The 482,500-nt window shown below is 36.6% G+C and overlaps 3 protein-coding genes across 8 annotated transcripts; 2 read left to right on the forward strand and 1 right to left on the reverse strand.

The window, feature by feature from the left end:
• The first annotated feature begins 14,296 nt into the window (after positions 1 to 14,296).
• Positions 14,297 to 114,099, forward strand: SRPX (sushi repeat containing protein X-linked). Of its 2 annotated transcripts, XM_007493346.3 has the most exons (10): positions 14,297 to 14,596; positions 68,963 to 69,022; positions 74,347 to 74,538; positions 74,962 to 75,138; positions 92,001 to 92,127; positions 93,185 to 93,306; positions 99,267 to 99,446; positions 102,806 to 102,939; positions 109,529 to 109,650; positions 113,506 to 114,099. In XM_007493346.3, the coding sequence occupies exons 1-10, from the start codon at positions 14,524 to 14,526 to the stop codon at positions 113,684 to 113,686; spliced, it is 1,368 nt and encodes a 455-aa protein (XP_007493408.1). In that variant the 5' UTR covers positions 14,297 to 14,523; the 3' UTR covers positions 113,687 to 114,099. The 2 variants fall into 2 exon arrangements, with proteins under 2 accessions (XP_007493408.1, XP_056682234.1); XM_056826256.1 differs by lacking the exons at positions 14,297 to 14,596; positions 68,963 to 69,022 and adding an exon at positions 69,548 to 69,687.
• Positions 114,100 to 130,056: 15,957 nt separating this feature from the next.
• SYTL5 (synaptotagmin like 5) lies at positions 130,057 to 431,691 on the reverse strand. Of its 5 annotated transcripts, XM_001379061.4 has the most exons (19): positions 368,156 to 368,996; positions 279,921 to 280,005; positions 258,661 to 259,149; positions 219,914 to 220,123; positions 203,568 to 203,683; positions 201,763 to 201,868; positions 200,373 to 200,507; positions 186,825 to 186,960; positions 185,617 to 185,746; positions 168,839 to 168,942; positions 167,482 to 167,574; positions 162,581 to 162,646; positions 160,112 to 160,290; positions 157,230 to 157,329; positions 155,242 to 155,403; positions 149,751 to 149,859; positions 142,409 to 142,544; positions 136,882 to 137,090; positions 130,057 to 134,852 (listed from the first exon to the last, which is right to left on the reverse strand). In XM_001379061.4, exons 3-19 carry the CDS (start codon positions 258,777 to 258,779, stop codon positions 134,710 to 134,712), a joined length of 2,253 nt encoding a protein of 750 aa, XP_001379098.1. In that variant the 5' UTR covers positions 258,780 to 259,149; positions 279,921 to 280,005; positions 368,156 to 368,996; the 3' UTR covers positions 130,057 to 134,709. The 5 variants fall into 5 exon arrangements, with proteins under 5 accessions (XP_001379098.1, XP_056682237.1, XP_056682235.1 ...); XM_056826259.1 differs by lacking the exons at positions 279,921 to 280,005; positions 368,156 to 368,996 and adding an exon at positions 430,602 to 431,691; XM_056826257.1 differs by lacking the exon at positions 279,921 to 280,005.
• Positions 431,603 to 450,521, forward strand: DYNLT3 (dynein light chain Tctex-type 3). Its single transcript, XM_001379081.4, has 5 exons — positions 431,603 to 431,795; positions 438,173 to 438,214; positions 439,292 to 439,415; positions 441,484 to 441,561; positions 448,777 to 450,521. The coding sequence occupies exons 1-5, from the start codon at positions 431,766 to 431,768 to the stop codon at positions 448,851 to 448,853; spliced, it is 351 nt and encodes a 116-aa protein (XP_001379118.2). The 5' UTR covers positions 431,603 to 431,765; the 3' UTR covers positions 448,854 to 450,521.
• Positions 450,522 to 482,500: the final 31,979 nt, after the last annotated feature.

Here is a 482,500-nt window from a genome sequence, read left to right on the forward strand (position 1 = left end):
AAGCCTTTTAAAATTTTCTCATGTGTGACACTTTAAGACCTGAAGCATTTTGACTGGGGATAATGTTGGAAGTTGCAGTAATAACCCATAAGCTCAAGCACAGAGGCTGTTTGAAGCTTCCCGAGCCAGCGAGAAGCCTCAAGGAAGATAGAGGAAGGATAGAAGTTCTGGATTCCATGAGGGGGATGGCGGAGCCAACTTAGAGATATGAGGTGGCAGGAATGAGTCAGAAATCCAGGCCTTATTGATTACAAAGGAGCCACAGCAAAAACTCCAATCAGTGGACTACTCAGAAGGCTTATACCCGTCCAAAGATCCAAATTTAATACCACACAGGTCGGAGACATGATAGAGAAAAGAAAGTGCCTGGCCGAAGGCCAGGTCCCCGGTGTGAGAGGTAGATCAGGGAAGGAATCAAAGATGGAGACATCAGTGAGAGCTAAGATCCAAAAGAAAGAGAGGGCGGAGCTTGCTGTGGCCCTGTATTTAATCTCTTTGATATGCAAATATACACAATACATAGGGATGATTATCATTGGTTAATGACAAGGTATAGGTGTGGTTTCTCTTAGTCAGGTGAACACAAAGAAACCTGTTTTCCCGCCTAACCTGGGGGAAGCTGGGGTCAAGGGTCAGAGGCTTTTCCAGCCATGCGCAAGACTGAGCATGCTCTCTTCTAAGACAATCTTTACATTCTGTTTCCCTTGTCCCTAGACAGGTGCGGACTGCTACACTGTTTCAATTTCAAATATTTATAGGAAAAAAGTCAATGATTTATGTTTGCTGAAGTTCCCTTGATACCTGGAAATTACAGAAAAAGATCAATAACTCAGTTTGATTCCTACCAATAAGTACTTTACATCAGCTTCTATATATTGTGAATATCAGACCTTTATGATGATGATGATGATGATAATAATAATAATAATAATACGCATTTATATAGCACTTACCATGTGCCAGGTTCTATGCTAAGTGCTTTGCAATTATTATCTCATTTGATCTTCACAACCACTCTGGGAAGCAGGTAATTATCCTAATTTTACAGTTGAAAAAACTGAGGCAAAGAGAAGTTAAGTAATTTGTTTGGGGTCATATATATAGAAAGTGATAATCAGGGAAATTTGCTAGAGAATAGTTCATTAACTATTTCCCTTTTAATTATATTGCTTTTGTTTGTGAAAAACTTATCAATTTTTAGTGATCAAAATTATCAATTTTATTTCATTGGATCTTCTCTATCTTCTCTTTGATCAAGAATTCTTCCCTTATAAATAGTTGTGAAAGGTATATCCTTTTCTGTTCTTTTAAATTGTTTGTGATAGGACCCAGTTTTACCTAAGTTGTGTATTCATTTGAAACTTACTATGGTATATGGTATTGTGGAATTTAGACTACTCCACCCTACTTAGATCTTACTTTATGGTAAAGATAGAATTATAATCTCCTGATTATACAATGAAGGTACTTAGTTCTTACTTTATAGTGAAGCTAGAACTTTAAGGTAAATCTATTTTTGGATCTTAATACAAAAAGGTGTTAAGTAACTATAAAGGGTAAATTAATCACGAAAAGGTCAAGTAACTAACAAAAGGGGAACTTAACAAAGAAGTGTTAAGTAACTCAAAAGAGATAATTTAATCAAAGAAGATGAGAACTAAAGAATGGGCATTTAGAGGAGGGGACACAAGGGTAAAAGGTCTATATATGTGGCTCACTTCCTCTCTGTGGTACCTTTTGGCAGCGGAGATTTCGCTGGTGGCAGCGTGCTGGGTCTTTCGGCATCTTGATGTGGCTATAAACTATTGTCCGGTTCGGTGGTGAGCTTCTGGCTGAGTTTTTTCTCCTTTACTTTCCAAACTTATCCTCTTAAAAGCCTCTAATCTCCTTCAGAAACCTAGTGGCTGAAATCTTGAACTCTCCCTGGCACAGGCCAGGCGGGAGAAAACCTATACCCTCTTCCCTCTTTCTCCTTAAATCCTTCCCTCTATATTAATTAAAATTACCATAAATTGCAAGACTGACAGGTATTTTATTTGGGATTTTTTCCCCTGGTGAACAATTAATTTAGATTTTAATTCACAACCCTAAAATTATCTTTACTGTCTGAGATGTTGGTTAATTTATTCCATATCATCTTACAGTTTTCCCAACAATTAGTGATGCTTTGTTCCAAGTGTTGGAGACCTTAGACCTATCAAACATTATACTTTTATATTTGATTACTTCTGAGTCTTGTAGAACTAATCTGTTCCACCGATTAACATTTATATTTTTAACCAGTACCAAACAATTCTGATGATTATTGATCTGTAATGTAGTTTGTGATCTGTTTCTTCTAGACCTTCCTTATTCTCAGTTTTTAAAAATATATATTTTTCTTAAGATTCTTGATCTTTCGTTCTTCCAGATAAATATTTTTTTGTGTTCTTGATTGTCTTTCTACTGGATTAGTAAATTAATTTGAGTATTGTAATTTTTATTATATTGGCAGGACTCAATCATAAATAATTAATATCTCTCCAATTACTTAAGTTTGTCTTTATTTTGTTAAATCATATTTTGTAATTATATTCATATAGCTCTCATATGTCTGAGATTCTTGACTCAGATTCTTACACAAATTTGGAAAATGATGGCTGAACAAATTATGGTATATCATGGTGATAGAATTCTACTATTGTGTAAGGGATGATAAACTGGAGAATTTCTATATGAACTGGAAGAACCTCCAGGAACTGACGCAGAGTGAAATGAACAGAACCAAGAGAACATTATAAAGAGAATGTGAAACATTGTGGGACAGTACAATGTAATAGTCTTTGCTAATACAAGATAATCTCAAAGGACTTATAAGAAAGGATGCTATCCACATCAAGAGAAAGAACTGTGGGAGTAGAAATATGGAAGAAAAGCAAATGATTTTTTTATTTGTTTATTTGTTTATATGGATATATGATTTGTGGTTTTGGTTTTAAAAGATTGGTCTATTATCAAAATGAATAATATGGAAATCAGTATAAGTGATAATATTTGGATAACCCAGTGGAAGTGCTTATTGGATCAAGGAGTGGGGAGAAAATCAAAATGAAATATATAAACATGGAAAAATATTTTTAATATAAGAATTTTTTTTCAAATAGCAAGTTTCATTTCCTTTTGCCTATGCATATTTTCTCAATTTATTTTTCTATGTTAATATTATAGCTTCCTTTTCTAGAATTATTAAGTAATAATGGTGACAATGGAACAGTTACTTTACTCTGGAAAGTAACTTTACTGGAAAGTAATTTTACTGGAAAGACCTTTAGTATTTCTTCATTTAAGATAACAATAACTTGGTTTCAGGTAGACAATAGTTATCATACAAAATTAATTTATTTCTAAGCTTTTTAAAACATTTTCATCATGAAAATGTAATATAGTTTCTCAAAAGCATTTTCTGATAAAATCAATATGTGTTTTTGATATTTTTATTATTAAATATAACAGAAATGTGATTTTAAAAATTTATGTGGTCTATTGTTTTATTTTGCCTAATGTTGAGCATTAATTTAATTGCTAAATTCCCGTATATAGACATCTAACTTGATCATAATTAATAAACTTTTTAAAATATTTTGTAGTCTTTTGAATAATTAAAAATATTTTATAAACATTTTCATTAGATATATTGCTCTATAGTTTTCCTTTTTTACTTTATCTTTCCCTGGTTTATTTGGATTGGGAAGAAGTTATTTCAAAGGTCTTCCTATATCACATACTTAGTAGTTGTATGACTATAGGCAAGTCACATAATTTCTGTCTTCCTCATCTGTTTTCTCATCTGTTTCCTTTCTTAAGATTGTATTACTTGAAGGAGGCAGATGGGTGGCTCAGTGGATTGAGAGAAAGGCCTAGAGATGGGAGGTCCTAGGTTCAAATTTGGCCTCAGACACATCCCAGCTGTGTGACCCTGGGCAAGTCACTTGACCCCCCATTGCCTAGCCCTTACCACTCTTCTGCCTTGGAGTCAATATTGACTCCAAGATGGAAAGTAAGGGTTTAAAAAAAAAAAGATTATATTACTTAAATTCCCTATTTATTGTTATATTAGTCTGGGTATTTTGTTTTTTGACTATTTAACCTTGACATTTATGTTAACTTTTTTGTTGGAATTTAATTGAGCAAAATAGTTTCTAATAATTGCATTTATTTCTTCCTAATGATTGTGATTTCTTTTGTTTTTTATTTTTTTTTTACTTGGTTATTTGAATTCTTACTTGTTTTTTTCCTCACTTTTAAAAACATGCCAGATTATTTGAATATATATGTTATTAGTTTTTTACAAGGTCCTATTTTTAATAATTAACTCTATTTTTGTGTCATGTGGTTTCAGTTTTCTTAATCTCTCCTTTAATTTTCATAATTTATATTTTTGTGTTTGGATGTTTTTCTTTGTTATTTTTCTACATTTTTATTTGCATGCTCAGTTAATTCTGTCTTAATTTTTTTGCTGATGAATATATATATCCATATCTGTCTACTATCTATATATACTCTTTAATTATATATTTCTTTCCCCATTAATTAATCACAGTTGTTATTCTTGTTCAGTTGTTCAATTGTGTCTAACTCTTTTTTTTAGTTACTACATTTATTTTTATTTTTAAAAATTTTATTTAGTCAATTTAGAACATTATTCCTTGGTTACAAAAATCATATTCTTTCTCTCCCTTTCCTCCCCTAAGCCTTCCCGTAGCTGACACACAATTCCACTGGGTATTACATGAGTCCTTGATCAGAACCTATTTCCATGTTGTTGATGTTTACACTAGGATGTTCATTTAGAGTCTACATCCCCAATCATATCCCCCTTGACCCATGTAATCAAGCAGTTGTTTTTCTTCGTTCTTTCTCATAGATCCCTCCAAGTTATTTAGAATCACTGCATTGCCACTAATGGAGAAGTCCATTATATTTGATTTTACCACAATGTGTCAGTCTCTGTGTATAATGTTTTCCTGGTTCTGCTCCTCTCACTCTGCATCACTTCCTGGAGGTCGTTCCAGTTCACATGGAATTCCTCCAGTTTATTATTCCTTTGAGCACAATGGTATTCCATCACCAACAGATACCTCAATTTGTTCAGCTATTCCCCAATTGAAGGGCATCCCCTCCCTTTCCAATTTTTTTGCCACCACAAGCAGTGTTTTGAGAGTTATCTAGGACATTGAGATGTTAAGTGACTTGCCCTAGAGAATGTAGTCAGTATATGTCAGAGAAGAGACTTGAACACAAGTCCTATCGCTTTCCAAGTCAGGTATCTATCCACTACAACATGTTGCCTCTTATGTATATGTATATAATGAATAAATATAAAGAAAGTAAATATGAATAATCAAAAAGTAGTTAAATGGAAATCAATATTGGAGGGAATGTGCTAGCAGTTGACCACACAAGGGTTGGTTTTGGCTTGCCACTTGTAGGGTCCTGTTTTTGTGGTTCTCCTTTCTTCTGTATAGTCATTTCATCCTATACAGTTTGTCATTGTTTCCTCTAAGTATAATTCTTCTAGCTACCCAGGTGATAACAATTTTTAAGAGTTATCAATATCCTCTTTTCTCGTATGGATATATATCATTTGAACTTATTGGGTCCCTTAAGAAAAGTTTGTTTATTGTTTTGTTTTGTTTTTGTTTTTTTTTTCCCTTTTTTAATTACCTTTTGATAATTCTCTTGAATTCTGTGTTTGGGCATCAAATTTTCTGTTCAGGTCTGGTCTTTTCTTGTGCTTGGAATTCTTCTATTTTGTTAAATGACCATACTTTCCCTTGTAAGAATATAGTCAGTCAGTTTTGCTGGGTAGTTGATTCTTGATTGTAGACCTAGTTCCTTGCTTTCTGGAATATCATATTCCATGCCTTTCAGTCCTTTAGTGTAGATGCAGCCAGATCCTGTGTTATCCTCACTGTCGCGCCATGGTATCTGAATGACTTCTTCTTAGCAGCTTGTAATATTTTTTCTTTGGTCTGATAGTTCTTGAATTTGGCTATAACATTCCTGGGTGTTGTCAGTTGGGGATTAAGCACAGGAGGTGATCTGTGGATTCTTTCAATCTCTACTTTTTCCTCTTGTTCAAGTATGTTGGGGCAGTTTTCTTGGATAATTTCCTCTAGGATGATGTCCAGGTTTTTTCTTTTGTCATGGTCTTCCAGTAGACCAATGATTCTTAAGTTGTCTCTCCTGGAATGTTTTTCTACATCTTCTGTTTTGTGAATGAGGTGTTTCATATTTTCCTCAATTTCTTCATTCTTTTGATTTTGTTTTATAGTTTCTTGCTGCCTTGTGAAGTCACTTGCTTCTAAATGTTTTATTCTTGTTTTTAAAGACTGAATTTTATCCTTGGATTTTTGGTCATCCTTCTCCTTCTGGTTTGATTTTGTTTGGATGTCATCTCTCATCTTCTTCTTTCATCTTCTTTCTCTTTCATATCCTTTGCCTCATTTTCAAGCTGATTAATTTTGGCTTTCAAGACACTATTTTCTGTTTCCAGATGATTTATCTTGATTTTTAAGTTCTTTTCCCAGTTGCATTCAATTTCTCTTAATTGTTTTCTGAATTGTATTTTGAGTTCTTCCAAAGCCTGTGTCCAATTCACTGGAGTTTCTGTGTTTTTGCTTGGTGTTCTTTGATCTTCCTCTGTCATAATTTCTATTTGTTCATTGCCTGGATAGAAGCTGTCTATTGTAATTTCTTTTGTATTTTTCTGTTATTTGCTCATATTTGCCCCTCTTTTCCCCTGTAGTTACCTGCACTCTTGCTCATTTCATTATGTGTTGGATCTGTGGGTTTGGGCTTTTATGTCAACCTTTACCCTTGGAGCTTAGCAAGGCTTTCAGAGCAGTCTGTGGGGGAGTGGTGTTGGAGCTTTAGCTGCCCTGCCCCATGAATGCTTGATAAGATTAAGTCCAGTGGAGTTGAACTTGAAGAGCTTGATGTGCCTTGAGGTCAAAACCTCAGGAAGGAGGGGAACAATATGTAGTGTCTCCACTGCTGTGACTAGGCTGCCTGCTCTGTGCTTCTTCTCCAGTTACTTCCCTACTGCCTGTGTTTGAAGCTCTGAACCTGGCATAGCTTTTCCCACAAGGTACTCCCTCCAGACTAGTGCCCTTGCCTGTCCAGAGATTCCAGTCACGGCTGGAGGCTCAGTAGTGTAGGTGGGGGAGATGTCCTGGGACCTTCCTTCTTCCTTCCCCTTAAACCTGGGTGTTCTTGAATTCAGGCTTTTGGGGGGGGGTGTACCTTTTAAGTTGAGTCCAGCAGGAGGGTTCCTTGGCTCTGTCCTGTTGTTAGGTTTGGTTTTCAATCCCTTAGAAGCATTTAGTTTGTAATTGGTAAGGAAGGGTTTTCAGAGGTCTGAACTTTCCCTGCCTTTACGCTGCCATCTTGGCTCTACCTCCTATGTCTAACTCTTTGTGATTCTGTGGATAATGCTGTTCATGGAGTTTTCTTAGCAAAGATAGTAGAATGGTTTGCCATTCCTTTCTACAGTGAATTAAGGCTAACAATGGTTTGGTGACTTGCCCAACGTCACATAGCTAGTAAGTATCTGAGGCTGGATTTGAACTTAGGTTTTCCTGACTCCAAGCCCAGGGCTCTATCCATTGAGCCACCTGAAAAGTATTCTAGATAGAATAATGGTGATGAAAACCAAAGAGAAAGAGAAATAAGTTCTCCCATTTAGTTCAAAACTTCATAAAATGATGTCCAGAATCTATCAGAGGTTGATAGAAAGGTTATATTAGGGAAGTCAGTGGAAACCCCTACAAATACTGAAGCCATCTGACACTCCGAAGAGAGGATAGGGGGATTCCACAAGACAACCTGAGTGACAAAAATTGAAAGCTTTAAATCTGTCCTCAGATGAGCCTATCCTACATTACTACACAGGGAGTAGAGTCTGACTCTAGAGTTTTTTTTCAAGCATTGGAAACTAAGTCAGGAGGCAAGGCCAGTATGGCATCTGTGTACTAGCAAGAGGTTAGATGGGGGTGGAGTGGAGGAAAGAGGTTGGGCATGTTAAAGATATCTGAGATGAGTATGATTTTCCAAATCCAACCCCAGTTGGATGTGGGGTCTCCCTGGGTCACAGAAGAAGACTAAGGCAATTTTTAATAAAGCATTATTCAAAGAGATTGAAACAGAGACCTGCTGAGACCAAAACATGAAATATAACACAGGATGACTGAGAAAGAAGCCAAAGATTTAGACAGAGGATGTCAGCCCTGCCTCATTCATACTACCATCATCTGTGTCACTTAGACCACAGAAAGAATAGGACCAATCAAGGCCTATCCAACCCATTTAAGAGTATTGGAGGGGAATAGCCTGAACCTAAAATTCCAATCCAAGAATTCAGAAATGAAAATATGAGTAGAGAGATGAAAATTCTCAGAAGTCCAAGAGGTAAACCTGGAAAAAAAGTATAATTTTGCAACAACTCTAAGCACAGTCTCAATGGAAAAAAAATTGCTTGACCACTATAAGAATAGTGGACTATAAGAATAACTGGAAGCAATAAAGTAAAGTATAAAAAGTGAAATTATAAATAAAATCTTTTGTTTTTTTCTAATAGTTCCTGTTGTATTCTGGTGTCATTAAGTTCAGTTTAGTCCATTCTTTCCCCCCAAGGAATCCTTAACCAAGTAAGCTTTCCAATAGATCTATATATCTATATGTGTATGTATACACACATATACATACATGTATGTGTATATTACATTTATATGTGTATCCTACATAGGACAGCCTACCTAGAAGACAATGAGTCATTGAATTCCCTGAAAACCAAGATGAAACAAACAGATACACCCTAAATATCATTTCAGCAAATTACAAAGAAAATTTTAAAATACAAATGGTATCTGCTTTATTTTCTTCAGTATCACTCATTCCACATTATTTTCTTCAATTGACAATTCCTATTCATTCTTAATAACAATAATATAAATAGCATCTAATAAAACCACAAGACAAGGTGGAAATAGGAAAAAAAACCCCTACTTATTCATCTCCTAAAATAAATCCCAAAACAGACATATTCAGAAATGTCACAAAGTTCAGAATTCTAAGTCAAAGAAAATGTACTTCAGGAAACTAGAAAGAAGTAAAAAACCAAAGAATCACGATGAACATCACAAAGGAAAGCATAACAATTACTATGGAGGAAAATAAATATTAGAATGCAATATTCCAAGAGGCAAAAATTAAAGATGTATAACCAAAAGTTATTTAGATCACAAAACAATATAATCCTGCAGGGTAAAAAATACAACTCTGAATTTAGAAACCGGGGTCTTGGGCTCAAATCTGACCTCAAACACATCCTAGTTGTGTGACCCTGGGGAAGTCATTTTCACTCCCCCCCCCCACTCCCCTACCACTCTTCTGCCTTGGACCCAACACACAGTATTGATTCTAAGATATAAGGTATGGGTTTTTAAAAAATCTGACTTTATCTGCAACTCAGATGAAGATGGACAAATATCATAACAAAAATGCATGGGATCCTTCATCATAGTGGCTGGAATTACTGCCAAATTTTCAATAAAGCCCTATTGAAAATATATTTATTCCTTTACCCATAAGGAATAAAGTGCTTTTCACCACTGCTTCCTCAAATGCAATGGTGTTAAATTTGGTGAAGTCCCACTTCTATAAGTTGTGAACCTTTTGATGTTGAAGGAACTTGAGGCTGGCCTGTGCAAATCCTCAAATATGTGTTCTGTACTTTGGTGCAAATGAACACAATCACTTGTCTTTTGTGCACATGGGCCAGGGTACCCTGCGGCTTCCCAAAGGCATTTCCCCATGCCTGTCTGGAACCTATCATCCTCATCACAGGCCATTTTTTTTATGTGAATGACGTGAAAAGGATGTAGTTGAATACAGATGTGGAAGCAAGTTTGCCATAGCTATTCACCATATGTTGGTGCAGATGTGATATTAAATAACAATAACTAACATTTATATAAGCACTTACTAGGTGCTAGGCACTGTGCCAAGTTTTACAATTGTTATCTCTTTTGATCCTCTCAACAACCCTCAGAGGTAGACCTCAGTTGTTCATATTTATCAGAAATCATGTGGTCACTGAGTAGGAACTCATGCATTTTTGTCTTCCTTTGACTAAAATAAAAATTCACATCTTTACATTAAGGACACATGAGAAAACATGAATTTATATCTGGTTTGTTCTCCCAGAATCTGAAACAATGGGCACAATAGTGGTTCATTAGTTAAGGAAAATAAAGGAAAAAGGCAAGATGGTTGCTGTGGACAGTGAAAGGGGAGAACTTTTCAGGGAGAGAAGCCAATCTTTTTCACTTGAAGATTAGAAAATTAAGTCCCTGATAGGGACTTATTCAAGATAAAACTGTTTATCATTTATTTTCAAAAAAGAACCAGTGAAATCATAGGATGGTTCCTTGACTAGAGTGTGAATTGGATTTAAGTGAAAAAATTGTAGAGTTGTCCAAGTTTAGTGGCAAGACAAAAGTCAAGATGATGGCCCAGGATGTGGTGGATGACCTTTGGAATACTTGATAGCTAAGCTCTAAGAGATCTACAGCATCTCCTTCATCTACCTTCATGGCATTTGGAAGAAATTTTTCTGATCCATGGGGGAAATCTTCCTATGCTTGGGGTAAACATCTCCCTAATTCATCGACAGGTTTGAGGCACATCACTTGTCCATTTGCTGAGACCGTTTTTTGGAGATTTGGCTGCTGCAATGCTATAGCTTCTTGGAGCTAAAGGTGAGAGTTGATTGGCAGGAGGACCCCAAAGTGGATGAGCAATCATGAAAGGGCTCATCAAGTCTTCACACCAGAAGCTAGTCCTCCCTGAACACTCCTATACAATAGCATTTTAGTGACAAAACTAAATTAGAACTCAGGTCCCTTGTGCTCCCGGTCCAATACTCTTTCCATAATATCATAATGTCTCTATATAAAGAATTCAATTCAATAAACATTTATTAAGCACCTACTATATACCAGACACTGTGCTAATATACTTTACAAGATTTCTTGTACTAATCTAAACTAACTCATTTATATGTATGTCTATGTATATACATGTATGTATGTAAAAACTGAAATTTATGTGAAAAAGACAGGTAGAAGTCACTTTGTACATCTTTAAAAAAATTAGTTAACATTTTCAAAGGGATTTACCATTCTTTTGCCCTTGAGATGGCTCATGAAGACTCAAAAAGCAAGTCTATCCTTGCTACCTTTACTCTCTGCCCTCTCTATGCAGGAAAAGCTTGGGGAAGGAGAATCCACTTTGAAACAGTAAGGTCAGAAATAACTAGTTGTTTATTATTATTAATTATTATTATTATTATTACTAACCATAACAAATGAAAGACTAAGATAATATTGAATCATTGAAGATGCAACTGAAAATTCTTCATGTCATCTCCTTCTTGGCTCTGTTGATGCGAAACTTAAGCTGGTACTTAGGGTCCATGTGGCAAGATGATTCCCCTACTTTCAATGTAACTTGAGATAGCTGACCTCAGAATCAAGAAAACTAGGGCTCATGTCTGGACTTTTTGGATGTAGTAGCATTGTGATTTTTGGGGGGTGGTCTAGAACTGGGGAGGAGGAGGTCTTCTGGACACTTTTGGACTCTAAGCCCCTCATCCAGCTCCAAATTCTGTGGCTATTCTACTCAGCACTAAGGTTGACTAAGGTGAATGGTCTACCCCTCAGCTCATCTTTTTTCCATTGCCACAGAGTATCTCCTTTTCCTGGTTACTTGCTATTAATCACGAAAGGGGCTGCCTCAGCTTCTGCTTCACAAGCTCTGGGAAAATATCTCCATGTCTATCCAACTGATGATAGGTTAATCAATACAGTTATTCAGAACTTAATATATGACAGGCAAGGTCCTATCTGTGGGGGATACAAAAAGAGACAAAAGATAGTCCCTGCCCTCAAGGAGCTTATAATCTAATGGAGTCAATAGTAAAAGCATCATCTATAAAAAGCAACTTATTTTTAGGATAATTCTTAGTATATTAAGTATAGTAAGTACTTAAGTGATTTTTGACTTAACTTTCTCTTTGACTCCCTCTAACCAATACCTTTTACTATAACTAATGTACTTCAGATGATCTCAAAGAATCACAGAAATTTAGAATTGCAGAATTAGAGTGAACTTCAGAGACCACTTCATCTAACGCCTCCTGGGGCTAAGTGGAACAAGTCTGATTTTTTTAAACCCTTATTTTCTGTCTTAGAATCCATACTAAGTATTAATTCTCAGGCAGAAGATTGGTAAGGGTTCCATAATTGGGTGTGAGTGACTTGCCCAGAGACACACAGCTAGGAAGTATCTGAACTCAGGTCCTCCAGTCTCTAGCTTATTGCTTTATTTGCTGTGCTACCTAGCTGCCCCAAATCTTATTACTCTTCTACATGACAGCCCTTGAAATACTTGGGGGCTATCATGTCCCCTGGAAATCTTTTCCTCAGATCCTGAAACCAAGACAAATTGTAGAATGAAAAAAAAAGGATTCCTCCTCTGGGCTCTTAAACAAGATAAATCTGATGGTGGTTTCTTGTCTGTGCTGCAATAAAGCTGTCTAGAAGATGTTGAGGAAATGAAATGATTGCCTATAGTCACATAGCTTGGAAATGGCAGAGCCAGACTTTGAACCCACCAGGACTTGTGATTTTAAACCATCTTTGTCCCCCCCTCCCCTTCACCACAACTGCCTCCATGTCTGAAAGGCCTTTCAGAGTAAGAAAGTAATTATTTACTATAAAACAAAACAAAACAAAGCAACCACCAAAATGCTTAGTATAAAATATTCCCATGAGGGTGTAGGTTTGAAGGAGTAACCAGAAAGGGTGGCAAAGGAACTATCCTTAATAATACAGCGCTTCTTGGACAAGATGAAGAGGCAAGGAAAGTGAATGCCCACATATGTGGGACCTTGTGAGTTGCTTGGATGTTATAGGCTTGAGGTAAAAACAAAATATCTATTCAACATCCCACAAAATTGCCTTTATCTTCACTGGGAGTATAATGGGATATTTGAGATGATTTGGGGTGTGTGTGTGTGTGTGTGTGTGTGTGTGTGTGTGTGTGTGTGTGTCTGCTAAAGCACACTTAGAAGTCATTTGTGTTTTAAGCTTTTGTATGTGGTGGAGGACAATAAGCCAGAAAGAGGAAAGACTAGCATCTTGTTGGGGGTCAACCTCCCCTACTGTCATGAATCGGGTTCTATGTGAATGTAGGCAAGGGTCCTTTGGACCAGGGGGTCTCCTGGGCCAATTTTCATGTTGACTAGTCTTGAAAGGCCACTTCACTTACAATAAAGCTAAGTGAAGCAATAAAAAAAAGGTTCTTTAAGGTTTATAAAACATTTGCCTCATAACATGCCCTTGATATAGGTAGAATAAATATTATTTTTCCATCTTAAAGATGAAGAAACTAAGTCTTAGTTTTGTCATAATTTGACTATGAGTTTAGCCAAATCATTTCCTTTATCTGTGCTTCACTGAGTTAAAACCTTACATTATTATTTATTCTTTATATATCCTATATCTCCATAAAAAGATTTAGAGTCTGCTTCAACCAATGTTAAACTCCTTGAGAGCAGGGATGTTTTTGTTAACAAAAGATAGTTAAAATTTCAGCAGGCATTTATTTAAGCCTTAGAAATCAGAAAAGGCTACAAACCAGGTTTGATTTGTTTTGTTGAGTGTTTAGACCTAAGAAATGTTAACAATGCATATTAAATGTAAAGGTGTCCTGCACGCTTTTTTTCGCCTTCAGAGAGCCCGCTGTTAAGCATTTAAGAGTACATCCTGTAGTAATGAGGCTAGTTAGGCCCTCATTAAGCTTATAGTCTAGTAGTAAGATAAACCATATAAATAAGTCATTTCAGTACAAAGTAGAATGTATATGATCACTAGGCGGACAGAGCTCTGTGGGCTTTTAAGATACTAATCCCAAGAACTTTTATTTGATTTGATTCAATAGCTATGAAAAAGTAGCTCAAAAGCCCTACCCGGGGGGCATTTAGGTTGTCAGGGCTCAGCGGCAAAGCTGCTTGAGAGAAGGGCTCCCCGACTAACCATTTAGGGTGCGAGTTTTTGTTTTCCTTTGGGGTGGGGGTGGGCTAGAAGGGGGAGGAAGACAAGCGTGGCTGGAACAGCAGCGGCGTCTGGAAGGGCTGCCGAGAAAGCAGTGAAGCCTTAGGAGGAAGAGGAGGAGGAGGAGGAGGAGGAGGAGGAGGAAAAAGGCAGTAGAGGGGGATGCAGGAACCTTGAACTTCTCTGCCTTTCGAAGAGTAGGAGGAGGAAGAGAGGGAGGTGAAAGAGAGTCGAGAGGAGGAGTTTTCCAGCCCAGTCCCACGTCTGCTCCTACCGCCCCCCCATCCCCCTTCGTCTTCCCTTTGCTCCTCCAGCCCCCCTGGTGGAACCCAAGGCACCGGGAGGGAAGGAGAGCGGGCCGTGCACTATGGGAAGCTCCTCGGTTCGGCTCGCGCTGCTGCTACTGCCCCTCTACGCCTGGCTCTGCCTCGGCTTCCCAGGTAGGAGCAGGGAGGCGGGGCAGCCAGGGAGCTCCGGAGCAGGGACACTCTGAGCAGCCCCTGGGTCCTGACTCCGCTGGGGGACAAGAAGCTGCGGGTGCGGACGTTTTGCTAGAGTCAGCGCACAGGAGGGAGAACCGAGGTACTCCGCCGCCTCAAAGGAGGGAGCAAGGCTCCGGAGAGCCTGATCCTTGGCCAGGAACTGGGCTTGCATCTCGGGGGTGTCAGCCCCTAGCTGCCCCAGGGAGAGGGTCTCCATTCCCTCTCTCGCCTCCCCAGGCTGTGCTCCTGAAGCACCTTCGGGCTGCGGGGAGCCAGCTTTTCATTCAAACTCTTGTTGACGTGGGAGGCCAAGCGGAAACTTCTGACTGCTTTCTCTCCATCCTCAGTGAGGCTAGCCCTAATCTCCATTTAGTTCCCTGGGGTCCCCACACTTCCGGGGGCGGAGTAGGGGAGAGGATTTTGAGCCGGGGAAAGTGGGATGCGGGGCTCTGCAGAAGTTGCTGCTTCTCTTTGCTCCTCACTGTCCCCGCCTCTATCTACTTTCAGCCTGCCAGGCACAGACCCACGTTATACAAACCAAAAAGCAGGACAGAAATTGGGATTAGGGACAGGAATGAGGATGGAAAAGGAGAGAGACCCCGTCCTATTGGCTGTAGCCCTCTCCGGGCAGACATTTGAGGTTGTCTTTTCTGAGGAAAGGAGATGCCTTATGTGGCTCTGCTTTAATTAAAAAAAGAGGGAGGCAAAGAGAGGAGCATTTAAAACTACACACGTGTCTGGCATAGGGTGAGGTGAGGATTGACTGTAACCGGAGGACTCTGACCAACTTGTCAGTTGCGTCCCTGGTATTTATTGGTTCCGGCATAAAGTTGTGGAATACCCTCTTTGGAGCTGACAAGACTCTTCCTGTTTCCAGCTGGCTGGTTGATCTGTGCTTCGTTTGCAAACAGCCTTGGAGATCCAGGACAGCACAGATGTGTTCTCCATGCCACAGTGGTATAGAGAGTGTTTTTATTTGGTGTCACTGAAGAGCAAGAAATCCCTTCAGGAACACTTAGGTGTCCATCCAATATTTGTGGAAGGTATAATTAATTCTACGTGTCTTAGAAACTATCACAATGATACAAAGAGAAGTAAGCGTTTGGTGTAAGCTCTGTTAAAAAAAAAAGGCATAGCAACTGTAATTAAAACTTCATCTTCAATGTCTTATTTAGTAAGTAGAAAACTCAACTTTAGTGTTTAAAGCCAGTTTTCTGTATTTCTAAGTGCTATAGTGGGAAGAGCACTACTGGGTTTGGAGTCAGAATACCTGGGTTCTAATATGTAGACCCTAATCTTAGTCTCTCTGTCCCTAAGCAATTTTATTCCTTTGTTTCCGTATTTATGAAAAGAGGGGATTGTACTAGATGATCTCCAAGCTTTAATTCTTGCGAGGCAATTCATCAAAGGAAGTCTTGAAGGAGAGAAATTAACTCAGGTAAGGATTACATTCACTCTGAGGTCTGAGTATTCAGGAGCTTTTATGAGAATATCCAGTCCGTTAGCCAGTCAGTGCTAGTATGTGTCAGGCACTGATATTAAAAATCATTGAAAATACAAAGAAGGGGAGAAAACATTCCTGTTTTCAAGGAGCTAACAGTCTAAAAGGGGGAGATATATACATATAGGCTCATTTGGAATAAGCACAAAAGCAAGGGATCATAAAATCACATACACCTGACTACTCTGTCTTCTACTGGGATATATGTTGACTGGGGATGACAACAAGAAATGAGGATGGCTGAAGAAGAGAATTCTTGCTCAAGGTTAGAGATAATGATAAGAATTGCAGTAGGCAACTGGGGTTCAATATTGAGTCCACTCACCTTGTTGAACTGGGTAAGCTGGGTCAAGAAGAGTTTGGAGCTCTTAAGATTGAGTTCCATATTCTAGGCTGATTTCTATTTGTGTAAGGGGGATTTCTTATTATTAAGGATGTTCCCCATCTTACCTAGCTTTGATGATCATAGCAAAAAAAGCATCCAGATGAATATCTATCCATGTTAACAAGTCCACCCAGATCCTAAGGCAATTTCTTCAGTGTATTTTATTATTCCACAGTTTCCTTTTTATTTATTGCTATTCAGATTAAGTACTGTATAGAATATCCAATTATTTATCTGTGTTTCAACATAGAACCAAGACTATTCTACCAAGGTATAACCTTCCCTTAGTGAAATGCAGAAAATCAAGAAAGGAGGTAAAGTTTTGCAAGTAGGGGCTCAGAGCTAAGTTCATATTGGGTAGACTTACAAATCCACACATTCCTTGCAATGACTTGGTGCCTGTAGAGAGAAGTTGAGCTGAGAAATAGAAGGTCACTTTACAAGCTATAAAAGAGAGTATGCTCAACACTTCTTCCCACAACACAGCTTTTGGGTCTGAACATGGCTATCAGTGTTACATGGTGGTTATACATAGCTTTAGAACTGAAAGAGTCCTTTATCTGGACTAGGCACTTCAGTTTACAGATTAAGAAAATAAGTCTGAGTGTGGTGAAATAACTTCTCAAAGTCACACAGATAGTAAGTAGCACACCTGACATTCAAAATATGACTTAAAATCTAGCATTCTTTCTACAATATCATAAATATCCTCATTAGGAAACAGTGAAGCCACTAAACAGTTTCAGGCCCTATTAGATTTCCAAAGCACATATGTGGTACCAATTCCCTTCATGGCCAAAGATATCTAATATCTCCCAACTACCCAACCTGTGATTACAATGCACCCTTCTTTCTGTACTCCCTATTAAACTCATCTGTATGGCTTTCCTGGTCTTCTACAGTATTCAAAGTGTTGACAAACTAAGTGAAGCTCTGGGAATACAGGAGATTACCAAGACAGAGAGTATAACCAGAAAAGAGAGACAAGGAAAGACACTTGGGGCTTGGGGGGAACCACATAAAAAAAAAAGAAAAAAAAGATGAGGAAGGAGTGATAGAGGCATAGAAAGAGTGATTAGGAGGGGAATCCAGTGAATGGAGTTTCTGAAGTCAAAATCAGAAAAGAATATTCAGTAGTATATGATAGTTAAGTTGGGGAAAAGCTATTTGACAATTAAAGGGTCATTGTAATAATGGAGAGACAATTCCTTTGGAATGGCAGGAACAGAAGGCATATTGCACCGACTCGACTGAGCTTGAGGGGTTGAAGAAGTAGATGCATTAGGTGCAAATAGATGGTTCATAGAAGGCAAGACTTTTCTAGGATTCTGGAGGTCTTGGCTTTTTTGTAGGTAGATAGGAACGTACCAGAGAAGTAAAGATTGGCAATGCATAGAAGAAAGATTGATTGTTGAGGGGTTTGCAGAAAGTTGGGGGAGGTGTGGGAGTGGAGAAAGAAAGGAATTAAGGGCAGGGATAGAGGTTTTCCTCTGTAATCAGAAGGAGGAACTAGAAAATGGGTGGTGTTGAGAAATATTGTAGAGAAGTAGAACTGAGGAATCTTGCTTTACATGATATCATTCATTTAAGGGAAATCAAAGGTCCAGTTATGGACTATAAGCATTTTAATAGAAGCCTTTTGGAAATATAGCTTTGCTGTTTAACTCAATGGAGTAATTCCAAGGGGGTGGATTTTTGGCCAGCCTGAGGGTGCTGTAAATGTTTTGTTGGGCTTTATATCTAACTACATAAAGTCTTTTAAAGTCTTTAAGTCTTAACTATTACATGTCTTGTATGTTTGCAAAAGGTACTTAATAATACCTGCATATATGGGGCAGCTAGATGGCTTAGTGAATAGAGAGCCAGGTCTGGAAACAGGAAGTCCTGGGTTCAAATCTGTCCTCAGATACTTCCTAGCTATGTTACCCTGGGTAAGTCATTTAATCCTAGTTTTCTAGTCCTTATCACTCATCTTCCTAGGAACCAATATTCAGTATTGATTCTAAGACAGAAGGTAAGGATTTAAAAAATAATACATGCATATATTTTGGTGATGATTCTTGGTAAATGTTTCCATTAAGAGAGGAGAGAAAAGGTGATATGAAACTGTGGCTGGCTCTAGAAGTAGACATTTAAAAAGTAGTTAATTTTGATGACATACACACATGTATACATGCATAGTTTTGTTATTCAGTTGTTCAGTCATGTCTGATTCTTCATGACCACATGGACCATAGCACATCAGACTCTTCTTTGTCTTTTGCTGTCTGTCCAACTTTATGTTTCTTGCTTCTAGGACTTGCTTCTCTATTCATCTCATCCTCTGCTGTCCCCTTCTTTCTTTGCCTTTAATCTTTCCCAACATCATGATCCTTTCCAGGGAATCTTGTTTTCTCATTATGTGTTCAAAGTATTTAAGCTTCCTCTTCACTGGTTGACTTAGTTTGAATTAATTTTGTTAAATATTGACTGATTTGATCTCTTTGCTATCCAAGAGACTCTCAAAAATCTTCCCCATGACCACAATTTGAAAGTGCTGATTCTGGGTGTTCAGCTTTCCTTATAATCCAACTCTTATATTCCATACATTGCTACTGGGGAACAAAACCCCAAAGCATGGACATTTGTTAGCAAGATGTTGCCTCTGCTTTTTTAGCATGTTGTCCAGATTCTCCGTAGCTTTCCTTCCAAGGAACAAACAACTTTTAATTTCATGGCTGTACTTACTGTTTGCAGTGCTCATGAAATCATCCTTCCTACATCTCCATCCTTCTACAGGGCTTTCTACAAGCAATTCCCATATGTATTGCCAACGCATATGTATATATATTCACATGTATATGTATCTATGTACACATATACAGAGAGAGAGAAGGGAATATAGTTTGGAGGCTTCAGTACTCTACAGAACATAAATCATCTAATCAGTTCTGGAAGTAAATCACTCATATCCTTATCTTTCTGAATTCTTTCTTTAGACTTATGCTTCTTTAAATGTGTTGTAGCCATTTTTGTTTTTCTCCTTCATCTTTGAAGCCATCAAAGAAATTTAAAATATATGTGTTTTTAAAGTTATAGATGTTTTTTGTTTTTACATTACTTACATTTAAATCATATGTCCTCCTGCCCTGCCCAAGAGAGCCATTCTTTACAAGAAGGAATTAAAAAAAAAAGAGAAACAAGCACATCAGTAAAATTAACCAATACATTAATCAAGTTTGACAGTATATATAATGTTCTCTACCCATAGTTCCCCACTTCTGCAAAGAAGAAAGGAAAGTACACTTAAAACAGATTAAGAGTCATTAAAAGTCATAAAATATTACAGCCATAAAGGATCTTAGAAATTATCTAGTTCAGTTTGCATTTTACTATTAAGGAAACTGAGAGTGAGAGAATTTAGGTGACATCTCACAGCTAGGTGGTATCAGAGGATGAATTAGAAGCCAAAACTCATGCCTTCCAACCGAATTCTCTTTCCACTATTCCCTGTACTCATCAAACATCTGGAAAAATACAATGTGGGACTTTTTATGACTGGAGTAGGAGAAGTAGGGAAGGAATGGCTGAAGTGAGGGAAACTTATCCAAAGTGTGGCCATGAATGAAGAGGAAATAAATCTCAAAATGTTTGCTATTATTGTCTCGCTAGTTTTGGTGTTCTGGGGATGAATCCCTGGTCACCTTTTCCTAATTATTGTTTTGAGAAAATCTTTGGTAAAATTGCCCCTGTGTGTAAGTGTTTTCATTTTTCATTTTTATATTTTATGTTCCCAATTACATGTTAATAACAATTTTTAGTATACATTGCCAAAATTATAAAATTCTGAAATTCCAAATTGTCTTCCTCTCTCTTTTCCTCCCTCCCTCCCTGAAATAGTAAGTAATGATCTACATTGTACATAAATGATCATGCAAAATATATTTCCACATTGGTTATTATGGTGAAAGAATAATCATGTAAAACAGAAATTCCTCCAAATAAAAATACAAACAAAATAAAGTGAAAAATGCTCTGCTTTGATCCGCATTCCAACTCCAACAGTTCTTTCTCTGGAGACAAATAGCATTCTTAGTCATAAGCCTTTCAGAATTTTCCTGAATTATTGTGTTGCTGAGAGAAGCTAACTCTATCACAGGTGATCATTCCATACTATTGCTGTTACTGTGTACAATGTTCTTCTGGTTCTGCTTATTTCACTCTGCATCAGTTCATGAAGGTCTTTCCAGCTTTTTCTGAAATCATCCTGTTCATCATTTCTTATAGTACAGTATGAGGAAAGAGTTTTTAGAGGCAATTCGGTGAATTAGTAGATAGAGTACTGAGCCTAGAGACAGGAAGACTTTTAAGTTCAAATCTGATGTTAGACACTCACTAACTATGTAACCCTGTACTAGTCATTTACCATCTGCTGCATCTGTTTCCTCAGCTATAAAATGGAGATAATGATAGCACCTACCTTCCAGGGTTATTGTGTGGATCAAATGTGAGATTTGTAACATGCTTAACATAGTGCCTGATGCATAATAGGTGCTTGAAAAATTCTTTAAAAAAATTTTTTTTAAACCCTTACTTTGTATTGACTCCAAGGCAGAAGAGTGGTAAGGGCTAGGCAATGAGGGTCAAATGACTTGCCCAGGGTCACACAGCTAGGAAGTGTCTGAGGCCAGATTTGAACCTAGGACCTCCCGTCTCTAGGCCTGGTCCTTAATCCACTGAGCCACCCAGCTGCCCCTGCTTGAAAAATTCTTAGTTCTTTTTCTTCCTGTTTTCTTAAAACCCTTACCTTCTGTTTAGAATCAATACTATGTATTGGTTCTAAGGCCAGAAGAGCAATACAGAGTAGAAAATAGGGATTAAATGACTTGCCCAAGGTCACCCAACTAGGAAGTGTCTAAGGCTAGATTTGAACCCAGGACCTCCTGTCTTTGGTCCTAGCTCTCTCTCTCCATTGATCTATATAGCTGTTCTCTCATTCCTGTTTTAAAATAAAATATTACCAATCTGCCCGTCCAGTTGGACTGTTCAGTAGTTCCCTACTCCAAGCAAACAAATCAAAGGCTGTTACAATCTAACTTCCTAAACTCTATCAGAGTGAAGATTTGCCAGTGTTGCTGTTTAATAGTTCAGGAAAACTGAAGAAGGCTGTGATTATTATTTTACCAAAACAAAATCACAGCAGATCAGCCTTATGAAATGACACATTTGGATGTAGCCATTAGAGATGGAGCACCTGACTCAATAGGTACAATTAAAGTCTTACCTGTGGCAGGCTAGACATTTCTGTTTAGGTCTAAACCCTGTTACCATGGGACGCCAGCACTCGGCGAAGGGTGTGCTAGAGCAGGGCACTCTCATTTGACACGTTATTTCCCGATGACAATTTAGATGCAATATGTTATCAGCAATGATTGGCTCCCAGGACACTTGTGGGATGGGAAGGGGGGGGCGCGTCGGGGAACAGACGCTGGTGACCACAGCAGAGAGAAAAGTGTGGATGGGTCAGAGTTTCATGCCTTGTGAGTCCAGGGCAATGCAAGAGCTGTGGCTTCCTGGCTACAGAAGCTGATTTTCAAGCCACGAACATATTCTGTTTAAGCAATAGTCAGTCCATTGGGGGCTGTAAGATGAGAAACTGACTGCAGTCACAAGCTGGAGTTGGCATTTATTATTTTTATTGGCCACTTGTTCTGCTTCATTCCCTTCCAATGAAGCTGAAGGTTTCTCTTGCTAAACACAGAGATGCTTGTGTGTGCCAGTTCTCTTTTCAAGGAGCACAATGCTCTGTGCATAGTAGGTACTTCAAAGTTGATTAAACTGAATTGAGGACCATAGAAACTGATTGTAAAAAAAGAACGATTTGAGGTGAGTAATTTTATGAATTTATGGCAGAGTACAATGTTTATTCCCTAGAATCAACAAGCTCCTTTCGCAACAAAGTTCCAGAAAGCTAAGGATACCCTTCCAGAATAATAATTTAAGCACAAATATAAATGAAACAAAGACCCACTCCTCAGTTGTAAGTCTTGGGGAGTTTCTTCTGCCAACCCCTTTGTTTTAGATTATGACTGATTTCTGTCCTCCCCATTCTTGTCCATTGCTGTGTTTTTTTTCCACTAGGCTGGGTGCCAGAGACTCTCTCATGGGGACATAAATGTTGCTTCTTCCCCTACTTAGTTTCTGCTCTCCCAAAATGAAATCGAGGCACTGCCCCAAAGCTAATTTTCTGCCATGAACTTAGAAATACAGAATCACAGAACTAGATAGTAATCTTTAGAAAGATTCCAATCCAATCCATTTATTTTACAGATGAGAAAACTGAGACCCAGAAAGGTTAAGTGATTTGTCTAAAGACACAGAGGCACAGAGTTTAAGGACAGCTAGATGGCTCAGTGAATAGAATACCTTGCCTGAAGTCATCTTTGTGAGTTCAAATTTGACCTCAGACTCTTACTAGATATTTGACCTTAGGCAAGTTTGCCTCAATTTCCTCATCTGTAAAATGAGCTGCAAATGGCAAACTACTCTAGTGTCTTTGCCAGGAAAACTCCAAATGGGGTTATGAACAGTCAAATGGCTGAAACATTCAGACAAAAACAATAGAAAAACTTTGTGATGAGGTTGTTTTTTTTTAATAGTTAGCAATTATTATTTTAAGAAAACAAATTCATGTCTTCCACTGTGTGACTTCCACTTTGTTCTTTTTACTACTTAAGCTTTTTGTGTTTTTACTTCCTGTGTTATCCAGGCTTGAGAAAACTGATCATTAGGTCTGCTTAATAGATTTCTTTATGCGAAAGAGGTTTACTTTAGAGCATTTATGCTGTTTTGTGTTTTATTCTTTCACATTTTTATTGTCTGACTAGGAACAATATTTTCATTATACAAGCCTGATGTTGATCCTGCTTACTTTTCAGTCTTCTTGGCCTTGTTTCAACACTATTATCATAGTTACACAAGATCATCTAGGAGTGGGCTGCTATATTAAAGATCTGGCAGCAAAACCCCAACTGATTTTAGGAGTGTGCTAATTCTTAAATTTGTGTGCTTAAGAAACCCTGATTTGATTGCCAATATCTGAGTAATTAGTTACTCAGCCATGGAATTGTAGATTGTCTGAGTTAGAAGTTGTCTAGTTTAAACTCTTTCTTTATATGGATGAAGAAGAAGAGGCCCAGAGAAGGTATATGTGGACAAACTGTCACGCAGCCAGTAAGTAGTAAAATATGACTTTTTTTTTTTAAGCTGCCTCACACTATTTAGGGTATGCCTCTCAACTTTTGGCTTTTAGGACTGATTTCTTTTTGTTGGGAATTGCATTTCCAAGCTCTATTCCCTATCTCATGTCAAATAGAAGAGCAGTATAGTGTAGTGGGAAGACTTTTGACCAAGCAGTCAGGAGAACTGGGTTTGAATATTGGTTCTGCCCCTAACATGTTGATTGACCTTGGGCAAGTCATTGCCTCTCCTCTTAGCTTCAGTTTCCTTAATTCTAAGAATTGGTGTTGGACTAACTGAATCTCTAAGGTCCCTTACAACTCTAATATTCTCTGAAACTTTGTGTAGTATCATCACATTAGAGATTACCTACAGAATCCCAGATTAGAGCTAGATAGGACATTAGAGACCAATGAGACCAACCCCCTAGTTTCTTATATAATTAAAACAATTCCTATAATTCTTTACATATGTGATCTTTTTTTATCTTCACAACAACCATGGGTGGTTAGTACTATTATTGTCACCATCCTTATTTTACAGATGATGAAACTGAGGTAGATAAAAATCTTATTCTTGATTTGCCCAGTCACACAGAACTCAGGTCCTCCAGAATCTAGGTCCTGCATTCTATCAAGTAAGACACAAAGCAGCCTCTGTGAAATTTATTTAGGTTCAGAAGAGTTAAGGAGGCAATATGGTATGAGGTGGGGGGTGGAAACACTGGCTTTGGATTTAGGGGGCTTAGATTCAAATACCATCTCCTGTTGAAGTCACTTAGGTTATCTGGATTTCAGTCTCCTTATATGTAAAATTAGAGTGTTGAACATGAACCCCTTTGGCAGTCTAGTAAAGCCCATGTGCCACTTCTCAGAATTATGTTTTTGAACACATAGGATTATAAAGGAAACCAATTATACTGAAATAAAGATTTAATTTTTCCCATCCAAGTTCACAACCCTCCACTTGAAATCTGTCTCTGGACCTCAAATTAAAATATAGTTGGCTTTTGGGGTCCCTTTCAGCCCTAAACCTATGAACCTGAGTTCAAATCTCCCTTTTGTTACTACCCTTATACCTTTGGGCAAATCATTTAACCTCTCTGGTCTTGATTTTCCTGTCTGTAAAATGAGGAGGGGGAACTGAACTCAGTGATTACTAGGGTTCGTCCCAACTCTAAACTTATGATTGTTTGATTTGACTTGCTCAAGGTCTCCCAGATCATAAATAGTAGAAGTCCCTGTAGAGTTTCATGATTCTGTGAGTAAACAAATATTTACTAGACAAGAGAATAAGCAATACCACATCATACCAGTTCTCTAGAAAAAGTAGCCTTGAACTGAAGTAATAAAAGGAATTTATCTTCAAGAAATGGCTCTCTAGTTCTCACTCACCATAATTTTGTTTTTCTTTGCCTTAAGACAGATAAAAACTAAAATGCACATTTATTCGGAGTAGAGATTGTATTTTATTCATAAAAATGATAATGGGTTATACATACACACATCATTTGATTCTCTCAACTGAGTGAGGTAGGTAATGCAGATATCATCTCCTCCATTTCATGGATATGGAAAGCAAGACCAGAGACTAAATGATGGTTCAACATCACAGAGCTATACGTGATGAAGCCTTCATTCGGTTAGATCTTTAGACTCTTTAAGTTCTAGGCTTTCTCCACTATACAACATTATCTCCTTAATTTATCTTCATATCTTCTTGATAGTACTTGTAATTGTATTTGTACTTGTAATGTAATTGAACAGAATCTCCATGAGGGCTGAAGCCATTCCATTTTTGTTTTGCGTATACCCAATACTTAAGTAGTATCCACCATATAGAAGTTGCTTGTTGTGTAGTAGGGGCAGTAATCCTAGGTGCCATTCCTCTAGTAAGTATAAGTAACAGATATTTGTTGATGGAATGACTAGAGTAATTTAATGGAATAAAACTACATTTTTGCAAAAGGTACAAAATACGAAGAACTGCCAGAATGAGTAATTATATAAAAATAAGACTACAGAGAGCCAAATGAGACATGAAGTGTTCTGAACAAAAACTCTATTTGGAAAGGCAACAGGTCACAGTACCATTAATTTGGAAGGTACTTGGATATCAAAACAAGCTAGACCATTATTCCAGGTGACTTGAAGAGTCTCAAGAACTTTTGAGCAGGATTTTCAGATGGAGATTTAGGAGAGGTCTGGATAAGGAACATCATTCACTGATGGGACAACTAAGCATCTGTTTTCCAAGAAATAATTGTTTGCACCTGGTTGTTCTAGTTTCACAGAGCACTCTGGGCTCTGGACCTCAGGGGATTCATCCCAGAGCCAAATGATTCACTCACCCACCATTTCTTTAGGCCCTGCTGGATACTTCCTTAGCCAGTGCTCTCCGGGAAGCTGATACATGACTTTGCACATGATGGCTCAGATTAACCCAGAGATCTGGGGTTATAGATCCCTTGGATGGTTTTATTGTTGTTTTTATTTTCTCTTGTTTTTATTACAAAATGATTGATGGCCCTAAACAGAGCTTGGAAGCAGAAAGAACTATTCCCTCAGATGGACCACTGGGTCAAGGAAGTTCATTTCCTCCCTCTCCTGAGTAGCTTGATCTGTCCATCAAACATTCCTGACAATAACACAGTTGCGCCAGGTTTGCGTCCCTGTATGTGATGTACGTCATTAAAAGCCAAGTGAGAAGAGAACAAAGAACGAAGAAGTTGGGAACAGAACAGGCAGGTAAAGGGAGAAGGGGAAGGGACTTGCAGGCTAGGCACCACGTGGTTCCTTAGAGGAATAATTGTCTACCCTTTCTAATAAACTTTATAAAATATATATCTGGGTAGAAATATTATTTCAATTCCTACACCTCTTTATTTGAAAAGAAACTTTGAGGTCAGCCCACAGAATTTCATCTGCTCTTCATATTTGCACATATCCCCTCCCCATCTTAAAATATAGCAGTTGCTCAATCTATTTTCTTGTAGAATTATAGCATCATAGATTAGAAGATGGAAGAGACCTAGCAGACAGCTAGTCTAACTACCTCATTTTCTAGAGAAGGATTTCCTACACTTTCTCACTCGATTCACTCCCGGTGAATATCACTTCTTTGCTGATTTTATTTCTGGCTTCTGTGATTCTGAGTTGCCATTTAACAAAGGCTAATCAGAGTTGTCTAGATGCCTCTTTGGGTTTTATGTTAAGAACTTTCAGGGAGTTTGGCTAAGACCTCAGTACCCAGTGTGGTATGGCAAGGAAGGGGTACCATCTGACTAAGTCCACCCCCTTGACTCTCCTACAGAAGTTAATCCCACAAAGAGCTGTGGTCCATATGGGTGTAATGGGTTTTACATGGGTATTATTCAGAGGAACTATATCAGACTTGTTACCAGTGACTAAGCATTGGTGAGACATTGTCTCCTTTTTCTTGGTAAGACTGACACTGTAATCCTCTACAGAGGATGCTTTTCACTTTGATTTTAGTGTATGGTGTATTTTGTATATGTATGGTGTATAGTGTATTTTAGTGTATGTTTAGCTTTTGTTAGGACACTTACAATCAGTCCCTGATTTTCTTCATGCTTTTGGTTACTGGAGCTATGAACCTGTGCCTTAGATCAGGGAAACTCCTTGCCATATTCCAGGCAATATTCTTCATCTTCCCAATATGGTTTTCTGAATTGTCTTGTGCAAAGAATAGCAGAGACCAATGACACTGATCAGAGAATAGGGTTGGTGGTGGTGGCGATGGTGGTGTAAGGTGTAAGAAGACTGGAAATTAGGAAGGGACCTAGTTATGAAGAGCTTTAAAAACAAAACAGTGGATTTTCTATCTGATCCTATAGGTAATAGGGAGCCACTGCAGTTATTGAATAGGGTGGGGGCATGATCAGGACAACCCTTTTGGAATTTCAGTTTGATTGTCTAGAGGAGGGTAAACAGGAATGGGAAAATGCTTGAGGCAGGGAGACTATCCAATTATTGCAATAGTCCGAAGATGAGGTGATAAGAATCTGCACTATTGTGGTGTAAGTAGTTTCAGAAACAGAAGAGAGTGCATGTGAAAAATGTTATGAAGGTGGAATCGACATGACTCAGTACCTGATTGGATGGAGGGGGTGTGGTGAGAGGGAGTGAAGATTTGAAAAGGACACAGGTTATAAAGAAATGGAACTCTAATATTACTGTGAATTCAGAAGTATTTTTTCTTGATCTTATCTAAGACAGACATTTAAGAAATAAATGCATTTTAATGGTACAATAAGTTTTGACTCTCACAGAAAATTGTGGTCAGTTTGGATACTCGAGAATACTTGTGAAATTCTGGCATCATTTTCTTTTACACAAAATGAAATGGAACTGACCCTAGATTTCTCATTCGTATTTTCCTTGCACTCTACTTTGGAGGTCCTCTGCTATTGCAGGTGGTGTGGCTACTACTATTTCTATGTGGCTTTATGTGCATTAATAGCTCAGAGCAGCTCCTCATCTAAGGAGGTAGAAGAGTTTTTATCTGCTGAGTAGCATGTAGCACTTGGTCCAGTGTTAATATTTCTTTCCATCTAAGTTTGTGGGATATAATGCAGGGATTAGGAGACGGGATAAGGATGATGAGGAGAAAGGGAATGGGTTTGAGAGAATGAAGAGATCATTCTTCTCCTCCCTTCCTTCTTGGTGGGGGGGGATAGCCAAATCCTGTCCTCTTGAAAGGGAAGTACATCCCCCAGAGAATGTTTTCTGGGAGATGGAAGACAGGAGACTAGAGAGGGAAGCCTTAGTGAGATAACAAGATACCCCGCTAAGGTCTATCTATCCTTGAGAGACAAGATGAATTCTTATGCCTCTGCTTCCCCCAGGGACATCAACTGTCAGTCCTTTTCAGGCTCTTAGGGCTACTCCACTGCCAAGGAGAGATGTCAATTCCTTGGGTCAGGCAATCTAGAATTCTTGAGATCTAGAAGTCAGCCCCCCTTTTGGGGGAGAGGTGTGACCCTCCCCCAATCTTCAATCCCCTTAACTATATTGGTTATAGACTGACTCAGACTTAAATCTTGAATAACAGGTGATTTATTGGATTTCAAACAGGGAAGGGATGACAAGGATATCAACTAGGAGAGTGGGTAAACAAGGAAGCCCTACAAATTATTCCCTCTAGCGGATTGGCCCTCCAAAGTCTGGGGTTCAAGGCTTCTCAGCCTTGATCCCTCTTTCTTGCCAACTGCTTTTTAGTCCCTACCCTTAAGCTGACTAACCTTGAATGTAGGAGTCCAGGGACATGTAAGGGAGAGAGAGACAGAGAGAGAAATCCTTGGAAAGGATCTATGGATGGCTCTGTTATAAAAAGTCCCAATTCAGAACCTCAAGGAGGACTTTAGACTGTTGTCATGAAGAGTTTGTTTGGAGGTATTCAGGGGTTCAGAAAGGACAGTAGATCTTGTAAGATATGGGTTTCTCCTGAACTTCTGGGTATCCACCTCTCTCCTTTCCTTCCCCAAGCCAGAAGTGACTGGTTAGTTGGATCTCCAAGCCTCTGTTCCTTCCTTAGAATTTTCAGCTTCTTCTTTCCCTTCCCCCACTCTTCCTTCAGCTAGTCTCTTTCAGAGACTGTTCTTTCCTTGATGTGGACTATCTCTTTTCTTATCTTACAGGGAGTGATGGACTTTTTAATTACAGCATGTTGTCCTTTTCTGTGGATGATCTGGGGTTATCTTTTAGCCTTGCCATTAAACAGGACACAATCTTCTTGCTTTGGGCATTTTCTCTAACTCTCCTGTGTATGGAATGTTCTTCCTTCTCATCTTTACCTCCTGGCTTTCTTCAAGTCCAAGTTAAAATCCTTCCTTCTAGAAGAAGCTCCTCCTAATTCCCCTTAATAGTAATGACTTTTCTCTGGAATTATTTCCAATATGTCATATTTATATCTTATTTGTATATAGTTGTTTATATGTTGTCTGCCCCACTAGATTATGACCTCCTTAAGGGCAGGGACTGTCTTTTCTCTTTCTTTGAATTCCCAGCATTTAGTCCAGTGCCTGGCAAAGAGTAGGTGCCAAATAAACATTTCCTGGCTGATTGATTGATTGACAATGGTCCTCTTGACTTGAATAATTTATTCTGTGTACTTCATCATATTGACAAGTATGCATTTTACTATTTTTATCCATATGCCAATGGAAAATTGTGGAGGATGCCCATCTTAGGCTACTTGTTGTAGGGACTGAACAGAGTTATTTGGGTTTCTTTTATCTTGTAGCTTTTAAAGAGACAAAACTCTAATATTCTCATTTACTGTGCCTCTTTCTTTTTGGAAAAATTTTATTTAATTAATTAATTTGGAGCATTTTTCCATGATTACAAGATTCATGTTCTTTCCCTCCCTTCCCTTCTTCCCCTCCTATAGCCTACACGCGATTCCACTGGGTTTTACATGTGTCATTGATCAAGACCTATTTCCATATTATTTTTTTTTTACGTGCCTCTTAGTAAGACTTTGGACTTCATAACACCTCAACTCCAGTCTTCTTAATTTGAATCTTTCTAGTAAACCATGACATTTAACTATATAGTCCTACAAAGGGCTTTAATGCTCATGTAGAAAATCTCCCTAGCTGCGAGTTAGGAGAATTTAATTCTGGCCTTCAAATATGTCAATAACCTCTTGTGTAGTAACATCAAGCAACTTGCTTAAACTCCCTTAAGATCAATTTCTGCATCTTTAAAATGAGGAGTCTGTGTCTGTGTGTGCGTATGTCTATATTAGATGATTTCTAAGTCCTCTTCAGATATTACCTTCTATTTTATTATTTTATTTATTTATTATTCTTATTTGGTATCACTCACATCAGAGCTAAGTGATATAAAAAACTCTATCTGGAAACACACACTTACTTGGATGCCAGTCAGAGTTTGTTTATTATAGATGACTGATTCCCCATCACTGGAGCCTATAATTCATCTCCAGTATAAGGATAGTGGTAGTTTTGCCTTTTTATAACTTATATCTCAATGTCTCATGGAATCACTAGCTTCCACTCAACCAATTCTTATTTTTAAGGAACTATTTTCTTCAAGGTTTTTTTTTTTTGGTGCCTCTTTATCAAGCTGTTAATTATATTTTCATAATTTTCTTACATTACTCTCATTCATTTTCCAAATTTCTCTTCTACTGCTTTTATTTTAGTCTTAAATTTTTTTTGCTCTTTTTATCTTTTTTTTTTTTTAGCTCGTCAGGGAATTATTTGGGGGCTTGTGTCAAATCTGCATTTTTTTTTTTTTGCGGCAACTTTTCAAGTCACTACCTGCTAAGTTTGTGTCTTGAGATTCCTTGTCACCACACAAGATTTTTATGGTCAGATTCTTTCTTTCTTTTTTAAAATTTGCTCATTTTTCCAGCCTACTTCTTGATTTTCGATGTTATATTAGAGTTGGGCTCTGCTCACCTCAGAGGGTGGAGTGAGGAGGATGTCTGGTCTGAGTTTCTGTCTTTTGTGTCCTGCTGCTTTCACAACGCATTGGGACACTGTGAGTTTTCCATGCTTCCAATGTGATATTATTGGTGAAAGATTTGTTCACTCTCTGTAGTTTTTATACAGATAGAACCCCTATTCCACTGAGACTATAATATTCCTTTCTGCCCTGAAACTGTGTACTAATATTGGGTAGCAGAGCTTCTAGATGGTCCCATGCCTGCTACCAGTGCTAGTGCAAGGATCCCTGGGATCTGTCTGTGCTCAAATGTTCAGTCATCTTCTTTTCTTTGTGCACTTTGCTATTCTCTGCTGCTGCTACCATAGCCACAAATCAGTACCACTTCCATTCCTGGATGACTCTTCTTTTCTCCTTCCATTTCTTTGCTTCTTCCCTCTCTCCCACCTCCTGTCCTATCCTGTCCTGTCCCTCTGTCCCTCTCTCCCTCCGTCTCTCCGTCCCTCCATCCCTCTCTCCCTCTGTCCCTCCCTCCTTCCTTCATTCCATCCTTCCTTCCTTCTAAGAGTAATATCTACATTCTGACATAACCTTTCACCATTGTTATGCAGAAGATTTAATGAAAAAAATTTTTATTAGCCTTGCAATTTCAACCTCAAAGACAGCTCCAAGTGAGAAATGCCATCTACTGAGGAACCTAGCCTCTTACATTATTAGGGAGTTGCCTAGGAGTACTGAGAAGTTAAATGAATTGTCCAAGATTACACAGTCATATGTGTCAGGGATGGAACTTAAATCCAGGTCTTCCCAACTTTCTCTGAGGGAGCCTTTATATGTATTCTCTCTATGTACATTCTATGTATACTTCCTCTAATCTATTTTGAATAGTCTTGCTAAAATCCCATCTTCAGTTATTTCAGTTCACTCTAGATATTAATTATTAAGTGTTTTCACTGAAGTTTCAGCTGATTTAAAAGAACCAAATGGGTTTGATAAATTGATAGCTATCTTACTAGATGAAACATTTATTGAACACTTAATATGTTTCATGAATTGTTTTTGGTATTTGGAAGCAGAAGTACAAACAAGCAAGGAAATCTCTATTTTCAAGAGGCTGACATTTTAATGTGGGGAGAAAAGCACATAAAATGAATCTAGATAGTGAGGAAAGAGAGGGAAAGGGAAACAAAAACTTGACAGCCAGTGGTGAAAATGCTGTGAAGGCCTAGAAATGGACAAGATTTGGTCAAAACTAACCTGTCAGAGGCAGAACAAGGTTATGATGAAGAGGAGATGATGGCCCGAGTAGAATTGGCATATCCTATAAATGGCAATGAAATACTAGAGAACCTGATTCTAATAGGTGCTGGCAATTTTCTTCTTTGATTTCCTAAAATATTTCCAGGTTTTTTGTTTGTTCTTGGTTTTCAGGGAGTCTGATAATTCTGTTTTTAAAAATCATATATTTTATTTATTTCATTAAATATTTCCCAATTACATGTAAAAGTTTTAAACATTCATTTTTAAAAATTTTGATTACACAATTCTCTGTTCTACTTCTCCCATTGGAAAGGTAAGCAATATGATATTGATAAAATATGTGAAGTTATGCAAAACATTTTCTTATCCTTATGTTGCAAGAGAAAACACACAAACTAGAAAAATAAAGTGTGCTTCAATCTGCAATCTGCAAAAAATACATTATTTCTCTCTTGAGAGATAGGTAGCATTTTTTTTTATCATTGGTCCTTTGTAATTGTCTTGGATTATTGTGAAGTATAGATGAAGAAATTGAGGTGCAGACATACCTTGCCTAGAATTACATAGTAAGTCAAAGCTGGTGTTTGAAATAAAATCCTCTTTTGACTGTTACAATTGCCTGTTATTATTACACTGACTTAGACTGATTCTTTGTCAACTCATGTTCACCTACACAGCCACCTACTTATAGTAACTGCAAAAGTGAACTTACTTTAGCCTTCTCTACAGCAGTAGTATTAGTAAGACATGCTGCTAAGCATTAAGATGAAGTAGGAGTATGATGACAACTGACCAATGCCAGCTAGATGGCCAGTGGATAAAATACTTTGAGTGAGGAAAACCTAATTTCAAATCCAGCTTCAGATGCATTATGTGACCCTGGGCAAGTCACTAAACCTTTTGCTTTAGTTTCTTTATTTGTAGAAAATGCAGATACTAGTACTTACCTCGTAGGGTTTTTGTGAGGACCAAATGAGAATATTTGTGTGTGTGTGTGTGGGGGGGGTTGATTCTTATTTTATATTTTAAAATTTATTTTAAATTTTTATCTTTATTTTATTCCAATAACAAATTTACATATAAGTTTTCCAAAGTTACATAATTTGCACTGTCTCCCTCCTCTCTTCCCTCCCCCCATCCCATAGTTGACAAATAATTCCACTGGATTATACATATATTACCCTCAAATCTATTTTCATATTATTTATTTTTGTAAGAGAGCAATCTTTTAAAACCCAAAGCCCAAAATCATATACCCAAATAAACAAGTGATAAATCATATGTTTTCATCTGCATTCCTACTCTAAGACTTCTTTCTTTGGAGGTGGATAGCATCCTTTCTCATAAGTCCCTCAGGATTGTCCTGGATCATTGCCCTGTTATTAGTAGCAAAGTCAATTACATTTGATCATCCCACAGTATTGCAGGTACTGTGTATAATGTTCCAATATTTGTAAAGCATTTAGTACAGTGCCTGACATGTAGTATATACTATTCTCTCTCTCTCTCTGTCTCTCTCTCTGTCTCTCTCTCTGTCTCTGTCTCTCTCTGTCTCTCTCTGTCTCTCTCTCTTTCTCTGTCTCTGTCTCTCTGTCTCTCTGTCTCTCTGTCTCTCTGTCTCTCTCTCTCTCTCTCTCTCTCTCTCTCTCTGTCTCTCTCTCTCTCTCTCTTTCTGTCTTTTTCTCTCTCTCTTATACAATAAAACATCCAGGAAATATTTATTTTTTTCCTGAGGGAATTGTTGCTAAGAATGAAGCTACTGATGTCAAGTTTGTTTAGTTTTAGGAAATTTCATGGAGGAAGTGACTTTTTTACTTAAACTTTTTATTGATGTCTTTTATTTTTCTATTAACTTCCTTTCTAAATATACCCCTGGTGGCAGCTAGGTAGCTCAGTGGATTGAGAATCAGGCCCAGAGATGGGAAGTCCTGGGTTCAAACTTGGCCTCAGACACATCCTAGCTGCATGACCCTGGGCAAGTTACTTAACCCCCATTGCCTAGCCCTTACCACTCTTTTGCTTTGGAACCAATACACAGTATTGATTCCAATATACCCCTCTCACTCTCCATTTAAGTCAATCATCTCTTATATTAAGGAATTTGAAAAAATCAAGGAAAAATAAAGTAATTCAGAAATACGACCCAACACATCAAGCAAGTCTGACATATATATGTATATATGTATGTGTGTACATATGTACATATGTATGTATGTGCCTATCTATCTATCTATCTATCTATCTATGCAATGTTCCACATTCATACTCTCCCACTTTCTCAGAGAAGAGAGGTACAATTTCTCATCTTTTCTTTAGAGCCAAATTCATTCATTTTAAGTAAGTATAGCATTCATTTTCTATCTCTCCTTCGTTCGTTCCTTCGTTCCTTCATTCCTTCCTTCCTTCCTTCGTTCCTTCATTCCTTCCTTCTTTCCTCCCTCTTTCCCTCCCTCCCTCCCTTCATTCCTTCGTTCGTTCATTCATCCGTTCGTTCATTCGTTTGTTCGTTCGTTCATTCATTCGTTCGTTTGTTTGTTTGTTCGTTCGTTCGTTCATTCGTTCGTTCGTTCGTTCGTTCGTTCGTTCATTCGTTCCTTCCTTCCTTCCTTCCTTCCTTCCTTCCTTCCTTCCTTCCTTCCTTCCTTTCTTCCCATTTACAAAGTCATTGTCATTGTATACATTGTTTTCTTAGTTTTGCTTAGTTTACAGAACAATATTTTTATGTAAGCTTTTCTATGCCTCTCATAATTCTCCATGTTAATCATTTTTATGGCACAGTGGTGTAGTGGATACAGCACCTGGCCTAGTAAGGAAGATGAAACTTCTTGAGATCAGAACTGGTCTCAGATATTTAATAGCTGTTTGACTTTGTTTAAACACTTAACCTTGTTTGCCTCAATTTCTTCATTGGTAAAATGAACTGGAGAAGGAAATGGCAAACCACTCTAGCATCCTTGCCAAGAAAACCCCAAATGAGGTCCCTAAATATTAGAAATGATTAGAAAGCAATGTTTTATTACATCCATGTGCCACTATCTAGCCATTCTCTTGTTGTTCATGAGCCAATAAACATTTCTAAGGAGCCTAATATGTGCTAGGCACTGTTCTAAGTGCTAGATTTTGTTTTCGTTTCTTTGCTACCACAGAAAATGCTGCTTTGGATATTTCGATGGTTCTGAGCTTTTCTTTCTTTGACAGATGGGGATAGCTTATATCTGAATGCATTCTATTTAATAATACATTTCCTCATCTTCATCAGGTAGTGACAAACATAGGCTATTTAGAATTTACAAGCTTATTTGATTAATTTGATAGTTTAATCTTTAATCATTTAAAATAAGGATCAAGAGGAAGGTGCAAAGTCCACAAGATTGTTTTATACAAAGTGCCGACTTTGAGTTGAAAGATCCGGAATCAAATCCTGGCTCTACTGTGACTAGTACCTATGAGTAGATTACTTTTTCTTAGCCTCATTTTTCTAGTAAAATAACATCATTGGAACCTTTGTTTCTAGCCTCTCCATACACTAGAACATACTTAAGGTGTCAGCAAACTTATGAAACAACCAACAGAGGTTTCTTTGTTTCCCTACCTTGAAGCTACCATGAAAAATGGCGCAAGAAGGGGTATCTCAACAAGTTTATTATTTACTTATTTCTGACTCTACCAACCCCTATTTGGCATCTTCTTGGCAAACATTAGAGTGGTTTGCCATTTCCTCCTTCATCTCATTTTACTGATGAGGAAATTGAGGCAAACAGGGTCAAACAGCAAGTAGGTGTCTGAATCCAGATTTGAACTCTGGAAGATGTCTTCTGAATTCCAGTCCCACCACACTATTCACTCTGCAATTAGCTGCCCCATCTCAACAAATACACAGATATTCTCTTTTCCTTACTTCATTACAAAATGTCTCTCTCATTCCATACCATCCCTCTGTTTGTATAAGCAGCAAAGAAATACAGATTATTTCTTAAAGTTGGGTCATGTGATTATATACTGTATGTTGGACATTTGTACTTTAGCTTGTTTCTGTTTCTTGTGGTACTCATCATCATGTATTAACCATTATTACTCAACACAGATTTTCCCATCTTCCTCCATTCTAAGACAATGTAAAATAAAGTATTGCCCAACTTACAGAACTGCTGATTTAAAAAAAAAAAACATTTCTCCCATTAAAGTACCCCTCCTATCAATATACAGTGACAATGATAGTGCTCATGATCTCTGTCAGGGTTGTTGTGACAGTATGTTATAATGTGAAAAAAAAAGAGATATGATTTTTTTGGTTTTCTAGAATTATCTCACTAGCCCCTACACTCTCTTTCATTTCCTGATTTCCTTTCTTCATCATAACATTGGCAGAGATTTTATTAGAATTCCATGCTTATTTTCATGGCTAATTTTTATTTTTTCAGGAATGCTTAGAATGCTAAACACATGGAAAAGCCTTGGGGATTTAAGAAAAAAGGAAAATTAAATGGTACTTTTAAACTGGTCATCTGAGGCTCATTACCTAGATTTAAATTAGATAATATATTTAAAGTGTTTTAGAAATATTAAAGTACTATGTAAATGCTAGTTTTTAATCACTAAAGAATAGACAAAAAATTTCCTAGCTTACCACTCAAATATAACCTTATTAAACACTCCATAATGCATTTAACCTTAGACCTCTGGATAAGAGTACTCTTTTTTGTTGTTTGTTAAAGTCATTACCTCCTAGTTAAGAATATGTATTGTGTCAGTTCCAGGGTAGAAGAGCAGTAAGGGCTAGGCTTTAGGGTTAGGTAACTTACACATCATCACACAGTTCAAAGTTATCTGAGGCTGGATTTGAACCCAGGACCTTCCATCTCCTGGCTCAGCTCTCTATCCATTGAGCCAGCTAGCTGCCCCCGAGTGAGAATACTCACTGAAATCACAATAAACTTCTATACCTTAGTAGATGGTCTTTACTAAATGCTGGGTCCCAAAAGTCACTCCATGACAAGTACTCTGACAATGAATCTTCCGTAACTAAGCCAGGCAATTGACTCATGCAACAGACACAGAGTCTCATTGGGGCCACCTTCCAAGTCTCTCTAGCTTGATATGGAATGAACTGGAATAAGCATTTATTAAGTGTCTATGCACCTGGCACATAGTAGGGGCTTAAGAAATGACTATTGATTACTTGATATTTGCTAGGCTAATACTAAGTGCTTTACAGATATGATCTCATCTTATCTTGATTTGATTTGGTAGAATCTGTGAGAACTTGTGCTAACTAATCAATAATACATACATATATATATATATATATATATATATATATATATATATATATATATATATATATGCTTAAAGGTTTTACAAAGTGCCTTAAAATGTTATCTCATTTGATCCTTATGGCAACTCTGGTAGGTAGTGCTATTACTATTTTCATTTTGCAGATGAACAAACTGAAGCTGAGAATTTAAGTGACTTGCCCAGGGTAACACAACTAATATAATTGGTTTCAGGTAAGATTTGGACTCAGGCATTATTGATTCCAAGTTTTATGTTCTACTCAATATGCCAATTTAGCTATCTGTAATGAGATTTCAGAATAGGACCTTAGTGGAGAGGAAATATGCTTAATAAATGAAAACAAAATTGAAGTCTTACTCTGAGGCTTCATTGTGGCATGAAGGGGACCTGAGGTTTTTGAAAGCCACACTGCCACAAACTCTGGCAACTTCTAAGAAATTGGGGAGATTTTAGATAGGGGCCATATGCCTCTTGTCTAAAGATTAGCCTTGCTGAGCTCAGAATCTCATCTCCAGATGGTCCTTAAGGTGATGAGATTTCTGGTCACAGTAACTCCCAAGGATCATCTGTGGAGTCACAGAGAAGCTGGTGCTTTGCATGCTTAGAGGGAATATCTCCAACAATGAAATCACAGATCCATGAAGTGAGGAAGTAAAGTAATAAAACATAATCTACCATGACACATGTCATTGACAAATTCAAGCAAAAAAAAATAAAATCAGGTCAGAGTCAGACTCACCATGTGAAGGGAGATGAGAGTTCTGGATGAATGAATAAATGAACTTAAAACCAAGATGCTTTTAATAGTTATAGAAAAACAAAACAAAAAACAAAATAGGCCACAACAGCTTTTTATAGTAAACCCTAAAACCCCTAGAGGGTTGGAAAAACCTGACCAGAAGCACCCAGCTTCTTTTCGATTTACTGTAAACTCTGTCTCAAATAACAAGTGGCCAGTGGTTACTTAGCAATCCTGCTGAGTAATTTGTTACGGTTTAAAGTATAGTCAAGTAACCTGAGAAAAATGATGTTCCAGTCAATGGCAGAAACTCATGTTTACAAACTGAGAGTTTGCAAAATGTTTTAGGAATATTAGCATGTTTAATCTTTTCAGGATCTTTGTGAACTAAAGTAGGTAGGTATTGTTTCTGTTCTACAGGTGGGACAAATGAGACTTGGAAATTATAAATGATCTTACCGAGGTGTTGTTCTTCAGGTCTTTCAGTTGTGTCTCACTCTTTGTGACCTCATTTAGAATTTTCTTGGCAAAGATACTGAAGTGGTTTGCCATTTCCTTCTCTGACTCATTTTACAGATGAGGAAACTGAGGCAAACAGGATTAATGACTTGCCCAGGGTCACACAGGTGGTAAGTGACTGAGGGTAGTTTTGAACTCAGGAAGATGAGTCTTCCTGATTCCAGGCCCAGCACCCTATACACTATGTCACTGTCACCAGGATGACAGAGCTAGTAGGTGGAAGATTTGAACACCTTTCTGATTTTCTGTCTAACATTCTTTCCAGTTCAGCATTATCTCTGCCATCTTCATCCTAAATCTTTTCTTCTTCCTAAGTTCTCTATTGTTGTTGAGTGCACCATCATCCTCCCAGTCACCCATGATCACAAGATCAAGGATTTTTCCTTGACTCCTCACTGTCTCTTATCCCTACTCCCCAGACCCCAAACATCTTATTCAATCTGGGGCTATTCTTGTTGATTTTAACTTCATAACTTTTCTCCTATATGACCCCTTCCCTTTCCTGACACTGACACTGTCCTGGAGCTGTCCACCATTATTCCGACAGTCTACTAGTTGTTTTCCTTGCCACTCCAGAGTCTTGTGCCAAAGTAATCCTCTTAAAGCCCATTTTGAGCCTGTCACTCTGCTACCGAGCAACTCCAGAGGCTTCCTATCATCTTCAGAATCAACTATGAAATCCTCTGGTGTTCAAAGCCCTTGATAACCTTCCCCTTTGTACCACTCCTGTATCCTTATGTCTAACTACCCTCCATGCACTCTGCAATTTGATGACACTGTCCTGCTTGCCATTTCTTATACAACACATTCCATCTTTCAACTCTCAGCATTTTCTTTAGTTGCCCACATTCCTGGAATTATCTGTTTCCTCATGTCCTCACTTCCCTGGCTTCCTTCTTCAAGTGAGATAGGATAGTAATAGGGCTAAGGGTGGAGACAGGGATAAAGATGGAGATGGGGATGGGAATTGGAATAGAGGCTGGACCTATGATTTCTTTGTTAAAGGGAACTCCCAAGTGAGGAAAATGCCTCGACTAGTACAGGTTATCATCTTTACCACTCTTAGAGAGTTATTTAGAGATATATGAGGCTAAGTGATTTTCCCAGGATCACACAGTCAATACCTGTCAGAGATGGAATTGGAGTCCTGTTGTATTCTTTAATTCATATTTGTAATTGAAATAATTTAACATGGTCATCTGGGTTATTATATCTTTCAAAGAATCTTGTATAATTTTGGCATTTGCAAGAGAAATACCTTTGAGAAGAGCATTGTGCTCTAGCAATAAAATATTTTTGAAGAGTAAACAAACAAAAAATTTAGTGGGATGTTGTATTCATTTAGTTTTGTGATGGTAAAGATGTAGTCTGCTTTGGAATATCTCCCATTAAAGCTTAACTGTTCCTTTATAAGGATCATTTCAATTCATGGGTAAATTATTCTAAAAAAATTTATATAAATGGGGAAGTAAGTCAGTAACTATTGTCTCTTGGTCATCTTTGTTTTCTTCAGGTGAACAGTAAGGTTCTAAATTTTTTCTTTTTCTTTGTTATATTTCTCTCTGTTTTATATGACTTGAGAATTAATTACTCAGTGTTCTCAAAATTGTGCAACAAAGAACTTCTCTGTATATACTTGGTCTAATCAGTTTGCATTTATTAAACTTTTTCCCCCCATTTGTCGGATTCCATTGAATATACCAGGGTAGGAAGTTCTTCAGTGAAGAAATTTCCTCTATAAATGATAGTAACTGTTCTGTAATTTGTACTTAGATTTTAGAGAGTTGCTAAGAGCAGAGGTATTGCTACTCACAACATTCCCTGGAAAATTGTGAAATATTTCAGAAAATAAATAAAAACACAATAAAATATAAATAATATTAATTTGTGGTTTTCAGGTACACATGTATAGCCCAGTTGCTCTTTTCTATTTGAGCCTGAAACCACTGGTCTAGAGCATTGAGAGGTAATGTGACTTAGTTAAGGTCACAGAGTCCTTATATGTCAGAAGCAGGACCCAAACCTTGTTCTTCTTGACTCTAAGTCTAACTCTTTGTCCACTGCACTACACTCTTTCTCTAACTTTTTAAAAATTTAAATAAAAAAGATTTAAGTTCCAAATTTGCGCACTTTCTCCACCCCTCTCCCACCCACTTAGAAGGTAAGAAATACGTTATACATTATATATATGAAGTTGTACAAAGCTTATTTCTAAATTAGTCACATTATATATGTGTATGGAGGGGACAGCAAGAAAAACAAAGAAAAAATATGCTTCAATCTGAACTTATTAGTTCTTTCTCTGGAAGTGAATAGCATACCCCCCCCCCCCCAACTCTTAGTCGTAATATTAATTCTAAAAGAAGACTGGCAAGGGTTGGGCAATCAGGGTTAGACTTGACCAGGGTCATGTAGGTGAATAGTATTTTTAGTCAGGGGTCGTTTGGAATTGTCTTGAATAGTATTGATCGAAGTGGCTAAGTCTTCCACAGCTGATCATCTTTAGAACATTGTGGGCATAGTGTTCTGGGTCTTCTCACTTTACTTTGCATCAGTTCATATAAGTCTTCCCAGGTTTTCCTGAAATCATCTCCCTCATTGGTTTCACCTCTGCTGAATAAGATACTCCTTCTAGGGTAAACTCATCACCTCCAATCTTCTCAACATACTGTTAACTCAAGTGTACTTCTCTCAGCCTCCTCTCTCCTCTGATTAGACAGCTAGAGAGTGGGGCATCAAATTCTTCCTCATGATTTACTTTATAGAGGGCAGAAACTGTACTTCTCAGCCCAACTTCATTCTGTATCTGCTGCTCTGTCTGGTTTCAACTCCACTGAACAATATGCTCCCATGCCCACTAGTCTGTATTTCCCTCTTCCCCTACTTTCCTGCCTCCTTTTCTGTATTGGCTCCCCTAGTTATATTGTAAACTCCTTGATGGCAAGAACAGAATTTCTTTTTATTAGTTGTATTCCCAATGTATCACACAGTACCAAACACATGGTGGGTACTTGACAAATGTTAATTAATTGGATTAGATTTTTTACAGCATAATAGCATTACATTACAATCATAACCAGGACTTGTTTGGTCATTTCCCAATTGATGGGCATCCCCTAAATTTCCAATTTTTGCCTCTACAAAAAGAGTTGCTATCAATATTTTGAATGTATACTTCTCTTTCCGTTTTCTTTGATTTTTTTTGAGAGTACAGAAATAATAACTGGGTCAAAGGATATGCACAATTTTTAGATCTTTGAGAATAGTTCTGAATTGTTTTCCATAATGTTTGGACCCGATCACAGCTTCACCAACAGTGCATTTTTTGCCTGTTTCCTCCTATCCCCTCAAGCATTTGTCATTTTTCTTTCCTATCATGTTAGCCACTTAAGGCGATACCTCAGAGTTTTTTTTTAAATTTGCATTTATCTATTTATTAGTGATTTAGAGTATTTTTCACCTAATTCTACATACCTTTGATTCCTTCTTCTGAAAATTAACTATTCTTATCTTTTGATCACTCATCAACTAAAGAGTGACTGACTTATTTTTATAAATTCTCTAAATGTTGATTCAGTTCCCTATATTTGAGGAATGAGACCTTTTTCAGAGAAAGTTGGCATAAAATCCCTGCCAACTGCAATATTCTACTTTCCTTATAACTTTGTTGCATTGGTTTTATTTGTGTAAAACCCTTTTAATTTAATGTAATCATTATCTCTTGTTTGGTCTTGAACTCTTCCCTTATCCACAAATCTAATTTGCATATATCACCCTTTTTATCTAGTCATGTACCCATTTTGAACTGATCTTGGTGTATGGTATGAGATGTTGGTTTTTGTCTAGTTTTTGCCAGACTGCTTCCCAATTTTCCTATCAGTTTTGGACAAATAGCGAGATCTTACTTTAATAGTGGAACTCTCTAACTTTTCTTAGATAATTGATATATTTACTCAGATTGATTTTAGATACAAATATGATTCTTTTGGCTCATGAATAAAGATCAGGCTGTCAGAAAGTTTTGTGCTTCCTTCCCCCTTAATTTCCCCCCTCTCTCCTTCACTCTACTATTCCATTTTGCCTCTATCTGTGGGTGTAGGCCCACCCACATTTTGGAACAGTTGGGACAATGGGCAGGAAGCAAGAAATGAACTCCTCTCTCAGAAGGTGGTTGGCTCAGTATCAATCTCTATTCTTGCTTGCAGGGTCTCATTTCTGTTACCTAAACACAGCTGGATCCTGACCTCATGTTACTTGGACTATTACTTGATCCTGTGCCCTTCAGAATTCTTGCTTGAGTCCTTGACCCCATATTTTTTAGAATCTTTACTTATGCCCCACATATCATTCCCTAGTCTACTAGTCTCCAACTTTTTCTATCTTTTACTTCTTTGGTTAAAAAAACTGATCATGCACCCCAATATATGCATATTTACTTGTTTATAAGCCATGTAATAGTACTCATGAATATGTACATAAATTTAAACAAAAATAGAAATGAGAAAATATGGAGATAAAGATGGAATAATATTTAATTCTAGAGTCAATAAGGGAATAACCTGGTCAATCTTATGCTTTAGGACAATTACTTTGGCAGAAATGTGGATCATGGAAGAGACTGGGAGCTAGCACAGAAGAAGGAGGGGTAGGAATTGGAGAGTACTGGGAGATAAATGTCCTGAGGGTTGTATTGGAATTAAGTACCATGACAGACTATTTGGGGGAGGGTGGGATGCAGCCCATCTTCCTATCCTCTGATTGGCCAATGATATGCTCCTTAGAATCAGGCTATTGCTCCAACAGTAAAGACTGTACCACTCCTCTTCTAACTGGGTTTCCAAATCCTTCACCCATCTTCTCTGGACCTCTTTCCTACCTGTAACTCCTAGTCTTGCTCTTGTTTAGCCAAACTTCTGGTCCCTTTGGTCTGCTTTATCCTTTATTGCTGGCATGAAACCACATGAAACCACATCTTCCCAGCATGAAACCAATTAGTTTTAATTAACTGAATTCCAGTGGTTGGCTCAGTTACACAAAATAAATTTCTTTTTAATGTTCAGGTTCTGTTTTTTTTTTAACCCACAATATTTAATGGACTCTTTTGAAGCATTTTCTTTGATTAAAAAATGAAATTTAATTCATTATCAAGATGCACTAGACTTGGGATTTCAATGCAATTGAAAACTTTGGTGAGAAAGAACTCTTCCTACTAAATAAAATCATCTTTTCTGCTTTTCATAGTCTTAGAGAGCTGCCTAAAGCAATGAGAGTTTAAATGATTTGTTCATAGTCATATAGGCAGTTAAAATATCAGAGGCATCATTTGAACCCAGGTTTTCCTTGCTTTGAGGCTAATTCTTTATGCAGTATGCCACGCTATCTCATAATTTGTTGTTAATTGATAACAAATACCACAACTTTGACATACATGGACAAAACAGGGATTTAATTATGATTGAAATGATAATAAAAACACATGGCTCCTCATTTGTCATACTTCATAGAGCAACTTTCTACCACCCCATCCATCATCACTCCCATCTTTATGCTTATATTGCCAGGCTCATTTTCCCACTAATCAGTTGTCCCCTTATTCTATTTTTTTGTTAACTCTTTTATCTGTGCTTTTCATTTTATCTGCCATTTTCCTTCCCCCTTTCTCATCATTTAGAAGATAAAGTATTTGTGAGTAAGGGTTGTTTCATTCTTGATATCAACATCTAACATAATGACTGGAACATATGAGGCACCCAACAAATGCTTATGGGTTGATTGATTGATTGTTTGCTATTGCTGCTCTTGGAAGTAATTTTATTGCTGTTGAGTATGTTTCTCTTCTAATGTTAAAAACCTCTTTGGGATTCAATCATACTGCAAGGCGGTATAGTGGATATTGTGTTGGAAGGCAGTAAGTCTTGAGTCAGGAAGACTTCAGTTCAAATTCCATCCCCACCCCAATACTTGTTGATTGTACTTGTTGATCTTGAACAAGACTCTTAACATCTGTCTGCCACTGTTTCCTCCACTATAAAAGGGGGGCAATAATAGCCCCTACCCAATAGGATGATTAGGAGGACCAAGAAAGATAATATTTGTAAAATGATTTGTAAACTTTAAAGGATTTAAAGGATATAAATGTTAGGCATTATTACTTACCTTTCACAAAAAGAGAAAGCTGCCTTCTCAGAAGTCTTGCTGATTCTTACAGTTCAGCCAGTAAATTGCTGCTCACATGCTTCTTGATCTGCTCATCTTATTGTGGTGACTTGAATGTTACCCTGAGAGGTAGTGTGTCACATAACTGAGTGCATCCAAATCAAGAGAGTTGGGTTCTAATCCTGACTTCAATTTTTATCAGTTGAGATTCCATGAGCTCATTCCTGCAATTCTCAGCCTTAGTTTCTTCCATTATATTAATTGATGAACATTTATTTCTTAAAATTACGTATTTTTTCAATCAACACAAATCCTCCTCTCCCATCCATCCTAATTCTTCTTGAGAAAGAAAGAAAAACAGCAATTCTAGCACAAACAAATTTGATAAAACAAATGACTGTATTGGTCAGGTCCAAAAATGTATGACTCATTTTGCATTCAGAGTCTACCTCTCTTTTAGAATGTGAGTAGCATGTTTCATCATGAGTCTCTTGGAATCATGATTGGTTATTACACTGATTAGAATTCTTAATTATTTCACAGTTTGTTTTTACCATATAGTTGTCTTTGAAAAAAATGTTCTCAGGATTTTGTTGGCTTTACTCTGTATCATTTCATAAAATCTTCTCAGATTTCTCCAATTCATCACTTTCCTAATTTCTTATAGCACATTATAATTTATAAAATCATAATTTGTTTATCCATTTCCCCATTTCTGGTCACTCTTTTAGATTCCCATTCTTTGTCATCTGAAAAAGAGCTATAAATATTTCTGTATTATCTCTATTAGAGTTTGTTTTGTTTAGAACTACTCTCTCCCCTTAATTTACCCTCCCTTAAATACTCCCAACTCACTTTTCACTTCTATTTCTCTTTGGGGTGAAATGTATTTCTGTACCCAATTGTGTGTGTGCACATTCTTCCCTCCTTTGACTAGTTCCGATCAGAGTTAGGTTTGTCTTAGTTGCTAACCCCTTTTCTTTTTTGTATAGATATCTACTTGCAAATGATTATGTTAGATCATTTCCCCATACCTTTCCTTATCCCCTCTGTAGTGTATCCCTCTTCTCTTTCCATTCTTCTAAAATCATCTAGATATAATAGAACAATTTCTAGATCTTGTCTGATTAGATTCCTTCTGTAACTCCTGAAGATGACAGAGTTATGGGGGATACATTTATCATCTCCCCATATCACAATGTAAACAGTTTATCCTTGTTTACTTCATTGATTCTTTGTGTTTACATTTTTGTTTCTCTTAAAGCCTATATTTCTAGGTTGCTCTGGTCTTTTCTTTGGGAATACTTGGTAGACCTTGGTTTCATTAAAGTTCTACTTTTTCTCCTGTAGCATGATACTTAGTTTTGTGGGATTACATTTATTTTTTGTTTAATCCTATGTCCTTTGATTTCTGGAATTCTGTATTCTAAGCTCTCTTATTCTTCAAAGTAGTAACTGGTAAATCATGTGTGGATCTTGACTGTGGCACCAGAGTACTTGAATTTTTTTTGGCTGCTTATAGCAATTATTTTTTTACCTGGATTCTTGGTCATATTCTTTCTAGGAATTTCCATTTTTCAGTTTCTTTCAAAAGATATTCAGTGTATTCTTTCTGTTCTAGGAGACCTGGACAGCTTTCTTTTAAGTTTTCTTACAATATAGTCTCTTAGGCTCTTTTTCTTGTCATAGTAATGGTTCTTGAGTTTTTTTTTCCTTCATCTATTTTCTAGGTCACTTTCTTCTTCTTTTTATTTATTTTTTTGGCTTTTAACTTTGTTTTAATATTTCTTGTCATTTCACGGATCCATTGACTTCTATTTGGTTTATTCTAATTTTTAGAGAAAGTTTGTTGCCTGGGCAAGGTTTTATACCTCTTGTGCTAAACTCTTATTTTCTTGTTCATTTTTTCTTCCTTAGCTCTCAATCCTTTCCCTGAACCCTCTAGTATTTTCCATTCATTGATAAGATTCACTTGTAGATATTTGGAAGTAGTTCTCTTTTGGGTGTCTTGAAGATCTCTGGTATGATAACTAAACATTTTATGGGATAATTCTGTTTTTGTTTGCTGATTCTTCCAGCCTCCTTATTGAGTTCAGACCTTATGTCAGAACTGGGTTCTGTTACACTCCTGGAGGAAATCTCCAGGCTGATCCTACTATTGCTTTCTTGGAGTACTGAGTGCTGTGTCATTCCATGATCTCAGGAATAAGTCAGGCTTTTCAGTGCTACCAAAGTAGCCTGATCCAGGGTAGGATCTGATCACTGCTATCCTCTGGTCTGTGCTTTGCAAGTTCCTATCAGTCAGCTGGGAAGCTCTGCTAGTTTAGAGTGATATAATTTCTAACTCTTCTTTGATCTGATATTTGTGCCTCGGTTATTGCTCTGTAGGTTGCAGACTGGACTCAAAGCTAGAACTGAGACCCTGCTCCACTCCTGGGGTCTGAGCCACATCCTTGCTATTTTCTTCTGAATTTGTTCCTTCTCAGTACACTGACTATAGTTTTCCATTATTCTACTGGAATATCCCCCTTGACTGCAATACCCTCTTCAGTCTGTCTTGGATCTGGGACTTAAAGCTGGTTGGTGATCAACAAAGCTTTTAGTTCCTGTCTCATTGCCCCAGGATGAATGTGGAGCCTCTTTTTGTCCTGATTCATAGCTTCTGCCTGAATTCTAGAGTACTCCCTACCCAGCATACATATGGACTTTCCCAGGATCTGCAGACCTTTCAGTGTGTTTTCTTCTGTTGACTTAGGCTGCAAAAATTACTCACTGTGATTTTTTTTCTTGAATTTCCCTATCAGGATATGGTCTGGTTCATTTCATTCCCTATCAGGATATAGCCTGTTTGGAAGAGGTTTTTTTAGGGGAGGTGATAAGGGAATCTTGTACTGCTTCCTGTGACTCTTCCATTTTGGACACTAGATACTGTGCTAGGAGTTGGAGGTTAAAAACAATCAAACAAGAAGTTTGCATTTTTATTAGAGAGAAAAAGGAAGGAAAATGGTTTAATATGGACAGGACCAATGTAAATTTCAATAAACACATGAAATTGAACTGAGAGAGCCTCTGTGACAGCAGAAGTCATCTGAGGAAGTTGTAAGAGCCAGTCAGCATCTGTGCCTTAGTTACCTGGCAGGTAAATGGTTGTTTTAGAATCAAGGAAGCCTGGTTGGAGAGACTAGGGACAATGTTTGATGGGAGAAGCAATTTATTCATTAACTCCAACAAACATTTATCAAATATTTACCCTTTTTATTACACTGTTCTAGGGACTGGAGATGTTTGATGAATGATGATTGTACCTTAGTACAATCCTTCCTCAGTAGAGCCAATGTACTCTTTTCTTTTGATCTAAGAAGCATGTCAACAGGTAACAGTCAGTTGCTAATATTCTCTTTAGAGTCATCAATAATCTCTTAATTGCCACAGAAAATGATTTTTCAGTCCTCATTTTTCTTGATCTTTGGACACTACTGCCCACCTTTGTCTTCTGGATATTCTTGTTCCTTTCTATATGGTTCATATACATCTTGATCTATATGAAAAATACTGTGTATCCCATGTTTTGTGAGATCCAGGCCTCTGGAGGCAACTTTACAAAGAGAAACAAAGCATTGTTCCTATATATAAACAATTCTATGAACAGTTTTGTTTCTTTTTGTGAAGATGCCAGCAGAGGCCCAGCTGTGTATATATGTATATGTTACATATTGATATATAAATATTAACTATATAAATATATAGTTATATATTCTATATTCATTACATATTGCTCACATATATAGTCTGTTTCCCTTTGTAAAGGTGCCTCTGGAAGCCCAGAGCTTACAAAATATGGGATACACTGTTGACGAGATGTTACCATTTGTTAATGAAAAAAGATATGAGATTTTTGGAGAGTATACTTATGTCTCATGACAGACACGTGAATTTCACCCACAACCAGGATCATATCCAGACTTGACCACTAAGAGCTAGGGCCACATTTTGGTAATTCTCAGCCAGAGATCCCAGTGGAACAAACTAGGAGAAGGTAGTCAGTTAATCAACAAACCTTCTTTAATTGTTTACTGTGTGCCAGAGACCCATCTCGGCACTGGGATATAAAGAAAGGCCAAAAATAGTTCCTTCTCTTCTATTAAGCATAACTTGACAGTTGGCACAAATAGATCCCTCAGACTACCTAGTAATGAGGTATTTTTGGACCAAGCTACAGAATTATGCAAAGAAAAATAAATTAGGGTCCACCAAACATTTTTCTTTGGAGTTCCAAAATGTGATCTGATACCACTGCCTTTTACTACACCCCAAGTGACTTCTTTTCCATCCTTCTTCTTCTTGAAAATTCATTTTCTTTTAAAGTCTTTTGTTCTGAGTTCCCATGCCAGTGATTCCCTTCTCAGGCCTCCCTAATCTTTATATTGAAAGCTCTTTTGGAGGTGCATTATCCCACCCACCAAAGGACATTTGCATCAGTACAAAATAATGAGGATGACAATATAGTAATTCCAGAGGACTGCTCCGGGGAATGACTCGGATGCTTAATATTCTCTGTTCATGAGGCTAAGCAATCAGAAAGCATCCTGCATTCATTATTTCCCTGCACAGCTGTATGCCAGGATGTAGGGTTATGCATTCAGTAAAAAGTGCTGTCTCATTCTCCAAATGACAGGACTGAAGCCTCTTGCATGTCGTCCCTTTTTAAATTGAATCTGAAACACATAAAATTAGACTGCTCAGAGGCCTCTTTAGCAGCTTTCACTTATTACATACTTTAGGGACAGAAATCTGGCTTTGTAACTCTCACTTTGAAACACTGAAAGTAGTAGAAAGCTCTTTCCTTCTTCCTGATTCTGGGGAAAGTAATTCTTTTTTTGATAATTTTCCAGAGCTTATTTTTTAAAAGAACAAAGTATACGCTATACTCTCCCCCAAACTATAATTTTCTTCTTATTCAAAAGTAAGCTTCTTGAGAGCAGGGGCTTTTATATCATGTCTTTTTATATTTAGGACCTAGAATGGTGCCTGGCTTATAATCATCACCTAATAAATACTTGCTGAATAGAATGTGGGATTGTGTGCTGGGATTAAAATATTTTTTTTTTGTGGAAATGTAATTTCATATCTAAGTGTGGTAGTGGATGGACTGCCAGGTCTGGAGTCAGAAGACTCATCTTTCTAAATTCAAATCTGGCTTTATACATTGAGTAGTTATGTGGTCCTAGACAAGTCACTTAATTCTGTTTGCCTCAATTTCTCCATCTGTAAAATTAATCGGAGAAGAAAATGTCAAACCATTCCAATCTCTTTGCCAAGAAAATCCCAAATAGGGTCACAGAAGAGTAGGATATGACTGGAAAATGATAAAACATTTAATATCCTTCCAAGGCAATATAGCATAGTGGAGAGAGATGGTTTTTAAGGAGGACCTGGATTCAAGTCTTGCCTCTGACATATACTGTCTCTGTGACCTGGGTCAGTCATTTAAGTTCTCATTGCCTCAGACAACTTTTTTAGATTACAAATTGCAAAACATTGGTAGAAGGGAGTTCCTTATAATAATGATGTCAAAAGTCCATATGAACTGATGCAATGAATTAATATAGAACATCCTCAAAAATATTCATAGAACTTAAGGTTTCAAAGGGGCCATGGAAGTCATGGTGTCCAATCTACTGTTCTCAAGAACAATTCCCACAGGAGATAATTTTGCTTCTGCATGAATGCTTTTGGTGATGGAAAATTTACTATCATTTTTGGACAAGTCCAAATTTAGAAAGTTATTACTAACATTGAACTAATGTAGTAAATATCTATTAAGGAAGTGAACTTTGGAATTTCTTGTTCTTTGTGAACTGTGGTGCCTCCTAGATATCATCACTGAATAATAAATTTAGAGTTTGAAGAGACTTTTGAGGACATTAAATCAAATCCCTTCATCTTAAAGGTAAGGAATCTGAGGCTGAACGCTTTAATTGCCTTGACTAGTGTTTATACTTAGTAAGGCAAGGGAGGATTCAGACTTGTACTTTTTTGACAAATCTAGAGCTCTGTTTGTTATATCATCCAGTTGTCTATTTTTTCACAGAGAATTTATTTAATAAGCCTTTTAAGAATTTTTCAGGGAAATACACCAATCTGATTTCTTTCAGGTGTCTAAAATATACCTTTGTAATAAAAAAAAAATCCTGGAACATCTGCCCTTCTCTGTTTGGCTACTAACAGTATAGCTTCAGTCACATTTCCATAATCTTTCAGGATAAGGGCCTCGATTTAATTTCAACATTCTAAGTCCTTTTTTTAAAATCAGTATTATTAATATCTTTTGTTTTTACATCACCTAAATCATCTCTGTTCCTCTCCCTTGCCCTCCTAGAGATCTGTCCAATACTTAAAAATAATATTTTTAAAGAAAAGAGAAAAGAGAAAAAAGAGAAAAAACACATGGAAAAAATCTGAAAATTATATACATTATATTTTCTGTTTGTGAGGGCAATTCTTATTTTTTTCCTTTGGTACCATACTTTTTATTTGCAATTCTATAAATTTTATATTCAATTATCTTATGGTTATTATTTCTATATAAATCAGTGTAGTTATTTTGTATTTTGTTTGTTTAATTCCAACTATTTTACTGCATCAGTTTATATATATCTTTCCATGCTTCCCTCAATTCACAATATTCATTGTTTTTATAGTCCAGTCCATTACATTTATATATCACGGTTAGCTTGGACATTCCCCAATCAATAAATATATATTTTGTTTATAATTCTTTGCTGTCACAAGAAGTGCTGCTACAAATATGTTGGTATACTTGTGGACCCTTTTCTTATTATATGACCTCCTTGTCTGGTAGTAGAAGGTTTTCTTACCATCTCTTCATTCATATTGAGCTTTAAAGTCATCTTCATAGCTCTTAAGCCTTTGTGCTTGAATATCTTTCTGTTATAGATAAATTAGAAGCCTAGCCTTAGTTGAGAAGTTAGCTTTATACCATCTTTCTCAGGCTTCCAACTGGTTCTTCACATTCCCTTGTCTTTCTGGGAAGATTTTAATTTCTAACTTACATTTGAATGCATGGAAGATGTCATCAAGGAAACATGGGATAAAATAGATGAGCTGATATTGGAGGAAAGTCCTGACAGGTTAGTTTCTGGTAGTTTAACTTAATATTGGAATAAAATGAAGCAGTAGTAAAAGATCAGAATTTATCCAAAAGAGATTTATTTGACCATAACAAGGGAAGGATATTCAACAAGGCCAGAAAGTGAGAATACCTGGTTCATTGAACTACATTCAGTTCAGTGTCATCCATGGCTAAATCATGGGCATTTAGTCAAGCATACCAGGAGTGTCTCATGGCTTTTTTGTATTCAGGTGACCAGAAGCTGCTACTAATGATCTTAACCTTAATTCCTCTGAGCGAACTAATTCTTTTTTTAAAAATTATTTTCTTCTGTCTTAGTATCAATACTATTCTAAGGCAGAAGAGTGTTAAGGGTTGGGCAATGGGAGTGAAATGACTTGACCAGAGTCACACAGTTAGGAAGTGCCTGAGGTCAGATTTTAACCCAGAACTCCTATCTCTAGGTCTGGGTTTCAATCCACTGAGCCACCTAGCTGTGCCTCCAATTAAGTCTTAAAAAAACAACCCTCTTACTGTCTGTCTTAAAATCAATACTGTATATTGGTTCTAAGGCAGAGGAGTGGTGAAGGTAAGGCAGTGGGGGTTAATGGTTTGCCCAGGGTCACACAGCTGGGAATTGTTTAAGATCATATTTGGACTTATTCAATAATATTTGTTCAGTGTAGTTATAGGGGGAAAGCAACAGAATATAACAGTAGTTAAAGCCCAGTACATTAAAATGATTCAGTGTAACAGAATAGTATTGAATACATTAATATATGAACTTAAAGCCAACAAAATTAAATCTTAAACAAAACAATCAGCAAAATGCAATAAAATACAGAGATTTTTATAAAACATTGGAGTCTGAAATGCCTTAAAAATATAACCTCCAGTGTCTTTAGAGTTCTTTTTTTTTCTTTATCCATTTAGATTGCCTATTGTCAGAAGGCAAAAGATTGGTAAGGGGTAGGCAATGAGGTTCAAGTGACCTACCCAGGGTCACACAGCTAGGAATTGTTTAAGGTCATATTTGCACAAGAACCTCCTTTCTCTAGACCTGGCTCTCAGCTGCCACATTCTCACTGTAGTCTTAAGATCAAGTTTATCCCTTTTAAGAAAAAGTCCTAGCCTAATTCATATGGTGAGGGATCCTGGTAGATATTCCTCCTAACAGTTGTCTAATTAACTGATAGTATCCTAGTGATGTCAAGAGAATACAAAGATCAATTCACAGCCCCACCAGCAGTGTATTAGTGTCCCGATTTTGTCACAACTTCTCCAAGATGTATTATTACCCTATACTGTCATATTGGCCAATCTGCCATTTATGAGGTGGTATATCAGAGTTGTTTTGATTTGTATTTTTCTAATTATAAGAGATTTAGAACACTTTTTCATGTGCTTAATGACAGTTTTGATTTATTTATCTGAAAATTGCCTATTCCTGTCCCTTGACCATTTATCAATTGGGGAATGGCTTAATTTTTTTTTGTACAATTGATTTAACTCCTTATAAATTTGAGAAATTAGACCTTTATCAGAGGTTTTTGTTACAACATTCCCCCCCAATTTCTTGCTTCCCTTCTAATTTGGTTTGCATTGGTTTTGTTTGAACAAAAAGTTTTTATTTTAATGTAATCAAAATTATTCATTTTACATTTTGTAATATTCTCTATCTCTTGCTTGATCTTAAATTCTTTCCTTTCCCATAGATCTGACAGGTATACTATTCTGTGTTCACCTAATTTTCTTATAATTTCTCTCTTTATACTTAAGTCATTTGCCCACATTTTGACTTAATCTCAATATTGGTTGTGAGATGCTGATCTAAAACTATTCTCTCCAATACTGTTTTCCAATTTTCCCAGCAGTTTTTGTCAAATAGTAGGTTCTTATCTCAAAATCTGGTATCTTTGAGTTTATCATACATTATCTTGCTGAGGTCATTTACCCCTAGTCTATTCCATCAATCCACCCTTCTGTCTTTTAGCCAGTATCATATTGTTTTGATAATCACTCACTTTATATTACAGTTTAATGATTACTATTACAAATATTAATAATGTGGAAATAGGTATAACCCAGTGGAATTGCTCATCAGCTCAGGGAATGGGGAGGGAAGAGAGGAGAAAAAGACCGTGAGTCATGTAACCATGGAAAAATATTCTAAATTAATTAACTAATTAATAAAAAAATAAAAATAAAAAAGAATATAAAGAAGGGCCAGGGATGGTGATACACACTTGTAATTTACTGACAAAGAAGCTAAGGCTGGTGGTTCACTTGAACTTGGGAGTTCTGAGCTGCAGAAGGGCTAACGTTCATTGAGTATCAATATTGTCTGGCAACAATATGGTGACACTGAGAAACTGGATGTCTAGTCTAACTCAAATATGAAAGAAGTCAAAGTTTTCATACTTATGAGAGGTAAGGTCAGACTGGGAGTGGTTCCTGGTACTACCTTCATCTGTAAGATGAGGAAAGCCCAATCTTAAAAGAAAAGTGTGAGAACCCCCACCCCCTAATTTTATGTGAATCTCCTATGGCAAGCTTATGGGAAGACATAGATAGGAGAGCACAGAATGAGCAAACTTGAAGTAGTTATAATATACATCATTGGAGGAAATGTCAGTGAGATCACAGATCCAATGTAATATTTGCTTGTCCATCAAACATGAAAAATTAGCATTGCTGGTAAGTTTGTGTGTTAATTCACTATTAAAACAATGATACTTGGAGCTATCAATTTTGGAACTTCTCATACTAACATTAGCTATCCCTTGCTCATTTTTTTCCATCTCTTTAATGATTTTTCTTGCCACCATTTTGTTGCCAAGGTGTTCCCTGTTATCCCGGTCTTAGAAACCTTTCCTCCTATCCCCAACTCTTCAGAAGTTATAAAAGTTAGTCAAACTTTTGTTTTAAATGTCCATTGTTTGATTTTTTGTCTTTTAAGTTGATTTTTCTAAGGTAGTTCTTTTTAATTATTGCAAATTTATTCAACTAAACCACATTGAGGAGAGAGTTTCACATTATTACTGTCCATTAATAAAGTACATTATTGTCAAGGAGTCAGCTTATCCCATGCAAGATTTCACAGTAAAGTGAATTGGCAAGTTGCCATATTTCTAAAGAAGACTATTTGACTTTTTATTCATGAAGGGAGCAGAAAGAAAGCCACTTCATTGACAATATTAATTGCTTTAAACATTCACATTTCTGTGCTCATTTCATTCAATGGCCTAAGAAACATGGTCTAGAGTTATGATCCTAAGAGACTTTTGTCATCATGCATCAATAACTTATTTTACTCAAGGTCCTATTTCATTATCTCCATCAAAAATATTTTTCCAAGTAGTAACAGCATATAGTATTCTGGATTTAAAGTCAATAATACCTGGGTTAAAATATTTATGTAACCTAAGAAAGCATGTTAAGCTTTCTGAGTCTCAATTTCCTCATCTATAAAAAGAAAAAATAACTGATATAGTTCCTGTTTTCAAGGTTGTTGTGAACATCAAATGAGATAAAGTAAGCAAAATATCTTTCCAGCCTCCAACTACCACCTAAGTGTTCACTATTTTTATTTGGATCTTCAATAGATCAAAATTTGGTTGTTCCTATTTTACATATAAATATCCAATGTAAGGTGGAAACTGTTTAGAGCAGTCTTGCTCACTCTCTACATTTAGGCAGGAATGTTGGTATTGCAGGAAAAAATCATATTTCCTTGATACTGATATGATATAAACCACATCATTTGATTCCTCTGGCCTTCATTATCTTGTGAGATAATATTACTTGCATGTGTATCTCACAGATTTATGAGAATCCAATGAGACTTGGTATGGAAAGTGGATTGTGAACTTATCTTCTGAGTTTATTTTCTATTTTTTATAGAACTGATGTAGTTCACAGAGAAGCATAGTTGAAGCATAAACTTGAAGGAGTTTTACTAATTGGAACCAGCTTCAACTGCAGAGGCTTGAGAAGATGTCTGATTAGATTCCTGGGAGAGGAGAGATCTGGAAGAGCATGACTCTTCTGTTCCAGTGATATTCTTCTTTAACCTTTGCACTAGACCCCCTTACCTGCAAATAGAATAAAGACCTCACTTTGAGGGATTATTCATTAGTAAATGAATATGACAGAATTCCTGAACTTCTTAAAGAGGGATGCTTACTCAGTAAAGAGAAATGATAGTAATTGTATTTTTAAAAATTAAATGTTAACATTTTGTTTTTCTATTACATGTAAAAAACATTTTTTTACCCTTTTGTTGCAATTTTTCTCTCACTTACCTTGCCTCTTCATTCATTGAAAAGGCAAGCAGTTTGATAAAGACTATACATCTACAGCCATGAAAAACATATTTCCGTATAAGCCATGTGAAAGAAAACACAAGGGAAAAAAAAACTCAAGAAAAATAACACAAGCAAAAAAAAATAGGCTTTGATCTGCATTCAGATTCCATCAGTTCTTTCATGCAGATACCATTTCTCATTGTAAGTACTTCAGAATTGTCTTGGATCTTTGTATTGTTGAGAATCTCTAAGTCATTCTCAGTTCATTATCATATAATATTGCTGTTACTGCTCACCTCATTTTGCATCGGCTCATGTAATTCTTCCCATTTTTTTCTGAAAGCATCCTATTAATCTTCATTAAATTAATTGAAATTAATTCCATCACAATTATATATCATACTTTGTTCAGCCATTCCCTAATTGACAGGCATCCCTCCAATTTCCAATTATTTGCTACAACAAAAACCTGCTATATTTTTTTATATATGTTATTTTCTTTTCTTTTGATCTCTTTGGGATACAGACAACATTATTGCTGGATCAAAGAGTATGCACAGTTTAATAGTCCTTTAGGCATAGTTCCAAATTGTTCTCCAGAATTATTGGCTCAGTTCATGACTTCACTAATGGTGCATTAGTGTCCCAATTTTGCTATATCTGGCCTTCAAATTTGCCATTTTTCTTTTCTATTAGGCAACCCAATAGGTGTGTGAAATGGTACCTTAGAGTTATTTTTGGCTTTTATCTTTCTAATCAGTAGTTAGTTAGAGCATTTTATATGATTATCGATAGTTTTAATTTCTTCATTTGAAAATCGCCTATTCATATTGTGAAGATTGGATTTAGCTATCTCCTGATTGTAACAATGAAGATACTTAGCTCTTTATTGTGAAGATAAAATTGTAATCTCCTGATTGTAACAATGAAGATACTTAGCTCTTCCTTTATAGTGAAGCTAGAATTGTAAGCTACAATCAATTTTTCAATTTTAACTACAAAAAGGTGTTAAATAACTACAAAAGGTGTTATAACTACTATAACTATAAATAACTACAAAAAGGTGTTAAGTAACTACAAAAGGTGAACTTAACAAAAGAGGTATTAAGTAACCCAAAAAGATATAATCTAACCAAAGAAGGTGAGAACTAAAGAATGGGCAGTCCTGGAGAAAAGCGTCTGCTGTGATTGGTAGACATGAAAATTTAGAGGAGGTGACACAAGAGAAAAAGGTCTTTAAATAGAGAATAAAAAGACTGAAAAGGAGAGGCAGTCACCCCGGGCTTGGAGAGAAGGATCACTCACTCGGAGCTGAAGGGAAGATGGACAATTGAACAGTCAGTCACCTGGGCTTGGAGTGAAGGATGGAGGAGCAACTGGAAGACCAACACCCAGACTTCTTTTAGACTGTTACCTTTGGTGAGTGAAAAGCTGACTTAGTGACCCTGCCTTTCTGGAAGTGTAAGGCCTCCAGGTAAGGCCCAACTTCTTGAGACTCTCTTCCCCTGGTTGGGACTTAGAATTTCTAACTGATGTCAGAAGCCACAGTTTTTTTCTCTCTCTCATTCCTTAATATCTTAATATCTTCCTTCTATTGTAAATATTGTAAATAAATTACCACAAATTCTAATTACTTTAGTAATTCATTTTGGGATTTAGAATTAAATCCCTTGCAACCACATAATTAATTCTATTCAGTGTCCAACCACAATTAATTTTAACATAATATTCTTTGACCATTTGTCAATTGGGGAATGACTCATAGTCTTAGAGATTTGACTCAGTCCTCTATATATTTGAGAGATGAATCCTTTATCAGAGAAACTTGGGAATTGTGCTTTGAATACTCTTCAAGTATTAGAAATGCTGTGATGTAGTAGAGGGGAAGGGCTTATTGTTCTTGTTTCCAGAGGGCAGAGCCAAGAACCATGAGTCAGAGTTGCAAAAAACAAAACAAACAAAAAACCCACTTAGGCTTGAGGTTAAGTAAAAATTTCTTGTCTAGAAAAACTGCTAACTTCTGTGTTTTTTTAATCCTGTTATTGTCCAATTTTAATGATGATTGGCTATGGTCAGTTTTTGAAATAGAGATGATTGTTATCACCAAATAACTTTAGTTTTTACTTATCCTTATACTCTTAATTTCTTTCTCTTATTGTTGTTATTTGGGATATTTAGACCTATGTCAAATAACAATAGGTAAAAGGGAAATTCTTGCCTTATTCCTGTATTTACTAAAACATTTCTTGTGTTTTACACATTGCATATAACTACCCAATTATAGATCTTGATTTTTAGGTATTTAAAAAATCTCATTAAAATGATTTTTCTATGCCTAAGTTTTGACAGTTTTTTTAGCATAAATGAGTGTTGTACTTTGTCAAAGACTTTCTTTTTTGTCTATTGACATAACCATATGGTTTGATATCTTTTTAGTTTTAATGTGATTCATTATGTTAATTTTTTCAAATATTGAACTATCCTTGTATCTGTTATAAATCATAGTTGGTCATAATTTTGGAGAACTATATTTCTTTTTGGGGGAGTTTGCATTTTTAAAAAAAGATGGTATGTGTATTAAGCCTTGAAATGAATAGATAACCATTAAATTTTGGTCTGGAATTAAAATTACAATAAGAATATTTTTGGGATATTACAACAATAAAATTTTGTTTTAGGTTAGAGGAATATCCTACAACAGAAAAAATATAGATGGTGAAGGGAGGGGAAAGAGCACTAAGTAATCTGAAAACTTAAATTAGATAAAGTTCATAAGAATTTGGAAGACATGGAAATTAAGTGTAAAAGACTCCAAAAGAAATTAAAATAAATTCCATGAACAACAGGTCCTTTTGTCCTGACTTGTTCAGTATGACTACTGAAAGGAAACTGTTAAGTACTTTGGGGAGTCATAATAGATAATGGGATTTTATGGAACTTTTACAATTTGGCACTGGCTGGAACAACTGAATTTTAAGGTACTCTAGACAGAGTCATTTTTGGCCCTGACTCTCATTTGAGGAAGTCTTTGTATGGTACTTTAAAGACCTAGTCATTGAAATCAGTTATTGCCAACTAAAAGGAATGGGAGATATATTTCAATGGATTTTTGCTAGATTCTTATGGGGAAAGTTTGTATCAGTTTCATTATATCTATCTGTAATTCTTTTTTCTTTTCTTTATTCTTCCCTGGATGACTGCATAATCTTCATTAAGAAAAACATAACCACATACACTTCCTAATGATTAGAATTGTCCAGTAGTGGAATGGACTCCCCCAGGAGGTAGCGAATTCTCTCTTCCTTACTGATCGTCTCTAAAGAAAAGTTGGTCGGCCAAGTTTTTGGTAAATTTTAGAAGGAATTCTTGTTTTGTTATGATTTGTACTAGTCAATCAATGACTCACTCCCAACTTTGAGATTATGTGGAATTGAGTACCAGATGTTAGCCCATGGCTAAGTGAATTGTCTGAAGTTTCTTGAGTTATTGGTAGTAGGGCTAAGATTTGAACATCAGAATAGGACTTCTGATGGCACCCAGTCTTATGTTCTTTCTACCGTACCAGGGTCCCAAACAAGTAAGCAGTCTATAATTCTCAGATGTAATTGCCAACACTGTAGTGATATCACGGTTAAGGCCATTTCCTGGAGGCAGTTTCATTCACTGTTGCTTATTCTTTCAGACTTGTAATCTACTATATTAAAATGTTGTTCTACAGATATGTGATTAAAGACTTGCCCGTTACTATTTTTGCTGCATGATTCTGTCGTGCTACTTTTTTCAGTTTCTCTCTTCCATGAATTCTGTGGTTCAGTTTGCAAGAAGTTAGCACAATGACAGGGCTGGTCAACTGCCAAGGCCAATGTCCTAACTATAGCTCCAGTTGGGTTTCTTTTTGAATTATAACCACAGAGCTTGCTTAAATGCTGCCTCTACCAAGGAGCAGAGTTTCCTTCTAAGATTCTAGGGAAAGGTATTGAGGCAGCCATCCCAGATATTATACAGAAATCTTTCTGTTAATCACATTTTATGGAGAGTTTGCTGTGACTTGGATGCTTCATTAGTTATGAAGACATCACTTCTGCACCTGAAGGGCTTACAACCTAGCTGAGGCAACATTGCACAGTTAGTTGTCTCACATCTATAGGCTTTGGTGTCTTCTATAAATAATGAATTGGACTTAATATCTCCTGCACTTATGATTTTTTATTTAGCTTCTGAGATTAAGGACATTTTACTTTAGCTCTTGACTTCCTTCCTCTTTTCTTCCACATTTCTGTGTCATTATTTGCATTCTCCTTTCTTCTAGACCCACAGGAAGGGACTGTTCCTACAGCTTGCTGATGGATGCTAATGCTTCAGCATTGTCTTGGATTCCAGGTGTTCTCCCCTTCTCTGGGATCTTGCTCCTAATTCTTCATGGATTCTTTCCTTCTACCTACAGATATACTCACAAGCAGGTCTACTCAATCCTAAAAAAGGATTCTACTTTTGATCCATTTTTCTAAGGCAGGTAGGTAGTACATTGGATAGAGTACCAGATCTGGAATCCAGAAGACATGAATTCACATATAGCCTCAGACACTTACTAGCTATGTGACCCAGAGCAAATTATTTAATATCTGTTTGCCTCAGTTTCAATATCTGTAAAATGGGAATCCCAAGGTTATTGTAAAAATCAAAGATAATAATTGTAAAGCAATTAGTACAGTCACTAGAACATAATAAGCATTATAGACATGTTAGTTATTTTTAAAGAACACTAGACTTGGTATCAGGAAGAGGACCTCAGATGTGTACTAACTGTGTGACCCTGGACAAATCACTTAACTTCTGCCTGCTTCAGTTTTTCATATGTAAAATGGGAATAATAATAATATCTATGTCCCAGAGTATTTATGATGGTAAAATGAAATTGTATTTGTAGAGTGTTTCACAAACTTTAAAACCCTACATAAACATTAGCTAATATTGTTTTGTTATTATCTCTAACACTACCTCATTTTCTATGCTGCAGTCAGACTAAATTATACTGACATTCCTGGAACATTTCTGTCCTTTAGACTTTCTATGCCTTTGTTGACATGGTTTCTTCCATCTAGGATGCCTTCCCCTACTCTGTGCCTAAATCCTAACTATTAATTCTTTAGAGCTCAGATCAAATAACGCCTTTCCAGATGACCCTTAATGCCTTTCCTTTGGGATTCCCTTCAATTTATCTTGTGAAATATAGCTTGTTTGACCATAGCAGTTTGTATGTTGTCTCCCCCATTAGACTGAGAATTCCATGAAGGCAGGAACTGTTCATGCTTTCTTTGCAACTGCAGCTATCTTAACACAATGCCTAACACACCACAGGTCCATAATAAATACTTACTAGTTTGAATTTTATCTTACTAAGTCTTCTTTTCAAGCACTTTCACCTGCCTCTTAGATCCCATCATGTAATATTTTATATTATTTGTGTCATACCTTCCCCATCTCCCTACCCCCATGAGACTGGCTCCACAGTCACAAGGATAATGTTTTAGCTAAACTTGGTGTCTCCCTCCCCTTGCACCAAGAACAACATTCTGCACACAGTAAGCATTTCATAAAAATGTCTGTTAAGTTGAAGTGTTTTTAGCTCTGCTAAGTGTTAGCTGCATCCCTTACCTGCTTCTCTTTATTTGCATAGATTTCTACTTTTGTTTCCTAATTATGGGAGATAAATTATCCTGACCCTGACCCCTAATATATTCTTCTTCCCCTCTCTTTCCATTCTTCTGTTAACATCATTGAGACATGACAGAACCACTCCCATGCCTATGTCTAATTAGACCTCATCTATTACCCTTTGCAATGAGAGGGTTCAGAGAAAACACACGTATCATTTCCTTATTTTCAGATGTAAGTGGTTTATCCTTGTTTAGTCCCTTGTCATTGTTCATTCATGTTCACCTTTTTTATATTTCTCCTTTCTTTTGTGTTTCAAATTCAAAGTTGCTTTGGAACTTTGATCTTTTCATCAGGAATGCTTAGAAGGTCTCTCTTTCATTAAAAATATGTTTCCACCTGTAGCATTTTACCCAGTTTTGCCAGGTAAGCTACTTTTGGATATAAGCCCATACCTTTTGCTTTCTGAAATATAATTTTCCCAATTCTCTGTTTGTTTATGCTGGTGATGGCTAAATTGTGGAATTGTGACTCCTTGATATTTGAATTCTTTCTTTCTGGCTGCTTGCAGAATTATTTCATTAATCTGGAAGCTTTGGATTATGGCTATGATATTCCTAGAAATTTTAATAATATCTAAGCTTTTAAAAAAAATCGTGGCATTGAAATAGTCCAGTGATTCTTCAATATTTTCTCCTTGATCTGTCTTCTAGGTCAGTTGTTTTTTCCAGCCCTATGACTTTGTTATAATATTCCTTATTTTATCTCATGGAGTAATTGTCTTCTATTTGGTCTATTTTATGTATTGAGGATTTTTCTTGGCTTAGGCAAGGTTTTGTACTTCTTGTGCCAAGCTGTCCAATTCTTTCTTCTATAGCTCTCATTTCTTTTCTACTTTCCCTCAAGTGCTCTCATTTCATTTGTGGAAGTATTTTAAATTCAAAAAATTATTGCTTTATTTCATCTAAAATTTTGAGTTGAATTTGTTTTTTTTAAATTTTATTTAATTAGTAAAATTATAATATTTTTCTTGATTACAAGAATCATATCCCTTCCCTCCTCTCCCCGCCCACCCCTTCCCATAGCTGGGTTTTACATGTGTCCTTGATCAAAACCCATTTCCATGTTGTTGATGTTTGCACTAGGGTGATCTTTTAGAGTCTACATCCCCAATCATATCCCCATCGACTCATGTAATCAAGCAGTTGTTCTTCTGTGTTTCTACTTCCACAGTTTTTCTCTGAATGTGGATAGTGTTCTTTCTTATAGATCCTTCCAAATTGTTCAGGATCACTGCATTGCCACTAATGGAGAAGTCCATGACATTTGATTGTACAACAGTGTATCAGCCCCTCCGTACAATGTTCTTCTGGTTCTGCTCCTCTCACTCTTCATCAATTCCTAGAGCCCATTCCAGTTCCCATGGAATTCCTCCAGTTCATTATTCCTTTGAGCACAATAGTATTCCATTACCAACATATACCACAATTTGTTCAGCCGTTTCCCAATTGAAGGGCATCTCCTCATTTTCCAATTTTTTGCTACCACAAAGAGCACAGCTATGAATATTCTTGTACATGTCTTTTTCCTTATTATCTCTTTGTGGTACAAACCCAGCAGTGCTATGGCTGGATCAAAGGGTAGACAATCTTTTAGCGCCCTTTGGGCATAGTTCCAGATTGTCTTCCAGAATGTTTGTATCAATTCACAACTCCACCAGCAATGAATTAATGTCCCAACTTTGCCACATCTCCTCCAGCATTCATTAATTTCCATTGCTGTCATGTTAGCTAATCTCTTAGGTGTGAGGTGGTACCTCAGAGTTCTTTTGATTTGCATCTCTCTGATTATAAGAGATTTAGAACACTTTTTCATGTGCTTATTAATGGTTTTGATTTCTTTGACTGAACATTGCCTTTTCATGTCCCTTGCCCATTTATCAATTGGAGAATGGCTTGATTTTTTTGTACAACTGATTTAACTCTTTGTAAATTTGAGTAATTAGACCTTTGTCAGAGGTTTTTGTTATGATGATTGTTTCCCAATTTGTTGCTTCCCTTCTAATTTTTTTTACATTGGTTTTGTTTGTACAAAACCTTTTTAATTTGATGAAGAATGTTCTAAATTGACTAATTAAATATTTTCCCCCAATTTGTTGCTTCCCTTCTAATTTTCATTACATTGGTTTTGTTTATACAAAAAAATTAATTTAATATAATCAAAATTACTTATTTTACATTTTGTCATTTTTTTCTAACTCTTGCTTGGTCTTAAAATCTTTCCTTTCCCAAAGGTCTGACATGTATACTATTCTGTGTTCACCTAATTTACTTATAGTTTACTTCTTTATGTTCCAGTCATTCACCCATTCTGAGTTTATCTTGGTGTAGGGTGTGAGGTGTTGATCCAAGCCTAATCACTCCCACAATGTCTTCCAATTTTTCCAGCAGTTTTTATTGAAGAGTGGATTTTCGTCCCCAAAGTTGGGATCTTTGGGCTTGTCATAGACTGTCTTGCTGAGGTCACTTACCCCAAGTCTATTCCACTCCTCTCTGTCTCTTTGACAGTACCAAATTGTTTTGATGACCCCTGCTTTATAGTATAGTTTGAGATCTGGGACTGCAAGGCATTTGTTTTTCATTATTTCCCTGGATATCCTTGATCTTTTATTCTTCCAAATGAACTTTGTTATGTTTTTTTTCTAATTCAGTAAAAAATCTTTTTTGGAAGTTTGATGGGTATGGCACTAAATAAATAAATAAGTATGGGTAGGATGGTCATTTTTGTTATGTTAGCTCGTCCTACCTATGAGCAGTTAATGTTTTTCCAATTGCTTAGATCTTAGTTTTAGTTGTGTGGAGAGTGTTTTGTAGTTGTGTTCATATAGTTCCTGTGTTTGTCTCAGCAGATAGATTCCCAAGTATTTCATATTGTCTCGGGTGACTTTAAATGGAATTTCTCTTTCTAATTCTTGCTGCTGAGATGGGTTGGAGATATATAGAAATGCTGATGACTTATGTGGGTTTATTTTGTATCCTGCAACTTTGCTAAAGTTGTTGATTATTTCGATTAGCTTTTTAGTTGATTCTCTAGGATTCTTTAAGTAGACCATCATGTCATCTGCAAAGAGTGATAACTTGGTCTCCTCATTGCCTATTTTAATACCTTCAATTTCTTTTTCTTCTCTAAGTGCTTCTGCTAGTGTTTCTACTACAATGTACAAAGTACAAAGCCTGTGCAGGCTTTGGGGGTGGTGGTGGAGTAAATCAAGACCCCGGTCTTTTCCTTTGGAGAGTTTACAACTTAGTTTGGGAGATGTATAAAAAGATAGTTAGCGGTTTAAGAGAATAGTGCATAGTTACCAATAAAAGAGCACAGACAACTAATAAAGAATTTCAGAGGAAAGACAAAACCCAGATTTTGGAAGTTTCCTGCTTCTACTGTTGAGAAATTAGAGGGTAAGGACTTCTATTTTTTTCTTTTGGATATATTCTTCATACCTAATATCACTAAATCAAATCAATAAGCTTTTATTAATTTCGTATTATGTGACAGGCACTATGCATTAAAAATAACTTTTGCTTTGTATGATAGTTCTTCCAAAATTCATTGAAGCTATAGTTCAAGGTAATTAAATTAAGTAAGTACATAATTAAAAAAAAACCCAACCAATACTAATGTTGACCCAATGGAAAGAGAGTTCCATAAGTGGAGATCCCCATCTTGTATTGTTATGGCCCTACTCCTGAACATTGCATAATACATATGGATTAGTTCATAAATGCACCTGTTGGCAAAGAGCTCCATGAATTCTAGATTCAGACACCTGGAAACTTTTCAGTAAGTTCCATTTAAAGAATGAGAACATTATTGGGATAGCTAGGGGGTGACATTTGTGAAAAAAAGAAAAGCTCTGTTCATTTCTCCAGAGAGAATACAAAATCTTGGTGCCAAAGTAACAGTAGCTATTGATACCATCTGTTGGATACATATGGTTTTAAAATCGTTGTGAGCACTTTCAATGACTAGTTAAACTTCACGAACTGTCTCAATTTTTCTTTCTTTGAGCAGACATCTGGCATTTTAAAATAAAACTTGAACAGATATTGTCTTATATCTCTTACACTTGATGCCACTAGGAAGCAAATGTTCTGAAGTCTGAGTATGGTTATATGAATAATTCATTTTCATGGAAGTCAGGGGAGCTATTTGTGAACACCTAGGGGTATCCCCAAACTTTAAAATGCTATATTCTTCTCTCACAAGGTTTTTTCCCCCTTTTAGCATGGATTCCTAAACAAAACAAAACAAAAGCATTGGCATGTGTGTCTTTTGGGGGGAATGGAGAATTAGATCCTATAAAAATCTGAATCATACTATATGCCATTTTATCTTCATTGATTTTAATTTTTTAAAACACAGATATCCTGTAGAATAAGGCCTTGTACCTAGTGGTTATGTGTTATGGAGCCAAACAATGGAAGTGAATAGGAGTCCCAGTATCTGAAAACTGAATTAGAATTTCTTTTACTACTATCACAGTGTCATGGATAGAGTGTAGGAATTGGAGTAGGAGATAGACCTGAGTTAAAATCTGGACTCAGACACTAGCTGTGCGACCTTTGGCAAATCACCTAATCCTTTTGTCCTCAGTGTCCTCATCTATAAAATGAGCTAGAGAAGGAAATGGCAAAACCCTTCAGTATATTTGCCAAGAAAACTACAGAAGGGGTCATGAAGACACTACTGAAAACAACTAAACAATATTTATGGAGGTATCAGGAGATATATTTGCCACATGGGTTTCTGGTTTAGAATTTATAAATTAGCCTCATAGTGTTGGAAAATTCTATATTCCCTTTGCCACTGGGGCCAGTGGTATAGATTTAACTACTAAAATAATATATGTTGGAGAGGAGGTTGTTCTGAACTATTTCTGAAATGTCCCACAAAGCGATTTCCCTATGATGAGAATTGTTGGACTTTCTTGGAAAGCTTGTTCATTTTCTGATGTGGCATAATGACCATTTTGAAATCTCTAATCATCCTTAGTTCAAGGTAGCTGGGTCATATGGGAAAGATGAAAGCTATGGGAAGTTAGGAGTAGGAATTGCCACATCCTCTCCTATCCCTGCAGGTAAAATGTGCGACACAATTTCTACATCAACTTCTATGACTCTTTCTCTTCCAACCCATTCCATTTGCATCTAAAGTTGAAATGGACATGGAAGATGATCAAGAGGGTTCATCCCTTAAACTCAGAAAGGGATGCAATGACCATACTGTTAAAGAATCATCTTACGTGGTCCAGTTAGGAAGGCAATTCTTGTGGCTAATCAGAATGTGGACAAAGTAAACACCAGTGATCAGTGTATGAAAACTAGAGGGTGATGTTTCCCATGTGACCAGGATGATTTCTGTGAAATTAGAAATCTAGGGGGCAGCTGGGTAGCTCAGTGGATTGAGAGACAGGCCTAGAGATGAGAGGTCCTGGGTTCAAATCTGGCCTCAGACACTTCCCAGCTGTGTGACCCAGGGCAAGTCACTTGACTCCCATTGCCTAGCCCTTACCACTCTTCTGCATTGGAGCCAATACACAGTATTGACTCCAAGAAGGAAGGTGAGGGTTTAAAAAAAAAAGAAATCTAAAATAGCTCAGAAATTTAAGAATACTCCACTTCCTGGAGTTTACTTTCAAACATTTTTTTTTCAAATGATACAATCCCAAATTCCAAATGAATTGTTCTATAAAAACAAACCAAAATGAATGAGAAAGAAAAGAAAAAAGAAAGGAGGTAAATACTTTCTCTCCATCATCTCCCCATACAATAGTATTGAGATAAAAAAAAAAATCTATCACGCACTTTAACTATGAATTTCCCTTTGCCAGAAGTTTAAAACAGTTATATATTTATATATATGTGTGTGTGTCTGTATATACATGCATATGTATATGTATGTGTATAAATATACCTATATATGTATATACTATAAACGGAGAATTAAAAGAACTTAAGAGTGTATATGTGTTTGTGTGTATACAAATATACATGTATATTTACATATTTATCATATGTATATATATACATGCGTATATACACATGTGTATATATACACGTGTATATATATACATGTGCAGCAATTTAGAGAAACTGAATATACACACAAACAAACACACATGAGCACTCTCTTAGCTTCTCTAAACTGCTGCAGACAGTGGTGCAACTTATTCTGAGTGCCTTTTGACATTCAAGCTAAGAAATCTGATCCCCTTTTCTGTCCTCCACCCATACTCATTTCATGCGATATGCCAATTTTCAGGTAACATAAGCACTCTCTGTTCCTAGAGACTTCTTTTAATTCTAGAGGAGCAGTGGTTTGGCCCAGAAGTATTTTACTGCATCTCATTGGCATGTAAACGGTATACACTGGAATCATTTTCAAGTGGATCTGTCTCTCTCAGTCTCTCTTTCGACTGAATCCAGAATTGCAATTGGCATGTGGTCACATCAGAACAACTCGAGTCTCATTCATATGGGCTCTGGCAGAAGACTAGCACGGTGGCCACCGAAGCTTTTGCTCCTGGCTCTGTACTCTAATATTCCCTGCATGAATGATGCCAAAGCATTGCTTTTAAAATGAAATATATGTATATATGTAAATATATATCATATGGCTTCTCTTCCTGTAGTTTTCCTCCTTCTTCTTTGTTTCGTTTTAGGATCGGGATTCTCACCGTTAGAAGATGACGAAGATGTATATACATATCCTATACAGAAAGGTGAATGCTTTGCTTGTATGCTAATGGAGGGCTGCTGATGCCAGGAACGTTCTTCTTTCCTCCCTTCTGAGCAGACTGAAATAAAGTGACCAGAGGGCATGCTCAGGTTTTGGTGAGACGCGTGCCTAAGTGAGAGCAGAGGACCATACTCCAGCTGTTCCTCACATTCTGGTCGTTTTATTCTCCTGAGCAATTTTTTTCTTCACCACCAGGAGTGTCTGTGGCTAATAGAAATGAAAATCAAGCTGGGGGCATGAGGGTCTTTCCCTGATTCCCCTGTTCTCCTGGGAATGGTCAACAGTAAGTTGGGGAAATGGAATCTGGAAGCGTGCAAGTTAAAGACACTAGGAATAAAGAAGCTTGATTTTCATAAGTTGGTTGAGAATGCTGGCTTATGAATCAGTCAACCAACCAACAAGCAATTAGGAATCAGCTGCTGTGTGCCAGGCACTGTGCTAGCCTTTGGAGTTACAAAGAGGAAAACAAAACAAGTTCATGGCTTTGGGGAGCTTATATTCAATCTTAGCCCCTGAAATGTTGAATAATGTGTACTCCCCAGAAAAAATGTAGCCTGGAATATAGCCAGACTCTCCTTAAATTAGAGAAACAATTCAGGAAGCTCCAGCTTCCTAAATCCTCCCTCCTCCACCCACCACCCAGACCAGGTAAGTATATTTGATAAAGGGAATCACTTGCTATTTTTTTTTAAACTTCAGGGAAACCTGGAACTAAGTCATGTACGGGCTTTCATTCCGAAACTGGCTCTTCTCCTTTAGGAATAATTTGAAGAAAATTAGTGAATAAAATTCCATCATGGCATTTTCCTCAGGGAACCTGTCCATGCTTTGGCAAGAAGACAGTATTAGTCTGCTAAATCTGAATTCTTTGGGCAATTAGAGTAGCTTGTGCTAGCTCCAAGACAAGTAAAATCTCACATGTTTGGATTTCACGAGGTTTCAAATAGATTGAAATGTATTTTGGGAAAAAAAATCTAACAACTTTGGGATGAAGTCTGGCATGATAGATAGAGAGCTGTGTGGCCTTGTGTAAGTCACTAACTAGTCAATGACCCTAGCAACTCTCAGTTATGCCAGAGAATATTTGTCTTTCTTCATTAGTTGAGAAACTCTTCTCATTGTAAACACCTTATACTAAATAAAGTTAAAATCTGATACAAAACAATGCAAAAATCCTTCCTTCTATCATTTTCTATATAAAGTTAGGACTTTGCTATGCAGATATACAAAAACATCTTTCTATGACAGATTCAAATCTAGTAAGCCTGGATTGGGGATAGATGGACTGTGCTGGTTAATTGCATTCCCTAATTAACTGAGGTAGAAAACAAAACCTTCTGTTATTATAGCTACTGCTAATTAACTAGGCTTTAAAAACAAAACTTTCTTGTGGTTATTGGAACTCTTGTTATTGAACATTTAAAATTTATTAGTGCACATCTGTGTGCTTAGTAAATACAGTGTGGTAAAATAATTGAATCTTCCCTTAATTATCGAGAGTCTTAAAGTATCCCCTGGGAATGTAATCATTCCTAACATCATATCGTATGGTACAGAACTGGAGATGCCAAAGGTGTAGGAGACTGGTCCAAATGAATACTAGCCCCAGAAATTGCCCTGTGTTATACATTCATGTGTGCACATACATGTTGTACACAATATACCCTCCTACATGCATATGTGTATAGATATTTGTCTCTTTATACCATGAGCTTCTGTCTTGCTCATTTGCCCATTTCTTATACAAAGACCAAGAAAAAAATATAGATGCCTCAGGAATTTTTAAAAACTATCCTTGAGTGGAGGTGTCTGCTTTAAAAGAAAGTCCTTCTAGCCTTCGGTGTAAATGCACTCTCAACTCACTTTTCCCCAAAGTAAAGTCTGAAAAACTGAATTCAATCCACTCAGCTGAAATGTTAATTACTGTCATTGCAATGTTGGTAACTTGTCAAAAGAGCATCTCAAAGATCTGTCTTATAAAAAGTAAGCCAATCTGATGACAGCTGGATTTTGAGCAGTAAAAAGAATCCAAGGTTGTTTTTTTCACATGCATATGAAAAACAGCTGATTGCATTTGGATGTTATGCTGCCAGCAATGCTAGGAAAAACTGAAGGGATGTCCAAAAATATGAAGCCTACTAAGTTCATACTGCATCAAAATCTCTGGTTTTGCATATCTCGGTAAGTGTAGGATTTCCTTCCTAAATAATTTTACATGCAGTTTGATTGAAGTGTATATATCATAGCGTGCATTAAAAATAAGGGGTCAATTGTTGAACCTGCCTACAATGATCATAAGCCCTTCCTTATTGATATATTTTAAATTCTCCTTTAAAGACTTATAAAATTCTTTGTAGAAGGGGAGAGGACAGAAGATAAAAGTTGATTTTTTTTTTCATTTGGAGGGTCAGGAGAAAGAGAAGGGAAGAAGCATTTACATAGCATCTCCTATGTGACAGACACTATGCTAAGCAGTTTTATAAATATTCTTTTATTAAATCCATTAGAAGCTATTATAAAAGACAAAGAAGCAAAAAGAAAATGATGAAGCTAGGTAGACATTTTCTTCAATGTTTCTTTCGTGCTGCTGGTGATATGGAAATGCTTTCCATATCATTTCATTTCATTTTTAGGTCCTCCCAGAGCAGTTAATCTGCACCTTTCACTAACAGCACATAATCCAGTCTGCATTAGAGTTAAACTGGGTCTTATAAAGTGGACTTAAACTTTCTTGAGCTCATCCTTGGTTAAGCCATCTCTAAAGAAAGAACAAAGAAGCACTTAGCAGTTTTGGTCCAATCAGATGCCTGTCTACTGAGATTTATAGTAAAGAAAGGCCATTTATGCCATACTTTTCCTTGGGTCTAGATTTCATCAATATAGAGATCTTCTGGTGTGGAAGCACCTTTTACCTATGCAGTTTAGCAACCCTTTTTTAATGTACAATCTCAGTGCCTGGAGCACTAAGAGTTAAGAAAGACTTGCTCATACAGATAGAATATGGGAGAGGCTCTGAGGAGTTGACTCCAAGGCCAGATATCTTTGGATTATACCATGTTGCTTCTTATAAATTCTATCCCTGCTACATTTAAAATAAGGAGTGAAACTTCAGAAACACAGATTTGGGTTGGAACGGACCATCCCAGTCCATACTTGAAAAAATATCCCTTTCTAACATACCCAAGGTCATCGTGAATTTACTTTAAGACCTGCAAGAAGGAGAACTCCACTTCTTTCCATCTCTCTCCCTTTGAATAGCTCTGTTTGTTTGGAAGCTTTTATTAAAAATCAAACATAAATTTGCCTTCATGTAACTTCTACCGAGGCAACTTGTTCAGCCTTCTGGGACTAAACAGAAGTAATCTTATTTCTCTCATCTGTAACAAATCTCCAAATACTGGAACCCAACTACTACATCCCTGAAAATGTTCTCACATTCAAGCTAAGCATCCCTCGTTTCTTCACCTGCTCCTCATGTGTCACAAAAGTCTCCTTGTGTGAGACCGCAGACACTAGAAGCAGAACTCACCCTGCATGTGCTGACATAAGATCTTGGTTAATCAAACTCTTGGCTCTGCCGGAAGTGCTGAAATTGTCAAAATTGGGAAGCCCAATTACTCATCACTGGCCATGACTTTGGGGCACAGGCGTAAATACTTGCTACATGTTATGAGATGCCTGTGTTTGCTGAGGGGAATGGTAAGGCACTGATGCTGCTAGAGGAGATACTGGACCCAATGGCAGGTTCATGGTTTTCTTTGCCAAGTAGATATGTTAAAGTTAATCCTCTGGCCATTCTTGAATGAAAACGAATTCTTTACACATTCACTGTCCACATGGTGGCACCCTTACTCTATACCTTAGGTCCAAGCCAATGAATGAGTCAGAGCTCAGCTCTGAAATATGGAACAGGGAAGGCAAAGATCAGCAAGTTTATATGAGCTCTTTGGCCTCCTCCTTGGTAAATCATTTGGAATCAGTGTGATCCCCAATGAGGGATTTTTCTAGCTCATATCTAACATGGTTTCATTTTCTTTTCTCTTCCCTTCCATCTCCTGTCATTTGGGAAAAACACACAGGGACAGAGCCATGGTTTTATATGGTCAGCTGATCTTTTTGGACAACCAAGGGGAAAAAATGCTGTGTATTCACTTTTCAATGATCTTCATAATCTGTGATTTAATATTAGGACAACACTGTCTCTGTAGTATTTCCTTTCTCCTTTTTAAAATGGGGGAGTTGAGCTAGTGGACTGCTAAAGTCTCCCTTCCAGCCTTAAATCTCTGTTTCTGTGAGGTTTGGAGAAAATAGATTGACTACAACTCCCTATGTAGGTTTTGGCGATGTAAGGTTCAATGGGGACCTTATGGTGCTGATGGCTGTTGGACTCTAGCACTAATGCTCTAAAGAAGTTAAGCCAAATGAGTTGATGATATGAGCTGAAAGCTGAGTCTCCCTTTTTATAACAAAGCCTTTTTTTCAGAGGAAGTTTTCCTATATTGAGAGAAAACTCTATCATCCAATATTATTTATTATTGAATTGATTATTGAATGCCTGCTTTGACTATAACCCTGTACTTAGAACTATATAGTGGGCTCAAAAATATGGTTGGGTAGGGAAGAGCTCTGGAATTGGAGGAGAGAGACTAGAGTTTGAGTCAATATGCCATCGTGGATAGCATGCTAAACTAGTTATCAGTAAGTCCTACTTACTAGATGGACAAATGACTTAACCACCCTAGGGGGCCTCAGTTTCCTCATTTATAAACTTAATATATTGGTCCTGATGGCTTCTAAATTTCCTTCTAGCCTCAAATAAAAAATCCAATGACCCTGTGTTTGAATCTTGTTCCTGCCAATTGCTATCTGTTTGGACAAAACCACTTCACCTTTCTGCAAATATGTAAAATGAGAAGCTTGGACTAGGTGATTTTTAACATCTAATTATTCCAAAATACTTACATAATCTTTGTATGTGAGATATTTGCGTTTATTCACAAAAATATAAGCCTCCAAGGAGCTTCCACGCTAATTAGGGAGAAATATTGCTAATAATACTTTTCAATTTAATCTAAAAAAAACCATTTATTAATCACCTACTATGTTGTCAGGCCCTGGTACTATTAAAAAATGGAAATTTCTGACTACAAGGAGCTGACAGTCTACTGGGCAGTAAATAGTGAGTGCCTTATAAGTGGTGCCTTAGGATTCCACTGGAGGGAGAGCTCAGTAGTAATTGTGAAGTAGCAGCACATTTTAGAAAATTGTCTTCATTGTATTTCTCTTTCTTTTCCCTGTTATTCCCAGACACCCCATGGTGCTCTCCCATCAAAGTCAAGTATGGTGATGTGAACTGCAGGGCGCCTCATGGAGGATACTACAAAAATGTCTTGGGGACAAGATGTGACATTCGATGTCGGAAGGGATATGAGCTGCATGGCTCTTCCCAGCTGATTTGCCAGACAAACAAAAGGTGGTCAGACAAGGTTCTGTGCAAACGTGAGTCATTTATCCTTTTTTGGATCTCTTGTGACTTTTGCCCTTGTCCTTTTTTTTTCTTTTAACAATATGCAATCAGCCTCCACTGTGTATTTGGTATGGAACTGGGGGCTTTTATTAAACATGATGGGGTTGCAAAGACAAAACATCCACAACAACAATAACAAACTGTCCTTGACCAAAGAAGTCAGAGTATAAATAAACTAGGTACATGCTGCCATCTGAATGTGGCTCGTGATAATGAAACACCATGCTATTTGCCTAAAAAAAAGTCCAAGGGAAGAAATTCATAAACATTATTTATCTTAGCTTTTTATTTGGGCTTAGAGTTTAGTGTCTCACCTGAATGTTGGTAGAATTTTTAGGCACAAGAGACATTAATTGATAGCAACTAAAAAGCCCACATCTGATTTTCTCTTCCAGAAAAGCGATGCCCTACCCTTTCCATGCCAACAAATGGGGGATTTAAATGTGTAGATGGTGCGTACTTTAACTCTCGGTGTGAGTACTACTGTACCCCAGGATACATGTTGAAAGGAGAACGAACAGTTGTATGCATGGACAACAAGGCTTGGAGTGGCAGGCCAGCCATGTGTGTTGGTAAGTAGACATTTCAGTTTCCTGGAAAGTACAGACATTCTTTGTTTAGAAGAAATAATCTTCCCTACCCACTTATCTTTTAATTTTAATTAATAATTTTCACTATTCTATTCTTGAGAAGCATTTACATATATACAAGAGCACTGTATCAGAAACTACAAAATATATTAATTTATTTTATTTATTAATTTATTTTATTTTTTATGAATAATAATATATATTATAATATATAATAATAAATAATAATATAAACAAATAACACATAAATAATACATAAAACATAAATGAATGAAAATAATAATAATAAATACATAGATTTATTTAATTAAGCATAGTTTAGGATTATAGGATCATAGATTTGGGACTGGAAGGAATCTTAGAGACCAATCCAACCCTCCATTTGACAGATTAAGAAATTAAAGCTTAAAGAAGATAAATATCTTGGTCAGACACACAGCTAGTAGGTGTCTGCAACTGGTTTGAACTCAGGTCTTCTTGTTGACACCAAGTCCATTGCTGTATCCATTGCCCCACTTACCTTGCTGTTTTCAAAGTATATATGGAATCCATCACCTTAGTTCCACATTTTATCATGTTGTCCTCTGACTTCTGGTCCATTCTGGGAATTTTCTTTGAATGTTTCGTTGATACTTTTTTCTAAATGTTTCATTGATGCTTTTTTCTTTTTCTTTTCTTTTCTTTGTTTTTGGCCCTGAAAATCCTGGCCACATTGTTTCTCATCGAAATAAACAAATAAAAAGAAAAACCTCACTAAAAAACAAATTCTCCAATGTAGTAAGCTGGTATGGTCTAACAAAACAGATCCATACACTGGCCGTGCCTGATAGTATTTGTCTCATGCTTCACCTCTAGTTCATCAACTTTGTGACAATGGGTACAAAACATGTTTCATTACCAGTCCTCTGAAGTTGTCTTTGGCCATTGCATTAATCAGAGCGCCTAAGTTTTTCGGAGTTGTTTTCAGTCTGCTATAGTAGTCATTATACATTTTTAAAAATTCAGTTCATCTTTCTTTATACCAGTTCACAATCTTCTCAGGTTTCTTTGAAAATGCCCCCTTAGTCATCTCATAATGAGTAACGATCTTCTTCCTATAATCATGTACTATAATTTCAGCCATTCACCAACTGAAATTCCTTTAGTTTTTAGTTCTTTGCTACAACAAAAAATCACTGCCATTAATATTTTAATATTTTACTGATCTCTTCGGGGTATATGCCAAGCACAGTAGCATTATTAGGTCAAGGGGTTTGTACAACTTAGTGAATTTTTGTGGATAGTTGCAAAATGTTTTCCAGAGTGGTAGGATCACTTACAAGATTGAACAACATTGTTACTGGTATGCCTCTTTTCCCAGAGAGTCTTCAACAACTGTCATTTTCCTTATTGTCATCTTTTCCAATCTATTGGATTTGTAGTGGAATCCTGGAGTTGTGATTCGTTGCATTTTTTTTTCATATTGGTGTTGATAACTTGTTTTTCTCTTTGAAAACCACCTCTTCATATCCGTTTGTCCATTTATATATTGGAGATTGATTCTTATTTTTATGTATTTAAGTCAGTTCACTATCTATGCTGGATGTCAGAGCTTTACTAGAGAAAGTTATTGCAAAGATTTTTTTGAGTTATCAACTTTTCCATAATTTTAAATATATTTCTTCGTCTTTTTTCCATTTATGATGTAGTCTTTTCTATACAAGTTATGTTTGTTATATTTGGAGTTTATGATGGTATGTGATACAAAATGTTAGACTAAACATAGTTTCTGCCAGACTGCTTTCCAGTTTTGCCAGCAGTTTTTGTTAAATAGTTAAGTTTTTAACCCAATAATAATTATCCTTTAGTTTATCATTCATTTGCTATGTTCAAATGGTTTTGGATCTTGTGTTCCTATTTGAACAACTTTTATTTGACCCTTATAAAAGAGTTTTACTTTGTAATATAAATAATTTAAGATCCATTACTTCTTGGTCTGGTTTTTCATCATTTCCCTTGAGATTCTTGAACTTTTCTTCCTCCAGATGAATTGCATTTTTTAAATAGACCAGATTATTCTTTTTATTATATTGGAGTGGCTTTTTAATTTTTTTTTTTATTATTTCAGTCAGGTGGTGCAGTGGGAGTAAAGGACTTGGGTAAGGAAGACTCATCTTTTTGTGTTCAAATTTGACCCCAGATGCTTATTAGCTATGTGATCTTGGGCAGATCACTTTTCTCCATTTGCCTCAGTTTCTTCATCTATAAAATAAGCTGGAGTTGGAAATGGCAAACCACTCCAGTGTCTTTGCCAAGAAGACCTTTAAAGGGAGGTCACAGTCAAACACAACTAAACAACAACAATAGCCTTATTATCTATAGTTAGAGTTCTGTGATTGATTCTCTCTGATCAGGTCACTACTTCCAGCTTCTGTCCCCTCCTGGAGCCTTCCCAGGTTGTTTCCCAGGCTAACAGCTGTCTTTCTGAGCTCATGCTGGCTTTCCTAGCAGGACATGCCATTCCAGTGCTCATGCGTCTTGCTGTTTTTGTCTTTTTTGTATGCTATAAAAGATCACTCATGTTTTGATTTATATTTCTTGATCATTAATCCTGTACCATTTTTAGATAATTGTTGCAACATATGTAAGACTTCCCTATAATATTTGATGTCATCATTCTAGTAGGAGGTCCCAGCTATCTTTTCATTGAATCACTCCCTCTTTGTTCCTCCTTGTCCCCTCCAATGTCCACCTCCTCCAAGTCTTTTTTGGTTTGAGAAACTATTTATCAATAATAATATTTTGTTGTTGTCATGAAGCTATAATTTCATGAATGTAGGGAGCTCTATTAGCATAAACAACCCCCCTCAATTCAGGTTAACAATTCATTGATAACGTATAGTCTCAAAGAGTTGCCTGGGACACTGAGGTGACTTACCCATTAATTATATCACTAGGAAATGTCAGGGGTAGGATTTGGATCAGAGTCTTCCTGACTCCAAGCCCAGCTCTCTGAATACTACTCTAGGACCTCAGTAACAAGGCATATAGTATATGTCTATAGCACGTTATCAGTAACCCAGTTTCCAAGGCCAGTAAGTAGCACATGGCATAAAGCACTGGACCTAGAATCAGGAAGGCCTGAGTTCAAATTCAGATTTATATACTTACTGGTTTTTTACTCTGACCAAGTCACTTCACCTGTTTACCTCAGGTTCCTCACCTGCAAAATGGGGATAATCAGTAGTACCTACCTCCAAGGCTCCTGTGATCACAACCTGGCTGTCATTTTCTATACCTTCTTCTCTTACTCCACATGTTATTTGTCACCACAACCTATTGAATTCACCTCATAATGCCTCTTCCACATACTGCTTCTCTCCCTGACACCCCCCCCCCACACACACACCAGGGCATGCCCCTATCACTTTGCCCCTGGAATACTAGAACAACCTGCTCATTGTTTTTTCTGCCACAGTCCAGGGGCATACAAGTAGTAAGTGAAGTTGAATTCAGGTTGTCCTGACTTTAAACCCAGCATTCTAGTCAGTGTAATTGTGTCTGAATCTTTGTGACCTCATTTAGGGTTTTCTTGGCAAAGACACTGGAATGGCTTGTCATTTCTTTCTCCATCTCATTTTACAGATGAGGAAGCTGAGGAAACAGGGTTAAGTGACTTGCTTAGAATCACACAGCTAGGAGTAGCTGAGGCCAGATTTGAACTGAGGAAGATGAATCTTTCAGAATCCAGGTCCACTGTGCCACCTAGCTCAAGTCTTTCCTCACTCCAGCCCACCCCCAACTCAGCTGTCAAAGTGATTTTCCTAGAGCACAGTTCTAACCATATCATCTCCTAAACTCTATCACCTCCAGAATCAAATTTAAAATCTTGTTGGGTGTTGTAGGAGTCAAAATGAATGAATACTTCTAGTATTTAAAAATATAGGATTTTTTAATAAGTCACAAGAGAAGAAAAAAGGAAAAGGGTTTTTTTCAGTCAAGTGAGCAGAGCAAAGAGAGACAGAGATTCACACCTGCAGCACTTTACCAAAAGCACAAGCTGTGAAAAAAGAGCACCACAACATGGGTCTCAGCCAAATTTATCTCCCAAGCATCCTTACGTAAAATGAGGATGTAATGTAAAAGGATGCTGGGAATGTAGCTCCAGTGTGGCAAATTTTCCATCCCCACAATATTAAAAACCCTTCAGAACATGTCCCCTCTCCAAATATCTTTTCAGGCTGCTTAACCGTTATACCATCACCCCCCCCCCCCCCATTATCCAATAATACTGACCTCCTTGGTGTTCCTCAAACAAGATACAGATATCTCCCATTTTCTCAGACTGCCTCCCATGTCTATAATGCTTTTCCTCCTTGCCTCTGCCTCTTGGCATCTTCCTGGCTTCCTTCCATTCCAAGCCAAAGTCCTGTCTTCGACAGTAAGCATATCCTGATCCTTCTTAGTTCCAGTGCCTTCTGCCTCTTGATTATTTCCTGTTCATCCTGTATATCACTTGTTTGTACATGGTAGATTGCATGTACTACCTTTTTCAGAGCAGGGATTGTCTTTTGCCTGTCTTTGTATCCCAGACACTTGGGGAAAGTGCCTAGTTTACAGTAAGTGACTAATAAATGTTTACTGATTGACTAACTTAACTTCTCTGGGCCGTAGGTACTTCACCTGTAAAACGGGAAATTTGTAGATGACCACCAAGTGACCTTGGGCAAAACATTTAATTTCTCTGGGCCTCAGTTAAATCATCTATAAAATACAGGGGTCTATATAGATGACCTCCAGAGTCTCTTCCAACTCTAGATCCATGATAAAATAAATAAGCATTTATGAAGTGCCTACTATGTACCAGGCCCTGTGCTAATCCCATTATTATCTCACTTAATCCTCACGATAATCCTGGGAGGTAGACATTATTTTTATCCCCATTGTACAGGTAGGGAAACTGAGGTATATAGAATTGAAGTGATTTGCCCTGGGCCACACAACTAGTAAGTATAGATTTGACTGATCTTCCTGACTTCAGGTCCAATACTCTATTTACTTATTGTTTAGTCAGTTTAGTTCAATTCTTCTTGACCCCATTTGGGGTTTTCTTAGCAAAGATACTGGAGTGGTCTGCCATTTGCCTTCTCCAGCTAATTTTGCAAATGAGGAAACTGAGATAAATAGGGTTAAGTGACCTGCCCAAAATCCCAAAGTTAGTAAATATTTGAAGCCAGATTTGAACTGAGGATGATGAGTCTTTCTGTTGACAGATCCAGAGCTCTATCCACTGTACCACCTAGCTGTCCTACCCGCTCTATCCACTACAATTGCCTAGATATGATCTTCATATTCTTTCCAGATCCAAGCCTTTGATCATGTAAGGTGTGATAGACTGACTAATGAGCAGCAGTTTTGCTTTTGACTTTGTATTCAAATACTGCTTGTCTCACTACCAGCTGTGTGGGCATGAGCAATCTCTCTGAGCCTCAAACAGTTCTCTAAAACGAATCTATTAAGTTATAGATAGGCTGTGAGCTTGGGAGAGGAGTTCCGCAGAGATAACATTAGAGACTTGATAAAATTGGTCTCCTCCTGAATAAATAAAAACCAGTGGTGGATACAAATGGAATGTTTTCTCTCAAACAATAGCATTTATTAAGCATCTCCTATGTGCCAGGGACTGGGTTCTGGGGAATCAAAGACAAAAACGAATCAGCTTCTGTTTTCAGAGTTTAATTCTATCTAGAAAAAGATTATTATAATCATTCACATTTTATCGAAAATAAATGCAAAGTATATTTGGGAGGCGAGAGTGGAAGGCACTAGCAGCTGCAGTAAGAGGGTAGAGAATCAGAAAAGGCTTCAGGAAAAAAAGTTGCTCTTGACCTGAGCTTTGAGGAAGGGGGAAATTCTGAGAGATAGAGGTGAGGGGGGAGAGCATTCCAGGCATGGAGTCAGCTAGCGCAAAGGCAAGGAGACTGAAGATTGACTGTTATGTGTGAGGAATAGCACGAATGCCAGTTTGCTTGGAGCATAGAGAACAGGAAGGAAAACAAGGCATGCAAAGTCTGGGAAGGTAGTTTGGAACCAGATTGAGAAGAGTTTTAGATCTCACACATTCTCAGGAGTAGCTCTTTTGATAAAAGTGAATGAAGACTAGATGTTTCGACCCAAATGGTGGCCCTCTTTCCCCTTTATTTTGTCTCTCATCATGGTACAGCTTTCAGTTTCTGCTCTCTGGCTTAGACCATGCAATCTAGTTGTTCCTTCAAATCTTAGAGTTGGTAGGAAGGGAGGATTCTCTCCCTTCTTAGGCTGAAAGAACGAGGGAAGTAAGTTGTGAAACTTTCTGCCTCACCATTTGTGGCAAAGGAGATTTCTGGGTTCAGTCCTGTTCAGCTTTCCCAAACTCACAGAATAAAGGGGGAAAGTGCTGATTGTTCTAAAAGCATAAGTGGACATGCCCTAAAACTAACCAAATAGCCTTGGAGGACCGCCAGAAGAGAGAGAATTTAGGAACTCGCCCCATTATAGGGAGGAGGAGGAGGATTTTTTAGCTCATAGCTTTTTTCTGTCTATCAAGTCAAGGTTCTGGAATACATAATTAAAGTCACTTGGAGAAAGAAAGGAACATGAGAAAGTAGATAGGCAGATTCTCTTCAGATTTTGATCACAGATACTTGAAGTATGCCCTTTCCTCCATCCTTCTCCCATCACATATTCTGTTCTTGTAATTTAATATGGAATTAGGCTAATAGAGTTATTTTATTTTGGACCTATTGGGAGCTGACACATCAGAGCTGTGTGTCTAGTTCCAAGGTTTCCACAAATAAAGTATGGACAATACATCTTGCCACAACCATTCTGGAGTCCAAAGTGAAGAGAACAGAGAAGATTGGCTGAGATGGTCAGCCCTGTGGTCTGGATAATTTCAAAATGCCACGAGTTAAAATGAGTCCCTTTGTCCAAACCACACACAGACTTAGGAGCACTTTTGGCAGCTGACACAAATGCATGGTTATTTTAGACACCAAAGCAGATAAACAGCTCTGAGCCTCACTGACAGTTCAGAGTAGACAGACTTCAGCAAGAACCATTTCTCGGAGTCACCCCAACTTTCCTTCCCCTATTCTTTATCCCTTTACACAAACGTGTCCTTGGCTTATGGAACAATACAGGGAACTAAGACTGAAAGGAGAACTTGGTTGAAACTCTACTTCGGATATTTAGCTGACATCAAGAACACACTTAGTAGGATTGCCTAATTTTGCCTTTAAACAAACAAAACTTGTCCAGAGCAAGTATTTATTGTTTGGGGGAATGCAGAAGACACAATTTGGCTTTGCTTCAGGGACTGCTTGGTGCCTACTGAGACTTCTTACAGCCCTGCCTACATGGTGTTTTTGTGACTTTAGAAAGGTCCTAGAATTAATTTAATTCAACACCCATTTATTAAGCACCTACTAAGTACCCCTCTGAGATGTGGAAGAGACAAAGATGAAATCTTAAACAGCCTCCTCTCTCCAGATGCTTACATTCTTCAGGTAGAGGAGTTACAACATTTACACAGAAAGATAATTGCAATTTGAATTGAAGACTCAGAGCTAACAGACTAGGAAGAGTCAGTGAGAGTTTCCCCTAGGAGGTGGTGTCTAAAGCTATGTAAAAATATTGAGGATCCTTTAGCTTTTCAATTGACTTGGCTTTACATGATGATTCATGCAGAAGTTTGCCTGGGGTCTCCAGTGCTATTTGCAGATATTCTTTTGGAGAGGCAAAAATCACTGGAGCTGAAAGCAAATGCTGGAGTCTGGCCTATTGTTTTCCTTATTGTGTCATATTTGGCGAATACAAATTATAATATAAAAGTTGAAAAGCTCAGTGGCTTAACAGAGGAGTAGGCAAGGAGTCAGGCTTATAGCTCTAGAGCAGGAAAGGATTTTCATTAAGGCCAATACTCTCATTTCCAGATGGAGAAACTAAGGTTGGAAGGGACTAAGTGACGTATGGAGGGTCATACCTTAATAACTTTAGTAACTTTAATTCCAAGCCCAGCACACTAGCTATCAGCACACCATTATGCCAATTAACTGCTTTGGTTTTCATCTTGGTTTTCTCATTAACTAGCTGTGAAACCTTAGCAAAATTACTTTATTTCTCTGGTCTCAGTTTCCTCATTTGAAAACAAAGTGGCTGAGGTAGATGATTTCTTAAAATTAAAAAAAAAATTAAAGTAGCAAGTAGTTTGATGAACCTGTCCCTCCTTCTTCCACAACCTCCTCATGGAACAAAAAGTGAAACAAAACAAAATCTCACATCTCAGAGTACACATCTACATAGTCCAGCAAAACACTAGTTGTGCCAAAAAATTTATGTTCTATTTTAAGTTCATCATTTTTTATCAAAGGGTAATTGGTATTTTCCTTCTTCGTTCTTCTTTTAGACTTATCACTGCATTGATGATGATTCTAGAGTCTTTCAGAATTGCTTTTCCCTATGTTTTCATTCTATAAACTGTTATCCTACTGCTTACTTAAATCTACATCAGTTCATAGACAAGTGAAAAACTTGTCATTGGTACTGTGTTATTTCTTAATACACATTAATTATTGGTGGATGTGTAAACTTCATCTGATTTTTTTAAAAAAATGTTTTATTTTCCCCATTAAATGTAAAAAAATTATCATTCATTTTAAAAAAAGTTTTGAGGTCCAAATTCTCTCCTTTCATCTGATCCTCCCCCATTCATTCCCACCCTGCTGTCCCTTTCCTGAGATGGTAAGTAGTCTGATATAGATTTTATATGTGCAATCATGTAAAACATTTTCCCATATGAGTCATTTTGTGGAAGAGATAACAAATAAAAAGGAAGAAAGAGAGTGAAATGTACTATGTTTCTGTGTGCATTCAGACTTCAGCAGTTCTTTCTCAGAGGGCAGAGGGCATTTTTCATCATGAGTTTCTGTAATTGTCTTAGATCACTGCATTGCTAAGAATAATTGTCTTTCAAAGTTATTCATTAGGAAATATTGCTGTCAGTGTGTACAATGTTCTTCTGGTTCTGCTCTCTTCTCTTTGCATTAGTTCATGTAAGCTTTTCTGCATTTTTTCTGAAATTATCCTACATGGTACAACATGGGAATATTCTATTATCATTATGACAGTTTGTTCAGCCATTTCTTAATCAACGGACAACCCCTCATTGTCCAATTCTTTGCTACCACAAAAAGAACTACAGTAAATATTTTTGTACAAATAGGTCTTTTTCCTTTCCTTTTTTATCTCTTTGGGATATAGGCCTAGTAATGTAAATCTCATTTTAAAGACTTTCTACAACATGAATTTGAGGTTAACAAGTTGCTAGATGTATATTTCCATAGTTGAGGATGCTGGCTTTTATTCTTGGAGTTCTCATAAACTTTCCTCAATGTGACTTTAATTGTTTTTGGAAAGCCTTGGAACTTTGGGCAATAGAGAGCCTACAAAAAATGAAGCTGCCAGAAGCTTCCTGAAGGCTCCAAATGTTTAGAAAAGGCAACAACACCCAAGCAACTCTTTCCTTTCTAGTTTAATACTCCTCCCACTGGCAAGTGGTCTACTTGGGCAGCCTCCCTGCCCACTCTGTCATGAGATTGCCTCCTGTCTTTGAAATTAACTCTTCTACCATCAATCCTATACCCCGTAGAACTGGGGGTGGAGGAAGTATGAAGAGCTGGGGACAATCCATGACAGACTTCAAGGAAAAAGTGAAACAAGGAATTTGTAGGAGGCAGTGCAAGGGAGATGTATGACTTGAGGAATTTGGAAGAAGATGGTATGGAACAGGGAAGAGATGAGAGAAGGGGAAAGGGAAGCAGCTAAATAGCTATCTTGGCTGAATTAAGAGAAGAGCTGCTGACAGGACAAAGAGCCCCAAGGCATAAGGAATGGTGTTCTACTACATTTTGGAAATGGGTGATGAAAAACAACAACAATGAGAAGCAACTCAGGAACCCATTTATATAGTGATTTAAGGTTTGCAACGTGATTTCTTCATAACTACTCCATGACAGAGGAAGGCTAATCTTTATAATTATAATTTATAGATGAGGAAACAAAGGTTAAATGTGACTAGTCTATGATTACACAGTTTGTGTCTGACCAAGATTCAAATGTAGCTTTTCCTTAACTCAAATCTAAATTTCTCTTCACCTTCCATTCATTGCTCTTACTTCTCTCTGTAGTCAAACAGAAAGTGTAATCTCATTTGTTAAGTGAGATGTTTGTAAAGTACTTATTGCAGTCCTTTTTTACCTCTCCTCTCTATCCCCTTCTCTTCCACTTGACAATTTTTCAAATCTTTGAAGAAGACTGTCATGTTTCCCCCTTTTTTTGTCTCCAGTTCCTTCAATAAATCACCATATAATTTGACCTCAAGATCCTTTACTATTCTGTTGACTCTATGAAATTCTCCAGCTAAATAATATCCACACTAGAATGTACTTTTGAGATCTGAACACAGTTTTCCATATAGGATAGAGTAAGGTGGAACTTTCATGTGGATAGTCCTGGGCACTCTGCTTAAGAATGGAGACAAAGATCCCATTAGCTTTTTTTTGACTGCCCCTTCCTATGACTGATTCAGATTGAATATGCAGTCCACTAAAAACTCCAAATCTTTTTCACCAAAAATGTTATCTAATCAGTTTTCCACATCTCATACTTATGTTATTGCTTTTTTGAACCCAAGTGTAAGATTTTGTTTTTAAATGATTAAATTGTGAAATGCCATTGATTTTATCCACAGTCCTATTCGACTCAGTTCTTACTGGACCCTAAGTGTGCCATTTAACATGCTAGTTAGCCCTTTCAGCTTGGAGTCAATTTCCAATGCAATACATATGCCATCTCTGTTGGGATCAAAGGGGCTGGGGGTTGGGTGGGGTGGGGATTTAAATCTAAGATTGTGACTTAGTGTTTCAATGTGTTCACATTATTTGATCCAGTGGGATCACTGACTCAAAAGTGAAGGATGTCTGTTTCTATAGTAACAACATTTTATTCCATTAATGGAAATTTGTGGTAATTTACATAACTAATGGTGGCCACTGGTGTTTAATAATTGGTTTGGATTGCTGGAGGATAAAATGAAAAGGAAAGTCAGATGTTTCAACTGAGAATGAAAGCAGGATGCTTGGAAATAACCTTATTTTGGTGTTTGGTGTTTTGGTTATCTTTCTTCCTCCTTCCCTCTTTCCTCCCTCCCTCCCTCCTTTCCTCCCTCCCTCCCTTCTTTCCTCCCTCCCTCCCACCTTTCTTTCCTTCCTTCCTTCCTTCCTTCCTTCCTTCCTTCCTTCCTTCCTTCCTTCCTTCCTTCCTTCCTTCCTTCCTTCCTTCCTTCCTTCCTTCCTTCCTTCTTTCCTTCCTTCCTTCCTTCCTACCTTCCTTCCTTCCCTTCCTCTCTCCTTCCCTTCCTTCTTCCCTCCCTTCTACCTTTCCTTCCTTCCTTTTTTCCCTAAATATATTACTCATATGCAAATGCTAAAGAAAATGTTATGGTATTAAATTTTATTTTGATAAATAGTAATGCCAATAAGTGCCCCTTATTCTAATCCCTTACTCCCTTACCCCGAGTGCTACATACTGTATCAATAGCTGTTTTGTTTACCTTAGACCTCCCTCTCTCCCTCACTTTGGTTATGAACTAATTCTGGACAACAAAAATAACTAAACCAGCTATTTATTGCTAAGCATAGCTGCTACTTTTTAGGGATCAAGAAGACAGAAAGAGTTACAACCAGGAGGAAAGATTTCTATCCAAAATCTGAAAGCATTAAGAAGTATGATAACAAGGATCACAGAAATTCAAGGGTAATCTGATTCAGGATATTGACATTTATATAAAATATCATAGAAGGCTAGATACATAGGAGGCAGGCCGTGAGGGTGCAGTGCAGAAGCCAGTAGATAATAGATAATTATAAAATAATAGAGTTCCAAGGTTTTAGTCCTGGTTCTGGCATTAGCTACTTTTATGATCTTGGATAAATCACTTCATCTCTTCAGGGCTCCATTTCTTCATCTTTAAAAAGAGAGAGTCCAACTAAAGCAGGTATTCTTAGCCTTTTTTGTGAATGTACATAAACAAAACACATTTCCCTTTGTCAGCCTGGTTATGCCCATGGTCTTCTTCCATCATATATAGGTAGGTGATATAGTGGATAGAGTACATTGGGATTGGAGTCAGAAAAACCTAAATTCAAATCTGGCTTCAAATGCTTATTACCTTTTATCTCTGTGGCCCTGGGTAAGTCTTTTAACCTATATATGCCTCAGTTTCCTCAACTGTAAAAAGGAGATAACACCTACTTCCCAGACCTTTTGTTAGGATTAAGCAAGATAATATTTGTTATAGCACTTGGCACAGAATAAGTGCTTAATAAATGCTTGTTCCTTCCCTACTTCTCAAGATATTATTTTTATATGCATAAATAAAATCCATAGAATTACAAAGGAAAACAATTGAAATAGTTACCTTTCCATCTATCATCTATCAATCTGTCTCTCTGTCTGTCTTGAAAGTTCATAGAATCCAGGTTAAAATTCCCTACGGTAGAACTCAAAAATCTCTTCTACCCTAATGTGCTATATTATTTTATGTATTATTATTAGTATTATTTGCTGAGGTTGAATTATTTTTACAATTCAAGGTGGATAGTTTCAATGCTAATTGACTTTTAGGTCAAATTTCAAGAGAGTGGTGGACAATTTCATATTATTGTTTATTTGCTTTCTTCTATTCCCCCATAGCCTCTCAAAGGACACTGTTGCCTAAAGCATAGATTATGTTCAATTTAAATTATGGCTCCAAGTTCTTATTTTCCATAAAGTTTATTAATAATCACTTGAAATAGAAAAGCAGATATATAGAGATTTAAGCCTAATCTAACCTAACTCTGACCATGTGGTTCTCCACATGGCTGGCTGACTCAGCCATGGTACTCCACTGTCACCTCCAAGGGACTAGATCCTGGTCTGGTCACATCTACATCTTTTAATTCATGTTGCAAAATGGGATGAATTGGGTCAGCAATCCAGGAGGGGGAGGGGACTAAACTCCCTTTACATAATCCTCCCCCCCCCAATTCTTTTGGGGGATGAGCATGCTGAAATCTCCCAGACTTACATGCTTAGCCTCCCCAGTGAATCATTTCACGTGTCATTTGGAGTCTCAAGGGAACTGGGGCCCTGAAGAATAGTATTATTTGTGGCTATAAGAGAGGAAGAGCCCTTCCTGGGTAAGAACCAGAGCATAGACCAGGAAGGTCAGTGACCACATATTTCCCCACATCACACCACTTTGAAAGTACTGAAAATTTCTAATCCCCCAGAACCAGCTCTGAAAACAACAGTGTGAAAAAGTCTGAAGCTTGAGAAAGTGCCCCAACTTAAGAACAGAGTTCAACTTTTAGATGAAGTTCAAAGTCAATAAATAGACTGGGGAAAAAGAATAAACGACAACAATAACAAAAGAAACTGACCATAAAAGTCTACTATGGTAGAAGGGAAGATTAAGACACAAACTCAGAAGACAACTATGTGAAAACAGCTACAAGCAAATATTCAGATAAAAAAGTGAATCTGACATAAGCCCAATAAGAATCTCTGGAAGATCTAAAATTTTATTTTAAATATCATATAAGAATGATAAAGGATAAGTTAGGAAAAAAAATGAAAGCAATGCAAGACAATTATGAAAAGATTATTAAAAGCTTGACACAATAAGTACAAAACTCCACTAATAAAAATAATTATTTACAAAGCAGAATTAGCCAGATTGGGGGGGGGGGGGAGAGATACAAAAAGCTTGCTGAATAAAATAATTATTTAAAAATTAGAATTGGACAAATGAAAGTTAATAACCATATGAAATAGCAAGAAAAAATAAAACAAGTTCAAAAGAAGAAAAATATAAGAAAATGTGAAATATATTATTGGTAAAAGCCACTTATTGGAAAAATAAATGACCTGGAAAATAATAGATCAAGTAGAGATAATTTTAAAAATTGTTGGACTACCTGAAAGTTATGAACAAAAATGATACTAGATATCACATTTCAAGAATGTATAAAGGAAAACTATTTCAATATGCTAGATTAATATGGTAAAATAGAAATAGAAATAATCTACCAATCACTTCTTGAAATAAATCTCAATGAAAACTCCCAAGGAATATAATAGCCAAATTTCAGAGTTCTTGGTGTAAAGAAAAAAATTCTTCAAGTAGCCAGAAAAATTCATTAACAAAACCACTGAGCCATATTCAGAATCGCATGAGATTCAACAAATGCCAAATGAAAGGAATGGAGAGTTTAGAACATGATATTGCAAAAACAACAAAAGTTTTTTTAATTATCTCATCTGACTAGCATATGCAGAAGAAGCTTTTAAAAAATACAGCATCCATTCCTATTAAAAGCACTAGAAATCATATGAATAAATCCAGCCTATCTTAAAGTGATAAGTAGCATCCATCCAAAACCAAGAGCAAACATTATCTCTAATGGGGATAAAGTAGAAACCTTCTCCTCTATGATCAGGGGTAAAACAAGAATCCCACTATTAATATTGTATTCGAAATATTAACTATAATAGTAGTAGGACAAGAAAAAGAAATTGGAGGAATAAAAATGGGCAGTGAGGAAACAGAACTATTACTCCTTTCAAATGAAGTGATGATTAACTTAAATAATTCTAGAGAACTAGTTGAAACAATAACTTTAATAAAGTTGAAAAATGGAAAATAACACCACACAAATTATTTGCATTTCTATATATTACCAACAGAACCCAGCAGGAAGAGATAGAAATTCCATTTTAAATAACTATAGACAATTCAAAATACTTGGGAATCTACCTGCCAAGACAAATCCAGGGACTATAAGGACATGATTACAAAACATTTTTCACATAAAGGTCTAATCAATTGAAGAAATATTAATTGCTCATGGGTAGGCCAAGTCAATTTGATAAAAATAACATTAGGTAGAAAAAAATTTATACCTAAAATAATTTGTTAATTCAATGCCATACCAATCAAACTACCAAAGAATTATTTTATAATAATAATAATAAATAATAAATAATAAATAATAAAAAAATAATAACAGAATTCATCTGGAAGAACATAAGGTCAAGAATATCAAGGGGATCAGTGAAAAGAAGTGAAGGAAGGCAGCCTAGCAGTAGTAGATTTCGAAACCATATTGCAAACTGGTAAACATTAAAACAATCTGGTATTAAGCAAGAAATAGAGTGGTAGAACAGGTAGAATAGATTAAGCACATAACACACAGTAGCAAATGACTATAGTAATCTAGTGTTTGATAAACTCAAAGATCCAAAGTTTTGGAGCAAGAACTTATTATTTGGCAAAATTGCTGGGAAAGTTGGGGAGCAGTTTAGCAGAAATTAGTATAAACCAATATTTCACACTTTGTACAACATAAAAAATGGATAAATGATTTAGACATAAAGGGGGATATAATAAGCAAATTGGGGGAGCATAGAAAAATCTATGTCAGATCTATCGATAAAGGAAGAGTTTGTTGTAAAAAAGAGACAGAGGTTTTTTTATAAGAAGCAAAATTTATCATTTTAATTACATGAAATTCAAAAGTTTTGCTGAAATAAAACCAATGCTGCCAAAATCAGAAGAAAAGCAGAAAACTGGAAAGAAGATTTTATAGTAAATTTTTCTCATAAAGGCCTCATTTCTCAATTATTTAGGGAACTGAGTCATGAGTTATAAAAATAAGACCTATTCCCCATGTGAAAAATGATACAGAGATATGAACAGGAGATCTTCAAAATAAAATAAAGCTGTCAATAGTCACATGAAAAAATGCTTTTAAATCACTATTAATTAGAGAAATTTAAAACAACTCTGAGACACCACCTTATACCTCTCAGATTAGCTAACATGATAGAAAGGGAAAATAATAAATGCTAGAGGAGATGTAGAAAAATAGGTACACTAATGTTCTGTTTTAGTTGTGTACTGATCCAACCATTCTGGAGAACAATTTTGAATTAAGTCCAAAGGATTATAACACTGTGCATATTCTTTGACCAAAATATATGATAATATATTTTGACAATACTGCTATGATGTCTGTATCTCAAAGAGATCAAAGAAAAGGGAAAAGGATCTATTTGTACAAAATACGTAAATATCATCCCTTTTTGTGATGGCAAAGAATTGGAAATCAAGGGGATGCCCATTATTTAGAGAATGGCAGAACAAGTTGTGGTACATGATTATGATGGATTACTATTGTGCTATAAGAAATGACAAGCAGGATAGTTTTAGAAAAAAACTTGGAAACACTTATATGAATACATGCAAATTGAAGTGAAAATGCAGCGCAGAACCAGACAATATTGTATGCAGTAACAGTAATATTGTTAAGGATGGTTACTTTGAAAGACTAAGCTACTCTGAGCAAGACAATAATTTTAAGTTTACAAAGTATTACTTGTTGTGAGCCTAGGCAAATCATTTAACCCATATTGCTTAGCCCTTACCACATTCCTGTCTTGGAACCAATATATTGATTTTATGACTGAAGGTCAGGGTTAGAAAAAAAAAGAAAAGAAAAGAAAAGAAAAGAAAAGAAAAGAAAAGAAAAGAAAAGAAAAGAAAAGAAAAGAAAAGAAAAGAAAAGAAAAGAAAAGAAAAGAAAAGAAAAGAAAAGAAAGAAAAGAGGTTGACAAGTGCTGAGTGAATCCATTTATCTGGATTCTGCTTTTTACCCATCCTGGATATTGAAATCCTTGTCTCTTTGCTGATGACAGTGAGAATTTTTTGATTATTTGATTAGATGTGGAGCCCCCCAGAATTCAGTGCCCCAGCGTAAAGGAGCGGATAGCAGAGCCCAATAAACTGACTGTCCGGGTATTCTGGGAGACTCCAGAGGGAAGGGACACTGCGGATGGCATTTTGACTGAGTAAGTAAATGGTCATTTTAGTTTTAATAATCAAATTATTCCATACATTCAGAGATGTTGATGATAAGTTCTCTTCAATAGGGCAGGTGCCAAATTTTTATTGCTCTTCTTTTATTGGTGATACTTTTGTACTTAAAAATAAAAGCAACAATAATAACTGATGTTTCTAGAACTCTTTAAAGTTTACAAATCATTTTACTTGTACATGATTCCATTTGAGACAGGGAGAAGAGGGGAGATAGAAGGACCAGTCCCATAGTATTACTACTGCACTAGCCCATGAAGGAGTTGGGGTAGAGAGGAGGTCATATAATTTATATTCGTCACAGATAGGGTGTAAATTCATGTGGTATTATCTTGTCCCCCTTTAACTACAGTTATGATATGAAATGATGCCAAGTGACTGATAGTGCCATGTAGTGTCCAGGGATTTCTAGACATGATATTCAAGAAGATGTGAGTTTTAATTCTGTCTCAGATACTTACTAGCTCTGTGACCCTGGAGAAGTCCATCTGTGCCTATAAAGTAGGGTTAATAATAATGCAAGATTTGTAATTATGTAATCATGTAAAGGTTGTTATCCACCCCAATTAATATAATTGAAGAAAGCTCATCTAGATGTCAAGCAATCAGAAGATGTAAACCGGGTTTGAATAAGTCTTCAGTCACTTTTGGAAGAATGATCATAGGATCAAGGCAGATGACACCATTCAAAGAATGCTTTGTAGTCAAATGAAAGAACCAGGTATATCTTTGGATCTATGTATAACATAGCAAACCAGTTTTATATTATGCATTCCAACTTGTGGGATCTACTAAAACAGGCAGCTTCCTGGATTTGGACCATAGGCTAGAGTTTGATGACCCCTGTTGTAGGGGAAAAGTGGAAGCAACTATTCCTAAAAAGAACAAAGATGTATGTTCAACTTCTCTTGTATCTGTACCCTTCCCCTTCCCCCCTCCTCTGTTCCCTACACACAGTGGTCCAAATGCAGTAGGCATTCTATAGAGGTTTGAAAACAATTCTTCGGTGGTTTCTCTTCCTTTTTCTTTTAGTGTCATTTTGAAGGGCCTGCCTCCAGGGTCAGATTTCCCGGAAGGATACCATAAGATCCAATACACCGTCTATGACAGAGCTGAAAACAAAGGAACTTGTAAATTCCATGTTAAAGTCAGAGGTAAGAATGAAAGCTGATACTTTTTATTTCTTTCTCTTTTGCTATCTATTCCCAAGAACTATTAAATCTCTGGCATGGTAAGGCAGGTTGTCTTTATGTTTTTTTCATTTTGATTCAGTTCAGAAACCCAGAAAACTAGGGCAGGGTTAGGCAACAGGAGTATTGGTGCCTAGAAAGCTGGTGGATAACAGTGAAAAGAACCTGAGCTCAAACCCCATCTCAGATAATTAATGTCTATACTTACCCCCTCTTTGCTTCAGTTTCCTAAACTGTAAAAATGGATATAATTTTTAATAGAATCTAACTCTTGGGGTTGTTTTGATTACAAAATAAGAATATTTATAAAGTGCTTTACAAATTTAAAAAAACTATAAAAAATTCTTGCTTGCTATTATTAAACAGAGACATTGAACTTTGCATCAGAAACATCAGGAATTTTAGTTTTGCCATTTATAAATTATTTTGGCTGAGTCTCTTTATTTCTCTAAGTGACTAAGCTGGTTGGTAAATGATAAATGGGACCACTCATAGGTGGAACATATGCTAGCATTTACTATTTCTTTGGAGAAATCAGCAAAAGGACTCTTCTGGGGGGGGTAGCTAGTTAGTATGGTGCATAGGGCACCAGGCACAGAGTCAAGAGGACCTGGGTTTAAATCTGGCCTCAGACACTTCCTAACTGTGTGATCCTGGGCAAGTTACTTAATTTTAATTGCCTAGCCCTTACTACTCTTTTATCATAGAATTAATACTAGGAAAGAAGTACAGAAGTTTCAAAAGCTAGTAAGAGTTGGACAATAGCAGAAGAAACAAAGGAAGACTGACTGTATCCAAAGAGAACTGAAATGACTGGGTATGTTTCTGATGGAACATCTAGGAACCATTCCTTACCAAGTATTGCCAGTCAAACACTGTTGCCAGGAATGCTACAGGCAGCCTTGCCTCAGCACTTGTGTTTGGGAATAACAACATCATTTTCCCATATAGGAATATAAACAATTTGAACTTATTGAAGCCCTTAAAAAAAGTTTTTCCCCCTCTCTTTCTTGTTTACCTTTTCATGTATCTCTTGAATTTTGTATTTGGATATCAAATTTTCCATTTAGTTCTGGTCTTTTCTTTACAAATACTTGGAATTTTCTATTTTGTTCAATGCCCATACTTCCCCTGGAAGTATATAGTAAGTTTTGATCAGTAGGTTGTAGACCCAATTCTCTTGCCTTTCTGAATATTCCCAGCCTTGCAGTCGTTTAGTATGGAGGATGCTAGATCCTGTGTAATCCTGATTGGTACTCCTTGATATCTGAATTGTTTCTTTCTGGCTTCTTGCAATATTTTCTCCTTACCCTGGAAGTTTTTTGAACTTGGCAATTACATTCCTATGGGTTATCTTTTGAGGATTTAATGTAGAGGGTGATCTATGGACTCTTTCAATGTCTATTTTGCCCTCTTGTTCAAGAATAATAGGGCAATTTTCTAGGATAATTTCTTGTAGTATGATGCCCAGGTTTCCATTTATTTCTAGGTTTTCAGGTAGACCTATGATTCTCAAATTGTCTCTTCTGGACCTGTTTTCCAGATCAATTGTCTTCTCAATGAATGAGATATTTCATGTTTCCTTCTATTTTGTCATTCTTTTGATTTCGCTTTATTAATTCTTGTTGTCTTGTTAGATCATTAGCTTCTACTTGCCCAATTCTGGTCTATAAAGACTGGTTTTCAGCTATGATCATTTGATTTTCCCTTTTGGTTTGGCCTATCCTGCTTTTCATGACTTCCAGCAGGTTAGTTTTGGGTTCCAATTTGCTTATCATTTCATTTGATTCCTGGGTTTCTTTTTCCAAGTGGGAGATTTTGTCTTTTAAACTATTACTTTCTTTTTGAACTATTTCCCACTTTTCTTCTCATTGTTCCTCCATATTTCTTACTTGGTTCTTAATCTCCAATTTGAGTTCCTCAAGAGCTTATGAACAATTTCCATTGTTTTTGGAAAGTTTGGATTTGTTTTCTTGTTTGTCACCCTCTGATTTCTCCTCTGTATTCTGCTGTTTATCTCCATAAAAGTTATCCAGAGTCAGAGGCTTTTTCTTATGTATATATATGGGTAGTTGTAGGTTGTAGTTCTTAGGTATTGATAGCCATTGCTGTGTTAGTTTTTTCCCCCTTTCCCACCAGAAGTGTGAGTGAGGAGGGTAGGCAGGTCTCTTGGTATTTAGCTTCAGAGAATTTTTGCCCTGAGGCTATTTTTCAGTCACCTCCAAGTCTTCTGTGGGCAGCCCCTCTCTGCCCTATCTCTGCACCCAAGCTCCACATTCCTCAGCCTCCTCAGGTCCCAAGTCTCACTGTTCTCAGGGGTAAGTCTGTGGTGTCCTTGGCCAGCCCCCCACAAACCTAGAAATTGCCTTGCACTCACTCTGACTCTGGTGTGGTAGGTGGTGTGGGGGATCAGCTCATGCTTTAGTAAGAGTAAATTTACCCCCTTATAGTGTGGAAATGACCAAACCCTTCCTAACTTTAAGGATGTGCCCTACAGTATAGCCCCTTTGCTCATTTGATTTTGATTTTTGTCCTTTTGAGGTGCTTTATATTAATCAGTGGTGAGGAGAAGAAGACCCTTGCTTCTACTCTGTGGCCATCTTAGCCTGGAAGTCCAGGACTTGAGTTTGGAAAGGGAGCTCAGGAAACAAGTATGGAGAGTCCAGAAGAAGCAACCCTGAAAGCTAAAGACCTGAACAATTACAGTGTTTCCATGCCCAGCACTAGACTGATCATAAAACTCCATCCCTGAAGCAAGAGAATCTGAGTTTAAAATGCTCCCAAACACTTCTTAGCTGTGTGACCCTGTTTGCCTCATAGTGTTTTTGTCTGCAAAATGATCTGGAAAAACAAGTGGCAAACCCCTCCAGTATCCTTGCCAAGAAAACCCCAAATAAGGTCATTAAGAGTTGGACACAACTGAAAAATGACTGAAGAACAAGACAGAAAATTAAAGTCTATCTTTTACCATCTGTGTAGCTTTGGGCAAGTCACTTTATCTCTCTGAAACTATTTCCTCTTCCTGTAAAATGGAAATAAAAACACATAACACCTACCTTGCAGGAAGGCTGTGCAAATTAGATAAAACAGAACATGCTTTGACCACAAAGTGTTATATTCTGAGGAATCCAGAGCAAGTTAGAAAGACAACTGATCCTATCCATTCATTTGACAGCAAGGCAATGGTATAAAGAAATGCCCTGACTTGCCCAAGGAAAAAGAGGTAGTAATTGGCGGAACCCGAATTCTTAAATCCAGGGGCTTTGCCACCTTTCTGCTATCATCAGTATCAGCTCCTGTTTGAAGGATCAGTCCTAAAAGAAATGATATGGTACCATGAAGTTTCTTCTCTTTATTTTTCTCCTCTTGTGCCATCATCCTTTGTTGTCCTTCTCCTCTTTTTTATTTATCTTTTTTCCTCATATTTCTCAGTGTCTCCAACCATGGTGCCTCAATGATACCTGGGCCTTGTTTCCTTTAATAGCCTTTACTCACCTCTACCCATATGTCTTCTGGCCCATTCCCAGGTCATTTATTTGAATAATTAATCTATGGTAAGGTGCTATTGGGTTAATGTATTTCCCCTTTCTTAGAAGAGTGGAAAACAAAGGATTTTGAAATCTCACTTCTAACCTGAGGTCTGTCACTCACATTTATGTGACTCTGGGCAAGTTGCTTATTCAACTCTCTGAGCATTACTTTTCTCTTCTATAAAAGGAAGACTTTGAATGAAATGGTCTATGAGGAGCCTTTTAGATATAAATGTTTGATCCGGTGGGGTCTTGGGAGTGTTGGAGTCGGTGGTGTACTGGTATTAAATGACTCTCCAAAAAAAATGTGCATGACATACTTTTAAGTTTAATTCATATTCTTAACATTTCTTAAGTCTAGCCACAAAACCATGAATCAAGTCCTGATTTGTAACTTTTTCTGGTCTCCAAGGTATAAATGTTCACATGGAAAATGTTAAGAATCTACGTAAGCTGATCTGGGCCGACTTCAGCACATCCCTGGTCAGAAGCAACAATGCCATAACTCATAAGAATGATTCTCATTATGGAAATTTTAGGCACTGAGAGATACTAATGGGCTAATAGAACTTTTGGTATCCCCCAGATGATAGCAATAAGAGATGCTGCATTTTCTGCCTAATTCTTAGCTTTAGAATATTATGAAAGAACCTCTTTCCCATATTTTTCCTCTGCCTTTCTCCAGAGACTATGAAGTTATACAGTCTTCCTCAGTGACACTTCCTGTCTCCATCCATGTCCTTGAAATAGTCAATCATCCACAAGCTCCTTTTATTTCCCCATGCTAAGTGACTGGCTTATATGAAGAGCCCCCAAAAGAGAGGCTCTTAAAACCAGTCTCCATAAACTATTTACTGAGCTGTAACTAAGGTGGGGGCAGCTAGGACTTTGTCCCAAGTTAAAGTGAGGGAAGGCTACTTCATGGGACACTGGCAATGCTTCCTTCTCTATATAGTCAGATTAGTAGTTGTAGTTGTAGTTTCTAACTTTGGATTCTCCTGTGGCAGCACATTTTGGTGGAGATTGAAAACAAGGCAAGAGCATGGGGGAAAAGTTGGGGGTTGTGATTGTACCACCTCTATCCTACTGCAAACTGCACCCATCCATGAAGGGTTTGGGGGAGAAATCAACCCTAGAAAGGAATGAGGATTTTTGTAACTGGAAGTTAGGTGATGGAGGACAGGTCATATAGGGATGGGAAGAGCATGGTGGAGATTAGATGCCAGACTTCTCAGGTGAAATAGAAGGGCTTCTTTCCACCATATTCAGTCTGGATCAGAACAGGGCAGCACCCAGACAATGTAGGAGCAAATAAATGGTAGTGCCCTTGGAAGAGGACAAGCCCAGGGACAACAACTGACTCATGAAGAAAGGGTCAGGCATTTCAGAAGACTCTTTGTCTTTGTCCCCAAAAGTCTTTTAAGCTATACATTACTGTACATAAATGTACCCTCTAGTGCCCTGTAGTAGAGGTTACATTTACATATTTATTGAAGCATGCAGGTAAGATGGCAGGTGTTTGCATAAAAAGAAAGACTATGAACCAGGTAGTAAACATTTGAAAAAAAGAGAGAAAATGACCTGAAGATTCATAAAGGCTACCAGGAAATGAATAGGGCTGTTATTAAGACAAATGAAGTGAACCTCAAAGGGAGAGATTTCTGCATAATAGAAATATGAAGGATGTTCTAGAGATGGCATTAAGGAATTAAGAGTAAGCTGCTACCTCTTCTTCCTGGACCAGTACCGTAGGAGAAATAAAAGAAAGGACATCCATTCTAGGAAAGTCAAGGCTGCAGCATTTTCTAAGGTTTCCATGAATACAAAAAGATGTCAGGAAAAGGTCTAAGGTGATGGAAAATTTGTGAACCACAGAATGGGGTTTCTGAAGTTTTTGATGGAAAGAAAGGGAGTCAGGAACTCCAGAATGGTAGGGCTAAGATGGATAAACATGAAAGATTGGACTGCACAGGAAAGGGATTTCCACTGAGGCAGCCAATAACTAAATTCAAGAACCACAGAAAGATTTTAAGTATCAAAGTAAAACAAATGCAAAGGGAACTCAAAAGCTAAAGATGTTTACATTAGCACACACACACATATATTTATATGTAGATAATTTACATAATTTTAAACAAATTGTAAACAATGTGGAGTTTGTGGCTCAGCACATAATTTCCTTATGCATTTGTTTATTTAAATTTTTTGGTGGAGTGGTTATTAAGTATATAATAAAAAATACAGAGAGGAGTTTGCTGGCCATAGGACACTGAATTTTCTCACCCGTTTACCTTTCCTTTTCTTAGAGGTTGTAACAGACATCAGAATTCCTCCTTATGGCTGTGGCTATTGCTTTGGAGAAGGCTTTATTTTCTGAATTCCCTCTCTTTACAGTCCAGCGTTGCAATAAGCTTCATGCTCCAGAGAATGGCTATATCAAATGCTCCAGTGATGGCAATAATTATGGAGCCACTTGTGAGTTTTCCTGCATTGGAGGCTACGAGCTACAAGGTAGCCCAGCCAGAGTGTGTCAATCCAACTTGGCCTGGTCAGGCACAGATCCAACTTGCAAAGGTAAGTTAGGAGCTGATTACTGGCCTGATCTTGGAGAGCCTGGTGACTTCATATGTTCAGGATGGAAGGGATGAAATACAGGAAAGTAGAAGGGGGCTTCTATTCAATTTTGAGGGTTAGAATGTAAATCTACTTCACTTTAATGGTTGAAAACTACCCCAACCCTCTTCAGTACAGGCTTCTCCCTCTTGCTTTATTCCTTCTTCTTTATTTTGTGTCAGAAAACAAAGATTGGTGCTTGACAAAATATTGAAGCAGAGCACATTCATCTTCAGTGCTCCCAGTGCCTCCTTTCTACAGAATGGTAGAATAAAAGAGATCTAAAATAGAAAATAGAAGACCAGACTGCTGGTCCTAGATCTACTAAATATTTACTGAGGAATCCTGAATAAAATTATTTAATCTTTGGGAGCTTCAGTTTCCTCCTCTGCAAAATGGGACTGATTGTATCTGTACTATTTACCTTACTAGTAAGCATGACTCCTATACAATAATGGATGAAAGCTTTTGTAACCCTTAAAGCATAAACAATGATAAGATGTCATTATCATCAGAGGTGATAGAAGAAGCCTTTGAGTGTCCCTACCTCTCCTGCTTTGGACATAAAGTCATAAAGTCCTGAATTCAAATTTACCCTCAGGCACTTACTATCTATAAGACTATGAACAAGTCATTTAACCTTTGACAATGTCATTTTTATCAGCTGTAAAAATAGGGATAATAATAGAACCTACCTCATAGGATTTTTATAGGGATCAAATGAGATAATATTTGTGAAGTTCTTAGCATAGTGTTTGATATATAGTAGATGCTTAATAAATGTTTTTTTTTTAATTTCCTTCTTTCCTCCTTTCCTCTCCTCTTTCCCATTCCCTCTCCATCTCCAACATACCCAATTTCTCTTTACTTCTCTCCTATGCTATTAAGGACGGTTGATTTTGTTATTTGGTAAATTTACTTTTCTCTTTTTCTAAGCCCCTACAAAATAGATTTTTGTGCATCAGATACCTGGGGACTCCAAGGACCCCACTTTATTCCTCTTGATTTTATTTACATAGAATGTTTGAGCTACAAAAGATTTTAGCAATCAGAGTTCAACTTCTTTATTTCATAAATGATGGAACTGAGAGCCAGATAATGTGAAGTAATTAGTCCCAGGTCACACAGCTAATTAGCAGGAGAGATTAGAGAAAATGAATCAATCAAAGAACTGAGATCTACCAATGTAGTTTCCCCTACACCTGGCTGCCTTCTTTGTCAATAACTCAACATCTAGTTAAAGTAGGAAGACCAGGAGAGTTTTCTAGTCCTATTTCTTCATCTGTAAAACAAGAGTTTAACTAGATGACCTCTAAGGTCCTGGCTCTAACCTAGTGATCCTGTGATTTTACCATCTTCAATAGAAGATTTACTTCCTGTGTGCTAGACAATCTGGTCTCTCAGTTAGCTGCAAGGTTATTTACAATGTTTCAGCCAGAATGCTGATTAGTCAGTCAGTCAATAAATATCCAACACCTCCTATATTTCAGGCTGTATGCTAAATGCTGGGGATAGAAAAAGAGGCAAAAATAATCCCTGCCTTTCAGGAGCTCATAATATAATGGAGTAGACAACATCTAAATAATATGTACACACACGCTGTATACAAAGATACCTTGGAAATAATAAACTAAAGGAAATCACTAGCATTAAGGGGAATGGGGAAATGCTTCCTGCAGGAGGAGGGGTTTTATCTGGCACAAGAAGGAATCAAGAGAAGTTAAGAGATAGAGATGAGAAGGGAGAACATTCCAGGAGTGAAGGACAGCTAAAGGAAATGCCAGCATCTGGCAGATGGAGAACTTTGTTTGAGGAACAAGGAAGTTGGTGTCACTGGATCACAGATTTAAAGTGTAAGAAGACTGGAAAGACGGGGTTGGGGGAGTTATGAAGGGCTTTGAACACCAAACAGAAGAATTTACTTTGGGGCAGAGTCTATTAAGCAAGATATTGAACTTCTCTATATTTTACATGGGAGAATCTCTCAATTTTACATTAATTTAGTGGTTCAAACTTTGGTTAAATAGACTCAGCTTACCAAAACAGTGCTATCTTATATGTCACTCCATGTCTGACTTGAGAGTAATATGATAATATCAGTCTTAGAACATGAATTAACTTGAAACTTTGAGTTAACCATTCAAATGCCTTCAATCAATAATATTTTTATTTGAAGGAATATTGAACAAATAACCAACTCATGCAGGTTTGTTTGTGGAAACAAGCATTTATGAAGAATATTCAGGATCAAGTTATCACACTCAGACATTTCAGGAATGGTATTTTCAAGTAAGCCAGATTTAGGGTTACAGATTATGCAAAGAAATGGTGGAAATTATGCAATACAGAAATAAAAATTTCCTTATGAACTTAACTATTCAAATATATCAAAATTGGAGCATTGTCACAAACCAATCTGTAGCCCATAATAATCTGGAAATAACTCCATAAAATCCATAAAATTTTAAGAACACTATTTTACTATTTTAAATGGCCAAAATTATACCAAATATTCATAATCTCCCAGTTATGGAGAATAAATATCTTTCAAAATATAGCCCCTTGGCAGAAAAAAAACTTGTCATATAGGAATAGCAAGTGGTATGCCTTCTCCCTAGCATCCTGTTTATAACTGGAGTTGTCCAGACAATGCTTTCAGTAAGTCTATATAAGATGAATTTATATCCCAATTACTTTTGTTTAGCCAACCCCCCAGTTTAAAAAATAATCCACCTCAACAATAGTATGAAGAACTTTGAATATGAAAGAATAAATAGGGGAGAGTGACTTACCCAAGGAAAACATTTTGTTATTCTCAAAATGTTGCATGAATGCCAAATGTTATTCTGGGTATCCTTAGTCACTTAGGATCTTTATTTTTATCTATAGGCATTTAGGGAGCCATGAGGGATTTGCAGTTTGGGGGCCCGAGTTTGAATTCTGCTTTTGTCTCAACCCATGAGCCCTTAGGCAAGTAAACGTAAGCTGTCTGGGTCTCAGTTTTGACACTTTGGCTCTAACCCAAAGAAAGCCTTTTCCAAATGATATTTCCAGTGAACCTGAATTGTGCCTTTTTATTTCCTGCTCTCTTTATCCCCAAATAATCCTCCCCTCAGTGGCTCACTCTTTCCTACTAACTTTATTCTAACATTACATGATAAGTTCTTGGAGGCCTGGGACTGTTCCATGTTTTTATTCCTAGCACTAATGTGGTGCCGGCATAGAGGAAAAACTGCATGTCAGTGGATTGATTGCCTGGAATTATGCAGTGCTCTGAACGGAAACAGACCACCTCTAATTCAGGCCTTTTCCTATTGTAGCTATGAAGATCAATGTGGGTGTCAGATCAGCCGCAGCTCTTCTGGATCAGTTTTATGAGAAAAGGAGGCTCCTAATTGTGTCTACCCCAACTGCTCGGAACTTGTTCTACAGGGCACAACTCGCAATGCTGCAGGTAAGAGCCACTTCAGGGAGGGAGAAAGGTTGACAGGGGACAATCTTCCCTGAGATCCCTCTCTCACCTCCCTGCCAAAAGTAGTCAGGAATGGCTTTTTCTTCTTCCAGCCTTACAGAGTTCTTCATTCTTTGAATTCACAGTTGTTTTCTGCATTTGTTATAGGTACATTTCCCTACCCCTAGCCCCATAGAATGGAAGCACCTTGAGGACAGGACTATTTGTTTTTGTCACTGTATCCTCAGATCCTTTGCCCAGTGCTTGGCACATAGTAGGTGCTTAACAAACATTTGTTACAATTGAAATGTATTTTGTATTATCATTCTCTATGCTTGTGTTGATTCACCTATTTGACAATAAGTGCCATGTGAGCAGAGACTATCTTCTCAAAACTTTTTTCTCTCTTCCATTTACTGTTAGTGTCTTTCTAGGTGTTTAATATGTTTGTTCAATTAAAGTGAATTACAGGTGAAGTAATGGGTGTATGGGGTGCTCAGAGAAGTGTAGTATCTCTGGTATGGAGGGCTTGTCGTGCCCTCCTAGGGCAGCTCTCCAGCCTCTGACCTTCACCTGACACCCAGCTCTCACATGTGGTTCCCAGTAGCTGCTAGCATGTGGCAGCGGCCACACCCCGGGCAACGGCTTCGACAGGCTGGCTAAACCTTGTGAGGGTAGCCATCGGGTTGTCGACCCCTGGTGAACCAGGGCTTTGCTCACCCAGCATGTGAAGACTGCTTCGGCGGAATAGACGGAAGAAACCAACAAGAAGGTTCAATGGCTGAGATGGCGACACAGCAAAGCACTGTGGAGTGCTCAGGGTGTGTTGGAGGACAAAGGACAACACGGCCATCCAATGCTGCTGAGGAAGTCTCCAGGTGTAACGATTTTTCATGCCACTGGACCCAGGCTTCCAACGCTGAGAGAGTGGGACTGTCTCTGTGCATCGACTTTTCCACTTAAATCTCCTTCACGTACAAGTGTCTTTGTGCACAAAAATGCACAAAGACAATCGTCATCCTCGGTTACAGAGAGACTACTACTACAGGTGAAGTGGATGCTAAAGAATGAAGCCAGTTTATAACCTTCCTTCCTCTGCCTCTCACCAATCATCCCTTCCTTCCTTCCTTCCTTCCTTCCTTCCTTCCTTCCTTCCTTCCTTCCTTCCTTCCTTCCTTCCTTCCTTCCTTCCTTCCTTCCTTCTTTCCTTCCTTCCTTCCTTCCTTCCTTCCTTCCTTCCTTCCTTCCTTCCTTCCTTCCTTCCTTCCTTCCTTCCTTCCTTCCTTCCTTCCTTCCTTCCTTCCTTCCTTCCTTCCTTCCTTCTTTCCTTCCTTCCTTCCTTCTTTCCTTCCTTCCTTCCTTCCTTCTTTCCTTCCTTCCTTCCTTCCTTCCTTCCTTCCTTCCTTCCTTCCTTCCTTCCTTCCTTCCTTCCTTCCTTCCTTCCTTCCTTCCTTCCTTCCTTCCTTCCTTCCTTCCTTCCTTCCTTCCTTCCTTCCTTTTCCCTCATTCCCTTCCTTTTTTCCTTACTTCCATCTATCTTTTCTTCTTTCCCTCCTTCCCTCTCTTCCCTCACCTTCTTTCCTTCCTTCTTTCCTTTCTTTTTTCTCCCCTCTTTCCTTTATTTCTTCCTTCTCTCCTTTCCTTTAATTCCTCCATTTATTAAGTGCCCTCTAGCAAAGAACTACGCTAGGGAATAACAGAAATATTAAGAACATGAAAAAGTGTTCTAAATCTCTTATAATCAGAGAAATGCAAATCAAAACAACTCTGAGATATCACCTCACACCTAGCAGATTGGCTAACGTGACAGCAAAGGAAAGTAATGAATGCTGGAGGGGATGTGGCAAAGTTGGGACATTAATGCATTGCTGGGAGTTGTGAATTGATCCAACCATTTTGGAGGGCAATTTGGAACTATGCCCAAAGAGCACTAAAAGACTGTCTGCCCTTTGATCCAGCCATAGCACTGCTGGGTTTGTACTCCAAAGAGATAATAAGGAAAAAGACTTGTACAAGAATATTCATAGCTGCGCTCTTTGTGGTGGCAAAAAACTGGAAATGAGGGGATGCCCTTCAATTGGGGAATGGCTGAACAAATTGTGGTATATGTTGGTGATGGAATACTACTGTGCTCAAAGGAATAATGAAGTGGAGGAATTCCATGGGAACTGGAACAACCTCCAGGAAGTGATGCAGAGCGAGAGGAGCAGAACCAGGAGAACATTGTACACAGAGACTGATACACTGTGGTACAACTGAATGTAATGGACTTCTCCATTAGGGTCAATGCAATGTCCCTGAACAATCTGCAGGGATCAAGGAGAAAAAACACTATTCACAAGCAGAGGACAAACTGTGGGAGTAAAAACACCGAGGAAAAGCAACTGCCTGACTACAGGGGTTGAGGGAACATGATTGAGGAGAGACTCTAAATGAACACCCTAACGCAAATACCAACAACATGGAAATAGGTTCTGATCAAGGACACAAATAATACCCAATGAAATTGTGCATTGGCTACTGGAAGGGGTGGGGGAGGGGAGGGAGGGTAATAATGTGATTATTGTATCAAGGAATAATGTTCTAAATTGACTAAATAAATTTTTCAAAAAAAAATTAAGAACATTGATGAGTGTAAATATGATTTATACCAACACAGAACAAAATGCCTCTACTACAAGAGTTGCTGTGACCAAGGGAAAAAGTCCTCATCTTGGGAACAATCTGGGGATGAACTTTTGTGAATTTAGTTGACAAGCACACATTCCATCATTGTCCCTTTCCTAAAACTTTTATATTTTGTGCTCTGCTGACTTAGTTTTAAGAAGGAAGGAGATACACGAAGTGTTAACTTCAATGCCACAATGATACAGTAGCAGAATATTTTAGTGGAAATGAAGAAAGATAAAAAGATAATATGATGTATTCCCCAAGGCCAGATTTGAACCTAGGACTTCCAGTCTCTAGGCTTGGCTCTCAATCCACTGAGCCACCTGGCTGCCCCCAATATGTACTGTTCTAAGACCACCTGGTAGAGCATCCTAATGTGTCTCTAGGCATGATCCTCAGAGGTTTTTAAAGAGACATAATAATACTATTCCTCTTCAGTGTCAATATGTGATGACACTTTTTTCTCTATCCTTGATTCAGAAATCAAACATAAACTTCCAAAGAGCTTCTCTTTGCCTACAACATTCATTTTGACTCTTTCCTAGAAGCTAGATTCACTGGAGAAGTGAAACAAGAGGTCCAGGAGCATATTCAGTGGTCACATGGCCAATAGGATTGACTTAATGTTGCCTTGATAGCTTGATTTTCTTTGAACTCAATCTAATTTTGGTGACGTGTGTGTTATGTAACTCCAGAGAAGGGATACCGTGATGTGGTGGATTGAGCATAAGTAGGAGTCGAGCCCTAGTTTTGTCATTAACTATGTGACCTTGAGCAAGCAGGTCCTTGCAGGACCAAAAATTTGGGTCCTTAGTTTCCTCATTAAAAAACAAGTGGATTGGCCCAGCAAGGTGGTCCAATGAATAGAATTTTGGACCTGGACTCAGGAAGACCTGAGTTTAATTTCTGCTTCAGACACTTTACTAGCTGTGTGGCCCTGAGTGAGTAAGCTACTTAATCTTACAGCCTCAATTTCCCCACCTATAAAATAGGGATAATAATAGCACCTATTTCTAGGGTTGGGTTGTGAGGATCAAAGGAGATAATATATGTATCACATTTTACAAATCTTAAAGCGAGTATAAATACTTGCTAATACTTATAAGCTCCACGGGGGCAAGGACAATGTCATGGATATCTTTTTATTTCCCCAGCACATAGGCTAGTGTTTGGCTTAATAATTACTTCATCAGTGTTGGCTCTTAGATTTTTAAAAAAATGTATTTAGTCAATTTAGAATATTTTTCCTTGCTTACAAGAGTCATGTTCTTTCCCTCCCTTCCCCCAAACCCTCCCATAGCCAACGCACAATTCCACTGGGTTTTACATGTTATACTTAGATTTTAAATTGTTTTTGCTCTACATAATAGTATTGCTAGATTGGCTTAAAGACATACATTCACAGTTATTCATTAAATACCAATTCTTAGTTCCTAGCAGAGTACGCAGTGTTTTCTGTTTTTACATTTTTTCTTTCCTTTCTTTTTCTCTCCTTTTCTCCTTTTTTTAGAGTAGCAAAAGTTTTATAGAATGGTCCTTAATGAGAGTTTATTGGTTCCTGACCTTAAACTTCAGTCTCATGCCTAAATTCTATTGGTCTGGGTATGTAAGTGTCTGAAGGGCTATTCCAGTGAAATATTAGACAGATTTTGCTTGGCCACCCAAGGCAGAACAGAAACAATGGGGAGAAGTTACAAAGAGGCAAATTTAGGTTTGATGGGAGAGCAGACGTGATACTGGAGTTATCCCAAAGTAGAATTGGCTGCCTTGAAGAATAGTGACTTTGTCTTCATTTGTAGTCTTGTAGGAAAGGCTAGATGACTGTTCATTTGATCTTTTGTTGAGGTGAGCACAGAAGTTCCTCCCTTCCAAAGCTGTAATTCTATAATCCTATGATTGCTACTCAGAGATGCCCGATCCTTACTCCATTTAGTTCTGGGACCCTCCTTAAAGCCTCACACTAACCACAGCCAGACGTAGACAGATGTGTGGTAGAGGACTTTTGTCGCATTTCCATCCTTTCTGCCAATGCAAGTTTTCTCTTATTTACCCCTTTCCACCATCTCATGAGGATGTTGTGCCCTGAGGAGATACACAACTGTCAGCATCCCAGAATCTGATCTCTTCTTTCTCCATTCCCCCACTATTTTGCTAGATGTCTTAATAAAACACTTTGCATTCCAGGGAGAACAGCTTAATGTGTCACTCCTGTTAGAGACTGAGCTCCCAGTTAGAATCCTTCAATGCCTTAAGGAGACCACTGATGCAGAAATTTCAGGCAGGCCTGCTGTGAGCAGACTCTCAGGAGCAGACAACACATCTTCCTGCCCAGAGGAGGGACGATGGTAGCATATGTGGGTTCAAAATAAAATGGGATTTATTTGAAGATTTCATTTTTTTTTCTTTCCAAAAATCTAGCTGAGCTGGTTTGGTGACTTTCTTTTTTTTTCAACGGCCAGGGAAGATGCTCCTCAGACCACTTGGCAAAAGCTGTCTGGACATATGTTCCTTAGTCTTTTCCTCAGGGCCAACTCATACGACTGGAAAACCTGGAAACATTCTCCCCCACCCTGACTCCTTTCTTTGAAAAGCCAAATTTAGAATTCTCTGGGGCGCTGTTAGATTTTTTTTTTAAAGGAAATGTGACTTTGTAGAGTTTTCATCAATTCTAGACCTAGACACAAAGACTGCCATTTTGTTTAGGTTTTAAAAATAACCCTAAAAGCCAAACCCTATTCATTGAATTCCAGGGAGGTAATATAGTATGGTGGAAAAAGTATGGCAGTAGAAGACATGGGTTCAAATTCTACCTTTGACATAATCAGTATGATTTTGAACACATTTAACTCTTTTGAGTTTCGGATATATGTAATCTGGCAAATGAGAGGAGTTAGACTAGATGGCATTTAAAGACCCTTGCTACTCTAAATCTATGATTTTATGATTCCTAGGAAAGTATTCTAAATATGTTTTGTTTAACTAAATATTATCCAATTACATGTAAAAATTTTCACATTCTTTAAAAATCTTTTTGAGTTTCGAATTCTCTCCTTCCCCCTCCCAGCCCTTGAGAAGGCAAGTAATATGGCAATTATTATACACGCAAAGTCACAAAATATCAAATTTCTCTATTAGCCATGTTGCAAAAGAGTAAACAACCACACAAAACGAGAAAAAAATAAAGTAAATGCAAAGTCTGCTTCTGCTTCAACCTGCACTCAGAGTGCATCAGTTCTCTCTCTGGATGTGGAGAGCATTTTCATCATGGATCATAGGGAAGTATTTAGGGATTACTTCTACTCATTGTATGAACCACAGGTCTAGGACTACCTTGTCTCCTAGAATCAAACATCAACTTCTCTGTTCGCCATTTAGAGTTATCCTTCCTAATCTGGCACCAAGTTATGTTCCCCATGTTGTCACTCTCATTGCCCTCCCTCAAATACTCTATGATCCGGCCAAATTATCCTTCTCATTCTTCTTTACACAGGACAGATATTCTTCTTGACTGAACATGGGCACTGGTGGCCCTCCCATGCCTGGAATGCCCTTCTTTCTTCTCCCTTAGAATTGTTTACTTCTTTAAAGGTTCAGCTCAAATATACCTTAATTATGAAATCTTTTTGTATCTCTCCCTCCTGATGCTAAGGCATCAGGGATCTGGACAATGAGTGCTTTCTCCATATATTCCTGACGTCTCCTCTGATAAAATGTTTGAAGCCTGGGACTGTTTCATTTTTGTCTTTGTATCCACCTAGCACAAGGTGTGGCCATTTAAAAAGTAACATTTGTTAATTGATTGGTTGCCCCTAGGTGGCAAACTTTATTTCCTGTGGTGACAAATTTTTCTTTGTCCAATTTTCTCCTGATTCTAAGGATCCCCCCCAAAAAATATTCCTCATTTTCATTTTGGCCTTTCCAGCAATCACAGTGTGGTCTGGACCTAAGACACATCACGGTCATTGAACTGGTTGGCACATATCCAACCCTGATAGGAAGAATCGGAGTGAGGATCATGCCCCCAGCACTCACCCTTCAGCTCAGGTAAGAGAAAATCCCCTTTTACTTGGTTCCCCCATAAATACACTTTCTTTTCCCGGTCCCTAGAATTCATTCCCTTTCTCGCTCACTTCAGTAAATCCCTCTTATTTACAGTGGTACAAATCAACAAATCCCTCATTGACAAGAGTTTTAAAAGGAATCAGACAATGTTAGCCAAAGGAATCTCATTTTTTTTTGGTCAATGCATTCTGTACTGTGGGGTCAGAGGAGAGCTCTGAAGAACTGGATTACTTTTAGAAAGTGTCTCAACAACAAATAGCCAGTGGAACCTTCCCAGTAATCCAGGTCGAGGCAAAAGGTGTGCCTGTGTTTTCAGCATCACCGACCAGCTTTCAGACAGATTCTTAGCATCAGTCACTCCAGACCTGAAAGCTGCATAGATCAAAACAGGGAGATTCAGAAAACTGGGGTCCATAAATGAAAAGAGACAAATGTTTTGGACTGGAGCTAGGTGGAGGCAATATCCTACCTGCCCAGCAATCTGTGGTTTAAGAAAGTAGTACATTGGAAAGAGCAGTGCAAATCCCATTTCTAATGCTTTGTATTTGGGGCAAGTTAACCCTCTTTGTACAGTGGAAAGAGGAGATTAACTCTAGTGTCAGTGGACCTGGGTTCAGGTCTTGACACTTACTAACCAAATGAATTAATATATAATATGTTTTGCAAATATTAAAGTTATTGTTATTATTATAGACCATTTACACTCCAAGGATCAACTGGCTAGGTTCAGAGAGGCTGGCCACAACATTAGTATAATCATTGTTTTGACCCAAACAACTCATGAAGACTGTGGTGTAGTATTGTCATTGTAACCTTGGGACGCTAACTTTTGGGACCTCAGTTTCCTCATCTGTAAAATGAGAGGATTGGAGTATGAAGACCCAGCTCTAGATCACTGACCCTGTCCCTAAGGCACCTTGGGCAGTGAGGCACTTTGCAGAGAGTTCCACAGGCAGTATGTTTCAGAATCAAGATTCGAGGCTAGTTCTTGAGAGACCAATTCAATCTCTTATGCTTCCTCCCCTCTCTGTCCTAAAATCAGACTTTATCAGTGTTTCCTGTGGGACTGTATCTTTTGTGTAGAACTCTGACTTGACCCCTTCATGATTTCTTTGGTGTAGTCATACTCTTTGCCAAAACAGATTCTACTCTTACTATACCGTGGTTATGGTCTTCATGAGTTGCTTTGGTCAAAACACTGATAATATTGTGGCCCAGCTTCTCTGAACTTAGAGATTCTGGTCCTTGGAGTACAAATGGACTGTTTACTGCCAGGTTTGTACCTGAGATTTTTGCAGCCTGATAGGATCTCTCGGGGCTTTGGCTCCATTGGCACTGCCTTCAAGATCCAGCATCACCTCCGCATCACAGTGAAGCATTAACCCAGGCATGATCTTCAAGTCTTTGGGAGATATTTACAAATACCATCCTCAAAGCCTTTTAAAACCTATTAAAACTTTAGGATGTGTGAACTTTAATAGGGCGAGATCTCTCCGTGATAGAAGCATTCCTCACCTTTCTGCTAACAACCATGGATATCTGTCCCAGAACAAGGAGGGAATGTGTTATAATGGGAAGAACAATGGAAAGAACAGTGGAACTGGTCCTGGGTTCAAATACTGCCTCTGATACTCATTGTCTTGGAAAAATCACTTTTTTTCCTGTAGCAATAAAAATGTGATATAGAGAAACTGAGGCATGTAAAATTTGAAGTATAATCTATTTATTGGCAAGGCCAGTAGTTACCAATAATAGAAGTCAAGGGTCCCTTAATGACCAGAGGACGTCCTTGCCCCATACAATTGAGAAGCTTTTTTGTTTTTTTAAAATACAGTTTAGTGGTTACATAAAGTTCAGTGATGCAGACTAAACTTAAGACTGTGATCGGTTCATAATTATGCTTTGTGACAAAGGAGTCTTCAAAGACAACAGGGAAAACCCAATGAGCCATCATTCTCTAGAAAGCTTTGTGACAGATAAACACTGCTAGGAAGGGGTCTTCCAGACCCCATGCTAATAGAGAGATGCAGAGTTAGTCGTTGTTCCCCCAGAACATTCTTTGCAAAGTCCCTAATTTACTACTCTTTGTACCAGTGGACATCTTATGGCCAGATGAAATCATCCTTCATCATCTTTCTTATCTCCCTCAAATAGCATGGTAATTGCTTGTTAGTTTATTGAGATATATTCATGATCACGAGGTCTCCACAAAATTACTCCGACTCTAAACCTTGAAAACTTGGTGTCAGTGGTTAATGCTAGGATTAATAAAACTCATTATTAATCAAATATTAATAATAATTAATAAACAATTTCATACTCCCTGACCTTAATTTCTCCACCTGAAGTGAGAAGTTGTCCTTTGAAGTCCCCTGGAGCTTTTGATCTATGATGCTGAGTAAAATCCAGAGATAATCACTGACTGTCACCTACTAGTGGCATTATGTAGTTTACTCTCTTCTTTTGGTTGCTAGTGATGTCATGGGTCAACTTGATTGAGTAGAGGCCCATTTCTTTTTCCTGCCATTACCATGTGAAGGAGGAGGCAGAGGCAAAGGTAGCAGGATATATTGGGAACAGTAATGGACTTAGAGTTCCAAAGATCTGAGTTCTAAATATGGCTCTGACACTAAGCTGGGCATTTCTTTCCTCATTTATAAACTGAGGGGCATTAGATGATTTCAATGGTCCCTTCTGGTTCTTATGTTCTGTTATTTCTCTTCCTAGCCTACATAGACCATCATTCCTTTCACTTGCCCAGGTTTAAGCTAAATGACCTAAAATGTGAGCAGTTGAAGGGAATGATGGTCTGTGAGGGGCGGGAAGACAGGGAAAGGATACGCATAACATGGAGTGCCTTGAGAATAAAATAGGAGACACCTTGCAGTTCTCCATTTAATCCCTATCAATCTGTTTCCTCATCTGTAGAATGGGGATAATTTATAGCACCCACCTCTCAGGTTTGTTGTGAGGATCAAATGAGAATATGTAAAGTACTTTTTAAACCATAAAATATTTATATAAATGCTAGTTATTATTATCATTTAACTACTTAGTTCTCCAACCAATTCACTAAAGACTATAGGTTGCAAAATAGTTGCTTTTCACTGGTACATAGAGCTCCCTATCCTAATGAATTCACAGGCCCTGACATACTTATTTTGGGCTGGACTTTCTTTGAATGCAAAAGAGGACTTCTTGTGCAAATTATAATCTGAGAGGGTCAGTTGGGGACAACGAGAGATTAAATGGCCTGCCTAGTGTTACACAGCCTGTGTGTGTCAGGAGAATTTGATCCCAAGTCTTCCTGACTTCAAGGCCAACCTTTTTTTCTTTTGTGCCACATTGGAGAGGAGGGGGTGGGGAGGGAGAAAGAGATGGAGCAGAAAGAGAGAGAGGGAAAAAGGAGAAAAAAAGAGAGATCTGGAGAGAGAAAACGAGAGGGGTGTAAGAAGGAAGAAAAGAAAGCAAGAGAAAAAAGGAGAAAGAAAAGAAAAAAAGGAAGGAAAGAGGGGAGGGAGGAAGGAAGGAATGAAAGGAGAAATGAAGGAAGAATGTTAGGATCTCAATGACCCATATCTGAGATGTGAGGGGCACCATGTTCATAAAGAAAAGCTGGTTGTTTTCCTTCATATGGCTTTGCTGCACCATTTGGTCTTTGTACTACTGTACACAGGGCCCTGAAATTTCCATCCTTAAAGGGTCTTTTTCTTGTTTTTTTTCCTGAAATTTCTTCAGCCATCTATCTAATTAATCCATATATGCATATATTATACTAGAATGTTCTTGGCAATTGGACCTTTATTTACCTAATTTCTCTGCTTTGTCTGGTTTTAGGCTGCTACTGAGAATCCCCCTTAACACATTTAGCATATTATTGGTGGATAAACATGGCATGGACAAAGAACGCTACATGTCCATAGTGACACCAGTATCCCTTTTCAACCTTATTGACACTTTCCCCTTGAGAAAAGAAGAGATGGTTTTACAAGCTGAAATGGGCCAGGCATGCAACTGATGATGGTGAAACCTGGAAACTTCTGACTGGTGAATGGATTTCATTTTTCTTCCTATGTAATACCCAAAGCATGCCTTTAAAAAAAGTCACTGATGTATAGATTTCTTTTGTAATTTTAAAATTTTATTTTATTATGTAACTTCTATGCATCTAGAAACAAACATTATGTTTTTTGTACTTTTATGTTATCTCTGAAAAATTTCATACTACTAACAGAATTTAGAATTTCTTATTCTCATAACAACCTCATTCCACTCCTATCTCATTAAAGCCAGTGACCTTGTATAGAATTTTATAGACCATAGCAACATACAGATCTGGGACATTTCATTCAGTGCATAATGGAACTCTCTTACATTGTATTTTTTTAATTAAAACTTTTATTAATAAAATATTTTGGGGCAAATTCAGAATCGAGTATTTTGAAACTCACTTTGTATGTATAGACTCAATACTGATGATATAAATATCCAAACTAAAGCCTAGGTTTTACAGGAGGGAGGGAGGGGGGAGAGAGAGAGAGAGAGAGAGAGAGAGAGAGAGAGAGAGAGAGAGAGAGAGAGAGAGAGAGAGAGAGAGAGAGAGAGAGAGAGAGAGAGAGAGAGAGAGAGAAAGAGAGGAGAGAGAGAGAGAGAGAGATCAAATTAGAGTAGTAGCCCTAGTCTCATTCACTTTTCCACAATAAGGAAGCCTTATTTCCCTCTTACAATTCTAGAGGCACCCTTGAGATATTGTTAGATTTTTAACTCCTTGAAGACAGCGATAATTGTTTGCCTTTTTCTTTATCCCCAGTCCTCAGTATAGTATCTGGCACATAGTAGGTACTTAAAAATATTTATTGGATGACTATATAGTGTCATTCTCTAATGCTATCAGCTTGAGCCCCCATCCAGTGATGGATGCCCCAATTCTACCCAAACAACATTCATTTGCTTTTACAAAGGGATATTTACTGTGAACATATAGCAAGACCAGAAGTACTGACATTTACTCTCATTACTAGGGAGCACTCTTATACCTATACCATCTCTGAGGATATAGACTTCAAACTTAAAGGATTTCCTACATAGCAGTCATTCCATCAATATCAGTTCTGAATTCTAAGTAGCCATTAGATGAATTAGATAGATAGATGATAGATAAATAGGTAGATAGTGTATGTATTTGTTAAGTACCTAAAATGTCCCAGGCCCTATCCTATGCACAAATAATATAAAAACAAGAAAATAAAATGGTCCCTATTCTGAAGAATCTTACTTTCTACCAGAGTAAGAAAAGATACAAAAGGAAATTGGAAAATAGGAGAGATGGTACTAATACATGCATGGGGTCAAAACAGCTGGTGTGTAGGAGACCAGCAAATTAAAAAAAGACGAGCTTGTGTGACCTTTAAATTACTCCACTCTACTTAGTCTAACAAAATCAGGAATGTCTTGTGAACTTTAAATTATTCCACCCTACTTAGATCTTACTTTATGGTGAAGATAACATTGTAATCTCCTGATTGAACAATGAAGGTACTTAGTTCTTACTTTATAGTGAAGCTAGAACTTTAAGCTAAGTCTATTTTTAGATCTTAATACAAAAAGGTGTTAAGTAACTATGAAGGGTAAATTAATCACAAAAAAGTCAAGTAACTAACAAAAGGTGAACTTAACAAAGAAGTGTTAAGTAACTCTAAAGATATAATCTAATCAAAGAAGATGAGAACTAAAGAATGGGCATTTAGAGGAGGAGACACAAGAGTGAAAGGTCTATATATTTGGCTCACTTGCTCTCTCTGAAAATTTTGACCTCTTTTCCTGGAGTGGTGACTCTGGCTGGCAGCATGCTAAGCGTTCAGACACTTTGGCGTGGTGGCAGCTAGTGTCCAGTTTGGCAGTGAGTTTTCCCTTGATACTATACTGGGAGAAGCTGAATAACTAGTTCAGGTTCAGGTATCTTAGCTGAGCCCTCTTGGAGTTTTAGGCTGATTCCTTTCTCCTTTACCTTCCAGCACTATCCTCTTAAAAGCCACTAATTTGAATCCCCCCTGGCACAAGCCAGGTGGGAAAAATCCTACACCTTTCCCTCTCCCTTCTCCTTAATTTATTTCCTCCATATTAATTAAAATCACCATGAATTTCCAGCTGACTTGGGTATTTTATTTGGGATATTCCCTGGTGATCAAAATTAATTTAGTTTAGGTTACAACCCTAAAATTATCCTTACATTTGTCAGAGCCCACTGATGATATATATACTTTGAATGGATCCAAAAAAATCAGAGGTAGCAATCATGATTTCACATAAAGCTATGGTAGATTAGATATGATAAAAATAGATAGGGAAATTTCATTATGTTTAAAGGTACCATCAGTAGTGAATGGAATTAATACTTATAAGCACCAAATAGAATAGCATTTAAATATGTAAAAGAAAGGAATTTGAGGGAGAAAGATAGTAAAACTTAATGTATTCCTTTCAGACCTAGACAAATCTACTCAAAAAATAACAAATTAAAGAATTGACTAGAATATATAAGTAGATTTCATATATATCTGGACTTTGCTCGATTGGAATAGAAAGGCATTTACATTATAATCAGATGCACGTGGCACCAGCACCATAACAAAAATTTGACCATGTTTTGGGGACATAAAGACCTCTCAAAAATATAGAAAAGCAAAAATACTCAACAAATTATTTACTGATCATGATGCAATAGATGATTAAATAATATAATTCAAAAATGTGGTGCTTTAAATAACAAAATATGGAAACAAGGAAAACTTGATAAAAGAAAATAATAATAAGTTAGTATTCTGAAATTCATGATAGACAGCAAAAACAGTTCTCTGGGGATAATTTATTTCTAAATGCCTGCATCAACAAAAGAAAGAAAGAACAAACCAATGAATTAGGCACATAATTAAAAGTCTTGAATAACAAATAAAAAATCTTCATGTAAGTAACCAAGTGGAAATGCTTAAAAATAAATAAAAGGTTATCAAAACTGGCAGCAAAAATACTACTGAATTGATTAATAAAGCTAGCTTTTTTGGGGAAAATGGTAAAATAAGTTAAAAGTTAGCTGATCTGATTTTTAAAAAAGAGGAAAACAAAGTAACAAAAATGGAAAAAGAGAAACAGAAATATTTAAGAAATATGAGAGCATCTGCAGTGATATTGTCCAATTATATGCTTATGAGACTGATAATTTAGAGGAAATGGATAAATGCCTGCAAAAATATAAACTATTTGGATTGATAAGAGAACCGGATTATTTAAGTAGCCCCCTATAAAAATACTAAATAGGCCACAAATGACCTCCCAAAGAAAAAAAACTACATAACCAAATGCATTTAAAATTATATCAAACATTTGAGGAATAGTTAATTCCAACATTATCTTTCTAATCTCTTTCTGTGATACAAATATGGTCTTGATATGTAAACCAGAAAGTAACAAAGGAAAGAGAGAAAATAACAATACAATATTGCTGAAAATTTTAAAATAAATTGTTAAATATGCTACAATAACATATAAGACATGTTATATATTATGACTAATTTGGATTTATTTTAAGAATGAACTAAAATTCTGTGAAAACTCTAGAAAGCATAGAAATAGATATTTTCTTAATGTAATATTATCTATCTAAATAAAAGAGCAAACAGTATAGACAACGAAGGAAAGTTTGAGGTCTTTTCAATACAATCAAGGATAAAACTTATCCTTATCCCCTTATCAGCATTATTATTTAAGAAAGTGCTAACAATAGCACTAAGACAAAAAAAGAGAAGTAGAGGGGGCAAAACAAAGGAAAAGAAGATACAAAATTAGTACTTTTGGCATTATAGTTATTATATTTTATATATATAATATAATATTATATTATATATTATAATTATAGTTAAATGCAGTTTCAAACACTTATTAGCTGTGTCACCTTGAACAAGTCATTTAACTTCTGTTTGTCCACGTTTCTTCAACTGTATAATGAAAATAATAATAGCCTCTACCTCAGAGAGTTGTTTTGAGGATTAGTTGAGCTATCTTGTAAAGTACTTTGCACAGTGCCTGCCACGTAATAGGCAACATAAATCTGCTTATTTTCTCTCTCCTTCCATTCCCCTGTAAGTGAAACAATGTATTTTTGCAGGTGAGGAAATAACAGAGGGAATCCACTTGAATGAGAAGAACAGAGAAAGGAACTAGAGATGTATTTCTTACACAGTTTGGGCATGAGGAAAGAAGATTAATAATTTCTTTAGTTTCTTAATGAGTAAAAATTAATAATAGTAATAACAATAATAACATTTATATAACACTATCTGTCAAGTACTTTATTCTTATTATTTATTATGTTGTGGGAAAATAGAATAAAAGTACAAGGAAGGGACCATTTTGTGGCTTGAGAACAGGAAGTTGGTTACTCTTATCATAGAAAGGAATAATGGGGTGGCACGCAGGGACCCATATGTTTGGGGGAGCTATAGGAATCTCATATAATATTTTGTTTGTGGAGTAAATGGACATGTAGGGAGATCAATTGCTTAGAGGAAGAGTTGAGCTGCTCAAGACTTTCATTCCAGAGCAGAGTCTCACATGGGTCTCCAGGCTAGCTAGCATCTAGGACACAAAGGGACATAGTTTAAATGACAGAATATAATAGCATTAAGAGAGCTAAGTTCTAATAATAAGGAAAAACCATAAGGTGTGTTAGGGCATAGAAAAAAACGTTAATATAAAAAGGCATATATCAAACCCATACTTCATAATACCTGCAGAATTCTTTTGGGGTTACACTAAAGTGATCTTTGGCTTTTAAGTAGAGTAGTAGCCCCTTCCTTCTCATGTACCTGTCCTAAAACCAAGTTCTTTGAATTTATTAAGTTGTTACAAATGTAAACGAGGAATGCAAACAGAAGATACAGACCTAAATGAAGACCAAGTAACATCATCCTGAATAACGGGCAGGTTCAAGAACAAATGATAGGAACAAATGAAAATTGAGTAAAAGAAAATTATATCAGTGAGACTACAAACCTCAATTTGGAAGATATACCTAATGCGATCTTCAAAAGAAAAAAAATTATCCTTGAAAACATTAACAAAATAGAAACAGAGAATGAGTGAACTGTTTAGGGCATTCTAATAATTAGGAGAGCAACAAATTAAAAATGTAAAACAAATACAAAATAAAACTTGAAAACAGAAGCAGAATATCATAGAGTAGTTAATTCCAAGGTAATTTTCCATTATAACTTCTGAATCTACTATCTTTTGCCAAAGACATTTCAAGTTGGAATTTTGTGTCATAGTTGAAGATGAAAAGACAAACTTGAATAAACAATTTTGTTTCGACTCAAAACAAACAAAAAAAGAAATATGAATCAAAAAACTATACAAAAACATCTGCATTTTTCTTGTCCATTAAGCAGGGATAAAAAAATCAATGTTGTTGATGATCTAAGACAATTCCAAAGGATTCACGATGAAAAATACTATCCACCTCAAGAAAGACAGAACTGATGAACCATGAGTGCAAACTGAAGTATAACTTTTTTCCCTTTGCTTTGCTTTCTTTTTTGCAACATGGCTAATTCAGAAATATGTTTTTCATGATTTCACATGTATAATTGCTTGCTTTCTCAATGCTGGGGAGGGACTGGAGGAAGAGAGATAATTTGAAACTTGAATTTTTAAAAAATGAACATTAAAATAATTTTTAAAAGAATATTGATTAATAGGCTAGCACAGATGAAGACGTTGGCATGGGGAGGGAAGATCTAGGCCACTCACTGAGCTCTTTAGGCAAAATCTTCTATAGGGGGAAAATGAGAAATGGAATGGGTGGTGGGGCAAAGAATTTGAAGTTATCCAAGATATTAAAAAGAAGGGATTTCATGCACAAATTTCTGGTATTTGGTCTGCAGTATAATGGAGTCATTCAAAGTACATAAAACCAGATCAGACCAATTTATGGCATCAATTTTCTGGAGTTTCTTAAAATTAAAAAACCTAAAAAATGATGTTAATATGCCTTCCCCCATACTCAAATCAAATGGTTTAAAACATAGCAGTAATTTCAAAGTCCTGAGTTTTGTTGAAGAATGGCGACGAACTACAAGAGGCCGTGAAAAGTAAAAATTGCCATATTTATTACAATCAGCAACAATTAATTTCAATTTCATTGGTTGCATTTTGGTTAATGCCAGTTTTAATGATTTGTTTTCTCATTTGGTGGGAGGCCATCTTAAGAGAAGATTCATTTCTATGCACAGGGCTCAGAAGCATTTTGGAGTGCTCTGAATAAATTGGAAGTGGCACTTTCCCCTCCAGGAAGGCTCTGTACTTGGGCTGCAGTGATTTGAGATGAATAAATGAATTTTAAATGGGACTGAAGCTGTAATCATCCTTCTGGCCACAGATCACATTTGAATGACTTTCACTTGGGCATCTTCTGAGTTATCTTTATGGAATTAAACTTAACCAAATAGTAGATATTCATTACTTTCTATTTGTCCACTCATTCATTTTACTTTATTTAGCAAACCATTTATTAAGCATTTTGCTAGGGGTAAGGGTAAGGGAGGAAGGGGGAGAGAGAGAGAGACAGAGACAGAGACAGAGAGATAGAGAGACAGAGACAGAGAGACAGAGACAGAAAGAGACAGAGACATAAAGAGACAGAGACAGAAAGCGCAGAGAGATAGAGACAGAGAGAGACAGAGAGACTGAGACAGAAAGAGACAGAGACAGAAAGCTCAGACAGAGAGAGACAGGGAGAGAGACAGAGAGACAGAGAGACAGAGACAGAGACAGAGACACACACACACACACACACACACACAGAATATGCTTTTGCTGTTTCTGTATAATAGAAACAAACCTCCGAATTCAAGGACAAAATTGGATAGCCTACAACTTTACAACTTAGAAAATCTAAGAAAAAAACGTTGATGTTTTCTAATGCATCAAGTATACTTATTGGACAGGTAAAGGAAACTGAGAATCAAAGCAACAGAACATGGATAGGAAAGAAATGATTGTTCCTCCAAAAAGTGCTCTTTTGGCCCTTTGGTTAGATACTCTGTTCAGGGACTATAAAAAGAGGAAAAAAATAAATACAGATGGTGATTGCAGGAAATCACTATCTTTTTGCAAAGAGAAAAACTTTTAAGGAGTGGGAAAGTATAATCAGCAGGTCTCTCTCTTTTTTTAACCCTTACCTTCTGTCTTAGAATCTATACTGTGTGTTAGTTCCAACATAGAAGAGTGGTAAGGGCTTGGCAATAGGGGTTAAGTGACTAGCCCAGGGTCACACAGCTGGGATGTGTCTGAGGCCAGATTTGAACCCAGGACTTCTTGTCTCCAGGTCTAATTCTCAATCCACTGAGCTGCTCCCTGTCACCAGATCTTAATGCTCAGAGAGCTGGTAAAGTATCATGATCAGCAACAACAACTAGTTGTTTATATAGTGCTTTAAGGTTTGTTTCAGTAGATCTTCTTAGAGAAAGACTGGCCCCTAAATCTTCTATTTGTTAAATCTGACAGAAATGTATTCACACACAGAAACCTGTTTTACATTGGCGCTAGTAGGATGAATCAAGTTCCTTCAAAACCATTTATTCTAATATATATATAGCTGAAAAAGCAATCCTCACTGCAGCATACCAGTAATTGGTCTTTGCTTATTCTTGTGAGGAGCTCACTCCTCCCGGCAGCCCATTTTACTCTTAGATACCTCTAAATGTTATGAAGTATTTTTTTCCGAGATAGCTAGGTAGTGCAGAAGATAAAGCATTAGACGGGTCTGGAGTCAAGAAGACCTGAGTTCAATAGTATCTTCAGACACTTACCAGTATGATCTTTGGCAAGACAATTTGCCTCTATCTGCCTCAGTTTCTTCAGCTGTAAAATGAGGATAATAATAGCACCTACTTGACAGGGTTGTTGTGAGGATCAAACGAGGTATTTAGGAAGTGCTTAGCACAATTCCTGACCTGTAATGGGTCTTATATAAATGCCAGCTGCTAACTATTATTAATCTTCTTTTCAGTCATTTTTCAGTTGTGTGCAACTCTTCAGGACTCCATTTGGGATTTTCTTGGCAAAGATATTGGATTGGTTTGCCATATCCTACTCCAGCTCATTTTACAGATGAAGAAATTGAGGCAGATAGGATTAGGTGACTTGCTCAGAGTCACACAGCTCTTAAGTGTCAGGCCAGATCTGAACTAAAGAAGATGAACCTTCTTGATTCTAAGGCTGGCACTCTATCCACTGGGCCACCTAGCTAGCTGCCTGCTGGTCTTATATCAGTCCTAAATCTGTCATTGCAATTTCTACCTCTCGTGCCAACTTCTGCCCAGTAGGCACACAGGCACACAGGCACACTACTCCCTCTTCTGCATGAAAACCAAATACTTCAAGAGATAAACCAAATACTTTAAACATCTCCTTTACATTTTGTTTTGTCTTTTGTCTTTTTCTTAAGGGTAAACTTGACTCCTTCAAAAAAACCCTCTCATATTACAGCATGATCTCGAAGTCCTTTGCCATCCTGTTTGCTCTCTTTTGAATGCTCTGTGGCATATCAGTGTGCCTTCTAAAATGTAGCAGCCATAACTGAATTCAATATCTTCAATGTGGTATGAGCACAAGGGGACTATTGCCTTCCTCATTCTGAAATGAGGATCAGACTGCCTTAAGTGTTATCTTAGGTCAGATTGTTTTGGTGGCCAATGTTAACTCACAGTCAATTCAGTTCAACAAGCACCTATAAGTTAGACACCTTGTTAAATGTTGTGAATATAAAGACAAAAATGAAATGACCTTCCTTCACTTTACTTACATTTGACTAAGATTGATAGAACATGGTCAGAGATACAATTTGAGAAGAAAAAGAGAAAAGAGAAAAAAAGAGAAAAAAACCTACCAACTGGTAGGTTTAAGAAAGGGTTCTACAAGGTTGGCAACTTAGCTGGGACTTGAGACCTTGCCCTCAAGGAGCTTACAATCAAATGAGGGGGGGAAGGTAGGAAACACACAAAAGGAGGCAAGCAAGCTAGTGGGGAAGTTGGACACCAGAGGGCAGTCAGTGTGGGGGGCATCTTGTTCCATGGAATTGAATCCAGGCAGAGCTGCACAAGAAAAAGCTAAAAATCCAGTTTAAATCCTTTATGAAGGAGGGCATTGGGAGGAGTTTGGCACTTCATCCTCCAGCTTTCCATTCAGAGGGAAGAGAAGGGTGAGGGAGATGGTATTGTTTAAAACTTGAATTAATAGCATGGTGATGATATTAGAGGTGATGAGTTTATCCTAGGAGAGGTATCTTGACCTTTAGAGTTATATTTACTTATGAGAGAGAGAGAGAGAGAGAGAGAGAGAGAGAGAGAGAGAGAGAGAGAGAGAGAGAGAGAGAGAGAGACAGAGACAGAGACAGAGACAGAGACAGAGAGACAGAGACAAAGAGAGACAGAGAGACAGAGAGACAGAGACAGAGAGAGACAGAGAGACAGAGACAGAGAGAGACAGAGAGACAGAGAGAGAGAGAGAGAGAGAGAGAGAGAGAGAGAGAGAGAGAGAGAGAGAGAGAGAGAGAGAGAGAGAGAGAATTACAGCAAATTACATTGACTTTGGGGATAAAATATGCTAACCATCAAAAAACAACTATTGAGCAGTTCCAGTTTTCTTGTGTTGTGTGTAGTGTGTTGTGTTGACGACTTTTCTTGAGTTAGTAGGGATGTGGGACACCAGAGGGTACTCAGTGTGGGACCATCTTGTTCCACAGAGTTGTAAGAATTGTGTTGTTTTCAATTCCTACATACTCAGCCCCAACCATAGTGCCTTATATATTGTAAGTGACTAAATATATTTATGGAATTAGAATTTGTAGAGTGTTAAATGTGTTTGAATGCCAAGTACTGTTCCTGAACCCAACATACTCACTCCATGTCTTTGTTCAGGTTGTCCCTTATGCTTAGAAATAAACTTCCTTTTTATTTCTTATTTTTGGAATTCCTAGCTTCCTTCAAGGCTCAGTTGAGCCACTTCCTATGGGAACTCTTTCCTAACTCCTACACATGTCCTAACTTCTGTTACTGCTATCTATTTCTTGAAATTACTTTGCATTCACTTAACTATTATGTACATGTATCAATAAAACGTAAGCTCCTTGAGGACTAGGATTATTTAATTTTACTATTTGTTTCAACAGCATCCAGTAGAATGATCTTTATAGAGGAAATGATTAATAAATGTTTGTTTAATTGAATTAAATGCTTGAAGAAAGACCAGGTTATGGTTCCCCTGGAAAATGCCTTTAGGGGAATCAGAGGAAACTACAAAACATCTCCAAAAAACCAGTAGTAGTTTGAAATAAATAAGACAATGAAAGCGGACATGGAGAGAAGGAACTGAATGCAAGAGCAGCAAAAGGAATGGCCAGGGTCCTGGCTGCACAGCAAAGAACACAAAGAAAACATCTGGATTGTTCTGTGTTACAGCTGAAAAAGGTTCTAGGCATCCCTCTTTCTATCATTTCCTTTATTCCATGAGAAGCAAGTGGTTTGGCTCAGTTCCCATTTTCTTTTCCAAAAACACAATCTGTTCACTGCAAATGGTGAGGATGGTGCCAAGGTCACTTGCTTAGTGCATAAACAGGATGGAGAAAAAGAATTCATGGCAGAGCTGTATAAGAAGAGGAATGAAAATGATTCCCTTAATTCTTTAAGGATCAAAACCAGACAACTAATCAACCAACATTTTTTCTAATCAGCAGTTTATTGTTATTTTTTCTAGTGGCCAGGAATATTAAATGAGTATCAGGTGACAGACTGCTCATCACAAAGGAGTCCTGAGATAATAACAAAGTGTATCAGACAGCTATAATGGGAATATTAATTTAACCAAGAGGGAAATCACATTACATGTTACAAAAAGCACAGCATATGGCTTAACAAGGTGGGCCAAGCAGGGCACGCAGGCTTGTACCACAAGCTACATACAGTCTCAGAAATAAAAGCATTCTATCATTTTAAGTAATACTATTGCTTTTGTTTTACATGTGCTGAGACAAGCAATGGGCAGAACTATATGAAACCAGGAAAAATAAGAGAAGCAGATACAGTATTTCCCATGCATATTTCAGGGGGAATATAATGTTGCTCAAGTCTTCTTTCAATTTTCCTTTAGCAGCTAAAAACAAAACAAAACAAAACAAGAGCAGCAACAAACATCCCTCACTGGACCAGGAGTTTGTGGTATAGCCTCCAAGACTATAGGAAAAAAGGTCTCTCTAACTTCATCAGAAACATGCAAATGTCAATGACTTGTGCATGAAGAGAAATTAGCTTGGGTTTTAGTGGTTCAGACTTTGAGCAGGATAGAGCAATGTTGTTAAACTCAAATACAAACTGGAGACCATTAAATTGTATCACGGTGACTGTGATCAGGCTCCATAGTGATTTAGAAAAACACATGTTAACATTATCTACGTTATATTGTATTTTTACTTAATTTGTTAAATTCTTGTTAAATGTAATTTCCCAATTACATCTGAATCTGATTCAGGCTGCACTGGAAATGTTGTGGGTCACTGGCACGTATTTGATATTCTTTAGTTTAGAGAAATTTTTAGCCTCAGTCGAGTCTAGTGTCTTAAAATGTCTTGCGTGTCCCTAGATAGATCTTAATAGATATTACCCATTTAGTTATGCTTTTTGTAATTATTGTGAAAAATTCCCTATGATTTGCTTTTGGATTTTTTTGCTGTTATATTGAAAAGCTAATAATTTTGTGGATTTATTTTCTATCCTTCATTTTCTGAAATATTTGTATCGGTTTCCTTGTAGATTCTTAGGGCAGTGATGTCAAATTGAGAAATAACTGGGCAGCATATATTAACAAATTAACATTATATATGTTGTATTGTATTTTTTATTTATTTTGTTAAACATTTACCAATTGCATTTTATTCTGGTTGGCAGCAGTCTAGTTTTGCCTTCTTGAGGAAGACACCTCTGCTCTAAGGTATTCCAAGTAGACCATTATGTTGTTAGCCAATAGCCAATCTTGTCTCTGTTATGTGCCTTGGTTTTAATATAGTGGGCTCCATCAACCCCTCAACTACTCAGGAGCAGACTTTACAGCCAAACTCCAGCTTAGGGAAGAGTGTGTCAGTGACCCAAGGGGATCAATGGCTTTCCCACTACTGCTTCTCAGAGAAGTAGGAAGCCCAGAGACTTAATACCTTGAAGGTGGCAGGATTTAATAGAGGATTAGGACTTAGGTTGGGGAAAAAAACCTGCTTAAAACAACACATTCTTTAGTTCTTACACTTTGTAAGTAGTGTAGAAGCATGTCACAGGACAGATTTCTAGATTTGGGGGGAATGTTCTCTATCCTTAGAACCATCTCTTGGAGGGGCATGATATGAGAAGACTTTTAGTTATTTCAAGGGGTAAAGAAAGGGTCAAGGGTTGCAAGGAGAGTTAGTTGATAAATAATTATTAAGCACCTACTATGTGCCAGGCTCTTTGTTAAGCACTGGAGAATAGGCAATTTGGAGGCTAGTCAATATATTGGACCACTGTAATGCCATCTCCCTCATATCCATTTTCTTCATCTATAAAGTGAAGGGGTTGGACTGGATGATCTTTAGAATTTCTTCAGCTTTACATCCTGTGATTCTTCTAAGAGACACTAAGGTTTCTTTAAAATTATGGATTGTTTCAGTGCAGCCTTTCAGTCAAAAGAACTGGCGTACATGTGTGACTCCAGGAGAAGGCAAGGGTGAAGTGGTGATTAAGAAAGAATTGTGGAGTGCTTATATTTTTCCCTTTTCTCAGTCTCCTGCCCTTCTAGTTTCTTTGAAGCTTTGCAAGTAGCAATGCCTCCAGTTAGCTTAGTGAAAAAGATCATTTTTTTCTTTGTTTCCAAGTAATGATAATTTAAATACAAATGCCATTGTTAGCTTCATTTGTATCAATACCTTTTACCAAAAAAAGCTTATTTTAGAAGGCAATAACCTTAGGAAAGAATACAGATCACCTGGGTACAGAATCTCAGCATTGATATTTACTATCTAGGTGATGTTGACCACTCATTTAACCTTTCTAGGTCTGTTTCTTTATTTGTGAAGTGAAGAGAATGGACTAGATATTTTCTAACTTCTTATAGAGAAATAGATCCTATAAGTCTGTGACTGAAATGGAAAGGACATGGTTGTTATGCCTGTTACTGTTTCTCTACCTCTTTCTCTTCCTCCTCCTCCTCTTCCAAAGAGGGTTCATTGGAGTGTGATGCATATTCAAAAATAAGGGAAACATCAATAAACCTTATTGGAACAAAAATGGACAGCTCCTGAAAAATGAATTTAAAGAATAATTTTCTTTTGGAAACAAACAACTGCATGAAGCAAAACCCTCAATTTCAACCATATATTTGTTTCTCTTACTCTCCCAATAAGCATTTATTTGCTATTTTACTATCTACTCTTTCTCCCTTAATTGCTGTAATTTTGTTTACTACCTGCTGTCAAGCTCTGTTCCATCTAGATATCAAGGAAAAAGAGTACCAATGAACCCCATGTATTTAAATAATGAATAGGAGAAAGATGTTTTCAGTCCACTCAATTGTTTCCCTTTTTAGTACTAGTCAATATTATTTGAAAAACATATTCTTCTTCTTTCTTTGAGTAGAGAAGCAAGTGTCCTGAAAACAGTTTAATAAAGCCTAAAGGGTTATGGAGGTCTAGTATGTTTCTCTGGTGAACATAAATTTCCTTGTTGTGTTTCACTTACTTAAAATAATCAGTATGTCATCAAGTCAAATTAGATGTGGGCTATTCTTTAATATCATTTACAAAAGCTTGCCCTTCCCTCTTCATACCATCATTAGAGACAGCATAGATGCTAACTAATATTGTTACTTTTATGGTCATGTTGAATCACTGTAATCTCTGAAGAATTGAAGTTGTGGGGGTCACCCAAAAGGTAATCCTAAGGTTTATGGTAGATATAGTGGGCTCTAGCATATTACCAGTGAAAGTTTGCATAGGAGGAGCAGCATAAAGGACATCATCACTAGGAGAATGGATTGCTCAGGTGGCAAGAATGAAGGGTAACCAATGATGGCTTTAACACCTTAAATTGACACCCTCTTGTCAAGGATTTCCAGGAGGACATTCGGGCAAGAGCTACAAAGATGAGAAGGTGGGTGGGTAATGATCTGCATCACTGGGGGTAAAGACACAATGATATATTCACAGATATCCACTGAAATAGTAGAGTAACAATATTATGGCAGATTTCTAAGCAAAGGATTCCTCCAGAATGGTTAAATATCTCTTTGCAGGATTCTGGCTAGATCATTCATCTACTAGCACCATTTGTTCCTAACTTGCTATATTTCCAATTTTCCAGGTTATTTCTAGTGATATTAATAGAAACCAAACTGTAATGTTTTTTAAAAGATAACTTTTGCAGCAAAATCTCTAGGTCTAGCTATGCTTAATTTGCAAATTTTTTTTGGTCGTTTTCTAGCTTCTTGAGTTTTCCAGTTTGCTACATATTTTTCTACCTTTTAATCTGATTTGGACCTTCCCATATTTGAAGATATCTAAATGTATTTTTGGCTTTCTGAATAGATTTCTAGTTTTATAGTCTGTTTTCTAAATTTTTGCATCTATAACTAGATTTACAGCTTTCTATAATTTTCTGTAGCTTTCTGGCTAGATGATAATATTTCTGGCTGTATTTATTGATTTTTACCTACATTTCTGGTTTTCTATTTGTCTTTGTGACTTTAGTTTCCTAAATATCTTTGTTATTCTCATGATTGATGGTACTCTCAACTTACAATGCACCTGATGAGAATACATCTCCTGCTGATGATAATGAGTTGAGAAATTCTGTTATAATTACATAGTGATTGTATTGAGATAGATATTAAATTAAAACAATAACTTGATTGTTTTATTATCCTTACATAGATCAAATTAGGGACTAATAGTTCGTGGTTGTAAAGTTCCTTTTGGCTTTTATATGCTGGAGAAATTCTGTTATAACTAGTTTTGCATGTCATAAGCTGTGTTAAGATTTGTTTACTCCTTTACAAATTCATTGAGTTCCTGAGCAAATTACTGATATTTTTACTGGCTTGTAAATGACTATATTTTCTCTTAAAAGTATTTTCAATTTTGCTAGATAGATGTTTTGAAATGAAATCCAATTTTCTTTGATTAAAAATATTCCAGTTATTTCTGTCATTTCTTATTTTTGATGAAACACCTTGTTCAATTCAAATTGGTGTTCTTTGTCATGGGATTTTTTCTTCTTTGCTATTTGTAAAAAAATATTTTTGTTGTTGGAGTTACAGAGTTTGATGACTTTTCAATGGTGAGTTGTCTAAGTTTTGGCCCTAATAGTTTCTTGTGAATTATGTCAGTAAGCATTCTCTCCCTTAATTATAGTCAATATGAAGAATTTCTCATATGTATTTTCATGTATTTTCTAAAGTATATTGGTCAGATTCTCTCTTTACATTTTTATTATAAGTCTATTAACCTTGATGTTTTCCCTTTAGACTTATCATCTAGACTTATCACCTTGCTTACAGAGCTTGCAAACATCTTCTAATTGGATAGTTTTTGACCTTTTTTTTGTTGTATTCTTCATTGCTTCTACCAGTCTTTCCTTTAGCAAAAAAAAAAAAAAATTATGAGTTAATCTATCATGTAATTTATACTCTCCACTGATATATCTAATCTATTGAATTTCATTTTCACTTTTATTTTTCTTTCTTTACTTTAGTATGTTTGTTACTTATATTAATGCATCTTTAAATAACTAATAGGTTTTTTATGAGCCATTGTTGATGATAATACATTTTACTTTCCATCTGGAATCCTTGCTTTTGTTTCATTTGCACAATATTTATCTATCTAATTGGAATTTTTCTTTTTATTTATTTCTTCATTACTTTCCTTGTTTTAAAGAGACATTTTAAAGTTTTTTTTAATTTCCTCTCTCTCTTTCTACATATGTATGTATATATATATATATATATATATATATGTAGCATTTTAATGGCTATTTGTTAGACTGTAGCCATACAAATGCTACAAATACATCAAGAGAGGAAATTAGAAACCAGTCAAAAAGGCTGACTTGCAGCAACATGGAATAGTGAGAGATTTATGACTAGTTTTTCAATTTTTGTGTGTGTTTAGAGGTTTCTAGCTAGCCGATCACTTTCCAGCTGTTTGTAGTTTTACTGATAGAAATCATTCATCTAACCAGCATTCCTCCTCAGAACACAGAACAACTTTCATGTTCTTGGGGAGGAAAAGGTCCATCAAGTAAAGACAGAAGACTGAGGCACAGAGAGGGATCTTGATTTACTTCAGATTGCACAGTCAGTCCACAATTCAGAAGAGGAAGTTTCATCTAAGCAGGTTCTTTCCAGGTGTTCCTGGCACATTTTTGCCCTCTCTTGAGGTGCAACACTTTGTCATGGGAAATATTACTAGATCGACCGTAATAATAAATGTCAGTGATGACCAAGGTGAAAATCTGTAGTTTAACAAGTGCTAAATTGTGATTATTTCATACTCGCAGAGCTTAACCTGCTCAAACGTCAGGGTTCTCTCATGTACTGCCACCCTTTCCGTCACAGCTTATACATGTAGCCTATAATAGCGATACACATAGGCTCCACTTATCAACGATTCATTTGCATCTCTCTTTCCTTGGTGCTGCCTGATCAAACGTGCTTCTCTTCTCCTGCCGTTTCAGAGGCAGCTGCGGGGTGTTTTAAGATAGTTTCCAGGACCGTGTCACAGCTTAAAATGGGGACCTCTTGTCTTTCTCCTCTGGCTTCTTTCCTTCACCACTAAATCTAACATTAGACCCAGCAGGCCTTGGCAAAGATGTTTTGGCCAGAAGCTGACATGACTGTTAATGAGCAAGACAGGGTTTCAGTCCAACAGTCGTCAAGGGCTGGCAGGTCACATATTTCACATACATTTCTTTAAAGGAAAAAGAGATTGAAGAGATCAAATTTGATTTTCAAAAAATGTCTTTGTGTTTAATGTTTACAAGAATATGAAATTCAAAGGGATGATTTGAATAGAGAAATAGCATAAATAAGGAAATGTTGCCTGCTGTAAAGGGAGGTTTGCAAGTTTAATAAAGGTGCTTCTTCGAAGTTATCCGAAAAGCCATTAAAATATCTTTTCCCGCCTGACAGCTTCCTCTTTAAGCTGACTGTTCTTCAGTGGATCTGTCTGATTCACAAATGCTTGGTCACTGACTGATTCAATATGAAAAGGGTGTACACTATTTCAAACAAGTCTCAGGAGAGTTCTGCTATAATTCTACTCATAGGCATCTTGAAGCGTTGTATAAAGAAGAATTTTTAGACTTTACCTGGGAAGATGCTGGCCATCATGCCTGATCTTGAAGCAGCTCACAGAAGGGACAGCCTGGTAACACACACAGTGGACTAAATACTGACTGGGGAATGAGAGGACTTGGGTTCAAATCCTCCCTTTCCCCTACCTGCTTCTAACGAAGAGTATCATCATGGACAAGCTATTTCAGTTTCCTGGTCTGTTAAATTAGAGATTTTAACTAGATGGCCTCTGAGGACACACCTTCCAGAAAGCCTGGGTTATTGTTCAGTTGCTTCAGTCATAGTCAGAGTTTCCTGACCCTCTTTGGGGTTTTCTTGGCAATGATACTGGAGTAGTTTGCCTTTCCCTTCTCCAGCTCCTTTTATACATGAGGAAACTGATTAAGTGAACTGCCCAGGATCACATAACTAGTAAGTGTCTGAAGTCTGATTTGAACTCAGGAAGATGAGTCTTCCTGACTTCACACTTGATACTAATTACGGTGCCTTCAAACTTCTTCAAAAATGCTTCAACATTCTTAATGAATTTAATAGGGTTTAGGAGACTAGCCTGAGATTTTGGCATATCTAGAGGATTGTTATTTGCTATTCTTTGTGTAATTGTGTAAGAAAAAAATGAGATCTCACGTGACTTTTGGAGACAGAATTTTCTTCAGCTTTCCTGACCACACTCTCCACGGGATTTTCTTGCCATTATGCACTAGATACTGGAGTGGTTTGCCATTTCCTTCTCCAGTGGATTAAGGCAAATAGAGGTGAAGTGACTTGTCCAGAGTCACATAGTCAGTAAGTGTCTGAGACCAGATTCAAACTCAGGTCTTCCTGACTCCAGATTCAGTGCTCTATTCACTGAGCCACCTAGCTGCCTCCTTCTGTCCGTGGAGAATAAGATGATTCCCTTTTACATAATTTGGAGCTGTATCCTGACCAATAGACTCTATAACATTCTAAAAATCCCAGCAAAAACTACTTAACTTTAATCAGGTCTGAAAGAAGCTCATCTTTATCACTTTTCCTTATGTGAAAAGTAATGGATCTATTTCCTCTGTTAGGTTTTTGTTTCTTTTGTTTTAACAAGAAAGTGGGGATGTGAGCTAAGTAGAAAACCCAATAAACAAAATTAGGTTGGGCAGGTTCGCTTCTGACTTCCAGAAGCAAATGCGATGTCTTTGGAGGATGCTGTTCAGGACCTTTGTATCTTAATTATTATCAGTTACTTTCTTAAATATGTTCTTAAAGGTGAATCAGTCACGCAAAGGTAAAATAACTTCCTGGAGTGAGGCTGACAAACATTCTAGCCTTTGCCGAACCACCCACCTACTAATAACAGGACCTTATCTTCACAGGGTCCTCTGAGGAAAAACTGGAGTGTGCCTCGACTGCCTTGCCGTTGGACAGAGGTGGCACTGAAACTCTGGTATCTGGTATCTTGACACTTACACCAGGTCTTTTTCTGTTGGACAAGCATCGCTTTTCCTGAAGTTGTTTCAGGGAAAACTCTTCTTTTCTCATGAAGTCATACATACGCATGCACATGTACAAACATAGTTTTCCCATATGTATTAAGACGATTTGTGGGTCCTTTTATTTTTGGTCCAGGTCTGTAAGTTTCCCAGAGTAGGGAACTCCTGGTATAAACACTCCCTGCACCTGTGCAGATTGCCAACATTTTTATAATTTGGGGTTTGGGAAAATGGCCCGGGGCACTCTTTCATTGACTTGCTGTGGTCATGTTGTGATAGCTGGTGGATGTCAGAATCAGTACTTGAACTCAAGCCTTCTTGACTTCAAGTTTAGGCATCTATGTGTTTTTACACACTCCCTCTCATCCTCTAATCTGAGCAAAAATAATGAGCACAATGGCATCTCTGAGAGAGCCTAGATTCCTAGCGGTAGCTAACAACAGAATAAACAAAGACTTTGATTAGCTGTTCTGGATGCAGATTTTCCATTTCCATCCTCAAGTTGATCTTTATTAATGTATTTCCCACTATGTAAAATAGATCCTTATATTCTGCAATTACCATTCTTTCCTAAAAATTTATATCTCTATTTTTTAATAATCCTGTTGCTTTAGGGCATAAAAACTCTACATTACTTCGTGAAATGCATAAGTGGCATAGGTGATAGAGTGCTTGGTCTGGAGTCAAGAAGACCTAAATTCTGTTCCAGCCTCAGATTGGGTGAGCTACTTAACCTCTGTTTGCCTCAGTTTCTTCAGCTGTAAAAAGGGAGCACCTACCTCCTGAGATTGTGGTGAAGATCAAATGAAATAATATGGGTGAAGTGCTTAGCACAGTGGCTGGTGCATTGTGGGCACTTAATAAGTATTTCCTCTTCTGCCCCCTGAAATAGACAAATTCATCAATCAACACGTATTTATTGGGCACCGACTATGTGTCAGACGCTGTGTTAGATTTTGAGGAAACAAAGACAAAATGAAGTAGCCCCTGCCCTCAGAGAAACTTGCATTGTATTGAATGCAAAGGTGAAAAGGGGAGGCAAGTGAAGACTCCTGGAGACATCTGCACTCATATCTGTTCAGAATTCAAAGAACTGGACTCACCCATCTCCCTCTTTGGTGTCCAAGCCTTCTCTACCCCCTGAGAATCATGCCGTGATGCCGGCTTTCCCCCAGGAACCCCTTGCCTCTCTGTGCTCCAAGCTTTTGAATCTGTCGCCTGTAAAATGAGTAGTTTGGACTAGCCGGCCAGGTGGACGTCCCTTTCTACTCTAAAACTCCATCATTCACCTATGGTTGATGTCTGATCCATCCATGATGGCCTCACAGTGTCAAGTTTTAGGGATAATATTCAAAAGCTCTGGCATACAGGAGGTAGAAGGGAACATGATCAGTAATTGCCTTGCTCTATCCCTCATGGGGCAGAAGAGTGCTGAGGATTCTTTCTGTTTAATAAGGAAGTCAGAAAGTCAATATAAGCAAAAGGACAGAGGTCTAGAGATGGAGCATCCTTTTAGGCTCCTTTGTAGTCAGTGTAGATGACAACCATTTTTATGCCAGGGGCCAACAGCTTCATCACAACAGTATCAGTCAGACCTTCAGCTTACACCTTTAAGGAGTGCCAGCTCTTTTCACCTCATGGGGACCTGCAGCAGAGAGTGGAAGGTGGTCCACAGCGCCTTCCCTAAGTAATCGAGCCTCTTAAGTTCAGTCTTTGCCTCTCCACCAACAGGCAATCCTAAAAATGTCCAGTGAATCGAGATTGGACCCTCCCCAGGAAAGGTGTGGGGGGCTGATCGCTACTAGCCTACTTCCATGTGACCTTGGGCCCTTTCCCTGGGATCTCCCAGTGTGAAATCCAAGGATGGATTGCTTTTCAGCAATACCAAAAGAAAAGAGGGCATTTGTTTGTACAGCAAATGAAAAGGATGCTGACATGGAGACGTTTAGCTATGTGGGCTGTCTAAGTCCTACAACAGAAGCATCCAGACATTCAGAACATGGACGTCTTTCCCCAACGCTCCCAATATCCGTAACTGTGAAACGCCAGTGCAACTGAAGCGCTGGGATCAGAGAGGCCGTTTGCAGGAGACTATGAGACCGGAGATGCCGGGCTCGGAGCTGGAGACTGATCCCGAGGCAGAGCCAGGCTCGCGTTAGCGTCTCCGCTTTCCCATACTAGCCCTCAGCATCAGTACCCCTTCCACCGCATCCCCAGGACTGTTTGCCATCTTCTGCCAGAGGTGCTGTTCTTCACCTTGAGAATCCATCCAATCCACCTCCTTTCCATGACTTAGACCTGAGAAATGGAAGAGGGTCAGTTTCTACAGGGTGCCGGTGGGTAACTCGTCAGTCAGTTTAAAAGTCTTATTGTTCTTCTCATTTCTCCTTGCCACGTTTACTCCCACCCCTACTTTACTCACTTGATATATCCCTCTAAGGGGGGATAAAAAGTCTTTCCTTCCAATGTACTGGTATACCGATTCTTCAGTATAGTGTAGTTGCTCATTCTAAAGGATTTGTCATTTGGGCTCTCGGCCACATCTCTTAAAGGATAATAGGCTGGGAGCAGCAGGGTAGCTGAGTGGTTTGAGACCCAGGCCTGCAGATGGGAGGTCCTGGATTCAAATCAAGCCTCACATACTTCCTAGCTGTGTGACCCTGATCAAGTCACTTAAGCCTCATTGTCTAGTCCTTACTTCTCTTCTGCCTTTTTATTACACAGTATTGATCCTAAGATGGAAGTTAAGGTATTTAAAAAAAAACAACAAAGAATAATAGGCTAGAGAAATCTAAGAAGGTGAAGCTTCTATTCAATACCTAGAGATTCTTTATTCTAGTTCTTTTTCTTGACTTTCTTGGGTATGGTATAACCTGCATTCAAATTTGGCAGTAACATGATGATTTGCCAAACAGACAATTCTTGGCCATGTCTCACAAAGAATCAAAGTTTTGGGATTAGAGACAACTTAAAGAAATTGTCTAGTTCAACATCATCATTTTATAAATGAGGAGAATGGCCCAGGGAGAGGTTAAGTGACTTATTCAAATTCACACAGATAGTGTCAGCCATGGAATACAAATTCAAGACCTCGGATTAAATTTGCCCCTGAAAGGTAGTGATCTAACTAGGCATATGTAATTAGTAAGCTGCAGAGATGGCTTTCAACACTTAGGCTAAATCTATGGTGACTCTATCTAGCATTTTTAACTACTGTCACCCCAAAGTTCAAAAAACACACATAGAGACAAGGAAAAAATATCTAGCAGCATTTTCCTCATTCTTCCTGGTCCCTGTCTCTCACTGCTAGTCCTCATCACTATCTCTTTAAGGTTTCCAGGAAGTTTACTTGACAGTTCATGCCCTTTCTCCTTCACATTCTCTCTCTAGGTGATAGTGCAGAAAATTAATATCGAATTGTGATATTTTTATGGAACAATTTCCCTTTTGGCCCCCCAAGAATAGTTTGATTTGAAAACTGAAACAGTTTCTGTCCCTCAGACTATGAAACTAGGTTGATTACTCCCTTTTGTTGAGATCTATGTTGAGGATAACAAGATTTCATGCAGGGCTGAGCCCCTTGAGAGAGATTATGTAATGAAATCAGCCAGCTCATGATGCATTTTGGAATACGGAGATCCTGTCACCAAAAGGGCTTGCTAGTGTCCTTAAGACCCACCTCTTCCTGTGATGAAGTAATAAGAAGGAGGTCTCTGAGCCCACCTTAGTGACTATTTACCAATCAGAAATGTCTTGGGATGTCCAGGTGAGAGACTGAGTGATGACGCCACAAGGGGTATATATTGCTTTGTCTGGGAATTTCCTGGTCTCTTTTGTGGCAGCCTGGCAGAGCTCTCCTGCTCAGTTGTTTGCATTTGGCCCTGATCTCTGCTGTGCTCTGCCTGACGGGGCACTCTTTGGTGTCCATTCAGACTGTGGAGGGAGTCCACTGACTAGTATAGAATTTCTTGAGTGGCTGATTAATAAGCTAATTTTAAAATGAAGAAATACTACTCTCGAGATTTCAGTTATTACAATAACAGGTAGCTCAGCTAGAAGCAACTTAGCCCTATTATTGAAACCGTCTTCCCATGGCTGCTTCAGTTGTGCTGGATTCAGCATCTTCTTTCAGCTCAGCATTAACATGGGTAGAATTATCCTGGACCAGTTTTCAGCGCATGGTCCCACTCAAGCTCTCCAGGAAGCCCTGTTATCCCCACACTTTCCATCTAATGAAACTAAGTAGACAAAGACTTTCATTTAGAGAATTTGGAGGGAGCCTTCCTATACCAACTCATGGAGCCAGAATAAAGAACCAGTCACTTACCACTGCCAGAGTTTAATCGAACACCTCCAAGAAATATATTACTAGAGAGAGCCTCTTTGTCCCAGACTGTAAGCTCTAGGCAAACATTCTTTATATCCTGGGGATCCAGACCATTGAACCAGAAAGTATGATTCCACTGGGGGTTAACATTCTTCTTGATTACAGGGGTTTTGTGCTTGGTGGCTTTGGTGGTATCAGGAAGTAGATACCTGGAGGGGAAAACACAAATCACAAAATCAACCAGAGGAGAGAGGTGTCCACATATCTTTTGTCATTTGGTTTTCTCATGCGATTTTTTTCCATGTTTATTCTTCAGTGCTCCTAACACTGACCTAAGCTTTGGTCCCAAAATACCTGGTTTACTTTGGCTTTTCATTTGCAGTATAGCTTCTTTCTTGAGTTTGGAAAGGTAGTAAACGTCTTTGTTTACCCTCTCCAATCTTGCTCCCATCCATTCCTTCTATCAAGAATGGGAACATTAAACTTGTAAACTATGTTTGATTTTATCAGATTTTGTTTTGTGGGTGTCTAGTAAGTTCCCCCAAAAAAGTTTGTGCTGTCTCTCTTTTTCTTTTTATTTAAAATTCAAAATTCTTTTAAAATCAGTTTAATTTCTAAGTCTAATTGGTTACAGAAAACTTGACTTCTCTTTTCTAAGCAAGAAAAATGTCCCTTATTATTCATGTAACACAAATGTAAAAAAACAATAATAAAATTGATGTGCTGCAGGAGATGTCTAGGTCTTTTCTATACTGTCCCAATGGGAAACATCCCCCCTCTCTCCCTCTGTCAGAGAACACAGCTCAGGCTTGCCTGGATGGATGGGGTGCCTCAAATTAACTTTCCTTGCCTATGAGACTGTACCCCTTGTATTTATAAACAATCAATCAGAGGATTTCCCTGATTAGCCTACTGAAGGTAAAGAGAGACCACCTCACTAGCAAGGTACAGACATGCCCGGTGAATGAAACATTTCTTACTTCATACAAAGCACTATGCTAAGTACTGATGTTACAAAAAGAAAATGTGAGCTCTTGAAGAGCTCGCATCCTTGTGGGGAAGACAACACCTATGGAAGGTTTCAGCTGCAAATTAGGGGGGGAAATTCCTTGATTGTTAGGGTTCTGCAGCAGAGTAGATAGCAATATCTCTTCTTTAATGTCACCTCCACAGAGCATATCTCCGAAGAGTAGAAGACGTGTTGACTACATTCACCCAACGATGATTGGATAGGATTTGGTTGGATCAGCTAAATGTTACTGTGCCAGGTCTGGAGTCAGGAAGACTCATTTTCTCAGTTTGGATCTGACCTCAGATACTTACTAGCTGTTTGACCCTAGTCAAGTCATTTAACCTCATTGGCCTCAGTTTCCTCATCTATAAAACGAACTGGAGAAGGATATGACAAACCACAGAAAATCCCAAAATGAGTCATGAAGAGTTGGACACCACTGAACAACAACAACTTCTGAGATATCCTGCCTAAGACTGAGGAGATTAGAGAGTTTCTTGAAATTTCCTTTAATGACTTCAACTCAGATTAGACTCAAGAGACTGGGGTTTAGGGTAACATATCCTGACTTAATGGCTTATGAGATTCCCATTAGAATTTAAGCTCTTTGATGTCAGGGAATGGGGTGGTTGTTTGTTTTTATCTACAGACTAGCACAGATGGTTCCTTGCTCACTTGGGTGACACAAGAAGCTTGTTGAAATGAGTTGACTTCATCTGATGTAAACTGGTGATAGAAATGCTTGCAATAGATGATTTAGAGGACTGTGAGGAAAATACCTTTTACACTTTCGAGTGCTCTGTAGGTAAATACAGTGTCCTAAAAGCCAGTGCAGCCTGAAGTCACTAAAGCATAAAGCTTCGCTTGTAGTTCTTATTTTATTAGTATTGCTCTGATACTCCCTGAGACTGATTCTGCAACAGTCCTGTAGTGAGTAGTGTAACCCCATTTACGAAATCAAAATATTGAGCATCCTTGGAATCACCTGGCTCTTCCTGTAGGTCCAGGACACCTGACTAGCCTCAGAGAACACAGAAAAGTCTAGCCATAATTACCTCCACCACTGAGATCAAGCGAAAGCATCTGAGAGGGCTAAAGTAGCCTCTTTCATCTCAGGAGCTTCCTGGAATAGTGGCTTGTCATTCCTCTCCTCTAGCAAAATGCACCAAAGCTCTTCCATCGCAATAATAACTATAGTCGGTTTAGTTAATAAACTTCTCTCTACTATTACTCAGTTACATGGCTGGCCTGTTCCTGCCTCATAACCTTCTCTACTGGTGTTAAACTCAAATGGATCTCTGAACTCCACATATTGACTTTTGTTATTATTGTTGTTCAGTTGTTTCAGTCGTGTCTGACTCTTCCTGATCCCATTTGGGGTTTTCTTGGCAAAGATACTGGAGTGGTTTGTTATTTCCTTCTCCAGCTCATTTTACAGATGAGGAAACTGAGACAAACAGGGTCAAGTGACTTGCCCAGAATGATATAGCTAAAATCTGAGGCTGGATTTGAACTCAGGTCTTCTTGATTCTAAGCCCTGTCCTCTATCCTTTAGCTGCAAGAACATGACAAATTAGCACGATCTATGTTATATTGTGTTTTTATTTATTTTGTTAAACACTTCCCAATTATATTTTACTCCGGTTCTGGCTGCACTCAAGTTTTGCAGGCTTCTTATATGACTTTGGACCCTTCACTCTGGTCTCTATGATCCAAAGCCTCTATCTCTACAATAGACCTGTTTACCTAGGAGGCAGCTTATGGGATGGAGTGCTGGGTCTACAGTCAGGAAGACCTGAGTTCACACCTGGCCTCAGACACTTGTGTCACTGTGTGACCCCACACAAGATTTTACCCTTTGTTTGCCTTAATCCACTGGAGAAGGAAATGGTGAATAGCTTCGGCATATTTGCCAAGAAAATCCCGTGGACAGTATAGATGGATTTTGCATCCTTTGTCTTCCCAGTATTATTTCCCAGAACAAAACATGAAGAAGGAAAGCCCTGTTATACATCACACACTCCGAGCATACATACTGCATGTTGCCAGAACCAAATGATAATTGAATGTGATGAAAATCCATTACACTTAGAAACTTTCTCTTCCTCTTCCTCTCAGTAATGAAGTGCAAGCCCACAGGGACATTCTGCCAGCCCTGAGCTCTCTGGAGATGATCACTATTGAAATATGTTGCCAACAGAATAAATACTTCCTGTTGCAAAACACAATCAAATCGAAGTAGAGCCGCTTGCACTAAAGGCTAGTCCTTTATTAGGTAGAAGTTGTAAACATGCACTTCTGGTATTCTGATTTACGTTGAGTGGTGCTTGTCCTTCCTCCTTGCTCTATTTCTCAGACCTGTGATTGCATTTCTGAGTTTCTAAACTTCTTTTGTGTTGTCTGCTGGCCTTTGTGATTTCATCTGCAGCTTCTGCAAAACTCCCCCCAAATTCCCGTTTAATTGCCTATGCAATATATAGAAATCATGATGGCGAAAATCAAAATATGGAAAGGAAACCTGTATAAACTCTTCTGTTTAGCTTTTATTTTTAACCCTTACTTTTCACATTGGAATCAATACTGTGCATTGGTTTCAAGGCAAAAGAGCGGTAAGGGCTGGACAATGGAGATTAAGTGACTTGTCCAGGGCCATGCAGCTAGGAAGTATCTGAGGCCCAATTTGAACCTAGGACTTCCTCTCTAGGTGTGACTTTCAATCCACCGAGCCCCTCCTTAGTTTTTAAAGCCCTGGACAGCCTGACCCCAATCTGTCTTTCCAGACTCACAGTCCTTCTTCCCCTTCCCACACGTGGTGATCCAGCCACACTAGTCTTGTCTCCATTCTTTACACATGGCCTTCCATCTTGTCTTTGCAATGGCCATTCCCCATGTCCAGAATGCATTCCTTCTCCCTCTCTCGCACAGAATCCCTTTCTTCCTTCAAGTCATTGCTGAAGTCACTGACTACAGGAAGTCTTTCCCAATCACTCCAACTGCTACTTCCCTTCTTCTCTAACCAGTCTATTTTTACTCTCTAAACACACATATGTAGTAGTTGTCTGCCCTATTTAGGGGAAGGAGTAAGCTTCCTAAGAGCTTTGAGGGATTGTTCATTTTTTAAAAAATGTAAATCCATACTACTTAGAACAATTCTTAGTACATAAGAGTCGATGCTTAATAAGTGCTTATTTTTGGATAGTGTAGCAATGGAAAATAAAGGGTGCAAGGAATGATAGGCAGGGGCTTGAGATCAGGATCTTCCTGAGCCACAATTCTGACCCAACCAGGCTTAGAAAGAGTCTTACCTCAAGCCCCTGTCCATCATTCCTTGCACCATTTTTTTTCTATTACTACAATGGGTAGGAGAGTTGGTTGGAGTGACTCAGAGGAATTGACTTCTCCATAGGGCTGGTTGAATGAGAAAAAGGACTTGAATACAGGTTTTTCTGACTAGCTCGCTACCCACTAAAGTATCTCTTGATTCCACTAAGGGATAAGGACAAGACCTGGGAATTCACTGATGTTAGGTACTCCCACATGAGGAAATTCTAGTAATGCAGGTCAACACCTTCTCTGCCCTTTATCATCTTGGAGAGGTGCTGGAGAGTATTGAGAAGTTAAGGGACGTGAACTCCACTCTCCTTGGTTTTGAGGTCAGCACTCTATTCCCTTCATCATCCTGTGAAATACTATGGTTAGATGACTGTAACATATTTATGTGGTGTCTAAAGTTCTCAGAACTTTGCTTATAGCAGTTCTTTGAAATATGATGCGAATATTACTACCTTCATTTTACAGACGAGGAAAGTGAGGTTCACAGGAATTAAATGACTTTCCCATCTAATTGCCATATCTGAGAGTTGACACAAAGACGAATGCTCATTTCACTATTCACTTAATTATAAGTATTTCAAGGAGGCAGTTAAGTGGTGAAGCAAATGGTGTGCTATGGAATGTGCTGGGCATGGGATCAGAAAGGTCTGAACTCAAATTTGGTCTTAGGTACTTAATTCGTTGTGTGATTCTTGGCAAACCATTTAACCTGTCTGCCTCAGTTTCTTCAGCTATAAAACGGGGATACGAGTAGCACCTACCTCCCGGGGTTGTTGTGAAGGTCAAATGAGATCATATTCGAAAAGTGCTTAAGAACAGTTTCTATGACATAATAGTATTTAATCTCTCCCTCCTTCCTTCCTCTATTATACATTCTTTTTTTGGGTGGGGAGGGAGAAATCTAAATATATTGGTATAGAGAAGTCTCGGTGAGACAAATCCCCCATTAGCAGTCTCTGATCTGCAATTTATACTCTTAAAGAGAGTTATCTTGTGGCACTGAGCAGTAAGGAAACTTAACCCAGGCCATTCAACTAGCAGGTACTGAGTGGCAGGATTTGAACCCAGGGCTTCTTGACTGAGACCAACAGCATTCTATTCACTACTCCAAGAAGTACATATAGTAGATGCAGAAAAAATGTTTTCTTAATGATTACCTGAAATTACACACACCAGACTTACCCTTTCACAAAAGTGTCAGAAGTGCCTCCTGACTTCACTGCTGTCAAATTTTTGGCTTCTTTGATCAAGACTTCTAATAGACCCCCAGAGGGCAAAGAAGGCTCTTTCTTCTTTCCCTTTTTAAAGGTCTTCTTTCCTACATCAACCATCACAAGAAAAGAAAAAGGATTTTCCAAAAAATGCAAAAGAAAATATTCAAAGTGGCAAATATAGAACACACATACACGTTTATACCGATAGATCCTTTTTAGGGAGAATAATGAAACCCTCAAAGTGGCTCCAAGATCATGAATTTTTACTTTTCAAAATCATAGTTATTTAAACTATGGTCATTGGTTCCAGCCCAATAGAGATATGCAGAGAGAATTCGAATAAATTCATCATTCGTACTGACTGGGACCTGGCTGTACACCTACAGAGAGCTATAAAGAGCCCAACTTTATGCTTAGCGATGTTTGCTGCCCCCAAGGTCTTCTAGTGCCTGTGACTTTTCGTTTGAAGAAAATGAGAACAAAAATGTTTCTGCCACTTGATGTAATATCTAGGCTCAACGGATCTAGACCTGAAAGAGACCTTAAAAATCAGCTCATTTTCTATATGAGGAAATTGGGGTAAAAGGGATAGTCATATAGGGAGTAAGTAATAAATAGATCAAGAATTCAAAACTTGCTCCTCTGACTTCATGACCTGTGCTTTTCTCACTAAGCCATACTCATTCCCATATTTCAGAGGGGGAGGATGATCCCAAAATGAAGGTCCAAAAGGAGGCAGCTGGGAAATGGAATTATGCATATGGGACACAGCCACTCCTCAGACTGGAGAATAATACGAAAGTACAGAAAATAGGGAAGTCTAGAAAATTTAGAGGGAAATGGCCATCTTCAAATATTGACTAGACCATTTCACAACGAGAGCTATTCCACCTTGTTCCAAAGGGCAGAACTAAGATTAATGGCTAGTTATGCCCTATCTGCCTTACTTTCTAATTTGTAAAATGAGCTGGAGAAGGACATGGCAAACCACTCCAGTGTTTTTGCCAAGAAAACCCCAAAATGTAATCATGAAGAATCACAAGGCAACAATAACAAAATGTTCTTAAAGCTTAGGTCTGACTATGCCATTACCCTGCTCAATTAATTCCCATAAATTCTTGCCCTGTGATCAAATGCAAACTTCTCTGACATTTGAAGTCCCTTACAACTTGGCTGCAACTTGACTTTTCAGACTTCTACTTGACTCCTCGTTCATGCTGAGAACTGACCCAACAGGTCTACTTGCAATAGACTGTGGAGCCAACCCCCCCCTTCTCCAATTTCTACTGAAACTAACAGTCCTGCTGTCTCCCTCATCCCCCCACCTATCCCAGCACCTGTAACAAAGCCTCAGTAACGCCTGGTAGAAAACCAGGACCTTCCTGTCAGGCCTGGACACATGACCTCCCAAATGACTGACCAGCAGCCTGGGAATTTCCCCCTACCCCAGAGATGAGGTTCCATGAGGTTGGTCCAGGTAACTCCCCTGAATCAGTAGAGACAATCCAAGTTACCTCATCCCTGACCACCACCCTATAAAGGCGACACCTCTCTCCACTCAGGTAGAGACTCAGCAGCCATCTTTGCTGGTACTGATCTCCCCACTCACTGCCCTTTCCCCCATTCCCCTCCCCATTCCCAGAAGGGGCTGCAGCCACCTCTTCTGGTGCTGAGCCCCTTTCCCTCAGTGCTCCTTCCGTCTGGTCCCCCTTTGCCCCTCCTTTCCTACAATAAAGCTTTGTTATGTCCCCACACTCTTGTCTCATTAGTCTCTTGGTTGGACCCCCCTAAGTCAGCACTGACATTTACGATTCCTCATACATGAGGAATTCATCATCGATTCCTGTGCCCTTTGCACATGCTTCTGCCTCACGTCTACCTTCTGGCGTCTTTAGCTTCCTTCAAAGCTTAGCTTAGGTACGACCTCCTACGTGGGATTTTTCCTGATCTCTCCACATACAAATACTACCGCTTCACTGTCCCACCTTGATATTTAGAAATAGATAGTTGATTTCTCAATGACCACTTCTTTGAGCAAAGGAGTAACCAGCCTTTCCCATTTACTAAAGAAGTGAGCACCAATATGGCCCCATTCAGAAACCACAATGAATGGAATGAAGTGCCAGAGTTTCTAATCTCCATCAAATATAGTCTAGGATCTCCAGGCATTAAGCATCTCTCATTGCTTTGTACTGGGGTAATAGTAGGGTAGTCAATTTAGTGAGAAAGCTTTTCAGAAAGACTACTAGTCATGACAGGACTCAAATGCAATATTTTACTGATTCACTGGAGAAAGTCTAAAATAAGTAGCTTGCCCAGTCATTATCTTCTGTTCTCATTGACAAAGAAATAAGTGGCCTTGTCTGGCCTCGTGCAATAGAAACTGAACCAGGAGATAGGAGATCTAGGGTCTAGTCTTGGCTTTTTCCACTATTCTGTTGATTTTGAGAAAGTAATTTGATCTTAGTTCTCACCTTTGTAAAATGAGGAGATTTGACTAGATTATCTTTAGGTTTTTTGAATCCTTTTTTAAAAAAGAATGGAATTGTTTAATCTTATTGTTTATTTATTATTAACATTCTTTTAAAATGATTTTGAGTTCCAAACGAATTTTCTCCTTCCCTCCAGCCCCTACCCATCTCATTGAGAAGGCAAGCACTATGATATCAATTTTACATGTGTTATTCAACACAAGTTATTTACATGTATTATTCAATACAAGTTATTCAAAACACATTTCCATATTTTCCATCTTGCAAAAACAAAGCAAACTAAAAATACCCCCAAATTAAAAAAAAATTACACTTCAATTTGAGTTCAGAGTTCATTGGTTTTCTCTTTGGAGATAGTTAGCATTTTTCATCATGAATCCTTTGGAATCCCTGTGGGTCATGGTATTGACCAGAGTAGGTAAGCCTTTCACAGTTGATTATCATTACACTTATTGTTGTTATTTTGTATAATGATCTCCTGGTTCTGTTCACTTCATTCTACATCAATTCATATAGACCTTTCCAAGTTTTTCTGAAGCCATTCCCTTTGTCATTTCTTATAGCACAACAGTATTTCATCACAATCATATACCAATTTGATCAATCATTCCCAATAGGCATCCCTTCAATTTCTAAGTCTTTGCCACTGCAAAAAGAGCTGCTATAAATATTTTTGTGCATTTAGGCCCATTTGCATCTTCCTTGATCTATTTGGGATACAGACCTAGTAATAGTGTTAGGTCAAAGTGTATGCACAGATTTATAGCCTTTTGTACATTGTTCCAAATTACTCTCCAGAAGGATTGGACCAGTTCGCAACTCTATCAATAGTGCACATCCCTATTTTTCTACGTCTTCCCCTCCGCCCCCCAGCATTTGTCATTTTCCTTTTCTTTCAAGTTAGGCAATCTGATATTGTGTGAGATAGTACCTCAGAGTTGTTTTAATTTGCATGTCTCTGATTATTAGTGATTGAGAGTCTTTTTCATATTACTATAGATAGCTTTGATTTTTCTTCAGAAGCTGCTTTTCATATCATTTAACCATTTGTCAGTTAGGGAATGGCTTTTATTTTTAGAAATTTGACTAGGTTCCTCATATATTTGAAAAATCAGGCTATCAGAGAAAATTGCTATAAAAATGTGTGCTGTTATTTCATTGTCTATATCTTTTAGCAAAATGTAGTTTCCCTGTTTATCTCTTTAAATTTGGTTTATAGAAGCCTTTGCTTTATCTGGGATCATATTTGCAATCCCTGCCTTTTTAAAAAACCTCAACTGAAACACAATAAATTCAGTTCTAGCCTCTTATTTTAACTCTGTATGTGTCTTTCCATTTCAAGTGTCTTTCTTTTAACCAACATCTTGTTGGATTCTTGTTTCTAATTCATTTTGCTATATGCTTCCATTTCATGAGTAACTTTATCCCATTCCCATTCACAATTATGATTGTTTATTTCTCCCCATCCCAATTTTTTGTTTATTCTTTTTTTCTCTAATTTTATCCTATCCCTCCTCAAAAGTCTTTTGCTTCTGACCATTTCCTCCCTTAATCAGTCAACTTTTATCACCCCCATCCCGACTTTGGTTATCCTCTTCCCTTCCTTATTCCCTTTTGGGCAACACACACACACATTATTCCCTCTTTGAACTAATTATGATGAGAGTGAGGAGAGTGACAATTCAAATATTGTCCTCCCCATTTCCTCATCCTCTGCAAAAGCTCTTCCTTTTGTACCTCTTCTTTGTGAGATAATTTCCCCCTCTCTTACCCTTTTCATTTGATGCATCTTTTTTTCTCACCTTAATTTTTAGATCATCCCAATCTAACTTACTCACATTTATCCCTCCATTTATATAGAGTCCTTCTACCTATTCTAATAATGATAAAGATGATACATGTATCATCTTCACATATAGGAATGTAAACAGTTTGATCTTATTTAGTTGCTTATGAGTTCTCTTTCATATTACACTTTTTTGTTATTCTTTTAATTTTGTTTAATTGTGTCTATGTCTCATGAAGTCATTAGCTTCTACTTGCCCAATTTTAATTTCTAAAGAATTATTTTCTTCAATAAACTCTTTTTTCTTTTGACCAATTCTGCTTTTTAATAAGTTATTTTCTTCAGTGAGTTTTCATGCCTCCTTTATCATTTGGTCACTTCTATTTTTAAGATGCTATTTTCTTCAATATTTTAGTGCCTTTTTACCAAAATATTAATTATTTTTTTCAAAATTTTGTTGCATCACTCTCATTCTGCTCCCCCACCCCACAACTTTTTTTTTCTACCACTCTTATCTCCATCTTTAACTCTTCCAAGAATTCCTGTTGGATTTGTGTCCACTTTGTATTTTTTTTCTTTGAGGCTTTGGTTATAGCAGTTTTCACATTGTTGCCTTCTTCTAAGTTTGTATATTGAACTTCTCTGTCACCATAGTAGATTTTTATTTTCAGGTTCTTTTTTTGGTGTTTGCATTTGCCAATACCTCCAATCCATTTTTCTCATAGCTGTCAAATTGATATTTCTGCAGCACAGGTCTGATTAAGTCAGTCTCTTATTCAAAGAAGCTCTAGGGATAACTTTGGCTTATTGGATAATGTACAAATGCCTCTGACTTTTAAAGACCTTTCTCCAAAATACTTTTCCACGTTATGGCATGTTACTTTGTAAACTGTTGTTCTATTGTTTCAATTATTCTTCATGTTCAGTTCTTCATGATCCCATTTGGGATTTTCTTGGAATTGATACAGGTATGGTTTGCTATTTCCTTCTCCATCTCATTTTAAAGATAAGGAAACTAAGGCAAATAATATTGAGTGACTTGACCCAAGTAACATAGCTAATACGTATCTGAGGCTAGATTAGAACTCAGGAAGGTAAGTTTTCCTTGATCCAGGTTGAGCATTCTAACTGCAACACCCAGGTGCCCAATAAATACTGCACATTCCCACAAATTTGGCTTACTTGCTATTCTTGTGTATGACATTCTCCTCACTCCAGGAAGATTCTGTCTCCCATATCTATCTTACCTCCATTTTGTAGAATTCTTAGCTTCTTTCAAATTTCAATTCAAGTTTTACTTTCCACAGGAAGTCTATACAAATTCCCCTAAATGCTAGTGTTCTCCAAGAAATTGCTTTGTGAATATTTTAGATGTAATTATCTAGATATAAGCTATTCTTGACAAATAGGATATGTTTCATCAGAACCCTGTGCCAGAAAGTACTTGGCACATAATAAATCCTTAATAAATACTTGTTCAATGAATGACTTTTGGAATGAACTTACTTTCATAAAAGGGTAGAGTTACCCCTTGAAAATCCATGTAAAAATTGTGGGCCCTCTCTTTTGTACCATAGGAGAAGTCTGAACTTTTCTTTTTTAATTTACATTATTAAACAATAAAATACATAATAAAAAGTAATATTACATACATAATAGTACATGTGTCTTATACATGAATTATGAAAATTTTAAAGATATTTCTACATTTCTATCCTTTGTCATATGCCGGCTTTCATGTTCATTTAGGAAACTAACTTTTTACTTATTTTAATATTAAAAAAGAAATTATTTGGAATTAAAAGGTAACATATGTTGATATTCTATAATATTATGCATATAGTTTATACAGTTCTGTGTTTCTAAGCCTTTTTTGTGTCATCTGCTACCCTTTGTGTGTGTGTAACTTCTGTAAAACTCCTCCCAAATTCCCATTTAATTTCTTATGCTGACCTCTGAAATAGCAAAACTGCAATGGAAAAAGTTGTGATGTGGAAGGGATGCCTATATTCTGTTTCTTTTTTTGGATAATCCATCTTAGTGTGTTTTTTCCTTTAGTAAAATTTCAGTCACCTCCAGTGGTTTTCTGTTATTTCCAAGATCAAATATAAAATCTGTTTTGGTCTTCAAAGTCCTTTATAATTGGGCCTCCTACTTCCCATTCTTTAAAGTTTATTTACGCCTATCTGCTTACGTTTCAGAGACATGGCCACCCTGCTCTTCCTCACAGGAAATAGACTTCATTCACTTTTTCATGTGCTAGTGTCTCCCCTTTGCTGGATTCAATTTATCCTGCATATATCTTGTTTTTACTTAGAGAAAAGGGATAAAGGAAACACACATTTATTAAGTACTGACTGTGTTCCTGATGGACAGTGAGGTGGTACAGTAGATAGGTCTGAAGTCAGGAAGACACATTTTCCTGAGTTCAAATCCAGCCTAAGACACTTACTATCTATGTGATCCTGGGTAAGCCACTTATCCCTCTTTGCCTCAGCTTCCTTATCTGGAAAATGAGTCAGAGAAGTAATTGGTAACCACTCTAGTATCATTAGAATAAAGGGAACATTGAGGGGAATGGGGAAAATACAATGCTTTCAGTATGGAAACAGGGAGGGAAGTTGCCTGTGAAAACTGAATCAGATATCCGTAGACCTAGGTCTCAGTCTTGAATTCACTAATCTTCTCTGTGATATTATGTTGCACTGAGCCACTGGCACGATCTATATAGATGGATCTTGTAGCAGCTGCGATTTCCTGAGCTCAAGGCTATGCTTGTTTGCTATACCCCAAGAATGAATGTAGCAAAAATTCACTATAACAATTTTTAAAAGGTCAAATAAGATAAAAAAAAGAGATGATTTTTCCCATAAGAAATATCTGTCCCTTTGCAAATGAATATTGTCATTCTATTATCCTACCCAAAGGTTTATAATTATCCTAATTCCAGAAGTTTTGAATAATCTTTGAAAGTTATGCTTAAGCTTTCAGAAAACAGTGTATCTGGCGAATGTAATCAAATTGGATCTTACCTTGAAGCTGTCCTAGTGGGAGCGTTAGGTTATTTTCAGGGGGAATGTAGCGTAAGACTACAGTCAACTCTCCTTTGTATTGAAGGCCAACATCTGGTGCAAACTCAACCTGGTACAAGGGATACACAGAAAGAAAAGGAATTCAGTGTTTCTCAGTTACAGTTTTCAACTTATTATTTTATATTGGCTGATTTGGCTTGATTATTGACTATTCTTCTTGTGGTTATGAGTAGCATCTATTTTACATGAGTTAGACTTCCTTCCTTCCTTCCTTCCTTCCTTCCTTCCTTCCTTCCTTCCTTCCTTCCTTCCTTCCTTCCTTCCTTCCTTCCTTCCTTCCTTCCTTCCTTCCTTCCTTCCTTCCTTCCTTCCTTCCTTCCTTCCTCCTTTTTTTCCCTTTCTCCTTACCTTCCATTTTTGAATCAATACAATGAATCAGTTCCAAGACAAAAGAGCAGTCAGGGCTAGGCAATGGGGCTTATATGACTTGCCCAGGGCCAAACAGCTAGGAATTATCTGAGGTCTGATGTGAACTCAGGATTTCCCATCTCTGTTTCTGGCTCTCTATATTGTATTCCCTGAAGTAAATATTTGAATTACCTACAAATAGAAGTAAGGGAAGAGTCCTTTTTTGGCCTTTTCTTTAATAGTTACCTAGATTTTTTTAAAGCCCTTACCTTCCATCTTAGAATCAATACTGTGTGTTGATTCCAAGGCAGAAGAGTGGTTAAACCCTAGGCAATGGAGGTTGAATGACTTGCCCAGGGTCACACAGCTAGGAAGTGTCTGTGTCCAGATTTGAACCCAAGACCTTCTATCTCTAGGTCTAGCTCTCAATCCACTAAGATACCCAGCTGCTTCCAAGTTTCCTAGATTTGGACAGCCTTCCTAGGCTACACTTTTCTTTTTCCTTTCTAAGGCAAGATAAGCTAGAAGAGTTTCTAAACTAGAGGAAAAACCTTGACTAGGGTCATTAGCAGTACTTTGTGGAAAGAGAATAATAAGAAATTACCCACAGCCTGTCACCAAGGAAGATTTTTCCAAAGAGAAGCTTCCTGGTTTCACTCCTATGGATAGCTATATACTCATTAAGAAGAGGAAAAATTACTTTAAATGTTTTACCTATTCTTCACACAAGGGCAAAAATGGAAATGTATATGGCTCTTAAAATAACGGAGCTGAGATAGACTTTAAAGAATTTAATTCATACCTATGCTGGAATAAAAATCCTCAGACAGGTGCACTTCAGAACCACTAGTAACCGGATATAGTGCAGCAGCATGAGTAGGGGTAGAGCAATGGACTTGGAGTCAGAAAGACCTGAATTCAAATCCTGCCTCAGACATTTCCTAGCTGTATGACTTTGGGCAGGTCACCCAACCTGTCTTGGCCTCAATTTCCTTATCTGTCAGATACTGCCAACCTGGATAAGTTTCAAAGTCATATCTAGCAATGGATCATCTTTGATTCTGTTGCCTAAGAAAAGCTAAGCTCAGAGAGGCTAATTATGTTGATCACAGTAACTCATAAAACTTTTTATGAAGGTTATACGCTACATTCAAAGAATAGAATCTGTTGAAAAATACCCCCACCAATAAAATCACCTTTTCTGAAGTTGTGAGGTTTGGCAGGACTCTGCCACTATTAATAATATAGGTGTTGGGGTGTCAGACAATTTTCTATTAACACCTGGGTTAATGTACAATAGTACCATGCTTTGTCTGGGACTTTTAGGGCTATGTTAGAGCTCGACCCACATCAAGTCACCCTTTGTTATAGCAGAGATTAGTGGGAGGGGATATTGGGTTCAGGTCTGTTAGCTCATAGTCTGATGCATCAGGACCCTTTGGTCAAAGTATTCTCCACGCTGCCCCGACTGCTTCCATGGTCCAATTTGTACCCTATTTGACTTGCAAAGCAGCTCTCCTCCAGGGAGAGACATCAGAAGCCAAGCTCCACAGCACGGTAATGCAAAATACTTTCTTTCCTTGGATGAAGGTGCAGAGAAATATACCTGCTGTCTGAAAGGCATGAGGCCAAATTATGCTATGAACATACTTATGCTAAATTGAGATCTAGTGTAGTGATGGGAATAACAATACTAGCCAGCATAAATAACCATAATAGTAATAATCATAATCATAATAATAGCTCCCCACGATTTGCAAAGTGGTTTGCCATTACTATCTTCATTTTATGCCCATCACCATACATGGGGTGACAGGGACACATTTATGATAATAATATGTAGTTCTTTGTACCTTTTGCCCCTCTTTTCCCTCGCTCTGCTGCTGCCATTGAGCCAACTGAAAGGGCTACGTTGGACCAAGAAACATTTTCTGTTTTCTTTGTTTTGTGGGTTGCCATTAGCAAAATAAAGAAAGTGTTGCTCTCATTACCCACATTTTACACATGAAGAAATCGAGGCAGACAGAGGTTAAGAGTCCAATTATAGAGGAAGATAGGCTGAAATAACTTGAGGAAATGAGCACTGCAATGCTTTTCACAAGAGTAGAGATGATTTTTTCCCCTTTCTTTAGCCAAGTTAATAGTATTCTAAGTGTAGAGATGTAATAAAAGGAGACTTAAAAATAAAGTTTGCTATTGGTTGTCAACCAGTTGGTCTTTGGCTTTACAAGGGCACTGTCTGGGAACTCATGAAAGGCTCTCCCCTTCCACCACCCTGACCTGCCGAGATCACTTAAAAAATCTACCTAGGGTACATATGCTGGGACAGGAAGCCGGGCTACATGATCGTTATGCGTATGCGCTAGAGTGAAATGGAGGTGTTCCCTTTGCCTTTGGTCATCTTTCTTTCCCGCTCTGCCTCCTACCCTGGAGAGGCTCGTACAATCTATCGCTATAAAGACTCACTGCTGAGTGTCTCTCATTTAGACGGGCTAAGTCAGTGAGGCACTATGGCTTTCAGCATTCCAGCTTTCCAAAACCTGACTCATTAATTCTGATCCCTTGTTAGCAGAGGCCATGTTTCATCTCCCAACCTGGCTAATGCGTGCCCTCTCTCAGGGACTCCTCATGACTCAGAGTGCAAACAATGAGGGACCTGATGCTTTGGAATGACAAGGACTGAGGATGACACTGCTTTGGTGCGCTCATGCTATGGGATGAGACAGAGCCCAATTGAACCTCATACCTACTATATGTCTTGCCCCACCATTTCTGTTATCAGACTGTAACCAGACTGGTTCTCCTAGATAAGACACTCAGTCGTATCCTGCCATCATGGCAAATCTTGACACATCCTTGTGGACTCAGCAGTGTCCAAGCGTGTCAAATCTACAACTTCCTCTGCAGCTGTCACCATCTCCTCTAATCTTCTTAGAAGAAGAGTGGGAGGGCATGCAAATGAAAGAGACTGAATCAAATGCTGAGTTTTGCTGCCATGTAAGGGAGAACCATAAATATATCCTCTTAAAGAAAAAACGCCCTACAAGCACACACATATACATACATTCACCTTTGATTTCAAATAGCAATTTGTGGCCTCAGTAAAAGACCACGTTACATTTACTCAAGTGTTTGATACTTGACAATTAGTGCATCCATTTGTATTTGAAGGAAAATGGCATTTTATCTGTTTCTCGTACTGGATAGAGAAACTGGTAGGAATGATTTCAGATACTGATCACTGCTATTGTTTTCATGTAATTATTGAGCTTCCTTGTTGCCTTCAAAGCTCAATTGCATGTCCTGGTTTTACATTTTCATAAGCCATCTATTTAAAATATTAAACTATATACTATTTTCACGTTTGTTATATACAAGATGTCAATGAACTGGGACCTATTCATTTGAGCAAAACCGACATTTGAGACACTTCCCAATTTAGTGTCCATGATGCTTATGAAGTACCTGCAAAAGCAAAGTAAACCATTGTAAAGAATACTTTCTCTGGAGTCAGAGAGGATCTGGGTTCATATTCCACCTCCGTCTCTTACTATTTGTGTGACCTTGGACAAGTCTCAGCTTTTCTTGCCTCCCCCTCCCCAGTTTCCTAATTTATAAAATGAGAGGATTGGGTGACATGGCCTCTAATGTCCTTCTAGCTCTAAATCTATTTTTCCGTTATCTTAGGAATTTTGGTAGGTTGAATCACAGAGGTCACTGATAGGTCCATACTTAAAATCCTTACAGTTTGGTAGGACCTACCAGAGCTTGTATTCTTTTTGAGAATCCAGAGTTACTTCCATGCCAGGTTAAGGAAACAAAAAAAGATACTATCCACACCCACATTTCTATCAAAATCAATGATTAATTATAGTGTTATTGCAGTGCTAGACTCATTTGCTGTGATGGAAAGCCAGTCATGTTACTCTATTCTTGGCACTTTGACTCTTTGGGATTAATTTTATTCACTATCACTACTTAATTATTCCACTTAGTTGTTTTTTTTTTTTCAGGTTACAGATGTCCTTCACCCCTCACCAATGGAAAAATAACAACCCATAACTTTTTTTTTTTGGTTCTTATCTTACTAAGCAGCACATAATGCTATTGACCAACCCTCCTTTCTAAAGCTATTTGCTCCTCTTTTGGCTTCCGTGACATCATCCTTGCCTGGTTGTCCTCCTAACTTCCAGATCATTCATTTCCCATGTTGGATCCTTTTCCTGATCTTTAAATGTAGTCATTCCACAAGATGCTACCCTGGACTATCCTTCCTAATCCCCTACCCCTTCTTTCTAGGTTATCTCATCTATAAGCTTCAATTCTCACCTCTAGGTAGATGACTCCTAATTTATAGGAAAAACATAAGCATGTTAGATTAGATGGTTTCTAAGGTTCATTAGAGGTTCTAAGAGTCCAAAACCTAAATCTACAGCCCTAAACTCATCTCTCTTTTTTTGCTTAGATGTGTATTTTGGGCAAATGTTATTTCATAGCAAATATAGATAACTTAAACTGAAATGAGATGCTTTAGAAGGTTTATATCCCTAAAAATCTTTAAGTGGAGACTAGATGGCTATTTGCTGGGATTTTTATGTTAAGGATTTCTCCTGAGGTATGGGTTGGATAAAATCTCCAAGGTCCCCTCCAATTCTGATTATTCATGATTTTATAATTGTTGGTACATAAGAAACTCACTATCTTGCAAGTAGCCCATTTCTAATCACTAAGACAATTTTTTCTTATATGGATCGAAACTCTACTTCCCCATAAAATTTCCACATTAGTTCTAGTTATAGAGCAAGAACAATTTAAACATAATAAATTGTCCACATGATGATAGCCCTTCAATTTTTTAAAGATAGTTCCCATGCCCTAACCTCTATTTCTTCTCCAGGCCTGATCTCTCTAGTTTGGGGTCCCACCCCAATCTCTCTTATAACATGAGCCCTCATAATCCCTTTTGCCCTTTTCCATTTGGACCCCCTCTTAATGAGGTGCATTTTGTCCCAAGATGTCAATTTAGTTCATAATTCAACATTTAGTGCCTCATTGTATGACTACCCCAGTTAACCCTGCTTACCTTGGGCTGGAGCACAAACCACTCATCACTTGGATTTTCAAAGTTCCATGAATCAAAAGGAATCTCCACCTCTCCAAGGAAACTGTTTCTCCCAAATCGGTCATAATGCCAGACAGAAAGCTGAAGTGTTCTTGTTTCTAGCTGAGTGTGGCTAATGGTATACTAGAATATAACAGAAACAAATATACTCCTTAATGAAGGTCTTTATCGATTTTTAAAAACAGACTGGATTCAGTTCACAGATTCTTTTGTTGGACCATTTCCATCAACTATAGAAATACTGAACAGGAAAGAACTCATTATCTTGTCATCCTCCAACCACTAAAGGAAAAAGAAAAATCCGTATATTCTTTTTTGTGATGCTCCTGGTACAGGGAAATACACACACATATTTGTATGTATACACTATATGTGTATATACATATATATATATATGTGTAGATTTTAAAAAGTTAATTAATTGAAATTAGAATATATAGGAGGCAGAAAGTTTTTTTTAACTTTTTGTCATTTTATAATTTGGGGAAGTTTTGGTCTTTTTTTTCATTAGTCTGTGTTTAATTTTTTCTTTGAAAGATACTTTTAAAAGATTAACTTTAAAATAGAAATTTTCTATTTTGTAGTCCTTGTAAGAGCACAAGACTCTTTTTATTAACTGGAAGGAACTTTACAGATCATCTCTCCTAACTCACTCATTTTTTATAGACAGAGAAACCGAGATCCAGAAGCATTATGTGAAATACTCCATCCAGGTCCATTCATTGAGTTAATAATAGAGTCCAAATTCAAACATAGGCTCTCTATTGTTTAGTTTTGTAAAAACAGATTCTAAAGAACTATATAAAGTAATTATTAATAATTTTTTAAGATTTCAGCATGGATATTGATAGAGTACTGGTCTTGAAAGCAGAAGACTTGGATTTGAACTTAAATCCTTACTAGCTGTACAACCCTGGGCAAATCACTTAATTTGAGGGAGTCGAACTCAGTGGCCTCAAGGGTTCATCCTAATCTTCAATGTATAATCCTATAAAATCCAGAAAGCAGACTGTAGAGATATAATCCACCTTCAAGACTTCAGTCTTATAAGACAAACTCTTCTGAGACTTCTACTTTTTTTTTTTTAAGGACTCATTTACTCTCCAGGTTTTTGTCTTAGTTTTGTTATGGTTAAATAGGTCCATTGTTGGTTATGAATCATATTCTTCTTATTTTTTTTTTACATTTTGCAATTTCTACCACATTTACTCATTTATATGACCTTGTTCTTACTATCTCATAAGCTCTTTGGGATCATGAACTGTATCTTATTTATCTTAATGTTTATCTCCTAGAAAGATAGCAGTTTTTTCCAAGATGGGAATCTAGAATTCTTTTTATATAAAAGAAAGAGAGCTTATGCTTCTTTAACTAGGTAACTTCCTCCAGAACTTTCACATCCATGCATAAATCTTCATTTATTGCCTCCTTATCCTTTTAAATTTAGCTCTTATCAAATTTACCTCTACATTTAAATCTTGTGAAGAGTGAATGATCACTTTGTCCAAGTACCATAATCACTCTATAAAAGATGAGACCTCAAAGGTCAATGAGAAAACTATGACAAGGTCTAGAAAACTGTCTCAATTCCTTGACAAAGGATTCCTTGACATTAGGAAATCCAGGAACTCATTATGTTCCCAAGAATAAGAATTCTCAATGTAACAAAAATTTATTGGTTTCTCATTACTTAAAAATCCAATTGCAAAGTTAACAGTAGCAAAATCATGAGTAAAGGTGACTAATTTGAGATTTCCCCAAATCGTTAAAATTCCCTAGGTGACAGAAAACAAAGGTTTTTATAAACAAAGTCAGATGAATCAAAATGTACTATTTTGTCAGATAAAAAAGTTTTCTAACCAATAAAACTTTCAGCCATTTACAAATATTTGGGATTGTAAATTAACTCAGAAACTTGCCAAGGGTTATTAATTTTAAAAAGCTCTCACCTTTAAAATTTCATTAAATTCTGGATTGGTGCCTGTTCTGATTTTGGTCTTGCGTTTATTGTTTCGAGATTTATCAGGAAGAAGATATGACTTTACATAGCTGTAGATGATAAAAAACAAAATGAAACTGATGATTGGAAACAATAATTCTCTTTCTATTCCTACTGATCCTCCATTCAATAACGAAAGTGATTTTCTTAAAATGAAGGTTTGACTCTGTTACCCCCTTACTCAATAAATTTCAGTGTTTCCCTATTGCCTTCAGGATCAAACATGAAATCCTCTCTTTGGCTTTCAAAGTCTTTTATAACCTGGCTTCTCTTTTCCTTCCAGGCTTCTTATACTTTTGCTTCCTGTCACTTGTTATTTCATCCAGTGACATTGGTATTATTGCTATCCTTGCTGTTCCATGTACAAAGCATTCTTTCTCTAGGCTCCGGGGGTTTTTCTCCAGCTGTCATCCATCTCTGGAATGTTCTCCCTCCTCATTTCCACCTCCTGGCTTCCTGAAAGTCTCAACTAAAATCTCATTTTTCACAAGGAGGCTTTAGAACCCCTTTTAATTCTAGTGCCTTCCCTCTCTTATTTTCTATTCCTCTTATATACATCTTGTTTGTACATAATTGCTTGCTGTCTCTCCCCTGTTAAACACCTTGAGAGCAGGGACTGGCTCTTTTTGTATCCACAGTACTTAGCACACAGTAGGCACTTAAGAAACCCCTAAGAAATACTAAGAAGTGATTGAGATTGAAAATATATCTTACAAAATTATCATGAACTCATATAGACAAAAGAAAACTTAAGGGAGAGAATAGGGTGAGAAGCAAACAAGTCACAAAAGACATAGAATGCAGTTTGTATTAGACTTCAAAATGTTGGCTAGAGGTCATTGGTGGCCCTACAAACATTTCTTATGATTGTCATTATGTTCCCATACTCTTGTTCCATTATAAAGAAGAAAACACCCGAGTGATGTCTTGAAGAGAAACAGAATCCAAGATGTGAAAGTGAGAAGGGAGAAGACTTGACTCGCAGGGAACGATCTATCCTAAGCATGAATCAGGAAAGAGTTAATGTTTGGCTAGAGTTCTGAGTGCATGGTGGGAGCATATGAAATAAGTCTGGAAAAATAGGTTGGAACCAGATTAAAAAGGCCTTTTAATGTGAAACAGTAGAGTTCTGTCAAATGGATTATAATGGTACCCATTCCCAGAGGTTGTTGTGAAGATAAAATGAAATATTTGTTTAAAATACTTTGAAAACTTTTAAATGCCATTATTATTATTGTTATGGCTATACTTATGATTGTTATGACCACTATGTCAATTCCAGCTATTAAGCTAGCTAGTCATCGGAATCCAGATTGAGATGTCCAGTAGGCATTGACTATGTGGCACTTAAGCTGAGAAGAGGAATGAGAACTGGACATATAGATTTGGGAGTCATTCACACAGAGATAATTGAATCCACGGGAACTGGCCAAGCCACTGAGAGAATATATAGATTGGAGAGAAAAAAGAGAACCTAGAAGAAAAGCCTGGAGCATACCTATGTGTGGAGGAGTGGGCTGAAGCATGGATGATGATCTAGCAAATGGGAGCCATGGGGGAACAATGTTGCCAAAATGCAGGGAACAGAAAATATCCAGTATGAGGGAGATAGATATTCGTGGTGTCAAAATTTGCAGAGAAGTTAAGATGGTTAAGGGCTGAGAAGTGTTTATTTGATTTAGCAATAAGGAGAGCATTGGTAACCTCAGAAAAAGACACTTTCATTTGAGTGCTGAGGTTGGAATACTGATGGCAAGGAGCAGAATACTGAGTGGCAGGTGACACATCGAGGCACTAGGTATACGATGGCTTTTTTCTAGGAGTTTAGATGGGAAGGGAAGAAGAGATATAGGATGATGACTTGAGGGGATGGCAGAGGCAGCAACTAAAAATTGTTAAAGAATTGAGATCTAGGTATGTTTGTAGGCCCATAGATAAGAAGCCAGTTGATAAGAAAGACTAACCTTTAAAGATGGAGGCCATTGGTTGAAGGTACCAGTTCCTAAAGGAGACTGGAGAAGACAGAGTTAAGGGCACAAATAGAAGAGTTGGTCTTGAGAAGAAAAAGGATCATTCCTTTACCTCCAAAACTTCTCTTGAGACCTGAGCAAAGCAGGAGAGTATTGGAGATGAGACTGGGGAAATCTGAGATCTGGAACTAGGTTGTTGAGGTAGATCAAGTGGCCTCTGTTCTAAGAATTAGAAGGCATGGGGTGGTATTTGTAAATTAAGGGAAGCAGAGATGATTTTGAATAATTTCTTTAAGGACTGGAATAATCAATCAGGGTCGAATAAAATGAAGGATCCAGTTGAGATTAGATCTTTTCCTTTACCATGAAATACTCTTGACTTTCTGGTTCTAAATTATTCACTGAACCTGGGATCTGACACCTACTCTTTCCTCTGGCATGTCCTGGTCTACAACTATATTCCATGACTCATTCTTGAGGTCCTGATGATCTCACAACTGACCTAGGCTTTGGTTCTTTGGTGAGCAAGCAGCCCGGTAATTTTTCTTTTGACATTCTCCAGGACGAAAATGAAGACTTTTTTTTAAGTCTCTTAGAGCATGTGGAAGTGTAGTGTCCAGGTTTCACAGAACTGACCCTATTTATAGGTACTGGTAACCTACAAGACTATGTCCCCAAAATACTCTATGTTATGACATCAATGTAACCAAGGAAGCATCAGCAGCAGGTATTTAGAAAGATAACAGAAGAATAGGGTGATATATAACTATAGAATTTAATTTGAAAAGACAAGCATACTCAAATTTCTCCTCTCACAAAATAAGTTATTTGAAATAGACAAAAGAACATGCTGTCTGCTTACGCATCTGTTCTCTGCTTCTTTTCATCTGCTATGGCTAGATTTCTGCAATTCTTTACAAAAATGTGGAGCCCGCCAGTTTTGTAGCAGTAGCTGATGTGCAGAAGGATTTCGCCGCTGACCTTCACGTTGCCATAGTCCCCTGTTTCACTATAAACACTCATCATGCTGTTAAGACTGGTCTGGAATAAACAAGATAAAAAGAGAAGTCCAGTGGTGCTCTAATGATTTCTTGCAGAAACAATTTTTCCCTCCTTAATTCAATTATAATGCCTTTTCATTTCAGTGTGCAGAGCAGCCCACAGTAATGGGCAAAAGAGTAGAATTGGTTGTTTGTTTTGCCAGTGTTATTTCATATCAAAGAAGGAAAAAATATATAGTCCCATCAGTGTGAGGCAATAAGTTTAATCACTGTGGGGAGAATAATTCACTTTGGGGTTTAGGGGTTGGCTGGGGGATGCCATTCAACCCTTCCACCAACATTCATATTCTCTGGACAACCAGGAGAAGGGCACATTCCCAACTGAGTAGCCTACTTTCTTCTTGTGAGTGCTCTCAGCATCAAGGAGCTGAATGCTGTCCCTTTAGTAGATATGGGAGGCTAGGTCAACAAAAAGGGGGTCTGAGCATCCTTATGCATACTCCATTGGTTTCTCTATCCATCCATAGAGACCAAACAATGAACTGCAGCAACCTTTAGAAGGACGGATTCAGAAAATAGCCAGTCATATTACACAACTGTAAACGATTTTTCAGCCCAGCAGTCATGTGGCCAATGGTTCCTCTAAGGCTGTGATTTCAAACTTTTTCAGCCCACAGATTGTTTCAGAAAGACCAAAGAAAGTTTGGACCCTATGCCCCGAATCACTGCCCAAAAGTAAAAAATTATAATTAAAACCCTCTCAAATAATCTTTCTCTATGCATCCTTCCTCCCTAGTGCCCTAGTTCAACCAAAATTAACAGGATAAATGATACATTTTTTGCCAAGATATTAATGAGGCAAATATTGAACTTTTGAAAATGTAATTAAATGTTTAGTTCCTGCCATAAACTGACAAAATATCATAATATAATCCCAGAATCATTTAAAGCCCAGAATCATTTCTATCTTGATGGCAAGTGGAGTGAGTACTAGACATGGGAAAGAGAAAGACAATTTTGAATCTTATCAGCCTTCTGACAGAGGGCAAACCACTCAACCAACCCTTCCTAGTCTTAGTTTCCTCATCTATCAAATAAGCATAATAATGGCACACACTAAGATTGTTGTGATAATCAAATGCAACAATATATTTAAAGCATTTTTAAAGTGCTTTAAGTGCTATAAAATATTAGATATTTATTACTGGAGGACTTTCATGGACTGCCAAGTCATGCTTTGAGGGCTGCTGCTCTAAAGGGTAAAGGTTGATACTCTCTATAATTAGTTTAAGCTTTCTGCTCTCATAAGTATCTGCAAAAGGTCTACTTCTCCAGTTTGGCAGCAGGGGTTTGATCAAGGAAAACTCAGGAATAACAAAGGGAGCCTGTCTCCTCTTCGCAATCACATTCAGATGCCTAGAAGAAGGGTAGGCTTTATTTGAAAGATATTATAATTCCATAATGATTTAGGAACATGTCAGTCTGGATAAAAGAAGAAGAACCCATAATGGGTTCAGAGATTAAGAATGAATAAGGTTCACGAAGGCCATTTTGCACAATCACTTAACAGATTAAGAAACTGAGGCCAAGTGAAGCTTAGATGGCTTTTACAGAGTTCTAGAACTACTTAATTGTAGTGCAAAGAGTAGATCCCAGATCTTCTAACTTCTAGTGTTTGTCCCACTATGCTATGCTCTCACTTGGGTTAACAACATAGAATCATAGAAACTCTGATTTGAAAACAACCTCAGAGACCCTCTAGTCCAACAAATGTCTGAAGCAAGAATCCCCTCTAAAATCTCCATGAGTACTGAGTAGTTTTTCTGAAACATTGTAGAGATGGCATATTTGGTACCTTCTGAGGCAGTCTATTCCAACTCTGTAGTTGTTAGCACCCTCTCAGTCATATCCCTAGAAAGAACCTTACCAATTCTGAAGGACTCCAAGGAAATAACTAAATTTAGGACACCATACAAGACTTGGCTATATGATGGCATGACATTCTTTTTCTCCTCTAGGCCAAATGGATAATACTCAAGCCTCTTTTGATATTGGTTAATTAAAATAATTTCTCTGAATTATTTGTCTATTGCCTGGTACATCTGTATTTAGCTATCTGATGCAAATTCTCCTTGGACATACGGTGATCACTTTAAGATTTGTATTTATTAAAAACCCAAACCCAAACCCTCTAGTTAGCTTTGTTAACAAAAAGAAAAATGCTCAAAGGACAGCTACAAACTCTGCATCCCTCACCCCTCAAACTATCCTATAAATGGGTTAGAAATAAGATGGAGAAGGAAGAAAGAAGTAAAAGCTAGAGGACTCACAGTATCAGAATCGACATCAGGAACATTTAAGTAGGTCCATTTCTTATCAGAGCCTGTTTGAGAGTTCTTTCAAGGGTTTGTGCAAAAGTCAAGAAAAAGAAGCATTAGAACAATAAAGATATAGGAGAGCAAAGAAAAGCCTTAAGGAAGCACATGCTGGATACCTTTACTGAGCAACTACTGGACTATGGACCTCTTCAGTGGATGAATTATTAAATGTTTGATGCTAATTTCTCTCCTATGGTGAGGGAGAGAATTATCAGCACTTCCTGATAGCTGAAGTATATCTGCTCAATAAAGGTCTTCTGGAGGAAATGTAAGTGTGCTGTTTTAAGCAAGGCAGGCATTACACAGTAGATAAAACACGAAATCACAAAACAAATACAATGGGAAGGCTGATTACATTATGAAAGAAATCAATATGAGCCTTTATTAAATAGCGAATTGTCCCGTTTCCATTTAACATATGACAAATGAGCAATTTTCAAATGACTTAGGAAATAAAAAGGCACACCTGTTTCCAAATACAGGTCAACACTGCAAAAAAGGTTATTTTAATATTCTAACATTTTAAGATGCAATTCTCCAAAAGCCTAACAACTGTGTAGACATGGCTAACTGTGCTAGTGACGATTAATAATGGTTAAATATTTAAGAAAATTAAATGTTTTGTCAACACTTAATACCTTTCTTCTTCTGACAAGGATAACCAGTGGAGACAGTCATGTGGCTTTTATAGATAATGCACTCATCACTGAGATAGGATGGGGTGGGGCTGTGGGTACAAATATTACAACTGCAAAGCACTTGTTAAGTGAATAATGAATGAATAATCTTTGCAAGTTAGCCATAGAGCTAAAGAAGTGCAAACCGATCTTCTTGTATTATGTATGAAATGTGGGAAGAAATGACCCTCTTATTTCTAGACTCACATATTTTAATGAAATACTCTCATTCAAAATTGATAAAGGCAAAATGTACTCAATGCACATTCCAGTGCTAATGTTCCCTGTGCTGGCTCTATCAAAGGTAGAGATGATCAGAACCCACTTCACTTTTCAAAGCACTTATCCATTTTCTTACTGGTAAGGCAGGAAGGGTTCTAGTCAGACTATCAGGGACTTTAAATATGAAATTGAGGAATTTGTACCTTATCCAAGGGAAACAGGAAGTCAATGAAACTTCTTGAACAGGGAAGTGATGTAGTCAGACCTGTGCTTATCAATTTTCTAGCTGTATGAAGGATGGATTAGAGAGGAAAGAGACTTTCCCTTCAACTCTATGATTGAAATGTGGTCTTTTATAGAAAATCATTTGCAAAGGCCTCCCCCATCTTCTCATCCTATCCAGAATATTCTCAATAGGTAGGTCGTTCTCATAGAGATTTTATAGAGGTGAAAAAGAAGGCATGTTGCAACTGAATAGGAGAGAGATGGCGAGTGCTTCGCAGAAGTTAAGAGAAAGTGGATGGAATATCACAGAAAAAAGAATTAACTTCAACAAATTTAAAAAATTTTTAAAAAGTTGAAATTGATTCTATTCTCACATAGAAAAAGTGGTACTAAAATGGAAGGCATGACAGAATTATCTGTCTGTGTACAGTCAAATCAATGGAATGCATAGATGAAAAATTAAAACCAAGATGAAATTTGAAAAAAAAAGGATAAAGATGAGAATACATTATATGCAATTATAAGAAGTTCAATCCAACCTCCTTTTAAAAAGCAATTAGAAATATGTGAAATTGATTAAGGTAGTAATAACTCTAGTTATAATTTTTCCTTTCTTTTTAAAAAAAAAAACCCTTACTTTTCATTTTAGAATCAATATTGTATATTAGTTCCAAGGTAGAAAAGCAATAAGGGCTAGAGAATTAGGGTAAAGTTACTTGCCTAGGGTCAGATGACTAGGAAGTACCAGGAGTCAAATTTGAACCCAGGACCTTCATTTCTAGTCCTGGCTCTCTAGCCACTGAATCATCTAACTGTCTCCTAGTTGTTATTTTTTTTAAAAGTTTAATGAAGGTAAAGCATTCATCAGAGCAAAGAAGCTTAAGTGTATCCCAGATCACCTCGGTAAACCAATACTTGCTCTCTTTGCCACTTGAAAAGACCAAGGCATCCAGCCATGGGCAATATTGGTTCTAAAAAGGAGTTCTTTGCAGAAGAAAAACATATGCTTTGTCATTTGCTTAAATGGGTATATGATTTGGGGATTCGGTTCTAGAAGATTGCTCTTTTTCAAAAATGAATAATATGGAAATAGGTTTTGAGTAACAATACATGTATAACTCAGTGGAATTGCTTGTCAGCTCTGGGAGGGAGAATAGAAGAGGGGAGAGAAACAACAGATATCATATAATCATGGAAAAATATTCTAAAAAATGAATAAATTTTAAAAAGCAGTTCTGAGTTTAGGGCCAATGAACTTTTACATAGACAGACGATAGATGATCATGTTTCAACCTAATTGGTTTCTCTTGTAATTCTAAGTATTTTATTTTGTGCATTTAACAAAACATTCTGAGAAGAGGCTATAGGCTTCACCAGATTGCCAAAGTAGAACATGCACACAAAAAAGGTTAAGAATTTCTGATTTAGAGTAAAATATCATTTTCAAACTATTATGGTTGAAAAAGATAGATTATGAGCAAGACTGTCCACATATGGTAAAAGCATTGCAGGGGAAAATGAGCCTGCAAAATGTTTGGAGCAGATCCAATACAGGAACTTTATCTTAGGAGCGGTGGTGATCTACAGGTATAGGTTTACAGACATGGTCAGTGTGTTGACTAATTGTTTAACTGCATTTCTTATTAAAAGGGAGAGTTGGGGGAGGATGAATCATTGGGAAATGACACAATGTGATTTTTCAAAAAAAGATTATCAAGAAAATATTTTAAAAGAAAAAAAAAGAGTTCTTAAAACAATTCCAAGCTACTCCTTAAAAACAAAGACAAAAACAAATCTCTTTTTTAAACCCTGTTATTCTCCTTGAGATGTTTTGAATAGCAAACATGGAATACCTTTATCTCCAAAGAATTAAAATTGCAGATAAACTGAATCACCAGGGTAGACAGTCAGTAAATATTTATGAAGCATCCAGAAGGGCAGCTTGGTGACTCCCTGGATAGAGGACCCAGGCCTGGAGTCAGGAAGCCTCCAGTTCAATTCAGGCTTCAGACACTTCCTAGCTGCTGTGTAACCCTGGGCAAGTCACATAACCCTGTTTGTTTCAGGTTCCACATTTATAAAATGAGCTGAAAACGAAATGGCAAACTATTCCAGTCTTTTTGTCAAGAAAACACCAAACTGGGACAGCAAAATGACTCAACAGCTCTCTAACAGGATTCTAAACTCCTCAAGGGCAGAGATTTTCTTATCTTTGTGTCTTTTTTAGTGTTTAGCACAGTGCTTTGTATTTGTTTTTTCTTGCGTAATTCTTATGCTCTTCTTATGAAGGAATCATTCTTTTTTCAAGTTTGCATTCATCAAACATTTATTAAAGTTACCACCACAAGATCAAGACATCAGTTTTAGAAGAGAATATAGTAAAAATCTGATCTTTTTATTTTTGCTAGCTCAGTCTTCTAACGCTCCAAGATTTGCCATTTCCCAAAAACGGGGGACAGAAAATAAATGTCATTGTAGAGGACATACAGAAATTTTGGATTAGTCTTTACTATTACTATTGTTGGTTTTTACTAGATTTCTGCATCTTAATGATATAGCAATTATGGTACATTTTTTTTGCCCTAAATCTTGTTATATTCATTGGATTAATGAATCAAATCATCCATAACCATTTTGTAAGACCCTACTATGCATCAGGTATTGTATTGGGTGCTTGGAATAGGAAGACAAACATTTAACAATCCTCACCCTTTCAGAGCTTACTTTCTGTCTAGAAGATGTCCAGTTTGAAATATCTAAATACAACATAATTTGGCAGAGGGAGGGGGAGACACCAGCAGCTGGTGGAGATCAGGCTGCGCTCTGAATGAAACTAGGGATTGTAAAAAGCAGCAGTGGTCATTAAAGATGGAAGGAACTTTGAGAGTATATAGGTCAACCGTGTTATTTTACAGTTCACAGAGATTAAGTGAATTGCTTTTTAGGAAACATCTATCTTGTATCTCTTGTCACTAATTTTTAAAGTTTGGTGGCCCCGATAAATGTTTCTCTTTGAACCATCTCTCTTTAAAAACTCCAGAATAGATGGTTTCTAACTAATATCTTAAAATTTCTCTTTAGTCTTCCTTAAAAAAAAAATACCTATGATATCTGATGGCCTTTTAAAGCTTTCTTCTTTTTACTGGATTTCTTCCTGTATTCTGTAGAAATAGCATTGTGGGAAATTTTATTTTCCTCTCAAATACCTAACGATATATGATATATGACAGATGTTCACCTTTCATTACCTGATCAATTTTATTCTGCTCAGTTGGAAGTTCTGGCCTGAAGGATTTTGGGGACAGCCCAGTATAATGTTCTTGATTGTTGTTGTTCAGTTGTGTCCTACTCTTTGTGAAAGAGGTTTGGGGTTTCCTGGGCAAAGATACTACAGTAGTTTTCCATTTCCTTTTCCAGCTCATTTTATAGATGAAGAAACTGAGGCAAAGAGGGTTGTGACTTGTCCAGGGTTACACAGCTAGAAAATGTCTGAGGCTGGATTCAAGTTTTCTTGACTTTAAGCCTGGCACTCAATGTACTATACCACCTAGCTGCCCCACAGGTTTCCTACAGAAATCAAAATGCTGAGTCCTCCTGGGACAAATATCTTTTGTTCTTCATTGGACATCCTCACCATCACATATTTTTCCTCATTTGCTTTGGAAATGAACAAAAAAAAAGAGAAAGAAAAGACTGCCACTCTCAGTAGATGCTTAGTAGATAGCTTACAGTTGATAATCCACTTGCTAAGCTGTTGACATTTGGAGAGAATCGAGAGGACATTAAATCATCAATATCTTCTTCAGTTTCATCCAAGAAGTCCTAGTAAAAAGAGAAGAGAGTCAGTAGCCAGAAGTTTACACTATTTTACTTTAGATTTCATTCATCCACTGACTCAATCCACTTAAAAAAATCTCTTTCCCTAAGAAAGAAAAGTACCTCTTTCCATAAAAGGCTGCTCCAATTTAAGTAATTCCTCCATTTCTCCCTTCCACTAAAAAGATCCCCAAGGGTGAAAGAGTAAAAGTAAGGAGAGAAGATTTAGCTTAATCCCTAATTTTTAGGCAGAGAACTAGTCTTACTTTTTTATTCCATCCCTACTAGCAAATATTTTAATAAACGTATGGTGAATTGATACATGGGATAATTCATTCAGAATTCCATGAGTTCTAAAAGTAGATCTGAGCTACCAGACCATTTAACACTTTCAAAGCACCATGAAGTACAAGTTATACAGAAAAATAACTTGAAGGCAAACGTTCCAAGTCCTCCATTCCAAATCGCTATGGTATGACTCCATTTGGGAAAAGGTAATTCCCAGACAAGGGAAGAATACGGAGAATCTCACATATGAGTGCTTATTTAATTTGGGGTGCTATTATGGACGACTTCCAAGTTCATTCATCTTGAATGAAGTACCCTCCCTAATTTTTACCTGGAAACCAAGTGTGAGAGCTTTAAATAGGCAGTTTCCCTATTTCCTTTTAGCCAGTTCTATCTTTTACCAGTATCACTCTATGAAGGTAGTGTAAACATCTCTCCAAATGTCCTAGTGGGCTTCCTAAAACCAAGGAAGGGACAACACTTTGTATATCTGGGTCCCCTTCCTTTCTAAGATTGATGTATAGGATGGAACTGATTTTTGTATTTCTCAGATGTTAAAAGAATGGAAGCCAGAGAGATGTGACAGATACACTACAGAGCCACTCTGAATAAAGGGATGACCTCAGATATCCTGACTGACTTGTATTAGAACCTGGAGTGGAATAGCCCAAAACAGGTCACAGATTTAGGGTCCTTGGCGGTCATCTGGGCTAATACTTCCATTGTATAGACAAGGAAGCAGAAAGTAAGCCCCAAAGAGGGACAAGCTGACCTGAGCTAATCTACAGGCTTGCTTCTTGCCCTTCAACTCCATAATGCTTTTTGTTGCTGACTCAACAGCTCCATGAAGGGTTGTTAATATACACAAGGATGTGATTTACCTTTTACTCTCAACTCTACAGGATACAAATCTTCAAAAAACTATTTGTAGGTAGTGCAAACATCTTTCTTTCTGATGTGATCTGCTTCATTTCTGACTTACCAAATCCTTGTCTAAAGCACCCGGCACAGATTTGCTTCGAATGCTGACAGTATCCTCCACTTCTGAAAATGACTCGCTCAGGTCTAACTCAGACCGACTCCTGTCTGTAGAAACAGAAAGAAAGGCAAAGCTTTTAGTAAGACATATTATTTCCAAAGATTTGAAGAAGAATGTACTCTCCTTCCAAATCATGAAAACAAAAGTCAAAATAAGTCATTTCTTACTATTTGCATTAAAGTACTTCAGCTAATAATTTTGGGATATCCCTTTGGGTTGACTCTATTAGAAATGTTCGATGGTGGCTCAGTGGATGGAGAGCCAGGCCTAGAAATGGGAGGTCCTTGATTCAAATCCAACCTCAGACACTTCCCAGCTGTGTGACCCTGGGCAAGTCACTTAATCCCCAATGCTTAGCCCTTACCACCCTTCTGCCTTGGATCCAAAATACATTATTGATTCTAAGATGGAAGATAGGCGTTAAAAAAATGCTCTGATGCCTTCAACTCTCTTCATTTCTCAATGATTAAAATAGCCTGGGCAGGAGTATCCAGGTAGAATATAAGATAGAGTGCCAGGCCTGGAGTCGGAAGTATTTGGGATCAAATCTGGCTTCAGATGCTTCCAGGGTCACACAAACTCTGAGCAAGGCACTTAGCCCCAGTTACCGAGCCCTTGTCACTCTTCTGTCTTAGAACTGATACTGAGACAGAAAGTAAGAGGTAAAAAAATGCCACGGAGATACAAACGTCAGCTTTGAGGCGTTCAGCAGGGATAACTACGATTCTCAAGGCTCTTTCTTTAAAAACCTCTCATGGGTGGGAAAAATGACTGTATTCAACAACTATTTATAAAGTGCCTCATGAGGTAGAAAAGCATTGTACTAGGCACCGGTGCAGGGTCTAATGTATCTTTTTGCATTTTGACAGAAAAGGCAAATGCTAAATGTCTACATTAACACTTCACACAAAAGGTAACTACTGCAGAGGACACAGAGAATGTTCTCTTTTTCTCCTTCCAGATTCAATTTCTTTAAAGAATGAAAATCTAGGATAAATTTGTCTAATTCTGTTAATTTCATCAGTGGATTCTGTCTCCTTCAGTTTAAGAAGGCGGTCACCAATATGCAGGTCTGAAATGAACTTCCTATAAACTTAACTGGCCGTGTCTACACGACCCCACACGTGTGTTTTGTTTTGAAATGGTATGACACAAAGAACTGGAAACTGAAAGGATGTCCATCAGTTGGGGAATGGATGAACAAGGTGTGGTGTATGTGTGTAATGGAATAAATACTATTGTGCCATAAGAAGTGACCAGCAAGATGATCCCCCAAAGACCTGGAATGACTTCTGTGAAATGATACAAAGTTGAAATGAGCAGAACCATGAGGTTATTATATACAGTAACAAGAAAAATTTAGAAGGATCAACTCTGAATGACTGATCAACCAAATATTATTAACAAGGCAAGGATTGAGGACAACTCCAAGGGACTCATGATGAAAAAAGGGTATCTATTACCATAGAATGGACACATGGAGTCCAATACAAATTGGAGTGTAACCATTCTTTATTTCCTCCATGACGTTTTTGTTTAGGGTAAGCAATATAGGTTTTCTTTCACAGCATGATGAACATGGAAATGGGTATTATAAGATAACGTATGTTCAGCCTATCCCATATTACCTACCTTTTGGGGGGAGGGGAAAGGGCTGAGGAGGGAGAGAGACAACATGGATATGGCAAAATATCAGAAAACAAATATTAAGAAATTGTATTGACATTAAATCTGGGAAAAAAATATAAGTCCCAAAAAAGAAAAGAAAAGGTATGACACTCTCATGTCCTCTGTACTACTGTTTGCTATTTCCTATTTTGTTTATTGCTCTTCCCAGGCTTTACTATATGGCTTCATGGAATAGAAATTATATTATAATGGGAATTATAATCCAAAGGGACGATGATAGACTCCTCTGACTTGTAGGGAAAGGTTTAGGACATTCCAGAAGGGAGGACCAAAGCGTTAATTGTGAAGTTCAGAGGAGTTGCAGGTTTGGAGGGCTGCCATGATACAAAGGCATTTGGGGAAAGTGAGGTGCCCACACCCTTAGAGGCATCTGCTTCTTCAGTTTCTTTAGCCCCTACCTTCCATCTTAGAATTGATACGGAGGCAGAAAAGCCATAAGGGTTAGGCAATTGGGTTTAAGTGATTTGCCCGGGGTTACATAGTGAGGAAGTATCTGAGTCCAGATTAAACCCAGGACCTCCTGTCTCTAGGCTTGGCTCTCAACCTCCTGAGCCACCCAGCACCCACATACAGGCATCTTCTAATGCCAATTTAGAAACTAGAGTATGGGTAGTGTATAGGTTTAGATCCAGCAGGAGTGGAAACGAATTATGATGAGTATGGATAGAATAGGTTGAAGCTACTGACTGTCATCGTCCCTGGATATCAGGGAGGACAGCAAAGGTTTAACTTCCTTTTCATTTTCCCCAAGAGTCCCTGACTAGAAAGTATTTACATAATATCTCTTTTTCAATAAGCTGTTTCTAATTCTTGTTTGTCTTATATAAACCACAATTGGTCTTATGTGATCTGTGACTCATGCCAATTAATTAATTATGCATAGAGAGATTAAAATAGAGTAACTGGAAACAAAGGAAACTAAAAAGTAAAAAGTGATGTGAAAAAATAGCTAGGTTTCATTCTGACTTTGGTGGGGGGTAGGTGGCTCAGTACAATAATTGTGGAAGACTCTTAAGGCTTTGATTTTTTATTAAGAACTTTTATAAATTCCTACATGGCAGAGGCATTTGGGGCATGTGACGGAAGACTATTTACTGCAAAGTGATGCAGGTGCTGAAATTTGGAAAGGTGAGGTTTAGAGGAAAGAGTTTCTATTTTTTTATTTTTATTTTTAATTAGCCATCTTACTGCCACTGGAACATTAGGCAGCTGAAGAATCCCTAAAGGATGCAGGAATTAGTGTCCACTTTAATTTAGGGCAACCAATTTGAAGTATGAGATAGCCTCCCTACCAATGTGCCTTTTAAAAAATTAGAAGATAAAGTTAATTTGTTTTTCTATAAAACTTCCTTAAAAATAGCTATTTGCCTAAAGCACGGAATTAATTTATTTATTCATTTAGCAAGCGTTATTGAGCACTAAAACATGCTAGACACTGAGAGAGACAGAGATCCATAAGATGTAAGTCTTTCCCTTGAGGATTCTGACTACTGTGTGTATGAGAGATAAAATGAATATATAAATATAATAGTAAAAAACATTATAAGTATATATGTTAATACAGTGTTACAAAGCTGATGAGGAAGAGATTACCAGCTCTTTTTGGCTGAAAGGATCAGCGATGAAGTGATACTTCTAGACCTAACGGATTTCTGACTAACACCTCAAAAAACAAAACAAAACAAAAACACCTCCTTAAGCTTCCCACAGATTCCTGTATGGGATTTTGCACTTATGTGGTGAAGGCATTCTTATCTAATCAATCATAAAATGGTTGCTGGGTAGACTTAGAAAAGCATCCATGAATTGTAATGAGGCTCATACATACCAAATTCATTCCTTTCCCTTACCTATTCTAGCTTCAAAAAGCTGGGAGTTGGGAGTATAATTTGTCTCTGTCTTCTCTTCCTATTTGCAATAAACTTAATATGTAAAGTCATACAGGAGCTATATATTACTATATGAAAAATGCTCAAAATCATTATTGATTAGAGAAATGCAAATAAAATGACTCTGAAATTATCATCTCATACCCAACAAATTGGTAAAATGATAAAAGGGCAAAATGACAAATGTTGGAGGGGATGGGAAAAACAGGAATGCTAAAAACTGTTGGTGGAATTGTGAACCAATCCAATCATTTTAGAGAACAATTTAGAATTATGCCCAAAGAATTATAAAACTACATATACGTTTTGACCCAGAAATATCACTATTAAGTTTATTTCCTGAGATGATTAGGAAAAAAGGAAAAGAACCTACATGCTCTAAAATATTTTTAGCAGCTCTCTTTGTGGTGGCAAAGAACTGGAAATTGAAGGGATGTCTGTCATCTGGGGAATGGCTAACAAGTTGTTGGAATACTACTATGCCTAAGAAATGACTTGAACAGGTTGACAACAACAACAACAACAATGGAAGATCTACATGAAGTTATGAAGAATGCAACAAGCAGAACCAAGAGAACATTATATACAGCAACCAGAAATATTGTTTGGAGAATAACTTGTCTATGTCAACCTCTAGGGATAGTACTGAAAAATAGAAATAAGTGAGACTTAGTTTTATATAGACATATATCTTTTTGTCAAATGTTGCCTTTTCTAATGGGAGAGAGTAATGAGAAAGGGAGGGAGTTACCTAGGTATTGCCATGTAACAAATAAAAAACCATCTAAAGAAAAAAGTCATATGGGAAGAATAGTGAAGTTTTGAGGGAGTCTCCATGCCACGGGGATCACCCAAACCTGCACAGTCTTATGTGGTATGAGTCCTACTTGTCCTTACCTTGCCGGGCATGTAAAAAAGTTCCGGGTTTCTAAAGAGGGAGAAGGCACAAGTTGTGGAAGGAAGCATCATTATATGTGTTCTACAAAGGTCAATACAGTCTAAAGTTTATGTAAAGACCAATTTCAGAGTTCCGGTCAAGATGGTGGCTTAGAGAGAGCTAAAGTTCAAAGAGCTAAAGCTCTCTGGAAACTCCTTCCGTACCGATCTCAAACTGTATGCTCCTAGGACACCGAAATTCAAAACAAACAACAGGATAGATCCAGGGAACCCTCCTCCTAGACCTGGATCAAAAGGTATGGCTCCCCAAAAGCCAGAACCTGAGATAACTCAGATCTAAGGGATAGGCAGAAGGAAGGTCCCAGGACCCATCCCCCCCCCAACCCAGAGCGCTGAGTCTAAGGCAGCAGCAGGAACCTAAGAGCCAGCAAAAAGACCCCAGGGCCGGCTATTCTGAAGGCTGCACCCTGAAAACAACCTTAGCCAGTCGCGGGGGCACCCAGACAGCAGGGAAACAGAGAGAGACAGAGGGGAGCCTGTAGCCCCCTGGCTGGATCCTTCCGTCGAGTCTAAGGGAAGGTCCCTGCTTTAAGACACACTCAATCCAACCCAACTAAAGTTAATCCTATCAGGAGCCCTCAGAGCTCTGGGAAGCCTTGGCCCCTCCCCTTCAGAGTGCAGGCCTCTCTGGCCCACAAAGGCTCTGAGATACCTTGGGGGCAGTGCAAAGCCAGGCTCAGAGTGTGGGAGTAAGGCAACGAAGAAGCATCGGGAGGGAACTGAGAGCAGTAACACCCACGAACAGACAATTTGCCTGGGGCTAAAGCCTCTGAACACCAGACAGAGATAAGAAAAGCTAGACCTCCCCAGTCAGATAGAGATGGCAAACAGCACAGAAAAGCCTCAACACTCCAAGAAAAACAAGAAAAAGGGGGAGACTTTGGACACATTTTATGGAGCAAAAATACAAAATACAGAGGAGATAGAAGAGGAAACACAAGCATATGCTCCGAAACCTTCCAAAGGAAATGGAAACTCTCCACAAACCCATGAAGAATTTGAATCGGAAATGATCAAAAAGATGGAAGCCTTCTGGGAGGAAAAGTGGGAAATAATGTAAAAGAAATTCACAGATCTACAAAACCAGTTTGGCCAAACTGAAAAGGAAAACCAGGCTTTAAAAGTCAGAATCAGCCAACTGGAAGAAAACGAGCAAGAAGTAATAAAGCAAAGCCTAAAGACCAAGAAATTAGAAGAGAAAATAAAATATCTCACCAACAAGGTCATAGACTTGGAAAATAGAGGAAGAGACAATTTAAGAATAATTGGACTACCAGAAAAGCCAGAAGTAAACAGCAAACTCGACATCGTAATACAAGAGATAATCAAAGAAAATTGCCCAGAGATTCTAGAACAAGGGGGCAATACAGCCACTGAAAGAGCTCACAGAACACCCTCTACACTAAATCCCCAAAAGACAACTCCCAGGAATGTAATTGCCAAATTCCAAAGCCTTCAAGCAAAAGAAAAAATCTTACAAGAAGCCAGAAAAAGACAATTTAGATATAAAGGAATGCCAATCAGGGTCACAGAAGACCTTGGAAGTTCCACTCTGAATGACCATAAGGCATGGAACATGATCTTCAGAAAGGCGAGAGCTGGGCCTTCAACCAAGAACCAGCTACCCATCAATACTGACTATATACTTCCAAGGGAAAGTATGGGCATTCAACAAAATAGAAGATTTCCAAGTTTTTGCAAAGAAAAGACCAGAGCTCTGTGAAAAGTTCAATATCGAAAAACAAAGAGCATGGAATACCTGAAAAGGTAAATATGAAGAAAAGGGAAAAGGAGAAAAATTTTATCTTTTTCTTTTATTCAAACTCTCTTCTATAAGGACTATATTTATATCATTCTATGTATATTAATATGTGGGGAAAATGTAATATGTAAATAGGGGGAAAAGAAAGACCAAATAGAATAATCTTTCTCACACAAAGATTCACACGGGAAGGGGAGGGGAAGAAAACTCCTATAAGAAGGAGAGGAAGAGAGTTTTAACTTAAATCTTACTCTCAGGGAAATCAACTTTGAGAGGGAAGAACATCCAGATCCATTGGGATCTTGAATTCTATCTTACCCAACAAGGGTAGGGAGAAGGGAAAACCAAGGGGGGAAGGGGGAAAGGGAACATAAAAAAGGGAGGGAAGAAGAGGGGGGAAAGGGGAGGGAACAAAAAGGAAGGGGCTAGAAAGGGAAATATATCAAGGGCGGGTATAAGGGGGACTGATTTAAAATAAATCACTGGATTAAAAAGTTAGAGCTGAAGAAGAAAGGTTAGAATTAGGGAAGGATATCAAAATGCCAGGGAGTCCACAAGTAACAATCATAACTTTGAATGTGAATGGAATGAACTCATCCATAAAATGTAGACAAATAGCAGAATGGATTAGAATCCAAAACCCTACCATATGTTGTCTCCAAGAAACACACATGAGGCGGGTAGACACCCAAAAGGTCAGAATTAAAGGATGGAGTAAGACCTTCTGGACCTCAACTGACAGAAAGAAGGCAGGAGTGGCAATCATGATATCTGATAAAGCCAAAGCAAAAATAGACCTGATTAAAAGGGATAGGGAAGGTAATTACATTCTGTTAAAAGGGACTTTAGATAATGAGGAAATATCACTAATCAACATATATGCACCAAATAATATAGCACCCAATTTTCTAATGGAGAAACTAGGAGAATTGAAGGAAGAAATAGACAGTAAAACCATATTAGTGGGAGACTTGAACCAACCATTATCAAATTTAGATAAATCAAATCAAAAAATAAATAAGAAAGAGGTAAAAGAAGTGAATGAAATCTTAGAAAAATTAGAATTAAAAGACATATGGAGAAAAATAAATAGGGACAAAAAAGGAATACACCTTCTTCTCAGCACCACATGGCACATTCACAAAGATTGACCATACACTAGGTCACAGAAACATGGCATACAAATGCAAAAAAGCAGAAATAATGAATGCAGCCTTCTCAGATCACAAGGCAATAAAAATAATGATTAGTAATGGTACATGGAAAACCAAATCAAAAACTAATTGGAAATTAAACAATATGATACTCTAAAATCATTTAGTTAGAGAAGAAATCATAGAAACAATTAATAATTTCATCAAGGAAAATGACAATGGTGAGACATTCTTTCAAACCTTTTGGGATGCAGCCAAAGCAGTAATCAGAGGTAAATTCATATCCCGGAGTGCATATATTAACAAACTAGGGAGAGTAGAGATCAATCAATTGGAAATGCAAATGAAAAAACTCGAAAGCGATCAAATTAAAACCCCCCAGCAGAAAACCAAACTAGAAATCCTAAAAATTAAGGGAGAAATTAATAAAATTGAAAGTGATAGAACTATTGATTTAATAAATAAGACAAGAAGCTGGTACTTTGAAAAAACAAACAAAATAGACAAAGTACTGGTCAATCTAATTAAAAAAAGGAAAGAAGAAAAGCAAATTAACAGCATCAAAGATGAAAAGGGGGACATCACCTCCAACGAGGAGGAAATTAAGGCAATCATTAAAAATTACTTTGCCCAATTACATGGCAATAAATATACCAACCTAGGTGATATGGATGAATATATACAAAATTACAAACTGCCTACACTAACAGAAGAAGAAATAGAATTCTTAAATAATCCCATATCAGAAAATGAAATCCAACAGGACATCAAAGAATTCCCTAAGAAAAAATCCCCAGGGCCCGACGGATTTACAAGTGAATTCTATCAAACATTCAGAGAACAGTTAATCCCAATACTATACAAACTATTTGACATAATAAGCAAAGAGGGAGTTCTACCAAATTCCTTTTATGACACAAACATGGTACTGATTCCAAAACCAGGTAGGTCAAAAACAGAGAAAGAAAATTATAGACCAATCTCCCTAATGAATATAGATGCAAAAATCTTAAATAGGATACTAGCAAAAAGACTCCAGCAAGTGATCAGAAGGGTCATCCACCATGATCAAGTAGGATTTATACCAGGGATGCAGAGCTCGTTCAATATTAGGAAAACCATCCACATAATTGACCACATCAACAAGCAAAGCAACAAGAACCACATGATTATCTCAATAGATGCAGAAAAAGCCTTTGATAAAATACAACATCCATTCCTATTAAAAACACTAGAAAGCATAGGAATAGAAGGATCATTCCTAAAAATAATAAACAGTATATATCTAAAACCATCAGCTAATATCATCTGCAATGGGGATAAACTAGATGCATTCCCAGCAAGATCAGGAGTGAAACAAGGATGCCCATTATCACCTCTATTGTCTGACATTGTACTAGAAACACTAGCAGTAGCAATTAGAGAAGAAAAAGAAATTGAAGGCATCAAAATAGGCAAGGAGGAGACCAAGTTATCACTCTTTGCAGATGACATGATGGTCTACTTAAAGAATCCTAGAGATTCAACCAAAAAGCTAATTGAAATAATCAATAACTTTAGCAAAGTTGCAGGATACAAAATAAACCCGCATAAGTCATCAGCATTTCTATATATCTCCAACACAGCTCAGCAGCAAAAACTAGAAAGAGAAATCCCATTCAAAATCACCCTAGATAAAATAAAATACTTAGGAATCTATCTCCCCAGACAAAAACAGGAACTATATGAACACAACTACAAAACACTCTCCACACAACTCACACTAGACTTGAGCAATTTGAAAAACATCAACTGCTCATGGATAGGACGAGCCAATATAATAAAAATGAACATCCTACCCAAACTTATTTATCTATTTAGTGCCATACCCATTAACCTCCCCAAAAATTTCTTTACTGATTTAGAAAAAACCATAACAAAGTTCATTTGTAACAAAGGATCAAGGATATCCAGGGAAATAATGAACAAAAAAACACAAATGAGGGGCGCCTTGCAGTCCCAGACCTCAAACTATATTACAAAGCAGCAGTCATTAAAACAATTTGGTACTGGCTAAGAAACAGAAAGGAAGATCAGTGGAATAGACTGGGGGAAAGCGACCTCAGGAAGACAGTATACGATAAACCCAAAGATCCCAGCTTTTGGGACAAAAATCCACTATTCGATAAAAACTGCTGGGAAAATTGGAAGACAGTGTGGGAGAGACTAGGAATAGATCAACACCTCACACCCTACACCAAGATAAATTCAAAATGGGTGAATGACTTAAACATAAAGAAGGAAACCATAAGTAAATTTGGTAAACACAGAATAGTATACATGTCAGACCTTTGGGAGGGGAAAGACTTTAAAACCAAGCAAGACATAGAAAGAATCACAAAATGTAAAATAAATAATTTTGACTACATCAAATTAAAAAGCTTTTGTACAAACAAAACCAATGTAACTAAAATCAGAAGGAAAACAACAAATTGGGAAAAAATCTTCATAGAAACCTCTGACAAAGGTTTAATTACTCATATTTATAAAGAGCTAAATCAATTGTACAAAAAACCAAGCTATTCTCCAATTGATAATGTGGCAAGGGACATGGATAGGCAGTTCTCAGATAAAGAAATCAAAACTATTAACAAGCACATGAAGAAGTGTTCTACATCTCTTATAATCAGAGAGATGCAAATCAAAACAACTCTGAGGTATCACCTCACACCCAGCAGATTGGCTAACATGACAGCAAAGGAAAGTAATGAATGCTGGAGGGGATGTGGCAAAATAGGGACATTAATTCATTGCTGGTGGAGCTGTGAACTGATCCAACCATTCTGGAGGGCAATTTGGAACTATGCCCAAAGGGCGACAAAAGAATGTCTGCCCTATGATCCAGCCATAGCACTGCTGGGTCTGTACCCCAAAGAGATAATGGACACAAAGACTTGTACAAAAATATTCATAGCTGCGCTCTTTGTGGTGGCCAAAAATTGGAGAATGAGGGGATGCCCTTCAATTGGGGAATGGCTGAGCAAATTGTGGTATATGTTGGTGATGGAGTACTATTGTGCTAAAAGGAATAATAAAGTGGAGGAGTTCCATGGAGACTGGAACGACCTCCAGGAAGTGATGCAGAGCGAGAGGAGCAGAACCAGGAGAACATTGTACACAGAGACTGATACACTGTGGTATAATCGAACGTAATGGACTTCTCCATTGCTGGTGGTGTAATGTCCCTGAACAATCTGCAAGGATCTAGGAGAAAAAACACTATCCACAAGCAGAGGACAAACTGTGGGAGTAGAAACACTGAGGAAAAGCAACTGCCTGACTACAATGGCTGAGAGGACATGACAGAGGAGAGACTCTAAAGGAAACCCTAATGCAAATACTAACAACATGGCAATGGGTTCGAATCAAGAACACATGTGATACCCAGTGGAATCATGCGTTGGCTATGGGGGATGGGGGGGAGGAAAAGAAAATGATCTTTGTCTTTAATGAATAATGCTTGGAAATGATCAAATAAAATATTATTTTAAAAAAAGACCAATTTCAAGTTTTTATAGTCTATATTCTGATCATCCAAAAATGTTATCTCACATTTAGGAAGGAAGTAAACAAGCATTTATTAAGTAACTGGCATTGCCAGGCAATGTGCTAAGTGTTTTAAAGATCCTTTGTCATTTGAACCAGGTAACAACTCTGGGAGGGAGGTGTGAGGAAACTGAGGCAAAGACTAAATGACTTACTCAGGGTCACACAAGCAAGTAAGTGGCTGAGGGAGATTTGAACTCAGGTCTCCCTGATTCCTGTCTAGTACTTTATGCTTCATAACTTGGGATTAAATGTAATGTTGACTCATTTCATGTTCTGTTTTTATGGAAACAATTGAGTAACCTACATTAGGTAGGTTATGACTGAATTGGCTTTTAAGGTATGCCTGGCAGCTGAGGCATGATATGAAGCATACCATGATTCCAGCAGGTAACTTGATCCTTTGAGTTACCTTTTTAAACAATTAAATAATTTTAATAATTAAAAATATAGTGTTTTCTATCTTTGCAGCACCTTTGTAAGTGTTTAATAAGTGCATGTTAAGTAGGCTTTTGGAAGGTAGGTGGAGAAGTGATGGCAGAATGCCCATAAGATGACACACTATATAAAAACAAAACCACAGGCTTGCCATAGGTACTTTTAACTTCCTCTTTCTTGTTCTTTCTTCTGTACAATAAGGAAATAAACGCTGAGGAACTTACATACAATATTCCTTTAAAATTTTTTTCTCTTTAAACCCTTACTGTCTGTCTTAGAATCAATATTAAATTTCAATTCTAAGGCAGCCTCTAAGGGCCAAGCATTTGGGGTTAAGTGACTTGTCCAGGGTCACAGAGCTAAGAAGTATCTAAGAATAGATTTAAACCCAGGTCCTCCTGACTTGAGGTTAGGCACTCTATCAGTTGTGTTCCCTGGCTGCTCCAACACAATGTCCTTTTGAAAAGATTAAAATCGATCATATAATATTTTCTTATTGATCCTATTAACAAATAATTCGTTTGTCCTATATTGCTTTTGTCCTGTAACTGCTTAGGTCATGGTTCTTTGTTTCTAAACTTAGTTCAGAATTCATTTGGCTCATAATGGGTTAAGTTTAGAAATCCAGCCCTCCTACCTTAGGGAATTTTGCTAACCTTGAGGACTATGTGAGAAAGAGATGGGGCTGGACCTCATGACTTCAGCTACTAAGCAATCCTTCAAGGATATCTGGTTTGCTGTCCAAAAGACTGGATTGCTATCTCACACCTGGTCTCCAATAAAAAGCACTTCTTATTCTCATGAGAGAAGGAGCTGGGGGATGAGGGGACATTGCTAGCCCCAATTACCACATTTCCAACCAATCATGTTGTTCTTTCACCTCAGCTCTGTAACCTATCATTTTGTTCTCAATCCCATTGCGTCCTCTACCCTGCTCTGTGCTTTGTTCTGTTTGGAGTCTTTGGCATGTATGGAGGTAAGCCACTGACCCATTTATTGATAGGTATCACATCTCTGCTAATAAATGCAATTTTATGGGGAGATCTGCCTCAGTTTACACTTTTGTTAAAATTCTACTGTAACAGTTCCTAGAAACAGCAAATGACATAATAAAAAGAATGTGATTCATTCTTAGTTTATGCATCCAAAGCAAACTATTCATGTTCTCAAAGCTCTTAGAGGTATGACCTCAAATTTTACAAATTGGCAAGATTAAAGGGCAGTGAATGCAGGACTAGGGATGAGAAGTTCAAATCTACACTTAATCATTTTGTGCCTCATTTTCCTTATCTGCAAAAAGGAAGATTGATTAAGGTCTTTCCCAGCTTTAAATCCTATGATTCCAAAAAACCTACCAGATGCCATACAGCAGGCAGACTAAAGACTGTAGTTAGTTCAGAATTCAAGCTTCTTACAGGGCCTATTTCTTTGGATCACAGTATCATTGTCACTTAGCAGATGTTTAGTACAAAGTAGACACTTAAATACCTGACGTTTGGTTGAGTAAAGTGGTAAGAATATGATGTACATTTGATCCCTATATATGGGGGAGTCATCTTGAGGATGTTCCCTGTCCACAGATGGTAATCTCAACCACGGTTGTCCATATGGATAATGGAAATTGGCCACGAGAGAAGTAAACTTAAAAAGTGCTTTGCATCATTGGGATAGAGCAGAATTCCATTAGTGCAAAGCCCACCACTAGGTACAGGGAAAATAACTCAATCTCTATGTGATCTCTGTCTCCTCTGAAGTTCATAAGTATTTTGTGCTTCTCTTGTTATACTTTCATTTTTTTTTGAGTACTATAATTATGTGTACAACTCATATCTCCTACTAGATTGTCAGTGGGAGGACTCAAACCTAGATCTGCCTTATTTCCAGACCAGTGTTCTAAATATTATGTCACAATGCCTCTTTTCTTAATTAGGGCTACTAATATTTGTCTAAGGATTTATAATTTATAGAGGTTGCAAGCATTATAACATTCATTTTAGAAATATGGAAAAGAATTTACCTGAAGTCACACAACTAATCAGGGAATGAACCAGGACTCACATCCATGTCTTCCTAATTTTAAGCTCACTAGCCAATCCTGCCTTTCTGAGGGCAGGAACCACGATGTGTTTTTAAATTTTGTTCATAATAGGGTCTTGAATTCAGTAAATGCTTGATAAACTGATAATTAATCCTTCCTTCATCTAGCTACTCCTAAGGGAGAAGAAGAATAGGAGCAGCAGCAGGCTTCAGGTGAATTTCTGTTTAATCATGGAAAGTTTTTTTTAATTTAATAAATTAATTAATTTAGAATATTTTTCCATGGTTATATGATTCATATAAGCCTCTTTCCCTCCCCTCCTAACTACCCCCTCCCAGAGCCAACGAGAAATTCCACTGGGTTTTACATGTATCATTGATCAAAACCTATTTACATATTATCAATATTTGCAACAGAGTGATCATTTAAAGTCTAGATCCCCAATCATATCCCCACTGAACCATGTGATCAATCATATGTATCTCTTCTGCATTTCTACTCCCACAGTTCTTCCTCTGTATGTGGATAGTGTTCTTTCTCAGAAGTTCAGGTGAATTTTTAAAAAGTAGTAGAGACTTTTATCATAATCATAATCTCAGATAACAGATAATTTTATTAAAAAATTACAACAATGTAAAAGCATACTATAACTTTTTGTATGTAGCCCCAGCAGTGAGGGAAAAATGTTTAAACACTCTCATCAATAAAGAGGGAAAGAGTAGATTGGTCAATTGAATATGTAATTATTAAAATAATGTAGCAACCAACAAAAACCGTTAACTAAACATGGAAATAGAAATCCTGGAAATTAAAGAAGGGTAAAATGGGAAAAAAACTGTTGAATGGACAAAATGTGGAGATTTTTGGAGAAATATGAATAAAATAGATAAACTATTAGATATCAAATAAAAAAGAGAGCAACACCAAAATTTCAATATGCAAATGAAAAAGATAAACCTAAAATAAATTAAAAGGAATATGGGATATTAGAAATAATTTTGCCCAATGATATGCCACCAAAAATCACTTAAATGAAGTGAATTCAATCAAATATTTGAATATTCATATAACACAGCAAATATAGTTGGATTATATCTTTCCCTATTTTTGTAAGCCATTTATGTAAAATTAGAGTTAATTGTTTTTTGAATATTTGATTGAATTCCATTATAAATCCCTCTGGCCCTACGCTGTTGTTTCTCCCACCTTTTATATATTCCCTTATGTCCTGACATTTTCATTTACTCAATTTGAGTTGATTAAATTCCTTATTTCTTCTGATAACAAGGGTATTTAATATTTTGGTAAACATTCATCAGTGTTACTTGATTACATAAAATTGAAAAGGTTTGGAACAACAACAGCAACAACAAAATAATGCATTTAAAATGAGAAGGAAAATAATTATCTAGGGTAAATCTTTGCAACAAATTTCTCTGATAAAATTTCTATGTTATCTATAAAAAGATATGTTTCAAATTTACAAAAATGAGACATTCTTCAATAAATGAACAGGCAATTTTCAAGAGAAAAATCTAAGCTTTCCACAGCCATATGAAAAAATGCTCAAACTCACCAATAATAAAGAATATGCAAATTAAAATAACTGTGGTCCTACCTTAAGCCTATCAGACTGTCAAAGATAATGAAAGAAGAATATTGCTTTTGTTGGAGACGCTTTGAAGGACAGAAATACTAATGCTCTCATAGAGGAGCTATGAAGTAGCCTAACATTTTGGAAAGCAATTTTGAAATATAACCATAAATTCCCTAAATATAGTAAATCCATTGATCTTATGATACAATTACTAGGCATATAACTCAGAGATAAAGAAAGAGAGAAATAACTCAATCAAGTCGAAATTAAGTACTTATAAAGCATTTCCTACTTGCTAGGCACCAGGCTAAATATTAGATAAAGAAATACAGAGAGAAATCCAGGCCCTGTCTAATGACTGGACACAACACATAAGAGGAAGCTGACAAGTGAGGTCAGGTGGGGAGGTTTAGAAGTTAACTGGCACTGACATAGAACCAATAAGGACGAGCCTGGGGGTGAATGGAGACAAGGCTAGTCTGGGCGCTGTAGTAAAGAATTAGAAATAAAGTAGATATCCATCAGTTGGGGTTTAGCTCAACAAATTATATATGAAAAATGAGGACAGGAATTTATATGATCACATATATTGCTCATCTATATCATAAATATGTCATATGTTAGATCATTGATCATCTATCATCTATATGTATATATATATGAATTACATGGGAATATAATGGTACATTATTATATTGTAAGGCATGAGGAAAAGGACAGATCCAGAGAAACCTGCAAAGACCTTTATGAATTGCTGAAGAGCTGAGCAAAATGAGTCAAGCCAGGAGTTTTGTGTAATGACCACAATAACGTAAAAAAAAAATTCATTTGAAAAACTTGAGAAGTCAATTCAATGCAACGATCAGTCATGACTCCAGGAGAGTGATGATGAAGCATGCCGACCACTTATTGTTGGAGAGGTTATAGACGGAGGCACAGAATTTAATATTTTCAGACATGGCCAATACAACAAAATTTTGTTTTGCTTGACTCTATCTATAGGTTACAAGGTAAAGCTTCTATTTGCGTTTAGGGGGATGGAGTAGTTGTGTTGCCTCCAGCTCCCCTTCTCCCATAAAAAGAGCATCAAAGAAACATTTAAAAACACACAAAATAGAGTAGAAGGAAGTTCAGGGACGGTCACAGGCAAGTAGGGGAAGGTCGGTATTTCTATGTTAAAACCAAGCTTTCTGTATCACATTTCAGGTTTTCACATGCAACATCCTTTTTTTTTTCTCTTCTCTGAATGTGATGTTTCTGTTTGTTAATAAAGTATATGAACTTGTTCACAATAATTGTTTATAACCAATTTGTACCCTGTCTATTGTTGTTATTCAGTCACTTCAGTCATATCTTACTCTTGGCAAAGATACTGGAAGGGTTTGTGCCATTTCCTTCTCCAGCTCATTGTACAGATGATTGAGATAAATAGAGTGAAGTGACTTGTCTAGGGTCACACAGATAGTAAATATCTGAGGTTACATTTGAACTCAGGTCCTCCATACTCCAAGCCCAATGAGACTCTATCCACAATGCCCTCAAGTGTTTATTCACCTTATAAAACATGATACATTTTTAAAAAATGAAGATTTGAGCATGTAGCAAAACTTACCTGAAGACAGAGAGACCCCAGAGATAGCTATAGAAGGCGTTCCTGAAGCCCTTCTCTGATGCCTCTTTGTTAAACTTTCAGGGATACTTTCACTGGCAGCCACCGCCATGACATTTTCTAAACCATGATCCTATCAAAGGCATTTTAAAAAGAGGGTGGAATGTTAAAAAGTAAGTTGGAAGGGACATCCTGGCTCAGATCATGATGAGGAGATAATGAGGCAGACCAAATTTTACAAGATTTAGCCGTCACCCTAAAGCAATGGTACGTTTGACCCTGCTTGGTCAACTCTGACAGCTTTTTATGACCTCTAAGATCAAGTACAAAACCACCTGGCATTGGAAGACCTTTAAACCCAGCCTTCTTCTCTCACGTTCTTTCTCCTCTCTTAACTCCCCCACCTTTTCAGGTGCTGCTGGACCCGGCAATACGAGTGTCCTTGCTGTTCCTCAAACAAGACACTCCATCTGTGGGCTCCAGGCATTTTTACCTGCTTGTCCCTCACGTCTAGAACACACTCCCTCCTTAGCTCTGCCTACTGACTTCCCTGGCTTCCTTTAGGTCTCTGACAGCTAAAATCTCAGCCTGCTTCCCCGGACGCTAGTACTTTCTTCTCTAATGACAGTCTTCCATTTATCCTGTATGTAGCTTCTTTCGCCAATCTAGTACCATGTTATTTACATGCTATGTCATTTCACCTCTCCCCCCCGCCCCTTAGACTGTGAGGTCCTCGAAGGCAGGAGCTTGTCTTTTGCCATTCTTTGCATCCCCAGCTCTTAGCATGTTGTCTGGCCTAGAGGATCTCTTGTTTGGGGAAAATGAAATCAAAATAATCTCTCCAAATTCCCTTTTTTCATCCTTTACATCAGATTTCATCTCCTGAGGATTCTCAGCTCTAGATTATCTACATCCATACCAGGGTAAGGGCAATTGAAACATAATTTTGTTTGGTTTTGAAATGCAGGGACATCCCTCCGCCCTCCACCACCTCCCCAACCCCAATCCCCTAGCCTGACCCCCAAACCTCTGCTGCTTTCTGACAAATAGCAGAGGACCCAGGGAAAGTGAAAAGGTAACGAGGAGGAATAAGTCCTCGGGAACGGAGGAAGAAGAATCCCACTTGAATGGAGATTATGAAAAATAACAAAACCTGATTATATCAACAATTATGCCCAGCAAGTGTAGCAGCACAGCCTGGCCCTACTCACTCTGCTGCTAGCTGAGCTCATACTGCGGGTACTTGGGGCTGGTGACCTCTGCATCCGAGGCATGGTGCCATTGCTCTGGTTTTTCAGGCTCCCAAGGGTAGCCTCCTGGTCACTGATGTCTGGTGAGACATTTCCCCTGAAAAAAAAAAGTAAGAAAAACCCACTTTTTTATATAGAAAAGGATCAGCTACAATAGCACACATAAGCAATTCTGAAATAGAGTTGATCCCATACTAAGAACCCATTAGCCGCTATTGAAATGAATGAGTATTTCTCTAAAGACAACAAAGATTCTCCAGATGCCCTTATTTGCCCATAGTGCTACCAGGATCAAATATGATCCATTCTCACTCCAAAGAGATCAATCTAATAATTTCCTCAACGTAACACACACACATAAAGGAAGGCGAATCCTCTCTGTCTCTGTTATGACACATAATTGGGTAGACTGTCCATTGGATCAGCTTAAGAATACATATATCATAGATCTGGGGTCTTTCATCCGGGATCCATGGATCCCCAAGAGGCTCAGAGCTAGATTTCAGGGGACCCATAAACTTGGGTGGGAAAAGTTAGATTTTTATTCCAATATTATTATTGTAATAATGTGTTTGATTTTAAACATGTAAAAACATCATTCCAAGAAATGGTCCATTGTCTTGATTGGATTGTTGAAGGAGTCACAACACAAAAAGAAGGTAAAGAATTTTTGTTCCTGATACTTCAAAAAGACAATGAGTTGGACCTCAGATTGAATACAAGGAAGAGAGAGCAAAACAGTGAAGTATCTTCAATACCTCCAGACTTTCCTCTAACAAAGAAGTCCATTATCTTAGCTCTAGAATCACAGAATGGGAGAACTGAAAGGGACCTAAGTGGTAATTTAAGATTATTATTATTAACAACATTAATACAATACATAATTAAATTATATCATAGCATTTTTGTTGTCAATTGACCTTCAATTGCATCTAAACTGATCAAAAGAGGACAAAATACAGATATATAGAGTTTTTTGTAGAGTTACATTCAACTCAGCAGGGATATAGATTAGAAAGAGGAAGAGGGAAAAATAGATTCAGGGAGGGATTAGTCATAAGCAAAGCAAATTCTAATCTCAAAGAGATAATTGTGAAGATTATAAATAAAATAAAATATGACAACTTTTGAAATAAATTGGGAGAAAATAATAGACAGAAGAAAATATATAAGAGAATAGGATGAAGAAAAAGAATGAATTATTACTATTACTTTGACTATTATGACAACAATTATATATTTCTATATTTTATCATTAGTTCTCTATAACCATAGATGGTTATATATTATTATATGTACTAGTTTTTATATATGATATAAACAAATTTTCAGTATATAAAACTTAAAGTAGGTTTCCTATATTTCTCAATAATATTAATTCTAAATCACCACTGAGGATATATAAATACAAATATACAAATTATGCATTTTATCAGTTAATTCTAATTTTAACTTTAAATCATCATTGAGAAACAAACACATGTATTTATATCTTAGTGAAATTTAAAATTAAAATTAAAATTATTATTAACAAAAACATAAATTAGTCACATTGTTATAGATATATTTGCACGTGTACATGTGTATACATGTATACACATGAACACACAATATACATATGTAAAGCTATCCATGGTTCCAAAGAATCATTATTAGCTTGGCATGACCTCTGTTTGAGGAAGACATATAGCGATTCTACATGTACACAAATGATGAAACACAGCAGTCTAAGAAGAAGATGGGAGTGAAGGTAGAGAGATGGACAAGAATTGTAAAACATGATTAAGCATGAAGGTGAAGGCATGGGTGAACTGTGATCTTTACTAATGGACTTCAGATATACATCATTTGTCAACAGGATGGCAGCCTCATTAATATATTATATATGCCTTCTCTACTTTTTCAAAAGAGTCAGTTTATTGATATGGTCAGTATTCATGATGTGAAAATACTCATAGTCATTAATATACCTTTAATAGTCTTTAAAAACCTAATTTAAAAAATATGTTTTGCTTAAATTTGGTGCTTTTAAGATATTCATGATTAAGGACAAGCACATTGATTTGCTTGCCAGCTCTGGGAGGGAGGGAGGAAAAGAAGAGAGACAATTTGGATCATATAACTTCAAAAAACATGTAAAAATTTTTTATTATATGTAACTGGTAAAATAAAATATCTAAAATAAATTCTAAAATAATTAATTAAATAGACTTTAAAAAAAAAAGAAGGGGCAGACTTTCAAGATAGCATGCAAGTAATTCCAAGATCCAAATTTATATGGAATAGAACTTCCTCCCTAAGGCATTTTAAGGCCTATTGGTAAGTTCTTTTTCTCTCTCTTTTTTTAAATAAAAAAATCTTTCCCTTATTTATTTACATGCTGACACAGTTTTAAATAATAATTTCCTTCATTTTGCAATTGATGTATTCTCTCTAACCAACAGTTTTCCTCTCCCTAAGATGGTAGGTAATATGAGTTTGCAATCATGTATTATCATGCAATACATGTTGTCATATTTATCATGTTGTGAAAAAAGACATTTTGCTTACACTAAAGAAAAATTCAAGGAGTTATTAAACTTACATGCTTCAAAAAAAACACAATAAAAGGGACCATTGACTTTGGAGGAAATATTCTTTAGGTGCAAGCAATGAGGTCAGTTTAGAATGTCAAAGTGGATTATTATAGCTTTTAAGACATTCAGGAGCCTACAGTCAGGAGGATTTAAGTGGAAGGTAGAGTAGTTACTAACTCTCTAGTTAAGTACGTAATTAATACCTTGACTATTGGCCAAAAACAATAAAAATCTGGCCCAAGGCCTTTCTTTGGGGAGAGTTGGCACAATAACCAGGACCTGAAAAATATAAAAAGGATCTAAGAGCAACAAGGAAGTGAGGAAGAAAAAGATTTAGTATAGACCTCAGGAGATCTCAACCTAGGGTCAGTGAACTTGTTTATATATGTATATAGCATGTATACACACACACACACACACATATATATGTATATATATATATATATATATAGATCAGCATTATTAGCATCTTCTATAATCTCATATTCTAAAGAGTCCATAGGTTCTACCACGAGACTTTCAAAGAGCAGGTTCCCTGCCTTCCTTTAAGACTCAACTAGAATCTCGTCTTTTATAGGAAACCCATCCCAGCCCCTCTTAATTCTAGTGCTTTCCTTCTGTTAATTATTTCCTACTTATCTTGCATATGGTTTGCTTTATAGATATTTCATTGGATGTTACTTTCCCCTATAGACTATAAACTCCCTGAAGACTAACATCTTGCTCTTTTTGGTATCCTTAGTGCTTTTAGCCCAATGTCTAGCACATGGAAGATTTGTTGATTTTTATTGATTGATTGAAGGAACCTATGACTTGAAAAGTGTTAAGAAACTGTTCCAGACATAAAGGAAAACAAATATTTATATAAGAAAATTTATAGATTATAAAATAAGTAGTGATAGGTGTAGTTATTTTGTGCTTGGGAGTTAGTATTCCTTTTTAGCCTCTACTATGGACTTTTACATTATTTGTAAAAAAAAAAAAGAAATGGTTACTTAACATATGATCTTTTCTGTTTCTTTCTCCCTTCTGTTCAGCTCTTTCCCTTTTTCTTCCTTCTTTTCCCTTCCATTCCTTTCCCTCTCTTTTTCATTTCTTCTCTCCTTCCTTTCCTTTCCTTTCCAACTCACCTGGACTGAAAGAACTACTTGTGTCAGGTCCCATTCTGATAGCCATAGGACCTTTTGCCAACTTCAGCTTCAACTTGGGTGAGATTTTCCTCTATTTAGACTAACCAATGCTCCATCCCCTCCTGGAAGTTCACCATATTGATGTTGGACAGTGGGGTTGGAAGGTGGAGTAGTGATGGGGACACTAGCCTGGCTTAGCCCACTGAAGTAGCTCAGGACTCCCAAGATCTATAGATCTTCCAGTCCCAGCCTTCTTACAGTAGGGATGTGTAGTCAGCATGCCCAGCTGTTTTCTAAATTAACAATTTATTTGTTTTTGTAAAATATAAAGAAGTGTAGGTGAGCAGATCATGCTATGTTCCCAAGTACCTCAGTTATTCTTTTCTGCTCTATACAAGTCCCTAGGTACTACAGATTTCCAGGCACCAGCTATCTGAAGTACAGGGGAAAGTCCTGGGGGAGTGAATTCATGCACTATTCATCCTTTTAAGTGAATGACAAATATGTTAAAATTATATTATAGAATAAGACTAATAGAGAATCAGTAATGATACTCTATTAGTAATCTATTCTACTCTATTAGTAATACTCTATCAGTAATCTATAGTCTTAGAATTAGACATTTTAGTTAGTGAAGAAAACACATTTGCTATACGAACTAGCCAATAGTTATAGCCTTTATCCCAAATTAAATAAAATACAGTCATGCTGGCTCTGTTTCAGTGATCTCAGGCTTTATGAGATGCCTTCTTGTCTATGGCATATTCAATTCCAGGTGCTGTGTTTTCTCGGAATTTATGAGTTTCCCTACATGGATGGCAGCAATCCCACATTAATGGGAAAATCATTTCACTTCTTTGTAAAAAAAAATGGATAGAACTTTTGATAATGGGAATGGATCTGATAAACTCAACTTTGCATTAAGAATTGATTTTTAAACCTTTTTATTCTACCCAAACTATGCATAATGATAAAGGCTAGAGATAGTCTAGGATAGCAGAAAAGGTCACCAAAGGATTAGAGGTGAGACTGCTTAGATTCAGAATGAGACCTGGCTTTAGCGCTGGTCTGACTAGTGAAGTCTGGGATGTCCTGTTCAGAGGAAGCAAAACCAATTCTGAATGCTTCAGGGGGGCTGTAAACATTGGACTTGAGCTTCCTGTTGTGCAATGAACAATTATTGGGTATAATTCAGAAGAGGGAAGAGGGAAGAAAAAAATTAATCAGGCAAATTAGGACAGCTCACTCATAACACATTCATTATTGAGTCACATGATAGAGAAGGTAATGAGAAAAACAGAAAAGGGAGCAATCTAGTCTCTGTAAGCAAAGTGATTTTTAAAAAAATGTAAAGTATTTTAACAATTAATTTAAAATTTTCCCTTTACAACATAAATATTAAGTGTGGGTTTGCATGTGTGTGTGTGTGTGTGTGTGTGTGTGTGTGTGAACAATGGTACAATGGATAAAGCATCAGACCTGAAGTCAGGAAAACCTCTGGGCAAGTCACTTAATTCTATTTGCCTCAGTTTCCTTATCTATAAAATGCGCTGGAGAAGAAAATGATAAACCACACTAGTATGTTTGAGAAGAAAACCCCAAATGGAGACACAAAGAGTTGACATGATTGAAATGCCTTAACAAAAACATATGTGTATATATACATACACACACACACACACACACACACACACACACACACACACATATATATGTGTGTATGCATATATTTCCAATTGCTTCTTTGTGACAATTAGTGATAACGCATTTGAAATACATTTCTGAGTGGTTGCCTAAACAAAATTCAAAGAGATGGTAATGGAGAGCGTAGATTTTGGAAATGGAGATCACAGTTTGAATTTTTTTCTCTGCTACATTTGAGCCATATAAATGTAGCATTAGGTCTAGAGTCAGAGACTTGGTTCAAATCCCACATCAAGGATTTTAGGTTTAGAGTTTGAAGGGACTTCAGAGACCATTGAGATTACTATCCTTATTGTAGAGATGAGGAAACTGAGTAAGAATCAGAAAAATGAAATGACTTCAATCTACTGGCTCCTTCCCAATTACCTACAAACACATCTATGTCTCCTCCATTCTCAAAAAACCCTCGCTTGATTCTTTCTAACTCTCATCCTCTATGTCTTCTCCCTTTGGGGGCTGAAATGTTTGAGGATTGTCTATAATAGGTGTCTCCACTGCCTTCTCTCTCACTCTCTTCCAAGTCTGACTTCTTATTTCATTCTACAGAAACTACTCTTTCCAAAGTTACCTCTTACGGTAACCTGATCAAAGTTATCTCTTAAGGACCAAAAATGTTGGCTTGTCAATTTTCATCCTTCTTTGTCACTACTTAACTTCTCATTCATACTCTCTTCTTTCTAGGTTTTCAGAGCATCATTTTCTTCTGGTTCTCCTCCTATCTCATTGCTCCTTTCTCAGTCTCTTTTGTTCGGTCTTTACTCAGTTTAATCTTATTAATTAAAGGTTAGCCTGATACCTCTTCTCTTCTGCCTCTATACTTTTTCACTTGGTGATCTCATCAGCTCCCATGGCTCAGCTATCTTCTCTATGCTGATGATTCTAAAATCTACTTATTTTGAATCCTAACCTCTCTTCTGAATGCCATTTTCTCATCTATAATTGCCTATTGGACATCTTAAATTCGATGTCTTATAGATGAGATATCTACTCAATATGTCCAAAACTCAACTCATTATTCCTTCCCCCCAAAAAAACTCTTTTCCCTTACAAACTTCCCTATTGTTCTCTAGGGCATGGCTATAACCCCAGGTTCCCAGCCTCCCAGTTTAGATATCATCCTCAACTCTTCACTATCTCTCATGCCCAATATACAATTTGTTTCTAAGATCTGTTGATTATTGTCTCTTATACATGCCCTCCTCTCTCCTCTGACATTGCTTACATTCTGGTCCAGACTCTCATCATCTCAGACCTAGGCTGGTCTTCCTCCACTCTAGCATATCCTCTTCTTAGCTGTCAAAGTGATCTTCCTAAAGTTCAGATCTGGCCAGGTCCCCTCACACTAAACAAAGTCCAATGGCAAATGCAAAATCCTCTATTTGACATTTAGAACCCTTTGTTATTTATGTCCTATACTTTCTCAGGCTTCTTGAATCTTCCCACATCCCCTTTTCATGTACTCTTCAATCTAGGAAATTTTGATTTCTTGCTAGTCCTCAAACAAAATACTTCATATCTCCAGACTCCAGGCATTTTCTCTGGTTGTTCTTCATGTCTAGAATATTCTCCTCCATCATTTCTATATTCTGGTTTCCCTGGCTTCCTTCAAGTCACAGCTAAAATTCCACCTTCTACAGGAAGCCTTTCCCAATTCCTCTTAATTCTAGTACCTTCCCTTTATTTATTTCCAATTTATCTTATATGTAGCTTGTTTGTGTGTTGTTGTTTGCAGGTTGTCTCTTTCATTAGAGTATGAGCTCTTTGAGAGCAGAGGCTGTGTTTTGCCTTTCTTTGAATCCCTGGTGTTTTGCACAGTGCCTAGAAAAAAAGTATGTGCTTAATAAATGTTTATGGACTGACTTGCCCAAGTTCACAGTAGTTATTGAGTGTCAGATACCATTATTTGAACTCAAATCTCATGATTATATAGTTAATTCTGTGTAACCTTGGACAAACTAATTTGTCTATAAAATGAGGGCTGGGCAGATTAGATGACTTTGAAGGTCCCTATAAATCTGTCCTCCATGATTGCAGAAGGTGCATCATTGTTCTGGGTCTCTGATTCTTAAAATAACAGGGTTGTACAAGAAAACATCTAAAATACTTTCTAACTTTATAGATTTCAGTAACAGAACTGATAAATGAAAATCAACTTTCTCAGTAAACAAACATAATAAATGTTGGAAATTTGACTCAGAGATTAAATTTCATACCTTTATCAATTTAGGGTAAGCTTGGGAATCAAACTATCCACATTTATTATGTTTATTTACTGAAAGAATTGATGAGAGCTTAAATTTCATTCCTTTATCAATTTAGGGTCATGTTGGGAATCAAATAGCTTATGCCATCATTGAGGGTATCAGTAAAGAAGTAAAGTACAAAAATCATTTGAGGACAGACCAAATAGATCACGGCTTACTAAAGTTTGAAATTTTGTGAGAATTAAGAAAATGTGACCCCAAGATACACTGCAAGCACATGTTCTTGGAAAAATAGAATCAATAAAATTATTTGATTCTGACCGCAAACCTTCAATTGAAAAACAAAGAAAAACCCTACAATCTCTGTGAAATGCAATACAATAAAATGAGGTAAGCCTATATACATACATAAACACACAGGTATGTGTTTAGTATTATGATGAGAGAAATAAATATACAAACACTACCAAAAAGTCTTTCCAGGACAGATATTTCATGATATTCTTTTTCTTTTCTTCCCCGATTAAAAAATATTCTCACATCATTTATCATGGAAACCTCTGAGTACATTAAAATCATCTTAAAACTGTCTTTCCCTCCAAAACTAATGATCTCATCTCAACATTCTGTAGGGGGAAAAAAGCTGGTAGGAGGAAATACCAAGCCTTTCGCTAACACCCTTAAATAGTTTGCTGGTTCCTTGAGCTCTGCAGCTGATAAAATACAAGAAGCAAACCCAGCCAAGTGGATAATAGAAGCAGTGGTGTGAACAATGTGGTTGTCAGGTTGGGGGATGCAGCCTGTCCTCCTGCTAAGCAAAAGCTGAGCAAGCTGAGCTTCAAAAAACAGAGCCCAGTTCTAAGCCACTTTTCACAAGAACCATCAACCTTTAAAACTTTCTTTTAAACTGTTTTTGCATGTAATTGGGGAAAAATATAAAAAAGAGAATGTAAAAAAAATTAAATAGTGCACTCTATCACACTTTTTTTATACTTTGCTGTCTCCTTTTATAGGTTAATCATTAAAATGTATATCAGATTCATGATGAAAAAGACTATCCACCACCACAGAAGAAATTGGAGTCTGAATAGAGATTGTAGCATAGTATTTTTTACTTTACTTCCTTCATGAGTTTTTTTTTTTTGCATAAGCAACTTATCTCTTATTTCTCAACATGATGAACATAGAAATATGCACTGCATGATAGCATATGTATAACCTATATCATATTATTTGCTGTCTCAGGAAGTACAGGGGAGAGTAAAGGAAAGAAAAAACACAGATCTCAAGATGTTATAAAATGACTATTAAAAATTTATGTAGGGGCAGTTAGGTGACTCAGTGCATTGAGAACCAGGGCTAGAGATAGAGGGTCCTGAGTTCAAAACCAGCTTCCTATTCATGTGACCCTGGGCAAGTCATTTAACCCCTATTGCCTAGCCCTTGCCAATCTTTTGCCTTGGAACCAATACTTAGTATCTATTCTAAGACAAAAGATAAGGGTTTAAGAGAAAATTGTATCTACCATGTGATTTGGAAAAGAAAAATATAATAACATTTAAATGTATACCTAGGTATTTCATTCACAGGGCCACTAACAGGTTATAGTTGAGTTTTTTTTACAAGTGTATCTTTTTTTGTGATTACAAAAAAACTCTTACTGTTCAGTAAGAGTTAGGTTCGCATTACTGGCATATGCATGTCCCTAGAAATGTAAATTCCAAGGCTGTGTTTCTTCGGCTATAACACTAGGTCACGCAAAGGCTTTTTTTTGTTTGTTTGTTTATTTCTTTCCTTCTTCCCAATTACATGTAGAAACAATTTCTGACAATTGTTTTCTTATATTTTGTGCTATAAATTCGCTTTCTCATGAAGACAGTAAATAGTCTGATGTGAATTAAATACCAGTAAAGCAAAAGTTTATAATCTTCTCTGTCTCTTTTCCTGGATACTTATCTTTTTAAAAAATATATTATAATGTAGTTAATTATCCTGGACTTTGTCTTTAGTTCATATCTCTTCTCTCTATATACTCCCTCCCTTGGCAATTTCATTTGCTTCTGTGGCTTCAACTACCACCTCTTTAGAAATTCATCTCCAATCAATCTTTCTAGCATTAAATTCTTTTCTGAACTTCAGATCCATATCTTTTATTGCTGTAGGCAATTATCTGACTATCCCAATGATTCTTCAGACTCAACATGTCCAAAACCAAACTTTTAACCTCAAAATCTGATCCATAACTCTGATTTCCTTAATCTTTATTTATCTGTGATACTACCATTTACCTAAGTCTAGTCTCCTTTGTTCCAAACCTTGGGCTTGTTTCTCCCACTTTTCTCTCTTTCACATGTTTTGAGTCAGTTATTAAGTGTTTTTCTATTTTACCATTCCTATATTTCTCACATCTGTTCCATTTGATTTCTGCTCTACCACCCTAGAAAAGGTACTATAACGTGAAGACCCTGGGAACAAGGGTTGTTTTTCCTGAGTAGCTATATTCCCAACATGTAGCACAAGGCCTGGTACATAGTAGGAGCTTATTATTAATTATTTTCAACAATCATCAAATTATTAATTATTGATTATTAATAATTAGTATAATTGTTTATTAATTTCTAGTACTCAGTTGCATGGTCTCCTAAGAGGCATGAACATCTTTGCTTTCTTTCCCTTGTCTCAAATCCATTATCAGAATAATTTTTCTTATATGTAGTTGGCCACATCAGTCCTCTGTTCAATAATCCTCAGTGGCAGTACAGTGTGGCATATGGATAAGATGATGTTGATTAAATTTCTTCTACTTACCACCTTCTCTGAGCTTTCTTTATATATTGAGTGCCAAATGCATAATCTGAATACAAGTCTTCTGACCTTGGTGACCCTGGGCAAGCCAGTTTCTTCTCTAAAGTGGACTGGTGGATTAAATGGCTCCAAAGGTCTCTCTAATCTATGCTCTATAGATTCCTTTGCATGAGGAGGGATTTAGATGAGGTGGTCTCCAAAGTCCCTCCTAGAATAAAATCTTTCCTATTCTAGTCCGTCCTAAATGCCACATTCCTTTGCCTGTCATCCAATGCCCTTCACCATACACTATCCAGTTTTATTCTACATTACCTGTTTTATTCTACATTACCTGCCCCCATTACAGACACACACCAATAAAAAAGCCAAAAATATTAGTATTTGTCTCAAGAATATTACTCTCCTGTATTTGTCTGCCTTCATTTCTCTACTCAGCTATAGTCTTTGCCTACAGTGTCTTCCTTCCATTTCTTTATCTAAGCTCCTATCTGTTCCTTACAACTCAACTCAGATGCCTAGAAGATTTTACTAACCCCTTCCCTCCTGCCAAAAAAACACCTTCTGATTTGCACTTCACACATCATTTAGCTTTGTGTTCTTGTCAGGTAATACTGTCTATAATCATTCTCTCTGTTGGTGCTTTCTCCCTCTCAATAGGCAATAAATTCTGTGAAGGCAGGAACCACATCATATTTAAGCTATACATCTTTTAGTACCCAGTAGAGTATTATGTATTCAACTGGCACTTAAAGGTTGACTAAACGAATAATGAAAACCTTAATTCTGACTCTTCCAGCAAAGTGACTGCCTTAGCATTAGCCAGCTGACTGATGAGTCTCTTCCTTTTTCAAAAAAATCCTTCTAGAACAGCATCTGGGATGGAATGAGGTAGAGGGCAGGAATATTGGACCCCAAGTGGTTTGACAGAGGAAATAACAGGATAAAAGGCATTCTCTCTATCCTGCTACTCTGTCCCTTCCAAACAACCCAATTTTAGTCATCTCACGACTGACTCTCCTTCCATTCTTCTCTTATTTCTTCTGCTCCCTTCAAATACTAAAGTTCTCATCTTGTCCCCCCTCCCTCATTTTTTCCCCATCCTCCTCTCAAGCCTACAGTGATATAAATAAAAGATGCAACAGAATTCTCAAGTAGTGAAACTCCTCCCTGAATTCTGGGGGAAATTCTCCAATTTTCCTACTATCCTTTCTCTTCAACAGCCTCAGTTACTTCTTGTCATTTACTTCTCTGGGCTATGTCTAAGAAAGAATTCTTAAAGGGAGAAATGACATCTGGGACTTGGATTCTAAAAGCATAATGCTGTGTACCATCTAATTCTAAGAAAAGAAAAACAAAAGGTAGACCTTGTGAAAGGGAATAAAAAGCAATTATGGTATGTCACTGCTAAAAAATAAGTAGAGAATTGTGCTCAAGGCAGAGAATCTTGCTACTTGATATTAGGTAAGAGTTGAACCATTGTATTTGCAGAAGTTATCTTCTGCAAATCTCTCGGTTGGTTGCATACTACTATGTTCCATCATCCTGCCTTTCAGGCTGCCATTCCAGTGGAGCAAATGATCATTTATTTCCTTTAGCCAAAAGGGTTTTTCCCATGGACCCTGTTGAGTAACGAGTGCAGATTTCATCACTCAATCACCTCTGCTTTTCATTACACAGTAGTTATGAAAATGAGCATTGAACTATGTGCTTAGGAGTTTATCAGAATGAAGCATCTGAATTAAAGGCAAACACTCTGCCCCTCTTGTCTATTTGCTTTTGGTTTTTGCATTTGTGAGAGAATCAGTCTCCATTTCAAAAAAATATGCTCACTGTAGTGATGTGGAATAGAAGGAAATGGAGAAAAGACAGAGAGAGGAAGGAAGTAAGGCTACCGGCCAATTCCCTTTTTGGCAGAGCCAATGATTCATTTCTAAATGCTTCTTTCAAGACTGGTGAAATATAATGGTGCCAAAAGGCTTCCTTATTGAAGAGTTTGTACAGGAAAAGATCAAGAAGTTGATGAAAAGGCATTTACTTTCTCTATAGGTTCCCCCCTTTAAGCTACACCATTAGATTCTAAGCCACTAAAAAAAAAAAGCTTTTTTCTCCCAGAGTGTGGCCCAGCATGTTATGGCAACCACAACTGAATAAGGAACAACTATAAAATGCGCTGTGACCTTTCCAGTCTTCTTACACCTGAAACACAGATGTGTTCTTTGATGGTGACATTGGCCTCCTTGCTGTTTCATGCACGAGACACTGCATCTCTCCACTTTGGGCATCCTTGAGCTGCCTCCAGTGTCTGGGATGCTCCACTTCCTCTCTGACCTCCTTCATTTCCTTTCAGTCTCAACTAAATCTCTTCTTTTACTGTTAATTTCCCCTCAATTCCTCTTAATTCCAATGTCTGCCTCTGTTAATTATTTCCTATTTATCCTATATATAGCTTATTTTATATACATTTATTTGCATGTTGTCTCCCTCATTAGATGTAAACTCCTGGAGGCAGGACTGCCTTTTGACTCTTTTTGTATCCTTGGCACTTAGGACAGTGCCTGGTACATAGTAGGTGCTTAAAAATGTTGGCTGATTGGTTGATTGAGAATAAAACTCAGAGCTATGACAAGGGTAGGGCAAACTGGGACTTCAACAGTGCTGAAATACTGAGGTTGTTGGCAGCACTTTTTTAGAAACCTAGACCTAACTGAGTTTAATATCAAAGTGGCAATTGCTAATAAGTTAAGATAGGAAATGACTAGATGTCCTTGAGAGAATTTTTCATTTTAAAAATTACTAATTATAGTTCTATTAAAATCATTCACCTTCAACCATTACAAATCCTCTTAGCACCCTCAGAAATGGTTAAAGTTTAAGAAGGATAAAAAATTCCAGATGTAACTGAGTTTTTGGAAGTACTTCTTGTTCTAAAAGGCTTATGCTGTAAACTTTAATAAACTATAAACTTGATGCCCAGTTTATAGGTTTTATATTTAATTAAAATGCAATTTGTATAACAATTTAGATTATACGTCTATAAATATTTAGATTTAACAATTAATAAATGCTATGTCCAGTCTCCATAACCATTACCTGTCAGAGCCAGGTGATGTCCTTGCATTATGAAAATGAGATGAGTTCAAGTCTAAGCTATAGCTCCTTCCACTCTCAGTTTTCAGGGTGATGATTTCCCCTCGGGTTGCTGATCTGAACTTGCTAAGCAGAAATCTGTAATGATTTTTAAAAATTAAAACCAGATAAAAATATAGAAAAGAGATTAAATATAATATCCACGATTCTTTAAGGGAGAACATTTTCAACCCTTTTTGCAGTAATATTGGAATAACAACTCTTAAGAAGAAAAGCTCCTTTTTTAAAATCCTAGGGAATTATCCTCATTTATTGAGAAATTATCTGAAAAAGACAGACTTAGGAGAATGTTTTGGTACTACAAATCAGCCCTGGTAATATTAATGATAAAAGGGCTTCACTTCTGGGGTTCCCAAGGAATGACTGAAAAACTGAAGAAGCTGGGGGAAGATAATAGAGAAGATTATGTATGCAACTCTAATACAGTATACAGTGTTAAATTATAATAAGAGTGATACAAATATACTATTGGGGAATATTTTGAGGAGGAAAAAGAGAGGGCTCTGTTAATAGAAATCACAGAGTTCTCACCAAGAAAGTGATAGTCATCTAGTCTTGAATATTGTGTAGTATTTGAATAGTAAGAGTTTTAGAAAAATCACATGGGTTTTTTCCACATGAGAATACCTCTGGTAAAACACAGTTCATCTATTTTAAACTTTGTATATTTTGTAAAGAGCTCTGAAGGTTCCTTCTGATTTTAAAATTCCATGTAATGTCAATCGATTCTCATAGGCTGCCTCTGTTGACCTGCTTTTGCCCTTTTTACTCCTATCAAAACTTTCCTTCCGGAAGAATAAAAAATTTCCTTCAATTATTCAAATAAATGATCAAGGTTAGGATGTTCCCTCTGGAAATCTTATAGCCAAATGAATAGAATTCTCATTGCAGTACTTCCGGCATCAGCAGAGCATAGAGGGAAGGCTGATTTTGGACAGAGCAGGTATCCTCCCCTGGTCGCATCATATAAACAGGTGCTCAGGCCACCTCTGTGTGACGTTGGCTCTCAGAGAACATCCTCCCCACAAGCGATACAGGCTGATCAGACGGTTCCCCGTTTTGTTCAAGGACAAAGGAAATCGAATCAAGTGAAAATTGCTACATGCTCAGGTCAGGGAAGGTAGAGAAGAGAGAGAACTGCAGAACTTGTCCCAGATATTCCTTATGAAACCGAGGGCAGTTTCATTTCCTAGCAGACCGAAAGCAGAATACGGCTCAGTGCCTGTGGTCTTGACTCTGCTGTGGCCATTTAGTTGAGGCAACTTTAAAAAGACTGCAATAGGAATGCCAAAGGTGAAAAAATTCTCAGAAAAGGTCAAGCTTTGCTTCTTACCCCTTCCTTTTGGGTGCATCCAGTATGGGTTTCTGCCCGCAATGAGCGGAAGCTTCTGACCTCTGAGCATCCTGCAGGGCTTGCTCTTGGTTTTGTCGTCCTTCGGCTTTCCATTTATTTTGGAGGCAAAAATAAAAAATACAGGATGGTGAAGTGGGAGGGCGGGTCCCTAGTCTGCTCATATGTCAGTTTATGCCAAAAGAGGCATATTTTAATTGATACAGTTTTTTAACTTTGTGGGAGATTTTCTGTCCTTCCAGGCGGACAATAATAAATCAGTTGGATGTTTCCCATCCTGCTGGACAGCTAAAATGAATATCAGCACACAGGTAAAGGACTAGCGAGGCTGTACTGCACTGGTAGAAAAGCTGTCCCCTCCATAGAGAACTTGGAATCAGCAGAGGAAGTCTGGGGTGCATGCTGATTCTACTTGCCCAGTACAAATAAATATTATTCAGTCACATGAACTAGATAAAATGGAATATGATGGTATAAGAAGGGACAAAAGGTTGGTTTTAGAAAAATCTGGGAAGGCTTGCATACAATGATGCTGAGAGAAATGAGCAGACTAGGAAGAACAATTTATAGAATAGCAACAACACTGTAAAGAAAAACAGCTTTGAAGGCTTAAGAACTCTGATCCATACAATGACCAACTACGATTCCAGAAGACTGTTTATGAGCTATCTCCCTCATTTATAGGCAAAGGCACAAAGATATGCATATTTTTAGATACGCTTAGTGTGGGATTTTGATTTACCTGTCTGTGCTTCTATGTTACAAAACTTTTATTTCTCTTTTTTTTTTCCAACTGGGAATGGGGAAGAGAGGAGAAGAAAAGAAGATTAAAAGATAAAACTGTCTTAATAGGAAGAAAAACAAAAGAAAGAAAAGAAAATCATTGAAGCATATTTTTAGTTGCCCAGAAGACAAAAGAGGAAGGACAGAAGGAAACAAGACATTGAAAGTTATACATTGGGGGCAGCAAGGTGGCTAAATGGATAGAGTGTGAGGCCCGGAGCCAGGAGGTTCTAGTTTCAGATCTGGTCTCAAATAATCCTAGCTGTGTGATCTTGGGCAAGTCATTTATTTCCAATTGCCTAGCCCTTACCTGGAACTGATAACTTAGTGTATATCCTAAGACAGAAGGTAAGGGTTGAAAATATTAGTTTGACCTTTTCCTGCCTGTCATCTCTCCTCAAGTGGTTCTAGGGTCCTGGAGGCAGCTTTTGGACCCCAAAACCAGCCTACCAGGAAGGGCTCCTTGACATTTGACTGATGACTTGTGGGCTTCCTTTGGTGAGTAGGAAAGCTTTGTTAGGAAGAGTTGGAATAACTGGCTGCTGAACCTAATATTTACCCAATTTTGTTCCCTTTTTTGGCATGATGACCCCACAAAAACTGATTGGAATTTGTGCAGACTAATGGGCAGAACATCCCTAGAATGAAATTCAATTCAAGTGTCAGGATTTGCATATTGACATTTCTCAAAGAAGGGAACACTTGTAGTTAAATATCAGAAAATATATTGAGGACAAAAAGGGATTTAGAAATTAAACTGTGATGGTGACAAATGTCCTATTTTGAAATCTTAATGTATCATGCATTGGAACACACCAGACATGTTTGCTATATTGATACTGCTATGAAATGAATATGTGGGGTGGGGGACGTGACATTTTTCATGCTTTCAAGCCTTAACATGACCTGTGAACTCTGTTCATTAACTGTAGAATCAACAATTTAGCAAGCCTACTAACTTTAGGATTATTTTCTTGAAATTAAAATTCAAAATGTTTAATTACCTGGACCCCTTCTTAGAATGGACTGTCTGACAACATCTGTTCCAAGAAGGTTCGTTTGTTTGAAGCGTTTTGCCCGTTCTTCAAAAAACCACTCACCGGTTACGATCCTTAGCTGCCTATACAAAGAGGAGAAACAAAAAAAGGTTTATGTGTGAGTAAATGGGATGGGATGAATTAATTTGGCTAGATTCTATTTTCTTTAATTCTTTTTATTTATTTACTTAAATATTTTTCAATTACATGTAATTTTTTAACAATGCTTTATTAAAATTTTGAGTTCAAAATTTTTCTCTCCCTCCTACTCCTCCTCTCTCCTTGAGAGGGCAAGCAATTTGATTTCATTTATATATGTAAGGTCATGCAAACATATTTCCATATTTCTGGCTAGGCTCAACTCTCAAATATGTAGCCAACTACCAAACACATTTAGGGACAAAATGCAGTCTAAGATTGCCAAAACATAACATGAGGTAGGTATATAGATGCCAAAAAAATCTCTTCCTGGAACTAGAATTTGTATTTTAGCAATTACCCAATAGAATATAAAAACTCCTTGTGAGTAAGGATTGCTCTTCTCCCTCCCTCCCTCTCTCTCTCTCTCTCTCTCTCTCTCTCTCTCTCTCTCTCTCTCTCTCTCTCTCTCTCTCTCTCTCTCTCTCTCTCTCTCTCTCTTCTCTCTCTCTTTCTCTTTATTCCTCCTTCTCTCTCTCCCTCCCTCTCTTCAGCCCCCCCCTCTCCCTCTTTCTCTTCTAACATATGGTAGATAATAAATGTTGACTGATATCAACCAAATATACATAATTATTCTGAGAAAAAAGGGGAATACGGTTTCAGTTCAATCCAACAGACATATAAGATTAACTCTAAAGCTTCTTTGCTTCCATCTGTATATAGAATAAATGCCCCATAACTCATCTTTCTCATGAGCTCCAGTCTTGCATCACCAACTACTTGCTATACATTACCACCTAGATGATCCATAGCCATCTCAAATTTAACATGTTCAAAATGGAACTTGTTACGTGTTCCTTTAAACCTATACCTTTTCCTAATTTCCTTATTTCAATCAAGGGCATCACCATCCCTCCAGTTACCCAGGTACACAACCTCAGACACATCCTAGATTCTTTATTTTTCTTTATTTTAACTCACCCCATCCCTTTCAATCAGCTGCTATGACTTGTTGATTCTGTCTCTATAACATCTTCCCCATTCTCCCCATTCTTTTCTACTCCTGTGACCAATGTAGTGATGGAGAAGCTTTTAGAGACCGAGTGCCCAAACTGCAACCCTCATGCCAAATGTGAGCCACCCCCTTACCCCAGACAGGGAGGGGAGGGAGGAAGGAGCTGTCCCTTTAGGCTGCTGGGCAGAGGGGTGAGTGATGTGAGAAATGTCCTCAGGCACTGTAGAGAGGGGGAAGAGAGCAGCCCCCACTCCCACATGTGTGCCATAGGTTCACCAACACATCTCTACATCATCTCTCCTCCTGATGATCACAAAAGCTTCTTAATTGGTCTTACTGATAGTATCTCACCTCTCTAATCAATTCTCTACACAGCTGCCAAAAACTTCCCAAATACCGGGTTATTTTATTGTTCAAGAAGCTCCAGTGATTTCTTATTGTCCCCAAGATAAGATACAAAATTCTGCATTTAACAATAAAAGTGCTTCATTTGCTAAAATCATTCTCCAACTATTTTTACATACTGATTGCATGTAGTTTTCACCTTATTCTATATATGTCATTTCAGAACTGTTTCAGAGATGATCTCCCATGCCTGGAATGTTCTCTTTACTCTTTATGCTTTTTTGGAATCCCTAGACACATTCTCATCTCCTATCGACAGGAAGGCTGCTCTGATCCCCTCACCAGTTGTTTTACTCTTCCTAAAATTATTTCATTGCATTTTTTACATTGTTGTCTATATACACCCACAACCACTGCCACTATTATGCAAGCTTTTTAAAGGAAGAGACTGTTTTCATTTTTGCCTTTGAATTGTCAAAGTGCCAAACACAGTACATGGCACAGAACAGGTACTCAACAAATACTTGTTGAATTGGATTAGAATGTAAAAATTGCACATTGTAAATCTAAAAAGAAATGCTCCAATTGTTTTAAGTCTCTTAGTAAGTAGCTTGCTTTTATATAACACTTTGCAGTTTAGATAGTGCAAATATTATTTCCTCCATTTGACAAATAAGGAAATTAAGACCCAGAAAGGTTGCCTGGTTCACATGGCTTAATTTCAAAGATACAGAAGACCAATATTTCCTTATACCAGATGGATTCAATTTGCAAAGCTCCCAGTAATTAGTGCTAAATTAAAATGTAATTGGGAAATGTTTAATAAAATAAGCAAAAATGCAATATAAAATAATGTGAATTTGTGGTTTTTCTAAGTCTGCAGGGTAAATTTCTACTTTGATCTATGACCTGCAGGGATACATTTCTATTTGAGTTTGATACCATTCCTCTATACCATAAAGAACTCTAGGTTGTTTTCCTCTGTAAGATTTTTGGCTCAACTTTATTACTGCCATTTGCATAAGATGGGTAAGTCATAAAACTGGCTAAAGTATATTAAATCAAGCTGATATTAACTATAGCTTTACTGTTTACTGACTAGTTTCCTGTTTTACCTGATATATCCCTTCCCTTTCTGCCATCTGTTTTTGGTATATCATTTATTATCTTCCTTAACTTATTTATTAAAATTCCATTGTATTCATTTTTTGCATATATCTAAAACCTACATAAAATTGCTGAAACTGCTACTCAGAGTTCACTGATTTTTTTTATACAGCGAAACATGCTGTGAGTATAATGAACTGAGTTTTTATTTTATCACATCTCTGCATCATTCATTTTATAATTGGCAGTAGCACTTATCAACAGATAAAATATTTAAAATTATAACATTTTCCAAAATGAATTGTTAATAACTCTTAGGGCAAGTGCAGCAACTGCAAATTTCTTTATTTGCTTCTATTTCTTTCCTGGTGACATTTTCAATATAGAATTCTGAAAACAGGCTGCAATGTCAACCCAAAATATGACTGACATTTTTCTGCCTGAGTCCACAGCTGAGACTTTGCTTTTGTTCCTTAATGTAAACAGAAAGGGAGAGAGAGAAGCAATCTGCAGATACCAGAGAAGAAAGATCTCATCATTAGTAGCCTGGGGCATATGAAGACCTGATAGGGCACAACGCAAAGGACAAGAGGCCATTTGGAGGGATGGGTCAGAAGGAAGCAAAGTGGTGACACTATAAATGTCTAAAAGGGTAATATACGTACAGGAGGGCAACCAGAATACAGAAAAGTCTGTCTTTGTATGTTTCAAATATATGGTTTAAAACCCATTACATTTTATATGATGTTCCCTGAATTGTAAGTCAAACTATGGTTGTTAAAATTAATCTTAAATTACATTTGTTAAATTTAATAATGTGTTCATTTAATGAATTCAAATTTCCTTTAAATTAATTAAACCAAAATTATGGTTAGACTCTGCTAATTATTACTGCTATTTAATATTTATTGAGTATCAGGACTATGGCAGGACAAATTCCCTTGCACATTATATATTTGGGGCCTCTTAAACTCAATGGGAAAGGATATGCAAAATGTGCAAATTGGTATAAATCAGTTGTATATATTTACTAGAGGAGAAAATAATTCTGGTATTTACCCTAAAAGGCAAGGGAAGTAACTAAAGGCATATTTTTCATATTTCTTCCTTATACCTTTAGGTGTTTATAATAGAATAGATATACATACATATATATATATATATATATATATATACACACATACACACACATCCAACAGATTTGCTATTGTGTGTGTGTGTACACACACACATATATTCTACAATACCAAGTGCTAGGCAGGCTTCAGCCAAAGCAAAGTGGTTAAGTCTGGATCAACAAAGAATTCTTTATTTTTTGAAAATTTTATTTAATTAGTCAATTTAGAACACTATTCCTTGGTTTCAAGAATCATATTCTTTCCCTTCTTCCCTTTCCCCCACCCCTTTCCATAGCCAACTCGCAATTCCACTTGGTTTTATATGTGTCCTTGAGCAGAACCTATTTCCATGTTGTTGGTGTTTGCACTAGGATGTTCATTTAGAGTTTACATCCCCAGTCATATCCCCTCAACCCATGTAATCAAGCAGTTGTTTTTCTTTGGTGTTTCTACTCCCACAGTTTTTCTTCTGAATGTGAATAGTGTTCTTTCTCATAGATCCCTCTGGGTTCTTCAGGATCATTGCATTGCCACTAGTGGAGAAGTCCATTACGTTCGATTGTACCACAGTGTATCAATCTCTGTGTACATTGTTCTCCTGATTCTGCTCCTTTCACTCTGCATCAGTTCCTGGAGGTCATTCCAGTTCACACAACAAAGAATTCTTTAAAAAATGTTTAAGCAATTTTATTTTACAAATCACATGTATTAATTTTCTACATAAGTTTTCTGAAATTATAAAATCCAAATTGTCTCACTCCCTCTCTTCCTTTCCCCTTCTCTGAGATGGCAAGTGATTTGATCTGGGTTATATATGTATTATCATGCAAAACATTTCCATATTTTTCATTTCTGTAAGAGAATACTCATAAAAAACTAAATCTCCAAAATAAGAACCCAATAAATTAATGTAGGAGATAATATGCTTTGATCTCCATTTCAACTCAGAAAGTTCGTTCTTTGGAGGTGGATAGCATTCTTTGTCATAAGTCCCTCAGAAGTGTCCTGGATCATTGTATTTCTGAGAGTAGCAAAGTCTCACATTAATAAAGATTATTAAAAAAAATAAAAATAAAAAGAAGGAAAGAAAGACTTTCTTCTTCTACATTATGGACTGGAGATGACTCTGGGTAATTAGGTAATATAACAAACATATGAGCCTTTTTTAAAAAAGTCCCTGAAATATATGGAATTCTCAAAAGATGAATAGATGAATGAATCAGGAAGGGAAAGTATTTAGTATTTATTAATTTACTCACCATTTATTGTGTTCTGGGTATTGTGGTAAGAACTAGAGATATAGGGGGCTGCTGGGTTTGGCTCAGTGGATTGAGAGTCAGGCTCAGAGACAGATACTTTCTAGCTGTGTCAAGTCACTTGACCCCCGTTGCCTAGCCCATACCACTCTTCTGCCTTGGAACCAATACATCATGTTGATTCTAAGGTGGAAGGGAAGGGACTTAAAAAAACAAGCAAACTTGGGACACAAATATAAAGGGAAAACAGTACCTGACCTCAAGAAGCTTATGCTTTCATGAAGGAGACAAAACATACATGGGAATGTGGGTCATGGTAAGGAGAATCTAGAGAGTTACAGGGATGAAATGTTATTCTTTAATGCAGTCCAATAATTCCAGAAACAACGATAGTATTGATTTGATTCATGAGCCCAGAACAAGATGTAGAAGAAAGGGATGGGTTAGTGGCAGGGTGGCCAGATGGTTGGCTAAGTATGTGATATGAATTACCAGTTAGTCTTGGGGGCTGCTAGTTAGGGTGAGCTCATTGAGGGCTTACTGGCAAGCTATTGCAATAGTCCAGGCTGGCACCAGAGGAGTGGCAGTACCAGAGGAGAGAGAAGGGAGTGTATTTGAGAGATGTGGCAAAGGTGAAATTGAGCAGTGGGAAGATAATGAGTCATCAAAGATGACATCTAAATGGCCAACCTGAGGGGCTGAGAGAATGATGTTGCTTTTCAAAGTAGCAGAGAAGTTAGAGAGGGTAGGGTAGGGAGGACTTTGGGGAAAGATAACGAATTCCATTTTGGACATGGCAAATTTAAGATTTCTACTGGACATTGTATTGGAGATGCCTGAAAGGCAGCTGGAGATTAGATTAGAGGTCAGTAGAGAGGTTAGGGAAGGATAGGTAGAATTTAGAATCCTAAGTGTAGACAGGGTAATGGAAGCTGATGAGATCACCATGTGAGGGAGTATAGAAGAAGAAGAGAAAAGGGTCCAAGGCAGAACCCTGAGGGATATGTATGGTTAGAGGATGTAATCTAGGTGAAGACCTAACAAAGGTGACAGAGAAGTAGCAGTCAGGCAAGGAGGAGAGAACCAGGAGACAGTGATGTAACAAAAACTTAGAGAGAATAGAGAATCAAGGAAGAGAGGATGATGAGCAGTGTCAAAGGCTGCAGAGGTCAAAGAGAATGAGGATTGAGAAAATAGCATTGGATTTAGCAACTATCATTGGTATCTTTGGAGAGAACAGTTTCAGAGGAATGTTAAGATCAGGACTGACTTTAAGGTGTTAAGAAAAATGATGGGAATGGAAAGGACGACGGCCTTTTCAAGTTTTGTAAGGAATGGCCGAAGTGACATAAGCTGAGATTTAGTGATGATAAAAGGATCAAATTAGAATTGTTCAGGTTGAGGAGATGTGGGCATGTTTGTAGGCAGATGGGAATGAACTAGGACAAGGAAAGATTGAAAATTATAAAGTGGGAATGACAGAGGTGACAATCTATTGGAAAAGACTGAGTGAAATGGTATCACTTGAGAAGGTAGAGGAGTAAGGCTAACTCAATGTATGAGATGGATGATGGAGAGGCAGAAGGTACCTGAGTGATAAAAGATGAAGAAGAGTGGAGAAAAGGGAGCTCAGAGCAAATGGCCTCAATTTTTTAAAATGCAAATATGAGGCAAAGTTCTAGTTGAGAGAGTGGGTGGAGGGGGGAGCCATGGTAGGCTCAAGGAGGGATAATTTAACTGGAGGTGAGAACTTCCAATACAAACTTTCCAACATTCTCTTCACTAAAAAGACATAAATTCCACTGACAAGACATATGAACTTACCAATAATATATTTGCCTACAATCTTCCATTTTTATCTTTCTTTTGTATTTTTATGGGTTGAATCACATGACAGGATTAATGGAGTTGGGCCATCAAGAATGTCACAGATCCTTCTCCTCTAGAAGAAGCTGTGTGCCTCTTGGTGGGTAGACTCCTGGACAATTCACATTGGGAGATAACTACTAACATCAAAGCTAAAACTACCAATTAACTGATAGGGTCTGTCAGACAATACTATTATGTATTTGCCATTCATCATGGCTTTATTTCTTTGTATCTTATATCTCTATTAGGATGGAAACTTTATGAGATCAGAGAATATGCCATATCTAAATTTTATATTTCTCCCAGGACCTAGTGTTTACCTTTGCACATGGAAGGCACTTAGGAAATGTTAGCTAAATAAAAGAAAAATAGCAGTTTAAGATATAGTGATGGGTTCAGTGAGCAGTTGATCATTCTGGCTTTTTAGTGACTGCCAGCAATCATCTCAGTTGAAATCATCACGGCAATCTGCATGTTTTATTAAGGTATCAGAATGAACCAATTGGGATTTCCCAAAACCTTTACATTTTGTGCCTCTTACAATTTTGATGTGTATCATTTCCCTTGGTTGTGATTCATGGGGTGCAGAGCAATGTGGGATCTTGGATATTATCAAAGAGGAAATGGAAAGTGGCGTATACCACTTTTGGGGTCTCCACAAACTGGGCTCCTCTACTCTTTTCCTGAATGTCTTGTTCTTGCCCTTCTGCTATTCAGATCTTTAGTTATGGACCTTAATGAGGAACATGGGAAAGATCAGGAGATTCTAAGATGATGATGCATAAGATCTCTCTTCAATAGCATCTGTTCTGTGAAAATGTCATCACAAGGCTTCATCTCCTTTTCTAATAGAAGCACTGCACAAAATTGCATTGTAACTACATAGAGGATGAGTCATTTTCTGACTCATCTCAACTCCTCATCAGTCAGGGTTAGATGCCCAATTTTATGTTCTATTGAATATGGCTTCAGCTAAATAGTCCTTTGGTGTTCACTTAAATCAAGCAAATAGAATTGACAGCTGGTATAGTACCATCCATTTGTAGAATTTTAGAACTGGAAGGTCTCCTAGTCAAACATAATAATTTTAAAGAGGAAACTGAGGCCCCTCACTTATTGTCAAGGTCAGACAAGTTATTAGCAATAGAACCACAATTGACTTAGTTCAGAGGTTTTTCAATAGACACAAGGCATACTCTCAAATTGTCATTTGGCTGTCTCAAATAGGAATTTTTTTCTTCTAGAATATCAAGTGTCTATTAAAATATTCAAGGAAATCTATTAGAAAACTACTTTCTATAAGCCTTTAAGGGCATATGCTATATTCCAGTTTTATTTTTTATTTCTTATGGCTTTATATATGAATATTTGTAAAATAAAATTTAACCAAACATTTCCTATTCCCTAAAGATATCTAGCTAGGTGGTACAGTAAATAGAGCATCAGACCTGGATTCAGGAAGACATATGTTCAAATCCAGCCTCAGATGCTCATTAGCTGTGTGATCTTGGGCAAGTCACTTACCCATGTTTGCTTCAGTTTCCTTATCTGTAAAGTGATTTGGAGAAGGGAATGGCAAACCACTCTGGGTTCTTTGCTAAGAAAATCTCAAATGGTATCATGAAGAGTCAGACATGACTGAAAATGAATGAATAACACAATGAAGATGGCTTAAAGTACTGCAATGAGGAGGAATTTAAAAAGAAACTGCATTTGAAGGGATTTGTCTTTTAAGTTAGACCAGTACTGTAAGTAGCCAAGAAAATTAAAGCAACTTATTTATATTTCCCCTAATTCTATTTGTATTATAATCTCCACCCTGTTAGATACCTTCTTTTAAACTCAGAAAAGACAAAAAGACTTTTGAGAGTCACTTGGACAACAAAGAGATAAAATTAGTCAATATTTAAAGAAATTAATTCAGTCTATTCACTGGAAGAACAAATACTAAAGCTGAAACTTAAATACTTTGGCCACATAATGAGAAGACAAGACTCAAAGGAAAGGATCCTGATCCTGGGAGAGTTTGAAGGCAAAAAGAGAAGGGGATGGCAGAAATTGAGATGGATAGTGTCATGGGAATACCGAACATGAACTTGGACAGACTTCAAGAGATAGTGAAGGAATAGGACCTGGAATGCTATGGTCCATAGGGTCACAAAGAATTGGACACGGCAAAAATTTATTAGGGTGAGGTAACCTAAGATAGCTAACCTGAAGAGCTTTTCCTATTATTAGTTCCCAACAAGTCTGTCCAATCATCGTTTACCACCTCTCCTATTCCTACCCTGTGAGATACAGCAACAGTCTTGTCCAATCTAGAGTTGCCCCATATCCAAGGTACCCTGATATATCTCCTGCCTACATGGAAACCTATTTGGGAAATCCCTGTCCATGCTGGTGGAGTTCCTTTGCTAGTGGACTCAATAAACTCTCATTGTTTCCTAAATTGTTTCCTAAATGTTTGATACTAGGTTTTAGTCTTGGTTTTGATTTGGGGGTTTGGGTTCCAATCTGTGGCAGTATTGACAGTTTTGCCCATAATAAATTTTTACCCACACCACCTACACTCATCCAAACACTTTTCCATAGTTATTAGGCAGGGAAGAACTTTATAAACTTTATACAAAGATATACTTATCTATCATATCTAGCTTATCTAAGATTTTATTCATGTCTTTGAACTCTTTCTTATTTATTTTTTGGTTAGATTAATCTTGTTCTGAGAGGGGAAGGTTAAAGTCCTCCACTATTATAGTTCTGTTATTTGTTTCCACTTTTGCTTTTCTTTTAAAAATGTGGAAATCATAACATTTGGTCCATGTAGGTTTAGTATTGATAATCTATGGCAGTTTTAAACACAATATAGTTTCCCTGTTTATCTCTATGAATTAGATCAATTTTAACTTCAACTTTGTCTGAGACCATTTTTGCTACCTAAATTAAAACAACTTTAAAACAATTAGATCTCTTCAGAAAAAAAGTGGCTGCCTCCTGGCAACAGTTGATTCCCCATCACTGGAAATCTACCTGTAAAAGCTGAGTGATTACTTGGTGGCTGTGTTGTAATGTCAATTCTTCTTCATAATTTGGTGGATTAAATGGCTTGGGAGGTCATATGACTCGGGAATCTGTTATTCTGGGAATATTACTTGATTGTTTTTTTTTTTTTTTGCTTTGTTTTGAGACTAAGTCTTCCTATGCCACCTAGGCTGGAAATGTACCAACTACTCAACAAGGCAGGCCCTCTCCTGATTGGCACAGAAGTGTTGACCTGCTCTCCTTCCTACCTGAGTCAGTTTGCCCCTCCTAAGGCAGCTGGGTGAGCATTTCTCCCCATTTTAGGGGCATAACATATTGGTGAAGGACTCGGTGTAGACATCTGGTTGACTTAGCCCACTGCAGCTTAGAACTCCTGAGCTCAAGAAATCCATCAGTTTCAGCCTCCCCAGAAGAAAGGATTAAAGATATGACATGAATCACCATGTCCAGCTGGGACTATTATTGGAACACAATCATGTACCTGATGGTTAGTATATGAGTATATTATATTATTTATCCACAAACCACAGTCAAAGTGAAGGTTGTGGCAATATGGCACTCCCCACTCCCTAAATTCATACATTCCTTCTGTCTGCATTTGGTTTTGCCTAGGAAACAGTCACAGGTTGAGCTTGTGATGATTTATTCCTTTACTCCTCAGACAGCTGGCTTACTCATTGAGATGTTTTCCTGTGATAACTGGGAAACCAATCTGCTCAGAGGATAATGTAGCTGGTACAGTTCAGCTAGTGACAGATTCTCTTGCAAAAATTCTCATGGATTTGAGAAGGCTGAAGCAGGTTTTGCATTAACCTGACTGGCTGATTTGAGCACAGTGTCTACTTCTTGGAAGACGAAAGAAACAGATTATGTTACTCTCATGCTCTTTTTGCTTTTCTTCATTAAGTTCTATTCTGTCCTGTATGTCTGTCATTTATCTGCCTCTTAGACTACAAATGACTTGGGAATCAGAATTTTGTCATGCAACTTTATATCATTTCTGGCTATCTCATCAGTCTGGTTGCATACAGGCCACTATCCTCATCTCTTTTCCTTATGCTATCACAACCTTGGACTCTGCCTTAAGGCAAGCTTTGAACTTGTCCAGACCAGGTCTCTTTGCCACTTCTTTTCCAGATAATATTTGTAAGGGATATTGCAATCCTTAAAGCTCTATATAAATGCTGACTATTATTATAATCATACTGGCAGGCAAGTATCACTTTTTGTTCCCCCTTTTCTAATTTCCCTTTTGTGTTTTCTTCTGTTAAGAAAGAAAGCTCCTTGAGATAAAGATCTAGCTACTATTATTTACTGTTGTTGCTATTATTGTTATTGTTGTCATTATTTTCACATCACATTGGTAGGTACATACCACTACCATCACCCTTTCCGGTGTTGTCTTCCCCAATTTAGTTCCTCAAAGTCAGGGTCTATCTAGCTGCCATTATTTATTATTTTTGTTGTTATTACTGTTACTATTTTTGCAACTCACTGCTAGACATATAGCACTACCATCACCCCTTCCAATTCCCCTTTGTTTATTGTCGTCCTCCATTACAATGCAAGCTCCTTGAGGACAGTGTAAACCCTGAAGCACTATATTAATAAGCCTATACTTGACCACTTGTAACTTCAATAACTTGCTTCCATTTGTGCTTTATATAAAATACTTAATAAGCACTTTATCTCTCTCTGCACTCAATCCTGTGCTGCATATACAGAGTAAGCAATGGAAAATGTTTATGAATTCCTGTGGAATATTTTAACTCCTATAAGCAATAAAGGACTGTGAGCCAAAGATGGAATTCTCAAGAGTCAGAGAGATATACTACAGGATCACATCCCTAAAATTTTAATATAAAACAAAAGGCAGCTCCATTAAGCTCAGACGTTGCCAGGGAGAACAATGAGTGAGGTGGCAGGAGTAGCTGCCTGGCAAAGCTAGGATTAGGAGGCCAAAGAATAAATGACGATAGCAAAGCAAGATAACTTTTTGCTCTTGGACTCAGCCTGGGCATGGAAAGAGAAGGAAGAAAAAAGAGACAAATGAGACGAAACTGAGAAAAGATATTGAGTTCCCCAGGGCTGGAAATGTTCATGCAAACTCAAAGCCAATTTGTCAAGGATGTCAGAGATTGGGATTGACACACAGAGGTGATCTCTGAATTACTTCCAGCTCTGGAATTTTATGGACCCATGAAAAGGGGGAAGGTGACATAGGAATAAAGTAAAAAAAATGGTTAAGGAATACACAAACTTTGCAATTTAAAAGGAAGGACTGGTTACCAAAATCTTCCCTTTCTTATCAGGAGGACTTTAACTAAGTTATTAAGCTATATTTCCTTATCTAGAAAAGGAGGACAAACCTTTCAGAATACTAGAAAATAATAGAAAAAGCACTGATCTGAGAAACAGGCCTGGCTTCTTATCCTAATTCTGCCAGAGAAAAAACTCTGTGACCATGGGAAAGTTTTGTATCTTCTCTTTGTTTCAGTTTCTGTCACCTACGAAATGGCTTAAAGACTTATTTTCCTTCTAGACCTGATAGGGGAGTCATGAGAATAAAATGAGATCTGCTTTGTAGGTATCTTGTATACACACACACACATACACAGACATATGTGTACATAAATAACACACATATACACACATATACATATATGTGTACACACACACAAGCTAGGGCAGATGAGTGGTATTATACCAGCACCATGCCTGGAGTCAGAAAGACCTCAGTTCAAATCTGGACTCCGATACTTATTAGCTATGAGTCCCTGGGCAAGTCACTTCACCCTATTGCCCTCAGTTTCCTCAGCTATAAAATGATCTGAAGAAGGAAATGGCAAATCATTCCTGTATCTTTGCCAAGAAAACCCTAAATGAGGGATATAGAGTCTAAACAATCACCCCAGTGCAAATATAAATAATATGGAAAAAGGTCTTGATCAATGACACATGTAAAACCCAGTGTAATTACAAGTCAGCTATGGGAAGGGGTTGGGGGGAGAGGAGGGAAAGAACACAAATATTGTAACCATATAAAATATTATAAATGAATTAAATAAAATTTTTCAAAAATAAAAAAAAAACAAAGGGGATCATTAAGTCAGACATTGTCAGAGGTTGATAACTTGGAGCCCATCTAAGATAAAGATCTGAGTGCCCTCTGTCAAGAGGTAGAAACTCAGAGTCTGTCTGAGAATGAGCCCAAGTGCCCTCCCCCTCCCCTTATTTAGGCCTCTCATAGTAATACATGTCTATTACTGGCAAAGATATGCTGTTGCTGACCGTTCCATGAACGTTGGATGGAGCTGGAATCATTATTTTACCCCAAGTGCCTATCTACATTTCTTGGAAATATTCTCTCACACTAATTTCTGGAATCCTTATCCTGCACCAGGTGTCATATCTACCATCCTTGTTGCACTTTTCCAAGGACTATCTCAGCCCTTTCCCAAGGACTGTTTCAGCCATCTCCCAAGGATCTGTCTTAAAGGAATGCTTTCATTCTTTGTGATCTATACCTTTAAAAGTTGTTAGCTGCCTGCAATAAACTGTGTTTTGCCTGCCATCAGCAAGGTGAAAACCTTTCCAACTCTACACTGTGCCTGTTGTCTTTTGATTCTTATCTTTTCCCTTGTGCTTACCTATAGGCAAGGTCCTTATAATTTCCACCTTTCTTATTCCTCTATTATTTTCCTTCATCCTTACCTGGGGAACTCTGGACCCAGTCCTGCCCCCCTCCCTTGGGGCTATTACAAGACATTATTGAAATGACTATTTAATACGGCTACTCACACATAGAGCTATATATAAAAATATGTGTATAATATATCTATATTCATGTATATGTATTAAACATATACACACAATTTATATATATGTATATGTATATTTATTTATATGTATATATATATATATGTATATATACATATACATTCACATAAGTTGTCTCTCCCATTAAAATGATGTCCTTGAGGGCAGGGATTATTTTTGTTTTTTTCTTTGTATTCCCAGACATCCATTGATGCTAGATAAGAAATATAAAAAGGCATAAATATGTCTAAAATAAAATTATGGAATATTGCAGATTGTGGAAGCCAAAACAACATATCCATATTAGGAATAACAGCTTTAAAGAAAGACATTATCAACTCTGGGAGGGGGGAGGGAGACAACATGAGTCATGTAACTTTGGAAAACTTATGTGTAAATTGGTAAAATTAACAAAATAAAGACATTACTATACCATTCTTAAGTCTACATTGGACCCTCTTGTAACTTCGTCAACTTCTATAAGTCTAGCTACCATTTCTGGATAAATAACTTTCAGGTTTGTAAGTCTGGTTTTGGTCTCTTTCTTGAGCTCCAGTTTCAAATCACCCATTGGACATTTTGAACTTGATTTCCTGTAGCATCTCCAACTCAATATGATAAGCTCAGAATTCATGATCTTTTCCCTAATGTCCGTCCCTTTCCTCTAGGAGGTGCAAGGCAGAGAGTACATCGTTTAGAGTCAGGATGACCTGAATTCAAATTGAACTTTGGATAATTACTAGCTTTGTGATCATGGAGTCATTTAACTTTTGACTCAGTTTTTTCATTGTTGTAAAATGGGAATAATACCTAATTTGAAGGGTTGTGGTGAGGATGAAACAAGATAATGGATATAAGGCACACAGCACAGAGCCTGGCACATAGTAGGTGCCCTCCCTCCCCCTTCTCCATTCTTTCCAATCAAATGGATAGCTATCAGACCCTCATCGCCTCTTGCCTATACTATTATAATAGTCTTCTAATTAATTTCTCTGCCTCAAATTTTTTCCCCACTCCAAATTATCCTTCACATAGAATTCCTAAAGATTTGTTCATGTTATTCTACTACTCGGGAAATTTCTGTGATTTGCCAATATCTCTATGATCAAATTTAAATTACTCTTTTGGCATCTAAAATTCTTTATCACCTGGCCCTAACTGACATTTTTAGAAGCTGCTTATGCATTACTCCCCTCTCCTATATTTTGTGGTCTAGCATTCATATCATTCTTTCTACATGCTATCATATCGCTTATCTCATGGCTTTTTATTGACTGACTCTCTCTGTCTCTCTCTGACTTTCTGTCTCTCTGTCTGTCTCTGTCTGTCTGTCTCTGTCTCTGTTTGTCTGTCTGTCTGTCTCTCTCTCTCCCATTTGCCTCCCTCAACCTCAATCTGTATATATTGTTTCTCCCACTACAATGCAGGCTCTTTTTAGTCAGGGTTGATTTCACTTTTTGTGTCCCTAGTTAGCATAGTTCCTCATATATATACTTAATAAATTAATTTTTTACATAACATAACACAACACAACATAAATAACAGAAAGAAGGAAAGAATCCACATGTGCCAAGATATTTATAGACATTCTTTTTACAATGGTGAACTGGACACTAAGGGGATGCCTACCTACCTATTAGGGAATGGCTAAACACATTAAGGGATATGAATGTAAAGGAACATTATTATGCTATTTGAAATTAAGAAAGTTTCAGAGGAACCTGGGAAGACCTTTAGGATCTGATGTAGAGCAAAATAAGCAGAAATGGGGGGAAATATATGGAATCAAAACAAAATTATAAAGAAAAAAAAACTTTGTAAGACTAGAACTCTGTTCAGGACAATGACCAACTATGATTCTAGAGCACTGAAGATGGCACATGATATTTACTTCTTGCCAGAGAAGTAAAGGACTTAAAATGAAGAAAGTAACATACGTTTTGAGAAATGGACAATATAGACATTTGTTTTGTTGACTATGTATATTTATTATGAGGATTTCTTTTTTTCTTTTTGTCTTCTACAGTGGAGTAGAAGTAATGTGATGGAGAGAAAATTAATGATTGCTAATGAGATAAAAATAACATAACATAACAACATAAAGTAATATAATATAAAAATACAGCAGTTTTGAGGAAATACAAAGTGACTTTCAGTGTGCTAACAGAAACAGGGCAAAGTAATCAAACTACTCATTCCAGTCACCCCAAAGTGTCTAAATATTATCTAGGGAGCGGTATTTTCCTTCAATTTTCTGACTCACTTCAAAAATCACAAGGTGTAAAGACAGAACTAAGGGAAGGAACAGATAGTTGAGGTCATGAAGTCAGAGACAGTATTCAGTTGAAGAAGCTTATCTATTTCTATAGGACTGCTAGCCCTGCTGTCCCCATGACAGTAACTCCAAAGCTCTTTTGTGTGTTCAAGTGCACATGTACATAAATGAAACATGGCTACACCAGACTATTCCTAAATCTGAGGAGGAAAAGTTTTTTCTTCCATTCTTAATCCTCATTTTGAAACCATTCTTTCAATTATCTTCTTTCCTTCCATAACTTAAAGCATTAAAACCTTTTGGCTTCTGGGCAAGGGCATAGGACTTACGCAATCTTGGCACAGACCGTGCATTTCCAGTTTCCATCAATGCCCACAATCCGACAATCATTGCAAACTCGAAGTGTGCATACTTGGCAGAGGTTCCCCCGGTCAAAAATCAAGCCCAGATTTTTTTGACACCGAACACAAATCCTGCTACCATCTTGCTGTCTCTTCCCACCTTTCCGTTTTGCTTCTAAAAGCTCATTTTTCAGCTTCCTAGAAGAAGAAAGAAGAATTGTTCATCAGAATTGGCTTTCTTAAAAAAAAAAATAACATTTTTTTCCATAGAAAAGACTGTTGGTGTTATCCTTCACATTATGGCTTTATTTGGGGGTTTTGGTTATATATGAGTGTGCTCTAATAATAATGACCAATATCAAAGTGTGTTTTACATAGCAATAAAAATAATTTTTAATTAAATTTTTTAAAAAAGCTTTATTCATTACTTTAAAAATATCAAGGAAAAGGATAGGTTCAATACTAATAGGTTTAGCACAAATAACTTAAAATCCATTTGCCCAAATTGATTCTAATACCAACTATTAATATAGGAACTCTATTTGTATCCTGGTTATTAGGAGCATATTCAGGCCCTCTTATTGTACTGTGAAAATAATTCTGGTCTTTGAATCAGAAGACATTATTTGCTTCATATTCTAGTTCTATGATTTAATGGCCATGAGATCCTGGTAATTCACTCAGCCTTTCTGAGCCTCAGCTTCCTCATCTATAAAACTGAGGAAATAAAATCTGTATCCCTTTAAGATTGTTGTCAACTGCCAAGATAAACACAGGAACTATATGAACACAACTATAAAACACTCTCCACACAATTAAAACTAGATCAAAACAATTGGAAAAAATTGATTGCTCATGGGTAGGATGAGCTAACATAATAAAAATGACAATCCTCCCCAAATTAATTTACTTATTTAGTGCCATACTCATTGAACTACCAAAAAACTTTTTTACTGAATTAGAAAAAAAAAACATAACAAAGTTCATTTGGAAGAACAAAAGATTAAGGATATCCAGGGAAATAATGAAAAAAAAATCTGAAGGAAGGAGGACTTGCAGTCCCATATCTCAAACTATACTATTAAGCAGTAGTCATCAAAACAATTTGGTACTGGCTAAGAGACAAAAAGGAGGATCAGTGGAATAGACTTGGGGTAAGTGACCTCAGCAAGAAAGTTTATGATAAGCCCAAAGATCCCAGCTTTGGAGACCAAAATTCACTATTTGATATAAACTGCTGTGAAAATTGGAAAACAGTATGGGAGAGATTAGGTTTGGATCAATATCTCACACCCTACACCAAGATAAACTCAGAATGGGTGAATGACATGAATATAAAGAAGGAAACTATAAGCAAATTAGGTGAACACAGAATAGTATACTTGTCAGATCTTTGGGAAAGGAAAGACTTTAAAACCAAGCAAGAGCTAGAAAAAAATCACAAAATGTAAAATCAATAATTTTGATTACATCAAATTAAAATGTTTTTGTACAAACAAAACGAATACATCCAAAATTAGAAGGGAAGCAACAAATTGGGAAACAATCTTCATTACAAAACCTCTGACAAAGGTCTAATTACTCAAATTTATAAAAAGCTAAACCAATTGTACAAAAAATTAAGCCATTCTCCCATTGATAAATGGGCAAGGGGCATGAATAGGCAGTTTTCAGTTAAAGAAATCAAAACTATTTATAAGCACATGAAAAAGTGTTCTAAATCTCTTATAAACAGAGAGATGCAAATCAAAACAACTCTGAGGTATCACCTCACACCTAGCAGATTGGCTAACATGACAGCAAAGGAAAGTAACGAATGCTGGAGGGGATGTGGCAAAGTCAGGATATTAATACATTGATGGTGGAGTTGTGAATTAATCCAACATTTTGGAGGGCAATTTGGAACTATGCCAAAAGGCACTAAAAGACTGTCTGCCCTTTGATCCAGCCATAGCACTACTGGGTTTGTATCCCAAAGAAATAATAAGGAAAAAGACATGTACAAGAATATCCGTAGCCTTGCTCTTTGTAGTTGCAAAAAAATTGGAAAATGAGGGGATGCCCTTCAATTGGGGAATGGCTGAACAAATTGTGGTATATGTTGGTGATGGAATACTATTGTTCTCAAAGGAATAATAAAGTAGAGGAATTCCATGGGAACTGGAACAACCTCAAGGAATTGATGCAGAGAGAAAGGAGAACCATAACCAGGAGAACAATGTACACAGAGATTGATACACTGTGGTACAATCGAATGTAATCAACTTCTCCATTAGTGGCTATGCAGTGATCCAAACAACTTGAAGGGAATATATGAGAAAAAACACTATCCACATTCAAAGGAAAAAACTGTGGGAGTAGAAACACAGAAGAAAAACAACTACTTGATTACATGGGTTGAGGGGATATGGCTGAGGATATAGACTCTAAATGAACATCCTATTGCAAACACCAACAACATGGAAATAGGTTTTGATCAAGGACACATGTAATACCCAGTAAAATTGTGTGTTGGCTATGGGAAGGATGGGAGGAAGGAAGGGAGGGAAATAATATGATTCTTGTAACCAAGAAATAATGTTCTAAATTGACTAAATACGTTAATTTAAATTAAAAAAGATTGTTGTCAAGAGCCTCCATCTAGTTCAATCATTTAGCAAATGAGAAAACTGATAATCAAAGAGCTTAAGGGACTTGACTGAAGTCACACAGGTGACACAGCCAGGATTTACACTCAGAGATCATGATTCTAAATCCAGCATTCTTTCCTCTCTACTACAATTTCTCTGGTGAAAACAAATAAACAAACAAACAAACCAAAAAAAAAAAAATAAACTGAGGATCAGTGACTTACCCAGAGACATAGTTAGGAGAAAAAGAGGGAAGACTTGAAATCATGTCTCCCTGACAAATTCCAGTACTGTCTGCTACACCAATAGTATCAGACTCAAATAGTCCCATTCCAGTCCCATATTGACTTATAAAGCCATGAATAAGCATCATGTATGCTGTATTATAAGGGGCACTTAGGTGGCAGAGTGGATAGAGTGCTGGGTGTGGAGTCAGTAAGATTCAGCTTCCTGAGTTAAAATCTGACCTCAGACCCTGGGCAAATCACTTAACCCTATATGGCTCCATTTCTCCATCTGTAAAAAGCATTGGAGAAAGTAATAGGAAACCACTGTAGTATCTTAGCAAAAGACAAAAACAAAAACAAAAACAAAACCCTCCAAATAGGATCATGAGTTAAATATGATTGAAATGACTGAATAACAATAACAAATGTTATATTATATTTTTATTTATTTTGTTAAACATTTCCCAATTACATTTCAATCTGGTCCTTACAGCACTCTGGAATTTTGTTAGAGACATGCTCCTCAAATAAAACAACTTAAAGTACTTCATAGTTGTAAAGTATTAAATAAAAGCCAGTATCGTTGGCATTATGTTATATATGTAACTCCTGTCCCAAAGCTCATTGATATGGGACTTTATACTTATTGGCTGAAATTAATGCTCTGCCCCACATGAGGAGTGAGGAGCAGCTGTCCAGACACAACAGCTTCAGTTCTCAGTCAGCCCTTCTGGACTCCTTAGGGTCAGTCCCCACGGAGACATGTTAAACTTTAAGTCTTTTTCAAGCGAAGCTTCGAGCAAGAAACTGGACGGGGCCAACTACACTACAATTCCAAGAAGGAAAAGACTGGGAAGATATAACAGAAACTGATAGTCTTCATCAATGGTGATAGTAATGACTTCAGGGAGTTTCTCCACCTTAGTTGAAGGTTGAACTCCCAACTAGAGAGTTCCTTCACTCTGTATTATCTAATATATATGCTTCCATGACTATATTCACTGATTTCTGTTTTACTATCATTTGGATAAATGATTTAGCTATATGCTACATGTGTTCATTGTGGAACTGTTCATTGTAGAACTTGGGTGGAAAAGGGATCACAACTTGGATATAAAGCTTGAGGTCTCTCTTTCCCCCCAAAATGACAGCACTCAAAAGTTAGATGTAGTCCAATCAATCATATGCTCTAGATGAAAAAATATTTAAGGGAGTAGTTTTATTTCCAACCTGATGCTCCTTTCTCTGAGAAGAATTAGAGTAGACTTAAATCCTAATCTCCTGTTTCCAGTCTTAGCATGAATTTCTTAAAGTCTCCTTGAAGAAAGGTGGGAGGAGAAGTTTTCCATTTTGCTTCCCTCTGAATCACACACAGAGACAAGCCTTTACCATAGGCAAGTCTCACTATATATGTGAAATCTCTCTTGCTACACAAATAATGTAAATTATTTATATGTAATAATATAATTTATAATATAAATACTATAACATAAAAGTAATTTATGATATATTTTACATATAATTTAGAATATAATTAGGATGCATAACATATTTATATATTATAATTTATACATAATCTATAATATAAATAATGTAATTTATTACACATTTTATACTGTAATTATAATTCATAACATATTTTCTATATTATAATTTATATATTATTTAGGACATTAATATAAGAATAATTTATAATATGTTATCTATTATACTTTATAACATAATTATAATTCATGATATATTTCATCTATTATAATTTATAAAGATTTTATAATTTAAAATATAAAATAAATTAGTATCACCAGTATTAGTTTATATGTGTTTAATTTCTTCAGAATATAACATTTAGGGGGCACTGGCTTCTAACTCAATTACCTTCCAAGACTAGGGACAAATAAAAAAAGTTTCCTTCATGAGTTCTACTGATCTTTTTCTACCCAGGTGACAGCAAGTGGTGTAAACCCAAACTGTTTAACAGTGGTTCTTTACTATGGTGGTCTGACATGGGATATGACTACAGAAGTAAGAGGTTTAAAATGACCTAAAGATAATCTGACAGATCTTAACTCCTTTGGCTTGGATTCAGGCTGCTTCTTAACTGTTCTGTTTGACCTTTCCAGATCCATTATTGTTAGGGAGGGAAGCTAATCAGTTTATATTCCTTGCACCAAAATGACTCAACTTCAGTGTGCATCTACATATCTGCCATTCTTCCCTGTCTCCCTGCCAATATACCTCCATCACTTATTTAAAGAATCTAATCAAGACATTGACTCCAGAAAACCTTCCTTTCTTCATTCCCTTTCAAATCCACAATTCCCTTTTATACTCCATTTGTATCTATATTTTTTAGTATTTCTATGCAAATATTTGCTTTTTGTCTTTTCCTTTAAAAAAAAAACCTTACCTTTCATCTTCGAATGAATACTATGTATTAGTTCTAAGGCAGAAGAGTGATAAGGACTAGGTAATGGGAGTTAAGTGACTAGCCCAGTGTCACACAGCTAGGAAATGTCTGAGGTCACATTTGAACCCAGAACCTCCTGTCTCCAGGCCTGGGTCTCTAGTCACTGAGCCACCTAGCTTCCCCTTCTTTGCCTTTTTTCACAACTAGAATGAAAATAGTTCAAAATCCAGCAACTGTTTTTTTTCCCTCCCTCCCTCCCTCCCTTCCTCCCTCCCTCCCTCCCTCCCTTCCTTCCTTCCTTCCTTCCTTCCTTCCTTCCTTCCTTCCTTCCTTCCTTCCTTCCTTCCTTCCTTCCTTCCTTCCTTCTTTCCTTTTCTTCCTCCCTCCCCAACCAGAATTAATATAACCCTATGCTCATTGTTATGTTAATATTGATCCCTTATCTTATATAACATAACCAGTTTGTCAAAACACTTTCATATCCATGACCTCTCTCAATCCCTCCAGTAAGCTTGTAAGGTAAGCAGAGTGTGTGGAATACAATATTCTGGTTATAAATTTGAGAGACCTCAAGCCCAGTAACTTGCCCAATGTCATACAGCTACATAGTGACAGGATTGAGACTGATAATATATATTTCTTCTGACTAGAAGCACATGGAATACACTCTATATCTAGGGGGAAAGGCAGAACATTTTTATAAAAGGTTAATTGTGACAAAGATCTTTTTTTAATTTGGAAAGTTTTACTTAATTAATTTTAGAATATTTTTCCATGGTTACAAGATTCATGTTCCTTCCCTCCCCTCCCTCCACCCCCCTCCAGTAGCTAACAAGCAATTCCACTGGGTTTTACATGTGTCATTGATCAAGACCTATGTCCATATTATTGATATTTGTGAAAAACATTTGTGAAGAAACTTCCTTTCATGGAACCTTTTAGTTATCAGGAGAGAGACACTATAAATGAGACACCATGCCTTGTTGGTTTTCAATCATCTCTGACTCTTCATGACCCCATTTGGGGTTTTCTTAGCAAAGATACTGGAGTGGTTTGTTGTTTCCTTCTGCAGCTCATTTTACAGATGAGGAAACTGAGGCAAGCAAGGTTAAGTGATCTGTCCAGGCTCACACAACTAGTAAGTATCTGAGATCTGATTTGAACTCATGAAGATGAGTCTTCCTGACTTCATACCTGACACTCTATCCACTTCACCACTTAAGCTAATACTATACCTATCTAATCTATTAAATATATGGTGCTGTGGCAAATACACAAACGATATGCCTACTTCTCCATAGTTGATGCAGTACTAAGCAAGATGATTTCATCGCGATAGGGTAGGGAAATAGGCACATCTTGCTATGTCTTGAAAGCATAGCTATGGTGTCTTTAGACTCATCTGGGGTCATGGCAGCTCTGACTCTTCTTCACATCCCACAAGTTCAGTAAGTCACCAAGTCAAGTCCATTAGATTGCGAGCTCCTTGAGGGCACCCAGTAGGTACTGAATAAGTTTTTATTGACTACTGATTGCCCAAACCTCAATTAAGTGGTTTAAACCACCTGCCCTAGCTGTCTCTGTCTCCTTTCACTCAGCTCTAGAGTCTAAACATTTTTCACAACTGCTGGTTCTGGTCTTCAGTCCATTTAATTCACTACTGCTCTTCTGTCCCCAACCTCCTTCCTTTTCTCTGCTTCCAACAAGCCTGGTTTTGCTCTAGTCAACTCTAATCTACTTTCTGTGGCCCTGTCCCCTATAATAGTGGTTCACTTAATGTGTGTGAGGCAGGGTTTAACAGTAATATAAAACGAGTGGCAAAGAATTGGAAATTGTGGGAATGTCTATCAATTAGAGAATGGCTGAACAAATTGGGGTATATGTTGTGGATGGAATACTATTGTGCTATAAAAATGATAAGCAGAATGATTTCAGAAAAAACTGGGAAGATCTGCAGGAAATGAAGCAGCAATATTGTATGATGATCAACTACGAGAATTTGGCTACTCTCAGCAATACAGTGATCTGGGAAAATCCTGAGAGACTTATAATAGGGAATTCCATTTGCATGCAGAGAAAAAACTATTCGAGTCATATGGATATGGATTAAAGCATACTCTTTTTCACATCAATATATTTATTATTTTATTTTGGCTTTTGGTTTTATATGAATGTCCCCTACAACAATAACCAATATGTGTGTTGCATGATAATAAAAATAAAACTAAAAACAATAATACAAAATGAAATATGACATTTATGTAAGAGAAAAAAATAAAATAGTATGATTTGTCTTAAGTATCATTTCTGACTGGGGGGGGGAAGGTTTAAGGAAACAGATTATATCTGATCTGGCTCTTGAAGAATGTAGAGGGTTTAGACAAGTAGAAATGGGGGAAAATTTCAGGGTTGAGTAAGGGCATTAAGACAAAATGACATGAGAGCCATCCAGGAAATGGCAAGTTTGGCTAAGAGGAGGCTAGAAAGGTAGAGGGGTCCAATTTGTTGAGGATTTTGAACAGGAGGCTAAGGATTTTCAGTGTGTTATTCGCTGCCCACTGAAAAGCTTTAAGGATGAAGGATTGACAAGGTTAATTTTGAGTAAAGGCAAGATTTGTCTGGGAATGTTGTGAAAGACAAGTTAGAGAGAGGAGAAGCTGGAAACTCCAGGAAAAAAGAAAGAATAGAGCAAGTGTTTCTAGCCACTTGTATTTATTGTATACATTGTAGCCAACGTAATTATATAGACTCACAGAGACCAAAATCTTGTCTGCATTTCTCTATTAAAAGGAAGATGTAATTCTCACAGGATTGTCCAAGAAAGAACATGCAAAATCTACTCTGGAAGTTTATATATGCTCTAGAGTTTAAAATAATGAAATGAGTTCATTGCTAACAACATTATTACACTACCTTTTAGGTCACAGCCCATGTTTAAGTGTCTCAAATCATAAGAATAATAAGGTATCATTTGTTCAACTATTTATAACAACCTGTAATAGAGGAATAATAATGAAAAAGAAGTGAGGATCACAGTCTGAAATCCCATTGCTCATATCCTGAAAAATGAAGATAAGAAATAGGTAAGAGGAGAATTCCAGAGGTTAGCTCTTCCTGAAAAGAATCCCACTTTCAGGTCCCAGAAATGAATATAAAGGGAAGCAGATGTTCAGTTTTTCAGATCTGGCTTCTGCCTTCTCAGGTAGAGGTGCTGGATCTGTTCTGAGAAATTAAAAGCACTTTTGCCAGGCTTTTATATTAAACCATTTTCATGGATTCTTGACAAAAATCTAATTCAGCCATACAAATTACTCTGGGTCTGCAGTCCCAGGGGATAAAAGGAATTGGGGCCTAGAATAAATCAGGTTGCAGGCATGAAAGCATTTTAATTAAAATGTAAAATAATATAGATACACTTGAACTATAGTTCTTTGATCTACTACTATTCAGAATCATTAGTTATGCCACTGCATGCAGGGAAAGCTATGGGAAATTGTGCTGGATAGCAAAATCTTTTAAGAGTATAATTTGAAAAAACAAGACACATAATGACCCAAATGGTAAAGTAATTATTTTATATACTTCTTTGGTCTAAGAAAAAACCTCAACAAACTTAATTAAATCTTAATTCTCAAGGAAAAAAGAGGAAAATAGCTTTACGAAATAACTTTAGAGAAATAAAATACTTAAATCAGCCCTTGCCATCCCCACCCCAATCCGCAAGTGGGACAAAGTTAGAGCAAACAGAAGATCCCTAAACTTGGGTTTCTAGTTCCAGCTACAGGGGTCCCTGCTTGATTTTTTATGGCACTTATTCAGTCTGAACTTTCCTATACTCCATAAGACATTGGAAATAGTATTCAAAAGAAAGGGGCTTGCAATTGGGTGGTGGGTTGAGGGTAAAGGGTGCAGATAAATGTTGCTGCAGAGCTAGTAGGAGGAGAAAAGAGCTGGAGACTCCTTGGGGTCATCAGTCTTCACACAGAATTTACTTCTAGGCAAGGAACCCGCTGGATCTATAGTCTGAGGATTATGAGGATGTTTTTGTGAAGTCCTGAAGTGTAGAAATGTCGAAGAGTAAGAAGAAAAACCAGAAAACTTACTGAGACTATAAAGAAAAGACTGAAAGACAAAAACATCCAAGAGCTTTAGAAAGGATAGGTTTTAGCTTAGTTTTAAAACAGAAGAAGCAATAGTGACTTTCCTTAAATGTCAAAAATAGAAGATAAGCAAAATTTTAAATTTTAAATGTCATAACCCTTTGAAGAAGTTTTATAATGTGAAAGAAAATGATCTAACGAAAAAGAGAATTCTATGGATCCTCTCATGGAAACATGGAGGCTCCAGAATGGTTCATAAGGAAAAGCCAGTTTTAAAAGAATTAAATGAAAATACATTATTGGTAGAACTGTGAAATAGTACAATCTTTTAGGAAAGCAATTTGGAATTAGGCAAGTGACTAAAACGTCTAAAGCCTTCAAACCAAAGATGATTATTGGGCTTATACCCCAAGGAAGCTATTGACAAGAAATAGTCTCCATGTACACCACACCATTTTTTTTTTCAGCAATTTTTTTGTGAAAGCTAAGAATTAGAAATCAAGTATATACCCATCCATCAGAGAATGGCTAAACAAATTGTAATACATGAATGTAAATAGAATACTACTGTTCTATAAAGATGATGTATATGATGAATACAAAGAAACATGGAAAGACCATGGATAGGCAGAGCATCAGAACTGGAGGCAAGAAGATTGATCTTTCTAAGTTCAAATCTGGCCTCAGACACTATATGTGCAACTCTAAGTAACTGTTTGCCCCAGTTTCCTCACCTATAAAATGAGATGGAAAAGGAGAGGGCAAACTTCTCCAGTATCTTTGCTAGGAAAACCCCAAATTGGGTCAGGAAGAGTCAGACATGACTGAAATGACTGAACAACAACAAATTATTTTGATGATTATTGTATGAACCACTGTAGAAAAGAAGTAAACAGATCCAAGAAAGCAATATACCAAGACACACAAGAAAATCAAAAGTAAATACAACAAAGTTATAAAGATGAAGCATGACTTAAATGAAGAGATATGAGACAATCTACAGTTTTGTGAAGGTAGGAAGTTGACAAGCATTACATATTGCACATGTTTTTAGTTTTTTCAATGTTGATCAGTTGTGCCAATTATTCTTTTCTTTCCCTAAAAAAATTGCTATTTGTCATATGGCATAGCTCTCCAGGAGGGATGGGGAAGGGACATCTGGGGTAACCATGCTATATATAAGAAACAGAAAATATCAATAAAACTTAAAAAAACATATTTGTCTTAAATCTAATTAAAAGGACTTTATATTTCAAGGGAGGGGGGAGAGGAGAAAATTGCCCACATAGATCTAACAAGTCTAGCCCTTCAAAGTAGAAACAGAGACAGAATAGAAATAATAATGAGTAATAATTCAGGAAAAACAATATTTGAAAAGAAAACCATTAGTTAAAGTCATTGCCTCTATTCTGGATGCTCTTTATTCATATGGAACCACCTTAGGTTAGACCCTTATTACCTCTGTATTATTGAAATAGCATTGTAATTGGACTCTCTCACTGAAATCTCTCCTCTCTTCAATTTATCCTCCATACAACTCCAGATAGGTTTTCCTGAAGCACAGGTCTGATGTACTAAATCCACTCCGATGGCCCCTTCTGCTTCAGGGAGCAGATTAAGCTCTTCTATTTGGCATTTAAAGTAATTCCTAATTGGACTCTCATCTAATTTTCTATACTTTTTATACTTTCCTACATATGAGAAGAATTAGATTTATATAGCAAAGTGTCTTACAAAAAAATACCTCTGCTCACATGAAGTTTACAGACTAATGGGGGCAAGATGATAGACAAAAGCTGAAAAGCTGTGTGTGTATGTGTGTGTGTGTGTGTGTGTGTGTGCACACGCGCACATGCACATGCCACCAGAGGATACTTGATGCAGAAGCATCATGATGATATTGGAAGCAAAACCAGAAGAAAGCAGCTGGGGCAAAAGCCAAATTTTGCTTTTGTATTCCTGTCATCTAGCAGAGTGTCTGCTACATCGGAGGCACTTAATAAATATTTACTTAACATATTGATGGATAGATTTAATTGTATAACCTCAGGAAAGGAAGCAAAGTTGACTTTGTCAGTGAGACTTTGTGGAATGGGTCTCATAATTGGAGTCTGAGATTGTCAGAATAATATTACAGCAAGCTATCCCTGGCAAGAACAGAGCCATGTTATTTTATCTGCTGTCCTCTGGCATTTCTTAGCCAGCCTGGAAAGTAGAGACCAGGGAGTTGGAAACTTTAGGAAAAGAACATAAGAGCTAAACGTTGTTCAAAAAGTCTACAATGCTGATATTAGATAAATGTAAAGAATACCTCATAATATTATTTACTCTACCAAGATAAAATCCTTAATTTTAATGAACATTTAAAAATATACATCATTGTATTCTTTTTGCTGTAAGTTTTCCTCATTTCTATATCAGAGTCGTTACCAAGAAATTATAGGATATACAGAACTAAAGTCTCAGAGAAAACAGAAGTCAGTTTATTATCCTAAATAGAAGACGCTAGAGTAGAATACATTTCTAGATTTGATTTAATTCAACTTGACATAAGAAACCTTTATTAAATGACTGTGTGCCAAGCACTCTCTAAGTGTCAAGGATACAAAGACTAAAAGCAGTTCTTACCCTCAAGGTACTTACATTCTATATTCTGGTTATATACTACACCAAGATATAGCTGTAAATTTTCCTTTAGAAATTTTTGGCTTTTTCTCTTTCTGCACCACCATTTTCACACCAGGAACTACTTTCTTCATCAGATTGCTCAAACATTACCATCCCCTTGAGAATCTTTTCTGACTTAATCACACTGAAACCCTCTTTACATTATGAAATTGAGAACGGGGGAATTAAATGTTTAGAGAAGGAAAGTACAGATGAATGGTCTCAGAGGTTTAAACAATCACAGTTTAATCTAGAATTGTCATAGAATAACCCAGGAAGATAATGAGTAAAGAGGATAAAGTGATACTGGCTCATTCTCATTTCTTCTCATGCTGAGATGAAATTAAGGTTTCATTACTGTCTGCACTACAACTGGTGGATTCTAAATAAGGGAATCCCAAATAAAATCAACACACTTTCTATATCATAATATAGCAGGATCAGAGGGATTGTGGTAAATGATGAATGTATTATAGAACCCACAGAAAGGGGACTTAAAAAAAATTTGAAATTATTTGTGTGAATTAAAGAATATCAGAAGCCCAAGATAAATAGCAGGGACTATCTTTATCCATCATTCATATCCAAAGATAAGGCTGTTTTTGCTGATTTTCTACTTGCACATGATAGGGAGAGGGATTGGTGGTTGGCAGAGAGTTTTCATTTTGTTTTAATACTATTTCTGGATTTGTTGTGATCACCACCACTTTGAAGAACCTATTACTGTTTGTAACTTTCACTCTTAAGCTCTAAAATGGCCCCAATAGCTGGGAGGAAAGCAAAGAAACCTCATTTCTGACTGGCAGTAGTATTTTCTAGCAATGTACACCATGCAGCCTGATCTTAGTCGAATGTTTAAAAATGAAAATGCTTCTCCTAGTCCTGACTCTTTGAGCAAGACATCTACTTGTTAATCTCTTATTTTAAGTCTTCCATAGAAGTCATTACCGTAGAAAATATCATGTCACTGTCCATACACTTCAAGAAACCTCTTTAAGAATTTCTTCAAAGGCTATTTCTTTTCAAACTAAGGGAAACGATTGTTTAAAAAAACATGCAAACTACAAAAAAGAAGAAAAAAGTTTTGTCAGGAATTTACTTAGAGGTAGGCAACAAAGGACAGGGATAAATGAATAGTTTTCTGCATAGGGAAATGTAAAGAATCTGGTCTCATGTAATATTTTGTTGAAAATGGTCTAGTGGAGGCAGTTAGATGGCTCAGGGGATTAAGAACCAGGCCCAGAGCCTGGAGATCCTGGGTTCAAATGTGACCTTAGACATTTTTGCTGTGTGACCCTGGGCAAGTCACTTAACCTCCATTGTCTAGCCCTTACTGATCTTCTGCCTTGGAACCAATATACAGTTTTTAGTCTAAGACAGAAGATATGGATTTTTTTTTTAAAGAAAAAATGATCTAAACAAGAAATTCTAGAAGAGAAATCTAGAAGTGTGCAGATGTATGAATCTTTTCTAGATAACAAAATGCTTAAACCAGTGGTCTTGAAACATTGTTGATTGTGCACTCCTATCTATAATAAATTTTATAGCACATACTCATATATGTGTATATTTGCTTATTTATAAACTACTCTACTAATAAGTAAGCACAATATAAAACTTACACAAAATATACATTTGGGAAAAATGTGATGAAGATAAAATAATATTTGATCCTAGAGTCAACTGGAAGTCAGGAAGAAGAGTGAAGGAATGTTTGTAACATGGTCAGGCTTTCACTTTGGGGTGATCATTTCTGGTAGCTGATGGATACTTTAGGCAAGTGAGGCAATTAGAAGGTTATTGTGGAGGACAATTTGGAATTATACTCAAAGTACTATAAAACAGTACATACCCTTTGATCCTGTAATACCACTAGTAGGTCTGCATTTCAAAGAGATTTTTAAAAAGAGGAAAGGAACTACTTGTACAAAAATATTTATAAAAGCCCTTTATGTAGTGGCAAATAATTGGAAATTAAAGGAATGCCCATCAACTGGGGAATAACTGAATAAATTGTGGTATATGATGGTGATGGAATACTATCATGCTGCAGGAAATGATAAACTGGATGATTTCAGAAAGAGCTATAAGACCTACATTAACTGATATAGAATGAAATAAGCAGAACCAGGAAAACATTAAACATAGTAATAGCAATATTGTGGAATGGTCAACTGTAAAAGACTTAGCTACTCTCAGCAAAACAATGATTTAGGAAAATTCTGAATGTCTCATGACAAAGAATGTTATCCACTCCAGAAATATAAAACTGTTGGAATCAGAATGCAGATCAAATAAACTACTTTTTACTTTAGTTTATTTGGGTTTCTATTTTGGGATTTTGCTTTTATATGATGATTCTCTTACAAAAATACACACTACATAAATATGTTTTGCATGATAATACACGTATAACCTAGATCATATTGCCTACCATCTCTGAGAAGAGGAAGGTAAGCAAGAGAGGGAGACAATTTGGATCATGTAACTTCAGAAAACGTATATGGAAAACTATTATTACATGTAATTGTTCAAATAAAACATCCTTATTTTTTTTAAGAAAAGAAGGCTTTTGCAATAGTTTAGGCAAGACGTAATGAGAGCCTTAATGAGGGTAGTGTCTGTGTGAGTAGAGAAAGGGATAAATGTGAAAGATGTGAAAGTAAAACCATAAGAGTAAGCACTTGACGTATATTTAGAGGGTCAGAGTCATGATGGTAGCTTAGGATCATCAAAAGCCTAAACTTTTCTGACTATCCTTCCATACCAATCTTTAAAAAGCACTTTAGAAACACAGGAAATCAAGTCGAATAACAAGACAAAATCACAAAAGGATCCTACTGAATACAGTTTTGAAGGTAGGCAGAGAGTTGATTTCTACAGTATAAAGGAAGACTAGAAACAAGACTGGGCTGAGCGAAACACTCCACCCCCACCTAGGACACTGAGACTTGCAACTAGATGTGGGTTGACTTTGAGATCCTGCAGGGGCTACAGCCACAAAGGAGCACCTCAGACCCACCACTTGAGATCCCGGGCTCTGATAGCAGCTGGCAGGGAGGAACCCATCTGGCTTGGCACCTTACTTAGGTTGCTGAGGCTGGCTATGGTAAAGATTTGGTCCTGGGGCAGATTAGCTCAACTGGCCTAATACAGCATACCATCAGAGGAGAGAGAAGATTGAAGATTTAACTCCAGGCCAGAGCAGCTCAAATGACCTAATGCAGTAAATGACCTAATCCTGTAAAGAGGGACTAGCTTAGAGTCCATAGGGGAAAAAAAGAGAGAAAATGAGCAAACAATAGAAAAAAAGAAGCTAATGATTGAAGGTTTCTTGAAAAAAAAGCAGCAAAGATGATGGAATCCAAGGAACCTCAAACAAAATATCAAAAATAAAAATAAAAAACTGGGGAAAAAACAGATACTGGAAGAACTCAAAAAGGAATTAAAAAATAAAATAAGATAGACTGAAGAAAAATGGGAAAAATAAAACAACAGCTTAAAAAGAAAAAGAGGTCATCTAGAAAAAGAGGCACATGGATCACAGGGAAAAAAGTGTTTTAAAAGTCAGAATTGGCATACTGGAATAAGAGGCAAAAAAAGTCAAATGAAGAAAAGAATGATATGAAAAGAAGAATGGACCAAATGGAAAAAGGAAGATCAAAAGGTCAGGGAAGAATTCAGTTTTTAAAAAGTTATAATTAGGCAAATAGAAGCTAATAACTTCATGAGACATCAAGAAACAATGAAAGAAAATAAAAAGAATGAATAAATAGAAGAAAAAACAAAATATCTCATTGAAAAAATAACTGACCTGGAAAATAGATCCAGGAGAGACAATTTAAGAATTATTGGACTAGAAGAATTTGGGGTGACACCTAGATTGTATGTCCGGGTGACTGGGAACACATAGAATTTTCCTACAAAGAAATACAAAGTTGAAGACAATTTTTAAAATGATAGTGTGTTGCCTTTTCTTTAGCTACTTCCTCAATTTATACTTATATTTGTCTCTTAGGTCTCTGGGGGCTGCTACCTCTTAAGTTCTAAAAGGAACTATGACAAACAAGATGATCACAAAAAATCTTGGAAAGACTTCTATTTAGTGACATAAAAGCAAAGTGAGCAGAACCAGAATTTTGTACATAGTGGCAATAATGTATGATGACCAACTGTTAATAACAACTATCATCTACAAGACAAGGATCCAGGTCAACTCTAAAGAACTCATAACATTAAAAGGATATCTGCCACCATATATAGAACAAAGTCTGAATACAAACAAACATACCATTCTTTACTTTATTTCCTCCATGAATTTTTCTCTAGTATAAGCAATATGAGTCTTCTTCCACAACATGATGAGCCTAGAAATATGTATTAAATGATCACATATATACAACTATATCATATTGCCTGCCTTCTTAAAGAGAGTGTAAGGGAGAGAAGGAAAGAGAAGATGGATTGAAAAATAGAAAGTGAATATTAAGAAATTATATTGACATGTTACTGGGAAAAAATAAAGTTTATAATAAAAATAAAAGAATTATGCGATTGCTTTTAACACTCAGCCAATATATTGAATTAGCATTTAGCAAGAGTATTTACTAAGATGGTAAACTAAAAAGCATTCTAGACTCCACCCCACCCCCTGAAAAAAAACCTGGGGTAATTTTCCCACTAATCTGTACAATACATGTGGGAATAGAAGGTTCAATCTTAAAGTAAGATGGTAATATCTTACAGTGTGAAAGTCCTTTTCTGAATCAGTAGCTTGCATTATTCCTGGTGTTATAAGTGCTCACACTCTTTGAAACTGTGCTACTTTGGGTGACTATCTTTCTGTATTCATGCTTATTCTCAATGTACCTTCTCCTCTACCAACTAACTGGGTGCATTGTCTCCAACTTGTCCAATATTTTAAATGCTGACATTTCTCTTGTTGTTAGTACTCTGCTGATGGAAAACTGGCATCACTGATGACTACTTCAGCTTGCCTACCCTCATGACTTCTAATACCGTTAGTTGTGTCAAAAACACAAAAGTGGACACTATTGCTAAACATTAACCATGGGATATATGGTAGCCCAAGATCAGGAAAGACACGACAAAAGAGGAAGGGGTGGCTGTGTGTTCACGGACACCCGGAGGCTGAGTGGGATATAGGACGGTTATCTCTTTCCCCTCCTGACTCATAGGAATGGCTTTTAGTACTCGTCCCACTTTGAGCCTAAAAGAAAGAAAGAGAGGGACAGAAGATTGGAAGTCTCTTTTGTATATCCAGAGTTCCAATTCAGCAGCCAATTAGTGAACTCTTAATTCTTTTCCATTTTATGGAATCATTATGAATTATGAATCATTAGTCTTTTGGGCTCTGCTGCTAATCAGGGGACTCAATCCCACAGCGCAAGCCAATATGCTTACCTAAAAGGAGACTCCTCTAAGCATCCATGTGGGCAATTAGAAGGTGTCAGAGATTAATAGTCTGCCTGACAAAATCCACTAGAGTAAGGGAAAATCCTAGTACATTCCATGACCCAGAGCTGACTGTTACTTCAGTTAGTGTGATCTCATCATCAATTCAATTATGAAGGCAAAAAAAAAATGATTCAATCAAATAGGATACAAAATCCACCCTAAAGTAAAAAGTTATCAGGGATTATTTGAAATTTTAATTTGTATTCATTATCTATAATAATAAGAAACCTTAAGTAAGATATTGAAGTATTATTATCAAATGATAATATGAAGTCACCATAATTAGAAAGACATTTTCAAATTGGGTTTTTGTTGTGTGTCACATATGAAAAACCCTCATGTGTGAACATGCTTTTTAAAAAGCAAACTTTAGAAACAGAATTTTTCCAACTTGTTTTAAGAATCATTTAAAAAATAAATTGTAACAAGTTCTGAATCGAATTTAAAATATAAATATAAATATATATATATATATATATATATATATATATATATAAATATATATATATATATATATATATATATATATATATATATATATATATATATATATATATATATGGGGCAGCTGGGTAACTCAGTGAATTGAGAGTCAGGCCTAGAGATGGGAGGTCATAGGTTCAACTCTGACCTCAGACACTTCATAGCTGTGTGACCCTGGGCAAGTCACTTGACCCCCATTGCCTAGCTCTTACCACTATTCTGCCTTGGAGCCAATACACAGTATTACCTCCAAGATGGAGGTAAGGGTTTAAAAAAACAAAAACAAAAACAAAAAATTACACACACACACATTATATATATATATATATATATATGTATATATATATATATATATATATAACTTTTGAGTATTCTGAGAAAGTGAATTTGCTTACTGAAATTCAATAAAATTTTTGCATAATGAGAGAATGAGATTGAAAAGTGAGTATCATTTTTGTAAGTGCAGCCAATGATCCCCTTCTTCTTCCATTCTCTACACATCTTTGTGAGGCGTCTTTTTCAAACACAACATCCATCAAAACCAATCAAGTATCCAAATTAAACTTAGAAACAGACATTCAAATTGTTGCACCTCATATTGTTAAGTCAAGATTGAAGCATATTCAATCACATTGCTTTTTTCATGATTATTATTATTTTAGAAAGAAAAAAGGTTTTTCCCCTTATTACATGAAATAATTATTTAAAATATTATTCATCTCTATCTCTTCCTTTTTAATTTCTATTTTGATATGCTTTATAATTTAACATAATATATTAGTATATTAATGTAACATAAATAAAGATACATATTTTGGGGATCCTAATTCAACAATATTTTAGTGAAAGGGATAATCAAATCACAATAAAAAAAAGACTAAATTGAGGCATGGTTAAACAAGTTATGGCATATGATTGTGATGGAATACTCCTCTGCTGGAAGAAAGGACAAGCAGGCTGATTTTTTAAAAGCATGGAAAGATCTGCATCAAATTATGAGGAGTGAAATGAATAGAACCAAGAGAACATTATAGACAGCAACAGAAATTTGAAGAGTGATTTGCATCAATGTCTACCTCCAGAGCAAGACTTGATAAACAAAAACAGGCAAGACATTGTCTTATATAGAGATATATCTGTCAAATAATACCTTCTCTAATGCAGGGAAGGGAAAGAGGAAAGGATTTTTTCATGTAAAAATTTTGTGAAAGACTAAAATTGTTGATATTGGCAATGATTGCTATGGCTATTTGGAAAAGGCAGATGAAATTATTTCCTGCTGAAATGTCCTTGAAAGGCATTATTGACTAGACGGAATTTGAGCTAGATATTGGAGAATGAATGGGCTCGAGACAGGTGGAGAGCATGCTAGCAAGGACAAAAGGAAGGAAATATTCACCAGATGCAAAGACATAAATAAAACCACATCTATAGGCAAAAGCAAGTTACATTTAAGGAGGCATTGATTAAGCTAGTTGTTGGAGCAGAAGACAGAAGATGAAATTGGAAAAGTAGGTAACTGTCAGATAGTGGAAGATATTGAATAAAACACTAAAGATTGGATTCAGGAGATGCTGCAAAAATGTTCACAATTAAAAAACTATCAAAACTTAAAAAATTAAAACATAAATCTTCATTTATCAGCCTTAGAGGACAGAGAATTATTGTCATAAATTCGAAATACTTTGAAAAGGCAGAGGCTCACTGTTCTTGACTAGCCTCCTGGATGTTAACTCTAATAATTTAAGCCATTAAAGTAATGGGCCCATTTTGTCCACTGCAAATTGATCCATCTAAGACTTTCATCTTGGAATTGCTCCTGCCTTTTATTTCTGCAATACTGGGAAAAAAGAAAGTGGTCATAGTAACCTTAAGCTTTCTTTCAAAGTATCCTTTTTGAAATAATGTATCAAGAACAGTGAGCATCAATCTATGGTCAGCATGATTAGTGGTTTTGAAAGGATTCAATTAGGGATGGTCCAGAGGAGCCAGGGAGAAGAGCTGTATGTACCTTGTGCAATGAAGCCTAACAGCAGCTTTCCAGAGACTGAGAGTACTCTAAACAAAGGAATTAATTGGGAGTTGGAACACAGCAATTCTGACTCAGATTTTTGGGGTTTTTTATTCTCCCACAAATGGAAAGAAAGGGACACTCAATCTTCAATTAAATATATATATATATATAAACATATACACATATATGCATGTACAAACACACACATATATGTACAGAAATCTCTTACCCTACATTAAGCTGCTAAATGCATCACAGATGAGTCTGTTAGCATTTTCAACTCTAATTTGGTGGGATTGCATAGTAGTCAAACCAATTCAAAGGGGAAGGCAGATTTTTGAAGATTATTTACAAAGAAAGTAGACTACAAATATTTTTCCTAAAATGCTGCATATAATATGATCTTTTGTCGATGAAATTATATTAAATGTATAAAGGAATTCTGCAATTCATAAAGCAAAGAATCCTTGTGTTTATTGTTTACTCTAATATTTTTACAAATTAATGTTTATTTTTTGTTCACTTAGAATGGAAAGGTACATGGTTTTATGTCTAATTATAATAATTCCCTTTATAATATACTTTTTATAGCAGCTTTTTCAAGTTCATCTTATTAAAGTTTGCTGTCATTTGTCCTACATTTTTGAAGAGGACCAATGACATCGCACAGTGATGTCTTGATTTGTTAGGTAGATGTTATAGATATTATTGAGACACAGGTGGCACAGGATAGAATGTCCACCAGGAGTCAGGAAGAACTGAATTCAAATCCAGCCTCAGATACTAGTTGTGTGACTCTGGGCAAGTCATTTTAAACCTTGTTGCCTCGGTTTCCCTAGCTATGAAATGAGCTGGAGAAGAAAATGGCAAACCACTGTAGTTTCATTGTCAAGAAAATCCCAAATGGGAGGAGAAGCTAGGAGGCACAGTGGATAGAATGGCAGGCCTGGAGATGGAAGGTTCTGGTCTTATTTTCTCCTCACAACAACTCTGGGAGGTAGGTATTATTATTATCCCCATTTTACAGATGAGGAAATTGGGGCATAAATTAAGTGACTTGATCAGGAACTATCTGCAATTGTATTAAAGTCTTCTTGACTTTAGGTCCAGCACTGTTTCACCTAGATGCAGAAAGAGAAGGAGAAAGGGAGAAAGTAAGATTAGAGAGAGAGAAAGAGAGAGAGAAACAAAGAGAGAGAAATAGAGACGGACAGACAGAGACAGAGAGAAGGAGGAGAGGAAGAGGAGAGAGATAGGAAGAGAAAGAGGAGAGAGAGAAAGGGAGAGATGGTGGGGGGTGGGGGGACTATCCATGCTCTATGTTGCCTCCTTCAGCCACTTTGATGGTCTTTGGAATAAACTGCTTTCATGGACCCATTCTGCCAGGGAAAGTCTTCACATGTTGGGGGTAGACGTCACTGATGGGTCTTAGGTCTTATTGGTTACCCTCAATCTGGTTTAACCCATCTGCTGAGACGTTTTTTTGCCAGGGCATGACCACTGCACATGCTACAGCTTCTTGGAGCCACAGAGAGTTGGATGAAAGGTGGACACCAACGGTGGATAAGCTGCCCTTTCCCCAGAGATGCTAGTCCCTGAATACCTCATATGCCCCTATTAAAGTTTAGAAGTACACTAAGACTTTGCGACTTGGCTGTATTTATGAAATCCTTGAAAGAGTTGCCTACAATCAGAGTAGGTGATAGCCTGGAGAAGTAGTGAGGGGTAGAAGTATTGGAGGTCATATTGAGGAGAAAGCATGGGTGTGAATACAGTAAAGCACAGGGCAAGATCACACGGCATGGATAAAGGAATTTGGGGGTTCTTGAACACATTCTTAGGATGATGGTAAGAACAAGAGTGCCATCATTTTTGTAAATGGCTGAGGTGGAAGAGAGGAATAGATATATGGGTTGAAAAGATGAAGGCGCTGGAAGGTTGGGCTATTGTAGGTGATATCAACATGTATGTTAAATGCCCTCTTGCATGAGGGCAGGAGTTGAGACGGAGAGCCGAACACTGAGAAATGAAGGAGAATGTCCTGGCAATCAACAGATAACAGCCATCAGGATCTGAGTAGGGTGGTAAATTTGGATAAAGTGAACCTCAAAGGAATTTCTGTGGATCAGTCATTTCAGTCATGCCTGACTCTTTATGACCCCATTTAGGGTTTCCTTGACAGATACAAGAGCGGTTTGCCATTTCCTTCTCCAGTTCATTTTACAGATGAGGAAACGGAGTCAGCAAACAGGTTTAAGCAACTTAACCAGGGTCATACAGCTAATGTTTGAAAGCAAGATTTGAACCGAGTTCTTATTGACTAGTGCTCTATCTACAAGGCCACCTAGCTTCCCCCTGTTAGGAAGAGAAATGGCTCAATTATGGTGGTAAAGGAAGAGTCTGGAAGTGGCAATGCAGAGCAACAATATTCTGACTCCCCCCATTGGGAATAGTGAGTCAAGGGATGTGAGAGATCGTGTGAATGTGTGTGTAGTATATATATATATATATATATATATATACATATATGTGTGTATGTATGTATATATAATTCATATATATGTAAGTCTGCTTCTATGTATTTATACATGTAAGGCACAAAAAAAATTAAAGTGCTGAACCTGGAATCAAGAAGACCTTAGTTTAGATACTTGCTAGCTCTTTGTCCATAGGTAACAATTAACCTCTATCGGCTTCAGTTTCCTCATCTGTAAAATGGGAATAATAATAGCATCCACTTCTCAGGCTCATTACTAAGATAATATTTGTAAAACTCCTTAAAAGCCTTAATTTATTATATAAATACGATTGCTTTTATTATTATTATCACCACCATCATTATTACATATTGACTCAGACTCTGAATGCTTAAATACTGTAAAATTACATATACACATATGTACCTGTATTTGTGAATGTGGATATTCCACTTTAGCCAGCTATCTTCACTCTTGAGTAAGCATGTCATAAAATGCAAAGTCCATTGTATCAGACTATTTACAATCTTATTAAGTAACCTGTAGCAAATAATACTTCTCTCTGAGGCGGTTGTTTGTAAACACAGTGTATCCATGTGAAGTAACTCCTGGATTACTTGTGTGCCACTTGGCATTGCAGGGACTCCCTGGGCAGAAGTTGGACCTGTTCGGTCCCTACCAAGGATTATCCCTAGTTTTCTGTTGCTGGCCAGGAAAATGGGGCAAAGTAAGCAGCTCTTTAGCAACATTTTGCTGGAAAATAGTACAAGCCAAACAGTTTCACTCTTTCTCCTTAATCATTTAAATAACATTTCAAGTCTTTTAAGCTTCAGTTAATCTTTCCATAAACTGCCTCAGAAACTAAAATGACTTCCTAGAATCAGGGCACTGAATTATTTTAAAATATCCTGAACACTAAAAGTCTCTCACATTTTTCACATATAATATATAGTATTAGACAAAGAAATATATAATGTTCAGAATCCTGCTGGAGCCAGTTCAAATTAGCTTGAGAAAAGTGATTGTTGGGGGCAGCTAGGCAGCTCAATGGATTGAGAGCCAGCCCAGAAATGGTAGTTCCAAGGTTCAAATCCAGCCTCAGCTATTTCCTATCTGTGTGACTCTGGGCAAATCATTATAACCCCATTGCTTTGCCCTTAACTCTCTTTTGCCTCAGAACCAGTATATAGTACTGACACCAAGTTGGAAGATAAGGTTTTGTTGTTTTTTTAAGCTAATCATTAAATATTCAGCTAAAGAATTCAAATCTTGGAAAACAAAAAAAGGTTACAAATGAAGCCTTGGTTTACTGTTTTATTGGTTGTCTATATTTAAGAAAGTAATAAAATGTCAATAATGCAAACTAAATTTAAAAATGTGTCATAGCTATAATTGTTTCTTTTTCCTCAGTGAGCTAGTAGTTAAACATTTACCAGCACACCTCTGGTCATATCTGTCCCATTCTTGCTCATGATCTAACTTTCTTTTTCAAGATGATAGCTTTGAACTGTAAAAAACCTGACAGTTCCTTTGATCTTCCCATTGCTCATATCAGAGGAGGCTTAAAAGCCATCTTCTTCATTTGAGGAAACTCTGGTCAGGAGAGGTTAAGGGACTTGCCCAAGGAAAGAACTAGGATTCAAACTCCAAGTTCAGTAATCATAGTTCTGGGTTCCAAATTCAGAATCTTTCTGTTGCTTCACATGGCCTCTGCTGAGCTGCCCAGTAGAAAATATTCTAGGCATAAGTTGAGGAACATGAAAATGTAGTGGTATAAATACTGGACCAACACGCCCAATTTGCCCAAGAGGCATAGAAAAGTTTGGGTGAGAAAAAGGAAGATATAAAGTAGATCCATAGTAGGTAGGTTAAAATACAAAACACGTATGAAGCTCAATGAGAACCCCAAAACAACAACCTTCTTAAAACCAAGTACAAATGTTTGAACTGCCAGACTGTTTTCTAAGCCACATCCCTTTATCTCTTACAGCAAAATTAATTTGACCTTCTCAAAAACCTGTTGAACTACTTTTTCTTCTTAGTTACCAAGAAAACAAGAAGTTTGTATATCTTATTCAAGCAAAAAAAATTTCAGACTTAGTAGAATTACCACTCTCTAGCAGATTGATAGATTTCTGTGGGTAAATAGTTACTAAATCAACAAGATTTCTCACCATAGCATATTTATTCCTGAAAAAACCCCACATTTTAAAAAGACATGATTTTCTAAAAAACATCAAAATCTGCCTTAATAAAAAATAATTATTTTTGATATTAGGGGATCTTTTTAAAAAAAAAAGTCTATTGTTAAAGAAAGAAAAAAAACCAAATTAGCAGTATCAAAAATGAAAAGGGTGAATTCATAACCAATGAAGGGAAAATTAAAGCAATTATTAGGAGTTACTATGCCAAATAAATCTGATTATCTAAGTGAAATAGATGACTATTTTAAAATGTAAATTGCTCAGATTAACAGAAGAGTAAACAACCTCATTTCAGAAAATGAAATTGAACAAACCATCAATGAATTCCACAAGCAAAAAAAACCCAGGGCCAGACAGATTTACAAGTAAATTCTACCAAACATTGAAAGAGTCATTAATTCCAATACTATATAAGCTATCTGGAAAAATAACTGAAGAACAAATTCTATCAAATTATTTTTATGATACATAGTGTTGATCCTTAAATAAGAAGAGAAAAAACATAGAAAGAAAACTATAGACTGGTTCAATATTAGAAAAATTATCAGTGTAATTGCCCATATAAGCAACAAAATCCATAGAAACCAAATGCTTATCTTAACAGATGCAAAAAAAAATCCCCCAGCTTTTGACAAAATACAACATCCATTCGTATTAAAAACAATAGAGAACACTGGAATGAATGAAACAGTCCTTAAAATGATAAATGAATGACATGTGCCTAAAACCATCAGAAAGCATTATCAGTAATGTAGATAAGCTAAAAGCCTTCTCATTATGATAAGGAATGAAGGAAGGATGCCCACTATCATGATTACTATTCAATATTATACTAGAAATATTAGCTAGAACAATAAGAGAAAAAGAAATTGAAGGAATTAGAATAGAGGAAACAATACTATTACTCTTTGCAGGTGGTAATCCTAGTGAATCAACCAAAAAGTGGTTCTCAGATGAATAAATTAAAACTATCCATAGTCATATGAAAAAATGATTGAAATCACTATTGATTAGAGAAAAGCAAATAAAAACTCTGAGGTACCACCTCACACCTATCAGATTGGTTAATATGAGAAAAAAGGAAAATGATAAATGTTGGAAGGGATGTGGAAAAATTGCAACACTAATACATTGTTGATGGAGCTGTGAACCGAGGTACTGCCATTGTGGAGAGCAATTTGGAACTATGCCCAAAGGACCATTGAACCTGTATTCCAAAGAGATCAAAGAAAGAGGAAAAAAGACTTACTTGTACAAAGATACTTATAGTAACTCTTTTTTGTGTGGTATTAAAGAATTGGGAATTGAAGAAATGTCCATCAGCTGGGGAATGCCAGAACAAGTTCTGATACATATTGTGTCATAAGAAATGACAAACAGGACTATTATAAAAACAAAGCAGAACAAAACTGGAAAGATTTATATGAAGTGATGCAAAGTGAAGTGAGTAGAACCAGGAGAAAAGGGTACACAGTAATAATGTATGTAATAATGTAATCAACTATGAATGGCTTACCTATTATTAGCAATGCCAGGATCCAAGACAGTTCTAGACTCATGACAAAAAGGCTATCTATTGCCAAAGAGGAAATTTATTGGTCTGAATGGAGACTGAAGCATACTATTTTAAGCTTTATTTTGTTAATGAGGTTTTTTTTCTTATATAAGCAGCATGTGTCTTCTCTCGCAACATGATGAACATGGAAATATGTATGGCATGATAGTACATCTATAACCTATATCATATTACCTACTGTGTTGGGGAGGGGAAAGGGGAAGGAGGAATGGAGGGAGCAAACATGGATCACAAAATGTCAAAAATTATTATTAATAATTGTATCTATGTGTAATCTGGAAAAGAAAATATAAAAAAAAATTAAGTGCAAAAAAGTCAATTTAGTCTCTCAGGACTACAAGATCTAAGTACTGGAAGAGGTCTCAGAAGACATTTAATCTAGCTGAGACCTAGAGGGTTCCTTCTATTTCCTACCATATAGGTGTTCATTGTCTTTGCTTAAAGAGCTCAGATAATAGGGGAACCTCCAGAAGCAACACATTCTATTTTTGGATACTTTTAATTCTCAGAAGAGGCAGCAAGAATACTAATCTTCATAAGTTCAAATGCATCCTCAGACAAATCCTAGTTGTATGACCAGTGGAAAATCACAATCCTGTTTGCCTCAGTTTCCTCACTTGTAAAGTGCTAGAGAAGAAAATGGCAGCCACCCCAGTATCTTTCAAAGGAAACCCCACACCATCTGCCAGACATTGTACTGAAAACAAGTGATACAAAGGAAAAATTTGTAGAGCAGTAACTGGCTTCAAAGAACTTATCATTGAATGGGGAACAAACATGCATACATGTGCATGTAGGTGTATAATATGGTATCCCAAAGATGGACCCCGATGTGTAGACCAAATATAGGGTTTGGGTTGACTGCATTCATTAGAATGTCATCCCTCAGCCCATCATTTGACTGATTCTCTTCTTTAATCTTATCAATATAGACTACGGTCATAATTCTCCTTGCTAGTCACCAGGGGCAGAGCATTTAACTTTCTTGGATCTCAGTTTTTTCTCGTATAAAATAGACACAAAACTTGTAGCTAACCTACTTCACAGTATTTTTGTAAGGATATAATGAGATAAGGAATGTGAGGTCCTTTGTAAATCATTGAGCCCTATACAAATACCTAATCACTAAGTGTTGTTGCTATGGGGCAAAGCTGGCCAAGCACTCTGTTTCTTTTTTTTTTTCCCACACCAGGGAAAAAGATGAAGAACTAGTTCTTTCCAGACCACACATTCTTCTCCCATGAGGTAGTCCAAGAATTTAATCTTCCTTTTTGTGAGGAGCGTCTACCCTGACCTCCTCTCCCTATGAGGGGCTGGAGTCTTCCTTGAGGCTCTCATGATCTAATGAGAGATAGTGGTTAGAACAATGAACTCATTTTCCAGGGTAAAATGATTCTACATTCCATACAGATCACTTTTTCTATCTAATTTTTTTTTAATTTTAAATTCCAAATCCTCTCCCTCTCTAAAGCCCTCTACTATCTTTTGAGAAGACAAGGAAAACATTATCCATTATATAAATGAAATGATGCAAAACACATTTCTACATTAGTTATTTTCTCTACCATATGGGGAAGATAAACAAAACATAGATTATTCATGAAAAATTATATATATAATTCTCAAGATCATAATCAAAGACCAATCTAGGACAGAATTGAGTTCCCTGACATCTTTTTTAGTTCTTTATATTTTTACCTCGTCACTTGCTTTTTCTATTTACTCCTTTGGTTGGCACTAAGTATTCAGATAGGTGATATACATCATTCATTCATTTGCCAATAAATAAGTGAAAAACATCTCTTAAGGACAATCCAGAGGAACTTATGAGAAAAAACACTATCTACATTCAGAGAAAGAACTGTGGTAACAGAAACACAGAAGAAAAACATATGATTAATCATGTACTTCAGTAGGGATATGATTACGGTTTTGATGTGAAAAGATCACTCTATTGCAAATATGAATAACATGGTAATAGGTTTTGAACAATGATATGTGTATAACCCAGTGGAATTGCTCATCAGCTCTGGGAGGAGAGAGGGTAATGGGTGGATCATGAATCATGTAACCATGGAAAATATTCTAAATTTTAAAAAAAGCATTTCTTAAACCCTTACTATGTGCAAATCATTTTGCTAAGTGCTAGGGATAACCACGGAAAAAATATCATCTTTGCCCTCAAGAAGCTTACATTCTAATGGGGTAAAGCAACATCCGAAGGGAAGAGGTGGCTAATGAAAGGCATTTTGATTCAGAAACTTACAGGGATGGTAAATGAGATCATAGAACAGTAGATTAATACTCCAGCCATCAAAATGGGAGAGTTTCCTTAAACTTGGTTCATGGTTTCAAAATAGACCATTGGGAGGGAAACAAGGAAAAGGGTACTTTATATTTCCAGCTAATACTTTACACCCTCTGTTTGCCCCCTTTGGCTGGCACCGGTTAAGCATGCAGACCTACAATATATAGCATTCACACACACATATGAATGAATTAAAAAAAACAATTGTAAAGCATTTTATATTCCAAGCACTCTGCTAAAGCCAAGGATACAGATACAAAAGCAAAGGTCTTTGCCCTCAAAGGGCTTACATTCTAGTGGGAGAAATAGCATACAAATAGAAGAAATGACCAGGAAGGATACTTTTGCTCAGATTACCACAGTGGTGATGGGTATGACAGGGCAGTAGATTCCATCTTGTAACATTAGGAAAGTTGATTTCAATAATGAATGGTCAATGGATGCAGGACAGGAGAGAGGGCAGAGCAAGGAAAGAGTATAAGAGCACCAAATAGCTTGTTGTCAAGTCTTTGGAGAAGACGAGTAGAGAGCAGAGAGGAAAGAAAAGCTTGGTGTCTAGGGCTTTCTAAAAATAGTGGCCAGGTGAAAGGAAATCTCCAAGAGGAACAGTGGGGCCCCAGAATGGAAGGTTCTCAGGGATACTGAGATGATTGTAGAAGCTATAGAAATGGTTGGAAGACACCACATACAAATTATACATTATGACACTTATATGGCTATAGAAGCAGGAAAAGATTCCTGAATTTGTAGGCAGAGATAAAACAAAGGTAAAGAGAGATTTGTGACACATTCATCAGTTTCAGCATCTTTGGAGGGAGTAATAGTTCACCACAGACCTCTGGAAGATTCTTTTTAATTAGTGGAGCTGCAAGCAAGGCTGACTCCAGCTGTGTCCGCAATCACTGATAGTTCAGATTCAAGTGTCTGCTATTGTATTGAGTATCTTTCTCCAAGCTCCATCACAGATTCTGAATTTTCCCCCCTACAGATCCCTCTCAAAAATTCTATGTGGATTCTTCCTTGAGGCAAATAATTGTTTTGTTGCAGTTATTCAAAAGTTCCCACTGCCATATAAACACTATCCCATAGCTTAAAAATCACCATAGTTAAGGAAGCTAGGTGGTCCAGTGGATAGAATGCTGAATATGGAATCAGAAGAACTTGAGTTCAAATCTCGACTCAAATACTTACTAGCTATGTGTGACCCTGGCCAAGTCACTTAACCTCTCCTAACCTCAGTTTCCCCATCTATATTATGGAGACAACAATATCAACTACTTCAGGGGATTGTTATGAGGATAAGATAAGACAATATATGTAAAGTACTTTTCAAACCTTTCTGAGAGCTGTATAAATGCTATGCATTTTTATTATAGCTATAATCCCTCATAGGGCTAGAAATGGAATGCCATCCCAAGTATGATGATTCCTAGCAAAAATGTCATCACTTTTACCCAATCTGGAAGGTGACAGTGGGGCAGACAGTATGAATACTCTATTATAAATATTATTTCTTCTTTTCTGCTTCACCTCTTCCTCCTAATTTTTCCCTTTTTCTGCACTCCATTATTGTTTTGGGCAATGTGCACAAATCTTTCCCTTCTTGGTGAACATTGAAGAACAGGAGGAAGAAAAGAAAAAAGACATGACTCTTCAGTGCTATGACAACAGAAATATCAAGTCATAGGAGATGATGCAATTGAGTGTCTAGAATCTCCCACCAGCCCTAGCACAAGATCCAGTGGCACCATAGCCATTATAGCCAAGACTTCCTTTCCCTATAGGATGGAATTGTACCAAGAAAGATGTTATGACATAACTGGATCTGCCACCAGAAGAGCCAGCCTTGAATCCTGAACCTAATGTTTACTAGTTTAATCACCTTGTGCAAGTCACTTCTCTCTGGAACTTATTTTTTTTAATCTGGAAAGGTTATTTGCTCTTGGTGATCTCCAAACTCTCTTCCATTAACTCTAAATTCTATGAACTTCTCTGGAGTGAGTTTGCAGGAAGTAATTAACATACAGTGGAGTTGGGGGGGTTCTGGAAGAGGCTAGTGGGACATCCCCTATTGATAATGGAAATATTTGTTTCTATTGCAGAATGAAAGGGCAGCTAGATGGCCCAGTGGATAGAGTGCTGGGCTTGAAGTAAAAAATTCATCTTTCTAGGTTCAAATTTGGCCTTAGACACTAGCTGTGTGAGCATGGACAAGTCTACATGACTGTATTTCCCAATCTATAAAATGAGCTGGAGAAGGAAATGGTAAGCCTCTTCAGGATCTTTACCAAGGAAATCCTAAATGGGATTACAAAGAGTCAGATGCAACTAAGAAATGACTGAAGAATTACAACAGAAACAGAATGAAAGGTCACTACAGATTGATGCATACCAATAATAACTGAGGTTTTACCTATTCTAAATTTTAAAAAGCATTTTTCTTCCCAATAATACTAAAAAACAGGTGGTTTTAGTATTTTAAGATGCCAGTTTTGCAGATGAAAAATGTAAGCGAAATTAAAGAAGTATGGATTTAGCACCTAAATCTCAAAAAGAAATCCAGAATACTGTCCATCATACTGTACTGCACCATGCTACAGTAGGGGCTGATTTAAAACATAACTTTTAGAACTTGAAAGGTCCAAGGAATCTCTCAACAAGGACAAGACTTGCTCCCCCCCCCCACTTTTTGTAGGGGTTGGTAATATGGACATTAGTGGAAATAAATATGTTCACTCAGAATGAGCAATTCATTTTGCTTCAAGTCTCTCTTTTGATTAAGTAGCTATTATATAAGAAGAGCAGCACTTGGTTGAGGCTATTTGGCAACAAAGTGTGTGTCCCTTCATTCTGGCAAGCAAAGATTAACAACGTGTGTCAGATGGTATGTGTGTTCCCCCAAATGTGGTAAACAACTAATGAAAACTTGTTAATGACATTAGGAAAATAAAGTTATGCCAGGTAGTTTCCTTTCATCATAAATTTAATTAATATAACACCAATAAGAACTTGTGAATGCCTTAGTCAGAACAAAAAACCCACCAGAGAATCCTGAATATTTCTGGGAGGCTCCCAAAAATGACTTATATTCCAAACTCGGGGATTCAAGCATCCCATTTTCACTTGAGAGTAGAGTATATTAAGGGAGACTAGCCAGAATGGCACTTTGGAAGGAGACAGATGGTCTTTGACTAGGCAAAGACGGAACCTCTTTATGAGCACTGGATTAGATATCCCTACTGGGACCTTTGGGGGTTGGAGGGATAATTTGTTCCTAAAGAGGCTGGTGGTTGTATTGTTGACAAGATAATTATGCTTGTATGCATCGATGAGTATAAGTCTGATTTCACATTTCCATTTTGTACTAGTCAATAAATGGAGGGGTAAATTAGTTTGTTGTATGAACCGTATGTTATAGGGAAGAGAGACAGATCAGTTAGTGGTGAGTCAAGAAATGGGGTATGAATCCCAAGAAAGTAGCTGATGAACCTCCAGGGAGTGCTGAAGTCCCTTATGGGGTCAAAAGAGATACCAGCTAGGGACTAAGTTGATCTTTCTGGGAAATCACATACTCAAAACTCAATTTATATGAGATTAGATGCTTTCTTCATTAATTTAGTATAAAATGATGATGATAGAACTGAGCCAGCACTCATTATACATGACCTGTTTAACCATCTCTATAGAATAGTTCAAGAAGTTATCTAGATAATTCATTATATAGGTTGATCCTACTTAATATTAGTTGTTTTGTTTAAACATGACTTCAAAGGAAATAATGTTTCAGAAGGCAGTAAGTTCCTTATCAACAAAGTTAAGGGAGATCATCTCGCCAGAAAACCAAAAATTGGACTATAAAAACCTAAATATATTGGTGGAACAGGTTGAATATATTACTGGTTCTGACATGTGAATATCTATTGAACTAAGTAAGTAATTAGGAGGTTTATGGTTTGCCATAGTAGAAATATGGGATAGGAGTGGAAGGGACGATAGATGACTTGAAAATAAAATGTAAAAGTATCGACAGACTACCAGGGTAAAGAGGGGCTAAATCAGTGATGGCAAAACTTTTAGAGACTGAGTGTCCAAACTGCAACTCTCACCCCACATGTGAAGCTTTGGGCTGCTGCCCATTGGGCTACTGGGCAGAGGGATGGGTCATGTGAGAAATGTCCTCAGGCATATGTGGAGAGGGGAAAGGGAGCAGCCCCCTCTGGCATTCATGTTATAGGTTCACCAACACAGGGCTAAATCATTGCTCCAATGAACCTCTAGTTTAAAGCCTAGGTGAGAATTAAAATTCTCAGATAGATAGATAGATTTGGGCATGTATTTTAAATTTTTTTATTTGATCAATTTCAAACATTATCCCTTGGTTACAAAAATCATTTTCTATACCTCCCTCCTCTCCCCCTCCCCCTTGGGCACGAAAAAAAATATAGATGCTCTCTAGCCAAGGAAGTAGTTGTTATATATCTTCTTCTTGTACTATCTACCTTCCCAGAGGATCATATAAATGGTAAAGTATGAAACTCAAGTGTATATTATATGTGAGTGTTGAGAAGGGTTGAGAAGAAAGGTGAGAAGTAATTAATTGGATCTAAAACCCAAGTATTCAGAAACCTCTAATTCTACTTCGAGAAACTAGAGGAGCAGGGCAGCTACTGGGACAATAACTTTGACCTCACACAAGTTGAAGACTTAAACTTTTAGTGGGAGATTTTTTTTCCCTCTGTGCAATATCTTTAAGGAGCAAGTGATTGAAAAGTGATGCTGTTCCCAACAAAGACTCAGACTGAGACCCAGGGGCACAAACTGTGCTAATCTCCAGGGACTGGCTAAAAAGACCAGTAAGAGAGTTTTGGATGGGGCTTGATTTGAACATAATAACAACATTATTACAATATAATGCTTGGTGGTCTTATTCGAGAAAGGACCTCAATATCCAGTGTCTTATCTTGCCAGGTGCTCTTCAGAATCTTCCTAAGACAATTCAAATGGAAGTGGTTCAGTTTCCTGGCATGATGTCGGTATTTATTCCAGGTTTCCTGGGCATACATTAATGAGGTCAGTAGTAGAGCTCTGTAGACCTCCAGTTTGGTAGACAACCTCTTTCCCATATTTTTCTTTGGAGACTCCCAAACATTGAGCTAGCTCTGGCAATGTGTGCTTCTACCTCATCAACTATGTGGACAAACCTAGAAAATATACTGAACTCTGATGAGCTGGCCACTTTGTTTGAATGCCAAAAAAATGTTGTTTAAAAGACTATTTTATGGAAAACTCCTACAAGGCTAGTGCTCACACAGGTGTCAGAAGAAGTGATTCAAGGACTCTCTAAAATTCTCTCTGAAGAACTTTGGTATCAGTTGTGAGAAGAAGGTGGCACTGGCACATGATTGTCCAGCATGGGGTAGTCTCATCAAAAATGGAGCTGTGCTTTATGAGGAAAGCAGAATCGAAGTAGCACAAAAGAGACGTGAGTTTTGCAAATTTAGTGCCACCTCCATCCCAGATGTTCATATGGGCTATTCATGTCTGACCTCCAGTAGACCTTTTCTGGGTTCATGTTGGTCTCTGCAACCAGTCAAACACATTATACCCTGATCCCAGCATCTTGATGTTATGATATTCTCTTTGACTATGGAGGATAACAATTACAAAATAATACAGTACCTTGCAATTTTACCTAGGTCACATTAGCAAGTTTATTTATTTCTCTTATGTAGTAATAGTTTAATTAGTTTCTTAAATATAATCGAATTAAAAGATGTCACTTGTGAATCTTTGCAATACTACAAGAAGTGCATAGCAAAGTCTCAATGAGAGTGTATTTGTCTGTTTGGAACAGGATGACCTGACAACAACAGGTAAAGGTGATCAGGGGCTAAAAGTTAGAAACATCTAAATGCAAAAGGTGGAATTTCAGATGAGAATGAGCAATGCACAACTAAGAAAGGTAATAAATCAATTACACAGCTGGAGGCTACCAAGACAATGAACTTCTCTATAGAACTTTTATTTCCAGCCACTATTCAGAATAGGAGCAGCTAGGTGACTCCATGGATAGAGTGCTGGACCCTGAGTTCGAATTTGATCTCAGACACTTACTAGCTGTGTGATCTCAGCAAGTCACTTAACTCTGTTTGCCTCAATTCCTCACTTCTAAAATGAACTGGAGAAGGAAATGGCCAACCACTCTAGTACATCTGCCAATAAAACTTCAAAAGGGGTCACAAAGATTTGGCATGAATGAAACAACTGAACAGCAACTACTTAGAATAAGACTCCAAATGTGAGAGAAATGTAACTGCCTGAATTGGGATTGATCTCTATAATCCTACTAAAGGAAAATGATTTGAACCAGGAAGAACTGTCAAACAGGAGAGGATAAATGGCAAACTTCAGAGTTAAGGGAACCAAAGAGTAGAGTCCTCTGCCAATGTTAGGCTAAGGGTCATTGCCCTAGTTGAAAGAGCATAGTAGGTCTTGGGTGAAGAAAGCAGAGTACCATCAGATTGAGCCAAGCTGAAGAAAGTCTGCAGTTGGACATCAAAAAGCAAAGACCAAACAATAATACACATATAACCCAAATGGAATTGCTTGTCAGCTCCAGGAAGAGGGACCGAAAGGAGAGAGGAAGACAATTTGGATCATATAACTTGTGAAAAGCTATGTGGGAATTTATTATTACATGTAATTGGTCAAATAAAATATATAAATAAATAAATCGACAAAGAGCAAAGCTAAGAAATCTAGTGGATTGACTCAACCAGCAGGGAATAGGCTATCTGAAAAGAGCCTGGTGGCAGTAGCTATCCAGTTCCCAAACTGACTGTCCCAGGCGGGAAGCAGTTGTCAAATAACACAGCAACCTGTCAAACCTAGAAGCAGCTTCCCAAAGGCCAAATGACCTGCAAAGCCCCATCCAACGTCAGTCCTACAGCTGAGTGACCTTTACCCAGTCCATTCAGCAGGTTTGGCCACCAGCTGAGTAAGCTAATTGATCTAGACCAGACTGATCAGTTCAGTAAAGACACTGCACCCTGGCTAGAAATGTATAGCAAAAAACTGGAAGGGTGGAACAGAAGCTGAGGGCTACAGGTACAGACCCAGGAATCACCTACAAAGGGGAAGGGAAATATAAAGGAGTTTGTCAAAGAAGATCAAAGGGGAAAAAAGATGGCCAATGACATCTAGAGAAGAGGTTTCTTTCTAGTGGAGCATCTCAGAGATCTGTGCTTAGTCCTGTACTTTTTAAATGTGTTTTTTATTGCTGATGTGGATGAAAGCCTAAAAACTATTTGTGTTACATTTTCAGGTGACATAAAGCAAGATCTAATGACAGAGTCAATATTTTAAAAGATTTCAAATAGAACAAGAGATTAAATATAAAAAGGTGATAATTGATTGGGACAAATGGAAAGACATACATTTGGGCTCAGAAATGTCATTTCCCAAATATAAAACAGAAGTTTATATGAAAAAGTTCTAGGGAATTGTAAACTCAATAAAAGTCACCAAAGAACATAAGAATGTCGAGAAGATCATTAACAGTTAAATACCCACCAAAAGATCATGAATTAATTCTTGATAAATTGAGAAGATATTAAGATCAAATAGTCACTAAATTTGAAATTTTGAAGAAGCTTTAGTGTCCAATTAGACTAACTGATATATGAAAGGAATCCTCACTTATACCTAACAAAAGAAAATCTAGCTGTACTTAAGGACCTCTATCATTTCTCAAGGAAGCCCATTCCATTGCTGTATGTAAAATTTATGAAAAATATAAACTGAAGACAAGTTTCTCTAAGCAATATATTTATGAAGAGGGCAATGCCACCTGATAATAAAGGATTCATGACTTGCCTCCATTTAGGTCAAAGATCCTGAGCTGAAGATAAAAATTTATATAAGCACATTTTTATTGGTTATGGGATTGGCATCATCATGGCATTAGGAAATTCATTTTAAAGAAATTAGGTATTACATATAAGTGGAATAGAAACCACCTCTAAGGAATGCTTTTGTGAATTCTGTGGGTCCCAGTTACATCTTGAGGTTTCCCAGGTATGTAGATCCAGGTATGTAGGTATAGATTATAGAAATAGGGACCGAGATATGTAGATGAACTGGAGCTTGGGAGATTAGATCCGACCATCTTTTTGATTGCTAGAGATACGAGTTCAGTCCAGTTTCTCAAGGATAACATACAAATTTTGCCAAAAATGTTGTTCTAATGCTTTATCGGAGTACTGAGAACAGAATTTTTCTTTAACATATATTGTGGGAAAGCCTGAGCCTCTAACTTCAGAGGGAGAGGACAGTGAACTTTTACACATGTGAGCTTCTTTACTTAGAGACAGAAAAAAAGGCGGTAGATTTTTTGCATAGAATATAGAATATGGTTACAGAATAAAATAAAATGTAAAAAACAGAATCAAATGTATGAAAATAATCTTATGACAAGTTTACAGCATTTCCTCTCCAAATATGAAAGCAGATTTTCGTTGTGATTTTGATCTTGAACAAAATTAGCATTCTTTTAGGACGATAGGATAAGGCAATCAAGCATACAGAATCCATTTTAGGCAATAATGATTTGTGAAAGACATTTGTTATATTTTCTGTTACGGATGTCATGGATGACTCAGATTTTAAACCTACACCACATCTTTTGTTGATGTGAATGAAAGGTTAGCCCAAGGAATTTACCAGTGATTCCTTGAACAATGTGGACACTTTTACCTTCTAGCTCCTAATTCCCTCCCTATTGGAATTAAGAAATATTCCTACCGGGAATAGAATTACTATCCTGTTAAAATTATTATTTGGAATTGATAAACTTCTAAATTATTAGTTGCTCTTATTCACTTTGGTGAAAATTGGCTATAAGGATGCTTTCTAAGAATGACTGGTTAGATAGGTGGCACAACACAGGTCAAGGGGAATTACAGAGAAGAGTGAGAGAGATCAGGTGAAAGGGTACTGTGGAGGAGTTGAGGGAGTATAGCTGGAAGGTGGGGACTACAAGGTGAGAGAGAGTCATTGTTTCTTGGAAGAAGAAAATAGCAATGTACATACATAAAAGAATTATCTTCTACACAGTTTTGTTAAAGGCTTGTCCTGTAAAAAATCTTACTATTGAAGGAAAATAAATTAGCATTTATATAGCAATTACCATGTGCCAGGTGCTATGCTAAGAAATTGTATACATTTCTTATTTGAGCCTTACACCAACTATGAGACAGGTACCATTTTTATCCCCATTTTATAGTTGAGAAAACAGAGACAAAGAGAGTTTAAATGATTTGCCTTTGGTCACACTGCTAGTAAATTTCTGAGACTAGATTTGAACTCAGGTCTTCCTGACTTGTCTATGGTAAAGTTTTGAGTCATCAGAATACGATGACGTGGAATTCTGTTAATTGTGATGCAGAGAATGCTTGGGACACATCCATCATCGGGGTTTCCTAATTACCTGAAGTTCCAGATCATTGATTTATGCTGAATAATTTAAAAATTTTGAATAATCAAAAAAAGATTAAATTGATTTTTTAAAACTTTTGCTTTTACCCCTTTTTTTGTGTCATTGTCTCCATTATGGTAGTCTAGTGAAGGCTATGGTTCCTTTCTCACTTTAATGCTTTTAAATGCCCAAAATAAAACACATAAGATTACAAAGGAAGCTAATTTATTTATATACAAGTTCATCAGTCCCAAGTTAGGAAACCTTGGATTAAATAATTAAATAATAATTCCTCCAGAGGCCAGAGATGATAAACACATATTATACAAAGATTTGCCCACGGTCAGACAGGTAGTAAGTGCCAGAGCCAAGAGTCCTTGTGTCCTTTAGACTCCAAGTCCACCTTTCTATCTACTCTACCCCACTGCCTACCTCTCAAAGTTACTTCTTCCAGCAGGTTAAATAAGAAAATATCACAATTCCTTAAAAATCTTTCCTAGTTAACAGTGAACACCATTAAAGTCAATAACTCCATAGACTCCTTCGCTCTTAAGGTAAGAAGGTACATTAAAGGTCATCTGGGGCAACAGCCTTCAATCTACTCAAATTATCTTCTAGCAACGAGATCTAGAAAACAACAGGAAGGTGGGGAGAAATGTTACATGAGCAAATCAATCAAAGAAAATTACCTTATTCTCTTATCTTCTACTTTCTTCAAGTATTCATCTCTCTTTAAGACTCCCAGGATCATTTCCTTCTCGTGCTCCAATAGAAACGATAGATTGATAATCTCTGTGTTCTTAGACATGGTATTTCTGCAGTGACCCCTGCGGCAAGCAGCTGGATAGGCACAAGATGACTGACTTCTGTAACGGAAGGATTTTCTAAAACATCACATTGATAGGAGCGTCTACTGAGCCAATTAACAATGAATTGTATTCTTCATGAAGTCTATACAGAAGTGAATGCATGTTTTCTCAGGATAGCAAGGGAAGAAAAAGGATATCCATTAGGATCACCTCCTGAGAAACTCATTTTTCCCTTTCATTGATGAACCACAAAGTCTTTGTCACACTTCTTAGGCTGCAGCTGTGTTCTCCCACTGAAGTCCAAATGTAAATCTTTCAGCCCAGGCACAGTTCAAGAATTGGAGATGCAGTGTCCAAATCCTAAAAGAACTGAAAGGGGCGTAGGGAAGAGAAAGAATATGACCGTTATTTAAGGCACCAGAGTAAAACATCTCATTTTTGTTTAAAAATGTGCATCAATATTCATTAAGGAAACTGGTCGATTTTCATTCTCCATGGTTTAAGTTACAAAACCACATTTGTGTCATAAAATACCTACTTTTTGAAAGAGCAGTGTGTCTGGATCAGGAACAAAATCTTTGATCTGTTAACCAAAAAGGTCTTGAGTTCTAGGGAGAGGTTGAGAATAGAGATATAGTTTTGGAAGTCACCTGAATAGAGGCAGTAATTGAAATCAAGTAGTTTATAATCTAATAAGAATATAACACTCACACAGGTAGCAACAATACATAGGATTGTTTTCTTGGTCTTAACTCCAAAAAAATATTACATTTACAGATAAATATTATTTTTATGTAAGTATTCTTAGAGTGAAGGGATAAAATATTTATATTGTGAATCTATACAAATATCTGTTTGATCAGAGATATTTTCTTTAAATTTTTTTATTTTTATATATTATTATTATTATGTTATAATTATTTTTATTTTACTTTAAATAATTTAAATAATTATATATTATTAAATCTTTTCAAAATTTTCTTTAAATTCTTTAAAATGAGAAAGGATTATGATTTTAAGAGGATAAAGTAATTAATGCATGGAGGACCACAGAATACAAATTGAATATACTCCCAGAATGTGTGGACAAGATCAAGAAAACATTGATGGTGCAGCGAGGTGTCAGTGCCAAGTCTGGAGTTAGGAGGACATGGGTTCAAATCTAGCTTCAAAAAATTCCTAGCTGTGTGACCCTGGGCAAGTCACCTAACTCCAAATGACTAGCCCTTGTCCTTCTGTCTTAGATTTTTACTAAGACAGAAAGTAAGTGTTTTTTTTTTAAAGAAACATTTGACCTCTTAAATTGCTGCTAACAATCAACATAGAATAGGTAATATCAGAGATGTAAAGAGAAAAAGAAAGGAGAGAAAGAAGCTATACAGATAGGCAGGATCCACATTTAGTAGCAAAAGAATGCCAGCTACAGAGCAGTGATGGAATATGCCCCAGTTCCTTTTTTCAAAACTATGGACAACTCAAGAATCTGATAGTTCAAGTTTTACACTACTAAGTGAAATTTTACTCTGCTTTATGTACCAAGCAGTGGGGAAAGTACTTTATCTTTCTCTTATCAGTGTGTTCATTGATTTCCAGGTAAAAATAGTTGCTATGGAAATTAAGGGAGTAACTTTATGGGAAAACATTGGTGGTCTGAGAAGTCTCTCCTTTAATTCTTCTTAAAATTTCCTCTCCCTTAAATGCCCAGCTAGGTGGATCAGTGGATAGAGTACTGAGCCTAAAGTCAGAAAAACTTATTTCCTGAGTTCAAATCTGGTCTCAGACATTTATTAGCTATATGCCCCTGGGCAAGTCAATTATTCCCATTGGCCTCAGTTTCCTAATCTCAAAAATGAGGTGGAGAAGGAAATGGCAAACCACTCTAATATCTTTGCCAAGAAAACCCCAAATGGAGTCACTTGGAGATAGACATGCTGAACAATAACAACTTTGGGGATGTTCATTCAAGCTGTTTGGTCTGCATCACAGCATCCACAACAATTCGTAGCTACATCACTGGCCAATCAATGGATCTGAGTTGTCAAAGTGACTGGCCAATAGCTTTGTAGAATAAACTCTCAGTCTTTTCAGCAAAGCAGAAGGTGCCCTTTTATAAAGGACAGGAACAATAAATAAAGATATTCCATAGATCTGGCTATACCATAGACCACTTTGCAAGGTCATGAGCTGTTGTTTACAATTTGCTCTGCTAGGGTCTGTGACATTATCCTCTTTGTGGGAGGTTACTGCCCTGAATACTGCTGTTGTTGCTGCTCCTGCTACTACTACTACTTAATACTACTTACTACTTACTACTACTACTACTACTACTACTACTACTACTACTACTACTACTATTACTACTACTACTACTATTACTACTACTACTACTATGACTACTACTATGACTACTACTGCTACTACTACTACTACTACTACTACTACTGCCACTACTATGACTACTACTGCTACTACTACTACTGCTACTACTACTGCTACTACTATTGCTACTACTACTGCTACTACTACTGCTACTACTACTGCTACTACTACTACTATTGCTACTACTATTAGTACTACTACTACTATTAGTACTACTACTGCTACTGCTACTACTACTACTATTGCTACTACTACTACTACTATTAGTACTACTACTACTACTAGTACTACTACTACAATTCTACTACTACTACTACTGCTACTACTACTACTACTATTAGTACTACTATGACTACTACTACTGCTACTACTGCTACTACTACTACTACTACTACTACTACTATTACTACTACTATTACTACTACTACTACTACTACTACTACTACTACTACTACTACTGCTACTACTAGTGCTACTGCTTATAAAAGAATAACTACCTGTTATTGTCCAACTGGGAGTCTAGCAAACAGGGAAGCAGAGATAATTGAAATTTTATCACTTACTAAAAAAATAATTAAAATAGCATCTGTTCATTTTATTTAACCTGTTTGACAAATATTTATTTTTGTTTTTTCTTATTATTCTATCATGTCTGAATCATTGTGACCCCATTTGGGTTTTTTTTCTTGGCAGAGATACTGGAATGGCTTGTAAATTCCTTCTCCAACTTATTTTATAAATGAAGAAACTGAGATATATAGTTTAAGTGGCTTGTCTAGGGTCACACAGTTAGGAAGTGTCTGAGGCCAAATGTGAACTCAATTAGGTGAATTCTGGTCCTGCTCTTTATCCATTGCTCTGTCTATTATTAGACATCTGCTATATGCAAAGCACTATGCTAGACTGTGGGGGATAGAAATAAAGATTTAAAAAATATAGTCACTGCTTTTAAAAGAATTTACTGACTAATGGAAAGATAAATTATAACACAAATAGGAATATTCTAAGTGTATAAGAAAAGTAAATATTTACTCTATAAACCACCAAGCAGTTAAATATAAAACATGGTCACTGGCATCAAAAATCTTATAATTTTATTGGGAAGACAAATATCACTGAGAATTACAAAGTCCAATTTACTCCCTGTGTTGAAAATTCTAATTTTGTTTATCACTCAAACCCTATTATTTTGAGTAAAAAATCTGAAAGTCTGGGTTTAAAAAAAAAGTCTCTCTTCTTGGGACCAATTTTGACACTTGCTGGTCCTAAATAAAAGGTATTAGTTAGCTCTATGACTCCTATCAACAAAAACCACATATAAATATATGAAATCAGTCAAAAATGATAACTTCCTTTCTTGCATTTTATATATGTTCCAAGACTTTGAATTAATAAAAGTAAGAATTCTCAATCTTTCAGCAATAACATTCTTTTCTTTGAGTAAAATATTTTCACATTTTATTATTCACTACATTTATTTCCAAATTTATCACTTGACCTCTTCAACCTATAGTAGCAAAGATTGAAAAAGAGTTCGGGGGGTAGCTGGGTAGCTCAGTGGATTGAGAGCCAGGCCTAGAGACGGGAGGTCCTAGGTTCAAATCTGGCCTCAGATACACCCTAGCTGTGTGACCCTGGGCAAGTCACTTGACCCCCATTGCCTAGCCCTTACCACTCTTCTGCCTTGGAGCCAATACACAGTATTGACTCTAAAACAGAAGGTAAGGGTTTAAAAAAAAAAAACCAAGAGCAGTTCAGGAAAAAAAAGTAATCTGGCATTATATGCAATATTCCACACTGCTCATGCCCTCCGTCAGCAATGAAGGGAGAGAGATGCTGCATTTTCTCAGTTCTTCTGTAAGGCTAAGCATGGTAATTATGATTATAGTATTCAGTCCTTTTTCATTTTTTCCATTTATATTATTGTAATCATCATGCACATTGGTCTTCTCATTTCTCTTAACTCTGCTTCATTTTTCATATTCATCAATTTTTTACAATTTAGTACTTAATATTCCATTGCCTTCACATGCCTCAATTTGTTTAGCTATTCCCCAATTGATAGGTACCTAGTTTCTAGTTTTTGCTGTCTCAGAAAGGGCTTCTATTAACATTTTGGTGAATATATGAACTTTTTTCTTTTACTTCATTGAGGCATATGTATAGTAATGAGATTTCTAGGTCAAAATGAATAGATATATTAGTCACTTGCTTGTTAAAAGTCAAAATTCCTTCCCAGAAGGATTGAAGCAGTTCATAGCTGGAGAAATAGTAATATTAATTAGTATACCTGGCTACTTTCCTATCCCTCTCCAAACACTGCTAGGGTTTTGTTTAAAAATTTTGCATCAGTGATAATGGTACATCTACTTTTATTAATGTATTTCTTTCTGTTTAAACTATAAAGTTTATATGTGTTTAACCAATACCTAGTAGAGCATTTTTCTCACATTTTAATTGGTTTAGGGAAAGATGTTAATTCTACATTTTTATATGGACCAATTGCTAACTGATTATAATTCTCAAAAAACAAATTTATTGTTTCTAGAAATTTTTCTTTGATTTATTCAGTATTCTAGATGCATTATTAAATCTATTTATTTTCCTATTGTGTTCTTTGTCATAATTATTACTTTTATCTAGCTACTTTCTATAACTATGATAACTCTCTAAGACTAAGTTGCAAAGGAAGTTCTAATCTGCACTGGTACTGGGAACTTGGTACTGGAAATCACAGGCCCTGTCTCAACCCCATGACACCATGGTCTATAAAATTGTATCTACTCTTTCTGTTATTTTATGTTTATTTAAGATTTCTCTATGCCAGAATAAATAACTTCCTTTTGTACTGATTCCATGTAGAACTAAAATGTGCCTATTCTAAATGTTTCTGTTCTGAAGACAGAACAAATCTTTTGGCTCTAACTGCCTTATACTTTAAAAAAATATTTTCTTTTTTATCTTTTTGTTAGATTCATTCATATTTGATAGAGAAACATTAATATCTCATCTAGTTATTGCATTACTATTCGGATTCTTTTTTCCAATTTAGTTGTTTTCCCTTATGAAGTCAATTACTATGCCCTTTTGTGCATTCACATTAAAAATGGATATTATTTCATTGTCCATGGCAACTTTAAGCATAATGGACTTTCTCTGTTTATCTCCCTTGATATTCATTTTTATTTTTGCTTTGTCTAATGGCAAGATTGGAATTCTACTTTTGTTGAACTATCCACCACACAGTAAATTTTGTCCCAGCTTCTCATTTTTAAATTCCATAAATGTCTTTATATTTTAGTTGTGTTTTTCTATATGGGAAATTATTTTATTTTTATTAGTTTTGTTTTCAAAACATTCTGCCAGTCTCATATTTTATTGTATCATTTAATTCCATTCATATTTCCCATTTGATTTGTCAAGTATGTATTTTTCCATTTGTTTATTTGGTTTTTATTCCCTTCATCTTTCAGGTGAGCTTTGTTGCTGCAGTTAATTATGTTTATGTTGCTTATATTTAATTGATTCCCTTAGGCTCTTTAGGTATTTTCGTTTACCTGACAGTTACTTGACTTTACCTATTAGTTCTCTTTCTTTTCATGTATCTAACTCTTCTTTTAATACTTCTCTTTGCTTACCCAGTTGAGTATGCACTTTAAAATCTTCCCTTCCCCCTTCTCCATTTAAGTAATGTTTCTGTTCATTTTCCAAGAATCACTCTTTTAGTTTGCTCTCCTATTTCTTTCTATCCAATCTAGTTTAAATTATATTCTGTAGTTCATGTATCATACACTTACTTGTTCTTTCCTTAATTTCCCTGAATGTAGACCTTCTAGAATACTAAGATTAAGTTTCCTTCTTTGTCCCTTTTTTATGTTATTGCATTTATGGATTTTACTTGCTATTACTGTTTCCCCTTTCTATTTCCCACTCTCAGAAATATTAATACATGAAGAAAGCAATGACAAATCGAAGCAGTTTCATGTGGCACAAATTATTTCTTTTACATGAGCCTGAGTCTTCATGAAACAACTTTGAAGAGAACTATCCTTGCATGTTGGCAATGACGGAATGCTGAGCAATAACTTTTAAACAACCATATTCACTAACATGTCCTTAACATGATCCATCAATACGCCAACAGATGTTTATTGAACACCTGCTTTGTGCTAGGCATTGAACTTTGCTCTGGGGAAACAGATACAATAAATAAAATAATCCCTACTTTCAGGACCTTTTTACTCCAAGTCAAGAAGTATATATACTGTAGCAGAGAGACAAAGAGTATACATATCAAATTATACAAAATATCAAGAGGATAAATACAAAATACTAGGTAGTACTGGAGGGCACTAACAGAAGCATCAGAAAAGGACTTGTGTAGACGGTGTTAGACGATGTCACGATTTTATAAGGTGGAACTAAAGAGAGAACACTCCACGCATGGAACCAGTAAGTGCAAAGACGTGCAGATAGGATATGAAATGTCTTATCTAAGAACACAAAGCCAGTCTGACTGGTTCGCAGGATTTGAGGGTGTAGAAGGGCCAACGAGGCTGTTAAAATAAATTGAGACAAGGTGTGAAAGGCTAATTAGAGAAGTTGATGTTTGATTTTAAAGAAGCCACTCAGGTTTATGAAATAGGGGAGTGACAGAGTTAGATCTGCACTTAAGGGAAATGTTTTGACAACAGTGTAGAGGAAGAATTGGATTTGGGAGACAACTAAGGCAAAACTGAGAAAGATCAATTAGAAGTCTGTAGACAAGGGGTCTTGGTGGAAAAAGTGCCAGGCCTAGCGACAGGACGTCCTGGGTTCAAATTTGACCTCAGATACTTCCTACCTGTGTGACTAGAAGCAAATCATTTGACACCCATTGCCTCGCCCTTACCACTCCTCTGCCTTGGAACCAATATACAGTATTGATTCTAAGATGAAAGTTAAGGGTTTTAAAAAAAGAATCAGCTATAAAAAAATAAAAGAATTGATTTTATTAGTTTTTTATAACAATACTTATTTACATTCCTTACATTTTTCTTATTTGAAGTGTTTGTAAGTTTTCAGAATCAAAAGAGAGTTGAGAGGGCATGGGATATTTGAGTTGGATGAAAAAACAGCAGTAGGATATGAGAGGAATTATCAGCTCTCTGATGCCACTGGCCTTGGTTTAAGGAGAAATGTTTAAAGAGGACTGATCGTTGCTAGCTATCCTCTTTCCAAACAACTGATGCAGACAATGATTTTGCCTGTGCCTCTTCTTGTCCCAAAGGGCTTCTCTAAAAGAGGACTCTGTTTCTCTACCTCCTAGATTCCTTCAAGATCCAACCTGATACCTCATTGGTTATCTGGATATATTATTTCCACCATTTGAACTATCACTGAGCAAGAGCATCAGTAACAGATACGGGCAAAAACTGTAGGAGATAACATTTTTAAATTAAAATTTTTGACAATATGTTACCAATATTAAAGTAAAAAAGAATATTTCCCAAGGGTTCTTTATTAGTTTTCTTAATTTTTCTAGGAAATGAATTCCAGTTAAGATGATAGTTCATAGAATCCTACTTTTCTCACATGTATTTCAGCAAAGATTTTAAAAGAGCACCAAATAATCAAGAAATATCAAAAGAAATTATTGTAAACACCTAGTTTAGTATAGAACTGAATAAAAAGATAGCAGTCTGTGGACAATGGGAGAACAGTACTACCAGAAAGGCCATTATGACAGGTCTACCAGCCTGGACTGGAGATGCACCAGAGTTAAGTGAAGCTGACAGTGTTCTTTCCCTAAGGGCATAAGGACCAGAGAGTTTGGATTAGGAAGTTTCAGGGACCTTGGAAACCTAATGTACTTTGACCTTTCTGATTAGAGATATGGGATCAGGAGTCAGCTGTTCAAGAAACAGAAAGACAAAAAACAAGAAAAACTCACAACACTGACCAGAAATGCTCCAGAAAGCCCAGAAAATGACATATTCTGAACCCAGATGACCAAGAAGACCCTGGAATCTTCCAGCATTCTGAGAAAAAATATACATGGAAAGCAGAATCCAGGAACAGAATCCTAGGAAATCAAGGTCAGGACCAAACAGATTTTGACTATCCAAATCAAGACTACAATATGGGGCAGCAGACAGACCCAAATCTGAAAGTGAAACAGGAAATTTGATTATGTAGAAAAAGGCACTAAATATTATGGAGAAATATAATGAATTCAGAGATCCCCAAGAAACAAAAAAGAAGAAAGTAACTGCACACTTACAAATAGCTCCAAAAGAAGAAAAAATAGCTTGGCCACAAATACAAAACTTCCAGGTCAAAGAATAATAGAGCAAGATACCAGAAAGAAAAAGCTCAAGTACAAAAGAACTACAATCATAATCACATAAGAATTGGCAATTAGAATAATGAATTAGAGGAAATCTTGGGACTTGATGTTCTAAAATGAGAAAGGTGAATCAATAATAAATTGCCATGCAAAACTTCATATTATCCTACGGGGGGGGGGGGGGGGGAGGGAATCGTTTACTTTCCAAGTACTCTTATAGTTCTTATAGCCAAACTATTTTTAATGTTATAGATTTTCAAATAATGTTGATGAAAAGGCAAACACACTAAGAAGAAACTTTCAAATGCAAATACAAGAGTCCAAAGAAACCCAAGAAGGTAATATATATTTGAGCAATTAGGAAGGGGGGGATATGATGAAATAGTAATATTCCAGTAGAGCAAGAGAGACAAATGCCCTTTGAAAAATTGTATTTTCAAGGATAGCATAGAGTTGAAAAAGACATGCACAGGGTCTTCAGTAGACTGGATCTGAGACCAACAACAACAACAAAATTTACACACACAAAAAAGCACCTTTGCCTGTAATAATGTGCATTTCCTATATAATTTCTCTATTTTAAAAGCTGTTTTGATTTCTGATTTTTTAAATATGCAAAACTATAATTAGTCACAACTGCCATATCAGCTTTTTAAAGATTTAATTGTGAACAATGGACTGCAGTGTGTGTGTGTGGGAGTGGCAATGAACAGCTGGAATTTGTTGCGGAGAAGAGTTAAACCTAGTTCCAAATTGTCAGTCTAAAATATCCAGTTTTATTTTGTTTTGATTTTTTAATCTTAGCTTAGGAGCTTTCAACTATAGTATAATAGATAATTTTCAACTTTTGAATTATTAATAACTTTAGGTCAATTTCCTGAAAGCAAAATTAAAATTGAATTCATGATTTCTTTCTTACCTTCTGTTTAAAATCATAAACCAGGTAGCTCAGATGAAGAAGAGGGTATATATGTGGGTCATGTTTTCTCCCCTCATTGCTTTTTCTTCAATATCTCATGAGAAAAGGCAGCAATGGAAAAATAGGCTTAATGAGAAGAGAAAGATGAGGTAGAGGAACAGGAATTATGACTAGTGAAATCAGAAAGTATGGCCAGAAAAGAAGGAAGTACTTTTCCTTTTTATCTTCCTTCTGTAGCTTAAATTTCCAAACACTGTCAGAGAGTAGAACCTGCTGATGCCATACACTTGAAAGAATTATGTACTAGAGGTTTTCAGTTTCATATGTAAATCTTTCTGTGATATTTTGTATTTTGAAATGTTCATATTAATGTATTCATAATTTTAAAATAGTATAAAACAGTAAAGCATAATTGATGAAGAATTTCTCTGTTTTAGTAATAATCACAAAATGCCACAATAGACCAAGAGGGCATTCATTAGCACATTGAGTAGACCTTCTGTTGAAAATTTAGATGGACAAGAGTCATACAGAATGAAAATGAGGAACATGTTAATTTTGGGAAAACATGGAAAGATTTCCATGAAATTATAAAGAGTGAAGCAGAACCAAGAGAACATTATATACAGCAATAGAAATATTGTTTAAAGAATGGCTTGTATATGACCCCTTTCAGAGAAAGTACTGATAGAAAGAAACAAGAAGGACATAGTTTTATATATACTTATATCTTTTTGTCAAATGATGCCTTTTTTAAAGAGAGGCAGAGAGGAAGGGAGGGAGTTACCTGGGTATTTAAATATAATAAATAAATAAATATTTTAAAAGAAAAACTATGTTGTTATGTGATGACAACTTTTATAAAAATTACCCTCAATTATAAGATCATAGGTTTACTGAAATCTTAAAGTAAATATATAAAAGCCCCCCTTTCCTTTGAATTTTTGAACTGTTTTTACATATATTAAAAAACAAAACAATAGAGTCAGGCCTAGAGATGGGAGGTCATAGGTTCAAATCTGGACTCAGACACTTCCCAGCTGTATGACCCTGGGCAAGTCACTTGACACCCATTGCCTAGCCCTTACCACTCTTCTGCCTTGGAGCCAATACACAGTATTGACTCCAAGATGGAAGGTAAGGGTTTTAAAAAAACCCCAATAGATTTCAATATCTCTTCCCTAACATACTGAATGAAAGATCAAACTTTAACTTTCCTCACATACACAGATACTATGTGTGGGATTTGGAAGGGAGGAGGGGTTAGGAATAGTGAAAAAGAGTGTGTTAACAAGAGTTATTGAAGTTTTTTTTTTCTTTTTAATGCACAGAAGTAAACAGAAGGAAGTTTAGAGAGATGGACAACTAGGATTGTTTTGGAAATAATGCACTGAATTTATCACATACTTTAAAAAAACAAAGCTCATACAAAGCATTTCCATGTTTTGATATGAAAACATAATACAAAAATCCTTGTATTTCTTATTTTCATCATTTAGTAAACCAAAAAATATTATTTTCATAAATAAGCACTGTTACAGTTCTTTGAATGCTTTTCTACATCATAGTGCTAAAGTTAAGAAGTCACAAAAGTCTATGCACATAAGCCACAAAAATAGAAATGAATTGAATATGGTTTTAATGTAGGAGTATAGTATTTCTGGAAATTTGGTTTAAAAGATTAATTAAAAATGAGCTTCAGTAAGGCAGTGGTTTCAATGGACTGGAACCTATTGAGTTCAAACAATAATTACAAATGGTGCTGTGTCTACTTGTATTTTAATAGTTATTCAAGGCCCAATAGGTCAGAGTCTGATTTTAATATTTGTCCTCCATTATAAGAAAAACAAAGCAAATTACACTAAATAGACATATGCCATATGGCTGAAAAGAATAAATACTAAAAGGAGAAGAAAATAAGAATGACCATATAAAAAAGGAAAAGGTCAACTGAAAAAAGCCAGTCAAATGAAACAATGACAAATCATTAAGTGTCCCTGAAAAGCCACTCCCAGGATATAGGGAGATAGCAGCACTACTTGAAGTCTCACCCTCAGAATGCTGCACATTTATGTCGAAGTACAGTATAATAGGGAAAGTTGCTACTCAGGAAAGGATTTTAAGCTCATCTGTGCAGAAACACATAATCTTAATTCTAAAAGAAAAGTTTCCCCTTGTATAATACTATTGAATGTTGTAGTTCATATTTTGCATTTCTGGGTCTTATTCTGAATGGAGGTGACCCTATAGCCTCAAAGGCAATGTCTACAGAGCACAAGCTCTGGCAGATATCACTGAATACATGGACAATGTACCGTGGTCCAAGAACAAACATATCAAAGTATCAAAAATGCTCATCCATCAGAAGGTTGCCCAACAGGTGATAACTTTTCAGTCATTGGAACTCATGAAACCACTTCTCACATATATATTTGTGTCTGTTTGTACATATGCCAGGTTAGGTTTGCAAGATGCAAGGGAAATAATATGCTACACTGATAAAATTCTCAAATCATTTAAAATGTTGATGAATATGTGCGTGTCTACTTCCTACACATGAATTATTAAGTGCCATATATCAAGAAAAACCTGGATGCAATTCAGGTAAGAATAGGACAATGACTCTACCCAATCCCCTTTGGGAAAGCATCCTCCCTTTCTGCTCCCAGGATCTTGTTCTCATCAATGGCATGTTTTTGGTTTCTTTTTATCATTTGGCAAAAGTACAAGCTATAAGTCAAGTGATAAGAAAAGGAAAGAGTGTATTTCAAAAATAGTATTTTATAATATTTAATGTATCAGTGGTATGTAGGACAGATTGACTGTAAAAAAGGCTGGAAGAGAAATAATAATTAGGAAGCTACTGAAATAATCCAGATGTGAGATGATAAGACTCTAGGTCAAAGGTACTTAAAGGGATCCAATGATCCTCCCACAAGTCTCTAGATCAATGTCAAGAGATCCATACACTTGGATGTGAAAAAAAATTCATATTTATTTTTATTAGCCTTTATCTGAAATTTAGCATTTCCTTCAATTATTTAAAAACATTACTCTGAGATGCAGTCCATAGGCTTCACTAGAATGCTAGAGATTATGTCACAAAAAGAGATTAAGAATTCCTGATCTGGCCTAAGGTAAGGGTGCTGAGAATAAGAAGAAAAGCCAAGATGCATAGTATGAGGCACAAATAAACAGGTTTTAGGACATTTGGCCATCTAGGTGAAGAGAGAGAAAAGTGAAATATAATGTAAATACTTCAAGCCTGGATGAAACAGGAAAACCAAGGAGAGTTCATTTAAATGAAAGATCATAAGTTCAGTTTAATATGGTGAATTTGAAGGACAGTAAAATATGAGATTGGAAATATTCAGCAGGAAGCTGAGTGCAGAATTAAAGCTCAGGAAAAAAGAAAAGATTGGAAATGCAAATATGTAAGTCATTTGCACAGAGTCAGTAATTGAAACCATAGGGGTGAATGATATCCCCAGAAGAAAAAAATGTAAAAAACAATGGGAGGGGGCCAAAGGCTGAACCATTGGTAATGTTTTAATTTTAAAATAGAAAATAGAAAATCAAGCTAGTAAAAGACACAAAGTAGAGGTGAGGGATGGAGGAAGAGAATGAGAATAGTGCAGTATAATAAAAGCTCAGAGAAGAGACAATTTAAAGAAGGGTGATGCTTAGAGTCAGATGTTGCAAAAAGACTGAGGAGAATGATAATTGAGAAAAATCCAATGGATTTAGTAAGTAAGAGGTCACTAAAGATAACTGAGAATACAGATTCAGCAGGATTTTTGGAATGATAGAAGTAGTGGATAAACTAGATACTTGAAATAATAGAGAGAAATAGGAGTAAGAAGGAGAATCTCAGAAGACCGTGTTTTCTTTCTGGGTTGGAACTCTTGAAATCACAGCATTCAAACCGGGAGGCACATGGACTTGAACATGGTTCCTTGTTTTCTTGCTAGGCTCACCGAATAATTCTGGGTAAAAACACGAGGAACTTCTATTTGCTCCCTGAGAGAACTCACCTATCTAGGTAGCTGCCCACCTGAGGGCCCCAGCTTGTGCCCTACATTACCCAGCTTCTTCAACTGATGCTGTGACGGTCTGTGGTCCAATTCTATCCTAACAGTGGATCCAGATACTACCAACTTGTAGCCAGATTGAGTGAATTCCCCTATGTTATTTTTTATCCTAGGATGTTCCTAAATAATTTTCCATCTCCTTTTGCTCTGAGATATAGCTTCTCAGTGTCTGACAATACATTAAGAGGTAATATGATCTAATGAAAAGCATATTGGATGACACATGTAAAACCCAGTGGAACTGTTTGTAGGTTATGGGAGGGGTGGGAGGGGGGAAGGGAAAGAACATGAATCATGTAACCATGGAAAATATTCTAAATCAATTAATTAAATAATTTTTCAAATAAAAAAAGAAAAGTATAGTGGAGTGAAAAAGATATGAGTATGAGTACCCCCCTCAGACTTTCTGAACCTGGGGAATTCAACAAGTTCTCTAAACCTGTTTCTTATTCTATAAAATCAGGATAATAATAGTACCAACCCCATAAAGTTGTTGTAAGAATCAAATTACAAACCTTAAAGCATTATGTAAATAATATGTAAGCAGTACTCCTTATTCTTTGTTTCCTAGCTAATCTACTCAAATCTATGGAAGTAATTTCTAGGAACAGCCACTACATCTGCTATCTCTAAGACAGAAGCAGGACTTGAAATTCTGGTTTCAAAGAGATGGCACTTAGTACAGTGTGTGGTATTTAATAAATGTTAATTGATTGACTGAAAAAAATCATAGTGTCCAGGCATGAGAGACAATTGCATATGAAGGGCAACACTTTTGTTATTGCATCCTTTTAGTTGTATCCAATTTCTTCATGATCCATTTTGGGGTTTTGTTGGCAAAAATACTGGAGTGGTTTGCCATTTCCTTCTCCAACTCACTTTAGAGATGTGAAAACTGAGGCCAATGGTGTTAAGTGGCTTGCCTAGGGTCATACAAGTCATAAGTGTCTAAGACCAGATTTGAACTCATGAAGATGAGTTTTCTTGACTCTAGGCATGGCACTCTATCCACTGTATCACTTAGCTGCCTTGAAGACCAACTCGGGAGACACCAAATGGGACAGTTTCTACTGCTAACAGAGAATATAGTCAAGCAAGGGAAATAGGTTTAAGAGGAAGATCATGATGAAATAACAACACTCTTAAAACCCTTATTGACTATGTTGTGAGAGGGAAGCAATAAGAGAGAAGGAGAATTCCAGCCAGCATAATGTACAGCAGGGATTATGTGTTCCCTGAAACCACTACCGTAGCTGGGAAGGAACCCTGAAACTTTGGCAGCTGGCATTAATTGGCTATTCAGGATGAGATTTGTGCTAGAGATGACGTATGGGAAATTGCTATTTGTGCTACTGTTTACTTTGTGAAGAGAGAGATTTCTGTGCTTTGCAATGCAGTCCCAAGTGTTAAATGGTATGTTTGACCAGTAATAAGCCCTCCAGCCTGGGGTTCACCAACAAATGCTATCTGACTTCTTGTTAATGAAAGTAGGTTTATTAAAGTTGAAATTTAGGAGATAAGGAAAGGAGGATGGGCTAGGAAGATCCCTAATCTTTTCCCAAGCTATCTTTCTCAATACCTCGGGACCCTCACAGGTATCTTCTCTGTTCCTCTCTTAAGTGCTAATGTTTTAGAATGCAAACTCTCCCTTCAAGGCTATACACAAGGCCCTCATTGATACTCTGTTATATGAGTATGAAACAATCTGATATGGGACTAGTGGCCCTATTAAATATTACATTATAAGGAAGTACAAATGGTTCAATCAAAGGATGTTGGGAAAATTCCCAGTGGCTGATCAATAGCTAATGACCTCACACAGTCTCTTGAAATTTCTTCTCCAACACTTATATAGGCTACCTACTATTCTTCAGTTATATGAGTAAAGGACCAAAGAGCTTCCTAGAGCTCAAAGAGTTTAAAGAACTTAAGGAAGACTACAGCACCCTAAGATTACCCTCTGACTGACTTTGGCAATAGTCATAGACAAAAGACCTCTAGAAAAGGAGCCAGTCTCAGAATGCATGGAATTCTCTAGAACAGAAAAAAAGGCAGCATAATGAGATGTGTAAATATCATTATTCCTGGAATTCTTGAAATGTATGCCTAGAAGATTCTTCCTTCCGTCATTCCTCTCTCTCTTAATTATTCCAGAACTTGGAAGCCATAAGACCCTCTCTCTTCCAACTTTTCTGGAATTGAACTCATATGTTATTCCCCAGTCTATGTCACTTCCTCATTATGAAAAACTATTTTTGATCATGGCTATTACCCCAGTCTATATTATCCTAGGTGGGTGGGTTCCTAGATGGAAGCCACAGAGTTCCTACATTCATATATAATTGGATGGGAACTCTCTAGTCCATGGCTATATCATTTAACATCAGGGAGTGAGAAGAGCAAATAGGAGCTATGGTGTTTTCTTAAACCAGCTCCTTCAGAAATTCATGCTGTATTCAGTGATCTACTCTGATTTTCTCTTTCCCATACTCTGTATCAAAACTTACAATTGGCTGAAGGTAATTAGTGTAGCATTAATTGTACATTTCCTCCAATGAGTCACTGTTCTGGTCTAAATTTATAACTAGTTCTATGTAATAAAATAAATAGCTATTAAACAAAAAAAAAGAAAAAGAAAACTATTAGATTCTGGAGGATTTGGAGAAGACATTGGAGAACTGAATTCAAATCTAGATGGTTTATGGAGTAGGAAACGACCACCATATTGCCTTATAAAAGGTATAGAAGTTAGATATCAGAAATTCTTGTTACTTTTAATCAACAATTGAAAATTAAAGTCAAGAGGTTAACAAAATAAGCAATTCAACATTAATCAAAAGCCATACTACAGAAGATCAAGAAGTAAATGGGAGAAAGGTAGGGTAGAAACGGGAGAGGGATACAAAGATGGTCAGATTTGAACTCAGGAAGATGAGTTTTCCTTACTCTGGGCCCTATCCACTGAACCATGTAGCTGCTCCAAGGCAGGTATTGCAAATGTACAAAGAATTTCCAAACATAGTGAGAAATAATTGATGTCCCTGTGAAAAGCTGTTTTCTATTTAAAACATGTCATCAATAAATATTAAAATTGATTGAAATAATACACAGCATCTTCTGAGACAATTTAAGCTCACTATGATTTTGCCTAGTATTAAATACCTTCTCATTCTAGAGCTGAGTATGGCTTTCTAGATAATATGGGAATCATACTAAAACTTCATATTAATTACCTGATGTGCATAGAAGGTATCAAGTTACATGGCTCCCTTAAAAAGCTACTTCATGTGGTGGAAACTTTCTCCAACAATATAACACATTTTAACAATAAATAGAAAATTGTTCATGTACACCAAAGAGTAGAGATTGTATATTTGAGCCTTAATACAGAAATCATGGCCATTTTATACATTTGTACAATGATTTGTAAATGAACATTTAATATATAAGGACAATAGCAGAATAATAATTTCTCAGACTGGTTCCATTTGAACCTCATCAAAAAAAGGCAATGATCATAGTAACTATTATTATCATTATAGCAGGCATTTATATAGTGCTTTAAGTCTTATGAAATGCTTTATATACTTAAAAAATAGAGGGCAGCTGGGTGGCTCAATGGGTGAGAGCCAGTTCCAGAGATGGGAGATCCTGGGTTTAAAATCTGACTTCAGATACTTCTTAGTCATGTGGCCCCAGACAAGTCACTGAATCCCCACTGCTTAGCCCTTGCCCCTCTTCTGCCTTGGAACCGAAACACAGTATTGATTCTTAAAAGGAAAGTAAGGGTTTAAAAAACATTTTCACAACAACTCTTGGAGGAAGATGCTATTATTATTCTCATTTTACAAATAGGGAGATTCAGGCTTAGAGAGAACATGTAACCTCTCATAGGAAGCAATATTTAATGCCATGACTTAAGTTCAAGTCCAGCATGCTTTCCTCAATGTCCCATTACCTCCTACACTACAATATGCTATAGATTATTTGTGAATTATAAATATATTCTAGCATAGCTTAGAAAGATATAATTATGAAGTAGGAAAATAGAAATGTCATGTTGAAAAAAATTATCAACTGTTTATTTCACATCTGGTCCCTGAAACTTGCTGGTGTTACATTTTTTCTTTCTCCTCCAAATTCATGGGAACAGTTAAAAAACTGATTTCAGCAAATATCCTAAGTATGTATCCAGGCCATGAAAAGACTGAAAACATTATGGCTAATTTTAGTCAGTTTAGTAATCAGGAAACTTCATCGAAACTGAATGAATGAATGAATGACTTCCTAGCCCATAAAAAGGCTAATAGAGAATATTAGGTATATATAAAGACTACTGCGTATAGAATCATAGAGGGCAGAGGCCCTACAGGATTTACATTACTTCTCTCTGGTGCCTTTCCATCTTTATTTTGTTTCTGAGAATAGGTGGCCAGGACTAAATAAAGATAAGAAAATTTGGTAACCTCTTTTTCAGAATTTCATGGAGATAATCTCTGTGACTTTATATAAAGCCTGTTCATAAGGAGATCAGTATTTTGCTCACATGTGTGAAACAGGATCATAGAATCTTAACTCTATACCGGATTATGGAGGTCATATAATTCAGCATATTCCTAAAATAAGGATTTCCCCTCTAATATCTTCCTGAAATGGTCATTGAACAAGTTTGAAGGCCTCCATGTAGTAGACTCAAAGATGTGCTGGTAAATGTTTAACAATTGACTCTCCAGGGGAAAACAAAAAACAAAAAACAACCCAAACCTATGCACACCCACAATACATTTTAAAAGGTGAACCTGGATTATTAACATTCTATCACTTTTTTAAGTCTAGACAATCAACAGAACAGTAAATCATGCCCTGATTTGTAGCGTTTGCCAATATCCAAGATGGAAATGCTCACACTGAAAATGAAGCCTGAGCCCGTTGGAGGTACTTCAATTCACCGGAGAGAACATACTGACCCCCGAGGCAGACCATTTCATTTTAAGGAAGCTTTCATTGTCAGGAAATTTTTCCTTGAGTTTTATTTCAATTGATCTCTGAAAAAAGGCTCCCTCTAAGAAAGATGTATGGGAGTCCTTGGGCTATAACTGCATGGGTTAAGAAGGTGTGAGTGAGGTTTGAGTTGTATCACTAGACCAAGTGTCATACCATGTCCCCACTGAAGTACTGAAGGTTTCATTACCAAATAATTTTCATGTGACTAATTTCACGTGATTCTTTATGCAAACACAGAGTAATCAAACACTTAAAAACATAGACTGACTTTCATTCAAGCAAGAAATTGTGCAGATGCCATAATAGTTTGAAATGAAAAAGCCAATGGAACAGAAGCTCAGAGAGTTCCTGATCAAAACTCCCAAAGTGGAAAGACTTTGAGTATGGACCTAAAATGAAAGTAAATGCCATCTGAAACCCAGGCTGGCCAATGTGGGAGAGGCTAATTCCTTGGCAACCAAGGTGTGATTTTTTGAGAGAATTAGCTCACAAGATAATGTGTTAATTGTAGAACATAAATGACAACCAAAGAAATCACTGATCATTCCAGTACTGAAGAAAGATCATTACCTACTGCTTAAAGGCATTTAACTTTCATTGTGCAGAGTATTAATAGAATAAATAGGAAGTACTGTATATAATATATATACACATAGTATATAATAGGAAGTCCCTGGGATGTATTCCTAAGCTTCTTTCCATTATATCCAATAGAATATAAATTTTTTGAGAACAGGAACTTATTTTATTCTTTATATTCACAGTATCTAGTTAGCAGTGTGCCTTTCCTATCCTAGCCACTCAACAAATAACTTCTTAGAAATAATTTTTAAATGGCTTTTATATATCACAATGATTTATGTGGAAATCACTGTAATTTCCACGGAAACTAGGTGGCATAGTGGGTAGAGGGCATAAGTTCAAATCTAGACTTAGATGTTAGCAGTGTGACCTGGGGAAGTCATTTAACCCTGTTTGCCTCAGTTTCCTCATCTGTAAAAATGAGCTGGAGCAGGCAGTTGGGTAGCTCAGTGCATTGAGAGCCAGGCCTAGAGACAGGAGGTCTGAGGTTCAAATCTGGTCTCAGACACTTCCCAGCTGTGAGACTCTGGGCAAGTCTCTTAACCCCCATTGCCTAGCCTTTACCACTCTTCTGCTTTGGAACCAATACACAGTATTGATTCCAAGACAGAAGGTAAGGGTTTAAAAAAAAAGGAGCTGGAGAAGGAAATGGAAAACCACTCCAGGATCTTTGCCAATACAACATATTTTTCATATACCTTATCATTTCATAATAACAATAACATGGTATGATGAATGTCACAGGCAACATTGCTCTGATTTTAAAGACAAGAAAATAGAGGCATAGAGAGATTAAGGAATTTACTTCTACTCATAAGTAACAGAGTGTGTGTGATTTTTTTGTTCTTTTAATAATGAAGATGATTTTGAGGGATTCCAATTTTCTGAATATTTAATAATGATATTATTTGAAATATGCCTTGATGGGCAAAATGAATTTCCAAATAAGAATGTATTACTTTTCATTCATTCATTCATTCATTTAAATATTTTGAAGAGAAGGCAGTCAACCTTTTTTCTTTCAAACTGCCAGTTTAAAATTATGTGCTAGAAAATTGGTGAGATTGTTTTTTCCTTTCAAAGAAATAAACATGGTGTTAAAAAGCAACAAGACTCAGAGCACCATAAAAGAAACGGATGCTTCTTTAGAGTATATAATCACATGTACTCTTTGAGTCTGGACTCCCTGTTGTGTTAAAATTTTTATATTAATCTTGGAAATTATTCTAGAACTATGATTTCTAAGAAGTCTTTTCAATAAATAACTCTACAAGTATGAAAGAGACTTGATGGGGTGTAAAAGGCCCCGTGATTATGAATCAAACAGTTGAAGTTTTTGATTAAATCAAAGAGGTACTAAATAAAAGGAAAATTTGTCAGTGCTTGAAAGAGGAGTTCTTCAAGGTCTGAACTTCCTCTTCTCCTGTCCCTTAGGATATACATTTAGAATAGAGGCAGTGCCTACTCAATAAATCCAGTGGCTAACCCTCACTTCCTATATGACCCTTTAACCCCCACCACACAAAATCTCGGTGGTAACGTCAGGTAATTTGATGCTCAAAATAAAAGTGTCAGCATCCCTTATCCATCACTTAGCACTATTTCAATAGCTCAACTAGTCTTTTGAAAGGAGGGATTCAGAAAGAAAAGAAGAAAGAGAGAGTTAAAGAGAAAGGACAAAAGAAAAAGAATGACGGGAAGAAAGAAGAAAAGAGAAAGGACATTATGAAAATACAGGGTGTTTTCTGATCCCCTCAATCTCCAACAAGTTACTAATGAGATAAAAAAGGAAGCTGTCACTCGAGAGGGTCTCTATCCTGTAGTGCACAGGTCTTACCTTGCTCAGAAAGCTAGAATTGGGAGATTCATCTCCTCTCCTGTTCCTGCAGACCAAGGGTATCAAATGCTGAACTGCATTGAACCTAACAGCAAGAGAAACAGGAACTTGAAAAACCAGTCTCTCTCCTTCCCAGGATCTATTGACACACCACGCACACGCCCAGTGCCACAAAGCACGGTTTGTTTGGGGTGGACGGTGATCCAGGGAGCAGGCCATTCCTCCAGAGCTAAGTCCTCAAAAGGGGACTAGTTTAGCAGAACAGAGGTAAATTTGGCTGGCTTTCTTCCAAGGCACCTTTGGGGAAAATGTTTTAAATGAAATGATTACACAGAAAAGGGGGCTTTGGAGGAGGCTTCAGCTTTTATCGCTGCCCCTAAACACTCCAATTTGGACCTGCTAGGGAAAAAAGTTCATGTCTGTTGGCTTTTAGGAGGTAAAATACTCAGCCTGATATAATCTCTGAGCTAACTTTTAAAGGACAACAAATAAGATTTTTCTTAATCTCCTACACCTATCCTTGGGTCAGACTCTCAGGTTTTTCTGGAAATTCTTTCTTCACATGACCACATACGAAGTCCAAAGAGGTAGGTTCTGCCATATGGTAACTGGAAGAGTTTGTAGCACTTTTAAAGGTACCTAAATCTAAGAGAATGGCTCATATACTGGGGGGTTGGGAACAGATGCAAAAAGCCCCAAGTGAATACGAAGTTTTGACATGGTATTGATTGCTTCAAATGTCTAGATCCTTTTGGGGTTCAGGAAAGGAAGTAGGGAAACATTTCCCAAAGTGATACACGGTCAAAGACTATGTATACATAAGCATTTCTTAAGGAAACAATAAAAACTATCAAATGTCATGTGAAAAAATGTTCCAAATCACTCATAATTAGAGAAATGCAAATTAAAACAAACTGCAAGCTCACACCCGTAAGATTGGCAAAAATGGGTAAAAAAGGCAAATAATAATTATTAAAATTGAGTAAGACAACAGGCACATGAATGTGCCTTTGGAGGAGCTATGAACTCATCTAGCCATTCTGGAAAGCAACTTGGTATTATGCCCCTAATGTCACTAAACTACCCTTTGACATAGCAACATCCCTGTTAAGCCTCCTCCCAAAATTCAAAAATGGAAGAACAGGACCCATACATATAGAAATATCTAGAATAGCTCTTTTTGTACTTAAGAACTGGACATTTAGGGAACTGATCAAATTGGGAATAGTAGAACAAATGGTAAAACAAATATATGAATAGAATGGAATGATAGAATAATGGAATTGGGCTGTAAGAAGTGACCAAAGTGACAATATCAGAAATGTCTAGAAAGACTTGCATGATCTGATGCAGAATAAGTTATTAGACCTGGAAAATGATTTATATAGTAATAATACTATAAAGAAAAATACTTTAAATATTTAAGAACTGAGATCAATGTAATAACTAATTATGGTTCTAATGATAGAAGCTTGTTACCTGACAAAATGATAGACTCAAGATGAAGAATGAACTAGATTGTTTTGCTTAATTACATATATTTGTTTTAGGGCTTTTGTTTTCTCTTCTTCAATTTTAGGGGTTGGTATTATGGGGAAGTGGGAAGTTATCAATGATTATTTAAAAAAAGAAAGAAAATTAAAAAAGAGGTCATTGAAACATTAAACAACTTAAAAGAAGAGAAAAAAAGAACAGAAGCAAAGAGAAACAAAGCAGGACAATTTCAAAGGTTACAAAATGAATTTATTCCATATTTAAAAGGAAAAATAAACTCTACGTATATGATAGATTCAGCTTTTTTGGTTTTGCTTTATATATGGAAAAGCCTGTTTTATTTAGTGTTTGTTTAGTTAACAATATTTTTTAAAGGAAAGGAATTATTTACATAGTCACTTCAAGGACTTAATCATGCAATATAAGTAGAATTGACAAAGGGTATACATTCATGTTTTATAGCTACTCATGCCCCTAGTATGTTTAACTTCAGAATATGTAGCAGGTTTGTTGAAATAGAAAAATACATTTTCTATTGCAGTCAAGGGTTTTTGTTGAGTGACCCAATTTTCCTTTGTTTCTCATTCCCTATTACCATCCCATCAGAATAGGGATTTTTACTCTGAGGTAAATTAATATACAAAAGATTCATTAATAGATTTCAGGGAATCTGTGAACTTGAACGGGGAAAAATTACATCTTTATTTCAGTGTAATTGGTTTCCTTTTTCTCTTATGTATTTAATTTCATGTATTTAAAATTACTAATGAAGAAGACAATGCCACATGAATCATAGTAGATAGCATTTATCCAGTGCTTTATACATATATTATCTTGTTTGATCCTCACAATAATCCTATGAGATAGGTGCTCTTATTATCTAAATTTTATTGAGGAGGAAACTGAGGCTGATGAAGGCTAACTGACTTGGCCAGGGTCACACAGCTACAAAGTATCTGGCAATGGATTTGAATTCAGGTCTTCTTGACTCCAATTCCAGTGCTCCATATATAAAGTAAAACAGAATAGCTCTTGCTGTTCAGAAGAGGATAAGAACTGAAAGGAGATGTATCTTTAAAGTTGGTATCAGTTATTCAAGACCACTTAGATTAGACTTCATGAGGCCCCCATCTCAAGTCAAATGCTCCACCTGCTGATACTGCTGGACAAGAGTCTGGCATGTACAACAAATCTTGGGACTATGAGGGATGGATTCCTTTACTCTGGTGTGGGTAGCCAGCAGGATATTCTACTAATAAGATACAAGTTTGAAGTAAATAACAGGATAAGAAATACCATGATGAAATACCATCATTCTAGTTGGCTTCCACTTGATGCCTTCTAGATTGTCACATCCTTCCTAATATTTCCAAGTTGTTTAATCACTTTTGGTTATGTCCAACTCTTTGATCAACCCCTTTTGGGGTCTTCTTGGCAGATACTGAAGTGGCTTGCTATTTCCTTCTCCAGGTCATTTTACTGGACTACAAGTCCAGAACTCTTTCTACTGTAACATCTAACTACCTCTCTCCTAAAATACTGCACCTAGAAATGAACATAATACTTGAGATAACCAGGCCAGAATATAATGAGAAGATTATCTCTCATGTAATGGACATCATACCTTTCTTAATGAAATCTATAATCATTTTATTAGGCTATTTTGAGCTTTATGTCTACCAAAAATGTTTTAAACAAATTATTGTCTTGAGATATATCTTATTTTTGTAAAGCTGATATTTTTAACCCAAGTAGAACACTTTGTTGTTATTTATATTTTTAAAATTAGACTTAACCCATCTATTTAGCCTGTTGAGATCTTTTTGGGTATTAGATCTATTAATAAATCAATTAACCAATATTTATCAATGGCTTCTTATCTAACCAGGCTTTGAAGATTTGAATAAAACAATTGCTATGATGGATGGTACCGTGAATAAAGAGTAGAGGACAAATTCAAGAAATGTTGAGGAAGTAGAAGCAACAAGACTTAGCAAATGATTAGGTATTAGGATGAGGTGGTCAGTGAGTGGCAGAAGGGTGTGTTGTGGCTAGTATGGAAATATGTTTTTCATGATTTCACATGTATAATGGGTATCATTGCTTTCCTTTTCAATGAATTGGAGAGGGACTGGAGAGAGGGAGAGAATTTAGAAGTTAGAATGTGAGTAGTGGCGGGGCAGGTGGAAAGATGCCTTTGCTGGCTAGGGCTCAGTGCCTTGGAGAGATGACTGGATAGGAAGAAACTTGGCCTGAAGTTTGACTTCCAACACCAAGGCAGCTCCGTTTCTCACCTGAATGGATTGGCTCCCTTCTGGTTAGACCTCAGGAAGTCCCAAGAGCACTTCTCCAATATGCCATTCAGCATATTAGCTATCTTTCCCAGTTTTGGGTCATTGATGAATTTGATAATTATATAGCATCATTCAAATCATTTACAAAAATCTTGAATATTACAGGTCTAAGAAAATATCCCTCATATATTCCACTAGAGACTTCTATACAAATTGACTTCAACCCATTCATGACTGTTCTTTGTTTACAGTCATTCAACAAGTTCAGAATCCATTTAACTTTATAAATCAAAACTATATTTTCCCCTCTTGTTTACAATGATAAAGAAATATGGATTTTATTGAAATTTTGGCATAGCATCCCTTTGAATTAAGAATCTAGAAATCTTATCAAAAAGGGGTTTTTATTCTGGTAAAACCTGTTTTTACCTTTTGTCTTAGAATCAATAGTTTCTATTGATTCCAAGGCAGAAGAGTGATAAGGGCTGGGCAGTGGAGATTAAGTGACTTGCCCAGGGTCACAGACCTAGGAAGTGTTTGAGGTCAGATTTAAACCCAGAACTTCCTGTCTTTAGGCCTGGCTCTCAATCTACCAAAATATCTTAGTTCTCCCCTCCTCCCGCTGTATGATCTCTTCTTGATGGAGCCCTTAGTTATCAAAACATCTTTTTCTGGCTGTTTACAAACCATTCCCTTAATAAGTGCTAGAATTTTTTTCTAGAAATAATCAAGAAAAATACATTTTTCATCCACTTGGCTTTCATTTGTAGACAACTAGGTCAAATTACTATGAGTGATTGCACATCTCATTTAGGTGGCTTTGCAAATTTGTTGTACCACCCGTACAGCATCCTTCACAAACAAGAGCATGATGGGTTGGCTGCATGTCAAGAGAAAAGGGCACATGTCAATATTAGGTCAAGGTTACCTCACTTATTGTTTGTAAACTCCACTCTCTTTCCTTTTCTGAATATCCTGGTGTTTGTCCTTTTTCTGTTCTGCTGTACTTTCTAATTCTTCATGATCTTTCAAAGATGATTGATCATCTTTACAATCATATCACCTACTTTTATCAGCACCATAGGATATATAATCTGAACTCAGTGAGACCAGCTTCCAAAAACTCTCTTATAACCTCCTTACCTTGACTTTCAACTCCCTAAAAGATAATTTTTCTATCCTCTTTGTTTCAAAAATAATTTTCCTTAGTAGAGGAAGAAAAAAGCAAAATAAGTGCCTTGTCTCAATCATTTGTTATCAAGGCTCCATCTTGTTTTGGTTTTCCTTTTTTGTCCTCTTACATAGTTAAAAAGGAAACCAAAAACCTGTCATTAATATTTATTAAAAGCTTCAGTTCATTCTAAAATGTAGTGTCCCTGATACTATTGTTCTATAGCCTGACTACTCTTCAATGTGTCTTTAAAAAAAAAAGTTGTTGGATAAATTCCTTCACCTTCAGAATGTCTTTCCCAGGAATGATTTAGCTTTGTACCCTCAGAATTTCATTATTGAGAGCTTCTTACTTCTTTCCAGATGACTTTCCCTATTGAATTTTAATCCATGGGATGCTAACAATTCTCTGAGCCTTCTGAAATCTAATTCTCTCTGATAAGTATAAGTACAGGTAAAACAATGGCAGATTTTCCTCTAGTCTATCACTAATCCTAAGATAGAGTGGCCAGTTCACCTCTGTTGATTAGAATCAGATCCAGGGTTGCATACTTTTTTCTTTCTTCTGAAAATTAAATCACCATTACGTCATGCTGAGAATTTATTAGCTCTAGAAAGAGTTCTAGCCAACACCTGAATAATTTAAATTGCCCATGATGTAAACTGCAACTTCTTCCTCCTGCTGCCAAAACTACTACTACTACAATTATAGATTTTTCAAAGTACTTAAAAATATAATTTTATTTCATCCACACAATAACCCTAAGAGGTTGGTGCTATTACTATCCTCATTTTTCAGATGAGGAAACTGAAGCTGACAAATGTTGCCTGACTTACCTAAAGTGAGACAGGATGTGAACTCAAGCCTTCCTCATTCTAAGTTTACTGTTCAATCCATGGTATCAACCTAGCTGACTCCAAAAAAGTGCCAGCTTTGTGGTTCCCCCTTGTAATAAGAATTATTTGAGTGATAAATGATAACTAAAGATCAGATCTGCCAATATCCTCCCTTCCTCCCTTTTTCCTCTCTTTACCCTCCCTGGTTTTCCTCCCTCCTTGTCCCTCCTCCCTTCTTCCATGCCCTTCCAGTTGATTCCTCTGTTGGACTCTCTAAATCAACTCAGGGTGAGTTTTATGATGTCTCAAATAAAATACTACTTCTCTTTTTTAAGATTAAGCAAGGGATTTATTGGGGAAGAAGGGAAAGATAAGGAAATGGAAGGGAAGAGGGTTTGGGGTTTCCCTAACATTAGAATAATTCCTAGGTTGGGGGATGGTGGAATATAGTTCAGATTGGGAAAATTGGTTAAGAGGTCTGGAAATTCCGTCACTGTAGCACAGCAGAGAAATCAGAGAGAGCTGGACTCTGCCCTTCTTTCTTTCTATCCCCAAGCCAAGAGACCCCTTCTCCTTTCTGTCTCAAAGGCAAAGGGACCCCTTCTTCCTTTCTGTCTCAAAGGCAAAGAGACCAAGATTTCATTTTGTTCGGATCCTTCTCAAGTCTTTTCTGGTCCCCATTCTAATTAGAATGTTCTCTAATTAGAATGACAGCTCTGGAGTCCTTGCTTTTCCAGCCTTTTCTGCAGAATTTGTTTTCTCTCCTCCACACCCCCAATATCAGTTTTTTGCATTTATATCAGAGTTTTACATAGTATATTGCAGGGCCAGCTAGGTGGCTCAGTGGCTAGAAAGTCAGGCATGAAATCATAAATATTCATCTTCCTGAGTTCAAATCTAGCCTCAGACACTTACTATCTGTGTGTCCTGTAAGAGAGGAACTCTTAAACTCTTGAACCATTTGGTGATGGATTCTTTTGAACTCTGGGAGAGGAGAGAGGAAAACCCAATTTATCTTCTCTCTCTCTACCCTTGACTTTATTTCATCTTCACTTCATGCTGGTCCTGACTTTCAGGGGATTTAGAGGAAATCTTCTTATGGTGAATAGCTTTTAGCAAAGAACTATTCACTCTTCTTGTCTTCACTGGATACTGGGATCTGGCTTCACAGGAGGATGGTGCCGGCTCAGAGATTTGCTTAGATCAGCCTTTCTGGTGAGCTTCCCACAGAGAAGTCCTCCAATTAACCAGATCTTCTCACTTCCTCTGTCCTTTCTTCAGAACTCTCCTTCTTGCCTTTCCCCTTCTCCGGTTGGTCCTCCAACCTGATAAATCTGCTTGTCTTCTTTCTCTGGCAGATTAAGTTTAAGTTCCTCTCTTACAGTCCCTGGATGTGTCACTTAACCCTGTTGGCTTTAGTTCTTCATGTGTAAAGTGAGCTGGAGAAGGAAATGGCAAACTACCCTATGATCTTTGCCAAGAAAACTTCAAAAGGAATCAGAAAGAATCACTCATGACTGAAACGAGTGAACAATGATGACGACAACAACAAAATGTTCTTACAGCATATGTCTGATCATACAAGTCACTAAAATATTGTCAGCTTCATTCTGGAGACAAAAATGTTGGCAATGTTGTTGCATAGTCTGTAAAAAAAGAAATTTCATTGCTACTAAACAGGAAATTGATCCCCAAATTAATTGAAAAGTCACACATGAACTAAATTTTGTCTACACGAGATGATGGAAAACCAAACATTTTTCTACTATAGAATTTTTTAAAAATATGACAATCAATACCCCCTGGCTGTTTAGTTTGATATTTAACTTTCCTGGTACATTTTTATTTATTTCTAAATTGATATTTAAAATGCCAAATAAATAAATTATGGCGTGGCAGTGTGGGTTCTGGAGTACTTGGAGTCTTGCTTGTGTTCTCTGAATGACTTTTGGCTGATTATATATGTGTGATAAATGAGTACCTTCCAGCCAGTCAGAATCAAAGCAGATATGTATCCCCTAGAAAGATCATCAGTCTCTGGAATAATTATAAAAGAAACATAAAGAAACAAGTATTAATGAAGGATAATTATCATCCATCAAACTCATATACCTAAGTAGATCTGTGATCTCAAGGATGTGAATATTCCCTTCTGCACTGCAGATGGAAAATGGCACCTGACCTTTCCATTCAGATCTCCTCCATGTTCTCTGATAAATTCAGCTCAGGGGGATCTGTCCAACAAGCTGGAGTATCCCTTCCTTTCCCTTGACATCATGAGCACCCAAATGAGGCATATGGACATCTTTTGCCTTACCCTTGACAGGGGACCTCGCCATTGTGCTCCCATTTCTGGAAGATGTTATTTGAGTTGTATCAAGTACAGGAACATTGAAAAAGCTGCCTAAATGAGATCCACACTCAATTCAGTCTGACCTAACTATTCATATAGGAAAAACCAAGTGGTTAAAGAATATTTATGGTCCAGATAGGTTGCTTTAGTGCATAGGGTGCTGGGCTTAGGTCAAGAAGACCTGAGTTCAAATCTTGCCTCATATACTCTCTATGTAACCTTAGATAAGTAACTTAATTTCTGTCTGCTTGAGTTTCTTCATTTGTAAAATGGGCATAACACCTACCTCCCAGGGTTGTTATGAGGTTCAAATGAAATAATATTTGTAAAGTGCTCTGCAAATTATAAAGAGTTATAAAGATGTTAGCAGTTATTATGACATGGAATTCAATGGATAACCTAGAAAATTTTCCTATAAGCATGTGTGTATATATTCAATAGACATGGTAAATGGATAATAATATTAATATAACAGCAAAACAATAATAATAGCTAGTATTTATATAGCACTTTAGGTTTGTTTTTTTTAAACCCTTACCTTCTGACCTAGGATTAATACTAAGTATTGTTTCTAAGGCAAAAGAATGGCAAGGGATAGGCAACTGGGGATAAGTGACTTGTCCAGGATCATACAGTTAGAAAGTGTCTGAAGCCAGAGTTGAACTCAGGTCCTCCAGACTTCAGGGCTTGCTCTCTATCCACCTACCTGCTCCAAGTGCTTTACAAATATTCATTGATTTTATCTTCATTTTAAGCCTTGGTTGTACGTGCTATAATTCTACCTATTTTTAACATATGAGAAAACTGAGGTAGTCTAAGGTTAAAGGACTTGCCAAGGGCCACACAATGAAGAATTAATTATCTAAGGCTGGATTTGAACTCATCTTCTTGACTCCAGGTCCAACATTCTATCTTATATCCCTCAAATATCATCAAGCAACAGTAAATTAGTCTCAAACTTAAACAAGAAAAGGAGAGTAGTTTTTTATAAAACTATGAAGGCCCTTTAGTGACCTAAACTTCTTCATGAAACAAAGACGCATCTGCTAAACATTAATATTCTGCCAGTGTTGTTGTATAGTTGTGAGTCATAGAATACTAATGGTCTGAAGAATAAAAAGTAATTATCATCTAGAGGGCAATGAAAAGGTGTCTGGTGGGTATGAACAGGCTGTAACATAATAAATTGAAATAATCATCACATTTTGGGAAAACCTTTCTTTTTACAAAGCAGTTGTGCTTTCTAAAATTTACACTGAAGTGGCTAACTAAAGGCATCCAGGTAAGGATAAATGGGCACTCTGATACAAGGATACTGATTTGTCCTGTAACATGCAACTTAACCCAAACAGTTTTGGAATTTGGGCTGTGTTCCAGCCTAGACGTGACTCAAGTCCAGAACCATCGTAGTTTAGAGACAATACTGGAACAAAATGAGAGGTCTGTAGGTCCTTCAACAGTCACAAAAGGAGATTTACTTAATCTTAAGCCTCCTAATTTTTTACCTGTCTAAAGTTACTTCAGGACTTTTCTGACTCAATTCTTCTGCCATGTGCCCACATCTGGTTTCTGCCCCTCACCCTACTTACTGCCCTGACTCCAACTTTTCAGCTGCCTTTTGTGTATCATTTCCTCCTCAGTAGATGGTAAGCACCTTTAGAGACTATCTTTTTTGGTATTGTATTTATCCCTCATGCTTACACAGTGTCTGGAATACAGTAGGCATTTAATACATGCTTATTAACTGATTGACTCACATCAAGAGAAAGCTATTCAAGAAGGATAGCCATTAAGGACACTGCAAGTTGAATTACTGAAGTGATATCCTCTTGCCCCAGTTACCCACTGTGATACAGAGAGTTCCTGAGGTCCTATTGGCTTCTTAGTATCCAGGTAACAAGAAGGTAATGTGAATAATCTGAGCCTTTAGTCCCTTGAGTCACTCAAGTCTTGAGGATGGTCTCAATACCTTTTAAAGAAAAAGGAGTCCAACTTAGTGCGATGGGGAAGAGAAGTGAGGTTAAAGAGATTATTTCAACCTCAGGCTCCTTGTTGTCTCATTGTTTCACTCTTTGTTTTCTTTCTTTTTATTGATTTGAAAATTTTATTTAATTAATTTAGAATATTTTTCTGTGGTTACAAGATTCATGTTCTTTCTCTGCCCTCCCCAAGCCAACACTCCCATAGCCAACATGCAATTCCTCTGGGTTTTACATGTGTTATTGATCAAAACCTGTTTCCATATTGTTATCTTTGCACTAGGGTGATCATTTAGAGTTTATATCCCCAATTATATCCTCAGCGACACTTGTGATTGAGCAGTTATTTTTCTTCTATGATTCTATTCCCACAGTTCTTCCTGTAACTGTAGATAGCATTCTTTCTCATAAGTCCCTTCGAATTGTGCTTGATCATTGCATTGCTGCTAGTAGAGAAGTCTATTACATTCGATTGTGCCACAGTGTATCAGTCTTTGTGTACATTGTTCTCTTGGTTCTGGTCTTTCTCAATTCTTGGAGGTTATTCCAGTTCACATGGTATTCCTCCAGTTCATTATTCCTTTGAGCACAATAGTATTCCATCAACAATAGATACCATAATTTGTATCTTTCTAGTCAGCCAGAGTATCTCATTTACTAAACCTGGAAATATCTCCTAGATTATCTTTTTATTACATTAGCCATTCCCCAATTGAAGGGTATCCACACATTTTCCAATTTTTTGACACCACAAAGAGCACATCTATGAATATTTTGGTATAAATCTTTTTCCTTATGATTTCTTTAGGGTACAAACCCAGCAATGCTATGGCTGGATTAAAAGGCAGGCAGTCTTTTAGCAGCCTTTGGGCATAGTTCCAAATTGTGTTCCAGAATGGCAGAATCAATTCACAACTGCACCAGAAATGCATTAATGTCCCAATTTTGCCACATCCCCTCCAACATTCATTACTTTCCTTGCTGTCATGTTAGCCAATCTCCTGGGTGTGAGATGGTACCTCAGAGTTGTTTTGATTTGCATTTCTCTGATTATAAGAGATTTAGAACACTTTTTCATGTGTTTATTGATAGTTTTGATTTCCTTAACTGAAAATGAAAATTGCCTATTCATGTCCCTTGCCCATTTATCATTTGGGGAATGGCTTGGTTTTTTTTTGTACAATTGACTAGCTCTCTATAAATTTGAGTAATGAGACCTTTGTCAGAGTTTTTTGTTATAAAGATTTTTTTCCAACTTGTTGCTTCCCTTCTAATTTTGGTTGCACTGTTTTTGTTTGTACAAAACTTTTTTAAATTTAATGTAATAAAAATTATTTATTTTACATTTTGTAATTTTTTCTAACCCTTGCTTGGTCTTAAAATCTTTCCTTTCCCAAAGATCTGACAAGTATATTATTCTGTGTTCACCTAATTTACTTATAGTTTCCTTCTTTATATTCAAGTCATTCACTCATTCTGAGTTTACCTTGGTATAGGGTGTGAGATGCTGATCTAAACCTAATCTCTCCCATACTGTTTTCCAATTTTCCCAGCAGTTTTTGCCAAATAGTGGATTTTTGTCCCCAAAGCTGGAATCTTTGGGTTTCTCATAGACTGTCTTGCTGAGGACACTTACCCCAAATCTATTCCACTGATCCTCCTTTCTGTCTCTTAGCCAGTACCATATTCTTTTGATGAACACTGCTTCATAGTATAGTTTGAGATCTGATACTGCTAGGCCTCTTTCCTTCACATTGTTTTCATTATTTCCCTTGATATTCTTGATCTTTTATTCTTCCAAATGAACTTTGTTATAGTTTTTTCTAATTCAGTAAAAAGTTTCTTGGTTGTTTGATGGGAATGGCACTAAATAAATGAATGAGTTTGAGTAGGATTGTCATTTTTAGCATGTTACTTCATCCTACCCATGAGCAATTAATGTTTTTCCAATTATTTAGATCTAGTTTTAATTGTATGGAAAGTGTTTTGTGGTTATGTTCATATAATTCCCATGTTTGTCTTGGCAAATAGATTCCTAAATATTTTATATTGTCTAGAGTGATTTTAAATGGAATTTCTCTTGCTAAATCTTACTGTTGAGTTGTGTTGAAAATATATAGAAATACTGATACTTATGTGGGATTATTTTGTATCCTGCAACTTTGCTGAAGTTGTTGATTGTTTCCACTAGCTTTTTAATTTTTTCTCTAAGGTTCTTTAAGGAGAACATCATATCTTCTGCAAAAAGTAATAGTTTAATCTTCTCATTGCCTATTTTAATACCTTTAATTTATTTTCATTCTCTAATTGCTATTGCTAGTGTTCCTAATACAATGTTAAATAATAGAGGTGATAATGGGCATCCTTGTTTCACCCCTGATCTTACTAGGAAGGCTTCTAACTCATCCCCATTGCTGATGATGTCTGCTGATGTTTTTAGATATATTCTGTTTATTATTTTTAGGAAAGGCCCTTCTATTCCTATGCTTTCTAATGTTTTCAATAGGAACGAGTGCTGTTTTTTGTCAAAGGCTTTTTCTGCATCTATTGAGATAATCATGTGGTTCTTGTTGGTGTGCTTGTTGATACGGTCAACTATGTGGGTGGTTTTCCTAATATTGAAGTATCCTTGCATTCCTGGTATAAATCCCACCTGATCATAATGAATAACCCTCGTGATCACTTGCTTGAGTCTTTTTGCTAGAATTCTATTGAAGATTTTTGCATCTATGTTCATTAAGGAGATTCGTCTATAGTATTCTTTCTCTGTTTTTGACCTGCCTGACTTTGGTATCAGTACCACATTTGTGTCATAAAAATGAATTTGGTAGAACTCTTTGTTTATTCTGTCAAATTGTTTGTATAATATTGGCATAAGTTGTTTTTTGAATGTTTGATAGAATTTACTTGTGAATTCATTGGGCCCTGGGGATTTTTTCTTAGGGAGTTCTTTGACGGCATGTTCAATTTCTTTTTCTGATACAGGATTATTTAAGTATTCCATTTCTTCTTCTGTTAATCTAGGCAATTCATATTTTTGTAAATATTCATCCATATAACCTAGATGGACATATTTATTGACATATAATTGGGCATAATAGTTTTTAATGATTTCCTTAATGTCCTCTACATTAGAGGTGAGGTCTCCCTTTTCATCTTTGATACTCTTAATTTGGTTTTCTTCTTTCCTTTTTTAAGGAAAGAACTGACCAGTACTTTATCTGTTTTATTAGTTTTTTCAAAATACCAGCTTCTAGTCTTATTTATTAATTCAATTGGTTTTTTTTACTTTAGATTTTATTAATTTCTCATTTAAATTTTAGGATCTCTGATTTAATTCTCATCTGGGGATTTTTAATTTGTTTATTTTCAAGTTTTTTAAATTTATAAGCCCAATTCATTGACCTCTGCCCTCCCTAATTTGTTAATTATGAACTCAACGATTTAAATATCCCCCTGAGTACTGCTTTGTCAGCATCCAATAGATTTTGAAAGGATGACTCATCAGTGTCATTTTCTTCAATGAAATTATTAATTGTTTCTATAATTTGTTCTTTAACTAACTGATTTGGGGGAATCATATTATTTAATTTCCAATTAGTTTTTGATTTGCCTTTCCATGTATCCTTACTAATTATTGTTTTATTGCATTATGATCTGAAAAGGTTGCATTTATTATTTCTGCACTTTTACACTTGTTTGTCACATTTTTATGCCCTGGTACATGGTCAATCTTTGTGAATGTACCATGTGCTGCTGAAAAGGTGTATTCCTTTTTGTCCCCAATTTATTTTTCTCCACATATCTGTTAACTCTAATTTTTTCTAAGATCTCATTCACATCTCTTACCTCTTTCTTATTTATTTTTTGGTTTGATTTATCTAGATCTGATAGAGGAAGGTTCAGGTCTCCCACTAGTATAGTTTTACTATCTATTTCCTCCTTCAACTACCCTAGTTTATCCATTAGAAATTGGAATGCTATACCATTTGGTACATACATGTTGAATACTGATATTTCCTCACTGTCTATACTGCCTTTTATCAGGATGTGATTACCTTCCCTACCTCTTTTGATCAGATCTATTTTGCTTTGGTTTTGTCAGATATCATGATTGTGACTCCTGCCTTCTTTTTCTTATTTGAAGCCCAATAGATTTTGCTCCAGCCTTATCCTGTATGTTGTCTACCTATCTTATGTGTGTTTCTTGTAGATGACATATGGTAGGATTTTGTTTTCTAATCCACTCTGCTATTTGCTTTTGTTTTATGGATGAGTTCCTTCCATTCACAGAGTTAGATTGCCACTTGTCTATTCCCCAACATTTTGATATCCTCTCCTAGTTCTGTCCCTTCTTCTTTTGCTATATCCTTTTAAACCCATGGTTTCCTTTTAATCAGTCCCCCTAATCCCCACCTTATTATACTTTCCTTTCAGTCCCCTCCCTTTCTGTTCCCTTATTATTTGTTAACGTCTATTAAGTTCCCTCCCCCTGCTCTTTCCCACCCTTTTTGTACTCCCCACCCACTCCCCCATTATTTTCCCTTCTCACTTTCCTTGTAGATTAAGATAGAATTCGATACCCCAATGTATCTAGATGCTCTTCCTTCTCAGAATTGATTCCACTGAGAGTAATGTTTATGTATTACCTATTAGCCCTATCTTTTTCTCCTTCTTATAATAATATTCTTCTCCTCCATTTCCCATGCACATCTTTGTGTGATATATATTATCCTACTTATCTTATTCCTTCAAGTTCCTCTTTGTGTCATCTTCTATTCCTCTCCCCCTCTTTTTCTTTTTTTTTACATATCATCTTAGACCACTTATTACTTCAATCTCTCTATCAATGAATGATTCTTCAAATTACTATTATAGTGAATATAATTTTTGAGAATTACAAATAACATTTTTCCATGTATTAATATAAACAATTTGATCTTATTGAAGCCCTTAAAGAAGAAAATTTAAATTAAAAGAATTTTTTTTCTTTCCCCTCTCTTTGTTATTTACCTTTTCATGATTCTCTTGATTTTTCTGTTTGGATATCAAAATTTCCATTTAGCTCTGGTCTTTTCTTTACAAATACTTGGAAATCTTCTATTTTGTTGAATTCCCATACTTTCCCCTGGAAGTATATAGTCACTTTTGATGGGTAGGTGATCCTTGATTGAAGACCCAATTCTCTGCCTTTCTGAATATCATATTCCAAGCCTTGTGGTCCTTTAGTGTGGAAGCTGCCAGATGTTGTGTAATCCTTACTGGTGCTCCTTGATATCTGAATTGTCTCTTTTTGGCTTCTTGTAAAATTTTCTCCTTAGCTTGGAGGCTCTTGGATTTGGCAATTACATTCCTGGGGGTTGACTTTTGAGGATTTAGTGCAGAGAGTGTTCTATGCACTCTTTCAATGTCTATTTTGCCTTCTTGTTCAAGAACATCAGGGTAGTTTTCTTGGATGATTTCTTGTAGTATGATGTCAAGATTTCTGTTTATTTCTGGGTTTTCAGGTAGATCAATGATATTCAAAGTGTTTCTTCTCAATCTGTTTTCCAAATCATTTATTTTCTCAATGAGATATTTCATGTTTCCTTCTATTTTATCAGTCTTTTGACTTTGCTTTATTAATTCTTGCTGTTGTTGTGAGGTCATTGGCTTCCAATTGAGGTCTTTAAAGACTAGGTTTCCACTATAATCTTTTGATTTTCTTTTTTGGTTTTGTCTATCCTGCTCTGATTTAAATTCTCCAAGAGCTTGTGGCCAATTTCCATTTTTTGGAAGGTTTGGATGCATTTACTTCTTTGTCATCTTTTGCTAATTCCTCTGTAGTCTGGGTTTTTTTCATCATAAAATTTTTCCATGGTCAATGCTTTCTTTTTGTTTTGGTGTTTGGAAGTTGTTTTTCTTGAGCATTTTTTTGACATCACCATGCTGCTTTTTCCTTCCCTTTCCAGTCAAAAATCTGAGTGAGGAGGGCAGGCTCTCTGTGTATGAAGCTAAGGAGCATGGTTTTTGCCTGAGGCCACCTCTCACATCTCCAAGGTTTCTGTGTCACCCATTTCTGAGCTATCTCCAAGCCCAAAGTCTATGCTTTTAAGCCTGTTGGGGTCTCAAGTCCAACTTCTCTCAGGGATAGGTCCTGGGTGGTCTTAGTCAGCTGCCAAGGACCTAGAGGTGCCTTCTACTCACTCACTGATTCTAGTGTGCATTGGCTCTGACTCTGGCTCTGTAGGTGGGGGGGGAGGGTTGATCAGCTCGCATTTTGGTGGAAGCTATTTCACCCCCTTATGATGTGGAAATGCGCAAATCCCAAATATCTTCAATGCTGCGCCCTATTGAGGAGTCCCTTCGTTCATATGAATTTGATTTTTTGGCCTTTAGAGGTAGTCTGTATTGGTAGGTGATGGGGAAAGGAAAAGTCCTGTGTCTGTACTGCAGCCATGTTAACCCAGAAGTTCTTTACTCTTTGTTCTCTTGGCAAAGACATTAGAGAGGTTTATATTTCCTTCTCTAGCTCATTTTACAGAGGAGGAAAATAAGACAAACAAGGTTAAGCGACTTGTCCAGGGTCAAACAAAATGAGTGTCTGAAGTCAGATTTGAACTCAGGAACATGAATCTTTTTCACTCCAAGTCCAGCACTATATCCACTGTTCCACTTAGCTGCCCTTAACAGGCTAAAAGGCTAGATACCACATTAATTCATATTTTCCCAAACCTAAACTATTGTTGTTAATCAGGCAACTTTGGACTTTCGTAAATTAGAAATTAAGCTGGTTACCACCTCCTTCCTCCCTTTGCCCACTCTCAACACCCCCCCCAAAACAAAACAAAACAAAACAAAACAAAACAAAACAAAACAGCAGTTTCCAAGCTATCCAATAATATAGTCTGCCCCACATTAGGGGACAAGAGAAAGAGTATAAGAGATTTCTTATATTTTCAGGGGTAAAATTCCATTTAAGCTCATGTTAGATTGCATTACAAAAGATTTTTCACTCTTAACACTATTATAAATTAACACTTTCCCTGGAATTTACCAAAAGTTACCTAAAGTGAGGACCCCATTCCTTAATAACAAGCATCATAGGAATTCCTCTTTCCCCAATCTCAGTTTCATTTTCTCGGGCTTTAAATCCCCCCTGGGATGCTGGGGGATTTTTTTTGTTGGGGATCAGAGACCATGGAGCAGAAGGAGCAAGGAGAGAGCACAGTACTATATAATAAAGTTAACACAGTTGTTAAAACTTAAAGGGACCCTTCCTTGGGTGGAGCCATGATGGCAGAGGAGAGAAGAGAAGCTCTGAGTCACCATGAAATTCTTCTCCAACCAATATTAAAATAACACTACAAAACAAATACAGGAGAGAATGAACCAACAAGGAGACAAAGTGAAACAACTTTCAAGTGAAGAAAAACCCAAAAGGTAGGTATAGAACATCTGGGGCACTGGGGTGAGAGGGAAGCACAGTCAGTAGGAGACTGTAGGAAGGAGTGAAGAGCAAGCCAAGAACAAGCCACACCCCCATGGTGACAATTTGAGTAGTTCCTGACCTGATCAAATTAAAAGCAAGACCAAAAGTTTACAACCAAGCCTAAGGCAAATTTTTTGAGCTATCAGGACCTCGAGGATTAATTGAATCAATAGTCAGAGGGAGCTCTTAGACTTTAGGCCATCACACTATCTTTAAACAACTGAAACTGGTTGAAACCCAGAAAATAAGGTAAGGATAGCATCAAGGAAGGACTTGAATAGGGTATCCTAACCTCCCATAAAACAGAGCTTATCTATAAATAGATTGGGAAAATGAGCAAACAACAAAAAAGCACCTAACTCTAAAGAATTTTTATGGAGACAAAAAAGCAAGGTACAGACATAGAAGGGAACAGTAAAAGCAAAGCAAACACACTCAAAGTCCAAAAGAAAAATATGGATTGGACACAGATTCTGGAAAAGCTTAAAAAGACTTCAAAAACCTATTAAGAGAGGCAGTGAAAAAGAGGGGAAGAGAAATGAAAGTAATGAAAGAAGAAATAGGCCAGTTGAAAAGGAACAAAAAACTGATAGAGGAAAATAAAGTCTTAAAAATCAGAATTGAACAACTAGAATCTAATGATTTCATGAGAAATCAAGAAACAATAAAGCAGAATCAAAGGAATGAAAAACAAACAGGAAAACATGAAATATCTTATTGTAAAAACAACTGACCTGGAAAAATAGATCCAGGAGAGACAATTTGAGAATCATTGGACTACTTGAAAGCCATGATCAAGAAAAGTTAAAGGGAGAATTGTCTGTAAAGGGCTTGGGTACTCTTTGTGGGTAATATTCAGGAGGGGCCATTAAGGATCTTAGAATGAGTCTTCTCAGGCTAAAGGAAGACTACTGCACAGTGTAATAATGTACTTAATTAATGTTGAAAATGTCTTACTGTGTGCTTAATTTATCAATAAAAATTTATTATACATAAGCATTGCAAGAAAATCATGTAAATATGGGGTCAGCAGGTGATCAGTTACATCCAAGACTTCAGCCATCCATAGTAGGTCTTGGAACATGTGTATGGGGGCCATACAAGATAAAGGAGAAACCTTCACAAGGTAAGGTGAATGGGCTATTAGTAAATCATCTTACACCATAAGCATCTTGAATGCAGGGGCAATGCTTTTACTCTCTTAGCAGTGTATATTCAGGTAATATTGACTGAGCAAACTAACAAAAACAAAACAGAGTTAGAGACCTATGGCTTCCTGTTTATCTTTGGAAGGGGTTGGGGTGGAGGAGTTGAGTCACTCTCCTTACCCAGAGTTCAAATACTACACAATAACTGAGATGGAGCCTCCTATGTAATAATAAACTCCCTTTTTGTAAATTCAGGAACCTTGGAGGATGCTTGGATCCTGCTTGATTCAATATTTAAGGAATGTTTGACCTAAGGAGAATTAGGATGATTCATGTTCCTCATTTTTCTCTGCCCTTTCATGTGCCCATTTTTCTTTGCAGAGATAAATTGGATAAAATACGGAAGGCACACTCTTCATACTGGTAAGGGACATTAATCTGATGAGGCATGGTTAAAAGTTTCAGAGTTAGAAAGGAGAAGTTCCATAAACATCTAGCTCAGTCTCTTCATTTTATAGATGGGGAAAAAGATTCAGAGAATTAGTGATTTATATTACAAGTTTATGTTATATAATCTCAACTGGGTCCTCACTATTGCAAAGCAATCCTCTATTCAGTTTACTATGATACTCATCCCAGTAACTCTTCCAAATCTTGATCCATCTACAAATAGCTCTACTTCCTTTAGCTCCTCAGCTAGAGAAGCTTGACTCATATTTCCCTGAACTCCCCTTTTCCCCTATCCCTCATTTCACACTACTCATATGTCTTCTGCCATTATCTCTTCCTTTATCCCTATTTCACATTAAGGGATGGCCTTTCTTGCCTAAGCAAAATTCTCTGCTTTGAATAAGTAATCCCATCCATCCCATCCTCTGGAGCAGATTGCCTCCTCTATTAACCCTTCTCTCTCAATTTAATCACTCCCTGTCTATTGGCTTCTTCATTGCTTTCAACAATACCCATAATTCCTTCACCTTCAAAAGAACTCTCACTTGATTCATCCATTTCCTCCTCCTCCCCCAGCTATCATCCTATTTCTTTCCCAATTTGTGGCAAAACTCCTTGAGAAAGCTGTCTACAAAAGATGCCTCCACTTCCTTTCCTCTAACTCTCCTCTTAACTCTTTGCAGTCTTTCTGCAATAAGGCTTTCAGTCTCATTATTCTACTGAAACTTCTCTTCACAAATTACTATCTTAATTGCCAAATCTAATGGTCTTTTCCCAATCATATTCTTCTTGACCTTTATGAAAACTTGGATTCTGTTTATCATCTTCTCTTCTTTGATATTTCTCTTCTTTACAAGTTTTCTTGATATTGTTTTCTTCTAGTTCTGACTGTCCCTTTGTTTCCTATGCTGAATTTTCATCTAGATCATAACTGATAATTGTGGAGGTCCCCCAAGTCTCTGTCCTGAGCCCTCTTCTCTGAAAGATACCCTAACTATGGAACACACACTAGATTCTGGTTGGGTCTGGGATCTGAATTTCTAGTATGTTTGTGGTGGTATAATGACTAGTGTTTGCATTTTCTGTGGTTTTCGAATACTGGGGCATATTTTTTCAGACCCTGAGAGCAGCTAGCATTAGAATTATGCCCTCCTGGTTCCAAAGGACTGAGGTACTTTTTCATATTCATTAGTGGTAGGCAAAGGGTAAAGAAGGGAAGCCTCTACCTGGAAAACCCTACTAATACCTACCTGGTCTTCACCTACCAGGGAATTTGTAGAAATGGAAGATGGGAGTTATTTTCTCAAGTAGTTCAATTTCATGGAGGTATTCCTTCCCTTCCTAGTAGTAAATCTGAGTAGAAGCAGCCTCCGAATACATTTCCTGAGAGAGACAAGATGTGGCATCCCACACTTCTAAGTCCAGTGATTGAGAAAAGAAAATGAGAAGTTGACTCAGAAATCAAAGTATTCATAGTGGTTGAAACATTATCACTCTTCCTAGCAAAATCTAGGACTCATAATTTGTCATATTTCACTCTAGACATGTGTATTTCATAAACTGACATAGGAATACGTGGGTTGACTTGTTTTTTTCCCCTTTTGGTTTCTTGATTTTTGAGCTAATAACTTTTCTAATTTTTTTCAGCTATGTGCTCAACTGCAACAACAGCAACAAAAAACAACCTACTAACAGCCCTATTTTCAAAGGGCAATGACATCTTGCAAAGTGAATGGAGAAGAGAAATATATTAAAGGAGACTTAGGCATCATTTCTAATTGCTTTCCCCAAACAATGGACCATCTGGAAGCATTAGTCACCTGGCAAAGTAAAAATCTGGACTATGAGTCATTCCTTATCTTCCAAGCATACATCATTGCTTCATTTAGACAGAAGTGGCTCACGTGGTTATGTTTACCCTATAGTCTACGGCGTGGCCACTAGAGCAAGGCCTACATTTTCAGTTTGAGAATGAAAAAAAGCCATGTCTACAAAATGACTGCATTTAATGAGCCAATGCTACAGGGCATTTAGATTATGCTTGCCCAAATTCATTTTATAGTATATAATTTGTGATTTCTAAAATCTTTCATCCTTTTTATTTGCATTTTTTATTAAAATTTTTTCTCTTACAAACAAAACCAATACAACCAAAATTAGAAGGGAATCTTCATAACAAAAACCTCTGACAAAGGTCTAATTACTCAAATTTACAAAGAGCTAAATCAATTGTACAAAAAACCAAGCCATTCTCCAATTGATAAATGGGCAAGGGACATGAAGAGGCAATTTTCAATCAAAGAAATCAAAACTATTAATAAGCACATGAAAAAGTGCTCTACATCTCTTATAATCAGAGAGATGCAAATCAAAACAACTCTGAGGTATCACCTCACACCTAGCAGATTGGCTAACATGACAGCAAAGGAAAGTAATGAATGCTGGAGGGGATGTGGCAAAGTTGGGACATTAATACATTGCTGGTGGAGTTGTGAACTGATCCAACCATTCTGGAGGGCAATTTGGAACTATTCACTAAAAGACTGTCTGCCCTTTGACAAAGCCATAGCACTGCTGGGTTTGTACCCCAAAGAGATAATAAGGAAAAAGACATGTACAAGAATATTCATAGCTGCACTCTTTGTGGTGGCAAAAAAAAAAATTGGAAAATGAGGGGATGCCCTTCAATTGGGGAATGGCTGAACAAATTGTGGCATATGTTGGTGATGGAATACTATTGTGCAAAAGGAATAATAAAGTGGAGGAATTCCATGGAGACTGGAACAACCTCCAGGAAGTGATGCAGAGTGAGAGGAGCAGAACCAGGAGAACATTGTACACAGAGACTGATACACTGTGGTACAATTGAATGTAATGGACTTCTCCAGTAATGGCAATGCAGTGATCCTGAAAAACCCGGAGGGATTTATGAGAAAGAACAGCCTGCAGGGATCTATGAGAAAAACCACTATCCACATCCAGAGGAAAAACTGTGGGAGTAGAAACACAGAAGAAAAACTTGATTACATGGGTCGAGGGGATATGGTTGGGGATGTAGACTCTAAATGAACATCCTAGTGCAAACATCAACAACATGGAAATAGGTTCTGATCAAGGACACATGGAATTGTGTGTGGGCTACGGGAAGGGTGGGAGTAGGGGAGGGAGGGATAGAATATGATTCTTGTAATCAAGGAACAATGTTCTAAATTGACTAAATAAAATTAAAAAAAATTTCTTTCTCCCATGGTTACATAATTCATGTTTTCTCCCTCTCTTCTTCCCTCCCTTAATCCAGAGTTGACAAGCAATCCATTGGGTTATACATGTATTATCACTCAAGATCTATTTCCATATTCATTTTTGTAATAGAGTAATCTTTTAAACTCCAAATCATTTACCCAAATAAATAAGTGATAAATTTTATGTTTTCTTCAGCATTTCTACTCCAATGGTTCTTTCTCTGGCTATGGATTACATTCTTTCTAATAAGTTTTTCAGATTTGTATGATATTTATTCTTATGAGTATAAGGGTATTTTTATTTCTTACAATTTAATTGCATACACTATCCTTCATGATTGGGAAATTTAAAAAACTGGTATCACTTGCTAGAAAATATATTCATAAATGCACACATTTATAAAGTACTGTTTTCATTATTAATGTCTTTCTTTGCTAGGATATTTTTATATTAGCTCCATTTTATAAATGAAGAAACTAAGCATTCTTTGTAGAATTCCAATGAGAAAAGTCTTAAGTACCTCCATAACGGGGGCAGCTAGATGGCACAGTGGATAGGGCTCTGGGATTGAAGTCAGTAAGACACATCTTCCTGAGTTCAAATCTGGCCTAAGACACTTGTGTTGTCTTACCTGTGTAACTCTAGTCAAGTCATTTAATCCTGTTGACCTCATTTTCTTCATGTGTAAAGTGAGTTGGAGAAGGATGTGGCAAACCAATCTAGCATCTTTTCCAGGAAAAGTACAAATGGGGTCATGATACAACTGAAACAACTGAAGAACAAATTCCTACATAAGACCTTTGATCCTAATTTAAGAGAATGACCCAAAACTATTCTCCTGGCATTGGCCAGATGACAAAGTACAGAACTCAGGAAGATATAATTCCATATTGACTGTCTACTATCTTGTGTATATATATATATATATATATATATATATATATATATATATATATATATATACCATTCTAATTGTTTATTGCTTCCTGTTGCTTTTATTCATGAAACTAACTAAAAAGGTCTCCCATTTCCCTCCAATTATAATATAATAAATATGTGTCCATCTGGGTCCAAACAGCCCCCAAATATATGGAACCAGTGCTAGAATACTCCAAATTGTCCGTTGTTAGGTATAGGGCCTGACTTATAGTTTAGGTTGAATATTAGAACAACATGAGATACTTGTAGATCACTCAATGGTTAACAAAAACTAGTTTATAACAGAAGGACATTTAATAATGAATGTCATTAAAGAATAGCTTGAGTTAAATCAGGTGAATGAAGCTTCTTTGCCTGAGCTGGCTGGTCTTCATAATTCACCATCTAAGTATCAGAGAGCCATTGACATCCCTGACTGTCTTGGACTTATGCATAAGTGAACTGTTGATATCAGTGATGTCAAGAACTTGAGCCTTTAGACCCCTGAGCAAATCAAGTTTTGAGGATGATCTCAGTATCTTTTAAGAAAAAAAACCTATACTAACTTGCATGGAAATGAGGATTACAATTTTGCTTCTACCATACCCTTGTTAACCTTCTCAACCAATTAATGTGCTGAAAAATTACAAAAGAACAGAAGTAAAAAGGAAATATACTATTTCCCATCAATTGCCATTCTGGAACTCATAAAAAGTTGATGGTCTTTTCAACATATCAGAGGTGAAACTTCTTATATGTATGGGAAAGCTGGGGAGTCATCCTGAAGGATCTGCTACATCATCACATTACCCAAATCAGAACATGCATTTGGAAGACAACAATACCATCATCCTTACCCAGACTGAAAATATTATCTGCTAATAAATCTCTTTTGGACACATAAGTCTTTTGTGTAGACTTCCTCCTTTCCCCTTTATAATGCAGATAATGAGTTACTATATAATGACTCTTTGGGAGAGGCATTTGCAATAAAATGCAGAAATTAAAATGAATGAAGTAAACTGATTAATGCTCCTCAAATTCAGACATCTCTCCTTCAGGTTGCTACAGGGAATGGCTCTAATTTATTTATTTATTTATTGATTGATTGATTGATTGATTGATTTATTTATTTATTTATTTATTTATTTATTTGTAAAATGGAAGGAATAATTATTTGGCTTCATCAATATGGAGTTTCAATTTTTCAATTTTTGAAATATTTAAGAACCCAATAATGACTGAACAATTGCTCTCATGGATAATTCTTCTACAACCAATTATATTTAATTATAACCAACTAAATCTCCAGAATAAATGCATGTGTTTGGCCCTGAAAAATCTTTGCTACCTAGATTCCATACATTTGGACAGAGGTGATTTACCTGGTTACTTTGGTCATTAAACAGATCTATTACGCATTGTTACTCACCTTTGTGCACCCTAGAGTACAACCAAACTAGCTTTCTTGCTGTTTCTTACATACATTCCAACTTTTATGTCCATGCCCTTATAAAATATGTCCCCTATGCCTAAATTTGTTTCTCTCTTTCTTTTACCTTTAAGAATCTCTAGTTTCAGATCTATATCCTAAAGAGATAAAGAGAAAAGAAGCTATATGTACAAAAATATTTTCAGTAACTCTTTTCTGTGGTGACAAAGAATTGGAAACTGAGAGTATACCCATCAATTGGCTGTACAAATTGTGTTAGCTTTGCAAATTCTTGTGTTATAAGAAATGGTAAGCAGGATGGTTTCAGAAAAACCTGGACTTGTGTGAACTGATGCGAAGTGAAATGAGCAGAACCAGGAAAACTTTGTAAATAGTAACAGCAAGATTGTAATATAAACTATGAAGGACTTAGCTATTCCATCAAAACAATGAAGACAATTACAAAGGACTCATGATGAAAATTGCTCTCTATCTCCAGAGAGAGAAGTGATGAACTCTTAAGTGTGGATAAAGCATATATTTCCACTTATTTTATTTTTCTTGCTTCCCCCCCCACACAACATGGCTAATATGGAAGTACATTTTGTTTGTATTGAGATATATAATTGTTATTATTTTTTAAAAAGTGAATCTCTAATTTAGCTTTGCTAAAAATCAAGCTTCTACAAGTGACTCTTCTTGAGAGCTCATCCATGTACCAGTGCCACCCTTCCTACTTCCTTGAAAGTGTGTATATAGGTGTATATATATATATATATATGTATATATATATGTGCCCATATATGTATATATATATATGTATTCCCAATAAATTATACATTTTTTTTAGGGCAGGAACTATTTAATTTTTGTCTTCGTATTCCCAATGCCTAGACATGATGCCTGGCACACTGTGTCTCTGACATTTAGTAAATAATTTCCAAAAATGAAATAAAATACTTATCACTCACATAATTCCAATGCTTTGGGGGATACAAATAAAGAACTGGAGAGTCTTATTATCTGGAATACCTGATACTAGAAAAAGGATGTTCAAAGTGAATCCAGTTAAAACAGTGACCAACATTGCCTAATTAATAGTGTGTGTGTGTGTGTGTGTGTGTGTGTGTGTGTGTGTGTGTGTGTGTGAAGTTTTGATTGGGAAATTTTCTGGAAAAATAGAACTAAAAATTATGAAATTTATTTTATCTAATATTTAACATTTTAGGTTAATTCTTAATTAGTTAACTCCTTCTGCCAGTGAAAATGAACAACTATTCTACAACTTTATTCTTAGAGAGTTATCAGAGATACTAAGTTAAATTACTTGCCTGGGGTCAAACAGATAATATATGTCAAAAGCCAGGCTTCAACCTATATCTTCCTGATTCTAAACCTAGTTCTCTGATACACCATGCAGCCTCACTGTATATAGTGGTGGTTCTCAGTATAAATGTATATGACTACAAATTCCTTGTGGGCAAAAAAAAAATGCATCTCCCTTAATTTTTATTAAGCTCCCCTAGAAACTAGCATGGAGCCTTGCAGATAGTAGATATTTAACAAATATCTATTAAATGAACTAATGGCTGAATGAATGAATGAATGAATGAATGAAGAAAAGATGACAGGGGAAGGATTATCATCAGAGGACCCTAGGATACCTCATCTGAGATTTCTGCTAATTCTACAAATCACAAATCTGTGACTACTACCCCTTTTACCGCTTGCCCTAGTTGGACTCTAGTAGGTACGAATAGTCAATTCTCCCTAAGTTTGGATCTAGACAGAGCCTTTCTTAGATGAGTTCAACTTTAGACAAGGTTGGAGATTTTCAAAAGGAGTTTCACTAAGCTAACAAGGGAAAAATAATACTAAGATATGAAAGTTTAATAACTGACGAGGATATAATGCTTGGTGCATTTATTCTAAAGCACTGTAGCCTCTTCCTCAAATGGCTAAGGAGATCATCTTATAGCCTGTTTCCTGACTTAATCTTGTCATTGTTCAATGAGAAAACCCCTTCTTTCTCATGTAAAATTTTTCCTGATACCTCTAGCTAGAAATCATTTCTATCTCATCTGATTTTGTAGCATTTCAAATTCTTCATGCATTGAACATGCTCAAATTTTTGTTACAATGATCTTTGCATGGTCAGACCTTCCCGTACAAGATATCATTGGTTCGTAGGAGAACATTGTACATGGTAAAAGCAACATTGTACAATGTTCAACTGTGATAGACTAAGCTATTCTCAGCAATACAATGATGCAGGACAATTCTGAGGGACAAATGGAAAAGAAGGTCCACCTCCAGAGAAAGAATGGTTGGAGTCAGATGCAGTTCAAAGCATTCTGTCTTTCACATTTGTTTATTTAGGGTTTTATTGTGAAGATTTTGGTTTTACATGAGTATTCTCTCACAAGAACGACCAATATGGAAATAGGTTTTGCTTGATAATACACATGCAACACAGATGAAATCACTTATCATCTCCAAGAGAGAGGGAGGGGTGGGAGTGAGACAATTTGAATCTTATAATTTTGGAAAATGTATGCTGAAAAATGTTATTTTATGTCATTGGGAAAATAAAACACCTTTGAATAAAGAAAAAAAAAAGATGTCATTGGTTCAGAAGCCCCTCCAGGTAGCCCAGACCAAAGGTCATTTTGGATGGATCAAAGAGTACAGGAAGAGGAGAAATGTCCAATGAAGCCAGGGCAAGGTTATGAAGGGTTTTAAAAGCTAAATAGAGAACATATATTTGAAATTAGAGACGACTAGAAGCTACTTTGGTTTGTTGGGTAGAGGACCATATGGTGATATCTGTTTTTAAGGAAAAATCAGTTTCTCAGCAATGTAAAAGCTGAACTGGAGTGGGGAGAATCTTGATGCAGAGATATCCATTAGGAGAGGCTGTTATAATAACTTGTGTGAGAAGTGATGAGGACCTGAACTAAGGAGGTGTTTGTGGGAGTAAGGGGAAGGTATTGGATGCAAGAGATGTTTTGAGATGAAGAGAGGGGTTGAAGAGAGAATTCATATCGAATGGGCTTCATTTTCTCTGTAAAGTAGGAGGAAAAGTCTTTAGCTGAAGGAAGGAAAGCAGGGAAGAGGTGTGGGTGGTTTGAAGTAAGATAAGTTTTGGAAAAATACTTATGGAGAGTGGGATGGGGAATTAATTAAAGAAAGAATGAAATGATCACAGGCACACTTCATTTTACTATGTTTTGCTTTATTGGTCTTTGTAGATAACGTTGTTGTTGTTTTTTGTTTATTTGTTTGTTTTTACAAATTGAAAGTTTGTGGCAATCCTGCATTGAGCAAGCCCTATAGATGCCATTTTTCCAACAGCATGTGCTCACATTATGTCCGTGTGTGACATTTTGGTAATTCTTACAATATTTTAGACTTACTGTATCTATTGTGGTGATCAGTGACCTTTGACGTTAATATTGTAATTGCTTTGTGACACCCTGAACTGTGCCCATATAAGATTGTGGACTTAATAAATGTTTCTGTTCTGACTGCTCCATCAATTTCATCATTCCCTCATCTCTCCCCTTCTTTTCAGGACTCCCTATTCAGAGACATAACAATACCAACAGTATTGAAATTGGACCGTTTAATGATCCTACAATGACTCCTATGTGTTCAAATGAAAGGAAGAATTAATCTCTATGGAAAACTCTCTTGTTGCCTTATTTTTAGAATTTGCCACAGACATCCCAACCTTCAGCAGCCACCACCTGATAAGTTAGCAGTCATCATCATTGCTGACCCTTGACTCAGACCAGAAGCATTAAGGTCTATTAAGGTAGATCTCTGACTCAGAATAAATAATAGACCAGAGGAATCAGAGTCTATAAATTGCTTCTATAATATGGGTAGGACCAGAGGCACCATAAGTATCAAAGTTCAAGAATGCCCAACACCTGTTACAACACAGGGGGGTTGAAATCTAAAAACCACAAAAGGAAAGAGGGGAAAAAGGAAATGCCCAAAGCACAAAGCAGGATAAATGACATCATGAGTACAAAAATGACTGGTTACAGAGTTAAGGTACAGGGAAGTTTGGTAATGGAAGCTAGTAATACACCCCTTTTCCCCCCAGAGGTCTAAGGAGAGCTTATTGTTGAAGTCCAGGGGTGAGATAGCAAACCAGAAATCTTTGAGGGATAGCTTGGTAGCTAAAGACAAGGGACCCAACCCCCTTTCCTTCTCATAGTCCTTGAGGAAAGAAGAGATTAATGATCAGCAGGAGAGCTGGATTTCTAAACTTCACCCATTAAACAACTAAATTCTGAACTAAGTTCAGAAATAAAGAGTCAGGATTTAAGCAGTTATAGGAAGCAAGTAAGGGCAAAACTTTGGTACTCAGCTTAGGCCTGTGATTGGTCAGTCCATAACCTTTTTGGAAAAAAAAGTTCTATTAGAAGTATGGCAAAATTAAGGTCATTTTCATAACATTGAGGCAATATCCTCCACTAGCAAAATAATTATCATTTGTTGAAAGCTCATATGATAGCATTTTTAACAGTAAAATATTTTCAAATTAAGATATATAATTTTTAGACTTAATACCATTGCACACTTAATATACTACCATAAAGTATAAACATAACTTTTATATGCCCTGAGAAACCCCCAAAATTGTGACTCACTTTATTGTGATATTGTGATTTTGTTACAGAGGAACTGAACCCACAATTTTTCTCAAGCTTACTTAATTGAGGGCTCAGTTGAAGTTTTATAACATTTCAAGGAGCACAGTTGTGTTGAATCCATTCTCAGAATTCATTACTCCCTACTTTCTTCTACCTTTTTAGTAATTTCATATTACTTCCCTTAATACACCCCATATTCCTGTCATTCTGAACTATTCTCCAATGTCTTCCTGCTTCCTCTCATCTCCAAAATTTTATGAAGGTCATCTCTCATGGAACATAATCTCTTCACATTTATTCCTGTTTAAATCCTTCCCTTTACTCAAGGCCCATCTTCGGTACTACTTCTCCCATAAATATGGCCTTTCCTCATCCCTCTTGCTGAAGATGATTTCTCCTGCCTCAAATGGTACATAGTACTTTACCCTTACTACATGTTTATCTATATATATTATCTCAATTATGTGATTCTTCACTCCTTGACACAGTGCCTTGTACTCTATAGGGATGCAGTAAGTATTCAGTTTATTTAGATTGAATCAAACTATTCTGAATTCCATTTGGTTAAAACACTGAACTTGGTTCAGTGTCATTTATTGATCGTGACAGGGGTGAGCAGTGTTGGAGCTGGGACCCTGTGCTTTTCACCAGTTAGCAAATATTGCAAAATAGAAGGAAGAAAAGTATATACCAATCCTGTGCTTTCCATTCATGATACACAACACCCTGTGCTTTCCTTCTGTCTTCCATCCAGCTGATAGAAGCTTGCTAGACATTCCAAATCTATAGAGGACAGTATATAAGCAGGTTGGCAGGTGATGTTAGACAGGACACAGGAGAGAATATACCACAGGTGCAATGAGGGTCTTTGTAGTCAAGAGAAATTCCTCAACCCTCTGCATACCCCCTTTCTCTTTTTCTGTGTCCTGAGTTTACCTCAACACCATTTCCCAGGGTTTTTAGCCTAGAAGACCATGAAACATGCAGGGGTGGAAAATTCTGAGAAAAGGTTCCCAAGAATCGGAGGAGACAATCCCTTAGACCTTCAATAAATCTAGAAACCTTGATCCCTGCAATTCCACCGCTCTGTATCTTCCTTGAATAAATAATTTCATGCTTTCAGATGAACAGTCAGACCTTTCCAATTCCAACAAGGACTTTTCCCACAACAAATTTCCTCTCCCACAACAATCATGTGGCAAGAGAATTTGCTGCTATGATAAAAGAAATGTGGTGTTGGGGAAGAAACTCTGGCTCAGAGTTCTTGCTACTATTATAAGAGGACGATACCTCTTTCATCATAACAACTGTACAATCAAGGTTGGAACATAGTCTTAGAGTGCCAATTTTGACCAGCTAGTTCCTTGCCCTTCCTGATATATAATCCTTATCCTTCCTATTCTGATGTATATATATTTTTATCTTCTCCTCTTGCTTTCTATAAAGCTCCATTGTGCCCATCTTGCTTATATACTTACATGCTACATAAGGATGCTAAAATTGGTGCTCTGGCCTTTCTAACTTTTCATTTAGATGAGAATGCACTCTAAGAATAAATAAAATCTGTAGATAGTTATCTTTGTGGCCTTTATTTAGTGAATGGTAGAAGAACCTAAGCAATGGAATCTGGATAATTTTTATTCTAATCACGTCACAACTGCTTGCTCTCAATGTTGAAATAGTAGAGATTCCCCCATCATGGAATCATGGATTCTCAGAGTTAATAAGGACTTTAGAAGTCATCCATTCCAAACCATATTTGACAAAGAATGCCTTCTATAACATCTCCGACAAGCAGTCATGTAAATTCTATATAAATGGGGTATTATGGAGGGTTAGTTGAAAGGAGAGTTAGGTGGAACCAGTCAACTCATTACCTCTTTGAAGAAATCTATCCAACCACTGTGCAACCCTAGACAAATAACAACACTCTTCATGTACAAAAAAGGTAACCGAACCAACCTTTACAAACTTCTAATGTTAATAAGATTTTTTTCTTCAATAAACCCTCTATCCGCTTCTTAGAAACTTCTGCCCCTAGTTACTACTGCCTCCTAGAAACAAACTGAACAAGCCTAATACCTCTTCCATAGAACATCCCTTAAAATATGTGAATATCAAAGATAGTTATTAAGTCACTTCTAAGTTTTCCTTCATGGGATCTTGAATTGTTCTTCCCATGGTATTATCTTGGGGCCCTTCAATATTCTGGCCATCTTCCCCAAGTCATTTTTCAGCTAATCAATATCATTCCTAAAATATAGGACCTAAAACTAAACACAACATTTCGAATGTAATCTTAAAGTTCAGAGAGGTTATTATCTCCCTTATTTTTGGTACACTCTATCTCTCTCTTCTCTCTATACAAGCTGAGTTTGCAATAGCATTTTTAGGTGACAATACCATTGACTCATATTAAACATAAAGTCTAAAAAAACTCTTAGACCTTTGAAAATGAACTGCTATTTATCCATGCCTCCCACATCTTGTTCTTGGGAAGTTAATTTTTTTTAAATTGAGTGTAAGACTTTACATATACCTCTAATAAATGTCTTCTTATTAAATTTAGCCCATGGTTCTAGTCTATCAAGTCAATAACCATTTATGAAGTGCTTTATGTCAGCTATTGTGCTAAGTGCTGGGGATAAAAAGAAAGGCAAGACAATAGGATCTGCTCTCAAGAAGTTTACATAGAAGTCTAATGAGAGAAACAAGATGCTATAAACGGTACACTATATATGTATACATATATATCTATACACAGGCACACTGTAGTGATAATCTGAGAAGGAAAGCACTAAGTCTAAGGAGGACAGGGAAAATTTCCCATAGAAGGTACGACTTTAGCTGAAACTTGAAGGAATAAATGGAAGCCAGGAAACAGAAATGAGGAAGAAGAAAGTTCCAGGCATGTGGGACAGTCAATGAAAATATCTAGTATCAGGAGAAATTAGTCCTATCTGTGTGACCCTGGGCAAGTCACTTAATTCAACTTGCCTAGCCCTTACCACTCTTTTGTCTTGGAACTGATATTCAGACAGAAGGTAACAGGTTTTCTGTTTTTGTTTGTTTGTTTTTTAAAGAGAAAGCTCATCTTGTGGGAGGTACAACAATGAAGCCAGTGTCAATGGATCACAGATTATATAGAAAAGAGCAAGGTAAGTAATGACTGAAAAGGTAAAAGTCAGATTAAGAAGAATTTTAAAAGTCAAATAGAAAATTATTCAATTTGATCCTCAAAGTAATATGGAGCCACTGGAATTTATGGAATAAGAGGGTAATATGGTTAGACCTGTACTTTAGGAAGACGAATCTGACAATTGAATGGAGGATGGAATGAAGAGGGGAAAGACTTTAGGGAGGCAGAACAAGCAGATAGCTATTGCAATAATTCAAGCATGAGGAGAAGAATCTCTGGTCTGCACCAGAGTGGTATCAATGTCAGAAGAGAAAAGAGCTCATTCGTTGTTTGGTTGTTGTCCTTTGTATTCAAAGACGACCAAAATGGCATCACTAGGTGATGTCTTTTAACTTTTGCACAAGTTGGATTTAAGTGAGACAGAGTTGTACAAAGTAGTAAGTCTCACTCTCTTTTCCAGGGTCATTGAAGTACAGCAGCAAGACAAAAGTCAAGATGCCTGGTGATGGCTGAGGATTCAGTAGATGACCTTGGCTTCTTTGATGTCTCTCCAGTTCTAAGTAAGCCCTCCGTAGCATCTGCTTTAGCTGCCTATGTGGATTTTGGAACAAATTGTTCTCATCTACCCTTTCTGCTGGGGGAAATAATCCCATGCCTGAGGTAGACAAGTCCCTAACTCACTAACAGGTTTGAGTTAAACCTTAACCTCAAAGGTAGAAAGAGTAGGACTTGTCATCTAATTAGATAGAGAGAAGAGGATGACACCTAGATTGTGATCCTGGGTGATCATTATAATGTCTTCTAATCCTTTGTCACCCACCTATTTCTCCTTTGCATTTTCTGCAAATTGGCTAATAAGTTCAACCTCTAAAATGGCACTAAATCTCAAAAGCAATATTTGACATTCTACAATATTCCATTCTATTGATGCTGTCATTCTATTTCAAATCTGTGAGTATACATCGGGAGAATCACAGAATTTTAGAGATAAAAGAAATTTTAGAGATTAGTTCTCTAAACCCTTCACTTGACAGATAAGGAAACTAAACTCTAAAATTTAATTTATTTGTCTAAGGCCACTAGGATTAAAACACGAGGTTTCTGCACTGCCAGTTCACTGTTTTATTCAACACTATCTTTTTAAGGAAGAAGAGTTAGAAACTATAGAACAACTTATAAAATGGGTCCATTGTGGATACATGAATTTTAATTTAGTTAAATGTATATGTAATTCTTGTTAAAGAGCTTCATCTGTCAGAAGATAGATGTCAGTGAGTTTGTATCAATAGGCCAATTTTTTGCAGTTTTCTATAGATAATTTAAAGCATTTAATTAGAATTTAAATATGTAGTTCAAATGCTAAGAACAACCATCCAATCCTATGTGTGAATTAACAACAACAAAAAAATCAGACTCCTTAACTATATGGTTGCTTTAAGGTAGCATTTGAACAAAATAGAGGTTCTTTTTTTTTAATTTTCTCTCAAAACTGTAGTTATGTGGAAGATAAATATTTAAGATATGTTATAACTCCTTAAGAAGGGTAAGAGGAATAAGATTTAAAAAACTTGCTGTGAATATTAAGTAACAGTTTTTGTGACTTTTGTGACTTGTGAAGTCCTACAATGGAAAAGATGCTTGAAATGTTCATGCAATTTTATAAATTAAAGCTTTCTGTAGAATAGACAAAAGATTACCTTATGCTAAGAAGGAAAGAAAGAGAAAGGAAGGAAGGAAGGAAGGAAGGAAGGAAGGAAGGAAGGAAGGAAGGAAGGAAGGAAGGAAGGAAGGAAGGAAGGAAGGAAGGAAGGAAGGAAGGAAGGAAGGAAGGAAGGAAGGAAGGAAGGAAGGAAGGAAGGAAGGAGGGAGGGAGGGAGGAAGGGAGAGAGGAAGGAAAAGAGGAAGGAAGGGAAGAAGGAAGGGAGGGAGGGAAGAAGGGAGGGAGGGAGGAAGGTAGGTTGAACTTACTTTAAGAAATTGATATAGAAAAATGTGGATTACAAAACATTATGTGATTAGCTCCTTTAAAAAAGCCTTGCCACTGCATTTCTATAAATTGTGAACTCCTCTAATGCATTTTAGATGATTTGATTCCCCAGATTGATATATACATACTTTTAAAGGAAAGCAATTAAAGTTTAAGGAAGTTAGGTGGCACAGATTGTTGGGACTAAAATCAGGAAGACTCATTTTCCTGAATTCAAATCTAGCCTCAGATACTTACTAGTTGTGCAACCCTGGGCAAATCACTTAACTCTGTTTGCCTCAGTTTCCTCCTCTGTTAAATGAGATGGAGGAAGAAATGGAAAACCATTCCAATATCTTTGCTAAGAAAACACCAAATGAAATCATAAAAAATATTGGACATGACTGAATAACAACAGCAACTTGAGATTTGTGCCATAACACAGAAAACAACATTTAATGCAAAAGTGAACTATAGTTAGAGGGATCAACACACTAAAATCTCAAATCATGTTCTGTTTACCTCTTCTTTTTGTCTATATAACATTAGAGCCAGACCTAACAATGAAAAATTCAGTTAGCTGAGTTAATGGTTAATTCATAAAGGCCCACAAACATTGGACTGATGCCTCCACTTGTCTACCACAGACCTCCAACATGGAGAGTATTCCTGGCACATCTGGGTGACCTATTTTGTTCTGTCAGTCACAGGCTAAGAGTAATCCACACCCCTTTTTTGCTCCATCCAAAACTATGCAGTGAAAACAACAACAGGCACAAAGCACCACAATTCCAGGAACACAGAGATGAAAGATTTCTAACTGGAAAGATCCAGTTAGAATAGATCAAGGCTAAAACCGGAGCTCAGGTCTCCATTAATGGAGCCCATAGACTCTATAAATCAGGAGACTATTCATACATTTGTTCATCACAGGCCTCTACTTCATTGTTTTGTGAACTCTTTTGCTTTCAAAGGGGTTCTCCTTCTCTAAAAATGTTGACCGAGGGTGGGATCTCAAGGTGGAAAAGTTAATATGGGCAATTCAAGCACATACTCTTTTCCTCAAGGGCAATAAGGATGGGAAATGGACTAGAGAACACAAGTTAATGATTCCAATACAAAGGGGCATTCATGCAGTTAGTGGTGAACTCCTGTCATGTATTTACACAAAATTTTCAAAGGCAGTAAAGCAAAACAAAGGATATTATTGCTGTTCTGGTTTGTCGAAATTCCTCACTTCTAAAGTCTGAAGAAGTGTGGAGAATTTAGGTATTTCAAATAAAAATGCGGATTATGGCCATCCACACTGGAGTCTCTTGGAAAAAGATGAATGAATAATGGAATGGGAGAGTATTTACTAAACACTTTCTATGTGCCTAGCATTGTGCTAAACTGTGGCTACAAATAAAAAAGTGAGTCAGTCCCTCCTCTCAAAGAGCTTTCTTTCTAATTAGGAGAGACATCACAGAAAGGAGGGTTAGCTTTAGGGCTGAGAGAAAGGCTGGGTAGTACTTATGAAGTCTAGGAGGAAACCACCAGAATCATGATATCTGGAAATAATTCCTGTTGTTGGTGCCAAGGAAATACAAATAAGCGATGAGAAAAAAGCTTATAATTCCTCAATAATAATGGTTTCTCTTTGAATAGTGCTCACTCTTTTTAAAGTGCTTTCATGCATACTTTCTCATTTGACATGGTCTGTTCCACTGCCTCTTGTAAAACTGGATATGAATTCTCCTCCCAACCAAAAAGGGGGAGAATCAAAATCTTCATAGACCATACTTACTAGAACTGACTCAAAAGTGGGCTTTTCTCCTCATTTATTTCCTCCTCTTGTTATTCTCTTTCTGCCTCCTTGCCTTTTTCCTCAAAAGTCAGGAAAGAGGGGAAGGGGAGCCTTCTTGTGAACTCTCTATGGTTCTGATGATATTTGTAATTGTTCATGCTTTTTAAGCAGAGGAGAAATAATTCCTTCCAGATCCTGTTTTGGGGAGATTAAAATATTATGAAATTTGTAATGCAATAACTAGAGGGGGGCATGCAGGTGGCTGAGTGGACTGAGTCATACCTAGAGACAGGAAATCCTGGGTTCGTAGCTGGCAGCAGACACTTTTAAGCTGTGTGACCTGAGGCAAGTCACTAAATACCCATTGCCTTATGCTTGCTACTCTTCTGCCTTGGAACCAATACTTGATTCCAAGTCAGAAGGTAAGGGTTAAAAAAAAAAAAGAAATTACTAGAGGGTTCAAGCTTATATATTCTGTGAGATAGAAACAATCCCATAGGGCTATTCCTCTCCTCCCACTCTCCTACTCAGATCACAAAGCATGCCCATAGGAAATGTAAACAATCTTCTGTGAAAGAACAAACGTGTCCAACTGTCATGATGGTAAAGTAGGGGAGAGTTAGAAAACTAGAAAATGATGAAGTCTCTTATTTCATTACCTATAAATGCATTGTAGAGAGGAGAGAGGAGGAAGAAGTGGGGCAGAGATGGAAGAATAAGGAATTTTGACAACCCCAAACAGCAATAATATCCTTTGTTTTGCTTTTATTGCCTTTGAAAACATTGTGTAAATACATGACAGGACTTAACCACTAACTGCATGGTTGTCCCTTTGTGTTGGAATCAATTACATGATAATTTAGGGTCTTCAAGGTGTTTTGCATATATTCTGTCAATTGATTCTTACAACTTAATGATGTAAGTACTGCTATTTTCATTTGCAGATGAGGAAACTGAGGCACAAGACTCTTGGGATCATAAGGGTCAATCACTGCTAGCGAATCTGTCTCTGCTGAGTGACACTTCTAGATAATCTTTTCAATGGGCACCACAGAAACCCTATCTGGGATGATTTTCCATGACCTCCCTTGATTAGCTACAACTTCAAATCTCCCTCCAAGTGCCCAATCCAGCTCCTCATACTACTGACCCCAATTCCCAAACCCAAACTATATCTTCTCCATCGTCTCCTAAGCCTAGGGGTGGAGGGGATAAGGAGAGACTAAAGTTCCCAAGATGCTCAGAAGTCATCAATCATTCAACATATATGGCTCATTGAGGTTCTCATCCCTTTCCCAATCTGCTGTGCGCCACGTTCATCTTCCTCAAATGTAATTCATTGAAAGTAGAGACAGAAGGAGCCTCAGAATTCAGAGCCCAAAGGAACCACAGAAGTCATTTAGTACAAGTCTCTCCAGCCTCACTTTCCTCATCTGTAAAATGAAAGCATAAATGTAGCTCAAGGCTACAAAAGTTAATAATAAAGAATTAAAGCATCTTATTTTGAATTTGGACCTGATATTCAAACCCACATTTGACACCAAATTCAGTGTCCTTTTCACTACCCCAACACTGACTCCTTAAGAATCAAATCAATTCTCGTTTGTCCACAGTCAAATACAAGCCACCAGAGATTCCCTTTTTCTCACAAGAATACACATATCTTGAGCAGAACAGCAGAATCTCATACATAGTAACAGCAATACGCTGATGTGACTGTAAATGACTTAGCTTTTCTCAGCAACACAATTATCCAAGACAATCCCAAAGTATTCATGATGAAAAATGCTGTCCACCTCCTGAGAAAGAACTATTGGAGTCTGAATGCAGATTGAAGCATATCGTGTTTCACTTTATTTTCTTCATGAGTTGTTTTAATGTGTCTTCTTCCACAACATGACAGATATGGACATAAGCTCTGTATGATAGAACATGTAGAACCTGGTGGAACCAAATTGCTTACCATCTGTAGTGGGGGGGAGGGGGAAGGGAGGGAGAGAATTTGGAACTCAAAATATTAAAAAATGAATACCCAAAATTGTTTTGACATTTAACTAGGAAAAAATAAGGAAGAAAAAAGGATACATACTTTTTAAGGATTCTCTTCTTAGGACCAAATATATTGGAAAGAGATCTCAAAGAATGAGCGCAAATTCACACAAAACAAGGACTCAGATTCTCAGAATATTCTAGGAAGAATGTTTACTGCTATCAGTAACTGAGATTTAAAAAAACCAACACTTTCCCACCATATTATTGTTGTCATTCAGACACAAGCAAATGGCCAGTGTCAAGGTTTTCTATACAGCGGTCTTTATTGCTGAAGCTTGCTGCCTTCAAAGAAAAGGACTGAGCTGAAGAAGACCAAAGAGCGGTACAGTCTCACCTCCCTTGGTCCTAGTGTCCTTGGTAGTCATACTTTTGTCTCCAGTGCCCCTGTATGCAAGCATTCCCATTCATTATCTAGTATCTTGACATCTCAGCATTTATGCCATTTATTCTGCTGATTGTACATTGGGGGCAAGCACAATCATTGCCCTGCATGTGAAGCCAAGGCATTTTCTTCATGCTATCATCCTCACTTACCACTTCACTCCCATAAAATGACCCTTTTTGCCATGGTTGAAAACAGGCTACTGAGGTGGATTGATTTCACTTGTCAAGGCAATGAAACAAGTGGAAAAAGGACTAGACTTTAAGTAGAGAAAACCTCTGACACTTACTAGCTGTGTTGCCATGGGCAAATCATTTAAATGTGATGTGCCTCAGTTTCCTCATTTGTAAAATGAAGATAGCAGTACGTATGTCATTAAGTTGTAAGAATCAATTGACAGAATATATGCAGAACACCTTGAAGACCCTGAAATACCATGGAAATGTTAATTTACCATTATTGTTTGGAGCAAGTGTACTATTTGTTAAAAATAACTTCTAAGTATCTTTGGTAATATTTCAATATTTCAATAATAATAATAATATAATTAATAATATTCAATATTAATATTCAACATAAGAGATTCAGATTGAAAATATCTGCTATATATAATTTCAAAATATGGAAATGCTTCAAGAAATTAAATTAAAATGCAAAAATTATGCTAAAAGCTCAATTTGAATCTGTATCTCTAATATCTGGCACAAAGTGAGCATTTAATAAATATTTCTAGATTGATTCATAATATATACTTTAGCATTAAAAAAGTGATTAAAATTTTCCAACAAGGCTCAACAGAACAGAAAACTATATATCTAAGTAATACCTTTAACTTTCAATTTCAACCACCTTCAATTATTTTTAAGTGCCGGTTTACGTCATTGCCCTACAGGAAAACAGCTAACTAACATGACGGGCTTCTTGAAAGGCCTTAACTCCCACAGGAAGATAGAATTACTGCCTGTTAAGCATTATCAAAAAATGAAAAGCTTGTAAATTTAGATGACATGTTCTTCCATTTCACATGCGCCCACTGCAGTCTAGAAATAGTACACATGGAGTGCTCATAACATTTCCACCCCTGTCATCTATTCTTCATTTAATGTCTATATTTCCCAAATTCTTGGAATGAATATTATAAAATCAGGCAAGTTTGAGAATGAGAGAATTCCATTCAGCAAATGTCTCTGAAGAAAGTGTGCTAGGCACGATTGCCATGAAGCTGGATGCCCAACACACTGTGCTATCCAACAGCTTGAGATAACATAATATTTTGTAGTAAATTTTTTTTCACTAATATCCCATCTCATTTATTTTTATTTATTTTTTACTTTAAAAATATTTTTCCATGTTTACTTCTTTACTTTCTTTCCCTCTCTTCTTCCTTCCCCACTCCCGGATCCAATAAGTACTTCCACTGGGTTATAAAAATCCCACCTCATTTATTAAAAAAACACTAAGAAATTATATATTGGGGACAGTGATGTGTCTCAGTGGATAGAGAGCCAGGTCTAGAGACGGGAGGTCCTAGGTTCAAATCTAGCCTCAGACACTCCCTAGCTGTGTGACCCAGGGCAAGTCACTTAACCCCCATTGCCTAGTCCTTACTTCTCTACTGCCTTGGAACCAATACCTAGTACTGATTCTAAGATGGAAGATAAGGGTTTTCTTAAAAGATATATTATAAAATAAAACATCAACATTGCCTTCATACTGGGCTAAAAAGCCATGATTATTCCCCTCTACCCACCCTTTTAAACTCTCGTGCTTCTACCTCTAGATCCCAAAGCCAACATCAATTCAAAATCTTGAGGTTCTTTGTTTGGGAGTAATAGTAGCAAGAAGAGCAAGAAGTTATTTTATAATGTTGGCCTCCTGTGAATTCCAGAGGTGGCCAATGTCTAGTTTGGGGCATAAAGAAGTAAGCTTTATATTTAACTGGGGAGGACTCTCTCTGGTCAGAGTTGTTTGAAACCAGAACACAATTAACAAAAGCAACTACTTGGGTGTCTCATGTTGGGAAGATGATAGAATAGAATGAGTTGGGATTGGGCGGGGTCTATGCATCCCTGAGGAAAGTCCAGGAGAACAATCCAAGAAATGAGTAAGAAAGAAGATGAAGTTAAATAAATAGCATTATTGAAGAAACTTTGATTTCAAAATTGTTTAAAGGATGGAATGAATTAATTTTTACCTCCCAATATTGAAGTGGTAGTATGGCAGAAAAATATTCAAGAAATACTTCAAAAGGACATCCGCAACCAGGAGAACACTATATAAAGTAACACAAATATTGTACAATAGTTAACTGTGAAAGACTAAAATATTATCAGTAATGCAAGGACTCCAAGGAGAAGTCAAGATGATAAAACGCTACCCACAGGCATAGATGGAGCTGTCAGGAGTCTGAATGCAGATTGAAGCTCACCATTTTTGTTGTTGGGAATACCTAGTTGGCTCAGTGGATAGAGAGACAGACCCTAAGTTCAAATCTCAGATACTTCCTAGATGTGTTACCTGGGTAAATCACTTAACCCCCATTGCTTAGGCCTTACCAATCTTCTGCTTTAGAACCAGTACACAGTATTGATTCTAAGATGGAAGGTAAGGGTTTGCTTTATTTTTTTCAGAAAACAATTGTTAAAATTGTTTCTACATGGAATAATAATAATAAAGACTCATTCCCTTACTTTGAGAAGTATCCATTTTGATTTAAATATAATTTGGGGAATATATTTGTAAAGGGCAAACCAGTGGATATGATTGCTAAATTGCCATTAGTGATATGTGAAAGATCGTGGAGAATGGACAGAAGGAAAGAAACAATCATATATGGAATGCCTACAATGTGCCAGGCACTGTTATACACTACAAAAATCATCTCATTTGATTCTCACAAAAATTCTAAGTAGCAAGTCCTCCATTTTATAAATGAGGAAACTGAGGCAGATGACACAAGTGATTTGCTTATTGTATCATAGGCATTATGTGTCTAAGGTCAAATTTCTTGACTCTAGGCCCAATACTTTAACTACTGTGCCTTCTAGCTGGTCTCTATGGGAGATGTACCACACAATGAAGGATAAACATGGTCTTGATTTTCTGTTTTTACATAAGAGAATGGAACCTATAAACTATAAACCTGTGAGGCTTAGTCAAATCACTTAACAAACTCTCTGGGGTTGTTTCCTTATATATAAAATGAAGAGTTCAGACTGGATCATTACAGAGGTCCCTTTCTATTCTAGTTTTAAGACTCTGGGATTCCTGATAAATATATTATTAAAGACATGTTTAGTAAATATTTGAAAGAAAAAGGGTAAGCAAAGAAAGAGAATCAAGGAAGCAACAAAAGAATGTCTAATTTGAGATTAGATAACAATGTGACCTAACTCATAAAGCAAATTAACAAAATAAGGAAAGAATTACATATCAGAGCTATGGATGGGAAAGAGTTCCAGGACCAAACAAAAGTTAGAAAAGTTCACAGAAGATAAAACAGATAATTTTTGTTATGGTAAACATTTTAAGAGGTTTTTTTTGCACAAAAAAATTTCATATAGCTAAAATAAAAAGGGAAATCTTTGCAGTGTTTCTCTGACAAAGTTCTCATAAAAGGATGTTTCAAACTACAAGAGTCATTTCTCAAATGATAAATGGTTTCATGTTTGTGAAATTTCAAAGGGTATGGACTAGCTTGGACCACTATTTACCCAGGCAGGACCTCAGGGTCTGAATGATATCTTGGACTGAGGGTCTGAACCTGTGACAGCAGATGTGAGATGGGTGGATATGTGGTTTGCTCTTGGCTTGCTCTTCACTCCTTGCTATAATCTTGCTGATTGTGCTCTCTTCTCACCCCAGTGTTCCAGATGTTCTCTGCCTACCTTTTGGGTTTTTCTTTTCTTGAAAGTTGTTTCATTTGATCTCCTTGTTGGTTCTTTCACTTCGGTATTCACTTTGTGATGATATTTAAATATTGGTTGGAGAGGATTCTCATAATGACTCTGGAACTGCTCTGGTTTACTCCACCATCTTGGCTCCACTCCCAGAAGAAGTGATGGTCTAAGTTTATGAATGGGAAGTTCTCAAGGGAAGACATCATGGTTATCTATAGCCATATGAAAAAAATGCTCCAAAACACTAAGAATTAGAAAATTGCAAATTAAAGCAATTCTGAGGCTCTACTTCATACCCATTTTGCCAATGATGGCATTTAAATGAAAGGAGAAAAGAAATCAAAGGACAAGTGTTGTTGGAGCTGTCCCAAAACAAACTTATTGATGTATCATTGGTGGAGGGTCCAACCATTCTGGAATACACTTTGGAATTATGCATACATGCTTTTTGGTTCAGTTATGCCACTGTTAAGCCTATATATGCCCCCAGAGATTAAAGAAAGAGAAAAAGGTCTTATATCCAGAAAAAAAAAAAGTATTTCTAGCTGTTCTTTTTGCGGTAGCAAGACAAACCAACAAAAAACTGGAAACTAAGGGGATGCCCATCATTTGGGGAATAAATGATGGAATATGAATGTAATGGAACACTTTGATGCCATAAGAAATGAAGAAAAAGAACTTCTAAGAAACAACGGACTTGTATGAACTAAAGTAATGGATTGAGCTAAAGTAGAACAATTTCTACATTAATATTACAATATTTCTACAATTTCTACAATATTATTAAACCAATTTTGTAAGACTTAATCATTGATCAACTAAATGATCAACCATGATATGTACAAATAAAAATGATTTAGAGGGTAAGCATGCATAAGAGGTACAAGGAGATACTGGAATCCAAAGGGAGAAGGATGGGAAGAGATGGAGAATCAGATGCTATTACATTGCAACTCCTGAGCTGATTCTTAAAGGATGATTAAAATTTCAACTGGTAGAAATATTCCACATTGAGGAAACAAACTGAGTCATCTGAGGCTCTTCCTAGGATGGTAAGATCACACATTTAAAGTAAAAGGCAATCTTAAAAGCATCTAGTCCAACCCCCTCACTTTAAAGATGATTGATGAAATGGAAGTCCATGCTAGTCACTGAGGTAGTTAAGTGATATAGGCAATATTTGAATCCAAGTTCCCCAATTCCAAATACAGTGTCCTATCCAGGCTGCCTTTCTTCATACATCTGGTTTATTTTTAATTCCTTATTTTATATCAGAAGTTCCCAGATATCTTTTTTGGTCCTGGTGCCCCTTGGCTTTCAACAAACCTTACCATACCTCCAATTCAATTTGAAAGGAAATAAGTTGTAGAGTTTGCTATGCATATGCATAAAAGAAATAAAATGAGTTTAATTATTTTTCCATAAATAAGGCTGCATTTGATACATGCCATGTTTAGTATTATAAAGTTGTTAAATGTCTATTAGAAGATAGTCAAATAAATTAATGAAATCCTTAATTTGCTTTCTCATCAACCAACAACATTATTCTTGGTATAGTTTTTTTTTTTAAAGCTATACCTCTCCTTTATTTCTTGCTCTGGATTTGATTAAGAATAGAATTATGAATCCTGATTCAGAGAGATACTGAAGCAACAAGGCAACCAATGGGAAAGATAGAAGGTGGTATGTTTCAGGTAAATCAAACTGCCTCTACTATCACCTCTCCTGAGAATGTGGTAGAAAGAGCCTGAACTCCAGAAATTGCAGTGCTCTGGGGACAGGTGGGTGGCAGTAGGTTGAGATCATACCTAGAGATGGGAGGTCCTGGGTTCAAATCTGACCTCAGACACTTTCTATTGATTCCAAGGCAGAAGATAAGGGTTGGAAAAAAAAAGAAAAGAAATGGCAGTGCTCTTCAGACCAGCTGCCTGCTTCTAGCTTGGCTCCTATACCTATCATCATGGGGAGCTGTCCTTGTGGTAAAGGGTCCACCATTCCCACCACTTCCAGCAAATCACCATGTGAGTCCTAAGGATAGCAGCATCTCCCATCCTGCAATGTGCACCTAAACCATCATTCCTGCTTCTAGCCTGGCCCCCAGCACCAGGTTCCAGGGAAGCAACTCCTGTGAGAATGAAACCTTGTAACTTCCTTTCTATAGACCTAAGGGAAAAAAGTCCTCACCATCAAAATCAAGTGCCTAAACACTGGAATTCAATGTGATCTTATATGAATAAAAAATGAGCTTTGCAGAAAATGGAGGCTTTTTCTTTTTAACCTATAGCTAAAACTTCTATATTCTTCTCTTGCATTTGAACCTTCTGAGAGTAGGGACTGTCTCTTTTCTATTTGTATCCTCAGGACTTAGTTGTGGCAGGATTTGAACAGGAAAGAAAAATGAACCAGGCCTAAAAAAATGAATGCATTAGGGGAAAAATTATAAGAATTATAGGATGAGAGCTAGGAGAAAACTTTTTTTAAATCCTTACCTTCTACCTTAGAATCAATACTATGTATTGGTTCTAAGTCAGGAGGAGTGGTAAGGGCTAGGCAATGGGGGAGTTAAGTGACTTGCCCAGGGTCACACAGCTAGAAAGTGTTTGAGGCCAGATTTGAACTTAGAAACTCCTATCTCTAGGTCACTGAGCTACCCAGATGCCCCCTAGGAGGATCTTAAAAGATATATAACCCAATTTCCTCATTTTATAGATGAGAAAAACTGGGCTCCAAAGAAGTAAAGTGACTATTTAGGTCACACATGTAGGAGGTAACAGAAACATGTTTTGAAACTAAGTCCTCTTACTTTAAATACAAGGATCTTTTCCCTCTGGTCTTGTCAGGAGAAGTTAAAGCAAACCATAGGAGCAACATGAAATTAGAATTGAAGGCAAGAATTAATAAGGCATGTGTGAGAAGCAATGTGAGGCCAGCCCAGCTACAGTTGGAAAATAACATAGTGTAATAAAAACAAACCCAGGACAACTGGATTCCACTCTCAGATTCCACTTCTTCAGATTTCTTGAATATCATTTCCTCAAAGTCCTCACAATTGTATTTCCTCTCTTGGTCTGTTCCAGCTGCTTTCTCCTATTCTTTTTTTTTTATTTTAGTTGCCAAGATTTCTTTTTTTAAATGTAAGTATTTATTTATTTATTAAGTTTGGGGAAATTTTATTTAATTAATTAATTTAGGATATTTTTCCATGGTTATAAGATTTTTGTTCTTTCCCTCTCCTACCCTCACCTTCCTCCCATAGCCAACACACAATTCCACTAGGTTTTACATGTGTCATTGATCAAAACTTATTCCTATATTATTGATATTTGCACTAGGGTGATCATTTAGAGCAGGGGTCCTCAAACTACAGCCTGCAGGCCACATGTGCCCCCCTGAGGCCATGTATCCGGCCCTCACCGTACTTCTAGAAGGGGCACCTCTTTTCATTGGTGGTCAATGAGAGGAGCACTGGATGTGGTGGTGCCACAACATGCGGCGTCGCTCACATACAGTACTACTTCTGGTGACATAATCCTTTGCGTGGGGTCTTAGCACGAGACTCCGTGCAAAGGATTATGTGGCTGCACAATGGAAGACGTCAGCATGGTGAGCAGCGATCTGGGGGAGGGGATTCTGCACTGTGTATACTGCTGCCCAGTTAGGGTTAGGGTTAGGGTTAGGTTTTTATAGTCCGGTCCTCCAACGGTCTGAGGGACAGTGAACTGGCTCCCTGTGTAAAATGTTTGGGGACCCCTGATTTAGAGTCAACATCGCCAATCACATCCCCATAGTATTCTGTTATACTGAATATTTTTAATATACTGGGTTTTATCTACTCTTATATTCTGTTGCTTTTCCCCTATAACTATACTGAACAAACATCATTGAATAAGCCCATATATAAAAACAGCCTTTTCTATTTTGACTTTGTAAATTGTCACATAGAGGATGGATAGACTCCATCAAAAACTGGTTAAAATTGGGTAACAACCTTTGGAAAATTTAATGAGGTAAATATCTCAATATCTCAAATTGATTTTAAGGGGTCTTTAGAAATGATTTTTAGATTGTTTTTCAACAACTCTGATCATTTTGCCTGCCTCTAACAGGAGGTAAGGCCCATTTCAGTAGCTGAAGTGACATATAATTATAATTCCCTCCTCCCACATTTATAAAAATGTGAATAGACGGGACATCACAGTCTCATACCAAAGGAGCTCGGAAGTTAGTCCCAGGGCATGGTAACCCTGAATGGCTCACAAAAGGGAGCATCTCTCATTTATAACTCTTCAGCTCATTTTACTTCCACCAGAATGATCTCTAGATTTCTTTATGATGTTCTAGACCCAAATAAGTTTTACTTTGTTTAAAAATGTATTTGCCAAGGTTGAAAGATTTGCTACGTCTGTAAAAATTGTGACAAATATCCATCAGTTCATAGGTTCTTTTTTTGTCATACAGCAACTTATATGAAATATGATAGTGGGTTTGTTTGCTATTGTAATTAATTGGACTATTGTGAATTTTGGGGATTTTGGGTACTTTTTGAATTTGCATTACATATTGTACTACTGTTCTTTATAAAAAAAAAACTGTTACTTTGTGAAAATTTATTTGCTTGTACTCACAGTGGATCATGGCCAGGTATGAAGAGGAAATGGATCTCATTTTTGGTGAGAAACCTTTGTATTCTATATTTTCTTAACTGACACAATGTGTCAATGATTATAAGCTATATTTTTTATTTTTAAAACTTTAATTTTTATATTTTTCTTGCATGTGCAATATACTATTTCAGTTTTTTATATATTTTTCTCTTTTTTTATATTTGAAGCACATGTCACCAGTATTAAGATTTTCTTTATTTTTTTTTATTTAGTAGTAATATAAATTTAAACTATATTTGCTATAATGTCAATGCATACCCAAAAGCTTGAGATTATAAAAATGCCATTGATTATTTTTTAAAAATTATGGGACTTTGCTTAATGATTCTGTCTGATTCCAGGACAGGAGAATAAAAAAAAAAAGCTAAACTGCACAGTGCCAAAGGAGCTCAGATTTAACATGAATTGTGCCAAAAGAGCACACGTCAAGAGAAAAAAAAAGAAAGAAAAGAAACCAATCCAGGTAGGATTGATGCACTTCTAAGTCAATACTAAGGACTTGAACCTAGTGTGAGACTCGAGGTTGTGATGCTTGACATGTGTTAAGATGCCTTCCTTGTATCCACACTCTTCGTGAAAATACTTACAGACAAGTACTAAAGTTTGGCTATCATCCTGGCTCCCTCTATCCCTGAGAATGAAGGTAAAACCAGACCAAGGAATGACACTTCCCTATCAAAATAAAATTCTAGTCCCTTTTCTGTCCTTCATAGTGTGGAAAACTTTCTGTAGTCCTGGCTACTGACTGAGTAAATGCATCATTGCTTAAATCATTTAATTGGGCCCTGTTTCAAGGACCTCTTATAGATTTCTTTTTTGCTTTACTTGAAATTTTTACACATAAGACTTTGATAGTCTATATTTCATCCAGGAATTATCTTTTTTATTTGGATTTTATGTTTTTGATTTCTCTTCCAATTGATTCATATACCTCATAACTCAGCCATGCATCCCTGAGTGATCCCTGTGTTTTTCAATCACCCTCTTTGGGGGGGGGGGGATGTATAAATATTATTATTTTAAATTGCAAAGTTTAAATTCCTTTTGAGAATAATTTTAGGTTAAGAAACATGCTACTTCTCCGAAACCAGAAAGTGAACTGTTTGGAGAAGATACCATGAGGATGCCTCCACAGACCACAAGCTACTACAGAAAGATCCAGAATGAACCTTGGGGTGTGGTTGATTGAACTGAAGGTTGATTGAACATTTATTTTGAATGTACACTCTTATGCCAAAAGGAGACTGCCCCCAAATTGGTTTTTTGTCAATGTGCCTAGCAATTATTGGCTTTGTTCTTTTTTCCTCTTATGCTCAAATTATTGTAATTTCCTAGCTGGTATGTTTATAAGACCCATCAGAGAGACTAGTCTTCCTTGAGACTCAGGGGGAAATGTAAAAATGGAGATTTTGAACCCTAGACTTCAATCCCCAGAAGTCCTTGGTATTTCCCAGAATTCCCTATAATCTCACCCGAGTCTCCACCTGGGAGTGATCACAATTAGTATTTAACTGGCAGTAATGCCTACCTCGCTTCCTTTCTTGGCCATTGCAATGATGTAGTAAGTAAGTTTTGAATAGGCTAATCAGCCCTGGGCAAGTGGTTTATTATTTTGTATCCTTGATTTCTAATAATCCTTAATAAACCTCTTAAAATATAAGATTTTTATTAGTAGAAATATAATTTAATTTTTACAGTTGCCAAGATTTCAACAAGTATTTGTATGTAGATAGGCAAGAAGGATCCTAAAGCTGAATGGCAAGGTTGATACAGGAGGAGACTTGACTGAATTATTTTGGGGAAATGTATCACTTCAAGTTTTCCACAAAGGCAAAGGTCCACATTCTGTCATTGCTAAAATGACAGCAAGACATAGAATACAACTACTCTGAAGAAAGAAAAATGAGTATCATCCAGAGGAAAATAGAGGTGCATGGTGGGTATAAACATTGTGGCTCTATTATATAATGAATGAAGAACTCCAAAGAACAGAAACAAAACATGTGACCAAGGAACTATATAATAGAAAGAAAAAGTGGGTTGGTCATGTGGCACAATTGTGGGATCATAGACAGAACCCTGGAGTGTTACATTGACACCCTCATAATATCAAGAGAAACCAAACGAATGTAGCTGAGATAAGAAGAAAAGCAGAAAACTAGGGGAAACTTTTTATAAATACTTTAAAGGATAGAAATCTCATATCTAAAATATATAGAGAATTTTGTCCAATTCATAATAATATGCACTATTCCCCAATTGGGAAGTGGTCAAAAGATAAGATCAGGCAGTTCTGGGATGAGGAAATCAAAACCATATATAGTTACATGAAAAAATGCTCTAAATCATGACTGATTAGAGAAATGCAAATCCAAAAATTCTGAGATATCATCTCACATCTATCATATTAGCTAAAATGATAAAAGGGCAGAATGACAATTGGAAAAACAGAGACACTAACACTCCTGGTAGAACTGTGAACTGATCCAACTGTTTTTGAGAGCAATCTGGAATTATGCCCAAAGACTTATAAAACTGGGCATCTCCTTAATCCCAGCAGTGTCATTCTTAGATCTGTTTCCTAAGATGATCAAGGAAAGAGGAAAAGAACCTCCATGTTCTAAAATATTTATAGCAGCTCTCTTTGTGGTGGCAAAGAACTGGAAATTGAAGGGATGCCATCAGGATATGGACAAGCATGGATAAACAAATTGTGGCATATAATAATGGTATTACTCTTCCATAAGGAATGATGAACAGATTACTTTTTTAATGGAAATACCTACATGAAACGATGAAAAGCAAAACAAATAGAACCAGCTATGGAACATGACTATAATGGGTTGAATCTAAAGTCAGAAAGGATAACTTTTGTGAGTACGAATCTGGCCTCTCTCTTGGCAAATCTTAGTTATGTTCAAATACTGTACTTTCAGGTGTCTATAATCAGGTTGATTCAGAGTTCCCTCCAAAGATTTGGGTCACAATCAGACATGACTGCTCATGTACAACTCTTGCAATGTCCTTCCAAAAGTTCATCTCAAGGGGTTCATTCAATGTGCTGGAGGCCTGAAGTTGGATAGATTCATCTTGATGAGGTACAATCTGGCCTCAGACACTTACTAGCTGAATGACACTGAAAAGTCATATGACCCTGGATGCCTCAGTTTCCTCATCTGTAAAATGAGCTAAAGAAGGAAATGGCAAATCACTCCAGTGTCTTTGCTAAGAAAACCCCAAATGGGGTCATAAAGAGTAGGATACACCTGAAAAGACTGAATGACAACAAATAACAAAATTTCATTAGTCAAAATAGTTAAGCCTTGATGATTATCTCATTTTCCAGACATCTAGGAGGCATAGTGGATAGAGCCTTGGAACCTGAAGTCACAAAGAACTGAGTTTAAACTGAGCTTCAAATGCTTCTTGGCTATGTGACCCTGGACAAGTACTTAACATATATGACTCAGTTTCCTCAACTGAAAAATGTGGGTAATAAGAGCATCTACTTCATGGAGTTGTGAAGATCAAATGAAATAATATTTATGAAAGGTTTAGCATACTTCTTGGCTCATTTTAGACTTTTAATAATTGCAGCCCATCTTCTTTTCCTTTCCTCATACATAGTGACCTTAATTTGCTTTGGGGACTACCTAGCATTTGAGGAAGGAGTAATAGGACTGAGATCTCTAAAATTCTGTGGGATATATGTTCCCTAGCATTCTAGAGAAATAACTGATTTGCTAATGGTTCAGCTCTTCAAGCAAACAACACTCATGGAGGCGTAGACTCAGTTCCTCAGATCTGTACTTGTATCACGACAATTAGTGACAGTTTCAAGTGCAGAGGATATGATTATTCATCATTCTTACCAGTCAGAGTGAGGCATCTAAAAAAAGCTTGGATGAATTATCTAGAAAATGATAAACCATTCATAAATTGTAGCAGTGACTTCTGTCTTGCTTAAAAATGTTCTTTAGCATAATGAAAATCTAAAAAAAAGTCTTACCCATATGAATTTTGTTTTTCACTAATCTTGTAGGTCAAAAAAGGAAATGAAGAAATCCTGTACATTGTTTTCCACCTGCCAAAATGATTCACAGCAGGTGTTACATATTACTTCTACCTAATGCTTGAAAGTACAGGCAATTAATTATAATGAAATGAAGCTCTGTAATTCCTCCCTGCAGCTCTTTCATATATATTGGGTCAGCAGAAAATATCAGTAATGGCCAAGCCATTCAGTATATTCATTTGCATGCAAAGGAAGACAAAGAAAAGGCCCTTGCTCTCAAGAAGTTTCAAATCTTTTTAAATTTGACTGACAGTATATTAATCAGGGATAAACTAGAATAGTATAACCTGTAAGTGCTTTAAGGTTCAGAGATGGAAGAAGTAGAGTCCTGAAATCACATGCAAGTGGCAACAAGGTGGCTCAGTGGATAGAGAGCCAGACATGGAGATGGGAAGTCCTCTGTTCAAATCCTAGCTGTGTGACCCTGGACGAGACACTTAACCCTCATTACTTATTGCCTAGTCCTTACTTCCCTTGGAACCAATACACAGTATTGATTCTAAGACAGAAGGAAGGAAGGAAGGAAGGAAGGAAGGAAGGAAGGAAGGAAGGAAGGAAGGAAGGAAGGAAGGAAGGAAGGAAGGAAGGAAGGAAGGAAGGAAGGAAGGAAGGAAGGAAGGAAGGAAGGAAGGAAGAGAAAGAAAGAAAGAAAGAAAGAAAGAAAGAAAGAAAGAAAGAAAGAAAGAAAGAAAGAAAGAAAGAAAGAAAGAAAGAAAGAAAGAAAGAAAGAAAGAAAGAAAGAAAGAAAGAAAGAAAGAAAGAAAAAGAGAGGGAGGGAGAAACCATATGCAAAAGGTGTTGAAAATCAGACCATGGACATCAAATCTAAAATATCAATATGAGTACTCCTCAACTACCTCAAAGTGACTTTTTAAGTTGTTTAGAAAAAAAAAATATTGGATTCACTTTTTCAGAAGAAACTATGATTAGGTTCTCAGGATAGGACAGAGAAAGATATTTAAGCTATAGTATGCCTTTAGTATAGAAATATAATAATAAAACTCAAAAACCATATATAATAATGTTTCTATGAGGAAAGATTTTGAGTAAGAATTTGGGATGCCAAAGAACATATCATCCTTCCATTGTGAGTTCCAAGTTACTAGTAGTGGCTTCGATGAATTGGGATATGGCCATCCAATAGGAAGGAAGTATGCAAAGGAAGTCAAGTAAAAGAGGATCCAGAGCATTGAAGGTAAAATATGGGGGTCGGGGCACCAAAGAGGACTCCTTTGATTGTTAGGGTTTATAGTGGATAGAACTCTAGACCTCATCAGGAAGACTTAAATTCAATCCTGCTTCAGATGTTTATAAACTGAGTGACTTTGGCAAATTATTTAATCTCTACCTGCCTCAGTTTCCTTATCTGTATAATAGAGTACCTACTTCCTGGGGTTGCTACAAGGACCAAATGAGATGACATATATAAAGCGTTTTGCAAACCTTAAAGTGCTCTATAATTGCTACCTATTAAAATGATCAAAACTGACTTGTACCTAATAGACACTTTTAAGTATCCTATTTTTATTGCCTAGGAGTCAGTGTTTATTTGTGTTTACACTAAGCTAGACATTTCCACCAAGTCTATGTGCTTGATAGTTTCCATTCTTTCTTTTACTATTCAGTCCTTTCTTTCCTATAACATTGTGTGGTGATTTCAATCTTCCAAGAATGTAGTGGCTACTTTCAGAAAAAAATTTCTCTCTAAGAAAATTACTGGCCCTTCATAAATGGGAGGTATTTTGATATCATGAACAGACATTAGGTGGCACAATGGACAGAGTACCAGTCATTAAGACTCATCTTTGTGGGCTCAACTCCAGCCTTAGTCACTAATTAGTCTTGTGACCCTAGGCAAGTCAATTACCCATGCTTGCCTCAGTTTTCTTATCTATAAATGAACTGGAAAAGGAAATGGCAAACCCCTCTAGTTTCTTTGCCAAGAAAACCCCAAATGGAGTCACAAAGAGTTGGATATGATGGAAAAACGACTGAATGACAGCAAATCTCTTGAACAGCTCCTAGTGGAAGAATGCAGGCACAGAATTAAAAAATAGAGTCCCTTCCATACACTAACTGAGATAGAAGAATTTGAATAGCTTCTCCCAGAAGGTCCATGGGGTCTTGTACCCAGAACAGATAACTGGAAGAATGTAGCCTTTCAGGACCATCATTAGATAATTGGTGATATAGGAATTTGTTTTGCTTGATAATGAAAACAATTTTAATAAAATTTTGGCTTTTTATTTTTTTCTTTCTCATTAGTGGGGAGGAGGGGAAGGAAAAATAAATGCACGTTAATTGAAAAAAAATAAAATTTAATTTAAAATAGATAATAGTTGAGAAAATGAGAGAGTTTTAGTAATTATATTCAAAACTAGATTATAATTCCATTCTAGATGTGGCTGTCCTCCACCTATCTCCTGGGAAACCTTCTCCTTCTGATGGCCGAAAGTGAAAGTGTTTGATCAATCACTTACCAGTTCCTGCGAAGACCTCCATTCTCTGCCCTTAAACTTCTGCAATCTGAATTTTGCTCCCCTGGAGATATCCTTGCTATTTATGATATTGTGTCTAAGGAATTAACCACTGCCTGAAACATTGTTGGCTCATGTGTTTTTTTGGGAAAACCAATTAATGATGCTCAGTGGGGTGTCCCCATATTAACTCCCAAATGCATTTATATGCCTAATCACTCACTTTCTTGTCTTTTTCAGGCACTGGTGATCGACTAGTTCGTTTCCATGTTACTTCTAAGCAGTTTTTTTTCTTCTTATTCCATCTCCCTTGTAGAAAAGAACCCATTTTAGAGGGTAGTGAGGTGGTTCAATGGATTGGGAACCAGGTCTAGAAATGGGAGGTCCTGAGTTCAGATGTGACCTCAGACACTTCTTAGCTGTGTGACTCTGAGCGAGTCATTTCAGCCCCATTTCCTAGACCTTAGCACTCTTCTGTCTTAGAACCAATACCCAGCATTGATTTTAAGAAGGAAGATAAGGGTTTTAATTAAAAATAAATAAATAAAAAATAACCCATTCTTCTCTACAGCCCTTTTTTGTATTGTCTTGTTAAAAGTTCAGGGTAAAATGTCATGGAATAAAGACACCTTCCTCATATCCTACTTCCTTTTTATTTCCCATTGAAATACCAAAAGAAAGCCAAAGTTACACATAGAGATAAGCATAATGGGTGGGATTTGTTGAAGTAGGTCCTTTTCCTTTCCCCTTTTTTATGATCTCTTAGGGATTCAGACCTAGTAGTGGTATTATTACTAGATCATTGTTTTATAGCCCTTTGGGCATAATTCCAAACTGTCCTCCAGAATGATTGGATCAGTTCACAACTACACTAGCAATCTTTTAGTGTGTCAGTTTAGCCACATCCCCTCCAACATTTATCATTTTCCTTTGCTGCCATATTGACCAGTCTGCTAGGTATAAGGTGGTATCTCAGAGCTGTTTTAATTTGCATTTCTCTAGTCAAGAGATTATATTTTTGTATTGATAGTTTTTATTTCTTTATCTGAAAACTGTTCATTCTGATCTTTTGACTATTTGTCATTTGGGAAATGAATATCTCTTCTTTTAAAGGGTTCCCTAAAAAATATGTGTACAAAAATATTTATAGCTGGGCTCTTTGTGGTGGCCCAAAATTGGAAAATGAGGGGGTGTCCTTCGATTGGGGAATGGCTGAACAAGTGAAAAGTTGGCTGGATTCAACATAAACTTGCTACAAATAGGGGACCTGTTTCTATCATGCCTTCTACCTATGTATGTATGTCATTAAAACTATCATTCCAAAAATTTTCAAAAAAGTTAGAATTAAAAAAATATCAGAACAAAAAGGAAACTTGGAGATGATCAAGCTCAATTCTTTCATTTTACACCTTCGATATAATCTACCTAACCCCTTCATTTTATAGAGATGGAAGATGAGGCACAGAGAGATTTTAGGGCTACTTAAAAAGCTTGACAACCTCTGCTTGGGAAAATACCCAGTCCAACCCACTTTCAAGAACAAAGACGAAAAGAATGCCACACACATAGCTTCATTAATTTTCAACCTCCCACTATAGACCTTCCCTTCTTCCCATAGATCACCATGGGGAGTAATACTGGATATTAAAAAACACACAATTTTTAAACCCTGTAATTTTTTTAGTACCTTTAAGAATATTTTGGGGTAGCCAGGTGGCTCAGGAGATAGATAGTCAGGCCTAAAGACCAGAGGTCCTGGATTAAAATCTGACCTCATATGCTTCCTAGCTATGTTACTCTGGACAAGGCACTTAACACCAATTGCCTAGCCTTTACTGCTTTTCTGCCTTGGGATGAATACTTAATATTGATTCTTAAAAGGAAGTTAAAAGTTTTGATTTATTTTGTTTTTTAAAGAATATATCTGGGAAACTAGGATAAGGAAGTGAAAAGGAACCCAGAACTTTAAAAGAAATCCCTAAATTGTCATTTCAATTCCCAAGCTAACAGATTAATAGGAATTTGTCATTTTCTCTGGTGAATAAGAAACAAATAACAAGAGGAAACAGGCAGCTATAACAGTGATAAACCAAAATTATTCCAAAACCAAAACATTTCATAAATGTTGCCTTAATGAGCCATTCCTTCCCCTCTCAATTTTTTGAAGGAACAAGCAGTGTTATCTTTTACTTTCAAGCTTTCTGGCATTTACTTTTTTCTACCTTCTATTTATGAAATATGTTTTAATCCTATAAAATGGAGGCAGGGAATATTTTAACTGATGCAGAAGTTATAGTCATATAGTCCTGTTTGAACTTATAGACACATCTTTGAAGTCGAATGTCAAAAGATAGGAAGTCATAAGAGATTAATGAAGGGTATTTAATAATAATAAAGCATTGTGATCCTACAGTTATTATATTTACAAAAAAGGGAATGATATAATAATCTGTTCTTCAAAAATACATTTTTGTACACAAGTCTCAGAAGGATGATGTGTGCCATTAAGTGGCACTTCCTCCTCCCCATCCAAAGCTATTAAAAAGGTTGGGGACATTTCTGTGACACAGACTTTCCCTTAGTCACCAACCCCATAAACCTTGGCAGCTCTGAAACTCAGACTATGGAAGGATTTGAGTGCCCAAATACTGTTGATCCATCAGAATATATTTCCTTGTACAATATAATATAGGCACAACAAAGAAGGTGTATCAGTACATCAAAGGAGAGTCATTTCCTTACTTTATCCCATGCCATGGGTTCTAGACCTGGAGAATTCAAGGCAGAGCTGAATTCAAATCTAGTCTCACACAACTTATTGACTGTGTGACCCTGGGCAAATCACCTCACCTTTGTTTGTTTAAATTTCCTCATTTGTAAAATAGTAATAATATTAGCACCTTCTTCCAAGAATTGTGAGAATAAAATTATATATGCATATATAATTTATATGCATATTTATATATTAAAATATATATAATTGATATTATATATAGTAATTTGTAAACCTTAAAATGTTATATAAATGCTAGCTATTATTATTACTTATTATTAATTACTATCTTAGTTACTTTCTCTGCATTTTTATGTGCTACTCATTTTTGGTTCTCTAACCTCTCTGATCTCTCATTCTCAGTCTAGATTATTGTCCACGTTACATTCCCTAACAGTGGATGTTACCCAAGACCCTGTTCTAAACCTTTTTTCTCTTTTTTCCCTTTTCTCTCTACAGACTCTTTCTTGGTGACCACATCAGCTCCCACTGGTGTAATGATCACCCCATGTATATGGCTCACTGATCTCTATAGTTTATCCTAACCTCTTCCCCAAGCTTCAGTACTACAACACCAAAATTATCTACTGGCCATTTCAAAATGAATGTCCCAAAGACATCTCAAACTCAACATTTCCAAAACATTACTTATCTTTTCCCAAAAATCTCTCTTCCAAAATTCCCTATTTCTGTCAGAGGCAACACCATTCTTCCAGTTTTGTGACCTTGTCGTTATTCTCAACAGCTCACTTTCCTTCATCCCAGCTATCTTTTTCCTTGCCAAATTTTGCTGTTGCTGTCCTCTCAGCACTTCTTGCATCTCATCCCTGTTAGGTGCTTACACAGCCACTACTTTAGTTTAGGTCCTCATCATTTTTTTGCATAGATAATGACAATGTAATCCTCCCCCAAATGGTCTCTCTGCCTCAAGTCCCTCAGCACTCCACGACATTCTTCACAGTTCTGCCAGTGATTTTCTTTATACACAGGTTTGTTTCTGTCACTCTTCTACTCAAACTCTAGAGTTCCTCTGACGCTTCTAGGATAAAATGTAAACGTCTCTCTTTTACTTTGGAAGCTCTTCAATGCTGGCCCTAATGCATCTTTCCAGTATCCATTATACAGTCCTCACTTTTTGACACTCTGCCAACCAGACAAACTGGTCTTCCCTCTGTTCCTCACACATTATATTCTATCTACCATATTTCTTCCTTTTTATTGGTCATCACTCATGCTCAGAATACATTTCCTCCTCACTTCTACAAGAAGCGATTTAAGTATCACCTTATCAGAGATGAGATGAGATCTGTAAAGTGCCAACACCGGGCAGGTATTTAAGTAGACAATATTGTTTATTTCCTTCTTCTCTTCTTTCTCCCATCCCCACTTTCTACATCAAACCCTTCCTGATCCCCCCAACTATTTGTGCCCTCTTTCCCTAATTAATATAACATATATACTCATACATGAATATCTTGTCTCCTCAATAGAAAGTTAGTTCCCTGAGATGAGTATTGTTTCAGTTTTTGTTTTATATTCATTATATAGAACAGTCCCTAACAAATAGTAGATGCTTAATAAATGCTTGTTGAAAGATTGATCATCATTGAGAGAGAGAGCATAACCCAGTAGAAGAGTCTCCAGGAGCCAAGAGACCTGGGCGAGAATTCTGTCTTTGACATGTGCTAATAAGTCATAGGATTTTAGGGTCACAAATTTAGAGTTAGAAGGATCTTGGAAGTCATCTAGTCCAATCTCTTTATTTTACCTGCACACAGTCACATAAATTGTAAGAGGTAGAGCCAAGATTTGAATTATAATAATCTGAGTTCCTTGATACTAAAAGCAATGCTCCTTCCACTACATGATCCTTAAATCTTTCTGAATTTGTTTTCTCATCTGTAAAATGAAGATAATTACAAATTAGAATACCTACCTCATAGGGTTGTAATGAGGTGTATGCTTTGTAAACCTCAAAAGACCATGTAAAAATAGAAATTATTATTATTGCCAGCATTAGTAAATAAAAAGTAAAATAAATAGTAAAAAAATAAACAAATAGTCGAATAAATAATAAAAAGCCTATTGTGTATAAGATATTACATTAAATGTTAGATACTCAGACTACAAAAAGGAACAAAATAGGATTCAACCAGTTTGAGACATTCAGTCACTGTGGAGCCTAGGAATTTCATTAATATGCTTAATGTTTTATATTCAACCTTACCTGAATATGTAAGAAATACTCTCTGTTTCTCCAGTACATAAAATATTGTAATAGCCTAAAAAGAAGAATCTCTAATTCCCCTAAGTTCTATAAAAGCTAATCTAATTAAACAATTTTAGTTTATATTCACTATTTTATGCTTCTGTATGACAATATTCTCTGCATGTAATGTTATTAATCGGGATTTTAGTAATAAATTATAAGATATAGTCCCAATTCTTAGTTGACTGAATAATTGTTTATGAGAATCAGTAATCAATAATCATATTGAAAGTAAAATAACACAAAAATATGCTTGAAGTATGTTGAAAAAACATCCTTGCCAAAGGGAGTTTTGTGCGTGTCTTCAGTGTCCTGTAATGTGTCCAGATGTTCCTAAAACAAGAGATTTATGATATCTCAGGGGGCTTTGAAGCTATAGAATGACCTTGGCTTTTTTACCTTATATGGAACAGAAATGATGTAATTGGTTCTGTAAGATTTAAATTAATGTGCAATACTTCCAGTATTATTTTTATAAAGTTTATTGTCTGACAGAACAGAACCACATGACTAAGTTTTTCTACCTGCTCAAAAATCCCTACTCCACCAAAGCCAAGAGAGGAAGGAAAAAAGAAATGGAAATACAACCAATTTATATCCTGTCTAAGTCAGCACGTAATGACAGGAAGTGAGTAGGGTGCTGGGAATTGTAGTTTTTGCTAGGGATCTTTGCTGGGGATCGTTGTTTTTAGGGTAACAAATACTAATTACACAGTTCCAACATAAGAAAACTACTTTCTAGAAGAAGGAAGCCTTTTGAAGATGAAAACATTGGTTGCACCCCACCACCACCCCCCAAAGATATATTCAATTGCCACCCTTTCTGGTGGGGTGCTTGTCATTTCCTCATATCTCTCTGTCAAATTTTTGGAGCACTGGATGGGTATTAGACTCCAATGCTGTAATTTACTAATGAATGCCACTCTGGCTCAGGTAATACTTCTAGTATTTATTTTTCTTTTTATAATTAGTAATGGCAACTCTAATAACCATTTGGAAAGTTCTTTAAGGCTTTGAAGTATTTTGTGCCTCTCTTTTCTTGTGAGTCTCACAAGAATTCCAAGATTTAAGGTATCCAGTCCTTATTTTCCTAATTTTACTTAGGGACTTTGCAATTCTCTTATTTACTGATCTTTTAATATTACTGTTATCTCTACTATTATCCCCCTATTGATGGGACCCTACTATTAGTTCCTTGAGAACATGAACCAGATTTCTACTTTGTATCTTTTTTTAGTTAGTTGGTAGTGCATAGTAGTATGCATGTCGTATATATTTGACAAATGGTTATGATATTAACTTATACCACATGACTTCTACTGGACTATAAATTCTTTGAGAAAAGGGACACTGTTTTTCTATTTTTGTATCCATAGCATTTAGTATCTTTTATTTTGTAAATTGTTTTGGTATTTATTTATATTTACTTTGCAGCACTTTAAAAATGTTTGCTTAATAATGTTGAATTTGGATAGTTTATCTCTATTAAGAAGTGCATTATAGGGGGATAGGAAGCAAGTTTGAAAAGATATATAGGACAATATAACCAGCCTCACCAGGATCTGAATCTTGAGTTTCAATTCAGTGAAGGGCAAGGCTCCTTTTTTTATAACTAGTTTCAAGCCTAGAAATTAATATGTTTTCAGAAAAGCTAAGGATCTCTAGAAATTCCAGAAATAGGAAACTACATCCAAATCTGGATTAGCCATGGGCTGGCTAATTATGCCATTTCTAGATTTTCACTGACACACATGAGGGGGAGGTGTAAGGACATAACACTAACAACAACTCAAAGCCATATGGACCAAGTAGTATGTTGGCAAAATATTTGATTTGCTTTTGATCCTATATTTTAGTTATGTCACCAATGTTTGGTCTCATAAATGACCATATGTTGAATTTTCAGGAGTTTACTCTTGCTTTCACTGGTTCCCAAATAAACATTCAAAACTGGGTTTACTATTCTAACACTTCATTTTCATCCAAAACTAAAAATATCCCCTTAAAATCATATACAACAGATTTTATTATTAGCAATTGAGCAATGTTAGTATTAGTCAAACTCAGCAAAAGTCCAATCCCAAAACATGAACATGGACTCTGGTTTTTCAAAGGCTCAAAGAGAATAATATCCATCCTGGAATGGCTTTAAAGTAGAGATACAATGACAGAATATGACTATTGTCTAAGGAACATAACTATAGATATTAAATGAATAAATAAATGAAACACTTTTATTACATACTAGGTAATTGTGAGGCACATAGGGATTGTGAGGGACTGGAGACAAAAAGAAACCAAAAACAACAAAAGATAAACTGACCCAGAGCTCAAAGAATTTATGTTAAAAAAGGGAGGATAATGCACCTAGGTATAGTGATCTAGGGAGGGTAAAGTAGCAGAAATGGCCATGGTAAGGTAAATAGATGTTTATTCTCACAATATTTCTAAAAGAAATAATGGAGGTAGAGCCAAGATGGCAGCTTAGGAGCACCTAATGCCCAATCCTCTCTGACATTCCGTCCAAACCAATATTTATATCATTCTTCAAAGAAAAAAGAAATCCAAACCCAACAAGAAGTCACAAGATTCTTCTGCTGAAAACAACTTTAAAGGCAGGCACAGTGTGTCTATTTTCATAGGAAAAGGGAGAGACACTCTTCCCCCATCCAGTGCTGAGGCCTGCAAAATGACCAGGCTGTCTGTGTGACACTGTGGAAGAGAGGAATGCTAAAATGAATGCAATAACTGGATTTTGCAAGGTGATCTCATGAAGAGATGGGATGGAACACTCACGGTCAATGGGGAACATTCCAGCTAAGAAAAGGGAAAGCAGTTAGAGACTGGTGGGTCTTTCCTCTTTGACTTGAAGAGGGAAAGAGCAAGATCTTCATTGAGCTTATTTAGCTACCATATACAGATCCCTTGTTGAGCAGGAAAAGATCCAGACAATTCATCCATTTTACAGTTGGTAGGATAGAGACTTTTTCCCTTCGGGGAAGAAAATAGCCTATCCTTCAGAAGATTCATTCAAACCATATCTCTGTGACAAAAAATACCATCCTCTTGAATCTACAAAGACATTCATATAGTCTGGGACTAAGTCCCAGACTTGTGACTCAAACCCCTGAAGACATCTATAGGAGGGTGTTAGCTCGGGGACTTCCTGTTTCCTCTCTCCTCATTTATACCCTAACCTCTTATCCAATAAATAGCTATTTTACTTTACAGATGACTCAGACATCTTAAATGTACTAGAAGGGGGAATACAAATAACATCAACTAAAGAAGAAAGAGACTGAAGGGGATTTTCTCTTATGTTTCCGCTCTAGTCAGATCTGACTCCATCATTCAAATAGCTCTGCCTGGGGGGAGGAAGAATTGGTGTTACCCTTTATATGTTCCCTCTCTCTCAAGTATCTATCAAAAGTTCTTTTTGGTTCTTTTTGATTCCCCACTAGTACAAGACCCAGGCAGGGACTGTGGTCATGATGGTTTGTCTCTGAGCCACCACATGTGGTCCAAGTCCCTAAGAAGGACTGGCAGGAAGGAACTTGAGGGGCCTGACTGATTGGACACCCTCAGCCAACAGGCTACAGCGAAAAATTGGCCCCAATGTTGGCCAGGACAGCAGGTTAGCTCAACTAACTAACTGAAATCAATATATCAACAGAGAATTTAGAAAAGATAAGATTTGGCCTCAGGGCATAATAGCTCAGACACTCTGGTTTAATAAATCAACAGAGGAGCAAGCTTATATAGTCCATTAGTGTTTGTGTATGTGTGTGTGTGTAGTAAATAAAATGAATAAACAAAAAAAAAAAAGGTACAATTGGAAGCTTCTGTGGGGATAAGGACCAAAGAATAGAACCAATGGACAAGGATGAGATCCAGGAAACATCAAGGAAAGCCTCAAAAAAACAAACAAACAAACACACATACAAAAAGACAGGGAATTGGATACAGGCTATAGAGGAGCTCAAAAAGGAATTTAAAAGTGAAATAAAATAGATTGAAGAAAAATGGCAAAAGGAAAAAGGTAACCTGAAAAGCAAAACAGGTCACCTGGAAACAGAGGCACAGGCATTGAAAGCTAGAATTGACGTGCTGGAAAATGATGCAAAAAAAAAAAATTGGAGGAAGAGAAGAATGACCTGAAAGGAAGAATTGACCAAAACAAAAAGGAGAATCAAAAGGTTGTGGAAGAAATTCAGACTTTAAAATTTTGAATTTGGCAATTAGAAACTAATGACCTCATGAGACACCAAGACATATTAAAACAAAATCAAAAGAATGAAAAAAATTGAAGATAAGACACCTCATTGAGAAATAATTGACCTGGAGAATAGATCCAGGAGAGACAATGAACTTTAATATCCAAGTAATTATCAGTTTTAGATGATTATTATATAATTAAGATACAACAATATGATATGATGAAAATGATTATGATGTAATAAATATATAATTATGATTATGAAAAAAATTTTATAGTATAAAATGTTGGTCTAAGCCTACTTTCTTCCAGATGGCTTTGCAGTTTTAGCAGCAATTCTGACCAGATAGGAAATTCTTTACCAAAAACTGTTTCACATTTACTTAATTTTAAGTCCAGCATTTCTTATTATCCCATTTCTCATCTAGCCTACTGATCCACTTCTCTGTTAAAAATAGAGAAAAATACCAAAGGGCTGAATGCAATATAATAAACATTTAGAAGTATATCATATACCTTTCACATCTATGTGAGATATATTCTTAATCAAATTAGCAATAGAGACAATTATAAAAGATAAAATAGACAATTTTGATTACTTGAGATTTAAAAACATATAAGGAAACAAAATTAATGTACTTTATCCTAATAAGAGGAGAAATTATCTACCAGATATGAAACTGTATTATAAAGTAGTAATTATCAAAACAATCTGGTATTGGATAAGAAATAGAATGATGGTTCAATGAAATAGATACACAGTATAGAGTGGTAAATGTCCATAGCAACCTAGTTTTGATAAACCTAAAAGATTCCAATTTTGAGATAAGAACTCACTATTTGACAAAACTGCTAAGAAAACTGGAAAAACAGTATCACAGAAACTGAGTATAAGCCAATATCTTGCACCATATGCCAACATAAAGTCAAAATGGGTATATGATTTGGACATAAAGGGTGATATTATAAGCAAATAAGGGAAGTATAGAATAGTTTACTTGTCAGATCTATGGGAAGAATTTATTACCAAATGAAACAGAAAATATTACAAGATATAAAATGAACAATTTTGATTATAATAAAGTTAAATGATTTTATACAAACAAAACCAATATAACCACGATTAGAAGGGAAACAACAAACTGGGGAAAAGTTTTTACAACAAATTCCTCTAATGAAGAAAGGACTAATTTCTCAAATATTTAGAGAACTTAGTCAAATTGATAAGAGTACAAGTCAGTTCCAAATGACAAATAGTCAGATATAAACAGGCAGTTTTCTGGTAAAGAAATCAAAGTTATCCATAGTAATATTTTTAAAAATGTTCTAAATCACTATCATTTAGAAAAACATAAATTAAAACAACTCTAAGGTACCACCTCACACCTATGAAATTGGCCAATATGATAGAAAATTAAAGTGATAAATGTTGGAGGGGATATGGCAAAACAGGGGCACTAATTCATTGCTGAACTGATCTAACCATTCTGTAGGACAATTTTAAACTATGCCCCAAAATCTATAAAACTGTGTATACCTTTGATCTTGTAATATAACTGCTAGGTCTGTATGCCAAAGAGATTTTTAAAAGGGGAAAGGACCAATTTGTACAAAAATATTTATAGCAGTTCTTTTCAGCAAAGAATTGGAAATTGAGGGAATTTTCATTAACTGGAGAATGGCCGAACAAATTATGATACATGATTGTGATGGAATACTATAGCTCTATTAGAAATGATGAGCAAGATGATTTCAGAAAAAGCAAATAAGGCCTATATGTACTGATAGAGTGAAGTAAATAGAACCAGGAGAACATTGTAGACAGTAGCAGCAATATTGTATGTTGATCAACTGTGATGACAAAAGGTAGTATTGTTAACATTCATGAGGATGTTACAAGAGAGACATGCTAGTACATTATTGGTTGGGCAGTGATTTAATATAACCATTTTGGAAATCAATTTGGAATTATTAAGATAATAATGTGTCTAAAATATATCTATCCGGGGTAGCTGGGTACCTCAGTGGATTTAGAACCAGGCCTAGAAACGGGAGGTCCTAGGTTCACATCTGGCCTCAGACACTTCCCAGCTGTGTGACCCTGGGCAAGTCACTTGACCCCTATTCCCTAGCCCTTACCACTCTTCTACCTTGGAGCCAATATATGGTATTGACTCCAAGATGGAAGGTAAGGGTTTTATTATCTTAAAAATAATAATAATACTAAAATAAACCAAAATAAAATATATCTATCTACTTTTTTACTCAGAAATTTCACTACTAGTCTCACATATCAAAGAGGTCATTGATTTTTTTTAAGTCCCTGTATTTTCTAGCAGTACTTTTTTTGTGGTATCAAAGAATTAGAAATGAAGTAGACAATTGGGGAATAGTTAAACACAAACAAGACAGAATATTACTATGCCATAATAAATGACAAATATGATGGATGCAGAGAAGCATGCAAAAACTTAAATGAACAGATACAGAATTAAAAAAAAACTGTATATATAATTACTAAAATCAGGTAAACAACAACCATAAAAATAATCAAAATTGAAGTTTATAGGTCAGGAGCTGGGAATACCTGGGTTCAAATCTTGTCTTAGTCACTTCCTGGCAAGTTTTCCCTTTGTCACTGTTCTGTCTTAGAACCAATACTAAGAAAGATGGTAAAGTGTACTTTTTTAAAAGTGAAAGTTACAAAGGTATAAGAAACAAGCATGTTCTCAAAAAATGCTATTTGAAAAGACCTGTTACTGCTCCTTTCTGAAGATGGGAAGCGCCCAAATGTGGAACATTGCATATATTCTCAGAGATTTTGTTTTTGATCTTTTGATAAGTTTTACTGATTTTTTTCCTTCTCACTCTTTTTTTCTTTTAGAAATATCTTAGTTATATGGAACAGCTCTCTGGGAGAGGAAAAGGAGATCCAAAGGAGGAATTATAAGGAATAAAAAACATCATATATAAATAAAATTTATTTTAAAAAGAATGAGTTCTTTGTGCTTCATCAGATCATTAAGTTGTTGGAGTAAAAATAAAAATAAATATAAAAAGATTTTAAAACAATAAAAATGAGAATACCACACTACATGTAATTAATTACAAAACTTCCAGCCTAACCTATCTTAAAACTTAACCATTTAAAAATCGTTTTATAAACTTAAAGACATTGACTGGGTCAACCAAAAATCATTAAATCTCTCTGTTCAGGAGAGGAACACAGCAGAGTATGAAAGTTCTTTTCTTCCTATCCCCAGTGCTCAGCACAATACCTGGTACATAGTAGGTCTTTAATAAATGTTTATTGACTGACTGAATGACAAGAGAAGGGCAACTTTAGCTTAGACAATAAATAGCATTACACCATAAAAAAGCAAAACAACAGTTAAGAAAAAAGTCCCATTTTTCTGAATTCATTTGTAGACAAATCTTGAAAGGAGACAGTAGCTTGGAATGGAACATATCTACTAGCATTTTTATAGTAATCTTTTCCATCAGCAACACCAATAAAAACACTTTATTTGAATTTTCCCACCCCAAGGAGTCCCTTTATACAGTGCATGGATTAGAAGTAGTCCCTAACTCTAAATGAAAATATACAGAAGGAATCTATGCTAGAAGTGACATAATTTTAATGGAATTTAGATTCTTGAAAAAAGAAATATTCGTAAAGAAAGGAAAACATGATAGAATATGCTTCTTTTAAAAAAGTGGGGAGCAGCCAAAAGGATATTAGCAACTAATAACCCATATGCCTCTTTATTTCTCATTTGATAATTAAATATATCCATAAATTTAATGGTGGAAGTATTCTTTCTAATAATGCAGATCACATCTTATCGAATGCTTCCTTGTTATTTGGCATTTTAGTTAATACCCTTCCAAGAATGGGCATCTGGGTGGTCCAGTTTATAAAATGCTGAGCCTGGAGTCAGGAAGACTCATCTCCCTGAGTTTAGATTCATAACATACACAGGCAGAACCTCAGATTTTTTTTAAAGACTTGCTGCAAAGACTCAAATAGTGGATGGAAGAAATTAAAGAAGAGGAAAACATGAAATTATTAGTGAAATAGGAGCTCTGTAGGAAAAAACTTAGAAATTAACAACTTAGAACAGATCTTAGAAAATTTTACCTAAATAGTGGGTTTCCTAGGAAGAGAAGATAGCAAACAGAACTCAATAATTCCAGGAGACAACAAGAAATATTAGAACAATATTAGAAGACAAAAGACAGGAAAAAGAAAAGAAAATGTAATATATCTACTATTTTAAAGACTGACCTGGAAAACATGTCAGGAAGAGATGATTTGACAATCAATGGATTCCCTAGAAACCATGAAATCACAATGTAGAGTTTTAAAAAGCTACTACCTGAGCTTCAGGGAAGCTAATGATCTTGTCCATGGTCACACAGCTAGAATCAAGTCTAGCCTTTTATCTACCATATTTTGTCTATTAAAAAAAAAAACACTTAAGCAAATACAACATGAAACAAAACTAGAAAGCCTGAGAAATGTTCCTGTAAATATTCACATTTGACTAGGTCTCTCAGAGGAAACTACAAATAACAAATGAAGGCTCATGCCAGAAGTTTCATCACTGGGATTTTTCAGAATCCATATATTTTCAATCATTTTTTTCCAATGCAGCTCTTTTATTCAGTATTGTTTCGTCTTCCCAATTACCATAGTATGACTCAGAGCAGGACAGACAATATGAAGGACAGCTATAACATTCATGAGTATAAAATGTTTTTGACCATTTTTAATCTGCCTCAGTGTTTAAGTGCACCACAATGCTATCAGAAAGAACGGCAAGGGAATGGCAAGGGAGTTACTAAGGATTAGCCTGTAAGCCCTCTAGAACTGATTGATGTTCTCTGTTGAGCTCAAGGCACACAGTCAATAAATATAGCCCATATTTGCAGATGCAGTGAAAGAATTCTTCTCTTCCCTCATATCCTTCCCACCTAAAGAAAGTTGTGTAATACATTGTTATTTACCCTTCCTGTGACTTCCTTGTGTACTCATACAGGAGAAGAGTAAGGATCAAATTCCCTATTTACATAGTCCAGTGTATTTTAGCCATATATTATTGAATCACCTGGTATCATTCACACGCAACTTACCGGCACATACAAAAAGAAGAAAAGTAATGACTTCTTTTTTCCAAAGAAAAGTTCATGGGATCATAAATTTAGTACTAGAGGGAACCTCAAAAGTCAGTTGGTCTAACATCTTCATTTTACAGATGAGGAGACTGAGGTCTGGAGGAGTTAAATAGTCAAAAAGGGGGCAGGATTATTATTTACACTACAGTTATTGGACTCTATAACAAATGTTCTTTGCACTACTCCTTGAAAGGAGTATCCAGACACTAACAGTTTGGTCTTACTCTGCTCATGAGCCAACCTTGGTATGAATGGACACAGAGAAGCTAGGGTACATCTCCTTAAGTGGACAAGAGACTATTAATAGCTGTCCCCGGGGCATCTATGCTGGGATGGTGGGCCAGAGAGTGTGGCTACAGGATCATGGCCAAAAGAGCTTGTAGTGTCAGGACTTCCAGTTGGTCAACATAAAGCCAGAAACCAAAAAACTACTCTGGAGAACAAAATTTCCACATTGTATTTTCCTTGTTCAAGGGCCAAATAAACCCCCAATTATTTCAGATGGAGATTCAGAGTTGAGGTAAATGGTGATTTGGTTATAATTGTGACCCAAGTATCAAAACAATCTCCAAATATTTTGGATAGAGGATGGGAATGAGGGGAAGCCAGTGATTTGGTGGTTATTATCATCCAAGGCAAGAAGTCCCAAGGACCTAGTCTTAACATGTGGACTGTGTAAAAACTGAAATAAAAGGATAATGAAAAAAAAAACCCTAATATTTAAAAATCACTTACTATGTGCCAGGAACTATGCTATGCACTTTACAATTATTATGCCATTTGATCCTCACAACAATCCTATGAGGTAGGTGTTATTATTATCCTCATTTTACAGATGAGGAAACTGAGGCAAATAAAGGTTAAGTGATTTATCCAGGGTCTCTAGGGTTGGAAGTGGGATTTGAACACAGGCCTTCCTAACTTCAGGTCTTGTGTTCTATCCACTGAGCAGCTGCCTATGAGATGAACGCAAAGCACATTGTGGAGGTAGATCTTACAGACTTAGTTTCAAAAGGGCAGTTAACTATTGTAGGCTTTATGTGGGAATCTGGGAAGACTGGTGCTTAGTTCATCTGCTTAAACACTATTCTAATGAAGCTGGAGTTTGATCTTATTTTCCTACTTTATAAGGCTGAAGTCTATACTGTTAACTCTGGATTAGTTTCATAAACCCATTTAATGGTAAAAAAAAAATGGGGGGGTTGTAGTAGGATAATTTCCCAGAATTGTTCTGATAAAAGTGCTTTGCAAACTGAGTTAATAAATAATAGTGATTGATAATAATCAATCATCACTCTATTGGCAAATATTAATACTATGGAAATAGGTCTTGATCAATGATACATGTAAAACAGTGAAATGGCTCGTTGGCTACAAGAGGGTGGAAGGAAGAAGGGAGGGAAAGTACATGAATCATATAACCATGGAAAAATATTCTAAATTAATTAATTGAATAAATGTAAAAGAAAGAAAAAATGATCAATCATCACAATGACGCCTAGCACTGATCAGGTTCTGGGAAAATAAAAAAGCAGACACAAGGTATTTGCCCTTTAATAGTTCATAATCTAGTTGAACAATTAAGGGGGGAAAAGAACAGTACATAATTAAGTGCTAAGTGATAAAGGGAATATTGACATGATAGAGAGAGCTTGTTCAAGGTTTCATAAAGAAGGTAGTTCCTGAAGATGGAACTTCTTGAGGGTAGTGACTGTACATTATTTAAATTTTCTTTCCCAATATCTGGTACAGAGATATTCTTAATAAGTTTTTATTGTAGTATATGCAAATGAAGTCATACTATCATTTGGAATACAGAAGACAGAGCCTTATTAACATTTTATGTGATGGATGAAAATTATAATAGTTGCTCATTTGGGGGTTCTGGTTTGGAACAGTAATAAATATTAATTTATATTGCTGAATGGTATGATTTTCACCATCTTTGTAGTTGGCAACTTATCCAATCAATCCCTGAGAGGTAGAGGCAGCTATCATTTATCTCAACACAGTGCTTTACACACAGTAGGTATTTAATAAATATTTTATTGTTGTTTAATTCAAAACACAAATATATCCCCTCCTGAAATCTTATTGAGTATTTCATGTATCAGTACAGCCCCACATTCTCATATAGTGAGACTCCTGCCCAAGTCTTCCCATAAGTCTACATTGGGTAGACTCTTCCAGGCCCATCATTTTCCATTCAATTTCTTAATGTATTATGGATACTGGTCGGACATTCAGACACATCAATTGTCCTCTCATTATCTATAGATCTCACTATATGATTGGTCCACTTCCTTTTCTGGTCATTCATCTTTCTAATGATGTACCTTGCTTTTCCTGAGTAATTCTTCATTAGTAATATGCTGAATCCCATTCTTTAGAGGTTATAATAGGAGGAACAATATTTCTAAGAACCCTGGGTTACCTATTCATGAAGCCCTACCTTCATACAAGCTAATCTAGGTTTTTTTTAAGAGTATTGAAAAAGAAATCCTCAAAATTTAATTGACTTTGAGGAATAAGGCTCCTTTCTTAGACTTCTATTGAACCAACATGGCCAACAAAGAAGCCTTTGCCTCTTGGTTTTCTTACCTGAATCAATCCTACCTCCTTGCTTAATAGCCTTTCCTTTCCATGACCAAACTTCCTTTTGTTAACCATTAAGTGGTTCATAAATAGTATCTATTGTTTTAATACTGAACCTGAACCACCAGACCAAACTGAGTTAGGCAATAATAATATTCTACTATCTACAGCCACATTATACAACTAGAACACTGTTAACATTAAAATATGTAATTCCCTGCTTTGTGGAATTTTTCTTTTACTCTGTGTTTTCCTATCATCTCTGTTGTTCAGTCACTTTTCAGAAGCGTCTAACTCTTAATGATCCCATTCGGGTTTTCTTTGGCAAAGATAGTGGGGTGGTTTGCCATTTCCTTCTCCACCTCATTTTATAGATGAAGCAACTGAGGCAAACATGGTTAAGTGACTTGACCAGGGTCACACAGCTAGTAGGGGTATGAAATCACATTTGAATTTAGGAAGATACAGTCTAGTGCTCTATACACCTGGCTGCCACTCCCATTGGTTTTAAGAGTCAAACAAAAATGGGAGGGGGTGGTAATAGGAAGGAGAAAGGTGGAAGTGGATTGTTCAGGGTACTTAACATAAAGGCAGAGGCTTAAAGTCATATTGTCCTGGCAAGAAGAACAAAAAATAAATCTTTGTGTTTTAAAAGGAAATGCACCAAATGATCATAAACTACAAACATTTTGGAGACCTGTTCCCTAGGGACTAACCTGTGAGGAATATAGCAGGGTTTTTCCTATTTCTCATCTGGCTACATAGGCTACTTTAGAACTTCTTTTACTTCTCCACCATGCCCCAGGAACTTCATCATCATATAAGATTTAAGTAGGGGTGGTACTCATACCTCATCACTACCCTCTACCCCTCTGAATTAAGGATGAATGCATGAGTTCCAAAACCTCTATTTAAGAAGGAAGCTCAAGACAAACATTTCTTCCTCATTTCCTACCTAATCGCTACTTTGGGATATCTCTGACTTCTCCATCATGCCACCTTTCCCTCTCCCTATTCCTTTTCAGCTTTCTTTTGTAGTTTGTCTTCCCCATTAGATTTTAAGCTCCTGGATGGCAGGACTATTTTTTTTAATTTGTATCTCTAGTACTTTGAACATAGAAGGTGCTTATAAATGTTTATTGACTATTGAGCTAGAAGATGAAGAGTCCTTATGAAGTAGTTCAAGTGGCAGTTGCTACAGAAGGTCCAGCCAGACACTGGAACTTGAATATGGTGAACCAAAACAGAAACTGCCCCACTTCCTTGAATCTTTGAGATCAAAATGTTCGAAGGGCAATCCTTTACCAATAGGGTCTTTGGAAATACCTCCCCAACTGGTAAAAAAGGCTGGCTAGGGGGATATGAAATTTTTATACATCTCTGGGAGCAATGGATAATTGGCTCCTCTGGAATTTTAGAGCCATACTGTTAGTTCCATTTTTCCAGTGGTAAAGAGACTTTTTAATCTACTTTTGAGAAAGGAATCCTTTCCTGTCAAATGAAATTGGGAAAAAAATTAGAACCTCAACAGGATTGGAGTTGAGTCATTCAATAAACTATGAATTATTGCAGGGAATCATTCATACCCTTTTATAAGAACCTAGGAAGCACAAGGCAAAAAGCTAACTCTAATATTTCAAGTAGGCTCTAAATGGTACAGTTTAATCTTTGAGCTTTATTACCAAGTGACTCAGTTAGCTACAGCTTCCCAGTGGGACTGCACCTTGCTTGTGCCTGCCTAGTGAGTGAGCTGGGGCAGCTTTAGCCCACATCCCCACCTGGTGGCTAGCCAGATAGCACTTTGTGAAGGCACCTTTAGCACCATTTCCCAATAAAGTATTGGTCCTGCTTAAGTCAAAGAGTGCCGTAGTGTTTCTCTTCATTTTAAAAAATAAAAAATTACATTTTAAATGTTTTTAATTGGTGTAGAGAATTTCATGTCTTTTGACGTGTGTATATATGTGTATATTTACTTATAAATTTATGTATATGTATATATGCATATATATATTCTCTGTCTCTGTCCCTCTCTATCTCTGTCTCTGTCTCTCTCATATATATAGAAATATATATATATATACATATATATATGTGATCCAAGTTGCCCTATTTCACCCAGTCTGGAAGAACAGGGGCTACTTGCTACTTCATAGGCATTTTCACTCTGATGGACAAAAGACCTTTCACTCGATCCATTTTTCTGACCTAGGCCAATATGCTATTCCTTAGGCAACTTGGTATGTCCCATCCCTCACACTTCATTCCCCATTGTCTCATTATATAAATTCCAAACAGTGCAAACACCTGATCAGCTTAGCCCTCTTTAGCTCAGAACTCTTAAACTCAAGAGATTCACCAGACTCAGCCTCCCTAATAGAAGAGGTTACAGGCTTGTGACACCATACCTGGTATAAATCCTTAGAGCAAATGTCAAGGATAAGCAGCTATGCTGGTTAAATTAGTATTCTTTGAGTTCACTTTAATTCTTTTTTTATCTGATGTTTACTATCATCATAATAGTCTCTCTAAGAGCTCTACCCCAAAGACCATTGAGTCTTTTTTTTTTATAAGGTAGAAGAGTGGTAAGGGTTAGGCAATTGGAGTTAGTTTGGTTTTCTTCCTTAGGTTAGAAAAATAAGAAAACTTTATGGAAGTTCTTGTACAAACTGATGCAGAGAAAAGTCAGAAGAGCCAGAACAATTTATACAATATTAACTATATTATAAAGTTCCTTGAGAAGGACACTTACAATTGGTGTCTCTTCGTCCTTTCCTATGTCTTTCTTAACTCTGAATAGCTTATTACCTTATTATATTCCTTCCCTAATTGCCAAATTTCATGGTCTTTTCTTAATCCTTATCTTTCTTTATCTTTTGTCACTGTTGATCACCTTCTGCAACTTGAAACTCTTTCCCTAGAAGTTATTATTGCTTTACACTGCTTTCTCCTTCTCCTCTTACCTGTCTGATTGTTCCTACTGTCTCCTTTACTGGATCTTCCTCCAGGTCATGTCCACTACCTCTGAGCATTCCCCAAGTCTCTTTTCTGGGCTTTCTTTCTTTTCTCCCATTATACTATTTCATTTGGTAATCTTATTGGCTGACATAGAATCAATTATCATCTGTATGCCAATGATTCTCAAATCTACTTATTCAGCTCTAACCTTTCTGTTGATTTCCATTCTCATATCCCCCCAATCTGTGTTCCCATTGATAGATTAAACTCAACATGTCCAAAACTAAACTTATTATCTATCTCCCCAAATCTTGCCATCTTCTAACTTCCCAAACTACACTGAGATTCACCCTCTTGGTCACCCAGAATCAAAATGTAGTTGTCATCCTCAACTCCTCTCTTTCTCTTACCACCTCATATGATCATTTGCCAAGTCCTATGGATTCTACTTTCAAAACAGCTCTTTTCTTTATTATTATCATTTCTCAAAAAAAAAAAAGCCCTAACCTTCTATCTTAGATAATAAATATAGATTCCAAAGCAGAAGAGTAATAAGGGTTAGGCAATTGGGGTTAAATGACATGTCCAGGGTCACATAGCTAGGCAGTATCTGAGGCCAAATCCCAAACCAGAACCTTCTGTCTCCTGATCTGGCTATCATCTGAGCCCTAAGTGCCCTCATAACATCTCTTTTTAATGTCCTCTTCTCTCTGACACTTGCCAGCACCCTGGTACAATGTCTCATCACATTACCTTCTGCCTGTTTAAAGCAATAGCCTATTTGTTGGTTCAAATCTTTTCCCACTCCAGTCTATCCTCATCTCATATAGCAAAGTGATATTCTTTTTTTTTTTCATTTCCATGCATTATTCATTAAAGACAGATCATTTTCTTTTCCTCCCCCCAACCCCCCATAGCCGACGCGTAAATCCACTGGGCATTACATGTTTTCTTGATTTGAACCCATTGCTTTGTTGATAATATTTGCATTAGAGTGTTCATTTAGAGTCTCTCCTCTGTCGTGTCCCCTCAACCTCTGTATTCAGGCAGTTGCTTTTCCTCAGTGTTTCCACTCCCATAGTTTATCCTTTGCTTATGAATAGTGTTCTTTCTCCTAGATCCCTGCAAATTGTTGAGGGACATTACACCGCCACTAATGGAGAAGTCCATTACGTTCGATTATTCCACAGTGTATTAGTCTCTGTGTACAATGTTCTCCTGGTTCTGCTCCTCTCGCTCTGCACCACTTCCTGGAGGTTGTTCCAGTCTCCATGGAACTTCTCCACTTTATTATTCCTTTGAGCACAATAGTATTCCATCACCAACATATACCACAATTTGCTCAGCCATTCCCCAATTGATGGGCATCCCCTCGTTTTCCAGTTTTGGGCCACCACAAAGAGCGCAGCTATGAATATTTTTGTACAAGTTTTTTTGTCCATTATCTCTTTGGGGTACAGACCCAGCAGTGCTATGGCTGGGTCAAAGGGTAGATATTCTTTTGTCGCCCTTTGGGCATAGTTCCAAATTGCCCTCCAGAATGGTTGGATCAGTTCACAGCTCCACCAGCAATGAATTAATGTCCCTACTTTGCCACATCCCCTCCAGCATTCATTACTTTCCTTTGCTGTTATGTTAGCCAATCTGCTAGGTGTGAGGTGATACCTCAGAGTTGTTTTGATTTGCATCTCTCTGATTATAAGAGATGTAGAACACTTCTTCATGTGCTTGTTAATAGTTTTGATTTCTTTATCTGAGAACTGCCTATCCATGTCTCTTGCCCATTTATCGATTGGAGAATGGCTTGATTTTTTGTACAATTGATTTAGCTCTTTATAAATTTGAGTAATTAAACCTTTGTCAGAGGTTTCTATGAAGATTTTTTCCAAGTTTGTTGTTTCCCTTCTGATTTTAGTTACATTGATTTTGTTTGTGCAAAAGCTTTTTAATTTGATGTAGTCAAAATTATTTATTTTACATTTTGTGATTCTTTCTATGTCTTGCTTGGTTTTAAAGTCTTTCCGCAAAGTGATATTCTTAAAGTATAAGTTTGACTATTCCTTCCCTCTCCAATAAACTCCAATGGTTCCTTATCATGTCTAGGTTAAACCCCTTCAAAACATGGCCCTTTCTTACCATTCTAGTCTTTTTAGACTCCCTTTCACATACTCTGTGATCCAGTGACACTGACCTCTTTGCTATTCTTTGGACAAGGCATGTCTCCTCACCTCTGGAAATTTTCACTGGCCTAAAATTCTCTCAGTCTTCTTCTCTGACTTCTGATTTCCCTAATTGTCTTTAAGACTCTGCAAAAATTCCATCTTCTTAGAAGCTGCTTTTCCTGATAAGTGCCTTATCTTTGAGATTGCCTCTTTTTTCTTTATATATCCTAATGGACTATTTTAGCCTGTCTTTGTATCCCTAGAGCTTAGCAGATACCTGGAAAATAACAAGCACTTAATAAATGTTTATTTAGTTGTTTATTTGACTTTTAAAGAAAAGGAACTCTGATCAACACAATGACAAACCATGATTACAAAGGACCAAAGTTGGAATGTAGTTACCCACTTTCTATAGAGGTGATGGACTGGAAATACAAAAACTAGAGAATGAGACATGCATTCTGTTCATGCTCAATAAGGGTAATTTGCTTTGCTTGACTATGTATATTTGTTGCAAGGCTTTGGGGTTCTTTTTTTATTCTTTTAAATTTCTTTTTTACTTCAGAGGGAACAGAATGAGGATAATAATATAATGATATTCCATTTCCATGTTCACTCCAAATACAGGGATATTATGGGATAAAATCCCTTTTAGTCTCTAAGGAACAAAGAAATAAAACAAAGTGAATTTGCTCTAACAGAGTTCCCAAAAGAGGTACATTTCAAAAAGTCACTGCCACTTGATTCTTTCATCACTTCTCTATTGCTTAATACATACATACATACATACATATATATATATATATATATATATCATGCTATTTCATTTTAGGAAGTATTAGCTTCTCCTCACCTTACCCCAATTACTGCAGCTAGTTAAAAATTGGCTGCATGTCCAAATTTTTGCTGACTTCTAAACATCTTTAACTTGTTTTTATTGTTAATTAATTAATTAATTGTTAAATAAATTGTTTTTCTCCAAAAACAGTAAAAGGTGAGACTAGATATAAATGATTCATTGTTCAAGCATAATACACCAAAATCCAAATATGAGTCTTGTCCTTCAAAGTAGTCTCCATAAAAGGTTGTACACTTATTCATACCTTTCTCAAAATATCTCCAGCAGTTCTTTTTTTTAATAATGGTTTTCAGATTCAGAGTCTGCCTCATTATCTCAACCACCTCATTTTTCTGAACAAAAACTTGGCTTGAGGCCTACCACAGTCAACAAACAACTCAAAATTACTTCTGGTATGTTATAAAAAATGTAATCTGCCTTCAAAATATTAGGCTTCATCTTCACTATGGATAATGAGCTTGCTACAGGCTCTTCAGAAAAGTCTAAAAGAGAAATTTTTAAGGGTTTGGAATAATTTTTAAATAAAAATAACATTTTCATTGAAATATGCCAACTCCCAATGTACCACTTTGAAGAGGATGATTTTCACTTAGATATATAAGTTCATGTATATTTGTAAATTTAAAAATTGAGAGGCGGAGTCAAGATGGCAGCATAGAGGCAGCAAAAATTCAGACCTCTGAAAACCCTTCCGTACTGATTATAAACTAAATGCTCCTAGGGGACTGAAAATCAAACCTAACAACAAGACAGAGACAAGGAACCCTCCTGCTGGACTCAACTTAAAAGGTATACTCCCCAAAAGCCTGAATTTGAGAACACTTGGGTTTAAGGGGAAGAAAGAAAGAAGGTCCCAGGACTCCTCTCCCCACCTAGAGTATTGAGCCTCCAGCAATAGCTGGAACATCTGGGCAGGCAAGGGTGCTGGTGGTGGGGAAGTAGTTGGAGAAGAAGCACAGAGCGGGCATCCTAGTTACAGCAGCAGAGACATTCCATATTGTCCTACACACACACACACACACACACACACACACACACACACACACACACACACACACACTTTCCCAAGATTTTGGCCTCAGGGAACATCCAGCTCTGCAAACCCAGCTGGACTTAATCTCATCAAAGCCTATAGAGGGCAGGGAAGCTCAAGCTCCAACACCCCTCCCCCACAGACTGCTCTGAGAGATTTCCTGACTAAGCTCCTAGGGGGAAGGCTGATGGAAAAAACCCAAAACCACAGATCCAACACACAATGAGGGGAGCAAGATTGCAGGCAACTACAGAGGAAAAGAATGGGCAAATATGATCAAACAACAGAAAAAGAAAAAAAGAAATTACAATCAATAGCTTCTACCCAGACAATGAACAAAGAGCAAATACAACAGAGAAGGATGAAGGAAAAACCAAGCAAAAACACAGAAACTCCAGCGAATTGGACACAGGCTTTGGAAGAACTCAAAATACAATTCAAAACACAATCAAGAGAGAGAAGACAACTGGGAAAAGAATTTAAAAAGCAAGATAAGTCATCTGGAAATAGAGGCACTTGAACTAAAACAAGAAAATAGTGCCTTGAAAGCCAAAATTAATCAGCTTGAAAATGAGGCAGAGATGAAAAATGAGGCAAATAAAATGAAAGATGAGGCAAAGAAGATGAAAGATGACCTCCAAAGAAAATCAAAACAGAAGGAGAAGAATGACCAAAAAGCCAGGGATGAAATCCAGTCTTTAAAAACCAGAATACAACAATTAGAAGCAAGGAACTTCACAAGGTATCAGGACACTATAAAACAAAATGAAAAGGATGAAAAAAATGAGGAAAATATGAAGCACCTCGTTCACAAAACAGAAGATTTAGAAAATTATTCCAGGAGCGACAACTTAAGAATCATTGGTCTACTGAAAGACCATGACAAAAGAAAAAGCCTGGACTTCATCTTACAAGAAATTGTCCAAGAAAACTGCCCTGATATTCTAGAACAATAGGGAAAAGTGGAGCTTGAAAGAATCCACTGTTCACCTCCTGTACTTAATCCCCAACTGAAAACACCCAGGAATGTTATAGCCAAATTCAAGAACTATCAGATCAAGGGTAAAAAAAAAATTATAAGACGCTAAGATGAAGTCATTCAGATACCAAGGAACTACAGGCAGGATCTGGCAACATCTACACTGAAGGACGGAAAGGCATGGAATATAATATTCCAGAGAGCAACTATATCTACAACCAAGAATCAACTACCCAGAAAAACTGACTATATTCTTACAGAGAAAGTATGGTCATTTAAAAAAAATAGAAGAATTCTAAGCATTTGTAAAGAAAAGACCAGACCTGAACAGAAAATTTGATGCCTAAACACAGAACTCAAAAGAATCATCAAAAGGTAATTAAGAAAGGAGGGTGGGAGGGCAGAAAAACAAAACAAACAAAAAACTTTTTTAAAAAGATCCAATAAGTTAAAATGATATGTATCCCTATAAGAAAAGAGATCATTGGTAATTCTTTAAAATTGTTATTATCATCAGGGTATCTAGAGGGAACAGTGACAAACTGTATAGGATGAAATCCCAAGACATAAATATGTATATAGATATACATATATACACAACTAGAGCTAAAAAAAGAGGTTAATACTAAAAGAAATGGGAAAAGAAACAAAATGGGGTATATTTGTATGTCACAAAGAAGCACATGGTGTGAGTAGGGGAGAACATCAATACACTGGAATGGTAAAGAGGTTGGAGATAGGAAATACTCAATTCTTACATGCATTGAAATTGATTCAAAGAGGGAAAAACAATTAAATACATTGGGGCAGAGAATTGATTTGCACCCTATAGGGAAGTAGAAGGGAAACAAAAGGATTGGTGGTGAGGGGAGCAGTACAAGGGAGGGAGAAGGTGGAGGGTAGTTTACAAAGACTGTAAAGAAAATAAGAGGAGAATAAGAAGGGAAGGGGTAGAAAGAGAAGTAAAATAAGGGTGGGAATTAGGGGGACTGATTAAAAACCAACAATGGTGTAGAAGGAAATAGTGAAAGAAGAAAAGGCAGGACTAGGAGTAGAAATCAAAATGCTGGGAAATACACAGCTGATAATCATATCTCTGAATATGAATGGAATGAACTCACAGGTAAAACACAAGCGAATAGCAGAGTGGATTAGAAACCAAAACCCTACCATGTGCTGTCTACAAGAAACACACATGAGAAAAGTAGACGTGCAAAGGGGAAAAGTAAGGGGTTGGAGCCAGATCTATTGGGCATCAACTGATAAAAAGAAGGCAGGAGTAGCAATCATGATATCTGACAAAGCCAAAGTAAAAATAGATCTGGTCAAAAGAGATAGGGAAATTAATTATGTCTTGATAAAATGCAGGAATGAGGAATATATCAATGAGGAAATATCACTACTCAACAAGTATGCACCAAATGGCATAACATCCAAATTTCTAAAGGAGAAAATAGTAGGACTCAAGGATGAAATAGATAGAAAAAACTATACTAGTGGGAGACCTGAACCTCCCTCTATCAGAACTAGATAAATCAAACCAAAAAATAAATAAGAAAGAGGTAAGAGAAGTGAATGAAATCTTAGAAAAATTAGAGTTAATAGATATGTGGAGAAAAATAAATAGAGACAAAAAGGAATACACCTTCTTTTCAGCAGCACATGGCACACTCACAAAGATTGACCATGTATTAGGGCATAAAAACATTGCAAACAAGTGCAAAAGAACAGAAATAATAAATGCAACCTTCTCAGATCTCAGATCATAATTCAATGAAAATAATAATTACTAAGGATACATGGAGAGCTAAATAAAAAATGATGAGACATCCTTTCAAAACCTATGAGATGCAGCCAAAGCAGTACTCAGGGGGAAATTTATATCCTTTAGTTCATATATTAACAAATTAGGGAGGGCAGAGGTCAGTGAATTCAGCATGCAAATTAAAAAACTAGAAAGTGAACAAATTAAAAGTCCTCAGATGAAGACTAAATTAGAGATCCAAAAAATCAAAGGAGAAATTAATAAAATTGAAAATCAAAGAACTATTGATTTAATAAATAAGACTAGAAGCTGGTACTTTGAAAAAACAAATAAAATAGTCAAAGTACTGGTCAACCTAATTAAAAAAAGGAAAGAAGAAAACCAAATTGACAGTATTCAAGATGGAAAGAGAGACCTCACCTCTAATGAAGTGGTGTAAGGTAATTATTAAAAATTATTATGCCCAATGATATGGCCATAAATATGGCAATCTAGGTGATATGAATGAATATTTACAAAAATGTAAATTGCCTAGACTAACAGAGGAAGAAATAGACTACCAAAACAACCCTATATTGAGAAAAAGAAATTGAACAAGTCATCAAAGAACTCCCTAAGAAAAAATCCCCAGGACCAGAAGGATTCACATATTAATTCTATCAAACATTCAATGAACAACTAATCCCAATATTATACAATCTATTTGACAGATTAAGCAAAGAAGGAGTTCTACCAAATTCATTTTATGACACAAAAATATGGTACTGATTCCAAAGCCAGGCAGGTCAAAAACAGAGAAAGAAAACTATAGACCAATCTCCTTAATAAATATAGATGGAAAAATCTTCAGCGATCAGGAAGGTTATTCACTACGACCTGGTAGAATTTATACCAGGAATGCAAGGATGGTTCAATATTTGGAAAACCATCCACATAATTGGCCATATCAACAAGTAAACCAACAAAAATCATATGATTATCTCATGTAAGAATTAAATTAGTATCTTGCAATAAAAATATTATATTTTAAGAGGTTTATGAAGGATTATTAGAAATCAAGGAATAAAGAAAATACACAATAATAACTTACGTGCCCATAGCTGACTAGCCAACCCAGAACCCCAGCACTTAGCTTACTTACTACATCATTGCAATGGAATGGGAGTGAGAGAGGGAGGCATTACTGCCAGTTAAATACCAATTGTGATTTTTCCAACCTGGGGACTCAGGTGAGATTATAGGGAATTTTGGGAAATACCAAGGACTTCTGGGGATTGAAGTCTGGGGTTCAAAATCTCCAGCTTTACCTTCCCCCCTGAGGCCCGAGGAAGAGTAGTTTCTCCGATGGGTCTTGTAAACATACCAGCTAGGAAATTACAATAATTTGAGGATAAGAGGAAAAGAGAACAAAACCAATAATTGCTAGGCCCATTGACAAAAAGCCAGTTTGGGGGAAGTCCCCTTTAACATAAGAGTATACACACAAAATGATGCATTCAAACCCCACACAGTTCAAATCACCACATCCCAAAGTTCACTCTGGATCTTCTGGTGCAGCATATTGTTTGTGGAGACATCTTTTTGGTATCTTCTCCAAACAGTTCATGTTCTGGATTCGGAGAGGTATCATGTTTCTTAACCTAAAATTACTCTCAAAAGGAATTTAAACTTTGAAATTTAAAATAATAATATTTTTACATTCCCCCCCCTGAAGAGGGTGATTGAAAAAACACAGGGATCACTTAGGGATGCATGGCTGAGTTATGAGGTATATGAATCAATTGGCAAGAGAAATAAAAAAAAATTTTTTTTAATCCAAAATAAAAAAGATAATTTCTGGATGAAATATCTACTATTAAAGTCTTATGTGTAAAAATTCCAAGTAAAGGAAAAATAAATCTATAAGAGGTCCTTGAATCAGGGTCCAATTAAAATGATATAAGCATTTATGCATTTACCCAATCAGTAGCCAGTACTACAGAAAGTTGCCACATTATGAAAGACAGAATAGGGTCTAGATTTTAGGAGCCAAGTAGGAGCCAAATATGAGATACTTGGTAGAATGTGAGACAAGGAAGACCTGCCTTTAACACATGTTAAATATCCACAACCTCGAACCCCAAACATGTTTAAGTCCTCTTATCTTGGCTCAAAATTTTCATCAGCCCCATTGGGATTGGTTGGTCTCTTTGACCTTGTGCTCAATTGGAACTATGCAATTTAGCTCTGTGCTTCTTTGGCACTATGCAATGGCTCTTTTTGTATTCTCTTGTCCTGGAATCAGACAGAATCATTAAGCAAAGTCCCCCCCCCAAAAAAAAATTTTTTTAAACAATCAGTGGCATCATTTTTATAGTCTCAAGCTTTGGGGGCATGCATTATTATAGCAAATATATTTTAAACTTATATTACTGCAAAAATCAAAAAAAGGTAAAGAAAATCTTAATACTGGTGACATATGCTTCAAATATAAAATGGAGAAAAGAAATAAAAAACTGAAATAGTATATTGCACATATAAGAAAAATATAATAATAAAAGAGTTTTAAAAATAATATATATATATAGCTTATAATCATTGACACACTGTGTCAGCTAAGGAAATATAGAATACAAGGTTTCTCACCAAAAATGAGATCCATTTCCTCTTTGTACCTATCCATGATCCACTATGAGTACAAGCAAATGAATTTCACAAAGTAACAGTTTTTTATAAAGAACAGTAGTACAACATGTAATGCACATTCAAAAAGTTCCAATATCCCCAAAATTTGCAATAGCCCAGTTAATTACAATAGCAAACAAACCCACTATCATATTTCACATGAGTTGCTATGTGACATTTTCAAAAGCCTATGAACTGAAGGATATTTGACACAATTTTTATAGACATAGCAAATCATTCAACCTTGGCAAATGCATTTTTAAACAAAGTAAAACTTATTTGGGTCTAGAACATCATCAATAAATCTAGATTGTTCTGGTGGAAGTAAAGTGAGCTGAAGTTATAAATGAGAGATGATCCCTTTTTGGGAGCCATCCAGAAGTACCATGTCCTGGGATGAACTTCTGAGCTCCTTTGTATGAGACTGTGATATCCCATCAATTCACATTTTTATAAATATAGGAGGTGGGATTATAATTGTATTTCACTTCAGCTACTAAACTGGACCTTACCTCCTGATCAGAGTTATTGCAAAAAAATCTAAAAATCATGTCTAAAAAACCCTTTAAAATCAATTTGAGATATTTAGCTCATCAAATTTTCCAAAGGTTGTTATACAATTGTAACCAGTTTTAATGATACATCCTTTATGTGACAATTTGAAAAGTCAAAATAGAGAAAAGGCTGTTTTTTTTTAATATGGGCTTATTCATTAATATTTGTTCGGTATAGTTATAGGGGGAAAGCAACAGAATATAACTAGTTAAAACTCAGTACATCAAAACTATTCACTGTAACAGAATAGTATTGAATATATTAATATATAAACTTAAAACCAACAAAATTAAATCTTAAACAAAACAATCAGCAAAATGCAATAAGATACAGAGATTTTTATAAAACATTGGAGTCTGAAAAGTTAAAAATATAACCTCCAGTCTCTATGAAGTTCGTTTTTGTTTTGTTTTATCTGTTGAGATGAGATGCCTTTTGTCAGAACTGACAACTATTCCACAGCAAGGGTGAATATGGGTTTTTGGAATCTCAAATTGGTTAGGCCCAAATGGCAAAGAGTTGCAGTGAGATGAATTTCTCTCCTGAATCTCAGGTGAGATAAATAAAAGTATCAGTGCACTCAAAAAATATCCTTTGAAATAGGCAATGCACTGCTCTCCCATAGAATACGCCATACTTGTAACTTCCTGTTTGGAAAAAGTCTTTTCTTTCTCCACGTTCCCCCACCACTTAGGTCCCTTGCTATGTGAAGGCTAATTGTTGCCTAAGGAAAGAACACTTCTGTTTTTACCAGTTGGTTTGTGATTCCTGAAGACACAGGGGCAGCTACCAGCAGCCTGGGTCCTGGGACTGGCCTAGGGTGATCTGGCTCAGAGGCTGGAGATCAGCTGGGGTTGGGGCCAGGGCAGGAAGGGACCAGGAGAGAGATCTGGGTCAAGCAGGTCCAGAGCAGATGGCTTGAGCACAGAAGCAGGCAGCAGGAGTGAGCTGAATCAGAAGCTTTGTGAGGGTAGGCAAAAAGCCTTGGCCAGAGAAACGTGGCTTAAAAAAACAATTATCTAGGCTATCTTTTAAAAAAAATTGAGAAATTCTTGTCCAATTTGTGGTTGCCATTAACTGTAAAAATTAAATTAGTGTCTCATAATAAAAATATTATACTTTAAGAGGTTTATTAAGGATTATCAGAAATCAAGGAATAAAGAAAAAATACAATAATAACTCCTGTTTCCATGGCTGATTAGCCAACCCAGAACCCCAGCACTTAGCTTACTTACTACATCATTGCAATGGAGTGGAACTGAGAGAGGGAGTCATTACTGCCAGTTAAATACCAATTGTGATTTTTCCAACCTGGGGACTCAGGTGAGATTATAGGGAATTTTGGGAAACACCAAGGACTTCTGGGGAATTGAAGTCTGGGGTTCAAAAATCTCCATTTTTACACTCAGTAGATGCAGAAAAAGGCCTTTGACAAAATACAACACTCATTCCTATTGAAAACATTAGAAAGCATTGTAATAGAATGGCCTTTCCAAAAAATAATAAACAGTATATATCTAAAACTATCAGCAAACATCATCTTCAATGAGGATAAATGAGAAGCCTTCCCAATAAGATCAGGAATGAAATGAGGATGCCCATTATCACCTCTATTATTCAACATTGTACTAGAAACATTAGCAGTAGCGATTAGAGAAGAAAAAGAAATTGAAGGCATTAAAATTGGCAACGAGGAGACCAAGGTATCACTCTTTGCAGATGATATGGTGATCTACTTAAAGAATCCTAGAGAATCAACTAAAAAGCTAGTGGAAATAATCAACAACTTTAGCAAAGTTGCAGGATACAAAATAAAGCCACATAAGTCATCAGCATTTCTATATATTTCCAACACATCTCAGCAGAAAGATTTAGAAAGAGATATTCCATTTAAAATCACTATAGACAATATAAAATACTTAGGAATCTATCTGCTGACACAAACACAGGAAGTATATGAACACAACTACAAAACACTCTCCACATAAAAATAGATCTAAACAATTTGAACAACATGGATTGCTCATGGGTGGTCTTTGGGATCTTTGGGAAAGGAAAGATTTTAAAACCAAGCAAGAGCTAGAAAAAAATCACAAAATATAAAATCAATAATTTTGATTACATCAAACTAAAAAGTTTTTGTACAAATAAACCCAATGCAACCAAAATTAGAAGGGAAGCAACAAATTGGGAAACAATCTTCATAACAAAAACCTCTGACAAAGGTCTAATTACTGAAATTTATAAAGAACTAAATCAATTATACAAAAAAATCAAGCCATTCTCCACTTGATAAATGGACAAGGGACATGAGTAGGCAATTTTCAGTTAAAGAAATCAAAACTGTTAATAAGCACATGAAAAAGTGTTCTAAATCTCTTATAATCAGAGAGATGCAAATTCAAACTACTCTGAGGTATCACCTCACACCTAGAAAATTGGCCAACATAACAGCAATGGAAAGTAAATGCATAGTGGAGGGGATGTGGCAAAGTTGGGGCATTAATTCATTGCTGGTGGAATTGTGAATTGATCCAACCATTCTCCCAAAGGACGATAAAAGACTGTCTGCCCTTTGATCCAGCCATAACACTTCTAGGTTTGACCTCCAAAGAGAATAAGGAAAAAGTCATGAAAATATTTATAGCTGCGCTCTTTGTGCACAAAATTTTTGTGCACAAAATTGTTGCAAAAAAATTGGAAAATGAGGGGATGCCCTTCAATTGCAGAATGGCTGAACAAATTGTGATATATGTTTGTGATGGAATACTCGAAGGAATAATAAAGTGGAGGCATTCCATGTGAACTGGAATGACCTCCATGAAGTGATGCAGAGTGAAAGGAGCAGAACCAGAAGAACATTGTACACAGAGACCAACACACTGTGGTACAACTGAACGTAATGGATTTCTCTACTAGCAGCAATGCAATGATCCAGGACAATTCTGAGAGACTTATGGAAAAAAAAAAACACTATCCACATTCAGAGAAAGAACTGTGGGAGCAAAAATGCAGAAGAAAAATATATGATTGATCATGTGGTTCAATGGGGCATTTGGCTTTAAAAGATCACTCTACTGCAAATATGCATAATACAGAAATAGGTTTTGAACAATGATACATGTATAACCCAGTAGAATTGTTTGTCACATTTGGGAGGGGGAAGGAAAGAGGAAAGGTAAAGAACATGAATCATGTAACCATGGAAAAATATTCTAAATAAATAAATAAATTTAAAGAAAAATTTTCCCACAAGGGAATTCTTATTACATATAGACTACTACATCCAAAACAAAATGTTTCTGGAAAGAATCAGAAAAGAACAAATTAATTGACTACAGGAATATACTCTCTACCTTTCACCTGCCATCAGTTGTAAGATACAGTCAGAGATTTTATTGGGGGGGGGGGGTGAAGGAGAGATTTCCTTACATTCCTGGGGAGACTGCTTAATATCACAGCCATGACACTTTGATAAGAGATAAGACCACCTGTTGAAATTTCATCAAGCCACAGGGCATTGATAATGAATCAGTAAGCCTCAAGAGAAACTTCAAATGTTCTTATTCTGAGATTATCTTCATGTCCACAGTTATTCTCAACAATAATGGGCACATGTTCACAGAATACTCATTTCTAGATATCTGAGTGAGGTTATCTCAGTCTTTCATTTTAAAAACCTAAAGCTTTGTGTTATTGGTTTTCCCTGTTTTCCAAGCTGGAGAAATACACCTCCATTAAAGTCCTTCTATAAGAACAGGGACTGGTCCTTATTGAGGGGCTTTGAAACATCTTAAAATAAAGGAAATGAGGCTAACCTCTTCAATGTTATTTATTTTATACATTTCTGGAATAAGTTAGACATTCACATGAATTGTTTTACTGAATAACTTCAGCCCCACTGTGATATTCACATCAATGACTGGGGGTGGGAGGGTGGAATTGATCGATCTTTTAATCCTATTAAAAAGCAGATGTAGAAATTCAGTAGAGTAAAAGTTACAAAGTCTTATCCAGTCTCCATCACAGAGCAAGGGGAAACCATCCAAGGGAGTGATTGAGTGTAAATCTTGGTCCTTGTGCCCACCTCTCGATATTGTTTAGGACATAAAGTGAGGGGTGGGGTGGGGTGTGGCTTAAAGTAATTTTATTTCTCTCCAGTTGAATACAATACCGGACATTTGGAAGTACAAGTACGGGACATAGTGATACTTAACAGTGTCATCTCTCTCTCTCTCTCTCTCTCTCTCTCTCTCTCTCTCTCTCTCTCTCTCTCACACACACACACACACACACACACACACGTGTGCAAGAGCAGGATCTAATAGTTATTTACCTGGATTTCACCTGGATCCTGGAGTGGGACTCGGAAGGAGCTGTCACCGTCGCCTGGCTCCATCCTGCAGTAACGAGCCAGATAAATGTTGGGTACTTGGTGCAAATGGAGATCCGGAGCCTGGAGGAGCAATCCTGACTCCTGGAGCCCTGGGAGAGCAGTGTGACTCATATATTCCTCTCTAGTCTTTTCCCACACAAAACCCGCCCCCCTCAGGTAACCTTAAAGAGAGAGCCTATTCCTCATTATCCCTAAACATAGGGTACTGGGAGCTTTCTTGCTTCAGCGTCTCCGCGCTCCCCTCACTTACTCTTCTTCCCCAGCCTGGGGGCGGTCCTACTAAAGCCAACAGAGCTAGCAGAGCTTAACCCTGCTGCCCGCCCCACGAAACACACACACACACACACACACACACACACACTCTCTCTCTCTCTCTCTCACACTCCGTCTCAAGGCACCTTTGTAAGTCCTTGCCCAGACACCAGGGCATCACCTGGCAACCCGGGGACCGGGAATGTCACCTGTGCCTCCCCAAATTTCCCTCCCCACAGGCTGCGCAGCAGCATCGCCAGGGTCCGTGACTGACAATTGAGCTCGAAGCCCCTAGTCCTCACTTCTCCCTAAGGGCTGTGTTCTCCCCCACTACAGCCAGCAGAACAAGCTCAGGCTGCTCCTAACTAGGCATCCCCTGGTATGTCTCAGCCTTCTGTGTCCCCAGCCTTTGCCCTGCGCCAGTGCCAATGCAGTAGCGCCTCCTGTGGTTCACATCCCCAGATCTTAGCACAAGCTAACACCAACTCATGCTGGGGAGCTTTCATGCAAAAAGGACCAAGAGGAAGCACCTGGGATTTGAGAAGAATAAAGGGATGGGTTGAGGGATCGGGTTTGGACTATTCCTTTCAAGCACTTCGTGGCTTATGAATTAGTTTGAATTTTTGCCTTAGAGAATGAAGGGGGCCAGTAATGGCTGGTCACTAGCACATTTGGAGTTAAATGGCAATGCTCTGTGGGGACTGCAGAGCTTGATGGAGGGGTGAGAAAAAGTCTGACCAGAAATCGGCTTATTTGCACTTTATCAGGAACCTGGAATATGAAAAAGTTGCTCTATCCTGATTTGTAGACTTTGTCAAGACTTGTGGAATGAGGTAGATGCCAGAACTACAGAATTTGAGAGTTGAAACCTTCACCAGCCATTTAGGCCAAATTATACTTGAAATGAAGTATTTCTATGACATATCCCAAAAGACTTTGCTTGAATATCACTCCCTCTAGGCATTCAATAAACATTTATCAAGTACCTACTGTGTGCCAGATACTGTGCATTGGAGATAACAAAGAAAAGCAATAAACAGTTTGTGCTCTAAAAAGCGTACAATGTAATGAGGAAACAACATGTAAAATATGTACAAACAATATATGAGATAAATTAGAAATAATTAACAGAAGTAAGTCTTTAGAATGTGAGGAAAATGAGAAAGGCTTGCTGTAGTCAGCAGGGATTTAGCTAGGATTTGAAGGAAGTCAGGGACATCAGGAGGCAGAATGGAAGAAGGAAATCATTCTAGTCATGCAAGTAGTCAGGAAAAATGCTCAGAATTAGAAGACGTGGTGTCCCCACTTGAGGTCAGCTTCAGTGGATCCTAAAGTTTGTGTGGGAGGAAGGAGAGGTTTAAGAAGACTGGAAAGTTCCTAGGAGAGGCAGGTTATGAAGAGATTTGAAGGCCAAATAGAGAATTCTCCTCAAGGTGGTGCCACTGACATTTATTGAATGGGAGAGGAGTTATGGTCAGATTTGTGCTTTAGGAAGATCACTTTGACAGAGAGGCTTATAGCAGGTAGATCAACAGCATGCTATTTTAACTGTCCAGGCATGAAGTGATGAGGGTCTATGGTAATATAAGGGAAGAGTAAGGGATAGAGTAAAGATTTGTTATGAAGATTAAATCAATAGACTTTGCCAACAAATTGAATATGGGAGAGTAAGAGAGAGAGCAAGGAGTCAAGGATAACACTTGATTATAAGTCTGGGTGACCAAGAGGATAATAGTTCCTTCAATAGAAATAGAGGAGTTATGAAGAAGGAAAGATATGAGGGGAAGGTTAATTAGTTCAATTTTGGGCATAATGAGTCTAAGATATATTGGGGAGATCCAGTTTGAAATATCTGATAGACAGGTGGAGATGTGAGGCTGGAAGTCAACAGAGAAGTTAGGGTTGGTTAAATAGATTTGAGAATCAATCAGCATAGAGATAATAATTGACTCTATGGGAGCCAATGAGATTACCAAGTGAAATAGTATAGAGGGAGAAGACCCAGGGCAGAGCCTTGTGGAACACTCAAGGTTAGAGGGCATGAATTAAATGAAGTCATCTAGCAAAGAAGTCTTGAAAAGAAATGGTCAGATAAATAGGAGGAGTAAGCAGTGTCATGAAAATGTAAAAAGAAAAGAGTATCAAGAACTGGGCAATTATCAATAGTGTCAGAACCTGCAGAATCAAGGAATATGAGGATAAATAAAAGGGCATTAGATTTTATGATCAAGAGGTTATTAGTAACTTTGGAAAGAGCAATTTTAGTACAATCAGGAGGATGTCAACACTGTAGCAAATTAAGGAGAGAGAGAGAGAGAGAGAGAGAGAGAGAGAGAGAGAGAGAGAGAGAGAGAGAACAAAGGAAGTAGACACTTTTTACAGACTGACTTCTCCAGAAATTTAGACACAAAAGAGAAAAGAAATATGGGACAATAGCTATCAGGGATGAATGGATGGATCCAGTGAGGGTAGCCCATAGCCAATATAAACTCTAAATTTGTTGGGGGGTTTTTGTAACTTCTTCCCATTTTTCTTTGTTCTTACCTTTGTGGTAAAAAAAAATCTAATCTTTTTTGCACAAAACAGGCCTTCAAATACTTAAAGACAAATATTAGGTGCCCCTAGTTTTCACTTTTCCAGGATATGAACCTCACCAAATCAAATTGTGGCATGAACAATATCAAACCTTCCTATTATGCCTAAAAAGAAAATGTGTTTAGAAAGATAAAGCTAAAGTTCATTTGGAAGGAAAAAGATCAAGGATATCCAGGGAAATCATAAAAAAAAATGCAAAGGAAGGAGGACTTGCAGTCCCAGATCTCAAACTATACTATAAAGCAGTGGTTATCAAAACAATTTGGTACTGGTTAAGAGACAGAAAGGAGAATAAGTGGAATAGACTTGGGGTAAATGACCTCAGCAAGACAGTCTATGATAAGCTCAAAGATCCCAGTCTGTGGGACTAAAACCTACTATTTGATAAAAACTGCTGGGAAAATTGGAAGACAGTATGGGAGAGATTAGATTTAGATCAACATCTCACACCCTACATCAAGATAAACTCAGAATGGGTGAATAACCTGAATATAAAGAAGGAAACTAATAACAAATTAGGTGAATATAGAATAGTATACTTGTCAGATCTTTGGGAAAGGAAAGATTTTAAAACCAAGCAAAAGCTAGAAAAAAATCACAAAATATAAAATCAGTAATTTTGATTACATCAAACTAAAAAGTTTTTGTACAAACAAAACTAATGCATCCAAAATTAGAAGGGAAGCAACAATTTGGGAAACAATCTTCATAACAAAAACCTCTGACAAAGGTCTAATTACTCAAATTTATAGAGTTAAACCAATTGTACAAAAAATCAAGCCATTCTACAATTGATAAATGGGCAAGAGACATGAATAGGCAATTTTCAGTTAAAGAAATCAAAACTGTTAATAAGCACATGAAAAAGTGTTTTAAATCGCTTATAATCAGAGAGATGCAAATCCAAACTACTCTGAGGTATCACCTCACACCTAGCAGATTGTCTAACATGGCAGCAAAGGAAAGTAGTGAATGCTGGAGGGGATATGGCAAAGTCGGGACATTAATTCATTGTTGGTGGAGTTGTGAATTGATCCAACCATTCTGGAGGGCAATTTAGAACTATGCCCAAAGGATGATAAAAGACTGTCTGTCCTTTGATCCAGCCATAGCACTGCTGGGTTTGTACCCCAAAGAGATAAGAAGGAAAAAGACATGTATGAAAATATTTATAGCTGTGCTCTTTGTGGTTGCAAAAAAATTGGAAAATGAGGGGATGCCCTTCAATTATGGAATGGCTGAACAAATGTGGTATATGTTGGTGATGGAATACTATTGTGCTCAAAGGAATAATAAAGTGGAGGAATTGCATGGAGACTGGAATGGCCTCCAGGAATTGATGCAGAGTGAGAGGAGCAGAACCAGGAAAACATTGTACACCGAGACTGATACACTGTGGTACAATTGAATGTCATGGATTTCTCCATTAGTGGCAATGCAATGACCTGGAGGAATCTACGAGGAAAACCATTATGCACAACCAGAGGAAACACTGTGGGAGTAGAAACACCGAAGAAAAACAACTGCTTGAATATGTGGGTGGAGGGGATATGGCTGGGGATGTAGACTCTAAATGAACATCCTACTGCAAACAACAATATGGAAATAGGTTCTGATAAAGGACATATGTAATACCCAATGAAATTGCCATTGGCTGTGGGAAGGGTGGGTGAAGGGGAGGGACAGAAACAATGTGATTATTGTAACCAAGGAATAATGTTCTAAATTGACTAAATAAACTAATTCAAATGGAAAAAAAAAAGAAAGATAAAGCTAGAAGAAGAAAATGGAGAGGTCAGCTAGTCCAATCACCTCATTTCCAAGTTGAAGAACTGTGAATTTCAAAACTACTCAACCCTGTTCAAATCATTCTTTAGAGGATGGGATTTGGCTATTTCCTGATCAATAACAATAGAGATACTTGGAATGACAGAATCAGGTCTTGGAAACTACAATCTCCACCCTACTCAGGGTAACAGGATTTAGGAAGGGCTGCAGCAAATCTCAAGATTTAATTATTTGAGAATATGGCCTTCAACAGACATGTGCAAAGGGGACAGACCTCTGGGCAGTCCTGGGTGAAGCTAGAGCCACCATTGGCACAGGTGAGACACAGGAAGTGAGGTAGAGGATAGCTGAGGAGTTTGGGGACTTCCTGGGTGAAGGAGAGGAGGTTGTGGCTGCCTGGTGCTTGGAGTGGAGGCCCTCAGACTGTTTCTCCTTTTTGGTCACGTGAGTGATAGGGACTGATCTCTTTTCTTTGCCTCGGCTATCCAAGGCCTTGGGCCTTTGGCCCAGCCTAAGCAGAGGGAGTATTTAAGACCTATTCCCTTCTCTCCCCTTTCCCTTTCCCTTTCCCTTTCCCTTTCCCTTTCCCTTTCCCTTTCCCTCCCTCCCTCCCTCTCTCTCTCTCTCTCTCTCTCTCTCTCTCTCTCTCTCTCTCATACCTTTCTTCCTCCTGTTAGTAATTAAAAACTCCATAAAAGGTTGACTACTGACTTGAGTTTTCATTTAGGAATTACATAGCTGAATTCCTTGGCGACCTTAAATTAATATATATCAGTCTTTTAAAGTGATTTCCATATCACAGAACCCGAAGCTCAGAAAAATCATGCAACTTTCTCTAAGGGTATACAGGTACATATTAGAGGTAGAATTTGAACTAAGTTCCTCTGATACCAATGCTGTGTTCTTTCCCCTGTACAACCTCTGGGCAATAATAGATGGTCAAAGTAAATTCCCAATTCATTTTAGTTGCCACTATTCTTGCTAATATGTTGGCAACAAAAGATAAAATTTCAGAAAGGAAGGAGTTCCCCCCACCCTGAATTTTCCTCCATAGTATTCTTTTGCTATATAGCTTTCACAAAATCAACACCCACACCATTTTCCCATGCCAACTAATACTTAAGCCTTCCTCCTCTATATTTTTCTCTTGTTTTGTTATATTTTCTCTGTTACTTATTCTCAAAAACTAAAACCCTTGAGTTTTTCAAACTGTAATTTGTCTCTAATCTTTCCATTCTCCACTCTTATTTTTTTTCTTTGCTCTGAGTCCTCTCTTTACTTTTCTTTGTCTGCTTTGCTACTCTGTTTTTGGGTCAGCTCCCTTAACACTACTGAAAGTTTTAGCTAGATGTAATTTGAACAGCACATGGGGTACCCCTATGATAATAGAGGAATAAGAAATAGATACATTTTACTGATATCTATGGAAAGAAATAGACAGTGATTTCAGAGGATGAAAAGTCATGGAAGATTTGTGGCTGGTGGAGGAAGCCCTAAGATCGATCAAATTATGAATCTCAAAGTGTCAAAGTTACTGCTATTCAAAGACCAATTTCATCACAATTTAAGAAAATCATGGAGGAATTATTACAGAAAACAGCCCAATAAGGGGCAGCTAGGTAGCACAGTGAATAAAGACCCAGTTTAAAGGACCTAGGTTTAAATCTGGCCTTAAGAAATTTCCTAGATGTGTGACCTTGGGCAAGTCACTAAATCCCAATTGCCTAGCCCTTACCTTTCTTCTGCCTTAAAATGAATACTTATTAGTACTTAGAATCAATTCTAAGACAGAAGGTAAGGATTTTTTAAAAAGGAAAAGAAAAGAAAGTAGTATAGTCCTGGCACATAGTAGGCTCTTAAATAGTGATTGACTGAAAATCTTGCATTATGATCCTGTCAAGACTGAGAGTACAATCCTCCTGTCCAGAGATTATCTTGGATATTATAGGAATACATATTGCATCATACAAGAAGAAAATTATATATTGCATAAATAAGGACTTCTTGGTTCCTTATCTCTATGTAGACAAGCTATGTATTATTTCTATACTTGACATAATAGTGTAAAGATTGCTAGGCATGTAGGGATTAAGATTTCATTGGTATAGGGAATTTTCAGATGAGAAAACTCCTTTCAATGTGACACCTTCTTTGTAATTTATAATCTAAGACAGTTTTCTTGAGCACTAAGAGCTTATTTGATTTTCCCCAATGTCATATGGCCAAAGGAAGGAATTGAACTCAGGTCTTGGCTTGCTCTCTATCCACTCTGCCATACTTCCAGATATTCTCTTTTAAATATTCTCTTTAAATGTACCCATTCATCTTCAAACATGAAGTATAATATACTTGTAAAAGGTGGTAACCCTTGACAGCTCCCTTACTTGGGATGTATAATCTGGCTTGGGAATCTAAGAGACACGGTTGCTGAGATGAGTCTGCCTTTGGGTTCTGCACTGAAACATGAACATTGGCCATGGAACATTGGGCTGAATGAAGAGCATACTGTCCTAGTGTTTTGGATATGAAGAATTGAAGAATTTTTACGATTATAATTAAGATAATTTGGACACTCTTTAGAACTGTTCCATGACTAAAAGGTAAGTGTAATTTCCTTGATTATTGATAGAAAAATGAGGATTTGATTACTAACCATAAGCTAAAGATGGGTTTTTCATAGAGAGGACCCTAGATGCTGAACCAAACTAACTTCAGAAAAAATCTTAAATAGGACAAATCTGAGAATTATGCGAAAGGGAGGCTATAACCTAGTTCTTAGGTTATAAGGAAGTTAGCTGGCATGATGGTGCAAATGTTGGATATAAAATCATGGAAATCTGAGTTCAAATCCTGTTTCAAATATTTATTATCAGTATGACTCTGGGCAAGTCATTTAACCTTTCTCAGACTCAGTTTCTTTATCTTAAAAATAGAAATAAAAATAGTACCTACCTCATAAGGAATTTGGAAAAATCAAATGAGATAACATATGTAAAGAGCTTTGCAAATGTTAAAAACACTCTGTAAATATGGTAGCTGTTTTAGTTAACTCTCAATGCACTGTAACTTGTTACTGGGTGATTGCTGGTCAATGAGGGGCTGTTGTATTCTCTACTGCCACTTACAAGATAACTGCCACTAAGAAGATAAGTTCTCTTCTTTCCAAGTCTGTGTGACACTGCTCTCTCTTGGTTCTCTTTCTACCTATTTGACTGCTCCTTGTCAGTCTCCTTTATTGGATCTTTATCCATATCAAGGCTCCTCATTATGGGAGTCATGTCTCCCAAAGTTCTGTCCTGGGCCCTTTTCTCTCTATATATTATTTCATTTGTTCACATCTTGACTTCCATGGATTCAATTATTATCTCTATGATGACAATTCTCAAATTTATTTATCCAACCCAACCTCCTTGTTGACCACCAGTCTCACATCTCCACCTGCCTTTTGGCTTTCTCTAATTGAATATCCCGTAGATATCTTAAATTCAACATGTCCAAAAATGAACTCTTTATATATACCCCAAACTCTTGTTTTCTTTCTAAATTTCCTATGAATTTTGAGGGTGCCACCATTCTTCCGGGTCCCCCAGGTTCACAACGTTGGTATCATTCTCTATTCATTCTCTCTCAGTCCTCATATCCAATTTGTTGCCTAGGCCTATGGATTTTATTTTATGAATGCCTGCCTTCTCTTCTCTGACTCTTCCACCAACCCAGTGCAGGTCTGCATCACCTGAATGATTGAAATAGATTGAAAGTGGGTATCTCTGCCTCAATTCTCTCTTCACTTCTTCCTCCATCCTGTTGTCAAAGTGATCTTCTAAAATCTCAGGTCTAACCACATCACCATCTACTCAATAAACTTCACAGTGAAGATAAACATAAAATCCTCTCTTTGACATTCAAAGCTTCTCATAATATGCCTCCCACCTCTCTACCCTTCTTATACCCAACACAACTCCCAAGCATACACATAGTCTATAATTCAATGATACTTGACTCCTGGATGTTTCTCAGAGAAGAAACTCCCTCTTTCAACTCTGAGCATTTTCACTGGCTTTCCATACCTGGAATTCTCTCCTCCTTCATCACCACTCTTGGCTTTCCTCGCTTTCTTTGAATCCCAATCATTCCCAACTTCTAGAGGAAGTCTTCCCTATCCCCCCTTAATTTGAGTGTCTTCTCTACTGATTATTTCTGATTTTTTAGCATATTTGTGCATAGTGTTTTGCATGTTGTCTCCCTCATTATGCTGTGAATCCTTTGAGAGGATTTAATTGGCTCTCCAATGCTTACTGCAAGGTCTGGCACATAGTAGGCACTTAAATAAACTGATTGACTCTTGTAATTTGCTGCTGAGAACTGTCAAGGGACATATGTATGTTGTACTTCACATTAGGAAATCATGCTTTTAATTGTACTGTCATCTAAGGGTGTAGCTATAGTTGAAGAGAATATATGGTTAAGGAATATATGTTAGACAACATTATATCATGGAAAAGAAGAGAAAACAAAAGATATTTTTCTATATTGTCCCCTGTTGCTTCTGAGAGGTAGAAAAGAAGAATCCTGCCAAAAGAGCAAAGAGGGAGAGGCTAATGCTAACTTTAAGATAAAAATCATTGCCTTTCTACCAGAATAATTTCATCTGAGTCCAGGAAATAGAGAATTACAGAAGATAGGTCAGCTAGTCTGGCTGCAATGTTATGCCCAAAGAGGAGTCAGTCAAGTACAGTGTGGATCAGCTCCCTTAGCAGTGGGAGCATTTATTCAATGCAAGAACTGCATACTTATGGGCAATTACTGAGTCAGAAAGAGGGCCTCAAAGTCAACCATTTCTAGAACTGTCTACCTCAGCAACCTCAGCACTATAAGTGGGAGATACTACAGAGAATTGGGGGTTGGGACCATGCCATAGGCTATACATAGATGCATATATTTTATATGCAGTAGATATGTGTTATTGTACAAGTGCATAATGGATCTATGACATTGTTAGTGATGGGAAGGCCTAAGATAAGTCCTAAAGAACTTACTGGGGCAAAAAGTACATTGAGGTTAAGTGAATTGGCCAAGATCATAGCTAAGAAGTTTGAAAATTGAGTTCGAGTTATCTACTAACCAAATATATAAATTATTATACAGGAGTTGGTCAGTCAATCAAAATTTATTTAACATCTACTATTTGCTAGACACTATATTATGTGCTTGATTTGTATTCAAACTCTTCTACTTAATCTAGAAGGAAAACTAATGCAATATCCATTATTTGATGAATATTAAGCCACCAGTATTCTTAACAGTAGCAATTTGTATAAAATCTTTCCAGTAAGCCAATAGCAAAAACTTTTCCAATGAAACCAATCAGTTTTGTGAACAGATTAAGATGTTCCCTCCTAAGCAGATAATTCTGTAAGACCTTAAACTACCATTGATGGACTTATCTGGGAATATTATGTGTATCCCACATAGAACTGAGTGTGAGAAATAAAATTACAGTGAATCTGTGATACATCAAAATAATACAAACATAGTTAACTTGTAAATAGCATTTATCACAGGACCATATGAGCACATCAAAAATAAATGGTGTAGGCAATATGAATTCAGAGGAAAGAGAGCAACATGGACAGGAGTAGGGAGACCCCAATAATGAGGTTTTTATACTTCCAATCCATTATATGTTCAAAATAGGGAGAGATAATTTAAGAGATCAAAGGATGTAGAATTTTTAAAGTCTCTATAGAATTTTCTTTATTTTTTTCTTTTAAAAATTTATTTTTTCACATCTATAATCTGTCTCTCCCATTGCTCCTCATTCAACAACATCAACAATATCCTTCATCATATTGGAGTCTAGGAAAACAAATTCCCTCATTGTCCATACTTGCAAATTTATGCCTTTCTCTGCATTTTAACCCCATTTCCTCTCTGGCTGGAAGTGCATAGAGTATTTCATCCTTAGACTTCTGGTTTGTCACTCTATTGATCAGAACTGTAAAGACTTTCAAAGTTGTGTTGCTCCATAATATTATTGTTATTGTATAAATTGTTCTCCTAATTCTGTTTCACGTCAATTTGCATCATCAATTCATAGAGGTTTTTCCAGCTTCCCCTGGAACCATCCATTTGTCATTTCTTATGGCACAAATAATATTCTATTCCATTCATATTCCATAATTTGTTCAGTCAGTGGAGAATAGTACCTCATTTTCCAATTTGGGGCTACTAGGAGAAGAACTACTAGAAACATTTAGATATATATAGCCTATTTTCATATTTTTTCATCTCTTTGGGCTTTAGAACTAGTAGTGGTATAGCTGGTATCCACAGTTTGGTAACTTTCTGCTACCATGAAACTTTCTAGGCATTAATAGGAACCATCATCAAAATGTTCAGGAGTTGAAGTTTGCTGTTCACTACAGCAAAACTTGTGTCCAGTGTTCCATTCCTTAAGCTTCTTGCTTTCTACAGACAAATTAAGATGTGTTCTTATACTCAATGAAGAGACAGCATAGCATAGTGAATACAGAGCTGTCCTCTAAGCCAGGAAAATGGAGATTCCAGTCTTACGTTTGGCAGAGGTTAGCTATGTAACTCTGGGCAAGTCACTTTAACTCTCAGAATTCTAATCAGCTCTCCAAAATTTAATGTTGAATAGAGGACGCCCACCTACACAGGTGGAAGGAATTGCTTCATCCAGGAGTTCCCTATCCCAGGGAAATCAGGGATCCATTCCCTATTCTGTAAAATGCTTATGTATGCTGATGGAATTATGTTGTGTTACTCCTCCTGGAGGACGCATTTGCATTTTAATAGGTGTCTGCAGTGCCTTAACTTAAAAGACTGATTCAGGATCCTAATTTCAGGTTCTAATTGTAAAAAAGCTAGAAAGGTATTTTGGGCTGGAGGGTATCCTGTGCCCTATAAATCCCACCTGCTCTGCTCAAGAGTCCTACTTAATATTAAATGTAGAGTAAAAACTTCAACAATTGTATCTCTTAATGCCATCAGTCTACTAGTAATGATAAAATATGTGGAATAAACATGTGCTGATAATGGATGATCCCTGGAGACTCAAAAAATTGCTATATGAGAGACATAGGAGATATTTGAAACCAGGGAAGACTGAAAAGAAGTTTCAAAAAATAATTCAATCTATTTTTTTTTTGACATTTATAATGCAGGTGAATCACTGTACAGCTTGAGCAAAGTGAAACAAGGATAAAATAGAAATAGAACAGAAAGTCCATGCCCCCCAAAAATTTACAATCTAGTTCAATGGACAAGATAAATGATGAAACAAACAGAAAAAAATCATCAGATAATCTACAAACAAAATTAGGACAGAGTAAGTAGTATAGAGGGAAATCAGAAAAAGGAGGCATCACTATGAGATAAGATTATACTGAGAAAGGTTCCTAGGGGGGATGAACCTTAAATCAGGTTCAAGACAGATAGTTCTGTTATGAAGATTGTTTCCCAATCTGTTGCTTCCCTTCTGATTTTGGTTGCATTGGTTTTGTTTGTATAAAACCTTTTTAATTTGATGTAATCAAAATAACTTATTTTACACTTTCTGATTTCTTCTAACTCTTGCTTGGTCTTAAAATCTTTCCTTTCCCAAAGATCTGACATGTATACTATTCTGTATTCATCTAATTTACTTATAATTTCCTTCTTTATGTTCAAGTCATTCACCCATTCTGAGTTTATCTTGGGGTAGGGTGTGAGATGTTGATCCAACCCCAGTCTCTCCCATACTGCAAGGCAGATAGTTCTGAACTAATAAACAATATGAGTAAAGACCATGGAGATGGAAGAAGAAAGTCAGTAACAAAAGACAGTACTTGGAAATCAATAAGTAGCTATATCTGGAAGAGAATTTCTGATCATCTGTGATTCTAGTCAGAACTGAAGCCGTAGATAACAACAAGGAGGTGTGTCTCCTTTGTGCACGATGATGGCTCTGTGGATGTAGCTGTTCCTCTATTTTGCAGTCCAAAGATAATAAATTACTGCACCGGTGTATTGTTCTTCGTGTGCAGGCTCTCAGCTCCTTTAATTGGACAATGTATTAAATACTATCATAATTGCACAGACAAAAGCAACATCCCATGCTAGTCTTTAAATGAATGCAAACCAATCTAATGGCCTTGCCTAAGAGAGAACATTACCATGTGATGAACATTTTCAATAACAGCTATTAAGTCTGCCAGTAAGATTTCTGTTGCATTCTCATATCACTGAATTTCTAGCTGAATGAAATTCTGCTCATGACATATCATTAAGACTGAGTCATTCTACTTCCACATGTTTAAACAAGTGTTTTGTTAATGTCTGAAATACACATTGAAGTCTGCTTTTAGGACTATGAAGTGTTCTTCCGTTTTCCTCTTTCACGCGATGAGACGTTCCATCTATCTACTTTTTCATATGGACGACTAGATAAAGAGTTCTGGATGTGTAGTGAAAAAGATCAGAGTTCAAATCCAGCGTCTTATACGGACTAGTTGTGTGAAACTGGGGAAATAACTTAATCTCTCCTGGCCCCAGCTTTCTCATCTATAAACTGGGAATGATAAGATCACCTACCTAACAAGGTTGTTGCGAGACAACATATGTGAAGTGTATTGCAAACCTTAAAGCCTATATAAATGCCAGCAGCAGTTCTAGTACTAGCATTACTAGTAGGGGTAGGAGTAGACTGAATATGGAGTTTTTGTTTGATCTCTTGCTACTTCTTCCCTCTCTGACCCTCTTAGACATTTTTTATCCACCATCTTAGCTGTGACCGAGGAATTGTCTCGGGAAAGTGATCCCATCCGTGGCGGTGGTAAAAATCATCTTTCCTCACCCTTCAAATTCTACATGCCCCATCACAGGCTCAGAACAGAATATGAAGAGAATGCTTTCCTACTTACTAATGGAAATTCTCCTGTCCTTCCCAGGGGTGAACAATGTTTGGTCCATCTTATGTTGCTTTTTAACGTTTTTTACTTCTGCCTCCCTAACCAGATCCTTAGGAACAGAGAATTATTTCTTCATTCAACCAATGTGCAAAGTGCCTAGAATTACGATGCACTGTGCTAGGTCCTGGGGCAGAGAGTTGTCCTGCAAGGAACCTGCAGAAACACGTTTTGCCTTGTCTAATACATTTTTGTGTCTCCCACAATACCTATAACAGCACAAAATCATGTACCACAATTGATATTTATTTAATTAATATTTGTTCAGTTAATCCATGGACGACTTACATAATATAGGCTGTATTAGCCTAAACGCAGATTGCTTTTTTCCCCTTTGAAACGGACTGTAAAAGCCTGAGAGTGCTGTACTCTTTGTGGTGGGTTTTAATGAATATAATACTTTGCACAAATATTATGTGTATGTGGGTTGTGGGTTTATGGGAGGGGAAGGTACTTTCCCCTTATCTTCTGGCATTTCCTTGTTCTGAAATATTTCAGATATAAGCAAAGGAGTATGGAAAATGTATGGTGTTGCTGAAAGACAAACTAAATGTCTGTGAAGCTCATTCAATACAAAGAGAGCTCTGGCATTTCTCTTTAGGATGAAGCTGTTTTTAGTTTGGGTTGCTCAGACAGAGAAGACATATGGATGATTATTGGATATAGGAAAAATTGCCCATTTTAACAGGAAGTTTGATCCATAATTACTTTTTCTTAGAATAGCCTGGCCAATCCATGAGTTTAGGAAGTTAGTCATTGGCAGGTAATTAAGAAGCTAAAATGAAATATGGAACATAATTAAAATAAAATATAATTATAGAATTATCCATTTGGAAAACAAATCTAGCCCTGCAAGGCAGCACATTTACATTATTAATTAGCAGAACAACATTTACTATATTTTCTTCCAGATAGAAGCCAGAGACTGTTAAATTGATAGCAGACTTCCACTGAGTTAGGATAAAGCTTAGAAACAAAAACAAGAACTCAAACAGAGTTAAAAGTAATTCTCCCAGGGTCAGGGGAAAGGAGGGCATGCAGGGAGACAGGAGGTCCTGGGTTCAAGTGTGACCTCTGACACTTCCTGGCTGTGTGACCCTGGGCAAATCACTTAACTTCAATTGTCTAGCCTTTACCACTTCTCTGCCTTGGGACCTAAACATAGTATTGATTCTACAATGGAAGGTAAGAGTTAAAAACAAAAACAAAAACAAAAACAAAAACAATTCTACCCCCCACTAGACTTACTGAGCAATATATAATTTGCTTTTATTATATCTAAGAAATAACTTTTATAGATTTACCCAAGAATATGTTTTGTAAAGAGGACTAATTATATGATCTCTGTGGTCCTTACAGCACTACAATTCTATAAGTATGCAATTCTGTCATTTTTAATACCCCTTCTATTCAAGCAGCTAGGTGATACAGTGGATGGAACACTAGATTTGAAATCAGGAAAACTCATTTTCATGAGTTCAAATATAGTCTTAGACACTTATTAGCTGTGTGACCCTGGACAAACTATTTAACTCTTCCTCAGTTTCCTCATGTGTAAATGAGTTGGAGAAGGAAATAGCAAACCACTCCAGCGTCTTTGTCAAGGAAACACCAAAAGAGGATACTAAGAATCAGATATGACTGAAAATGGCTCAAAAACATCCTATATTCAAGACTTGGGAGTATTGGAGTCTTGTCTACACGGTTTACCTGATTTAAGTCTCTCTCCACTCCAATTTACCCTACATACAGCTGTTAAAGTTATTTCGCTGAAACTCAGGTCTGACTATATCACTCCCCTACTAGGTAAGATCCAGTATTATTAGTATCAAACATAGACTTCTCTGTTAGACTTTTAAAGCTCTTCTAACTTATTCTCAATCAATCTTTTCAGCTTTGTTAGACATTCCTCCCTTTCCTGTATTTTCTGATTCCACCAGACTTCTTGTTATTCCTTGCATACAACACTGCCATCTCTATGCCCTTGCAGTTACAGTCCTGCATTCCTGAAATGTCCTCTTTATTCCCACCTATCAGAATCCCTTCTTTCCTTTAAAACTTAGCTCAAATGCCAGCATCTACAAAAATCCTACTGTGATACCCCCAACCACTATTATCTTTCCCCACAAAATTATTTTTTATATGCAAGTATCCCTTCCACAGCATAGGAAACTAAATGGGAATTTTGAAGGAGTTTGCAGAAGTCACGGTTGACAAGTACATGACACAGAAAAAAGTTTAAAAAATCAGAAATGCATAAAATATATGTATAGTATTGTATAATATCAGCATATTTTATCTTTTAATCCACAAATATAAACAATTTCTTTTTTAAGTTAAAATAAAACAAAACATAAAAATTTGCAAAAAGAATATGAAAGACAATAAACTTGATGTGGATTTTCCAGATCATGGAGTGCTGTTCCCTAACCCCGGAGATGTGTAAGGGAAAGAAACCTGAACTTCTATGTACATAGGATATATATTCCCCATCTATAAAATGGGAATAATATAATCACCTACCTAACAAGGTTGTTGTGAGAATCAAATGAGATACCATATGCAAAGTGTATTACAAACCTTAATGTGCTATAGAAATGCCAGGAGTAGTGGTGGTAGTAGTGGTAGTAGTAGTAGTAGTAGTAGTAGTAGTAGTAATAGTAGTAATATTTGTTGTTAGAATATAATAACTTAATGTTATATAGTGCTTTAAGATGTGCAAAGCACTTTATAAATGTTATCTTGTTTGATTTTGCAGTGACCCTAGAAGGCAGGTGGTAGTATTATCAACATTTTACAGATGAGGACCATGAGGCAAGGAATAAGTGTTTTACTCTTTTCATAGCTAGTCAGTGCCTGAAGCCAGATTTGAATTTAGGACTTCTTGACTCCAGATCTAGTACTCTACCTGCCATGCTCCCTACCTGTCCTCAAGAGTAATTGTTTCATTCTTTGTATTTGTACCTTCAGTACCTAGCGCCTACTATGTGTCTAATGTGAGATTTAAAATGGTTGAGGTCTTAAACTGTAGTGAGTTAAAATGGTGGAAGATATAAATTGTGTTAGATATAAGAGAGGGTAAGTAAATTTTGACCGCAGAAATATGTTTCACTACAGTGTCTTGGGTTTTAAATCAAATATAAGGTGGTCGCCAGGGAAATATTCCCAATTATTCAAATACCCAAGTCAATTGGGTTTTATAGAGATTTTTAATTAACAATACAATGAGTAATCAAAGAAAGAGAGAGAGAGTAAGCAAGGAATAAGTATGAAGGCCCTCAAGCCAATATGGCCTAGACCTGAGTCTTAAGAGAGAAATCAGTCAGTTTTTTTAACACTCACCACAAGGTCTGACTAAACAAGGATTCTAGTAACACCAGGCCAGCTCCATCTCAGCTGACTTCACCAGAGAGCCTTCCAGCCAGAGACTGTTCCAAAGGGCCTTTCTCCAGAGCCTCTCTCAAGAGATTCTTCCCAAGCTATCCTCATCAGAGATCCTCCAAAAGGATTTCTCCAAAAGGATATATATCCTCAAGATTTTCTGCTTTTTCTTATATAGGGGTTTTTCTCCCATGTCACCTCCCATAAGTCTCTACATCTACCAATCACTGTAGATGCTTTCCAAAGGACTTCCCATCTAAATTCCTGCTAAGTTGACCAATCTCCTCAGTAAGTCTGAATCAGAAAAAACACAGCTGAGTCAACTAATCTCATCAAGAGAAAACTTGCCCAACCCTTTTAGGTACCTAGCATCCCATTGTATCAATTCTAAAAACAGGCCTGGCTCAAAGAACTCCTTGCCTTATTATAAACATGGGTCCAAGTACTGTCATTGTTTAGCAAGGAGCTTTTTTTCCCCTAAAGCAGTCTTAAGTACGGTTGGAGTAGAGGTCCTCCCATTTCTGATCCTGACGAGTTCTCACATCAAAATGGGGAATGTTTCTCAGTAGGGAATTTGAGGATTCCTCAATGTGGAATAAAATTTTTAACATTCATAAGTCTGTGAAATTTTAAGGTTTACACTAAGTTGTCACATAGTAGGTGCTTAAAAGAATGCTCATGGACCAAGCTCTTTGGCACTTTTATGGAAGATATCCAGCTCAATTAAAACAAAGAAAGATTCCTTTTTGGAGACAATATTTCAGAGCCTTCCCAATGGGATTAACAACTACTCAAAAGACTTCTGCCTAACAATCCATATAGAAAAAAATGCAGAAGACTAAGAATACAAGGATGGACAGCTCATTAAGCTCCTCTCATCAGTACATTTATCTTTGACAGATACTGTAAGATGGACAATTAGCTGGGTGAAGAATTTAACAGGGAAAAGAGAATAGTTACACCTGGGTAACTGCTAATGCTTTCAATGTTCCTAAGCTACTTCCTGAAACAAATCTCATCATTTTAACATCAATTTTCTTCTGGTGATGCTTTATTTTTATTCATTCCTTTCAGTTGTGTCAGAATCTTTGTGACCCCATTTTGGGATTCTCTTAGAAAAGAGCCTGGAATGGTTTTCCATTTCTTTCTCCAGCTCATATTACAGATGAAGAAATTAAGTAAACAGTGATTTGTGACTTGTCTAGAGTCACACAGCTAATAAGTGTCTGAGCCCAGACTTAAACTCAGGAAGATAAGTCTTCCTGATCACCCCAGTATTCTATCCCCAACATTACCTAGCTGCCCCCTGGTGATAATATAAGGCTATAAATAAAGAAATAATCCGGTTTCCAAAGGCAGATAATCTAAAGAACAAAGAGATGTAGCTGTGTAAATAGAGGAGCCCCTGATTAATTTTACGAGTTCTCCAATGAAACTGATGGGATTATAGGCCTGGATATTTTTGAGAAGAGGACATCTATTCCCAACCCTTTGCTGAGGGTACATAAGGATTCCTTTGATGGGTCTGCAGTGAATTGGAACTACTACCTGATGACTGGTTGTCTAAGAATTAGCAAGACAGACTCTTGTCATGGTATCTACTTTCTCAATGGCTGATAAGAGTAAACTGTGAAATGGTTCATCTGTTGAACTCTTTATGAGAGCCTTTTCTTCTTCAGAGTTCCAGACAGAACGCAATAAGCTTAGAGGAAGGAGATGCCTCTTTCTTCCACCTCCATTCCCTTATAATGAGAAGCAATGGCAACTTGTAGTAGAGGCACGTAAAAAGTGAGAGACATTGTTTCACAGAGTGTGAGAGGAGAATTCCTGACTTCAAGAGTTCTTCAGTTTGAGGGTCAGCTCCTGGTCAAGCAGGCTGAAAGCTTTCTTCAATAGTGAGCTGAATCCTGCAGCTGAAGGACGAACAGGAGATCGGGACCTTGCCAATCCACCACAGGCACTTTGTCAAGACCTAAATCCCTATTATTCCAGAATCCTTTGGGAAGACCATGGGAGGCAGGGAAGCAACAGTTGAATATGATAAACACAAGGATCTCCCTGAAGAGGAAGAAGCTGGACTCTCTAAGGAGAAAGAAATTCCAAGGAATGATAAGGTGAAATCATAGGTATCATACAGTGACAGACCATAGTAAACATAAGAGGGAGAAGGAGGGACAAGCTATTAGGATTAAAATTCTCAGGATCCTGTATCTTAATATATAAGTATTTATTAGATAATAAAAATCAGGTCAGAGAAAAGAAAGGCACCAGCCAATGTAGCCAGTTGTTCCCTTCGCAAGCCTCCTCACCTAGCCACTCTTCCCCAAACTCACATCACAGTCCCACTACATACACACCTCCTCACACTGTGACTCCAGGACCAGAAAGATCACAAAACTTAGATCTTCCATGATGTCACTTTTCTGGGTCTCTAATTTGCCAGACTTGACCTCATATGGCATCAGAGGCTAGTCTTTTGGATGCAGGAGTCTTGAGGGACAAGAAGCAAGCATCTTCCAGGTACCAGGAACTATGAAGCTTCTGGTATTCTCTAGGAAAGGGCATGTATCCTCCTAAATAGATAAGCTTCAGGTCTTATTCTTAATGCAGTCAAAGAGTGGGTCTGAACCAAAATCTAATTTACTAAAGAATGGATTATTTTCAAATTAAATATGAAACTTTCCTTTTAGAAAAGAAAAAGGGGTATAGATTGTTGTTAAATTCTTATAGAGTAATGGTAATTGGTAAATCCCTACTGAGGGCTACTGAGACATAAAATAATTATTTATGAACCTTATAACAATAATGGAGAGGCCTGCTGTCTTCCCAAGACATATATCTAGTACATGAAAGAGATCTTCTCAAGAACGTTTCAAACCAGATGATGGCTAGTCAATTCAGAGATTCACATAGGTAAAAATGATATTGCCAGGACAATTCTAGGAAACATTCTTAAAAAAATCATAAAGTTACAGGAAAGAAATAGAAGACCTTAATGGGTACATTCAGATAAACTTTATTTTTTTTAACAATTATTGCCAATTGAAGGCAAATTCTTCAGATGAGAAAATTAGATTTGAAAGCTAAACAGCTGGTTAAAAAGATGGTATCTTATTTGGGATTTTGGTTTTAAAAGATTACTTTATTACAAAAATAAATAGTATGGAAATAGGTTTTGAGTGATAATACATGTATAACCCAGTGGAATTACTTGTTAGCTCCTGGAGGGGGAGGGGGAAGGGGAGGGAGAAAACATGACATGTGTAACCATGGAAAAAAATATTTTTGAAAAACAAAGTTAAAAAAAATGGTATCTTACAATGGGATTTGGATTTCTGGACCACAGTTTAAAAAATAAAGATGAGCACTTTTCACCATGTTGGAACTTGGGAGGCCTCCTCGAGACAGGACTTGTAGAATAGCAAAATGTCACAAAATGTCTGGAAGGATTTCTTCTAAAGTCTTTTTTGCTGACTACAAATGTGGTTTACAAAACCAAGGGGAACACATAGTTATTGTGAAAATTGGAGAGACCTATTTTCAAAAAGAAGCTAAATAAATACTCTTTATAAGACTGATGTGCCTATATAAAAAAAACAGCACAATAACTCCCAATGACAAGTCCATAGGAACAGAATGATTTAGGGAAAGTTGATTCTGGCTTTTGGAAACAGTCCATAGCGCAAGCCATGTTTAATACCAATCTTGGTGCCAAGGGAATTAAACATAGGATTTGGGTAACACTGTATCTCTCCAGGATCTAGAACAAAATTGAAATCTAAATAACTAAAATTATACAATTTTGGCAAGCAAGGTTCATTCTTAGTGCCCTTCTAATCAGTCAGCAAACATTTATTGATTTCTATGTGGCAGGCACTGTGCTAAGTGCTGGGAATATGAAGAAAGGCAAAAAATTTATTTGTCCTGGAGAAGAATATGATCCAACAGAAGATACAAGATATAATTACATACATTAATATGTATATAATAGATATATATTTTATATTCATATTTTATATTTTTAAATATTTTTAAATATTTATTTTATATATATTTATATATTTTTATATTCATATATGCATATATATATATGCACCTCTCTCTCTCTCTCTCCACCATCTCACTATCTCTGAGAAAGACTATAGTATAGGGGAGTGAGGCACTGAAACAGGACTCTTGTACTTAAACCTTGAAGGAAGTCAGGAAAAATAAGGAGTCTGAGGTGAAGGACCAGAGCATTCCAGGCATGAGAGACAGCCACTGCAAAGAAAGGCATAGAGAAAAGACATGGAGTGTCAAGTATGAGGAACTCCAAAGGGGGCATGGTAACAGGATCAAGTGCATGAGTGGAGAGTAAAATAAAAAAGAATATTAGAATGGTAGTAAGATGCCAGATTATAAAAAATTTGAATGCCTAATGGAGATGTTTATATTTGATCTGGGAGTTAATAGGGAACTACTGGAGTTTATTGAGTAGGGGAGTAACTTGGCATACTTATGCTTTGGGAAAGTGTCAGCTGCATGGAAGATGGAGTGAGTAGGGAGAGACCTGAAACAGGGAGATCAACTAGAAAGTTAATTTAATAATCCAGGTGGGAGGTGATAAAGGCCTGAACTAGGGTGATAGATGTGAAAGGAAAGAAAAGTACATATAAAAGAGATCTTGTAAAAGTAGAAAACATAAAATTTAGCAGAAGGAAAGTGAAATAAACATCAAAATCTATTTATATCATAAATATGGTAATGTCATTGTTGTTCTTTGTTCTTCATTTTCGAAGAGGACCAATGACATCACAAAGTGATGTTTTGGCTTCCTGGCAAATTGGATTAAAGTGAGACAGACTTATGCAAAGTCATCAGCCCCATTCTTTCTTTTAAAGACCTAGAAGTCCAGTGGAAGAACAAAAGTCAAGATGACTGGTGATGGTCCAATTTGCAATGGATGCCTTTGGCATCTTCAATGTCTGACCAAGCTTCAGCTACCTTCATAGCCCTTGGAATAACTTGTTCACATTTGCCTATTCTGCCTGGAAAGTTTTCAGATGCTTGGGGTAAACATCACCTTAATTCACTAATAGACTTGAGGCCTATCAGTTACTCTCAATCAGGTTTAAGCTCCTCTACTGAGGCAGTTTTACCAGGATGCTACTGCTTTCCATCCTATAGCTTCTTAGAGCCACAGGTCAGAGATGAAGAAAGGTGGACACCAAAAGTGGATGAGGAGCTCTGAAAAAGGTTCCAGCAAGCCTTCACACCAGAGGTGCTAGTTCTTCCTGAACAACTCAGACACCCAAGATAGGACAGAAATCATTGATAAATGTTTATATTTTCCTAAATATTTAGTAATACTGATTAATTTTGTGATGCATATTTATTCTAGGTCAAGAAAAGAATAATGTTTTAATGGAACTCAAGAAAACAGGTATTATTTCTTCCCCTTTCCTAGTTGCAAATTAATAAATTGGTTTTAGGGTTTATGACAAAAAAGTATAGAGATGTACCAATATTTGGTCAAAATGCAGTGCAAGTAACAAGTCGTATGAGGGGAATAAACAAAAGGGAAAAATAATTTGCCAAGATTCATGTGAGTTTAATAAAAAGAATTTAAAAAGGAAAAGGAAAGCAGAAGAAAACTTTCTATATATGTCCAACCTAGTTACCATAGAATTAGCCACAATGTAGGAAGACTTGCAGAATAGATACTAATAAACTCATGGGAGACAATATCCAATAAAGACTCTAGTAAGAAAATTCATGACCTCAGTTGTCTATACACAAATGCATACCAAATGAGAAAGAGGTGAAGTGACCTAAAGGTTAGAATTTGCAAGGAGGTAAATTGATCTCATGGTACTCTTACAAAGGCAGAGCCTTGATAAAATGAGAAAAGTTTGCCTTATTCTTTTGTCTCTTTTTGTAAACCCAGTACCTAACTGTGTAGGTGCTTAATAAATGTTTGATTGATTGATTAGTAAAAGAATAGGGGAAGGGCAGTTAGCATAGAATTAAATATGACATGATTAAGAAGATACACTACTCATGAAGAAATTCAAGAACAATTGCAAAAGACAATATTTGGGTAGAGACCAAGAGATACAGAAATAAGATGCAACAGTATCACCAAAGAAGAAACAGACTTCAATTATCTGGATATATAATTGTAGTTCTCTCTGTTCAAAGAAAAATAGCAAATTATTTCTTGACTTGTTCCAGTGATTATTTTGTTTTTTAATAGTGATAGAAAGAATCAACAAGGAGAACTTCTATTCTGGATCTAACTTTCAGCAGACAAAAATGATTACTGAATGGAAATAACCAGGAATCTTTGGGTAAAGTGACCGTTCCATCTGAGAATTTATAATAGAGAAAGCAAAAACTAGGAATTATCTGACAATCTCCCTAGATATGGGGAAAGGTTTGGATGTCAAAGTAAATCTAGATAGAATCCTTAGGGTTAAAAATTTACAGGGGAAATCAATCCAGGAAGAATGGGAAACTCACACGTAGGCAGTAATTTAAAATATATAATTAGAAAAGAAAGTGTACAGAGTTTTTAGTCTTTGGGGCAGGTCATGGATCCCCGAAGCAGTCTGGAGACACATAGAGACCTTTGCTCAGATTAATGTTCTTAAATGAATAAAATAAATTATAAAGGATTAAAAAGGAAACTAACTGTGTTTGAATATAATCATTAGAATCTTTTTTAAATTTCACAGGTACCAAGTTAAGAACCTTTGCCTAGAGGAAGGTCTTCAGTTATGGAGTAGATCCCATAAGGAGGAATTATGGGAGAGCACTGGACAAGATTCACATAGGAGGAAAAGGCATGGGAAGACTGAATCTGTAGCATTGGAAGGTACCAATACCAATAAGATTAGAGATCCATTATAGTACTGAAGATGTATTTATTCACAAGACAGGGACATCCCATACTTAGCTTGTCATTGCTGTTACTAATGTTGACAATGATAATAATGTCTATCTTAATATACATATAGAATGTTATACTTTTCAAAGTGCTTTTATATTCATTATCTTATTTGGTCTTCATTACAATCTTGTGAGATAGAGCAGTTATTATTTTTATTTCATACATTAGTGAAGCAAAATGTATATAATGTTAAGTGACTTGGCCAGAGTCCTATAGTAGGTAAAGGAACCATCATTAGATTCCTAACTCTTCAGATTCCTAGTTTAACCCTCATTTTACTACTACTTCACTACCTCTTAAACCCTGTCACATACCTATAAAAATGCTAATTAATAGGAAAGTCTTTCAATTGTCATCTTCAACCACTTTCATGATTAAAATAAACCACTACCTACATATATTTTCTAATTTCAAACTTTGTTTTGTTGTGGAGTTAATCACAGAAAATCATTTTTCTTTTTCAGATATTAATGAAGAAACTGTTTCTTCATCTATTAAAAAAAAGTATTAAATCAGATGATTACTCAGATCTCTTTCAGCTTTTAGAAAAAAAGCCCATGAATCCACAAATAATTTCAAGGTGCATTATATTTTAATTTTACTTTTTTATGTGCAACTTTTGTTGTATGCTATAATGTATGAGGGAAATTGTATATATTGCTAAATCTATTTCAAAAAATATAATCTCTACCAGGAAGTTATTGGAACCCAGTTATTTATTTATTAGTTCAAATATTTCACCTTAATTAATTTTATCAATAAGAATAATCAGGGAGCTTCTAGGTGACTCAGTGGATTGAGAGCCAGGCCTAGAGATGGGAGGTTCTGGGTTAAAATTTGACCTGACACTTCCTAGATGTGTGGCCTAGGCAAATCACTTAACCCCCATTGCCTAGTCTTTACCATACTTCTGCCTTGGAACCAATACACAATATTGATTCTAAGATTCTAAAGTAAGGTGGTTTTTTTTGTTTTTTTTTTTGTTATAAAACCCTTACCTTCCATCTTGGAGTCAATACTGTGTATTGGCTCCAAGGCAGAAGAGACAGAGAGATCAGGAGAGAGAAATCAGCTGATTGAATATTACATTTTTTTTAATTGATTGCTCACTGCTTTGTAGGCATAGTTGAACCCTTTTACAGAGTCTACTCTGATTTCTCATTTCATCTTTCATTTTAATGGACTAGATACAGAAAGAGGAATAAAATCCAACTCTGCACTGGGCTCTGGCTTGCACAAGAGATGCTCCTGCAATTCTTTGGGCAATAACAGAACTTTAAATTTAACTCTCATTTATTTTTTAACATTTCCCAAGCAATAAAGAATGGAATAGGCCTGAAGTGCTCCAAAATACTTAAAGTTCTATGCTAAGAGTTTTAGTGCCTTTTGATATGATCTCTATATCTAGGCTGAAACTTAGGAGCAGCATCTAGTAAAAGTTAAATTAATAGAACTAATCCAGTTTTAGCATTCTTGAATGCATTTTGAGATCATATTAACAGCATGGGTATGCCTCCACTTAACTAGAATAATGTTCTAAATTAATTGAAGGAATGCTAAATTCCATTTACAGGTTATTGAAAATAAAGATGATTTTTTTTCTCAAACAAGTTCTTTGGACCCAATGTCTGAAATCCCAGCAACTGGAATTTGACCTCTATCATTTTGTTGTGCCATTTTCTGTCTAATCTCATGTGCCTTCCATCTCGTCCCCAGCCTGATCACTAGCTTCATCTGGGAAGAGGGGTAGTACCTTCTATTCAAATTAACATTCTTACTCTTATTTGTACCCTATAAATGAAAGATTTTGAAGCCAACTTCATTCCCTATCACCCAATTTCTTTATTCCCTCTCAACACTCCCACCCAAAAGCTCCAACTAAAAGTCACCCATCCCTTCCACTGTGCCCTCTGGAAAGCCTGTTCTATAAGCAGTAAACTTTACCTCTCTCACTCCTTCCAACTTCTAGTTAACTCAGAAACCCAGCTTCCCTTAATGATATAGCTTCCCTGAAAACCCTTTTCAATACTGGCTGCACCTACTCATTCTCTTTGGCTCACTGGCTGTGATGGGGAAATTGGAATAGTTCTTTTTGAACACTTTCAGTTTTCCGCCCTACCTCTATCAGTATCTCTCTTACTTTGAGGTATGTTCTAGTCATATCTACTATCCAATCAAAATTCTGGTATCTAGCAGAGTGAAAGGAGCAGAACCAGGAGAACATTATACACAGAGACTGATATACTGTGGTACAATCAAATGTAATGGACCTCTCTACTAGCAGCAGTGCAATGATCCAGGACAATTCTAAGGGATTTATAAGAAAGAACATTATCCACATCCAGAAGAAGAACTATGGGAGCAGAAACACAGAAGAAAAATTGCTTGATCACATGGGTTGATGGGGATATGATCGGGGATGTAGACTCTAAAAGGTCATCACCCTAATGCAATTATCAATAATATGGAAATAGGTCTTGATCAATGACACACAGAAAATCCATTGTGTGTCAGTTACGATGGGGGCAGGGAAGGGGGGAAAGGGGAGGGAAAGAAACATGAATCATGTAACCATGGAAAAATATTCTAAATTAATTAAAATTTTTCAATTAAAAATGCTGATATTTATTATCTCAATCCAGATTACTTTCCTTTCTTCTTCAACACGTTTGGAACCTGTTTCAATATTTCCCTCCTCCTCACTCCTACCTCCCCATCTTCCCAGTCCCTCAGACTTACAACCTAAAAGTCATTCTGGATTACTTATCTCATCACATATATAAGCTGTCAAGACCTGTTAATGGCATCTTTGCAACATCTTTCATATATGATCCTCTAGCATGAACTACCACAACTCAAGCATTGGTCCTCATCACTTCATGCCTATAATGTAGTAATTATGTAATAATAGTCTGCTAGTGAATCTGCCTGCCTCTCTCCAATCCATCTTCCATTCAGTCATGAGAGTGATTTTTCTAAAGTGTTGATTTAACCATGTTAATAAACATCAGTGGCTCTCTATTGCCCCCAACACCCAATACAAAATCCTCTAGAATTCAAAATGTTTCATAAACTCGACTCCTCCTACTTGGAAAAATATTTTTAAAAACTGGAAAAAAGTATAAAAGAAACTAGAAAGTTTATATATATATATATATATATATATATATATATATATATATATATATATATATATATATATATATATATATATATACCTTACTCCCAACACATACTCTTCAATCTGGGGACACTGGCCTCCTTGCTTTTCCATGAACAAAACACTCCCTTTCTCACCTCTAAGCATTTGCTCTGGCTCTTCCCCATGTCTAGAATACTTTCCATCCTCATCTCTCCCAACTGAATTCCCTGACTTCCTTTAAATCCCAACTAAAATCCTATCTTCTGTAGGAAATTTTTCCTAATCCCTCTTAATCCTACTGCCTTCCTTCTTTAAATTATTTTTTATTTTTTTCCACATATGGCTTGTTTCTACATATTTATTGGTTTGCTATCTGCCCTATTAGGACAAAGGATCCTTGATAGTAGAGACTGTCTTGACTCTTTTCTATCTCCAATGCATAGTGCAGTGAAGCACTTAGAAGGTGCTTATTAAATGTTCATTGACTCACTGACAGATAAGTGGCCTTCCTCATGGTGATGAGTCTCTCTCTACTTAAATTGGTCCTTGGAAAATATACTCAATCTCTGGCCAGTGACATAGAGAAAGTCTTTCCAACATATTAGAACCAACCTTAACGTATACTCCATTGGCACAGCCTATGTGAACCTAATATGATCTTCATGCCATAATAGTTACTTTATGAAGGCAAATTATTTTAGTCAACTCTGTATCAGCTGTGGGTGTACAATCAGACAATTAAATAATCAGAAATAAGATTAGGATTAGTAAAAATCAAGAACATATATTTTACATTTGCATGTAAAAATAACAAACTATTGACACAACTCAGTCCTGATGTATTTTTAAAACAACTTAATGACCAAAAAAAAAATAAGAAACGAACAATACAAATGTTAGAAAAAATTATTATAATAGTTTTACACAGTTTAACCAATGTAAATTAATTGTCACAACAAGGAGACAAATAGAGTCAAAACAGCATTTAGTCCAGAAACATTTGACTTAATTGGCAAACAGAGAGAAATCATTATAAAAGGAAACACCTGGTATGAATATAAATCCATTTATAAAATTTTATGATGCAGGATGATCAATGATTGTAAGCAATTTAATTTTATAAAGCAAAGAGAAGTAGTAGAAGATAAAATTAGTATAAAGAAATCTTTACAAGATATTGAAAGTTTTCCCCAAGGGCATTTGAGAACAAAAATGTAAGGAAGATGATAAACTTATGGAAATATAAAAGACTTGTGAAAATTATGATATTTCCTTCACCGAGGACTATACCTGGACCCTTTGTTTAGGTGAGATAGAAATGACAATAAGGAGGACAAAGATGGGGAAAAGCAGTTTGACTGTACCAAGTATATATGGAAAATTGAACCCCGCCCCAAAATGTGTATGTGTTTATACATTTTACATTATATATATATATATGTGTTTATACATTATACATATATATATATATGCACAGACATATACCCTTAGTGTGAAATTATGAAAAAGCATGCATAAAAGTAATAGATAGTGTGAATATTTGAATGAATCCTGAGCTATATTGTTTGAAAGAACTTGGGGATTAATATATATTGATTAGGGTGATATATACTGGGAAGTACCTGTATATCCTAAAGATATATTGCCAAATCTATGGCTATATAACAGCAAACCAAGCCAAACAAAAACCTCTTTTGATAGTATAATTGAAATTACAAAAACAGACAGTTACCCTTCCCAGGTAGCCTTGTTTCTGTAGTTCATTTTCATGCTCAGTTTCTTTAAAATTGTTTTGATATTTCATTTTTAGATCATATGATAATGAGTCCTAACAAGTCCATTGTTCCCTTATTCACTTCATCTACTCCCTTCACCTTCAGGAGAAGAAGAATGAGCTTTCTCAGCTTCTGTAATTACCTTATATGTGCATACTTAGAATGTGAGTTCTTTGAGGGCAGGGACTATTTTTGCTATTCATTGTATCCCTTGCATTTAATGCCTGAAAAAGAGTGAGTTTTCGACAGAGCTTTTTAACAGTCAGTAGCTTATTGACTGACTTACTAGACTGACAGATCTGTGAAATGAAGTGAAAACACACTCAGGTCTTGATGGGATGACATTAAAATATATTTTGAACAATCTGGTTGCTTTTTTAAGCTTTAGCTTATAATAAAATGGTAATGTTTGTGAAATTAAGTAGGGGAAATAAAATATAAATAATATATTTAATCTTCTATAAATGCCTATTCTTTATCCTGAAGCATACAACAAGCCATTTTCCAAATTTCTGCAGGGTGGTGAATTGATATTTTATGCTTCCCTGAAGGAAGTCTGCTTCTTTCAATATATGATTCTTGTGAATCTGACCATGAAAAGGTCATTTCTGGAATTTGTTCCATACTTGTTGGCAGGCTACTCATGTCACACATCTCTCAAAATGTGATCCAGACAATTCTTGCCTTGAATAGAAATTATAAGGCAGAATTACAAAAATACAGAAATCTTGGTACCTCTTTCTGGCTTTATGACCAATTCCCTACCCATTATGCCACATTATCTCATGGGCCTCATTAATTTAAATAAAAGTGGATCTATTCTCTGGTGGCAAAATCTGGCCCACTATGTTTTTGTACTCTTAATCTAATACAACCCACTTATTTTGAAATTGAAATTCCTAAAGGGCAAGTCATAAAACTACTTAGTGGCAAAGCCTAGGACTCCTGGTCCCCAAGCTCCAACTTCTAGAGTTTAATAAAGTAATTGACATTTCTTTTTTTCATAATCTTTGTCTCTTCTTCCTTCCATTTCCCCTTGCAAAGTATCTCTAACAAATTTCTAAAATTTTGTGTCCAAAAGGAATGATGATAAAGGAGGACAAAGAGAAATGGATATAGGTTCCTCTACCCAAGATAATACTAAACAAAAAGGAACTGACAAAAGCCCATGGACCCTCTTTACAGGGGATATGGAGGCCATAGAGCTTACTCTTTCAGGAGACAGAGACAATGCAGCAACTGGGTCACACAAGCACCAAGAGTCTTACAGGAAGTCTGCTATCCATACAATCAATGACATCCATGTGGGGCCTATCAAGACCATAGAAGAAAGAATCCAACACTAGATTGAGGATCAAGCCAAGAATAGACTGAGCAAGAAATCAGGAATTCCTGCAGAAGGCAAGTCATCATTCTAGTTACCATATCTAGAATGACAGGAATAACTATATAAAGTTATCTGGAATATACTGAAGTAGCGTATTCCCAAAAGCAAAAGATAAATGTTTATTTACAAGAGTAACTTATCCTGCAACAGTATAATATTTTAAACTTTAACAGAATAGAATATCATAAACATTCTTGATGAAAATGCCAAAGCTAGCTAGAATCTTTTAAATATAAATATAAATTAAATATAAAAACAAAAGAAAAACAAAACAAAACAAAAAACTCTTTTACAAGTTAAGCATAGTTGAACAGTGGGAGGAGGATTAAAATATGATGAAGTGCTTACAAAGATATAAATGTCCCTTCAGAATTCCACTAGTTTCCAGTCAACAAAAATGGTAAAGAAATACAAACATAGAGAGTGTCTTTATTCTTCATGTTGCTATGTATGATTTTTTCTTTAAGAGAGAAAAGAAAAAAGTAGAGAGGATTTACAATGGAAGAAAGGTAAGGAACTTACTTCTCATTACTGGAAGGTGTGGGAAGATAAGTACAAAAACATGGATAGATGGGGGAGAGGGGATTTCATGAATTGTATTCATATCAGAACTGGATATCACTGGATAAATAGAGAAATACAAATAGTTTTGTGTGAAAATACATTAAATTCAACAGGGAAAGAGAAAATGACAAAGAGAAGGGAAAGGAAGATTTAAGAGGGAAAGTAGAATTGAGGAAGAAAGAGTAACACATCAAATATATCCTTGTAATTTTGGAGGATAATTTACAAGGGACAGACAAAAAGTTTAAGAAACAGTAGTAAGGATCTGAACTAGACTTTCTTCTTTATAAGTATGGCAATGAGGGAGCAGAAAAAGATATATATATAAAACTTAACAATGAGGATTAATCATCATAATTGTAAATGGTATGAACTTACCCATAAAATGGAGAATGGATTACAAATTAGAATTCATAATAGGTTATATACAAGAAACACTTAAAATATAAAGATTCTCAGAGTTAAAAATGAGAGTTCGGAACAAATATCTCAATAAATTTTTTAAAAAAGAGATTGCAAACGTTATATCAGACAAAGCAACATTTAAAAATAGTTATTGTTCAGTCGTTTTTAGTTATCTGACTCTTCATGACCACATTTTGGGTTTTCTTGAGAAAACTGAAGCAATTTGTCATTTCTTTCTCTAGCTTATTTCATAGAAGAACAAACTAAGGCAAGCAAGGTTAAAGTGACTTTCCCAAGGACCTACAGATAAATGTCTAAGGCCAGATTTGAAGTCAAGAAGATGAGTCTTCCCAACTCCAGGCCCAGTCTCTCCACTATGCCACATAGCTGCCCTAATATTAAAAACAGATATAATTAAAAGATAGAAGCAAGGACACAATTTTATATTAAAGGCACCATGAAATAATATCAATGTAGAATACTATGCATGCATATACATATATGCTTGTATATACATATATATACATACACAGAGATGTGTGTGTATATGTATACACACATACCAAATGTCATAGGTACCAAGTACTTAAAGGGAAAACTAATCAAATTATAAGGACAAATAAACAATAAAATTATAGTAATGGAGGACCTCATTGTGTTCCTTTTTTGACCTAGACAAATATGACAAAAAGATTTTTAAAAAAAGTAAAGAAGGAAGGAAGGAAGGAAGGAAGAAGATAGATTCATGGTTTCACTTGTAATCCTCTTTTTCTGATCATGTGAAAATATTTGCTTGTTGGTGATAGTCAATTTCATAATAAAAAAATTAAAAAAACAATTTACACAATTATCATTTTACACAAGAGAAAATGAAATCCCCAGTGGTTTAGGGACTTATCCAAAGGAACACAGATAATGACAATACTGGAAGAAACTCCTAGGTCTTCTGTGGAAAGGAATTTAGAGTGACAGTTTGTGGGGGAAGGGCCCAACTGGGAGTGGCAGTTCAGTCTTGTGACTAGCACTTCCTTCCTGCCGGGAGTGGCAATGGGGTCTTGTGACTAGCACTTCCTTCCTGCTGGGTGGGACTTGCTTCTGGGTGTCGGAGGAGAGAGGAGCTTGTTCAGCCCAGTCTGGAGTGGCATACTCTTCTTGGTTAAGCTGGAAGATTCAAGTCCAATCTCTTCTGAAGGTTAGACCTGTTCTTGTTTGCTTTCTATCTACTACTGCTAAGATTCTGAAGTATACAAAACTGGACTGATATAGAGGAGATGGAAGTGGGAAAACCCTCCGCCAGCCTCTAGGGCCTGGCCCTATACTCTGAAGCTAAAGAAAAACTCCAATTCCAGCTGGATTATTAAACTTTATATTATTTGAATACGCAGTCAGATAAGTGGACTATCTTTTCTGGTCATAGAGGGAGCTGAAAATCAGTTCAGTCATCAAGGCAATAAAAGACCTTATTGGACCCCTGCTGTTTCCTCTCAGCAGGGGGCATCTCCCTCCCTTGCCTCACCTAGCACTATTCCCTCTCTCTCCTTACCCCTATACAAACCTCCCAATATCCCTCATTTTTTCAATCCCATTTCCTTTCCAAATAAATATTACACTTCTGACCCTTTGTTCAATGTTCTTTACTTTTATTGTGTCCTATTCTATTAGTATTTGGCATTTGGTTTGGTGACAGAGGTCTAAATTTATAAATTAATAAATCAATACTATCTAATGCTTCTCAAAAAACTTTATGCATTCCAATAGGAATCTTTAGGAGACAATGACTCTGCCCAAAGGAGTAATTTCTTAGCCTTTTGTTGGTTATAAACATGGCCTTGTGGAGCCTCTTAAAAACACCAAAAAGATGAGCAGCCTCTTTGCTCATGGAGAAGGTATCTAGATACCCAGATCTTCTTCTTGGTTCTGACATAGAAATTCTATTCTGATCATAGGCTATGATGAGTGACCTTGAGAGCCCCCATGGAGGCTAGATTAAGACCATGGCTACTAAGAGTCAGAGGATAGGCAAGGAACTTAGTAAACCCCCTAAACATAAGATATAGGGAAGTGGGAAAAGAAAGGATGTAAATGGAAGGGAGAGAAGAAATTTTCCTGAGTCTATGAACTCTAGATTTGATACCAAAGAGCATTTGTAGACAACCAGATCTAGGCCAGACTCTCCTAAGTAGGGACAATCCAGGTAGAGAATGGCCATAATGTTTAAAGAACCATCTCAGACCCAAGCACCATGGACTGAGGAAGGTGAAAATCATATTTTTACACAATGCTGTATACTACCCCATAAAAAGTTCACCATAAAATATTTTTAGCCATACTTCTTGTTATAATGAAGAAACAAAGTGTTTACCCAAAAACTGGTGAATAAACATATGGAAATGCAATATTATTTTAATGTAAGAAGTGACAAAAGGAATGGATTCAGAGAAAGTGATACAGTATATTGTTTAAGAAGTTTTCCTGAAGAGACAGTGGATGGTACTACCCAAAGCAGTCTTGCCAGGGACAGTCTTTCCCATTTTTCCTTGCTCTCTACTGATACCAAGAATACACTGGGCCAATGTAAATATTTTTTTCCCATTTTTATTTTTAATGAAGACATACCCAAATCTATCTATAGCTTCATTGTTGTCCCTACCTGCTTTCTCTGGTACATTAGGAAAGGAATATTTCTACCATAGAGAATCAGTCCTTCATTTTGGAGAAGTGGGTGTCTTTCACCTTTCTCTATATCCCCAGTACTTAACATAGTGTTTGGCTTATAGCCAGGCTCTTTTTTTTTTCCATATTTGAATTAGTTTATTTAGTCAATTTAGAACATTATTCCTTGGTTACAATAATCACATTATTTCTTTCCCTCCCCTCCACTCACCCTTCTCACAGCCAACATGCAATTTCATTGGGTATTTCTTGTGTCCTTGATCAGAACCTATTTCCATGTTGTTGATGTTTACACTAGATGTTCATTTAGAGTCTACATCACCAACCATATCCCTTCGATCCATGTATTCAAGCAGTTGTTTTTCTTTGGTGGATCTATGAGAAAGAAAACTATCCACATTCAAAGGAAAAACTGTGGGAGTAGCCAGGCTCTTAATAAACATTTATTAACTTATTAGGTAGCTAAGTTGCATGGTGGATAGAGTGCTGGGTCTGGTGTCATCAGTTTTGTTAATTCAATTCTAGCACTAGGCTCTTACTAGCTATGTGATCCTGGGCAAAATCACTTAGTCCTGTTTGCCTCAGTTTCCTCATCTGTAAAATGAGCTAGAGAAGGAAATGTCAAGCCACTCCAGTATCTTTGTCAAGAAAATGGAATCACACAGAATTGGACACAACTAAAACACAAATGATTAACTTACAGTCTGGATTTAAGCCAATTCTTGGGTTTTGAAACCAAGAAACCTACCACTGGGAAATATAACTCAAAATACTAAACTTTGGTTATTCTGATAAGTTCACATAAAGATTGGTTGAAATAACACATTTTAATCACACCAGCACAATGACTAGAGTGATTTCTCTTTTTTGGGAAGGGAGCCCTAAATTGCTCATTTTATCTCTTCATAGGATTTTACTCCAAGAATAAATCTGTTACCATTCAAATCAGTGTGCTTAGCACAAATCAGGCATCAGGAAATGTTTATTGAGTGTTATTGAATTTTTCTTAATAGTTCTTCCATTTATTAGCTCCAAAAGCTTTACATCATTTTTCCTTGAATCTCACAAGCTGGTGCCAGTGTCTTTGAGCTGAGTGATGATTATCTTTTTTTTAGAGATGGATCCTCCATTGGTGCTACCCTATGAACTAGTATTACAAAGCAATGCTTTATTTTCCATCTCTACAGAATTTGAATAACAATTGACTGTTAAAAGGAGAGGATGAGCTGTACTAACCCAGATGGGCTGTGTGCTCTGGACGGCAGTAAACACAGTCAGGAAGAACATTTGGCTATCCTAGCTATGAGAACACCAGATTCACTCTATCTATGAGTTTCAGATTATCTCTGAAGAATCATTAGCTTTATAGAAGCTTCTCTTCTACATTTTTCATCCTTCTCATATTTCTATTTAAAACGTCCCCCAAGCTACAAGAAGTTAGAGAGTGTAAACATTCAGGCTTGTCACAGCCATGCAAATTTATTGACAATATGTTTGTTAAAAGACAATTCCTAGACCCAAAACAACAACAAAAATAGACTAATAAATTCCTTAACATGCATTAAAATATGTCATAGATATTTGAGTTAGATCTATGATAAATAATAAGCCTTGAAAACAATTCTTTAAAATTCTCTCTGACTGATACAATTTTGGTACTATTCTCATGAATGTTTGCCACTCCCCACCTCCTGCCTCCCTAAAGACATTCCAAATTTATCTCACTATTGAGATACATGCAGAGCTCCCAAATGGCTATTGAGGCTGCAAGAGTATATTATTATGTATCCTATGCTTGATGCCTGGTTTCTTTAAAGCCTGTTGCTTGATTTCCTTTAAATTTAACTTGATTTCTTTTCAGGCCTTCCTCACATAGGTTAATCATTCTTTTAATACCTAATAAAAGCCTTGGAATTCAAAGGGATATCTCCATTTTGAATGGGAGGATTCAAGGTGGGTCAAGAAAAAGCAGACAATGAATAAACAGACAAATATTCAGAATAAGAAATACATTTTTGATCATGGCCAACATAGGAATTTGCTTTGTTTGATTATGCTTATATAATACAAGGGTTCTATATTTCTTTGTTTATTATTAGAGGAAAGAAAAGGGGAAAAGACTAAATGCTAGATAATTTAAAGAGAATTCTTTTTAAGAAGAGAAGGAAGACCAGAAAAACTCATAAGAGCTTTCAAAGATACAAGTCGAACTTATTATAATGAATATTAAATATTTAAAAGAAAAGTAATCAATATATAATGAAGATCTATAATTTCATGTGTAAGCATCTTCAAGTGGTCCTGGTATTTAAAGAGGGGTACTACCCAAGAAGAGTCCCAGGGCCCCTAGACCAGCCCATGTTCTGAAGGTCTATGAATGATGACTCCCTTCTGACACAAGTTAAGCTCAAGATCTACTGCTTACATAATGCTTCTCAATTGTGTCTCTTGTCTTCACCACCACTAACCTAAAATTATTATTTTTGTATATATTTTGAATTAAACTTATCTGTGTATATATATTACCAACCTCCACCTCCTCCAGCAAAATGTGAGATCCTTGAAAGTTGACCTGATTTTCATTTTTGTCTGTGTGCCCAGATATTCTGCAATGTCCTATTCCAATGTTTTATCATGCCCTAGATTCTCAAAAGGCTATGCCAATGAAAGACAACCTCTGCCAGGTTCTGCTATGCTGGAATGACTTTAGGGATGGCTTTAGCAAATGCTTTCCCAGGACTAGCCTAGCCAAATCCAGAGAGGCTTGTATATTAACTCAATTATATGCCTTATACTTGGCCTAATCTCTCAGTTCCTTAAGTAATACCCTAAGAATCTAAGCTGCAAATTGAAGGCCATTCTACACTGTTGAGAGAGTTTTCTCCCTAGGAGAATCACAGATCTGGACTATAAGAACCTTAAAAAAACCGTTCATCCTCTATATGTGAAATCCTTGTCCAAAAAGTGGACATATGATCAGAGAGACAGGATCATAGCAGCCTTGGTATTCTAGTACATGTTAAGTGCATAATTAATTATTATTAATTAAGGTGTCTCATAGCTTTTCCTTTGAGAAGTCAACAAAGGAGTAGGAAGAATTGGTTCACAATAAGACAATATCATTTTGTGGAATATTTAATCATCTTTTCTTACAGTGCTCATAATAAATATTTGTAAAAAAAAATTGTTCTATGAAAATAGTTGTAGCCTATGCACCAATACCAGTTGAAGAGTATTTAAAAATATAAAAATTGCATGAAGAATTTGTCAAGACCATCCAAAATAAATCAACATTTGATACATTGATTTCCAGGCATATCTTCTTTGGTGTACTTATTTCTGTGGTGAGACTAGTAATATGAAGTAAATCCTTTTTGATGGAAAAATGTATTAGAAAATATAGCCTGGGTACTAAGTATGGCTGTTAAGGCTGCAAGAGTATATTGTTATTTTTCCTTTGCTTGCTGGCTGGCACCAAAATGGTCAGCCTCTTGTAATAATTAAAAATAACATTATTTCTACCCATATATATATATTTTATAAAGTTTATTGGAAGGGTAGACAATGCTCCTATAAGTAACCTGACTGCGTGGTGCCTAGCCTGCCAGTCTCTTCAGCATTCCCCCCTCACCTGCTTGCTCTCTCTCTTCTCCTCACCCCCCTTGTTCTCTCGTCTGTCTTCCGGGTTCTCCCGATTCTGCCCCAAACCTTAACTTTTATTGATGTACAGAATGTTCACTGACTCAACCTTGGAGCAACTGTGGCATGTCAGGAATGTTTGATAGACAGGTAAAGTTACTCAGGAAGGGGAGGGGATGAGCTTCCTTGACACACTCTAATAGCAGGGGACTACCAGTCTGCCTAATATAGAGCAAAATGGTCCTAGTCAGAAATTGAGCAGGTCAAAGTTTCCATGTCAGTTCAAGTGGATTGAACATGTGAATAACCACTGCATTTTCATCTTGGATGAGTTAGGGAGACCTAGTCTCATACAAAGAAACAAAAGTCTATGGATCAGAAAAAAGGAATGAAAGAAGTCAAAGACTTAGAGATAATAAAGGAGTCCCATGCCTATAAATCAGGAATATATTTTTTTTTGAGAAAAGAATAAGTAGGTGCTGAGCAAAGCGAGTACTGAATAATATCATCAGAAAAAGAGAATGATTTCATTTTAACAGACAAAAAACAGCTTGTTACTGATGTGAGTCATTCCTGAATTTCAGATCACTGAGTTATTAGAACAAAGAGCAAAATTATTACAAAGCAAAAAAAAAAAAGAATAATTTGTTTCTAAATGACCCTGATCTATTTAAACAAGTTATGGATAATGAAAAATGAGATGTGGATGGAAGAAAGGACAAAGACACAGATAACAGTAGTGTAATTAAAAAAATATAACCAATGTAATTGCTTTAGCAAGGATAATGGAAGAGCCTAAAAGGCACCTTAATGACAGTACAGAAAAATAATAAATATTAGAGGGAATGTGGCAAATTTGGAACTCTAATGCATTGCTGGTGGAGTTGTGAATTGATTCAACCATTCTGGAGGGCAATACCACTACTAGGTCTGCATATCAAAGAGATAAAAATAATGGGAAAAGACCTGTATGTTAAAAAATATTTATAGCTGTGCTTTAGGTGGTGGCAAAGAATTGGAAACTTAAGAGATGTCTCTCAATTGGGGAATGGCTAAACAAAATGTGACATATGATGGTGGTGGAATACTATTGTGCTATAAGGAATGATGAACAGGATGATTTCAGAGAGAGCTGGAAAGACCATCATGCACTGATGCAGAGTGAAATAAACAGGACCAGAAGAACAATATACACAGTAACTGAAATATTGTGGAACGATCAAATATGATAGACTTGGCTACTAATAGCCATACGATGGTCCAGTACAATTATGAGGGACTTATGAAAATAATTCTATCCATTTCTAGAAAAAGAACTGTTGGAGCATAAATGCAGATGAAAACATATAATTTATGACTTGTTTGTTTGGGTATATGATTTGGGGTTTTGGTTTTATAAGATAATTCACTTACAAAAATGAATGGCCTGGAAATATGGTTTGCTTGATAATACATACATAACCCAAACTGAATTGCTTGTCAACTCCAGAAGAGAGGAAAGAAGGGAGGGAGACAACATGAATCATATAACATTGGAAAATGTATGTGGAAATTTGTTATTAAATAAAATTAAATATTAATTTATATTATATTATAAATATTAATTTTAATTCAAAATTAAATAAAGATAAAACAAAATATAAAAATCAAAACTTTTAAAAATAAATAAAAAGCACATTAATTAGCAAACACTGGACTTAATAAATTGAAAGGTGTGACAGAGAATGTCAATGTATATATATGTGTATGTATATGTACACATATATACACATATGTATACATATATATTTTATTAAACCCTTACCTTCCATCTTGGAATCATAAGGGGTAGGCACTTGAGGTTAAGTGACTTGCCCAGGTTTACACAGCTAGGAAGTAGCTGAGGCCAGATTTAAACCCAGGACCTCCTGTCTCTGGGCCTGACTCTCAATCCTCTGAGTCACCTAGTTGCCCCACATTTTATATTTGGAATAAAAGTATAAATTTGTTTATAAAATCTTACAGATAAGGATGGCGGGAAATTATACAAATGTACTATTGCTTACTAAAACAAAAAGAAGCAGTGGAGAGTAAAACCAGTTTAAAACAAGTTGACTATGGAGCCATCTGGGTTAAATTCTCCTGGTGACATTTAGGGTAAAAAATAAGGAAAACACAATCATAAATAAGATGTAAAAGATTATTTTTAGGACTATCCCTTTTATTTTTCCCAATTATGTGTAGAAATGATTTTCAACAATTGTTTTCATACATTTTGCAATTCAAATTCTCTCCCTCCCTTCCTCCTCTCTCTCATCCCTGAGATTGTAAGTAATATGATACTAATGGTGTCATGTTATATATATTTTCATATTCCCCATGTCATGAAAGAAGATATAAATTGCACATACAAGAAAAATCTTATGAAGGAAATATAGTGAAAAATGGCAAGCTTTGATCTGCATTTAGACTGACAATTCCTTCTATGGCTATGGATAACATTTTTCATCATGAGACCCTGGTATTATCTTGGATCCCAGTATTGTTGATAACAGTTTAGCTCTTCATAGTTGATCATCATACAATATTAGTTACTATGTATAACATTCTTCTTCTACTCACTTCACTTTGCATCACTTTGTATAAGTCCTTCCAAGTTGTTGTTTTTTTTTTTTAAACCCTTACCTTCCGTCTTGGAGTCAATACTGTGTATTGGCTCCAAGGCAGAAGAGTGGTAAGGGCTAGGCAATGGGGGTCAAGTGACTTGCCCAGGGTCCCACAGCTGGGAAGTGTTTGAGGTCAGATTTGAACCTAGGACCTCCCATCTCTAGGCCTGGCTCTCAATTCACTGAGCTATCCAGCTGCCCCCTCCAAGTTTGTTTTATGATCATCTTATTTGTTATTTCTTATGGCACAAGAGTATTCCATTATTCTAATATTCCATATAACCATATACCACAATTTGTTCAATCATTCCCTATCTGATGGACATCTCCTCAGTGTCCAATTATTTACCACTAAAAAAAGAGTTGCTATAAATATTTTTGTTATATACATTATTTTCTTTTATCTTTGATTTCTTTATATACAGACTTAGCAAAGGTATTGCTAGGTCAAAGGGTATGCATAGTTTTATGATCCTTTGGTCATTGTTCCAGATTGAATAGAAAAGACTTTATCTATAATAAAATGTTTTCTTCATCAATGATAGCAGAAACATTACATTTGATCCCTAACATAATTGTCTCCAAGGTGCTCATAGGAGAGATAGAAATGATACTTAAGGGAACAGATGGAAAAGCAGTTGGATGAACCAAATGTGTGTACACAAAGTACCTGAAGGGAGAAATAGGCACAAATGATGTAGAAACAAAAATCTCAGATCATATAATACTCCCAAAAGAATCATTCAGAGAACATTAACAACTATTGACCTATCTACCTTCATTTGAATCTCTATAAAAATTTTATGAGAACCATTTACCCAATGCATCAAGGAAATCTTTGATGAGGGTATTAGCAGAGATCAGAAAGGCTTTTGCAAGCAAAAGTCCAAAGTAGTCCACATATTTACCATCATATAATTGATAGACAAAGAAAATATATAAGCCACCAGTGTTCCTAATGTTTGTTGATCTTAAAAATTGCATTTGATGCAATAAAACAAAAAGCTGCCTTAAAGACAGTCTTTCCAGCCATATATCAGTTATTCAAAATTTCTTCACTTATTTAACAACAAAATTAACTTTGTTCCATAATCCTTGGATAATAAATAGCAAGGGAGGCCCAACACAGAAAATGAGGTCCAACAGATCCTCCTGTTTGTGGGTGACATCCTGGTGGATGTGTCATGACCTGGATTACTGTAAGTATTCCTAGTAGAAATTCATTACAATTCAAAGGAATCTGGTCTACCCAATTAAAGAGGAAAAATTAACTTTATAAAAAATACCTATATTATAATTTGGATAATTTATATAAAATTAGATAAATAAATACTAGATTACATAAAATACATTAAAGAACTATAAGATTAGTAAGAATAAAATTAAAATATCCAATAACTCTATTATATTTTATAAGATTTATTAATAATCACTTGATGTAAAAGAAATGAAAGGACAAAAGTAAAAGCCTGAGTCAAGCTATGATCAGGGGAAAAGAGAGTGCAAGGGTGGAGCTACACAAAACTTATATCTTCTATATGTTAGTATGTAACCTAAGAAGGAACCTGGGAAGTTGGGATTTGGCATCATGGGGAGAAAATCCTAATTACACAATCTGCCCTGTGATTCCATTGGGAAACAAACATGTAGAAATCTCCGAGATTTACATGTCTAGTTTCCCCAATGAATCAATATACATAACCAACTTATATCTCTAAAGATTTTTAACTAGAGGTACATACAAGATTGTACTTTCCAAGGGAAAATTACAATAATTGGGGATAAGAGGGCAATAAAAGAGAAAGAGAGCAAAAACCAACGATTGCTAGGCACATTGACAAAAACCCAGTTAGGGGACAGTCCCTTTTGGCATGTTCATTCAAAATAAATGCGTTCACCTCCCCCCCAATTCAATTCACCACATTCCAAAGTTCATTCTGGATATTTTGGTGTAACGTGTAGTTTCTGAAGGCATCTCCATGACGCCTTCTCTTGATTCAGGGAGGTAGCAAGTTTCTTATCCTAAAATTACTCTCAAAGAAGAAAAATTTTTATAAATCTAGAATTTTATGACAGTAATACAATCCCCCTTGAGGAGGATGGTGACCCACATAAGGATCACTCCAGGATACATGGCTGAGTTATAAGGTATATGAATCAATTGTCAAAAGAAAATTAAAAAAATCCAAAATAAAACAAATAAAAAAGGAAAAAAAATTCTGGATGAAACATAAGACATGAAAGTCTTAGGTGTAATAATTCTAAGTAAGCAAAAATAAGTCTATAACAGGTCCTTGAATCAGGGCCTCATTAATGTGATTTATGTCCCATAAGCCTATATTAGCAATTATAACAGTGTAGCACTTACCCACTGGCAGCCAGGACTACAGAAGATTGCCACATCATCAAAAAAAGAAAAGGGATTAGATTTTTGAAACAGACGGGGAAATATCACTCCCTGGTCTGATTTTACTTTTGCTCTCAGGGATAGGGGAGCCAAAATGGCAGCCAAACTGAGGTAGAAGTCTGGATCTGGCACAAGGGAATCCTGCATTTGACTTGTAAACAGGTGCTTTCTCAAACCTCAAAATAAGTTCAAGTCCCCTGTCTTAGTGCAGAATCTCATCAATCCCACTGGGATTGTCTCCTTGACCTTGTGCTCCTTGGCACTGTGCAAATTAACTTTGTGCTTCTTGGCACTGTACAGTGCCTCTTTTGTGATCCCTTCTTCTGGAATCAGACACAATCATTAATCACATATTTATATTTAGATAAATAATATTTAACAATCAATGGCAGATTTCCATAGTCTAAAGCTTTTGGGTATGCATTGACATTGGGGCTAATGGACATTTTAAACTTACCCTAGTGCAAAATTAAAAAAAAAAATTAATAGTGGTAACATGTGCTTCAAATACAAAAAATGAGAGGAAAAAAGAAAACTCAAATACTATATTATACATACAAGGAAAAACAACAATAATTTTTTAAAATCAAAAATATGTATTTGACAATCAGTGACACACTGTATTAGCCAAGGAGAGGCACTACACAAAAGTTTCTCACTCAAAAATAAGATCCATTTTTTTAACTTGGCCATAATTCACAATGTGAGTGTACATGATTTTCACCAAGTAACAGTTTTTTTTAAACAGTAGTACAGCAGGTAATGCACATTCAAAGAAGTACAAAATTCCCACAAATCATGAGTTCATTTATTGACAATAGGAAACAAACCCACTATCATTAGGATTCACATTCCACTTGCTGTGTGACATTTCAAAAACCTATAGATACTTGTCACAAGTTCTCCAGATATAGTCAGTATTTCAACCTTGGCTGAGATATTTTTAACAAAGTCTATTACTGCCATCATTCCAAAATTTGGCAGGAGAAAACAGAAAAACAAACAATTGAATAAACCTCTGTACTGCTGATGAAAATCTTTGGGTCTAAAATTTCACCAAGAATTCAGATCATTCTGTAGAAAGGGAGAGTAAGCTGAAGAGTTGCAAATATAAAAACCCATCTAGGGGTAACTGAGCCCCTTGGGAAAAACTCTCCCCTCCCAGATGAGATTATAACCCATCATGGGGTAACCAAGCCCCTTGGGAAATCTCCCTCCTCTGGTACGAGACTTTAACATCCATAAAAAGCATGTCTTTATATGTCCCATCCATTGCAATGTGGAGGTGAAGACTACAATAGTGAAAATCACTTAAGATGTTTCATCCATTACATTTTTAATAAATGCAGAGGTGAGAAAAACAATAGTGCCATTGCACTTCACTTCAACTACTAAATAAACCCTTACTTTTTGCTATAAACAACTCAAAGTCAGGCAAATGATCAGTCAGAGGTAGTGGTGCTATTAGATGTCTGAAAATCACTTCTGAAGACCCTTTAAAATCAATTGAAATATTTAGCTCATTAAATACTCCAAAGGCTGTATACAGGTTGTACCCAGTTTGATGGAGTCCATCCATCATCATCTATGTGACAATTAACAAAGGCAAAAAGGCACAAAAGGCCATTTAGGCCATATATGACCTTGATCGAAATGGTGAAAAACCCATAATCCATAAGGACCTGTTGTTTTGCCATGGAAAAGGGTTTGAGTAAGTTGTTTATGAACTTTTACAATGGTATTTTCTCCAGGTCAGTCATAGGGTGAGGTACAAATAAAGACAATGTAATAGCACATATAGCTAATGGTCAAAACAGAGTAGGTGAAAATGACATAGTGTAATAGAATAGTATAGATTAGATAAATATGTGAACTTAAAAAACAAAATTAAATTGGTCACACGTTTGGGGTTCTCCATACCCACACTGAGCATAGTGTGGATGAACCCCATATTGGATGTTTTTCAGACTGGGCAGACCAAAATGACAAGGGGGTGTAAGGAGATAAATCTCCAGTCTGAATCTCGAGATTACTCAAGCTATCACCTGCAAGGTATTCTATCAATACAAGAACCCCCAGGAATGGCAGCAAGAAAGGACATTCTAAAACTTTGGTTATGCACTGCTCTTTCATAGAGTGGGTCATTTAAAAAAATCTGATTATTAAATTGGTTGCAAATCTAATTCCTGTCTGTAGGTGGTCCTAGCCTAGTATATACTGACTAAGAGTAAAGTTAAGAGGTTTGAAAGAATAATATTCCTTCCCCTCCCACCAGGGGTAAAAATGTTCCATGACACCTCAGTGCCCCACCCCCAAAGTCAGGAGCATGGAAGCTCCCCTGAGTTAGCCAGGCTGGGGCTGGGATGGATAGCATGGAAAGGCTGCTCCAAGCTGTGTTCCCCTGCTGAAAAGCAGCTAGAGCAGGCTGGAGACCCACGTTGTTGTAGGGAGGGGTAGCCCAATGGGATTTGGATATTACCCTTCCAGCAGGAAAAAGAAGGTGCTTCTAAACAGCTCTCTTCAGGCAAACAGCAGCAGTAGGGAGGCCTTAGCAGGAGGAAGGGGTGCAATAACTGGAACTACAATAACTCCCGGACACCAGAAAGGGAGGGAAAGCTTCTAAAGTTAATCTGTCCTTAAAAACTGCTCTACAACTTATAGTGGAGATATACTGGTTCACCAAAAATGTAAGATTAAAATTAATATCTAATAACTCCAATTATTATATTTTATAAAATTTGTAATAATCACTTGAAGTAAAAGAAATGAAAGGACAAAAGTAAAAGATTGAGACAAGCCAGTGTTCCCAGCCATGATTAGGGGAAAAGAAAGCATGAGGGCAGAGCTACACAAAACTTATATCTTCCCTACATTAGTATGTAACATGAGAACTGTAATAGTGGGATTTTGTTAGGGGAAAGAACAAGAAGGAACTATATAAAATTCAGGTTTATTTTTGGGAAAGGGAAGAGGAAAAAGTGTAAGGAAAATTATTGTAATCTTCTATAAACCTATCTTAACCTAATTTATCTAAGCTAAAAACATTGTTTCCCCAACACAAAATCTCACAAATGGAGTCCAATCAATGGGCCAGGATCTTCAGATGAAAACTGTCCAAAGCAGGTCCAGCGGAGAAGTGAGTCTTTAGTCCTCTGTTCTAGCTGCCAGCAGTCAGTCTAATAAGGTTAGTCATTAAATATTTATCAACATACCCTTGTACCAATCTAATTCCTATCAGCGCAGCCCCTTTCCACCAAATGCTCATTGCAGAAAAGATAATAAAAAATAGCAAATAATGACTAACCATACTATTTCAAGAAAATATCAAGCAGAAATCCAAGAAGTTATAAAGATTAGATTATATCAGAGAATACAGAGTGAATGGGGTCAAGATGAGATCTTGATTCAAACCAAGACAATCTACCAAGGAGAAAGTCTCGGAAGCCTCTAGAGAGGCAAGCTAGAAATCAGACACGTCAGGGAATAAGAGATTCAACATTGGCAAAGAGTCTATTGAATCCATGGAAGCTGATGAGGTCACCAAATAAAATAATGTTGAAGCAGAATAAAAATGAGTACAGGACAGAATTCTGGGGGACACCGATAGTGAGTGTTACTTGGATGAAGATCCAGTAAAGGGGGCTGCGAAAGAACAGCCATTCTTATAGGCTGGTGGAAAACCAGGAGAGAGTAAGCAGACCTAAAGAAAAGAGAGAACCAAGGAGAAAGTGATTGGTAGATTCAAAGTATGCAAAAAGATCAAGCAAGATGAGGATAGGAAAAGGCTGCTTTATTTAACAACCAAAAGAACATTATTAACTTTGATGAGAGCAGTTTCAATGAAATGATTAGGTCAGAGGCTAGACTGTAGAGCATTAAGAAGAGGTTGAGGGGAAAGAAACAGAGACACTTATTGTATATGGTCTTAATTCTCAAGGAGTTAATCCACAAAAGACAAGAGACATCTAGGATAACAGTAAAATGATCAAGTGGAGAATTTTTAAGAATGATGGAGACATGGGCATGTTTGTAGGCAGTAGAGAAAATGCCAGCAGACAGGGAGAGATTGAAGATAAGTGAGAATAGGGATGATAGAGGGAATGATGTGCTAGAGAAAATGGGATGGGATGGAATGGAATAATTTGTGGATATAGTGGGATTTCCCTTGGCAAGAAGGACCACCTCTGAGAAACAGAAGTGAAGGAGGAGATAGTGGTATTTAGGTCATGTGGGATGAGGAAGAGAGAGAGGAAGCACTCAGTAAATAACTTCAATTTTAAAAATAAAATATGGGACAAAGTTTTCAACTGAAAAGGTGAGGGTAGGGGAGCAATAGTAGATTTATCACAAAAAATGTGAAATAGTTTCAATTACATAGAATTGAATTTTTCATTAAAAAAAATAGTGCAAAATTTGTATAAAAAGGGAAGGAAGGGGCAGTTAGGTGGCTCAGTAGATAGAGAGCCAGGCCTGGAGCTAGGAGGTCCTGGATTCAAATTTGGCCTCAGACACTTTCTAGCTGGGTGCTCTGGACAAATCACTTAACCCCAATTGCCCAGCCCTTACCACTTTTCTGCTTTAGAATCAATACTTATCATTGATTCTAAGACAGAAAATAATGATTCAAAAAAAGGGGGGCAGGAAGGAGTCAACTGGAGGGGGAAAATCTGTATCAAGTCTCTGATAATAGTCCAAGATATAGATATACATATATGTATATATACACATATGTGTAAAACATGCATATATAGACATACATGAAGACTATACATATAGATATTTCCAAGATATATAGGGAACTAATATAAATATATGACTAAGAATCATTCCTTAATGAACATGTGGTCAAAAAACAAGAACAAAAAATTCTCAAATCAATAATAATAATCTAACATCCATATGAATGATTATTTTAAATCATGATAAAGTAAAAAACAAAATAATTTTAAAGTTTCAATTCACAAAAGATAGAAATAAGCAATGTTGGCAGGCTATGGAAAGACAGGCACATCAATACACTTACTTAGTGCAGCTGTGATTTGGTTGAGCTATTCTGGAAACAATTTGGAATTTTGCTAAGAAACTCACTAAAATAACCTTTTGATCCAGTGATTTCAGTGCTAAGCATATGCCCTAAGGAGAGCAAAAACAGCAAGAAAGTTCTTAAAAACCAAAATATTCCTAGCAGTACATTTTATAGTAACAAATTGCTATAAATGAAGTAGATGTCATCTGTTGAGGAATGGTTAAACAATTTATGGCACATACATGTAATGGAACATTACTGTGCAATCAGAAATGAAAAATTTGTAGAATTCAGAGAAAAATGAGTAGATTATGAATTGAAGGAGATTGAAGTAAACAGAATCAGGAAAACAATACACACAATGACAATAATAGTAAAAAGTAAAGGAAACGGGGCAGCTAGGTAACACAGTAGACAGGGTACCAGGCTTGAAGTTAGGGTTCAAAGTTAGCCTCAGACACTTCCTAATGTCTCTGTGCAAGGCACTTAATCTCAATTGCCTAGCCTTTGCCATTCTTTGATCTTAGAATTGATACCAAGATAGAAAATAAAGTTTAAAAAAAGTAAAGGAAAAAAGATTCCTAGAAAATTAATATATTATTATTCCAATAACAAAGCTTGGTCCCAAAGAAAAAATGGTAAAATGTATCCTCTTTTCTTCTGTGGAAGGATGGAGAAATGGGGCTGTGGAATGCTGCATATACTATCAGACTGTTGATGAAATGACTAATTTTGCTCAGTCACTCTTTTTCCCCCCTCATCTTTCTTTCTCATTTTTTGTTATAAGAGAAGGGTTCCTTGGTAAGGGAGGAATAAGTCATGTATATGGAAATGAAGCTCATATAAAAACAAAAATTAGGATTAAGTTTTTAAAAAATAATTGGACGAAGTCTGTTACAACAGATACTAATTTTGCTTTTCTGCTCCTGTCCCTCACAATCTATATTGCTTTTCTTTTAAATGCTACTTACACTGTCAATGAATGAATTAATATGATAAAACTAGAAAAAATTTGACAAGCAGAATGACTAGCATAACAAAAGCATTTTGTTCTTATAGCATGGATACACTCACATATCTAGATGTGTATATGTATCTACATAAACATCATGTGTGTGTGTGTATGTGTGTAAAAATCTATCTTGATCCTTAGGAAGTACTGAGAAATCCCTTCAGGAACAGGATTTAGAGATGGATAAAACCAAACAATTCATTTAATATCTAATTCTGTCTAAATACATACATGATTGTTTCTTACATTACATTTCTTTAATCACCAGTTTATAGTTCCCTCTGGCATTATAAAGTATTCTAATGGACATCAGGGTCAAATGATATAGTCTAAACTAAAGAGTTGACATTTCTTTTCTGCCAAAATCAGAATTATTTTTCCTCTTTTGGGAAAGGAAAATTTCAAGTTTTGAAATGTATTAAAATAGGACAGTTTGAGGGGCAACTACGTGGTAGCCCAGTGGATTAAGAGCCAGGCTTAGAGAGATGAGGTTCTGGGTTCAATTTGACCTCAGACACTTCTTGGGCAATCATTTAAACCCTATTGCCTAGTCCTTACCACTCTTTTGCCTTGGAACCAACAGTATTATTCTAAGATGGAATGGAAGGGTTTCAAAAAATATGACAATCTGAAATTACAGAGGCACATTTTAAGTACCTACTACTTTCTAGAACTTATGTGAGGCACTGGGGATATACATACACACACACATATACAAACACACACATATACATGTATATTGAAATGGGGGTTAAATAAGAGTTCAAAACTAAATATATATATATATATATACATATATATATATAATTAACTGGTTTATTTAGCTAAAGGGAGTAGGGAAAAGGGATCAAGAAATAACTAATTTCTAACCCAAAACAGAGATTAAAACCCTTATAACTTCCTATAACTATTCTAAACTAACTCCTAAATTATTAAATAAGATTTGGGAGGGAGCAGAAACAAAGGGCCAAAGAATCACACAACTGGAGTCCTCTTGGGTCAAGCTGAAGTCCCAGTAAGAAGAGTAGCTCTGCAGGTCCACACAGGATCAAGATAGGAATTAACACACACACTGTCTACCAGTGTGAGGTAATCCCTCACTCAACCACTCCTTCAAGATGGTCCAATTTTCTGACAGCTTCAAAGTCTTTTTCCTTCAGAGAGCCATCTCCACTCACTCCCTATCTTCTTCCCAGAGAGCCAACTGTCACTCTGTACTCACTCTTAGCTCCTGAGTGCTTCAGTGCTGCAGGGTTTCCTGCTTTTAGCTTGCTTCTGCTAAATTCCTTACAACAATATGTATATTTCTTGCAATCAAAATAATTAATTTTACCTTTTGTGATAAACTTCCCAAAGCTCCTATACACTCTCCTTTTCCATTGAGAACTTTGCCTTATATTTTATTTGAAAAATTGAGGATATTTGCTTGCTAAGTGCTTCCCCTCTATCTTCTTCCTCTTCATCTTACACCACCAGATGCTACAATATGCATGTATATGTATACATTCATATATAATGTGCATATGTATATTGTTGTTTAGTCATTCATTTGTGTCTGACTCTATGTGACTTTTGTTCATGGGGTTTTCTTGGCAAAGATACTGGAATGATTTATCATTTCTTCCTCCAGTGTGTTCCCATTTTACAGTTGAGGAACTGAGACAAATAGGGGTTAAGTGACTCCCAGGGTCACAAAGCTAGTAAGTGTCTGAGGCCAGATTTTAACTATTATTTTATTAACTTCAGGACTACTGCTCTCTCTCTCTCTCTCTCTCTCTCTCTCTCTCTCTCTCTCTCTCTCTCTCTCTCTCTGTGTGTGTGTGTGTGTATGTGTGTGTGTATACCAAACAAGTTCATATCTAGTATATCTAGTTGTGTTCTCTCTCTCTCTCTCTCTCTCTCTCTCTCTCTCTATATATATATATATATATATATATATATATATATATATATATATACCAAATAAGTTCATATCTAGTTGTGTCTAAATTTGCACAGACAAAAATATGTACATATGCATGTAAATATCTATATATGTGTGTGTAATTGCATACATATATAAATGTAAAGGTAGGATTAAAACCTTACTACACCATTTAAGGTCTAATACCTTAACTGAGAACTCATTACAAACATTCAATCAAGAAAGATTAGACTAGTTTAAAAAAAAAAAGCCTTGAACAAAATGGCATTGCAAAAGAATCAAGAGGATAGATCAAAGAAACTTGGCCAGCTCCTAGAGATTATCTATTAATTATTATTTCTCTCTCATCACCATTTCCCATGGGGAAATCTCTATGAAGATGACTCCCAAATCTATTTATCTTCCTCAGTTTCACTCCCTCTTCCTATATTATAAATTGCCTATTGGTTTTTTCAAAATAGAGGGCATAGAGACATTTGAAATTCAAAATATCTAAATCTGACCATCATTATCTTTTCCCAAAATCCTTAGGTACTTAATTAATGCTTGTTGAGTAACTCATTGATGGTAGGCATGGGTAAAAATCTGTGCAAAGTCATAGAGAAGGAAGATGAAATGTCATGTGTGGCAGCAAATTAAAACAGTTCATTTGGACTATACAGTGTGAATGGGAGTGATGTGTATGTAACTCCAGTTCCCAAACCCATTCCTATGGGTCTCTCTCCTTAGTGGTAGAGAGCAATGCCCTGCTCATGTGTAAAGGGAGGGACAGAGTTGGTTAGGAGAAAAAGAAGAGCTCTTCAGTCCTCACTGAGTCAGTCTTAGAATTCTCTTCAGTTTTGGGAGGGAGTTTCTTTGAATCTCGTCCAGTCTCTTCAGGCTGTTTTGGTTTCTAGGTTTGAGAGTAAAGATCAAAGATGCTAGCCCCACTTTAGGTTACTGAAGAGAAAATAAGATTCTAGAAGAAGCTAATATGATGGATACTGCTGGCTTCTCTCTCATTGACTCTACCCTGCTACTTACACAGATTCCACGCATTGCTCTCCACCAATGAGAGAGTTCCATATCAATGGACTTTGGAATTGAGGTTACATGTAATAAAACTGGCAAGAGAAGCTGGAGTCAGATTCTGAAGGATTCTAAATGCCAAGCAAATTAGTTTAATTTAATGCTAAAGTTAGTAGGAAACCATTGGAACTTTTTTGAGCAGGGAAAGGATATAGTTAGACCCCTGCATTTAAAATATCACTGTGACAGCTTTGTAGGATATTTGTGAGGGGGAAGGACTGGAGGCTAGGAGATCAATTAGGAAGTTACTGCAATAGTCCAGGTGAGAGCTGATAAGGGTCTGAATGAAGGTGGTATTTATAGCTTGCTCAGTGAGATAGAAAATTCAGTAATCACTACTTTAGCTACAGCTGAAAGAAGATTCAGGGAAATTAATCCCAGAACTTATGTCAAAAACAATTTTCTGGATTCTCTGATCTATGGTATAAAACCATTTAATATAAACCAATCCTGTGTGCCACTTTGTTTGCAATTAGTGAACAGAGGCTGGGTCAGTGATTTCATTGACATAGGGAACCCTCGATTGAATAAACAACAGTATTTATTAAGCACTGATTGTATGCCACACACTTTGCTGCCAGTCACCAAACATTTATTAATTAATTATTAGGATAGGATAAGATTAATACCTATCAATGTTCTGCTCTAACATGGATTATGCCCATACCTCCTTCTTAGTGAGGCTTCCTGGTCAACTAAGTACATAAAGGGCCTTGTTGTTAGAAATAAAGAAATCCCTGAGCCAAAATTCTGAGCTGAAGATATTGTGATATTGAAGATATTTGTGGTAGATTCAAGCTAGAGATGTTACCATACCCGTTTGTAATGAGACCTCAGAGATGTTCAACATATGTTTTATAGGTTATTGATAGCTAATTACTATAAGCCACTACTAATACAGCAGAATGTACAGAGGATGTTAAGAAACAAACAAAATGGTGCTTGATAACAAAGGTTTCAAGCATTTGCTCTGAAGTCCTCAAAGTTCAGTACAAGGTTAACTGTACTACTTAGATCAGAATAACCTATCTTGCCCACAATACTCTGGGAGCCTAACGTGGCACAAACCTTTTTAAAAAATCAAACACCTGAAGAAACCAAGGTTTCTTTCAAACTATCTCATCAGGTCAGCTGTACACTTTCCATTCTCAATGAATCCAGCTCTCTCTGCAAGGGTTTCAGCTTCCCTAGATAACCACAGAGACCTGAAATTTTTATTCTTCTGACAGAAGTTTTACTATGTCTCTAGTTGCTATAATAATCTAATATACAAAGCTACATATTTCAAATGCTATAATTAACTTATATTGCTAAAATTGATGTAGTAATTTACTAGCTGGTTCTAACTCCTTCTAAAACTTACAATCGCAATTATTTATCTAAAGGATTATATGTAGTTACTCTGTTCATAATCAATAATATAAAGGAAATAAAACTATTTTCCTTTCATCATCTATATGCAGTTAGACCCTTCAGGTTTCTGGGCTTTCTGAAGACCTCAAAAAGCCTACCCCATTCTGCTGATCAGACACATTTCTATATGGAGATAAGGAATATGGCCTCATCCAGAAAAGCTAAGTGCCTCTGTATCTTTGTTGCATATATTTGCAGTTGTGAAGATTACATTTAACTCTCCCCTGATTGTGAAAATTAAATTAACTTTCCCCTGATTGTGAAAATTAAATTAACTCCCCTACCCATTTTTAGATTTAATCACCAAAAGTATAAACATGCTACTTACAGTTGAGTGGGGAGATCTGCCCATTTTTAGATCTAATCACCAAAAGTGTAAACATCCCACTTAATCATTATGTGGGGAGGTCTGTGACCCACATGTGCAATAGTGGGTGACGAATCAAAATCAAACAGGCTGTCCCATGGGCCATCCTAAGCAAAGCTTCAACTGTGATTGGTGACATAAAATTAAGGGAAGGCACAGGAAGTGATGCAAAAGAAAGTGTCTTTAAAAGTGACAACTTCCTGTGGGGGAATTCTTTGGAGGACATCTTTGGAGAGTTCTCCAGTTCTTTGTGCTTAAGAGTTCAACTTGAACTTTGGCTTCTTCTGGAGTTCTGAGTTCAAGTTGGAGGCTGGTGAAGAATTTGCTGACTGGACTTGAGACCCTGTTCCTGGTGTGATTGTCCTTGGACTGACATGTGGTCAGTGAAAAAGTTAACTCTTTTCCTGGATTTTCTGAAGAGACTAGCCTCAGGAGACACCAACCTCTTGAGATAGACTTCCCCAGGTCCTCAGCTTTGCCAAGGACTCTCTGGCTAAGGATTAACTTTCCCTGCCTAGGTTGAGACAGGAGCCAGGAGTAAATTACTTAGTGCTTGGATTAGATATCTTACCCTATACTCTCTCTGATTTTCTTACATCACTCTTTATATATTTTGTAAATAAATCTCTTTGGAATAAATTAAATTCCTGGCAACCCTAATCTTAAATAATCCAGTCCAACCTTTTATAAGAACCCCCCCTTTTCACCCTTACACAGTGTTAGGGCAAAGTGAACCTCCTTTCATGAACTGTTCAATGACTTTCAAGTGCCTTATTTTATCCCAGCATTGAACTTGACCTCAAAGAATGCTGTTACGTGGTCCACCTCTAACAATCTTGATAAGTATTGGAGATATAAAGAAAGATAAAAAAAATGGTTACCAACCTCAAGAAGCTCATAGGCTAATTTGGAGAGAGACAATATATGTATAATATATATATACATATATATGTATATATATATGTTTTATATACAATATAAATGTAAAATAAGCTCAGAGGGAAGACACTAGCAAATTGGAAAACCAGAAAATGCCTCCTGAAAAAGGTGAGATTGAGCTGACTTTTAAAGTAATCCTGGGCAGCTAGGAGTTGGAGATGAGTATGGAGAATATTCTAGGCATAGGGAATAGGCAATAATAGACAGTGCAAATGGAAGTCATGAAAGGGATTGCTTTGTATGAGGAACTTCGGAGGCAGTAAAATATAGAAAGACTGGAAAGTGGAAGGGTGGCAGTATATGTCAGAGGCAGGACTGGTGGTCAGGTCTTCCTGCTTCTAAGTTCAGCTTTTCATTTGCTCTGCAACAGGGCCTCAATGCAATTATACTTTTAAATTAGAGCAAAAAAGACAGAGGCAATGTCTCATATTAGAATCTTTATAAGGGGACACATGAAAGTAGAGACAAGAAGCTGGCAGATGGGAGGCACTGAAAGAATGCCATATCATCCCTCTTTTAGGCATGAGGAATAATAGTAATTTCAAAGGCCTAGAGTCATGAAATGAACTCTAGTTGACCTACAAGTAGGCCATACTAGTTATAATGCAATATGTGGAGGGGAGTAAAGTATAAACAGACTGGGAAGATACTTCAAGTCTACACAGGTGTTTCAGAGCATACAGTGCTGAACCTAGAGTTAGGAAGAGCTGAGTTCAAATCCCAATTTAGATAATTATGACCTGTGTGACCTTGGGCAAGTCACTTCCTTGGGCAAGTTTCCTCACTGATAACATGGAGATTGACAATAGCACCTATAAACTAGGGTTTTTGTGAAGATAAAATGAGATAATAAACTGCATTACAAATCTTGAATAAGGATATGATATGTTATATATAATTTTATAATATATGTTATGTAAATGCTAATTATTATCCTATTTCTATATTTACTATTCTCTACCCAATAGTCCCTGATCTCCATTTAAGGTCAGTTATAATGCTTTATCATGGCATAGATCTTAAAAACTATGCCAATGGAATAAAAGATTCAGCAATTCCTAATACACCTAAATTCATCTTGGCTAAGTAAGGAAGGCACAACATCTAAAAAATCATATTCAGATAGATGATAATTTATTATCATAATAATTTATTTTGTTTTTAATGTATTTATTTTAAAGTCAATCAACTCTAATTACTACAAACTAAGGTACTACAAAAAAAAGGTACTACAAATTATTAGTAGTAGGAAAAACCACACCAATGAAAGGAAGAGGAGGAAAAGGAAGAGGAAGAGAAGAAGGAAGAAGAGGAAGCAGAAGGAACAGGAAGAATAGGAGGAGGAAGAGATGACATTGATGGAAGAAATAACTCAGTTGTAAAATCATGAAAACATAGATGGTAGATATATGTGCTGGTTCATAGACTAGAACTAGAAAGGTCTTCAGTGATCACCTAGTACAATTCTTGCATTTTTCAGATGAGAAAACTAAGGCCCAGGCAGGTTACATAACTTCCCTAAGATCACATTGGTAGTAAATAACAAAGGCAGAATTAAACCCAGGTCCTATGACTTCAGTGAGTAATCTTTTCATTAAATCAGGTCAAAAGAAACCTTGAGACATTCTAAAGTTTATCCTCCTTTCAAGACAAAACATACAATTTTACTTAAATCTTAGCAGGTATATGGAAGCCTTAATGATAGGTGTTTTGTTTTTGTTTTTGTTTTTTTAAGCATAGGATTCCCTCCCCCTTACCCAGCCCACCATTCCCCTTATGTGCCCAATAAGTTCCAGTGAGGGGGGTCTTTTTACTTCAAGAATCAAATGTAAGTTCTGTTTGGTATGTAAATTCTTTAAAACCTGGGTTCTTTCTACATTTCCAACCCCCTTTTATTTTACTCCCCTCCAGAACATTCTATGATTCAGCTATACTAGTCTACTTAAAACAATACTCCATCTCTGTTCTCAGGATCTTTGACTATAATACGCTGTCTTTTCCATTTCTTCTCTTCGTCTATCTTATTTCCTTTACTTCTTAAAAGATTTCATTTGAACTAGTAGTCCTTCCTTTGACTATTCTTCATCCTGTCCCACCTCCTCCCCTCACTTCTAGTGCCTTCCCTCCTCAAGTTATTATCCATCTATTTTGGATATATCTTATATGTACCTAGTCTACTCCAGTAAAAGGTGAGCTCCTTGAGAGGAGGGACTTTTTTATGTCTTAGCACAGCGTCTAGCATAAAATTAGAGCTTACGAAAGCCTTGCTGATTGATTTTAAAGCCCTCCTCAAAAAACCTTCTATAGAAGCCATTTCAATGCTTAACCATCTTTACTATAACACCATTTCTCCTCTCATATCTACCCTGAAATCCTCAGTGACTTAGTGGAAGTTGTGGGTAAATAGGAAGAGCACTGGAAATTGGAGTCAGTTGATTCAATGAAAATTTATTAAGCACAATGTGCAAGGCACAATGCTAGATTCTAGAGATAGGAAGATAAAAATGAAAATAGTCACTACTCTCAAGGACCTCACATTCCACTGGGATCTTAATCTTGACTCTACTATTCACTGTGTTAGTTGAGTAAATTATTTTTCCTCATTAGGCTTCAGTTATCACATCACACACTGAGTGTGTTAGACTAAATGGAATTAAAACAAATCTCTTTTACAGATTAACATTCTTTGATCTTACATCTCAGTGTCAGAAAGCTTTAAAAACTGAATAAAACCAAATGGTAACTTCCTGTAACATTACTGATATATGTTTTTATAAGTAGGGCAGTTTTAAAATTGGTATTCTACCCATGATGATTGGAGGTAGTAATTAAAAATTTTTGTTACCTTGCATTTTTCCTTTAACGTACGTATGAAAATTCATTCTACCAACAGTGGGGCAGCTGTACAGGACAAAGCTCTCAAAAGACCACTATGTCAAAACTTAGAGAACAGCAACTGAAAGATTAAATAAATGGGTCCCCAGAAGAGTTGTCTAATTTTAGGGCAGTTAGGACTGCAACTAAATGGATAAGTTGCATTGATTTTTAGGTGATGCCTGAAGGCCAGACAAAGACACAACCAATAAAAGTGAGACTTTAAATATCTCTTTGAAATACATCATAAGTTTTCATTTGCAAAGTGATGCTTTTTGAACTCTAAGTAAGAATAGCTTCCTGGGGTAAGCAAATTAAGTATGAATCACAGACCTGACATCCAAACATAGAAATGCCTTTTGGGAGGAATTTCTTCCTGGTGGTTTAAGAGCACAGGACAACCATCTACAAAATATATAGTTGCAATATAGTATCCATTCACAATTATTTATATGCATCATTCAAAATTATCATAGTATTGAATAATCTCCCAAAGGGAAATTATCTAGATTATACAAGGCAAAAATTTCTTTCCTTAGAGGTGATTTTAATCACTTACCATTGCTTCCTAGAAAATAATGATACTTGCTAGTTTTCTCTGTATGTTAGCACTTATCACACAGTGTCTAATATGCAATTTTTTGGTGTGTATTATAACAAACAACTTGGGTTTTTGACATGTCCAGCTCCTCCCTGGCACAAATTGCCACCAGGATTCATGCTGCTGAGTCCTACATTCCTCCCCTAGCAATTCATGTACCTACCTTCAATCCTTCTAGATTTGAATCTGGCTTAGGTCTCATCTTAAAATGTGGCCTAACTACCCAGAACTCTTTTCCCTTTGCTCGACATAGTTCAATAGATAATAGGTGGTTTTGATACAGTTTGCTATTCTTCAACCATTTTCTGACACTCATTTGTAGAATGGTATGCTTCTCAATCTTCCAAAACTTGGTATGGGAACACTTTCCAATATAATACTAGTGATCTATAGATACTAACAAGAGCCTTTCTAAGGCAGTAGAACCAGCAATATTATAAAGCTTTGTGTCTCTGCCTTTTTCTTACTTCTCTATTTCCCTTTTATTATTATGGTCAAGCACAGGTAGTTCCAGATATAAAAACACATTATTTACAAACAATCCATATTCAATTAACTCAATTAAAGTTAATATATATGTGGAGAAAAATAAATAGGGACAAAAAGGAATACACCTTCTTTTCAGCAGCACATGGTACATTCACAAATATTAACCATGTACAAGGACATAAAAGCATTGCAAACAAGTGCAAAAGAGCAGAAATAACACATGCAACCTCTTCAGATCATAGTGAAAAATAATAATTAGTAAGGACACATGGAGAATCAAATAAAAATTAATTGGAAATTAAATAATATGATTCTCCAAAATCAGTTAGTTAAAGAACAAATCATAGAAACAATTAATAATTTCCTTGAAGAAAATGACAATGATGAGACTTCATTTCAAAATCTATGGGATGCAGCCAAAGCAGTACTCAGGGGGAAATTTATATCCTTGAATGCATATATTAACAAATTAGGGAGGGCAGAGGTCAAGGAATTGGGCATGCAAATTAAAAAATGAGAAAGTGAACAAATTAAAAATCCTTAAATGAAAACTAAATTAGAGATCCTAAAAATTAAATGAGAAATTAAAAAAACCAAAAGTCAAGGAACTATTGAATTAATAAATAAGACTAAAAGCTGGTACTTTCAAAAAACAAATAAAATAGACAAAGTACTGGTCAATCTCATTTAAAAAAAGGAAAGAAGAAAACCAAATTAACACTATCAGATGAAAAGGGAGATCTCACCTCTAATGAAGAGGAAATTAAGACAATCATTAAAAGCTATTATTCCAATTTATATGGCAATAAATATAGAAATCTAGGTGATATGGATAAATATTTACAAAAATATAAATTGCCTAGATTAGCAAAAGAAGAAACAGAATACCTAAATAACCCCATAACAGAAAAAGAAATTGAACAAAATATCAAAGAACTCCCTAAAAATAAATCCCCAGGACCAGATGGATTCACAAATGAATTCTATCAAACATTCAAAGAACAACTAATCCCAATATTATACAAACTATTTGACAGAATAAGCAAAGAAACAGTTCTACCAAATTCCTTTTATGACACAAATATGGTACTGATTCCAAAGCTAGGCTTCCAAAAACTGAGAAAGAAAACTATAGACCAATCTCCTTATGGAACATAGATGCTAAAATCTTCAATAGAACTCTAGCAAAAAGACTCCAGCAAGTGATCACGAGGGTTATTCATTATAATCAGGTGGGATTTATATCAGGAATGCAACAATGGTTCAATATTAGGAAAACCATCCACATAACTGACCCTATCAACAAGCAAATCAACAAAAATCACATGATTATATCAATAGATGCAGAAAAAGTCTTTGACAAAATACAACACTCATTCCTATTGAAAACACTAGAAAGTATAGGAATAGAAGGGCTTTTACAAAAAAATAATACAAAGCATAAATCTAAAACCATTAGGAAACATCATCTGCAATGGGGATAAACTACAAGCATTTCCAATAAGATCTGGAGTGAAACAAGGATGCCCATTATCACCTCTACTATTTAACATTGTACTAGAAATGCTAGCAGTAGCAATTAGAGAAGAAAAAGAAATTGAAGTCATTAAAATAGGCAATGAGGAGACCAAGTTATCAATCTTTGCAGATGATATGATGGTTTATTTAAAGAATTCTAGAGAATCAACTAATAAGCTAGTAGAAATATTCAAGAACTTTAGCAAAGTTGCAGGATACAAAATAAACCCACGTAAGTCATCAGCATTTCTATATATTTCCAACACATCTCAACAGCAAGAATTAGAAAGAGAAATTCCATTTAAAATCACCCTAGGCAGTATGAAATACTTAGGATTCTATCTGCCAAGACAAACACAGGAACTATATGAACACAACTACAAAACACTTTCCACACAATTAAAACTAGATCTAAATAATTGGAAAAACATTAATTGCTCATGGGTAGGATGAGCTAAGATAATAAAAATGACAATCCTACCCAAACTAATTTACTTATTCAGTGCCATACCCTTCAACTACAAGAAACTTTTTTACTGAATTAGGAAAAAAAATAACAAAGTTCATTTGAAAGAACTAAAGATCAAGAATATCAAGGAAAATAATGAAAAAAAATGTGAAGGAAGGTGACTTAACAGTATTAGATCTTAAACTATACTATACAACAGTGGTCATCAAAAACAATATGGTACTGGCTAAGAGATAGGAGAGAGGATCAGTGGAATAGACTTGGGGTAAGTAACCTCAGTAAGACAGCCTATGATAAATCCAAAGATCCCAGCCTTTGGAACAAAAATCCACTATTTGACAAAAACTGCTGGGAAAATTAGAAAACAGTCTGGGAGAGAGTAGGTTTAGATCAATATCTCACACCCTACACCAAGATAAACTCAGAATGAGTGAATGACTTGAATATAAAGAAGGAAACTATAAGTAAATTAGCTGAACATAGAATAGTATACTTGTCAGATCTTTGGAAAAGGAAAGATTTTAAAACCAAGCAAGAGTTAGAAAAAATTACAAAATGTAAAAAAATAATTTTGATTATATTAAATTAAAAATATTTTTGTATAAACAAAACCAATGCAACCAAAATTAGAAGGGAAGCAAAAAATTGGGGGAAAAATCTTTATAACAAAAACCTCTGACAAAGGTCTAATTACTCAAATTTATAAGGAGCTAAATCAATTATACAAAAAAATTCAAGCCACCCCCGAATTGATAAATGGGCAAGGGACATGAATAGGCAATTTTCAGATAAAGAAATCAAAAACATCAATAAGCACATGAAAAAGTGTTCTAAATCTCTTATAATCAGAGAAATGCAAATCAAAACAACTCTGAGGTACCATTTCACACTTAGCAGATTGGTTAACATGACTGCAAAGGAAAGTAATAAATGTTGAAGAGAATGTGACAAAATTGGGACATTAATGCATTGCTGGTGGAGTTGTGAATTGATCCAACCATTCTGGAAGGCAATTTGGAAATATGCCCAAAGGGTGCTAAAAGATTGTCTGCCCTTTGATCCAGCCATAGCACTGCTGGATTTATACCCCAAAGAGATAATAAGAAAAAAGACTTGTACAAAAATATTCATAGCTGTCCTCTTTGTGGTGGCAAAAAAAAAAATGGAAAATGAGGGGATGCCCTTCAATTGGGGAATGGCTGAACAAATTATGGCATATGATGGTGATGGAATACTATTGTGCCCAAAGGAATAATGAACTGGAGGAATTCCATGTGAACTGGAACAACCTCCAGGAATTGTGAAAGTGAAAAGTGAAAGGAAAAGAACCAGGAGAACCTTTTACACAGAGACTGATACACTGTGGTACACATTGACTGTAAAGGACTTCTCTACTAGTAGCAATGCAGTGATTCTGAACAATTTGGAGGGACTTATGAGAAAGAGCACTATGCACATTCAGAGGAAAAACTGTAGTAGTAGAAAAAGAAGAAAAACAACTGCTTGATCACATGGGTGGATGGGGATATGATTGGGGATGTAGACTCCAAATTTTCACCCTAGTGCAAACATCAATAATATGGAAATAGGTTTTGATCAAAGACACATGTAAAACCCAGTGGAATTGCATGTTGGCTACAGGAGGGGGTAGGGGGAAGTCAGGGAAAGAATATTATTTTCATAATCAAGGAAAAATATTCTAAGTTAACTAATTAAATCAAATTTTTAAAAAATGAAGACAAAATATGTTTCCATAATTAGTGATGCTATGGAAGAAGACTCATATGAAACAAAAACAAAAGTCACAAAAATAAAGCAAAAAATGATATGCTGTGATCATGGATAATATCTGGAATTATCATGGAATTATCTTGAATCATTGCATATGCGTTTTCTTTAATGTTCTTTTCACTGATAAAAATACATCAGAAATTGAGCCATTTGACAAAGGAGTTTGGAGCTTTCTTGTCTAAGTCTTCAACAGTAATGGTTGCAATGCCTGTAAGAGCAATTGCTGGGTCTCACAGGCCCTGGCATCGCAAGTTTGAAGGACAAAGGTAGCAGTAAGGCCTTGGTTGGGAAAAGGAGAGGGAGAAGGAAAGGATCTACTAATCCCAGGGTTCATAAACTAACCTGCTCATCCTTGGTAGTTCTTATTAGTTGGTGAAGCTCTTTCCATAGTGATTTCTAGAATCAGCACAATGTCTGGATAGTCAATGACAGTGTGATATAGAAATGCAAAACTCTCCTCTTTAAAGGACATTCAAACAAGGAGGAAACAGCCTTGCTGAGACTCAGTTTCCTCATCTGCAAAATGATATGTACTTTCACTAGTTGTCTCAAATGTCTGAAATTCTTTCTCTCCTCTGTGTCTTCTATCTTCCTTGAAGTTTCAGATAAAAATCCCACTTTCTCTAAGAAGCCTTTCCCAGTCCTCCTTAATATGGGGCACAGCGTTTTCCCTCTGAGATGATCTCCAATTTACCAGTAAATATTTTCTTTGTACACAATTGTTTACATGTTATCTTCTCCATTAGATTGTAAGCTTTTTGAGGGCAGGAATGTGATTTGTTTTTCTTTGTATTTCTAGCACTTGGAACACTGCCTGGCAGATGTTGTTCAGGCTCTTTTCAGTAATGTTCAACTTTTCCTGACCCCATTTGGGGTTTTCTTGGCAAAGATACTGGAGGGGTTTGGCATTCCCTTTTCCAGTTTATTTTACAGACAAGGAAACTGAAGCAAATGCTTAAAATGACTTGCCCAGGGTCACTTCTCACTAGGTCGGCTAGTGTCTGAGGCCAAATTTGAACTTCAGAAGATGTCTTCATGCCAGGCCCTGTACTCTATACACTGCATCATCTAACGTAGGACTGGCTTATCCTAAACGCTTAATGAATGTTAATCGATTGATTGGTCAATAGTCTCTCCTCCATCTTAAGGACAGGGGCTGCTCTAGCAATTTTTTTTTTTTTTTTGGTATCCTGAGTTCTTGGAACAGTGCGTAGCACACAGCAGGTGGTTAATAAATGCTTCTTGACGACATCAAGTCTAAAAGTCTAAACTTCTTTCGGGTTCTCACATTCTAAGACTCCGATTTCCAGGCCACCAAATATGAACCGCTCTAGAGGAGCTGGAGGCAATTGAGGCGGGGCAGAGAGGCTGGGAGGAGTGGGAGGGGAGGGAGGTGAAGCGTATACAGTAGGGAGGAGGAGATGGGTCAGTCCAGAAGGCCAATAAACACCTCGGAAGGAGGCCCTGCCCCCTACGACCCCGCCCTCAGGAAGAGCAGCAGCCGCCATGGAGGAATATCAGCCCCACAATGATGAGGTACCGCCCCTCCCCACTCCAGGGTCCTTGCTCCCCTCCTCTGCATCTCCCGGGGGCGCCGCCAGATCTTCTTCTTTATTATTCAGTTCCAGTCTACCCTCCGGAGGGATCTGTATGCGCCGTCCGAGGGGGTCCGCGAGCCAGAATAGAGTCCTGCGGGGCAGGGCCGGGCGGGGCTGGGGGCGCGCGCGCTTCGACGGGGGCTGTGTGCCGGGTGGGGGGAGGGCCTCGGGCGCTCGGGGGGTCGGAGGGTGGGGTGCTGGAGGACGGCTCGCGAGCCGGGGGGCGGGGCGGCCTCCTTTCCGGTTCTTGCCGCTGCCTCCTTCCCCTGCGGCAGGGCGTGGTCGTTGACGGGTCTAACCTAGCATTCGCTCACCTAGACCTTCCTCCAGCCCCTCGGTTGCTTCCTAAAGAACAAAATTGACGCAGACGAATGAGAGGTGCCCAATACTGGGCGACCCTGTGTGGGATGTTCAAGGCTGCTGCCTTAGACTGGCCCACCTGGGGAGGGAGGAGTCGTGGTTCTTTGCCCAAAGTTTGACGCCAGGACGAACTCTATGGGCCTGCAGATGGCTAAGCTTATATAGATAATCGGCCCCCCAAAAGTAGTTGTCACTGGGTTTCCTAGGGGCAGGCAAGGGAATCTTGGGGCTGGTCTGCGAGCTGCCAGATAGTAAACCGCGAAGTATCCCTTTTTTAAAAAAAAAATTATTTTTCTAGGTAGTTCTGCCTACTCACAGATTTTAGTTTTAGAAATCGGAAGAAAAAAAATTAAGCCCTGATGTAATTGTCTTCTGATTACCACTTTTAAGTTTTTGTGGGTTTTGTTTTTCTTAATGAAACATTTTCCCCTGATATTTGAAAAGATTTGAGTTTTGATTTGGTGGCATGATTGTACCACAAAGCATGAATATTAGAATCATTCATCATTTAGATTTAAAGTGGCATTTATTTGAACTCTGTAGGCCACTTTTAGAATTAGTCAGGGACCAGATTCCAAGATGTAATAACAGCTTCAAGAGTTGAAACGAAGAGCCCTCAGAGAAATAGAAATAGAAATATTAAGCACTTCCAAATACACTCAACATTTTAGAGTAGTTTCACTCTTCTACTTTTGTTGGTGGTCTCTGCGGTGTAATTAATTCATATATAACTGCAGAAAGTTATCCAAGGAACTGTATAGCTTCAGTATTTGTTCACTTGTTCCCTCCGATCTAACAAAGTATTAAGGTAGTTAATTGTGTACTTCCAAATCCTTAACCAACAACTAGCAGCAATTTGAAAAGTTGATGATTGCTGTAGAAACAAATCTCATATTTTTGGATTGGGCAATCTACATTATAAAATCACATGATTCAGTGATACTGAAGTCTATATTTGTTTTATTCCTTTTAAAATCTTGTGATAATTTGAAACTTATTCTTATATAATGTATAATTTTAACAAATCACATGAAGAAAAGGCTTATAAAAGCAGCTACAAATTGTCTGACTAGTTTATAGCAGTACAACTATATTAACTCTGAAATAGCAAGACCATCCGTATTTACTTTGAAGGATCTGCCCCTAATCCATGTGGGTATTCCTTCCACTGTGCAAATAACAGCTCTTTCATGTCTTAAACTGTGTGAGTCTTGCCCCTTTCCTCTTACAAATCCTCCCCTAAATCAACCCAGTGAACTAAGAGCTTTCCTTTTCCTCTATGGCCAATGTAAGGATGTCAGTGGAGTATGTGGGCTTTCCATCAATTATCCCTCATTCTGACTACATTTTTGGCCTTGCTCCTTTTCCTTTCATATGTACTATCTCCAAATCTTCTATACCACTTCTCTCCCATAATTATTGTTTGCTAATGACTATGCCTAGTTATTCCTAGGATTCACCCTCTCTTACTCTTTTGGTGACCCACACTTAATTTTTCAGAGACTAGTTTTCCATAGCCCTTGTGTAATCAGCAGAATTATGAGGTTTAAAATGAACTTTTATTTCAGAAAGAAGCTTGGGGGTCATTAAAAATACCGTACCATTTTTGAAGCAATCCAACTTTCTTCCCCTTTAATTGTGATCTCAGTTAGTTGTCTGTTCATCCCTGTTTTCTTGTGTGTGTCTGTGAAGATAAACACACACAGACACACACACACATACACACACACATACAGATTGCCCAATAGGTAATCTTTTTCTTTTATGATGTAAATGTACTTTTTATTGTGAACCTAACAATAACAAACATTTCAAGATAAGGACAAGGAAGAAGACTATAAGAAACAAATTTCTTTTAGATACAGTTCATGTATTTATGTACAAATATATAAAGTTTAGCCAGCTAATGACATAATTGCTGTTAACTATTCTAGGTAATAACAAATTGCTTTTTGGGTCCTCTCTTGTAGTTCTGTATATTAAAAAAATTTTACTGATAATATTTTTCCTTTTTTTATTTAGAATATTTTTCCATGGTTACATGATTTATGAACTCACACACACACAGACACACACTTTTTCCTCCCCTCTCCTGAAGCCCACAAGCAGTTCCCCTGGGTTATGCACATATCATTGTTCAAAACCTATTTCTATGTTATTTGTATCTGCAGTAGAGTGATCCTTTAACATCAAAACCCCAATCATATCCTTATCGCACTATGTGATCAATCACAGTTCTTTCTCATAAGTTCCTCTGGATTGTCCTGGAGCATTGCATTGCTGCTAGTAGAAAAGTCCATTACATTCGATTGTGCCATAATGTATCAGTCTCTGTGTACAATGTTTTCCTGGTTCTGCTCCTCTCACTCTGCATCACTTCCTGGAGGTTGTTCCAGTCCCCATGGAATTCCTCCACTTTATTATTCCTTTTAGCACAATAGTATTCCATCACCAACATATACCACAATTTGTTCAGCCATTCCCCAATTGGAGGGCATCCCCTCATTTTCCACTTTTTTGCCACCACAAAGAGGACAGCTATGAATATTCTTGTACAAGTTTTTTTTTTTCTTATCATCTCTTTGGGGTATAAACCCAGCAGTGCTATGGCTGGATCAAAGAGCAGACAATCTTTTAGCACCCTTTAGGCATAGTTCCAAATTGCCTTCCAGTATGGTTGCATCAATTCACAACACCAGCAATGCATTAATGTCCCAATTTTGCCACATCCACTCCAACATTTCTGATAACTTTTTTTGAAAATTTATTTTATTTAATTAATTAATTTAGAAGATTTTTCCATGGTTACATGATTCATATTCTTTCCCTCCCTTCCCTTCCCCCTTTCCAACAAGCAGTTTAATTGGGTTTTCCATGTATCATTGATCAAAACTTATTTCCATGTGTTATTTTGGGATAGTTTTTGGGATAGTTTAAGGGGAAGAGACAAGAGGGAAACATCTAAATATTTTAAGTTTATTGATGGGGAATGGGAGAGGAAGGAGGGTAACAAAGGAGAAGGAAAAGTTCTTAATCTTATCCCCAAACCTAAATGTCCTTAATATTCTCCTAATGGCTTACTTATCTAGGCTAAATAAGTTATGTTCCTCCCAAATAGAACCTCACAAACTGAGTCCAATAAATGAACCAAGATCCCAGAGGTAAAGTCCAAAGTAGGTCCAGAAGAGATTTGATGTTTCTTTCTTTGGTCTTCAAACTAGCTGCCAGCTGCCAGCAGCCAGTTCAAGCAGTTTTCTTCCTCTCAAGGTGGCCCTCAAAGAGGCAGAAATCTTGTAGAAAGATGGAAATCACAGCTACTCCAAAAGCTTCACCCAGAAGTCTCTCTCTCACCAAGAAGTCTGGTTTTAGTTGGGACCACAAACTCCTTGGAATCTTGACCCAGGCTCTCTTATGATTCTGAGTCACATGCTCTCTGTCAATCATTTTTCAAGAAGTCTTTGCTTACTACACATGTTATTACTATTTGCATTAGAGTGCTGATAACTCTTTTTAAAAAATATCTATCACTGCCCACTATCCCTTCTTTCCCATCTGGCTCCAGTAATAGTTCTCCTTTGTAAATGTGAATAGTCTAGCAAAAAAATCAAGACAACGACCATTCCTGAAAACTGATGTCTCATTCTGTACCTCTAGTCTAGACTATTATTTTTGTACCAAGAGGCAAGCATTATATTCATCGTTCATCTTTTGAAATCATGAGAAGTGAGTGTTTTGTTCAGACTTCTGAGGTCTTTGAAAGTAGTTTTTCTTAAGTTATTATTCAATTGTTTTAGGATTATAAATTGTTTTTCTGGATATGTACATTTTACTTTGCATCAGTGAATACAAGTCTTTCCATATTTCTCTGAATCTATCATATTTATCTTTCAATGATGCCATAAAATCCCATTTCTTCATATACAATTTGTTCCTTAATTGACAGAGATCTATTTTGTTTTCCAGTTACTACGGTAAAAATACAGTATTGATTTTATTTTTTACATATGGATCCTTTTCCTTTGTCTTTGAACTTCTTGGGGACAATACCTAAAAGAAGTAATACTGGATCAAAGGGAGGCGGGTAGAGTACTATGACTTCTAGGATATTCCAAATATTTTCCCAGAGTAGTTATGGAAATTCACATCTCTAAGCCCCTCTAAAAACTGCTGTTTTCCTCTTTTGTCTTTTTTGCCTATCTGATGATTTGTGCAACAGCTTTAAATTATACAAAATCAGAATCATCCATTTTATTTTATGATCATTCTTATCTCTTGCTGCAGTAGAAAAAATTCTTCCCCTAGACATTATTGTAAACGTTCTCTCCTTCCTTTGCCCTCTAAATTCTTCTTATGATAAGAACTTTTAAATTTAGGTAATGCATCAACTTGGAGTTTATTTATCATATGGCCAAACTTATATGGTCATTTTAATTTCTGCCAGGCTGTTCCAGTTTTTCTGTCAGTGTTTGTCATATAGGAAGGGCACAGGTTGGTATTCTTGGGGTAAGCAATACAATGCTACAGTTTAATTTTGGATGGGGTCTTGTTTACCTAATCTGTTCTATTGAGCAACTTGTCTTTTTAAAATGAAGATCAAATCTTTAATTTTGTAATATATAATAATTTTGGCCTCTTGTTACAGTCCTACTGTGAGCAATTAGTATCTTCCTATTTATTTAAGAATATTTCTGTAAAAAAAAGAATTGTTTTATAAGTATATTTTTCCAAATCCTGAATGTGTCTTTATTAGTCAGACTCCCACAATATCACTCATTATTTTGTTTGATTTTCTTGTGTATACTTAAGCCAAATTTGTTTTGTATCTGTGGATAGGACTAATATTTCCCCTACAAAAGGCATTGAATCTGCTTGGTAACTTAGGCAAGTACTCGACCTCCAGATTCCTGCATCATAAAGTACCTAATTCTGTCATGAAGTATGTTGACTAATGTTATATTGACTATCTATACCGTAGAATCTCAGGATTATTTTCCAAAGCAATGCACTGTATTTCTGCAGAATATATATCTAGTATAAAATGTGGTATGCCTGAACTATGAAGAACTTTCAATTCTTTTTTTTTAAGATTTGCCTTGCTTTGAGAAAATATAGTATATAGTAATTTGAGCTTAATAAGCAGATAAAATGAAGTGAGTTTTTTTCATAATTTTAAATGATTTTTTGTTTTAAAAAAGCACTAACCACCAGGAGTTCCTTTCATCAGTTGAATCTCACTAATATATTCTGGGTACTAGTATAGTTTCTGAAGATATAAAAAATAAATTTAAAATAATACCACAGAGAATTTATATTGTATCAATGGAAATAACATACATATATAAATAAATATAACCTCATTTGGGGAGTAGGAAATACTAGCATCTGGAGTGTATCAGGAAAGATCTTATTTTGAAATGACATTTGAGCAGAGCATAGAAGCAGTAAGAATGAGTAATCAAGGGCATTTAAAATATAATTCTAGGGGGCAGCTGGGTAGCTCAGTGGATTGAGAGCCAGGCCCAGAGATGGGAGGTCCTGGGTTCAAATGTGACTTCAGACACTTCTTAGGCAAGTGACCCTGGGCAAGTCATTTAACCCCCCATTGCCTAGCCCTTACCCACTCTTCCACCATGGAACCAATACATAGTATTGATTCTAAGATGGAAGGCAAGAGTTATATATATATAAAATTCTGTTTTTAAAAGTTTAATTTATATACAACTTTTTAGGAATGGTTAGAGCATTGACTTGAGTCAGAGGCCTTGGAATCAAATTTTACCTCTTACTCTTACCTGTGTGAACATAAGCAACCTCCCTAGGGCCTAGTTTCCTTATAAGTAAAATGAGAAATGTGGAAAAAAGGTTTCTGAGGTCTAGTTCTCTTAACTTATATAGCTATGATTCAAAAAATAAAAATGATTTTACATCAAAATATTTTGTCCATCTTTTTTTTAGATTGTTTTCAATGCTGATGAAGCACACAATATTGTGAAAGAGGTAGGTTATTTAAACCTTTTATTGCACTATGTTGAGTGGAATTTTCAAGGTCATAATTTAATTTTTAGTACAGGGGAGAGCGTCAGTATTACATCATAATTTTAATATAAATTCCCTAAAGCAGCATGATTTTAATTTGCATATGCAGAATTTGCTGATTGGTTGAACATTGTCATTGGATGTTTTGTGTATTTCCTCAGTCTAGGCAAACGTTCTTTTTTTCTAAAATGATTTTAGGTAAATAAATCTAAAAGACTTTTTATAAAGACTCAGTAGGAAACATTGCATTTGTAACAAATTTTTCATAAGATATTAGAGAAACTTTTTGTCTTCTAGGGAGTCCAGCTTCTACAAAATTAGTCATGCCATAGAATAGAAGTCCTTGACCTGGGATCATGTTTTTTAAAAATATTTTGATAGTTGTATTTCAGTATCACTGACGACCTTCCTGACTATACATATTTCATTTTTTTGCATTTAGAAGCATTGTAGGGGTCACAAGCTAAGAATGTTTTTTTAAAACCATACGAAAACATCCCCTGGTCTGAATTTGACCTGTGAGCTATATTTTTCTGACCTTTGCACTAGACTACTATGACACAAAAAAGGTTAAGAATGTCCATGAGCTTGGAGTCAGGAGTCCTTATTTAAATATTTTTTTGACAGCTCACATTTATTTATTGCTTTAATGTTTGCAAAATGCACTTTATATATATTATCTCATTTGATCATAACAACCTTCCAGTTAGGTACTATTATTATCCACATTTACAGACAGAGGAAATAAGGCTCTGAGAGGTTGAGACTTGCCCAGGGCCACACAACTTGTAAGTGTCTAAGGCAGGACTTGAATTCAGTTAGTCTGACTTCTAAGTTCAGCACTACTCACTCTGACACTTAGCTGTATATATGTGTGTGTGTGTGTGTGTGTGTTATATACATATATCTACATACACATACATATATGTTCAACATGTTTAATTTGCCTAGAAAATATTTGTTTTAGATAAGCTTTTGCTATTTCTACTATAATTTGCCTCAATACTTAATCTTTGCTCTTTTGTACTTTTTTTTTAGTGTATAGATGCTATATTGGGTGGCGTGGATTATAATCAGAATAATGTCAATCAGTGGACTGCAGCTATAGTGGAACAATCCTTAACCCATTTGGTAAAGTTAGGGAAGACATATAAATATATTGGTAAGTAGTAGGGTCTGTATTCACTAATTTATACTGTTTCTACTCTCAATGATGTCGTAAGTTTATAGCCTTCCCTGTTAAATATTTGAAGGGGTCTGTGATCTCTTTGATTCCTGAGTTCCCGCTTGCACAAAATTCCATGTTCTTTGACAATTTACCCAAAGAAAGTCCATCCAACAAATTGAAGACTTTCTTCACTTTCTCCTGACATCATGAAAATATTAGTGAAGTGTTCTGCTCAGCTATTACCTTTCTTACTTTCTGTGTGATCTGTCCATCTTCTCTTCCTATCATACAGTTTCTAATGAAGTCTTTTACTATTGTTCTTTGGAGTTTTTCATTGGCTATGTGCTACATAGCCAATATACCTCACACCCATTGTAACCCTCTGTCTTGCTTTCTCTGTGATACTCATCTTTAGTTCTTTGGAGACTGTGGTGTGTCATGTTTCACTGCCATGTAACAATGCCAGTAAAACGTTATTTTTAACAGGTAAGCTTTTATTTTCATGGGGAGCTTGGGATAAGAAAAGAATTTTGTATTTTCCCAAAAGCAAGCCATATCATTTTCTTCCTCCTAGTAATTCTGGGCCCAACTCGTTTTCTATCTGTACTCTCTATCCTAAATAAGCACACTGGTAGATGAGCTCTGTGAAGCATCCACCTCCCAAAAGCATCTTGATTTGGGGGCAATAGACGTTCTGCATTCACTTGGTTTCTCCTGTGTGGAAACTCCTGGGAGTGAGAAGGTTGTGCAGAGTTCTGCATCTTGATGTCATTAGCATGTCATCCACAAACCAAAGCATCCGAAGGACCTCACCAGCCACAGGGAACTCCTTTTCAAACTTGTTCAAACTGGACTCTGGACTGGATCTCTTCCATTACTGTGGTGAATACCTTTGACAAGCATTCAGTCTCCCTGTTTCATGATTCATCTGATGTTCATTACTGAACAGAGTTCTTTCTGCTCTTTTATCTTTCAAGGCATCTTGAATGACTGATGGGAGACTCTAAAATATGGCATTTCGATCCACCGAATCAAATACCTTTTTTAATGGGGCCTTGTACTCTTCACAACTATAAGCTGGCAAACATATGGTCCATTTTTGACTATCACTTGCTAAGTCCGCTTGTTCCTACTTCTAGTATTCGAATAGAGCCCTGTCTGTAAGCTACAACCTTGGTCTCTTTTTCATAAATCATACTTCCCTATGTACCCCTCCCTAAGCCCCTTTAATCAGATATAATATTTCCTTTATTTGAACCCTCAGAGCTGTTTAGTTAAAACTCACATTTTTAGAGTATTGTCTTATTGTTTCTACTATGTAGTAAATTCCTTGTGGTGGGAATTCTACCTTAATTTACATTTGTATCCCCCACAGTGCCTTGAATGAATATAATAGTCATTTGGCAAATATTTGTTGAGTGAATGAATGAATCAACAAATGGTATGTGACTTTTCACAATTACTATTGTAGGTTGTGCAAAAAAAAATTCAGAGCCTCATGCTACCTTGGAAACTAATTTAGTCTTTGAATAGTTGTATGCTTTCCCTATAATAATGTTGCCTCCAGCAACATTGCTGTCCTCAGCACTGCTACTCCCAAATTACATAGAAATGTCCCTGCATAGAAAGGCTTTGAATGTAAGGTCAGTAATGAGCTGTTTATTATTCAAGAACCAGCCTTGTCAAGTATGGGGAGCTTCATTACTAGATTGGCCAAGTAGTGATACATTCTTCAGACACAGTGGCTCTTAAAGACTTCTCTTCTGGGTTAAAGAAGGGTTGTAATACACAATTCTGGATGGAATATCCGTACCAAACAAATCACAGATTTTAAAATAGAAAATATTGAAGAAAACAAATGTTTTGTTATTTTTCTCTCTCTACTCCTTATTTGTTCTATTCTATTATTCATTATTTTTATAGATTTCATACCTATGAAATCAAACATTTCTTTGTTAAAAGTATGAAAATAATGTATGTATTTGTAATCCTTCTTACTTTTGTTTCCATTCATACATCTCTTTGTTTTTGAACTCACTCATTTTGTGTCTTTGTCTTTCAGTTACTTGTGCAGTGATGCAGAAGAGTGGATCTGGTTTACACACAGCCAGCTCATGTTTTTGGGATACTACATCTGATGGTAAGAGCTTTTAAAGACATTCCATCAAAGAGCAATCCATAACAAAACTAAATAGTCCATTTTTATTACCTATTCAGTGCTGTAGCATTTCCTGTCTATTTCTGTCATTGAGGGGTAATATTCTAAAAAGTATCATAGTGTAGAATTGTTTTACACATTATTTTATCCATGATAAGACTCTCCTTATCTAACTTTGTGTGAATACTATTGAGAATTGATAGGGACAGATCTCAGACTTCACCTTATGCTATCCCTGCTCTTGCTAACTACCTACAGCAATGCCAGGCTCAGCACTCCTCCCTTGTTCCCCTACTCCAAAAGTGCCTGCCTGGCTTATGCAAGTATTTGGGTATGTATAGATTCATGGAAGGGCTTTACATCTTGATCTATAAAGCCCTCTGAGTCCACAAGGTTAGGGGTCCCCCTGCACCTGGCTGAGAATCTAATACTATTTTTGACCCAAATCTGGCAGTTTCCAAGGTCATTTATGAGCTTACCAGGATAGTTTCAGACTTTTCTAGGGAATAGCTGAGTATGGTAACTTCATATCAGCTGACGATGAGTGAATAGAATCCTATTATCAGAGTAGAAGTCAGCATTAGGTTATTTAGGCATCATGATGTTAGTTAATAATTCAAAAAAATAATGCCCATTTTCATCTGACCCTCTATCTAGGGCATGTGAATCTTGATTTCATGAATTATTTTTTGGTAATACTTCAATATTTTTATTTCAGTATCATTAATTTCCTTTCTAATCTTATTTATATACTTTAATTTATGCATTTTAAACCCTTAGGAGAAGTGATGCATCAAATATAACAAATTGCCTAAAGGGTCCATAGCCCAAAATAGGTTAAGAAGCCCTCATCTAGGACTTGATATCAGTCAAGCCCATCAACAAACATTTACTGTATGCCAAGCTTTGTATTAGTTGCTGGGTATACAAAGACAAAAATGAAATAGCCTCTGCCCTTAAGGAGCTTACATTCTATTGGGGGAAATAGTATGTACACATAAAATATATACAGAGTATATATAGTATTCAAGAAAAAGATGGACTTGACATTGTATTTAAGAGAAAGTGAACCAAAATAAGAAGTGAATTGTATTCCATTATAGTCATGATAGAGTGAGTAGGCTGTGAAGCAGGGATGTTTCTGGACAGTCTTTGTGGTAGTGTGGGCGCTTTATAGTCCATGTTTGTCAAATTACTTCTACCATGTTGTTTGGATTTTGAGATTCTTAATTGGGTTCGCAATGAATTTCAAAGCTATCCATGATCAGTGTCCCAGTGATCTTGGCAGAGACTATAGTAAACCAGCTAGGTTGTTGGAACAACTAGGAGAAAAATTGTATATAAATGTATTAAAGACCACCAAAAATCCCAAATAACCAAATAGAAGAGGTCTTCCATGATCCCACTAGTCCATTGTAACAGAGACATAACACTTCTACTGCTCATTCCCAGAGGGCACCTAGGAATAAACATATTTGCAGAAGCTTTTCAAAGATGGAATTTTCCTTTGAAGAGTGAGTTGGGTTCTCATGCAGGAAGGCCAGATGAGTTTGGATGAAGGCATTTTGCTACTGTGGTGTTGGAAGAACTCTGTTCTCTGGTTTATGTTAGAGTAGCTGCAAAGTTTTCAGGTTTTAGGTTTTCCTGGAGAATTTGTTTCTCCTCAGTTCTCAAAATTGAGGCCTCAGCTTTGAATTACTTTCTTCTCAGAACATAATAGATCCTGAAGCTTTTTTTAAAAAAATAGGACCCATTGAGTATGTCCCAATGGAGTATTCTGTAGACCTTCCCTGGATTTCTGAGATGTTGTATTAGTTTGAAGTTTGTCTTAACTGTGACCAGTTCCTTGTTCTGAAATATATAGTTTAGTTCTGTTGTAGAGTTCCCTAGGGAAACTCCTTATGGATTGTAGTTCATTCTGAGTGAGTATGGCCCCACTAGCTACCCTGGCAGTCTTAAATCTTAGTTCTGCCACTTACAACCTGTGTAAATATAGTTATATCACTCACTCTCTCTGGAACTCAGTTTCTTCCAATGTAAAGTGAGGGAATTTGAGCAGGTTCCTTCAATATTCTTTCTAGCTATAAATCTTTGATGAATTCCTATAATGTTCTCTCAAACATGGTCACTGGAAAGTTCCTGGGGGATTTCATGAGGTTGGAGAGAGGAGATATTTAGTGATAAAAGGTGGTCATACTTGGGAGACCTTAATCAAATCTGTTCTTTTCCACAAAGTCCTCTTTGAGTGATATACGTCCAAGGATTTGGAGTGTATCAAGAGACTTTTCAAGGTCAAGAATGCTTTCAGAACATGAGTCACTGAGTTCAGCTTTGCTGTAACAAGGGTTTACCCTTATACTTTCTTCTCTAAGTTCTTAACAAACTAGCCTTTGCAACTTGGGAGAAAGAACTTTTCACAGTCAAGGCATTTTTTAGGATTTTCTAGAGTTCCAGATTTAGTGGGTGTCTAGAGAATAAATAGCCTTTGAAAAAATTGATCTGTCTTGCAACAAATTGATTTCTTAGAATGGGATATTTCTAAATTAAACCCTGACTCACTTTTCAGAAAACATTGTAGTTTATTTGATGACAAAGCTTTGCTTTTGTCAAAATAGCTCAAATTTGTTTCTTGCCAGTTCCTTCAGAAATTAGTTCTCTAAAGACCTTTTGGATTTTAATGACAAAATCCAGGTGATATCATAAGTAAATTAGGAGAATATGGAAAAATTTACCTGTGGATAAACAAAGAATTTATCATCAGATGAAATAGAGATGATCACAGAAAATAAAATGGGTAGTTTTGATTACATGAAATTCAAAAGTGTTTATACAGATAAAACTTATGCAGCCAAAAATAGAAGGAAAGAAGGAAACTTGGGTTGTAGTATTTATAGCAATTTTCTATGATATAGGCCTCATTTCTCAAATATAACTGAGCCAGTATTTTTAAAAATAATATCCATTCTTCAACTGATAAATACTGGTGGGTGAAAGATGACATATCTAAGAAAACAAAGGCTTAAACTTCTGAGCATTTCAATTTATTAAGCAGTGCTTGCCAGTTGCCTAACATATCAGGAAGAAGACCCTTCCTCAACTAAGGGCTGGATCCTGAATACAGGAGGAGACAGACTTTTATACATGAAAAACAATCAGATATGACCAATTAATTATAAGATAACAATACAACATTATTAGATAATCTGATTTCTAATTGGAGGAAAGATTAGGGACTTTCCAAATTGGGAGGGGTAGAACAAATAAGCATAATTCCTTGAAATCAGACAAAGAGGAACATGGAAACAATTATTGATTGATCAATACAGGGCCAGTTTTCAGATAAGACATATAGGTTGCTTGAGATATATAATTGAGATAAAACCCCTTGCATCAATCTGGATTTAAACAGGTTTCTGGTTAGCATAATCTAAATCTGTAGTTAAGAGTCTCTAGCAACAGGTAGGGATGGTCCAGTTTCCCTGCCATGCAGGGCTAAGTTCAAAGAGTACAATAAAGTTCTCAACTCCCTTAATTTTCTCATAAGAGTGAAATTGGATTAGACCAGTAATTGAATAGGAATGGAACTGGACTGGCTTCAGAATTTGAGTCACAAGATGGAGTCAGTATAATTCACTGAATTTCCACTACCAGTTGCTGTTCCAATCCCTTAATTCTCTTAAAAGGATATATATGAACACTTAGTTTTCAGAAGAAGAAATTCAAGTTATGTTACATGAAAAAATGTTCCAATTCACTGTTCATGAGAGACATAGAATTTAAAACAACTCTGAGATACCACCTCACACCTGTCGGGTTGACTACTATGACAGAAAAAGAAAATGACAAATGCTGGCAGGGACATGGAAAAATAGGGAAATTGACACATTATTGGTAGAGTTGTGAACTGGGCCAAGAATTCTGAAGAACAATTTGGAACTATACCACTACTGGGTCTATATACTAAAGATCAAAGAAAAGACTTGTTAAAAAATATTTTTATCAACTCTTTTTTTTTTTGGTGGCGCAGAATTGGAAATTGAGTTAATACCCATTAATTGGAGAATGGCCGAACAAGTTGTGGCTTATGATTATGATGGAATACTATCATGATGAAATGATGAAGGAAATGGTTTCAGAAGTGTGACTAAGAAGTCACAGTTGGAAATTCCCAGTTGATGGACATCGCCCCCGTCTCTAATTCTTTGCCAGCACAAGAAGAGCTGATATAAATATTTTTGTACAAATAGGCTTTTTCCCTTTTTAAAAAGTTTATTTTCTTGGAATACAGACTTAGTAGCAATAGTGCTGGATAAAAGGGTATGCATACTGGTACAGACTTTTAGACATAGTTACAAATTTCTGTCCAGAATGGTTGGTTAAATTCCCAACTCCTTCAACAATGCATTAGTGTCCTAATTTTCCAACATCCTTCCAACATTTGTTTTCTTTTTCTATCATATTAGTAGGTTTGATAGCTATGAGCTGGTACCTAAAAAAAGAGTAGGAAGAGGAGATCCAAAGTGGATAGAGTAGTTTCCCCTTAGAGATCTCCCTGAATACCCAGCCATGATCTCTGGGTATTCTAACCTCTGGTGAGTGAGAGTGAAGCAGAATCACCTTCTCTCACTGGGCCAGTTGTGCAAATGCCTTGGAGACAATTGATGTATAAATCAGCATCTCTTTTATTATAAGAGGGTATACAAACAGTCCAACTTGAAGTGGGCTGGCATGACACCAAAGCAACTAGAACTCGCTGCCTCTGTCAGAAGCAGCTGGCGAACCCACATTCACCATGCCGCCACCACCTTTGAAGATGAGCGACGTCGATGTCTTGCCACTGCACGTGAACGCCGACACCAGGCCACACCCGCACCTCCCATAACAACTGGCGTCCCAGGCCCCATGTGCCACAAACTCTGCGCCTCAGTCTTTGGACTTCAAAGCCACATGAGGGTACATCAATAGATGATAATGCACAAAAACAATCGTCATTCTCAGAGTCACAGAGAGACTACCACTACTACTACTATAAGAGGGTATATAAACAGGATCAGAACAAAGGGTTCCTAACTCTAAGGGATCTAGCTATTCATCCAACAACCCTCTATGTCCCTCGCAGGAGGGAGCCTTCGGGTCTTCCGGCTAACTTACCAGCTCCCTATTTCTATGTAGGTGTTCCCCCAAAGCTGGCTAAGCTGCCTATCTATGACCCTCACTATTTGGTTAGATTTAGTTCAAAAGCTGTCTCCAAAACCCGTTAGGATTGCTCTCAAACAGCTAAGTCCACCCTAGGAGGTTGGACCCCTAAAGGTAAAACCTCAGTCAATCTGACAGGATTTTTAGATACCCTTCTGGAAAGCACAGCAGGTCTGATCAGATACTTTTCTAGATGTTCCCCCAGTCAAACAGAGAACCTCCCAAGATGATTTAGGGATTTTTCCTCCATAATCAGGTTGAGGTAGCCAAACTCCAACACGCCACCTTACCTCCACCCTTCTGGACAGGAAGAGCCAAGCCTCCTCCAGGAAGTCACTCACTCTAGCCATTGTCACTTCCAAACTGTTGTTGTTCTCCTTCTGCTTGCTAAAGCCCTTTCCCTTGAGTTTCTAGCCTGTGCATTAAAGACAGCCTTCCACTTCTCTTAAATCTTAAACTATCTCTATCCTTTTCCTATTACATACCTCAGAATTGTGTTAATTTGCATTTTTCTAATCAATAGTGATTTAGAATGATTTTTTCATATGACTTAGTAGTTTTGATTTCTTTATCTAAAAACTGCCTGTTCATATCTTTGTGTATTTTCTTTTGCAATGTAGCTAATATGGAAATATGTTTTGCATGACTTGAAATGTATAATAGATATGTTGCTTACTTTCTAAATGGATAGAGGGAGAGAATTTTGAACTCAAATTTTTAAAAATAAAAGTTTTGAAATTTTTTACATATAATTTAGAAATATTTGACAAAATAAACTTTAAAAAAATTTTAAGAAAGAAAAAATTCAGTCAGTGGAGTACATTTTCCCATCATCAGTGGCATTCTAGTGGGATGCTCCCCAGAAATTATTAGGGCAAATTTACTTCTCTTCATAAATTCATGGGGATTGTTTTGGAAGCATGATATGATCTAGATCCAAAAACTAAGGAATTTTTCATTCGATCACAGAATCTTCTGGGGCTATATCTGAAACCTTTCTTCCTTCGCAATGTCTATCTGAGCCTGTACACCAACAATTGGCTGCAGTTGAGACTGGAGATCTTCTACTCTCTACTTAGCACTTCCCAGTGGTAGTGATACTGTAGTCTGTTAGATCTTATATAATGTTACAAGCTATTGTGGGTAGAACAAGATTTTGCTGATGCTGAGAATTTTGGGTGGTGCCATCAACTTATGCCTAGACTGAGTCTTGACTTATTACCAAGGATCTATATTGAGAGGAAAGGGTAAATGGCTGAGACTAGGAGAAGGCTCATGGAAAAGTTTTTTGAAAACTGATCCAAAATTATATAGAGAAGCCACTTCTACAAGTCAAAGGATCTTAGAGTCATAGATGAACCTTGAGATCATAGCCCAACCCCTCCCCCCTTTTTTTTAACAGATAAGGAAACCAACTCAGAAGTGGTTAAGAAGTTGACTTACCTCAGGTCACTGGGATTTGAACTCAAGTTCTCTGGATCAAAATATAGTATGATCTAACAGTTATACCACAACTGTCTACTCAATAAATACAAATTAGTCAATCAACTGAATGAGCCCACTATCAAGTTGGTGAAGATGTGGCATGTTTACCCCCACATGCGAGAGGGGGCAGCTTTGTTTCTTCTCTCCACTGCCTTTGGGGACAATGTTTATATGCCCTGCCCAGCAGCCCAGTGGGAGCATGTCCTCCCTCTGCTCTCTGGGATAATGAGGAGAGGTCACAGGTTGCTTGAAGGTACAGTTTAGGCACAGGATTTTAATAATGTTCACCAGTGCTGGCCTACTTTGTCAACAGAACTTGTGAATCCTAAATATAAAGGCTGTTCTTATTCATAGACACCACCAGCCATCCAAAGCCCTGTTAATCCTTTGTAACATTGGAATTTTAAGTATCTAAGGTCTTTTTTTTTTTAGATTGAAATAATTCAAACATAAAAGTCTCTTTCCTGGTCATTTTGGTATTTTCTGGAATTTAATTTTTTTTATTTGTCTTTTCAGGAACCTGTACCATAAGATGGGAGAATCAAACTATGAACTGTATTGTCAATGTTTTTGCCATTGCTATTATCCTGTAGCTAAATGGAAATATTATACCAGCGCCTTTAATATAAGAAATTATCAAAATGTTCTTGATGGAACTGTTCATAGTATTATTTAATTACCTTATTATTGCACAAGAAGTGAAAGTGTGCAATTGGCTTCAGAACAGTAAAAAGTAAACCTTATAACTAATCTTATAACATAGCATACTTTAATTAAACACTTGCATAGTTAGAAAAACATTAAACCCAGAAAAATAAGGCATTAGATTTAAATACTGTATTTATATTTGCACCAGCTTTCCATTAACACTATGTATCCAGAGAAATGGAGGAATTAAAATTAGGATAATAAAGTTCTCTTGTTTTAGAAAAATAACATTCTATCTGCCAAGTATATAAATTTACCCAAGTTCTTAGTTCAGTAATTATCAGTGCCTCTTTTGATTATACAAACAAGATAGCATAAGTATTCTATGTTTTTCTTTTTATCGAGTACTATTATATAGTAACTAGAATTAACTTGGTTTTCCCCCCAAGTAATTATTTAATAATTTGTTGCCTTTAATTCCAAAATCCGGAGTTCATAATTGAACAATATGGATGAATTGATTTCTCTAGCCTAATAAAAGTCACTGTAGAATAAATAACAACACGTACTAATTCAACAATAATTGTCTTTCAAATCATTCTGTGTTCAACAAATACATGTTGATTACCCACTATGTGCAGCATTCTGTTTAATTACCACATTGCTGGTGCCTTCCACCCAGTTTGGAAACTGTAGCATATATAATTTGGGTTGTGGATATGTGAATTAAACCATTTGGTTTGCAATTTAGAGTATATAAGACAGTGGTAGTTAATTAATTTTAAGAGGAAAATAAAATGAGCAGAAGCCATGCAGAAGTTAGTTAAATCATGTTCTTGCTATAAATAGATTTTATTTACCATTGTAGACATGACTTAGAGAAATATTTAAAGAGAGTTGGTTAGACTAAATATGCACATTTAATTTTGTTCTTAGTTTCATAACTAGGGAGTTGTATTTATTGTTTTGATTATTAACTGACATTTGTGAATCACCTATATGAAGTTTAAAATATAGAGAGTAAGTTATAAATGTAAAGTGTATATTCATTAGCAAGTTATAACTCAGGGCTTATGATATGTAGAAAAATATATTGAGAGGTAAAGACTTTAAATTAGTATACACACAGCTGGGCTACCAAATGCGAAGTCAATCTGCTGTCTAAGCAAGAAAATAAAGTTATAAATACAAATAGTCTTAATACTGAGTAAATCTATAGAGTAAAACGAACACATTGAACTTTTGAAGAAAGGGTTAGTGGTGATGAGTAAAAGGATAATGGGGCATAAAGTGGTTATATTTGCATGTTTGTATTTTAGATATGTAACAGACAGATGCATATTCAAAAAAGATAAGTTCATTTTAAATGCAGTAGTGTACCATTTTTGGTACATCAAAATTTATCTCAATTATTACTTTGATGCTATTTTTCTTGAACTTGAAGATTGTACTAGAGTGATCAAAATGCTAATGTAATTGAGTGATGTTAGTTAATCTCAGTTTCTTAAAAAAAAATCATAGAAACATAAACCTTGTAAAATCATGTTTTAAAGAATTTGCTTGATACTGTTTCTGTAGCTGAAAGATAATAAAGATTGTCTGCCTTACAAATACTTTTGCTTTCTAGGTGATCATAGTGTGATTAAAAATAAACTATCTGGCTACTATACAAGGTACCCAGCAGTGGAAATGGAGAGAAATGATCATGTGTGGATGGATACACACACACACACACACACACACACACACACACACACACACTGTAAATATATATATATAATGTTTACACATATATAAATTTTAAATGCCTGTATGATTTAAAGTTGAAGTAATATTTTAATCTAGAACAAAATAAGATATATTATTTCTTTTTTGCTTTTAAAAAATTTTATGCAAAATAGCTCAGTATAAATTAATTGTATAGCTATTTACTTTTAATTCATGTTTATAAAAGAAAGGCATTCTGATTTTCCAACATGTAATTGAGGTTTGTGTTTGTTTTTAATTAAGAGGCCTAAATTTGCAAAATTAGAATAGTAACTGAGCTTTAACTATCCAAGGCTATAATAATGTCTGTAAACTACCATCATCTTGTCTTAAGAGTGGATAATATCCCTATATTTTCTCTAGTAAAAGTACTCTACTGTCATTCTTACTTACTAGTGTATTATCTGCCTTCAGTAGGTGAATATTAGAGGGAAATATTTTGTTTTACTATGAGGAAGAATTCTAACAGTAAGAATGTTCCAGAAATGAAATGAGCTGCTTCACTTATGTTCCTTCTGACTGGAGGTATTCCTGCAGTCTAGAGAATTACTGTTAGAGTCATTATAAAGGGCATTTATGTAACCAGTAGCAGTTGGATTAAATGAACTGAGACCTCAAATCTAAGGGCTGGGTTACAGACAGTAAAAGAAGAGGTGAGTTATAGGTACACAACTTTACGTAACACCTGCCCAGTTATAAGGAAGCGTGATGTACTTGCAAGAACACTACAGCTTAAATGAAGTAACGTGGTTTTAAGGCTCAGCCCTTAATTGCTTCATTATGTGACCCCGGTTAAGACTGATAATTCCCAAGATCCCCCTTAGTTCTTAACATTTTATGACAAATTGGAATCACAAAATTAGTACAGTGATATAATGGAAAGAACACTGTATTTGAAGTAAAATATTCTTGGTTTTGTACTACCACGTTTGAATCTCTGCTCTGCTACTTACTGTGACTTTGGCCAAGTCCCTTCCCATATCTGAACCTGTTTTTTTCACCCATTAAATGAAGGGATTGGACTATACAACTTCTAAGGACCCTTCCTGTTATTCCAAGGCTATAATAGAGTTCAGCCACCTAGACATCTGCAAAAATACTCCTACTAAAAGCAGAAGATTGCTGATATTTAACCTCTTTGGTGCCCATTAGTAGAAGAGATTACTTGATTTAATTCTAACCAAAAAGAAGGAAGTATCTAGTGAACTGGAAGTAATGGAAATCTTGTGAAAAATGTCATGTTTGGTTTGGCATGGATAAAAATATATATGGATGTAGAGGTAATCAGGGCCCGAGGTGAATAAAAGATGGTTCAAGAGGGAGTGAAGATGCTCAGCAATGACATTTTGACAATTCCCAAGAATTTATTGATCACCTGTGTGACAGGTACCATGCTAAACATTGGGGTTACAAAGGCAAAACCATTATGTCTACCCTCAAGTTCATCTAATGTCTCCCAGACAGCATAAAAAGTTGTACATGTGTAAAATGCAAATGGCAATCTCAAAGGGAAGGCATGGGTATGGAGGAGAGGGGAAGGTCTGGAAAAATCAGGGCAGCCAAATTGTGAAATGATCTTAAAGAAAAAAATGGGACACTTGCATAAAGCAATGTCATTTTAGAGGGAAACACTCAGAATTTGAAATGACATATACAAAAGATTGATTCAGGAACACAAAACCAAGGAAGACTACAAGAATGGTATAGACTAGAAAGGATAGCATCAGGAAGACTAAAGCCCAAGGCGAGTTAAGGCTTGAAAATACTGTAGTTAGGACAAAAAGAATGTCTGATATTTGGAGTGGTCTTTGCATTATCCACAGAGACACTAGAATTTATTTAACATTTTGTTTTAGGATGAGAGAGCTAGAAGGGTCATTAGAAATGGACTGATCTAACTCTTAAAAGTGGAAACTGAGGCCCAGAGAGATTATAATACAAAGTCACATAAACAGCAAATGCCAGAGGAATAATTCGAATTCGATTCCTGTGACTCAAAGTTGTGGATTCTGTCTGTAGTATCAAACTGATTCTTTGTTAAAGAGTATCATCTCCAGCTTAGAAAGGGTAAAACTAAGTAGTTTAATAGGGAAATGAAGTCCAGAATAGGTGAGAATAGTAAGAAAGGGCCAACTTGCCCTAAATGATTTCAGGTCCTTTGCTGCGGACAAATAGAACTTCAAAGGACTCAAAGAGTTTCTAGATATGGGGAAGGTTTAAAGTAAAATTTTCATAAATCTCTCCTGTTATTTTTTGTTGAGTTTTGTTTTAATCACAGGCTTCACATTTACTAGCAGAGACTTGGGCTGCCTTGGGTTTTGGCTAGAGCTCCAGGCAGACTCCAAGGTCTCTGACTAGAAGATAAACATACTTCTGTGAGATAAACTTGTCTCACAGAATGTGTTGTCTTCATGAGTTGTGATTAAACTTTTGAGACATGTTTTGCTTAACTGTCTCTTGGAGGTTGGGGCCTTGCCCAGGTCACTGGAACCCTGGGAACAATTATGCAAAATACAGTTGGCAAAAAGCCTTCTTTGTTTGAGGCCAATAAAAATCTCCTTCTGGAAAGTGGACTTTAAAATCTCACCCATAGAAAGGACACTTTGCCTGGGATCTTTCCTGAATGGGACACCCTGAAGGCTTTATCACAGGACTTCCTAGCCATAATATTCAGGTGTAGGTGCTTCCTCATTTGGTGATATTTCTTTTCTCTCTCTATTATTATTATTATTATTACTCATTTATGCTTTCTGTTGATTCTAAATTGCTGGGTCTTTCCATAATAATAATAATAATAATAAACCTATTTCTGTTTACTTAAAATGCTGTGGAGAAACATGTCTTATTGTAGGAGCAAATCTTGAACCACAAATAGTTAAGCAGCTGCATAAGTAACACTTTAATGTTACATATGGCTTTTGAATTACTGGCATCAAGCTTTTAGCAGTACTGGAGAATGGATGAATTCAGATAGTATATAGTTTAAGTTCCTAAAGGGGAGAAGCTAGATATCAACAACTTAAGACTGATGAATTTGACATTCCCCTGAAAAAATTCTAGGACAGATGACTAAACTTTTGGTTTGCAAAAGGATATTAGTTGCCAGTCCTAATGGTAATTGATTACCTCCCCCTGGATATTATCTCCCTTGGGTTTTTGGGACACTGCTCCCTCATTCTTCTACTTGTCTAGCCTTTCCTTACATTCATCTTTTCTAGTTTCTCCCAACTATGAATGTCCCTCAAGCTTCAATTTTGGGCCCTCTTCTCTAGTTCCTATAGGTTCAGTTATCATCTGTGCAGAGACCCATATTCCTAAAGGATATCTCCAAAGTCAGGGTTGTAGTTTAAAAAATGTTTTTAATAGTATTTGGCAATTGTAATTAAATTTTAAAAGCTTAAAACTCACTAAGACTTTTGGGACTCTTTGTCTCTTCAAAACTTTAGTTTTACATCACCACCGGACTATATGATATTTCAAATGTTCTGAACACATCTCAAATTTAACATTTATAAAATAGCACTCACTACCATTGCTCCCAAACCCTTACCCATTTATTTTTGAGAGCGCCACTCTTCTCCCAAAAGTTCAGGTTCATGTTATCCTAGACTCCTTATTCATTGACTTTACAGATCCAATTAAGTATCAAATCTTGTCATTTCTGCTTTGATTTCATCTCTCATATATAGTACTATAGTATATAGTTCAGGTCCTCCTTTTCTCTCACCTGGGCTATTGCAATAGCCTTCTCATTGGTCTCTCTTCCTCATCTTTCTCTCTTCTAATCTATCCTCCACACAACTTCCATAGAGACTTTCCAGATTGTTATTTCCCTACTTAATAAAGGTCAGTAGTCCCCTATGACCTCCAGGACCAAATACTATTTGTTTTTCTGTTCAAAGCTCTTCACTACCTGGTCTCTTCCTTTCTTCTTTCTTCTTCCTTTCTTTCTAGTCTGCTCCCTTCCATGCCTGAAATGCTCTCCGTTTGCCTCTTAGAATCTCAGGATTCCTTTCAGATTCAGCCTACTTGCCCCATCCTGCTCAGATGCCAGAATCTGAACCTTTAAAGCTGCCTTCCATCTATCCAGTTTGTAACTATCTTGTGTGTGTGTGTGTGTGTGTGTATATATATATATATATATCTTGTTACAATGTCAACTCCTTAGTGGCAAGTTTTGTAGTTCATATATTTTTTTTAATCCCTAGTATGAGGCACATGAGTGCTTGGCACATAGAGAATCCTTACTCCTTGCTCATTGGTTAGATGTTAAATGTTAAATGCCAAATTCGACACATCCAAAACAACTATTCATGTCCTCCCTAACTCTGTCAAGGGTACCACCCTTGACACCATTCTCCCTATTTTTCAGGTTCTTTTTTTTTTCCTAAACCTTCACCTTCTTTCTTACTGTGTATTGGTTCCAAGGCAAAAGAGTAGAGTTAAGAGACTTGCCCAGGGTGACACAACTAGGAAGCATCCAAAGCCAGATTTGAAATAAGGACCTTCCATAGAGCGTTGGCTCTATCTACTGAGCAATCTAGCCTCTCCTATCCTTCAGATTCTTAACTATGGCACCTCTTCCTCTTCCTTTACTCTCATGTTCAAACACTGGCCTAGATCTTTGTTTCTACGTCTTCATCCCTCATGCCACCTTCTTACTAATCACTTGCTGACTGCCTTAGGTTAGGTCCTCAGCACTTCTAATTCAGACAATTGCAAAGGCCTCCTGATTTGTCCCTGCCTAAATGGTTTGCCTTAAGAATAGATTTGTTTAAGCCACATCCTACCTCCTTAACTCCAGAGGCTCTATTGCCTCTTGGGGTAAAAAAATCATAACTTTTTTATTTGACTTTTAAAATCCTCTACAGGAGCAGCTAAGTGGTTTGGTGGATGGAGAGCCAGATCTGGAGATAGGAGGTCCTGGGTTCAAATCCGAACGCAGATGCTGCCTAGCTGTGTGACCTTGGAAGAGTCACCTAACCCCAATTTCCTAGCCCTTACCTTAGAAACCAATACATAGTACTGAGTCTAAGACAGAAGGTAAAGGTTGTTTTTTTTTTTTTAAGGCCTATACCCTAATCTCCAATCAATCTTTCCAGACTCACTCTTCCCTTCTCTCACCCTGGTCCAGCCAAACTGGCCTCCTTTATGTTCTTCATATATAGCACACTGTCTCCCATCTCCATACTGCTGTCTTACCCATTTCCCCAGGCTTGGAATACACTCCCTCCATACCTCTACCTACTATAATCTCTCAGTTGTTTAAAAATTTAGAATAAGCACCATCTTTTTACATGAACTATTCCCCTTCCCACAACTGTTAGTTCCTTTCTTCCAAAACTATCTGGCATTCAATTTTGTTGTTCAGTCATTTTTCTGTCATGTCCAACTCTTCATGACCCCATTTGGGGTTTTCTTGGCCAGGGTACTGGAGTGCTTTGCTGGTTCCTTCTTCAATTGCATTTTACTATTATTATTTGTTTTCAGTTCATTCTGTGTATATTAGCATACTACTGTCTTACCCATTTCCCCAGGCTTGGAATACATGTCACTTCATATAGAATGTAAGCTCCTTGAAAGTGGAAATTTTCTCCTTTTTTGTATCTTAGTGTTTAGCATGGTATAAGACACATCATAAATACTTATTAATCTCCTGACTGTAAGCATATAAAAAGTTTGGGTTGGATGACCAGAGCTGGAATGAGTTCACTAAAAACAATCAGGTCAGGACACGCTCATGGCCTCTTTTTGTTGGGAGGGCAAAACTGTGGGACCAGCAGAATCCTATAACTATAGCAGATCCGGATTTCAGCAAGAGAATTGGCATAGCTCCGAATAAGAATCTGATGTACAAGATTGAGAAATGAGGATTTATTACTGGGTAAGTGTACCCCAGGAAAGTTAATTAATGACCTCATTTTAGTCAGCCTGGACAAGCATGTGAAGTCCATAAGACACTGTCCTTAATTCTGTTTCTATGATATTTTAAATCAATGACCTGAGTGACTATATATGTATTTATATGTATATTATATGTATTCATCAAATTTCCAGTTGATAAAAAGATAGGAGGACCAGAGGAGCATTGATTTGAAAGGACCTCAGAGATCCTCCAGTCCAAATTCCTCATTTGACAAGTGAGAAAGTTAAGGTCTAGAGAAACGAATGATTTGTCCCAGGTCCCACTAATAAGGAAGAGAGTTCAGGATATGAGTGTGGATCCTCAAGACTCCAAATCCAGACCCCTCCTTTTTTTTAACTGTATAATGATGTTTCCCAAGAGATAGCTAATATCTGGGATCCAAAAAGATTTCAATAGACTAGTATAATGGGCCAATTCTAACAAAATTAATGTTAGTAGAATAATAAATACAAATCCCAATATTTAGTTTCCAAAACAGCAGCTAAGGTGACACAGTGTATAGAATACTAGACCTGGGTTCAAGTCCAGCGTTGGACATTTACTAGATGTTTTTAAACTGGGCAAGTGATGTAACCTCTGCCTCAGTTTCCTCAACTACAGAATGGGAATTCTGTACAGCACCTACTGCACTATTATATCAAAATGATACAATATTTGTAAAAAGTGTTTAGCACAATGCCAGGCACAGAGCAGGCTCTACCAAAATGCTTATTTTCTTCCCTTCCTCCAAAACACTCATAAGTACCAAAGAAGAGGCTTCTGATTAAAACCAGTGTTTTGGAAAGATAATTTAGCCCAACTTCAATCCTAGTCAATAGCATAATACAAGAAAGAAAGAAAGAAAGAAAGAAAGAAAGAAAGAAAGAAAGAAAGAAAGAAAGAAAGAAAGAAAGAAAGAGAGAAAGAAAGAGAGAAAGAAAGAGAGAGAAAGAGAGAGAGAAAGAGAGAAAGAGAGAGAGAGAAAGAAAGAAAGAAAGAAAGAAAGAAAGAGAGAGAGAAAGAAAGAGAGAAAGAGAGAAAGAAAGAGAGAAAGAGAGAGAGAGAAAGAGAGAAAGAGAGAAAGAGGAGAAAGAGAGAAAGAGATAAAGAGAGAGAGAGAAAGAGAGAAAGAGAGAAAGAGAGAAAGAGAGAAAGAGAGAAAGAGAGAAAGAGAGAAAGAGAGAAAGAGAGAAAGAGAGAAAGAGAGAGAAAGAAAGAAAGAAAGAAAGAAAGAAAGAAAGAAAGAAAGAAAGAAAGAAAGAAAGAAAGAAAGAAAGAAAGAAAGAAAGAAAGAAAGAAAGAAAGAAAGAAAGAAAGAAAGAAAGAAAGAAAGAAAGAAAGAAAAAAGAAAAATCCGCAAGCCAGACTACTGCCATCTTTGACTACCCACTAGATGGTGCTGGAGGGCAGCATCCTTCACTCTACTTCTGGGCTAGGCTTTCTTGTCCCAAGAAACTTCAGTCACATTCCTCCTGGGAGCTGTGATTCTTTTTTAAAGCTCAACATGAACTTTCTGCTGGGAAAGGGAAAAATGAATAAATGCTCCTCTCACTGGCCTAAACACTTCAGTAGTTTTTTGCTGGCTCTCCTCTAGGGAATCCAGCCCTAAAGAGTGCAGTATTTTTCTTTTCCTTACATAGTTCCTGCTTACATTTTAATCTGGTTTGGTCCGCATGTGAGAGTGTGGTGGGCATGTTTGACACTTCTGATTTATGGATTTTCTCTGTAATCTAGGAATCTCTGCCATTGAAGTTGGAGGCGAGAAAGGTTCAGTCATCCACCCTAATTTAGGGTTTACCAGAAACTAGTTCCAGGCAAGTTTTTGAGAGATTACAGTGTACAGAATCTTCCCTTTTTGTATAGTGGCATCTTTTAAAAGTGTTTCCCATTTATATATAGCAGGTTGATGCTAAAAGAGAGAAACCAAATCATTTTTATGAAAAATAAATTTAAATCATCTGGTAGAAGGTTTAAGTTATTACCTCTGTCAGGAAATTAACATTTTTAACTCCTGAAAAAGGAATATGAAAAAGAAACTTTAGTTGTTAAAATATGTGTATAAAGAAACCTTGTTTTCAGGAGTAGTTAGGTGGCTCAATGGGTAGAGATCTAGTATGAGAGATAGGCAGTCCAAGGTTCAAATGGGACCTCAGACACTTAAACCCCATTGCCTAGCCTTTACTGCTCTTCTGCCTTGGAACCAATACACAGTACTGATTGTAAGACAGAAGGTCAGGGTTAAAAAAAAAATCTAGTTTTCAGTTAAGATTTGAGTGATTTGGGACAGAAAATGAACTATGATGTAAATATAAAGATTTAAATATCTTCCAAAAGTTGCAAAATGATATTTCATCTGTATATAAATAATTTGATGGCTTTAAGGGGAAAAGAAAAAGAACTCCTTTTAAAAAAAAACTTGAAAATTATGAGTACAGAAAAACCACTTCAGTCATAAATGAAGTGGAACTATGTTGAAAATTTGTGCTCTACTCAGTTTCATGTAGCTAGTTTCAGAATTGAGAGAGAGAGTGAGAGACAGAGGCAGAGAGAGAGACACACAGAGAGAATGAAAATATTCACTACTGAGAGAAGAGTAAAAATAATTATCAATTTCTGTGAGAAAATTTAATAAATTGTTTTCTTTTAAGTAAAGGCTAGGTTGAGTGCTCTGAGGCTGATTCAGTCCTTTAAATATCATAGGAAATAGGAGGCTGAGACTAATGCTGATGCTGAGTGAAGCTCCACTGGGATTTTTAATGTAATCTCAGTGCTTCTTAACCTGAAAACTACTGAACTCAGCAATGATGTTCCTGTCCATTTTCATCTTTGGGTCTCTTTGAGATGGTGATTGATGGATTCTTTCCAATTTTATTTTACCCCCCGATTCTAGAATTTCTGGGCAGTTTTCCTTCATGATTTCTTGGAATATGGTAACTAAACTCTTTTTTCTTTTTCATTGTAACTTTCTGGGAGTCCAAATATTTTTATGTTGGCTGTCTTTGATCTGTTATTTTCCATGTCAGTTGTTTGTGATAAGATGTTTCATATTCTCTTCTATTAATTTTTTCTTTTATTTGCTTTATTATTTCTTGCTGTCTAAGGAAATAATTAGCTTCCCCTTGTCCAATTTAATTTCTTAATAGATTGTTTTCTTCTGTGAGTTTCTGGATCTCTTTGTTTGGGTGATATTTCTTTCCTAATTTTCTTGCATTGTTCTTATGTTTTTCTAATTTTTCCTCCACATCTCTCATTTGTTATTTTGAGGGCTTTTTTAAGCTTTCCAAAAGCTCTTTTTGGAACTTGTGGCCATTTATTATATTTCTTTGCTGTTTTTGAAGTAGTGTTTTAACTTCACTGTTCTTTAAGTGTGAGGAAGATCTTCTGCTCACTTTTTCATTTTAAAATTTAGAGGCCAGACCAATAGACTTAATTATTTGCTTTTGGCTGAATTTCCAGGGTTCTTAATGTATTGATATATGTTGCCACATGTTTTAGAATTTGTGTGTGTGTGTTTGTTTTCTCCCCAGTTCTATTTAGTTATTTCAGTTTTTATAGTCTAGAGCTGGAGGTACTCTTTTTGTTAGTTCTGAACCTGATAAACTTTAGAACCTCAGCAACTGGGCAAAAATATATAATTAGGTGCTAAGTAAAGGTTGAGAGATTGACTAGAGGACAGTCATGGCCTATCCCAGACCTAAAGAAAACTTTGTAAGCCAATATTTAAGGGGATCATGGAATTTAGGAAAAAAATGAGCAGTCCAGAGTTAGAGTATGTCCTGGAACCCCAGCTGAAAACCAAGATGTAGGTTAAGTTCATTTGGTCAGGTAAAGCTAACCTCAAAGGGCAAGGCAAGGACTGGGTCTATGAGACAGTTTGTGTGGCAGAAAACAAGTTTCTGGGAAAAGAAGTTATTAAAACTGGATCCGGAATCCAATAAAAAAAAAAGAGGATCAACAGAGGTAACAGATTCAGGAAGAGATAGGAAAAGAGATATCCTTTTGCTAAGCATCTTTAGGTAGTGGTAAATTGGAGATGGAGGATACAGTAGGGAATGTATTAAGAAAGAAAAGGAGCAGTGCTGATAGGCTGCACTTAAGTTAGGCAGCTACTGACTGTTTTCATTCAGTTCTTATTAAATAAAGAGGAGGGTACTACTAGAGTCCCCTAGTATCTTGTCCTCTGAAACATAGCTTTTCTGGCAATCGCCTCTTTTTTCCAATAAGGAAGCACTCTGACAGCTCTCTTGTAAGTCATTTATGATCCCATCATCAACCCCTTGCTCTTGGCCATGATTCAGCTTAATGTAAAAAACAATAACAAAAACAGACTCTGCATTTTGCCAAAATTCCTTTTCCAGAAAAGTCTTTGGCACAAACAGCTTACTTAAAGGCACTATGCTCCCCCCCACCCCCACTTTCCTTTTATTCTTTCTCAGAAAAATTTAAAGCATATTTGCATGGAATAGACCTGAAGACAGATATACGTTGCCTTACAATTCTGGGTGGGCATGACTTTTACCAGCAGTGGTGTAATCTCTCCATTTTTAGTTGTTTTTGTTTCTTTATCAAAAGAAGCCACTCCTGACCTCTCTTCTTTAGTGTTTGACTGTGATCTTCATTGAATATTTTGCTCAATTGTCAACCCTGTTTTGCCTTTAATCTTCTACCAATTATTTTCTGATAGAAGAAGAAAGGTGCCTGAAAGTCACAGCCTCCTGATGGGAAAGAAATTAAATGGAAAAAAGGTTGTTTTCATTTCAAGGATAATGGCATTAAAAGAAAAAATGCATAAATCTTCCATCAGCTTGGCAGAGGGGTCTATAAACTCCCACTGTTTTCTCCCCACTATTCTTCTTTGATTCCAAGGCAGAAAACTGTTTTGCTGATGATCTTGAGTAATTTTCTGGTTTATCTGTATCAGCTCAGAGATCACAGATTTCACAGCCTGTTACAATACAAAGACTGAAGCAATGAAACCAGCACTTTGTTTTGCAATTGAATTTAGTGCTCAATAGATGTATCTTGTATGAATAATTGTTGTACTAGGTAGAATATAAATTTACCTTAAATCAGATTGGATTCAGGCTAAAATATCTACAGATATATCTTATTTACCACCCATTAAGTTGTCCCATTCCTGGGCTAAGCTTATAAAATAGGCAGAGTGAAAAAGGACCCTATAAAGAATAAAACGCTGCTATATATTCTTGGCAAAGTCTTTCACACTAACTGTATGGAAAAGATGGGCTATATGACTACAATTGGGTGGACCTTGTATTGACAGAATGATCAGACCCAAAGAATAGTCATTAATAGGTCAACGCCAACTAGGAAGGAAGTCTATAATGGAACACCCCTGAGATTTGTGCTTGACTTGAGAAATCTAATTATCAACGATAAAGACAAAGATAACATACCTATCAAATTGGAAGGGGACACAAGGCAAAGAAGCATAGATGACACTGGATGACAGAGAGGAATCTTCAAAGCTCTTCACGACTTTTAATTAACCTCCATGTTTTAAGTTCTTTATCTGGAAAATGAGGGACTTTAACCAGATGATATCTGTGGATCTTCCCAGCTCCAAATCCATGATCTATAATATGATTTTAACATCAACCCAAATCAATGAAGTTTAATAAGGATACATAGGTAATCCCTGTGGAAAGTAAAGTTGGCTGACTTCCAAAATACTTTTCACTTTTCCTCCTCACCCAAAGAGGTAAGAGACAGAATTTATTCAGACAATGGCAGTGCCTTCCCTTTTGTACACTTTCCACTTCTCCAGTCCCCATCTGTTTCATGTCAGGGTTCTCCTTTTCCTCTTTTCCTTTTGCCTTTTTCCCCTTGGAGATTATATCAACTATGTTAGCCACATTAATCAGTAGGCTAGCCCAATTGTATCCAGAGACAATTGCCTAGGTTTACATGGAATTCTCTCTTTGCCCTTTGGGAAGTTTATGATATTATTTATTAATACAAACTCAAATAACATAGCTTACCTGTCCTGGGTTCAGGATGAGATTTCTTCAACTATTATCCAGAGACAAGAATCTCTGCTTTAAACTAGAAAGGAAATTTCCTGGTCCATTTTCTTCTGTGTATCAAAAATAACCAGAGCTTTTTCTTAGTTATACCCTCAAATCATAACCAAAATGTATACAATAAAATACATCCATCTGGATTAACCACAGATTGTTTTTGTTTTTATTTTGCAAAGAGAAAAGAACCAGTAAATGATAAACATACGACTGGAATCCCATCAACAAGTCCTCACTAAAACCTGGATTCCAAGCACCTTCCTAAATATTGGGCCAAGACAAAAACAAAATGTTCCTGCTCTCAAAGAGCTGAGATTCTGATGGAAAAGAAAATACACATAAAAGAATAGAGATTACACATTTTATTTCATTAATTCAGGGAGCTCCTAGACCATGAATCCCCTCCACCAATGACAGTTACCACCTCCTCCTCGATTAATAGTTTTAGAGATTTGTCCAGAACATTAACAGGTGGAACAACTTTCCCAGCATTACACAAATAGTAACTGTCAGAGGTGAGACTTGAATTTAAGTCTTCTTGGCTTTGAGGCTAACTCTCTGTCCATTAGACCATCCTGTCTCTCATCTATCTATAAATAATTCATATATACACATACATGTGTGTTTCAGTTTAGTCATTTTTCAGTGGTATCTAACTCTTCATGAACTCATTTGGGGTTTTCTTGGCAAAGATACTGGAGTTGGATTGATTTACCCTTTCCTTCTCCAGCTCATTTTACAGAGGAAGAAACTGAGACAGAGTTAAGCAACTTGCCCAAGGTAACTGTCTAAGGCTAGATTTGAACTTAGGGAGGTGAGTCTTCCTGACTCTAGGTCTGATACTCTACCCACTGTGCCACCTGGCTGCCATATGTGTGCAAATAGAGACATATACATTTATGTGTACCCATACAAATAATCAGTTAATAAATATTTATCAAGTATCCACTATGTGGTAGATATTTTAAATGAAAGCCACTAGCAGCTTGGTAGGAATTAAGAAATATGAATCTTGAAGGAAACCAGGACTTCCAAAAAGGAAGACATGAAGAGAAAGAACATCTCAGGTATGAAGGATGGCCAGGGAAAGATAGACAAGAAATATAGTGTCGTGTGTAAGAAATAAAAAGTAGGGTAGAAGGAAAGTCATGTATGAGAAGACTGGAGAGGTAGGAAAAGACCAGACTGTGAAGATCTTTAAATGCCTCTTTGATCCAAGGGTAACAGGGAGCCATTAGAGGATTGAGTCAGGAAGTCGAGTGACATTGTCAGACCTGGACTTTAGGGAGTTGTTTTAGTAACTGGGAAATAGATTGGAGTGGGCAGAGGCTTGAAAATGGGAAATCAATGCTCCAAGAGAAGCTTTTATAAAAGACTAGAGAGGTGAGGGGCTCCTGAATGCTGTTACCACATATCAAGTGCTGTCCATTATGCCCTGATAAGTCTGACCTCTCATCAGTTACCTCAATAATTGAGCTAATTGTTTTATCTACTAAAGAATAGTTTACAAATTCTGTATCTGTCTTATGACAAGCACAGTTCTCTTGCAAATGATGCTTTCCAGTGATTCAGTAGTTCCCTGGCTTTCTGCATATGTAGAATTTACAAATAAGTTTCCCATCTGGAGGAAAAGTGATCAGTTAATAGCTTATTCTCCTGTATTAATATTTTCCTGGTCACCACCTCACCCTTATTATCTTATTATGAAAAAAAAAAGAACTTGTCCTCTGAATAAGATGAGAATTAGCCTTTTGAGCTATTGTCATCTAAGAATTTTTTTTGTATCTGCTGATGTCAGAAGTTTCATGCCATTTCTGTTGTCATCAGTAAAATAAAAATAAAGTCATTTTTCTCTAATCGTTGAAAAAAAAGAATTTAAAATAAATCTGACAAATTTGAACATTGTACCGAGAATAGCTATGGAGGTTATATTGTCATCTTTAGTTTTTTGGTGGGTTTTTTTTTAGTGTCCGTATCTTTTCTCTTGGGGTAACAAACAAAAAAGACAAAGCTCTTTTCCTATTCATTGAACCATAACAAGATATTTCTTCCCCATCTTATTAGTAAGGGTAGGAAAGGAGCAGGTTCCCTTCCCCTTCAACGTACCTAAAATATTAGTGCAACAGCTGTTGGTTATACATCGTTGGCTTAGGAAACAGATGTTACTTATGAAAGGGAAGTAGTTATTTAATGCTGAACTCCTCCAAAGAGACGTAGCCTATGAATCCAAAACTGAAATAATATAAATGAATAATTAATGTAGATGAATGCTAATATCATCAATTTTTACTTGGGCCAGAGCTGATTTTTATGATATGGGAACTCTCAGTGAGAAAATTCCTTCCATAAATGTAGATGGAAATGTTATCTTGTGGGGTTACCTGGGACACTGAAAGGTTAAATGTTTGGGGAGGAATCATACAGCCAATGTCATTATGTAGGACCTGAACCCAGGTCTTTATGACTCTGAGGCCAAACCTCTATCCACTATACCTCAAGACACCACTATGTAATCATTATTTAACTCAATTAAAATAATAGATTTACAACAGGAAAGTGCCTTCAAAATCATCCAATTGGCCATCCTAACTCTACAGATTAGAAAACTGAGTCGAATGCAGATTAAGTGATCTGTCCACATTCATAGTAGTATTAAGTGGTAGAACTGGGATTTGAACCCAGGTTCTTTGATTCTAAATCTGGCATGTGCTTCTCTGTACCAGTGCTAATATGGGCACCTACAAAAATGGATTGATTAATAATCAGTTTAATGTTTGCGCCCAGTATTTGCACAGGTAGTTGTGCTTTGGGACTGTATTTCCAGGCAGTTTAATTTAGGACCTTCGAGCTGACTGTGAAGCTTTCTTCTCTTCTCAAGAGATGTTAGCAGATAACGAGACTTCCTTATTTCCTTGAACGTTAACTAATAGGGTTATGAAACTACATCACAGCAAGGTTGGATGAAGGATTAAAAAAAGTAAAACAAAACAATTTGACAGTGTATTTGATATGAACTGTCTTGTTCTACATTCAGTTTTGTTTTTCTTTTTAGAAGAAATTAGCCAATTGAAGACTCTCTTTTGAAACTTAGAGCTTACTTTCTCTACCTTTCCCTAGAAATCAGGATTTTTGTCTAATAAAAAAGGGACTGGTGTAATCAGCTTGAGAGTCTCTCCGTGGTTAAAGGGTGAGGAAAACCATTGCCTTTCTGTTTGATAGTCCCTCTCTAGGCTGAATTCCTGATTCTGCAGCTTTTCTCTTAGCCAAGCCATAGAAACCTCTTTTTCCTGGGAAGCTGGCTTCACCCTGAGCTTCCCACAGTGGAAGTACTCCTTTTAGTAACTGACCAACACAATGACACCACAATTCTGGAAGACTCCGGATAAAACATACTATCCACTTCCAGGAAAAGAACTGAAGAACTCAGAGTTCAAACTGAACCATATTTTCTTTGCTTCTTTTTTTCTAGAAACATGGCTAATAATGAAATTTGTTCATTATACTTATATAGATTTGTGATGATTTTTTTTGCCCTTTCAATGGGAGGAAGAAGGGAGAGTGAGAGAATTTAGAATTAAAAATAAAAAAGAGAAAAACATAAAATAAAAAAGTGGGGTGTACCCTCTTTTCTAGTGGCCTGTCCTTCTGCTTGACTGGTTCCACCCAAGAAGCTAATGTGGAAGATGGCTGGTATCTTGTCATTCCTTTCTAGGATGCCTCTTGACTGTCCAGACTTTTTCTAGTGCACTGTGGCTCATATACCCTAGGATGTACAGGAGAACTGACTTACTCTTAATTTATGCTAATTAGTAGATACACTAATTAGGTTTATACTTCTCAATGCAACCAATCAATTTTTATTAACCAAAGCATGCAAATAATAGTCACTAAGAACAAACTAATAACCTGTGTCTTATAGATTCAGATGAGCAGCCTTCATGCCAGACTCACAAGTTTCCCTCTTTGGCTTTTGGACGTTTGGACCTTTGGACAAGGTCTCTTTGGCAAGGTTGTCTGTCAGGACTGAGGCTGCCTGGGTCTCAGTTATGGGGAAAGCAGAAGCCAGTTCTAGTTGTGTTCTAGTAATCCTAGGTAGAGAACGATGGCTGGGTTTGATACTTTTAGCAATGGGAGCTCCTAAATTATTTACCATATCATTTGATGGGTAGTTTACTTCCAAATTATTGATAAAGTTGCTTGTAATATTTTTCTATTGGTGGTCCATTTTGCCAAAAAAATCTACATATGTTTATCAGTTTTTTTAGAATAGATACATGTTAGGAACAGCTAAGTGACTCAGTGGATTGAGAGCCAGGTCTAGAGACAGAAGGTCCTCAGTTCAAATCTGAACTCGGGCAAGTCACATTGCCTAGCCTTTACCACTCTTCTACCTTGGAACCAATACACAGTATTGATTCTAGTGGAAGGTAAGGGCTAAAAAAAAATACATGTTACTTACTGCAATTTACTATGTTATTATACTTTTATTATTATTGAAAAAATTACACAAAACATCATAATTACAAAATGGAAACAAAACAAAATAGAATCATTTTGACATTATTATGCTTTTAAGGTAATATAGCTTATTTTTACCACATTGTCACTTAAATTGAAAAGTTATCTGATTATGGTACTAAAACTTGTTTTTATTTTACCTCATCTCTTCTCTCTCACTCATTTTAGCTTGCTTTTATGCCTTTTTTAAAATGCTTTTTATGTCTTTTATGCCTTGTTTTTATGCCATTAGAATGTAATCTCCTTGAGGGCAAAGACTATTTTTCTTTCTAGGACTTAGTGCCTGGAACATAGTAGAAGCTTAATAAATTCTTGTTGACTTAACTTGATCTTTAACCATCATTTACCCAGATACCTTGCATTAATATGACTCGCCTTTAATAGGCTCTAATAACCTTATAAACTCAGGTTTTGTTTAGAAGACTTCTAAGACTCCTAGACCACAAACAGAAAACCTAGAAAAATCAGAAAATCATTCTTAGGCCCCATCAGATATGCTGCTTCCAAGTCCCTTTGTAAGCCTGGAGTTCACAATAATCCAAGTTTTAATCAATGAAAGGAAAGGGTTCTGTATTTCCCTCTATCCCTCCCCTTATCTCAGTTGATATAGTCCCAGATATTCCAGAATATATTCACAAGGTATTAATGAGGTGCTAAAATTATTATAAAGATGAATCTATTGAAGTAGTGCCAATGAAGTAGTCTCAATAAGGGAAGATAATAAAATTGAAGAAGATAAAGCAGATCAATCGCTTCTTGCATTTTTAGGGAACAGATCCAGCTTCCCTCCCCCTAGGAGGTCAAGCTGCTTATGCAGGCAGCAAACCAGACTCTATTTAGCTTGGGGATGAGAATTAGGAAGGGCAAGAAACAAAGGAATTTCAGGAGGTCAGGATGGAAGCAAGATAACATACGGCTGACTAGGGCTAAGTGACTAAATGGATGTGAAAATAAACAACCCCTAGATAACAGCTCCCACATAAATCTGAGGATTGTCTCCTCAGCTCCAAACTCACATTCCTGTGTTAAGGTTTGTTTGACTGTCAGATAAGAACCTATATGTGAAAGGAAATAGCTTTGTATCTTGTGACCTATATAATCTATCCTGTAATGTCAGTCTGATGCAGCTTCCACTAGGGAAGGCTGTCCCAGCTAGTAGATTCTTTATTTGTTCTTTTATTAATAAATCGTGGTTCCAATAATTGAATTCTGGGTGTTTGAACTCACTTTGTAGAGTGCACCACTTCACTATCTCCTGATCCCTTTATGTAGCAAGTAGGAACAATGTGATAAACTCAAAAAACAAATTAGCCACCCCGGTGGTTTTAACTAGAACAGCTTGCTTGAGAAGAGAAATAAACAAAAATAATAGATAAACAATCTATGCTGATTGTCTAATAAATTGACTGTGGAGTTTTTGGTGGTGTTGAGCTACAGAAGGAAAAGTTTATATTTCACTGTGAGGGTGATGGAAATCACCAAGTGACTTTAAGCAATAAATTCACAGGCAGAGGAAATATTCTGGATCTGGATCAGGCTGTGCATGGATATCTGGGCACAGCTAGAGTAGAGCCCATATACATTTCAATCCATTGGTTGCACAGTGAAAACCCAGAGTTACAGGGTATATATTGAAGATCAGGACATATCCTGTGTTTGTTGCCAGATAAGAACCTATAATAACTTGCATCTTGTAACCCTATATATAATCTATTCCTTAATGTCAAACCGGTACAGTTTTCCATTAGAGAATTCTGTCCCAGCTGGTAGATTCTTTATTTCTCTCTTTTATTAATAAATTGCAGTTCCAATAATTGAAATTCTAGGTGTTTGAACTCATTTGTGAAGTGTACCACTTCAATATAATTAAGAATCCATCACAATTCTAGTTTTGTGATAGTTTCTGGACCTTATATAACCACTAAACTGTATTGAAAAGTTATTCTAACTGCATCAAAAGTCTTTGACTACTGAGGGATTATTAACCTCTATTGTTGGTAACTGTTACCATTGCTAATAAATAGATATGCTCCAATCTTTTGGTCTGAGTCTCTCATTATCAAAGATTTATTAACATAATTTGATAAACCTGAGCCAGGAGTTGAAGATCAAGACCCAACCTAATCAGGGAACTCTCAAAGCTGGCACAGGTAATTTTTTTTTTTATAATATGACTTCCTTGAGAAAGATTTCCCTGCAAAGAGGATTTGCCTCTCAACTTTGAACCAATTTATCTATGAGGTAAAGTAAATTTTAACTGGCCAGAAACTGCTATGTAAATATATCTTAGATAAGGGAAAGGGGAATTCAAAGCATTTTCCCCAGTTAATGAAGGAGAGATTTATGTCTTATGTCAGATATTAGAAACTTAGATTACATAGAACAAAGATCTTGATTTTAAAAAATTCTTAAATGATAGGTGTACATCTAACATTTAACCCAAATTATAAAATTAAGCAGGAAGGGTTGAAAAATTTATAGTGTTCAGAAATTTAACCTGAGCTGATCTCAATTTTTTAGTGAGCATTTAGGTATTTTCCAGAAAAACTCTTGCAATGGTTCTGGGGCCACAAAAGATACTTAGGTTTTCTTAAATGTATGAGCTGAGTACCTGGCCTGTGACTACATGCTCCCAAGGCAGCCTCTCTCTCTTTTTTAAAAATTTAAATTAATTTATTTAGTCAATTTAGAAAATTATTTCTTGTTACAGAATTATATTATGTCCCTCCCTCCCCTCCCACCACCCTTCCGGCAGCCAATGCGCAATTTCGGGTATTTCATGTGTCCTTGATCAAAACCTATTTCCATGTTGTTGGTATTTGCATTAGGATGTTCATTTAGAGTCTACATCACCAGCCATATCCCCGAGACCCATGTATTGAAGCAGTTGTTTTTTCTTCTGTGTTTCTACTCCTACAGTTTTTCCTCTGAATTTGGATAATATTCTTTCTCGTAGATTCCTCCAAGTTGTTCAGGATCACTGCATGGCCACAAATGGAGAAGTCCATTACATTCAATTGTACCACAGTGTATTGGTCTCTGTGTACAATGTTCTCCTGGTTCTGCTCCTTTCACTCTGCATCAATTCCTGGAGGTTGTTCCAGTCTCCATGGAATTCCTCTACTTTATTATTCCTTTGAGCACAATAGTATTCCATCACCAACATATACCACAATTTGTTCAGCCATTCCCCAATTGAAGGGCATCCCCTCATTTTCCAATTTTTTGCCACCACAGAGTGCAGCTATGAATATTCTTGTACAAGCCTTTTTTTCTTATTATCTCTTTGGGGAACAAACCCAGCAGTGCTATGGCTGGATCAAAGGGCAGACAGTCTTTTATCTCCCTTTGGGCGTAGTTCCAAATTTTCCTGCAGAATGGTTGGATCAATTCACAACTCCATCAGCAATACATTAATGTCCCAACTTTGCCACATCCCCTCCAGCATTCATTACTTTCCCTTGCTGTCATGTTAGCCAATCTGCTAGGTGTGAGGTGATACCTCAGAGTTGTGTTGATTTGCATTTCTCTGATTATAAGAGATCTGGAACACTTTTAAAATTGCCTATTCATGTCTCTTGCCCATGTATCAATTGGAGAATGGCTTTATTTTTTGTCCAATTCGTTTAGTTCTTTATAAATTTGAGTAATTAGACACTTGTCAGAGGTTTTTGTAATGAAGATTATTTCCCAGTTGGTTGCTTCCCTTCTAATTTTGGATGCATTAGTTTTGTTTGTACAAAACCTTTTTAATTTGATGAAATAAAAATTATTGATTTTACATTTTGTGATTTTTTTCTAGCTCTTGCTTGGGTTCCTTTCCCAATGATCTGACATGTATATTATTCTGTATTAACCTAATTTGCTTATAGTTTTCTCCTTTATATTCAGGTCATTCGCCTATTCTGAGCTGATCTTGGTATAGGGTGTGAGATGTTGATCCAAACCTAATCTCTCCCATACTGTCTTCCAATTTTCCCAGCAGTTTTTATCAAAAAGTGGTTTTTGGTCCCAAAAATTGGGATCTTTGGGCTTATCATAGATTGTCTTGCTGAGGTCACTTACCCCAAGTCTATTCCACTGGTACTCCTCTCTGTCTCTTAGCCAGTGCCAAATTGTTTTGATGACCACTGGTTTATAGTATAGTTTGAGATCTGGGACTGCAAGTCCTCCTTCCTTCACATTTTTTTCATGATTTCCCTGGATATACTTGATATTTTGTTTTTCCAAATGAACTTTGCTATTTTTTTCTAATTCAGAAAAAAAAGAGTTTTTTTGGCAGTTCAAAAGGCACTAAATAAGTAAATTAATTTGGGTAGGATTGTCATTTTTATGTTAGCTCATCCTACCCATGAACAATTGATGTTTTTCCAGTTGTTTAGATCTAGTTTTAGTTGTGTGGAGAGAGTTTTGTAATTGTGTTCATATAGTTCCTATGCTTGTCTCAGCAGATAGATTCCTAAGTATTTTATATTGCCTAAGGTGATTTTAAATGGAATTTCTCTTTCTAACTCATGCTGCTGAGATGTGTTGGAGATATATAGAAATGCTGATGACTTATGTGGCTTTATTTTGTATCCTACAACTTTGCTAAAGTTATTGATTATTTCCATTAGCTTTTTGGTTGATTCTCTAGGATTCTTTAAGTAGACCATCATATCATCTGCAAAGAGTGATAGCTTGGTCTCTTCATTGCCAATTTTAATACCTTCATTTACTTTTTCTTCTCTAATTGCTACTGCTACTGTTTCTAGTACAATGATAAATAATAGAGGTGATAATGGGTATCCTTGCTTCACTCCTGATCTTACTGGTAAGGCTTCTAGTTTATCCCCATTGCAGATAATGTTTGATGATGGTTTTAGATATATACTGTTTATTATTTTTAGGAAAGGCCATTCTATTCCTATGCTTTCTAGTGATTTCAATAGGAATGTATGTTGTATTTTGTCAAAGGCTTTTTCTGCATCTATTGAGATAATCATGTGATTTTTGTTGCTTTGCTTGTTAATATGGTCAATTATGTGGATAGTTTTCTTAATATTGAACCATCCTTCTATTCCTGGTATGAATCCCACCTGATCATAATGAATAACCCTTGTGATGACTTGCTGGAGTCTTTTTGCTAATATCCTATTTAAAATAAAAATTTTTATATCTATATTCATTAGGGAGATTGGTCTATAGTTTTCTATCTCTGTTTTTGACCTGCCTGGCATTGGGATCAGTACCATGTTTGTGTTGTAAAATGAAGTTGATAGGTCTCCTTCTTTGCTTATTCTGTCAAATAGCTTGTATAATATTGGGATTAGTTGTTCTTTGAATGTTTGATAGAATTCATTTGTGAATCCATCTGGATTTGGGGATTTTTTCATAGGGAGTTCTTTGATGGCTTGTTCAATTTCTTTTTTTCTTATATGTGGTTGTTTAGGTAATCTATTTCTTCCCCTGTTAGTCTAGGCAATTTATATTTTTGTAAATATTCATCCATATCACTTAGATTGTCATATTTGTTGCCATATGATTGGGCATACTACTTTTTAATGATTGCCTTAATTTCCTCTTCATTAGAGTTGAGGTCTCACTTTTCATCTTGGATACTGTCAATTTGGTTTTCTTCTTTCCTTTTTTTAAATTAGATTGGCCAGTACTTTGTCTATTTTATTTATTTTTTCAAAGTACCAGCTTCTAGTCTTATTTATTAAAGCAAAAGTTCTTTGACTTTCAATTTCATCAATTTCTCCTTTGATTTTTAGGATCTCTAATTTAGTCTTCATCTGAGGATTTTTAATTTGTTCACTTTCTAGTTTGTTTTTTTTTTTTTTTAATTTGCATGCCCAATTCATTGACCTCAGCCCTCTCTAGTTTGTTAATATATGAACTCAAGGATATAAATTTCCCCCTGAGTACTGCTTTGGCTGCATCCCATAGGTTTTGAAAGGATGTCTCATCATTGTCCTTTTCTTCAATGAAATTATTAATTGTTTCTATGATTTGTTCTTTAACTAACCTATTTTGGAGAATCATATTGTTTAATTTCTGATTAATTTTTGATTTGCCTTTCCATGTATCCTTACTAATTATTATTTTCATTGCATTGTGATCTAAGAAGGCTGCATTTATTATTTCTGCTCTTTTGCACTTGTTTGCAATGTTTTTAATGCCCTAATACATGGTCAATTTTTGTGAATGTACCATGTGTTGCTGAAAAGAAGTTGTATTCCTTTTTGTCCCCATTTATTTTTCTCCACATATCTACTAACTCTAATTTTTCTAGAATTTCATTCACTTCTCTTACCTCTTTCTCATTTATTTTTTGGTTTGATTTGTCTAGCTCTGCTAGAGGAAGGTTCAGGTCCCTGACTAGTATAGTTTTTCTATCTATTTCATCCTTGAGTTTCACTAGTTTCTCCATTAGAAATTTGGATGTTATGCCATTTGGTGCATACATGTTGAGTACTGGTATTTCCTCATTGTCTATACTGCCTTTTATCAGGATATAATTACCTTCCCTATCTCTTTTAACTAGATCTATTTTTACTTTGGCTTTGTCAGATATCATGACTGTGATTCCTGCCTTCTTTTTATCAGTTGATGCCCAACAGATTTGGCTCCATCCTCTTATTTTGACCCTATGTATATCTACCTTCCTAATGTGTGTTTCTTGTAGCCAGCATATGGTAGGCTACTTCCATGGTATCTGAATGACTTCTTCTTAACAGCTTGTAATATTTTTTCCTTAGTTTGATAGTTCTTAAATTTGGCTATAACATTCCTGGGTGTTGTCAGTTGGGGATTAAGTACAGGAGGTGATCTGTGGATTCTTTCAATCTCTACTTTTCCCTCTTGTTCTAGAATATTGGGGCAGTTTTCTTGGATAATTTCCTGTAGTATGATGTTCAGGCTTTTTCTTTTGTCATGGTCTTATGGTAGACCAATGATTCTTAAGTTGTCTCTTCTGGAATGATTTTCTAAGTCTTCTGCTTTGTGAATGAGATACTTCATATTTTCTTCAATTTTTTCCTTCTTTTGATTTTGTTTTATAGTGTCCTGCTGCCTTGTGAAGTCACTTGATTCTAGTTGTTTTATTCTGGTTCTTAAAGACTGGATTTCATCCCTGGCTTTTTGGTCATCCTTCTCCTTCTGGTCTGATTTTCTTTGGAGGTCATCTTTCATCCTTTTTACCTCATCTTTCATCTCATTTCCCTCATATTTCATCTCCGTTGCCTCATCTTTCATCTCCTTTGCCTTATTTTCAAGCTGGTTGATTTTAGCTTTCAAGACACTATTTTCTCATTTTAGTTCAAGTGCCTCTGTTTCCAGATGACTTATCTTAGTTTTTAAGTTCTTTTCCAATTGTCTTCAGCCTCTTTTAATTGTGTTTTGAATTATATTTTGAGTTCTTCCAAAGCCTTTGTCCAATTCGCTGTGTTTTCTGTTTTATTTCTTGGTGTTCTGACCTCCTTTTCTGTTCTGTTGGCTCTTTGTTCATTGCCTGTATAGAAGCTGTCAATTGTAATTTCTTTTTTCTTTTTCTGTTGTTTGCTCAGATTTACCCCCCTTCTTTACTCCCTGAATTTGTCTGTGCTCTTGCTCCTCTCATTTTTTTAAAAATTTTGGTTTTGGTGTTTTCTGTCAGTCCTCCCTCTTGGAGTTTTGTCTGCAAATCTTTCAGTTCAGTCTGTGGGGGAGGGGTGTTAGAGCTTGAGCTTCCCTGCCCTCTCAAGACTTTTAATGGGATTAAGTCCAGCTAGGTTGTCCTGGATGTGCCCTGAGGCCAAAATCTCCTGGAAGGGGAGAGCAATATGCAGGGTCTCCACTGCAGCTGCAAATAGGCTGCCTGCTCTGGGCTCCTTCTCTAACTCCTTCCCCACCACCTGTGTTCAATGCTTTGAGCCTGGCACAGCTTTGCCCACAAGGCTGCCCTCCAGACCAGCAATTTTGCCCACCCAGAGTTTCTAGCTGCCACTGAAGGCTTAGAGCCCCAAGTGGGGGAGGGATCTTGGGACCTTCATTCTCCCTTCCCCTTAAACTTGAGTGTTCTTGAATTCTGGCTTTTGGGGATGTACCTTTTAAATTGAGTTCAGTATGAGGGTTCTTTGGCTCTGTCTTGTTGTTAGGTTTGATTTTAGTCCCCTAGGAGCATTTAGTTTGTAATTGGTAAGGAAGGGTTTTCAGAGATCTGAACTTTCGCTGACTCTATGCTGCCATCTTGACTCCCCCTCCAGCCTCTTTCTTGTAGAGAAGACAACCCCAAAATTTAGTCTTTTGAGAACTTGCCTTCAGGGAACTCCCAGACTGACCCTTGTCTTAGACTGAACAATGAACCATTAAGCATCCATTAAACACCCTGAATAGGAGCAATAGAGATACTCAATTCTTAAATCCCCCTTTTATCTTAGAAATTTTTTTCTCATTGTAAGTAGGCCTCTTCCAGGTAGTTCCCCTTTCCTTAGCTCCATGTAAGCCAATAAGTTGTCCTTCCTTTCCTTTATTCGCCAAAGGGTATATAAGACCCTAAATTCTTCATTTCATTGGAAAATCTCCTTTGAGCCCTTATCAAGATAAATTCAAAGTGGGTAAATGAAACATGAAATGAAATCCTGAACAAATTAGGTGAACATAGAATATCATACCTGTCAGATCTATGGTAAAGGAAACAATTTGAGGCCAAGCAAAAAAAAAAAAAAGAAAAGAAAAGAAAACATTACAAACTGTAAAATGAATGATTTTAATTACATCAAATTAAAAAGGTTTTGTAAAAACAAAACCAATGTAAGCAAAATTAGGACAGCAACAAACTATGAAAAAATGTGTATAACAAAACTCTCTAACAAAGATTTAATTCCCAAAATATATAAAGAACTAAGTAAAATTTACAAAAAATTAAGCCATTCCCTAATCAAAAAATGGTCAAGGGACATGAATAGGCAGTTCTGAGATGAAGAAGTAAAAACTATCAATAATCACATGAAAGATTTTCCTAAATTCCTCTGGATTAGAGAAATGCAAATAAAACCAACTTTGAGGTATCACCTCACACCTAGTAGATTGTTCATCATGACAGCAAAGAAAAGTAATGACTGCTGGAGGGGACATGGCAAAATTGGGACACTAATGCACTGCTGGTGGAGTTGTGGATTGGTCCAACCATTCTGGAGGGGAACTATGAGTAGGGCTTTAAAAGAATACTTGCAGTGATCAATTACTTAGTGCTGAGGCTAAACATCTTACCTTATCCTCTCTGATTTCTTGCTTCACACTTTCTACATTTTGTAATGAAATTGTAAATAAAATCACTTTGGAATTAATTAAATTCCTGGTGCCCACACTCTTAAAATATAAAAGCCAACCCTTTTAAATTTAAGCTCTTTTCCCCCTTCAGCATACACTGTTAAACTGTGCAAAAGGTAGTCACCATCTGCTGGACATGTAGCTGAGGGGTTGTTCTGGCCAACATATGGATCTTTGGATCAAAGTATTTAAGGAAATTGGGATTAGCTATTGAAAACTTTCACCTGCATCAAATGAATAGGTTCTGCTGGACAGCTTTAAGTGAACATGTTATTCATTCCCCACCACCATGGAAATGGACTTCTTCTTTCTATTCCGCTCTATCTTTCCTATCCACCTCCTCCTCCTTCTAACTCTAGAAATGCTTTTCCAGCTTATCTTTCCATTTCAAAGGATCATACTCCCTCTGTAAACAGAGGATGGCTCATTGATCTAAAATCTGTATAAGGAAATTTCAATACTGCTAATTTAACAAATGATACTGCTAAGGGAATTTCACCTCTTATTATACCTCCAGGAAACTGCTGGCTGATGTTTTTCCCATCAAGATAAGATATGTTTGTCCAGGACATGACTAATGGAGGGATAGCTCTTGTTGGGAATCACCATCCTTTTGGTCCCTCCAATTTTGCCATATGAGGAAACAAAAAACAAAAAACACTGCGACATTTGGTGAGGACCCTTGGTGAGGATGGGCATTTCTTAAGGGTGAATCTTTCCCGCTGCTTCATAAGGCAGCCTTTTGATTATTTTATCCTAACTATACCCCTCTCTTTTGCTCCTGCACTCAGTTGCTCCCTTGCTATGACTCACCCCTTTGTAGATCTAACTTCTTTCTGATAAGAGCAGCTATATACAGGTGGTTCTTCTTCCCAAAGTAGATTTACGCCTATTGTTGCCCAGTCTGGAACTCTAGAGATGAGAGCTGGCAATGGGAAATGGTGCTTTAAAATCCTAGAAGTGCTTTGAAATCCTTTTTCCATAAGAGTGCTTTGAGATCTTATGCTTTTCACTAATTAGCAGACATTAAAATCTCTGAGCTTCCTCAGCTGCTCTCAGCTGAAGAGGTTGCTGGGTCTGATGGGAGAGCTTTGAAGTAAAACCCTGGATCTGGACAGGTGCCCTTGTCAAGAATGAGAGACTCCAAAAGTTAGCTTAAAAATAAAAAGAGATTTATTAACTGAATGTAAGTTGAATGATTAAGTCAAATGGCTGAGGGATGAGGGAGGCAGCAGTAGGTGCAATAATGCTTTCAGAGGAGACGGGGTTGGGGCTTTTTATACCCCTTGACAACAGGGTCTACATAAGGGGGTTGGGGATGGGGTGGATCAGGAATGGGGTGATTTGTTGGGTTTGGTGTGGGGCATAAGGGAAGTCTGGTGATGTTTTGGGTCCTGAGTGCACAAGGGATGATCTGCGGAGTTCAAGGTATCAGGGAAGAACTGAGAGATGCATAACTATGACAACTGAGGATCTGTGGGAAAGTCCAAAGGGAATGTTTCTCTTAGGGATCAAAAGGAATTTCCTAAGTCCTTTTTGACCTGGAACACTTCTGGAGTGTGTGGTGTCCAGAGGGAAACCCTGAGTGGCATGCCAGGTCAAGGCAGCACCAGAACTAACTTGTAGATCATGAGAAGCTGATCTGTGAATTAAATATCTAGGAGACCACCAGATCCTGGAAGTCTTATGTGAATGGGGTCACAGAGTCACCAGTCTTAATTTGCCAGCCTGTCAGACAAGATTCCAGACTGGTGGAAGTCAAGGGATCTCTAGAGGCTGAAGTGAAATCCTCAGTTGCCATAGTTATGCATCTCTCAGTTCTACCCTGATACCTTGAAGGCTGACTAGAATACCTTAGGGGAGTTTTAGACAGCTTGAAAAGCCAGCTTGGTGAAGTGGGCTCACTCTCTCTGCCATGTTTTGGCCTTGTGAAAGGAACTCTCTTGAAACTATCCAGGTGCTTATCTATGTAAGCCATCTCTGGCCAGCCACAACTGCCTGACCACACTGTGCTGGGAATTCAGAAACTAGGTGCCTTGGGTTCAGGTCCCTTCCTGAACTCAATTCCACTCCTTGACTGGCCCTAATTTGTTTGGCCCAAACATGTGGGTAGCTGGGCCCCATGGCCCGCTTGTGAATTGGACCAGGGCCTTGGGGAAATCAAGGACAAGAGGAAGCACTTGACATTGGGAAGTTTGGTATAATTTTCTTCTTTCTCTTTACTAATAAATACTTCTAATTTAGGATAAAGTCTCCAAGATTCATTTTTTGCATAATAACTGTTACCCTTTGAAAAGAGTTTGAAGGCAAATAACTGTGAATGTCTGCCAGGCAACAGAACAGGGGAAGAATTATTACCCAGGTGCACTGGGGATCTTCTCCCTCCTTCCTGTACCCTTCCCCTGGAATGCAATCCAAGGGAGGGCAGGGAATTCATAAGAAGGGAGGAGGACAATTCCACCAGCCCCAGAAAACTGGAAACTGAGAAGAATAGGACACTTCCATCACCCTGGGCATTTTTTCATTTGTCCTGAGGCTTTCCCATGGCCCTGATCACACTATCTGTACCCATCCTTGAAGAAATACTTTTAAGATGAAGGAGTCCCAACTGCCATTCTTTAAGCAAAAACCAGAATCTGCTTTCCCACAATAAAACTTGTTCTCCTCCAACAATGATACCCTTAAGATTCCCTCTTGTTATCCTAAAGTGTAAAGGAAGTGGTCAAGAAAAGAGAAAACCTAGTCAGAAACCTCAGACAATCTTGGCCACTGCCCATTTGGGGGCTCATTCCCCTTCTGGACTCCAGCTCCTTCTCTCTACAGAACTTGAGGGAATGGGTATGGCCTCATTAGAGATTGCAAAGAATAAAAGTTTAAGAGTAAAAATGGAATGGTAGGGAGATCTAAACAAAAATGTACAGCATGGGAGTAAAGAAAGTATGCCTTTCTGTCCTATCTGTGCTTTGCAGTAATCTTTATCAGCAAGTATTTCTAAGTGTCTTATATTTCTTGAGAATTCAAGTCTTAATAATTCCACCAATGATTTTTTCTTCTGCCCTGGTCAACCTATAGAAAAAGACTGTAAAGATCAATTGGAAGCAATTTCTCTGCTGAAAAAGTTCAAAATTATGATCTCATACTTGATGAGTTTGGGGGTGTTAGTAACCTGGTAAAGTTTTAGGAATTGCTTTATCAATCATGATATCTGTGCAAAAAGGATTAAATTTTTTAAAAATTCTGAGAGGAATTAATGAGAATTTGGGAAAATAGTACAGGAGAAATTGGAATAAAACTCCTTCCTGGTCCTGATTAATTCCCATATTTCTTGTTATTTAACATTAAAATGATGTGTTGAAGAATGGAAGAGTGAGAGTAGATCTCTGGCGTCTCTGGACTTACTTAGGCAAGATCAGTCAGCTCTCAGTAAAAACAGGCAGTCAGTTTCACTTTTAGATCAGCAAAATAAGCCCAGTTAGTCCATTTCTGAGTCTTATGCTTTATTGATTTTTTTTTGGTTTGCAAATTTACTCTGGCATAGAAATGTTATTTTTTTAAAGGTCAGAACAGAAAAATTTTGAACTATCTTCAGTTTTCTTTCCATAAGAATAAAAAGTAAGTTAATTTGGAATTAATTTACCCTTCTGTTGCTTACTGCTTTTAAACAACTATTCTAAATACATTGAAGAAACCCTGTGAATCCCAAAATGTTACAGACAGGGAAAATTTGTTTCGAGGTCAACAAGCAACTGAAAACTAAGTAAAATTTAACTTTTTTTGGTAATAAGTTAGGGTTAGAAAATTGAAAAAAATGGATTTAGTTTCTGAGTGATCTGAAAAAAAATAGAGAAAAAAATCACACCTACAGACCCTCAGAAAATCAGTCTCCACCAGACACTATTTTTTCAACAATGGAATCCTATTAACTATAATTAATATTTCTGCTGATGTTTTTAATAAAAGTGCAAAATACTTAATAGGAAGCTTAGCTTATGCAGATTATTACTGCATAAGTGGACATTTGGGTAAAGTGTTCTTCCACTTAAAAGGTTTATTTTTTAAAGCTTTACAAGTCAAGAATACAACCTGCCATGTGATAAACTACTAAGATGTAACTAGTATAAAAAGATGCCGGGTAAGATAAATGATTCTCTAAGCAATTATTTGACTAAACTAATGTCACTTGCTAAATAATCCTACAATCTCTCTCATATTATGAAATTTGGAAAGTATCAGAGGTGCCTTTTGAAGGGTGCCTTCCCTTTTTATCTGGACACTGTTATGAAAACTCTTGAAGGAATGAGGCAAACTGTTTGAAGTCTTAAATATTTAATTAGTTTTAGTGACTGTTGAAAAAAAAAAGTAGCAAAATCCTCTTGAGAGATCCTTGCATGTGAGGTTCCTTGGGATTTCCTACTATAAGAAATAAAGAAATCTCTGTGTCTAGGCCATCATTCTGAGCTTTGATCATAGAAATTAAAGCTGGAGTTCTCCCCATACCCAGCCTGTGCAAAGACCTCATTTCGATGTACAACATTCTGTTTTTATAAGCATTTGACAGGCCATTAACATAAGTAAAAAATAAGAACAAATATACAAAATGTGTTACTAAAATTTGGGAAATATTTGTTAAAAGATTTAATAAATTCCCAGTAAAAGTTTAAGACAGGCAGCCCACATTTGCTCTAGTCCTTCTGGTGATTTAGCACCAATTAAGATTTCTTCCTTGGACATCAGAAGGATTTACAAAGATCTGGATCTCTGTTAAGTAGAGTGTAAGGTTTATGGTACAAGCACTGTTTATTATTGCACTTTGAAAGTAAAAATAACTGAAAATATGGGAATAAACCTAATCACCATACAATTTTCAGTCATCTCTAATTAATACTACAAAATAATAGATTGGCATAATCAGACAACTCACTCTTAAAGAAAAACAAAAAGCAGGTCATAAATCTTGACGAACCCAGAGTGAATATAAATCCTTCACAAAAGCAAACTCCATCTTGTCTTGGATTATAATACCTTCCCAATTCCCACTACCGACCCAATGATTGTTTCTGTTATCCTTACCAGATCAGGAATCAGAATTCAGTCAAACGGTGCATGTAGTATTCCAAAGGCGATAACAAAAATTCTTAATTGTATTGGTAGCTATGATACTCTAATACTCCACACGATATCTATCTTTTCTACTACTCTGGTTAATATTCTATTGTTATAATTGATATCTTATACCTAGTTAGTTTACTAACTGGATCTAACTCTTTCTAAAGTCATTATTGTAGAATTATGTGATTCCTTATTTTATAATCATGGATATAAAAGGACTAAATAAATAACCATAAGTAAAGATAAATAAATTAAAATCAATAAATGTTTTTCAAAGTAAAACAAATTAACCAATTTCCTTTTCACTACTCGCACTGGGTCATATGATCATTTATCAGTTCTTCTGATAACATGTCAAACTTTGTAGTACTGAAGTTTGAGGAAATAAAGCCTCTCTCAGCCAAAGTAGAAACATTTACAAGTTTACTTTAAGGAGTGAGTTTCAGCTACTATCATTTGGGAAATCATAAAATTGTTAATAATTAGCATGTAGTAAAGCTACATTGTTGAACAACTATTCATTGTATGTGTGAACTGGTATTTACTATAGTTGAGTAAAAGTCCAGATTATAATTATTCTTTTATGAAAGATCAATAGAATGTCCTAATACTTGTTAAGTATTAAGTATATATAATATCTCTAATCAAAGCTGTCAATTGCCTTTTTTGGGGGAGGCTAAGGGTTTGACTAAAGCTCAATCTGATTCTCATAGGTGACTTTTAGATCCTTACTAATTCAGAGATGCAATTGGCAAAGTGGACTTGAGACTCTCTTTAGTGACTCAAGAGATAATTTCGATTACAATTATATTTATGTTTTCAATGTATGTTAACTATTTTTTTATCTTCATATAGTCATTGTGATCATACCAGGATATAAGTTGAGTTAGGATAATAAGATAAGAATTAGGTTACGTAGAAGAATGGGCTCATTTCCTCCCTTTTTTTCCAATGTGCC

This window comes from Monodelphis domestica, chromosome 4, assembly GCF_027887165.1.
Source record: "Monodelphis domestica isolate mMonDom1 chromosome 4, mMonDom1.pri, whole genome shotgun sequence".
NCBI lineage: Eukaryota > Metazoa > Chordata > Mammalia > Didelphimorphia > Didelphidae > Monodelphis > Monodelphis domestica.

What these genes read in the sequence shown, in the direction of transcription:
- SRPX (XM_007493346.3), top strand. Translation starts at nt 14,524, where the DNA reads ATGGGAAGCTCCTCGGTTCGGCTCGCGCTGCTGCTACTGCCCCTCTAC. An exon ending in CACAGATCCAACTTGCAAAG is followed by an intron (nt 99,447 to 102,805) that starts GTAAGTTAGGAG and finishes TTCCTATTGTAG; the next exon opens with CTATGAAGATCAATGTGGGT. An exon ending in GCACTCACCCTTCAGCTCAG is followed by an intron (nt 109,651 to 113,505) that starts GTAAGAGAAAAT and finishes GTCTGGTTTTAG; the next exon opens with GCTGCTACTGAGAATCCCCC.
- SYTL5 (XM_056826259.1), bottom strand. Translation starts at nt 258,779, where the DNA reads ATGTCTAAGAACACAGAGATTATCAATCTATCGTTTCTATTGGAGCAC. An exon ending in CTGATGTCGATTCTGATACT is followed by an intron (nt 160,291 to 162,580) that starts GTGAGTCCTCTA and finishes TGTTTATTCCAG; the next exon opens with ACCAGTCTTAACAGCATGAT. An exon ending in AATTTAATGAAATTTTAAAG is followed by an intron (nt 155,404 to 157,229) that starts GTGAGAGCTTTT and finishes GTTATATTCTAG; the next exon opens with TATACCATTAGCCACACTCA.
- DYNLT3 (XM_001379081.4), top strand. Translation starts at nt 431,766, where the DNA reads ATGGAGGAATATCAGCCCCACAATGATGAG. An exon ending in CACACAATATTGTGAAAGAG is followed by an intron (nt 438,215 to 439,291) that starts GTAGGTTATTTA and finishes CTTTTTTTTTAG; the next exon opens with TGTATAGATGCTATATTGGG. An exon ending in GAAGACATATAAATATATTG is followed by an intron (nt 439,416 to 441,483) that starts GTAAGTAGTAGG and finishes TTTGTCTTTCAG; the next exon opens with TTACTTGTGCAGTGATGCAG.